This window comes from Homo sapiens, chromosome 13, assembly GCF_000001405.40.
Source record: "Homo sapiens chromosome 13, GRCh38.p14 Primary Assembly".
Lineage (NCBI taxonomy): Eukaryota > Metazoa > Chordata > Mammalia > Primates > Hominidae > Homo > Homo sapiens.
Window position 1 is genome coordinate 40,676,028 of NC_000013.11, and position 427,928 is coordinate 41,103,955.

At 40.6% G+C, this 427,928-nt stretch overlaps 4 protein-coding genes, 4 non-coding genes and 4 pseudogenes across 26 annotated transcripts, besides 31 other annotated features; 3 read left to right on the plus strand and 9 right to left on the minus strand.

Annotated features, from left to right (window-relative positions):
- Positions 3,882-4,646: an enhancer, noted in NCBI's record as "OCT4-NANOG-H3K27ac hESC enhancer chr13:41254046-41254810 (GRCh37/hg19 assembly coordinates)". NCBI's record gives its function as "activates a minimal SCP1, AML or CMV promoter by ChIP-STARR-seq in naive and primed H9 embryonic stem cells {active_cell/tissue: H9 hESC(naive and primed)}" and the evidence as "EXISTENCE:reporter gene assay evidence [ECO:0000049][PMID:30033119]".
- Positions 4,647-5,411: an enhancer, noted in NCBI's record as "OCT4-NANOG-H3K27ac-H3K4me1 hESC enhancer chr13:41254811-41255575 (GRCh37/hg19 assembly coordinates)". NCBI's record gives its function as "activates a minimal SCP1, AML or CMV promoter by ChIP-STARR-seq in naive and primed H9 embryonic stem cells {active_cell/tissue: H9 hESC(naive and primed)}" and the evidence as "EXISTENCE:reporter gene assay evidence [ECO:0000049][PMID:30033119]".
- Positions 5,412-6,176: an enhancer, noted in NCBI's record as "NANOG-H3K27ac-H3K4me1 hESC enhancer chr13:41255576-41256340 (GRCh37/hg19 assembly coordinates)". NCBI's record gives its function as "activates a minimal SCP1, AML or CMV promoter by ChIP-STARR-seq in naive H9 embryonic stem cells {active_cell/tissue: H9 hESC(naive)}" and the evidence as "EXISTENCE:reporter gene assay evidence [ECO:0000049][PMID:30033119]".
- Positions 30,567-30,696: a silencer, noted in NCBI's record as "silent region_5285". NCBI's record gives its function as "represses an Ori minimal core promoter by ATAC-STARR-seq in GM12878 lymphoblastoid cells {active_cell/tissue: GM12878}" and the evidence as "EXISTENCE:reporter gene assay evidence [ECO:0000049][PMID:35858748]".
- Positions 36,249-36,749: an enhancer, noted in NCBI's record as "H3K27ac hESC enhancer chr13:41286412-41286912 (GRCh37/hg19 assembly coordinates)". NCBI's record gives its function as "activates a minimal SCP1, AML or CMV promoter by ChIP-STARR-seq in naive H9 embryonic stem cells {active_cell/tissue: H9 hESC(naive)}" and the evidence as "EXISTENCE:reporter gene assay evidence [ECO:0000049][PMID:30033119]".
- On the minus strand, positions 51,789-51,860 carry MIR320D1 (microRNA 320d-1). The gene has a single exon (NR_031723.2). It is a non-coding gene; the product is annotated as a microRNA 320d-1 (primary transcript).
- A 1,240-nt stretch (positions 51,861-53,100) lies between these two features.
- MRPS31 (mitochondrial ribosomal protein S31) lies at positions 53,101-95,163 on the minus strand. 2 transcript variants are annotated; one of them, NM_005830.4, is made up of 7 exons: positions 94,958-95,163; positions 90,719-91,006; positions 82,921-83,079; positions 80,846-80,986; positions 77,992-78,065; positions 73,111-73,254; positions 53,101-53,574 (listed from the first exon to the last, which is right to left on the minus strand). In NM_005830.4, exons 1-7 carry the CDS (start codon positions 95,107-95,109, stop codon positions 53,345-53,347), a joined length of 1,188 nt encoding a protein of 395 aa, NP_005821.2. In that variant the 5' UTR covers positions 95,110-95,163; the 3' UTR covers positions 53,101-53,344. The 2 variants fall into 2 exon arrangements, 1 of the variants encoding a protein (NP_005821.2); XR_007063654.1 differs by lacking the exon at positions 53,101-53,574 and adding an exon at positions 76,246-76,442 and having other exon boundaries at positions 73,178-73,254.
- Positions 58,456-59,039: an enhancer, noted in NCBI's record as "H3K27ac-H3K4me1 hESC enhancer chr13:41308619-41309202 (GRCh37/hg19 assembly coordinates)". NCBI's record gives its function as "activates a minimal SCP1, AML or CMV promoter by ChIP-STARR-seq in naive H9 embryonic stem cells {active_cell/tissue: H9 hESC(naive)}" and the evidence as "EXISTENCE:reporter gene assay evidence [ECO:0000049][PMID:30033119]".
- Positions 95,052-95,221: an enhancer, noted in NCBI's record as "active region_7614". NCBI's record gives its function as "activates an Ori minimal core promoter by ATAC-STARR-seq in GM12878 lymphoblastoid cells {active_cell/tissue: GM12878}" and the evidence as "EXISTENCE:reporter gene assay evidence [ECO:0000049][PMID:35858748]".
- Positions 101,220-101,269: an enhancer, noted in NCBI's record as "active region_7615". NCBI's record gives its function as "activates an Ori minimal core promoter by ATAC-STARR-seq in GM12878 lymphoblastoid cells {active_cell/tissue: GM12878}" and the evidence as "EXISTENCE:reporter gene assay evidence [ECO:0000049][PMID:35858748]".
- Positions 113,154-113,733: a silencer, noted in NCBI's record as "silent region_5286". NCBI's record gives its function as "represses an Ori minimal core promoter by ATAC-STARR-seq in GM12878 lymphoblastoid cells {active_cell/tissue: GM12878}" and the evidence as "EXISTENCE:reporter gene assay evidence [ECO:0000049][PMID:35858748]".
- SLC25A15 (solute carrier family 25 member 15) lies at positions 113,584-136,433 on the plus strand. The gene is made up of 7 exons (NM_014252.4): positions 113,584-113,636; positions 117,131-117,254; positions 123,030-123,288; positions 129,091-129,228; positions 131,267-131,436; positions 132,411-132,569; positions 133,516-136,433. The coding sequence occupies exons 2-7, from the start codon at positions 117,200-117,202 to the stop codon at positions 133,638-133,640; spliced, it is 906 nt and encodes a 301-aa protein (NP_055067.1). The 5' UTR covers positions 113,584-113,636; positions 117,131-117,199; the 3' UTR covers positions 133,641-136,433.
- Positions 114,866-115,160: a silencer, noted in NCBI's record as "tiled region #12795; HepG2 Repressive non-DNase unmatched - State 2:TssF". NCBI's record gives its function as "represses a minimal TATA promoter and a strong SV40 promoter by Sharpr-MPRA in HepG2 cells {active_cell/tissue: HepG2}" and the evidence as "EXISTENCE:reporter gene assay evidence [ECO:0000049][PMID:27701403]".
- Positions 116,525-116,684: an enhancer, noted in NCBI's record as "active region_7616". NCBI's record gives its function as "activates an Ori minimal core promoter by ATAC-STARR-seq in GM12878 lymphoblastoid cells {active_cell/tissue: GM12878}" and the evidence as "EXISTENCE:reporter gene assay evidence [ECO:0000049][PMID:35858748]".
- Positions 116,815-116,894: a silencer, noted in NCBI's record as "silent region_5287". NCBI's record gives its function as "represses an Ori minimal core promoter by ATAC-STARR-seq in GM12878 lymphoblastoid cells {active_cell/tissue: GM12878}" and the evidence as "EXISTENCE:reporter gene assay evidence [ECO:0000049][PMID:35858748]".
- On the minus strand, positions 120,958-245,723 carry TPTE2P5 (TPTE2 pseudogene 5; annotated as a pseudogene). 2 transcript variants are annotated; one of them, NR_038258.1, is made up of 8 exons: positions 245,592-245,723; positions 179,728-179,788; positions 178,826-178,907; positions 178,634-178,722; positions 160,782-160,858; positions 160,570-160,661; positions 150,479-150,567; positions 120,958-124,697 (listed from the first exon to the last, which is right to left on the minus strand). The product of NR_038258.1 is annotated as a TPTE2 pseudogene 5, transcript variant 1 (transcript). The 2 variants fall into 2 exon arrangements; NR_038259.1 differs by lacking the exons at positions 178,634-178,722; positions 178,826-178,907.
- Positions 134,739-134,834, plus strand: MIR621 (microRNA 621). Its single transcript, NR_030352.1, has one exon. It is a non-coding gene; the product is annotated as a microRNA 621 (primary transcript).
- Positions 152,234-152,380: a silencer, noted in NCBI's record as "fragment chr13:41402397-41402543 (GRCh37/hg19 assembly coordinates)". NCBI's record gives its function as "represses an EF-1alpha promoter that drives an FKBP-Casp9 reporter gene in an ReSE screen in phorbol 12-myristate 13-acetate-treated (for megakaryocytic differentiation) K562 erythroleukemia cells {active_cell/tissue: K562(+PMA)}" and the evidence as "EXISTENCE:reporter gene assay evidence [ECO:0000049][PMID:32094911]".
- Positions 152,664-153,165: an enhancer, noted in NCBI's record as "NANOG-H3K4me1 hESC enhancer chr13:41402827-41403328 (GRCh37/hg19 assembly coordinates)". NCBI's record gives its function as "activates a minimal SCP1, AML or CMV promoter by ChIP-STARR-seq in naive H9 embryonic stem cells {active_cell/tissue: H9 hESC(naive)}" and the evidence as "EXISTENCE:reporter gene assay evidence [ECO:0000049][PMID:30033119]".
- On the minus strand, positions 187,267-187,947 carry CYCSP34 (CYCS pseudogene 34; annotated as a pseudogene).
- Positions 193,767-194,267: an enhancer, noted in NCBI's record as "H3K4me1 hESC enhancer chr13:41443930-41444430 (GRCh37/hg19 assembly coordinates)". NCBI's record gives its function as "activates a minimal SCP1, AML or CMV promoter by ChIP-STARR-seq in primed H9 embryonic stem cells {active_cell/tissue: H9 hESC(primed)}" and the evidence as "EXISTENCE:reporter gene assay evidence [ECO:0000049][PMID:30033119]".
- Positions 235,455-236,162: an enhancer, noted in NCBI's record as "POU3F2 HCT overlapping SUGT1P3, chr13:40383618-40384325 amplified region (NCBI36/hg18 genome assembly coordinates)". NCBI's record gives its function as "activates a mouse minimal Fos promoter in transgenic zebrafish G0 embryos {active_cell/tissue: forebrain | midbrain | hindbrain | heart}" and the evidence as "EXISTENCE:transgenic organism evidence [ECO:0001131][PMID:20363979]".
- Positions 235,630-235,904: a conserved region, noted in NCBI's record as "conserved region; HCT with multiple POU3F2 binding motifs". NCBI's record gives the evidence for it as "EXISTENCE:sequence alignment evidence [ECO:0000200][PMID:20363979]".
- On the minus strand, positions 235,860-245,747 carry SUGT1P3 (SUGT1 pseudogene 3; annotated as a pseudogene). Its single transcript, NR_003365.2, has 3 exons — positions 245,592-245,747; positions 245,447-245,504; positions 235,860-236,696 (listed from the first exon to the last, which is right to left on the minus strand). The product of NR_003365.2 is annotated as an SUGT1 pseudogene 3 (transcript).
- Positions 245,696-246,282: an enhancer, noted in NCBI's record as "H3K27ac hESC enhancer chr13:41495859-41496445 (GRCh37/hg19 assembly coordinates)". NCBI's record gives its function as "activates a minimal SCP1, AML or CMV promoter by ChIP-STARR-seq in primed H9 embryonic stem cells {active_cell/tissue: H9 hESC(primed)}" and the evidence as "EXISTENCE:reporter gene assay evidence [ECO:0000049][PMID:30033119]".
- Positions 245,926-245,975: an enhancer, noted in NCBI's record as "active region_7617". NCBI's record gives its function as "activates an Ori minimal core promoter by ATAC-STARR-seq in GM12878 lymphoblastoid cells {active_cell/tissue: GM12878}" and the evidence as "EXISTENCE:reporter gene assay evidence [ECO:0000049][PMID:35858748]".
- Positions 247,886-248,180: a silencer, noted in NCBI's record as "tiled region #5240; HepG2 Repressive non-DNase unmatched - State 23:Low". NCBI's record gives its function as "represses a minimal TATA promoter and a strong SV40 promoter by Sharpr-MPRA in HepG2 cells {active_cell/tissue: HepG2}" and the evidence as "EXISTENCE:reporter gene assay evidence [ECO:0000049][PMID:27701403]".
- Positions 252,031-252,150: an enhancer, noted in NCBI's record as "active region_7618". NCBI's record gives its function as "activates an Ori minimal core promoter by ATAC-STARR-seq in GM12878 lymphoblastoid cells {active_cell/tissue: GM12878}" and the evidence as "EXISTENCE:reporter gene assay evidence [ECO:0000049][PMID:35858748]".
- Positions 255,892-385,359, minus strand: ELF1 (E74 like ETS transcription factor 1). 13 transcript variants are annotated; one of them, XM_047430122.1, is made up of 12 exons: positions 343,201-343,289; positions 338,323-338,398; positions 338,132-338,194; positions 337,051-337,167; positions 305,956-306,255; positions 282,809-282,989; positions 275,302-275,409; positions 273,779-273,946; positions 267,815-267,898; positions 266,925-267,117; positions 264,894-265,343; positions 255,897-258,001 (listed from the first exon to the last, which is right to left on the minus strand). In XM_047430122.1, exons 5-12 carry the CDS (start codon positions 306,025-306,027, stop codon positions 257,398-257,400), a joined length of 1,860 nt encoding a protein of 619 aa, XP_047286078.1. In that variant the 5' UTR covers positions 306,028-306,255; positions 337,051-337,167; positions 338,132-338,194; positions 338,323-338,398; positions 343,201-343,289; the 3' UTR covers positions 255,897-257,397. The 13 variants fall into 13 exon arrangements, with proteins under 13 accessions (NP_001138825.1, XP_047286078.1, XP_047286075.1 ...); XM_047430119.1 differs by lacking the exon at positions 338,323-338,398; NM_001370332.1 differs by lacking the exon at positions 338,323-338,398 and having other exon boundaries at positions 338,132-338,322.
- Positions 298,949-299,098: an enhancer, noted in NCBI's record as "active region_7619". NCBI's record gives its function as "activates an Ori minimal core promoter by ATAC-STARR-seq in GM12878 lymphoblastoid cells {active_cell/tissue: GM12878}" and the evidence as "EXISTENCE:reporter gene assay evidence [ECO:0000049][PMID:35858748]".
- Positions 302,098-302,289: a silencer, noted in NCBI's record as "fragment chr13:41552261-41552452 (GRCh37/hg19 assembly coordinates)". NCBI's record gives its function as "represses an EF-1alpha promoter that drives an FKBP-Casp9 reporter gene in an ReSE screen in K562 erythroleukemia cells {active_cell/tissue: K562}" and the evidence as "EXISTENCE:reporter gene assay evidence [ECO:0000049][PMID:32094911]".
- Positions 308,366-308,435: an enhancer, noted in NCBI's record as "active region_7620". NCBI's record gives its function as "activates an Ori minimal core promoter by ATAC-STARR-seq in GM12878 lymphoblastoid cells {active_cell/tissue: GM12878}" and the evidence as "EXISTENCE:reporter gene assay evidence [ECO:0000049][PMID:35858748]".
- Positions 308,855-309,134: an enhancer, noted in NCBI's record as "active region_7621". NCBI's record gives its function as "activates an Ori minimal core promoter by ATAC-STARR-seq in GM12878 lymphoblastoid cells {active_cell/tissue: GM12878}" and the evidence as "EXISTENCE:reporter gene assay evidence [ECO:0000049][PMID:35858748]".
- On the minus strand, positions 316,596-317,451 carry RGS17P1 (regulator of G protein signaling 17 pseudogene 1; annotated as a pseudogene).
- Positions 316,864-317,405: an enhancer, noted in NCBI's record as "H3K27ac-H3K4me1 hESC enhancer chr13:41567027-41567568 (GRCh37/hg19 assembly coordinates)". NCBI's record gives its function as "activates a minimal SCP1, AML or CMV promoter by ChIP-STARR-seq in naive H9 embryonic stem cells {active_cell/tissue: H9 hESC(naive)}" and the evidence as "EXISTENCE:reporter gene assay evidence [ECO:0000049][PMID:30033119]".
- Positions 317,180-317,259: an enhancer, noted in NCBI's record as "active region_7622". NCBI's record gives its function as "activates an Ori minimal core promoter by ATAC-STARR-seq in GM12878 lymphoblastoid cells {active_cell/tissue: GM12878}" and the evidence as "EXISTENCE:reporter gene assay evidence [ECO:0000049][PMID:35858748]".
- Positions 317,406-317,946: an enhancer, noted in NCBI's record as "H3K27ac-H3K4me1 hESC enhancer chr13:41567569-41568109 (GRCh37/hg19 assembly coordinates)". NCBI's record gives its function as "activates a minimal SCP1, AML or CMV promoter by ChIP-STARR-seq in naive H9 embryonic stem cells {active_cell/tissue: H9 hESC(naive)}" and the evidence as "EXISTENCE:reporter gene assay evidence [ECO:0000049][PMID:30033119]".
- Positions 343,174-343,283: an enhancer, noted in NCBI's record as "active region_7623". NCBI's record gives its function as "activates an Ori minimal core promoter by ATAC-STARR-seq in GM12878 lymphoblastoid cells {active_cell/tissue: GM12878}" and the evidence as "EXISTENCE:reporter gene assay evidence [ECO:0000049][PMID:35858748]".
- Positions 377,612-377,661: an enhancer, noted in NCBI's record as "active region_7624". NCBI's record gives its function as "activates an Ori minimal core promoter by ATAC-STARR-seq in GM12878 lymphoblastoid cells {active_cell/tissue: GM12878}" and the evidence as "EXISTENCE:reporter gene assay evidence [ECO:0000049][PMID:35858748]".
- Positions 384,097-384,276: a silencer, noted in NCBI's record as "silent region_5288". NCBI's record gives its function as "represses an Ori minimal core promoter by ATAC-STARR-seq in GM12878 lymphoblastoid cells {active_cell/tissue: GM12878}" and the evidence as "EXISTENCE:reporter gene assay evidence [ECO:0000049][PMID:35858748]".
- Positions 384,711-384,782, minus strand: TRE-TTC1-2 (tRNA-Glu (anticodon TTC) 1-2). Its single transcript has one exon. It is a non-coding gene; the product is annotated as a tRNA-Glu (tRNA).
- Positions 385,360-385,481: 122 nt separating the features above from the next.
- On the plus strand, positions 385,482-407,979 carry WBP4 (WW domain binding protein 4). 3 transcript variants are annotated; one of them, NM_007187.5, is made up of 10 exons: positions 385,482-385,648; positions 386,617-386,689; positions 388,989-389,051; positions 389,137-389,260; positions 392,534-392,710; positions 395,500-395,546; positions 396,755-396,830; positions 400,017-400,210; positions 404,619-404,782; positions 406,677-407,979. In NM_007187.5, coding segments are annotated over exons 1-10 (1,131 nt in total). In that variant the 5' UTR covers positions 385,482-385,646; the 3' UTR covers positions 406,888-407,979. The 3 variants fall into 3 exon arrangements, with proteins under 3 accessions (NP_009118.1, XP_005266302.1, XP_047286027.1); XM_005266245.3 differs by lacking the exon at positions 385,482-385,648 and adding an exon at positions 386,099-386,213; XM_047430071.1 differs by lacking the exons at positions 385,482-385,648; positions 386,617-386,689; positions 388,989-389,051; positions 389,137-389,260; positions 395,500-395,546 and having other exon boundaries at positions 392,630-392,710.
- Positions 407,980-424,991: 17,012 nt separating this feature from the next.
- MIR3168 (microRNA 3168) lies at positions 424,992-425,073 on the minus strand. Its single transcript, NR_036127.1, has one exon. It is a non-coding gene; the product is annotated as a microRNA 3168 (primary transcript).
- Positions 425,074-427,928: the final 2,855 nt, after the last annotated feature.

Genomic DNA, 427,928 nt, shown 5'->3' on the forward strand with positions numbered 1-427,928 from the left:
GGTGTGAGCCATTGCACCTAGCTGCTATGAGTTTTACATGGAAGTAAGTTGAGAATTTTGAATCTTTGATCTATCTTTTTATACGATCTGATATACCAAAATGTTGCTAGAAAAGCTTTAAAAATCCTCATATTATTCTTGATAGTCTCAGCAGGCAATTAAAAAGCAGTTAAAAATAAAATTAGCTGACTCATTTCAGGAGTTTAGCTGACAATGGTACTGGTAGCTTCGGCTTGACAGATAATATTATCATAGAAAGCAGCACAACAACTTTAACAATCATGCAAATTTCTCTAAAATAATTGCAAAAGAGAATTTATACAATGTATCCTTTGGTTTTCTGTGTCTCTTCTTTTGGACAAAATTCTCAAAAACTGAACCCACTCAGACACCCCAACGTATTTTGTAAGAGTTAGATGTTGCTTTAAGAAATACAAAACCTGGGGCCGGGCGTGGTGGCTCATGCCTGTAATCCCAGCACTTTGGGAGGCTGGGGTGGGAGGATTGTTGAAGCTTGGGAGTTCGAGTCCAGCCTGGGCAACATAGTGAGACCCTGTCTCTTTAAAAAAAAAAAAAGAAGAAGAAGAAGAAGAAGAAACAAAATTTGGAGACAAGTGACTGTCTCATAAAAATTTTAAAATCTTACAAAATTAACTCAGAAAAGCAAAACATATAGAACGGCAATAACAACAAAAAGTAGATGACTTGAAGGGAATTGGAATATAATGGCTTCTAAGTCTGGGATCTGTTTTTCTGGGTTTGATATCTTTTTTTTTTTGGGACGGAGTTTTGCTCTTGTTGCCCAGGCTGGAGTGCAATGGCGCTATCTCGGGTCACTGCAACCTCCACCTCCCGGGTTCAAGCAGTTCTCCTGCCTTAGCCTCCTGAGTAGCTGGGATTACAGGCACCTGCCACCACGCGCTGTGAATTTTTTGTATGTTTAGTAGAGACAGGGTTTTGCCATGATGGCCAGGCTGGTCTTGAACTCCTAGCCTCAGGTGATCCACCCGCCTCAGCCTCCCAAAGTGCTGGGGATACAGGCATGAGCCACTACGCCTAGCTGTGATTTCTTTTTTTAAGACTAGTTAAATTCTTACTTAGGAAGAAGGCAATAGCCTAATTTTAATGTTCACTTTTAAAATTAAAAAGTACTCATGTCTTTTCATGTAGACGAATTATTTCTAACAAGGCAGATTCTGCAGTTATTCCTAGATTAGTTATTCTTGGCAGTTGTACTGTAAAACCACGTGTCAACTGTGTGTACACACGATGATTCTATTAAAAGATATCATAAATGCCACCTTATTTTCACAGCCCAATTAAAATATACAACAAATTTAGTCACTAATAAACAAAAATTGATGAGAACCATGGAAACATCTTAAATTAGAAACCAGGAAAACCTGAAATTTAAAAAAAAAGAAGCTGCTAAAATTACACAGTCAGGATAAAAATTTATATTGTAAATGTTACCAAAAAACATTTAAAGGTGTGAAAGGGTTTTGTTTTTTTCTTAATTAGCAAGGACATTCTTAGTTCTACCTTTGATGATCAATTCTTAAACAGGTCATAATGAAAGCATTATTTTTTATTTTTATTTATTTATTTTTTTGAGACTGAGTTTCACTCTCGTTGCCAAGGCCAGAGTGCAATGGCGTGATCTCCACTCACTGCAACCTCTGCCTCCTGAGTTCAAGCGATTCTCCTGCCTCAGCCTCCGGAGTAGCTGGGATTACAGGCGCCTGCCTCCACGCCCAGCTAATTATTATTATTTTTTTTTTTGAGACAGAGTCTTGCTCTGTCGCCCAGGCTGGAGTGCAGTGGCACGATCTCGGCTCAATGCAAGCTCCGCCTCCCGGGTTCACGCCATTCTCCTGCCTCAGCCTCCTGAGTAGCTGGGACTACAGGCGCCCGCCACCATGCCTGGCTAATTTTTTGTATTTTTTTAGTAGAGACGGGGTTTCACCGTGTCAGCCAGGATGGTCTTGATCTCCTGACCTCATGATCCACCCGCCTCGGCCTCCCAAAGTGCTGGGATTACAGGCGTGAGCCACCACGCCCGGCTATTTTTTTGTATTTTTAGTAGAGACGAGGTTTCACTATGTTGGCCATGCTGGTCTCAAACTCCTGACCTCAAGTGATCCACACACCTCGGCCTCCCAAAGTGCTGGGATTATAGGCACGAGCCACCAAGCCTGGCCTATTTTTTATTTTTTTATTAAAAAAATTTTTTTTGAGATGCATTTCGCTCTGTTGCCCAGGCTGGAGTGTGTGGTGGCGCGATCTCTGCTCACTGCAACCTCTGCCTCTGGGTTCAAGCGATTCTCCTGCCTCAGCCTCCCAAGTAGCTGGGACTATAGGTGCGTGCCACCACAACCAGCTAATTTTTTGTTTTTAGTAGAGATGGGGTTTCACCATGTTGGTCAGGCTGGTCTAGAACTCCTGACCTCAGGTGATCTGCCCGCCTTGGCCTCCCAAAGTGCTGGGATGACAGGCATGAGCCACCACGCCCGGCCAATTTTGTATTGTTAATAGAGACTGGGTTTCGCCATCTAGGCCAGGCTGGTCTCGAGCTCCTTACCTCAAATGATTCTCATGCTGCTGCCTCCCAAAGTTCTGGAATTACAGGCATGAGCCACTGTGCCCAGCCTATTTTTTATTTTATTTATTTTTATTTGTTTGTTTGTTTATTTATTTATTTATTTTGAGACGGAGTCTTGCTCTGTCTCCCAGGCTAGAGTGCAGTGGTGTGATCTCGGCTCACTGCAACCTCCACCTCCTGGGTTCAAGTGATTCTCTCGCCTCAGCCTCCCGAGTAGCTGGGACTACAGGTGCACGCCACCACACGCAGCTAATTTTTGTGTTTTTAGTAGAGACAGGGTTTCACCATGTTGACCAGGCTGGTCTCGAGCTCCTGATCTCGTGATCTGCCCGCTTTGGACTCCCAAAGTGTTGGGATTACAGGTGTGAGCCACCGCGCCTGGCCACTGGGCTAATTTTTTAATGTTTTTATAGATATGAGGTCTCACTGTACTGCCCAGGCTGGTCTAAAACTCCTAGCCTCAAGTGATCCTCCTACCTCGGCCTTCCAAAATACTGAGATCACAGGCATGAGCCACTGTGCCTGGATGAAAAATTATTTTTAAATGGGTCGCGATGGAGATTTTATTAAAATGGTCATAATGGATAAAGTACTTTCTTTTGTTTCCTGGAGCTATTCAAGGGCCTTTCTTGGGCTGGATCAGAGTAGACACTTAACTTACCTCCCTCCACGAGCCCTGTGCCACATTCCCTCTTCTCTTAGCTGGCTGAGAAAAAGAACAAGAGAAAAAAGCTAGGGAAATTTTTTAAATAATTATTTCTTACTCAACTGAAAACCCGAAGCGTGCTGCGGTTCTCAAACATACACATGATCATGAGCTCTGATACCCACCAGTGACCAGGCTGCTCCCAGGCACTCAAATTCTTCCTTTCAATGATACTCGTCATTCTTTGACTGATGTTAGCACATCTAAATTCTTTTTTTTCCCTCAAGGAACCTGATTATTCTGGTCTGAATTGTGTTCTTCCTCCCCAAGTTCATATGCTAAATGTCTAACTCCCACTACGGCAGAATATGACTATATTTGGAGACAGGCCCTTTAGAAAGGTGACTAAGTTAAAATGAGACCGTTAGGCTAGGCCTTACCAGTCAAACCTCTGTCCTCATAAGAAAGGGTGATTTGGATGCACAGACGCCAAGGATGCCTGCACAGGGGAAAGACCATGTGAGAACAGGGAGAAGGCAGCCGTCAGCAAACCAAGGAGCAAGGCCTCAGGAGAAAGCAAACCTGCTGGCACTTTGATCTTGGACTCCAGACTGTGAGAAAATAAATTTCTGTTGTTTAAGCCACACAGTCTGTAGTATTTTGTTAGGGCAGCCCTCGCAAATTACAATGACTGTATGATCAATTATGTTTTTCCAAACATAGGTTAGGTTTTTAACATTCAAATGAGGAATGAAAGGACCCTAATTCAGGGAGGCAGTTAAGCAAATAAAGCACTAATTTTAGAGGCAGTCTCAACCAAACCCACTCTTCTAATGCGTAGTTGTTTAACAAAGCGGCACAGTCAGCACCATACAGGAAAACTGACTTACTATGTGCCAGGTATTGTTCTAAGCTTATTTATTTATTTATTTATTTATTTATTCATTTATTTATTTATTTATTAATGAGATGGAGTCTTGCTCTGTCGCCCAGTCTGGAGTGCAGTGGCGCGATCTCGACTCTCGACTCACTGCAACCTCCACCTCCCGGGTTCAAGCAATTCTCCTGCCTCAGCCTCCCGAGTAGCTGGGATTACAGGCACATGCCACCACGCCCAGCTAACTTTTGTATTTTTAGTAGAGACAGGGTTTCACCATGTTGGCCGGGCTGGTCTCAAACTCCTGACCTCAAGTGATCTGCCAGCCTTGGCCTCCCAAAGTGCTGAGATTATAGGCGTGAGCTACCGCACCCAGCCTCTAAGCACTTTTCTATATAAACTCATTTAATCTTCACAAGACCCTACTGGGCAGGTGTGATTGGAAATTGAGGCACAGGGAGGTTGGTTACTTGCACAGCTGGGATACAAACCCAGGCAGGCTAGAGCCACGGCTTTGCTTCTAACCAGTAATCCATGCTGCTTCCTTAGTTAATAGCTCTAATGCTTATTACCCCTCCCTCACCAACCACTCAGCAGGACAAAGTGGTAAATTCAAATTCAGGCTCTACTCCTTATTCCTCCAGGCAGTTTCATTATCTGAGTACTTGGCATAATAATATCTTCCTGCTGTGGGGGTCGCCTGAGATAATGATACAGGTGCTTGCCTGTGGAATCAGCCCCAGGCACTGCAGGCCTGTTTGCAGTCCCCTCTGTATCTCGGGTCTCAAGTTCCCTCTGATGATATTCAAAGAAACTCCACCAGGGCCTTAGGTTCCATCAGGGGCTTCTTCCAGATCATCTTGTATCGGTAACGCACAATGATTCAGCCACACCCATCCACAAAGGCTCATTACCTCTTGCTTTCAGTAAACCAGGCTGAACACAGGTAAGAATAGGAGAAAAAAGAGGTCCCAACTCATGCTTCCCTGACCCCTGTATCTCTTCCCTAGGCTTCTGGAGAGCCTGCCCGAGGCAGCTGGCAGCCCTTAGAACATTAGAAGGAGAAAGTTTTTGGATGCAAAGTATTCGTGAGGAGGGCTCATTGAAAAGAAAAGGCAGCCTATTGAAATTCAAGTTAAGCTTAGACCAGATCCTATGGCTAACTCCCATAGGATATCCTCCCGCTATCTCATGTGGGGATAGCCATAGGATCTGGTCTATGCTTGCAGAGCCATACAACCCTCCTCCCCACACCCAGTTGCCCGTAAGTACAATTTGAGCTCCCCACCCACCATGGTCTGCTGTACATCTTGATACCAGACCTGCCTTTCCTGGAGCTGGCCTCAGATGGATTCAGCTGGATCCAGTCCAACCAGATTGTAAGCTCTGGCCCTCCAGATAACCTCTGTGGCTTCCTCCAGGCCTCCCACAGTTGGGGCCTCTTGGAATCACAGTTGATAATGTTAGTTGCCAGCAATCACCCCGATCTCTAAAACTTCATCTCCGTGCTTTCCGTTCCTTTGCCAACCACCTGTTCAGGCTGATGATGACATTTAATGAATCTCCTTCCTTCCTAGTCTTGATAACAGCACAGGTCCCTCACCATACGAAGAGAAACAGCCTTTCAAGAACCTGCTTTGGAAATTGGCACTCTCGACATACAACTGCATTCCTTTCAGCTCACATTACTGCAGCTGCTCCAGTGCCAGCATCTAAACCATCTCATCTTGTGTCCAGTGCAGTGAAATCACCTTGTGGGGAGAGCAGTCAATGTGTTGGTAGGGACCAAGGGCCGAGCCTACCCCACTGGGAACTGGCTGGGCTGGGCCCTGTGTTTGATAGAAATCCTAACATATTCAGAGCCATAGGAATTTTCTTTTTTCTTATGCTGATAGTTTACTTCCATACTACTAAAATTTGCAAAACAAAATGCCACAGGCTAGGCTAAATACAGTGCACATTCTATCTCTCTCTCTTTTTTTTTTTTTTTTACATTTTTTTGAGACAGAGTTTCACTTTTGTCGCCCAGGCTGGAGTGTAATGGCATGATCTGGGCTCACTGCAACCTCCATCTCCCGAGTTCAAGCAATTCTCCTGCCTCAGTCTCCCAAGTAGCTGGGATTACAGGCACCCGCCCCCAACCATGCCTGGCTAATTTTTTTTTTGTATTTTTAGTAGAGATGTGGTTTCACCATGTTGGCCAGGCTGGTCTCAAACCCCTGACCTCAGGTGATCCACCTGCCTCGGCCTCCCAAAGTGCTGGGATTACAGGCGTGAGCCACCGCGCCGGCCATAGTGCACATTCTCACATGCGCTGCATGGCCACAGGGAAAGGCATAAGCTTTCTTGTCCCCCTCCATCTGATATAAATAAATAATCCAAGAAACAGAGCATTTACTTTTTCAGGACCAGATTTATTCATGGTATTGGCTGCTCTTCTGGTAAATGAGCTCGGCTTCCAGGAATCAAGCCTGCCCACGTAAACATGGCACCCCGACCCCTGAGAATGTTAGCTGGCCACTCCTCACCATATACTCCTGCCATACCACAAGTGGATGGCTAAATGGTTCACGCCCAAACTGTCATCTATCTAGAAGCTATTACAATCTAGATTTTTAAAGTTACGTATTCTAGATCCACAAAAGGTACAACAGACTAAGTGCACTTAAGTTTTGCAATTTGTTTCAGCTTGAAGGATTTCCATACGTAATTGCCCACAGTTGTTATGCAGTGTCAGAGAGCTAGCACAAAAGGCGGTCTCCCTGAGACATAAACCAATCTAAACAGAGCTGTCACTATAGTTTTTACACAGATGATGATTCTCCCTTCTGCAAATTTAGGTCATGGTAATCTGTCTGTTACTTTTGATCTTCCCATTGAACTATGTTTCTCCATCTTGCTAGTGTCTTCGATCGTTTTCTTTTGTGAAGGGGCAAAAGAAAAGTTATCCAAAAATTCTTTTTCCACTCTGGTAAAAGTAGTTTTAAGATAATACTAAAAAGTAATGTTTTATCGCCCTCTACTGGTATATGACATTAATAGCCATTTGCAAAAAAGTTAACTTTTAGAGAAAAGGTAATAAAATTCAGAAAAGTCAAAAAAAAAAAGAGCCTTTTATGTGCCTTTAACATTTGTCTTATTTTTATTTTTATTTTTTTGAGATGGAGTCTCGCTCTGTAGCCCAGGCTGGAGTGCAGTGGCATGACCTTGGCTCACCGCAACCTCTACCTCCCAGGTTCAAGCAATTCTGCCTCAGCCTCCCAAGTACCTGGGATCACAGGCACGTGCCACCACACCCAGCTAATTTTTGTATTTTTAGTAGAGATGGGGTTTCACCATGTTGGCCGGGCTGGTCTTGAACTTCTGACCTCGTAATCCACCTGCCTTGGCCTCCCAAAGTGGTGGGATTACAGAGGTGAGCCACTTCGCCCAGCCAAAATTTTTTTCTTTTTCTTTCTTTTTTTTTTTTTTGAGATGCAGTCTCGCTCTGTCGCCCAGGCTGGAGTGCAGTGGCGTGATCTCGTCTCACTGCAACCTCCACCTCCCAGGTTCAAGCAATTGTCTTGCCTCAGCCTCCTGAGTAGCTGGGATTACAGGCGCACACTGCTACGCCTGACTAATTTTTTGTACTTTAGTAGAGATGGGGTTTCACCGTGTTGCCCAGGCTGGTCTCGAACTCCTGAGCTCAGGCAGTCCTCCCGCCTCGGCCTCCCAAAGTGCTGGGATTACAGGCGTGAGCCACCGTGCCCTGCAGTTTCATTTTTATAATATCTTAAGGTAACATAAATACTTTACCTTTTTTTTTTTTTTTTTTTTGAGACGGGGTCTCTCTCTTGCCCAGGCTGGAGAACAGTGGCGTGATCTTGGCTCACTGCAACCTTTACCTCCCGTGATCAAGCAATTCTCCTGTCTCAGCCTCCCAAGTAGCTGGGACTATAGGCGCCTGCCATCACACCCAGCTAATTTTAATTTTTGTATTTTTAGTAGAGACGGGGTTTCACCATATTGGTCAGGCTGGTCTCGAACTCTTGGCCTTAGGTGATCCACCCACTTTGGCCTTCCAAAGTCCTGGGATTACAGGCATGAGCCACTGCACCCAGCCATTTGCTTTGTTTTTTAAAATTTTTATTTATTTTAATATTTTTAGTAGAGATGGGGTTTCACCATGTTGGCCAGGCTGGTCTCGAACTCCCGGTCTCAAGTGATCTGCCTGCCTCTGCCTCCCAAGGTGCCAGGATTACAGGAGTGAGCCACTGTGCCTGGCCACTATTTTCATTATTGTTCATTATACAGGCATCTTTTAACATTAGGTATCTGACTTGTCTGCATCTTTTGTTCTAATATTGAGCTTTGCTGGGGGAAAAAAAGTTTATCAGTTGCATAATTTGGGGAAACTTTCTAAAGATACTTATTAAGAGAGAATTTCTCTTAGATATTCTCACTCTCTCTGAAGCATCTTTCTTTTAATTAATTAATTAATTAATTAATTTTTTTTTTTTTTTTTTTTTTTTTGAGACGGAGTCTCGCTCTGTCGCCCAGGCTGGAGTGCAGTGGCAAAATCAGGCTAACTGCTACCTTGACCTCCCGGTCTCAAGTGACCCTCCCACCTCCGCCTCCCAAGTAGCTGGGACTACAGGTGTGTTGCACCATGCCGGGCTAATTTTTTTAAAACTTCCTGGGCTGGTTGAAGCTTGCTTGCTTGCTTGCTTGCTTGCTTGCTTGCTTGCTTGCTTCTTTCCCTCCCTTCCTTCCTTTCTTTCTGTCTTTTCTTTTCTTTTCTTTGACAGAATCCCGCCCTGTTGCCCAGAATGGAGTGCAATGGTGTGATCTCGGCTCACTGCAACCTCTGCCTCCCAAGTTCAAATGATTCTCCTGCCTCAGCCTCCCGAGTAGCTGGGATTACAGGCTCCTGCCACCATGCCCAGCTAATTTTTGTATTTTTAGTAGAGACCGGGTTTCACCATGTTGGCCAGGCTGGTCTCGAACTCCTGACCTCATGATCCACCTGCCTCGGCCTCCCAAAGTGCTGGGATTATAAGCTTGAGCCACCATGCCTGGCCTAAAGCTATCTTTTTTTTTTTTTTCCTCCTGGGTTCAAGCAATTCTTCTGCCTCAGGCACGCGAGTAGCTGGGACTACAGGCACGCGCCACCACGACTGGCTAATTTTTTTTTTTTTTTTTTTTTTTGAGACGGAGTCTCACTCTGTTGCCCAGGCTGGAGTGCAGTGTCGCGATCTCGGCTCACTGCAAACCCTGCCATTTGCAATGGTTCAAGCCATTCTCCTGCCTCAGCCTCCCGAGTAGCTGGGACTACAAGCGCCTGCCACCACACCCAGCTAATTTTTTGTGTGTGTGTGTTTTTTTTTTTTTAGTGGAGACGGGGTTTCACCATGTAGCCAGGATGGTCTCGATCTCCTGATCTCGTGATCCGCCCGCCTTGGCCTCCCAAAATGCTGGGATTACAGACGTGAGCCACCGCGCCCAGACCTAATTTTTGTATTTTTAGTAGAGACAGGGTTTCACCATGTTGGCCAGGATGGTCTCGATCTCTTGACCTCATGATCCACCTGCCTCAGTCTCCCAAAGTGCTGGGCTTACAGATGTGAGCCACCGCACCTGGCGCATTTTTCTTATTAGTCTAAAACTAGAATCTTTGTTTCACTTGAGATAAAGGAAAGAAGTAGGCACTGGGAATGGATCAATCTTTAAAGAAATATTATGCTTTGAATTTCCATGAACAATTAGAATAACAATAGAAGGTGACTGATGAATAGCTATTATGATAAAACCCAAGTTTTCTATAAGGATAACAGACAAACATATCATGCCACATGAGATCAGTGGATGGAAGGGAACTAAGGCAAGCAGGGCCAGTGGTAAGGAGGAGTGTAAGAACTGGGACTAGAATGATTATGGATTAAATGGAAACAAAAATTGTCCCAAATAAAGCAACCACTGCTTTAAGCAGCAGTATAATTTTCAACATCAATTTGCACATAGTAACACTTTTTAAATTGTATTTAATTTTTAAATATTTATTTATTTATTTGAGACCAGGTTCTGAGACTGGCTAATTTTTGTATTTTTGGTAGAGATGGGGTTTCACCATGTTAGCCAGGCTGGTCTCAAACTCCTGACCTCAGGTGATCCACCTGCCTCGACTTCCCAAAGTGCTGGGATTACAGGCATGAGCCACCATGCCAGCCTCATCCTTTTTTTTAATCCTAATTTTGCTTTTAAAATTAATTGGAGGAGAAGCATTTGAAGTACACTTGTCATATAACTTTGATTTCTACCATTTATTTCCACCTCTTGCTTTTAAAATCTGTTAAGTGAGAAGTGAACATTTTATCAAGGCATATAGTTAAAATGTCCAAAACCATGGAATGTCTCAGTGTGTTCTGCCAAAATCTTAATTCTAGGTGTTTTAGCTTCAATTTTAAAAACTGCCATTATTAGCCATACTGTAGGAAAAAAAAAAAAAAGGATGCCTCAACTGACAGTTCTTCTAGAGCCAAACCTACCCATTATAATTTCACAGGAACTAGACAACTTGAAAACTGAGCTCATCTCCATGGTTTATTTCTCCTAAGGTCAGAAGGACAGTGAAAATTTGACTAACTTCAAATCTCAGCTTGTGTTCTAGGGAAAGGGAAGGCACAGGAAGAAGAATACTTCTTTTCTTTTTCTTTGAGATGGGGTTTCACTCTTGTTGCCCAGGCTGGAGTGCAATGACATGATCTCGGCTCACTGCAACCTCCGCCTCCCAGGTTCAAGCGATTCTACTGCCTCAGACTCCCCAGTAGGCTAGGATTCCTGGCACATACCATCACGCCCAGCTAATTTTTGTATTTTTAGTAGAGATGGGGTTTCACCATGTTGGCCAGGCTAGTCTCGAGTTCCTGACCTCAGGTGATCTGCTCACCTTGGCCTCCCAAAGTTCTGGGATTACAGGCGTGAGCCACCACGCCCAGCCAGAAGAATACTTTTTATGACCAAGCCTATTAAAATGCAAATCATTCCTACTGCATCCCATAGTTTTACTAAAATACCTGTCTCAAAAAAAGAATAACGAGAGCCTGACACCTATAAGCAACCGCATTAGGGCCTTTGCCGTCTTGTTGAACGGAAGGTAGGGTCTCCTTGTGCTAAAAGCACAACTCCTACAGGTGGGAAAAGTTGGAAACCCTGATTTAAAAAGCAGTTGCCCTGGGTTTGTTTCTGTTTTTGTTTTCTGAGTTCCACCACTAACTTACTTAGAGAAAACCTATGATTACACAGTTATTCCAGAAGAAATTCACTGATGCTTTCTTATCCCATGTTAAAAACTATGGTAGATACTCGAATGAGAGCTACCATTTAGTCCATGCTTACCGTGTGCCAGGCACCATTCTAAGTATTTCATTCATATTATCCAACATATCAGAAGTTCTACGTCGCTATCAAATAAGGCAACCAAGGCACAGAGGTGTTAAATAATTTATGCACAGTAACACAGCAAGTCAGCCATGGGACCAGACCTGCCATCTTGCTGATCTAACAGTAGGGCCCTGTGGCTGATGCTGTGCCCGCGGGTACAAAAGGAACACCATGGGCTGGGTGCAATGGCTCATACCTGTAATCTCAGCACTTTGGGAGGCTGAAGTGGGTGGATCGTTTGAGCCCAGGAGTTTGAGACGAGCCTGGGCAACATGGTGAGACCCCATCTCAATTAAAAACAGCAACAACAAAAGGAACACCAGGGCCAGTCCTTCCTGGAGAGCCTAGGAGGGAAGCCCAGAACAGCCAGCTTAGTCTTGGAGGACAGGAGGACAGGATGGTAACAAGTTTCCCAGTTAGAGAAGGAAGGTGGTACTCTAGCACGTGGAAAGGTACAGAGCTGTGAAGTTTGCCATTTAATCAATGCAGGGCCACCAAAGCCTTTTTTTTTCTTTTTTTTTTTTTTTTTTGAGACGGAGTCTCGCTCTGTCGCCCAGGCTGGAGTGCAGTGGCGGGATCTCGGCTCACTGCAAGCTCCGCCTCCCGGGTTCACGCCATTCTCCTGCCTCAGCCTCCCAAGTAGCTGGGACTACAGGCGCCCGCCACTACGCCCGGCTAACTTTTTGTATTTTTAGTAGAGACGGGGTTTCACCATTTTAGCCGGGATGGTCTCGATCTCCTGACCTCGTGATCCGCCCGCCTCGGCCTCCCAAAGTGCTGGGATTACAGGCGTGAGCCACCGCGCCCGGCCTCTTTTTTCTTTTTTTGAAATATGGTTTCCCTCTGTTGCCCAGGCTGGAGTGCAGTGGCATAATCATAGCTCATTGTAACCTTGATGTCCTGCGCTCAAACCATCCTCCTGCATCAGCCTCTCTAAGCGCTGGGATTAGAGGCATGAGCCACTATGCCTGGCCCTGAAAGACTTTGTAAATAAAAGGTTATCATTATCGACACTGTATTTTCACAGATCACTCTGGAGAAACTGATTTCTGTTGGGTTCTTTCATCCCCACTATTCTTGGGGAAGATACGAAGGTGATGCTTCGGAAGGAGATGCAAAGTGCTCCACATTATCTTCCTGTAGAACCACGCTCCAGTAAGTTATGTTTCCATTAGGGAGCCCACTTACCCCAATTCTGGATTTTGCTGGCTGTAGGCTAATAGATGTAGGATGATTTTACAGACTTGAGTGTGTTGAGCAGGTATGTGCAGGTGTGAGGACAGAGAAGGATCTGGGCTTTGATCCCTTCTGTATCTCTACCTGTGCTGAGGGCAAGATGAGGAAAACGGCCTGGGCAGCCCCGGGCTGAGCTATCAGTGGCCCTCAAGTGGAGAATTAAAGAAAACAGAATGGAAATGAGGAAGATTTTTTCAGAACAAGGAAGCAGACGGAGGTTTTCACCTACTTAGTCTATCATGTTATGATAGATTAATAAAGCCTTATTGTTTTGTTCTGTTTTCATCAAACATTTACTGGCTGTCAGCTCTGCCAGCCAGCATGCTAGCCACTGAAAATGAATAAGATGCATTTTAAGACTTTGGGACCTCTGCTTTAAAAATAAAAGGAAGCAAGCTCTTGGTTCTATTCTTCAGGCCACTGATTTGGTGGAGTCAAAAAGCATCACCCCAAGTATCGTTGATTGGAAACTATAACCATAGGTGATGGGTGAAAAACCCAGAAAAAGAAAAAACAAAGGATGATGAGAAAGAGGTACCGTGACATAATTTATTTATTTATTCATTTCTCTCTTTTTTTTTTTTTTTTTTTTTTGAGACAGAGTCTCGCTCTGTCGCCCAGGCTGGAGTGCAATGGCACAATCTCGGCTCACCGCAACCTCTGCCTCCCAGGCTTAAGTGAGTCTCCTGCCTCAGCCTCCTGAGTAGCTGGGACTATAGGCATGAGCCACCATGCCCAGCTAATTTTTGCATTTTTAGTAGAGGCAAGGATTTGCTATATTGGCCAGGCTGGTCTTGAACTCCTGACCTCAAGTGATCCACCTGCCTCGGCCTCCCAAAGTGCTGGGATTACAGGCATGAGCCACCACGCCTGGCCCCATGACATAATTTCTGTCTTAAAAAATATATCTTGAACCTGTCTGTCAGGTGGATACAGGACTTTAGACACCAACTTCCCCTTCTACATGAAGCCAACCTGCCCACAGCCCCTGCTCTGGGAAGCTGCCCTGGACTGAGCTGGACATGGTTGACCATAATCAGAGAAGAGGGACCAGAGGATCTGATCCAGGGCAGGACCTTGAGGTGGCCTGAAAGGATGGTTCTGGTCAATAGGGACTATGGTCATTACAAAGCCAGCCAGCCTGGCTCCTTCCATGTTGAAGTTTACAAGGATGAGACAACATTGGGCCAGGCATGGTGGCACATGCCTTTGGTCCCAGATACTTGGGAGGCTGAGATGGGAGGATCACTTAAACCCAGGAGGTCCAGGCTGCAGTGAGCTGTGATTGCACCACGCTCTCCAGCCTCTCCAGTCTCCAAGCAACAGGAGTGAGACTGTTTCAAAAAAAGAAAGAAAGAAAGACAACACTGTCCATTGGGTAAAGGGAGGAGGCCAGGCTACTATAGTGGGAGCATGAAGACCACGAGATCCAGACAGAAGAACTGGCCCTAGACCAGCCTTAGATCCAGGTCCAGTCCATGTGAACTTGCCACAAACCCTTTTTCTCTTAAAAAGGTTTGAGTGAGTGAGTCTTTGTTTTTGATATAACTAGCACCTAGCAACCATTCCAGAAACAGTGTGGAGGATGGGTTTGCAGAAGGCAGATTTTTGGCAACTCTGCATTTGATAAAAATACTTTATTGAACTCTTTCCAAATTATTACCGATTGCATTAGACACTGTCACATCTCCTGTAAGCTCTAAAATTTCAGGCACTTTCTCTTCACTTTGCACTCTGAGTGGCTAAGGTGATTTTTTTTTTTTTTTTTTTAGTCTCGCTCTGTCACCCAGGCTGGAGTGCAGTGGCACAATCTCAGCTCACTGCAACGTCCGTCTCCAAGGTTCAAGCAATTCTCCTGCCTCAGCCTCCCAAGTAGCTGAGATTACAGGCACGCACCACCACATCTGGCTAGTTTTTGTATTTTTGTAGAGATGGGATTTCGCCATGTTGGCTAGGCTGGTCTCGAACTCCTGACCTCAGGTGATCCACCGCCTCAGCCTTTCAAAGTGCTGGGATTACAGGCGTGAGCCACCATGCCCGGCCTCATGTTCTTTAAGCTTTGCATGTAGTGGGTCTTCTATAAATGTTTATTGAATTAGAAAGACTGCCAAAAGGCTCCTGGGACTGATAAATGACTTCAGCAATGTTTCAGGACACAAAATCAATGTACAAAAATCAGTAACATTTTTCTACACCAATAATGTTCAAGCTGAAAGCCAAATCAAGCATGTAATTTCATTTACAATAGCCACAAAAAATAAATAAGTAAAATACTTAGGAATACATCTAACCAAGGAGGTGAAAGACTTCTACAAGGAAAACTACAAAACACTGCTGAAAGAAATCACAGATGACACAAACAAATGGAAAAACATCCCATGTTCATGGATTGGAAGAATCAATATCGTTAAGATGGCCATATTGCCCAAAGCAATTTACAGATTCAATGCTATTCTTATCAAACTACCAATGCCATTTTTCACAGAATTAGAAAAAAAAAAACTATCCTAAAATTTATATAAAACCGAAAAAGAGCCCAAATAGCCAAAGTAATTCTAAGTAAAAAGAACAAAGTTATAGGCATCACATTACCTGACTTTAAACTATACTATATGGCTACAGTAGCCAAAACAGCATGGTACTGGTACAAAAACAGACATATAGACCAAAGGAACAAAGTGAAGAACCGAGAAATAAAGCTGCACACCTACATCTGATCTTTGATAAAGTTGACAAAATTAAGCAATGGGGAAAGGACTCCCTATTCAATAAATGGTGCTGGATGTAATAGCTGGCTAGCCATATGCAGAAGAATGAAACTGAACCCCTATATTTCACCACATAAAAAAATTAACTGAAGATGGATTAAAGATCTAAATGTAAGACCTCAAACTATAAGAATCCCAGACCAGGCTGGGTGCAGTAAGTCACGCCTGTAATCCCAGTACTTTGGGAGACTAAAGCAGGAGGATAACTTGAGCCCAGGAGGTTGAGACCAGCCTGGGCAACATAAGACCTTGTCTCTACAAAAAAAACAATTTTTTTTAATTAGCCAGATGTGGTGGCATGCACCTATAGTCTCAGCTATTTGTGAGGCTGAGATGGGAGGATCACTTGAGCCCAGGAGGTCAAGGCTGCAGTGAGCCCAAATCACACCACTGCACTCCAGCGTAGGTGACAGAGAAAGACCCTGTCTGAAAAAAAGAAGGGAAGGAAAGGGGAGGGGAGGGGAGAGGAAGGAAGGCTAGGAAACACTATTCTGTACATCACCCTTCGGAAACAATTTATGACTAAGTTCTCAACAGCAATTGCAGCCTGGGTGCAGTGGCTCATGCCTATAATCCCAGCACTTTGGGATGCCAAGGTGGGAGGATTGCTTAAGCTGAGAAGTATAAGCTGGGGCAACATAGGGATACTCCATCTCTATAAAAACATTTTTAAAATTAGCTGGGTATAGTGGCACATGCCTGTGGTCCCGCTACTCAAGAGGCTGAGGTGGGAGGATCACTTGAGCCCAGGAGGTCAAGGCTGCAGTGAGCCATGATCATGCTAGTAGTTTGAGACCAACCTGACCAACATGGAGAAATCCCGTCTCTACTAAAAATACAAAATTAGCCAGACGTGATGGTGCATGCCTGTAATCCCAACTACTCAGGAAGCTGAGACAGGAGAATCGCTTGAACCTGGGAGGCGGAGGTTGCAGTGAGCCGAGATCGCGCCATTGCACTCCAGCCTGGGAAACAAGAGAGAAATTCCGTCTCAAAAAAAAAAAACCTATCAAGAGCATGCGGACAACCTATAGAATGGGAGAAAATATTTGCAAAGTATGCATCAGACAAACAACCCCATTAAAAAGTGGACAAAAGTCCAGACACAGTGGATCATGCCTATAATCCCAGCACGTTGGGAGGCCGAGGCGGGTGAATCACAAGGTCAGGAGTTCGAGACCAGCCTGGCCAACATGGTGAAACCCCATCTCTACTAAAAATACAAACATTAGTGGGACGTGGTGGCGCATGCCTGTAATCCCAGCTACTTAAGTGGCTGAGACAGGAGAATTGTTTGAACCTGAGAGGCAGAGGTTGCAGTGAGCTGAGATTGTGCCACTGCACTTCAGCCTGGGCAACAAAACAAGACTCCGTGTCAAAAAAAAAAAAAGTGGACAAAAGATATGAACAGTCACTTCTCAAAAGAAGACATACAAGTGGCCAAAAAAAAATATGAAAAAATGCCTATCATATTAATCATCAGAAAAATGCAAATCAAAACCACAATGAGATACCATCTCACACCAGTCTGAATGGCTATCAATTACAAGTCAAAAAATAACAGATGCTGGCGAGGCTGCAGAGAACTAATTTACATTCCCACTAACATTTATACACTGTTGGTGGGAATGTAAATTAGTTCAACCACTGTAGAAAACAGTCTGCAGATTTCTCAAAGAACTTAGAACTACTGTTCAACTCAGCAATCCCACTACTGGGTATATATTAAAAAAAAAAATAGGCTGGGCACAGTGGCTCATGCCTGTAATCCCAGCACTTTGGGAGGCCAAGGCAGGCAGATCACCTGAGTTTGGGAGTTCGAGACCAGCCTGACCAACATGGAGAAACCCTGTCTCTACTAAAAATACAAAATTAGCCGGGCATGGTGGCGCATGCCTGTAATCTCAGCTACTCAAGAGACTGAGGCAGGAGAATCGCTTGAATCTGGGAGGCAGAGGTTGCGGTGAGCTGAGATCACACCATTGCACTCCAGTCTGGGCAACAAGAGTGAAAACTTCATCTCAAAATAAATAAATAGATAAAATAAATTGTTCTACCAAAAAAACACATTCATTCATATGTTCATCGCAGTGCGATTCACAATAGCAAAGTCATAGAATCAACCTAGGTTCCCATCAACAATGGAGCAGATAAAGAAAACGTGGTACGTATACACCACAGAATACTACACAGCCATTAAAAGGAATGAAATGGCTGAGTGCAGTGTCTCATACTTGTAATCTCACCACTTTGGGAGGCTGAGGAGGGTGGATCATCTGAGGTCAGGAGTTCAAGACCAGCCTGACCAGTATGGAGAAACCCTGTCGCTACTGAAAATACAAAAATTAGCCGGGCATGGTGGAGCATGCCTGTAATCCCAGCTACTCAGGAGGCTGAGGCAGGAGAATCGCCTGAACCCAGGAGGCGGAGGTTGCAGTGAGACAAGATTGCACCATTGCACTCCAGCCTGGGCAACGAGAGTGAAACTCTGTCAAAAAAAAAAAAAGGAATGAAAGCATGTCATTTGCAGCAACGTGGATGCAGCTAGAGACCAGTATCCTAAGCAAATTAATGCAGAAACAGAAAACCAAATACTGCATGTTCTCACTTATAAATGGGAGCTAAATGTTGGGTGCTTATGGACATAAAGATGGCAACAATAGACACTGGAGACTACTGGGGTGGGGCAAGGGTTGAAAAATGAACTATATTAGGCGCTATATTCAGTACCTGGGTAACGAGATAAATCATACCTTAAACCTCAGCATCATGCAATATAGCCAGGTAACAAACCTGCACATGTACCCTCTTAACCTAAAATAAGTTGAGATTATTTTATAAAAATGAGTAAGTATGGTGTATTTAAAGACAAAACTCTACTTCGTTCCTCATATATAAGCTTTTTGATCAACAGGAAATTCAGATTTCAGAAACATAGTGGAACTCTTGCTTGGAGAATTGAGATGATAAAATGTAAATGAAGCACTCAGCTTTCTGTCTGAATGTTAACTGTAGTTGCTTTTCTTCACTGAGCACCTGCCATGTGCAGGCTCAATGTTCTGCTCACTCCTTTTCTCCTCACAGCAAACTGCCATGAGGATTTGCACACCCTTTTTACAGATAAGGGAACTGAAGATTTTTTTTTTTTTTCTGAGACAGAGTCTCGCTCTGTTGCCCAGGCTGAAGTGCATAGACACAATCTCGGCTCACCATAATCTCCACCTCATGGGTTCAGGCGATTCTCCTGCCTCAGTCTCCCCTGTAGCTGGGACTACAGGCACGTGCTACCATGTCTGGCTAATTTTTGTATTTTTAGTAGAGACGGGGGTCTCGCCATTTTGGCCAGGCTGGTCTCGAACTCCTGACCTCAAGTGATCTGCCCGCCTTGGCCTCCCAAAGTGCTAGGATTACCGGCGTGAGCCACCATGCCCAGCCTGAAGCTGAACAATATTGAGTGACATACAAAGTCTCTTGGGTAGAAGGTGTGGAAGTTAGGGCTGTGAATTGAATATGTCTGGTAATTTTTCTGTCACACTCAACTTTTAATTTAACTGTCCCATCACAGCTTCCAAAGGGGCAGCCTAGCATGCCAATTACCCTTTACTCCACACATGCTCCCACAATAGCTAATTAGGTTGAGAGAGGGCACCTCACCCAAGGGGACCAATCCGCAGGGTGAGCAGTGACCCAGGATGTGGATTAGGAGAGAGGTTCTGCCCCAATGGAGACAAGATTGGCCAATTACATTTTGACTTTTTCAAGAATTTAAACTACGAGACAACAACATAATTATGAGCTGATGGTGGCCCTTCGAGCTGAGAGGTTGTGATGTAGACTTGAGAAGCCACAGTAAATGCAAGACAGAAGCAGCGATAAAAACAATTAGAGGCCGGGTACAGTGGCTCATGCCTGTAATCCCAGCACTTTGGGAGGCTGAGGCAGGAGGATCACCTGAGCCCAGGAGTTCAAGACCAGCCTGGGCTACATAGTGAGACCTCATCTCTACTAAAAATTAAAAAAATTAGTTCGGCGTGGTGGCATACACCTGTATTCCCAGCTACTTGGGAGGCTGAACCTGGAGTTTGAGGTTGCAGCAAGCTATGATCATGCCACTGCGCTCTAGCCTAGTGACAGAATAAGAGCCTGAGACCCTATCTAAAAAAAAAAAAAAAAAAAGCAATTGGAATTTCTCCAATATGATCTCTCATTCTCTCTCTCTCTCACACACACAGACACACACACACACACACACAAATCCATCCTTACTCTCTCTCTCTATCTGAGATGGGTGGATGGATGGATATTGTGAGAGTAATGTGAGAGGTGAGTAGAACAGACCAGAAACACAGCTTGTTGGACAAAAAGTCGACAACTGCATTCATGACACTATGCTGCCTTGAAACAAAGTACATCCACTTATATGGCAGGATCTTTATAATATTGGAGGACTTTCAAACTTGTGTTGTGCACAAATAATTTTCGTGTTTTTTTTTTTTTTTTTTTTTTTGAGACAGAGTCTTGCTCTGTCGCCCAGGCTGGAGTGCAGTGGCACGATCTCGGCTCACTGCAAGCTCCGCCTCCTGGGTTCACGCCATTCTCCTGCCTCAGCCTCCTGAGTAGCCGGGACTACAGGCGCCCACCACCACACCCGGCTAATTTTTTGTATTTTTTTAGTAGAGACCGGGTTTCACCATGTTAGCCAGGATGGTCTCGAGCTCCTGACCTCGTGATCCGCCCGCCTCGGCCTCCCAAAGTGCTGGGATTACAGGCGTGAGCCACCGTGCCTGACCTAATTAATTTTCTTTTCTTTTTTTTTTTTTTGAGACGGACTCTTGCTCTGTGGCCCAGGCTGGAGTGCAGTGGCGCCATCTCGGCTCACTGCAAGCTCCGCCTCCCAGGTTCACGCCATTCTCCTGCCTCAGCCTCCCGAGTAGCTGGGACTACAGGCGCCCCCCACCACGCCCAGCTAATTCTTTTTGTATTTTTAGTAGAGACCGGGTTTCACCGTGGTCTCGATCTCCTGACCTCGTGATCCGCCCGCCTCGGCCTCCCAAAGTGCTGGGATTACAGGCGTGAGCCACCTCGCCTGGCCTAATTAATTTTCAAATCATACCCATTTGAGGCTATAGAGCCAACATTCCCCCCTCTCCCCTTTTACACTGTGAGATGTTGTATTGTAGATGATACATTTTACAAGGCAAAGGCTTTGTTACTAGGAGGAGGAGATTAGGAACCCTGACACAAATCATCCTGAGAGCCAAAGGGGTTGTTAATGAAAGGATCACACTCACCTCTAAGTTCAAAGAGCAGGTAGACGAGGTTAACCTCACACTCTACATTTGCCCTTCAAATTCCTGAGAAACTTCCCAGGAACCTTTTCTCTAATTCTCAGATGTGTATAATAAGGCACTTATTGGCCGGGCGCGGTGGCTCACGCCTGTAATCCCAGCACTTTGGGAGGCCGAGGCGGGCGGATCACGAGGTCAGGAGATCGAGACCATCCTGGCTAACACGGTGAAACCCCGTCTCTACTAAAAATACAAAAAATTAGCTGGGCGTGGTAGCGGGCGCCTGTAGTCCCAGCTACTCGGGAGGCTGAGGCAGGAGAATGGCGTGAACCCGGGAGGCGGAGCTTGCAGTGAGCCGAGATCGCGCCACTGCACTCCAGCCTGGGCGACAGAGCGAGACTCCGTCTCAAAAAAAAAAAAAAAAAATAAGGCACTTATTATATGCTTACTTTACTGAACAGTAAAGCTCAAGACAAGCCTTTTGGATGTCTCTTCTATACTTCACCTGTGACTTCACTCTAAAAATATGGCATTTATGCCTTTTTATTTTTTATTTTTTGAGACAAGGTCTTGCTCTGTTGCCCAGGCTGGAGTGCAGTGGCTCAAACATGGCTCACTGCAGCCTCAACCTCCTGGGCTCAAGTGATCCTCCTGCCTCAGCTTCCCAAATAGCTGGAAGTACAGGCACATACCACCGTGACTGGCTAATTTGTTGTTGTTGTTTGTTGTTGTTGTTGTTGTTGTTGTTGAGATGGGGTCTCCCTGTGTTGCTCAAGCTGGTCTCAAGCTCATAAACTCAAGCAGTCCTCCTGCCTCAGCCTCACGAAGTGCTAGGATTACAGGCATGAGCCACTGCACCCAGCCAAAAGGAATTTTTATAAAAGGGCATAGCCAACACCATGGCTCAAGCCTGTAATTCCAACACTTTGGGAGGCTGAGGCCAGTGGATCACTTGAGGTCAGGAGTACAAGACCAGCTTGGCTAACGTGGTGAAACCCCATCTCTACTAAAAATACAAAACTTAGCCAGGCGTGGTAGCGCACACCTGTGGTCCCAGCTACTCAGGAGGTTGTGAACCCAGAAGGCGGAGATGCAGTGAGCCAAGATCGCACCACTGCACTCAAGCCTGGGTGACAAAGCAAGATTCTGTTAGAAAAAAAAATCATTTTATTGTTATTTTACTGAGGCTTCAGGAAGGAAAGTAGATGGCATGTGTTCAATCTGTTATCTTCTGTCTGGTGTAGATTGCAATAATGACATATGTCAAAACATTTTATTATGGAAAATTTCAAATATAAACAAAATACAGAGAATGTTCATGAAACTCTCCCCCCAACACACACACATTACCCACCACCCAGCTTTAGCAATTACCAACTCATGGGCAATCTTGTTTCATCCATATTCCTTCCCATTTGCCCCTCCTCCTGGATTATTTTGAAACAAATCCCAAACATCATGTCATTTCATTTGTAAAACAATAATAGATTTGGAGTGCTTATGTAGCTCCCTCTAGGAAATGAATTTCTAATTAGGGTACTTCAGATACTAAGTAATCTTCCCTAGAATGTGGGTTTCTAATTAGGGCACTCCAAATGTGAATAGCATCTAGAGTATAGATTAAAGTTAATCTACACACACATACATTACACTGGTAATTCTAAAGTACTTTAAAGGAAATCGCCATACAGACAATCTACCACTGTGAAACTCAAAGGTAGAGGAGAATTAGTGGGTCTTGTCTGAGTAGCAGAAGCTTGAGAGACACGGCGCTCGGGGTTGATGATTTTGTTTTGCTCTTGCGAGAATGGGGGAAGGGAGCTATCAGGAAAAAGAGGTAATTTGTGAAGAAAGATGAAGACCTTGAGATAATGTTGGACACAACAAGAAACAGACCATTATGAATACATGACTGGGGCTCAGAGAGAGGTCAGGCTGAGTGTTCGCATGTAAGAGTCATTCTTATGGAAATAAGAATTGAAGCAGGAGCAGAAGTGGTTTCTCCAACTGAGAGTGGGAAAAGAACAGAATAACCAGAGTTTATTTACGTTGGGGAGAGGAAAAGGTGCCGTTTATCTGACAGAAAGGGAGTTGGGGCCGGGCGCGGTGGCTCACGCCTGTAATCCCAGCACTTTGGGAGGCCGAGGCGGGCGGATCACGAGGTCAGGAGATCGAGACCACGGTGAAACCCGGTCTCTACTAAAAATACAAAAAGAATTAGCTGGGCGCGGTGGCGGGCGCCTGTAGTCCCAGCTACTAGGGAGGCTGAGGCAGGAGAATGGCGTGAACCCGGGAGGCGGAGCTTGCAGTGAGCCGAGATCGCGCCACTGCACTCCAGCCTGGGCGACAGAGCGAGACTCCGTCTCAAAAAAAAAAAAAAAAAAAGGGGGGAGTTGGGCCATGACACCTACAATTTACATTACCTCCTATATCAGGCCGGGCACCGTGGCTCATGCCTGTAATCCCAGCACTTTGGGAGGCCGAGGTGGGTGGATCACCTGAGGTCGGGAGTTCGAGACCAGCCTGATCAACATGGAGAAACCCCATCTCTACTAAAAATACGAAATTAGCCGGGCATGGTGGCGCAAGCCTCTAATCCCAGCTACTCTGGAGGCTGAGGCAGGAGAATCACTTGAACCCAGGAGGCTGAGGTTGCAGTGAACCGAGATCGCCCCACTGCACTCAAGCCTGGGCAACAAGAGCAAAACTCCGCCTCAAAAACAACAACACAACAAAAACATTACCTCCTTCATCACAGAGAGTGTGGTAGAAAGGGTTGTATGTTACACTCTTGGGCAGGGTTCTTAGCCCCTTGCACATGGACTCCCTCGGTAGTTGGGAGAAACCTGTGGACTCCCTCTCAGAACAGTGTTCTTAAATGCATAAAATAAAATACATAGGATTACAAAGGATGCCAATTATGTTGAAATACAGTTATCAAAATAGTTTAACATGTGATACAATAATAAATATTATTCTTTGATTGACACATTAAATAACAAGATCTAGTGGCAGGTGTAATAATTACTATAATTTTGAAGTAGTAATGAGCATAAATTATATTTTGAGATACGTGCAACAACTCTAATGTGAGATGAAAATAACTGTGACTTCTATGGGTGACAAAGTCATAGGTACTGCTAATACTACTGTGTTTTGTTGTGTGACTTCATAATGGAAGGAAGTGCTAATTTTCAGTTAGAGGTGAATGGAAATAAGAAAGCATTTTTTTTTCCTATTCAAGTTCACCAACCACCTCCCAACCCCCCAAACATCATGGGACCTTCAACCCCAGGTTAAGATTTCTGTTCCAGGGTTAGTCGGTCAAATTACTTCATTCATTTAACAACTATGTTTTGAATGTCAACCTGGGCTAGACATGGAGAAACGAGAATAAATAAGCTGCAAGGAGCTCATGGTGAAGTTAGGGAGACCAGCACATAAATAGATGCTCCTTCTTAAGGAGCATCTTAAGCTCCTCTTCCTTCTTAAGCTCCTCTTCCTCTCCCTCTTTCCTAATATCCAAGTCTTGAACACACCATCTTCTTGCCTCAGGGCCATCCTATGTGCCATAGCTTGCCTTGGATGTCCTCTCCTCACCCCAACACACATACACAATTCACAGAGCTTGTTCCTACTCATCTTTTAGTTAGTTCACAACTTAAACATCACTTCTTCTAGGAAGACTTCCACAACTCTCCCCCAACTGCGTGATACAGTGGTTCAAAGCACTTAACTAGTCCTTCTTGATGGACACTTCAATTATCTCCAGTTTTTAATCATTACCAGCAATGCAGTCACACATAGACACACACACACACACACACACCCACACCATTGTATACTTGTACTTCTATTTCTGATGGAAACTTTTTAGAAGTGGAATTGTTAAGACAAAATAAATGCACATTTTGCATGTCCATCAATACTACCAATTGCTCTCAAATAGGTGCTATAGAGGATCTGCTTTCTCACACTCTTAATTTTTTTTTTTTTTTTTTTGTGAGACAGAGTCTCGCTGTGTCACCCAGGCTGCAGTGCAGTGGCTGTGATCTTGGCTCACTGTAATCTCTGCCTCCTGGGTTCAAGTGATTCTCCTGCCTCAGCCTCCCAAGTAGCTGGGATTATAGGCGTTCACCACCACTCCCAGCTAATTTTCATATTTTTAGTAGAGACAAGATTTCACCATGTTGGCCAGGCTGGTTTCGAACTCCTGGTCTCAAATGATCCACCCACCTTGGCCTTCCAAAGTTCTGGGATTATAGGTTTGAGCCACTGTGCCCAGCTTACTCTTAACAATATTATCAATCTTTTAAACATTTGTTAATATTTTCATAAGATGGCAACAATCTCATTGTTAAGTTTACTTTTTTCTCTTTTTTGTTTTTTGTTTGTTTGTTTGTTTGTTTTGAGACAGAGTCTCACTCTGTCACTCAGGCTGGAGTGCAGTGGTGCGATCTTGGCTCACTGCAACCTCCGCCTCCTGGGTTCAAGCGATTCTCCTGCCTCAGCTTCCTGAGTAGCTGGGACTACAGGTACATGCCACCAAGCCCAGCTAATTTTTTGTATTTTTAGTAGAGACAGGGTTTCACCGTGTTAGCCAGGATGGTCTCGATCTCCTGACCTCGTGGTCCACCGGCCTTGGCCTCCCAAAATGCTGGGATTATAGGCATGAACCACTGTGCCCGGCCAAGATTTTTGATTATCAATGAGATTGAACATTTTGTAATTCTATTATTTAAAATATAAGACGTAATTATTTTGACATTATGGATAGAAGAATGTGAGATGGAAAATAAAACAAAATTAATATTCCTGCTTAAAAATAAAGGAGCATTTTAGGAAGGAAAGCACTTTGATATAAATGGCATTTGTACCTAAAGCATTTTTTGGAGTAAACAAAACATTTTAAACCATGCTTAAAGCTAACCATATATATTGGCTGTTTTGCTTCAGATTATTACTGAAGATGCTGCATCATCCTATATTGGTAAATCTTCTGATATATAAGCTTTATAATCATCAAAGAATAAGCTTTCACCCAGTACCCATATCTTGGTTTCTAAATGTTATTCTCCAGCAACAACAAAAAAATCTAGGCTGGACGCGGTGGCTCATGCCTGTAATCCCAGCACTTTAGGAGGCCAACGTGGGTGGATCACCTGGGGTCAGGAGTTTGAGACCAGCCTGGCCAATATGGCAAAACCCCACTCCTACTAAAAATATAAAAATTAGCCAGGTGTGGTGGTGGGTGCCTGCAGTCCCAGCTACCTAGGATGCTGAGACAGGAGAATTGCTTGAACCTGGGAGGTGGAGGTTGCAGTGAGCCGAGATTGCACCACTGCACTCCAGCTGGGTGACAGAGCGAGACTCTATCTCAAAAACAAAAAAACAAAAAACAAAAAACAAAACTAAGGGGCCAGGTGCAGTGGCTCACACCTGTAATCCCGGCACTTTGGGAGGCTGAGGTAGGGGGATCACTTGAGGTCAGGAGTTCGAGACCAGCCTGACTGATATAGTCAAACCTCATCTCTACTAAAAATACAAAAATTGTGAGGGCCGTGGTGGCTCATGTCTCTGATCCCAGCACTTTGGGAGGCCGAGGTGGGCAGAGGTCAGGAGTTCGAGATCAGCCTGACCAACATGGCAAAACCCCTTCTCTACTAAAAATACAAAAATTAGCTGGGCATGGTGGTGGGTGCATGTAATCCCAATTACTCGGGAGGCTGAGGCAGAAGAATCACTTGAACCCAGGAGGTGGAGGCTGCAGGGAGGCAGAGGTTGCAGTGAGCCAAGATGGCGTCATTGCACTCCAGCCTGGGCAACAGAGTGAGACTCTGTCTCAAAAAAAAAAAATTAATTAATTAAAATATAAAAATTAGCCAGGCATGTTGTCGGGCACCTGTAATCCCAGCTACCCAGGCGGCTGAGGCAGGAGAATCACTTGAACCTGGGAGGCAGAGGTTGCAGTGAGCTGAGATCACACCACTGCACTCCAGCCTGGGCAGCAGAGCAAGACTCCATCTCAAAAAAAAAAAAAAAAATCCAAGTTTTCCCAGAGAAGTGATTCATTCCAGGACTGGAGTAGGGACAAAAAGGGCCTGGAGCTGGCAACACACGATGGCTCACACCTGTAATTCCAACACTTTGGGAGGCTGCGGTGGGAGGATCACAAGGTCAGGAGTTTGAGACCAGCCTGGCCAACAAAGTGAAACCCTGTTTCTACTAAAAATACAAAAAGTAGCTGGGTGTGGTGGCACATGCCTGTAGTCCCAGCTACTTGAGAGGCTGAGGCAGGAGAATTGCTTGAACCCAGGAGGCGGAGGTTGCAGTGAGCCAAGACCACGCCATTGCACTCCAGCCTGGGTAACAGAGTGAGACTCTGTCTCCAGAACAAACAAACAAACAAACAAACAAAAAGAAGGGCCTGGACTGTCTTGTGGCACCAGACAATAGGAAAGTGCTCCAAAAAGATGGGGACATGTCAAAAGGTCACAGGAACCACCACGAAAAAGCTCTCAATGGCCAAACCTGGAACAACTTGAGCAAGAAAATAATGATAATACTAGATTATATCACCTAGTAGAGCTGTGAGAAGGGGACTGCCGCCCTCTTGATCCAAGAATGGTAGAACCAGCAGCAGCTTGCATCCTGAGCCCAGAAAAGCCGCAGGCACTGGATTCCAGTCCATCAGAGCAGCCGTGTGGGCTACATCCAGCAAAGCCAAAGGGAGGAGGTGCCCAAGGCGCTTGGAGCCCTGTGTGCCCTGGATGGCAGACATGGAGTCAAAGGAGCTTAGTTTGGAGCTTTTAGATTTAATGACTGCTTTGCTGGATTTCAGACTTGTGTGGGGCCTATTGCCTGCTGCTTTTGGCTAATTTCTCCCCTTTGGAATGAGAATGTCTACCCAGTTGCCTGTACCACCATTTTATCTTGGGAGTAAATAACTTGTTTTTGATCTCACAGGTTCATGGGTGAAAGGGACTCATCTCCAAACGAGACTTTGGACTTTGGACTTGGGACTTTCGAGTTAATGCTGGAGTTAAAGCTTTGAGGAACTAGTGCAAAGGCATGATTTTTTTTTTTTTTTTTTTTTTTTTGGAGACGGAGTTTTGCTCTGTCGCCCAGGCTGGAGTGCAATGGTGCAATCTCGGCTGACTGCAACCTCCGCCTCCCAGGTTCAAGCGATTCTCCTGCCTCAGCCTCCAAAGTAGTTGGGATTATAGGCACCCACCATCATGCCCAGCTAATTTTTGTATTTTTAGTAGAGATGGGGTTTCGCCATGTTGGTCAGGCTGATCTCGAACTCCTGACCTCAGGTGATCTGCCCAACTCGGCCTCCCAAAGTGCTGAGATTACAGGCATGAGCCACTGTGCCCGGCCAAGACGAGTTTTTGCTCTATTGCCCACGCTGGAGTGCAATGACGCAATCTCGGCTCACCGCAACCTCTGTCTCCCAGGTTCAAGCGATTCTCCTGCCTTAGCCTCCCAAGTAGCTGGGATTACAGATGCTCGCCACCACGTCCAGCTAATTTTTTTGTATTTTTAGTAGAGATGAGGTTTCACCATTTGGCCAGGCTGGTCTCGAACTCTTGATCTCAGGTGATCCACCTGCCTCGGCCTCCCAAAGTGCTAGGATCACAGGCATGTACCACTGCACTCAGCCCATAATTGTATTTTGAAATTGAGGACATGAGATTTGGGGGGCCAGAGGCAGAATGATATGGTTTGGATGTTTGTCCCCTCCAAATCTCATGTTGAAATGTAATTCCCATTGTTGAAGGTGGGGCCTGGTGGGAGGCGATTGGATCATGGGAGGCAATTGGATCATTGTTTGGTGATGAGTGAGTTCTTGCTCAGTTCATGGGAGATCTGGTTGTTTAAAGGAGTCTGGGACCTCCCCTGACTCTTGCTCCCTCTCTTGCCATGTGACTCTCTGGCTCCCCTTCACCTTTCACCATGATTGGAAGCTTCTTGAGGCCTCATCAGAAGCATATGCTGGCATCACACTTCCTGTACAGCCTGCAGAACCATGAGCCAAAATAAATCTCTTTTCTTTTTTTTTTTTTTTTTTGAGATGGAGTCTCACTCTGTTGCCCAGGCTGGAGTGCAGTGGTATGATCTTGGCTCACTGCAGCCTCCACCTCCCAGGTTCAAGCAATTCTCCTGCCTCAGCCTCCCCAGTAGCTGGGATTACAGGTGTGTACCACCACACCCTGCTAATTTTTGTATTTTTAGTAGAGACGGGGTTTCACCATGTTGGCCAGGCTGGTCTCGAACTTCTGACCTCAAATGATCCACCCGCCTTGGCCTCCCAAAGTGCTGGGATTACAGGCGTGAGCCACTGCGCCTGGCCAATCTCTTTTCTTCATAAATTACAGTGTCAGGTATTCCTTTATAGCAAGGCAAGAACTGACTAACACAATCCCATAGGACTAAAACCCATAAATCCATATGGATATAAATAAATAATTCAACAAATAAATGTCTAAGAGAAGGGACAACTCTTCCTTATAGAATTCCAATAATCAATGTAGAAGGAATGAGTAACATACAAAATCCCCACTAGAACACCACAGTAGTAACTGTTGACTAGATCCACCAATGAATGTGAAAATCAGCAGGCAAAAGTTTGAGAAGAAACAGGATGCTAGCACGGTCTCAAAGCATCTATCCAAGATGTTTATCATTTAAAAAGGGAGAGAAGTAACTTACAGTAATGAAACCTGGGAGATTCCACCTTAATCAAGTGATCGTGGTAAATATCACTAATAAGCCACGTTGGCATCCTGTACCCCGATAGGAAATAACAAGAGCATTTCACCTTGTGATTTTCTTCCCCCAAACCCATCACCTTAGTCTAATCATAAGGAGAACGTGGACAAAACCAAACTGAGGATCATTCTACAAAACAGCTGGCCAGTACTCATCAAGAGTCCATGAAAGACAAGGAAATACGGAACAACTGTCACAGATTGGAGGAAACTGAGGCGACATAGATGGTAGGGGGTGGGAGGAGATGGTGAAAAATCAAAGGGCTGTAGTTTAATTCACCGTATTGTATCAAAGTTAATTTCCTCATCTTGATTATTGAACTATGGTTATATAAGTTTTGTTGTTGTTGTTTTGAGATGGAGTCTCTGTCGCCAAGGCTGGAGTGCAGTGGTGCGATCTCTGCTCACTGCAACCCCCGCCTCCCAGGTTCAAGCAATTCTCATGCTTCAGCCTCCAGAATAGCTGGGATTACAGGCACGTGTCACCATGTCCTGCTAATTTTTGTATTTTTAGTAGAGATGGTGTTTCACCATGTTGGCCAGGTGGTCTCCTGACCTCAAGTGATCTGCCCACCTCAGCCTCCCAAAGTGTTGGGATTACAGGCGTGAGCCACCATGCCCAGCTTATGGTTATATAAGTTTTTAACATTAGGGGAAGCAAAGTGGTAGGTGTATGTGAACTCTGTACTATTTCTGCAACTTTTCTGTAAGTATAAAATTATTTCAGAAATAAAATAAATACATGTGCATCTACAAAATGGTAACTATGGAGAAGTGATAATGTTAATTAGCTTGACTGTGATGCTCATTTCACAATGTATATGTGTATCAACCATCAAGTTGTACACCATATATATAATTTTTGTCAATTAAAATATATAAAAATAAATTAATCCAATACAAAAATAAATTAAAAATAAGAATAAGCACCATCTGAAGCACTACTTTCATAGCGAGCATTAAAAACCACATCCTGCTGCTGCTGGCTGTGCTGAGGACTTGAACACCGTTCAGAATTTCCCCTAGCACTGTGCAGCTCTTCATCCAGAACCATGTGTTTTTGCAAAATGCTGAAACTTTTTAAAAACAATGTACATTCCACTTTTCTTCTTCTTTATTATTATTCTTTAAGTTCTGGAGTACATGTGTAGAACATGCAGGTTTGTTACACAGGTATACATGTGCCATGGTGGTTTGCTGCACCCATCAACCAGTAATCTACATTAGGTATTTCTCCTAATACTGTTCCCCCCTAGACCCCATCCCCCACAGGCCCTGGTGTGTGATGTTCCCCTCCCTGTGTCCATGTGTTCTCATTGTTCAACTCCCACTTATGAGTGAGAAAATGCGGTGTTTGGTTTTCTGTTCCTGTGTTAGTTTGCTGAGAATGATGGTTTCCAGCTTCATTCATGTCCCTGCAAAGGACATGAACTCATTCTTTTTTATGGCTGCGTAGTATTCCATGGTGTACATGTGCCACATTTTCTTTATCCAGTCTATCATTGATGGGCATTTGGGTTGGTTCCAAGACTTTGCTATTGTCAGTAGTGCTCCAATAAACAGACGTGTGCATGTGTCTTTATAGTAGAATGACTTATAATCCTTTGGGTATATACCTAGTAATGGGATTGCTGGGTCTAATGGTATTTCTGGTTCTAGATCCTTGAGGATCATCATACTGTCTTCCACTATTGTTGAACTAATTTAACACTCCCACTAACAGTGTAAAAGTGTTCCTATTTCTCCACGTCCTCTCCAGCATGTTGTTTCCTGACATTTTAATGATTGCCATTCTAACTGGCATGAGATGGTATCTCATTGTAGTTTTGATGTGCATTTCTCTAAAGACCAGTGATGATGAGCTTATTTTCATATGTTTCTTGCCCACATAAATGTCTTCTTCTGAGAAGTGTCTGTTCACATCCTTTGCCCACTTTTTTGATGGGGTTTTTTTTTCCTGTAAATTTGTTTAAGTTTCTTGTAGATTCTGGATATTAGCTCTTTGTCAGATGGATAGATTGCAAAAATTTTCTCCTATTCTGTCGGTTGACTGTTCACTCTGATGATAGTTTCTTTTGCTGTGCAGAAGCTCTTTAGTTTAATTAGCCATTTGTCAATTTTGGCTTTTGTTGCCATTGCTTTTGGTGTTTTAGTCGTGAAGTCTTTGCCCATGCCAATGTCCTGAATGGTATTGGCTAGGTTTTCTTCTAGGGTTTTTATGGTTTTAGGTCTTACATTTAAGTCTTTAATCCATCTCGAGTTGATTTTTGTATAAGGTGTAAGGAAGGGGTTTAATTTCAGTTTTCTGCATATGGCTAGTCAGTTTTCCCAACATTATTTATTAAATAGGGAATCCTTTTCCCATTGCTTGTTTTTGTCAGGTTTGTCAAAGATCAAATGGTTGTAGATGTGTGGCATTATTTCTGAGGCCTCTATTCTGTTCCATTGGTCTATCCATCTGTTTTGGTACCAGTACCATGCTGTTTTGGTTACTGTAACCTTGTAATATAGTTTGAAGTCAGGTAGCATGATGCCTCCAGCTTTGTTCTTTTTGCTTAGGATTGTCTTGGCTATACGAGCTCTTTTTTGGTTCCATCTGAAATTTAAAGTAGTTTTTTTCTAATTCTGTGAAGAAAGTCAATGGTAGCTTGATAGGGATAGTATTGAATCTATAAATTACTGTAGGCAGTATGGCCATTTTCATGATATTGATTCTTCCTATTCATGATCATGGAATGTTTTTCCATTTATTTGTGTCCTCTCTTACTTCCTTGAGCGGTGGTTTGTAGTTCTCCTTGAAGAGGTCCTTCACATCCCTTGTAAGTTGTATTCCTAGGTATTTTATTCTCTTTGTAGCAATTATGAATGGGAGTTCATTCATGATTTGGCTCTCTGTTTGTCTATTATTGGTGGATAGGAATGCTTGTGATTTTTGCACACTGATTTTGTATCCTGAGACTTTGCTGAAGTTGCTTATCAGCTTAAGGTGATTTGGGCCTGAGACAATGGGGTTTACTAAATATACAATCATGTCATCTGCAAACAGACAATTTGACTTCCTCTCTTTCGATTTGAATATCCTTTATTTCCTTCTCTTCCCTGATTGTCCTGGCCAGAACTTCCCATACTATGTTGAATAGGAGTGGTGAGAGGGCATCCTTGTCGTGTGCCGGTTTTCAAAGGGAATGCTTCCAGCTTTTGCCCATTCAGTATGACATTGTCTGTGGGTTTGTCATAAATAGCTCTTATTATTTTGAGATACATTCCATCAATACTTAGTTTATTGAGAGTTTTTAGCATGAAGCGGTGTTGAATTTTATCAAAGGCCTTTTCTGCATCTACTGAGATAATCATGTGGTTTTTGTCATTGGTTCTGTTTATGTGATGGGTTACATTTATTGATTTGCATATGTTGAACCAGCCTTGCATCCCAGGAATGAAGCTGACTTGATCGTAGTGGATAAGCTTTTTGATGTGCTGCTGGATTTGGTTTGCCAGTATTTTATTGAGGATTTTCACATCGATGTTGATCAAGGATACTTGCCTGAAATATTCTTTTTTTTGTTTTGTCTCTGCCAGGTTTTGGTATCAGGATGATGCTGGCCTCATAAAATGAGTTAGGGAGGAGTTCCTCTTTTTCTGTTGTTTGTAATAGTTTCAGAAGGAATGGTACCAGCTCCTCCTTGTACCTCTGGTAGAATTCGGCTGTGAAACTGTCTGGTCCTGGGCTTTTTTTGGTTGGTAGGCTATTAATTACTGCCTCAATTTCAGAAGTTGTTATTGGTCTATTGAGGGATTTGACGTCTTCCTGGTTTAGTCTTGGGAGGGTGTATGTGTCCAGGAATTTATCCTTCTAGATTTTCTAGTTTATTTGCATAGAGGTGTTTATAGTATTCTATGATGGCAGTTTGTATTTCTGTGGGATCAGTGGTGATATCCCCTTTATCATTTTTTATTGTGTCTATTTGATTCTTCTCTTTCTTCTTTATTAATCTGGCTAGTGATCTATCTATTTTGTTAATCTTTTCAAAAACCCAGCTCCTGGATTCATTGATGTTTTGAAGGGTTTTTCATGTCTCTATCTCCTTCAGTTCTGCTCTGATCTTAGTTATTTCTTGTCTTCTGCTAGCTTTTGAATTTGATTACTCTTGCTTCTCTAGTTCTTTAACTGTGGTGTTAGGTGTTGATTTTAGATCTTTCCCACTTTCTCCTGTTATTTCTGCCTTGATTTCGTTATTTACCCAGTAGTCGTTCAGGAGCAGGTTGTTCAGTTTCCATGTAGTTGTATGGTTTTGAGTAAGTTTCTTAATCCTGAGTTCTAATTTGATTGCACCGTGGTCTGACAGACTGTTTGTTATGATTTCCATTCTTTTGCATTTGCTGAGGAGTGCTTTACTACCAATCACGTGGTCAATCTTAGAATAAGTGCAATGTGGTGCTGAGATGAATGTATATTCTGTTGATTTGGGGTGGAGAGTTCTGTAGATGTCTATTAGGTCCACTTGGTCCAGAGCTGAGTTCAAGTCCTGAATATCTTTGTTACTTTTCTGTCTCGTTGATTTGTCTAATACTGACAGTGGGGTGTTAAAGTCTTCTACTATTATTGTGTGGGAATCTAAGTTTCTTTGTAGGTCCCTAAGAACTTGCTTTATGAATCTGGGTGCTCCTGTATTGGGTGGATATATATTTAGGATAGTTAGCTCTCCTTGTTGTATTGATACCTTTACCGTTATGTAATGCCCTTGTCTTTTTTGATCTTTGTCGGTTTAAAGTCTGTTTTATCAGAGACTAGGATTGCAACCCCTGCTTCTTTTTTTGCTTTCCATTTGCTTGGTATCCCTCTGTCCCTTTATTTTGAGCTTATGAGTCTGTTTACATTTAAGGTTAATATTGTCATGTGTGAATTTGATCCTGTCATTTTGATGCTAGCTGGTTATTTTTCCCATTAGTTGATGCAGTTTCTTCATGGTGTCAATGGTCTTTACAATTTGGTATGTTTTTGCAGTGGCTAGTATCAGTTTTTCCTTTCCATATTTAGTGCTTCCCTCAGGAGCTCTTGTAAGGCAGGGCTGGTGGTGATAGAGTCTCTCAGCATTTGCTTTTCTGTAAAGGATTTTATTTCTTTTTTGCTTATGAAGTTTAGTTTGGCTGAATATGAAATTCTGGGTTGAAAATTCTTTTCTTGAGGTGGGACGTGGTGGTTCACGCCTGAAATCCCAGCACTTTGGGAGGCCAAGGTGGGCAGATCACAAGGCCAGGAGTTCAAGACCAGCCTGGCCAACATGGTGAAACCCTGTCTCTACTAAAAATACAAAAATTAGCTGGGCATGGTGGCGCGTTCCTTTAATCCCAGGTACTCGGGAGGCTGAGGCAGGAGAATTGCTAGAACCAGGACCCAGGAGGCGGAGGTTGCAGTGAGCCGAGATTGCACCACTGCACTCCAGCCTGGGCTACAGAGCAAGACTCCGTCTCAAAAAGAAAAAAAAAAAAAAAGAAAGAAAAAAAGAAAAGAAAAAAGAAAATTCTTTTCTTTAAGAATGTTTATTGAATATTGGCCCCCACTCCCTTCTGGCTTGTAGGGTTACTGCAGAGAGATCCACTGTTAGTCTGATGGGGTTCCCTTTGTGGGTAACCTGACCTTTCTCTCTGGCTGCCTTTAACATTTTTTTCTTCATTTCAACCTTGGTGAATCTGACGATGTGTGTCTTAGGGTTGCTCTTCTTGAGGAGTATCTTTGTGGTGTTCTCTGTATTTCCTGAATTTGAATGTTGGCCTGTCTTGCTAGGTTGGTGAAGTTCTCCTGGATAATATCCTGAAGAGTGTTTTCCAACTTGGTTCTATTCTCCTTGTCACTTTCAGGTACACCAATCAAACGTAGGTTTGGTCTTTTCACATAGTCCCATAATTCGTGGAGGCTTTGTTCATTTCCTTTCATTCTTTTTTCTCTAATCTTGTCTTCACACTTTATTTCATTAAGTTGATCTTCAATCTCTGATATCCTTTCTTCTGCTTGATTGATTCGGCTATTGATACTTGTGTATTTTTCATGAAGTTCTCATGCTGTGTTTTTCAGCTCCATCAGGTCATTTATGTTCTTCTCTAAACTAGTTATTCTAGTTAGCAATTCCTCTAACCTTTTTTCAAGGTTCTTACCTTCCTTGCATTGGGTTAGAACATGCTCCTTTAGCTCGGGGGAGTTTGTTATTACCCTCCTTCTGAAGCCTACTTCTGTCAATTTGTCAAACTCAATCTCCGTCCAGTTTTGTTCCCTTGCTGACGAGGAGTTTTGATCCTTTGGAAGAGAAGAAGCATTCTGGTTTTTGGAATTTTTAGCCTTTTTATGCTGGTTTTTCATCTTCGTGGATTTATCTACCTTTGATCTTTGATGTTGGTGACCTTCAGATGGGGTTTTTGTGTGGACGTCCATTTTGTTGATGTTGATGCTATTCTTTTCTGTTTGTTAGTTTTCCTTCTAATAGTCAGACCCCTCTGCTGCAGGTCTGCTGGAGTTTGCCGACTTCCACTCCAAACCCTGTTTGCTTGGATATCACCAGTGGAGGGTGCAGAATAGCAAAGATTGCTGCCTTCCTTCCTCTGGAAGCTTCATCCCAGAGGGGCACACTCCAGATGCCAGCCAGAGCTCTCCTGTATGAGGTGTTCTGTCGACCCCTGCTAGGAGATGTCTCCCAGTCAGGAGGCACGGGGGTCTGGGACCCACTTGAGGATGCAGTCTGTCTCTTAGCAGAGCTACAGCGCTGTGCTAGGAGATCTGCTGCTCTCTTCAGAGCTGGCAGGCAGGAACATTTAAGTCTGCTGAAGCTGCGCCCACAGCTGCCCCTTCCCCCAGGTGCTCTGTCCCAGGGAGATGGGAGTTTTATCTATAAGCCCCTTACCGGGGCTGCTGCCTTTCTTTCAGAGATGCCCTGCCCAGAGAGGAGGAGTCTAGAGAGGCAGTCTGGCTACAGTGGCTTTGTGGCACCGCAGTGGGCTCCACCCAGTTTGAACTTCCCAGTGGCTTTGTTTACACTGTGAGGGGAAAACTGCCTACTCAAGCCTCAGTAATGGCGGACACCCCTTCCCCCACCAAGCTGGAGCATACCAGGTCAACTTCGGACTGCTGTGCTGGCAGCAAGAATTTCAAGCCAGTGGATCTTAGCTTGCTGGGCTCTGCTGAGCTAGAGCACATGGCTCCCTGGCTTCAGCCCCCTTTCCAGAGAGTGAACAGTTCTGTCTTGCTGGCATTCCAGGAGCCACTGGGGTATGGAAAAAAAACTCCTGCAGCTAGCTCAGTGTCTGCCCAAACGGCCACCTAGTTTTGTGCTTGAAACCCAGAGCCCTGGTGGTATAGACACCCAAGGGAATCTCCTGGTCTGAAGGTTGTGAAGACCGTGGGAAAAGCATACTATCTAGCCTGGAGTGCACCATTGCTCATGGCACAGTCCCTCACAGCTTCCCTTGGCTAGGGGAGGGAGTTCCCTGACCCCTTGCACTTTCTGGGTGAGGTGACTCCCCATCCTGCTTCTGCTCACCCTCCATGGGCTGTACCCACTGTCTAACCAGTCCCAATGAGATGAGCCGGGTACCTCAGTTGGAAATGCAGAAATCACCTGCCTTCTGCATTGATCTTGCTGGGAGCTGCAGATCAGAACTGCTCCTATTCAGCCACCTTGCCAGCCACCCCCTTCTTCTTTTATATTACGTGTTAACTGAATTCACTGTTGTTCATTCAGAGAATAATTCTTACTTGCTTAAGCTACTGGTTTATGCAAAGAGCAATATGATAAAATGGAAGGGCTCTGATCTGAGATCTGGGGTCCCATCTCAGTTCTGCCATGAATTAACTACAGAATTGCTGGCAAGGTACTCTCCCTGGGCCTCAAATTTCCACACCTATAAAATGAAAGTGTTTGGGAAAAAGATATTTTTCTTTCTCAGTTTTGAAATTCTATGCTTCATGCTTCATAATTCCGGACTCTTCTTATCTTGGCCTTCACTGCCAAGTTAGGGTAATAGCTTTGGTGTAGAAGTGACCAGAGATTATACATGCCAGTTTGGGGCTCAGTATGTCAGCACATTAACCAAAGTCAATGTATGCCTTAGAGGTAATTGGTTCTTAGTTTTCTTTTCTTTTTTCTTTTCTTTTTTTTTTTTTTTTTTTTTTTTGAGATGGAGTCTCACTCTGTCACCCAGGCTGGAGTGCAGTGGCATGGTCTCGGCTCACTGCAACCTCCACCTCGCAGGTTCAAGCAATTCTCCTGCCTCAGCCTCCTGAGTAGCTGGGATTACAGGCATCTGCTATCAAGCCCAGCTAATTTTTTTGAATTTTTAGTAGAGACAGGATTTCACCATGTTGGCCAGGCTGGTCTCAAACTCCTGACCTCAAGTGATCCACCAACCTCGGCCTCCCAAAGTGCTGGAATTACAGGTGTGATCCACCACGCCCGGCCCTGGTTTTAGTTTTCAATATTTCAGCAAGCTAATCGAAGATCTTAATCTCATTTAAATCTCTTGATTTTATACAGAGTAATAACAGTGAACACATGGTGAAATTCGGCCCATCTAACTCAGAAACTTCATTTTAGGACAATATTTCAAACTCCTTTCCCATCTAGGCATTTTTCAGTAGCAGACATGTGGCACACCTGACTCCCTTCACCTCCCTCTTAGTGAAGGTTTAGGGATTAGAGATGTACTCAAAGCCAGAACTCAGTGGCCTAAATCACCAGTCCTTGGATTACTACAAGCTCACCTAGAGTCTAAAAGAACAATTCTCCTTATGCCCATTGTGATCCTGGAAACATTACTTCTCTCCTCAGTTGCTGTTTCTCACTTAGCATCTCATTTTGGAAATCTTTGTTTCTCTGTGGCCACTAGGACATTTACTCCACTGAACTTTCTGGCTTTAATTTTTGCCCCCTCAATCAGTCCCAAATAGCCCTACTGAAGTAGCCCCAGAAACTTGCATTGCTATTCCACTCTTTCATGATTTCTCATCTACATATTAACCACTCCAACATTCCTGCATTTGTGGTCATCTTGTCAGCACATCTCGCTGACCTAAATGAAGAAATTCCTATTCCTTTTACTCCAGATTATCCATATAATTCTTCTTGAAAGCTATTCTTGGGATGTACTAAGGAAAGTACTTGACTTTTGGTGTCTGATGATGTAGGGTTTAAGTGCTGGCTGCACTACTTACTTAGGAAATTTCAAAAAGGTATTAAATTCTTATAAATGGGAATAATGCCTACTTTATAAGGTGTTTCAAAAATTCAGTGATAATGTATGTGATATACACAGCACAAGGTCAGTCTGTTGAGAAGGACCCTGCCGGTCGTGGCTATGAAGATGATAAGTACCCATGGGATGCCATGAACACAGCAGTCACCTTTGCTGACCTCAGCCACCAAACGCTAGCCCTTCCAGCTTTCCTGGATCCTGTGCTTTTTTCTGGGACAGTATGTAGTTCTCTATGTGGCTTGAGAACAGAACACTCCTTCAGATGGTTGAAGTATCTTTATTATATACATGGTCTGTGCTTTATCATACTAATTTTCTTTGTTTCAAGACAGGGTCTCGCTCTGTTGTCCAGGCTGGAGTGCAGTGGCATGATCACAGCTCACTGCAGCCTTGAACTCCCAGGCTAAAGCAATCCTCTCACCTCAGCCTCCTGAGTAGCTGGGACCACAGGCACACACTGCTAGGGCTGGCTAATTTTTAAAAATTTGTAGAGGTGGGGTCTGACTATGTTGCCCAGGCTGGTCTCAAACTCCTGGGCTCAAATGATCCTCCCACCTCGGCCTTCCAATGTGTTGGGATTACAGGTGTGAGCCACCTTGCCCAGCCCTAAATGTTTTTTCTTATGGTAAAATACACAAAAATGTACCATCCTAATCATGTTTAAGTGTGTGATTCAGTGGTGTGAAGTACATTTACATTGTTATGTAGCCATCACTACTATCCATCCCCTGAACTTTTAAAAAAATAATCCCAACAGAAAGTCTATACCCATTAAACACTAACTCTCTATTCTCCCCTACCCCCAGCCCCTGGAAACTACTTTCTGTCTCTATGAATTTGCCTATTCTAGGTTCCTCACATAAGTGGAAACATATTTGTCCTTCTGCAACTGGCTTATTTCACTTAGTATAATGTCCTTCCTCAAGGTTCATCTATGTTGTAGCATATATAAGAATTGCACTTCTTTTTCTTTTTTTTTTTTTTTTTGAGATGAAGTCTCACTCTGTCACCAGGCTGGAGTATAGTAGCATGATTTTGGCTCACTGCAACCTCTGCCTCCCAGGTGTTAAGCAATTCTCCTGCCTCAGCCTCCCCAGCAGCTGGGACTACAGGTGTGCGCCACCACGCCCAGCTAATTTTTGTATTTTTAGTCGAGGCGGGGTTTCACCATATTGGCCAGGCTGGTCTTGAACTCCTGACCTCATAATCCACCTACCTCAGCCTCCCAAAATGCTGGGATTACAGGCTTGAGGCACTATGCCCCGCCATGAATTGCACTTCTTTTTAAGGCTGAATCATACTCCATTGTACATATATACCTCATTTTGTTTATCCATTCATCCATGGATGAACATTTGGGTTGTTTCCACATTTTGGCTATTATGACTTTATCCTATTGTACATTCTGCAGCAATTTACATCTTTATTTTCAGAATTATTAAGTTTTCTCATACTAATAATATTAGGAAGAGAGTCATGAAAGACTTTGATTTGATTTCATTTCATTTTTTGGCCATTTATTCTTTTTTTTTTTTTGGCAGCCACAAAGACTGGGATTTCTAATTCTATGCTATGATAAGTGGACAATTTAAGCCATTTTTAATTTTTTTTTCTTAATTTAAGCCATTTATCTTTTTTTCCATTTCCTTTTCCAAAAAAGAAAATTTATTTTTCTAAAATATGATCATGTCAGTTTGGTCTATTTTATATGTGTTAAGGAGAGCAATAACAGACAAAAGAATAACATAACAATTAGGTATTTAGTTAAAAAAAAGAAGTCAGCCAGGCACGGTGGCTCACGCTTGTAATCTGAGTACTTTGGGAGGCCGAGGCGGGTGGATCACCTGAGGTCAGGAGTTCAAGACCAGCCTGGCCAACATGGTGAGACCCCACCTCTATTAAAAATACAAAAAATTGTACCTCTATTAAAAATACAAAAAAATACAAAAAACATGGTGGCAGATGCCTGTAATCCCAGCTACTCAGGAGGCTGAGGCAGGAGAATCACTTGAACCCAGGAGGCGGAGGTTGCAGTGAGCCGAGACAGTGCCACTTCACTCCAGCCTGGGATACAGAGTGAGACTCTGTCTCAAAACAAAACAAAATAAAACAAAAAAAAGTAGAGGATGGGGCAATAGATAGCCTACCTCTTCTTGAACCAAGTTGTGAACTGTTTAAGAAATAGATAATAGGCTGGGCGCGGTGGCTCACGCCTGTAATCCCAGCACTTTGGGATGCCAAGGCAGGCGGATCACCTGAGGTTAGGAGTTGGAGACCAGCCTGGCCAACATGGTGAGACCCAGCCTCTACTAAAAATACAGAAATTAGCTGGGCGTGGTCGTACATGCCTGTAGTCCCAGCTACTCGGGAGGCTGAGGTAGGAGAGTCACTTGAAACCAGGAGGCAGATGTTGCAATGAACTGAGATCACGCCTTTGCCCTCCAGCCTGGAGCCACAGACAAGACTCCATCTCAAAAAAATAAATAAATAAAATTAAAAATAAATAAATAAATAAATAAAGAGTATGGTATAAGGAGGCCAGAATATTACTTTTATTATGAACAAAGCTGATTTGGGAGAATGCAGCTTATCTCTACTTGCAGGCAGACGGCCATCTTAATTCTATACCCCAGAATTAAACAGTTCTTCAGCCACTCATAGACAGGTCTCCTGCAGGGAAGGAAAATTATCAACTGACATATAGTCTGATTAAATGCTTGTCTTTTATACCTGCTATTGTTTGAGTGTGTCTCCTCCAAAACTTAGGTGTTGCTAATGTGATTGATGGTATTAAGAGGTGGGGCCTTTAAAAGGTGGTTAGGCCACAAGGGCTCCTGTCTTGTGAATGGGATTAGGTGCCATAAAACGGCTTGACAGTGAGATTTCATCCCCTTCTGTCCTTCTGCCTTCTGTTCCATGAGGACACAGCATTCCTCCCCCACTCCTCAAGATGCAACAGTCAAGCCGCCAACTTGGAAGCAGAGAGACCAGACCCTCACCAGATAACTGAACCTGCTAGTGCCTTCATCTTGGATTTCCTGACTTCCAGACTTGTGAGGAAACAAATTCCCATTCTTTATAAATTACCCAGTCTGTGGTATTCTGTTATAGCAGCTTAAAACAGACTAACACAATGCCCTCAACCCACCTCTCTGCCTTGGCACCCATCACACTGTGTAGCAACAAATCTTGGCCTGTCTCTTCCCTATGAGTATGTTGCCTTCATCCATTCTTCCACTCACTCAACTGGTTTTACTGAGTGCCTATTTTGGGCCTAGCAATAGCTAGGTCTTACATTCAGGACCTCAAGAAGGGACAGAAACTCACACAACCTCAACCCTTAAGGAGATCAGCACAGAAAATACCGTAAAGGAGACAGAGTGTAGTATTAGACAATAACAAGGGCAGAGTGACTTAACAAAGCAGGAGGAGAAGACTTTCTTGGGAAATCACATTTTTGATGACACCTCAAGGTCAACGAGTACTTCAGTATACTATACTCTGGTGTCTAGTAGAGGCATAGCACGTAACAGAGCTCAGTAAATGCTTAACAAATTAATGAATGAGTGATATATGTGAAAACACTTTATATGCAGTCGAAGTACCACACAGATGTTAGCTATCATCATTTAGTTAATATGGAGAGATCTACTTTTATTCAGTTCTCTGGAACACTCAAAAAGATATTACAGCATACAACAGAGAAAACTCATTAAGAGTGTCTACTTATTTGGACATACCCAGAGTCCTGTCTTCCTAGGAGAGTGCTTGAAGCTATTAGGTGTAGGACTGAATACAGAGAAATCAGAGAACCAATCATCCCATTTCAATGTTTGACCAATCCCATTTTCCTCCATGCAAAAGCAAGAGTTCACAAAATTGAATTTTAAAATAGTGATACAATGACTTTAAAGATATTGGAAAATGAGGGAAATACATAATAAAGATTAAGTATTCTATTTCACTGATGGAAGGTAATGTTAACTAGATCTGAAAATGTAAAAGCAGCAAGCTGCCATTCCCAAATTGATAGTGGACAGTGAAGAAAATGGCTCACTTTGTATCCATTGTGGCATTGGAGTTCTGACAAGCATGTGGAATGAGACGGATAGTATTTCTGAAGCATGTAGTATGTATTAATACATTACCTCATTCAATTCTAACACTTAGAAATCCTGTGAGATGGAAATTATGCCCATCATTTACGAAGGAGGAAACAAGCTGAAAGATTGTTATGTTGACATGGCAGGGATTTGAACTGAAGTTTCTGACTCCAAAGCAGAGAAGAGAACAGAAAAAAAGCAGATAAAAATACAGGAAGGCCACTGTAGAATGTTTTTTTGTTTTGTTTTGTTTTGTTTTTGGTTTGCTTGTTTATTTTTCTGAGCCAGAGTCTTGCTCTGTCACCAGGCTGGAGTGCAGTGGCGCAATCTCAGCTCACTGCAACTTCTGCCTCCCAGGTTCAAGAGATTCTCCTCATCCTCCCGAGTAGCTGAGACTACAGGTGCGCGCCACCATGCCCAGCTAATTTTTTATTTTTCTTCTATGAAATGTATGAAATGCTATGGCATTTGCCCACTATGTTTTTGGGTTGTTTGTCTTCTACTTGATTTTTTTTTTTTTTTTGAGATGGAGTTTTGCTCTTGTCACCTCAGCCTCCCAAAGTGCTGGGATTACAGGCATGAGCCACCGCACCCAGCCCTTCTACTTGATTTTTAGGAGTTTGTTTGTTTGTTTTGGACAGAAGCTTTTTAATGCACTATTTTTTTCTCCAGGCAAAGGACCTTCAGAAAACATCCATCCATAGATTTATAAATGGTACTTTTGGCTACAGGAGTTCTTTATATTTTCTGTATACTAACCATTTAGTGATTATATGTGAACATTTCTCTTCTCCAAGTTTGATGCTTATCTTTTCACTCCTGGTTTTGCCTTTCTGATTAAAAGTTCTAAATTTTAACGTAGTCAAATTTATTCATCTTTTCTTTAGAGATTGTGCTTTTGATATCTTAAATCCTTGCCTACACCAGAGCCATAAAGATATTCTCCTATATTTTGCTTCAAGCTTTTTTTTTTTTTTTTTGAGATAGAGTTTCTCCCTCTGCTGCCCAGGCTGGAGTGCAGTGGTGTGATCTTGGCTCACTGCAACCTCCACCTCCCAGGTTCAAGTGATTCTCCTGCCTCAGCCTCCTGAATAACTGGGATTACAGGTGCACACTACCATGTCTGGCTAATTTTTTGTATTTTTAGTAGAGACAGGGTTTCACCATGTTGGCTAGGCTGGTCTTGAACTCCTGACCTCAAATGATCCGCCCACCTTGGCCTCCCAAAGTGCTGGGATTACAGGCATGAGCCACTGCACTCAGCCTGCTTCAAATATTTTAAATTTTGTTTCTCATTTAAATCATAAATCCAACGGAATTGGATTTTTTTGTATGTATGGTATGAAGCAGAGAATCCATTTTTTCCTCCTCCGTATGGATAACCAATTGTCTTTGCACCATTTATTGAATAGCCACCCTTTTCCCATTGATCTACAATGCCACCTATCTTAGTCCATTTTCTGTTGCTTATAACAGAATACCCGAAACTGGGTAATTTATAAAGAAAAAGAATTTATTTCTTAGTTATAGAAGCTGAGATGTCAAGGTCAAAGGGCCATGTCTGGTGGGAGCCTCCTTGCTGGTGGGGACTCTCTACCAAGTTCTGAAGTAGCTGAGCGTGCTCACATGCTATGCTAAAGATTCTCCCTCTTATAAAGCCACTGGTGCCCTCCCATGACAGTCCATTAATTCATTAATCCATGAGTGGATTAATACATTGAGGGCAGAGCCCTCATGATTCAATCAACTCTTAAAGGCCCCACCTCTCAATGCTGCCACATTGGGGATTAAGGGTCAACACGAGTTTTGGAGGGCACGTTCAAACCTGATATGGTTTGGCTGTGTCCCCATCCAAATCTCATCTTGAATTGTAGCTCCCATAATCTCCACATGTCATGTGAGGGACCCGATGGGAGGTAACTGAATCATGGGGGTGGGTTTTTCCCATGCTATTCTTGTGACAGTGAATAAGACTTACGAGATCTGATGGTTTTATAAAGGGCAGTTCCCTGCACACACTCTCTTGCCTGCTACCATGTAAGATGTGCCTTTGCTTCTCCTTCATCTTCCGCCATGATTGTGAGGCCTCCCCAGCCATGTGGAACTGTGAGTCCATTAAACCTCTTTTTCTTTATAAATTACCCAGTCTTGGATATTTCTTCAGAGCAGTATGAAAATGGACTAATACAAACCCATAGCACTGATTTTGTCACATATCAAATTTCCATATAATAATGTTCTATTTCTGTGTTCTCTATTCTGTTCCATCAGTCCATTTAACTATCTGTGTGTATCATGTCTAATTATTATAGCTTTATAATAAGTCTTGATAGCTTACAAGTTAGGGCAACTCCCTCACCTTGTCCTCTTTTTCGAGAGTATTTTGGTTCTTCTTGGTTCTTTGCTTCTCCCTATGATTTTACAATACATTTATGACATTCCATGACAAATCCTATTGGTGCTGGGTGTGGTGGCTCACGCCTGTAATCCCAGCACTTTGGGAAGCCGAGGCGGATGGATCACCTGAGATCAGGAGTTCAAGACCAGCCTGACCAACATGGTGAAACCCTGCCTCTACTAATAGTACAAAATTAGCCAGGCATGGTGGCACGTACCTGTAATCCAGCTACTTGGGAGGCTGAGGCAGGAGAATCACTTCAACTCAGGAGGCGGAGGTTGCAGTGAGACGAGCTTGTGCTATTGCACTCCAGCCTGGGCAACAAGAGCAAAACGCCATCTCAAAAAAGAAAAAACATCCTGTTGGAATTTTGTATGGAACTGCATTAAATCTAGAGATTAATATGGAAAAAAGTAACATCTTCATGATATTGAGCCTCTATTCTAGAACTTATTTACCCAATTAAATCTCTTTATTATTATTAATTTTTGAGACAGAGTCGTCCTGTCACCCAGGCTGCAGCACAGTGGCGTAATCTCAGCTCACTGCAACCTCAACCTCCCAGGTTCAAGTAATCCTCCCAGCTCAGCCTCTCAAGTAGCTGGGACTACAGGCATGTGCCACCATGCCCAACTAACTTTTGTTATTTTTAGTAGAGATGGGGTTTTGCCATGTTAACCCGTCTGGTCTTGAACTCCTGACCTCAGGTGATCTGCCGGCCTCGGCTTCCCAAAGTGTTGGGATTACAGGCTTGAGCCACCGTGCCCAGCCTAAATCTCTTTATTTATTTTTATTACTAACCTGTTTCATTAAAGTTTTAAAACTTCTTCATAATGTTCTTGTGTGTATATATATACACACACACACACACACACACATATACATATACACACACACATATACATATATATGTGTATATATATATATTTTTTTTTAGATGGAGTCTTGCTCTGTTGCCAGGCTGGAGTGCAGTGGCACCATCTCGGTTCACTGCAACCTCCGCCTCCCGGATTCAAGCGATTCCCCTGCCTTAGCCTTCCGAGTAGCTGGGACTACAGGCACATGCCACCACGCCCGGCTAATTTTTTGTATTTTAGTAGGGACAGGATTTCACCATGTTGGCGAGGATGGTCTCAATCTCTTGCCCTCATGATCCGCCCACCTCGGCCTCCCAAAGTGCTGGGATTACAGGTGTGAGCCACTGCACCCAGCCTGTTCTTGCATATATTTTATTAAGATTTTATTTATTTATATTTTTGATACTACTGTAAATGTTAACTTTTTATAAATTACATTTTTACCTGTTTGTTGCTGGCATACAGAAATGCAACTGCAGAAGTGCCAAATAAATTGTTAATTCTTATGATTTAGCTATAGATATTCTTTTGTTTTCTATGTAATCTAGTCTCTAATTAGGTTTGTCTCTTTCTTCCTTTATTAGCTATCTACTGGTGTATAATGAATTACCTCACACTTAGTGGCTTAAAACATGTACTTATTAACTCACAGTTTCTGTTGGTCTCCTGCTCAGGGTCTCACAAGGCTGTAATCAAGGTGACAGCCAGACTGTGGTCCTTTTTAAAATGTAGTGTCCTCTTCTAAGTTCAGGTGGTTGTTGGCAGGATTCAGCTATCTGAGGCTGTAGGATGGAGTCCCTGCATTGTTCTGGCTGTCAGCTGGGGGTTTCCATCAGCTCCTAGTGGTCCCCAAGGTTTCTTGACAGGTGGCTCATTCACAGGCCTTTTTACAACATGATAGTGCACTCTAGTCCGCTAACAAGGAGTCTTCTGTAACATCACATAATCACAAGAGTAACTATTCCATTACTTTTGCCATATAATATGAACCAGTCAAAGGAGTGACTACCCCATCACCTTAGCCATATTCTATCGTTGAAAGCAAGTCTCAGGTCTCATCCACACTCAAAGAGAGGTTGTGATTTACTTGGGGTTACTATAGGGTGGATTTCCAATCCTAATCACCTTTTTTCTTGCTATTCTGCATAGGCTAGGCCCCCAGTACAATGCTGAAATCATGATAGTGATTATCCTGTTCTTGTTTATAATCTTAAAGGAAATCATTTCGTAATTCAGCATAAAGTAAGATATTTGTTGTAGGCTTTTTGTAAATGCCACTTATTAGGTTAAAAAAGTTCTCTACTCCAAGCTTTCTAAAATTTATTTTAAAAAAATTATCAATGGCTGCCAAGGTTTACCAAACCTTTTTTCCTGCATCTTTTGAGATATGATCTTTTTCCTCCATTGTTAAACTGCCCTGATATTCTGGAACAAACTCAGCTTGATAATGATTTCTAGTCATTGCTGAATTTGCTTTACTATCTTCCTTTGGATTTTTCAAATTTGTCTTCATGATTAATTGTAGAGTGCTTCCTCTTTTTCTATGTTTTGGAATAATTTATATAAAATTGGAATTATTTTTTTCCTGGATGTTCAGTAGAACGTTCCTGAAAACTTCTCTGGGTTTAGTGTTTGTTTTCTGGGAAGATTTTAAAATATCCATCAAATTTCTTTAATGATTGTTCCATTTTTCCTTTAAAATTATTTTTGCTAACATAGTTTTGAGTAATTTGCCCATGAAATTTTGAAATTTATTGCCACGAAATTGTTCATAATAGCTTCTTGAAAAATAAATCTTAATTTTTACATCAATAGTTATTCACATTTTAAAGTTTTTTTTAAAAAATGATTTCCTCAGATACGGGGTCTTGCTCTGTCACTCAGGATGGGGTACAGTGGCACGATCATAGCTCACTGCAGCCTCCAACTCCTAGGCTTAGGCAATCCTTCCATTTCCCTCCCAAGTCACAAGGATTACAATGTGAGCAACTGTACCCAGCTTTTTTAAAAAATAAATCTGGACAGAAATGCATTTGTTTTTTTAAAAATGAATCCGTGTTTGACTTTATGGATCCTATTATACTATTTCTATTAACTTCTGCCTTTACCTTAGACATTTCATTCTATTTCCCTTTAAGATTTACTCTTATTAGATCTCCTAATCACCCCATCTCAGTTTTCTGTTTATATTGTGTTAATATTCCATTTGTAATGTGAAGCTAGTAGGATGTTCCTTTTTGGGGGGTTAATGGGAGTTCATCTTGACATCATAAAAGTGTAAAAATCAAAACCAAATAAGCATATATTTCATGTAGGCCAGGCATGGTGGCTCACACCTGTAATCTCAACACTTTGTGGGGCTGAGCAGGAGGATAGCTTGAGCCCAGGAGCTCAAGGCCAGCCTGGACAACATGGTGAGACTACAAACGAAAACATTATTAGCTATGCATGGTGGTGTGAGCCTGTGGTCCCAACTACATGGGAGGCTGCAGTGGGAGGATCACTTGAGCCCAGGTCAAGGCGGCAGTGAGCCATGTGCCACTGCACTCCAGCCTGGGCAAGACTCTGTCTCAAAAAAAAACCACCACCAACAACAACAGAACAGATTTAAAAAAAAAAAAAAAAACACCACTTGTTCCTTTTCTTATATCTTAAGATTATAACCTTACTTCATTGATTTTCATTCTTTTTTTCTTTTTGAGATGGAGTCTCATTCTGTCGCCCAGGCTGGAGTGCAGTGACGCAATCTCGGCTCACTGCAACTTCCACCTCCCAGGTTCAAGCGATTGTCCTGCCTCAGCCTCCCAAGTAGCTGGGACTACAGGCATGTGCCACCACACCCGGGTAATTTTTGTATTTTTTAGTAGGGACAAAGTTTCACCATGTTGGCCAGGCTGGTCTTGAACTCCTGATTTCAGGTGATCTGCCTGCCTCGGCCTTCCAAAGTGCTGGGATTACAGGCGTGAGCCACCGCGCCTGGCCTGAATATTTTTTTCACTGGCCTATGAATAAGTTAAAAGGGTTTTAAAATTTCTCAACATAGGGAGTTTTCCTGATTAGCGTTCAGTTACTGGTCTCTAACTTACTTGCAATGTAATTGGAAAACATGTTCTACATTCCATTGAAATGTGTCTAGATATGCTTTATGACTAAGTTTATGATTGATTTATCAACATGTGTGCTTGAAATAAATGTATTTGCAGCTATTTAGATCACTGTGTAATGGTCTACAAATTTCCATTAGGTCAAGATAATTAGGTATAGCAAAGCTTCTGTTTGTCTGCTGAGTTCATCAATTATTACGTTAAAATATTTTATCATAATGGTATATTTATTTGTATTTCTATCAGCTTTTGCCTTGTATATTTTGAGTCATGTTATTAGGTATGTACAACTTTGTATTTTTCTGATAAACAGAATTTTTTTAAGTTTCTAATGTCTTTCAGACTATTTTTTTCCTGATATTAATATAGCTATACCAGCTTACCTTTTACTTTCAACCTTTCTGTATTCTTGCTTTACATATAACTCCAGTAAATAGTGTTATCACTTGACATTTAAAAAAACCCAGCCAGGTGCAGTGGCTCACACCTGTAATTCCAGCACTTTGGGAGGCCGAGGCAGGTGGATTACTGGAGGTCAGGAGTTCATGACCAGCCTGGCCAACAAGGTGAAATCCCTTCTCTAATAAAAATAAAAAATTAGCCAGGCGTGGTGGTGTGTGCCTGTAATCCCAACTACTCGGGAGGCTGAGGCAGAAGAATTGCTGGAACCTGGGAGGCGGAGGTTGTGATGAGCCTAGATCGTGTCACTGCACTCTGGCCTGGGCAAAAAGAGCGAAGCTGTCTCAATAAATAAATAAAAATATAAATAAATAAATAAATAATCCACTTGGACATATTCTACTGTCATGTATTTTAATTAATTCCATATGGTATGACTGTTTTATTAGTGCTTAGAATTAAAATATATATTCACTACTTTTTTTTTTAATAGCAGACAGCTTATTGAAGGGCAATAGAGAGCAGAGAGTTTATAAAGACATACTCTGAACACTGAGGCAGAGCACACTGCTGAAAGAGAGTGAGCCAGCAGCATACTCACTGCTTTATTCATCTGCCATTTTCTTCTTGCATCTCAGGCCTTAAATTTAAAATCATTTCTCTTCTGCCTGACGTACAACTTTAGGAGTCTTTTAATGAAAGTTTGCTGGTAGCCAACTGTTTTTGTTTGACAAATGCATTTAGCCCTCATTTCTGAAAGACATTCCAAATATATCAGTAACTGTGGTAAATATAAACAAACTAAACACCCAAATAAAAATAAAAAATTTTCAGTGTCTCATGTGTACTGGAAAAAAAAATGTATTCTGCTGTTATTGGGAGCAGTTTCTATACATGACCAACAGATTGTTGTTTTTGCCTTTTTCTTTCTGAGACAGAGTCTCACTCTGTCACCCAGGCTGGTGTGCAGTGGGGTGATCTTGGCTCACTGCACCCTTCACCTCCTGGGTTCAAGCAATTCTCATGCCTCAGCCTCCCAAGTAGCTGGGACTATAGGCATGTACCGCCATGCCCGGCTACATTTTATATTTTTAGCCGGGCATGGGGCTTCGCCATGTTGGCCAGGCTGGTCTCAAACTCCTGGCCTCAAGTGATCTGCCCACCTTTGCCTCCCAAAATGCTGGGATTACAGGCATGAGCCACCACACCTGGCCAAGGGATTGTTGATTAACTGTGAATTAGTATCTTTCATGAATTGTAAAAAACTCTCACCCATTAACTATTTAGAGGCTAGGCACGGTGGCTCACACCTGTAATCCAGCACTTTGGGAGACTGAGGTGGGTGGATCATCTGAGGTCAGGAGTTCAAGACCAGCCTGGCCAACATGGCGAAACCCCGTCTCGACTAAAAATACAAAAATTAGCCAGGCATGGCCGGGCGCAGTGGCTCATGCCTGTAATCCCGGCACTTTGGGAGGCCGAGGGGGGCGGATCATGAGGTCAGGAGATTGAGACCATCCTGGCTAACACGGTGAAACCCTGTCTCTACTAAAAATACAAAAAAATTAGCCAGGCGTGGTGGTGGGCGCCTGCAGTCCCAGCTACTCGGGAGGCTGAGGCAGGAGAATGGTGTGAACCCAGGAGGCGGAGCTTGCAGTGAGCCCAGATTGCGCCACTGCACTCCAGCCTGGGCAACAGAGTGAGACTCCATCTCAGAAAAAAAAAAAAAAATGAGCGAGGCATGTTGGCACGTGCCTGTAATCCCAGCTACTAGGGGGTGCTGAGGCAAGAGGATCGCTTGAACCTGGGAGGCGGAGGTTGCAGTGAGCTGAGATCATGCCACTGCACTCCAGCCTGGGCAACAGAGCGAGGCTCTGTCTCAATTAAAAAAATGAAAAAAAAAAAACAATTATTTAGAGTTAGCCTCTGACCTATTTTCTCTTTTCTTTCCTATTGGCAATACGATTGTACAAATGTTACTCTTTTACTTTCCTTTCCTATTTCTTTCCTCTTTGCTTCTCTCTGCTGCATATGGATACTTCTTTACTGCTGTTAAACTCCACTAAATTTTTCTTTTTTTTTCTTTTCATCCTCTCAACCCAGCTTTTCTCAACTTTGGGAAGAACTGGGACGAGAAGGCCAACATTTTTAATGTTTTTCAAATCTGCTTGGTCACTTTTAAAGCATCCTGCTCAATATTCATTCTATCTTACACATATTTTATATTCTGACTCTGATAAGCCCAATATTCAGAGGCTTTATGAGTCTGATTCTGTTCTCGTTTCTGCTGGTACACATTCATGGTTTTGCTTCCTTGTGTGTTTTGTCATTTGAAGGCTGTTGTTATGGTGGATTCCTTCACACGGTTCCTGTTGACCTGGAACACTATTAGCTTGGGACCACTGTCAACTAAATCTTGTTTTGAGTTTTTTTAGAATCCTTGAACCTTAAAAAAAATTTAGGCCAGGTGCCATGGCTCACATCTGTAATCCTAGAGCTTTGGGAGGCCAAGGCAGGCAGATCACTTGAGGTCAGGAGTTCAAAACCAGCCTGGCTAACATGGTGAAACCCCGTCTCTACTGAAAATACAAAAAAATTAGCTGGGTGTGGTGGTGGGCACCTGTAATACCAGCTACTTGAGGGGCTGAAGCAGGAGAATTGCTTGAACCCTGGAGGTGGAGGTTGCAGTGAGCCGAGATCACGCCGCTACACTCCAGCCTGGGTGACAGAGCAAGGCTCTGCTAAAAAAGAATAAAAAAAAAAAATTTTTTTTCTTGAGACAGAGTTGCTCTATCACTCAGGCTAGACCATAGTGGTGTAATCAGAGCTCACTGAAGCCTTAACCTCCTAGGATCAGGGGATGCTCCCACCTCAGGCCCCTGAAGAGCTGTGACTACAGGTGCATGCTACCACGCCCGGCTAATTTTTTAATTTTTTGTAGAGACAGGGTCTCCCTATGTTGCCCACGCTGGTCTCAAACTCGTTGGTTTAAGTGATCTTCCTGCCTCGGCCTCTCAAAGTGCTGGGATTATATGCATGAGCCACTGTGCCCAGCCCTCAATCCTTTGAATTGTATGAAAGTTGAGTCACGCTGCTCAGCAGCATAATGGAAAAGAAATAATTCTAACTTTGGCATGAAGACCTAAAGTACTAGAATGGATTAGAATAAACCCTTTATTTCTACAAGATTAATTTCTCTATAGTGACCCAGACTTAGGTGAGGGTAGTTAATTTAGTGTAAAATATATGTATAAATGTAAACAAATAAACGTATGTACATATATATCTGTCTATAAATCATCTCAACTCTTATAACATAGTACTGTGATATCATCCAGTAATTGTATTGTATTTCAAAGAAGTATGGTCACCGAGTGAAAAGAAAAAGGTTAGGAGTTGTTGTCTTAAATGTATTACTAATTCCCAGATATTCTTTTGAACCTATGAATACTGATGATTTTTCTCCATGCAAGAATATTTTTCAGTTACCATCATATTTTTGAAAACAATGTAACATTTATACCAGCCAAATCAAATGTAATAATCAACATAACATATACAAACTCTAGTAAAATTATTTTATTTAGTTGTAATATCCATCTCTAATTGTTTGAAATAAAAATTTCCATGGTCTTAATTGAACTGTATGTTACTTTCTTTTAGAATATCCTTTTTTTCATTAAAATAATTTCTAAACCACTCTATGTGTTCAACCTTCTGTTTAACACTAAGATATGGGTTTTTGGAAAGGCCACAAGTCACCAGCTCCATGAAGTGGCGAATTGGTCCTTGTTTTGGAAAGCTCTCCAGGTGTTTCTCCAGAAATATATGTTCATGAAATTCTGAACCATCATCATCAAAACCTAGGAAATGAGACCAAATACATTACATTATAATTTTAAATACAAAACCTACATCATAAAAATAATATTAATGAGGTAATATAATATTACAGTTTAAGGCATGAACTTTGGAGTTAGACCTAGGTTGCATTTTTTTTTTTTTTTTGAGATGGAGTCTTGCTCTGTTGCTCAGGTTGAAGTGGAGTGGCACGATCTCAGCTCACTGCAACCTCTGCCTTCTGGGTTTCATGCGATTCTCCTGCCTCAGCCTCCCGAGTAGCTGGGACTACAGGCATGTACCACCACGCCCAGCTAATTTTTTTATTTTTAGTAGAGACAGGGTTTCGCCATGTTGGCCAGGCTGGTCTCGAACTCCTGACCTCAAGTTATCTGCCCGCCTCGGCCTCCCAAAGTGTTGGGATTACAGGAGTGAGCCACCACGCCTGGCCCGGAGTTAGATCTAACTTTGCCCACCAATTTAACAACAGTGACTTTGGACTAATTAATTAACTTCTCTGAGCAGCAGATTCCTCAAGCATAATAATGAGAACTAAAATAGCACCTTGCTGGCATTTTTGTAAAGATCAAACAGACACAAACTATATATAAAGTTCATTTACAATGCCTAGCATGCTGTAAATGTTAAAAATGTGGTGGCAAGACCAGGCGTGGTGGCTCACGCCTATAATCCCAGCACTTTGGGAGGCGAGGCAGGCGGCTCACTCAAGGTCAGGAGTTCAAGACAAGCCTGGCCAACATGGTGAAACCCTATCTCCACTAAAAATACCAAAAAAATTAGCCAGGCGTGATGGCATGTGCCTGTAATCCCAGCTACTTGGGAGGCTGAGGTATAAGAATTGTTTGAACCCAAGAGGCAAAGGTTGTAGGGAGCCAAGATCAAGCCACTACACTCCAGCCTGAACAACAGAGTGACACTCTGAATCAATCAATCAATCAATAGGATAGCAATTATTGCCAATGATTATTTTTTTCTTTTGAGATAGAGTTTCACTCTTGTCGCCCAGGCTGGAGTGCAATGGTGCAATCTCGGCTCTCTGCAACCTCCACCTCCCAGGTTCAAGTGATTCTCCTGCCTCGGCCTCCCCAGTAGCTGTGATTACAGGCGCCTGCCACCACGCCCAGCTGATTTTTGTATTTTTAGTAGAGATGGGGTTTCACCATGTTGGTCAGGCTGGCTTGAACTCCTGACCTCAGGTGATCCACCTGCCTCGGCCTCCCAAAGTGCTGGGATTACAGGTGTGAACTACTGCGTCCGGCCGCTAAGGAATATTTTCATAAATAACGGCAACCATCAAGAACACTATAAAAATTATATTTTAAAATACATAAATAAGATGGAATTGTGAAAAATGTTCAGGCAGCTCACAAGAAGCTAAGAGGCCAGGTGCCGTGGCTCACACCTATAATCCCAGCACTTTGGGAGGCTGAGGCAGGGGGATTGCTTGAGCCCAGGAGTTCAAGACCAGACTGGGAAACATGGTAAAACCCTGTCTCTACAAAAAATTAGCCAGGTGTGGTGGCACATGCCTGTAGTCCCAGCTACTTGAAAGGCTGAGGTGGGAGGATCACCTGAGCCTGGGAGGTCGAGGCTGTAGTGAGCTGTGATCATACCATGCACTCTAGCCTGGGCGACAGAGTGAGACCCTGTCTCAAAAAAAAAAAAAAAAAAGCCAAGAAAAGACAGAGGAGGCCGGGTGTGGTGGCTCATGCCTGTAATCCCAACACTGTGGGAGGCTGGGGGTGGCAGGTAGGGGGGCAGGTCACAAGGTCAGGAGTTCAAGACCAGCCTGGCCAACGTGGTGAAACCCCGTCTCTACTAAAAATACAAAAATTAGCTGGGCACGGTGGCATGTGCCTGTAGTCCCAGCTACTCGGGAGGCTGAGGCAGGAGAACTGCTTGAACCTGGCAGGCAGAGGTTGCAGTGAGCTGAGATTGCGTCACTGCACTCCAGCCTGGGCAACAAAGTGAGACTCTGTCCAAAAAAAAAAAAGAAAAAGAAAAAAGAAAAGACAGAGGAAAGAGAGATAGAGAAAATGAACAGAAAATAATACTTTAAATGTAAATAATCTAAGTATACAAATTAAAAGACAGAGACTGGCACAGTGGATATAAAAACATAAACCAACTATATGCTGTTCATAAGAAATTCACCTTAAACACCACATAGGTAGATTGAAAGTAAAAAGGACGGTTAATGTTATCTTGGTACATTAATTTTTTTCAAAGTATAACTGGCTGTATGAATATCAGATAAAGTAGATCAACAGTCTTTTTAACTTAGAATGCTCCAGGAGGGCAGAATGAATAGATCTTTCATGAATGAATCAATGAATGAATGACAGCCAAGTGGTACTGGCACATATAATGCAAAGGAAAAAAAAAGAGAGCAATAAAGAGGGTATACTATATACAAAAATAAGTTCTAGATAAATAGAAAAAGGCTACAGAGCTATGTACAAATTAAACCTCTATTTGCTAAAGACATTCTAAACATTCTAAATTATCTTACAGCCAAGGCCTGTAGCCTCAAGTCAAGCGGTTGGAAGATTTCTCATTGGAGAAACTCAGTAAGAATTATAAATATGGAGTTACAGAGGTCCTTAAATGAAGACGTTCCTTCCCAATTCCTCTCAAATGAAGCCACCAGTTAACTAGTCCCATCCATTCACATGCATTTAACAAACAGCTTTTCATGGCCTTCCTCTCAAGTATAAACAAACATTCAAAGAACAGTAGACATTTTAAGAAAGTGTCTAGCGTAAGTGACAGACACCTTGGCAGGAACTGATACCTATCTCTCAAATCCATTCTGGCTTTTTATCTTGGTAAAAGAACTAAACATGTGCATGGGCAGGGGATGGTGGCTCATGTCTATAATCTCAGCACTTTGGGAGGCCGAGGCAGGAGGATAGCTTGAAGCCAGGAGTTTAAGACCAGCCTGAGCAACAAAGTGAGACCCCATCTCTACAAAACATTTGAAAATTAGCCAGGTGTGGTGGTGTGCACCTGTAGTCCTAGTACCTGGAACGCTGGGGGCAGAAGGATCAATCACTTGAGCCCAGGAGTTTGAGGCTGCAGTAAGCTGTGATCACACCACTGCACTCCAGCCTGAGTGACAGAGTGACACTACACCTCTTAAAAGAAGAAAAAAAAAACCTGTACATGGCTGTTGAGCAACATTACATTTCCCAGCCCCTTCTGGGTTAGGCATGAGCATATGTTTAAATTATTACCAGCAGAACCTAAACAGAAGTGATGTGTGACATTTACAGCCCAGAGCCTTCAAGAGAATGAAACTGGGCCAGGCACAGTGGCTCACGCCTGTAATCTCAACACTTTGGGGAAAAAAAATCTAACACTAAAAAGAAGAAGAACAGCAACAATGCATTTGGTTTTTTTTTTTTTTTTTTTTTTTTTTTGAGAGGGAGTTTCACTCTTGTTGCCCAGCTGGAGTGCAATGGTGCAATCTCAGCTCACTGCAACCTCTGCCTCCTGGGTTCGAGCAATTCTCTTGCCTCAGCCTCCTGAGTAGCTGGGATTACAGGCACTCACCACCATGCCCAGCTAATTTTTGTATTTTCAGTAGAGATGGGGTTTCACCATGTTGGCCAGGCTGGTCTCAAACTCCTGACCTCAGGTGATCCGCCTGCTTCGGCCTCCCAAAGTGCTGGGATCACAGGTGTGAGCCACCGCGCCCAGCCCAATGAAGCATTTGGAAGTTAAAAATATGGCAACAAAAATCCAATGGAGAGATTGTAAGATAATAGTTAAAGAATGTCCCCGGAGCATAGAACAAAAGGAGAAAAAGAAAAAGATTGGGAGGCCGAAATTATCAAATGATACAAGAAAATTTACCCAGAATTGAAAAATGAAGTTACTGGATTAAAATTATCTAATAATGTCTAGAACAATGATTGTAAACAAAATCCCTTTCCAAGGATAACCCTCCTGAAACTTATGAATATTATGAAGAGAAGATGCTAAAAGTTACCAAAAAATAAATAAAAGAGATCACATACAATGAATCTAGGATAAGAATGGAAAAAATGGCAAAAGCATTCTCAACAACATAAGACAGTGGAGTGGCTGGGCACGTGGATCATGGCTGTAAGCCCAGCACTCTGGGAGGATGAGGCGAGTGGATTGCTTATTAAGTGCAGGAGTTCACGACCAGCCTGGGTAACATAGTAAAACCCCGTCCCTAATAAAAATATAAAAAATTAGCCAGGCATGGTGGTGGGCGCCTGTATGGGAGGCCGAGGTGGGAAATAACCTGAGCCTGGGAGGTCAAGGCTTCAGTGAGCCAAGAATGTGCCACTGCACTCTAGCCTGGACAATCAGAGTGAGACTCTGACTCAAAAAAAAAAAAAAAAAAAAAAGGCCAGGTGCAGCGGCTCATGTCTGTAATCCCAGCTATTAGGGAGGCTGAGGCAGGAGAATAGCTTGAACCTGAGAGGTGGAGGTTGCAGTGAGCTAAGATCATGCCAATGCACTACAGCCTGGGTGACAAAGCAAGAAAGACAATGGAGCAAAGGCTTATTGTGAAATAAAACTATTTCCAATCTTGATTTTTATCCTCAAGTAAACCATTAAAAAAGTACCAAGACAGAGGAAAGATATTTTATATATCAAGGGTCTCAAAGCATGTGCTTCAACAAAATGAGATAGAGTAGAAAATATGTGGTCCAAAAAGAAAGGGTATCCAACATAGAAGGGACAGAAGTCCCAGGAGGAGGGCAAAATGATAGGAAGACAGTTGTGCCAGAAGACCTAGGTATAGATGACAGCTACAGACAGACAGCTCCAGGTACCCATGGACAAAAAACAAAATTAACAGGAAATTCAATATTTTTGTGCATGTGAATTTGAGAGGCTGTATGAAATGTAGGAAAACTTAGCTAGAGACTCAAGGAAAAACAAAGCAAATAGGAAGAAAAATAAAGCAATTGTTAACTTTCAGTGGGAACAGGAAAGAATATATAGTAATTTTTTGTCTTACCATTAAACAGTTTTCCAGGCTGGGAACAGTGGCTTACACCTGTAATCCCAGCACTTTGGGAGGCCAAGCCAGGAGGATCACTTCAGCCCAGCAGTTTGAGGCCAGCCTGGGCAACATAGTGAGACCTCGTCTTTAGAAAAAAAAATTAGCCAGGCATGGTGGTGTGCCTGTGGTCCTCTCCTCACTAGAAAGGCTGAGATGGGAGGATCACTTGAGCCCAGGAATTCGAGGTTGCAGTGAGCCATGATCCTGCCACTGCACTCCAGTCTGGGTGACGGAGTGAGACCCTGTCTCAAAAAACCCCAAATAACGCTAGGCGGGGGAGGAGCCAAGATGGCCGAATAGCAACAGCTCCAGTCTACAGCTCCCAGCCTGAGCGACGCAGAAGACGGGTGATTTCTGCATTTCCATCTGAGGTACCGGGTTCATCTCACTAGGGAGTGCCAGACAGTGGGCGCAGGTCAGTGGGTGCGCGCACCTTGCGCGAGCCGAAAGAGGGTGAGGCATTGCCTCACTCGGGAAGCGCAAGGGGTCAGGGAGTTACCTTTCCTAATCAAAGAAAGGGGTGACGGACGGCACCTGGAAAATCGGGTCACTCCCACCCGAATACTGCGCTTTTCCAACGGGCTTAAAAAACGGCGCACCAGATTATATCCCGCACCTGGCTCAGAGGGTCCTACGCCCACGGAGTCTCGCTGATTGCTAGCACAGCAGTCTGAGATCAAACTGCAAGGCGGCAGTGAGGCTGCGGGAGGGGCGCCCACCATTGCCCAGGCTTGCTTAGGTAAACAAAGCAGCCAGGAAGCTCGAACTGGGTGGAGCCCACCACAGCTCAAGGAGGCCTGCCTGCCTCTGTAGGCTCCACCTCTGGGGGCAGGGCGCAGACAAACAAAAAGACAGCAGTAACCTCTGCAGACTTAAATGTCCCTGTCTGACAGCTTTGAAGAGAGCAGTGGTTCTCCCAGCACGCAGCTGGAGATCTGAGAACGGGCAGACTGCCTCCTCAAGTGGGTCCCTGACCCCTGACCCCCGAGCAGCCTAACTGGGAGGCACCCACCAGCAGGGGCAGACTGACACCTCACACTGCAGGGTACTCCAACAGACCTGCAGCTGAGGGTCCTGTCTGTTAGAAGGAAAACTAACAAACAGAAAGGACATCCACACCAAAAACCCATCTGTACATCACCATCATCAAAGACCAAAAGGAGATAAAACCACAAAGATGGGGAAAAAACAGAACAGAAAAACTGGAAACTCTAAAAAGCAGAGCGCCTCTCCTCCTCCAAAGGAACGCAGCTCCTCACCAGCAACGGAACAAAGCTGGATGGAGAATGACTTTGACGAGCTGAGAGAAGAAGGCTTCAGACGATCAAATTACTCTGAGCTACGGGAGGACATTCAAACCAAAGGCAAAGAAGTTGAAAACTTTGAAAAAAATTTAGAAGAATGTATAACTAGAATAACCAATACAGAGAAGTGCTTAAAGGAGCTGATGGAGCTGAAAACCAAGGCTCGAGAACTACGTGAAGAATGCAGAAGCCTCAGGAGCCGATGCGATCAACTGGAAGAAAGGGTATCAGCAATGGAAGATGAAATGAATGAAATGAAGCAGGAAGGAAAGTTTAGAGAAAAGAGAATAAAAAGAAACGAGCAAAGCCTCCAAGAAATATGGGACTATGTGAAAAGACCGAATCTACGTCTGATTGGTGTACCTGAAAGTGATGGGGAGAATGGAACCAAGTTGGAAAACACTCTGCAGGATATTATCCAGGAGAATTTACCCAATCTAGCAAGGCAGGCCAACGTTCAGATTCAGGAAATACAGAGAACGCCACAAAGATACTCCTCGAGAAAAGCAACTCCAAGACACATAATTGTCAGATTCACCAAAGTTGAAATGAAGGAAAAAATGTTAAGGGCAGCCAGAGAGAAAGGTAGGGTTACCCTCAAAGGGAAGCCCATCAGACTAACAGCGGATCTCTCGGCAGAAACCCTACAAGCCAGAAGAGAGTGGGGACCAATATTGAACATTCTTAAAGAAAAGAATTTTCAACCCAGAATTTCATATCCAGTCAAACTAAGCTTCATAAGTGAAGGAGAAATAAAATACTTTACAGACAAGCAAATGCTGAGAGATTTTGTCACCACCAGGCCTGCCCTAAAAGAGCTCCTGAAGGAAGCGCTAAACATGGAAAGGAACAACCGGTACCAGCCGCTGCAAAATCATGCCAAAATGTAAAGACCATCAAGACTAGGAAGAAACTGCATCAACTAACGAGCAAAATAACCAGCTAACATCATAATGACAGGATCAAATTCACACATAACAATATTAACCTTAAATGTAAATGGACTAAATGCTCCAATTAAAAGACACAGACTGGCAAATTGGATAAAGAGTCAAGACCCATCAGTGTGCTGTATTCAGGAAACCCATCTCACGTGCAGACACACACATAGGCTCAAAATAAAGGGATGGAGGAAGATCTACCAAGCAAATGGAAAACAAAAAAAGGCAGGGGTTGCAATCCTAGTCTCTGATAAAACAGACTTTAAACCAACAAAGATCAAAAGAGACAAAGAAGGCCATTACATAATGGTAAAGGGATCAATTCAACAAGAAGAGCTCACTATCCTAAATATATATGCACCCAATACAGGAGCACCCAGATTCATAAAGCAAGTCCTGAGTGACCTACAAAGAGACTTAAGACTCCCACACATTAATAATGGGAGACTTTAACACCCCACTGTCAACATTAGACAGATCAATGAGACAGAAAGTCAACAAGGATACCCAGGAATTGAACTCAGCTCTGCACCAAGCAGACCTAATAGACATCTACAAAACTCTCCACCCCAAATCAACAGAATATACATTTTTTTCAGCACCACACCACACCTATTCCAAAATTGACCACATACTTGGAAGTAAAGCTCTCCTCAGCAAATGTAAAAGAACAGACATTATAACAAACTATCTATCTGTCAGACCACAGTGCAATCAAACTAGAACTCAGGATTAAGAATCTCACTCAAAACTGCTCAACTACATGGAAACTGAACAACCTGCTCTTCAATGACTACTGGGTACATAACGAAATGAAGGCAGAAATAAAGATGTTCTTTGAAACCAACGAGAACAAAGACACAACAAACCAGAATCTCTGGGACACATTCAAAGCAGTGTGTAGAGGGAAATTTATAGCACTAAATGCCCACAAGAGAAAGCAGGAAAGATCCAAAATTGACACCCTAACATCACAATTAAAAGAACTAGAAAAGCAAGAGCAAATACATTCAAAAGCTAGCAGAAGGCAAGAAATAACTAAAATCAGAGCACAACTGAAGGAAATAGAGACACAAAAAACCCTTCAAAAAATTAATGAATCCAGGAGCTGGTTTTTTGAAAGGATCAACAAAATTGATAGACCACTAGCAAGACTAATAAAGAAAAAAAGAGAGAAGAATCAAATAGATGCAATAAAAAACGATAAAGGGGATATCACCACCAATCCCACAGAAATACAAACTACCATCAGAGAATACTACAAACACCTCTACGCAAATAAACTAGAAAATCTAGAAGAAATGGATAAATTCCTTGACACATACACTCTCCCAAGACTAAACCAGGAAGAAGTTGAATCTCTGAATAGACCAATAACAGGATCTGAAATTGTGGCAATGATCAATAGCTTACCAACCAAAAAGAGTCCAGGACCAGATGGATTCACAGCTGAATTCTACCAGAGGTACAAGGAGGAACTGGTACCATTCCTTCTGAAATTATTCCAATCAATAGAAAAAGAGGGAATCCTCCCTAACTCATTTTATGAGGCCAGCATCATTCTGATACCAAAGCCAGGCAGAGACACAACCAAAAAAGAGAATTTTAGACCAATATCCTTGATGAACATTGATGCAAAAATCCTCAATAAAATACTGGCAAACCGAATCCAGCAGCACATCAAAAAGCTTATCCATCATGATCAAGTGGGCTTCATCCCTGGGATGCAAGGCTGGTTCAATATACGCAAATCAATAAATGTAATCCAGCACATAAACAGAGCCAAAGACAAAAACTACATGATTATCTCAATAGATGCAGAAAAGGCCTTTGACAAAATTCAACAACCTTCATGCTAAAAACTCTCAATAAATTAGGTATTGATGGGACATATTTCAAAATAATAAGAGATATCTATGACAAACCCACAGCCAATATCATACTGAATGGGCAAAAACTGGAAGCATTCCCTTTGAAAACTGGCACAAGACAGGGATGCCCTCTCTCACCACTCCTATTCAACATAGTGTTGCAAGTTCTGGCCAGGACAATTAGGCAGTAGAAAGAAATAAAGGGTATTCAATTAGGAAAAGAGGAAGTCAAATTGTCCCTGTTTGCAGATGACATGATTGTATATCTAGAAAACCCCATTGTCTCAGCCCAATATCTCCTTAAGCTGATAAGCAACTTCAGTAAAGTCTCAGGATACAAAATCAATGTGCAAAAATCACAAGCATTCCTATACACCAACAACAGACAAACAGAGAGCCAAATCATGAGTGAACTCCCATTCACAATTGCTTCAAAGAGAATAAAATACCTAGGAATCCAACTTACAAGGGATGTAAAGGACCTCTTCAAGGAGAACTACAAACCACTGCTCAATGAAATAAAGGAGGACATAAACAAATGGAAGAACATTCCATGCTTATAGATAGGAAGAATCAATATCGTGAAAATGGCCATACTGCCCAAGGTAATTTACAGATTCAATGCCATCCCCATCAAGCTACCAATGACTTTCTTCACAGAATTGGAAAAAAATACTTTAAAGTTCATATGGAACCAAAAAAGAGCCCACATCGCCAAGTCAATTCTAAGCCAAAAGAACAAAGCTGGAGGCATCACACTACCTGACTTCAAACTATACTACAAGGCTACAGTAACCAAAACAGCATGGTACTGGTACCAAAACAGAGACATAGATCAATGGAACAGAACAGAGCCCTCAGAAGTAACGCCGTATATCTACAACTATCTGATCTTTGACAAACCTGAGAAAAACAAGCAATGGGGAAAGGATTCCCTATTTAATAAACGGTGCTGGGAAAACGGGCTAGCCATATGTAGAAAGCTGAAACTGGATCCCTTCCTTACACCTTATACAAAAATCAATTCAAGATGGATTAAAGACTTAAACGTTAGACCTAAAACCATAAAAACCCTAGAAGAAAACCTAGGCATTACCATTCAGGACACAGGCATGGGCAAGGACTTCATGACTAAAACACCAAAAGCAATGGCAACAAAAGACAAAATTGACAAATGGGATCTAATTAAACTAAAGAGCTTCTGCACAGCAAAAGAAACTACCATCAGAGTGAACAGGCAACCTACAAAATGGGAGAAAATTTTCGCAACCTACTCATCTGACAAAGGGCTAATATCCAGAATCTACAATGAACTCAAGCAAATTTACAAGAAAAAAACAACCCCATCAAAAAGTGGGCGAAGGACATGAACAGACACTTCTCAAAAGAAGACATTTATGCAGCCAAAAAACACATGAAAAAATGCTCACCATCACTGGCCATCAGAGAAATGCAAATCAAAACCACAATGAGATACCATCTCACACCAGTTAGAATGGCAATCATTAAAAAGTCAGGAAACAACAGGTGCTGGAGAGGATGTGGAGAAATAGGAACACTTTTACACTGTTGGTGGGACTGTAAACTAGTTCAACCATTGTGGAAGTCAGTGTGGCGATTCCTCAGGGATCTAGAACTAGAAATACCATTTGACCCAGCCATCCCATTACTGGGTATATACCCAAAGGACTATACATCATGCTGCTATAAAGACAAATGCACACGTATGTTTATTGCGGCATTATTCACAATAGCAAAGGCTTGGAACCAACCCAAATGTCCAACAATGATAGACTGGATTAAGAAAATGTGGCACATATACACCATGGAATACTATGCAGCCATAAAAAATGATGAGTTCATGTCCTTTGTAGGGACATGGATGAAATTGGAAATCATCATTCTCAGTAAACTATCGCAAGAACAAAAAACCAAACACCGCATATTCTCACTCATAGGTGGGAATTGAACAGTGAGATCACATGGACACAGGAAGGGGAACATCACACTCTGGGGACTGTGGTGGGGTGGGGGGAGGGGGGAGGGATAGCACTGGGAGATATACCTAATGCTAGATGACGAGTTAGTGGGTGCAGCACACCAGCATGGCACATGTATACGTATGTAACTAACCTGCACAATGTGCACATGTACCCTAAAACTTAAAGTATAATAAAAAAAAATTAAAAAAAAAAACAACAAAGAAAACCCCAAATAACAAAACAACACCCCACACAATTGTCCATAGTCATATTAGTGTAAACAATGAATTCATGTCTTACAAAAAATTGTAATATATCTACATTGGAAGGATGAGGAGAAGATATATATACTAGATGACATCTAAAATAGAGGTAAGCATATAATTTAGAAATATAAAAAATAAAACACAGCTAAAAGATTAAAAACTGTTGGCTCTGAGAACAGGCTTAATAGGTGATAAAAAGAACTGCTTTATAAGCCTTGTGCTTTATATTATTACCTTTTATATTAAACTTATATTAAACTAAATGTTTACTATGATTTTTAAAGTCAAATTATTTTAAAAGAAGGCAAAGAGACAAACTGGGAAACATATTTCCAACACATGTAAGAGTTTAAGAATGAAAGTGCATAATATATTGAGTTCCTACAAACACTATTAACAAAGAGCCCAACAGAAACAGTCAAAGGATGTAAAAACCTAAGTCACAGAGGAAGTACAAATAGCCAATAAACATATGAAAAGATTTGTAATCTGGTTATCAATCAGGGAAATGCAAATAAAAACACCACTGATATCATTTTTTACCCAGAACATTTGAAAGGTTAACAATATCCAGTATCAGTTAGGCTGCAGAGAAACAGAATTTTTACATAGTTGGTTGACTGGCTATCATTTCAGAAGAGACTTTGTAAGTATTTATTGCCATTGAAAATATACCTATTCTGAATTGTACTCAAACATGTACACAAGAACATGTGTAAAAGGATCTACTATAGCTCCATCATTCAAAAGGAAAATGGTAAAAGAAATTATAGTCTGCATTCATAACAATGGGACATATAGAACTATAAAATGAATAAGGTCTATCTCTATGTACTGACAAGGAAATGCTTTCAAGATATATTGCTAAGTAACAAAATACACACACACACACACACACACACACACACACACACACACACACACTGCAGGACAATATATGTATGGTATGCTCCCATACAAGTCAAATAAAACAGCAGATAAATCTGTAACTGCCATTTAATGTCGAGTGAGAGGACATATATCAAACTATTGACGATGGTTATTTCAGGAAAAAAAGAAGAGAACTGAGGGGTAAAGTACAGTATTCTTTCACACGATTTGACTCTTTTGCAAATAAACTTTCATTATTATTTATGTAATTTAAAATATTTTTAATAAACCAAAGAAGCACAATACAGTAAAGAAAACATAAGAGACAGTGAAACATTAAACATAAGGAGGAAATCCTATATGATGCACAATCAAATAAGGTGACAGGTTAATTGTGTCTAATTCTGCTTTAAGTATTGAATACACTTTTAAAATATGGTACAACAAATAAAGGGTGAAATCCAGTTAATAGCAATGACCAATTATTTTTGAGAAGGCCATAGTAGAGCACTGAACCAAACTCAGTCATTTTCACTTTGAATTGCTGTTTCCACTTCTATGTATTATCAAAACTATTATTTATTTTCCTGTCAGTACTTTAAGGCTCCTGTTCACAGGCCATAATCTCATCAAAAACAACAAACAGATCCTGCTACCTGTCAGTTAGCACATACCTAATACTCTTTACGCTTCCCCTAATTTTCTCCACACTATACTTGCCCAAATAACAGAGCCCTTCTTTAGGGTTTTATGGTAATTTGAACTTTTCTCACTGTTCTTGTTGGATCATATTACAGCACATATTTCAGATACCCTAGAGGACACATAAGAAGTGAAAAAGTTTAAACCAACTAAAGAATAGAAACAAAAGTGTGATTAACATTCATCCTGACCTTCTTTGCCCACTGAAGCCTCTAAATTGAGAATTACTCTAGGAAAGCATATCAAAAATTAGCCTTAGACTAGCCACATGCAGAAGACTGAAACTGGACCCCTACCTTTGACCATGTACAAAAATCAACTCAAGGTGGATTAAAGGCTTAAATGTGAAATCTCAAACTATAAAAACCCTACAAGAAGATCTAGGAAATACCATCCTAGACAACAGCCCAGGCAAGGACTTCACGACAAAGTCAAAAAGCAACTGTAGGCAAGGCGCAGTGACTCACCCCTGTAATCACAGCACTTTGGGAAGCTGAGGCAGGCAGATCACCTGAGGTCAGGAGTTCAAGACCAGCCTGGCCAACATGGTAAAACCCTGCCTCTTCTAAAAATACAAAAAGAATTAGCTGGGCATGGTGGCAGGCGCCTGTCATTCCAACTAACTGGAAGGCTGAGGCAGGAGAATCACTTGAACCCAAGAAGCAGAGGTTACAGTGAGCTGAGATCACGCCAATGCACTCCAGCCTGGGCAACAAGAGCGAAAACTCTGTCTCAAAAAAAAAAAAAGCAACTGTAACACAAACAAAAATTGAGAAGTGGGACCTCATTAAAGAGCTTCTGCACAGCAAAAAGAAATTTCAATAAACAGAAAACCTACAGAATGACAGAAAATATCTGCAAACTATGTATCCAATAAAGGTCTAATATCCAGAATCTATAAGGAACTCAAACAATTGAAGAAGCAAAAAACAATCAACCCTATTAAAAGGTGGGCAAAGGAGATGAACAGACACTTCTCAAAAGAAGACATACACATGGCCAGCAAACATATGAAAAATGCTCATTATCACGGATCATCCGGGCAATGCAAATCAAAACCACAATGAGATACCATCTCACACCAGTCTGAATAGCTACTATTAAAATGCTGAAAACAACAGATGCTCCTAAGGTTGCAGAGGAAAGGGAATGCTTATAAACTGTTGGTGGGAATGTAAATTAGTTTAGCCACTGTGGAAAGCAGTCTGGAGATTTCTCAAATAACTTAAAACAGAACTACCATTCAACTTAGCAATCCAATTACTGGGTATATGCCCAAAGGAATATACATTATTCTACCATAAAGATACATGCATATGTATGTTCATTGCAGCACTATTCACAATAGCAAAGACATGGAATCAACCTAGGTGCACATGAATGGTGGACTGGATAAAGAAAATGGGGTACATACACACCATGGGATACTATGCAGCTATAAAAATCATGAGGTCATGGCCTTTGCTGCAACATAGATGGAGCTGGGGGCCATTATCCTAAGTGAATTAATGCAGAAACAGAAAACCAAATACTGCATGTCCTCACTTATAAGTGGAAGCTAAACACTGAGTACATATAGACACAAAGAAGGGAATGACAGACACTGGGGCCTATTTGAGGGTGGAGGGTGGGAGGAGAATGAAGATTGGGAAACCACCTATCAGGTATTACGCTGATTACCTGGGTGACAAAATTATCTGTACACCAAACTCCCTGACACTCCACTTACCCATGTAACAAACTTGCACATGTACCCCTGAACCTAAAATTAAAGTTGGAAATAAAAAAATAGGAAGAAAACACAAATTAGAGACACAAATAAATGAGAGTTTTAAAAAGGAGACATAAATTAAAAAGTAAACATTTAGCTATTTGAAAAAAATAATTTCCAATTCCCTAACAACATATGATGTTTTCATATACCATCCTTATATGTTCTTTGGTAAGGTATCTGAACAGATATTTTGCCATTTTCTTTTTATTATTTATTTATTTTTGAGATAGAGTCGCGCTCTGTAGCCCAGGCTGGAGTGCAGTGGCGCGACCTCTGCCTCCCAGGTTCAAGCAATGTATGTTCACTGCAGCACTATTCACAATAGCAAAGACATTATACACTCCACCTCTCAGGTTCAAGCAATTCGTGTGCCTCAGCCTCCTGAGTAGCTGGGATTACAGGCCCCGCCATCACACCTGGCTAATTTTTGCATTTTTAGTAGAGGCGGGGTTTCGCCATGTTGGCCAGGCTGGTCTCAAACTCTTTACCTGAGGTGATCCGCCCACCTCGGCCTCCCAAAGTGCTGGGATTACAGGCATGAGCCACTGCACCCAGCCCATTTTATTTTTATTTATTTATTTTTGAGATGGAGTCTTGCTCTGTCACCTAGACTGGAGTGCAGTGGCGAGATCTCAGCTCACTGCAACCTCCCTGTCCTGAGTTCAAGAGATTCTCATGCCTCAGCCTCCTGAGTAGCTGGAATTACAGGCATGCACCACCAAGCCTGGCTAATTTTTGTATTTTTAGAGGAGTTGGGGTTTCATCATGTTGACCAGTCTGGTCTCAAACTCCTAACCTCAACTGATCCACCCACCTCGGCCTCCTAAAGTGCTGGGATTATAGGCATGAGCCACTGCGCCCGGCCATATTTTGCATTTTATTTTATTTTACTTTATCTTATTTTATTTATTTTGAGACGGAGTTTCACTCTTGTTGCCCAGGCTGGAGTACAATGGCACAATCTCGGCTCACCACAACCTCTGCCTCCCAGCTTCAAGCCATTCTCCTGCCTCAGCCTCCCGAGTAGCTGGGATTACAGGCATGTGCCACCAAGCCCGGCTAATTTTGTATTTTTAGTAGAGATGGGGTTTCACCATGTTGGCCAGGCTGGTCTTGAACTCGTGACCTCAGGTGATATACCTGCCTCAGTCTCCCAAAGTTCTGGGATTACAGGTGTGAGCCACCACGCCCAGCCAAGAATTTTTAATATGTATTTTGTATACCTGTCTTTTATCACAGATAGATGTTTTGCAAATATTTTCTCCTACACTGTGGCTTGTCTTTTTATATTTTAACAGTGTCTTTCACAGTGCAAATGTCTTATTTTTAATATAGTTCAAATTACCACTTTCTTCTTTCACGGATCATGTTTTTATGTTGTATTAAAGAAGCCAACCCCCCAACAAATCCTCCACCCCCATAAAAACCAACCTTAGAAACACTCTGTTACTGGGTAGGCATAAATGTGATTAAATTTAGTTAAAATCAAAGTAGAGGCTAAAATAAAAATGTATCATTAACAATCCAACATATAAAACTAGTGCCAAGTCTAAGTGAGAACAATTCCACCTAATAGCGCTTGTAAATCTCCATGCAGGCAAAGCACAAGGGAAGGGACTAACAAGTCCTTGAAACGGAAACAGAAAAAAAGCTATTCTCAATTGGAAAAATAATTTATATGCATTAAGTGGCAAAACAACAAACCTTAATTTTTTATATAATGGAAAAACACCATACTGCGAACTAAATTGTAAACACGATATGTCACTTTGTCATTTTCAATATTATGTTCCAATACTACTAAAAACAAAACAAAACATCTTTCCCCAAAAGAATCCAAATAAATCTTCATAAAGCTAATTATTAGTAGGGAAAGAAAGGTATTTCATTCATTTCAACATTTAAGTATAAGAAATATAAAAGAAAGTTATTGAATTGTTGAGGCTTCAGGTTACAATGCCAGTTTCTCAAAGTACAAGTTTCTAAATGTGTACCCAGGGCAGCGATCAAAGTAAGAGTTTCCATAGTCCTTTCCTGTTTTTACTTCAGGTAACAACTGCCTTAAGGAGCTGAAAATGAGTTACTGATCACCTCTTTTCCAACTCTGAAATATCAATAATATGCAGTGTCATGTGGATAGCTGTCACATTTATCTCCCCAACCTGACCAAAAAAACATGTTTCTCTCCTTTTTTAGAAATTAAATTTTCTCAGAAACCAGGTCAAATTTAAGATAAATTCCGTTGGAATTTGATCACTCAAGATTTTGATGCACTTAAGTGTTTGACTGCTGATGACAACATACCATGAGTTCGTGCTTTCCTAACACCCTATTTGGTGGTTCCCAGATAATACATACTATCCTTGCTAATATTTTAAGATTTAAAATGTTCCAGTATAAAGTAAAATTTTGAAAAATAAAATGTTACAGTATACAATGGAAAACAGTTACAGAAGCAAACCCCTTCACAATGTTGTTGCTGTAGAAACAGGGATGGTGATGGTGATGATGCTTTACTTGTTTAACCTCACTTAATTCTCACACCAATCTTGTATAATGAGTCCTATTATTATTCCCAACATTTTAGAGATGAAGGAAGTAAGGCTTGGAGAGATCAAGTCTGTAACTTACTCAGGATCTGGAACTTCTAAAACCACTATGCTTCACCGACTCTCCTGAATAAAGTCACATTATTATACCTCAATACTGTTTTTTTTTCTTTCTTTCTTTCTTTTTTTTTGAGGCACAGTTTCGCTCTGTCACCCAGGCTGGAGTGCTGTGGCACGATCTTGGCTCACTGCAACCTCTACCTCCTGGGTTCAAGTGATTCTCCTGCCTCAGCCTCCAAAGTAGCTAGGATTACAGGCATGAGCCACTGTGCCCGGCCTAATACTGGGTTTTTAAATCAGGTTTTTAACCATGAGGATTTGGAACACCCAAGTTTCTTCAAATAATGAAATCCAAACATGTTTTCAGAGTAAACCAAATCTTTCCTTAATATCAGATATTATTTTACAGAGAGGATACTGATACCCAGGAGCTTAAATAATTTCCTCAAAGGCAAATGGCTAAAATGGACAGGGCTGCTACTCAGGTTTGTACGACTAAAAAGGCGTTGGTCTTTTTACGTTACCCTGATACCTTCCAGAACACAGAAACCATACTTTAAGCAATATACAGTTTATGTAATACATGAAACACAGTATGCTATATTATTGCAGGTACTATATGAATATACAGGCCAGGTGCGGTGGCTCAAGCCTGTAATCCCAGCACTTTGGGAGGCCAAGGCGGGTGGATCACCCGAGGTCTGGAGTTTGAGACCAGCCTGGCCAACACTGCAAAACCCCATCTCTACTAAAAATACAAAAATTAGCTCGGGAGGCTGAGGCATGAGAATTGCTTGAACCCGGGAGGAGGAGGTTGCAGTGAGCCAAGATAGCACCACTGCACTCCAGCCTGGATGACACAGCGAGGCTCCATCTCAAAAAACAAAAACAATACGAATATACAAAATATTAAGAATTTGCTAAAAGAATCTCTAAGTCTCTGAAGTTTTCCTATAAAAAGTAACACTTTATGTTAATTATATTATTTACATATAAGACTAAATATTTCTGATACTTAAGCTTCCATTCCAACTATTAATCCAACAAATAAAAGATTATCAAAAATTAAGATATTACAATGATACCATAACATTATGAAGGTTAAAATACAGACTACATTTTCCTAAGACTTATTTAGGCTTTTCCAACTTCTAGCTAATCTTACCCTAAAAGTAAATGAATCTTTTTTTGTTTGTTTGTTTGTTTTTTGAAATGGAGTTTCACTCTTGTTGCCCAGGCTGGAGTGCAATAGCGTGATCTCGGCTCACTGCAACTTCTGCCTCCCGGGTTCAAACGATTCTCCTGCCTCAACCTCCTGAATAGCTGGGATTACAGGCATGCACCATTATGCCTGGCTAATTTTGTATTTTTAGTAGAGACGGTGTTTCACCATGTTGGTCAGGCTGGTCTCGAACTCCTGAACTCAGGCGATCCGCCCGCCTCAGCCTCCCAAAGTGTTGGGATAACAGGCGTGAGCCGCACCCAGCCATAAATCTTTTCTAATTCAAAATACATCTATAAATTCAATTAAAATGTTTAGCTGATGACAACATGGGTATCATAAAAAATAAATAGCATAGTAATACTGTTTTTCTTCTGATTTAGGAAGAGGTAACATCTCCAAAAAATATCCAGTAAAGTAGATGATATTCTGTTGCCAGTTCAAAGCACCTATATTATGCAGGCAAAGATTTCCAAAGCATACTGTTTTTACTTTCACTGGCTCATACAAGTTCCTTGCACCTCATTAATGCAATGGTTTTATGACTAAAGGACACCAGCGTGAGACTTTTAAGAGTTGTAATGTTCTCCAAAATTTAAGTATAATCTTATACACCTTATTTAATTTATTGAAGATTCACCAAGTAATATCCTGTTTAGCGATTAGAAAACTGGTATCATTTGCAGTTCTCAGTCCTTTTACGTCATAGAAATTCATGATGGATTTTTGCCATATAGTTTTACTTCTTCATTTTTCCTTATCGAATATCTAAAAATAAGTGAAATTCCAACATCTTTTTTAAAAAACCTTGTCAGATTTATTTTAGGACACCATGAAGATATCCACAAAAGGTTTTGAAATTCATGTAAGTATCTATACTCTAAAAGTAAATATCTGGCAGAAATAATCTCAATCAATACGTTTTATAATCCCCTGAAATTAACACTTACCTGCTTCATTGTTAATTGGGAACTCCCATAGTTTCCCCTCTTTTGTCCACTGGATCAGCTCTTCAAATCCATTCTGAAGGGGTTGTTCATTTACTGTGGCTAACTGCTTAGCAAATTCCACATCCCAAAGTGAAGGTGATGTGTCTACATAATAAAGACATTTTAGATAACAACAAGTCAATGTAAGTATCTTTTTTTAAAAGTTACAACCAATCCTGAATTGACCATGTATTTTTCAGACCCTGACATTCATAATTAAATAGTATATAATAAAAAGTTACTGAGAGATAACTGCAAAAATTATATTAAAAATTGTAACTACAATAATGGCAAGCTTAACTTTTGTTTTGCAACAATGCCAGGTAATCACTGCCCCCTCTACTGGAAAGAAAAAAATAAATTTGTATTTTGTTTAAGGGTATTTTTATGAATGTGAATGTTTTTTGTAGAATATGTGACTTTCATTTTTAAAGTCTAGCCTGTTTATCTTTATTTTTAGTCTATCGAAATTAGTCACAAATGTACTACTGTTAACAACCAAAGAAGTTAAATTAACAGAATAACAATAAAACTGCTAATGAATACTGAGTACTTCCTCTGCGCTTAAATGCATTTTATGCATTAGTGCATGTAATCCTCACAACAAACCCTATGAGTAACGTATTATCATGTTGGCTAATTACCACTATCAAATTACATGTTTCAATAACTTATTTACTTTTGAAACTTCAGATCATCTTTTGAAAATGAGCCATATTCTCACCAGTTACTGCTGCTGGGAACATAAAATGGTACAACCACCTTGGAAAACAGTTTGATAGCTTCTTAAAAAGTTAAAATATATCTATTATTCAACATAGTCGTTTCATCCCTGGATATATTCACCCAAGAGATAATACATGTCCATACAAAGACTTGTACACAAAAGTTAATGGCAGCTTTCTTTGTAATAGCCAAATGTGGGTTGTAATTTGGGAAACAACCCAAATGTCCACTAACAGGTGAATAGGTACAAAAATGTGATACAGCCATGCAATTGTATACTACTCAGTAATAAAAATGCGTTACTAGTACATGTAACAGCATATGGATGAATCTCAAATCATTATGCTGAGTCAAAGAAGCCAGATGCAAAGGAGTATATACTATGTGATTTCAGTTATGTACAGTTCTAAAAGATGCAAACTAACCTATTGTAACAGAAGGCAGATCAATGGTTGCCTACATACTGTGTGTGGGGTGTGTGTGTTTGCGTGTATTGCAAAAGGACACAAGGAAACTTTGGAGGGTCATGAAAATGTTTAAAATTATAACTGGTAGTTTCATGGGTGTATATATTTGTCAAAATTAGTCAAGTTATATACTTCAAATATATGCAATCTGTTGCACACAAATTACAACTTAATAAAGTTGTAAAAAGAAAATGAATATCAATATCTATCCCTTGGCTACCTTTTCCCCTATATTTTTATTCTTTAGTTATTTTACCAACATCTTTTATCTTTCTTATTTTTTTCTGGGTGATATCACTTTTTAAAATAAATGAGGATCGTATAGTTTGGTAATCTACTTTTTTCACTGAATGCTTGCATTAGTATCCCATTTTATATATATATATATATATATATATATATATTACATATATATGTATCACAATCCCTTACTATTCAATATTTTGATCATTTATATATTTTCTCTTTTAAATACTATAGTGACAAATATCCTTGTAGTTACACTTTAGCGCGTATCTGTAATATTTCCTTAGAACAAATTCCTAGGAACAGTTTCCGGGTTAGAGGCATAGATTGCATATGACCTATCCTCCAGCTTACCTCTTTACCCACTTTTGCCAAGCCCCCACTAAAGCATATCAACAAATAGCTCAATTACTCTTCTACCTGGGTAAGCCTTATTTTATCTATTTTGCTTTTTCTGAATCTATTTCTATGAGCCTTTATGTGCAGAAATGTATCTAGCCACACACTGACTGCTAGATATTTGGCCTAGATCATCTGATACTGGGAAACAATCAGTTGTTAGCCTTAACTAGCCACATTTACAGAGCAATCACATCAAAAATAACTTAATTGTCTCAGTTATCTTTTACTTGGTGGTCACTGACCCACCTATGTCTTTTCCATCATCATTAGGATCATCACTATATTTTTACACTTGCTAATATTTGTAAGCATTTGTTAAATATGTACTATGTTCCAGGCACTGTGCCTGACACTTTTCTCATATTACCTCACTTAATCTTTGAGATGTATGTAGTAGCCCTCATTTTATAGGTGGGGAAAAGTTAGTGTGGCAGAATCTGAATTTGAATCCAGTTCTACACAACACCAACACTCTTTCTGTTAAGCTATACTGCCTGTCGACTCTAGGATAACCAGTAGGGCCTATGAGTATATCCTTTGTAGCAGTGGTAAGAACTTAGTGGGGAACAAGACATGGGAATCATGGAACAGAATAACTCATTCAATCAGTCAATAAAAAAATTACTGAATGCCAACTGTATTTCCAGCATTATTTCAGGTGGTGGGAAAACAACAGTGAACAATTGCTAAATTTACGTTTCCACATTTTGCTATTCTTGTATTTAATTGGGAACAAAAACCATTCTTTAGACTCATGCAAGTATAGCATATTTAAACAGTACCTTCATTAAATTATTAAAGTTGTGTGCTATTTTCCTAACTAGAGTATAATAATTTGATACTGTTTTATAAAATATATAAAACTTCAATGCTTCCTTGCCAACTAACTTCAGTTTTAGAAATAAGATTTTTTTATTTTAAAAAGTAAGATGGTTCCTTCAAGACTCTCAAGAATCTTCAAGTGCCTCTTTTGGCTGGACAACAGCAGCTGCCCTGACAACCAATTTCTTTCTTTCTTTTTTTTTTTGAGACAGTTTTGCTCGTCACTTAGGCTGGAGTGTAATGGTACAATCTTGGCTCACTGCAACCTCCGCCTCCTGGGTGCAAGTGATTCTCCTGCCTCAACCTTCCGAGTAGCTGGGATTACAGGCACCCGCCACCATGCCCAGCTAATTTTTGTATTTTTGGTAGAGACAGGGTTTCACCATGTTGGCCAGGCTGGTCTCAAACTCCTGACCTCAAGTGATCCACCCACCTCAGCCTCCGAAAGTGCTGGGATTACAGGCATGAGCCACCGTGCCCGGCCAAGAAATTCCTTTCTGATGCACGCTTAACCATTTGAGCAGGGAAGAGGCGATTCCTTGTCCCTACGCATTTTGCACTTCCTTCTCATCATACACAAGAGAATGCAGTTTTTGTAATATAAGAAGGGGGTTGTTCTTTTAGCTTCACCTTCAATTCAAATGAACAAACACTGAATTAACTTCTTTCCTCTACAGATATATATTTTACAGTACAGTTTGTTCAAAAAAGAATTTAAGATTTAAGACACCTAGTTCCTATGATCTGTAAGCCACATGAGTAGGTGCTACATGAATGAGATATAGCCCCTAATAGTCTATTAAATAGAGGGAAAATCAAAAGTTCGTATAAGTAACTGTAGAAAGATTAAATGAGCCTTTGGAGGCCCGCCTAGGAACTTATCTATCATATACAACATTCTTTTTTTTTTTCCCCTTCGAGATGGAGTCTCACTTTGATTCTTAGGATGGAGTGTTATAGCACAATCATAGCTCACAGCAGCCTCAAATTCTGGGCTCCAGTGATCCTGCCACTTCAACTTCCCAAGTCACTAGGATTACAGGCATGCACCACCATGCCTGGATAATTTTTTTCTATTTTTTAGAGAAAGGGGCTATGTTGCCCAGGCTGGTCTTGAACTCCTAGTCGCAAGCCATCATGTTGTCTCAGCCTCCCAAGTCCACATACAACATTGTTTCTACCAATATCCAAAAAACTAACTTATTTTCTTTAGAAATGCTCATCACTTATACACTAGAGACCATTTGTATTAAGTTTCTTCATTTATTTTACTAGTAAACTAAATTTAATGTCAAGCAAGAGGACACTCTTATTTCTCTTTTAGACTTAAAATGGCAAATTTCTTACCCAAAGAAAACACTACAAGTCTGTTAAATATATTCCTTGAATGTTCTTCCCATCTCCTAAACAATCACTAAGTCACTTCAGTAAGTTATTTTGTAAATGCTGTCTCCTCTTCTAAGCTGCCTAAGGGCAGGAACCAGTATATCTTTATGTAATAGCATAGAGATACACTGTAAATGGTAGTTGATTATTATTGTTCTAACTCAAATTAGTAGCTAATCTGGACCTCTGGATTCGGTAATCGGTAGTACTTACCTCCCGCTGTCTCACAGAATGCAACATTTCAAGGGGGAAGCCTGACCGAAACTAGCAATGTTGACAACTGTAGTAACCCCCACCAGGTTACTTAAGAGTGTATGTGTGTTGCTTGGATCCTGAAGGCTGAGCAGGGAGCCAAGGCCATGGTGCCTAGCTGAGGAGCAGGTGTCCCTGAGAACCCAAACATCCCAGGGCATACCTGGGAACATATCAGGTAACAGTCATCGCGCACACAGAGTAGGCAAACAAAACATTAGCTGAAAGGCTGCTTAGAGATGGGAGGCAGGGTGACTCTAGAGCTGCTCAGGAATGTCCAGTATGTAATGTAAGTTCTAGTAAACTCATCTATTCATCAAGCTGGACTTGCCCAAATTATTCTTTGGTCTCTTGACGCCTTCCCAGTTTAGGCGGACATTACAGTCCCAAGTTTTCCTTGTAACAACCGCCACATTCATAAGCAGGATCCAGGCCAATGACAGAATGGAATATTAAAATATCCAAACTATTAGAACACTAAGGACATCCTGGAACGATGGAATGTTTCTCCACCTGAGAAAGAGTGTTATTCTTAACAAACCTGTTTCAGGTGCTTCTTTAGTAACTGCCATCATGTCAAAAATATTAAGTCTTTTCCCTGTGAATATATTTTTCCTAAGTCCAAAAAAAGAAAATAACATTTTAATGAATATATTTTAAACTGTCAACAAAAACTATGAGAAAATATCTTAAGTGAAATATTCTATGTAGAAATTAAAAATTCCACTGACCCACATCAAAAATATTAGCTAAATTGCCACATTTTTAGGACTGATAAACAAAAAACAGAAATGTGCACTTGAAGTTTTGCTTCATAATACAACAAATCAATTACAGCAATTTCCAAAATACCTAATTGAAAAGATTAGCTTAATTTGCCATAATTTTTATTTTTTCACGTTTATATTAAGGTTTTAAAAACTCCATGTTGTGAAAAACTATAACCATGCCAAAATAGAAGCTGTTAAACTCAACATTTGTCTTTAAGGGCAGAAAACACTGCAATGTTTAATTACAAATTATAATTATAAAAGATTGCATTGGTAAATCACAACATTCCCTTTCATAAGGCAATCATTCTGTATTTTAAAATAATTATTAACTTTCTTTACGTGACTATTTTTAATTAACTATTGAAATTAATATCAGAGAGTTAATAGGTAACATTTTCTTACACACTTGATAATCAACTGCTTTATGCATCAATTCACATATTTACTTGAATACATTTACTGGCAGATTAAAATCCAGTTTATAAACTGGATGGCTGGCCAGGCGAGGTGGCTCACGCCTGTAATCCCAGCACTTTGGGAGGCCAAGGCAGGTAGATTACCTGAGGTCAGGAGTTTGAGACCAGCCTGGCCAACATGGTGAAACCCCGTCTCTACTAAAAACACACAAAAAAAATTAGCCAGGTGTGATGGCAGGTGCCTGTAATCTCTGCTACTTGAGAGGCTAAGGCAGGAGAATCCCTTGAACCCAGGAAGCAGAAGTTGCAGTGAGCCGACATTGTGCCACTACACTCCAGGCTGGGCGATAAGAGCGAGACTCCGTCTCGAAGAAAAATAAAAAATAATAAACTGGAGGGTTAGTTTTAAAAATAATTTTGAATTCTTGTTTTTTTATAAACTAAATTACTTCTCTCTACTAAATAGAAATAACTGGAAAAATGCAAATACCATATGAACGTTAAATAATGTGATCTCAAATCATATAATCTTCCCTCTAACAGGTTCCAAGTTATTTGTAAACAAAGGCTTTTACGCTCCATAACTCTCTTCAGTGCCTTGCATTCTTCTCCCTCAACCGCACGTCTGATAAACAGGATGGTGGATTAAAGCAAGTCACAGCAGAGGGCAAATGCCTTGATAAAGTATTGAATTTCAAAAGAGGAACGTACTACAAAGAGAGGGAATGGACATTTGCTGAGCACCTACTATGTACCAGATAGTTTACACGTGTTTCTTTTCTATTCCTTAAGAAAGCCATTTAAGCTAGGTTTCACTTTCAGCATTTTATAGCTGGGGAAACAGCCTGATGGAGGCTATAAAAGGTGCCCCAGTCACAGAATTAGTCAGTGGCAGTGCCAACATTCTGAGGCAGGCCAGTGTGAACTGTCAATCTCCAACAGAAAAAATCAATCCAGGCCTGGGTTGTCTGGGGTTGATATCCCAGATCCTGCCCCAGTCATAGCAGGGTGAAAAACTTGGCGTCTCACCATTGCTTCCCCTTACTCACCTCTGGCTGGCTTTTTAACACATTGAAAGCACAGAAAACCCTTTCCTACTTGCTTCTAATTTTTTAAATATTAAATATCAAATCTAATATTAAAAATCAAATTATAATATACCATCCTAATGTAGTTGCACAGAATCATGTCCAAGATGAATGATTCAGTTAAATATTCTCGAGGATTAACTGATTCAGTTAAATATTCTTAAGTAAAACTCCAAGTACACCTTCTCCTTTATTCAATAATATGTAACAGATGCTAAATCACTTTAAATTAGTAATTCAAATAATCTTCCAAAGTCACCATAACCTCTTGAACTTCCGGTGTTAACTGCTGACCACCTTTTCCAACTTTCCTGTATAAATCATTAATTTAACACCCAGAAAGAGTTAACTCAAGTTTCTGATTTTACTTAAAACAAATCCATGGAATATACAATGCATTGAAAACACTCCAGTTGTGAGCATATCCTGCTACAAAGACAAGTTAATTTTTGTCAGACCATGCCAAATATCTGGTTCCTCCTTCCCATCTATCACTTTCAGGGTTTAAAGAAGAAAAAGAACAGAAACGTTATGCAAATACAGAACAACTTTAGATTCTAAAATAACTATGTAAGGCATGGCTCAGCATCTTTAAGAACTTCAAATCAGTAAATTCAAATGGCCACAAATAATCTACCATTTTAAAGTGTTATATAAACTTTTTTCCTCCTGCCTTTCCTTCTTCTCATTGATGGTGGGTTATTTCTCTAAGGTATACCAACAGATAAGCACGTATTGAGATATAAAGGCTATATGAATACACAGTATTAGACACTTATTTTTAAAATGAAAAATAATGTTTCTCACAAAATACTTATTTGCTCAGAATTCAGTCAGCTCCGCTTACTCTAAATGAAAGGACCCCTATTCATCGTGGGTAGATGTGAAGCATGGCCCGTTTTGATTTCAGGTATGGAAAACTACAGGACTGGCTAAATCCAGCACATGGTTCCCTCTCTAGGAAGTGGTATACAGAGAGTAAGAACACAGATGTAAATGTATTCATAATGTTCAGATATCCAACAGCAATAATACACACACACACAATAAGGTAAATCTACAGTTAAGGTAAAAACAAACTACACAAACAAAACCCAGCAGATTACAAAGCCTGATACCTTTTTTTAAGATCATCCGTCTTCTCCTGGCCAGGATAATTGTCATAGCCTTCATCAAACTGAATCCGAAGCTCTGGTCTTGAACGAACTCTAGCTGTAGCAGATCTGGCAACTTTCATATCTGATATTATGTTACTGAAACTGAAATAATAAAAAGGTCAAGTGTATTAGAAATCTTAGCTACAGAACAGTAATAAACTTCCTTTAACAGGAGACTTGAGATCATTTAATTCTTATTTCATTTTTATGCACTAATTACACAGCATAAAATGTTTAAATAAAAAATGTCGCCTATTAACATTCACATAACACAGAACATTACAATTTATGTTTACTTTCATCTTTTAAAGATGTACTTCAGAAATCTTCATTTAAAACGTAAGTGTCTCATGAAAAATTATTCAGAGAAAATGATAGGAAAGTAAAATCAGTATCTGTTATACCTATCACCTACATCCAATAACTAAATTAAAACCAAGAGTTAGCCATATTTATTTGTTGCTTTTTATTTGTTCAAATACAAATAAAATGAGTCACTGAACTGACAGTCCAGATATCTATGTCTTCCTTTTTTTTTTTTTTTTTTTTTTGAGATGGAGTTTCACTCTGTTGCCCAGGTTGGAGTGCAGTGGCGCAATCTCGGCTCACTGCAACCTCTGCCTCCCGGGTTCAAGCAATTCTCCTGCCTCAGCCTTCCGAGTAGCTGAGACTACAGGCGTGTGCCACCATGCCAGGCTAATTTTTTGTGTTTTTAGTAGAGACAGGGTTTCACTGTGTTAGCCAGGATGGTCTTGATCTCCTGACGTGGTGATCCGCTTGCCTCAGCCTCTCACAGTGCTGGGATTACAGGCGTGAGCCAGTGCGCCTGGCTTTTTTTTTTTTTTTTTAATTACAGTTTCTTGTCTCACACTATTGCCCAGGCTGGAGTGCTGTTGTGAGATCACAGCTCAATGCAACTTCAAACCCTGGACTTAAGTGATCCTCCCAAGGCCGGGTGCAGTGGCTCACGCCTGTAATCCCAGCACTTTGGGAGGCTGTGGTGGGCAGATCACAAGGTCAGGAGATCCAGACCATCCTGGCTAACACAGTGAAACACTGTCTCTACTAAAAATACAAAAAAATTAGCCGGGCATGGTGGCGGGCACCTGTAGTCCCAGCTACTCGGGAGGCTGAGGCAGGAGAATGGCGTGAACCGGGGAGGCGGAGCCTGCAGTGAGCCGAGATCGCGCCACTGCACTCCAACCTGGGCGACAGAGCGAGACTCCGTCTCAAAAAAAAAAAAAAAAAAGTGATCCTCCTGCCTCAGCATCCAAAGTAGCTAGACTTCAGGCACACGCCACCATGCTCAGCTACTTTTTTTATGTTTTGTAGAGATGGGGTCTTGCTTTTCTGCCCAGGCTGGTCTCAAATTCCTGGCCTCAAGTGTTCCTCTTGTCTTAGCCTCCCAAAGTGCTGGGATCATGGGCATGAGCCAGCACACATGGCCATTTCTTTTAATTTCTTGAAATAAATCTGGTATACACGTTCATTGAGAACAACTGATTTAGATCACTCTCCAAAATGAGGCAGTGTTACTGCTTACTATACTTACTACTTAATATAACATAGGCAGCAAGTAGTATAACATGGTATAAAATAATGAGAGATGAAGAGAGTAAGTGGAATGATGTCAGATGAAATACAGAAGAGGAAAAAGAGAAGGCAACAGACCTGAAGATTATCATCCTGTGCATAAAACCAGCAAGGTATTTAACTGAAAAAAATTACTTTTCTCAGAGAAGCTACTTTATTCTGTTATTTATTTTTAATAACATTATTGAATTTACCATTTATTTTTTCATGGACAAGAAACTGTAACTTCCTAAAAGGAAACTTTATTCAATTGTTTTTTTAAAAACTATAATCATACTTAAGACATAAGTTTTTTAAAAAGTTGAATTGCTAAAATTATGTGGTATATTTTATATACAAATTCCACTTACGTGGTATATATTATGTGTATTACTCACTAGCCATATGAAAATGGCCCATTTTGAGATATAAACATTACTGACTTAAGGGTTTGATTCACTCACCTAATTTTAGGTCGCTTTGCATCTCTCTGTGCCCTTGACTCTTCCTCATGCTGCTGGAGCTGGCTCAGCAGCTCTGACTTGGTTGTTTGCTTATCAAAAGGGAGAGAATCTGCCACAGCAGATGCAGCTGCCACCAACTCAGGACTCAGGGGCTCAATTCTGAAAAAGAAAATGAAAAACAAATGAGAAAGAAAAAAAAAGAGAGATTGGCCAGGTGCGGTGGCTCATGCCTGTAATTCCAGCACTTTGGGAAGCCGAGGCAGACAGATCACTTGAGTCAGGAGTTCGAGACCAGCCTGGCCAACATGGTGAAACCCCATTTCTACTAAAAATACAAAAATTAGTTGGGCGTGGTGGCGCACGCCTGTAAGTGCCGGCTACTCGGGAGGCTGAGGCAAGAGAATTGCTTAAAGCCAGGAGGTGGAGGCTGCAGTGAACCAAGATCACGCCACTGCACTCTAGCCTGGGAGACAGAGCGAGACTCTGTCTCAAAAAAACCAAACCAAAACAAACAAAAAAAACAAAAAACAAAAAAGAGAGATTGCTTATTACACCATTAGTTTAGTGAAAAGTGAAATGATTTTTGGAGAAAACTTTGGTGTTCAAAAAAGTATTCAATTCAATTTCTGACAAAGGCAAGAATTCTCAACTATTAGGTACCGGTTTTATATAAACTTTGAAATGTTAAATGTTAAAATTAATGGATATTTGCTGAAGCACAACACTAACTCAGAACAATATATTAAGGTGGAGGGGTGAGGGACAGATCAGCCTCAAAAATTATAAATTAGTGGAATTTTTAATTAGATGTTATTGTATTTCAGAAACAATATATATTGTAAGCAAATATAAAGGCAGGTTAACCAGTTCGCAGAAACTTTACTGGAACCAACCTAAAAGTCTATCATCAGAACAGAAAAACAAATTGTGATATATCCATACAATGGAAGAGTACTCAGCTCATGACAACATGAATGACTTTCACAGGCATTAGATCAAGTGAAAGAAGTTGGACACAAAGAATATAAAATATAAAAATTAGCCAGGCATGGCAGCACATGCTTGTAAAATCCTAGCTACTCTGGAGGCTGAGACATGAGAATCGTTTGAACCTGGGAGGTGGAGGTTGCAGTGAGCCAGGATTGCGCCACTGCACTCCAGCCTGGGTGTCAGAACTAGACTCTGTCAAAAAAAAAAAAAAAAAAAAAACTGTATGATTCCATTTATATCAAGTTCCAGAACAGGGAACACTAATCTGAGGTGAAAAAAAAATCAAAACAGCAATTGCCTCAGGACTGATGGCTACTGACTGGGAAGGTAAAAATGAAAAATGTAGTGTTTTGCTAAGTGTGTGGGTCACAGGGACTTACCTGTTTCTCAAAATCCTACAGCTAAGATTTGTATACTTTAATACATGTAAATTTTACCTGAAAAAAAGAGCCATAAATCATCATCAAGTAGGAGATGGAAAGTGGGTGAAGGCATAGGACATACAAGAATGGCAAAATGTTGATCACTGTTGAAGCTGGGCAACAGTAGAAAGGCGTTATACCATTTTGTGTTCTTTGCATATGTTTTAAATTTTTCATAAGAAAAAGCTTTTAAAAGCTTCCTAAATTAGAGCAAGTTAATAGAAAAACATTCTATTATAAAAAGAAAATAAACTATTTACAACATTTTTTCCTTTTTTTTTTTTTTTTTAAGAGACAGGGGTCTCAATATGTCGTCAAGTCTGGCTTCAAAGTCCTGGGTTCAAGCAATCCTCCCATTTCATCCTCCTGAGTAGCTGTGACTATAGCCAACTGCCACCATGCTTGGCTATTTGCAACATTTTTTAACTCACTGAGAACTGACATCTCAATGAGTGGGATCCAAATTAATGTTTTACTATACCTGGCTTTCTATATTATGATACGTTACCTAATACGAAAGTTAAACTTCCCAAATTCCTGAAGTTCTTGGAGAAAGATTTTAAGGACTTAACTAAGTTATGAAAGATCTAAAATCTGATAGGAATAGAAGAAAAAGAGAAGAATTAAACAAGGGGTCGGGCACGGTGGCTCATTCCTGTATAATTCCAGCACTTTGGGAGGCTGAGGCGGGAGGATCGCTTGAGCCCAGGAGTTTGAGACCAGCCTGGGATAGAGAAAAAAAGAAAAGAAAAAAAAAAATTAGCCAGGTGTGGTGGCATGTGCCTATAGTCCCAGCTACTGGTGAGGCTGAGTGGGAGGATCACTTGAGCACAGGAGGTAGAGGCTGCAGTGAGCCATGATTTTTCCACTGCACTACAGCCTGAGGCACAGAGTGAGAGTCTGTCTCCAAAAAAAAAAAGAAAAGAAAAATAGAGAAATATAAGTTAAAATAAAATGTGCTTTTAAAACTTATCTGTGAATAAAGCTTTAACCTTGTTCCAAAGTCATTGTATTTCTTTCATAAACTACTTGTGAACTTCATTTTCAAATTTTAATATATTTGATCAAAGTATACACAGAACATAGATGAATATTCATTTTCTAGAATCATACATTTCATAACAATGGTTTCCTATGTAGTTATACTCTCTGGCTTTATAATTTGAAATGTTCTAATTAATAAAAAATTGTGGGGGAGCCTCTGTCATTGAATAATTTTTACATACAGGGATCTTTCTTCATATATTTTAACAATGTAAGGAGAACTTGTTAAAGTATCTTTTAACAATCTATTCTATCCTGTAATTAAAACCATTTCATTAATACAAACTTTTCCCCTTCATAACATTCTGTACTTTTTAAATTTCTTTAAAATAAACTGTATGACATACAATTTCAGAAAAGAATTCTGATGAGGGAAAGAAACTGAGTGGATACTTAAATTGGCACCGCTTTTGGCAGGCAACTTGGTGCCATATATCAAAGGCAAAAAATATATATATGCACATCTCTTGACCTAGCAATTCCACTTCTAAGAATATGTGTTTAAAGAAAATAAACAGAAAAAAAAAAAAAAGAAAGAAAGAAAGAAAAAATAAACAGCTGGGCATGGTGGCTCACGCCTGTTATCCCAGCACTTTGGGAGGCCAAGGTGGGCAGATTACTTGAGTCCAGGAGTTCATGACCAGCCTGGACAACATAGTGAAACATCGTCTCTACAAAAAGAAAAAAAAAAAACTAGCCAGATGTGATGGTGCATGTCTGTAGTCCTAGCTACTCGGGAGGCTGCGGTGGGAGGATTGCTTGAGCCCAGAGGTAGAGGCGATTGTGCCACTGCACTCAAGCCTGGGGAATAGAGCAAGACTCTGTATCAAAAAATGAAAGAAAAGAAACAAATTTGTGGAATTTGAAGGATACTGCATACTCCAACCTCAAGGCCTAAGCAGTTCTATCCTCTATGCCTGAAAAGGAATTCATCTTTCAGATATCTACATGGCTTTATCCCTAATTTGATTCTAATCTTTGCTCAAATGTTACCTTATCAGAGTTCTTCCCTAATTATTCTTAAAAATAGCACCTCTCCAGCCCCCTCATTCTTTTTTTTTTTTTTCCCACCCAGGCTGGAGTACAGTGACACAACCACAGCTCACTGCAGCCTCAACCTCCTCAGCTCAAGTAATCCTCCTGCCTCAGCTTCCTGAGTAGCTGGGACTACAGGTGCATGCCATCACACCCAGCTATTTTTTTTTCATTTTTTGTAGAGACTGGGTCTCACTATGTTGGCAGGGCTGGTCTTAAACTCCTAGACTCAAGCAATCCTCCTGCCTCAGCCTCCCAAAGTGCTGGGATTACAGGCTGTGCCTGGCCCAACTCCATCACTCTTATTTTTCTTCATGTTTCACCACCTGACATAGTATAGACATTGTGTGTGTGTGTGTGTGTGTGTGTGTGTGTGTGTGTGTGTGTGTGTGTGTGTGTGTGTTGTACATATATCTCCTCTCCTACATCCCTCCCCCCATTTTAATGTAGGAAGCAGAGACTTTGTTTTGTTCAATGTCCAATCTCTAGCACTTTGGATGGTGTGTGAAATATAATGGCAAGGGAAAGTTGCTGAATGAATAAACAAACATAGCATCATTTCATACTAGTGAAACACCAGAGATAATCTAAATTTCCAGCAGGGATCAATTAAGTGAGTAATAGTTAGCTGATGCCTTCCAAATGAATCAGGTTAAGAGGAAGTTAAAGCAGATGCTAGAAATTTTGGTTACTGCTGCATCACCAGGGATATTCTTAGGTTCCACTAAACATTCAGACCCAAAGGACCACTACAGGTGACACCTGGCCCAGTCCATTCGGGAAGATGAAAGACAGAACCACAGCAGGCTGGCAGGGCAGCCTTGGGTCTCCTTCTCAGTGGGAGTTATTGTAGTGTTCATGCAGGTGACACTTCACACAGTCAATCATCTTAGAGTAAGGATATGAGATCTGCAAGCTGCCTGGCTTACTGCCCCACAGCAGCCAGTATCTCTTGTAACAGGGCCACATGCAGTTTCCAGGGTCCCTGCAAAAGACGTGCAGTAAGAAGAATCACTGCATTTAAGTCCTAAATATGGTATCCCCATCAGGTACCCGTAGTTCTCCCAGGCCAGATGCAATCTATGAATTAGGGGTCAATTTTGTCATGACAATGTTGCCTATAGTATAGCTGAAATTCTACAGTTATCAGGTACCAGATGTACCTGATAAGCAGATTATACTTTCAGAAAATAGTGACAGCATTACTTCTGGTTCCACATGCTCTTCCAACACATTGCCATATATCCATCAAAAGGGAGATCTATCTTCCCTCCCTGAAAACCAGGGGAAACTTTGTGACTGCCTTGATGAACAGAACAAGATAGAGGTAACACACTGCAACTTCTGAGGCTAGATCAAATAATGTGATACAGCTTTCACTTCCATCTCTCAAGACATTTGTCTGCGGAACCCAGCTACCAGGCAAGAAACCCAGGCCACATGGAAAGGCCATGGGTAAGTGTACTGGCCAAGAGCCCTAGCTAAAGCCTCAGCCAACAGCCAGTATCAACTACTGGAAAAGGGCCCTCAGACGATTCCAGATCCCAGCCCGGAATCTAGCTTAGCTAAAGATGAGTAGAGAAGACACAAGCTCTCCACCTGGGACCCTGGCTCCCAAACTGTGTCCTAAGGTACTCTGGGGCAGCACAGGAAAATACAACCATGTCAATAATGATGTAAATTAGGCAGTTCACAGTAACATTACAGCAGTCCCTTCATATCTGCAGGGGTTGGGGGGAGGTGGGGCCGTGGGATACAGGCATTGTTTCCAGGAACAGCTCTGGCCCCCACCAGGATGGATGCACAAGCCCCTTACATAAAATGGCAGAGTACCTGCATATAAGTAATGCACATCCTCCGAATACTTTTAAATTATCTCTAGATTACTTATAATACCTAATTATGTAAGTAGTTATATTGTATTTTTTTTTAATATTTTCAATCAGAAATTGGTTGAATCTGTGGATACAGAACCTGCACATACAGAGGACCAACTGTATATTGCTCCATTCCTATCAATGACATTATATCTTTGTCAAGATTGTTTCTCAGGAGTGGTTGTGATAAAAACAAATATCCCAGGAAAATCAATGTGGAACAAGGGTAAACACGGTAATGTCCAATCTTATTACAAGGCTAGGTCATTAAAAAGAAAATACAACTTTCTCTTGGCTCACTTTCTCTTGAGACACCCGCCCTGGAACCCAGCCACCATGCAGGGATAAAGCCCAGCCCACAAAGAAAGCCACATGTAGGTGTTTCTGCTAATAAGGTCTCAGCTGACAGCCAGCAGCAACTGCCAGACCTATGAGTGAGCAAACTTCAGACAATTCCAGCCTCAGACTTCTAAGTCTTCCAACTGAGGCCCCAGACATCACAGAGCACAGATTGGCCTTCCCCCACTGTGTTCTAGTCAAATCGCTAACCCACAGAATCTGTGAGCATAATGAATGAATGTTTTATGCCACTAAGTTTGGGAGGTAGTGTAGCCATGGTAACCATATCAATGAAGGTTCAATATTTAATACAAACAAAGAAAAGCAGTCTATGTATGAAGCAATGATGACAGTGTCTCATGAAGCAAAGATCATGACTAACCTAATCCCGTGCACCTTGGAGTCCTTGAAAAAGAGGGAGGGGAGGAAAAAATCATTAAAAGACACCTTTTTAAAACTCAAAACAAATGTACCTCATTCACCAGTCTTTTGATGTGGGACCAAAGCCTCTTCTTTGAACATAGGACCACTAATAGAGGTTCTAAGACACATCTTTTATATACATCACACCCATCCTCCAGTATTTTCAATTTCAGTTTAAGTGGAAAAGTGGAGCAAGAATGTAAGAAAGCTTACAAAGCAATCTAAGTGTATGATCTTCCCACACATGTATGTTTGCCTCACTCATACCTAATTGGAAAGAAAAATTTTAAATGACCTTTACTGACTCTTTCCAAAGCATTCAACTCACTTTACCATTTCTGTAATCGTTAATTCAATTATAATTATAATAAAGAGCATGATGGATCATAAACAGGTCTAGGAGCTTTAAAAATGCCATTCTTGAAAAGTATTTATATATGTTTGTATTATTTATTTCCATATACTTATATATAACCATTTTGTTTCTAAAAGCAGGAGGAGGAGGAGGAAGTACCTATTATGGGTACTGATAGTCTGAATTAGCTTACTCTACTACCCAATCATACTTTCTAGAGGTATTTTTGATATAACGTAGAAACCAAGAAGTTCCATTAAAATGTTAAATCAGTTTGGGAAACAGAAGACTATTAAAATCTGTTTGTTCTGGTAACAGAAGTCAGTGATGAGTATCCTAAAGCCACATAGCTTACTACTTGAATTAATGACATCATTGAAATACATCATTACATAGCACTAAAAAAAATACTGCCATTTAACCTACCACACAATGCCAAGTATCACTGATTGCATTTAGAATTAAATATAATACTCTTTTGACAAACACAAATAATTTTAATACTCTGAGGAAACTACCAAGAAAGCTGAAAGCACTGATAGGTATTGATCAAGGGAAGTCATATAAAGCAATTGTAATCAACATGCTAAAACTTTATTCCAGAAATCTTTAAAATGGAAAATTTTAAATAAGCAAGTCCTTTACAGACATTAAGCTACCTTCAAATCAAGATGTAAATGATATTGTTAATTAACAGCTTAAAGAGGCAATTACATGGCAGTTAATAACACTGATAAATATGTAAGTGTGTGAAATTCTCAATGAGATCATTTCTCCTTTCCTTTCTCTGGATTGTGTACAGATATCCTCTTGTTATTTAAATATAATACAATAACAGCATTTCTCAAGTAATTATTATTTTGTTGTTGTTGTTGTTTGAGACAGAGTCTCGCTTGATCCCCCAGGCTGGAGTGCAGTGGCACAATTCTTGGCTCACTGCAACCTCTGCCTCCTGGGTTCAAACAGTCCTCCTGCCTCAGCCTCCCAAGTTGCTGGGATTACAAGCACGCACCACCATGCCCAGCTGACTTTTGTAGTTTTAGTAGAGACGGGGTTTCACCATGTTGGCCAGGCTGGTCTCCAAACTCCTGACCTCAAGTGATCCGCCCGCCTCGTCCTCCCAAAGTGCTGGGATTACAGGTGTGAGCCACCATGCCCAGCCTCGAGTAATTATTAGAGTCCCTGTGTTTACAAGCTGATATTTATTCTTCATTAATTCAACATTTCCCAAGTACTTGTATTAAAAATATTTTTTACCAAAACAAAAAGCTTACTGGAGTTTCAAACAACATCTGAATTACAATTAAATTTACCTCTTCTTTGGAGCATATTCTGTAGCTCTTCGAAGCCTGCCAAGTGTAGCTTCCAAACTTTTAAGTGGTCTTCTTTTGGGGGGCTTTGTTGTTCGTACATTTACTGTGCTTAATTCAACTTTCATGCCCTTAATAATGCCTAACAAGTCTTTTTTCGTATTTTCCTTTTCACTGTCTTGGCTCTCTGAAGTCTCCTTGGAAGTCTCCTCAGTTCGAACAGACTGCTTATCTTTCTTGCTACAGATCACACTGTTAGTGCCAAAATATCTTTGGATGTTATTTTTTGTCCTGGAAAGATGCATTAAAGAAAAAAATGAAAAATACAATGCAGTCTACAATAAAGTAAAAAACTTACTTACAATAAAGTAAAAAACTATGTATCTAAGATTTTTTTTCAATTCAAGCCCTTTCCGTTGCTTTTTTTTTTTTGAGACGGAGTTTCGCTCTTGTTGCCCAGGCTGGAGTGCAATGGCGCGATCTTGGCTCACCGCAAACCCCGCCTCCAGGGTTCAAGCAATTCTCCTGCCTCAACCTCCCGAGCAGCTAGGATTGTAGGCATGTGCCACCATGCCCAGCTAATTTTGTATTTTTAGCAAAGATGGGGTTTCCCCATGTTGGCCAGGCTGGTCTCTTTTTATAATTATTGTTAACAACCATAACAGCAGCAACTTACCATTTATTAGCATATACTACATGTCTCATCTTGTGAAATATACTTTATTTACATTTCTCATACCCACATTAACTCCCTAAGGTCTCTATTTTGCAGATAAGGAAACTGAAAATCAGAGAAGTCCCAAAGTCATGTAGCTCACAGCTCACTAAGAACTAAAACACACTGTGTGCCACAAATAAGTAGAGGTGTGCTGAGATATTGATCACTTGGTCCTTGGGGTGGCCAGGGGAGGTCTGGGGGTGCTGGTGCTCCCAAGTCTGTTCCCTCCCTCCATTTACCCCAGGGTTGGGTAGAAAAACACTGACATGGTTAATAAATGACAATTTATTATTCTCAAACCCAAATGTGACTGACTGCAAGTCCTTGCTCTTAACACAATACCTCTTTAAAAGTTATCATTAAACAATACAAAAATAAATTTCTATCAATAAAAAAGATTATTTCAAAAAAACTTTCTGAGTGGGTGTTATCTAATCTGATCAACATTGTCATCGAGCTACATGCTACTTAACCCATAACCATTTGTAAGGAAAGCTAGAATGGAACAGAAAAGAGAATAATCAATGGCTAGAAATGTCATTTGTGCTTTCTTCACTAGATACATTTATGAAAAAGAACAACACAAATGATTACATCTATATTAGACTCATGCAAAAAGATTTCCTAATTCTAAGTAATCCAAATATCCAATTTTATTCTGTGGGGTTAAAAATTTGTTTTGGTATTTGACTACTGAAGAATTTTCAAAACTCTGAATGTGTTAGTTTCAGTAAGAGGGTATATTAAAAAATTATTTGCTAAATATAGTGAATATCTACTCTGTGGTGGGCACTATACTAGGTACTGACAATATATTAGTAAATAAGAATTTCATGGTCCCTGCCTTTATGAAGCTGACGTGCTACAGCACTGCTTCTCAAACTTTAAGCTTAGCCCCCACCCCCCAACTAGGAGGGCACTGACCTCCAACAGGCATCACCCCGCTAAATCCCCTGGAAGTCTTTAATATGCATAAAAATTTTTTTTTTTTGAGACAGGGCCTCACTCTGTCAGACAGGCTGGAGTGCAGTGGTGTGATCTCAGCTCACTGCAGCCTTGACCTCCCTGAGCTCAGGTGATCCTCCCACCTCAGCCTCCTAACTGGGACTAATTTTTTGTAGAGACAGGGTTTCGCCATGTTGCCCAGGCTTGAATTCCTAGGCTCAAGCGATCTGCCCGCCTCCCAAAGTGCTGGGATTACAGGTGTGAGCCACCACACCTGGCCCACAGAAATTATCTATGCTCCTTGCTAAAACATACTTTGGTCCCACCAAAGAATTCTGATTCAACAGCTTTGTCCAGGAGACACTTGAGAATTTGCATTTCTAACAAACTCCCAGGTGACGCTAACGCTGCTGGTCAGAGGACCACGTTACAGTAGCTATGTATGTTACTTAATCCTTACACTTTAACAGAACAGGTTTCATTATTCTCACTTTACAGTACAAACTGTTGCCCACAGAAGTTAAAGTAGTGGTTATGAATCTCTACAGGTTATACAAATCACATAGGGAGCTGACTTAAAACACAATTCTTAGTTTGGAATTTAACATTTTAACTAAACCCCAGGTGATTCCCATGCAGGTGAGCTCAAGAGCCTGTATCAGACCCTGGGTTAAATATTGTATCAAGTTCAGCTGGGCATGGTGGTGCACGCCTGTAATTCCAGCAGTTTGGGAGGCGGAGGTGGGCGGATCATGAGGTCAGGAGTTCAAGACCAGCCTGGCCAATATGGTGAAATCCAGTCTCTACTAAAAATACAAAAATTAGCCAGGTGTGGTGGTGGGTGCCTGTAGTCCCAGCTACTTGGGAGGCTGAGGCAGAAGAATCGCTTGAACCCAGGGAGCAGAGGTTGCAGTGAGCCGAGATCACACACTGCACTCCAGCCTAAGCGACAGAGCAAGACTCTGTCCATATATATATATATATATATATATATATATATATATATATATATATATTATCAAGTTCTCAAAGCCAGAAAATGGCAGCCGCAGGTTAAGGATACTTACATGAAAGAGAAAATGGCAATTTCAAAAAATGCTGAAACTATTTGATCTGCTTATGAAAACGTCAGAGGCTATCAAATCAGGCACTTAAAAATTAGAATAAAAAACCAACTGCATAACTAGTATCCTCATAATCAGTACACAGGACTCTCATTATAATATTCAATATATGGTACAATCTATTTAAGAAAATGGTCATTATTTTACATTTAAAGTTACTATTCAAGGTATTTTAATAGAAAAGTGGTAATCAGGGGAATGAATCTCACATGTAATCTTTACTACAATGTTTTCTTTCAAGACTGCTATCATACCACAGAAAACAATCTACATTATAGGAAAATCACGTCTAAGTAACTCCCTAGCACTAAAAATAATAAACCTCTCGACCTAACCTCCCACCTGAGTTTGTTTCCACTGACAGCAGCTCATCAGTACTTCAAATGCAACACCTTCAACACCACATTCAAGACTCCTCTTTCAGACTGACTTTCCATTTTTCACACTTTCTATATTAAAAGGCCCCCTAACATAAACAGGTATTTGTTGTTTTCTAAAAATTATAATATATGGAAAAATCTTTCTCAAGCCTGGCTCCGCATTCTTCTGTTAACATTAAGGATACCCTAATACTCCAACGCAGCCAGTTGAAATTTTTGCTATCTCTGACTACCCTACCATTATCCCATGACGTCACATCCCTTTAATTCTACCTGTGCAATTTTTCTCCTCCATTCAGCTGGTCCTTCCCATCTTCACTGCTACTAACCTGCTTCAGCACTGTACTTAACCAAACTGCCTTCTGAGTGTTACGCATGGAATTTATGCAGCGGAATTAGGTTTTCATAATAAAGTTCTCGGAGGATAAATACCAAAACCAAGTATGCCACAATTCCCTTTTTTCCTGGCTAACTTCAACCAGTGGTCCTCCTTCAGATTTCGTCAGACTTTTCCAGAAACGATATCCTGAGTCTCCCCTATAATGGTTAGGTGTCCCTATTTGCTATCCCAGCAAGTACTCATTCATGTTGGCTGAATAGTGTACTCTGTTTACCTACACTATCTCAGCTATTACTTCACTACATAGCACTTGAATTGTCTACTTTCTGGAACTACACGCTCCGTGATGGCAGGACTGTCTCACTTGGGGTTTACAACCAGTACTGGCACGCTGTTTTTCGAGTTTTTCAGTAATGAACTAAAGAATAAATGAAGGAAAACAAATGAGACTATCAAATAAATCTTGGGAGGCAAAAGATAAAAACCTGGGTAAACTGACAGGAGATGATGACAAGAGGAATGAGGCGCGGCGTGTAGTAGAGCACAGCGACCAGGTTTGTAATCGTAGCTCTGTTTTCACGCACACTATGACCTTGGGCAAGTCATCTTTTCTTTCTGGGATTTCTCTTTCCTCAGATTTAAAGCAATAGCTTCTAAGACCCAGCAGGTGGTAACATCGACCCCAGGAAGTCGGAGGATGTACAGGACGGGGCACGGGGTTGCCTGAGGACCTACCGGGCCAACAGCGCTGAACTGCGGTACCTGACTGTTCCGTGCCGAACAGTGAGTAGCATAATCGCAGCCGCTGATGTCTCCGGGCTTCCAGAGGACAAAGGGTGGCGGGAAAGGGGGCGAAGAGGTAGGAACGTCGAGACTCTAGGAAACATCGCCGAGACACGAAATGAACCAAGAACACAACTGAAATGGTGCGTCCCGCTGCCAAACACGTCCCCGCCCTCTCTTCCGCTTCCGGCCTGGCGCCTTCCTCCCCCTTTGCGCTCCGGTGGGCTACAGGGGCGGGTAACTGTGTTCCGGACTCGCCCGCGGCCGGGCGGAGCCAGTTGCCTCCAAGCGACCCGACCCACCCCGCGATTGTAGTCCTAGAGGCGGAGTCCTCGCCAGAGTTCAGCAAAGGTTCGCTGGCCGAGGCGGGTCCCAGACCGGCGAACCCGACAGTGGAGGGCGTGACCAGTTGTGCAAAAACTACAGATGGTGCCAGTGAGATCAGTCTCTTCTTTAACAGACAATATTTTGCGATGTTTGGAGGGGAAGGGTCTACAGCGTTCACCACGTTCTCAAAATGCGCCATGGCCACCAAAGAGGTTTAAAAAAAATTACTAAAAGACCTGCTGCCCTATGAATTAGCGTTTCCTTTCAGTCTTTATTTTTGATGTAGAGTCAAAATGAGACATAGGTTTCATTTTTCAAAAATAGCTTTATGGCCGGGCACGGTGGCTCACGCCTGTAATCCCAGCACTTTGGGAGGCCGAGGCGGGTGGGTCACTTGAGGTCACGGGTGCGAGACCAGCCTGGCCAACATGGTGAAACCCCATCTCTACTAAAAAAAAAAAAAAAAAAAAAAAATACAAACACACACACACACACACACACACAATTAGCCGGCCGTGGTGGCGGGCGCCTGTAATCCCAGCTACTGGGGAGGCTGAGGCAGGAGAAGCGCTTGAACTCGGGAGGTGGGGGCTGCAGTGAGCCGAGATCGCGCCATTGCACTCCAGCTTGGGCTACAGGGCGAGATTCTTTGTCTCAAAAAAACAAAAAAGAAAAGAAAAAAAGATTTACGCCGGGGGCACAGTGGCTCATACCTGTAATCCCAGTACTTACGGAAGCCGAGGCGGGCAGATCACTTGAGGCCAGGGGTGAAGACCAGCCTGGTCAACATAGTGAAACCCTGACTCTACTAAAAATGCAAAAATTAACCTGGCGTGGTGGCGAGTGCCTATAATCCCAGCTACTCGGGAGGCTGAGGCAGGAGAATAGCTTGAACCCGGGAGGCGGAAGCTGCAGTGAGCCAAGATTGTGCCACTGCACTCCAGCCTGGGCAACAGAGTGAGACCCCGTCTCAAAAAAAAAAAAGGATGAAAAGATGCAAGAGAGAGACTTGGCTTTTACCTGTCCCTCATGAAACAGGGAACTGTGACCCCAGAAGAGATGTGGGGTTCCCAAACTTGGAAGGGGATGAGAATAAATCTGGTGGGAAATGTTGGCTAATAGGACACATGGGAACCACTAGCCTAAAATTCCATAAAGGCATTCCAAAGTTTACATCAACATTTTCCCTGTCCTCTCAAAAAATAATCAAGGTGGGGAGGTGAGTTTTTGTGATACTAAAACACAGCTTACATTGAGCAGATCTTCCTGAGATCCACTAACACTAACAGAACCTTTGTGACTGAATGCTCTACACAGTACACTTGGGGATGCTTACTTTGTCTGATTTGTAAAAAAACAAACAAAAATTAAAGCATAACTTTGTCAAAAAACAAAATTATGGCAAATTTAGCATAATTGGTTTTTATTTGTGATTCTAGAATAGTGTTCCAGTGAGTTGAGCAGAGGGGTTTGGCTTTACAAGCACAAAAGAGTTGAAGAAAATAGAAACAGGGAACAAAAATCAGATTGGTCATTTCAAAGTTACCTTCCTTATAGGGTTAAAACAGAGGGATTCCTTGTCATGCTGGCTCAGGTAAACTAGGGCCCCTCTGATTGGTGCTGTGAATCTCCTGCTTTTGGAAAACTGGCCCTGATTTCAAAGTTCAGTTTGATTACTTGGCACTTAGCACAAGTGACTATTCTGGTTTGCTCTGGTGTGCTGGGGGCTAGTACAGGAAGCTTGTCCAAAACTACGGCCTCCTATAAACTTTAGCAACTTCAATACAGAAAAGTGTATGAATTATAAATATGTTGATGAAAATGTATCTTTGTTATTGTTGAGATGGAGTCTTGCTCTGTCACCGAGGCTGGAGTGCAGTGGTGCTATCTCAGCTCACTGCAACCTCCACCTCCCAGGTTCAAGCAATCCTCCTGCCCTAGCCTCCCGAGTAGCTGGGAGTACAGGCGTGCACCACCACCCCCAGCTAATTTTGGCATTTTTAGCAGAGACAGATTTCACTATGTTGGCCAGGCTAGTCTCGAACTCTTGATTTCAGGTGATCTTCCCATCTTGGCCTCCCAAAGTGCTGGGATTACAAGCATTAGCCACCGTGCCTGACCAAAAATGTGTTTAAGGAATGATCACAGAGTTAATTCACCCATATAAACCTCCACCTGGATCAAGAAATAGAATATTAGCAGTACAGCATACTTTCCTTGATATCACTTGATACCCAGTGGAAAATCCATTCTTGAGTATAATAAGCAGTCCATGTGGATCACATTTAATAGTTACCTCATCTTTTTTCGATTTCTTATAATATCCTTCAAATGGGTTTTTTAAAACCCTAAAATCTCTTAACAAAGAAGATGAAAACTTCCATCTCAATTTCAGTTTCTCTGGGGGAAGACCTTGTCCCAGCTACCCTGTTCTTAATCTACTCTAAGGTAGTGCAGACACAGTAAATTACCTCCCTGCTCCGTAAGGGTAGATAGGCCGTGACTATGTGAAAGTGCCTGGCTGAGGGTCACAAGCCAGAATTGAAATTTAGTCTTCTCTACCATTTGGTTCCTTCCACTATCACTTTCTTACAATAGAGGCTTTCTTTGACCACCGTGGTTAATGTAGTCTCCTGCCCCATCCAGTCGCACTCTGGCACGGATTGCTGTTGTCCACCTATAGCCATTCTCTTCTTCTGGAATTTTAGCTGAACTCATGACACTGTCTCTACCAAAAAATAAAAAAATTAGCTGGGCATGGTGCCCCTGTGGTCTCAGCTACTTGGGAGGCTGAAGTGGGAGGATTGCTTGAGCCCAGAAGGTGGAGGCTACAGTGAGCAGTGATTGAGCCACTGCACTCCAGCCTAGATGACAGGGCAAAACCCTCTCTCTAAATAAATAAATAAATTTGACTTAAAAAAAAAGAGAATTAATAGGATAGTTCTACTTGGCCATAAATTAAATCATGAAGAGAATTTCAATAAATTCCCCCCAAACTTCAAAAGTCTGTCCTTTGAAAAACTAATATGACTTGTGTAATTTTTTTTCCAGAGCAATCATTTATGAGAGTGACAAAAAGAAAGCCGAAAGTAGAAAATTTTTTCCTCCTCTAACTTTCTATTATGGTATTTGATTCACCAGTCATTTTCTTCCCAGGGACCCCTGGAAATGCACTTTTTAGAAACAAGGCAAGAAATAGAAAATCAACTGAAATTGCTCCTGATATAGAGTGGTGACTTTGTCCTAGCTATCTCATAAAATTCTATACGAATTAACTCAACAAGCCTTACAAGAAAATGAAGAAACAAAATCACCCTATATTCCAGTTATCCATTGCTGCACAACAAACCATCCTAACGCTTAGTATCTTAAAACAACAATTTGTTATCTATCCTGGTTCTGTGGTGGACGGGGCAGCTCAGCTGGGTGGTCCCTACTTTGATCCCTCATGTGGTTGCCATCAGATAAGACTGAATGTCCGGGATGGTTTCTTCACCCACACATCTGATACCTCAGCTGGAATAGCTGGAAGAAACAGGGGCTGGCTGGGCCTCTCTCCACACAGTGCCCGGCCTAAAGCAGGCTAACTCTTACAAAGTTGCAAAATCACAGCGAAGATATTGAAGTAGCAGGTTAGTTAATGGTACAAGCAATTTCACTTCATCGCAATGAACTTCTTTCCCATAATATTTAATGTATCCCAGATTCATTTCTAAGCTTAATTACTATACTAATTCTTAGAAACACTTTAAAGCTAGTAAATAATACGTCTTGGAAAGATCTAAGTGAGTAAATAATACATCTAGAAAGATTCAGAACAATTTAAACTATTCTACCAATCTGCATAAACTAGCCACTAGTTCATGCTAGTGGGTCACAAAAGGGTAAAAACAATGAGCCCCTTCTCCCAAGTGGCAGGATGGCAGAACACGAATGTCATAGCACAAGTGAGGTTTACAGGCTCTGTGGCTACTTTGCTTGTGCAGTAAGATGTATCATATTCTGCTGTTTGTTTTATGCCATTTTCCATCATACTTAGTCTATGCACTTGATAGGCAATCAAATGTAATTGATTCTATTAATTGCTTTTCAGTCACTAGAATTGCCCATATATGTAACTTCATTTCCCAATGAATATGTCTATAAATCTGTATATTTTATGTCCAAAGTAATCCTTTTCCCTAAAATCAACTCTGAATTAACTTTCAATGCCTCTGTGTAAAAATGCATGTAAGACTTTTTCCAATAAAATCAGGAGGCAGCATAAACATGCCCAATATGGTAATGAGAATAATAATACCACTAACTGCCATCGTTGCATACTAAACCATTTACATTCTTATCTCATTTAATTTTCTCATTGACATCAGAATTATCCAACAAGATCAGTCCGATGTCACAGCAGATGTATGAAACCCTGTAGCAAGGAGTCCAGGAATGGTCAATATTTGAAAATCCAACTAGCCAGGTCAGCAATGGCCCCAGTCTTCTGAGGTTTGCTCTTTGTGAAATAAGCCTGCAGAATAAACCCAGTTGTCCAGCAGTTTCAGCTACCTACTTCAATTTACTTGTGGCTCCACTAGCAAAAGTATTAACGGATTATGAACATCTTTCCAAAGGCGGTGTACTAGCTGAAGTCACAAAAAGAAGGAGAAAATGAGGCTGGATGGGCTCACTGGGGACGTAACTCATCATGAGGCTTCCTGATTTGGGTGATGGATGATGTGTGTGGTACTACACTGGATGTGGTATTTCCCATCTTTTTTCCTAGGTGGATTAAGAGCTTTTTTGTCTCTGCATCTTCCAAGTTGAGACTTTTTTTCTTTCTTTCTGGAACACACATATATATACATATCTCCAGCTGGTCTATCTTAAAAACCAGATCGAACTACAGTATCAAACACAGCCTAAAACAACATTTTAAGAGGCTGAGGCAAGTGGATTGCTTGAGCCCAGGAGTTAGAGACCAGCTGGGCAACATGGGGAAACCCCATCTCCACGAAACATACCAAAAAAAGTTAGCTGGGTATGGTGGCGTGCACTTGCAGTCGTAACTACTTGGGAGGCTGAGGTGGGAGGATTGCTTGCACCCAGGAGGCGGAGGCTGCAGTGAGTTGTGATCATATCACTGCACTCGGGCCTGGGTGACAGAGCAAGATCCTGTCTCGAAAAAAAAAAAAAAGCAATAGATGAACATGCATGCATGTTTATATAATATATAGATAGATGATATTAGTGTAAATGTATAACATTGTGTGAAAAATGTAGCTTTAGTCCCCTTGGAATACACAGATGAGTATGACTTGCTCCCTGCTTCAAGGGGCTGCTGATCCAGCAGGGATCACAGATGTGGAGCAGGTAATAGAACAAGATATGTAATGCAACAGGTGCCTGGGCTGTGGGGGCCCAGAGAGGTTGCACCCAGATGGATGAGTCTCCTAGAGCCCATTACCTCCTTCACAAGGTCTTTAGTGCCCAAAACCGAAGGACAAAGTAAGGGGGAGGGGCACGGAGAGGCCCGCAGCAGCAGAACTTACGGGAGATGGGACGGAAGAGGAAGTGGTTGCGTGCCCTTCAAATTAGATTGTCTAGATACTTGTCTTTCCCCTCTACGTAAGATGACTCATTCTTAGTATATTCATGTTTAAAGTTGCTTTGGATTTTAAGTGCATGGAAGACCAGGATCATGTCACACTAATGTGTATGGCACAGCATATGACATAGAACTATGCTGAAACTGTGCTTAGCACATAATTTTTGGAGATGACAGAGATATGACCAGGCAGAACTGTCCTCAGGTCAATTTCTAAAGTACATCAAAGTACTCTGGTTCCCCCCGCCCATCCTCTTGACTTCTTGTACTCATTCTCTCCTGTCCCTTGGCCTGTCTCTATGTTGCCTTTTAGCTTCTCAGAGCCTCCTTGCTTTGGGTCTCACCCAGGCCTGACACCCTTGCCAAGACCTCTCTATATTAGCCTTTCGTCCCCTCTCCTACCTGCCAAACTTCTCTGTCATCTGTCCACCAGGGGGAGGGCTATATTATTCAACTAACACTAATGTACGAAAACCCACATTGCTAGCTTATTGTACTAACTATCTCAAGAAAATTTAATTTTTAAAAGAGGTGCTTGCAAATTTCAATAAGCAAAGGCTTCGTCTGAGATTATTTTCTTTTTGCATTCCTGGCCCTCTCAAGTTATGCCTTCGGGAAACTGCTTCTCTAAGGGCTAACCCAAGCTGGCCCTTAGATGTATTTGTTATGTTCAAGTGCCCTCTGGAGGCAAAAACAGTCTCCTATTAGATAAAAGACAGGTCTGCCAAACACCCACAAATGATTGGTCCCTGTGCTGTGGGGTCCATTCATTCCTTTCCATCTTTCTTTGTGCAGGTCTAGCACAGCCCTGCCTCCGGGCCTTCAGCTTAGGCACGGAATCTTCTTTGGCCTGGAATAGCCATTCTAAAGACTGTCCCACGATTGGTTCCTTCACATCATCCACTTTAGCTCAGCAGGGCTTTCTCAGGAGTGCACCACATCTAGCCAAGCCAACCTTCCCACTCTGTCATGTCATGCTGTTTCCTTGTCTTCCTGCATGCAGCACTATCTGAAATAATCTTCCATTCATTCAACACATTCCTTGAGTGCCTGATCATATGCCCTGTCTTATGCAGTTGAGATAGATCAAGGTACAAATACAACACGTTCTCTATCCTAGTGGAATTTACAGGCCTTGTGAATTACATGGTTTCCTTTTTCATCATCAGCCTCCCGGCTAGAATGTAAGCTCTGGGAGAGCAGGGACCTCTGTCAGCCTTGTTCACTACTTTATCCCAAGAGCCTAGAACTGTGACTGGTACATCCTTCATGGTCAATCAATATTTGTGGAATGAATAAACAAATGTTTATATTAGCCAGGCACAATGGCTGTAGCAAGAGGATACCTTGATGCCAGGAGTTCAACACCAGCCTGAGCAACATAGCAAGACTCCCATCTCTAAAAAAAATTGATTTTTAAGTTTATATTTTCTATCAGGATACACAACTAACATTTTAAACTTCTTTTGCCGTGACAAAGTTAATTCATTCCATTATCACAACTATAAAAAATGAGGCAAATTATATACATCATTATTATTCAAATGATCAGTAACAACAATAGTTAGCATTTGTTGACCACTTACTAAGTACTAGAGGCTATAAGTGCTTTATATGTATTGTCTCATCTTCACAAATTTTTCTGAGGCAAGTAACACCATTCTCCCTTTTTTTTTTTTTTTTTTTTAAGACGGAGTCTGACTCTTTTGCCCAGGTTGGAGGGCAGTGGCACAATCTCGGCTCACTGCAACCTCGACCTCCTGGGTTCAAGCGATTCTTCTGCCTCAGCCTCCAGAGTAGCTGGTACTATAGGTGTGCGCCACCACACCCGGCTAATTTTTTTTTGTATTTTTAGTAGAGACGGGGGTTTCACCATATTGGCCAGGCTGGTCTCGTACTCCTGACCTCAAGAGATCCACCTGCCTCAGCCTCCCAAAGTGCTGGGATTACAGGTGTGAGCCATTGCATCCGGCCCATTCTTCTCTTTTTAAGATGAGAAATTTGAGGCTTACAGGAGCTTCTTACCATCGCAAAGTCATCAGGTGGGAGAGCCAGCTTTTGGGGACTGGTCAGTCGACCCAGAGTCCATGCTGTCAACCTCCACCACACAGCCACGTTCACATCATGATGTCTGCATCACTCAGCAGCTCCCTCTACCATCTTCTAAAGAAACTCTACACTCTCTTAGCAGGGCCTGTGAGACCCCACGAGATCAGCCCCACCTCCTTTGCTAGTCTCCTTCCTGTTACTTCTCCTCCTACCCTGACCAGAGCCCCTGTAGCTCCCGGACACGGGACATGGTCATGGCTTCCCCACCTCCTTGCAATCTTATGGTGTGTTCCCTCCTTCTGCCCTGCCTAACTCCTCCTCCTGCTTCAAGGCTCAGCTCTTGCCCCCTCCAGACCCTTTCCTGGTGCTCTGGGTGCCCATGCACTGCTGCTCCCAGCTCCTTGTGCCTGGCTCTGTGATTCTTAGTGAATGGAATGAGGTGTGGCTTTTCATCTCCAAATTTCCAGTGCTTAATTGGAACAGAGAGGTTGGCAAAATACTTTGAATGATGGTGCATTTGGGAGTTGGCCATGTTTTACAACTTTAGGCACAGTGACGAAAAGAATACTATTGTAAATAAGAGGGTTAGGGCTGGGCACAGTGGCTCATACCTGTAATCTCAGCACTTTGGGAGGCTGAGATGGGAGGATCATTTGAGGCCAGGAGTTCGAGACCGGCCTGGTCAACAAAATGAGGACCCCCCCCCCTTCTCTACAAACAAACACACCAACAAAATAATTTAAAAATTGGCCAGGTGTGGTGGCACATGCCTATAGTTTCAGCTACTTAGGAGGCTGAGGCAGGAGGATCATTTGAACCTGAGAGCTCGAGGCTGCAGTGAGCTATGATCAAGCCACTGCACTCCAGCCTGGGCAAGAGAGCGAGACCTTGTCTCTAGAAATAAATTAATTAATAAAATAAAATAAGAAGGTTAGAATGTGGCCCATGGAAGTCCTCAAAGGTGCAATCACATGAAGCTGAGAAGCAGCGGCATGGAGCAGGGAGTACTTAGAGCGTCACCTGGCAGAACCTGATCTTTCCTCTTATTCCCACCCCAAGAGACTTTTCTGACTCATCCAGCTGGAAGCAGAGAGGCTAGGATTTTCCCTTCAGGTGTCTGACCCAGAGCCTTCATGCTAAGTCCTAAGGTGGTGTCTCAACTGTGCTGGGCCTTTATTTGTGTGTCCTTTCAATGGTTGTATCTGCCTACGTTTGACCAGAATAATTAATTTAATGAAAGCACTTTAAAAATGTTTATAAACAGCTAAGTATCTAGTGATGGGTGCCATATAAATATTTAGATACAAAGGGTCTAAATTCAGATTATTTTTACTGGGGGAACCATTATTAATGTAATTATAAAATAGTACATTGCAGATATGTACACACGAGAGAGAGAGGGGAGAGAGAGAGAGAGAGAGAAGCTGTGTACACTTGCTACTTCACAACAATGATACAATTCAACAGATTTATGACAATGATCCCTTTAGACAGATACTAAAACTCACCAGGGGCAGAGCCCTGGGCCAGTCAAGGAGAAGTCACAGCTCCTAGGCCTCAGCAGGGAACGCTAAGATACAAGCACTTGCCCTTCCTGGGTGGAGTAGTTCACACCTGTAATCCTAGTACTTTGGGAGGCCAAGGCAGGAGGATCACTTGAGACCAGGAGTTCAAGACCAGCCTGGGTGACATGGCAAAACCCCATCTTTACAGAAAAATATAAAAATTATCTGGGGGTGGCGGTGCACACCTGTAGTACTCAGGAGACTGAGGTGGGAGGATTGCCTGAGCCCAGGAGTTCGAGGCTGCGGTGAGCTGTGATCATGCCACTGCACTCCAGCCTGGGTGACAGAGCAAGGCCCTGTTCGCCCCCACCCCCCAACAACAAAAAAAAATAGTTACTTGCACTTGTGGTTGAAGCCACAGGGGGCATGAGTTCAGCAGGGACTCCTGCCGGCTGCTCCAAGCCACTCTCCCAGCACTCCCTGCTCTACTCTCCTGCAGAACCAAACTGCCTACCGTTCCCCAAACGTGCTCTGCTGGTTCATACCTCTATGCCTTTGCATGTTTCCTCGGACTGGAATGCTCGGTCCATGCAGAGTGGACATGCGTCATGTTTTCTGGCTGCTTAGCAGGGTTTGAAAACCCTGCCTATGTTCTGGGAATTTCCTAACACACGAATGAGTCCTGCCAGATGCCAGAGATCTCACTCGGCCAGGCTTCTTTGCAGAGCAGGGTACAGGCACATGACTGAGCCTCCCTCCATCAGCTTCGTCTACACGAGATACCAACTTAGAGATGAGCAACTCAAGGCAGTGGACGCGGTGTGGAAGTGATGTATCAGGCAATGCTGGTAACGCAGGCACCAGGCTTTGGAGGAGCAATAGTTACCAGGCTGTGGCCCTGGCACAAGAAGGGGCAGCGTCACAAACCATCACATCCAGAGCTCTAAAGGGGCAGTGGCAGTGGCTTCCACTGCAGCCCAGGTCTGCAGTGGGTGTAGGGCCTTGTTTCGGGACGCTCTTCACAGCACTTTACCTCCCCATCCATCAAGCAGAAGAGTCACTCTATATCCTTGTAATCCTTTTAATCAATCCTTTTTGTGCTTTTCTTGATTACAACTAAGAGCCTGGCCTAATTGCAAGTCTTCCAGCCCCTGTGGTAGGTGATACACCAACCTACATTAATCCTCTTAATGAAAGGCCACTTGCTTTGCAAAATCCATGTTGGCGTGGAAGTCTCCTGTGGGCCTCCCCTGAAACCTTCTATTCCATCCCTCATCTATGCCCCCCTGGGATGCCCTCGCTACCCACACGCCTCTCGCCGCATGCCCCCCTGGATTATAATTGCTTGTTTCTTCCTCCTCCGCTTGGGCCATGATTTCTTTCAAGCTAGCCGTTGACTCTTTCACTTCTGCATTTCCAGCAGTTAGTTTGGGTTGACACCATCCAACACAGGATAGGTACTAAAGGGAAGTTTGTTACTGATAGGAAGGAATGCTCCAATTTGCTTTCCGAGAACCAGGAATCAGAAACAGGTGCTATGAGGTGACTGCGTCTAACATAGATCTCGGTGAATGGCAGGGATTTCAACAGGCGGAATTGGTGGGGATCATCCTGCATATGACATGTAATCCGCTTTTTGAAAATTACTATATCCCTCAGCATTTTCCTGTATCCTTAATATGCTGTATGGGACATTCTCAGTTGTCCAACAACCCTTTCCTTGCCCTTCTTTTTTTCTGGTTTGGGTGATGATGTCTCCAGGAAGGTGGACCCTCCCACAGCCCCAATGGGATGAGTCCTCATTGCTCCAAACCAGGGGTTGACCAACTACAGCCTGCTAGCCAAATCTGGCCTGCCACCTGTTTTTGTATGGCCTCACACCATACAAAATGCTTTTTATAGTTTTAAATGGTTGGGGGAAAAAAATTATTTGCGACAGGTAAAAATATATATAAAATTCAAGTTTCAATGTCCACAGAGACACTGGAACACAGGCATACGTATTTGTTTCCGGTATCTCTAGCTGCTTTGGCTGTACAACAGCAGAGCTGAATATATGTGACAGGGACCGCACGCCCTGCAAAGCCTGACATATTTACTGGCTGGTTCTCTTCAGAAGAAGCTTGCTCATCCTGTTCTCAAGCAATCATGCTAATACCAATCTCCTCCAAGTGTTGATATTTGGGAGGAGCATGAGACCTATTTCTCGGCCAATGAAATACAAAAGGAAGCCTGACAGAGGGCTGCTGGGAAATATTGTTTTCCCTGATGAGAGGGAGATACGTGAGCGTGCTTCCTTTTTGCCTTTGGATGTTGCCTGTGAGGATGTGACAGGCAGAGCTGTGGCAGCCATCTTGTAGTCATGAGGGAAAAGCTAGGAGAATCATAGAGAAGCTGCCCCAGATATTATTGAGCTGTTAAATTAACCAGCTCTGGAACCTCCTACTTCTAGGATTTTTTTTAACATTCAAAATAAATACACTAGGCTGGGCACATTGGCTCATCCTGTAATCCCAAGACTTTGGGAAGCTGAGGTAGGAAGATCACTTGAGCCCAGCAGTTTGAGACCAGCCTGGGCAATATAGTGAGACCCCTGTCTCTAAAAAAAAAAAAAAATTAGCTGGGCATAGTGGCACACACCTATAGTCCTAGTTACTGGGGAGGCAGAGGTGGGAGGATGGCTTGAACCCAGGAGTTCAAGGCTTCAGTGAGCTATGATCACGCCACTACTGCAGCCTGGGCAACAGAGCAAGACCCTGTCTCTAAACAAACAAATAAACTGATAGTTGGGCATTCTGTTAATTGTGGCCAACTTGTCCTAAAGCATATGATGTGAGAAGAGTATTTCCTCTTATTGATGAACCATAAAATTTTAACCATTTATGAGCATTTTCCCTTATTTGCTATTATAAGTTTCATATTTTAAAAAATATATATCTTACAAATTCAAATTTAAGGCTTATTAACTGTCAGAGGGAACATAGAGAAATAAAATAAAATAAAAACAAATTTAAGGCTCATAAAATATGTGCCTCAGCTCGTGCCTTCTCCCTCTCCCTCTTCTGCTTCCTTCTGCTCCCTCTTCCGCTCGCCATTTCTTTCCCTGTACCATTAAAACGTTGCCAAGGAAAAGACAAATTATAAAAATTGCCCACCCCAAAACACTGTTCTAACAAGTCTTTTACTGGATGCAGATCGCCCTCTTATTCTACGTAGACTGACAGAAATCCAAATCCATGTTTATTTATTTAAAATATAAATTCCATTATGGTTATTAGAGGCTGGGAAAGGCAGAGGGAGGAAAAGATAGGGAGAGATTGGTCAACAGAGATGAAATTTAAGCTAGATAAGAGGAACAAATTCTAGCACTGTAGGATGAATATAGTTAACAATAATTTATTGTGTATGTTCCAAGAGCTGGAAAAGAGATTTTGAATGTTCCCAACACAAAGAATGAGAAATGTTTGAGGTGAGGCCTATGCTAATTGCCCTGATTTGACCATTACACATTGTGTACATGTATTAATATATCACTCTCTACCCAACAAATATGTACAATTATTATATGTCAACTAGAAATAAAAGGAACAAATAAAATAACATAAATTCTACCTGACTCCAAAAAAGACTTGTGGGAGTTTTCAATAAAAGTTACATCAGCAAGCCAAGAATATTTAATGGGTACTAAAATTGCATAATCAAAAGCAAGTTTTCTTCTTCTTCTTTTTTTTTTTTTTTTTTTGAGACAGAGTCTCGCTCTGTCACCCAGGCTGGAGTGCAATGGTGCGATCTCAGCTCACTGCACTGCAACCTCCGCCTCCTGGGTTCAAGCGATTTGCTTGCCTCAGCCTCCTGAGTAGCTGGGATTACAGGCACCCGCCACCATGGCCAGGTAATTTTTGTATTTTTAGTAGAGATGGGGTTTCTCCATGTTGGCCAGGCTGGTCTCAAACTCCTGACCTCAGGTGATCTGCTGGCCTCAGCCTCCCATTTTCTTTCTTATTAACTATAAATATATTTGAGTCAGAGATGTTTTATGCTGTTGATCTGCTTGCAACTCCAATTAACTCACTTTGTGAAAACATGCCCCATGTGGTATAAGAACCAGGGATACATTTTGTGAAATTATTTCTCCTTTTAGTGTCATTAACCAGTGCATTGTGAAATTTTGTTGAAATAGCAAATGCTTGCTTTTCCATGCAGACATTCCAAGTCTGTCCTCTCACCTCTGACCTGCGTCACACTTGCCACCCATCACAAAGCCAGCTGCTTTGAAATCTCTGAATCGTGCAATTCCAAGTACAGCAAACGGTTACCTGGAGCAGAGAGGTCAGTGTGTTGACGTGTTTCCTGTTTGGAACCTAGGTCTGAAATACCATTGAATTGAGCTACCTCTATAGACAGCAGTGATCCATGTCTCTAAAATGTTGTTCTCAAGAGGCCATAGGATTCCTAGGAATTTTTTTTTTTTTGAGATGGAGTCTCACTCTGCCACCCAGGCTGGAGTGCAGTCGCACAATCTTGGCTCACTGCAACCTCCGCCTCCCAGGTTCAAGCGATTCTCCTGCCTCAGCCTCCCGAGTAGCTGGGATTACAGGCACGTGCCACCAAGCCCGGCTAATTTCTGTATTTTTAGTAGAGACAGGGTTTTACCATGTTGGTCACGCTGGTCTCAAACTCCTGACCTCAGGTGATCCACCCCCATTAGCCTCCAAAGATGCTAGGATTACAGGCATGAGCCACCACACCCGGCCAGGATTCCTAGGAAATTACACTCAGAACAAAGTTTGCATGGACACTTTCTTAATTTAGTGCCAATCAGATGATTTTACAATCACTTCTCTGAGCATCTGAGAGATAGGAAGCATTTTTAACATCTATATATTTATTTCTTTCTTCCTAAAATAAAGATAGCAGAAAGAGCCACTGTTGTGGGGGATTTTAAGCTGTGGAGGTGACTTTTATAAAATATTATAGAAGGAGATGTATTTCAGAAGAAAGAACTTCCAGTTCCTGCAGCCCTTTTGCCTTTTTTTTGAGACAGAGTCTCGCTCTGTCACCCAGGCCAGAGTGCAGTGGCCCAATCTCGGCTCACTGCAACCTCCACCTTCTGGGTTCAAGCAATTCTCTGCCTCAACCTCCCAAGTAGCTGGGATTACAGGCACCTGCCACCATGCATGGCTAAATTTTTGAATTTTTAGTGGAGACGGGGTTTCACCATATTGACCAGGCTGGTCTTGAACTCCTGACCTTGTGATCCACCCGCCTCAGCCTCCCAAAGCACTGGGATTACAGGCGTGAGCCACCACATCTGGCACCTCTTGCTTTTAATAAGAAGCCTCGGCTGGGCTCAGTGGCTCATGCCTGTAATCCCAGCACTTTGGGAGGCCGAGGCAGGCGGATCGCTTGAGGTCAGGAGTTCAAGACTAGCCTGGCAAACATGGTGAAACGCCATCTCTACTAAAAATACAAAAAAATTAGCCAGGCATGGTGGCGGGCGCCTGCAATCCCAGCTACTCGGGAGGCTGAGGCAGGATAATTGCTTGAACCCGGGAGGCAGAGGTTGCAGTGAGCCGAGATCGCGCCATTGCTCTCCAGCCTAGGCGACAGAGCAAGACTCCGTCTCAAAGAAAGAAAGAAAAAAAGCCTCTGGGAGGGAGCACTGCACAGTGTACCAGCTGAGCGCCTGACCTTTGGAGTTGGACAGAACTTTGCTGAGTCCCTGCTTTTCTCTTAGCGCCTGTGTAATGTGGCCTCCCAACACCTTGGTTTCTTCTCCAACCTCATTCTCACCAGCCATTGGGCTAGGCAAGGGGACACAGCAACTAAGTTGGACAGAAGACAAATAAATGAGAGTTTGTGCAAAAAACCCAAAAAAGGTAACTTTGTAGACTATGGATTAAAAATCTGAGCAAAATTCCGATAGTTTCTTATAGAACAAATTGGGAGGCATGGAGAGGAGAAATGTGGAAGGCTTGGGAGTGATGAGAGTTTGGAACAGCCCTTGTCAGGATAGGAGAGGAAGGGGCTCAAGGAAGACAAGAGAAAGCACTAGGCTAGGGCCCAATGGCTCGAGGAGAGTACCAAGCGCCCTGCATGGTGGACTGTTCCAGCAGGCTGATGGAACACAGGGGGTTCAAAGGAACCAGTGATGCAGTCATGCTGTGGCTGGGGTTTACAAAAGGCTAAGTGACTCACTAAAGGTCACACAGGGACATTTACACAAACATCCTGGCCCCAAGTCCAGTGCTCTTTCTAATCTATAACAGGGTCTTTCCTTTTTTTTTTTTTTTGACAGGGTCTTGCTCAGTCGCCCAGGCTGGACTGCAGTGGCATGAACACAGCTCAAGAGCTCTTGCCACAGCTTCCCCAGTAGCTGGGACTACAGGCATGCGCCACCACACCAGGTTTAAAAAAATTTTTTTTTGTTTTGATTTTTAGTAAAGACAGGGGCTCACTGATACTGTCATTGCAAAAATTATAACCAAGAAAATTATGATGGTCAAAGAGATCTGACCTAACTGACTCTATCTTGCTTCTAACCTCCAAACTGTCCTTGTTCTGGGTGTAGGCCCAACTAACTCTGGGAGGAGCTTAGATTATAGTTTAGCGTTGAAACAAAGACGACAACAGCCCTTTCCCAAAACAAACCCCCTTCCTGCCTGGGGACTAGGCCGCCTTGTAGGACTAACAAATTAGCCACAAGTTTACAAATTATGGTTTAGGAGTCATGCAGCTGGAGACTGCAAGATTCTAAACCTCCCCAAATAGCTCCTCAGGATGACATCACTATTGTAAAACCTAAGATCACAGATAAGATTGAGATATTTTTGCAGAGCCTGTACTTGATGGATTGATCAGCTGGCACTACCCAGATTGATAAACTGCCTCATCTGGTTTTGTGGCCCCCACCCAGGAACCGACTCAGCGTAAGAGGACAGTTTAGACTCCCTATGATTTCATCTCCAACATGACCAATCAGTACTCCCACTCACTGGCCCCCTACCCACCAAATTATCCCTAAAAACTCCAAACCCCGAATTCTTGGGGAGATTGATTTGAGTAATAATAAAACTCTGGTCTCCTGCACAGCTGGTTCTGCGTGAATTAAACTGTTTCTCTATTGCAATTCCCCCATCTTGATAAATTGGCTCAGTTGAGGCAGCGGGCGAGAAGAACCCATTGGGCAGTTACATCACTGTGTTGCCCAGGTTCAACTCGAACTCCTGGGCTCAAGCAATCCTCCTGCCTCAGCCTCCCAACATGTTGGGATTACAGGCATGAGCCACCACACCCAGCCAAGTCTGTCCTTAATCAGGGTTCCTTTGGGTCTCATTTTCTGAAGCTGCAAAAGCTATTGGACCAGGTGACATTGCCAACCCCTTTAAGCTGCTGTAACTGTAGTTTCAGCTGCTGGATCTGCTTTCAGTTAGTTATGTTCCCCATCACTTTGGACAAGTCATCCCAACTCCCTGGCTTGTTTTTGTAACTCGATTACAGTCCAGAAGCCCAAGTTCTAAAGTGCTGATTCTGATGAGTGTCCATGTACCAGGCACTCTGATCCCATCATAGCATCTACTACAGCCTGGGAGGTCTACTCAAGTGTGCATTCATGTTAAGCACTAACACCAATTAAATCACTTAAATAACGTAGGTAATTATCCAATAGCACATCCAGACGTGGTGGCTCACACGTGTAATCCCAGCACTTTGAGAGGCCGAGGCAGGCAGATCACCTGAGGTCAGGAGTTCGAGACCAGCCCGGCCAAGGTGGTGAAACCCTGTCTCTACTAAAAAATACAAAATTAGCTGGGTGTGGTGGCGCATGCCTGTAATCCCAGCTACTTGGGAAGCTAAGGCAGGAGAATCGCTTGAACCCAGGAGGGGGAGGTTGCAGTGAGCTGAGATTGCACCATTGCACTCCAGCTCGGGTGACAGAGTGAGACTCTGTCTCAAAAAAAAAAAGAAAAAAAAAGAAAAAAATAATAATCCAACAGCACATCTAAACAAGGCTTAAAGTTGTAAAATAAAATTACACTGTGTGGAGGGTGTGTGTGTGTGTGTGTGTGTGTGTGTGTGGGTGAGAGAGAGAGAGAGAGAGAGATGAGGTCTCTGTCATCCAGGCTGGAGTGCAACAGTGCCATCATAGCTCACTGCGGCCTCCAATTCCTGGCCTCAAGCGATCCTCCCGCCTTGGCCTCCCAAATAGCTAAGAATAGAGGCATGTGTCACCACACCTTTTTTTTTTTGTCGTTGTTTGTTTGTTTTTATGAAACGGAGTCTCGCTGTGTAGCCCAGGCTGGAGTGTAGTGATGCAATCTTGGCTCACTGCAACCTTCACCTCCCAGATTCAAGCGATTCTCCTGCCTCAGCCTCCCTAGTAGCTGGGGTTACAGACACGCACCACCACGCTGGATAAATTTTTGTAATTTTAGTACACGGGGTTTCACCATGTTGGCCAGGCTGGTCTTGGACTCCTGACCTCAGGTGATCCGCCTACCTCGGCCTCCCACAGTGCTGGGATTACAGGCGTGAGCCACCATGCCCGGCTAATTCCTGTATTTTCATACTTAGTTGTATTTCCTATTAGGGCCTTGGATCCCGAGTATAATTTTGTACTCAAATATAATTTATAAATAAGGCCTTAGCCTCCCAACAAGGTCAAAGTAGCTAAAAAGTAAGTCCTCCCAACCACTGACATTACCAGCCCCCAGCCCCCAGTCCCAGCCCAGCGGGCTAACAAGGGTCCGGCCTCAGAGAGGGTCTCGGGGATCCCAGAGGTGGGAAAGTCTCCGGAGGCGCAGGCCCCGCTCTCCACCTTCACCAGGGTCGGCGGCAGCACCACGCCGGGTCGCGGGCTGGCTGTGCGCGCCGCGGCCCCACGCCCACTTCCGCTTCCCGTGCTGGGGGCGGTGGCAGGGCCGGTGGGCGGTGGCGGCTCCCGGTCTCGGCTCGGGCACGGCCCTGGGCAGGCCGCCCGCCAGCCGCAGGGGCGCTCCTGAGCTTCGCGGGGCCGCAGTCCGGGATGCCTGCGCGAAGGGAGGGGCGAAGGGCCGGCCGTTGCCGACGTGGGTGTTAAGTGGCCGCCCCAGCCGGCGACCCGGAGCCGAGAGCGGGCGGCGGAGCCTGAGCTGGACGCGGCCACGCCGGCGCGGCGGTGAGCGCAGCCCGGTCTGGCGCCTGCAGCTGCGGGGAGCGCGCCAGGCAGAGGGAGCGGGGAGCGGGGCGCGGGGCGGGCCTCGGTGTGCGGGCGGCGTGACCTTCCCGAGCGGCGGGGGAAGCGGCCAGCGTCGCAGCGCACGTGCCGCGGGACTCGGAGAATCTCGGGGTTGTCGGCCTCCTTCCTGCAGTGCCCACCTGGTGGGAACTTTTGTCCTTGTTTGCCCCCAAGTCCTGTCATTTGGCTGCGGGGCTCCGCGCCTCAGGGGCGCCAGTGCTGGGCAGCATGGAGCCGCTTGTGAATGGAGACTTGCTGGCTGCCCAGGAGTGGGCGGCTGGGCAGGGGCGGTGAACGTTTAGGGTCCGGCCAAGAAAGTTGGAAGTCGTCTCCCTGACCTGTTCCTTGCGAGGCCCGGGAGGAGACGCGCCTGGCCGGTCCTTGGCGGCGAAACTGATTTGCATCTCCACGCTTTACCTAAAGCCCGGGCTCTGGGGACTGGATGGCGAGCTGGCCTGCGGCTCCTTTAGCCAGAAGCTGGGATCTTCCCGCAGCAGTTCGTGTTCCCTGGTGGAAAATGCAGCCTCATCTACTGACTCTCCCTTCCAAAAAAAAGTTATTTTCCCCAAGGGTCGAGAAAAGTGGGTGGTCGGCACTGTTGTTCCTCAGTTGCACCCTGGTGTAATTTGAGAGAGGGGTCAAAGGCGCTGAAAAGATTCTTTTTTCTATTCCAAGTGCTACAGCAAGCTCATAAATCAATTTTAATTCATGCTGAACAGTCTTGCCTCCTCCAAGCCCTGTGTCTTCTCCAAGCCAGAGCTACACATAATGTGAATTAGCTGCCCACTCCTTCTGAGTGAATCTGTTAGTACCCATCATCGTTTTCTATCCTAATAATTCTAATGGCTATTTGTAGAATTTATTTGTTTGTTTATTTTTTTGAGACGGAGTTTCGCTCTTGTTGCCCAGGCTGGAGTGCAATGGGGCGATCTCGGCTCACCGCAACCTCCGCCTCCTGGGTTCAAGCTATTCTCCTCCCTCAGCCTCCCGAGTAGCTGGGATTACAAGCATGGCCCACCACGCCAGGCTAATTTTGTATTTTTAATAGAGACGGGGGTTTCTCATGTTGGTCAGGCTGGTCTCGAACTCCCGACCTCAGGTGATCCGCCCGCCTTGGCCTCCCAAAGTGCTGGGATTACAGGCGTGAGCCACTGTGCCTGGCCTATTTGTAGAATTTAATGTGTTTAAGTTTGGCTCACCTAACAGGGTTTAATTCTTAGGGACAGATAGAATGTAATGTGATGTGACTTTCCTTCAAAATTAAGAAGGAAGTGTCTGTGCCAAAAGAAATAAGCGCATTGAGGTTTATCTAGGAGGCCACATTGTACTTGCCTCTGTCTGTCTGCTCAGTTGCCCCCGTTTTTTTCTTTCCCAAAAATATAGGGTTGGGTGTTTTGTGTTGCCTTTGGCCAGGTTGAAATACTCAGATTAACGGTTGGTTTGTAGGCACAGGCCTGAAAAGACAGGACTTTGAACTGAATCCTCTGTCACTGACAGTTGTGTGGCCTTGGAGAAGACCTTGTCTTGCTCCAGGCTTTAGTTTGCCTTCTGGGAAAGGATTAGGACCCTGATAAACTTTTTATTTATTTATTTATTTATTTATTTATTTATTTTATTTTTTATTTTCTATTATTATTATTATTTTTTTTTTTGAGACAGAGTCTCACTTTGTTGCCCAGGCTGGAGTCCAGTGGCACAATCTCGGCTCACTGCAACCTCCACCTCCCGGGTTCAAGTGAATCTTCTGCCTCAGCCTCCTGAGTAGCTGGGACTACAGGTGTGCATCACCACGCTGGGGTCATTTTTGTATTTTAAGTAGAGACAGGGTTACACCATATTCGTCAAGCTGGTCTCAAACTCCTGACCTCGTGATCCTCCCACCTCAGCCGGCCCAAAGTGCTGGGATTACAGGCGTGAGCCACCGCGCCTGGCCAGGACCCTGATAAACTTTTTTAGGAAGATACCAGATGGCCACCACCTTTTCAGCCTAGTGAATGGTCCTGTCTCTCCAGACCTATCAACAGCATATAAATCAGTGTCTTGCACTTCTAACTTAGTTGCTTTATTAAGTAATGTGCCGTTGTTGCCACTGGTTTTAAATTTTTTGTGAATAAAGGAGGATTATTGAAGTCTCGTCGTTGGCAAGATGCTTCAAGAGGTTTAAACAACTTCTCCACGGCCAATGTTTCCTGTTGACGTTCAGGGTGACATTGGTGTTAGGAGCGTGCTTGGTGTTCATCTCTGATCCAGCACGATGGGTCACACGGCTCCTCAGTGTGATGAGGAATAAGTTGTTCCTTATTATTTGCAAATAAGTTACTAACACCGTTTGAAAACTGTACAGGATTGGTCGTTGAGTTGGATATTTTAGTCAACATTTATTAAGCCCATGCCTCAACAGTAGTTGACTTTTGTCTAAAGAGAGAGAAAGAAATTCTAGTTTTCCCAAATGCCCAAGGCTCCAACCAAAACATACTGAATCCAGATTTCCAGAGGAAAGTCCTGGCAATTTGGATATTTAATAAGTGCTCCAGGTTATCAAGTGGATTTGGACACAACGGCCCAGGTGTTGTATCTCAAAGTGTGAGTCTGTGGACTGGCACTGTCCGCCTCACTTGGGAACTCATCAGAACAGGCAGAACCTCTGGTCCTGTCCAAGGCTACTGAATCAGAGGCCGCATTTTATTTAGCAAGGCCCCCAGGCTACTCCTGCACACGTTTACATTTGAAGGGCTGGTGGTCTGTGGTGACGGGAAGATGTGTGTGACAGGAAGATGCTTGCGCAGGGCCTTGTTCTAAGAACACATGATGCTTGTGCACGGTGTGGCGTCCCATCAGTCTGATGTGGCTATTTGTGACTGTGTTTGTTTTATAATATTTTTATTATTCACCTTGTACAGATGAGGACTCCCAGCTGTAGAGGCTGAAGGAGCCACACTGCAGGTAGAGCAGGCATTCACCAAGGCGTGTGTGATCCCAGGGTGCAGCTCCCACCCTTGGCTGCCTGGGTGCTCTTTTCCAGACCTACTGTCTTGTGAGATCCCCTTAGGCACCCAGCACAGGCTGCTGTCTGAATTTAGAACTGAGCCTGTTCAATTGATGGCTCAACATAGGCCTCTAAAAAAACAAGTCTGATGCGGTTTGGTACACCTGTGGTTGGCTTACTTATTTGGTGTTCGTTTTTTCAGTTTTCAGAAAGGTCAGTTGAAGTGCTGCTGGTGGCTGTAGCATTGATACACAGGGGAGGTTTTTGATCTGTGAGCTTTCTAGGAGGCAGTTGCTAAGCTGCACTGATACCTTGAGCCCCTTTCCTTTGGAACAGTGTGGACCCCAGGTCATGGCTCCCAGAAGTTTAGGTTCTGTAATTTGGCTGCAGGCCTAGAGAACAGGATGCTGCAGACTTGGACTAATGGTGAACTCTTGCCTCCCCCCAGGGATATGTGGTGCCTGTCATAAGCTCCAGAGAGCTGCCTTCCACAAGACCAGCAGAAGAGTGGGCAAACATGAAATCCAATCCTGCTATCCAGGCTGCCATTGACCTCACAGCGGGGGCTGCAGGTACAGTCATGTGCCTCATCACCATGTTTCTGTCGTTGATGGATGGTGTATCTGATGGTGGTCCCATGAGATTATACTACCATATTTTTACTGTACCTTTTCTGTGTTTAGATACATTTAGATACATAAATACCACTGTGTTATAGTTGCCTGCAACATCCAGTACAGTAACATCCTGTACAGGTGTATAGCCTAGGAGCAATAGGCCATACCGAATAGCCTAGGTGTGGAGTAGGCTACGCCATCTAGGGTCAGGTGTGTATGCTCTATGATAGCACAATGACGAAATTGTGTAATGACATGTATTTCAGAACATGTCCCAGTCATTAAGCAATGCCTAACTATAATCCCAGAGAAAACCCAGTTCTCTCTATTCCTCAACTACTCTCTAAATGAGATCAAATGAAAGTGGTATGAAAATACTACCTTTCTCCCTCCAGTACTTTACCTTTGGGATTAATCCATTTGATGGAAGTTTAGTATTGTTCAGAGAGTAGCAGAAGCTAGAGGAGTGTCCGTTATTGTTAACACCTTGTCAGTCAGGGTGATGGGTGGAAGGTGCCCAGTACAGCTGGAAAACAGCTCAGAGGTGAAGCCACGTGTCCATTGTCACCTGGCTGGGATATGCAGGTGATGTGGTTCTTCACTTCAAGCCTGGCAGTCTTCAGAGCCCTTGTTGTGCAAAAATAACACCATAGCATCTCCTGGGAAACACCACTTACTGTCCCTGCTAGTGTTGGGAAAGAAAGGAGGACACTCTTAGAAATGTCTTTAAAAGGCTGGGCGCAGTGGCTCACGCCTGTAATCCCAGCACTTTAGGAGGCCAAGGCGGGCAGATCACCTGAGGTGAGGAGTTCAAGACCAGCTTGACCAACATGGAGAAACCCCGTCTCTTCTAAAAATACAAAATTATCCAGGCGTGGTGGTGCATGCCTGTAATCTTAGCTACTTGGGAGGCTGAGGCAGGAGAATCGCTTGAACCCCGGAGGCGGAGGTTGTGGTGAGCCAAGATCGCGCCATTGCACTCCAGCCTGGGCAACAACAGTGAAACTCTGTCTCAAAAAAAAAAAAAAAAGACATGTCTCTGAAAATGAGACTGATAATGGACTGTGTCTTAGAGCCGTGAAAGTTGTAGGATTTGCTGGGAATGTCAGCTAACCTGAGCCTAGGGGCCTGAGCCCAAGAGCCTGAGGCTCCCCCAGCACAGGGAGGTGCTACCTGTGATAAGGGGTAGTGCTGGCACCATGCAGGCTACTCCTTAGAAAGATCAGCTTGAACATGCAGGAAGAGCAGGACCCTCAGGCTGGGAAACAGGGCGGAATGGGAAGTGCATGGTGGTAATTTGGTTCTCCAGAGTCCAGAAGTAGGAGGAGTGGCTGGAATACTGATTGCCCAAAGGAAAACCCTGGACTACCCTGGGCTCCCGCAGGATTCTCATAGTAGTTGCAGCTCCCTGGAGTGGGGAGGCCAGCGGGGGTGTTGCCCAGTGCTGTCCTTATCCAGCACACCCCCCACCCCCACCACCAGCAGATGAGTATGGTCATGAATATGGTCACCTCATCAGTCATTTGCTCAATTGTGAAAAAGAAATTGTTCAGAGAAGAGCAAAGTGTTTTTCCATGAGCCAAAGGTCAGCCAGGGTATGCTAATGAGGAAGACTGGAGAGAGCGCGTCACCGTCACCGAGCCTAATGAGGAGCACTGGGCAAGGGCACTTCTCCCAGGGCAGAACCCACAAGGAGCGTCCCAGCCCCAGATGCCCAGGGAACGGAAGGCCAGTGGGGGTCTGCCCAGTAGTCTCTTGCCCACTGCGTGCCTTTAGGCTACAGCCTCCCAAGCCCCTTTCCCCCTCCCCTCCCCCATGCCACACTGGGGAGGACGCTGACCCTGAGAATGGTGCAAACATCTGCCTGCCCCAGGCCGCCTCTCACCAGCGAGTGAATGCTCTTGGGCTCAGTTCTGTTTCTGCAGAAGGAGGGTGTTTAGCCACATATAGTCTCAGCTTTTGACATTTTATGTCTTTCAGTCAATCTGTCAAAGATCTAGAACCTATGGTGATAGAATTTAAAAGTTTACCTTTTCCTATTTATGTGCATACAGGTATTTGGGTACCACATTTATAATTTACAAGTTAGTTTGAAAGATAGAAATTGCAACAGTATGGTTGGGAGCCTGGTATGTAAGGCATTTGCTGGTGGGCATGTTTTGAACATGTATTGATCCCTTATGTATACTGACACACTGTCCCCATCACTGTTGGACAGGTATTTCCCCCTGTGCTGGCGACACAGGGACGCCCCTCACCGAGGTAGAGATGCTGTGGGTAGTCTTAACTTCTGAGGACAACGAAGCCCATTCCTGGGGGGACAGGATAGGGAGGGGGAGCGAGACATGGTCTATAGGTTGGGGGCTGGGCAGAGGAGGTGCCTAGCAGTGACACAGAAACCTCTGTTCTGCTGTGAGGCCTATGGAATGCAAATGGAACCCACTTTTGAGGATCTTGGAGTCTTGGAGTGCTGGAGCTAGAGAGACCTTTAGACATTGTTGGCTCCAATGCTCGTTGGATATGTAGAAAAAGGCCCACAGAGGAGCAGTAGATTTGTTCAAGGTTACACAGCAAGATGGTGTGAAGACAGGGCAGGACTGTGATCCCTGGGTCCCTTGTCTGGTGTCGTTGCTGTCTCTGCTTTAGTACTCCGTAATGCATCTGCAGCACACTGGAGGGGAGGGTTAGTTTGGAGCCTTTGGGCCCTGCCTTTCTGGATGTGGAACTTGCTGGGCTTTGGGAATTTTCTGCCAGCCATTGATAGGAGCAGAGGACCTGTTGTGTTTTGTGGCAGAGGTCACCCACGGAAGCGATCCATCTGTAAGCACAGAGCCAGCTGCAGCCCGAGGTGATGTGGATGGAGCTTAAATGTGGTGTTGTGTGTGTCTCTTCTTTTCCTTTAAACAACGTTTTCCCCACCACACAGGTTTTTAGCCAGCTTATCTACTCTAAAGTGCTGGGAAGTTCCCATTTCCCTATCTGCAATGGCTGTAAGACATCTAGATCCCTAAACAGCTAGGATAAAGGAGGATTTCAAGAACTTAGGTGATTAGGTAATTATTGAAATGGGGGTGCGTGGATCCCAAAAGTTAAATAGCCTTAAAGAGAAACTTGGTACCACTTTAATAGTCATTCAGCAACTCTAAAACAATGCAGTCACTACTTTGACTACTGTTGCAGTTTACCTTGTTTAGCATAGTTGGAGAATGTGGCATTTCAGATCATTGAAGTTTATCTTCTCAAATGCCAAAATTAAAAACAACCCCAAACCTTTTTTGATTGGAGTTTCTTGAAAATGATATTCTTCCCTGCCCTGTTAAACCTTTACGATGGCCTCCAGAGGGGTTTGAGGGTCTCACCTCTGCTTGGTGGGCCTGGTCCTGTGGTGTGAGTCTGCTTCTCTCTCCTCACCTCTCTGCCTTCTTCAGAGCTGTCCCTTCCCTGAGACACTGTCCCTGCCCTGATAGATTTCCTCTGTATCTCGTGATTTACTGACTCTATGTCAAGGACTGAAAATCCAAACCACCACCCTTAGTAAAGTGTTAGGTATGACATAATCTGAGTGCCTTTCCTGCGGAATAAGATGCTTGGCTGGCCACCATATCGCCGAAAGAATGTTGTTATTTGTCTTTTAAGGAGAATAAGATCAGAAGTCTGATTTCTAGGCAAGTGGAGAAATATAATATTTATTCATGGCTTTATGGACTTGATCGATCTTTGAGAACCTACTAGGTGTCAGTCTCTGTGGTTGGTACTGGTGTTCAGAACAGTCTTCTCTCACTTGAGGGCACAGTGAGCGCCGTGACCATATCATTTGTGGTAAATTACACGGGAAGTTAGCTTACCCTTGCAGAGGACGGGAGACAGTTGTTGCTAGCATTTGTACATTCATTAGCCTCCCCCTTCTCCCTGTTGGAAATGTAACTGTCCCAGCTACACAGCAAATGTGTATTCTAGTAACCTGTGATGCCTGAACTGTTCAAGATGATCAAGTTAAAATATGAATGTGCTGAATTAAATGCTTTATTCAGCTTATCTGCATCTAGGCTCTCTGAATTACGCACCCACTTAAAACATTCTGTCACCTTTTCTCTTGGAATAATTAAATTATTTTAATGTAATTCAGATTTCTTTTTATCCTAGCCCAGCATTACCTGGGAGAGAATGACTCAGGATTAATCATAATAAAATCATATTAAATTATATTCCACTAATTCAGAATTGGGGATAATTTGGCAATTAAAGGCGGAAGTGTGTCATTCCTCTCCTGTAAGAAATGAACAGTAATGATGGGCTCACAGAGATCATATTGCTTGTTGCTTAAAAAAGAGATCAAGCAGTTTTCAGACTCTGGAATTGTTGGCTTATTTGCCAATAAATAATTGAGAATTATTCTTAATGTCCCTTCCCCCAACTCCACTTTCCAGAGTTTAGATGGAATAACTGTGTATAACATCAAATTCAGGAAGTTGCATTTCTTAAATATTTTCTGTAAGCCTTCTTTTGCATTTTGATGAAGCTTTAAGAGCTCCTCTCAGGTCCAGAAGGAGACGGTAAACACTAACCACTGGCAGTTCCCACGACGCCAACCCTACTACAGGGTGTGGGGATGTTGTAGGGTGGTTACAGTTCATTCTTCTCTTCTGTTTAGAATTTTTACTAAAATGATTTCACGTGGCTGGGCATGGTGGCTTATGCCTCCCAGCATTTTGGGAGGCCAAGGCAGGAGGATCATTTGAGGCCAGGAGTTAGAGACCACCCTGGCCAACATGGTGAAACCCCATCTCTATGAAAAGTACAAAAATTAGCCAGGCGTGGTGGTGGGTGCCTGTAATCCCAGCTACTTGGGAAGCTGAGGCACAGGAATTCCTTGAACCTGGGAGGTGGAGTTTGCAGTGAGCTGAGATTGCACCACTGCACTCCAGCCTGGGTGACAGAGCAAGACACCATCTCAAAAAAAAAAAAAAAATTATTTTGTGCAATGTAGACTCTGCTGTATTTAATCTTATAGAAGTATATAAATAAAGGATTTAAGCATAAATAAATTTCAGTTCATTCTCTATTTACATACACGTTATTAATCGGTAGAGCTCAAATTAAAGAGGTTTTTCTATAGAATGAAATATTTAGCTCTTTGGGGATTAATTAGCCAGACTCCTTGTTTCCTTTCCGTGGTGCCGGGTCTGATCAGTCCCACTGGGCATTAGGCAAAGTGAGCGATGAAGTCTTCCCAGGTCTCCCCTCCCTTTCTGTGGTTTCCGTTTCTTGTGCACACAGTAGCTGCTGTTTACTGATTACGTAGCCGGTGCTGTGCCAAGCCTGTCTCCTCCATTTTTATTTAATCCTCACGCTAACCCTGTGAGGTGGCATGGATGAGGAGCTGAGGCTCAGAAGTTACATGGCTTGTCCAGGATCTCACAGCAAAGCCATAGTCCCTCTGACCCTATTGCCCAGGCTCCTACATATTCACTGCACTGTTTGCCGCTGTTGAACACATGTCTGTCTCTCTCCCCTGCCTGGCATGAGCTCCTTCAGGGTGGGACTTAGATGCCAGGCACATCAAGGACCTGCTCTAAATTGTTTACTGGACATGGCTGGAAGGTTTTGGAGGAAAAGAGGTTGAAATGAACCGAAGCAGGGGTAAGTTCTGGGGTAGGCTGCCTGTGCCTTCCTTCCATGGATAATGGAACTGTAGCCTCGTACTAGAGCAGTCATCTGTCCTGATTGCAGGAGGTACAGCATGTGTACTGACCGGGCAGCCCTTTGACACAATGAAAGTGAAGATGCAGACGTTCCCTGACCTGTACCGGGGCCTCACCGACTGCTGCCTGAAGACTTACTCCCAGGTGGGCTTCCGTGGCTTCTACAAGGGTACCAGTCCAGCACTAATCGCCAACATCGCTGAGAACTCAGTCCTCTTCATGTGCTACGGCTTCTGCCAGCAGGTGGTGCGGAAAGTGGCTGGATTGGACAAGCAGGCAAAGCTGAGGTGAGTCAAGGACACACACTTTTTTTATTTGTTTAAAAAAACCCCACAAAACTGGCAAGACATGGTGGCTCATGCCTGTAATCCCAGCACTTTGGGAGGCAAAGGCAGGAAAATGGCTTGAGGCTGAGAGTTCAAAACCAGCCTGGGCAACACAGCAAGATCCTCATCTCTACAAAAAAATAAAAATTAAAAAAAATCTACTGTTGTATGGTCACAATTTTACTGGTGCCTTATGTGGAAGAACATTTCCTTTTTTAAAAATAACTGCTTTCCTTTTATTTATGAAGTTATACATTGTCATCATATAAAACTTAGAAACCACATATGCACACCACAGAGGAGACCTGCTCATCATCCACCACTGAGAATGAACCGCCCTTCTGTTTCAGTTTTCTCCAGGAGAATGCTGTTCAGATGCAGCTGGCAGTGCTACCTCTCGTCAGCAGACATGCTGCACTGAAACTGTAGATGCTGCTTATGATCCAAGATTTAGCTTTTCTTTCATTAGCAAAAAGCAGAGTATTGGAAGAGGTTGTCTGAGCCAGATGAACTTGAGGAGTTTTAGGAAGGGTCGGAAATGTCTGCGAAGATGCAAGGGAACCCACCTTTCTCTGTCCAAATCTTCCCAAAACATCAGACTTTGCCTCTTTGTTGGTCTTGCCTTGGGTATTTATTATATAGAGACTAAACAGAATTTGGAAACCACTGGGATGTTTAGCTATCCCTGCTTTGAATGTTGATTTATTTTATACCACTTAAAATTATTATATAAGCTTCAAGATTGCAAAGGGCAGTCTTAGTTATTTCAGTAGGAGTTTGAAACCTGATTGCAGCTGCAGGTCCCACACAACTGAATTCGGTTTCTTGTGCACAGCACTGTTCTCTGGAGGTGCCTGGAGGTCTGAAGGTGTGCCCTTTTATAGACAGGAATTCCACCATGATGGGTAGAGCTTGTTTTTTAAAAAGGCTTGGGACTAGATACGATTGCCCAAGAAGACAGTGTAGACAGCGAGGAGGGCTGAGCATGAATGGGATGAGCCTCCAGCACAGAAAGGGCAGGCAGGAAGGCAGTAAAGAAACAAGCAGGGCACAAACCAGGAGAGTATGGCATGCCATGATGGAGACTGAACAGAAGCAAAAACTACAGGCAACTGTAGTTTTGTTCCCTGTTGAAGGAGAGACACTCTATTAGAGAAGACCTGGAATTCAGTTCAGTTTCCTTAGCAAAGGACAAAATGGGGAGAGAAGACAGGGAAACAGTAAGCAGCCACGTGAGATTCTGGGGAAGACCTGTGTCTTCTGAGCAAAGTAGCCCCTCCAGCCACAGGATAGACAGTGACTTCTGTCTTGCATGAGTGAAACCACTGGATCTGGCTCTGCCCGCCCCTCCACTTTCTTGCTTCCTTAGCCTGTGAACAAAGTGAAGGACAGGTAAGAGCATATTGCTTTTCTGCTGAGAACAATCTAATACCTTACAGCTGCATTTTCCCACACTGCTTTCAGAACATTGAATTGCTGGGTGTCCTTAAGAAAGGGTTGGGAAATTACGTCACAGTGTCTCTCTCGTGAAGAATCACTCTGGGTACATTTATTTCATATAGTGTATGTGTTATTTAGTTCATTAAAGATGCGTAAGGCTGGGCACAGTGGCTCACGCCTGTAGTCCCAGCACTTTGAGAGGCTGAGGTGGGCAGATTACTTGAGCCCAGGAGTTTGAGACCAACCTGAGCAACATGGCAAAACCCCGTCACTACAAAAAATACAAAACTTAGCTGAGTGTGGTAGCACATGTCTGTGGTCCCAGCTACCAGGGAGGCTGAGGTGGGAGGATTGCTTGAGCTCAGGAGGCAGAGGTTGCAGTGAGATGATGCCACTGCACTCCAGCCTGGGCAACAGAGCGAGACTGTGTCTCTCAAAAAAAAAAAAAAAAGAAAAGAAAAGAAACCATCCTGATTAACCTTGTCTAATCCAGCACTCATCTTTTTTGAGCTTGGGCCCGTTTTTTTTTTCCATCCTGAGGAACAGTGTTTGCCTCTTACCTGTTGGGGAAATGCTCTCTTAGAGTCTACAAAGCTCTGACATGTATATCATGTCTCTATAGCCCTCACCGTGATCCTGTGAGAAGAGCAAGGCAGATGTTACCTCTCTTAGGGATGGAAAACTGAGGTGCCGATGTTGACCTGCTCAAGGTCACCCCGCTAAGGACTTGAAATTGTGTCCTCTGAGCTCCTGCCCAGTCTCCTTTCCATCAGACCACAGTTGGGGGTCTGGAATATTTTATAAGGGTCAGTTCTAGAGAGAAGATTAATCAGGAGCAGTGAAAGGAAAGAACTGCTTGTGAGAGCCTGTGGTGAATTTCTGCAATCACATTGTAAATATTTGTCTGTTCCCGGTTTCAACATGACCCAGAATGTTCTAGTTTGACGTTTGGCTGGACAGGGTCTTACATAGCAGGAGTGCTCAGGTACATGTTTGTTGAACATATGACAAATGGATGATTCTTACAAAATCCCATCCTATACCTATTACTGTTTCAATTCCAGTTCTACACATTCATACTACATGCAGAACCAGGGGCCCATGCACCTCCTTCTGTGCACTGGTCAATGAAAGTATTTATTGGAAAGCCAAAGTCCACTGCATATCTGATTTGACTGTGTCCTTGCACTATAATAATGTGCTTGGTGTTCATTCAGATGTCTGAGCCATTATTATATCTTAAACTCAATAGACTTCTACATTTATTGACTGCCACCTTTGTCCTGGCAAACTTGGCAGATCCTGGTTAATGCTCCTAATTGACTATTGCCTGTCAACAGGTTAACAGAGAGTCCCTGAGGGAGGCCAACTGTGGATCTGCAGGCTGGCTGCAAGACAACAGAAACCATTTTAAGCTTCAGTTCTAACAAGCTGCTAAGGAGTGAAGTGGGGGAAAGGAGTGGACTGAACAGCATTGGATGGTTTCCACACCCCATAAAAGCGTGTGCAAGTACATTTGTGTACCTGGTTCTCCTTTGCTAATGGTTTTAGGCTTAATTCTCTAACATCAAAAGGAAGTCCTTACTGCAAACAGTGTCTTCCTACTGAAAGAAAGCTCCACTCTAAGCCAAGTCTTCTGAAAGAGTTGCCTCTGGCCATGGTACAGAAGCTAGACCACCAGGGACTAGCAAACCAGGGCCAAGACTGGTGCCACCTTGATTTTATACTAATCTTTAACACTGGAAAAACTTGAGTACCCCTGAATATGGTAAGTCCATCTGTGCTTTTTTTTTTTTTTTGAGACGGAGTCTCACTCTGTCGCCCAGGCTGGAGTGCAGTGGCGCAATCTTAACTCATTGCAACCTCGCCTCCCCAGTTCAAGCAATTCTCCTGCCTCAGCCTCCCGAGTAGCTGGGACTACAGGCGCCCACCACCATGCCCAGCTAATTTTTGTATTTTAGTAGAGATGGGGTTTCACCATGTTGGCCAGGATGGTCTTGATCTCTTGACCTCGTGATCTGCCCACCTCGGCCTCCCAAAGTGCTGGGATTACAGGTGTGAGCCACCGTGCCCTGCCCCATCTGTGCTTTTGCTCACAGTTTGGAGAAAAATTGTTAGGGGATTATATCTCTACCTGAGTAGTTAGCTGAGGAGATTCCCACCCACCCTTAGGGGTTTTTGGAAATCTCTGAGGGTGATCTTGGCTGTCCAGTGAGAGCATGATGCTGGCATTGAATGGGTGTCAGGGAACCAGTTCAGTCCTTCCTGCCCAATGAAGGATTGTCCTACCCCCAAATGCCAGTCATGATCCCATGACACAACACTCTTCTAGGGCTGGAAGGGATCTTCTATCCCAACTCCCATGAACCAGGAACTCGCAGAGAAGCCTTTCTTCTGAAACACTTCTCAGACTTTTCCCCGTATTCGTTTTTTTTTTTTTGAAAGAGTCTCACTGTGTCACCCAGGCTGGAGTGCAGTGGCATGATCTTGGCTCACTGCAACCTCTGCCTCCCTGGTTCAAGCGCTTCTTGTGCCTCAGCCACCAGAGTAGCTGGGATTACAGGCGTGCACCACCAGGCATGGCTAATTTTTAGTAGAGACGGGGTTTTGCCATGTTGGCCAGGCCTCAACTGATCTGCCTGCCTTGGCCTCCCAAAGTGCTGGAATTACAGGTATGAGCCACCACGCCTGGCCTCCCCATATTCTTGAACTCTTACTGGATTCCAGTTTCACAACCCTGCTGGTGACATTTGGCTGCTGGTACTAAATCCATACATGAGGTGAATGCTTCTGTTTTGTATTTGTGCATTCATCCCTCTGCCTAGTTTAGATTTCCAGTTTAGCAATTTCACCTAATACCATTGAGCTTGCAGACTTGTACTGGCTTCACCCACTCCTGTGGCACCATTTTACCCTCGTCTGTGTTGCTGAGGTGGTAGGTCACCAGTTGAACTGGAAAATCTTTTTGTGATGCAGCAACTTTTGGTTAAACGTTTTTTCTGGGTTTTCATCTGTGGCAGTTACATTGCACATCTGGTTGCTCCAGGTTGGATTGTGGGCATGTGGGGATAGGCTTAGAACCTAGATTTATTTAAAACTTAGGGCAGACACACTGAAGTATTAATAGTGCATGTTTTTCAGTGGGGGACTATGGGCAATATTTTCCTCCTTTCCTTTAGGTTTTTTTGTGGCGTTTTATTTTGTCATGTCACGATGTATCTTGGCTTTGGCTGTTGTAACAGAATACTACAGATTGAGTGGCTTAAACAAACATTTCTCACAGTTCTATGGTCTGAAAAGTCTAATATCAAGGTTCCAGCAGATCTGGTGTCTGATGAGGGCTTGTTCTTAATTTGAACATAGCCGTCTTCTCACTGTGTCCTCATATGGCAGAGAGTGAGCGAGCTCTCTGGCCTCTTCTTCTAAGGGACTAATCCCATCACAATGGCCCTATCCTCATGACCTCATCTACACCTGATTACTCCCAAAGGCCCCATCTCCTAACACCATCACCTTGGGGGGATAAAATTCAGTCCATAGCGCTGTGTGTAATCAAAAGAATATGGTTGTTGCAGTCAGGAAGACCTGGGTTCACATCCTAGCACTGCCACTTAGTAGCTGTGTGACTGGCCACATTATGTCATCTCTAAGTGTCACTTCCCATAGGGAACTGGGGTGCTGCTGTCTGCTTCATAGGGTTGTGGGATCCTTAGATGAAACAGCACATGCAAGTTTCCTTCCTTTCATCATTTTTTTTTTTTTTTTGAGACGGAGTCTCACTCTGTTGCCCAGGCTAGAGTACAGTGGCACAATCTCAGGTCACTGCAAGCTCTGCCTCCTGGGTTCACGCCATTCTCCTGCCTCAGCCTCCTGAGTAGCTGGGACTACAGGCACCCACCACTACGCCCGGCTAATTTTTTTTTTTTTTTGTATTTTTAGTAGAGACAGGGTTTCACCATGTTAGCCAGGATGGTCTCGATCTCCTGACTTCGTGATCCGCCCGCCTCGGCCTCCCAGAGTGCTGGGATTACAGTTGTGAGCCACGGCGCCCGGCCCTTTCATCATTTTTTTAGACATGGAGGTCTCTCTTTGTTTCCCAAGCTGGAATGCAGTGGCTGTTCACAGATGCAGTCATAGCACTGTAGCCTAGAACACATGGGCTCAAGTGATCCTCCCACCTCAGTCTCCTAAGTAGCTGTAATCACAGGTTCATGCCCTCACGCCCGGCTCCTTACCCTGCTTTATCACCAAAGTGCTGTCTGTGTGGTGAGTGCCAAAGGAATGAAGAAACTGAGGGGTAACTGTCTGCTTGTGTGCTTTCAGTGATCTGCAGAATGCAGCCGCCGGTTCCTTCGCCTCTGCCTTTGCTGCACTGGTGCTCTGCCCCACGGAGCTCGTGAAGTGCCGGCTGCAGACCATGTATGAGATGGAGACATCAGGGAAGATAGCCAAGAGCCAGAAGTAAGCACCACTTGGGCACAAACGTCAGGTCTCTATTGCCCTAGTGTATTGGATGATTTTTCATTTTACATTGTACTAAAGTGGCAGATGTGGAAGCCAATTTATCTACTCCAAAATATTGTTTCTAGAATGCTTTCCCCTATCAGAGATTTTCTGAAAGGATTGGCTGTGATGGGACCCACCACCCACTGCATAAAAAGTCTTAGACAGATATTTAATACCCCAGAACTGGAGAAGCCAGGAGCTTAACACCCTTTTTGGCCTCTTGGAAACATAAGGCATGATCTTCAGCCATTTTTGGAGGTACATAATGGGTGGCTTTTGAACTTTGCCTTAGACCTGAGCCTTCATAAGTGCCAATTTGGATTCTGAGATGAATATTTGATCCCCACTTCAGGTTTCGTATGGGTATTCAGGCTGATTGACCCAGATCCTAGAGGTAACTATTCTTACCCCACTTATCCCCAGTCCTTCAAGTGTACCTGCAGATGGCCCAAGTTCTGAGAACATTAATCAATACTTTTATAAGCATAGCTACTCTTCAGTGATTAAATCACTCTCTAGCTCACTCTTGAAAACACATTCTCATTATCCTTTGAGAGTACTGTTTCATACACAATTTGATTTACTTGAATTGGAAAGCAATTTATTATCCTTATTAATTGCAAAACTTGCTTACTTATCTTGACATCTGGCTGAGTTCTGACCAAGGATATTGCTGTGGTTAACTCAAAGCCTATAAATCTGCTGGGAAAAAGCAGTAGATAAATTGACCATTTTCAAGGATCAGTCCCCACTCAGTGAGAATGGGGTTTGGAAAAGTGCCCTATTTTCTGCACCCTTGAGATTCATTACAGCCAACTTGAATCTAATATTCATTGCCTAGAAGTCCAAGAGTGTAAGTCTTTAAAACTTTTTATTGAAATAATACACATAGTATCATGAATGCACATTGAAGTCACAGTATGCAGCTCTATAAATAGTGACACAATTTATGTGCCTTTGTAACCTGTGTCCAGATTAACAAATAGAACATTAACAACACCCAGAAAGCTGCCCTCATGTTCCTTGGAAGTAATTCAAGGTAATTAAAAGATAGTAATAGTTATATCCAAAGGACTTAGGCAGATCAACACCTTGAATTATCAGTTGACTTTGTATTTGAGGTCTAGCAGTGTTCACACAAGGCATGGTATGGTAGCTTGGGGCTAAGACTCGGATTGGAAGGGAGGTTAATTGTGTTGAGCTGGATTACTTTGTTACATTCCATGTAGCAGTGCTGCAGGAAGGGCTGGCTGATGGGGAATACCTGACAGTGTCTTCTGAAGCTCTCAGAAGGAAAATAGTTTTTAAATGTCTGTGGCCTTTATTACCTTGGGACTTGATCCTTCATCTGTCCAAGCCAAGTCTCCTTCTTGCTGAGAACAAAGTGAGGAGAGAGGGATTCACTAAGTTGCACTGAGTATGTGATTTCTTGGCCTGTTCTTAGCAGGGATAAACCTGCCCTGGTTGCCCTCAATCATGAAGGGGAGTCAGACAAAGAGTGTCCTGTGTTCTGGCTGCTACAGGAGCAGGGCTGCTTAGAAGAAATTCTCCCGCATCCCTGGTGCTCTGAGAAATAAATTCTTGGTGCTTCTGCATAACAGGAGCTATATAACTTGTTCTCAGAATTTGTCTTGTCTTCAGACAACATTTACTCCTTCACTCATTTCTCTGCACTAAAAACAGATCCTGTAAACACCTGAACAAATTTCCCAAAAACACACCAGAAAGATTGAGGAAATAGGAATCACAGCGATAAGGGACTGGGCAATACAATGCCATTTTATGTTTGCTGAGTTTAGATAATTCCTTACTGTAAATAAATTTCCTTCCCACAGAAGGATGCCGTTGAGTCTTAATTCCTGGCTCTTCATTTACAAAATCAGCTTCTTCCTTACTAGTGCTTGATCAGATCTGTTAATTGGTTGCAAATGCCCTTGTCTTTTCTTCCTTCCCACCTGCTGTAACCGTGCTATCTCTCTGTGTCTCCTCCCAGTACAGTGTGGTCTGTCATCAAAAGTATTCTTAGGAAAGATGGCCCCTTGGGGTTCTACCATGGACTCTCAAGCACTTTACTTCGAGAAGTACCAGGCTATTTCTTCTTCTTCGGTGGCTATGAACTGAGCCGGTCCTTTTTTGCATCAGGGAGATCAAAAGATGAATTAGGTAAATGTGTTTGCATTGACAGCAGTGGGGTGTGATGGTGTTTGCTCCCTGCAGGTATGGTTTCTGTGGATTCTCTGCCCTTTGTGCTCTCCTCCCCACATTGGTGGCTCCATCTGGCACAGGGAAGCTTCTGGATGCCTGAAGGTAACATGGTGGCAGGCAGTTGATAGCACCCACCCTCCAGGCCTGATAATTTCCTTAGGACAGGGCCTGAAGCAGTACATCCCAAACTTTCTTACTGGAATAAAGTTTTTTAATTTTTCTGGATCTATTTTAGGGGAGAAGAAATCCAGAAATTACTTTCCCAATTGGGGAATCACCTATAAATAATCTTGAAATAAGGTTAAAACTTGGAAATCTTAATAGTGTTTTGAGAGCAGTGAAAACCATAGTTCTTTGTAGCTTATCGTGTTTAGCTGGTTGGTACAACTACATGCAATGTTTGGCTCACATAAGTGAGTTTTTCTTACCATCTCCCTCAGTGTGTGTTGAATCTATTCTGTGGTTAGTCAAGCTCCCAGACTTAATTGCTATGTTTAATAAAAACAATTTTGGCTTTTAATGATAAATGAAGAATCAGGGCTATTAAAATACTTAAGAGTGAGAAAGTTGAAAAAAGACATAGATTGTGTTTGGCCTGTCTTCTCCCCACTGTAGGGGGTTGCCACTCAGCTGGAGGCCTGCTGGTTCGTGTGGGCCAGCCCTTGACACCTCAGTGACCAAGCGAAATATAACCCTCACTAAGGCTTCTTGTACTTGGCAAGACCCAGGAGTAGACCTGGGCTACCAAACAAAACCCTGTGTTCTTAGAGCTTGGGAACAAGAGCTTTGACAGTTTTCCTCAAAGAATTGTATTCTGTAGCATTAGCATTTTTATTTTCATCTACCTGCAGCCATTACTACATTGACCTCTGGAAATGTCACATCAGCTGTTCTTGAGACAAAATACCATTTGCTATTTTTTTTTTCTCTAGGCCCTGTACCTTTGATGTTAAGTGGTGGAGTTGGTGGGATTTGCCTCTGGCTTGCGGTATACCCAGTGGATTGTATCAAATCCAGAATTCAAGTTCTTTCCATGTCTGGAAAACAGGCAGGATTTATCAGAACCTTTATAAATGTTGTGAAAAATGAAGGTGAGTAAATACCTGTTTTTCAAGCATCTATATACATCTTAAAATCTGAGATACGGGCCGGGCGTGGTGGCTCATGCCTGTGATCCCAGCACTTTGGGAGGCTGAGGCAGGTGGATCATGAGGTCAGGAGATCGAGACCATCCTGGCTAACACGGTGAAACCCCGTCTCTACTAAAAATACCAAAAAAATCAGCCAGGCGTGGTGGCAGGCACCTGTAGTCCCAGCTACTCGGGAGGCTGAGACAGGAGAATGGCGTCAACCTGGGAGGCGGAGCTTGCAGTGAGCTGAGATTGCACCACTGCACTCCAGCCTGGGCAACAGCGAGACTCTGTCTCAAAAAAAAAAAAAAAAAAAAAATCTGAGATATGAACTCTGTTTTGATTGTAAAAAGAAAGAGGACAGTAACACAGAAACTTTGTGTCCCAAATAGAGGACAGATACCTTGTCTGTTACTCATAGTAATCCTCCCTTACATTTGTATAACATGTAAAGTTTTACAAAGTACTTACACCTCCCTTATCTAATTCAATCTTCATAACCACCCTGGGCAGTACTAATACTATACACAGGTCTCCAACTTCAAGGTTGGTGTTCCTGCCACTGCCCAGGTGAAGCTGCAAAGCTGCTGCCACCTCTATCTCCATGGTTGCCTCTGTCTGGCCATCTCAGGCCTCAGCTCTGCCCCATCCATATACTAAGAGTTAACCAAGCGTGGAATTGGGGTATGTTACCTGAGCATCAGTCAGTTTTGCCAGGAGACCTGATACTTGTCCTTGTTTCCATTAGTCTATTTAGGAAAAGCTGGGAATGCATCCTTCTATGACTTGTTGGTTTTTAGCACTGTTGTCTGGGTTTGCATGTGTAAATATACCTATGCTATGCAGCTGCGTGGGTATCCCCAAAGGAGGGATTGTTGCAGTCTTTGACCGCCCTTTTATTTGCTAGGAATAACGGCCTTATATTCTGGACTGAAACCTACTATGATTCGAGCATTCCCTGCCAATGGAGCACTCTTTTTGGCCTACGAATATAGCAGGAAGTTGATGATGAACCAGTTGGAAGCATACTGAAGTGTCTTGGTGGGCCTGAGCCAAGCACAGGTGTTTGAGGACTACAGTTCATCTCAGGGTTTCTTGGAGTACAAGACCAGTGTGAAGTTATTCTGATTTCTTGGGAATTTTGCTTTTTGTCTTCCCTTCTACCCTACATCTTAAACTTTATGGAAGAACCTCTATTTTGCATCATATCATTTCTGTCCATAATTGTACTGAAATAGAAAAGTGACCGCTCTTGCTCTTGGTAAAATATAGAGTGGTCAGTAGCCTTATGCACCTAATTCAAAAGGTGGAATATAGTTCTGTCAGGGCTTTTACGTAAACCTCCACTTGTACATGCAATTTGGACAGTTATGTGTTGAGGGAAATACAGTTTGGTACCTTGTTTATTTCAAATATCAGAAAAACCCAGAGGTGATCATTTCTCATGAAGATGCTTATAAATGGTTGCTTAACCCATTCTAGATGTAGGGTCTGCTTAATGTGTGTACTTTTCTAAGTGGTTGATTATTTTTTATTTTTTTGATACAGAGTCTCACTCTGTCACCCAGACTGGAGTGCAGTGGCACGATCTCGGCTCACTGCAACCTCCGCCTCCTGGGTTCAAGCGATTCTCTCACCTCAGCCTCCTGAGTAGCTGGGATTACAGGTACGCGCCACCATGTCCAGCTAATTTTTTTTGGTATTTTTTGTAGAGACGAGGTTTCACCATGTTGTCCAGGTTGGTCTCGAACTCCTGACCTCAAGTGATCCGCCCACCTCGGCCTCCCAAAGTGCTGGGATTACTGGTGTGAGCCACCATGCCCAGCCAGTGGTTGAATTTTTTAAAAAGTGTTCATGGGGTGCTTGAAAACTAAAATATCCTTCTAGATTTGTAAGACAGTATACCTGCATACTGGTGTGGCTTCCACACTTGAGTAAAAGCTTCAGAGTAGGTATCCTAGATTTCCCCAAGATGCTCTACTCTTAAAATAGTGCCATTCATTTTCTAGGTGGGATCATATTCCACGCTGACTATATTGCTAGGGGTGGCCCAGAGGGTCAGGCCTTTGGGAAATAGCATGGCCTTTACCAGCTTCCCTTCTCTCCCAAAGAACTTCCCTTCTTGGGCTTTAGATTGAGGAAGGGGCTGAGTGGTAGGCGGTGCTGCTGTGCTCTGATGAAGACCCATGTGGCTAGCAACAGCGCTTACCTTTTGTCTCTGGGTCCTGGCCTGGGGCCATCAATCCACTTTGGGCCACTCACTGTCTGCTCTGCCTCCACCAATCAGAAACCCTTCCAAGGAACAGTGAGAGCCAAAGCCAAGAGAAGCCTTCTTCCCTGTTTGGTGATTGTGTGACAGTGGGTGAACCTCTCTCAGAGAGAACTAGAAAGAACTCAGTGCTTGTACTCCACAGTGAGTAATGTCAGGTCTGACCCATCCTGAAGCCTGTCTTGCCATGCTTTTACAGTGTTGGAGGCTTCTACATTTGGTACTTGCAGTCAGTAAGTCTTAATGATGACTGTATATGTGATATGAGTTTATAAAGCAATGGAACATAAGAAAAGCAATTGTAGGCCAGGCGCAGTGGCTCACGCCTATAATCCCAGCACTTTGGGAGGCTGAGGCGGGCGGGTCACAAGGTCAGGAGTTCGAGAACAGCCTGACCAACATGGTGAAACCCCATCTCTACTAAAAATACAAAAATTAGCTGGGCGTGGTGGCACGTGCCTGTAATCCCAGCTACTCAGGAGGCTGAGGCAGGAGAATCGCTTGAACCCGGGAGGCAGAGGTTGCAGTGAACTGAGATTGTGCCACTGCACTCCAGACTGGGTGACACAGCGAGACTTCATCTCAAAAAAAAAAAGAAAAGAAAAGCAATTGTACTTCACTATGCCATATGTATGTATTCACTGACCAAAAATTCACTGACCAACCAACCAAACTCCACACTTCATCTGATCCCCCATAGACTTGGGGATGGACAGCTGTTCTTTGGCCATATGGTATAAGAGGATCATTCTTGTCACTACTTAAGTTAGCCTCATCATTTTGTGCTGCTCCAACACCAGCAGGGTATCTCCCAATAAAGTGTTCCTAAGCAGCCTGTATACTGAGTGCAAGCAGGCTATCAATTTTAATAATAGTCCATACCATGTATGTGTTTCTGTCAGCAGAATGTACATGTTGTACAAAACCTCCAGGTTCCTTAAGCTTTTTGCTGTCCATGAATCCTCTGTGGCAACTGTAATCACAGAGCCAGAAGCCAGAGGGCCAGGGATATGAGAGGCTGACAAACATCAGGGGACATCTGGGGAGGAGATCCCTGTCATGTCTCTTGTGCCATGGAGCTATTATGGCTGGTCTTCCATTTGCTTTTTCTTTAAGTGAAAACCATTTTTCTACTTTGCTTTTCTCTCCATACTTAAATGGTCAGTAGCTACTGAGTGGTGCTTTATCTGAATAGGCCTGGATCGAAGTAAAATAGAAATGGGACTGGCTTTCCACAGGAAGTAAACTGCTTCAGAGCCCACAGTCCCCTGCTCAGTGTCCGGAAAGAAGTCAGTCATCCCTGTTGGCAGTAAATCTTCCCACAGGCCGTCCATTAGAGATTTAACTAGATATGTTCAATAGAAAGAGTCTGAGGCAAGTGGAAATGAGGAACGGAAACTTAGGTTGGGAGAATATTTTTTTTTTATTCATTCTGTTTGCTTAATTCAGAGTACAGTTTGTGCTATTTCATATCTGTACTCCAGGCAGAAATATAACTTGAAAATACTGTGTCTAAAGAAATTTCAGTGTTCTATCATTAAATTATTTACTTAATATTTGAGTCTGATGAATTTCATTGAAGTTCTTTACATCCATGTTGGGAAACAACTGTCAGGAATGTTAAAGAGTTATGTATAGTAGTGTTTCAAGGCAGTGGTTTTATTGCAACAAGCATTGTTTTCTGTCAGCAAGACACCTCATGTAAAATAATTTCACCATAGGTAAGGTGACAAAAATATTTCTATGCTCTGAAGTTATGGAACTTGGCTCACTAGAATTACTTTCTCCCTCCACCTCTTTCCCTCTATTTTAAAAAATAGTTAAACTGTCTGCTTTTAAGTTTTGGATGATTCCATTCCAAGTTACTAAATTCTACTTAAGAAAACAAGTATCTGAAGTGCCAAGATGGCTGACTAGAAGCAGCTAGTGTGCGCAGCCTTCACAAGAGGAGACAGAGTGGTGAGTGAACACAAGCTCTTCAGGTTGATCATCCAGCAGGCTGTGTTGGGATTCATCAGGGAAGCTGTGGTGAGTCATGGAGAGCATAGGGGAGTAAGGAAGGACAGCTGTCCACCTGGGATTGGTGCAGAGCAAGGGGAGGCTCCCTACAGCAGGGAAAGTGTGAGTGAGTGAAGGCTCCTGGGGACTCACACTTCTGCCATGGACCTTGGCAATCCCCAGGCACAGGAGATCCTCCATGACTCCACCTGCCCTCCCCCCCCCCCCCCCCCACCCACACACACACACACCCTGGGGTTCTAGACTGACACAGAGAGCTGCTTGGAGTCTGGGCAGAGCCACTGCTCAAGCCAATGTGGATCCCTGAGCTGCTATGGCCCCGGCTGCCATAGTCCGGCCAACAAGGTAGGCCAGGCTCTCTCGTGTGCCCCTAGGATAGGGGCCATATCCATGGTGCTGAGGAGCGGACAGATTGCAGGCCTCACTTCCACTGCACCTTGCCAGGCAAGGCCCACTGGCCTGGGCCTCCATCGCAGCCATGCTACCCACTACCTGAGCACTCCAGCTAGTCACAGCCCTCATTTCTCTGGGATGGAGCTCCCAGAAGTAACCAACAGGCCCTCTGCCCTGCCGTAGCCTGTGCCCCTGCTGCCCTCAGGCTGGAGAGGGAGCAAAAAGCCCAATAGCGGTCATGGGCCTCCAGCCTGCTATAGCTGACATATGGAAAGGCAGCCCAGACTGTTTTCCACGAGTCCCTGGCCCTGCTGCTCACTGGGCAGGGTGCCTCCTGGCTTGGGCCCCCAGCACAGCTCCTGCCTGATCAGTTGGTGGTGGCTCTGTGTTTCTCTGGGATGGAGGTCCCAGAAACAACTGACAGGCCTCTGCCATTGCTGCCACCACAGTACCTGCCCTTGCTTCCCCCAGGCTAGGGAGGGAACAAAGGGCCTGATTACTTTGTCAGCATTCTACAGAGAGGAGGCCAGACTGTCTTCCGGGTTGAGTTGCCTGACCTCCCTGCTCTTCAGGCAGGGCCCCCAGCTTGGGCCCAGCAGCACAGCTGCCCCAACCCTAAGCTGAGGAGGGAACAAAAAGCCTGAGCTTGCACTGGGGCTGCAGTGTGGCAGCTTGGAAGTGCCAAGGCGAGATCTGTAGCAGGCACTAGAGCAGGAGAGGAGCCCACACTCTCAGAGTACTGAGAGTGCTGAGTTACATGAACCTGTGGGCTACCACAGCAGTGGGCATGCCTCCCTATGCAGGGCCAGCTGTCTGGAAAAGGGATGGCCTATCTCCCTACCTCAGCCTCTGCCTGAGGGAGTGCACCTGACAAAAGAAACACGGGCACAGTGCCATTGGTTGGAAGGGGCTCCCCCAGGGCCCAGGAGCGGACCTGATGAGGTGGTCACCTCTCTTCCCACCGCACCACAGAGCACAGCCAGAAACACCAGGAAATCCAAAGGAGCAAAGTGGCTAAGATCTGTCTACCGACCATTACTCCTAAGCGCCATCTACTGGAATTCAGTAGATGTAGCAAACTACAAAAATAGTTTGCTAATATACCTTCCTGTAAAACCAAGGTAAGAATTCAACCACAAATGCACAGAGCCTTGGCCCTCAGAAAACATGAAGAAATTCAGCCAACTGACTGTACTCAACTTACACCACAGTTAAAAGAATACCAACCCTCAGATGAGAAAGAATCAGCACAAGAACTCTGGCAATTCAAAGAGCCAGAGTGTCCCCTTACCTCCAAATGAGTCCACTAGCTCCCTAGCAGTGGTTCTTAACCAGTTGGAAATGGCTGAAATGACAGATGTAGAATACAGGATCTGGATGCCAAGGAGGCTCATCAATATTCAGAAGAAAGCTGAAAACTAATCCAAGGATTCCAGTAAAGTGATCCAAGAGCTGAAAGATGAAATAGCCATTTTAAGAAAGAACCAAACTGAACTTCGATAGCTGAAAAATTCACTATAAGAATTTTATAATACAATTGGAAGTATTAACAGCAGAACAGACCAAGCTGAGGAAAGAATCTCAGCGCTCTTCTAAACAACTCAGACAAAAATAAAAAAAGAATTTAAAAAAATGAGCAAAACTTCTGAGAAATAGTGGATTATGTAAAGAGACCAAGTCTATGACTCATTGGCATTCCTGAGAGAAAAGAAGAGAGAATAAACAACTTGGAAAATATATTTGAGGATACAGTTTATGTAACTTTCTCTAATCTTGTTAGAAAGGTTGACATGCAAATCCAGGAAATACAGAGAACCCAAGATAGGTACTATATAAGATGGTCATCTTCAAGGCACATAGTCATCAGATTCACCAAGGTCAATGGAAAAGGAAAAAATCTTAAAAGAAGCAGAAGAGAAGAGCCAGGTTATGTACATGGGGAAGCCCATCAGGCTAGCAGCAGACTTTTCAGCAGAAACCTTACAAGCCAGAAGAGATTGGGGAATCTGCTTTCAGTCTCCTTAAAGAAAATAAATTCCAATTAAGAATTTCATATCCCACCAAAAAGCTTCATAAGTGATGAAGAAATAAAATGCTCAGAGAAACAAACACTGAGGGAATTCATTTCAACTAGACCAGCCTTATAAGAGATCCTTTAGAAAGTGCTAAACGTGGAATTGAAAGAACCTGCTACCACAAAAACACATTTAAGCACATAGCTCATAGGCAACACAGAGCAACCACACAAACAAGTCGATAAAACAACCAGCTAACAACATGATGACAGGATGAAAATCACATGTCAGTACTAACCCTGAATGTAAATGGGCTAAACTCCCCACTTAAAAGGCAAAAAGTGACAGGCTGGATCAAAAGACAAGACTCAATCATCTGCTGTCTTCAAGAAACCCACCTCACTCCTAATGACATCCACAGGCTGAAAGTAAAGGGATGAAGAAAGATCTATCATGCAAATGGAAAACAAAAAAGAGCAGGAGTCACTATTCTTATGTTAGATGAAACATTTTTAACCAATAAAAATTAAGGACAAAGAAGGGCATTATAGAATGTTAAAGGACACAGTCCAATCAGAAGACCTAGCCTAAATATGTACACACCCAATACTGGAGCACCCAAATTCATAAAACAAGTTTTTCTCGGCCTACAAAAAGATTTAGAGAACCACACAATAATAGCAGGAGACTTCAACACCCCACGGACAGCAATAGACAGATCACTGAGGTAGAAAACTAACAAACTCTGTACTTACACTTGACAGTTGACCAATTGGACTTGATAGGCACCTACAGAACACTTTATCCAATAAACACAGAAGATAACATTCTCATGTGCACACAGAACATATTCTAAGATCAACCATGTTTGGCCATAAAGCAAGCCTCATTAAATTCAAAAAGTTTGATATGACACCAACCACACACACTGACCACAGTGCGACAAAAATAGAAATCAGTATCAAGAAGATCTTTCAAAAATACATAAATACATGGAAATTAAATAATTTGCTTCTGAATAACTCCTGGGGTGAACATTTAAATTAAGGCAGAAATAAAAAAATTCAAATTAATGAAAGTAGGGACACAACATATCAGAATCTCTGGGATACAGCTAAAGCAGTGTTAAGAGGAAAGTTTATAGCACTAAATGCCTTCATCAAGAAGTTAGAAATATCTCAAATTAACATCCCTACTTTGCATTTAAGGGAACTAGAAAAAAAAGAATAAATGAACCCCAAAGCTGGCAGAAGAGAAATTAGAGAACCACTAAATGAAGTGCTTTTTGAGGTGCTGTTTTGTTTTTGAGTCTAGATGCAAAAATCTACACAAAAGATCAATGAAACCAATAATTAGTTTTTCAAAAAATAAGATTGATAGGCTGATAGCTAAACAAAGAGCCAAATAAGTACAGTCATAAATAACAAATATGACATTACAATCAATCCCACAGAAATACAAAAGATCCTCAGAGAACAGTATAAACAACTCTATGTACACAGATTAGATCATCTAGAGGAAATGGATAGGCCAGGCATGGTGGCTCACGCCTGCAATCCTAGCACTTTGGGAGCCCTAGGTGGGTGGATCACGAGGCCAGGGGTTCAAGACCCGCCTGGCCAACATAGTGAAACCCCGTCTCTACTAAAAATATGAAAAATTAGCTGGGCGTGGTGGCGGGCGCCTGTAATACCAGCTACTTGGGAGGCTGAGGCAGAATCACTTTTACCCAGGAGGCAAAGGTTGCAGTGAGCTGAGATCACGCCACTGCACTCCAGCCTGGGTGACAGTGTGAGACTCCATCTCGAAAAAAAAAAAAAAAAAGTAAATGGATAAATTCCTGGAAACATAAAATCTCCCAAGATTGAATCAGAAAGAGATTGAAACCTTGAATAGACAAATATTGATTTCTGAAATCAAATCATTAATAAAAAATCTACCAACAAGGAAAAGCCCTGGACCAGATGGAGCCACAGCTGAATTCTACCAGATGTACAAAGAACTGGTACTGGTTCTAGTGAAACTATTCCAAAGAATTGAGGATGAGGGGCGCCTCCCTAACTCATTCTATGAAGCCATCATCAGCCTAATACCAAAATCTGGCAGAGACACACACAAAAAGAAAACTTCAGGCCAATTACTCTGATGAACATAGACACAAAAATTCTATATAAAATACTAGGAAACAGAATCCAGCAGCACATCAATAAGTTAATACACCGCAATCAAGAAGGCTTCAGTCCAAGGATGCAAGGCTGGTTCAACATACGCAAATCAATAAATGTGATTCACCACATAAACAGAACTAAAAGCAAAAACCATATGATCATCTCGATAGATGCAGAAACAGCTTTTGATAAAATCCAATATCCCTTCACATTAAACACCTCAACAGATTAGGTATCAAAGGAACATACCTCAAAATAATAAGAGCCATCTATGACAAACCCACAGCCACCAAACTACTGCATGGGCAAAAGCTGGAACCAATCCCATGAGACATGGAACAAGGCAATCATGCCCTCTCTCCCCAATCCTATTCAGCATAGTACTGGAAGTCCTACCCAGAGCACTCAGGCAGGAGAAAGAAAGAAAGGCATCCAAATAGGAAAAAGAAAGAGTCTAACTATCTCTCTTTGCTGATGATATGATTCTATATCCAGAAAACCCTGAAGACTCTGCCAAAAGGCTACTAGAACTGATAAACAACTTTAGCAGAGTTTCAGGATAAAAAATCAATGTACAAAAACAGCATTTCTGTACACCAATAATGTCCAGGTTGAAAGTCAGATCAAGAACAGAATCCCATTTACAATAGCCGTAAAGAAAATGTAATACCTAGGAGTACAGCTAACAAAGGATGTGAAGGATCTCTACAAGAACCACAAAACACTGCTGAAAGAAATCAGAGATAACACAATTAAATAGAAAAACATTCCATGCTCATGGATTGGAAGAATCAGTATCATTCAAATGGCCATACTACCCAAAGCAGTTTACAGATTCAGTGCTATTTCTATCAAACTACCAATGCCATTCTTCACAGAATTAGCAAAATGTATTCTAAAATTCATATGAAACCAAAAGAGAGCCTGAATAGCCAAAGTAGATCTGAGCAAAAAGGGCAAAGCCAGAGGCTTCAAACTAAAATGCTATAGTAGCCAAAACAGCATGGTACTGGTACAAAAGCAGACACACAGACCAATGGAACAGAATAGAAAACCCAGAATAAAGCCTTACACTTACAACCATATGATCTTTGACAAGGCTGACAAAAACAAGCAATGGGGGAAGGACTCCCTATTCAATAAATGGTGCTGGAGTAACTGGCTAGCTATATGCAGAATAATGATACTGGACCCATACCTTTCATCATATACAAAAATTAACTGGAGATAGATTAAAGATTTAAATTTAAGACCTCAAATGATAAAAATCCTAGAAGAAAACCTCAAAAATACCCTTCTTGACATTGGCCTTGGCAAAGAATTTTTAACTAAGTCCCCAAAAGCAATTGCAATAAAAACAAAGATTGACAAGTGGGACCTAAAAAAACTTAAAGAGTTTCTGCACAGCAAGAGCAATGATTGACAGAGTAAACAGACAACCTACGGAACAGGAGAAAACATTTGCAAACTATGCATCAAAGGTCTAATATCCAGAATCTATAAGGAATTTACAGAAAATCAACACGCAGAAACCAAATAACCCCATTAAAAAATGGGGAAAGTACCTGAACACACACTTCCGAAAAGAAGACATGCAAGTGACCAATGAACATATGAAAAAATGCTTCACATCACTAATGGTCAGAGAAGCGCAAATCAAAACCACAATGAGATACCCTCTCACCTAGTCAGAATGGCTATTAATAAAAAGTCAAAAACGACAGATGCTGGCAAGGCTGCAGAGAAAAGGGAATGTTTATACACTGTTGGTGGGCATGTAAATTAGTTCAGCCACTGTGGAAAGCAGTCTGGAGATTTCTCAAATAACTTAAAACAGAGCTACTATTTGACCCAGTAATCCCATTATTGGGTATATGCCCAATGGAAAAAAGATCATTCTACCAAAAGACACGCACAATGTGCTATTTACAATAGCAAAGATATGGGAGCTGTGCTATTCACAATAGCAAAGATATGGAATCAACCTAGGTGCCCATCAGTGGTGGGCTGGATAGAGAAAATGGTACATACAAACGATGGAATTCTATGCAGCCATAAAAATGTGTGAAATCATGTCTTTTGCAGCAACACAGATGGAGCTGGAGGCCATTATCCTAAGCAAATTAATAAAGGGACAGAAAACCAAATACCACGTGTTCTCACTTATGAGAGCTAAACAACAGGTACTCTTGGACATAAAGATGTGAACAACAGACATTGTGGACTACTAGAGGGGGATGGAGGGAGAGGGGTGCAGGTTGAAAAACTACCTATTGGGTACTATGCTTACTACCAGGGTGCAATATACTGATGTGACAAACTTGCACACATACCCCCATATTTAAAATTGAAGTTAGTTTTAAAACATGAGTATCATTCTGATATAAGTTTCTTGAGTTGTTCAAATAATCATTCATTTTGCATTCTGAGAAAGCAATGCCCAAAGAGGTCTTAAACAAGTTTTCTTTGAATAAGCAAAAGCAGAATAGTGTAACAACTCATAATTTCCAGAAATTTTGGTGGGTCTTGGAGGTTTGGGGAAGAGAAACATTAATGGTAACCTCCTTATTTCAAAAAGTGAAATTCTTAAAATGAAAAAGGGGGTTTCCTTCCTTCCTGTATTGCTAGTATTGAAAAAGACAGATCTTACTCTTCCCTGAGCCAGCTAAGTATTTTCCTCCCTATTCACCTAAACCCAGGACATAATCTGCCCTCTGTAGATTACTGCTGTGTGAATTTTAAACGAAATAGTCCTATGTTGTGCCTATACATGTTTCTGTAATATGGATGGCAGGGTATAATATTAATAATCATAACATGAAGGGAATTTGAAAGCATGTTGTATGATCTTTTTTTCAAAGGGGGAACCAGATTAGCGGTAGTAAAAAACAAAAGCCTTTAGTTGGGCTGCTGCACAGGCAGTTGGAACCTTTTTTGGAATATTTAGAGGAGAAAAAATCACCTGCAGCTAGGCTGCTCACCAGCCTCATGGAGCTCTTCGCTCCTGGCAGGTTGCTGCCTTCCATGCCCACCATGGCTCGGGGCTCTACTCTCATCTGTGCCACTCTGGTACCCGCAGCTCTTACATAAAGTATTCTATTTCCACTCAAAAATAAAAAAGCTCCTATGGCAACCTCCAGACATTGAGCTGCTGATGTGGGTGGTCCGAGTGGTTAGTGTGTTGGTTACAAAGTTGTTATGCTGGAGTGGTTTGTCTTGAACTCTCAAACCCTATATTTTCATGAACCGCTTCTTTTTTTAGTGTTTTCTGTAGAGTGCAAGGTTTTTCAGGAATAGTATATCGTGTTTTAGCAGTTACCCTTGTCTTATTAGTTGCTACCTTTCATTTCCTGATGAATTCATCTTGGTTTAGATTGTTGAGAGCCTTGCCAATAAAAGGAAAATCATTCGAATAAGAATAATTTCTATGAAGCCAAAATATAACATTTTTCAAGGACAATCATGGCCTGAAGATACAGTGGCAATGAAGGTACTTTGAATAAAGTAACACCCACGGGCTGGGCATGGTGGTTCATGCCTGTAACCCCAACACTTTGGGAGGCTGAGGCAGGCAGATTGCTTGAGTTCAGGAATTCGAGACCAACCTGGGCAACATGTCAAAACTTCATCTCTAAAAATACAAAAAAATTATCCAGGTGTGGTGGCGTGCGCCTATAGTCCCAGCTACTCGGGAGGCTGGAGGTGGGAGAATCACCTCAGCCTGGGAGGTCGAGGCTGCAGTGAACCAACATCACACCACTGCACTCCAGTCTCGACAACCAGAGTGAGACCCTGTCTCAAAAAAAAAAAAAATAAAATAAAAAATTTGTTTTAAAAAACTAGCACCCAGCACCAAAGAGGAAATAATAATGATTTCCCATAGACATAAGGCTAACCAGTGTTTATAATGAAAAGATTACCTCCCTTCAGAGTTCCCCCAGGCTTAGGTGAAGTTGGTTGTGAGCAGGAGTAGCGGATTTCAAAATAATACACCTAGATTACTCTAAGAATAAATATTTCTTTTGATTCACTTACAATTTTATGCAAAAGCAGAAGTTACTGAAGATTATTTATCCTCCATATTTACCACGGTCTTCTTACCCCAACACCCATGTCTGTGTGTAATTAAAGGAAGCTTGTTAAGTAAGCTACCCATTTAGTGCTTGGAATGAGAGAAGAGTGTGCGTTGGGAATTGGGGGACTGCTCGTGTGAAACATTTCTCTCTTCTGGGTTTAAAACTTAGTCTTTGCTGCCAATCTGTTAACAGTTTGTAAATGAAGTAGAAGAAAAAAATATAAATTAGCTTTCTAATAAATCTGAAATTACATATGTGAAACAAAGCAGGGAATAAATACTTGACCAAAAGTATGTAAGTAAGTGGGTGTTGGGGAATCACAATTTTTAAATACCTCAATTATTTTGATATGAAAGTTCTATTTCAAAGTTCTTCAAAATGATGCCTAATGTTCCTGCATACTGTGTTCCAAATTTATATAAATACAAGATGGAAACTATGAAGCATATGCCTTCAAAAAAGAAAAAAAAATCCTGACATTTTATCTATATCTACTTAATAGATTTATCAAGAACATATGTAAACATATGTAAACATGTTTTATATATATGTAAACATATATAAATATAGATATATCATCAAGGAAGATTTAGAACATATAACTATGTGGCAGGGGTTGGAAACAACATAATTCTTTCCCGGAAGGGGAAGGGGGAACTATACTTAATCAGATACCAGCCACAACGTAACTGTAAGTCATTTCTAATAAAAAAAAAATCTCTACTGCAAATTCTGGTGCGTAAATTTTCCATGTCTTTTGTTTATGTGGATTATCCAATTCATTTCTTTGTGGTTTAAGCCTAAGAATAGAAAAAAAAATTATTGCATTTTTATATTGGGGCTAACTGAAAAGCCATGCAGTTGGGTACCCTTGTTAGAGCTTGAAGAAACAAAAAAAGAACCTTACCATGAATAGAACCTCAGCCCCTTTTTTTGTGTCTCAGTTGGCTCCAGCAACACATCACTAACTCATACTGATTCTTTTTTTTTTTTTTTTGAGACCGAGTCTTGCTCTCTTGCCAGGCTGGAGTGCAGTGATCTTGGCTCACTGCAATCTCCGACTCCCTGGTTCAAGCGATTCTCCTGCCTCAGCCTCCTGAGTAGCTGGGATTACAGGCACTCGCCACCACGCCCGGCTAATTTTTGTATTTTTAGCAGAGACGGGATTTCACCATGTTGGCCAGGATGGTTTCCATCTCCTGACCTCATGATCTGCTTGCCTCAGTCTCCCAAAGTGCTGGGATTACAGGCATGAGCCACCATGCCCAGCCACTGATTTTTTTTTTTTTTTTTTTTTTTGAGATGGAGCCTTGCTCTGTCGCCCAGGCTGGAGTGCAGTGGCACGATCTCGGCTCACTGAAAGCTCCACCTCCCAGGTTCACGCCATTCTCCTGCCTCAGCCTCCCGAGTAGCTGGGACTACAGGCGCCCGCCACCACGCCCGGCTAATTTTTGTATTTGTATTTTTAGTAGAAACTGGGTTTTACCGTGTTAGCCAGGATGGTCTCGATCTCCTGACCTCGTGATCCGCCCGCCTCGGCCTCCCAAAGTGCTGGGATTACAGGTGTGAGCCACTGCGTTCAGCCGCCCAGCCGCTGATTCTTTTAACACTGCTTTTTATGGAATTAATGACATTCAGGTTTAATAAAATATCTAAATTTCAGAAATCAGTCAGGCTAGGTATGAATGAAACCCCAGTAATAAAATACTATATCCCTTTAAATTTATGCGTGAGGTTGCAATTTTTTGAATTTTTACGATCAGACCTTGGAGAGGACCTTGAGCAGTAGCATATAACTCCCACATGCTTAGCGTTCCAATAATGGAACACTAGGCATAAATTTGTTAACCCATTTATGCCTAATGTTCTAAATGATAGAAGTTGGCATTTTTGGCTAAACAACAATCTCATAACAAAAACAGCTATACCAAGTAGTATATAAATTTAAATGTTACAGAATTCTTTAGAAATTTATATACAACTGAGAATAAAAGTGATCTAACTTATTGCTTCTTCAAAATGAATATGGTATTTTAAAGGAAAAAACTGTATCCTTTAGCAAGAACCACTTTTGAGGAACAGCATCAAATGAAGCTCCACCCAGCTCTCACTATTTGAGGGACTTTGCTCATGTTAGAAGAAAAAGCTTATTGTTTTTATGCATCCAAGAAAAAAAATTGTAAAAATTTCCATCAAATCCAAAGTTCACTCTATCAAAATCCATTAAATGTATATGCATTACAAGTGTGTAGACCACAGGTTTAATTTACCGTTGCCTTGCTTGACTTAAGGAGTTATTAGATTGAGTCCACATCTGAAGAAAAGATTAGGACTGGATGTAACAATAACTATCAATTCATGCTACATGTAATCATAGCCACTTCTCCAACTCTCACCTAAATCATTTAAAAAATATTTTCTCCTTTTGTATTGAAGAGTATGGTTGATTAGAAAAAGTCTCAATTTTTCACCACCACAGAACAAATGCTACTTATAGTGGAGAACTTCTAGATTGAAAAATGAGTTTCCAAATATGGCAGAAGGTTTTTTTGGAACAATAATCTTCAAATCCAATTAATAATTTTTCAGAAAGTTTTCCCCATTCAGTTATTAGAAAGCCACATTTAAATGGGAGGCTATTACTTAATGATATTTTTTAGCTGTACTCCTTCATACTTAACTGTGTCTTATAACTTCTCGTAGATATAAGTGTGTCAGTCAGCTTTTCAGCTAGCTGAAGCCTCCCTAGGTCCTGCCTTATTTTAGCACAAACTTTGGTGGTGGTTTGTCATTGGTAAATCAGTGCCTACTGAGGACCTGACATATTGAAGGTACTGAGCAGACTCATACTGAACTTCTCTGGGAAGAATTTACTACCACACTTAAGATCTGGTTATAATATTTTTGAACTCATAACACAGTCCTATGGCATGGACCTTGAGGATACTGCAACAGTGGGTCTCAAGAACAACTGTATTTTTAAAATAACCAAATTAAGAGGAGTATGGCAATGGTCAATGGTGGCTCGAGGATTTTTTGCTTTCTATAAAGTTCATGACAACCAGGAAAAGACTTGCCATTATATCTTATACACAGACACTGAAGATTAGGCTGTTTCTATAGGTTTATATTATATCTATATCTGTTATTTTGTATAAAAGGTGTGTTAAACCAGAAGAAAAAAGGACAATTGTCATAGTATTTAGGAAGATCCTAAAAAGAAAAAAAAAATTTCAAAATAAAACTGATACCAAGAACTAATCATTCCAAAGAAATTAAAGTTCATTCCTTTATTCCTTTATATATTTATCAAACAATTATAACCATTAAATACATAGCACTCTGCAGTCTGTAACAATAAACTCAAGACACAAAGGAGGAGGCTTAAGAAAATACTATTGCATTCTCTTGCTGTTTCTATCAAAATTTTCAAGGAATAGTATTTTTTCCATGCTAGATATTTAATTTAAATGCTGATATTTGAATCTGGTTTAGATAGTGCTAAACAGAATCTACTAAGGACCTATGCCTATATATACCCAAGTATATTATAGTGAATTCTTACAATTTTTTTGTTGCCTCAGCATCCCTTTTAAATATAAATTGGACTTTCTGATATCAAAAGTGGGGTTCAGTCACCCTCAGCAGTTTCCAGTTCACCTCCTCCCAGTTTCTCAATGTGACTGATCCTGGTATCTACCTTATTCAGCCTTCTCCTGGGGACCACTTCATTATGGGACAGCTAGATATAACCTACTTGACTCACCCCACAGACCCCCATACTCCGCATGAACCATGTGAATATATCAGTGACCACCTCTCAGTCACAGCAGACACTCACGGCTGCTTGCATTAAACCAAAGTGGACCTCCCTGTAGGAAACCTGCTCAGATAGCACCTTACATCCCAATAAAGGCTTCCACTCCCAGGTCCCTCCCTCTCTCTCGCTATTGCTCCCCAACCATCAGTCAAGCACAGGTCTTCTTGATGGCTCTCCCTTCCAGTTAGCCCTGCAAAGTGTGCTGCCCTCTTCTCTCTGGAATTAATAAAAAAACTGCTTCGGTTATTTCATGTGTTGTACTGTGCTGCCTTCTCTGTGTTTCACCCAACTGAGTCACCCAAACCTAACTCTTCCCAGTCAGTGCTTCCAGCTACTTGGGAGGCTGAAGTGGGAGGATTGCTTGAGCCCAGGAGGTTGAAGCTGCAGTTAGCTATGATCACGCCACTGCACTCCAGCCTGGATGATACAGTGAGACCCTGTCTCAATTTTTTTTTTTTTTGACTGGGTCTCGCTCTTGTCGCCCAGGCTGGAGTGCAGTGGTGCAATCTCGGCTCACTGCAACCTCTGCCTCTCGGGTGCAAGTGATTCTCCTGCCTCTGCCTCCCGAGTAGCTGGGATTACAGGTGCTTGCCACCACGCCCAGCTAATTTTGTACCTTTAGTAGAGACGGGGTTTCTCCATGTTGGTCAGCCTGGTCTTGAACCCCCAACCTCATGTGATCCACCCGCCTCAGCCTCCCAAAGTGCTGGGATTATAGGCATGATTAATTTTTTAATTTAAAAAAAAGATGCAAAACAAAATGTAATCATTGCTATGCAGTAAAACATAACTTTGGTTTTTTTAGCATCTTGGCTTTTATTTTTTGTGTTTATTTTGTATTTTTTGTATTTGATAACTAATATATGTAAATTTAGAAAAAATTAGAAAATTTACAATTTAGAAAAAACAAATGAACAAAAATTATTCAAATTACATATGTTATTTTAAAAAAATCTGTTATAAATCTGATTTATTGTTTTTCTCACCCTCCCTCTGTGGGATGACATCTGTCATCTCCCTTGTTGGGAAGTGTAGTAAAGCAAATCTTAAATAAAATCATTCAAAAGACCAGACAAGAACAATGGCAGAGGCTGTTTCTTGATTACTCACCAAAGAGAAAAATTGCACTTTCACATCATCATACAGAGGTGGACTGTTGAATACATCAATTATTGCTCTGTTTCAGTGTCATGAAATACCTGTGAATGAACACATGGAATTTAGAACTATAAACCTAACTAATGATAACAATGAAGTTCCTTTTCACTTATCATGACTTCCAATATTTATCAAGTACTTTTGGTCTCACAGCCCAATCACTACATGTATAAATAATTATTAATAACCTTTTCTATTTGCAATACTGTTGTATGTATGTATGTGTGTGTGTGTGTGTGTGTGTGTGTGTGTGTGTGTGTGTGTTTTTGAGACAGTCTCACTGTCACCCAGGCTGAAGTACAGGGGCATGATCTCAGCTCCCTGCAACCTCTGCCTCCCAGGTTGGAGTGATTCCTGTGCCTCAGCCTCCTGAGTAGCTGGGACTATAGGCACATGCCACCACACCCGGCTACTTTTTGTATTTTTAGTAGACATGGGGTTTCACTATACTGGCCAGGCTGGTCTCAAACTCCTGGCCTCAAGTGATTTGCCCACCTGGGCCTCCCAAAGTGTTGAAATTACAGGTGTGAGCCACAGCACCGGTCCTGTTGTTCACGTTTTTTAAAGGCCAACATGTTTGAGGGTTATCATGAGGCACTGTTCTTTTCTTTCTTTCTTTTTTTTTTTTTTTTGAGATGGAGTCTCACTCTGTCACCATGCTGAAGTGCAGTGGTGGGATCTCGGCTCACTGCAACCTCCGCCTCCTGGGTTCAAGCCATTCTCCTGCCTCCGCCTCCCGAGTAGCTGGGACTACAGGCGTGCACCACCACACCCAACTACTTTTTGTATTTTTAGTAGAGACCAGGTTTCACCATGTTGGCCAGCATGGTCTCGATCTCTTGACCTTGTGATCTGACCGTCTTGTCCTCCCAAAATGCTGGGATTAGAGGCATAAGCCACCATGCTCGGCCATGAGGCACTTTAAAAAAATGCCTCACTTTTAAAAAGTATTGAATTTTCTATTAATCAATTAAATATTATTATTTAATGTGTGTCATTTGATTTTCATGCGTTAGGGCCTCTTTTGAGAATACATTAAGAAGCTCAATTTTAAAGCTAGCATTGACATTCAAAAAGCAATGTGTAACTCACCAAGGTTTTTTATTTTCTAAATTTAAAAAATAACAACAGGGGCCTGTAACACTTGGGCGGTGGGCCCACCTGCTCCTCCCGAGGGAGGGGGAGAGTGGGGTTCCCCTGCTCATCATGTTTTATCAGAACTCTCGTGTTTGTCAATGGGATCTTTGGACTTGACCATTGCAGCCTGCTGGATGAAGTGACCAAAGATAGGTCAAGTTTTGGAATGAATGACTTTGAAGCTATACAATTTCTTTGACTCACTCTCCTATAAATAATGGCACCCACAATAAGAAAGGTCTAGGTCCTGTGAAAAACACAAAAGGAGGTACAGACTCAGTCGGTCCCTTCAGGGAGCTGTACACATCAGAAACAAAAGTAGAATGGTATATAACTCAATCTGTATAATGAAGACTGGGTGTGCTGTTATGCACTGTTGGGGGCTAGTTAACAGGAGGTGCAGAATGCAAAAATTTCATTGAGGAGGTAAAAATTGAATTGGACATGAAACAGTTTAGATAAAGGAAGAAGGGCTCTGAAAATAGAATCTACTTCATACAGAGGGAAAAAGACCAGCAATAATGCAAAGTAGAAATTAGAAAAATAGGCCGGGCATGGTGGCTCATGCCTGTAATCCCAACAGTTTGGGAGGCCAAGACGGGCAGATCACCTGTGGCTGGCAGTTCGAGATCAGCCTGACCAACATGGAGAAACCCCATCTCTACTAAAAATACAAAAATTAGCCGGGGTGGTGGTGCATGCCTGTAATCCCAGCTACTTGGGAGGCTGAGGCAGGAGAATCACTTGAACCCGGGAGGCAAAGGTTGCAGTGAGCCGAGGTCGCACCATTGTACTCCAGCCTGGGCAACAAGAGTGAAACTTCATCTCAAAAAAAAAAAAAAGAAAGAAGAAAAGAAATTAGAAAAACAGCAACAAAGAAGGTCAGGCAGTGTGGCTCATGCCTATAATCTTGGCAGGTTGCGAAGCTGAGGTGTAAAGGTTGCTTGAGCCCAGGAGTTTGAGACCAGCCTGGGCAACATAGCAAGATCCAGTCTCTACAAAAAATTAAAAAAATTGGGGGATTGCTTGAGCTCAGGAGGTCAAGGCTGCAGTAAGCCATGATCACACAACTGTGCTACAGCCTGCGTGACAGAATGAGACCCTGACTCAAGAAAAGAAAAAGGAGGGTGGGAGGAGCCAAGATGGCGGAATAGGAACAGCTCCGGTCTACAGCTCCCAGCCTGAGCGACGCAGAAGACGGGTGATTTCTGCATTTCCATCTGAGGTACCGGGTTCATATCACTAGGGAGTGCCAGACAGTGGGCACAGGTCAGTGGGTGCACGCATCATGCGCGAGCCGAAGCAGGGCGAGGCATTGCCTTGCTCGGGAAGCGCAAGGGGTCAGGGAGTTACCTTTCCTAATCAAAGAAAGGGGTGACAGACGGCACCTGGAGAATCGGGTCACTCCCACCCGAATACTGTGCTTTTCTGACGGGCTTAAAAAACGGCGCACCAGGAGATTATATCCCACACCTGGCTCGGAGGGTCCTACCCCACGGAGTCTCGCTGATTGCTAGCACAGCAGTCTGAGATCAAACTGCAAGGCGGCAGTGAGGCTGGGGGAGGGGCGCCCACCATTGCCCAGGCTTGCTTGGGTAAACAAAGCAGCCGGGAAGCTCGAACTGGGTGGAGCCCACCACAGCTCAAGGAGGCCTGCCTGCCTCTGTAGGCTCCACCTCTGGGGGCAGGGCACAGACAAACAAAAAGACAGCAGTAACCTCTGCAGACTTAAATGTCCCTGTCTGAGAGCTGTGAAGAGAGCAGTGGTTCTCCCAGTATGCAGCTGGAGATCTGAGAACGGGCAGACTCCCTCCTCAAGTGGGTCCCTGACCCCTGACCCCCAGGCAGCCTAACTGGGAGGCACCCTCCAACAGGGGCACACTGACACCTCACACTGCAGGGTACTCCAGCAGACCTGCAGCTGAGGGTCCTGTCTGTTAGAAGGAAAACTAACAAACAGAAAGGACATCCACACCAAAAACCCATCTGTACATCACCATCATCAAAGACCAAAAGGAGATAAAACCACAAAGATGGGGAAAAAACAGAACAGAAAAACTGGAAACTCTAAAAAGCAGAGCGCCTCTCCTCCTCCAAAGGAACGCAGTTCCTCACCAGCAACGGAACAAAGCTGGATGGAGAATGACTTTGACGAGCTGAGAGAAGAAGGCTTCAGACGATCAAATTACTCTGAGCTACGGGAGGACATTCAAACCAAAGGCAAAGAAGTTGAAAACTTTGAAAAAAATTTAGAAGAATGTATAACTAAAATAACCAATACAGAGAAGTGCTTAAAGGAGCTGATGGAGCTGAAAACCAAGGCTCGAGAACTACGTGAAGAATGCAGAAGCCTCAGGAGCCGATGCGATCAACTGGAAGAAAGGGTATCAGCGATGGAAGATGAAATGAATGAAATGAAGTGGGAAGGAAAGTTTAGGGAAAAAAGAATAAAAAGAAACAAGCAAAGCTCCAAGAAATATGGGACTATGTGAAAAGACCAAATCTACGTCTGATTGGTGTACCTGAAAGTGATGGGGAGAATGGAACCAAGTTGGAAAACACTCTGCAGAATATTATCCAGGAGAATTTCCCCAATCTAGCAAGGCAGGCCAACGTTCAGATTCAGGAAATACAGAGAACGCCACAAAGATACTCCTCGAGAAGAGCAACTCCAAGACACATAATTGTCAGATTCACCAAAGTTGAAATGAAGGAAAAAATGTTAAGGGCAGCCAGAGAGAAAGGTCGGGTTACCCTCAAAGGGAAGCCCATCAGACTAACAGCAGATCTCTCGGCAGAAACCCTACAAGCCAGAAGAGAGTGGGGGCCAATATTGAACATTCTTAAAGAAAAGAATTTTCAACCCAGAATTTCATATGTAGCCAAACTAAGCTTCATAAGTGAAGGAGAAATAAAATACTTTACAGACAAGCAAATGCTGAGAGATTTTGTCACCACCAGGCCTGCCCTAAAAGAGCTCCTGAAGGAAGCGCTAAACATGGAAAGGAACAACCGGTACCAGCCGCTGCAAAATCATGCCAAAATGTAACGACCATCGAGACTAGGAAGAAACTGCATCAACTAACTAGCAAAATAACCAGCTAACATCATAATGACAGGATCAAATTCACACATAACACTATTAACTTTAAATGTAAATGGACTAAATGCTCCAATTAAAAGACACAGACGGGCAAATTGGATAAAGAGTCAAGACCCATCAGTGTGCTGTATTCAGGAAACCCATCTCACGTGCAGAGACACACATAGGCTCAAAATAAAAGGATGGAGGAAGATCTACCAAGCAAATGGAAAACAAAAAAAGGCAGGGGTTGCAATCCTAGTCTCTGATAAAACAGACTTTAAACCAACAAAGATCAAAAGAGACAAAGAAGGTCATTACATAATGGTAAAGGGATCAATTCAACAAGAAGAGCTCACTATCCTAAATATATATGCACCCAATACAGGAGCACCCAGATTCATAAAGCAAGTCCTGAGTGACCTACAAAGAGACTTAGACTCCCACACATTAATAATGGGAGACTTTAACACCCCACTGTCAATATTAGACAGATCAACGAGACAGAAAGTCAACAAGGATACCCAGGAATTGAACTCAGCTCTGCACCAAGCGGACCTAATAGACATCTACAGAACTCTCCACCCCAAATCAACAGAATATACATTTTTTTCAGCACCACACCACACCTATTCCAAAATTGACCACATACTTGGAAGTAAAGCTCTCCTCAGCAAATGTAAAAGAACAGACATTATAACAAACTATCTCTCAGACCACAGTGCAATCAAATTAGAACTCAGGATTAAGAATCTCACTCAAAACCGCTCAACTACATGGAAGCTGAACAACCTGCTCCTGAATGACTACTGGGTACATAACGAAATGAAGGCAGAAATAAAGATGTTCTTTGAAACCAACGAGAACAAAGACACAACATACCAGAATCTCTGGGACGCATTCAAAGCAGTGTGTAGAGGGAAATTTATAGCACTAAATGCCCACAAGAGAAAGCAGGAAAGATCCAAAATTGACACCCTAACATCACAATTAAAAGAACTAGAAAAGCAAGAGCAAACACATTCAAAAGCTAGCAGAAGGCAAGAAATAACTAAAATCAGAGCACAACTGAAGGAAATAGAGACACAAAAAACCCTTCAAAAAATTAATGAATCCAGGAGCTGGTTTTTTGAAAGGATCAACAAAATTGATAGACCGCTAGCAACACCAATAAAGAAAAAAAGAAGAATCAAATAGACGCAATAAAAAATGATAAAGGGGATATCACCACCAATCCCACAGAAATACAAACTACCATCAGAAAATACTAAAAACACCTCTACGCAAATAAACTAGAAAATCTAGAAGAAATGGATACATTCCTCGACACATACACTCTCCCAAGACTAAACCAGGAAGAAGTTGAATCTCTGAATAGACCAATAACAGGATCTGAAATTGTGGCAATAATCAATAGCTTACCAACCAAAAAGAGTCCAGGACCAGATGGATTCACAGCCGAATTCTACCAGAGGTACAAGGAGGAACTGGTACCATTCCTTCTGAAACTATTCCAATCAATAGAAAAAGAGGGAATCCTCCCTAACTCATTTTATGAGGCCAGCATCATTCTGATACCAAAGCCAGGCAGAGACACAACCAAAAAAGAGAATTTTAGACCAATATCCTTGATGAACATTGATGCAAAAATCCTCAATAAAATACTGGCAAACCGAATCCAGCAGCACATCAAAAAGCTTATCCACCATGATCAAGTGGGCTTCATCCCTGGGATGCAAGGCTGGTTCAATACACACAAATCAATAAATGTAATCCAGCATATAAACAGAGCCAAAGACAAAAACCACATGATTATCTTAATAGATGCAGAAAAGGCCTTTGACAAAATTCAACAACCCTTCATGCTAAAAACTCTCAATAAATTAGGTATTGATGGGACATATTTCAAAATAATAAGAGCTATCTATGACAAACCCACAGCCAATATCATACTGAATGGGCAAAAACTGGAAGCATTCCCTTTGAAAACTGGCACAAGACAGGGATGCCCTCTCTCACCACTCCTATTCAACGTAGTGTTGGAAGTTCTGGCCAGGGCAATTAGGCAGGAGAAAGAAATAAAGGGTATTCAATTAGGAAAAGAGGAAGTCAAATTGTCCCTGTTTGCAAATGACATGATTGTATGTCTAGAAAACCCCATTGTCTCAGCCCAAAATCTCCTTAAGCTGATAAGCAACTTCAGCAAACTCTCAGGATACAAAATCAATGTGCAAAAATCACAAGCATTCCTATACACCAACAACAGACAAACAGAGAGCCAAATCATGAGTGAACTCCCATTCACAATTGCTTCAAAGAGAATAAAATACCTAGGAATCCAACTTACAAGGGATGTGAAGGACCTCTTCAAGGAGAACTACAAACTGCTGCTCAAGGAAATAAAAGAGGATACAAACAAATGGAAGACCATTCCATGCTCATGGGTAGGAAGAATCAATATCGTGAAAATGGCCATACTGCCCAAGGTAATTTACAGATTCAATGCCATCCCCATCAAGCTACCAATGACTTTCTTCACAGAATTGGAAAAAACTACTTTAAAGTTCATATGGAACCAAAAAAGAGCCCGCATCGCCAAGTCAATCCTAAGCCAAAAGAACAAAGCTGGAGGCATCACACTACCTGACTTCAAACTATACTACAAGGCTACAGTAACCAAAACAGCATGGTACTGGTACCAAAACAGAGATATAGATCAATGGAACAGAACAGAGCCCTCAGAAATAATGCCGCATATCTACAACTATCTGATCTTTGACAAACCTGAGAAAAACAAGCAATGGGGAAAGGATTCCCTATTTAATAAATGGTGCTGGGAAAACTGGCTAGCCATATGTAGAAAGCTGAAACTGGATCCCTTCCTTACACCTTATACAAAAATCAATTCAAGATGGATTAAAGACTTAAACGTTAGACCTAAAACCATAAAAACCCTAGAAGAAAACCTAGGCATTACCATTCAGGACATAGGCATGGGCAAGGACTTCATGTCTAAAACACCAAAAGCAATGGCAACAAAAGCCAAAATTGACAAATGGGATCTAATTAAACTAAAGAGCTTCTGCACAGCAAAAGAAACTACCATCAGAGTGAACAGGCAACCTACAAAATGGGAGAAAATTTTCGCAACCTACTCATCTGACAAAGGGCTAATATCCAGAATCTACAATGAACTCAAGCAAATTTATAAGAAAAAAAAACCCCATCAAAAAGTGGGTGAAGGACATGAACAGACACTTCTCAAAAGAAGACATTTATGCAGCCAAAAAACACATGAAAAAATGCTCATCATCACTGGCCATCAGAGAAATGCAAATCAAAACCACAATGAGATACCATCTCACACCAGTTAGAATGGCAATCATTAAAAAGTCAGGAAACAACAGGTGCTGGAGAGGATGTGGAGAAATAGGAACACTTTTACACTGTTGGTGGGACTGTAAACTAGTTTAACCATTGTGGAAGTCAGTGTGGCGATTCCTCAGGGATCTAGAACTAGAAATACCATTTGACCCAGCCATCCCATTACTGGGCGTATACCCATAGGACTATAAATCATGCTGCTATAAAGACACATGCACACGTATGTTTACTGCGGCATTATTCACAATAGCAAAGACTTGGAACCAACCCAAATGTCCAACAATGATAGACTGGATTAAGAAAATGTGGCACATATACACCATGGAATACTATGCAGCCATAAAAAATGATGAGTTCATGTCCTTTGTAGGGACATGGATGAAATTGGAAATCATCATTCTCAGTAAACTATCGCAAGAACAAAAAACCAAACACCGCATATTCTCAGTCATAGGTGGGAATTGAACAATGAGATCACATGGACACAGGAAGGGGAATATCACACTCTGGGGACTGTGGTGGGGTGGGGGGAGGGGGGAGGGATAGCATTGGGAGATATACCTAATGCTAGATGACGAGTTAGTGGGTGCAGCACACCAGCATGGCACATGTATACGTATGTAACTAACCTGCACAATGTGCACATGTACCCTAAAACTTAAAGTATAATAATAAAAAGTAAATAAATAAATAAATAAAAGAAAAGAAAAAGGAAAGGAAGGAAAGAAAGAAATAACCAAGTAACTAACTAAATAAATTAGAGTTGTATTCCAAGAGCCAAAGGGGATGACCCAGTTTATTTGGAATGAAGTCTGTTGGTCAAGCTACTGATGGAAATAAGCTCAGGTACTACATTAGGGCTATTACATCTTAAGAGCTCAAAAGCCAAAGAAATAAGAGTGAAGTTGTTGAAGAATATGGTGGGGCATTTCCTATGTGACAGAGATGCCTGATAATTATCACATATAACACTTATTTAGTGATTTATAGTTTACAAAGAAACTTTATATATATTATCTAGTTTAATTCCCATAACACTTGAGATGTGATATTTATTTTACAGATAAAGGTGTTGAGCCAAAGGTGTTAACTGGCTCTGACCATGGGCACACAGTGTGTCTTCTGCTGCTCTACCTACAACTTTTCACAATGAGAGCAATATTTCAGGATGCATATTTCAGGATTCTATACATTGCATTATATAAGGAGAAAGAAAAGGTAACGAGACCATTGTAGAAATCTAAGCATGAGCAAATGAGGTTCTGGACAGTTAGTGGCAGTGAGAACAGAAAGGAAGGAGAACACAGAAAAATTTCAAAGGAATAATCAACAGGGATTGATAACTAACTGGATTTAGGGAGCCAAGGCAAAGAGAATCAAAGCACAGGGCCTGAGTCGGAGAATGCTGGTGCCATTTACAGAAGCAGAGAAAGCTCATTGATAATTCAGACTGGCTAATGCATTTGAGTTGGAGTGGAAACTGTTCATGTTGTAGCTTCTGCATCTACAACTCAGTGGGTTCTCATAAACATCTGTCCAGTACATGAACAAATAATAGTTTAAGAGGAATGGGTCATTCTTCAACCAAGAATAAAGCATTTGCTAAGAACAGAAAGCCAAGGGTCAGGCCTGGGTGAATGCCCTCAGTTGAGAGAGGCCAAAAAAAGGGGCGGGGGGCTATGCAGAGAGGGAAGGAATAGGGTTAGTAACAAGAGAATCTGAGACAAAGGCCTGGGTAGGAAAAGTTTATGGTTATTAGACCCATGAAGGAAGCTTTCTTATTGTTTCAGAAAAGGTATATAGTTTTAGGCATTTCTTCATTGCAGCAAAACATTGACTACCAGGTCCCTTTTGCTTTGGATAAAGAGATTCCTCCCCAGTTCATTCACTCTTGCATTATTTCTCATAGGGTCATCTCACAGAACGTCTGACTTAGAATCACTTGGGACATTGCTAAGTCTGTAGATTCCTGGCCCCCATTCCAGATTTCCCAAATCATACTTTGGGGGTACAACCTAAGCATGTAAATCTTTACAAGCTCCTCAGTAGTTTTCATGCTCACTAAAATTTTAGAATCAGTACTATATAATAAAAGATAAAATGAACAACAAGAGAATATGGCTAAAAATGACCAGATATGTAAATTAAAATCCTTAATACATTCCTGGTAACATGCTCAGCATTTGTGGAAAAGTGAAAGGCAAAGCAACACTGAACAGAAATAAATTCTGGAAAGGACCCTGAAAAAACTGTTTTGAACAAAGAGGTTAATTTATCTCTGGTTTGCATCCAAACCCAGTGACACCAAGTTGAATGGTAACCAGAAAGCGTTATGGACTCTCTATGGTGAGTGATCATTTAGGGAGGTGAACGTTGCTGCTTTGACATTCAGCCTTAAAACAAACATCAGATTTTTTTCAATTCACGTGTTTTCTCTTACCTAACAATTTCTTAAGTAAGTACAGGAAAAGACAACCTTTTTCTCCATCACTATTTTGACTTTTAGATCATATCCATCGCCTGCTCCAACACCTAAATGAAATTTAAAAGTTAGGTTGGTTAGCACGAAGATCAAAATATCTCACCAATTAACATCACGGATGAAAAAGAGAAAAAGTTATCCAAGCTAACAATGTATCAGTAGTTACTTACTTGGTCTTGCATGGATTTTGTCTTTGAAAGACAAGGCTTCAAGCCCAGTTCTGTCTCCTAAAGCAGATTTTATAAGACTAGAGGGTAGAAAAAAAAATACATATAGTTCAGCTTTAAAGACTTAGAATACCATCACTTTATCTTTCCAGAAAAAATATTTAGGGAAGGTGGGCTGGGCATGGTGGCTCACGCCACGATAATCCCAGCACTTTGGGAGGTCAAGGTGGATTGATTAATTGAGGTCAGGAGTTTGAGACCAACCTGGTCAACATGGTGAAACCCCATCTCTACTAAAAATGCAAAAATTAGCTGGGCGTGGTGGCACGTGCCTGTAATCCCAGCTACTTAGGAGGCTGAAATAGGAGAATCGCTTGAACCCAGGAGGCGGAGGTTGCAGTGAACCAAGACCACACTACTGCACTCCAGCCTAAATGACAGAGCAAGACCCTGTCTCAAAAAAAAAAAAAAAAAAAAAAAAAAGGAAAAATTTAGAGGTGACTTGCAACCTTTTTTGCTAATATGTTGCTTTCTTCAGACTTATAATCATAATGATTCTTAATAATAAATACGGTAGTCTAAACTACTTTGGCCCTAGTTTAAGTCTAGTTCCTGATGCAATCTGTATAAAAATATAGGATAGTTATATCCAAAAATTCCCGTGGTGTTCAGCATATATTTACGGACAAAGGCTCTTTTGCCCCTTTTTTTCAATTCAAACAACTCACTTCCTTTAGCATTTCCTCAAAGACTTGATTTCTCAGCCAATTAATTTTTTATTGCTTTTCTCTCAATTCTACATTAATTTTAATTAAATATGCACAAAATTAAAGGTAGATAATTAAAACAAATATTTTAATAGCTAGTGTATTAATTATTCTTGATTGCTCATCTTGTATGCTGTTTGTTTTCTTCTCGTTTAATTTTGGAAAGGAACAATCGGTACCAGCCACTGCAAAAACATGCCAAACTGTAAAGACCATCGATGCTAGGAAGAAACTGCCACAACTAACGAGCAAAATAACCAGCTAACATCATAATGACAGGATCAAATTCACACATAACAATATTAACCTTAAATGTAAATGGGATAAATGCCCCAATTAAAAGACACAGATTGGCAAACTGGATAAAGAGTCAGGACCCATCAGCGTGCTGTATTCAGGAGACCCATCTCACATTCAGAGACACATATAGGCTCAAAATAAAGGGGTGGAGGAAGATCTACCAAGGAAATGGAAAACAAAAAAAAAGCAGGATTGCAATCCTAGTCTCTGATAAAACAGACTTTAAACTAACAAAGATCAGAAGAGACAAAGAAGGCCATTACATAATGGTAAAGGGATCAATTCAACCAGAAGAGCTAACTATCCTAAATATATATGCACCCAATACAGGAGCACCCAGATTCATAAAGCAAGTCCTTAGAGACCTACAAAGAGACTCAGACTCCCACACAATAATAATGGGAGACTTTAACACCCCACCGTCAATATTAGACAGATCAACGAGACAGGTTAACAAGGATATCCAGGACTTGAACCCAGCTCTGCAGCAGCAGACCTAATAGACATCTACAGAACTCTCCACCCCAAATCAACAGAATATACATTCTTCTCAGCACCACATTGCACTTATTCCAAAATTGACCACATAGTTGGAAGTAAAGCACTCCTCAGCAAATGTAAAAGAACAGAAATCACAACAAACTGTCTCTCAGACCACAGTGCAATCAAATTAGAACTCAGGATTAAGAAACTCACTCAAAACCGCACAACTACATGGACACTGAACAACCTGCTCCTGAATGACTACCGGGCACATAATGAAATGAAGGCAGAAATACAGATGTTCTTTGAAACCAATGAGAACAAAGACACAATGTACCAGAATCTCTGGGACACATTTAAAGCAGTATGTAGAGGGAAATTTATAGCACTAAATGCCCACAAGAGAAAGCAGGAAAGATCTAAAATCGACACCCTAACATCACAATTAAAAGAACTAGAGAAGCAAGAGCAAACAAATTCAAAAGCTAGCAGAAGGCAAGAAATAACTAAGATCAGAGCAAAACTGAGGGAGATAGAGACACAAAAAACCCTTCAAAAAATCAATGAATCCAGGAGCTGGTTTTTTGAAAAGAGCAACAAAATTGATAGACCACTAGCAAGACTAATAAAGAAGAAAAGAGAGGAGAATCACATAGATGCAATAAAAAAGGATAAAGGGGATATCACCACCGATCCCACAGAAATACAAACTACCATCATAGAATATTATAAACACCTCTATGCAAATAAACTAGAAAATCTAGAAGAAATGGATAAATTCCTGGACACATACACCCTCCCAAGACTAAACCAGGAAGACATAAAATCCCTGAATAGACCAATAACAGGCTCTGAAATTGAGGCAATAATTAATAGGATACCAACCAAAAAAAGTCCAGGACCAGATGGATTCACAGCCGAATTCTCTAGAGGTACAAAGAAGAGCTGGTACCATTCCTTCTGAAACTATTCCAATCAACAGAAAAACAGGGAATCCTTCCTAACTCATTTTATGAGGCCAGCATCATTCTGATACCAAAGCCTGGCAGAGACGCAACAAAAAAAGACAATTTTAGACCAATATCCCTGATGAACATCAATGCAAAAATCCTCAATAAAATGCTGGCAAACCGAATCCAGCAGTACATCAGAAAGCTTACCCACCAAGATCAAGTTGGCTTCATCCCTGGGCTGCAAGGCTGATTCAACATACACAAATCAATAAACGTAATCCATCACATAAACAGAACAAAAGACAAAACCACACGATTATCTCAATAGATGCAGAAAAGGCCTTTGACAAAATTCAACAACACTTCATGCTAAAAACTCTCAATAAACTAGGTATTGATGGGACGTATCTCAAAATAATAAGAGCTATTTATGACAAACCCGCAGCCAGTATCATACTGAATGGGCAAAAACTGGAAGCATTCCCTTTGAAAACTGGCACAAGACAGGGATGCCCTCTCTCACCACTCCTATTCAACATAGTGTTGGAAGTTCTGGCCAGGGCAATCAGTAAAGAGGAAGAAATAAAGCGTATTCAATTAGGAAAAGAGGAAGTCAAACTGTTCCTGTTTGCAAATGACATGATTATATATTTAGGAAACCCCATTGTCTCAGCCCAAAATCTCCTTAAGCTGATAGGCAACTTCAGCAAAGTCTCAGGATACAAAATCAATGTGCAAAAATCACAAGCATTCCTATACACCAACAACAGACAAACAGAGAGCCAAATCATGAGTGAACTCCCATTCACAATTGCTTCAAAGAGAATAAAATACCTAGGAATCCAACTTACAAGGGATGTAAAGGACCTCTTCAAGGAGAACTACAAACCACTGCTCAATGAAATAAAGGAGGACATAAACAAATGGAAAAACATTCCATGCTTATAGATAGGAAGAATCAATATTGTGAAAATGGCCTTACTGCCCAAGGTAATTTATAGATTCAATGCCATCCCCATCAAGCTACCAATGATTTTCTTCACAGAATTGGAAAAAAACTACTTTAAAGTTCATATGGAACCAAAAAAGAGCCTGCATTGCCAAGACAGTCCTAAGCCAAAAGAACAAAGCTGGAGGCATCATGCTACCTGACTTCAAACTAAACTACAAGGCTACAGTAACCAAACAGCATGGTACTGGTACCAAAACAGAGATATAGACCAATGGTACAGAACAGAGGACTCAGAAATAACACCATACATCTACAACCATCTGATCTTTGACAAACCTGAGAAAAACAAGAAATGGGGAAAGGATTCCCTATTTAATAAATGGTGCTGGGAAAACTGGCTAGCCATATGTAGAAAGCTGAAACTGGATCCCTTCCTTACATCTTATACAAAAATTCAAAATGGATTAAAGACTTAAATGTCAGACCTAAAACCATAAAAACCCTAGAAGAAAAGCTAGCCAATACCATTCAGGACATAGGCATGGGCAAGGTATTCATGACTAAAACACCAAAAGAAATGGCAACAAAAGCCAAAATAGACAAATGGGATTTAATTAAACTAAAGAGCTTCTGCACAGCAAAAGAAATTACCATCAGAGTGAACAGGCAACTTACAGAATGGGAGAAAATTTTTGCAATCTACCCATCTGACAAAGGGCTAATATCCAGAATCACAACGAACTTAAACAAATTTACAAGAAAAAATCAAACAACCCCTTCAAAAAGCGGGCAAAGGATATGAACAGACACTTTTCAAAAGAAGACATTTATGCAGCCAACAGGCACATGAAAAAGTGCTGATCATTGCTCATCATCAGAGAAATGCAAATCAAAATCACAATGAGATACCATCTCACTGTTAGAATGGTGATCACTAAAAAGTCAGGAAACAGGTGCTGGAGAGGATGTGGAGAAACAGGAATGCTTTTACACTGTTGGTGGGACTGTAAACTAGTTCAACCATTGTGGAAGACAGTGTGGCAGTTCCTCAAGGATCTAGAACTAAAAATACCATTTGACCCAGCAATCCCATTACTGGGTATATACCCAAAGGATTATAAATCATGCTGCTATAAAGACACATGCACGTGTATGTTTATTGCAACACTATTCACAATAGCAAAGACTTGGAACCAACCCAAATGTCCATCAATGATAGATTGGATTAAGAAAATGTGGCACATATACACCATGGAATACTATGCAGCCATAAAAAAGGATGAGTTAATGTCCTTTGTAGGGACATGGATGAAGCTGGAAACCATAATTCTCAGCAAACTATCGCAAGGACAGAAAACCAAACACCGCATGTTCTCACTCATAGGTGGGAACTGAACAATGAGAACACTTGGACACAGGGCATGGAACATCACACACTGGGGCCTGTTTTGAGGTGGGGGGATGGGGGAGGGATAGCATTAGGAGAAATACCTAATGTAAATGATGATTTAATGGGTGCAGCAAACCAACACGGCACATGTATACCTATGTAACAAACCTACACATTGTGCACATGTACCCTAGAACTTAAAGTATAATAAAAAAAATTCTTTGAAAAAAATGAAAACAGAAACACAACATACCAAAATCTCTGAGATGCAGCAAAAGCAGTGTGTGGACAGGAAAGTTTATAGTGCTAAATGTGTACCACAATAAGCTAGTAAAATCTTGAATTAATGATATAACATCACACCTAGAGAAATTAGAAAAACAAGAACCCCAAACCTAGCAGAAGAAAAAAAATAAAATCAGAGCAAAACTGAGTAAAATTGAGACCCCTAAATCAAAACAAAGAGTCAAAGAAACAAAAAGTTGGTTCTTTGAAAAGATAAACAAAATTGATAGACTGCTAGCTAGATTAACAAAGATAAAGAAAGAAGATCCAAATAAGCATAATCAGAAATGACAAGGTGACATTACAACCAATCTCACAGAAATACAAAATGTCCTCAGAGACTATTATGAACACCTCTGTGCACACACACTGGATAATGTAGAGGAAATTAATAAATTCTTGGAAACATAGAATCTCCCAAGATTGGATCAAAAAGAAACTGAAACCCTGACCTGACCAATACCAAGCTCCAAAATTGAGTCCATAATTTAAAAAACCTATGAACCAGCAGGGCGCAATGGCCCATGCCTGTAATCCCAGCACTTTGGGAGGCCAAGGCGGGCAGATCACAAGGTCAGTAGTTCAAGACCAGCCTGGCCAATATGGTGAAACCCTGTCTCTACTAAAAATACAAAAATTAGCCGGGCATGGTGAACGGTACCTGTAATTCTAGCTACTCAGGAGGCTGTGGCAGGAGAATCGCTTGAACCTGGGAGGCAGAGGTTGCAGTGAGCGGAGATTCTGCCACTGCACTCCAGCCTGGGTGACAGAACAAGACTCCATCTCAAAAAAAAAAAAATAAAATAAACTTATAAACCAAAAAAGCCCTAGATCAGATGTATTCACAGCTGAATTCTATCAAATATAAAAAAGAAGAACTGGTACCAGTTCTATTGAAACTGTTCCAAAAAATTGAGGAGGGACTCATCCCTAATTCATTCTATGAAGCCAGCATTACCCTGAAACCAAAACCTGGCAAAGACACAATTAAAAAAATAAAAAGAAAAAGAAAACTAAAGGCTAATCTCAATGATGAAGATAGCTACAAAAATCTTGAACAAAATACTAGGAAACCAAATCCAACAGCACATTAAAAAGTTAACTCGCCATGATCCAGTAAGCTTCATTCCAAGGATACAAGATTCAGCATACGCAAATCAATAAATGTGATTCACCACACAAACAGAATTAAACAGAAATCATATGATCATCTCAATAGATGCAAAAAAAAAAAAAGCTTTTGATAAAATTCAACATCCTTCTTGATAAAAAAAACACTCAAGAAACTAGGAATCAAAGGAACATACTTCAAAATAGAGTCATCGGCTGGGGGCGGTGGCTCGTCTGTAATTCCCGCACTTTGGGAGGCCAAGGCGGGCGGATCACTTGAGATCAGAAGTTCAAGACCAGCGTGGCCAACATAGTGAAACCCCATCTCTACTAAAAATACAAAAATTAGCCAGGCATGGTTGCACACGGCTGTAATCCCAGACACTCAGGAGGCTGAGGCAGCAGAATCGTTTGAACCTGGGAGGCGGAGGTTGTAGTAAGCCGAGATCATGCCACTGCACTCCAGCCTGGGTGATAGAGCGAGACTCCATCTCAAGAAGAAGAAAACAAAAATAGAGACATCTATGGCAAACCCACAGCCAACATCATAACAGGCAAAAGCTGGAAGCTTCTCTATGTGAACTGGAAGAAGACAAGAATGCCTAGTCCCACCACTCCTATTTAACATAGTAGTTAAAGTCTTTTGCCAGAGCAATCAGGCAAAAGAAAGAAAAAAAAGGCATCCAAATAGGAAAAGAAAAAGTCAGACTATCTCTCTTCATCAACTGTATGATTCTATATCTACACAATCCAAAGAACTCCACCAAAAGGCACTTGGAACTGATAAATGACTTCAGTAAAGTTTTAGGATACAAAATCAATGTACAAAAATCAGTAGCATTTCTATACACCAATAATGTCCAAGCTGACAGCCAAATCAAGAACATAATCCCCTTTACAACAGCCACAAAAAATACAATACCTAGTTATACAGCTAACCAAGGAGGTGAAAGATCTCTACAAGGAGAACTACAAAACACTGCTGAAAGAAATCATAGATGACACAAACAAATGGAAAAACATTCCATGCTAATGGACTGGAAGAATCAATATCATTAAAATGGCCATGCTACTGAAGCAATCTATAGGATCAACATTTTTCCAGTCAAGCTACTAATATCATTTTTTTTACAGAACTAGAAAAAACTATTCCAAAATTCATGTGGAACCAAAAAAGAGCCTGAATAGCCAAAGCAATCCTAAACAAAAAGAACAAAGCTAAAAGCATCACATTACCCAACTTCAAACTATACCATAAGGCCACAGTAACCAAAATAGTGTCATACTGGGGGAAAAAAAAAAGACAAATAGACCAAAGGAACAGAAGAAGAACTCAGAAATAAAGCCAAACACAGAAATAAAGCCAAACACAGAAAGCCATCTGATCTTTGACAAAGTCAACAAAAATAAGCAATAGGGAAATGACTTCCTATTTAATAAATGGATAGTGGGCTAGCCATATGCAAAAGAATGGCTAGCTAGGATAGTGGGCTAGCCATATGCAAAAGAATGATCTGTACCTATGCCTTTCACCATATACAAAAATTAACTCAAGATAGATTAAAGACTTAATTGTAAGACCTCAAATTATAAGAATACCAGGAGAAAACCTAGAAAACAACATTCTGGATATTGGCCTTGGAGAAGAATTTATGACTAAGTTTTCAAAAGCAATTGCAACAAAAACTGACAAGTGGAAGCTAATTAAACTATAGAGCTTCTGCACAGCAAAGAAACTATCAACAGAGTAAACAGACAACCTATAGAATGGCAGAAAATATTTGCACACTATGCATCTGACAAAGGTTTTATATTCAGAATCTGTAAGAAACTCAAACAATTATTTAGGCAAAAACCAAAAAGCCCCATTAAAAATGGGCAAAAGATATAAACATACACCTCTCAAAAGAAGACATATGAGTGGCCAACAAACATATGAGAACATAGAACTACCATTTGACATTGCAATCCCATTACTGGGCATACATCCAAAGGAAAATAAATGCTACCAAAAAGACATGCACTGATATGCGCTTCTCAGCAACACTGACAATAGGAAAGACATAGAATCAACCTAGGTGCCCATCAATGGTGGACTGGATAAATAAAATGTGATACATATACACCATGGAATACTACACATTCATAAAAAAAATAAAATCATGGCTGGGTGCAGTGGTACATATACACCATGGAATACTACATTTTCATAAAAAATAAAATAAAATCATGCCTGGGCGCAGTGGTACATATACACCATGGAATACTACATATTCATAAAAAATAAAATAAAATCATGCCCGGGCGCAGTGGCTCACACCTGTAATCCCAGCACTTTGGGAGGCCGAGGCGGGTGGATCACCTGAGGTCAGGAGTTTGAAACCAGTCTGGCCAACATGGCAAAACCCCGTCCCTACTAAAAATACAAAAATTAGCCGGATGTGGTGGCAGGTGCCTGTAATCACAGCTACTCGGGAGGCTTAGGCAGGAGAATCTCTTGAACTTGGGAGGCAGAGGTTGCAGTGAGCCAAGATCACACCATTGCACTCCAGCCTGGGCAACAAGAGTGAAACTCTGTCTCAAAAAAAAAACAAAAACAAAATTATGCCCTATGCAGCATCATGTATGCAGCTGGAAGTCATTATCCTAAGCAAATTAATGCAGGAACAAAAAACCAAATACCATTTGTTCTCACTCATAAGTGAAAGCTAAACAATAGGTGCTCATGGACATCAAGGTGGCAATAATGGACACTGGGGAATTCTAGAGGGGGCACAGCAGAAAAGGGCACAGGCTGAAAAACCAACTATTGGGTCCTAAGCTCAGTACCTGGGTGATGCAATCAATCATACCCCAAACCTCAGCATCACACAATATATCCAGGTAATAAACCTGCATATGTACTTCCAAGTCTAAAATAAAAGTTAAATTATACCAAAAAAACTAAGCTCAAAAAGAAAAAGATGTCTTCTGCCCATTAAAAAAACAAGTAAATAAAGAATATGAGAATCATCCTATATCAGAAATCTATACTAATATAATTTATCATATTCATAGATTAAAGAAGACATACCTTACAATTATCTCAATTAATGCAGGAAAAAGCATTCACTAAAATTCAGCCTACACCTGTGACTTTAAAAATTAACAAAAACTAGGAAACTTCCTTAACTCAACAAAGAAAATCTAGCAAAATACCTACCAGGAACATCATATTAATGATGTAATATTGATAGCATTTTCTTTAAAGCCTGGAATTAAACAAAAATGCCTTCGGTTCATTGCTTCCATTTAACAATATACTGCAGAGCCTAACCAGTGTAGTCAGTGTAGTAAGTAAATCTGTAGAATAACTCCTTAGTCTAATGAGAGAGTTTAGGAAGATTTCTAGATGCAGGCTCAACATAAACAAAAATTAATAGCTAAATCAAGGAGGCAAGTTGAAATCTTTACAGTAATCGCTAAAAACATAGAAAAGGAGTACATGACTTTCAAGGTAATGACAGAAGGTGAGAAGGAAAGAATTATATTATTAAAATTCAATCAAACCAAAATGAAAGTCAGTAAGAATATAGAAGAGTTAAATAAAATAATTAACAAATAGATATACATAGAACACTGTTCTCAACAATGCATAATACATGTTCTTTACAAATGTACAGAAAAAATTTGACCAAACATCGACCAAATTCTGGGCCAAAAAGCAAGTCTAAACAAATTTCAAAGAAGTGAAAAAAATACATATGTTCTGTGTCCACAATACAGCATAACCAGAAATCAAAAACTTAAAGATCAATACAAAATTCTCATATGTTTGGAAATAAGGAAGTATACTTGTACATAACTCATGGGTCAAAAAAAAAAACAAGCATAGTCAAAGTTGGAAAATAGTTTGAACTAAGTAAAATGAAAACACTACAAATAAAAATTTATGGGATGAAGCTAAAGCAATTCTTAGAGGAAAATTTATAGCCTTAAATGCTAAATAGAAAAGAGAACGGCCAACACTCTAAGAATTACCCATCTCAAGAAGTCAGGAAAAGAACAAATTAACCCAAGGAGTACAGAAGAAAACACTAAATATAATAATAATTGATGAAATAAAAAATAGAGAACACCAATAAGGCCCAAAATTTGTTACTTTTGAAAAACTAGTAAAATTGATAAATCCCTGGTGAGACTAATCAAAAGAAAAAAGGGGAGAAGGTACCAAGTAAGCAATGTAAGAAATAAAAAAGGGAACACCTCTGTAGACATCAAAATGTTTAAATGATATGGTGAACAATTTGATGTCAGGACATTTGGAAAGTTAGATTAAATGGAAAATCACTGGGAAAACTATAACCTACCAAAATGGGCAAAAGAAATAAAATTATAAAAAATTCTATATATGGAATTGAGTCATAATTTAAAAACTTCTCTCCAGAGAAAACTCTAGGCCAATGTGGCTTCACCGGTGAATTTCACTTTACACTTAAGAAGAAAAAAAATCAACATGCATAAATTCACCCAGAGAATAAAAAAAGAGAAAATGAAATCTAACTCATTTTACAAAGCCAAGATTTGAAAAAACTATGAGAAAGGAAAATTATAACCAATTGCCCTGATGACATGAATTTGAAAATCCTAAATATTAACAAACAGAATCCCGCAATTTAATAATAAAATAATTTAATAATTATTTCATAAAATAATATAGTACAACTGAATTACATTTGTTCCAGAAATAAGTTGGTTTACCACTTAATCAATCAATGTAATTAACCACATTTATTTATAGGATAAAGGAGAAAAATTATCATCTCAAAGATTCAGAAAAATCTGAAAAAATTCAACACATTCATGATTGAAAAAAAAAAAACTCTTAGCAAACTAAATGATTTTCTTTTTTCTTTCTTCCTTTTTTTTTTTTTTTTGTTTTGTTTTTTGAGACAGTCTCACTCTGTCATCCAGGCTGGAGAACAGCAGTGCAATCTTGGCTCACTGCGACCTCTGCCTCCTGGGTTCAAGCGATTCTCGTGCCTCAGCTGGAGTAGTTGGGATTACAGGCATGTGTCACCACACCCGGCAAATTTTTGTATTTTTAGTAGAGACGGGGTTTCACCATGTTGCCCAGGCTGATCTTGACCTCCTAGCCTCAAGTGATCTGCACCCCTGGGCCTCCCAAAGTGCTGGGATTACAGGTCTAAGCCATGGCGCCCAGCCGAGGAATTTCTTAATCTGATAAATGGTAGGTAACACACACACACACACACACACACACACACACACACTCGTAAAGCAATTGGAGAGACATGGAAAGCTTTTCCTTTGAGAATGGAACTGTACGTTGATGGTTGCTATTGCCACTTCTAATTCTACACTGTACTGAATGTTCTAGCCACTGCTAAAGGAGAGAAATGACTGAAATGGAGAAAATACAATTTGTTATTTTTATATGATATAATCATGTAACATAAAATCCAAAATAATCTATTGATAAATTCATAGAACTAATAAGTGAGTTTAGGGTAGGCACGGTGGCTCAGGCCTGTAGTCCTAGCACTTTGGGAGGTGGAGGCTGAGGCTGGCAGATCACTTGAGCCCAGGAGTTTTGAGACCAACCTGGGCAACAGGGCAAAACCCCGTCTCTACAAAAAGGTCAAGAAATTAGCTGGGCATGATGGCACCTGCCTGCAGTCTTAGTTACTTGAGAGGCTGATATGGGAGGATCGCCTGAGCCCAGGGAGGTTGAGGCTGCAGTGAGCCATGATCATGCCACTGCACTCCAGCCTGGGTGACAGAATGAGACCCTGCCTCAAAAAAAAAGAGTGAGTTTAGTAAAGTTGCTAATTGCAAGATTAATAAATAAAGTGAACTGCATTTAAAACAACAAAAAAACATTTAGATAATAAACATTTTAAAAGTATATAATTTAAATAACCACAAAATATCAAATATCTAGGAATAAATATCACCAAAAATATGCAAGCTTTCTATACAGAAAATGAGAAAGCATTGTAAAGAGAAATTGAAGAGGACCTAACTAAATGAGAGAATACTTCTGTTCATGGGTTGGATGAGTCAATATTGTGAAGATTCAATTCTCCCCAATCTATAAATTCAACGCAATCCCAAACAAATTTCTATCAGTTGTGTGTAACTTGACTAGTTGATTCCCAAATTTATATGGAAATGTAGATGGCCTAAAATACCCTAACAACTGTGAAGAAAAAGATGATTGTGCTCACATGACTGGAAATGAGGACTTGTTAGAAAGCCACAGTAAGATAGTTGTGCTATTGGCACACAGATGAAAAATCAATGCACAGAATAGAAAGGTTAGAAACAGATTCATGTTCTGCAGGGTAGTAAAGAAATGAAAATATTCTCAACTAGTGTGCTGGAATAATTGGATAGCCATATATGGAAAAAGATTAAACCTGACGCCTTCCTCACACCACACACATAAACCAATTTTAACAGGAATGAACCTTCTAGAAGAAAATATAGTAGTAAAATATCCTTTAAACTCAAGGAAAATTTTCTGAATCAGGACACAAAAACACAAACTTTATAAAGGGAAAGCATGATACACATGATGGTAATACAACTAAGAACTTCTGTTAACCAAAAGATACTCCTAAGAGAGAAAAAAGGCAAATTATAGAGCAGAAAAGCTTTCTTGAAATACATATATGGCCAATAACAGAAATTGAAATCAGAATACATAAAGAACTCCTACAAATCAAGAGAAAAAAGACGAATAATCCAGGAGAAAAATGGGTAAGAAAATTAAAAAGTTACTTTGCAAAAAAGGATATCCAAATACTTAATAATCTTAAGAAAACATCCTCAATCTTATTAGTAATTATAGAAATGCAAATGATCACCACCATAAAATGCCATCACACAAACACCCAATGGCTAAAAATAAAAATACTCAGAATTGCAAGTATTGGGGAAGATATAGAACGCCTGGAGTGTACAAGTGGAGTAAAAATTGGTACAACTGTTTTAGAAAACAGGTAACATTATCAAGTAAAGTTCAAGACTCATTACCCTAAGACAGAACAATTTTAGTCCAAGGTACATACTCAACAAAAATATGGCCACATGTGCAACAAGAAACGTGTATTTTTAAAAGCAGCATTATTGGGCTGGGTGCAGTGGCTCATACCTGTAATCCCAGCAGTTTGGGAGGCCGAGGCAGACAGATCACTTGAGGTCAGGAGTTCAAGACCAGCCTGGCCAACATGATGAAACCCCATCTCTATTAAAAATACAAAAACTAGCTGGGTGTGTTGGTGGGCGCCTGTAATCCCAGCTACTTGGGAGGCTCAGGCACGAGAATTGCTTGAACCCAGGAGGCAGAGGTTGCAATGAACTGAGATCGTGCCACTGCACTCCAGCCTGTGTGACAGAGTGAGACTTTATCTCAAAAAAAAAAAAAAAATCAGCATTATTTATCACAGTAAAAATTGGAAACAACCCAAATGTAATAGAAAAAAAGAGATTCCATTTGCAGTCACAGTTTGTGTAGGAATGAATTTTTGAAAAGATGTGCAAACACATGATGAAGAAAAGTATAAAATATTATTAAAGAATGAACAAGATGATTCACATGTACAACTCAATATTGCAAAGTTGTCAGTTCTCTCAAGTTAATCTATAAATTCAATGTAGTTCCAATAAAAATCCTAAATGTGTTTTATTATGGCACTTGAAAAAATGATTTTAAAATTGAATGTAATAATAAAGTTCCAAGAAGAGCAAGACAATTCTGCCTTTATCAAACTATATTATAAGGCCACAATAATTACAAAAGTGGTATAGAGAACTTAGAAACAGTTTTGAATACTTACAGAAACTTGGTATGTGACTGAGAGGGATTACAAATTAATGGAGAACCAAATAGCATGCAATTGATGGTGTTAGCACAATTGGCTATCCATATGAAAAAAAAACTTCCCCCAACTTCCAATTAGATTAAAGACTCAAATATTAAAAATGAAACTTGAATATTTTTGAAGAAATGTGGAATATCTTTACTAAATCAGTATAGGGGTGAATTTCTTAAACATGATAGAAAGGCATGAAATACATACACATACATAGATGAACACATTTTACTACATTCAAAATTACAAACTTCTCTCTGAGCACAATGGCTCATGCCTGTAATCCCAGCACTTTGAGAAGCTGAGGTGGGTGGATCATTTGAGTCCAGGAGTTCAAGACCAGTCTGGGCAACACAGCAAGACCCTGTCTCTACAAAAAATACAAAAATTAGCCAGGCATGGTGGTGCTTGCATGTAGTCCTACCTACGCAGAGGGCCCGAGGTGGGAGGATCACTTGAGTCCCAGAAGGTTAAAGCTGCAATGAGCTGAGATTGTGCCACTGCACTCCAGCCTGGGTGACAGAGCGAGACCATGTCTCAAAACAAAACAAAAATTTACAAACTTTTGCACAACAAAATAAATCACAATCAAATTTAAAAGGCAACACATTGGGAGAATATACTTATAATACTAAGAAAAATTGGCGGTGAGATTCTTTGAAGAACTCCTATAAATCAATATAAAATATTTTTACTATCATGATACTACTGGTAACCTGCAGGCAGCAACCAACTAGAAGACAGCAAGACTAATATGAATGAACACTTAAAAAAAGAGGCTGCTCTGGTACATACCAGCTGAATATTAGCCCTCTAAACAACCTTTAAAAAAATCAACAAAATATTATGTGAACACAGAATAATGTAAACCCCCTCTCAGCAAAAAAGTAAAAAGTCAAATTTGAAATGAATGCTTTCCTTCAAGCAAGGAATGTTTTCCTTCAAGAAAGGAATTAGCATTAGCTAATAGAAAACTGCTGCGAACTGCTTGAATAATAACATTTTAGGTTGGACAATGTGAAATGGCCATTTTTAAAGCAAAAGATGGTTAAAAACTGGCAATTTCAAATGATTCAACCTCTATATTTTTAATTTAACTATGGTATTATAAATTGCCAGTTTATACACAATATTCCAACCTGTAGAGCTAAACACAGAACCTGTATATTAACTAATATACAGCTAAACACAGAACGTGTATATTAAGCAATGGGCTTGAAACTAGTCAATAAGACTTGAAATTAGTCAATAAGACTAAAACTTGATTTTACTGAATTATATAAGTCAGTTTACAGTGTTATGTTTTCCTGGAATTTGATATAAAAATTGATTTAGAGCCCACCAAAAATGTAATTCTTTATGTTTGTCAAAAATTGTGAAATATGCTTAGATGATTATTCAAAACCCAAACCTGAATGAGAGAAAATCTAACTGAACTTAAATTGGTTGGATTTACAAATGGCTTTTTCCCCCCATTTTAACCTCACCAATGTCAACTTCTTTGTATCATCACACTATAAAAATTCCAGTATAATTTTTGAAATAGCATCTCCGTTGGCTCCCTTAATCTAAAAGAGTCTCACAAAGTTTAAGAACAACCTTAAATAATACTGGAACAAAAATGGACATATAGACCAATGGAACAGAATAGAAAGCCCAAAATAAATCCATGCATTTATAGTCAGCTGATTTTTGACAAAGGTGCCAAGAATCCACGATGGCGAAAGGACAGTCTCTTCAATAAGTGATACTGGGGAAACTGGATATCCACTTGTAGAAGAATGAAATTGCACCCTATCTCACCCAATATACAAAAATGAACTCAAAGTAAACACTTAACTGTGAAACCTGAAACTGGAAAACTACTAGAAGAAAACATAGGGGAAAATGTTCTTGACATTGGTCTGGGTCAAGATTTTTTTTAATGTGACTGACAAACATAGGCAACAAAATAAAAAATAGACAAATGATACTGTATCAAACTAAAAAGCTTTTGCAGAGCAAAGGAAACAAATATAGAGTAAAGAGACAACCTACAGAATGGGAGAAAATATCTTCAAAGCATACATTCAATAAAAGGTTAATTTTTTTTAAAGGAACTCAAACAACACAATAGCAAGAGAACAAGTTACTTCTCTAGAAAATGGGCAAAGAACCTGAAATTCCCCAAAAGAAGACATACAAATGGCCAAGAGGTATAAGAAAAAATGCTAAACATCATTAATCATCAGGGAAAAGCAAATTAAAACCACAAAGAGATATCCTCACACCTGTTCAGATGGTCATTAACAAAAAGACAAAAGAGTTGGTGAGGATGTAGAGAAAAGAGAACCCTCTTATACACTGTTGATGTGAATGTAAATTAGTAGTTATTATGGAAAACAGCATGGAGGGTCCTCAAAAAACTAGAAATAAAACTACCATATGATTTGGAGATTCCTCTGCTGGGTATATATCCAAAGGAAATGAAATTTGCACTGCCATGTTCACTGCAGCATTATTCATAATAGCCAAGCTATGGAGTCAATCTAAATGCTATCAATGGATGAATGGATAAAGAATATGTGGTATATATACATAAGGACACACTACTCAGCCTTAGATATCCTGTCACTTGAGGTAATATGGATGAACCTGATGTTATGCTAAGTGAAATAAGCCAGGCATAGAAAGACAAATACTGTGTCTCACTTATTTGTGGAATCTAAGAAAGTCAAATTCATAGAAGCAGAGAGTAGAATGGTAGTTACCAGGGGCTGGGGGGACAAAAGTGGGGGGATTGTGGAGATGTTGGTTTTTATTTTATTTTATTTGTTTTGAGATGGAGTTTCATTCTTGTTGCCTAGGCTGGAGTGCAGTGGCGCGATCTCAGCTCACTACAACCTCCACCTTACGCATTCAAGCGATTCTCCTGCCTCAGTCTCCTGAGTAGCTGGGATTACAGGTACCCACCACACCTGGCTAATTTTTTGTATTTTTAGTAGAGACGGGGTTTCACCATGTTGGCCAGGCTGGTCTCAAACTCCTGACCTCAGGTGATCCACCTACCTCGGCCTTTCAAAGTGCTGGGATTATGGGTGTAAGCCACCATGCCCGGCCTGAGATGTTGGTTAAAGGATACAAAATTTCAGTTAGACAGGAAGAGTAAGTTCAGGAAATTTACTGTACAACATAGTGACCATAGTTAATAATAATGTATACTTGAAAATTGCTGAGAGAGTAGATTTTAAATGTTCTCACCACAAAAAAGTATGTGGAGTAGTGCATATGTTAATTAGCTTGATTTAGCCATTTCACAATGTTTACATATATCAAAACATCATGTTGTACACCATAAATATATTGATTTTTTATTTGTTAATTTAAAAATAAAAAAGAGTAGCCTTAAATAAAATAAAAGTACTCTGACATTCTAAAATTAAAGACTATTTTGAGAGATATAAACTGGCAAAACAAGAATAAAGAAATCCAAATAGTAGAAAAACAAGGAAAAATATGCTCAACCTTCCTTAGTTCTTTTTTCCTACTTTCTTCCCTTCCTTATCCTCTCCCTATCTCCTACCCTTCCTCCTCTCCTCTTTCCTTTCTCCTTCCCTTCTTCTAGTCTTGGAGCTAATATTTTAAAATGCTAACAATTATTAATACTTATTAATAGCAATATGTATCTTGTTCTTGTACTTTATCCATATTTACATGTCTTTAGAAAGGGAGAAATAAAAAGGAAAATGTTATTACCTTTGCCTCCTTTACAGTGAATCACTATGATGTTTTCAGGATCTTGAGTCATCCACTCATTTACTTCCTTGGAGAATACCACCATCTTACTGATTTCAAGTTTAATATTTTTAGTTAAATTAAAATATTTTCAGAAAACCAAGCCCAATATATTTAGCCCTCTTCTGATAGTCAACTTAGCATAAAACTTACTGTAGAGTGGGGACATAATGATCATCAATCATGATTCTACTGACCCTAATATGGAAGTGCTTAGGATCATAAGCTCTTTCACCTAAAATAAATAATATGTATGTTATATCTCTACAGGTAATAACACAGTAAATAATGAAGTTATGAATAAGTTAACATATCTTATTAGAAATTCCTTATCCATCTTCAAAGAGAGCTTTCCAAGTTGCTCCTGCTGCTCTAAAATAAAGGTAAGGGTCTCAAAAACGTAAGGATAGTAGTGGTTTATCCATCTCATGTAACCTAAACTCAACTTATTTTTGTTTAATAGGTATAATTTTTAACTTTCTAGCAGACTATTCATTATATTATTGCAGGGTAGTTAGAACCCACACAAGAGGCAAATGTAGCTGACCAAAATGATTGCCCCCCTGAAAATGTCTATTGAGTATACAGGTAGAGGAAAAAAATCAAGACAGACAGTGGTAAGCTGGGTTACAACCTATTTTCTACAGAGTTTTTTGCTTTTTTTCCCATCTAGGGCCCTGCTCTCATCACAACCCACTGCTGATGGATCAGAGGACTCATTTGTTAAATTATCTATGTCCTCATAACCCAATCTGGCAGGAAAAACAGAAAGATTTTCCTAAACCTAATATCACTAGAACAGATCTTCCCTAAAATGGTTTGCCTCCACTCTAGCATCATTGGTCCTGCCAGAGCTGCCTCCTTCATAGGGTACTTTGTGCTGCTGGGTTAACTCCTTCTACCAAATGGGGCCAGTCCAAGATGGGGTTTTAAATTCATTCCTCACCACCACTACACACTTATGATTAAATGCAATATAAAAAACAAAATCACCTTCTTACATGCAGTAATCTGTTTTCTATCTACAGTAGCAAAATACAGAGTAATGTACATACTGCATAGATTGTAGACTTGATAGTGGTTTGGATGCTTCTTGTCTAGAAACTGCACGACTTCCTAAAAAAGACAAACACATACCTTACATATCCACATGGCACCAACATAAGCTATTTCCTAGGGAGAACCTAAAATAGTCATTATTTTCTATCAATTTGTTTCTCACTGGCATCTTCTAGGGGCAATTCAGGGAATACAAGGGTATGCCAATTTCAAGTGCTAATCTACTGCGGTTTTTCAAATAGTCCACAAAGTGTATTTGGCTACTCAGATTAGTCCCTATTGTAAATACACACTGTTTAAAGCTATCAGATAAGTAAATTAGCTGGTTAACTAACTTTAAGTAAATTTGTTCCAAATCATTAATTCACAGTTAATGTGGTTTTTATTTAAATCTAATTCATATTAGTTCTTATTTAAATTTAATTCTGACTAGATATGTCTTTAGATAGTGATCTGCATATTACAGTCTACCTAAGCACCATGTAAACAAATAAATGCAAAAAGTATATAGTATGATTGTGTGTATGCATGATAGAAAAAGATAAACATATTATATGAAATTTTAAATAACTGGTAACAATATGGAGACTTTTGACAATAAGAGGCTCAACTGTTGTCAAACAGGTGTCAAACAATAAGAGGCTCAACTGTTCTCTTATTTTTTAAATGAAGATATATGTGTACCTATGAATGTGTATACACATATATATATATGCATATATATGTATAACCTTTAAAATAAAAAACAAATAGTAGTTATCATTTAAAATACAGTTAATACCACTATATGGATCCAACTTTCAGGAAATATATCTTTCTGAGACATACACACACACACACATATATATATCTCTGTGCAACAACAAAAATGACACAAAATTTTAAAACTGATTAGTATGGTACCTTCAGAGCAATGTTTACTGGCTTAATATTGAGAAAAATAAACTTAAGGTATCAAAGTCATCCATTTATTAAACTGGTTATCTCTGTTAGGAGGAAATAATAAGTCAAAAATGAACACTGAATCTGCATAGTGGGGGCGCAAGGATAAGAAGTTTTATATACTTCAGAATTCATGGAATTTCTTACATAAAATCCATATGGGTTTAGAAATCACATATAAAAACTGCAAATATCTATGAGAAATTTAAGCAAATTTTAGTCAATTATTTGGATAAGGAAGAACTAAAAGTGTGGAATCAATGGAAGATCAATGGGCTTAGGTCTGACTTCATAAAAATCTGAAATTTCTGTTTTAAAATGCTATAATGAATAACAGAGGAAAAGATTTTTGAGGAAACTTGAATGGGGACTATGCCTAGTATAATAAATTAGTAATTCACTAACAATAACTTAAATATTACTCCCTCACCTTATAGATAAATGGGCCAAGGACATAAACAATCCATAAAAGAGAAAATCTAACTGATTAACAACCTACATAGATAAATATTCAGTGTCGCCAATAAAGAAGTTAAAACAGCAAATGGCATGCCATTTGCACCCATGAAATTAGCCCTTTCTCTTTTAACGAGAAAATCCAATGCTGGCCAAATAAGGTGAGAAATTAAAAACTTTGATTTATTATTGATACAATAATACAATTGCTCTTGGATTTGGCAATATATATAAAGAACCTCAAAAATATTCATACTCTTTAGGTAATTTCACTCCTAGCAATCTATACAGAAAAAGCCTTTTGCTCAAAGATGTTTGTTGCTGTATTATTGATAATAGTGACACATAATGTCCAACATTAGAGGTTAATCACAGCACTAATGAAATATCATGCAACCATTAGAATACTGTCCTGGCCTTTATATATATATGTGTGTGTGTATATATATATGTGTGTGTATATATATATATATGTGTGTGTATCTATCTATCTATCTATCTATATATATATATATATATATATTTTTTTTTTTTTTTTTTTTTTTTGAGACGGAGTCTCCCTCTGTCGCCCAGGCTGGAGCGCAGTGGCAGGATCTCGGCTCACTGCAAGCTCCGCCTCCCAGGTTCACGCCATTCTCCCGCATCAGCCTACCGAGTAGCTGGGACTACAGGCGCCCACCACCATGCCCAGCTAATTTTTTTGTATTTTTAGTAGAGACAAGGTTTCACCGTGTTAGCCAGAATGGTCTCGATCTCCTGACCTCGTGATCTGCCCGCCTCGGCCTCCCAAAGTGCTGGGATTATAGGCGTGAGCCACTGCGCCCAGCCTACCCTTCATATTTTTATTTTATTTTTATTTTTTTGAGACAGAGTTTCACTCTTGTTGCCCAGGTTAGAGTGCAATGACGCGATCTCAGCTCACTGCAACCTCCGCCTCCCAGGTTCAAAAAATTCCTCTGCCTCAGCCTCCCAAGTAGCTGGAGTTACAGGCATGAGCCACCACGCCTGGCTAATTTTTTGTATTTTTAGTAGAGATGGGGTTTCACCATGTTGGCCAGGCTGGTTTCGAACTCCTGACCTCAGGTGATCCACCTGCCTTGACCTCCCAAAGTGCTGGGATTACAGGCGTGAGCCATCGCACCCGGCCCTGTCCTTCATTCTCTCAACAAGTAAATATCTCACGGTGGTAATTTACATGCAGCCTTCCTTAGTATACATATATAGAAAAACAGTCAATATTTGCTTTTTCATGGGAAAACAAGTATATCTGGAGCGTTAAGCTTTAGGGATTTTTCTGAATCCCCTTCCTAGTTCTCTCAGTGTCTAAAAATTATATATATATACACATATATATAATTTCTATAATCATATATATATAGAGAGAGACTCAATATTTAAATGATTTACTGCTGTGTTTTCTGATCTAAGTAGTTTACTGAAGACTCCAAATCTCTCTTATCCAAATTAGGTGAAAAGGGACATAAAGAATCTAGGAAAAAGTTCAACTCTGCCAAGAATCTACATTTTTCTGGTCACCATCTGTCACCAGATGGACAGTTTCTGTTTTCAACCAGAATAAGGAGCATTCCATCTACCAAGAACAGAAATTAAAAGATGGCTAAGAAGATTTTAGGACTGTAGGTAATTGTATATCTGATTTTTCTCAATAGCTCAGCCTTTGCATGGGCTTACAAAGTTTATAATTCCTGAAACTCTTCCTTGTGATGCAAAAGTAGAAAATGCTGTCTACTCTTTGAAAGACTTCTTGCAACGACCTCCACCTTCGGGTTTTCCTAAATCTGCCAAACTCTTCTCTCTGCCTATCTTAGTACATTCCTTGATTTGGAGGCAAAGGTAAACCTTCTCTACTTGCATGAGGTGGTAGCAGTGGCCAAACTTGTTGATGCTTCCATAATAGTGCTTGTTTCTCCACTAACTCTATGGGTCCCTGCATCTCTATAAAGTTTTTGCTACTTCAAGGCAGCATCTGACATTTCTCCTCCAGTAAATTTACCACTTATGAAATTGTAATGTCTGCTTTGCATATTCAATGTTGTTCAAAATGTAACCCTGCAACTTTATTCCCTTTTAAGAATAAAGGGGAATCATATGACTGTTTAGCATCCTCTCAGGAATTAAGTATACCTGGATTTGAATCTTCTGCCTTTTAGTCAACCTTGATTTAATATACTTTGTAGATGGTTCTCAAATATGACAAAGACATTCCCAGTGCAGGATATGCTGTTATCATTGAACATGCCATCACTGAAGTGCTCCATGGCCTGATTCCTGGCCTCCCCAGGTAGCTGAACTAGCAGCTTAGCTTTGGGGCTGCACTCTGGCAAAGATGAAAGATTAAATATTAATATGGACAGTAGATTTGCTTTTTGGGTGACTCATAATTTGTGGAATTTATTAAAACACATTATTTATTACCTCCTTTTTGGATACTCTGATTAAAAATGGTAAAGGAATCAATGACTTATTAGTACTTTGTCAATGCCCCAAGGAGATAACAGTTTAATAACTGATAGAAACCAACAGTCTAGTGATCATCCCAGAAGGAAATAGTAATGTCTTTGTGTTGATTTACATGCTAAGTGAAGTTTTTTGGTTTTTTAAAAACACCCCAGCTAATATTAAGTGTTGCCAAATTGGGAGGTGGGAGGATTGCTTGAACCCAGGAGTTCAAGACCAGCCTGGGCCAGTGAGACCAGTGAGACTCCTTCTCTAAAAAAATTAATTAAAAAAATTAGCCAAGTGTAGTGACGCCTGGTTGCAGACCCAGCTATGCGGGAGACTGAGATGGGAGAATTGCCTGAACCCAGGTGCCACTGCCCTCCAGCCTGTGGTGGCAGAGCAATGCCCTGTCTTAAGACAAACAAATAAACAAAAGTCAATATACAAAAATGAGTTATGTTCCTATAAAAACTAGCTCAATTTAGACATGCTATAATTAACTCACAGTTATTAGCTTAACCTGCTTTAAAAAACAATGTTAGCAATCAAGAGATGTTTTACCCATAAGGATGGAATCTGGAAATTTTGGGATGGCTGCCCTCAAGTGGCATGGCCCATCCAGTGGGCCCTGGTCACATTACTCCATGACTACTCCCATTAGGGGAGAGAAAAATTAATTCCACCTCAAATGAATAGTTTGAAACAATTTTCAAAATTGGCTAAGGGAGTGGTAGAATCATGTCTTAGCCATAAACACCATAACCTGGGTGAGATGTGGGTCAGACCCTTCTCTTCAAGGTCTTTGGGTATTTACAAATACATTTTTATACAATTGCTGAAGTCTTGAGTCTCTGACTACGTAACAGTTATTTCTTGTAAACTATCTGCATGTATAAAAATGCTCCCCTGCCTGAGAATAAGGTAGAATGATTCCATCAATGGTCTCAATTCTTCATCTTTTCCTGAATCCATGCCCTCACATTTCACCTTGTAGCGCCCTTTCACTCTAACTTTGTATTCCGTTATGTGAGTTGATTTGGTCACTGGAATGCCACAAAGGAGAGGCTTGCAAAAGCACTTGTAAGATTCCAGTCTAGCCCTTTCCTTTTGCCATTACCTTGAAACATATCCATCATATTCATCCTGAGGGAGGATGAAGATAAGTTGAGCAGATAGGAGTTACCCAAGACACCTAAACTAAGGTAATTGTAGACCAACTGATAAAGACATTTCAAAGAAACAAAATTTTATATCACTCATGAACATAGATGAAAAGTTCTAAACAAAATATTAGCAAATAGAATCTAGTGATAGATAAAAAAGATAATACATTAAGACCAAAGGGAGTTTATTCAAAAATAAAAAAATGTTGGTTTAACTTTGAAAATCTCATTAATGGAATAACAGAAAAACATTTTGATTACCTTGACAGATGCAGAAAAAATATCTGATATATTCAACACCAATTCCTGATTCAAAACTTTTAGCAAACTAGAAATAAAATGGACTGTCTTAATCTGCTAAAGAATGATTACAAAACCCTATAGCAAACATCGTTTCAAATAGTGAAGCATAAAACTCTTCTTGAGTTTGGGAACAAGGCAAGGCTGCCTCCTCTTACCATTTCTATTCAATATTACAGTGAAAGTCCTAGATAATAAATAAAGAAAAAACGCATAAAAAGTGGGAAGAAAGTAGTAACTTTATATGATTGTATACATCAGGAAATCTACACATTAATTATTAAAATGAATGTGTGAACTTATGAAGGATGCTAGATATAAAGACAATATACAAGGCTGGGTGTAGTGGCTCACACCTGTAATCCCAGCACTTTGGGAAGCTGAGGTGGGAGGATTGCTTGAACCCAGGAGTTCAAGACCAGCCTGGGCCAGTGAGACCAGTGAGACTCCTTCTCTACAAAAATTAATTTAAAAAATTAGCCAAGTGTAGTGATGCCTGCTTGTAGTCCCAGCTACATGGGAGACAGAGGTGGGAGAATTGCTTGAGCCCAGGTGCCACTGCACTCCAGCCTGTGGTGACAGAGCAATGCCCTGTCTTAAGACAAATAAACAAAAGTCAATATACAAAAATTAGTTATGTTCCTATATACCAATAGCAAATAATTAGAAAATGAAGATTTTCAAATATCATTTAAAATAGCATAAAAACTTATCAAATACTTAGAAATAAAACTAACAAAAGGTGTAAAACCTGTACACTGCAAACATTGCTAAAAGAAATCAAACACGACATAAGTAGAGAGATATATTATGTTCATGAGTTGGAAATCTCAATATTTTTATATGTCAATTGTCTCCAAATTAAGTTACATAGTCAATCCCTAGGTCAAAATACTGTCTGTGTGTGTGTGTGTGTGTGTGTGTGTGTGTGAGTTTGGGTGTGTATGTAAATTGCCAAGATGATTCTAAAATTTATACGGAAATTCAAAAAATCTAGGAGAGCCAAGATAGTTTTTAAACAAGGAAGTACAAAGTTGGAGGACTTATACCCAAGTTTTCAAGACTCACTATAAAGCCATAATAATTAAAACTGTGGTCTGGACTTAAGTATAGACACGTCATAATGAAAGGACAAAAAGCCCAGAAACAGACCTATACATATATGTTCACTTGATTTGCACTAAACATACCTCTGCCATTCACTGGGAGAAATTATGCTCTTTACAATAAATGGTAGAGGGGGGATTGATAGCTATATGAAAAACATGAACCTTGATGCTTTATATCTTTACAACAATTAATTGGAGATCAGTCATAGACCAATATAGAGGTCTTGGTTACATGCATATATACTTATGTATAATATCATCAAGATATACACTTGATTAGTGCAACTTAACCATATGTGTTATACCTCAATAAAAATGTGATGATATGCATGCATATACATATGTATACTTACATCTAGGCATACATACATACAGATAATTTCATATATCTTTTTACTTCAACTTTTAGATTCAGGGGTTCATGTGCAGGATGTGCAGGTTTGTTACATAGGGAAATGTGTGCCATGGTGGTTTGCTGCACAGATCATCCCATCCCTAGGTATTAACCCCAGCATCCATTAGCTATTCTTCCTGATGCTCTCCTTCCCCCACCCCTGCCCTCCCAACAGGCCCCAGTGTGTGTTGTTCCCCACCATGTGGCCATGTGTTCTCATCGTCAACTCCCACATACAAGTGAGAACATGCAGTGTTTGGTTTTCTGTTCCTGTGTTAGTTTGCTGAGGATGACAGCTTCCAGCTCCATCCATGTCCCTGCAAAGGATGTAATCTCGTTCCTTTTTATGGCTGCATAGTTTTCCATGGTGTTTATGTACCACATTTTATTTTTTTATTTTTTTAAGTGTTAAATAATCTTTATTTGATATTACACATAAACCACACTAAAATACCATTCAATAAGTAAAAGGAACCATTTTAAATACAGGGAATTCTAATTAGATTGGCATAGTTAAGGCCAAAAATATAAAGTAAACATTGCTACCTTATCTTCAACCCTGGCCTTTAAGAAGCAAATAAACACAAAATATATGTGAATCTTGCATGGTTTTGAGACAGTGAAGGAATTTCCCCAGTATTTAAATATATTCACATAACCAGTTATATAAATCTAAATATAAAACCACTCTCCAATAAGTTTTAAGATGGCACTCACCATCTTTGTGAAAAGTTGAACATTATTAACAAAGTCTAATCATATCTTTAGAAGGGGTAAACAGTGATAGCATTTACTGAATTAAAATTACTTATTAAAATTCAAAAACCAAACTACCAAACTTATTCATTTAATCACAAGCCAGTCTTAGTTTTAAATCAGGACTGTCCAACAAAATATGCTCTCAGTCATTCATGATCTGAAGTCTGGTGTATGAGATCTATTAAATTATGGTACACACAAAAAAGTCAGGAGACATTTCTGTTTTTTAATAAATAAGGCAGTGGAAAATTGTTACCCACTAATAGCTTTTTTGAGATAAGCTATCAAGTCTGCCTTTCTGCCTTCTTAATGCCGGCAAAGATCATTTTTGTTCCAGGGATGTACTTCTTGGGATTCTCCACATACTCCATCAGTGTATCCTCCCCCCAGGTGATGCCTTTGTTCTTATTGGCATCTGTGTAAGAGAATCCAATGGCCTGACCTGTCTCCTGCCTGAAGAGACCATGGAGATTAGGCCCAGTCTTGTGCTTGCCTCCCTTTCCACGGTGTGGCACTGGGCACACTTCTGAACAAAAATCTTCTTGCCTTTCTCAACATCACCCGTATTTAATTATCTCTTTCATCGCTGGCACTACAAAGGTTTCTGCTCGGAAGCCAGATGTCCCATTCTCTCTATGTACCACATTTTCATTATCCAATCTATCATTGATGGCATTTAGATTGATTCCATGTCTATGCATGCATGCATGTATCTTTATAAGACAATGATTTAGGCTGGGTGCAGTGGTCTTGAACTCCTGACCTCCTGATCCTCCTGCCTCAGTCTCACAAAGTGCTTCTTATAAAAGTACAAAATAGCTTTATGCATTATGAAAATAATCAAACTTACCCTTCTACAAATACTCGAAGAAGACCATTCATGAGAAAAAATAAGGCAATAGCTAGAAAAAATAGAATGATAATCCAAAGGAATATAAACTTTGCTATCAGTGAAAATTAGGTTAGCAAGGATGAGAGCCACATCCAATAAGATAAAAAAAACTCCAAATATTCTACAATAAATAAATAAATAAGTAAATAATAGCAAAGATAAAGGGGCTTTTTTTCCCTATAGTTATACTATATTTAGGCCAATGATTGCATACCAAAATGCAATTATCTAGTATTAAACTGCTCAGTGGCAGGAAAAACTGTAATGCCTTAGAATCTCAGAAAAATCACTGTTTTCACCCAATAGAAGCAGTTCTTTTTTTTTTTTTAAGTATGACTTTTCTTTTTTTTTATTATACTTTAAGTTTGAGGGTACATGTGCACAATGTGCAGGTTAGTTACATATGTATACATGTGCCATGCTGGTGCGCTGCACCCATTAACTCGTCATCTAGCATTAGGTGTATCTCCCAGTGCTATCCCTCCCCACTACCCCCACCCCACAACAGTCCCCAGAGTGTGATGTTCCCCTTCCTGTGTCCATGTGTTCTCATTGTTCAACTCCCACCTATGAGTGAGAATATGCGGTGTTTGGTTTTTTGTTCTTGCAAGAGTTTACTGAGAATGATGATTTCCAATTTCATCCATGTCCCTATGAAGGACATGAACTCATCATTTTTTATGGCTGCATAATATTCCATGGTGTATATGTGCCACATTTTCTTAATCCAGTCTATCATTGTTGGACATTTCGGTTGGTTCCAAGTCTTTGCTATTGTGAATAATGCCGCAGTAAACATACGTGTGCATGTGTCTTTATAGCAGCATGATTTATAGTCCTTTGGGTATATACCCAGTAATGGGATGGCTGGGTCAAATGGTATTTCTAGTTCTAGATCCCTGAGGAATCGCCACACTGACTTCCACAATGACTGAACTAGTTTACAGTCCCACCAACAGTGTAAAAGTGTTCCTATTTCTCCACATCCTCTCCAGCACCTGTTGTTTCCTGACTTTTTAATGATCGCCATTCTAACTGGTGTGAGATGGTATCTCATTGTGGTTTTGATTTGCATTTCTCTGATGGCCAGTGATGGTGAGCATTTTTTCATGTGTTTTTTGGCTGCATAAATGTCTTCTTTTGAGAAGTGTCTGTTCATGTCCTTCACCCACTTTTTGATGGGGTTGTTTGTTTCTTTCTTGTAAATTTGTTTGAATTCATTGTAGATTCTGGATATTAGCCCTTTGTCAGATGAGTAGGTTGCGAAAATTTTCTCCCATTTTGTAGGTTGCCTGTTCACTCTGATGGTAGTTTCTTTTGCTGTGCAGAAGCTCTTTAGTTTAATTAGATCCCATTTGTCAATTTTGGCTTTTGTTGCCATTGCTTTTGGTGTTTTAGACATGAAGTCCTTGCCCATGCCTATGTCCTGAATGGTAAAGCCTAGGTTTTCTTCTAGGGTGTTTATGGTTTTAGGTCTAATGTTTAAGTCTTTAATCCATCTTGAATTGATTTTTGTATAAGGTGTAAGGAAGGGATCCAGTTTCAGCTTTCTACATATGGCTAGCCAGTTTTCCCAGCACCATTTATTAAATAGGGAATCCTTTCCCCATTGCTTGTTTTTCTCAGGTTTGTCAAAGATCAGATAGTTGTAGATATGCGGCATTATTTCTGAGGGCTCTGTTCTGTTCCATTGATCTATATCTCTGTTTTGGTACCAGTACCATGCTGTTTTGGTTACTGTAGCCTTGTAGTATAGTTTGAAGTCAGGTAGTGTGATGCCTCCAGCTTTGTTCTTTTGGCTTAGGATTGACTTGGCGATGTGGGCTCTTTTTTGGTTCCATATGAACTTTAAAGTCGTTTTTTCCAATTCTGTGAAGAAAGTCATTGGTAGCTTGATGGGGATGGCATTGAATCTGTAAATTACCTTGGGCAGTATGACCATTTTCACGATATTGATTCTTCCTACCCATGAGCATGGAATGGTCTTCCATTTGTTTGTATCCTCTTTCATTTCCTTGAGCAGTGGTTTGTAGTTCTCCTTGAAGAGGTCCTTCACATCCCTTGTAAGTTGGATTCCTAGGTATTTTATTCTCTTTGAAGCAATTGTGAATGGGAGTTCACTCATGATTTGGCTCTCTGTTTGTCTGTTGTTGGTGTTTAAGAATGCTTGTGATTTTTGTACATTGATTTTGTATCCTGAGAGTTTGCTGAAGTTGCTTATCAGCTTAAGGAGATTTTGGGCTGAGACAATGGGGTTTTCTAGATATACAATCATGTCATCTGCAAACAGGGACAATTTGACTTCCTCTTTTCCTAATTGAATACCCTTTATTTCCTTCTCCTGCCTGACTGCCCTGGCCAGAACTTCCAACACTATGTTGAATAGGAGTGGTGAGAGAGGGCATCCCTGTCTTGTGCCAGTTTTCAAAGGGAATGCTTCCAGTTTTTGCCCATTCAGTATGATATTGGCTGTGGGTTTGTCATAGATAGCTCTTACTATTTTGAAATATGTCCCATCAATACCTAATTTATTGAGAGTTTTTAGCATGAAGGGTTGTTGAATTTTGTCAAAGGCCTTTTCTGCATCTATTGAGATAATCATGTGGTTTTTGTCTTTGGTTCTGTTTATATGCTGGTTTACATTTATTGATTTGTGTATATTGAACCAGCCTTGCATCCCAGAGATGAAGCCCACTTGATTATGGTGGATAAGCTTTTTGACGTGCTGCTGGATTCGGTTTGCCAGCATTTTATTGAGGATTTTTGCATCAATGTTTATCAAGGATATTGGTCTAAAATTCTCTTTTTTGGTTGTGTCTCTGCCTGGCTTTGGTATCAGGATGATGCTGGCCTCATAAAATGAGTTAGGGAGGATTCCCTCTTTTTCTATTGATTGGAATAGTTTCAGAAGGAATGGTACCAGTTCCTCCTTGTACCTCTGGTAGAATTCGGCTGTGAATCCATCTGGTCCTGGACTCTTTTTGGTTGGTAAGCTATTGATTATTGCCACAATTTCAGATCCGTTATTGGTCTATTCAGAGATTCAACTTCTTCCTGGTTTAGTCTTGGGAGAGTGTATGTGTCGAGGAATTTATCCATTTCTTCTAGATTTTCTAGTTTATTTGCGTAGAGGTGTTTTTAGTATTCTCTGATGGTAGTTTGTATTTCTGTGGGATCAGTGGTGATATCCCCTTTATCATTTTTTATTGCGTCTATTTGATTCTTCTCTCTTTTTTTCTTTATTTAGTCTTGCTAGCGGTTTATCAATTTTGTTGATCCTTTCAAAAAACTAGCTCCTGGATTCATTAATTTTTTTGAAGGGTTTTTTGTGTCTCTATTTCCTTCAGTTCTGCTCTGATTTTAGTTATTTCTTGCCTCCTGCTAGCTTTTGAATGTGCTTGCTCTTGCTTTTCTAGTTCTTTTAATTGTGATGTTAGGGTGTCAATTTTGGATCTTTCCTGCTTTCTCTTGTGGGCATTTAGCGCTATAAATTTCCCTCTACACACTGCTTTGAATGTGTCCCAGAGATTCTGGTATGTTGTGTCTTTGTTCTCGTTGGTATCAAAGAACCTCTTTATTTCTGCCTTCATTTCGTTATGTACCCAGTAGTCATCCAGGAGCAGGTTGTTCAGTTTCCATGTAGTTGAGCAGTTTTGAGTTAGATTCTTAATGCTGAGTTCTAGTTTGATTGCACTGTGGTCTGAGAGATAGTTTTTTATAATTTCTGTTCTTTTACATTTGCTGAGGAGAGCTTTACTTCCAAGTATGTGGTCAATTTTGTAATAGGTGTGGTGTGGTGCTGAAAAAATGTATATTCTGTTGATTTGGGGTGGAGAGTTCTGTAGATGTCTATTAGGTCTGCTTGGTGCAGAGCTGAGTTCAATTCCTGGGTATCCTTGTTGACTTTCTGTCTCATTGATCTGTCTAATGTTGACAGTGGGGTGTTAAAGTCTCCCATTATTAATGTGTGGGAGTCTAAGTCTCTTTGTAGGTCACTCAGGACTTGCTTATGAATCTGGGTGCTCCTGTATTGGGTGCATATACATTTAGGATAGTTAGCTCTTCTTGTTGAATTGATCCCTTTACCATTATGTAATGGCCTTCTTTGTCTCTTCTGATCTTTGTTGGTTTAAAGTCTGTTTTATCAGAGACTAGGATTGCAACCCCTGCTTTTTTTGTTTTCCATTTGCTTGGTAGACCTTCCTCCATCCATTTATTTTGAGCCTATGTGTGTGTCTGCACATGAGATGGGTTTCCTGAATACAGCACACTGATGGGTCTTGACTCTTTATCCAATTTGCCAGTCTGTGTCTTTTAATTGGAGCATTTAGTCCATTTACATTGAAAGTTAATCGTGTTATGTGTGAATTTGATCCTGTCATTATGATGTTAGCTGGTTATTTTGTTCGTTAGTTGATGCAGTTTCTTCCTAGTCTTGATGGTCTTTACATTTTGACATGATTTTGCAGCGGCTGGTACCAGTTGTTCCTTTCCATGTTTAGCGCTTCCTTCAGGAGCTCTTTTAGGGCAGGCCTGGTGGTGACAAAATCTCTCAGCATTTGCTTGTCTGTAAAGTATTTTATTTCTCCTTCACTTATGAAGCTTAGTTTGACTGGATATGAAATTCTGGGTTGAAAATTCTTTTCTTTAAGAATGTTCAATATTGGCCCCCACTCTCTTCTGGCCTGTAGAGTTTCTGCCGAGAGATCCACTGTTAGTCTGATGGGCTTCCCTTTGAGGGCAACCTGACCTTTCTCTCTGGCTGCCCTTAACATTTTTTCCTTTATTTCAACTTTGGTGAATCTGACAATTATGTGTCTTGGAGTTGCTCTTCTTGAGGAGTATCTTTGTGGCATTCTCTGTATTTCCTGAATCTGAATGTTGGCCTGCCTTGCTAGATTGGGGAAGTTCTCCTGGATAATATCCTACAGAGTGTTTTCCAACTTGGTTCCATTCTCCCCGTCACTTTCAGGTACACCAATCAGACGTAGATTTGGTCTTTTCACATAGTCCCATATTTCTTGGAGGCTTTGCTCATTTCTTTTTATTCCTTTTTCTCTAAACTTCCCTTCTCGCTTCATTTCATTCATTTTATCTTCCATTGCTGATACCCTTTCTTCCAGTTGATCGCATCGGCTCCTGAGGCTTCTGCATTCTTCACGTAGTTCTCGAGCCTTGTTTTTCAGCTCCATCAGCTACTTTAAGCACTTCTCTGTATTGGTTATTCTAGTTATACATTCTTCTAAATTTTTTTCAAAGTTTTCAACTTCTTTGCCTTTGGTTTGAATGTTCTCCCATAGCTCAGAGTAATTTGATCGTCAGAAGCCTTCTTCTCTCAGCTCGTCAAAGTCATTCTCCATCCAGCTTTGTTCCGTTGCTGGTGAGGAACTGCGTTCCTTTGGAGGAGGAGAGGTGCTCTGCTTTTTAGAGTTTCCAGTTTTTCTGTTCTGTTTTTTCCCCATCTTTGTGGTTTTATCTCCTTTTGGTCTTTGATGATGGTGATGTACAGATGGGTTTTTGGTGTGGATGTCCTTTCTGTTTGTTAGTTTTCCTTCTAACAGACAGGACCCTCAGCTGCAGGTCTGTTGGAGTACCCAGCCGTGTGAGATGTCAGTCTGCCCCTGCTGGGGGGTGCCTCCCAGTTAGGCTGCTTGGGGGTCAGGGGTCAGGGACCCACTTGAGGAGGCAGTCTGCCCATTCTCAGATCTCCAGCTGTGTGCTAGGAGAACCACTGCTCTCTTCAAAGCTGTCAGACAGGGACATTTAAGTCTGCAGAGGTTACTGCTGTCTTTTTGTCTGTGCCCTGCCCCCAGAGGTGGAGCCTACAGAGGCAGGCAGGCCTCCTTGAGCTGTGGTGGGCTCCACCCAGTTCGAGCTTCCCGGCTGCTTTGTTTACCTAAGCAAGCCTGGGCAATGGCGGGCGCCCCTCCCCCAGCGTCGCTGCCACCTTGCAGTCTGATCTCAGACCGCTGGGCTAGCAATCAGCGAGACTCCGTGGGCGTAGGACCCTCTGAGCCAGGTGCAGGATATAATCTCCTGGTGCGCCGTTTTTTAAGCCCGTCGGAAAAGCACAGTATTCGGGTGGGAGTGACCCGATTTTCCAGGTGCCGTCTGTCACCCCTTTCTTTGACTAGGAAAGGGAACTCCCTGACCCCTTGTGCTTCCCGAGTGAGGCAATGCCTCGCTCTGCTTTGGCTCATGCATGGTGCGCGCACCCACTGACCTGCGCCCACTGTCTGGCACTCCCTAGTGAGATGAACCCGGTACCTCAGATGGAAATGCAGAAATCACTCGTCTTCTGCGTCGCTCAGGCTGGGAGCTGTAGACCAGAGCTGTTCCTATTCGGCCATCTTGGCTCCTCCTCCTAGAAGCAGTTCTTAATAAATACAGTTCCCACCAAACCACTTCACAAGATGTCATCATGCCCTTTTATAGAAGACACATCAGACCAACACTTCAAGAGAGAAAAGTAAAACTGAATTAAAATTACCTGTGTCTGTAAACTCTTCTTAAAATTTGAGAAGTTTATATCAATTTCTCATAAAAAATAAAACCTCATTAATTTGTATAATCCTAAAGAATTCATTAATAGAAACCAAATGAAAGCATGAGTGACATAAGCTCTTAAAAGACCAAGGCTTTTCGTCAGTGACATTTTCAACAAGTACATGATTACATATTTGTGGGTGCTTCTAGCACAGTGATGGGCACATGAGAAAGAATTCAATTCCATAAATATTTATAGTATTGAACTCTAAATTAGCTCCTGACTCTTGCTGTTACATATTCTAAATACATTCCCCATAAGTTGATTATACTATTTGCCTAATCTATAAAGATGAATTAGTCTTCAAAGTACTTTTTTAAAAACTTGCAGCTCAAATTAAAATATGATTAATTCAAAATGAAACAATTATATTGCATAAATCTATATCATAGTATGAAATCTTACTCTTATTTAGAGGAGAGTCTAAGTAAATTGTTTCCAGAATTAAAGAGTAATTCTAGATGTTAAGGTACTTAGTAAAACACTTTACTTATAATTACAGAATTTTAACATGCAAGTTTCATTAACATTACCTTTGCAGATTGAAGAAAAAGAATATTAGTAGTTACTATTAATCTTAGGCAAAAGCCATTTCTTTGCAAGTCTTAATGTCCAGCTTAAACCAAAATTACATGATAAATTAGATTACATTAGGTGGGGCACATGGCTACTTAGCAACTGATGGATGGTGGAAATGCTTTTTGGTTTTTTTTTATTTCAGTGTTTCTCATTGAAATATTAAGTCACATCTACATATATATATATGATGAACTTGACATTCTCGTCAGTGAGCTCCGTGATCCACGCGGTAGGCTAGTTGGCATACGGCGTTGCGCCCAGGTGCCACCAGCCTCCATGTCAGCTCCGTGGTGACTCTTCTTACACATTCTTAAATACAAGTCCTTTGTTTCTATAGGAGATATTCTCAAAGTGGGATGTGAATCTAAGTTATGAAGCATAACAATTAAATAACATCCATACACCCATCACTTCATGCAGAATGAAATATTTCTAGTCCTGTGGAAGCTACAGGACTGCTGGAATTTCTTCTCTGATCCAGTCCCCTTGCTTCATCACAGAGATGACCACTCTTCTGAAGGTTATGTCCATAATCCCTGTGCTTTTCTTTATAGTCTACATATATATCTATGTATAGAGAGGGCAGGTGTAGGTATAAATATAGATATATCTAAAAATATATTATTTTGCCATATTTATTTTTAAGCTTTAAAAAATGGGTATCATGCTGAAGTAGTATTTACCTTGAAGCACATTGTGATCAATAAAAACAACACCATCACGCCCAGTGGTATAAGCATGGCTCACACAGCTAATCCTGGCATTTTGGGAGGCTGAGGCAGGAGGAGTTCAAGACCAGCTCTAAAAAAAAAGGGACCAGGAGTTCAAGACCAGCTCTACAAAAAATGAGACCCAGACCCTACAAAAAAATTTAAAAATTAGCCAGGCATGGTAGCATGTTCCTGTAGTCCCAGCTACTCAGGAAGCTAGGGCAGGATAATTGTGTGAGTACAGGAATTCAAGGCTGCAGTAAGTTGTGATCAGACTACTGCACTCCAGCCTAAGTGACAGAACAAGACCCTATCTTAAAAAACAGAAGAAGGGAGAGAGGCAAAGATGGCTGATTCAGAGCCGCTGCCGTCAATGGCTCTCATGGAAAAGAATGAAAATGGTGAGTGAATTCAGCATCTTCAACCGAAATATCTGGGTTCTTACATTGGGAGTGACTAGGGGGATGGCTTGACCCACATAAAATGAAGAAAAGCAGGGTAGGGCAATGGCCCATCTGGAAGGGGCATGGAGTCAAAGGAATCCTGTCATGGTTAATACTGACTGTCAACTTGATTGGGTTGAGGGATACAAAGTATTAATCCTGGGTGTGTTTGTGTGAGTGTTGCCAAAAGAGATTAACATTTGAGTCAGTGGGCTGGCAAAGTCAGATCCACCCTTAATCTTGTGGGCACAATCTAATCAGCTTCCAGTGAATAGAAAGAAGGCAGAAAAACATGAAAAAGAGGAGATTAGCCTAGCATCCCAGCCTACATCTTTCTCCCATGCTGGATGCTTCCTCCCCTCGAACATTAGACTCCAAGTTCTTCAGTTTTGGGACTTGGACTGGTTCTCCTTGCTCCTCAGCTTGCAGACAGCCTATTATGGGACCTTGTGATTGTGTAAGTTAATACTTAATAAACTCCCCTTTATATATATATATATATATATATATATATATATATATATATATTCTCCTATTAGTTCTGTCCCTCTAAGAGAACCCTAATACAGATTAGATTTTGGTACTGGGAGTGTGGTTCTAGAGGAATAGAATATAAAGGATGGAGTTCTTTCATTGGTTTGGGAGTCTCTGGAGTTGGCTGATTAATATGATTAGACCCAAAAATGCTAAGGTCTCTACTTCTAATAGTATGGAGAACACTGATAGTTTTTGGTGGAAACTGTGTAGAGAGTTATACAAAGTAAATGCAATTGAGACTCCTGATTCACCACTCTTGAGAGGCAAGGAGTTTAGTGACTCTATACATAATACCTTTGACCATATGTGGAGAATCAAGGAACATAATGAAGCTGGTTGGTTGCTCCTAAGTTCAGTGGACAAAGTGATGAAAGAAAATGATGAACTCAAGTATTCTGTCTCCCAGGTTCAGAAGCAGATATGGAGCCTCAAATCTGCTAAGACTGCCCTGAATGAGAGTCTTATCTCCTGTAGAAAACGAGCTGAAACTGTGGAAAAACAGACCCAAGCTCTTACACGAGTGGCTGACCAGCAATGAAAGATGCATGCACAGCCTCACCAGGTGTCTACTGTTAAAGTGAGGGCATTTGTTGGAAAAGCATGCGACCTGGCAACTTGGAATGGGGACATGTGGGAGGACCCTGATGAAGCTGAGGACACTGAGTTTGTAAACTCCGGTGAACCTTTTTTGCCAGAAGAAACAGCTTCCCCATCCCCAGTAGTGGCAACATCCCCTCCCTGACCTATGCTGTTATCAGTCTTTCCACCTTTGTCCAAGGAGAAAAACCCTATGCTGCCTGCAGCAACAGTGATGTCCTCCCCTGAGCCAGTTGCCAGGCAAGATAATGTTGAGTCTCCTCAGAGGCCACCCCCAACACCTGTTTGCTTCTAAACCTATAACTAAAGTCCTGGTGGCCCCCTAAGGATGAGGTTGAGAGTGTGACCCATGAGGAAGTGCACTATACTTGAACTGTTGGAGTTCTCTGATTTATATAAACAGCAATCTGGAGAACAGGCATGGGAATGGATATTAAGGTTATGGGATAATGGTGGAAGGAACACAGAGTTGGATCTGTAGCAGGATAAGCCATGGCCAAAACCCCTCAGACACTGGGTTGAGGGAAGAGGTAGCTTTATTTGGCCAGGAACGTCAGCAGACCTGCATCTCAAAAACTGAGCTCCCCAAGAGGGAAATTCCTGCCCCTTTTAAGGGCTTACAGTTCTAAGGGGGTCCACGTGAAAGGGTTGTGATCAATTGAGCAAGCATGGGGTACATGGCTGGGGCCCCATGCATTGGTAGTTAAGACAGAACAGAACAGAAAGTTTCACAATGCTTCCTCATACAATGTCTGGAATCTATAGATAGTACAAGCAGTTAGTCAGGGGTTGATATTTAATTAGCAGACCAGGCCTGGGGTGCGGGGCCAGGCTGCCTGACTATTTATCTCATTTTTGCCTTCTTTAACTTATTTCTTCCTTCTTTTTCTGAGGTATGAAACAATAAGAGAGGTGGTCTCCTTCCTCATTCCCCCCCTTTGAGAATCTCACTTATTAGTGGGAGTTCTCACTTTCATCTTCACTACCTAGGTCTTCCTGCAAGACAGATTGATAATGATTCATGTAATACATTTGAGCCTTATCTGTACTTGCTAGTTTCACATTCCTTGAGGCTCAGCGAGTTTCTGCTTCACCTCCCCCGTGCAGCTGCAAAGTTACAAGGTTTATACAGAAACATGGTTTCCCAAGGATTTGGAACATGTAATATAGATAAATGTAAAAGACTGATCAACTGCCTTTGTTCTTGCTTCTCTAAGTGTGCTTCCTGCATCACGTAGCTCCCAGCCACTGACTGCTTAAAAGGTGGCTGCTTTCTTTGTCCAGGGCTCAGACTTTCCTGTACACTAATCCTACTGAGCCAAGTGATCATCTTTTAATAAAGACCTTTCCTGAACTCACTTTGTTTGGTCTCTCCCATCTTTGATTGTCCCGCAACAATAATAACTATAAAACAGAAACTGTTTTAACTTGTTGCCCTACTCAGTGACCTGATGAATACATTGGGAACAGTCCTCCATGTGGGGAAAATCAGTGGAAGTCCTTATTACATAAGTCCAAATTTTAAGGAGAATAAGTCCCACGATGAGTTTCCTCATGCTTTGGCTGTGCATAGATGAGTCAGCTTCTGGGTGTGACTGCAGCAGGGCTTGTCGTCCTTCTCAGAGTCACTTTGCAGGGGTTGTCTGGGCTTGGTCTCACCTTCCAGGTCTCAGAGGCTGCAGGTTTCACATGGCTGTGGTGGATCCAGGCTTGGATTCCTTCAACCTTTACAGCTGTGGGGGTGGTCAAGATGACGGTCTGGGGTCTTTCCACCGTGGTCACAAGGGGACTACATTCCAATCCTTGATCCACACTTGATCACCTGGAGAGAAAGGGTGAACTGGGTAGAATAAGCTAATGGGGCACCTCTCATTTACCCAGGCTGAAATTGTTTGAGCAATTTTTCCTATGGCCTATAGCTGTCATTTTAACTCAATTTCACCTAGCTCTTGTGGAGTGCCTGGGAGTCCCCATAGTATGGGAGGGGGTCTATGGTACAATATTTTATAAGGGGAATATCCTGTTCTTTTAGAAGGGGTACATCTTATTTTAAACAATACCATCAGGAGAGCCTGTATCTATTTTAATCTTGTTTCCTGACACACTTTCCCTAAGCTATTCTTGATAGTCTGATTCATTTGCTCCACCTTTCCTGAACTTTGAGGTCAGGAGGCAGCATGCAGTTTCCATGTGATCCCTAATACCTTTGCTGTCTTCTGTACCAAGTCAGCCACAAATGCCAACCCATTATCTGAGCCAATTCGTAAGAGCAGTCCAAATCTAGGAATACGATCTCGAAGAAGTGCACGGGTTACTTCACGAGCTTTCTCAGTTCGTGTTTGATAAGCCTCCACTCACCCAGAGTAGGTATACATGAGAACTAGTAAATACTTGTTATCTCCACACTTGGGCATTTATGTTAAGTCCACCTGGAGATCTTCAAAGGGAGCTGCTCCATAAACTTGTATGCTGAGCAGAACAGCTGGACCCTGCCTCGCATTGTGCTGTCGGCAGGTTACACACCACTGCACCAGTATTTTGGCAAGGGCTGACAAATGCGAGATGTAGAAATACTGGCCTAACAACTTTTCAAGTGACCCCTGACCTAGATGGGTGGTTTCATGCACAGTCAGTACGACTGCGGCTCCCAGCAGCTGTGGCAAAGCTACTTTCCTATCTGGTAACTGGATCCATCCTTCTTCCATCACCTGTCCTCCCTCTGCCTGTAGAAAGTCCTTTTTTCTTCTTTAAAATAAGTAGGTACAAGGTCAGGTGCTTGAGGGAGCAGGGGGGCTGTGACTGATGCCTGGTAGGGGGCAGATGCTGCTTTTCGAGCCTCTGAGTCAGCTTGGGAGTTGTCCAAGGCAACTGAGGTGGAAGCTCGCTGGTGGACTCCGCAGTGCATGACTGCCACCTTTTGGGGTTTCCATACTTTTTCTAATAATTGCAAGATTTCTTGCTGATATTTTAGTCCTTTACCCCAGAGTTCAACAGGCCCTTTTCTTTATATAATGCTCCATGCACTTGGAGGGTTAAAAAGGCATACCTGGAGTCAGTGTAAATGTTTACAGCCTTACCTTCACTGAGTTCTAAGGCCCAAATTAAAGCAATGAGCTCAGCTTTCTGGGCTGAGGTACCTTGGTGCAATGATTTGGCCTCAATTACAGTGTCCACGGTTACCACTGCATATCCCGCACACCTCTCTCCTTGTGGGTTGACAAAGCTGCTCCTGTCCATGCACAGCTCCCAGTCCACTGATGCCCAAGGTTGGTCCCGGAGGTCAAGTCTGCTAGAGTAAACTGGGTCTAACACCTCTACACAGTTAGGCTCGACAGGGCTCTCTGATACCGGGAGCAAGGTGGCGGGGTTCAGGGTTTTACAAATTTCAATGGTTATGCGGGGATTTTCACAGAGCAAGCTTTGGTACTTGGTTAGTCTAGCATTCGTTAGCCAATGATGTCCTTTGGTATTCATTAAAGTCACCATAGCATGGGGGGCCCCTTTATGTTCAGGTTTTGCCCAAGGGTTAGTTTATCTGCTTCTTGTGCTAGCAGGGCAGTTGCTGCTAAGGCCCTCAAACCCGGGGGCCAACCTTTGGAAACCCTGTCTAGTTGTTTAGAGAGGTAGCCACCGGCCTCAACCAGGGCCCCACAGTCTTGGTCAAAACCCTAACTGCCATTTTTTCTCTCTCTGACACATATAGTGTAAATGGCTTTGTCAGGTCAGGCAGACCCAGGGCTGGGGCTGACATGAAGTTTTCTTTTAACTCATGAAAATCCTGTTGCTGTTGGGACCCCCATTCGAAAGGTTCCATGTCACCCCTCTTTGTAACTTGGTACAGAGGTTTGGCCAGTACTGCAAAATTTGGGATCCATAACCTGCAGAACCCTAAGAACAGCTCCTAAGAATTCTCTCACCTGCCTTCTGGTCTTAGGCTCTGGTAGGTTGCAAATGACCTGCTTTCTTTCTGATCCTAGGCTGCGTTCCCCCTGTCGGATTGTAAATCCTAGGTAGCGTACCTGCTGTCTGCAGATCTGAGCTTTCTTCTTGGACACCTTATACTCACAGTCCTCCAGGTGTCAGAGCAGGGCGTCTGTTCCTTTGGCGCACCCAATTGCTGTGGGGTGTCCCAGCAGGAGGTCGTTGACATACTGGAGCAACACACAGCCTAGGTCTCTGGCGGGAAACTTTCGCAGGTCTTGAGCCAGGGCCTCCCTGAAGATAGTGAGGGAGTTTCTGAACCCTTGGGGACGCCGGGTCCAAGTGTACTGAGTGGTGACACCTAAGCCTGGATCTTCCCACTGGAAAGCAAACAGTTTCTGGCTCTCAGGAGCTAGTCTGGTGCTAAAGAAAGTGTCCTTCAAGTCCAGGAGGTGAAGCAGCTGTCCTCAGCTGGCAGTAACCCTAAGAACATGTACGGGTTAGGTACCATTGGGTGCAAAGTCACTGTAGCTTGGTTAACCAAGCGCAAGTCCTATACTGGTCTGTAAACCTTGGTTCCTGGATTGGGAACAGGCAGCAGGGCTGTGTTCCAGGCAGACTGACAGGGGGCTATAATTCCAAAGGCCTTCAGGCACTGGAGATGGATCTGGATACCTTCAAGAGCTTCTCTGGTTACGGGGGCTTCGTTTACTGCTAGCCCCAGAGGATTATCTTCTGCCCACACCCTTAGCCACTGTTTAGCCAAAGCTGGTCCTATCTCTTGGCCTGGCTCAGTTAAGAAAAGTCCATTCTTCCTCCCAGGGGACTGTAAGGGCCATAATGACTCCCATTCCAGGTAACTTTAGCGGTAAAGAGCTGTGCTTTGTAAAAGAGATGGTGGCCCTCAGCTTGCTAAGCAAGTCCCTTCCCAGCAAGGGCAAGGGGCAGTCAGGCATGTACAAGAACTGGTGAATCACTTCATGTCTCCCTACAGTACAAGTCCGGGGCAAGTAGAAAGCTTGTTTTTTCAAGACTCCTGTGGCTTTGATTATATCAATAGTCTTTTTGGATAAGGGGGTGACTGGGGTGGTTACTACTGAATGTTCAGGATAAGTATTGACAGGAAACTCAATGTCCTTGCTCCTGACTGTCATCTTGACCATGGGCTCATTGGGGGCACCTGAGCCCGGTCCCCCTCAGTCCAGTAACCCTTCTGCTAGATTAAACAAGGCCCCTTCATCCTTGCCTGAAACCTCTGGCTCAGAGCCATTTTGTTTCTCTTTTAACTAGGGGCACTTGTCTTTCCAATGCGCTGTTTCTTTACAGTATGCACACTGGTTATGCTGCAGGCATGGTTGGTCAGACTGAGTGTTTTTCCCAGGGTCCCCCCTTCCTCGGCCCTTCGGGGGAACTCCTCTAATAGCTGCAGCTAGCAGATAGGTGTTTTGCCGGGCTTGGCACTTGCTTTCTTTGCGGCTCTCTCTACGGCCTGCCACATCTCTACTCACAAACATCTGACTGGCTATTTTTAATAACTGTGAAGTATTCATACTCACAAACCCAGCCTGTTTCTGAAGCTTTCTTCTAATATCTTTGGTGCTTTGACTAACTAAAGCCATGTTAATCATGCGCTGATTTTCAGGGCTATTGGGATCAAAGGGAGTATACATACGATAGGCCTCACATAGTCCCTTGTAAAATTGTGCTGGACTCTCTTCTTTTCCTTGAATGACCTCAGAGACTTTGTTAACATCTGTGGCCTTCTGAGCTCCCTTTTTTAACCCTTCCAGGAGGGCCTCTCTATACTGTTTTAGTCTCTCCATGTCTGGCCCTTCATTTGGGTCCCACTGGGGGTCTGTTCCTGGTAATTGGACTCTCACATACTCCTGGGGGTTTTGGTAACTGGCCAGAGCATGTTCCTCTAGCCACTTAGTTGCTGCCTGGAGCACCCTTCGCTTTTCATCTGTGTTAAAGAGGTACATGAGCAGCTGGTGGCCATCAGCCCAAGTAGGGTTATGAATCTGGATAATAGTTTGGAGCAAATCAACTAATGCTTGAGGCTTTTCACTATAAGATGGGGTATTGTTCTTCCAGTTGAGGAGATCAGCAGAGGTGAAGGGTTGATACACAAAGGCACTCCTTTCTACCATATGCCCATCCTCGTCTACCCCAGTATATCGCTGCTCCCTCAGGGGCATTTGTATTCCAGTCTTAGGCCATAAATGAGCCACCAGGGGAGGGGTTTCTCCCACAGCTTCACATCCTCTCTTGTCTACTCTGGGTGGTCTAGTGGTGTGTGTGTCCTGTGGAGGCACAGGTGCTGTGGGCTCAGAAGTGGGGAGTCTCTCTTCTCAGTAAGCGGGGGGCATCGCTGGTGCCATTTCCTGCCATAAGTCTCCTGATATTGGATTGGACAGAACTTTAGGGGCCGACTTCCCTTGGCAGGTGGAGCGGGATCCTTCCTTAACTATCTGTCCTTTCACCACTAACACTGTGGCTCCCTGTCCTCTTAACCACGGTGGGGGGTTCTAAAACCAGCTGTAACCAAGTGTCTATGCATGGGAACTGGTCTGGGTGCCCTGGCTTACAGGTTATCTTATGACATACCTTTGAAACAAGGGCCCTATCCAGGCTTCTTCTGATGGCCAACCCACCTCAAATACTGGCCAGTCTATCTTACACAAAGTTCTAAGTTTTCCTGGTGTCATAGTAACTCCATAGTCTCCCTTAAATCCCTACTTAAAATTTTTTAACATAGTTCCTAGTGGAGTGGGTTTACTTTGTGTCTGACCCATTTTTCTCTCGAGACAATGTTCACACTACAAGAAGGAAAGGGTAAAGATCACTCACTCATCTAATTCACACTAAATCAAGCATTTCAAGCCAAGTCAAAATCAAAACCAAAACCAAAGTGCCAATAAAGGCACACCATGGGTGATCAGGTCACGCTTCCACTCAAATGGAGTGGGCAAGTCCCCAAGACCAGTCTTACCATATTCCAGATGTCCGGACTCCAAGTGCCAGTTCCTTTCTGGTGTTCTGCCACTGCGTTGATCCTCCGCAGGGGCCTGCCATGCACTCCTCTGTTGAGGCGTTCCACCGGGGCAAATGCCTACCCAGGAGTGCTCTCAGGATCCGTGTCACTCAAGCTGGCCGGAGTCCCCTGCAGGGATGCTCCACAGGGCAGGCCTGAGCCACCTAAGGGGCTGCCTTGACTGTCTGCTAATCACCTCGCTTCCCAGTCAGAGAACCAAGAAATGTAGCAGGACAAGCTGTGGACAAAACCCCTCAGACACCAGGTTGAGAAAGGAAGTAGCTTTATTCGGCCAGGAGCATCAGCAGACTTGTGTCTCAAAAACCAAGCTCCCTGAGAGAGAAATTCCTGCCCCTTTTAAGGGCTTACAATTCCAAGGAGGTCCACATGAAAAGGTCGTGATCGATTGAGCAAACATGGGGTACGTGGCTGGGGCTGCATGCATCGGTAATCAAGACAGAACAGAACAGAGCAGAAAGTTTCACAATGCTTCCTCATACAATGTCTGGAATCTATAGCTAATACAAGTGGTTAGGTCAGGGGTTGATTTTTAACTACCAGACCAGGCCTGAAGTGCAGTGCTGGGCTGTCTATTGATCTCATTTTTGCCTTTCTTTAACTTTTACTTCCTCATTCTTTTTCTGAGGTATGAGACAATAAGAGAGGTGGTCTCCTTCCTTAGATCAGGCTGAATTTATTGACTTGGGCCCACTAAGTAGGGACTCTGCATTTAATGTTGCAGCTTGAGGAGTTAAAAAAGCACTTCCTGTACAGCCTGCAGAACCATGAGCCAAAATAAATTTTTCTTTTTTTTTTCTGATGGAGTCTCACTCTGTCACCCAGGCTGGAGTGCAGTGGAACAATCTCAGCTCACAGCACCCTCCACCTCCCAGGTTCAAGCAATTCTCCTGCCTCCGCCTCACGAGTAGCTGGGACTACAGGCATGTGCTACTATGCCCTGCTAATTTTTGTATTTGTGGTAGAGATGGGGTTTGACCATGTTGGCCAGGCTGGTCTTGAACTCCTGACCTCAAGCGATTGGCCCGCTTTGGCCTCCCAAAGTGCTGGGATTACAGGAGTGAGCCACCATGCCTGGCCCTCTTTTCTTTAGGAATTACCCAGTGTCAGGTATTCCTTTACAGCAAGGCAAGAAATAACATAATCCCATAGGACAAAATAAATATCCATAAATCCATAGGGACATAAATAAATAATTCAATAAATAAATGTATGAGAGAAGAGACACTTCTTCCTTACAGAATTCCAATTAATCAATGTAGAAGGAATGAGTAAAATACAAAATCCCCACTAGACCACCACAGTAGTAACTGTTGACAAGATCCACCAATGAATGAGAAAACCAGCAGGCAAAAGTTTGAGAAGAAACAGGATGCTAGCACAGTCTAAAGCATCTCTCCAAGATGTTTATCATTTACAAAGGGAGAAAAGTAACTTACAGTAATGAAACCTGGGAGATTCCACCTTAACCAAGTGATCGTGGTAAATATCACTAATAAGCCACGTTGGCATCCTGTACCCCGATAGGAAATAACAAGGGCATTTCACCTTGTGATCTTCTTCCCCCAAACACATCACCTTAGTCTAATCATGAGGAAAACGTGGACAAAACCAAACTGAGGATCATTCTACAAAAAAGCTGGCCAGTACTCATCAAGAGTCCATGAAAGACAAGGAAATACGGAACAACTGTCACAGATTGGAGGAAACTGAGGGGACACGAATGAATGCAACGTGGCATCTTAGATTATATCCTGGAATATTAAAAAGGCATGGTAGGGGTGGGAGGAGATGGTGAAAATCAAAGGGCTATAGTTTAATTCATAGTATTGTATCAAAGTTAATTTCCTCATTTTGATTACTGAACTACAGTTATATAAGTTTTTAACATCAGGGAAGCAAAGTGGTAGAAATATGTGAACTCTGTACTATTTCTTCAAATTTTCTGTAAGTCTAAAATTATTTCAGAAATAAAATAAAAACACATGCATCCACAAAATAGTAACTACGGAGAGGTGATAATGTGTTAATTATCTTGATTTTGATGATCATTTCACAACGCATGTGCATATCAACCATCAAATTGTACACCATATATAATTTTTATGTCAATAAATCTTAAAATATATAAAAACAAATGAATTAATAAAATAAAAAATAAATTAAAAATAAGAATAAGCTCCATCTGAAGCGCTACTTGCATAGTGCACATTGAAAACCACATCCTGCTGCTGCTGGCTGGAGGACTTGAATACCATTCAGAATTTCCCCTATTACTGTGCAGCTCTTCATCGAAAATCATAACTACAAAATTGCTGGCAAGGTACTCTCCCTGGTCCTCGATTTTCCATACCTATAAAATGAAAGAGTTAGGAAAAAAAGATACTATTCTTTCTCTTTTTTTGTTTTTGTTTTTTTTTGAGATGGAGTCTTACTCTGTCACCCAGTCTGGAGTGCAGTGGTGCAATCTCCAGCTCACCGCAAGCTCTGCCTCCCGGGTTCACGCCATTCTCCTGCCTCAGCCTCCTGAGTAGCTGGGACTACAGGTGTCCGCCATCACGCCCAGCTAAGTTTTTGGTAGTTTTTGTAGACACAGGGTTTCACTGTGTTAGCCAGGATGTTCTCGATCTCCTGACCTTGTGATCCGCCCACCTCAGCCTCCTAAACTGCTGGGATTACAGGTGTGAGCCACCATGCCCGGCCTCTTTCTCAGTTTTGAAATTCTATGCTTCATGCTTCATAATTCTCAACTCTTCTTAGCTTGGCCTTCATTGCCAAGTTAAGTTAACAGCTTTGGTGTAGAAGTGACCAGAGATTATATATACCAGTTTGGGGCTTAGTATGTCATCACATTAACCAAAGACAGCCCATGTATGTGGCAGAGGTAATTGGGTTCTTAGTTTTCTTTTTTGTTTTCCTTTTTTCTTTTTGAGACATAGTCTCACTCTGTCACCCAGGCTGGAGTGCAGTGGCATGATCTTGGGTCACTGCAACCTCCACCTCCCGGGTTCAAGCGATTCTCCTGCCTCAGCCTCCCAAGTAGCCAGGATTACAGGCCTGCGCCACGACGCCTGGCTAATTTTTATATTTTTGGTAGAGACAGAGTTTCACCATGTTAGCCAGGCTGGTCTCGAACTCCTGACCTCAGGTGATCCGCTCACCTCAGCCTCCCAAAGTGCTGAGATTACAGGCGTGAGCCACCGCACCCGGCCAGGTTCTTAGGTTTCAATATCTCAGAAAGCTAATTAATAATCGTAATCTCATTTAAATCTCTTGATTTTACACAGTAATAACAGTGAACACATGGTGAAATTCGGTCCATCTAACTCAGAAACTTCATTTTAGGACAATATTTCAAACTCCTTTCCCATCTAGGCATTTTTCAGTAGCAGACATGTGGCACACCTGACTCCCTTCACCTCCCTCTTAGTGAAGGTTTAGGAATTAGAGATGTACTCAAAGCCAGAACTCAGTGGCCTAAATCACCAGTCCTTGGATTACTACAAGCTCACCTAGAGTCTAAAAGAACAATTCTCCTTATGCCCATTGTGATCCTGGAAACATCACTTCTCTCCTCAGTTGCTGTTTCTCACTTAGCATCTCACTTTGGAAATCTTTGTTTCTCTGTGGCCACTAGGACATTTGCTCCACTGAACTTTCTGGCTTTAATTTTTGCCCCCTCAATCAGTCCCAAATAGCCCTACTGAAGTAGCCCCAGAAACTTGCATTGCTATTCCACTCTTTCATGATTTCTCATCTACATATTAACCACTCCAACATTCCTGCATTTGTGGTCATCTTGTCAGCACATCTCGCTGACCTAAATGAAGAAATTCCTATTCCTTTTACTCCAGATTATCCATATAATTCTTCTTGAAAGCTATTCTTGGGATGTACTAAGGAAAGTACTTGACTTTTGGTGTCTGATGATGTAGGGTTTAAGTGCTGGCTGCACCACTTACTTAGGAAATTTCAAAAAGGTATTAAATTCTCATAAATGGGAATAATGCCTACTTTATAAGGTGTTTCAAAAATTCAGTGATAATGTATGTGATATACACAGCACAAGGTCAGTCTGTTGAGAAGGACCCTGCCGGTCGTGGCTATGAAGATGATAAGTACCCATGGGATGCCATGAACACAGCAGTCACCTCTACTGACCTCAGCCACAAAACACCAGCCCTTCTAGCTTCCCTGGATCCTTTGCTAACTGTGCTTTTTTCTAGGAGAGTATGTGTTTCTCTATTTGGCTTGAGAACTGAACAATCCTTCAAAGGGTTGAAGTATCTTTATTATATATACGGTCTATGCTTTATCATACTAATTTTTTTTTTTTTTTTGAGGCAGGGTCTCACTCTGTGGTTCAGGCTGGAATGTAGTGGCATGATCACAGATCACTGCAGCCTTGAACTCATGGGCTCAAGTGATCCTCCTGCCTCAGCCTTCTGAGTAGCTGGGACTTTAGGTGCACACCACCAGGTCTGGCTAATTTTTTTTTTTTTTTAAGAGATGGAGTCTCACTATGTTGCCCAGGCTGGTCTCAAACTCCTGGGCTCAAGTGATCCTCCCGCCTAGGCCTCTCAATGTATTGAGATTACAGATGTAAGCCACCTTGCCCAGCCCTAAATTTTTTTTCTTATGTTAAAATACACAAAAATGTACCATCCTAACCATGTTTAAGTGTGCAATTCAGTGGTGTGAAGTACATTCACATTGTTATGTAGCCATCACTACTATCCATCCCCTGAACTTTTAAAAAAGTCATCCCAAACAGAAAGTCTATACCCATTAAACACTAACTCTCTATTCTCCCCTACCACCAGCCCCTGGAAACTACTTTCTGTCTCCATGAATTTACCTATTCTAGGTTCTTCACATACATAGAATCATATATTTGTGCTTCTGTGACTGGCTTATTTCACTTAGTATAATGTTCTCAAGGTTCATCTATGTTGTAGCATATATAAGAATTGCACTTCTTTTTAGGCTAAATCATAGTCCATTGTACATATATACCTCATTTTGTTTATCCATTCATCTATGGATGAACATTTGGGTTGTTTCCACATTTTGGCTATTGTTACTTTATCCTGTTTTACATTCTGCAGAAATTTACATCTTTATTTTCAGAACTATTAAGTTTCCTCATACTAACAGTCACAGGGAGAGAGTCATGAAAGACTTGCATTTGACTTCATTTTTTGGTCATTTATTCTTTTTTTTTTTTTTTGGCAGCCACAAAGACTGGGATTTCTAATTCTAGTTATGATAAGTAGACAATTTAAGCCATTTATCCTTTTTTCTGTTTCCTTTTCAAGAAAAGAAAATCGTATTTTTATAAAATATGATCATGTCAGTTTGGTCTATTTTTATATGTGTTAAGGAGAGCAATAATAGTCAAAAGAATAACAATATAACGATTAGGTATTTAGTTTTAAAAAAAAAAAAAAGTAGAGGATGGGGCAATAGATAGCCTGCCTCTTCTCTAACCAATTTGTTAACTGTTTAAGAAATTAACAATAAAGAATATGGCATATGGAGGCCAGAATGTTACTTTTATCATGAACAAAGTTGATTTCGGAGAATGCAGCTTATCTCTACTTGCAGGCAGATGGCCATCTTAATTCTATATCCCAGAATTAAACAGGTCTCCCAGCCACTCATAGACATGTCTCCTGCAGGGAAGGAAAAATTATCGACTGACAAACAGTCTGATTAAATGCTTGTCTTTTACACCTGCTATGGTTTGAATGTGTCTCCTCCAAAACTTAGGTGTTGCTAATGTGACAGTATTAAGAGGTAGGGCCTTTAAAAGGTGATTAGGCCACAAGGGCTCCTGTCTTGTGAATGGGATTAGATGCCCTTATAAAAGGGCTTCAAAGAGGGAGTCATCCCTTTTTGTCCTTCTGCCTTCTGTTATATGAGCACACAGCATTCTTCCCCCGCTCCTCAATACGCAACAGTCAAACTGCCATCTTGGAAGCAAAAAGACCAGACCTTCACCAGATAACTGAACCTGCCAGTGCCTTCATCTTGGATTTCCTGACTTCCAGACCTGTGAGGAAACAAATTCCTGTTCTTTATAAATTACCCAGTCTGTGGTATTCTGTTATAGCAGCTCAAAACAGACTAACACAATGTCCTCACCCCACCTCTCTGCCTTGGTACCCATCACATTGTGTAGCAATGGCCTGCCTTGGCCTGTCTCTTTCCTATGAGCATGTTGCCTTCATCCATTCTTCCACTCACTCAAATGGTTTTATTGAGTGCCTATTTTGGGCCTAGCAATATGCTAGGTCTTGCATTCAAGTCTTCTGTCAACAGAGGTGACAGAAACTGACATAACACCTACCCTTAAGGAAAGCAGCATAGAAAATATTGTAAAGGAGACAGAGTGCAGCATTAGACAATAAGAAGGGCAGAGTGATTTAACAAACTGGGAGAAGGCTTTTCTTGGGAAGTCACATTTTTGATGACACCTCGAGGTCAAGGAGTACTTCACCAGTATATTATACTCTGGTGTCCAGTAGAGACATAGTACATAGCAGAGCTCAGTAAATGCTTAACAAATTAATCAATGAGTGATATATGTGAAAACACTTTATATGCAGTCAAAGTACCACACAGATGTTAACTATTATCATATAGTTAATATGGAGAGATCTACTTTTGTTCAGCTTCTCTGGAATACCCAAAAAGATATATGGCAGTGTCCGGAGACATTGTGAGTTGTCACAACTGGAGTTGAGGGGAGATGTGGTAATGGCATCTAGTGAGTAGAGACCACAGTTGCTACTAAACATCCTACAATATACACAGCAATCCCCCAAAATGTCAATAATGCCACTATTAAGAAATCCGATTCTGAAAAAAGGTTCCAAGATGGCCGAATAGGAACAGCTCCAGTCTACAGCTCCCAGCATGAGTGACGCAGAAGACGGGTGATTTCTGCATTTCCAACTGACCTTTGAAGAGAGTAGTAGTTCTCCCAGCATGGAGTATGAGATCTGAGAATGACAGACTGCCTCCTCAAGTGGGTCCCTGACCCCTGTGTAGCCTAACTGGGAGGCACCCCCAAGTAGGGGCAGACTGACACTTCACAAGGCCAGGTACCCCTCTGAGACGAAGCTTCCAGAGGAACAATCAGGCAGCAACATTTGCTGTTCTGCAATATTTGCAGTTCTGCAGCCTCTGCTGGTGACACCCAGGCAAACAGCGTCTGGAGTGGACCTCCAGCAAACTCCAACAGATGAGCAGCTGAGGGTCCTGACTGTTAGAAGGAAACCTAACAAACAGAAAGGACATCCACATCAAAACTCCATCTGTACGTCACCATCATCAAAGACCAAAGGTAGATAAAACCACAAAGATGGGGAGAAACCAGAGCAGAAAGGCTGAAAATTCTAAAAATCAGAGTGCCTCTTCTCCTCCAAAGGAATGTAGCTCCTCACCAGCAACGGAACAAAGCTGGATGGAGATTAACTTTGATAAGTTGAGAGAAGAAGGCTTCAGAAGATTGATAATAACTAACTTCTCTGAGCTAACGGACGATGTTCAAATCAATTGCAAAGAAGCTAAAAACCTTGAAAAAAGATTTGACGACTGGCTAACTAGAATAAACAGCATAGAGAATACCTTAAATGACCTGATGGAGCTGAAAAACATTGGAACAAGAACTACAAGACACATGCACAAGCTTCAGTAGCCGAATTGATCAACTGGAAGAAAGGGTATCAGTGATTGAGATCAAATGAATGAAATGAAGTAAGAAGAGAAGTTTAGAGAAAAAAGAGTAAAAAGAAATGAACAAAGCCTCCAAGAAATATGGGACTACGTGAAAAGACCAAATCTACGTCTGATTGGTGTACCTGAAAGTGACGGGGAGAATGCAACCAAGTTGGAAAACACTCTTCAGGATATAATCCAGGAGAACTTCCCCAACCTAGCAAGGCAGGCCAACATTTAAATTCAGGAAATACGGAGAATGCCACAAAAATACTCCTCGAGAAGAGCAACCCCAAGACTCATAATTGTGAGATTCACCAACATTGAAATGAAGGAAAAAATGTTAAGGGCAGCCAGAGAGAAAGATCGGGCTACCCACAAAGGGAAGCCCATCAGACTAACAGTGGATCTCTCGGCAGAAACTCTACAAGCCAGAAGAGAGTGGGGGCCAATATTCAACATTCTTAAAGAAAAGAATTTTCAACCCAGAATTTCATATCCAGCCAAATTAAGCTTCATAAGTGAAGGAGAAATAAAATTCTTTACAGACAAGTGAATGCTGAGAGATTTTGTCACCACCAGGTCTGCCTTACAAGAGCTCCTGAAGGAAGCACTAAACATGGAAAGGAACAACTGGTACCAGCCACTGCAAAAACATACCAAATTGTAAAGACCATAGAGGCTAGGAAGAAACTGCATCAACTAACAAGCAAAATAACCAGCTAACATCATAATGACAGGATCAAATTCACACATAACAATATTAACCTTAAATGTAAATGGACTAAATGCTCCAATTAAAAGACACAAACTGGCAAATTGGATAGAGTCAAGACCCATCAGTGTGCTGTATTCAGGAAACCCATCTCACGTGCAGAGACACACATAGGCTCAAAATAAATGGATGGAGGAAGATCTACCAAGCAAATGGAAAACAAAAAAAGCAGGGGTTGCAATCCTAGTCTCTGATAAAACAGACTTTAAACCAACAAAGATCAGAAGAGACAAAGAAGGCCATTACATAATGGTAAAGGGATCAATTCAACAAGAAAAGTTAACTATCCTAAATATATATAAACCCAAAACAGGAGCACCCAGATTCATAAGCAAGTCCTTAGAGACCTACAAAGAGACTTAGACTCCCACACAATAATAATGGGAGACTTTAACATGCCACTGTCAATATTAGACAGATCCACAAGACAGAAAGTTAACAAGGATATCCAGGAATTGAACTCAGCTCCGCACCAAGTGGACCTAATAGACATCTACAGAACTCTCCACCCCAAATCAACAGAATATACATTCTTCTCAGCACCACACCACACTTATTCCAAAATTGACTACATAGTTGGAAGTAAAGCACTCCTCAGCAAATGTAAAAGAACAGAAATTATAACAAACTGTGTCTCAGACCACAGTGCAATCAAACCAGAACTCAGGATTAAGAAACTCACTCAAAACTGCTCAACTACATGGAAACTGAACAACCTGCTCCTGAATGACTACTTGGGTACATAACGAAATAAAGGCAGAAATAAAGACGTTCTTTTAAATCAATGAGAACAAAGACACAACATACCAGAATCTCTGGGACACATTTAAAGCAGTGTGTAGACAGAAATTTATAGTACTAAATGCCCACAAGAGCAAGCAGGAAAGATCTAAAATTGACACCATAACATCACAATTAAAAGAACTAGAGAAGCAAGAGCAAACACTTCAAAAGCTAGCAGAAGCCAAGAAATAACTGAAGTGAAGGAGACAGAGACACAAAAAACCCTTCAAAAAATCAATGAATCCAGAAGCTGGTTTTTTGAAAAGATCAACAAAATTGATAGACTGCTAGCAAGATTAACAAAGAAGACAAGAGAGTAGAATCAAATAGATGCAATAAAAAATGATAAAGGGGATATCACAACCGATCCCACAGAAATACAAACTACCATCAGAGAATACTCTACACAACTCTATGCAAATGAACTAGAAAATCTAGAAGAAATTGATAAATTCCTGGACACATACACCCTCCCAAGACTAAACCAGGAAGAAGTTGAATCCCTGAATACACCAATAACAGGCTTTAAAATTGAGGCAATAATTAATACCCTACCAACCAAAAAAAGTCCAGGACCAGACGGATTCACAGCTGAATTCTACCAGAGGTACAAAGAGGAGCTGGTACCATTCCTTCTGAAACTATTCCAATCAATAGAAAAAGAGGGAGTCCTCCCTAACTCATTTTATGAGGCCAGCATCATCCTGATACCAAAGCCTGGCAGAGACACAACAAAAAAAAAGAATTTTAGACCAATATCCCTGATGAACATCAACACAAAAATCCTCAATAAAATACTGACAAACCGAATCCAGCAGCACATCAAAAAGCTTATCCACCATGATCAAGTGGGCTTCATCCCAGGAATGCAAGGCTGGTTGAACATATGCAAATCAATAAATGTAATCCAGCATATAAACAGATCCAAAGACAAAAACCACATGATTATCTCAATAGATGCAGAAAAGGCCTTTGACAAAATTCAACAACACTTCATGCTAACAACTCTCAATAAATTAGGTATTGATGGGATGTATCTCAAAATAATAAGAGCTATTTATGACAAACCCACAGCCAATATCATACTGAATGGGCAAAAACTGGAAGCATTCCCTTTGAAAACTGGCACAAGACAGGGATGCCCTCTCTCACCACTCCTATTCCACATAGTGTTGGAAGTTCTGGCCAGGGCAATCAGGCAGGAGAAAGAAATAAAGGGTATTCAATTAGGAAAAGAGGAAGTCAAATTGGCCCTGTTTGCAGATGACATGATTGTATATTTAGAAAACCCCATTGTCTCAGCCCAAAATCTCCTTAAGCTGATAAGCAACTTCAGCAAAGTCTCAGGATACAAAATCAATGTGCAAAAATCACAAGCATTCCCATACAACAATAACAGACAAACAGAGAGCCAAATCATGAGTGAACTCCCATTCACAATTGCTTCAAAGAGAATAAAATACCTAGGAATCCAACTTACAAGGGATGTGAAGGACTTGTTCAAGGAGAATTACAAACCACTGCTCAACGAAATAAAAGAGGACACAAACAAATGGAAGAACATTCCATGCTCATGGGTAGGAAGAATCAGTATCATGAAAATGGCCATACTGCCCAAGGTAATTTATAGATTCAATGCCATCCCCATCAAGCTACCAATGACTTTCTTCACAGAATTGGAAAAAACGACTTTCAAGTTCATATGGAACCAAAAAAGAGCCCACATCACCAAGTCAATCCTAAGCCAAAAGAACAAAGCTGGAGGCATCATGCTACTTGACTTCAAACTATACTACAAGGGTACGGTAACCAAAACAGTATGGTACTGGTACCAAAACAGAGATATAGACCAATGGAACAGAACAGAGCCCTCAGAAATAATACCACACATCTACAACCATCTGATCTTTGACAAACCTGAGAAAAACAAGAAATGGGGAAAGGATTCCCTATTTAATAAATGGTGCTGGGAAAACTGGCCATATGTAGAAAGCTGAAACTGGATCCCTTCCTTACACCTTATACAAAATTTAATTCAAGATGGATTAAAGACTTAAATGTCAGATCTGAAACCATAAAAACCCTAGAAGAAAACCTAGGCAATACCATTCAGGACATAGGCATGGGCAAGGACTTCATGTCTAAAACACCAAAAGCAATGGCAACAAAAGCCAAAATTGACAAATGGGATCTAATTAAACTAAAGAGCTTCTGCACAGCAAAAGAAATTACCATCAGAGTGAACAGGCAACCTACAGAATGGGAGAAAATTTTTGCAATCTATCCATCTCACAAAGGGCTGACATCTAGAATTTATTAAGAACTTAAACAAATTTACAAGAAAAAATCAAACAACCCCATCAAAAAGTGGGCAAAGGATATGAACAGACACTTCTCAAAAGAAGACATTTATGCAGCCAACAGACACTTGAAAAAATGCTCATCATCACTGGTCATCAGAGAAATGCAAATCAAAACCACAATGAGATACCATCTCATACCAGTTAGAATGGCGATCATTAAAAAGTCAGGAAACAACAGGTGCTGGAGAGGATGTGGAGAAATAGGAACACTTTTACACTGTTGGTGGGACTGTAAACTAGTTCAGCCATTGTGGAAGACAGTGTGGCGATTCCTCAAGGATCTAGAACTAGAAATACCATTTGACCCAGCCATCCCATTAGTGGGCATATACCCAAAGGAGTATAAATCATGCTGCTATAAAGACACATGCACATGTATGTTTATTGCAGCACTATTCACAATAGCAAAGACTTGGAACCAACCCAAATGTCCATCAATGATAGATTGGATTAAGAAAACGTGGCACATATACACCATGGAATACTATGCAGCCATAAAAAAGGATGAGTTCATGTCCTTTGTAGGGACATGGATGAAGCTGGAAACCATCATTCTCAGCAAACTATCGCAAGGACAAAAAACCAAACACTGCATGCTCTCAATAATAGGTGGGAATTGAACAATAAGAACACTTGGATACAGGGTGGGGAACACCACACACCGGGGCCTGTCGTGGGGTGGGGGGAGTGGGGAGGGATACCATTAGGAGATATACCTAATGTAAATGACGAGTTAATGGGTGCAGCACACCAACATGGCACGTGTATACATATGTAACAAACCTGCATATTGTGCACATGTACCCTAGAACTTAAAGTATAATAATAAAAGAAATCCGATTCTAAAATAATTACTGCGTTTATATGTGCATTCATCTGTTTTACAGTGGAGAAACATTTCACTGTATAAACATAATACAATGAATGCTAACATTTTTGTATTCATTCATTCAACAAATAATTACTAAACACCTATTATAAGATAGTATAGTCCTCAAGACTGTGGGGGATTTTTATTTTATTTGTAGAGAAAAGGGGCTTGCTCTGTCTCCCAGGCTGGAGTGCAGTGGAAGGATCATAGTTCACTGCAGCCTTGAACTTCTAGGCTCAAGTGATCCTCCGGTCTCAGCTTCCCTAGTAGCTGGAACTATAGACATGTGCCACCACTCTCAGCTAATTTTTCTGTTTTTTTGTAGAGACAGGGTCTCACTATGTTGCCCAGGCTGGTCTGAAACTCCTGGCCTCAAGCCATTCTCCTACCTCAGCCACCCAAAGTGCTAGGATTACAGGCATGAGCCACCACACCCAGCTGGATTTTTAAAATATTAAAGACACATCCTCGACCACTTGGAAGTATGTGAGATACTTTAAGAAAGTTACTAAAGTTCTAAATAAATAAATGTGCTAAAAGCTCAGGAGAGACCACACCTGACTGTGAAGAGGAAAGGCTTTATACACCCCTAAGGGCTTTGGACGGTAGAAGCATTCGCAAGAGTGAAGGGGTGGGTCTCCAGAGGCACAGGGAGTGGCCTAACTGGAGCACTGGGGTGTGAAAAGACACTGCATAGAGGGGTATGGAGAAGCCCAATTTGCCTCAAGTCCAGGACTTGACTTGAAAAAAAATCAGAGCAGTGAAAAATACAGATAAAAAAGAAGCAGAGCTGTGCATGGTGGCTTATGCCTGTAATCCCAACACTTTGGGAGGCTGAGGCAGGCTGATCACCTGAGGTAGGGAATTCGAGACCAGCCTGACCAACATGGAGAAACCCTGTCTCTACTAAAAATACAAAATTAGCTGGGTGTGGTGGTGCATGCCTGTAATCCCAGATACTCAGGAGGCTGAGGCAGGAGAATCGCTTGAACCTGGGAGGCAGAAGTTGTGGTGAGCCAAGATCGTGCCATTGCACTCCAGACTGGGGCAACAAGAGCAAAACACCATCTCAAAAAAAAAAAAAAAAAAAAAAAAAAAAAGGCCGGGCACAGTGGCTCATGCCTGTAATCCCAGCACTTTGGGAGGCCGAGGTAGGTGGATCATGAGGTCAAGAGATCAAGACCATCCTGGCCAACATGGTGAATTCCCGTCTGTACTAAAAATACAAAAAATTAGCCAGGCATGGTGGCAAACACCTGTAATCCCAGCTACTTGGGAGGCTGAGGCAGGAGAATCACTTGAACCCGGGAGGCAGAGGTTCCAGTGAGCCGAGATCGTGCCATTGCACTCCAGCCTGGGCAAAAAGAGCAAAACTCTTGTCTCATACACACACACACACACACACACACACACACACACACACACACACACAAAAAGAAGCAGAAGTTAACAACTTCTGAATGCTGGAGTAAGTTCACTTATTAAAATTAAAAATTAATAGTATCCTAATAGCATCTTTTACTCTCTAATCAAGGTTAGTCCCCTGAGTCTATCCTTACCCTTAAACACACAATCACATAGCATTTATATCTACTTTTTGTTTTCTTTATTCAAATAATGCTCTCACCTCTATTTTTAAGTGGCTAAAATCAGCATTTTTAATGCAAATATTAAAGTAAGCACCATAACATTATATAAAACAGTTTAAATGAAGAATTGAATTAGAATGTTATATTCTAATTTTTTCTATGAAAAGGATCGTTAGTTTTGCAAAAAGAATTTAAAAATCAAAAGGCAGACTTAACAAAAAGAGAAGCCCATTCACCCCTAGGTTCTTTGACTTCTTTTTATCAGATGATTATACCATCTGCCTTTAGCAAAAAACCTTCAAAATTTGCACCTTAAAATACTCTAACAAAGTGGTAACATAGGGAAAACTGCCAACATTTTTAATCAGACATCAAGTGATGGTATATGTATGTGGGGTATGTGGTCTCAAGTGTTTATTTTCTTTAGGAGCAAAGAAATGTAATAATTGTTTCCATAATAAGAAAAATATGAAATCATTTCACTGGGATAAGGGTGGAGTATACTATCTTTAATGTAATTTACATGTTTAAACTCTACATACATAAAAACAAATATTTCATAAGAATCTCTAGAATTCCCTAAAGTAAACTATGATTTCTTTTTTTTTTTTTTTTGAGACAGAGTTTCTGTCACCCAGGCTGGAGTGCAGTGGTGTGAACTCGGCTCACTTCAACCTCTGCCCTCCGGGTTCAAGTGATTCTCCTGCCAGCCTCCTGAGTAGCTAGAATTACAGGCATGAGCCACTGTGCCCAGCTATTTTTTTATAAAATAATATACCACCAATATTTTCTCATACACGGTATTAAGTGATAGTACTCTGGTTACTTTAAGGTGTCACTTCTGGTATATTTATCAAAAGGAGACAGAAATCCAATAGCTGGCAATGACACAGCAACAGTTACTGAAAAGAACTGTTAATATTATCTGAAAGATTAAAATTACATCTTGCTCCTTTAATTTTCAACTCATCTGAAAAATGAGGGCCTGAAAAGTACTGTGTTTATCACCACACTAAACCTGGCCACAAGGCACCCTATATTCACACTTCATGTTCCTGTAACTATTTACACATTGTCTATAAAAAGTTCCTTGTTTCACCTGAAAAGCAACACAGACTAGCATTCATATCTACTGAAAGCCATCATGACCTATGTAATTGTGCAGCATGAACAAAGAGGCCTTTATAAAGCCAAAGGCAAAGCTCTTAGTAACAACCTGTTTCAGCTGAGACAAGCTGACCTCCGCTTCTGAAATTATACTTAATCATTCACCAAAATAGCTGCATATAATAAACCACTTAAAGCAGCTTTTTAAAAAAAAGGTAAAGGGGGTTGGGTGCAGTGGCTCACACCTGTAATCCTGGCACTTTGGGAGGCTGAAGAGGAAGGATCACTTGAGCTCAGGTAGTTGAGACGGCAGTGAGCCATGATAGTGCCACTGCATTCCAGCATAGGCAACAGAGTGAGACCCTGTCTCCCCCAGCAAAAAAAAAAAAAAAAAGGGAAAAGAAGGTAGGGGCTAATTTTCTATGAATTCCCTTTTACACTTAATTCACTTTCAATGCTTGTACTTTCAAATGTTTCAATGTTTTTAAAAATGAAGTCTTAAGTCTTGATTCTGGCAGATAGTTCTAGAATTAGCACTAGTCCAATTTCAGAGGTGTTTATTGCAACCATTAAGAAACCATTCTATTTTCATTTAAGTCAAAAATACTTTAAAAGTTAACTTAAAACTTTGACAGTTTGCTTGAATGTTGTTCTCACATGTACCAGGAAGGATCTCAAGGTGTTAATATCCCAAAAGAGTATTCACAGGTTGTCAATAAGAATCCCTACTGTGCTGGATCATTAGTTCTCAACATTATATGTATTACCATCCACCTCTAAAGTCTCCTCTGCATAGCACAGAGTTTACTTTTTTCCAATGAAAGAAACTTCAAAATTAAAGAGATATCATTACTCTTAAGCAATCATGATATCCAGACACCACCATCTTAAGTGGTAAGTAAGATCCCACTTACCACCACAGGTTAACATGAAGGGATCTTTCCCAGAGACTAAAGAGCTGGGGCAATTTATTGGCAAACTTTTGAGAACCATATACTTCAAGACTATACTCATTAAATAATTGCTTCCCTGATCTTCAGAATGCAACCTTCCCAACATACTCTTACTGAGCTCTTTGCACATTTAATTGTTACATCAAATTCCTTTGTCTGATAATAGCTCAGTCTTCCTGAGCTCAAACGAATACATCTACCTTCTTTATTTTTAAACTAAAATCTTTTTATAATCATTTTTTAAATGCAAAAAATGGCAAGGAATGGAGAAGACCTCAAAGGTCTTCTCTCAAGCTTCTAACAGCTCATTTCAAATATTTGCTGAGCACCTACTCTGAGCCAGAAACAGTGCTAGTACATAAGGACACAGCCTCTGTTCTTTTTAAAGTAATTAATCAGAAAAGACATTCCCATAAGTAAAAAGATTCCAGTATGTGTCATGTGTAATGATTGACCTATGTGTCAGGAAATAATGAGTTATCCTGAGGGAAACATGCTAAAATGTCACCAGTGATGAGTCTGAGTGATTACTTCCTAAGCTCCTTTATCTTTTCCAGATTTTCTATGATATGTTATAATATGCATTTACTGCTTTTACAGCCTGAATAAAAATCTAAATAACCAAAATAAAATAATAGGAATAGTACTAGTAACATTTATTGACTTTTATTATATACCCTGTGTGCTACATGCTTCACATACATTATCTCACTTAATAGAATCACCCTATTTAAAAAAAGACCATTATCCATATTTTAGAGAGGAGGGAGCCAAAATATGAAATAATTTGCTGGAAATGTCTTTTCAGCTAGAATTTTTACTTATTTCCTCAGAAATAAGCAGGTGTTGAGACAAAAACAATCAGCTGTGTAAACAGAAAGAGTTGGAAATAGGTGTCATTTGTTGGATGTATAACCATAAGCAAGCAACTTAATCTCAGCGAGCCTCAGTTTCTCCTACTGTATTGTATTGTAAATGATTTAGTAGGCCCTAACTCATTTAGGGTTCTCAAGAGTAAATGATATTATGTATTAAAAAATAAAGAATTCTGTCTGGCAAATAACTGACAACAGAATGCTAGTATCAGTATCTTCATCAGTATAGTCAGCCAAAAAACTTGGGCAAATTATTTAACATCTCTGGGTTCAGTTTCTCTACCTGTAAACTGGGGATAAAAATACCTACACCATGCAGTAACTATGAGAATTACATGAGATAATACACAGTACAGTGCCTGGCATGTGATACAACAGTCAAAACAGCTATTGTAATTCTCCACAAGCCAAACAAAATGGGGCTGGCTAAATAAGGTACAGTACATGCATATGATGAAATACTTTGCTGTTGAATATGTAAGGACATGATAAAAATATCGACAATGTATAGCTGTTTAAAAATTATGTAGAGTAAAATTCTTGTTTTAAAAATATATGAATATACATTACAAAATATAAGAAAAGTAACAATAATACATTCCAAGATCTACAATTTGTGGATCTTTTTTTTTTAACTAACCCAGTTAAAAAAAAATTAAACAATTCTCACTGTTACCACCACCACTGTATGAAGCAAGACATTAAAACAACAATTTTGGCTGGGCGCAGTGGCTCATGCCTGTAATCCCAGCACTTTGGGAGGCCGAGGTGGGTGGATCACGAGGTCAGGAGATCAAGACCATCCTGGCTAACACAGTGAAACCCTGTCTCTACTAAAAATACAAAAAATTAGCAGGGCATGGTGGCGGGCGCCTGTAGTCCCAGCTACTTGGGAGGCTGAGGTGGGAGAATGGCATAAACCCGGGAGGCAGAGCTTGCAGTGAGCCGAGATCGCGCCACTGCACTCGAGCCTGGGCGAGAGTGAGACTCCATCTCAAAAAAAAAAAACAAAAACAATTTTAAAATTTCCATATCAATGTATTCAGACAAGCAGGAGTATCATGCCCACATACCCCATTCCATTCCATTCCATTATCACCAGGATTCTCTAACATATATATATTCTTCTCTGAACATTAAAAAAAGGGATTCACTTTCAAACTTCAAAGTAAGAGAAAAGGAGGCTATTTTGTTTCTAAGACATACATTTTTATTTCCCACAATTCCAGGCTTTCACATTTTGTATTGTTTAATACAGAAAAATTATTCTGACTAAAAATAGGAATACAACAACATTTCCACAAGGGCAAATTCACCCCAAAAGACTGAGAATTCTAATTCTTAAAGGGAATAAAAATTAATGCCACACGCAGTGGCTCACACCTGTAATCCCAAAATTCTGGGAGGCTGACGCAGGTGGATCATGAGGTCAGGAGTTCGAGACCAGCCTGGCCAGCATGGTGAAACCCCATCTCTACTAAAAATATAAAAAATTAGCCGGGCATGGTGGCGTGCACCTGTAGTCCCAGCTACTCAGGAGGCTGAGGCAGGAGAATTGCTTGAACCTGGCAGGCGGAGCTTGCAGTGAGTTGAGATCACACCGATGCACTCCAGCCTGGGAAACAGAGTGAGACTCTGTCTCAAAAAAAAATTAATTTTTAAAATGAATATTTCACAATATAGGTGACACTAAAGTCACAATTCTGAGACTGTGACCAGAGAATAGTGTCATTAAATAAACAAAATGAAATAAAAAAATTATAGTTTCTTAATTTCTAAAAAATTAATAGGCTAACATGAAAGGTGATATTCAGTAAAAGGTAGAAATAATTATCAGAGATACTGAAAAAATATGAATCCTGGCTTGGAAAAAACATATTAAATATTATATTGTAAAATAGTTAAGAAATGCTATTTCATTAATTTCAGGGTTTTACCTCTTTCTCTTCCTACTTTCATTGCAAATTATATATCACTCAAATTAATAACAGTTAACCACTGACTACACATGGATATGCAACATTCATTCAGCCTTGAAGGTGGGAAAGAAAAGAGAATTCTCAAAAGCATAGAAATCGCTCTCCCTCTCCCTCTCCCTCTCCCTCTCCCCTCTTTCCACGGTCTCCCTCTGATGCCGAGCCGAAGCTGGACTGTACTGCTGCCATCTCGGCTCACTGCAACCTCCCTGCCTGATTCTCCTGCCTCAACCTGCCGAGTGCCTGCGATTGCAGGCGCGCGCCGCCACGCCTGACTGGTTTTCGTATTTTTTGGGAGGAGACGGGGTTTCGCTGTGTTGGCGGGGCTGGTCTCCAGCTCCTAACCGCGAGTGATCCGCCAGCCTCGGCCTCCCGAGGTGCCGGGATTGCAGACAGAGTCTCCTTCACTCAGTGCTCAATGGTGCCCAGGCTGGAGTGCAGTGGCGTGATCTTGGCTCGCTACAACATCCACCTCCCAGCAGCCTGCCTTGGCCTCCCAAAGTGCCGAGACTGCAGCCTCTGCCCAGCCGCCACCCCGTCTGGGAAGTGAGGAGCGTCTCTGCCTGGCCGCCCATCGTCTGGGATGTGAGGAGCCCCTCTGCCTGGCTGCCCAGTCTGGAAAGTGAGGAGCGTCTCTGCCCAGCCGCCATCCCATCTAGGAAGTGAGGAGCGCCTCTTCCCGGCCGCCATCCCATCTAGGAAGTGAGGAGCGTCTCTGCCCGGCCACCCATCGTCTGAGATGTGGGGAGCGCCTCTGCCCTGTCGCCCCGTCCGGGATGTGAGGAGCGTCTCTGCCCGGCCGCCCCGTCTGAGAAGTGAGGAGACCCTCTGCCTGGCAACCGCCCTGTCTGAGAAGTGAGGAGCCCCTCCGCCCAGCAGCCGCCCTGTCTGAGAAGTGAGGAGCCCCTCTGCCCGGCAGCCACCCCGTCTGGGAAGTGAGGAGCCCCTCTGCCCGGCCAGCCGCCCCGTCCGGGAGGGAGGTGGGGGGGTCAGCCCCCCGCCCGGCCAGCCGCCCCGTCCGGGAGGTGAGGGGCGCCTCTGCCCGGCCATCCCTACTGGGAAGTGAGGAGCCCCTCTGCCCGGCCAGCTGCCCCATCCGGGAGGGAGGTGGGGGGGTCAGCCCCCCGCCGGGCCAGCCACCCCATCCGGGAGGTGAGGGGCGCCTCTGCCTGGCCGCCCCTACTGGGAAGTGAGGAGCCCCTCTGCCTGGCCAGCCACCCCGTCCAGGAGGGAGGTGGGGGGGGTCAGCCCCCCGCCCGGCCAGCCGCCCCATCCGGGAGGGAGGGGGGGCGTCAGCCCCCCGCCGGGCCAGCCGCCCCATCCGGGAGGTGAGGGGCGCCTCTGCCCGGCCGCCCCTACTGGGAAGTGAGGAGCCCCTCTGCCCGGCCAGCCGCCCCGTCCGGGAGGGAAGTGGGGGGGTCAGCCCCCCGCCCGGCCAGCCGCCCCGTCCGGGAGGGAGGTGGGGGGGTCACCCCCCGCCCGGCCAGCCGCCCCGTCCGGGAGGGAGGTGGGGGGGTCAGCCCCCCGCCCGGCCAGCCACCCCGTCCGGGAGGTGGGGAGCGCCTCTGCCCGGCCGCCCCTACTGGGAAGTGAGGAGCCACTCTGCCCGGCCAACCGCCCCGTCCAGGAGGGAGGTGGGGGGGTCAGCCCCCCGCCCGGCCAGTCGCCCCGTCGGGGAGGTGAGGAACCCTCTGCCTGGCCGCCCCTACTGGGAAGTGAGGAGCCCCTCTGCACGGCCACCACCCCGTCTGGGAGGTGTACCCAACAGCTCATTTAGAACGGGCCATGATGACAATGGCAGTTTTGTGGAATAGAAAGGGGGGAAAGGTGGGGAAAAGATTGAGAAATCGGATGGTTGCCGTGTCTGTGTAGAAAGAGGTAGACATGGGAGACTTTTCATTTTGTTCTGTACTAAGAAAAATTCTTCTGCCTTGGGATCCTGTTGATCTGTGACCTTGCCCCCAACCCTGTGCTCTCTGAAACATGTGCTGTGTCCACTCAGGGTTAAATGGATTAAGGGCGGTGCAAGATGTGCTTTGTTAAACAGAGGCTTGAAGGCAGCATGCTCTTTAAGAGTCATCACCACTCCCTAATCTCAAGTACCCAGGGACACAAACACTGCGGAAGGCCACAGGGTCCTCTGCCTAGGAAAACCAGAGACCTTTGTTCACTTGTTTATCTGCTGACCTTCCCTCCACTATTGTCCTGTGACCCTGCCAAATCCCCCTCTGCGAGAAACACCCAAGAATGATCAATAAAAAAAAAAAATAAATAAAAATAAATAAATAAAAGCATAGAAATCACCCTTAATTACCCTTGCATCTTTTTTTTTTTATACTTTAAGGTTTAGGATACATGTGCACATTGTGCAGGTTAGTTACATATGTATACATGTGCCATGCTGGTGCACTGCACCCACTAACTCATCATCTAGCATTAGGTATATCTCCCGATGCTATCCCTCCCCCCTCCCCCCACCCCACAACAGTCCCCAGAGTGTGATATTCCCCTTCCTGTGTCCATGTGATCTCATTGTTCAATTCCCACCTATGAGTGAGAATATGCGGTGTTTGGTTTTTTGTTCTCGTGATAGTTTACTGAGAATGATGATTTCCAATTTCATCCATGTCCCTACAAAGGACATGAACTCATCATTTTTTATGGCTGCATAGTATTCCATGGTGTATATGTGCCACATTTTCTTAATCCAGTCTATCATTGTTGGACATTTCAGTTGGTTCCAAGTCTTTGCTATTGTGAATAATGCCGCAATAAACATACGTGTGCATTTGTCTTTATAGCAGCATGATTTATAGTCCTTTGGGTATATACCCAGTAATGAGATGGCTGGGTCAAATGGAAGAACATTCCATGCTCATGGGTAGGAAGAATCAATATCGTGAAAATGGTCATACTGCCCAAGGTAATTTACAGATTCAATGCCATCCCCATCAAGCTACCAATGACTTTCTTCACAGAATTGGAAAAAACGACTTTAAAGTTCATATGGAACCAAAAAAGAGCCCGCATCGCCAAGTCAATCCTAAGCCAAAAGAACAAAGCTGGAGGCATCACACTACCTGACTTCAAACTATACTACAAGGCTACAGTAACCAAAACAGCATGGTACTGGTACCAAAACAGAGATATAGATCAATGGAACAGAACAGAGCCCTCAGAAATAATGCCACATATCTACAACTATCTGATCTTTGACAAACCTGAGAAAAACAAGCAATGGGGAAAGGATTCCCTATTTAATAAATGGTGCTGGGAAAACTGGCTAGCCATATGTAGAAAGCTGAAACTGGATCCCTTCCTTACACCTTATACAAAAATCAATTCAAGATGGATTAAAGACCCTTGCATCTTAAAAGCTGCAAATTTCACAGAATCTCTAATACTGAGCAGATTCTCCCCAGAAAATGCATCTTTTCTCAATTTACAAAGGTTCAAGATATCTGAACAGTGAAATACAATCAAGATATCTGAATATATGAAAAGCAAATTATTTTAGTACTGTTCTCTCTTAGTGTCCACAAAGTAAGCCTCAGTAACTCACAGATTTTATTTTCAGTATTCTAATACTGTCTCCCTCTACTGTATAAAAAGGAAATTGAAAGATTTTTATCATTTATTTCCCTTAAGACATAATTAAGAAAATTTCTTTCAATTTGTTTTCCCCCAAATAGTTTTTAGAGTTCATAATCTAACAAGAATATATTTGTGTGTGTGTGTATATATATATATATATATATATATATATATATATATACACATAAAATACCTAAATATGTACATATATATATACATAAAATACATAAAATATGGAGATTCCAGGGTCAGGACAAGAAAAATAATCATCCTTTAGAACAAATCCTTAGAATCCAAGTTCTTCAATTCAAAATTTAGAAAAAGCTAAGCAAAGACGCACTAGCTTGGTTGGGAGTCAGAAATGTTATGTATGTCTCCTGGGCCAGGCTGAGCAATTTAGTTAACTAGGTAAACTTGGGGAAAGATTTAGAGTCCATTAACTTCAGATTTTTTTCCACCTGCAAAACTAAAAATAAAAATACTCTGCCAATGTCACAGAACTAAAACTAGAACCCAATTTTGATTCATTCACTGAATTAAGCACCCACTGCACAATACACACAGCAAGGGCTGCCAAGTTTAGCAAACAAAAATACAATACAGAACATACTTATATAATAAAAAATTAGGCCAGGTGCAATGGCTCACGCCCATAATCCCAACACTTTGGGAGGCCAAAGCGGGCAGATCACTTTAGGTCAGGAGTTCGAGTCCAGCCTGGCCAACATAGTGAAATCCCCGTCTCTACTAAAAATACAAAAATTAGCCAGGCGTGGTGGCATGTGCCTGTAATCCCAGCTACTCAGGAGGCTGAGACAGGAGAATTGCTTGAACCAGACAGGCAGAGGTTGCAGTGAGCCGAGAACGGGCCACTGCACTCCAGCCTGGGCAACAGAGTGAGACTCTATCTCAAAAAAAATAAAAATAAAAAATTCATTGTTTATCAGAAATACAAACTTAATTGAGCATGTTGTACTTTATCTGGGAACCCTAACTGAGGCACATACAAAAATACAAATAAGACATGCTTCTTATCCTCAAAGACTTACATAGGCACGAGGGATATGAAATGTATATATAAACGAGCTACTATACAAGGAAGAAAAGTAGTTACTTACATTAAAGAGGAAAGGGGAAGAAAAGGCAAATTGAGAACATAGTAAGTAGGATTGAAGAATGGTTAAAATCAACAAATGCAAATTCAAAACAGAAAAAAGAATGAGAGATGAGAGTGCTTAATTACATCCTCAACTCTAGCCACACAGATCTATGTATTTACCACACATGCTATTCTTCCACCAGTATATGAGATGGCTCAGTAATACAAGTTCTTAAGTCATTTATCATTTATTCACAATGTAATTTACTTCAAATGGACCTGCATTAGCAATCTCTTGATAGACATAAACCAAAAAAATCAAATTCATAACTTTCAGAACTATATCCCTTTCAAATCTACCTAGAGTTTTGTGCTTAATTACTCAAAATTATTTTATTAAGCAAATTCTACACTATGTGGATAGGACCAGGGACAGACCAAAATCCTGATAAGGGCCGAGCATCGTGGCTCATGCCTATAATTTCAGCACTTTGGGAGGCCAAGGTGGGTGGATCACCTAAGGTCAGGAGTTTGAGACCAGCCTGGCCAACATGGTGAAACCCCATCTCTACTAAAAATACAAAAATTAGCCAGGCGTGGTGGCATGTGCCCATAACCCCAGCTACTCAGGAGGCTGAGGCAGGAGAACTGCTTGAACCCGGGAGGTGGAGGTTGCAGTGAGCTGAGATCGTGCCACTGTACTCCAGCCTGGGCAACAAGAACAAAACTCTGTCTCAAAAAAAAAAAAAAAATCTTGATAAGATTTCATCTCTTTTCTCACTTTCTATTGTCCCAAGAGCTAGTTCATAAATCTGCCTCATAATTAACCAGCTCTGTTATTGACAATCTTTAAATAAATAAATAGGCAGATCCTTTTTAGCTAGATGCAAAAAACTACTTCACTTTGCACTTCCTGCTCCAACCCTCTGAACCTGTCTCCTTTCTGAAGGCCCAGTTACCATTCTCCATGACACAGACCAACCTGATCCTATTCCACAATAGGAAATTTCACATGTCCTTAGAACTTCAAGTTAATAAATAGTAACACAGTATGCTACATGACTTTGTATAAAGAAGGAGTACTGGCCAAGCGCCGTGGTCCACACCTGTAATCCCAGCGCTTTGGGAGGCCAAGGCAAGTGGATCACTTTAGGTCAGGAGTTTGAGACCAGCCTGGCCAACAATGGTGAAATCCCATCTCTGCTAAAAATATATAAATCAGCCGGGCATGGTGGTGGGCTCCTGTAGCCCCAGCTACTCAGAAGGCTGAGGCAGGAGAATTTCTTGATCCCAGGAGGTAGAGGTTGCAGTGAGCTGGGGTTGCACCACTGTACTCCAGCCTGGACAACAGAGCAAGACTCTGTCTCAAAAATAAATAAATAAATAAAACACAAAAAAGGAGTAGTAATGGAAAAAGCCTACCTATACCATTTATTCTCATTAACTGATTTATCATTATACCTTCATATAATTTTACAGCTGAAAGGACTCCAGAGCTCATTTGGTCCACGGACTTCCTTTCAAAGGTACTGAAAATTTAGTCATAGTCATTTTGTGCCTAGACTAAATTCACGGGGCAAGCAAAGATCCAGAGTCAGATTTCTTGGTTTTCAGTTCACTACTTTTCTTACTAAACTATTATCTACATTTTTTTTTTAATTGAGGCAGAGTCTCACTCTGTTACCCAGGCTGGAGTGCACTGGCATGATCTCGGCTCACTGCAACCTCTGTCTCCCGGGCTCAAGTGATTCTTCTGCTTCAGCCTCCCGAGTAGCTGGGATTACAGGTACACACCACCACGCCCAGCTAATTCTTATATTTTTAGTAGAGATGGGGTTTCACCATGTTGGGTAGGCTGGTCTCTAACTCCTGACCTCAGGTGATCCACCCAACTCGGTCTCCCAAAGTGCTGGGATTACAGGCATGAGCCACTGTGCCTGGCTATTATCTACATATTTTGAGTGATAGTTAAATATTATCTGAATATTAATTCTATTGTATATCTTTTATTTCATTTTGAAAATATAAAGGAATCTAAAACTTACTTAAACTGTAATTTAAATTATTCATTGTTCCCTCATAATAAAGTAACATAAAATTCAGCTTAATTAAAAAACAAAACAAAAAAAGCAGATTTGTCTTTATAGTAGTTTGTACTTTTTTTTTTTTTTTGAGATGGAGTCTTGCTCTGTTGCCCAGACTAGAGTGCAGTGGCATGATTTTAGATCACTGCAACCTCCACTTCCCAGGCTTCAGGGATTCTCCCACCTCAACTTCCTGAGTAGCTGGGATTACAGGCACCCACCACCACACCTGGCTAATTTTTGTATTTTTAGTAGAGACAGGGTTTTCACTATATTGGCCAGGCTGGTCTTGAACTCCTGACCTCAACTGATCCACCTGTGTCAGCCTCCCAAAGTGTTGGGATTACAGGTGTAAGTCACTGCACCCAGCCTAAAAAGTGTTTTAAAGAAATAGAATATATATTAGCAGGCTTGGTGGGGTGACATGCACCTGTAGTCCCAGCTACTTGGGAGGCTGAGGTAGGAAGACTGCTTGAGTCCAGGAGTTTGAGGCTGCAGTGAGCTATGATGGCACCACTGCACTCTAGCCTGTGTAACAAAGCAAGACCATGTCTTAAAAAAAAAAATTAAAAGTTACTTTTATTCAATTCTACCATAATTTTTAATAATTGAACAGACTCAAAGGTCTTCATGTCCAAAACAATAAACATTACACTGAATTAGGGATAAACATTTCCAATTTTCCTTAACTTTTGTCTTAGCCTATCATAAAAAGCCCTACAAGTGACTCAAACTGTTGGACCTAAATAAATGTAATTTATTTAGGTTTTAGTAAGGAACAGATAAATAATCATTTTGTTCATACTAAAACATACCAAATCAATTTTAACCACACAATTCATTGAAATAGCCCAATAAGTTTCATGACTAGAAACTTCTATATTTATCAAAAAATGATTTTATTTCACTTCCTAGAGGAACCAGTACTTAAATGGAATTGCTTAATATTTAACTGACAGAGAGCTCTTCCTGAGTCCTGATTTGGTACTTGAAATTTAATATAAGTAAATAAAAACATGAAGAATGAAAACTCTGGACTTAACATCTCAGATTCTGGGCCTACTAAAACATAAAAAGGAAGCATTTTCAGGTAACAATACATTTATAGGCAAAGGTATTTATATGATTTTTATTGCACAAACATACTGATTAAGCAAGCCAATTCTCCATACCTTTCAACTAAAGAAAAGTGGTTTCATTTTGCCTCCTGCATTCATTTTAGACTCCTTAGTGATTTCTTTTTTTGTGCCGGAGTCTCATTCTGTCACCCAGGCTGGAGTGCAGTGGCATGATCTCGGCTCACTGCAACCTCCGCCTCCTGGGTTCAAGCCATTCTCCTGCCTCAGCCTCCCATGTACCTGGGACTACAGGCATGCACCACCACGCCCACCTATTTTTTTAGTAGAGATGGGGTTTCACCATGTTGGCCAGGATGGTCTTGATCTCCTGACCTCGTGATCCGCCCACCTTAGCCTCCCAAAGTGCTGGGATTACAGGTGTGAGCCACCATGCCCAGCCTAGACTCCTTAGTAATTTCTTACTGATATGCCATACAAGCAAATCCACCCAAATCTCCTTTTCAACATAAGAAGCTAGGCAAAACCAGTGTATTTTTGGAAGTCTATATTTAAGGAAACATGTATTATTTAAAATAAATTATAAAGGTAAAAACAAATTTGCTTAAACCAAAAAATTTCAAGTGCTTACTTCTTTTTAAATTGAAATACCATGGGAGACCTACATACCATTCTGAGCTTCTTGACACCTTTTAATTCAGTCACTGAAATTAAAATCTGCACCTAGAAAGAAAAAAACTATCACATCACTCATCTGCACAACCTATTAATCAACAAATAATTATTAAATACCTACTGCATCCCAGGCACTGTTCTTGGCACTGGGGAGTCAGCAGTGAATAAAACCTGTCTTAACAGAACTTAATTGCAAACTCTGTTATAGCTATGAATATACCAACAGTTTAACATTTAGTTGTTCATCCTGAAACATTTTGATTTTTTTAAATTAATTTTAACTATAGTCAACCTTACTAATTTCACAGATATAAATAATGCAAATTTCCCTCAACCCCTTTGCCCTTAGAGAAGCTTCCTCATACACACAACAAAGTCAGAACTAAATCAGACTCCCAATATGCCATTAGTTAGGTTGGGGAGGAGGCTTGGTAACTGAGAGCTGAGTTGAGGTCCCTAAGCCTTTCCCAGCCCCAGCTTGCTCTTCAATGCAGCTACCTATTCAGTCTACTATTCTCTCAGTGGCTTTATCTGTTACCATGCCTTTCCTACCAACACCGAGAAGCATCTTTAAATTCTGTGAAGTTTTGTCATATCTCCAAGTTACAGGGCAGTTGAGAGGCTACAGGTGATAAATTTTATGCTTACAGATAATAGTGTAAATGTATCCATAAACAAATTTTTCATTTCTGGGGACACAGAACAATGACTACATTTAAACACAGTGCATAGTAAAATATGTAACTGCAGGCAAGAGCAATCTGGAAATTTTAAATTAAAAATTTCTTAAAACAAAATTTTCTAATTTACTAATTTATAAAAGAAATATAACTACATGGGCCTTAATAAAAAATGTAAATACACTCTCACACACACCATATTCTAGAGAAGAACTATTACATCAAAATCCTAGCTTTGAATAACTTATTATTTTAAATAATCAGTAACTAAAACCAAGCAATCTATCACACAGAGAGGGGAAAAGGTAATATTCTGAGTTATAAATGTTTTACCCTGTCTGATAAAAATAGAAGCATAAAAGTTTAACTTAAATTTTTCCTGGATTTAAATTTATAGATAAATTTGTTTTTCAGTGAAATATCCTTAATAGCAATTTTACCAAGGAGGCCTTCTTCTGAAGGCCACCTCTGAAATAATTAGAGAATAAATGTCAATGGCATGATATTAAGATATTATTCGGGTGGGCACAGTGGCTCATGTCTGTAATCTCAGCACTTTGGAAGGCTGAGGCGGGCGGATCACAAGGTCAGGAGTTCAAGACCAGCCTGACCAATGTGGTGAAACCCTGTCTCTACTAAAGATATAAAAAATTAGCCGGGTGTGGTGGCATGCACCTGTAATCCCAGCTACTTGGGAGGCTGAGGCAGGAGAATCACTTGAACCCAGGAGGCAGAGGTTGCAGTGAGCTGAGATCGCACCATTGCACTCCAGGCTGGGCGAGACTCCGTGGAAAGAAATAAAGAAAAAAGAAAGAGAAAGGGAAGGAAGGAAGGAGAGAGAAAGAGAGAGAGAGAGAAAGAGAGAAAGACAAGAAAGAAAGAAAGGAAGGAAGGAAGGAAGGAAGGAAGGAAGGAAGGAAGGAAGAAAAGAAAGAAAGAAAGAAAGAAAAAGAAATTATTCATTCAAGAAAAGCATTTAGGGGCCAGATGCAGTGGCTCCTGTCTGTAATGCCAGCATTTTGGGAGGCCAAGGCAGTAGGATCACTTGAGGCCAGGAGTTCAGAGACCAGTCTGGGTAATGTAGCAAGACCTCATCTCTACAAAAAAATATTTAACGAATTAGCTCAGTGTGGTGACACATGCCTGTAGTCCCAGCTACTCAGGAGGCAGAGGCAGAAGGATGGCTTGAGCCCTGGAATTCAAGGCTGCAGTGAACTATGATGGTGCCATTGCACTCAAGCCTGGGTGACAGAGCAAGACTCTGTGCCCCCAGCCCCCAAAAAAAGAAAAAAAAGAAAGGAATTTAGGCAGGAAACTTTTCTATTGCTCTTAAAAGTAGTAGGGCCTAGACATGCAGAGGATGAGGCCAGGCACAATGGCTCACGCCTGTAACTCCAACACTTTGGGAGGCCGAGGCAGGCAGATCGCTTGAGCCCAGGAGTTCAAGACCAGGCTTTACAACATGGCAAAACCCTGTCTCTGCAAAAAAAAAAAAAAAAAAAAAAAAGCAAAAATTAGTCAGATGTGGTGGCACGTGCCTGTAGCCCCAGTTACTTGGGAGGCTGGGGTGGGTGGATCACCTGAACCCAGGAGGAGGAGGTTGCAATGACCCAAGTTCGCACTATTGTACTCCAGCCTGGGCAAGAGTGACACCTTGTCTCAAAAAAAAGAAAAAGAAAAAAGAAAATGTAGAGAATGGTATGACTCATGTTTTTTCAGGGTTTTCAAATATGTATCAAGGCACTAGATAACCTGACTCTAGAATTTGCTAAGAGTGTAGATATGCTGTCTTGCTGACTGAATAGCCCTATTATTCACATGCCAAAACTGAAACTGGGATAAGCAAATTTGAGAATAAGTCCTATCACCCAGACCTTTCCTTTCCTAATTTGTAGCTTCCATTTGTGTAATGAGGCCTAAAATCCTTTTTTGAACAGGTATACAGCAGAAAAGCAAACCTTTAAAGCAGTACAGAGTAAGAATTTAACAGATAATATGTAAGAGCAGAGTTTCTTAACTCAGCACTACTGACACTTTGAACTAGATACTTCTCTGTTGGGCAGCACTGTCCTGGGCATTATAGGATATTTAGTAGCACCCCTGGTTTATATTCATTACATGTCAGTAGCTCATCCCCTATCCAACATTCATGATAACCAAAAATCTTTCAAACATTGCCTAAAGTTTCCTGGGAAACAAAATTGTTTCCAGTTAAGAACCACTGCTTTAGAGAATTGTGATAAAATTCTATCATAACATAAAGATAAAATAATAGTACAAGTAGGATTATGTAGTCTACAATTTTCTGGGATTACTCACAACCTCTATCTTAGTATTTTTCCAATTTTAAAATTCTTGCTCTCACAATTTCTATATATGTCTAGATATCTACACTGCTGTGATAATCTTCATATATTCCCCTAAAAAATATAACATTAAAAACTCACAATACTCTCAAAACTCTGTGTTTCTTCTGTACCCTCTCATAATTTATCAAACTATACACTTCACTTCTCTATAAGTGTTAAGATTTCCCATCTCAGCATTCTGAATAACTTAAAATGAACAGACTTCTGACCAAGAAAGCAAATTAAATTTTCATTTCTCCATTAGAAAAAAACAAAGCCAGACTAAATAGAGAGAGCATGTTAAGTGTTTCCATATGGCTTTTTACTTCTAATGGTAAGTTTATCTGTGGTTTAAATGCTAAAAGGCTGATTTAACCAATTTTAAGTGATCCCATATCTGCAATCAATATGAAGTGTAATTAAGATGAGAAAAATAGGTATTGGGTTTCTGTAATTAACTTGAGATTAACATTAACAAAATTCAGCTTTGGTATTTCAGACAGAAATGGATAAGTTTATAAAACTACAATTTAATTCTTACTATCTAATTTTTGTCCTTCTATAAAAGTTTCTAGAGAAGCAGCATAGTTTTTTTTAATGGTATTCACATATCCTGCATGAACATATTTAAAACAAATTAACACACACACAAGATCTGGAAAATAGCCTTCTTTCTAAATAAAAACATTTAGTATTTTCTATTGTTGAAAGAAAAAATTTATTTTAAGCATATGTTAGTAAGCCAAGAGACTTTCTAAAATACTGTTAACATCTAGTATAATTTCCAGTAAAATTCAATTTTAGAACTTACTTCAGAAGGAATTTCACTTTAATTATACATACTTGCTTATTCCAAAATATAATTATACAAAGGAATTAAAGCAGTTTCTTACTTAAAGAATAAAGTTACACTTATCAACAGAAACAAGATGGGATATAAAGCACATAGATACAGAGCTTTCATAGCATTAAATGTAGCCTATTCAGCTTGGTTGAATAATAGGATGTTCACCAGTCAGTTAAATAGAGTAAATTCCAAATGATAAACAAAAAAGGAATGTGAAATGCATCAGTTTCATCTATACCCTGCAGTTATTTCAATCATCACTATTTTAAAATATATTAAGTATAGATCTCCTATCACATATTATGGTTAACAAAATAATAGAACTATAACTTTATATTTAAAATTGAATCATATCTCTGCTATAATATGTATAAATAATTTTACTACTTATAAAGCTTACAATGAACTCATTCAACAAATTAAACATCTATTATTTACAGTCCAAGCTCAACAAAAAGAGTAGCTATTGCATACCCTTTTCTCAGCACAGCAGTGGAATTATTTGGATTGAGTTCACGAGACTTCTTTACATCAGCAACAGCAACTATGTAGAAAAAGATGGGTTTTTGGCCAGGCATGGTGGCTCATGCCTGTAATCCCAGCACTTTGGGAGGCCAAGGCAGGTGGATCACGAGGTCAGCAGATCGAGACTAGTCTGGCTAACATGGTGAAACCCCGTCTCTACTAAAAAAAAAATACAAAAAATTAGCCGGGCATGGTGGCACGCGCCTGTAGTCCCAGCTACTCAGGAGGCTGAGGCAGGAGAATTACTTGAACCTGGGAGGCAGAGGTTGCAGTGAGCCAAGATTGTGCCACTGCACTCCAGTCTGGGTGACAGAGCAAGACTCCGTCTCAAAAAAAAAAAAAAGAAAGAAAGAAAAAGATGGGTTTTTCATCAGTTATTTACAGATTCTAGCAAATACAAACAGAATATGGATCAGTTTTAGATTTCTAAGTTTTCAAGTTGGTAGAAATGCCAGATGGTTTTAAATTTGGAAAAGCTAATCCAAGACAGAATTCAAATAAATGTTACTCTTGTACCTTCCTTTTGGCTGAACATTTAGCTTCCTTCCTAAAGCTCTTCAGTCAATGAATACAACTGTGTCACAAAATTCATCTCCTTTTCTCATTAGCATCATCTATGTAATTTGGCCAGGTGCAGTGGCTCACACCTGTAATCCCAGCACTCTGGGAGGCCAAGGTGGGCAGATCACCTGTGGTCAGGAGTTTGAGACCAGCCTGGCCAACATGGTGAAACCCCGTCTCTGCTAAAAATACAGAATTAGCCGGGCATGGTGGCATGTGCTTGTAGTCCCAGCTACCTGGGAGGCTGAGGCAGGAGAATCGCTTGAACCTGGAAGGCAGAGAGTGCAGTGAGCTGAGATCATGCCACTGCACTCCAGCCTAGGCAACAAGAGCAAAAATTCGTCTAAAAAAAAAAGTCTTCAGTTTTTCCCTATCCAGATTCTTCATCAGAATAATTTTTAAAGTTACACAATACAGAAATACATTTTTTTTTTAGTATAGATAGGGTCTTGCTCTGTTGTCCAGGCTGGACTCGAACTCCTGGGTTCATATGATCCTCCTGCTTTGGCCTCCCAAAGTGCTGGGATTATAGGAGTGAGCCACCATGCCTGGCCACATTCTTTTTTATAAAAAAAAAAATACAAAGAAGAGCATTTCATTTTAATACTCTGTCAAATAGTAAATATGATACTAATTCTTTATCAGCCTACCCAATAACTACGAATGAAATCTATATACATTATCCACCCACTGAGGAAAAAGAGACATCCATAAAATTTAAATAGGTGTTGTTCAACATGTCTGTCACACTTGAGCTACTTTACCTTGTATGAAAGACCAATTTAAAAATCCTCAAAGACAACCTTTATTTTATTTGATTAATTGGCCATGGGTAAAATGTATAAGTAACTTATTAAAAAGGGACAATATACTTTATAAGAAAAACTACCACAGTAATTCCCAAGAAGAATGTGACAATAAGCTCTTTGACAATAATATTGTGTATCATCTGGTTTCTGTTCCAAAGCCTTAGTCAGCTCCTACAAAAACAAACATGTTGGGTGTCAGTAAAAGTTTTTAAAAAGCCATCAAATTCTAATTAAAACATAATTTTTAAACAAATAACTTATCAGAAACTATTTGGAGGAAAGATAACAGGGATGTAATCTTGGAGTGTTTCCTCATAAGAGGATCTCCCCTTCTCCTGCCCTTCCTCCCAAAAGTAGACAATCTAATATAGCATCTCTGTACTGTAAAGCATTTAGGGGCTGAGCACAGTGGCTCACACCTGTAACCCCAGCACTTTGGGAGGCTGAGGCAGGTGGATCACCTGAGGTCAGGAGTTCAAGACCAGCCTGGCCAACATGGTGAAACCCTGTCTCTACTAAAAATACAAAAATTAGCCAGGCATGGTGGCGCACGCCTGCAATCCCAGCTACTTGGGAGGCTAAGGCAGGAGAATCGCTTGAACCTGGGAGGCGGAGGTTGCAGTGAGCCGAGAACATGCCACTGCACTCCAGCCTGGGTGATAAGAGTGATACTCCATCTCAAAAAAACAACAACAAAAATAGCATTTAGTTCCTGGCCTATGGAACTCAATAAATGGTAATTATTATCACCTCACATATTCTGAAGAGTTTAATTGATACATATTGACCATTACAGATTTTGTCCTTCTAATTTGGAGAAGATTCAGACATCATATAGAATTTGAGTTTCCTAGAAAATGTGAAGCTGTCCAATAGCTGTCCAATAAAAAAAGACTAAAAGTTAAATCTAGAGCTCAGGGAGGTTAAGACAATCAATACATACACCATCAAGCTTACCTGGCCCTCTCTTAACCTCTATCAATAACACACAACTCTAATAAAATGCAATTAAACATTCTGTTCAAAGCCCAGATACAATCTAATAGATGGCTATAGTAACTGATCAAGAGTTAACATTAGACAGATTAAAACTTTTTCACCCTGTGCAGTCACAACATATAGGTGTGGCAGCTATAAAAATAATGATGTAAGAGATTACACAATTAGGGAGATCAAGGACAAGTGCAGGAACACTTTTATTTTCTGCCAACTGCCTACAAACTCTAGGGATTTGGTAGTTTTCTTAAATGGTAAAATTATTTCAATAGCCACATGTGTCACTGACTTTGCTTTAACCTAGTAGCATAATTATCACAAAGCAATGAATACAGATGCCCTTCAACTCACCTGGGGTCACATTCAATCAACAGAAAGAAAGTGTGGCTCAAACTAAGACAGCAAAGAAACTAAGATGCTACTTCAAGGGCCTCACATTGTACCTTGCAGGCTGTCATAAGAAATTTGGATCTTAGGTGTGATGGAAAGCCATGGAAAGTTCATTGTTAGTAGGAGAGTGACATGGTCCAGTTTACCCTTTTTAAATGTCTTTCTGGTTGCTGTATGGTGAATACATTATAACAAATCAGGACTGGAAACAGAGACTTCTTAGGAAACTTCTACATTAAGTCTAGGCTAGAAAAGGATGTTAGCCACAGAGGTGATGAGAAATACAATGAGCTGGAATATATTAGAACCAGCAAGACTTGCCAATGTGGGATAAGATAAATTGAAGATTACTCCAGGGTTTTGGGCTTACTTAGATCTATACCTGGCACCCAGTAAGCACTCAGTGAAAAGTATTGATTTCTCTCCTTGCAGACATTTTTCCGCCTTTCCCCCGGTCTCTAATTTGACTGCATCTCCTTTGCCACAAAATATAAAAACGTTTGCCTCTCCAGTCTTAATCTTCTCAAAGCCACTAGTAACCCCTTATCAAATCCAACAAGCTGAAAGATAAGGCCTTTCAGCTTACCATTCTGTTGCTTCTTAAAAACTAATGTTTTCCGGGCTAGGCGAGGTAGCTCACACCTGTAATCCCAGCACTTTGGGAGGCCGTGGCAGGTGGATCACCTGAGGTCAGAAGTTCGAGACCAGCCTGGCCAACATAGTGAAACCACATCTCTACAAAAAATACAAAAATAAGCCAGGCATGGTGGGTGCATGCCTGTAATCACAGCTACTTGGGAGGCTGAGGCAGGAGAATCGCTTGAACCCAGGAGGTGGAGGTTGCAGTGAGCTGAGATCGTGCCGTTGCACTCCAGCCTAGGTGACAAGAGCAAAACTCTGTCTCAAAAAATAAAAATAAATAAATAAATAAAAATTAAAAATCTAATGTTTTCCTTGGGCTTAGTACTTAGACTTCCTCCCTTTTAGAAACATTCTTCGACTCTTTAAGTGGTGTTGGGGCTTCACATATGTCTTGAATCATCCTGATGACTCAAGTCTATCTTAAGAGCCTAGACAGTGCTCCTGTGCAATATCAGCATAGTTTTCTCTAGAGTTCACCCGAAATGTCCCAGAGGCAATTCACATACAAATATTCAAAATCTAAAACTACTTCCTCTCTGCAAACCTATTCCCCCATGCTGAACGCAATCTTCTAAGTGCTATTATCCTAGGTGCTATTTAAGTGAAAGGCACCAAATCCTACTACATTCTCCCAGCCAGAAACTCAGGAGTCATCCCTTATATTCCAATCATCAAGTCCAGTGAATTTTACATAAAACAGCTCCCCTCCATGCCCTCAATCACTGCCCTACATGCAGATATTCATCTTTGACCTGGTCTGCATCACCATCTTCCTGCGATCCACTATCCCTTGTACCTCCTCCAACTCATTATCTACTCTGCTTTTAAAGTAGGTTTTGTAATTCAGAAAATTTCGTTTCCTTCCTCTAAATTCTTCACAGATCTCCATGATCATATGATAAAACCGAAAACCATCTGCTGAGATTTAATGCCTTTGATGGCCTGGCCTCTCTCCACTTGTTTAGCCTTTATCTCCTAGCACTTGCCTCCTCATATTTTATGTTCTAATACTACTGAACAACTTGTATTATTCCCAAAACAGAACAGTTATGTAGTCTTTACCATGTGCCTGGCATTGTACTAAGCATATAATACAGGGTACCTCACTTATCCTCATAATAACACTTTCAAGTAGGTCCTATTTGTTCCCATTTGACAGATGAGAAGTCTGCTCTGGAGTGATGACAGGAACCTTACTGAAGTTACACAGTTATCATGAAACCAGAATTTTGACCCAAGAGTCTCTGACTCCAGAGCCTGGACTCTTAACCACCACACATACTGCGCCTTGAACGATTCTCAAAATTCACACGTTTTCTCTCCCTACTGAATTTTGCAACCTCCTCTGTAAAGTTTTTAAGTCCCTCAGTCAGATTCTATTCTGCTATGCTCTTTTATACACAACCCCATTACAGTACCTTGTTTGTCTTTCCACTAGACTGAAAACTCACTTACTGAAGTTTTTTCATCCTTAGATTCCTGATTTCCAGTACAACATTCACCACTTAATGTTCATTCTTTGTTCAACGAATGAAAAATGTGAAATAGCATATGTGATAAGAACATTTCCCCTTTATTCCTAATTGGATGACCTTATATAAAATATACACATTTTAACTCACAAGATTCCAAGTAACCTGAATCCCAAATGGCGTTAAAGTAGCCCTTGGGAAAATCCAGGAGAAATACCCTCACATTCATCATCAAGGATTCAGCCCTACTTATCATTACCAATTATTTAATAATTTACATTGATCTGTTCATCTTTGTAAGGTCATCTCACAGTTTAAAAAGAACATTTCTTCTTAACACAGCTGGTTCTTATCATGATCATCCTCCCCACACCCAAGGTTTCTGATTAGGGGTCTGTGGTGGGTCCTGAGAATTTGCATTTCTAGGGCCAGGCACGGTGGCTCACGCCTATAATCCCAGCACTTTGGGAGGCTGAGGGGAGTGGATCATTTGAGGCCAAGAGTTTCAGACCAGCCTGGCCAACATGGTGAAACCCCATCTCTACTAAAAATACAAAAATCAGCTGGATGTGGTTACACGTGTCTGTAATCCCAGCTAATTGGGAGGCAGACGCAGGAGAATTGCTTGAACCTGGGAGGCGGAGGTTGCAGTGAGCTGAGATTGCGCCACTGCATTCCAGCCTGGGTGACAGAGCGACACTCCGTCTCAAATAAATAAATAATTTGCATTTCTAATATGTTGATGCTGCAGCTCATCTGAAGCCCACATCTTTAAGGACCACTGTTCTATAGCACTAGACTAAAATTTGGGAAACCTGTGTCCTGAGGTCCCCCTTCTGCGTGTAACTGGTGTGTCTCTATGACAGATCACTTGGATTTACTTGGGTCTCAGTTTTCTTTTTAAGAAATGGGGTCTCTTTATGTTGCCTAGGCTGGTCTTGAACTCCTGATCTCAAACTCCCAGTCTCGTGATCCTCCCACCTCCGCCTCCCAAAGTGGTAGGATTACAGGCATGAGCCACCACACTCAGCCAGGTCTGCTTTCTTATGTACACTGTGAAAAGGAAGAGTAAGAAGTACTGGACTACATGAGTCATAAGGACTTTTTTTTTTTTTGAGGCGGAATCTCACTCTCTCACCCAGGCTGGAGTGCAATGGTGTGATCTCGGCACACTGCAACCTCTGCCTCCCGGGTTCAAGCGATTCTCCTGCCTCAGCCTCCCAAGTAGCTGGGATTTCATGCACCTGCCACCATGGCCCAGCTAATTTTTTGTATTTTTAATAGAGACGGGGTTTCACTACGTTGGCCAGGCTGGTCTCAAACTCCTGACCTCAGGTGATCCACCTGCCTCGGACTCCCAAAGTGCTGGGATTACAGGCGTAAGCCACCAAGCCTGGCCCATAAGGACTTTCAGTAAGAATTTGCACTTCTGATGAATTGCAGGTAATCCTGATACTGCTGGTCCAAGAGCCACACATTAAAAACCAAGGTACTAGTGCTATCCATTAGTGCTATCCACATGACTATTCTATGCAATTCTACTCCTAGGTATATACAATCAAAAGAAAGAAATGCATGTGTTCACCAAAATACACACAAGAGTACTCACAGAAGCTTTATTTATACTAGCTAACAACTAGAAATAAACAAGATGTCCAATAAGAATAAATTGTGCTATACTTACATTTATACAACATATATTTATACAATTATACAATGGAATATTACACAGCAATGCAAAAGAACTACTGCTTCACACAATATGGATGTATACTCATGTAATGATTAAAGCAAAAACAGACTGCCTACATTGAACGAACCACCTACTATATGATTCTGTTTATGAGTCAAGAACAAGCAAAATGAGCTGATGGTGATGAAGGTGAAAACAGGAGTCAGCAGGACAGTAAGAAGAATTGCTGGCTGGGAAGGAGCATGAAGGAACTTTATAAATGGAGATGCTCTATATCTTGATCTGGGTGGTGTACATATACGTAAAAACTCATCAAACTGTAGAGTTAAAATTTGTGTTATTTACATATTATCATATATGTCTCAATAAAAAATTTAAGGCTGGGCACGGTCATACCTGTAATCCTAGCACTTTGGGAGGCTGAGGTGGGCGGATCACCTGAGATCAGGAGTTTGAGACCAGCCTGGCCAACATGGCGAAACCCCATCTCTACTAAAAAGTACAAAAATTAGCCGGATGTGGTGGTGTGCACCTGTAATTCCAGCTACTTGGGAGGCTGAGGCAGGAGAATCACTTGAACCTGGGAGGCAGAGGTGAGCCGAGATTGTGCCATTGCACTCCAGCCTGGGTGACAGAGTGAGACCCCGTCTCAAAAATAATAATAATAATAAGTAAAATAAGATGGAAAATGATAATGAAGTTCATTATATTAATATTCTTTAAAAGCAACTTTTTTTTTTTTTTTTGAGACAGAGTCTCTCTCTGTCACCCAGGCTGGAGTGCAGTGTCATGATCTCAGCTCACCGCAACCTCCGCTTCCCAGGTTCAAGAGATTCTCCTGCCTCAGCCTCCCGAGTAGCTGGGACAACAGGTGCATACCACTACACCTGGCTAATTCTTTTTTTGTATTTTTAGTACAAACAGCGTTTCAACATGTTGGCCAGGCTGCTCTCCAACTCCTAACCTCAAGCGATCCGCCCCACTTGGCCTCCCAAAGTGCTGGGATTACAGACATGAGCCACTGCGCCCAGCCTAAAAGCAACTTTTATATAAACTAGATTTCCAAAGGAAGCACTAGGCCTAACATGACAATTAAGAAATGTAAATTCAAAGTAATAGCTATCTAATATAAGGAATTATGGAGAAAAATTCTCACTGCTTCCTGTAACATTATCCCAAAACTGATCCCAGAAGACTTATTGCTGGTATCTAAAGGTCTATATATTTAGATTCAAAAAACATACCTGGACCCCAAAAGGCCTTACAGGACCTGGCTCCTAGTTTCCTGTCCAACCTTACCTCCTAATCAAATGGGCCCTCTAATAAAAAAGGGCCTTTTTGCTGCTCCATACACAGGCCCACTTCATTCCTACTTCAGGATCTCTGCACTGGCTCTTGGTCCTGACTGGAATGCTCTTTCCCCAGAGGTTCCAAGCTAATTCTCTTGTTCCTTCAGGTCTCTGCTCAAATATCACCTTAACAGAGCCTCTAGTACCCTGTGGCACATTTCTTATAAAAGCCATAGCTAGAAAAGACGCTGTCTTGCCTCAAATTGTTAACCTTACTTATGTTAGATCATAACAACAAAACAGGGTTTCCTTTTTTTCTGTGCTTTAAAGCAAAAAGAAACAAACAAAACAAAAAACAAAAAAGATCTCCTGTTAAAATTCTGTGACCCACAGCATCATTTATCTTTAGCTTAGTCTCTTCTTCAACTCTTATCAACTCTTGCTCTTTTACATTCCTTTACAGCTTTATAGTTTGTCTTCACTGCACACCTACAAGCAGTGATCTCTAGGTTAGCTAAGTATATAACTAAGACTAACCCATAGCAATGAGCGCCTTTGCACACAGCAACTCCTAAAAAATTTTTTGATAAATAAACAAATGAGTGAATAATGAACTATGACAAGACATCTGGAAAGTTTCCGGGACGTGAGGGAAGAGGTTTTTGTTCCAGTAGACTGACTTCATACCGACACTTTTACATAAGAATGGCAACAATGATTGTCAAAAGAAAAAATTAATTTTCATCGAGCCCAGAGTCCACTTTTCTCTTCTAGTCATTAAAAAAAAAAATCCTTTCAGCCCAACTGCAGATGCCAACCATGCTCCCAATAAATAGAGGAAGTTTTTCTCAGAAGCTTCAGGAATGCAAGAGTCTGGAAGTGGAAAGGGCAAGACAGGAGTCTGAGGTAACGCGGCTACCGTGAGAGAGAGAAAGGAGACCGAGAATCTCAATACTGGGGCTGAGACGCAGCATCACTAGAGCCTGAGTCCTAATCAGGCGGTGCTGGAAGGAGGCGGGTCAGCCGGGAGTGGAGGAAGCAGAAAAGGCTCTCCCACCTCTAACGCCGCCTGGGGGTCCTGGTCGATTAGAGCATCTGAGAAGCTCTGGAAAAACCTGTCAGGAAAACAACGACTTCAGCAGGGCCCACTAACCAAGGAAAGGGGTATAAAATAAATAGCAAAGGGAAGGAAAAACACGCACCTCTGGGATGCTGCAGGTCCTGCGGCAGCCGCCGCCATTCCTCGTAGTCAATGTTGCTGCCGCCGGAGCTGCTACTATCGCGCTCAGCAGCTCCGCCACCGACCAAGGGGGAAAACTTCTGCAGAAACATCAACCGAGCTTCCGTCTTAAGCAGCCAACGAGCAGCCACGCAGCGTGCTGCTAGCGGGACGGGAGGCGACACGCGGGCGCGTGGCCGGCTGGGACAGTGGAGGACCGAGTCCTCCCAGCCCGCAACCCGGCCCGGGACCTGCGCTCCCAGTCCCCGCCCATCGTAGCCATGTTTACGGAGGCCTGGGCCTACAGGTTCTCCCTCTTTTCCACCGCGCCCACGTCCGCGGGCACTCCGACCGAGCCTCCAGGAGTAGTAGCTCAGAAGCACTTTTGTAACATACTGTTATCCCTCAAGAACGTGTACGCGCAGGGGCGTTTCCTTGTCCGTTAATAACACAAGCTACAGGCCGAGCGTGGTGGCTCACACCTGTAATCCCAGCACTTTGGGAGGCCGAGACGGGTGGATCACGAGGTCAGGAATTCAAGACCAGCCTGGCCAAGATGCTGAAACCCCGTCTACTAAAAATATAAAAACTAGCCGGGCGTGGTGGCACGCGCCTGTAATCCCAGCTACTCGGGAGGATGAGGCAGGAGAATCCCTTGAACCCGGGCGGCAGAGGTTGCAGTAAGCCGAGATCGGACCACTGTACTCCAGCCTGGGCGACAGAGCAAGACTCCGTCTCAAAAAAAAAAAAAAAAAAAAAAAAAAAAAAAAATATATATATATATATATATATATATATATAAAACACAAGCTACTTCGAGCTCCGTTTTCCCTGGGTTTTATCATGGCTTTCGTCTCCGTGATGTCACTGGCGGCTGCGTGGTCTTTTCAGTGAACAGAGGGGCCTGGATGGCGCCTGGATTCCCGCGATCATTGCGCTGGGAATGGAAAAGGGCTGGGACTCGCTAGAAGTCGTTCTGACCTAGCAGCGGCTAAAAGCCTTCTGGTGCCCGGGGAGACGCGCCCGGCGCCCGCGTACTATTCATTCCCTTCCTCATAACTCCACAGCCCAGGCTTTCTTCTTAGTGGGCTTCCCAGATCAAGAAGGAAAACCTTTTCTATACGAAAGCACTGAGGGGCGGAAGGTGGCCTGAAGTGATCTCAGGGCCGCTTTGTTTCCCAACCCAGTCGTTCAGGTCCTCCCTCAGCGCCCTTTGACCCATGCACATCCCATGGGGAAAGCTGCCAGCGCGTTCCAGGGGTGGGGTCAGATTGAGGAGCTGGAGGGAGTGGTCTTTATCTGACTTTATACCACTACCAAACTGTGTTAATTAACGTAGCTTTATAATAAGTCTTGAAGTCCTTTATTCTCCCAAGATTGCTTTGGCTTATTCTAAGGCCATTGTATTTCTAGGTGATTTTGGAATTAGCTTGTCAGTTTTAAAAAAAACAAAACTGCTGGGACTTGTACTGGGCTTGCATTGGATCTATAGATCTGTTTGGGGATAACTAGTATATTAACAATATTAAGTCCTTCAATCCATTTAAGTGGCCGTTTATTTAAGTGGCCTCTAATTTCTCCTGGCAATGTTTTGTAGATTATACACATATTTATACTTTAATGCAGCTGTGTTTGGATAGACTGCAGTATAGAGATCAAACATATCTTTCATTAGATTTCTTTTTGAATAGTGTTTTGAATGCGATGTTAAATAGCATTTTTTAAATATTCTCGTTTGTTGTAAGACTATAGAAACGCTATTGATTTTTACATATTGATGTTACATTCAAGCATCTTGCTAAGTTCCCTTATTATTTGTAATACTGTGTAGAGTCTTTTGGAATTTATGTGATGACAATCTTGCAATCGTGAATAAAGATGGTTTAACTTCTCTGTAATCTTTATACGTTTTAGTTTTGTTGCTGGCTAGTATGTCCACTATTGAATAGAAATAGTGATAATGGACTTCCTTGTCTTGGTTGTAACATCAAGAGGAAAGCATTCAATATCAAGTGCTTTTTCTGCCTTTATTGAAATGTTCATATGTATTTTTTAATAATAATATGTTATATAGTAATTTTAAAAATATTTTTAATAATAATGTTACAATGTAACCAATTACATTGGTTAATTTTCACTTGTTATCTAAATGGCCAGTTGTCCTTCCAGATCCCCATTGATTCCGATTGGGATGGTACTATAGGAGAGGCAGAGCCAGCTAAGGAGATATAAGGTTTATTCAGGACTTACATACAGGGGTGGTCCAGTGGTGGTGGGGTGGCCTGGAGAACCACTACTGTTCATAAAAAAAAGCATGTAGTCTATATAGCATTTTCACTTAGCACCCTCCTTCTAGCAACCTCCATTTAACCCAAAACAAAGGGCCTTGCTCCACTGTACAGCCTGTGTTCTAAGAGATGGAGCAGGGGTGTGGATGTCTTTCATAGATAAGGAGTGAATCTTAGTGTTGGCTACTCCTGGCTTCCTTAGCCTAGGACTCCAAACACACTTAGAATAGGGTTATTCTCAGTATGCTCCAGTTATGGCTCAGCCATACACCAAGGTGTGTACACCAGCCCCTGCCATGCACCAATATGCATATAAATATGAATAGCCTCTGAAAGGGCAAATTCCAAGATTGACCTATAGGTCCAACATGAAAAGTTCTATATTAATAGCTATGTCATGGCCAGGCGCAGTGGCTCACGCCTGTAATTCCAACATTTTGGGAGCTTGAGGTGGGTGGCTCCCTTGAGGCCAGGAGTTGGAGACCAGCCTGGGCAGCATGACAAAACCCCATCTCTACTAAAAATACAAAAATTAACTGGGCGTGGTGGTGAGCACCTGTAATCCCAGCTACTAGGGAGGCTGAGGCACAAAATTGCTCGAACCTGGGAGGCGGAGGTTGCAGTGAGCAAGGTGGCACCACTGCACTACAGCCTGGGCAATAGAGTCAGACTGTCTCAAAAAAAAAAAAATAGCTGTATCATGGACATTGAAATTATGAGATTCCAAAACTACCACCAGAATGGCTTAAATTAAAGGACTTCCAATACCAAGCATTGACAAGAATATGGAGCAACTATATGTTTCATATATTGTTGATGAGAGTTTAAATTAGTTGATCATTTTGGAAAACTGTGTGACACGGTATTAGTCTGTTCTTGCATTGCTATAAAGAAATACCTGAGACTGGGTAATTTATAAAGAAAAAATGTTTAATTGGCTCATGGTTCTGCAGACTGCACAAGAAGCATAGCAGCTTCTGCTTTTGGGGAGCCCTCAGGAAGCTTCCAATCATAGCAGAAGGCAAAGGTAGAGCCGGCATCTTACGTGGCAGGAGCAAGAGCAAGTAGGGTGGGGGGAGGTGCCACACACTTTTAAACAACCAGCTTTCCCAAGAACTCATTCACTGTTGCGAGGACAGTACCAAGGGGGATGGTACTTAATCATTCATAAGAAACCCACTCCCATGATCCAATTACCTCCCGTCAGGCCCAACCTCCAACATTGGGTATTATAATTTGACATGAGGTTTGGGTGAGGGCACATACCCAAACTATATCAGACACTATCTACTAAAGCTAGTTATACACATAACATACTGCCCAATAATTGTACCACTGGGCATATACCTGAGTATTTATGATCATATACAAGAATATTCATCGCAGCATTATCCACAGTAGCAAAAACTGGAAATAATCTAAATGTCCTCAAATTGGATAAAAAAATTACATAGCAATGAATAAGAATGTACTACTACTATACCAAACAATATGGATGAATCCTATATACATAAGTTGAGGTAAAGAAGCCAGACAGAGTATATCATGATTGATTTCATTTATATGAAGATAAAAAACTGTAGTGAGAGGTATCATAAGGGAATCTCCTGGTTGTCAGGGAGGGTGGGGAGCAGGGGCATGAAGAAACCTTCTTGGATGCAGGAAATGTTACATATCTTGATCTGGCTGGTAATCACAGAAGTGTATTGAGACATAAAATTGTATCAAGTTATACACAAGATTTGTGCAGCCTGGGTGCAGTAGCTCATGCCTGTAATCTCAGCACTTTGGGAGGCCAAGGCAGAAAAATTGCTTGAGCCCAAGAGTTCAAGACCAGCCTGGGCAAGATGGGGAGAACTTGTCTGTACAAAAAATAAATAAATAGAAAGCATTAGCCAAGCATGGTGGCATGTGCCTCAGCTATTTGGGAGGCTGAGTCAGGAGGATCGCTTGAGCCCAAGAAGTTGAGGCTATGATCATGCCACTGCACTCCAGCCTGGGCAACAGTGCGAGCCTCTTTGTCTTTAAAAAAACAACAGCAACAACAACAACAACAAAAATGTTTCACTTTATTTATTTTGCAGACTAGCTTGGGGAGAAATGATATCTTTCCCTTGTATTGCCTTTTCCTGTCCATGAACACAATTGCTTGCTTCATTCATTCCGTTTCTCATATCTTTTAGTAAACTTTTATAATTTTCTCCATAAATTCTTGGCATCAGTTTATTGAAACCTTGGGAGGAAGGACAGACAAATACTTAAGAAGTCATTGATAAAATATGTTTTCATATTCAAATGACACAACTAAATATGCCAATGTACTTCGCTTGGTTAATTTAAAGAAGGTGAAGAATAACCATGCTGGATTAGGGGACATTTCTTGAAGGATAGTTGGTCTTCAACTCGAAGAGTGAAAATATTTAGTCACTTATCCTGTGTTACCTAACATCTTCCTATGAAAGGGATCATTTTCATTCATTTGAAAGAGAAAATCTTCCCAATCTAATGTCGAGGCCATCCTTAAGTAAGCGTGTTACACTTGATAATTTCCTTTCGAACTGAATCTAACAAGACTATCTTATTTGTATCTTTTTCACAATAAAGCTTTCCCAAAGAGAGGTTTATGAATTTGTGCACTTTACAAAGTTTTATATACGGATTTGTGCACTTTACAAAGTTATACTTTAATAAAATAGAAAAAAGATTTAAAGCAAAATCACTAATAATCAAAATTTAAAATGTAAAAAGCCATGACATTTACAGTAACATAAAAAATATTAAATACTAAAAAGTAAATCTGACAAGAGATATGCAAGACATGTGCACTGGAAACTATAAAACATTGCTGAAAGAAATTAAAGAAGACTCGGGAGGCCGAGATGGGTGGATCGCCTGAGGTCGGGAGCTCAAGACCAGCCTGAACAACATGGAGAAACCCCGCCTCTATTAAAAATACAAAATTAGTCGGTCATGGTGGCACATGCCTGTAATCCCAGCTCCGCGGGAGGCTGAGGCAGGAGAATCACTTGAACCCAGCAGGCGGAGGTTGCGGTGAACCAAGATTGCGCCACTGCACTCCAGCCTGGGCAACAAGAGTGAAACTCCGTCTCAAAAAGAAAAAAAAAAAGAAAAGAAAAGAAAGGAAAAGAAAAGAAAAAGAAAAAAAGAAAAGAAAAGAAATTGGCCAGGCGCGGGGGCTCACGCCTGTAATCCCAGCACTTTGGGAGGGCGAGGCGGGCGGATCACGAGGTCAGGATATGGAGACCATCCTGGCTAACACGGTGAAACCCCGTCTCTACTAAAGAAATACAAAAAAACTAGCCGGGCGTGGTGGCGGGCGCCCGTAGTCCCAGCCACTCGGGAGGCTGAGGGAGGAGAATGGGTGAACCCGGGAGGCGGAGCTTGCAGTGAGCCGAGATTGCGCCACTGCACTCCAGCCTGGGCGAGAGAGCGAGACTCCATTTCAAAAAAAAAAAAAAAAAATTAAAGAAGACTGAAAAATGGAGAGCTCCTCCAAATTGATGAGTCAAAGACTCAATATTGTTGAGATCTTCCGAGACTGACCTATAGACTCAACATGATCCCAATCAAAATCCCAAGTGGGGCTGTAATCTCAGCTACTGGGGCCTGAGACAGGAGGCCAGAAGTTCGCTTGAGGCCAGGAGTCCGAGACCAGCCTAGGCAATATAACAAGACCCCATCTCTGAAATAAAATAAAACTAAAAATCCCAGAGGCTTTTCCCTTTTAGAAGTTGACAAACTGATTGTAAAATTCAAGTAGAGGCCGGGCACGATGGCTCATGCCTGTAATCTCAGCATTTTGAGAGGCCGACGTGGGCGTATCACCTGAGGTCAGGAGTTCGAGACCAGCCTGGGCAACATGGCAAAACCCCGTCTCTACTAAAAATACCAAAATTAGCCGGGCGTGGTGGCAGGCGCCTGTAATCCCAGCTACTTGGGAGGCTGAGACAGGAAAATTGCTTGAACCCGGGAGGCGGAGGTTGCAGTGAGCCGAGATCGTGACACTACACTCCAGCCTGGGCGACAGAACGAGACTCTGTCTCGGGAGGAAAAAAAAAAAAAAGCAAATTGTACAGCTTTCCCATGAGATGCAAATTCAGTAAGTATGGGGTGGAACCAAAAAATTTGCATTTTAAGAAAAACATCGGCAGGGTACAAGGGCTCACTCCTGTAATCTCAGCACTTTGGGAGGCTAAGCGGGGGCGGATCTCTTGAGCCCAGGAGCTGGAGACCAGCCTAGGCAACATGGCAAAAACCCCTTTCTACAAAAATACAAAAAAAAAAAATTAGCCAGGCACAGTACACACCTGTGGTCCCAGCTACTCAGGAGGCTGAGGAACTCTTGAGCCCCAGGAGGCGGTGGTTGCAGTAAGCCAAGATTGTGCCACTGCACTCCAGACTTAGTAACAGAGCGAGAAACTGTCTCAAAGAAAAAAAAAAAAGGATAACACTGAAATAGTTGGCCTAGGAACCCAGTTTGATGGAGGAATTTGAATGGTAAGCTAAGGATTTTGGACTTTATCCTACAAGTAGAAAGGTATTGAGGGTTTCCATATATGAACATTATGTATTCCCAAGGGATATTTTTATTTGATTTTTTTGAGACAGGGTCTCATTCTGTCACCCAGGCTGGAGTGCAGTGCTGTAATCACAGCTCACTGCAGCCTCAACCTCCCAGGCTCAACAGATCTCCCACTTCAGCCTCCTGAATAGCTGGGACTACAGGCTCTTGCCACCATGCACTGTGATATTTTTACTTTTTCTGGAGATGGGGTCTCACTATGTTGCCCAAACTGCCAAGGGATATTTTAGAAAGACTATTCTGTAAATAGGTGCATGATTGTGATACAATAAAAACATTTTATTTGGCTTTTATCCCTAGGTTCCTGACACCCTAGCTTCTGAAACCTTTGGCATTTAGAAGGGAAGAGCATCTTTTGTTATTCGTAACAAGCTCCTTTCAACCATACCTGAGTTTATGCTAATAAGGTGGACACTTCATGGGTCCCCAGATAGTTTCAGGATGGGAAATGATTTCCAGAGAAACCAACCATGTAATTAGAATTGGAACTTTCAGTCCCATCCCCAAGGAGAGGAGAGGGTGTAGAGATTGAGTTCAATCACCAATGGCCAATGATTTAATCAGGCATGCCTATGTAATAAAAGCTTCATTTAAAAACTCGTAAAATGATGGTGTCTGGAGAACATCTAGGCTGGTAAACACTTTGAGGTGCTAGGTGGGTGGCACATCGTGAGACGGCAGAGCAGCTCTGTTCACTTCCTCCCATTCATTGCTTTATGCATTTTTCATTTGGCTGTTCATGAGCTCTATTCTTTATAATAAATTGACATAAATGTAAACCAGTAAATTGGTTCCCTGAGTTTTGTGTGCTCTTTTAGCAAATTATCCAACCTAAGTGGGTGGGGGTCATGGGAACCCCTGATTTATAGCTAGCTGGTCAGAAGTACAAGTGGAAACCTGGGACTTGCAATGGGCATCTGAAGGAGGGGCAGTTTTGAGAGACTAAGCCCCTTAACCTGTGGGGTCTGTGCTAACTCCAAGTGGTTAGGGTCAGAATTGAACTGAATTGTAGGACAAAGACACCCAGTTGGTGTCAGAACTGGGTGTGGGTGTGAAAAAATCCCAAGCTTTTAGTGTCAGAAGTGTGAGTAAAAACAGTTCATATTGATAAACTAAGAGTTCACAAGCAGGAAGTCACTTGGGAGGCTATTGTCTGTTTTGTTCACTGACCTACCTCCAGCACAGAGAATACTGCCTGCCACAAAATACACACTCATATATGGTTTAAGTGAATAAACGGTGGCAAGAATAACATAGAAAAGACTACAACTAGGATGATAGCTATAGATATAAAAAAGGAATATATGGATACATAAGATATTCTAATGGGGGAAAAACAGGTTCCTCAGTAGCTGGTACTTAGTTAAAACCAAAAGACTAAGCTTTTGAAGTCCTAAGGTTCTTACTATATGACTTTCTTCTCCCTTTTTTTTTTTTTTTGAATACAGGGTCTCCCTCTGTCACCTAGGCTGGAGTGTGGTGGCATGATCATGGCTCACTGCAGCCTCCATCTCCCTGCCTCAAGTGATCCTCCTGCCTTGGCCTCCCAAGTAGCTGGGACCACAGGAATGCATCACTACACCTGGCTAATTTTTTGAATTTTTGTAAAGATGACATCTCACTATGTTGCCCAGGCTGGTCTTAAACTCCTGGGCTCAAGTGATCCTCCCACCTCGGCCTCCCAAAGTGCTGAGATGACAGGCGACAGACACTGCACCCGGACTTCTTTTCCCATCTTTAAAATTTCAGTATTCATGGTAATTGTACACTATTCCAATAACCTTAAATAACAGTGTCTCTAAAAATTCTTATACTATACTTCTTAAAGTAAAAAAAACCCATACACAATTTAAATGGTGTTACTATTATAAATAGAGTTTATCTGGTATCTCCTATAAGGATAACTGACTCAAAAATAATGCAAGATCCTTAATTTTTAAAAAACCATTATGTACTGTATGCTATGGCTGGAATGTTTGTTCCCTCCAAAACTCATGTTGAAATTTAATTGCCAAAGTAAAGGTATTGGGAGGTGAGGCCTTTAAGCAGTGATTAGACCAGGAGGGCTCCACCTTCATGGATGGGTTTAATGCCTTCATAAAAAGGCTTGGCTGGGTGCAGTGGCTCATGCCTGTAATCCCAGCACTTTGGGAGGCTGAGGCGGACGGATCACCTGAGGTTGGGAGTTCGAGACCAGCTTGACCAACATGGAGAAACCCCACCTTTACTAAAAATAGAAAATTAGCCGGGCGTGGTGGCACATGCCTGTAATCCCAGCTACTTGGGAGGCTGAGGTAGAAGAATCACTTGAACCTGGGAGACGGAAGTTGAGGTGAGCTGAGATCACGCCATTGCACTCCAGCCTGGGCATCAAGAGCAAAAATCTGTCTCAAAAAAATAAATAAATAAATAAATAAAAAGTCTTTTGGAAGTGGAAGTGGGCTGTCTTTGCTTTTCTGTCTTCGCCATTTGAAGATGAAGCCTTCTTCCCCTCCAGAGGACACGGTGTTCAGGCACTGTTTGGAATGAGAACCGTCAAACCTGCTGGTGCATTGATATCGGACTTCCCAGACTCCAGAACTGTGGGCAAATCAATTTCTGTTCATTATAAATTACCCAGTCTCAGGTATTCTGTTATAGCAGCAACAAAGAAAATGAACTAAGACACTGATATTCACTATCTATGTGGTGAAAAAACCATAAAACTAACTTATCTAGTTAAAAAGGTTTTATTTAACTAGATTTTGGTATACTAATATAGTATTACACAGCCTTTAAAATCACATTTTGGAAGAATATTCACAAACATGAAAAAATGAGTAAGTGAAAGTTACTTCTGGATATGGGGTATTGGATTACAGAGATTTTAATTTTCATAAGAAAATTTTTCTATGTTTTCCAAGTTTAACTACTAACTGACCTAGTTTCTAACTAGAAAACTTGTTTTCAAAAGAGTGCTTAGGTGGGGCATGGTGGCTTACGCCTGTAATCCCAGCACTCTGGGAGGCCGAAGCGAGTGGATCACCAGAGATCAGGAGTTCAAGACCAGCCTGGCCAACATGGTGAAACCCTGTCTCTACTAAAAATACAAAAAATTAGCTGGATGTGGTGGTGGGCACCTGTAATCCCAGCTACTTGAGAGGCTGAGGCAGGAGAATAGCTTGAACCTGGGAGGTGGAGGTTGCAGTGAGCCAAGGTCACGCCACTTTACTGCAGCCTGGGTGACAGAGCTAAGACTCTGTCTCAAAAACAAAACAAAACAAAAGTGTGTTTAATATTATTGCTGGGAATATTTTATTGTTGTCTAATTTTTACAACTTGGTAATCCATTGTGTGATGTTTAGAAATTGCCATTTGGCCTGCTAGAAAGGAAAAGTGAAAGGATGATATTCTGCAATTCTGACTAATGAAATTTATTTATAAACATTAAGTAATGCTGATGTTCTAGTAATATTCTCTGCACACTTATTCTTTAAGAAACTTTTGCCTGAAAACAGACACTGAGAATTTTTATATGATTTATTTAATAATAAACCAATTAAAGATACAAAAATGTTTAGAGGATTCCAAAATTTAAATTTTTGTTTAAATACAAATTCACTCTGTAATATGAAAACATAGCATTAGACCTCTAAACATAATGATTTTTTTCATCTACAAAAATTTCTGTTATACTAGAAAATTTGCAGAAGACATTTTTTTCTTGTGACATTAAATGTACATTATTTACAGTTGAAAAAGTAATCTAAAAACATTTCATTTCAGAAAGTTGGATATATATGTTATCTTTGTATGCAACCCCCCCCAAGTCCGCCCCCAGTAAAAAATGATCCAAAATATAAAGCAATTATGCTTTTATAACTGACTACTCAGCCAGATTAGCCCAAGGCTCAAGTTGCTTTCTTGGCCCTTAAGAAAGAGTCTTGACTCTCTCAAAATAGCAGTATTCTGTTTAGCACTTAGCAACACAAGTTTACTAATGGACCGCAAAGCACAGTGGCCTAAAGAGTTAGTAAACAAATTATTTAGGAAGAATTTATGGCAGATCTTACCCATAACAGATGAATAAATTTTGTTGGGTCACTTATTTCTCTGCAACATTTTAGCTATTCTTACATTAGGAAATAACCTGATAATGATTTAATTGACATAACTTGAAAATATAGGTATTAGAATTAAAAAAATTAGAACTAGAAGAGAAAGTGGTGATCATCTAGTCTAATCCAATACATCTCTTCCTTTTATGAGAGGAACTAAAGCCCAAAGAGGTCAAGATTACATAGCTAGTTAGTGGGAGTGCCATTCTTAGGCTGATGCTTTTATACTATCCTGCTTCTGAAACAGGGTCAGCCATACCACCAGCACCTCCAATTTTTCATGTTATTCTACATATTCATAGTTCTATATTATATAGTGCAGTCAACTAAAGTCAATCTAAGTGACACCATAATTTTAACAAAGCATAAAATAGGTTTTTTGCATTTGAAAGAGTCAAGACTTAACTTACACAAGTGGAATGAAAATAGTTCCTATATAAATTTCCTGTTGCCTTCTATTTAAGTTCTGTATTTACAAAAGAATCAGAAAATCTAATACAATGTAAAATTAGAAAAGAAACTTTAAAAATGCTTATGATATAGCAACTGAAATAAAAATCTCAAAAGAATGTCTTCATAGTGTAAAATGCCTGTTCCTTCACGATTGAATTCTGAAACATTTAGATAACAAAGAGAAACAGTTGAGTTTTCCTCCCTCATCTAACAAAGTCAAAATTAACTCTATTTTTAACAATTACAAAATTAGAAACCTCCTTAGAATTTATCTTAGAATCAGTCAGTCTGCATATAATTGAAAATGTTCAATTAACAAACAATTATTCATAAGCTTTGGTATATTAACTAAAAAGAGTTGGGTTCCAGCAGTTCGTTTTGTTTCATAGCTACCTGAGAAGTAAATCCATTGGAACTGGACACTACCATCACATAAGGCTGTGGCTGCTGCTCCGTTTTCTCAGTGTTCTCTTTCAAATGATCTTCAGATTCCTTTTTCTCTACTTCCTGTGTAAGAGTTTTTGTTTCTTGAGTTTTGATAACTGAAGTGATTACAGTGCCAGGTGGGTGAGCAACCAGCTGTGAACTGCGAGGAGAAAAGGTCACCACAGGTGCAGTAGCACTGAAGGATGGAGAGGAAGCCACACTGACGGTTCCATTGCAAATGGTCTGAACATTGCTAGTAAGGACCTGCTGAACCTGGGCAGGGCCCAAGACAATTGAAGGAGGAGAGCCCGCCTTTTGTGACTGCAGCATGACATTTTCTTTCAGTACTGTCATGGGCTGTGATGATGGAATGGCTTGTAAAATAAACTTCTGAGATCCAGTACCTGCTGATGGATCTGTGCTGGCTATAACTGTTGTGAGTGGCACTGTTTGGAGTGTTACTGTATGCAACTGCTGATTCCTAGGAGACACAACCACTGGAACTTGGGTTGGAGCCTGTATAGTCCTATTGAGATGATGAAATTAAAGTGAGACAATTAGCATATTCTACATCATTTAAAACTTTAACACTTGACAAGTCATTTTACAAAATACCAGTTATGTGTTTCAAAATGCTGCTTCCCATATTTTCAACAGAGCATGACCAATATCATGCCAGACTTTGTATTAAACACTACATACAGAGATGCCTAACACAAAACTCTCAGGCCATTAACTATGATACCATCTGCTGAGTGCTATGGAAGAAAGGTCTGTACATAGGGCCACATTAACACAAATGAGGAGCTAATTTTGTTGGGGAAGGAGGAGGATGTTAAAATGCTTAGCAAGAAGTTTGCATGAGCTTCTTAAAATTAGGAATTTAAAAGCAAATCTGTTTGATTCATTCCTGCTTTTTTTTTTTTTTTTTTTTTTTTAGATGGAGTTTCACTCTTGTTGCTCAGGCTGGAGTACAGTGGCGTGATCTTGGCTCACTGTAGCTTCTGCCTCCTGGGTTCAAGCCATTCTCCTGTCAGCCTCCCGAGTAGCTGGGATTATAGTCACGTGCCACCACGCCCGGCTAATTTTTGTAGTTTTAATTGAGATGGGGTTTTCTATGTTGGTCAGGCTGGTCTCAAAGTCCTGACCTCAGGTGATCCACCCGCCTCGGCCTCCCAAAGTGCTGGGATTATAGGCATGAGCCACTGTGCCCGGCCTGCTATTTTAATATTTGAGAGATAATGTTACCAACATGCTCATCCACAATAATTACCAAAATTCATATAATTGTATTCAACCTGTTTTTACATATAAAGGGAGAAGTGCTTAATTAACCTAAACAAAAAACCTACCTCAGTCTTAACCATATGACAGAATTCTTAGAATTTTAATAGCTCACATTTCATGTCATATTTAGATGAAACAAGCCATGATTATAATTAACCTGTCAGGGCTCTTGGACTGGTAGAGAAAATATGGCTAAGCTTTGGAAAAATACATAGAAGCATGTTTTAGCAGTTTTCCAGGTTCAAATAATTTTCACAAATTTTGGTCATAAAGCTACAGTTTAACATAAAATCCTTTAATGCAAAATCTAGTTTATGTAGGTTGTTAATCCCACTCATTGAAGAGAAAGTTACATAAATGATATTATGAGTCAATCTAATTTAAAAAGTTCACAGCTCTGAAATTTATAGTTAAGGTTATTGTTAATATAGTATAAAACAAATGGTGTTGAAAAATCTCAGTATCTGGATGTCAACTGTTTCCTTTGAATTCTGTAAAGTTATTTAATGAAAGATACTTGCTATTTCAAACAGCTGACAGCTAGACTAGTCTCCATAAACCAAGCGTTAAATATTACCACTAGATTATTAAAGCTACATTTTGAAAGTTAGTTATGCAGTCTGTTTCTCACATATGAGAAATAAAATAGTGGAGGAGAAAAACAAATTGGCTTGGTGGAAAGATGAAACAAAGACCCAGAGCAATTCAGGACACGTTCAAAAGAAGTGGGAATAAAGACACAGGATGACTAGAGCCCGCCCATTCACGCAGGATACAGATTACCAAACTTAGATGGCCACCCAAGTTCTCTTGCCCATTTGATTCAGGGAAATCTGGGGTGAGATGGGAGCCTGGGTACAGTACCTGACGCTATAGCCAGATACCATTTTTTTTTTTTTTTTGAGATGGAGTCTCGCTCTGTTGCCCAGGCTGGAGTGCAGTGGTGTGATCTCAGCTCACTGCAACCTCCACCTTCCAGGTTCAAGCAATTCTCTGCCTCAGCCTCCCGAGTAGCTGGGATTATAGGCACCCGCCACCATGCCCAGCTAATTTTTTTGTATTTTTAGTAGGAACAGGGTTTCACCACGTTGGCCAGGCTGTTCTTGAACTCCTGACATCATTGGCATCACGTGAGCCACCGTGCCCAGCCCAGATACCATTTTTAAATAAAAAAGGCCTAAGGGCTTCCCATGACAAGAGTTTACATAACATACACATAGATAAAATAGTACTTGGCATATAGTTAGCACACAGATTACATCAATATGCATAACCTTATAATATGTATAACCTTGCCACCCTACAAATATTATCCCCATCTTACATACGAAAACACTGATGCACAAACAGGTTGCAACAGCTTGCATAAGGTGACCAGTTAGAGAAGAAGAGAGGCCATCTGACTGCAGAGCCGATGTGCCGCCTTACCATTACAACAGACTGCCGCCACTTAAGTCCTGAGCAACTTCATCTTTAGTAAATACTAAAGATGAGTATTTATTATTCTATCCTTAAACAATAGGCAGTTACAACTCTCTAATATATGCCTCTCTCATTCTTCTTTCCTTCTGTAAGGTATGACACAAGCAATAATGTACTTGGAAATTTTCCATATTGCTAATCAGGGCTACCACTAGGACTTCGCTGCTTCTGTTTAAATTAGAAAAAGATGTCCTTTTCTTGGCCGGGCACGGTGGCTCATGCCTGTAATCCTAGCACTTTGGGAGTCCAAGGTGGGTGGATCACAAGGTACAGAGTTCAAGACGGCCTGGTCAACATGGTGAAACCCCATCTCTATTAAAAATACAAAAATTAGCTGGGCATAGTCGGGTGTGGTGGCGGGCGCCTGTAGTCCCAGCTGCTGGGGAGGCTGAGGCAGGAGAATGGCGTGAACCTGGGAGGCGGAGCTTGCAGTGAGCCGAGATCGCGCCACTGCACTCCAGCCTGGTTGACAGAGCAAGACTCCGTCTCAAAAAAAAAAAAAAAAAGAAAAAAAAGAAAAAAAAAATTAGCTGGGCATGGTGGCGCGTGCCTATAATCCCAGCAACTCGGGAGGCTGAGGCAGGAGAACTGCTTGAACCAGGAGCTGGGAGGTGAAGGGAGCAGTGTGAGTGAGATCGTGCCACTGCACTCCAGCCTGGGCTACAGAGGGAGACTCAGTCTCAAAAAAAAAGTCCTTTTCTTGAGACACCTGACTGCCATCTGTCAGAAAATGCATACACTTATCTATACCATCTACGATGCAAATATATTGGCTTATTGGAACAAATTCTAAAACAATTTTCAATAATACAAATTCAGAGATTAAATAAAATATTATTAAGTCTTTGCCAACCACAGAATTACTTTCTTCTTAGTTAATGATTAAACTGTCAGTTGCGTCTGGTTGTATTATGTAATACAGATTCTATTACAGCTGACTACTTTTTAAAAATCTCCTAAGCTGCTTGTAAACAACTGGAAAAATATTGCTAATTTACAATTTATCAAAATTTCTGAAACTAACACAGACCATATAACATTTAGCATTTGTTGAGGATCTACTCAGGTGTCAGGTGTCATTTAATTGTCACAGCCAAGTGGAAGGTTAAATATTATCATCTGTGCTTTACAGATAAGGAAACAGACTCAAAATAATTAACGTGATTCAATTTCACATCTAATAATTAGCAAGGCTGAAGAGCTGAAAATTTTTTTTGAGACAGAGTCTCACCCTGTCACTTGGGCTGGAGTGCAGTGGCGCCATCTCAGCTCACTGCAACCTCTGCCTCCCAGGTTCAAGCGATTCTTCTGCCTCAGCCTCCCAAGTAGCTGGGATTACAGGCGCCCGCCACTACGCCTAGCTAATTTTTTGTATTTTTAGTAGAGTCGGGTTTTCACCATGTTGGGAAGGCTGGTCTCGAACTCCTGACCTCGTGATTCACCCGCCTCGGCCTCCCACAGTGCTGGGATTACAGGCATGAGCCACCGCGCCCAGCTTCTATATGCTTTTAGGATAACCTACACATTATACATTTTCACAGGTTTGTTTATTTATTTACTTGAGACGGGGTCTCACTCTGTAGCCCCAGCTGGAGTGCAGTGATGCAATCTTGGCTCACTGCAACCTCTGCCCCTCCTGAGTTCAAGTTATTCTCCTGCCTCAGCCTCCTGAGTAGCTAGGATTACAGGTGCCTGCCACCATACCCAGCTAATTTTTGTATTTTTAGTAGAGACGGGGTTTTGCCATATTGGCCAGGCTGGTTTCAAACTCCCGACCTCAGGTGATCCACCCGCCTCGGCCTCCCAAAGTGTTGGAATTACAGGTGTGAGGCACTGCACCTGGCCAGGATAATTTATTTAAAAGATCCTAAGAAAAATTATTAATGCTTGGATAAATAAAAGTTATGCTAGGTAAAATGGTCTCCAATGTTTACCAAGGGGCAATTTTCAGAAAATAGTTTACCAGCAGTTTATTTCTGTTGTTGTTTCTTTGACTACCATGAAGCCAGAATCAAACTGGCTTCTTTTTGTAAATTTGTAAAAACTGAGCATATATACTGTACACCAATTAAGAAAAGCTTAACTGAATCAACATAGATACATGCAATCACATGAAATAAAAAGAAATGAGTGAAGGACAAAATTAAGATGTTGCTGTTTTACTGTAAATAACTGACAATTCCTGTGATTTATGTAAATCGGTAGGCAGTGTAGCAAGTCATTAACTTCAATGCTTGCAGCTAAACAGCTAGCATTAAAATACTATCTCCACCATCTGCTACATGTGACCAAGTTCCCTGGTCTCTCCTTGCTTCAGTTTCCACATCTATAAAACGGGGATATTATCTATTCTCATTGAGCTATGAGGATTCTATGCCTCACTATATGTAAAGTGTATGAAGTACAAAGAGTGCTCTGTGTCAGCTCTTGTTGTTATATTAATAATTTATCTAATTATATATATAATCATATACATTCCATCTTCTCTCAACCACAGGGAAAAAAGTTAAAAGCCTCTGATTTTATTAATAAGTCATCAAAAATCAAGAAAGATATAGTCAAAGAGAAAAAAAGGTATAAATAAATAGAGAAAACAAATAATGCAAAATGCTATCAATTTGTGAATTTAGGTGGATAGTAAATAAGTGTTCATAGTACTAGCTGAATTTTTCCATACTTTGAAATTTTCCATAGTAAAAGGTTGGGTAATTACAAAAATGCAAACAAAAAATATAAGAAATAACAAAACCAGAACTTGTCCTAATAAAAAACCATTCTAGGCCAGATGCAGTGGCTCACACTTATAATCCCAGCACTTCAGGAGGCCAAGGTGGTAGGATTGCTTGGTTGGTCTTGGTTCAAGACCAACAAAGTAAAACCCCATTTCTACAAAAAATTAAAAAATTAGCTGGACATGCCTGTAGTCCCAGCTATGAGGAAGGCTGAGGTGAGAGGACTGCTTGAGTCCTGGAAGTAGGATGCAGTGAGCTATGATGGTGTCATTACACTCCAGCCTAGGCAACAAAGCTAGCTAGACTTTGTCTCAAAAAAACAAAACAAAACAAAAACCTACTCTATAATATCTACAATTTAGTATCTTTCAAAGCTAGAGTTTTTTGTTTTGGTTTTATTCTCACAGTCTAAAAAGAATATTTTGAATACAGATGCTAAAAAAATTCCATGGAATCAGCTGTGGCCACTGTAGGTCTCCTATCAACACAAATACAAACAACAAACAGCCTAGAAACCAATGGGAGGAACCACACACTCCCAACCAGACACCCAGTCATCACCTGTAACCCACAGGGCCTAGGGAAATATAAAACATTAAGGGGAGAATACGGACAGTAAGAGTTAAATAAGCACCCACTGAGCATCCCAAATCCGAAAATCTGAAATCTAAAATATGAAACTTTTTGAGCACCAATAAGATGCTCAAAGGAAATGCTCACGGGAGCATTGTGGATCTCAGATTTTTGGATTTGGGATGCTGTGCCGGGTAAGTATAATGCAACGATTCAAAATCCGAAACAATTCTAAATCCAAAATATTTCTGGTCCCAGGCATTTTGGATAAGGGCTACTCAAGATATACTCCTTTAATAACAGTTAAAAGATGTAGCATCCAATTAAAAATGTAAAGGTCATCTTTGTACTCCTTGCAAATCAAGTGAAGATTTAAGAGAATATTTTCACAAGGTCAAACATTTTAAATTGTCTATACAAAGAAGACTGAATCTTCTAAGTCTGCCTTGATTCTAGGTAATGTTACCTTACTCCAAGATCAACTGAGCAAAACCTCCACATTTATATTCTGGAATATAAAAATGTAAGACTGAAGTTTGCTAATAAAAGTAATCAAATAATAATTTTTATTGGCTTTGAAAGGGCTGCTAGATTTTATTATGGTTCATGTTCTAGAAATTCATGACAGTATAAACAGAAAAATGCTACAAATATCCATATAATTTTCTGCCTTCCTCCCATACTCCCATTCTAAGTCAGCTGAGACTAGTCCCAAATTTCTGCAGATCAGTCTAAGGCAGACAGATCCTCTCAGTCAATTTGTTGTTTAGCATCTCATCCTGGGGCTCTGAGGCAAATCTGATTTAACTGAAAAAAAAAAAAAAAAAAAAAAAAAAAAAAAACAAACCTACTTTTTCAACTTCTGCCACTCTAAAAGAGGACCTTAGATTCTTGGCCTCCCTTCCTATTTGAACTTTAGAATTGTTCGAAGATAGGATCTTCCAAGGAATAACATTTATTGCTTGGAACTCTATGCACTCTCAATGTCCTAATATGTCAATTTATGTTGAATTTTTGAAGCTTCTGACTTGGCCTGAATAAAGATTTGAAACCCTGGATTTTCTCCCATCTAGATAATTTCTTATATGTATCAATCCAGTTATACAAAGGTGTAGTATTTGACAGAATAATGCCAGTAATGTCAAAATGTAAATAAAGGGACCAGTGGCATAATCAGAGGACTGACATAATAGTAACTGCTCCTGAAAAATCTGGTAACCAAGAATTCTAGCTTGAAACCTTTATACTTTTATTTTCATTTCTGAATCTTGACCCACTTAACAAATAATGTCTCTGGTCAGAAACATATTGAAGTGATAAGCATCAGTAGTTTGGTTTTCTCACCTAATACTCTGAACGGAAGAATTTAATGTTTCATCCTGCATGGTACTGGTTCTAGCTGCTTCTCCCTCTGGGACAGCCTGTACTGGCTGTACTACATGAACAGTCCGGAAGAGCTGGGTAGGATATGGAGACTGCGTGGGCTGCACTGTCCTCAAAACTTCTGATGGTTGTGCAACTTCCACAGGATCTTTGGGTTTTGCAGCTTTAGAATTCCCTGGTTTTAGAACTGTAGTGGCTCCTCCTTTTACCCCTGGACTTGAAGATACTCTCGACCGGCTGGTTTGATTCCTATTTGAAGTGGCTGATGAAGATAGCGATGGATCTGAAGACTCTATGCTGGAACTTGGATCCTCATCATTTATATATATAAGATCTTTTGGCATTTCTTTAAACTGATACACCAAGCGCTGACCTTCCACTTTTGCCAGAATACCCCTTTGGTAATAGTACCTATTCAAAGCAGACAATTTCATCAATCAATCAAACATCAATTAAAATATTCAACAAAATCAAATTTCCCTAATCATAAACAAAACTTTAAAGTTGGAATCAAACTAATGAGAAAAGAATTTCTAAATAAAGGGCTGTTATTTTATATGAGATAAACATACATTTATGCACAGATAGAGATAAGTTCTTATTACCAACTAAATCTAAAACTAATGCTGATTGGGGGACTGTTGATAAACTATGTGGAATCCTCTGGTCTTTCACTTTTCTTCCTCTTTCTGCTAACTTATTTACTTATTTATTTGGAGACAGAGTCTTGCTCTGTTGCCCAGGCTGGAGTGCAGTGGCATGATCACAGCTCACTGCAGCCTTGAACTCCTGGCCTTAAGCAATCTTTCCACGTCAGCCTCCTCAGTAGCTGGGACCACAGGCGCATGCTACCACACGTGGCTAATTTTTGCATTTTTTGGCAGAGACTGGGTTTTGCCATGTTGCCCAGGCTGATCTGGAACTCCCAGGCTGAAACGATCCTTCCTTCTCAGGCTCCCAAAATGCTGGGATTATAGAAGCGAGCCACCACACTCAGCCCCCCTCTGCCAACTTGCCAGGATAATCAAAACTACCAAAAGCCTCAAGAAATTGTTTCTCCTCCACGGCTTTCTAGAAATGTTCCTACTAGGCAAATTTTATCAGTTTAAATTTGATTCAATAAATTTAAATTGGCAAATGTATCAGTTTAAATTTGATTCAGTAAATTTGATTGACTTTTGTGTATAAAATTTAACCATATGCAATAGCAGTGATCCAACTTTTGTCATCTATTTTAACAAAATCAAGAACTTAAAAAGTGTATGTTAAAAAAACCCAAAAACTGTAATTAAAGAGTTTTAGTTTAAGACTGCTAAATTTTATATCTATATCTGTCTATCCCCTAAAAGTCATTCAGATCGTTCTTATTTCCAATACATCTTTCTCAAATACATGCGTATCTTGAAGGATAAATGACAGAATCACCGAAAAACGAACTAAAAGTGAGCTTAAGAATGTTACTCTTGTTCAAAATTCTCATGATTTCTAGTAGTACTCCTGAAGCACTGATTTATTCTACTATAATAACTAACATATCATACTTGCAATTCATGTTTGAGAATGCACCCTCTTTTTTTTTGAGACAGGGTCTCACTCCAGTTGCCCAAGCTGGAGTTCAGTAGTACAATCTGGATCACTGCAGCCTCAACCTCCCGGGCTCAGGTGATTCTCCCACCTCAGCCTGCCGAGTAGCTGGGACCACAGGTGCATACCACCACGCCTGGCTAATTTTTTGTATTTTTAGTAGAGACAGGGTTTTGCCATGTTGCCCAGGCTGGTCTTAAACTCCTGGACTCAAGCAATCCACCGGCCTCAGCCTCCCAAAGTGTTGGGATTACAGGCATGAGCCACCGCACCTGACTGAAAATGTACCCTCTTATTATGTATTTGCATTACCACTATTGGTGCTTTGCTGAACTTAAGCTTAGTATTTTTTTTTACAATTTAGAAAATGATATTCTTAACACAATAAAATACCAAAACTTCGCATACCTGAGTGCTCTTCCCATGGTCTCATAATTCATATCAGGTTTGTTTTTGTGCTTCCCCCACAACCTGGACACTGCTTTAGAATCCACCAATTTAAAAATGCCTTTCTCTCGCTGGGTCCACTTGATGTATTTAGGACAAGTAGCCTTGTCCTGGAGCAGTGCCAGTAAAAACTCCCAAAGATAAATTGTGTTTCCTGAAACAAAAACAATTTCTTTCTAAATGACCAAAATTTCATTTAAAAGAACCTCAAAAAAGACAACTAAAAGTCTTAGAAGTGCCATTTATATTTATACAAAAATATTACATAATTCAGTTAGTATTGGTGACATAATTTAGTTAGTATGGGTGATATAATGGTCATAATTTTTAGCATCTAATAAAGATCTTTTTATGAGTCCCATATAAAATATGTGAACAAAGCAATCTTGTCATAAGATTTGTGATGATTTAGGAGAAAGTACTTTGAGATAATTTTTTTCTGTCTCTTTGTGAACTCTCTCAACAGTAGTTCTCTTTAGATTAGAGCCAGCAGGTCGGCCATAACAGTTTTCTTCAAATTTGGGCAACAGTTATACAAATGCTTGAATTTCAAGACAACATATTAAAGGGTCTATGAACTGAAAATCTAACCTGGTTAAATTCTTCCAAGAGTCTCTTTATTAAATGAAAAGAATAGATTATTTTGACAGGTAAGTGAAAATCACTCAAACGAGTTTCTTGGTCTACTTTACTATCAGTTTTAAGAATTTGGCAAATGTATCTAATAAGCATGTGGCAGCAATAAGATCCACTGCAGTATATCAAGAAAGCTGGTGGTTTCTAGTTATAATAGGTAGGCACTATAAAGCAATCTGAGTGTTATTTGACCTATAAGTATTACACAGTAGTACCCTTTCCATCTTTGTTTTTCTTCTTCACAGATATATTTGGCGTAGTGGCTGGGGAATCTGGTCGTGGTGGTTTAGTTTTTCTTCCTGAAATAAAAACAGCTCTGCATAAATATTTGCCTTCAAAAGTGAGAGAAAATGGACAATTCAGCTATTTTGTCGTTTACCCTAAATTTCAAGTGCCAAATGTTTTTATACATGGGTCACATATACAGGTCTCTTAAAATGCTGTTTACTAAAAGGAAAACAACTTTAATAAAACTTGGACATTAATGCAGGTTAAACCATAAACACACTTATGTAAGAAATGATACCTTTGACACCTCAGTTTATATCTGTAAAAATGAAGTTAATTTAAATTACTATAGCTTGCCTTTGAAGTACCCATACTGGTAGTGCTTTCTTAAACTTTTGGAGAATGCTCTTGACATTGGTAGAACGTGGGCTCCAAAAATAAGCCATACAGTTTTGTCTGCCTATTAATTATACAAGCTTTTTAAGGTAGGAGAAGTGGATTTTTAGCTTTTTTCTCTATTAAATAATTTCTGTATACAGTTAGTTCTCAAGTATAAGAAACTTCCCAAACTCTAGAAATACAGAAAATATGTGAGGCAAAATTTTGGTGAACCACATAGTTAAATGCTATCCTCCTGTGTATTTCTAAAAACATCTCGTTTTTCTGTACCTTTCAATTCACAACAAACTTCATAGTTACCTTACCCACCATCAATGTCTAAATAAGTCCATCCCAATAGCCTCAGAGTGGGGTCGATAAACTATTCTAAAGCCGTATTTGTGATCTTCTTTTGCCAAGTATCTAGAACCATGGCCTAGCAGCGCCACTGCCTTGTATTTAGGTTGAGATCATGATCATGCTGTCTGAACATACTACCATTCTATATGTGAGAAACAATGAAGAGTTACTACCTCCTACCCAAACATCCTTGAGGCTGCCGCTCTGGTTTAGATTACTGTGGTGAATTACAGGTAAATATAACACAGGGCAGGGCAATAACTTAGAAAAGCAGAATTTTACAGCTAAAAAAAAAAATCACAAGGTCAGTGACAATTTATCCCCAGAAATGGAATAGGAAAACATTTCTGAAGTCATTTGGGTGAATGAAAGGAAGGGAGAAAAGTGTCAAAAAGCCCGCTCTTCAGTCTCTAAGACTGCCAAATGTATGCTAGTCAGCCAAGTATCTCGACTTTCATCACTGGAGACATCTGCAGAGAACCCTTCATGAGACAGATTCTTCTGGCTGTGTTCATGACAACCAGTATTAGAAGCCAACACTTCAGTAACCTCCACCTTATTTTATGCTATTAATATATACCAGCTTAAAAAAAATAGATATCGTCTTTATTTCCACTACTTTCCTCCACTAGCTTTAGTCACAACAGATGCTGCCAGTAAAAACTCCCAACCCAGTATCCATCCTCTCCAACATCTTCCTAATCATTCAAGGTGGTAATGTACAAAGCTTCAGGTGAATTACAGCTTGGTTAGATATAGAATTTTTGTTTGGCAGTGGTTTCTTCTCAGCCCTTTGAAGATGTCTAATTCTTCCAGCCTCTCCTGAGAGCTTCTAAACTGCCAATCTAAAAAAAAAATCAATCCTCTTGAAGTAATGTAGTTTCTCCCCGGTCGGCTTCTTTTTTTTGAGTGGGGAGAACTTGAAGAGAGGTCTTTGGTGTTCTGCATTTTTACCAACAATGCATTTAGGCCTAGATTTATTGTAGCTGAACTACTCAGGATTCACAATGCTGAGGATTAATGTGATTCTGGAAAATTCTTAGTCACTATCTCTTGAATATTGTCTCTTCCTCACTTTTTATATTCTGTTTCTGGAACTTTGATTAAACATGTAGACCTTTTCATTTAATTCTCCATGTCTGTAACTGTTTCATATTTTTTAATCCACACTAAATTTACTGGAGTTTACTAATTCTTTCTTAAGCAGTGACTAGTCTATGTTTTAATCCACACATGATGTTTTCAATTTCATTTCATTTTTTTGTTTTTGAGACACAGTCTCACTCTGTCGCTCAGGCTGGAATGCAATGGTGCGATCTTGGCTCACTGCAACCTCTGCCTCCTGGGTTCAAGCGATTCTCGTGCCTCAGCCTCCCAAGTAGCTGGGATTACAGGCACGTACCACCATGCCTGGCTAATTTTTTTCCATATTTTTAGCAGAGATTGCGTTTCACCATGTTGCTCTCGAATTTCCGACCTCAGGATGTCTGCCCGCCTCAGACTCCCAAAGTGCTGGGATTACAAGCATGAGCCACTGAGCATGGCCCAATTTCATTTCTTATTTCTATAAATTCCATTTGGTTCTTTATCATACCAATAGTTTTTCAACATTAAGTAGGATATTAGCCTTTTATTTTTTAAGCAGCTTTATTGAGGTATAACTGACATATAATAAACTACGTATGTTTGATGTTTACAATTTGACAAGTTTTGACTATGTATACTAACACCACCACTACATTCAAAACAATGAATATATTCATCACCCCAAAAGTACTTTGTGCCCCTTTGTAATCCTTACATCTCGCCCTTCCTCACCCTGCCCAATCCACAGGCAACCACTCATCTGTTTCCTGTCATTATAGATTAGTTGGTAGTTTCTAGAGCTTTATATAAAAATAAAACTGACCCTCAAACAAAACACAGCTTTGAACTGCACAGGCCCACTTATATAGGGATCTTTTTTCAATAAAGTTACATCAAGTGTGCCTGTGTCTCCTGCCTCCCCTTCCACTTCCTCCATCTCTTCCACCTCTGCTACTCCTGAGACAGCAAGACCAAACCCTTTTCTTCCTCCTCCCTCCTCAGCCTAGCCAACATAAACACAACAAGCATGAAGACCTTTGGCCAGGCATGGTGGCTCACACCTGTAATCTCAGCATTTGGGAAGGCCAAACCAGGAGGAATGCTTGAGCCTAGAAGTTTAAGACCAAGCTAGGCAACATAGTGAGACCCACCTCTACAAAAATAAAAATTAAAAATTAGCTGGGTATGGTGGGGCTCGCCTGTAGTTTTACATGGATTTTTGGCTGCAGAGGCTGACGGCCCTAACCCCCACATTGTTTGGGGGTAAACTGTAGAAACATATTTTTTCTTCTGGCTTCCCTCTTTTAGCACAATTATTTTGAGAGATTCATCCATTTTTGTTGAATGTACCAATCGTATATTGTTTTATTGTTGAGTGGTATTTTTACTGTGTTGATAAAAGTGCCACTGCACTCCAGCCTGGGTGAGAGAACGAGACTCCATCTCAAAAAAAAAAAAAAAGATACACAAATGTTCTTAGCAGCATTATTTGCAGTTGCCCCAAACTACAAACAACCCAAATCCCATTAACTGCTGACTGGGTAAACAAATACTACATATTTAAGAAAAATTTGTACATAAATGGCCAGGCAGGGTGGCTCATCCATGTAATCCCAGCACTTGGGAGGTCGAGGCGGTGGACCACTTGAGGTCAGGAGTTCAAGACCAGCCTGGCCAACATGGTGAAACCTCATCTCTACTAAAAATACAAAAATCAGCCAGGTGTGGTGGCACATGCCTTTAATCCCAGCTACCTGGGAGGCAGAGGCAGGAGAATCACCTGAACCCAAGAGGTGGAGGATGCAATGAGTTGAGATCAGCCATTTATGTACAAATTTTTCTATAAACATAGTTAATCCTGGGCCTGTCTTAACCTGGGTTTACAACTAGATTTTAAACTACCACTAACATTAGGAATTGCCAGCCAAGTAATTAACACAGATGTAGCCCCAGGACTGTAATAACTATGGGGCACCAGGCAGAAGCTCTTATAGAATTGCTCAGGTGGGTTATACATTCAACCTAGGCCATACAAGATTTCCTCAGATAAAGCCCCGTTGAAGCTGAACTCACATTTTGGTATCACAGAATACATGAGGAAGACACTTTCTGAGTGAGAAGCAGTAGACTAGGAAACCCTAGGATTAGTTCTCTAAGAATCACACATAACAGAATTATTAAATAGAAACTTTACATAGTATGATTAGAGGTTTTAAAGCAAAAGAACAAAAACATGGTCGAAGAATAAGGCTATTAAAAAAGACTAGGTGGGAACTTCCTCTTCTAGTCAAGATGGAATAACAGAACATGGATTTATCTTCCCACCTGAAACAATTAAAAACACAGAAAAAAAGGTATGAAACAATGGTACTGAAGAAATTGGACATCGGTCAACAAAAGCCAGTGATCCCTGAGAGACAGGAAATAAATGAGGCAAGTCCTATGACTGCCCCACCTTAATACATGGAGAAAAAATTTTTTGGAAAGCAGTTTGTGTTTCTGAAAAATATTTAATGTACACTTAACATGTGATCCAGCCATTCCACTACTAAGTATTTACCCAAAAGAAATTAAACCAGAATTTCTCCACTCAGAGGCCTGGCTGAATGGGACCCAAGCTTCCTTGACATCTGTCTGTGCCAATGGGTGGATTTCTTTCCCCCAAGAGGGTATATCCCTTCAAGGGTCCCAGTTACATGCTGAGGTCTCTGTCCGATACCCCATCTTGCGTAGCCCAAGACCTAAGCTTCTGCCTCAACACGGACAATAAAACCAGAGCCCCTCGGCATATCCTTCTCAGCCCTTCTGAGCTGCTGCAGTGTCGGCTCATGTTTACTATTTTTATTTTCCTCTTCATTTTCAGCTCTTGGAATTTCCCTGACTTTCACATGAACTTAGGTTACTGGGTGGGTGGTGATGCTATTAATCAAGACATTATACTCAAAATACTAAGCAAGCATGAGTAGAATCAGAAGGCAATAAAATGGAAAAGGTGTCAGACTTTAGAATGCAAGTGTGGTCCTAATTGGCAAAAAGTTAAAAATTCCCACTCAACACATCCTAAAATACTCCTCTTCAGTTACTTACCTGCTGATTTCCAACCCATTGTATTTTTCCAACTGGAGTCTTATACTGGAATCACCGGTACAGACTGGAGGCTTTCAAACAATAACCCCTGGGAAGGAAGCTGACTAGACCTTACCCAAGGACAAAAGGGTTTAGATAAAAATTTGAGGCTTTAAAAAGTTGGAAAATCCCTTTTCTGTAAGATAGACCAAACTTTTTAAAAGTATAAAATAATTTAATTATTATCATTATTTTTTTGAGATGGAGTTTCACTCTTGTTGCCCAGGCTAGAGTTCAATGTTGTGGTCTCAGCTCACTGTAACCTCCACTTCCTGGGTTCAAGTGATTCTCCTGCCTCAGCTTCCCAAGTAGCTGGGATTACAGGCACCTGTCAACATGCCCGGCTAATTTTCATATTTTTAGTAGAGACGGGGTTTCACCTTATTGGCCAGGCTGGTCTCAAACCCCTGACCTCAGGTTATCCACCCACCCCCACCTCCCAAAGTGCTGGGATTAAAGGCATGAGCCACCGCACCTGGCCCAATACTTTAATTTTTTAAAAGAAATGATTCTACTATGAAGAAATACCTCTTTTTCTTATTTATTTATTTTTATTTTATTTTATTTCTTAGAGATAGGGTCTCAGTCTGTTGCCCAGGCTGGAGTGCAGTGGCATGACCTTAGCTCGCTGAAACCTGTAACTCCTGAGCTCAAGGGATCCTCCACCTTGGCCTCCCAAGTATCTAGGACTACAGGTGCCTACCGTGCCCAGCTAATTCTTAAAATTTTTTGTAGAGATGAGGTCTTGCTTTGTTGCCCAGGCTGGTCTCAAACTCCTGGCCTCAAACAATCTTCCTGCCTCGGCCTCCTAAAGTGCTGGGATTACAGGCATGAATCTCCGTGCCTGGCCAAGAAATAACTCATAATTTCCATTTTGTGCCTTCAATGTTTTTCTTACATAAGTTTTAACTGCAGCAGGAAAGAACTATGTAGAATAAAAGTGATATCTAGATTTCACACCAAGACTTGACTATGCGCCCTAAACAAAGTAACCCACCTACCTTTTTTCCTCTTAGGCTGTTCTGGTGATGAGGCTCCCGGTGAGTCTGCATATTTTTCTTGCACCTGCTGTGTTTCCATCACTTCAGGAATCCCATCTAATGTGACGGACACATGGGTGACTGGGGCAACAACCATGTCATCTTCAGGTGAACTAAATATATTATTATCTAATGAAAATAAAATCAACTAATTATAGTCCACTGTGTATTATAAGTTAAAAAACGATTGAGAAAATTTCTTGTTTCTATTATGACTAGAAGATTAAAGTAGAAATAAAATCTTGAAATCTATTCCTGCGTTTAAGTTCCCCTTCCCAAAATCAAATACCCTAAACCAGTCCAGGCACGGCGAGCTATTTCAATGTCTTTCTTACTTGACTTCCTATCACCAGTCTGTCTCATCTCTCCTCTTGATTATTCACATTGCTGTGAGAGTTATTTTCTGAAACCTAAGTCTGACCTGACCATAAAATTAGGGGAATAAAAAACAAAACTGACATACCTTTCCATAGTTCATAGGAAAAACAAAAAACAAACAAAAAAATAATCACAACCCATCTCTATAGCATGCCTTACAAAGCTTCTGTAATCTAGTTCCAAACCTACCTTTCCAATCTCATTTCCCACCCACCATGAAGCTTACACTTCAACCACACCAAAACATCTTGATCTCAAAGATTTCATTCATTTTTTTTTTAACAGATCTGTGTCTTGTATCTTTAACTCCATTCCCTCCAGCTTGAATGACCTTTCATGTCTCTTCTACCTATTAAAAGCTTGTCATTTACAGCCCAGGTCAGAATACTCCTTCAATGAAGCCAGTCTCTGATATTCTCAGCTAGAATACCCACTGCTACTAGAGCAATTCGCTATCACTCTTGTGGCCTTTATTCTTGGCTTTGTAGTTATTTACATAAGTAACTGTCTTCAAAATTAAACTGTAAGCTTGAGGAAAGGAACAGTATCTGCTCATTTGTATCTCATGTTATTGCCTAATTATTGCTGCTGTGAATATAGCAAATATTGAATAAACATTTTAGACTGATTTAGCAATAATTTACTTTATGAATTTGATTGCTTGTCAGAAAAGCCCAAAGGAGAACAGGAATTTTAAAGCAGATCAATAATGTGGCAGTGAATTTTATGCCATGATGTGTCAGTAAAATTTTCAATAGATTGTTGCCTATTTGCTGATAACTACAGAGATGACTAAATTATAATCATTTGGGCCCTTGATACCCTAATACTCTCATCAATATGTTAAGAGAAGAAATTCTGCATGATCTTCTATTTGGTAAGTAATAAATTACATTTTTTTGTTCCCAAAGGCTTCATTCTCAAATTAAAATGTCATCTTTAACTCTACGTTTTTGCAAAGGCACCTCAATTCCTACTATACCTTAAAATGTGATTGTAACAAAAAATATATAACATCATTTCTAATCTCTTGATTTTACTAATAAAGAAAGATGGCAAGAGTAACTTAACAAAGTACATAAACATAAACAATCATAATCACTCACTTATTCGTTTTTCATCCAGCATAGGGCCAGGGGAATCCATATTGAGGAGTGCCTCAGCAGCCTCAATAGTTTCAATTGTTTCATCCCCGTCATGACAAGAAGCTTCAACTGCAACACATTTAAAGAGAAAATTAAATTAACTACGAGACATCTGTTACTCTGAAAGTCATACACCGCTTATCTCTAGAACCAGAATACATCATTTAATATTTTAGTTTATATATATATATAAACTATAAACACACAAAATCATACCAAACCTGGCTGGCGCAGTGGCTCATTCCTGTAATCCCGCACTTTGGGAAGCCGAGGCAAGCAGATTGCTTGAGGTCAGGAGTCTGAGACTGGCCAACATGGAGAAACCCTGTTTCTACTAAAAATACAAAAAATTAGCTGGGCGTGGTGGCACGCACCTGTAGTCCCAGCTACTCAGGAGAGTGAGATAGGAGAATCGTTTGAACCCAGAAGGTGGAGGTTTCAATGAGCTGAGACTAAACCACTGCACTCCAGTCTGGGTGACAGAGTGAGACTCTGTCTTAAAAAAAAAAAACAGAAACTATTACATTAAAAAATCAATATTTCCTTAATATTAAATAGCCAACCAGCATTCAAATGTTCAATTGTGTTAAAAAATCATAAATGGTGGCAGTGCAAGGAAAGACAAGACAGTTTTTTGCTTAAATCAAATTAAGTCTGCATATTGCAATTGACTGATACATTTCTTAACTTTCTTTACATTTCTGAGTTGCCATTCATCTGTCTAGCTTTTTTTACTTTGCAATTTATTTGTTGAAGAACTCAGGCTGTTTATTCATGTAGAATTTCCCATAGTTTGGATTTTGCCAACTATATTCCTATTGTGTAGCTTAACATGTTTTTCTATACCCCCTCTAACTGAGTAGTCATATCTGGAGGCTTGATGAAATTCAACTTTAATTTTTTTTGGCAAGACTAAAAAAAAATTTATGTATTTTGATGACAGCTCAAAATATAATCTAAGCCTCAAATTTCATAAAATCATTAAATCTTTTTGGTTTTGCTTTTTTTTTTTGAGACAAGGTCTTACCCTGTCTCCCAGGCTAGAGTGCAGTGGCTCAATTATAGCTCACTGCAACCATAAACTCCTAGGCTCAAGCAATCCTACCACCTCAGCCTCCCGAGTAGACAGGACTACAGTCTCAGGCCACCATGCCCAGCTAATTTTTAAAATTTTTTTAGAGACAGGGTCCCGCTATGTTGCTCACTTGAATTCCTCAAGCCAGGCCTGAATTCCTCAAGCCAGGCCTTGAATTCCTGGGCTCAGGTGATCCTCCCTCCTTGGCCTCCCAAAGTTCTGGGATTACAGGTGTGAGCCGCTGCATCTGTTCAAATATTTTTATTATGAAAATTTTAAACAAAATAAAAATTGTGGAGTATAGTATATATAATGAATCCCCATGTGCCCATTCCTAGCTTCAACTATTATCACCAAATGGCCAATCTTCTTTCATCCATACCCCACTCACTGCCCTCAAGTCCTTACCCTCTGTACAGGATTATTTTGAAGGAATCTAAAATACCATATTTTATCTCTAAATACTTTAGCATGTGTATCTAAAAGATGTCTAACACAATACTACTATCATATCTTAAATATACTAACAATAAATCTTTTTTTTTTTTTTTGAGACAAAGTTTCAATCTTGTTGCCCAGGCTGGAGTGCAATGGTGTGATCTTGGCTCACCGCAACCTCTGCCTCCCAGATTCAAGCGATTCTCCTGCCTCAGCCTCTTGAGTAGCTGGGAATACAGGCATGTGCCACCATGCCCAGCTAATTCTGTATTTTCAGTAGAGACGGGATTTCTCCATGTTGGTCAGGCTGGTCTTGAACTCCCGACCTCAGGTGATCTGCCCGCCTCGGCCTCCCAAAGTGCTGGGATTACAAGTGTCAGCCACCGTGCCCGGCCTACAGTAATTCTTTAATATCATCTATTATAGGCTGAATGGTATCCCCCAAAATTCTATGTTGACATGCTAACCCCCAGTACCTCAGAATGTCTTTAAAGAGATAACTGAGTTAAAATGAGGTTATTAGTGTAGGCCCTAATCCAATATGGTTAGTGTCCCTCTAAGATGAAATATGAACACTGGCAGGTACAAAACATAAGACCATGTGAAGACACTGGAAGACAAGTCACCTATAAGTCCAGAAAGAAGCCTCAGAAGGAATTAACTCTACCAATATCTTGATCTCAGACTTCTAGCTTCCAGAACTGTGAGAAAATAAATTTCTCATTTGAGCCACTCAGTCTGTGGTACTTTCTTATGGCAGTCCTAGCAAACTAACACATCATCTGAAGCGCCACCTAACACGTGTAAGAACAAAAATGTCCTATCCTTATCTCTTTCTTCCCCTAGAGCTTCTCAAAGGCTCCCCGTCACCCCCACTGTGGAATAACGAAGATTACAAGGTTCTTCCCTTTTTCATGACATTGCTCAGAAAAGGATGGAAGAGTTAAACAAAGCTTTGGTAAGTTGGGAGGTAAGGCAAAGGGAAGAAAAAACACAAACAGAGAATCTGGTTTCCTCTCTGAGAACTAATGCCTTCCCTGATGACTAGAACTAGGAAGAAACACTCCTTCCGGAAAGACATTGGTCCTCAACTTACAAAGACTGTAGCCTTACCCTAAGGCTTTAAAAGTTATATCAGGATACACTGCTAAACCCCCACTAACTACAAGCCCAGATACATGCATAGTGGTGTTTATTCTGTTACACATACAGATCAGACAGCAATGAATAGAAACTTCTAACCTGATTAGTCCAATTCCCTCACTGGTAAGGGAAAAGTAACTCTAGATTCAACAAAAAACTTTTATTGGTTTGCTCTGAACAAAAAATGTGAATACATGCAAAAAATGCTTTGTTAAAAAAAAGGGAGTGATATGGCTTGGATTTGTCCCCGCTCCAAATCTCATGTTGAATTGTAAACCCCAATGTTGGAGGAGGGGCCTGGTGGGAGGTGACCGGATCGTGGAGATGGATTTTCCCCTTACTGTTCTTGTGACAGTGAATGAGTTCTCATGAGATCTAGTGGTTTGAAAGTGTGTAGCTCTCCCTCTCCCCACGGTCTCCCTCTCCCCACGGTCTCCCTCTCCCTCTCTTTCCACGGTCTCCCCCTGATGCCGAGCCAAAGCTGGACTGTACTGCTGCCATCTCGGCTCACTGCAACCTCCCTGCCTGATTCTCCTGCCTCAGCCTGCCGAGTGCCTGCGATTGCAGGCGCGCGCCGCCACGCCTGACTGGTTTTCGTATTTTTTTGGTGGAGGCGGGGTTTTGCTGTGTTGGCCGGGCTGGTCTCCAGCTCCTAACCGCGAGTGATCCGCCAGCCTCGGCCTCCCGAGGTGCCGGGATGGCAGACGGAGTCGCGTTCACTCAGTGCTCAATGGTGCCCAGGCTGGAGTGCAGTGGCGTGATCTCGGCTCGCTACAACCTCCACTTCCCAGCTGCCTGCCTTGGCCCCGCAAAGTGCCGAGATTGCAGCCTCTGCCCGGCCGCCACCCCGTCTGGGAAGTGAGGAGCGTCTCTGCCTGGCGGCCCATCGTCTGGGATGTGAGGAGCCTCTCTGCCTGGCTGCCCAGTCTGGAAAGTGAGGAGCGTCTCTGCCCGGCCGCCATCCCATCTAGGAAGTGAGGAGCGTCTCTGCCAGGCTGCCCATCGTCTGAGATGTGGGGAGCGCCTCTGCCCTGCCGCCCTGTCTGGGATGTGAGGAGCGTCTCTGCCCGGCTGCCCCGTCTGAGAAGTGAGGAGACCCTCTGCCTGGCAACCGCCGCGTCTGAGAAGTGAGGAGCCCCTCCGCCCGGCAGCCACACCCTCTGAGAAGTGAGGAGCCCCTCCGCCCGGCAGCCACTCCGTCTGGGAAGTGAGGAGCATCTCCGCCTGGCAGCCACCCCGTCTGGGAGGGAGGTGGGGGTCAGCCCCCCGCCCGGCCAGCCGCCCCGTCCGGAAGGGAGGTGGGGGGGTTAGCCCCCCACCCGGCCAGCCGCCCCATCCGGGAGGGAGATGGGGGGGTCATCCCCCTGCCCGGCCAGCTGCCCATCCGGGAAGGAGGTGGGGGGGTCAGCCCCCCGCCCGGCCAGCCGCCCCGTCCGGGAGGTGAGGGGCGCCTCTGCCCGGCCGCCCCTACTGGGAAGTGAGGAGTCCCTCTGCCCGGCCAGCCGCCCCGTCCGGGAAGTAGGTGGGGGGGTCAGCCCCCCACCCGGCCAGCCGCCCCGTCCGGGAGGTGAGGGGCACCTCTGCCTGGCCGCCCCTACTGGGAAGAGAGGAGCCCCTCTGCCCGGCCAGCCGCCCCGTCCGGGAGGGAGGTGGGGGAGTCAGCCCCCGGCCTGGCCAGCCGCCCCATCCGGGAGGGAGGCGGGGAGGTCAGCCCCCCGCCCGGCCAGCCGCCCCGTCCGGGAGGGAGGCGGGGGGGTCAGCCCCCCGCCCGGCCAGCCGCCCCGTCCGGGAGGTGAGGGGCGCCTCTGCCCGGCCACCCCTACTGGGAAGAGAGGAGCCCCTCCGCCCGGCCAGCCACCCCATCCAGGAGGGAGGCGGGGAGGTCAGCCCCCCGCCCGGCCAGCCGCCCCGTCCGGGAGGGAGGCGGGGGGGTCAGCCCCCCGCCCGGCCAGCCGCCCCGTCCAGGAGGTGAGGGGCGCCTCTGCCTGGCCGCCCCTACTGGGAAGTGAGGAGCCCCTCTGCCCGGCCACCACCCCGTCTGGGAGGTGTACTCAACAGCTCATTGAGAACGGGCCATGATGACAATGGCGGTTTTGTGGAATAGAAAGGGGGGAAAGGTGGGGAAAAGACTGAGAAATCGGATGGTTGCCGTGTCTGTGTAGAAAGAGGTAGACGTGGGAGACTTTTCATTTTGTTCTGTACTAAGAAAAATTCTTCTGCCTTGGGATCCTGTTGATCTGTGACCTTACCCCCAACCCTGTGCTCTCTGAAACATGTGCTGTGTCCACTCAGGGTTGAATGGATTAAGGGTGGTGCAAGATGGCTTTGTTAAACAGATATTTGAAGGCAGCATGCTCGTTAAGAGTCATCACCACTCCCTAATCTCAAGTACCCAGGGACACAAACACTGTGGAAGGCCGCAGGGTCCTCTGCCTAGGAAAACCAAAGACCTTTGTTCACTTATCTGCACTTATCTGCTGACCTTCCCTCCACTATTGTCCTGTGACCCTGCCAAATCCCCCTCTGCGAGAAACACCCAAGAATGATCAAAAAAAAAAAAAAAAAAAAAAAGAAAGTTGGAAAGGCTTCAGGATTGTCAGTTAAATATAATTGTTTTTGCCTGGGTCTACTGACAGGTTTACATCGTCTCTATTACTTTTTTTTTTTTAATTTGTTTTTTGTTTTTGAGCTGGAGTTTTGCTCTCATTGCCCAGGCTGGAGTGCAGTGGTGAGATCTCAGCTCACCACAACTTCCGTCTCCCAGGTTCAAGTGATTCTCCTGCCTCAGCCTTCCGAATAGCTAAACTACACGTGTATGCCACCATACTTGGCTAATTTTTGTATTTGTAGTAGAAACAGGATTTCACCATGTTGGCCAGGCTGGTCTCGAACTCCTGACCTCAAGTGATCTGCCCACCTTGGCCTCCCAAAGTGCTGGGATTACAGGCATGGGCCACTGTGCCCAGCCTATTACATGTTTTAAGGTCATAAAACTGCTACTTCTGGAATATTTCTTAAACTTGCTTGATTTGTGTAAGGTCTGGCTGCTGGGCTCCCTGAAACCTTGCACATATCTTACTGTATGACTGTATTTCGTTTTGAGTCTCTGGATTCTGGGGTTTGGACAGATGACCATAGTGAGGCCTGCAGAAATATGCATGTCCTCAGTGTTTGGACTGCCAGCTGCAAGGCAGAGCCAAACCCAATATGGCCCCATCATCCCTGGCTCAGCTGTGCTACCTGGCCATGCTGGAAGGGGTTTGATCTTCCAGGAATTTGCTTCACAGCTCTTTCCTGTCCCAAGATCTATGCCTGATGTGTAAATTCAGGACCCAAAAGGGCACAAAAAAGCAATAACTACTAAATATAAGGAAAACAACTCTGTATACAGCATGTATAAAGAAAAGCAAGATATATTTGGGGAGATAAAAGTTGTAAAGGCATTAAGATGTGTGTTTGTTGAGAAAAAATAAATTTGTGCATTTAAAAAAAAAAAAAAGAAAAAAAAGAAAGTGTGTAGCACCCCCTACCACCCTGCCTTCTGTTCCTCCTGCTCCAGCCATGTAGGATGTGCCTGCTTCCCCTTCGCCTTCCACCATGATTGTAAGTTTCCTGAGGTCTCCCCAGCCATGCTTCCTGTACAGCCTGCAGAACCATGAGCCAATTAAACTTCTTTTCTTTATAAGTATTACCCAGTCTCAGGTAGTTCTTTATAGCAATGTGAGAAGTGACTAAAACAGAGGACAACACAAAGATGAGGTATTGACAACCAATGTTAACAGTGGGGCCTCTCCCCCACCAGATGGATACAGTCATTCTACCTTTCCCCGATTTAAAACATTACTGTATCATATGTTAACTTCCTAAATAGATCAGAACCCGCCTTTAGACTTACTATTCAGTTCTAAGGCATTGTGCTACATGCTAAGGTAAAGCTGAGAACAAGGCAGCCCCAGTACTTGCCACTATGAAATCTACAGATATACCTCATCTTGCCTATTTCTGATAAACTTTCTTTTACGAATAAAGATGCAAATATTTGCTTCCAAACAGTTTTCTCAAATATCCACAACATCCCTGGCCAAGATATATGACTGTAAATGAACAAAAAGAGAAAGCATGTACCAATTTCTAAGTGATGAAAGTATTATTACTACAATCTCACATTTATGTAGCCTAATCTTCAAGTTTAAAATATCTTACTAGTTCTGACTGAACCAGAAAAGAAATCTATAAATCCCAGGACCTTATCGTACATTTGGGTCATGGCCCACCATTTTGCTTCCTGTGGCAGTGGTAAGAAAAGAACATTCCTCTCTCTTTCCCTACAAAACAACTCATTTTGTTCACAGGAATACGGAGGAAGGCATATAAGAAAGTACTCAGTGAGCTGGGTGGGGTGGTGCATGACTGTTGTCCCAGTTACTCAGGAGGCTAAGGCAGGAGGATCACTTGAGCCCAGGAGTCCAAGTCTAGGCTGGGCAATACAGTAAGACTCCATCTCTTAAAAAAAAAAAAAACTGCTCAGTGAAGACTTGATGAATTGAGGTTTGGTTCCTTTTAAATGCCTCTTATTTTGTCACATTCATCTCAATATATTTAGGAAAGGAGAAATGGGAGATGACAAAACAGTACTAAATCCAGCAGATGAAACAGAAAATGTAATTTTCTTCTCCATGTAGGGCTGTAGTTTCTGAAGGTAATACAGTTTAAAACCAAGTTAGGGGCGTTTTATGCCCCCACATCCTCAGGATTAGGACACTGCCTAAAGCTGTGCTGCAGCAAGGTCCTACTGGATGGAGACACACGCACCTGTAAGGGTGATGTCATCATCATCATCGTCTATGATTTCTTCTTCAGCAACATCCAGTGAACTCTCAGTAATCATGTCATTGGGCTCTTCCACACAGGCTAGACCGGCATAACTATTGAGAATATCAGCACCAGGAACATGTTCCACAATTACGGCAGGAAAAATAGCTGGATCACCAAGCTGGGAAGGGTTAGGGAGAGGAAAATGAAAACAAAGGATTAACACAGTTTTGCTTTTGTTAAATAATGCTCAAAACTATTTTATACTAGCCATCAATTTAATTTTTAGATCATCAGGCTGTATCTCTATAATCTTTCTAGGCATTAGGTAATTTGTATCTATTACAACCAAATAATGGCATTAAAATTTAAAAATGAAGGCTGGGCGCGGTGACTCACACCTGTAATCCCAGCACTCTGGGAGGCCGAGGCAGGCAGATCACGAGGGTCAGGAAATCAAGACCATCCTGGCTAACATGGTGAAACCCCATCTCTACTAAAAATACAAAAATTAGCTGGGCACGGTGGCATGCACCTGTAGTCTCAGCTACTAGGGAGGCTGAGGCAGGAGAATCACTTGAACCTGGGAGGCGGAGGTTGCAGTGAGCCGAGATCGCACCACTGCACTCCAGCCTGGGTGACAGAGTGAGGCTCCTTCTCAAAAAATAAATAAAATAAATAATAATAATAAGATGCCATTAATGCATAAGCATGAACCAAGAAGTGACATACAAATAAAATGTTAATTAAATCAAATCTCAATAAAAGTTTTTTGGCAAAACAAAAAAATCTGTGAGCTTAATATTACACTGTCGCTTGGCACAAAGGCTGTGTTTTAACAACAGCTTTTGACTTAAGTGGGAAAATTAACCCTCATTTTCTATTATTGTTCTTTTCAAGTATGGCTATATTAAGAGTATAAACTATTACTCCTAATGTCTAGTTATAATATCACAGAATTTTAGAATGGAAAGGACCCATACAATTTAATGTAAGTCAGCTACCTCATTTTATAGATGAGGAAACTGACCCAGAGAGGGTTTTTAACAACCTACTAAAAACTCAGTTAATTAGCGGCAAACCTCATTAAGATACTACTTCCTTTATCATTTTGAGATAATCGCAGACTTATAAAAGTTGCAAAAACAGCACAAATAATTCCCATACAACCTTCACCCATATTCCCTCAGTTCTAACATTTAACCACATCTATTTATCATTCTCTACCTATATTGTTTTCTGATGTGTTTGAAAGTGTTAGACATATTGCTTCTTAATCCTACTTTGTGTTAATTTCCTAAATATAAAAATACTATCTAATATAAAGACAGCATAATTATCAAAACTAGGAAAATAACATTAATACAATACTATTATCTAATCTTTAGACATTATCCAAATTTCTAATTGTCCCACTAATGTCCTTTTAAAAAGTTAAAAAAAAATCTTTTTTGGTTATAGGTTTCCTTTAGTAAATATCATGTTTCTTAATAACTCCTTTAACCTGGAACAATTTCTTTTCCTTTAATCTGAGAAGTTCTTTGCTCTTTGTCTTTCACAATCTTGACACTTTTGAAGAGTACAGGTCATCTGTTTTGTAGAATGTCTACCAATTTGGGTTTGTATATTTCCTTATGATTAGATTCAGTTTGCATTTTTGGTAGGAATACCAAAGAAATAATGTTATGTTCTTTCAAATATATCATGTCAGGGGGTCCAAAATACCTATTTGTCCCCCCATTGCTGGGGATATTAATTTTTAATATATATTTATGTTCATACTATTGAGACAGGGTCTTGCTCTGTTGCCCAGGCTGGACTCGAACTCCTGGGTTCAAGTGATCCTCCCGCATCTGCCTCCCAAATAGCTGGGACTACAAGTGCATGCCTCCATGCCTAGATTAATTTTGATCACTTAGTTAAGGTAGTATCTACCAGGTTTCTCTATTATCAAGTTACTAATATGTATCTTGTGGGAAGTTAACTCAAAACTATGTAAATTTTATGTTTCTTAACTAAACACTTCTCTATAAAGAATCTTCTCTTTTTCTTTGAGATGGAGTCTTGCTTTGCCGCCCAAGCTAGAGTGCAGTGTGGCGATCTTGACTCACTGCAACCTCCGCCTCCCAGGTTCAAGCCATCTTCTTAAATGTAAGAAAAAGTTCCTGCTCATAGATAATAATGCCAGGCACCTTGCTATTTTCCTTAAGTAAGTCTGCTATATTCAAAATATTATTTATGGTTTCATTGCAACTAAGCAGCCTCAATCTTTTAAAATTAATGTTTACAAAACTACACACTGAGGTTAGACATTACTTCTGTCATAATAATTTAATTACCTAAATTAAATACACATTGTAGGTGCTAAACAGATAATATCCTTGCCTTCGAGAATGCTATGTTCTGAAATTTATGGTTAATAATCCTAAAACACATTTGGATCGTTTTATTTCAAAATCTTTCTTCCTGTTTTAGAAAAGAGGAAGCTAGCTAGAAAAGTAACTGGCTCTTCAAATAGTAAAACAAATTTTAAAACAGAAACTAGGAGGCTCAAAAATTATACTATAGAAGCCAGGCCTGGTGGTATGTGCCTGTAGTCCCAGCTACCTGGAAGGCTGAAACAGGAGGATGGCTTGAGCCCAGGAGTTCAAGGCTGTCCTGTGCTACAATCCCATCTGTGAATACCTACTGTACTTCAGCCTGGGCAACACAGCAAAACCCTGTCACTGAAAAAAAAAGAAAGAAAAAAATTATACCGTAACTCACATAAATACACTTCACACACCTTAAAGAAAAGTGTAGCTAGCCTTCCCTTTCCCTTTTTTGACAGGTAAATTGTAGACATGCAATCCCACCTAGCATAAACATGGACTTGTTAAAACACTTTTCCTTTTCTTCTCTTCTAAAAGCTCAATTAAGCTCCTGGTCTTCTAACAAGGCTTAGTCCAGAATTAAGCACTTTTATGCTGCAAAAACCCATGTACAAGGTAGGAACAGAGCTCATCACTTCATCCACTGATAAGTCAGAGACAGGCGTGTAAAATGCAATTCACAGGAGCAGTTCTCACCCAAATGAAACCAAAGTATTCCTCCCTAACCAAATCTATTTGGCTCCTGTAGCTTGGGTAGAGAGTGCTAATGTGTACATAACAAGGGATACTTCCAAATTTTTGAGTCTATACAGTTCTTGAGTTTTGGTTAACCACAGATACTTGTTACTACTTTATTCCTTGTCCTGTTCTACTAACCAGTAGTTACTCTATTCTCCAGAATTCTCCTTTATAATCAATGTCACTTCTACCACAGTGCCCTTCCCAGAGGCAATCACTGCTACCAATTTCTTTGTTCTGTTACTGTACAGACAGTAAATGTACAGTCAGGCATACTCCAAATTGCTTTAAACAATCATAATTAAATTCAGTTTAAATTTAATAATTTTTAAACTATTTAATAAGGAAAATTTCAAACACACAAACGTCAAGAGAAAAAAACGTTTCCTTTGAAGCAAAAGGTTTATTAAGAATGAAAAGTAGTTTTGAAGTCTTTGGGATTAAAAAAAGAGAGTGGCCAGGAGTGGTGGCTCATGTCTGCAATCCCAGCACTTTGGGAGGGCAAGGTGGGTGGATCACTTGAGGTCAGGAGTTCGAGATCAGCCTGGCCAACACGGTGAAACCTTGTCTTTACTAAAAAAATACAAAAAATGAGCCAGTCATGGTGACGGGCACCTGCAATCCCAGCTACTTAGGAGGGTGAGGCAGGGGAATGGCTTGAACCTGGGAGGCGGAGGTTGCAGTGAACCAAGGTCGCACCACTGCACTCTGGCCTGAGTGAAGAAGACTGTCTCAAAAAAAAAAAAAAAAAGAAGAAGAAGAATGAAAAGAGACACATGGTTCTGTGATTTAGAAGGCAGCCACATGTAGCAGAAAAGAAAAACTGGGAACCAGGAGACCTAGGGCCTTCTCCAACCCTGATTTCATGACCTTATTTTCTGAACCTTTAAATGAATGAAGAGCACCAGTTGATCCTACAGGCCCTTCCAGGTTTTGCTTTGTTAATATTTTGAATTCATGGATTCTACTGTCTGAGCTTATAACATTTCACGAGAAGAGATTATTCACTCTTACACACTAAAATGGGAGAGTAGCATGCACTGTGGCCACATAGCTGCTGCCATTGCTATTAACCAACATTTAATATGCACGAGACATTTTGCACATTGCTTTACGTGAATTATCACTCTATTTAATCATCACAAAATGCTATGATGGAGACACACTGGACTATCCATTTTACACATGAGAAAACAGAGGCAAGGGAAATAATCTACTCCAAGTCATAAACCTAACTTGAACTGACTCCAGGGTCCATGTCCTTTACTTATACACTATTGTAGTCAGCTTTAAACATAGTAGATTTGTTCTGCTGGCATACTTACTTGGCTCTGTTTAGAAAACCAGAATAATTAAGGAGCTGTGTTTGAGGTGGAGGTATGAGTTTCACTATTATTTCCAAGGCTTCACCAATCAGAGTCTATAACAAAATTTCTCATGGGAATAGCCAGTTCTTCTTGGTCAGCAGGGCACTTCCCAGGATCACTCCTAATTTAGTCCTACAGCCTTCTCCTTCTGAGGTACTTGCTTTTATCATGAAAGGCATGGTCCATTCTTTTCTAGTCCACTGACATGGGATGTATATTCAAAGTTGTTCATCTCTCGTTTCCCCAGGATGCTATTAATCCATATATAAGAAAGAGACCAACTTCAGATTTTCATAAGAATATGAATAGTTAGGTGCTGGGCGCAGTGGCTCACGCCTGTAATCCCAGCACTTTGGGAGGCCGAGGCGGGCGGATCACGAGGTCAAGAGATTGAGAACATCCTGGCCAACATGGTAAAACCCTGCCTCTACTAAAAATACAAAAATTAGCTGGGCATGGTGGCATGAGCCTATAGTCCCAGCTACTCAGGAGGATGAGGCAGGAGAATCACTTAACCCAGGAGGCAGAGGTTGCAGTGAGCCAAGATCGCACCACTGCACTCCAACTTGGGTGACGGAGCAAGACTCCGTCTCAAAAAGAAAAAAAAAAAGAAAGACTATGAATAAGTCAGGTAAGAGGCTTGAATCTGTATATACAAAATACATTTAGGAAACACCTCTCAGGTGACTAGAAAGATTCTTCCCACTCTACTACCATAAATAGAAAAAAAATGCACACTCCTGAAACTCCAGCTGCTGATCTGGGCTCATGATGAACTGCTTTGTAAACTGGATTGACCAGTAACTGGCTAAAGTATGAGTCATCAAGAACCTAAGAACTCTAGAACCACACATTCTACAATTCCTTCTAGAGAACTGCTTCCCTACCTTTTAAAGAAATAGTAAAATTTCAAATGCTGAATTTTCCTAGGTTTAGATTTTCAAAACAAATAAAATATTGGGACTTATATTAGTTTGCTACGGCTGCTGCAACAAAGTACTACAAACTGGGTCCCTCAGCAGAAATTTATTTTCTCACAGTTCTGGAGGCTAAAAGTCTGAAATCAAGGTGTTGGCAGGGCTGGCTCCTTTTGCAGACTGTGGGGGAAGGAACTGTTCCAGGTCTCTCTCTTTGACTTATAGATGGCTGGTCTTCATGTTTACATGGGCTCTGTGTCCAAATCCAACTCCACTCACCCCCCGACTTTTTTTAATTGAGACAGGATGGAGTGCAGTGGCGTGATCTCAGCTCTCCCTCTGTCACCTAGGCTGGAGTGCAGTGGTGCAATCTCAGCTCACCATAACCTCTGCCTCCCGGGCTCAAGCGATCCTCTCACCTCAGCCTCTCAAGTAGCTGCGACTACAGGCATGCACCATTACGCCTGGCTAATTTTTGGATCTTTTGCACAGATGGGGTTTCTCCATGTTCCCCAGGCTGGTCTCGAACTCCTGAGCTCAAGCGATCCACCCAACTCGGCCTCCCATAGTGTTGGGATTACAGGTGTGAGCCACCGCACCCAGCCCAAATTTCCCCTTTTTATAAGGACACCAGGTAGTGGAGTAAGGGCTCCCCTCTCCTGTAGTGTAACTTCTTTACTAATTACATCTGCCATGACCCTATTTCCAACAACCAAATAAGGTTACACTCTGAGGTACTAGAGGTTAGAACTTCAATATATGAATTGGTGTGTGGGTGTGCACGCAGGCACAATTCAACCAATAATAGGACTTAATTTAATTTGGTTTTAAGTCTGTCATTTAACAATTTGTTCCCTCTGCCCGAAATAACTTGTATAAACTAGTCTTTTCATTGTTTCTAAATTGAGATTGGATATTACTCTTCAGGTTTCTTTGCTGAAGATCATCAAATCTTACCCACCTCAATTTTTTCCACACCATTTCAAACAGACCCTTTCCCAAGATTTATTTAAAAGATGGGCTTCAGGAAGATAGCAGATATTCATAAAATAGCCACACTCCTAATAGTAAGCAATAAGATGTTACCTACTTTTAAGAAATGAAGGTGTTGGCCGGGTGCAGTGGCTCACACCTGTAACCCCAGCACTTTGGGAGGCCGAAGCGGGTGGATCACCTGAGGTCAGGAGTTCGAGACCAGCCTGGCCAACATGAAGAAACCTCATCTCTACTAAAAAATAAAAAAATTAGCTGGGTGTGGTGGTGTGCACCTGTAATCCTAGCTACTCAGGAGCCTGAGGCATGAGAAGCTTGAATCTGGTAGGCAGAGGCTGCAATGAGCCCAGATTATGCCACTGCACTCCAACCTGGGTGATAGAGCAAGATTTCATCTCAAAGAAAAAAAAAAAGAAATGAAGGTTTCAATGCTTCTTTGATGCCTTAACAAAAACATTACATTCCATTTGACTGGCTGCTACTTTAAAAAATGACCTTCCAAACCTTCCAAACACTTCTAAAAACTCTCATCATTTAAATAATTAGATTAAGCATCTTTTCTTTTATTTGCATCATGAAATCTAATTAAATTCTACTGGTGCTTATCAATTTTCGCTGTACAGTGGGAAACATTTAAGAATATCAATATTTGACCCCACATGGGATAAAATAAATCAGACTATCTGGGGGTGTGACCAGAGCCTAATATTAAAGCTCCCCAGGTGGGTCCAATTTGCATCCAGGCTTCAGGACCACCGCTCTGAAGAATGACAACATTCAAAACTGCATTCCCTAAGTTGAGTCAGCTCTAATTATTCTTGCTAAGATCTGGGATATTAGTAATTCAAACAATTACATTTTTATATTATTAGATCTTTTGCTATTTGTCACTTGCAGATTATTTTCCCCTTTGGTTTTTGAACAGAACCAAAATAAACCACAAACCATGGGAACAAGAGAGGGAAGATCTCCTGGAACTAAAATCTATCAAAGATCAGGGTTTCCAAAGCTTCAATATCTAGAAGCAAATTACTGCAGTGATAAAGTAATTTTCAATTGTTTCATAACTTTCTTGAAGGTCTTAACAGCTCCAAAGAGATTTCCCCTTTCTATTAATTATAGATAAATTTAGGATATATGTTGAAAGCAAAATTTCAGCAAACATTTTTGGAGCAATAATAAAATTCAAACCAAGTTTTAGCAGAAGAGAGTCACAGTTCCCCAAATTTCAACATTGTCCACGATATAGTTTCCACTTGTGGTTGATCACGTATGTGGCAATACCATCAAGTTAAAAAGAGAAGGAAAGCGACCAATGTAAGCAGGACATTATGTGACTCCCCTAACTAGGCTTGCTTGTTCCACATACCACAATCCAAGGTCCTATGTGGATATTTCAGAAACCATGAATCATTATTCCAACTTCATTAATAATTTTGTTCATCAAGTTTTTGGGTATCAAAAAGCACAAGAACTTTCATATAACTTGTTTACCAAGTTTCTCTAATAGCAGAACTCAATCTGGTATATGGTGATTGTGAAACATCCCATCAAAATCCTCTCTAAAATAGCTTAAAATGAAATACCTACAAAATATTTTCCCAAAACAAAAAGCAAGTTAAATTTAGTCTCTAGCATTTTTCCAAAGCAGACACTACTTTTTAAAGACAGGTGCAAAATGAGCACACCTTCGAGTAGTTCACGCAACATCTTTGCATCAAGGCAAGAAAACACCAAGAGGGGTCTGGTGCCTTACTCCTCCCACAGTCTTCAACAGCTCCCCTGACTCCAAAGCCTGTCCAATAAGCACACAAATTAAACACTGCACTTGCTATGAAAACACATCTTTGAGACAAATCCCTGTGCCCAGCCTTCAAATCAGACTGAGGCCCCAAAGCCTTATCCTATGAAGACACTGCTTTGAGGACTTCTGAATTATTCTTGAAATCACTTCCTTTTACATTTGATTTAAAAAACAAAAACCCAGCACCTTACTCTATTACAACACGATCTGACAGTACCTTACCATGCAGCAAATGCACTACATACACACATGGTGAACAGGGTGTAACAGTAAAAACTCAGGTTCTTATTTAAGGTAGGACTCCACCATGGCCTGGGTATTTGAACTCATGCAAGTTATCCAGCCTCTCTAAGCTTTAGTTCCTACATCTATTCAAAATAAGAATAATAGTATCTTCTGGAATTGTTGTAAGAATAATGTGTAAATAAATCATTTGTGATAATGCATGGCATATAGTAAGCAATAAATAAAATGTTTTGATGATTAAAGCCCTTCAATATTTGATACGGATAGAAATAAACACTCTCAAAAACTGACTTACTACAATCTCACATGGACAGGCATGGTTTTGTTTTTATTTTTTTGAGACAGGGTCTTGCTCTGTCGCCTCGCTGGAGTGCAGTGGCGTGATCACAGCTCACTGCATCTGTGAACTCCTGGGCTCATGCAATCCTCCTGCCTCAGTCTCCCAAGTAGCTGGGACTATAGGCGTATGCCACCATGTCTGGCTAATTTTTTTTTTTTTGTAGAGATGAGGTCTCTCTATGTTGCCCAGGCTGGTCGCAAACTCCTAGGCTCAAGCAATCCTCTCCTGCCTCGGCCTCCCAAAGTGCTGGGATTATAGGTGTGAGCCACCATGCCTTGTCCTTTTTGTTTATTAATTATTTTTTGCTTTATTTATTATTTCTTTTGCTTTCTTTAACCTTTAAGCTTTGTTGGGATTTGATTTTGTTTTATTTTTAATGAGAATAGTCTTTTCAAAACATAGGTGAACAAACCTTAACCATCCACACTTAGCAACAACATTTAGCTTCAACTAAAAGCAAATGTTGATACATATGTGTGTTCACTTTGTGAAAATTCATAAACTGCATGCTTATTACCGACATACATTTTTATATTAATGCTACACTTCAATAAGAAGTTTAAAAAGCAGAGGTCCATCTGATGGGAGAAACAAAACTTCAAAACATCTTCAAAATACTATGATGGTATTCCTTCATTACCTCATATAAACCATGATAAAATTAAAGGAAATCGCTACACACAGTACATCTACATGGATAAACACACACAAAAAATTAGGGTGACTGGTGAACAAAGTGAAAAGTTGAAATCCTTTCAACAAATCCCCATGGCACATTTTTAATAATTATCTTTGGGAATAAATAATACAGAACATATTTATATTCCAAGAGTATGAAACATCATTGCTTCCTTTCCATATAGTGCCCCTCCTCAATGGTTTCTACTATTTCTAAATTCCAAAGTGTATTTTAAATGATTTCAGGAATTGATGTATTACACAAAGCAAGCTAGGATTGTACAATAGATTTCCAAAGCCCAGTACAAAGTTTTCTGTGAAGAATTCTTCATAGCCAAATTCTCCACATACTTTAAAAAAATATGCCACTAAAACAGCTCCAAATATTTCTGTTGATTAACTCAAGCTCCCTGTAAACACTTTCTATATTCTTTTTTTTTTTTTTTTTAGACAGGGTCTTGCTCCGTTGCCCAGGCTGTAGTACAGTGGCACAATCACAGCTCATTGCAGCCTTGACCTCTGGGGCTCAAGCAATCTTTCCACCTCAGCGACATGAATAGCTGGGAGAACAGGCATGTGCCACCACACCCAGCTAATTTTTGTGTTTTTTGTAGAGATGGGGTTTTGTCATGTTGCCCAGGCTGGTCTCAAACTCCTGGGCTTAAGCAGTCCATCTGCCTCAGCCTCCCAAAGTGCTGGGATTACAGACATGAGCCATTGCGCCCAGGGACCTATTCCTTATTATAAAATAAAAAGCAGTTTTAGCAACCAGGCAGAAAAGTTTATGTAGTTGTAGTACCCACTGCTCAACACATTGGTCTAAATTATAAGAACATCATAGTTTTACTGACTACAGGTGTAGTACATGAGTCTAGTTCTTAAAAATGTTATACATAAATGTATTTGGGAAAAAGTAAAAAATCGCACTAATCCTAGATATAATCAGTATAAAAGACAATTTACTTAATAGTCTTCCATATTCTCTTTTTCCTTTATGGTTCTTTTTCTCTCTTATACCCTAGCATAATGGTTAAGAGTTTGGGCTCTCTCAGGTCAGTCAATTTCAATACAAGTGGCACTTTACAGTTGTGTGTTTCTGGGTAACATGCATTCCTTCAACCTCTTTGAGATTCCTCATTATACATGTTTTCCTTACTTGTAAAATGGGGATAACAAGAGTTGTCACACCATACAGGCTTTTAAAGATGAAAATATAAAATGCATATCACGTGCAGGGCCTGGCAAGGGTAAGAGACAATAAGTGTTCATTAATTATTAAACAGCACATAAATTTTTAGATTAGCCTAGTGTTTATATGTGTGTATGCAAATTCTGCCAGGTTTTGGTATCAGTGTTATGTCAGTTTTGTAAAACTGAATTAGGAAACTCTCTCTGAACCGAAACTGTTTAAATTAGTTCATTAAATTTTTAAGACAGGGTCTCTGTCAGTGAGACTCCAGGCTAGAGTGCAGTGGCACAATCATGGCTCACTGTAGCCTCTACCTCCTAGGCTTGAGATCCTCCCACTTCCGCTTCCCAAGCAGCTGAGATCAGAGGTACAGGCTGCCACATCATGCTAATTTTTAAATTTTTTGTAGAGATAGAGTCTTACTATGTTGCCCGGGCTGGTAAAGTTGAAAATCACTCACTCACGAAACTATCTGGGCCTACAGGTTTTGTGCATGTGGGGATTGTTCCCTGGCAATTTCCTCAGTTTCTTTCATTGTTACTGGCACATTTTCAAAGAAAAAAAAATCTACATTATTACCATTCCAAAAACTTAAAATATTTCAATGCATTAGCTCAAATGATATAGCAAATCCTTATACTGTTCTGCATTATCCCATCATCCCTTAAAATATAAACAAACAAATCAAGTGTCGTCAAGATTAATGAGGAAATTAACGAACAGCTAAAAGACAAATTATCCTCTAGTTGATACTCTAAAAGAGTGTTACTAAATCAGAACTGGAATCTAGACTTATTTAGTAATTCAGCTAGGTTACTTTGAACAGTAATTACTCTGGATGCCTTTGTAAGCTTGCCCTACAAATCTATCACAGGTGAAAGATTCTAATACAGGTCTCCTAGTCACTTAGTAATAAATTCAAGATAACATTATACTATAGAAAACGGGAAAAATACGATCTCTATCATACAGTGACTTGTAAGAATCCAAGTGTATACAGAAAAGACTGTAAACTACAAAGAGCTGTACAAGATGTTAGGCAGTGTTATCTTTACATTGTATTCAAGACTAAGGCAAGTAATGTTTTCTTGGCATGGAGGTTAACATGCAAAGATGCTGCTTTGGATGTTAATCTTCGTGCCAAGTATGTTTGGATGTTAACCTCCGTGCCAAGAAAACATACTTGTCTCTATTAGCCTCCTTACACTTCCCAATGGCGTTTGTTCTCTAATATCCTCATTTTTATGGATTATGTACCTGCTATAAATGTCACATAGATAAACATGTGGTTTAATTAAGGGGAAAAAAGGATTCAAGTGTCTGGTCAATGTACTTTCAACTAAAAAAACTCACTACAGCGCTGTGTAAAAAGTGTTCTCTAGTCTCTGTCTTTGGGAGTCTTTCAATATAATAAACTATAAAATAGAATACAGTGGTACCCCTAATGTAGTGATGACGGAAGCAGCTACTATGTTAAGGACGTCATATGGCTTTATCCACTCAATCCCCACAACACTAGGCTATATATTATTGACACATACTAGTCACCCAGCCAGAAAAAGCTGAAATCTGAACCCAAGCAATCTGACTCTAGAGTCCACAAGTTTAACCACTACCAGTACAGGATCCTATAGATAAACTACTTAGAATTTATTACTAAGTCATAATGAAAGTCTCATTTCAATTAACGCTTGGATAAAAAATGTATATTATATATAGATTGATAGTTATCTTCTAAATGATCACTGTATTAGACCTACAGCTGAAACAAGTTTGTTTTCTTTTTCTTTTTTTTTGAGACAGGGTCTTACTCTGTCACCCAGGCTACAGTGCAGTGGCAAGATCACAACTCACTGCAGCCCCCACCTCCCAGGCTCAAGTGATCTTCCCAACTCAGCCTCCTGAGTAGATGGGACCACAGGCAGGCACCACAACACCCAGCTATTTTTTTAATAGAAACGGGGTCTCCCTATGTTGCCCAGGCTAGTCTCAAACTCCTGGGCTCAAGCGATCTTTCTGCCTTGGCTTCCCAGAGTGTTGTGATTGCAGGCATGCGCCACTGCGTCTGGCCAGTATTTGAGTGTTTCTGAAAAAATCCTGGCTTCTCTCTTGCACAGCACCATCAAAAACATAAAGGTCTAAGTAAAATGGTCTTTTCTCCAGAATTCCCCAAGATAATGTTTGAAATTCCATTGCAAATCCTTGTGGAGTTATTTTTTAACAAAGTCTAATCCTAGTGTAACTGTGTCATGACAATTGGCTTTCTTTAGTCTTTGCCTAGATTCTTCTTTTTGTAGCCAGGATAAATTACAATTTGGCCATACATCTCAAAAAGTAAGAGTCAATGAGAATGATCTGTTTTCTTATTGGAATGTCCACATTAAAAGCTTAATAGTATTGGTGGGTTGTGTATGTGTGGGTATATGTAAACAGAATCAGTTATGAGGTAAACAAACAGGTAGTTTTTTTTTGGGGGGGGGTATAGTAAATTTTAACCAGATGTAAATGTTTACTTTACTTACAAACTAAGTAGATTAATAAATATCAGAGTAGTCACTACCAGACAGGTAAGTGTTTTAAACATGCAGATTCCATATAACTCAAAGAATTTTAAAAAATCATAAAGGGCAATTTCTGCTATGAAAAGATGGACTTTGACAAGAATCTTATACAATATGTACACAGCAAAGAATAAAATGAGGTAAGGCATCCTTGAATACAGGCAGTTTAGCTACAATAGAGTCTCTCCCAGAATGGAAAATTCATACTACCTGCTCATAGGTATGGGAGAAATTAGTGGTACTCCAAAAAAACTGAACAACGCCAGGGCAAACTATGTCGAAACAAATGTTAAAGGAAAATGCTCCCTTACGGCATAAGTCCACCAGATTTTTAAAATCCTGAGTCACAAGTTTATTGGCTTATTCTAGAATCAAGACAGCCATTCTGGATTATCAAAGGAAAAATGTGACAACAGAACAAAACAAAACGATCTGAATGAATTTGTATAACTGGTATGCAAGTCACAAAAATCACTTTCATCACCTCACTTACCCAGTTGGATAATAGAGATTATCCAGTGTAAGACAAGAGCTATTAAAGCTTTTTCTTGATTTATCTCAGGTCATTAATATGAGGACTGTTCCATGTACCATGCTATAGGTAAATGCATTGCATAAGCATTTAATGCTCATAACCTTGGGAGGTAATTCTGTTATTTTTGTGAAAGAAATAAAGCTCAATGATATGTAAAAACTTGTCTAAAGTTACACAGCTAGAGCCAGGCTCCCAAATTGATGTTTTTTTAATGCCATATCACACAGACTCTTGATTGACAAACATCAGTTTTCATGATTAAATGTTATGTCAAAGTTGTGGGCAGTGGACTGAACACACACTAATCAATCACTGTTTAAAAAATCATCTCCCACCTAAGTCTTTAAATAATACATTATTTCCGAATGTGTGTGTTGAGGTAGGAAAGGGGAGGGAGGAGATTACAGATAGCTGGGCTTCCCAGTAGCTCCTTTCCAACAGAACAATGGAATTTTGTTCTAAAAGTTCTTGTTTTTATTTTGCATATGCCACAAAATAAAGTAGAATAGGGCAAATGCAGAAATCATGTAAAACCATAAAATATAATAAATCATTAAACTGTCACCTAAAAGATCACCTTTTAGGAGGGAAGCTTCTTTCCTAACTTTAATCTTCGCATCATCCTGCTGATAAGTTTCCTGGTCTCGTATCTTCAGTACTTTCAACATCACATTTAGTGGGAACAGGTTAAATGGGTCAGCTTACAAATGTTTTACCAGTCAAAATATTATAATGTAGCATTTCTAACAACAATTCCTTGGCAATTTTCCAAAAGAAGAATTGCTCTAATATTGAGAATTTTGGTTACTATTTCTAAAACACACACAAACAATTATTTTCATCAGTACTCTCTAAATATGTTGAAAATGACCCTCTTTTTTAAAAAAGGCCAGTTACACTAACTGTTTATATAACTGCCTATCTTTTATGTGCTATGTGTTCACTGAAATGGAAAGGAGACAAAAATTTTCAAGATCACATAGCAAAACTAAGACACATCAAAGGTGTCAAATGTTAGGGGAAATTTTTTTAAGTTATTTTTAGAAGCAACAGAGGTGCTAATTTCCTTTTTTTTTTTTTACCCAGGAAGGCTATTCTAGGTGATTGAGTATTTTCTGGGAGAAGACGTTGCCAACTCTATTTCTGACAAGAAACTGACCAACACAAACCTCATTTTAAAAAGTGTTCTTTGAAAATGTGTACAGAATGGATAAATAAAATGTGGTATATCCATATGATACAATATTATTCAGTAATAAAAAGAATGGAGTAATGATACATGGCACAACACAGATGAACCTTGATAACAGGATGCCAAAGTAAAAGAAGCCAGTCGCAAGACAGCACATATTCTATGATTCCATTTACTATAACTGAATTGTCCAGAATAGGCAAACATACAGAGACAGAAAGTAGATTAGTAGTTCCCAGGAGCTAGGAAGAGTGGGGAAGAATAGGTCATGACTGCTAACAGGTACAGATTTCCCTTTGGGGTGATAAACATGTCCTAAAATTGATTATGGAGACAGACATACAATTCTGTATAAACTTAAAACCATTGATTTGTACACTTTAAGTAGATGGATTATATGGTATGTGAATTACATTGCAATAAAGCTGTTTTTTTTAAAAGGTACATATACAGGTATGCCAGGCATAAGAACCATCTACCTGTAATTATACTAATTAGCTAAAATTAGTAACACTTTTTTGCCAAAATCATAAATGCAGGATATAATAATTCTTCCATATTTTAAACTACTTTTCACCACTTACATGTTGCAGTGGCTAGTATTATTCAATTAGTGGTTAAAGGCACAGGCTGGGTTACAATTCCTAGCTTTATCACTTAGTAGCTATGAAATTACAGGCAAGTTGCTTCCCTTCGCTGAGCCTCACTTGACTCTTTTGTAGTGAGAATTAGGAGCACCTACTTCTTAGGATTGTTGTAAGAATTAAATAGGATAATCCCTATAAAGCACAGTGCATGGGGCAAGATGCTCACTAAACACTAGCTACTAAAATTCACCACTGAAAGTTTCTGAAGCCCATCTAGTCCATGTTCTACCCTATACAATGATCTCATCTTATTCATTTTCAGGACGTTATCCCTGGGCCTCTGTGGGATGGCTAGGGGGCAGTTAAAGGAAGATTTTGCAAAAAAGAGTAATAAGTTCCTACTCTCCACACTGACTCCTCTTTCATAACAACTATCAGCCTCCTTGCTGCCAAGAATGGGCAAAGAGATAAGCCAAATGTTAGACCACAGGCAGGGTTGTTCCTTCACTTAACCTGAAGAGGGCCTCAGCCTTTATGCAAAGTCAGATCTCCCCCAGAAGGCAATCAGGCTTGTAGCTGGGGACTCTAAGACATAACTCCTTTGATAAAGACTTTTCCAAGTGTACCAAAAATAAACAAGCAACCTCTGTATATTAGTTTCACAAATGGCCAAGCTTTTAATGGATTTCTTAAGTTTGATATGACAAGATTTAAAAAGAAGGCAACCAAAGCAGATAGAACCTGGAATTTTAAGGTAAATAACAGAGGATCCACTAAGTCCACGTACAGATCAGTAGCAACACTCCAGCTTCCTGCCCTTCTCATCACTGGCGCTGAATAAGTTACACATTAAACACTATCAACTCATTCCTTCTACCTTACTTTATGAGGTACACCTAATCTCTGACCTAACAGAATCTTGCCATTCCAGTTGAAAAATGGCAGGTTGGTGTGACTTATCCTCTTACATACAGGAAATAGCATATAAGGAAAAAGGAAAGTTCTATATGAATGTTAGTTTCTCTGATTTTTTTTTTGAAAAACAATTTTAATATACAACAGAGTAGAGGGAAAAACAAAAGCATCCACATGCCTACAACCAGATTTAATAAATGTGAACAACTGTCATTTAACACATTTTATTTATTTACAATTTCAATGACAATCTTTAAAAGTTATTTGAAGTGTTTTCCACTAAATGTACAACAGATCAGTTCCAAATACTTCAGAAAAAAGATTCCATGAGCATCTGTTTCTGGTCTTAGAACTGTAGTGACATGGCTACATTGTCCCTGCACCAAATGAGAATGTGGACAATAGGTCCTGGGAAAATGTATTCTGTGGTCAAGACAGCTGTGGGCAAGGTATCACCCTCTCATTATTCAGAGATGCTCTGATATGATAAGAACCATAACTGAACACTTATATATCCCAGATCATCTAGCAACAGGTAAGTTTTACCTATTTTATAGAAGAGATCACTTATTCAACAGATTTTAAAAAGAAAAAAAATCTTTAAGAGGACTCAGTGATATTAAAGGCTTTGGTAATATTAAGGGGAAAAAAGACAATGTCTTACTTCAAATAATTTAACACATTTGAAAAAATTAGTAATGTGTATATGAAAATTTAAGATGGCAAACGTGAGACTGATAATAAGCAACATAGAAATAACAGAATAAAGTTGTTAATTCTTGAAGGAATTATTTTAGGATGAGTTCCTGGAAAAAGTATGCTTTGTTCTAAAATCTTGAAAGATTATTAGACTTAAATATGCAACAGGTATGAATGTTGGAGATCATTTCTGAGCAAACAGTGGGGAAGCAGGAAAGCATTCTGGAAAATTACATAGTGTGAAACAGGCACACTGTGAAAAGTTTCTAACCATAAATTAAGATGTTTGGACTGATAATGAAGTCAAGAGAATCTGTTAAAAGTTTTGGTACACTCTACTGCTCTAGAACACCTCCTCTTCTTCATCTGTCAGATAAACTAGATCCTCCTTTGAGATCCAGTTCAACTTCCATGGTGAAGCATTCCCAAAGTTGCAGTGCAGTCAATGGCTCCATTCTCAGTATCCACAGCACTTTGCATTTATCTGTGTTACATTGAATAGTGTTTCCCAAACACTGCATGAAAAAATCACTGGGCAGCTTGTATAAAAGACAGCAAGGCACTGTTATTCTTTTTGTTTTGTTTTGTTTTAGACGGAGTTTCACTCTTGTTGCCCAGGCTGGAGTGCAATGGTGCGATCTCAGCTCACTGCAACCTCCACCTACCGGGTTCAAGCAATTCTCTTGCCTCAGCCTCCTGAATAGCTGGGATTACAGGCATGCACCATCACGCCTGCTAATTTTGTATTTTTAGTAGAGATGGGGTTTCTCCATGTTGGTCAGGCTGGTCTCGAACTCCTGCTCTCATGTGATATACACCACCCGCTTTGGCCTCCCAAAGTGCTGGGATTACAGGCATGAGCCACTGCACCCGGCACTGTTACTCTTTAACCTCCAGGAATTAGCAGTCGGAGGAAGCCAATTTACACCCTAGAGAGGAAAGTGCTAAGACTACCTTCTTATATTGTGATGAGATTCTATAAAAATTTGTTGTTCCACATGTTCATTTTTTCCATGTCACCAAACTTCTCTCTAGTGACTTAAGTCTATTAAACACAAATATGATTTGCCAGAAATTCTACTTTTAAAACCAATGACTGAAAAAAAAATACAGTGTTTTTTTCATATAATATATCAAAATTATAAAAAGCATTAAACTATGCCGGCTGTTCTTCATTAAATTAACTCCTGGAACATTTAAGTAAATAGGTTTCCTTCTCTTTAGAAACTTGTATCCATAGACTTCTGCTTGCTTCTTCTTCTCATACATTCACCATGCTAACACGCTTGTTAAGATCAAACCAAAGCACCATTGCATAAAGGGATATTGCATTCAATACTGATGGGGTTGCTCTCCCATAGAAGTGCTTCATTCTCAGCTACAAATATTCCCAGTTTAGAACAGACAGCAACAACAGAGTTTTAAATTGTCAGCATCAACAGCATTGATATTTCCTTTCCAACACCCCCGCCATGACCCCTGCCATCTCCACTCAAGAGTGCCAAGCAATTCTGGAAAATATGAACTGAATAAGGGAAGATGATCAAAATGCTGGCAACCCTATTAATAGTGTCAGTTTCTTTAGACTAATATATATTTATAACCTAGACCATAACTGAAAACAAAAAATATATTCTAATCTGGTGCCTTCAGTGATTTTATAAACAGCCAAAACAGAATACATTATTTTAAAAGTCATAAATACTTTTTAACTTTAAAAAGTTAAAAATCCCAACAGGGTTTTCATGTAGCTTAACAAGCTAACTCTAAAATTCATTCAAAATCCTATTCCAATTTGGGGGGAGGAGGATATCCTATCGGATATCAAATCTATAAAATGATTCTAATGAAAACAATGTGATACTGGCACAATATAAAAACAGTTCAACGAAGGAGAATACACTAGGAAGTTCAAAACTGAAGCCTGTACACATGGTAATTTAGTATTAACAAAGGTGGCAGTTTAAGTGTGAAAAACATAAAACATTCAATAAATGGTGAAGGGCTAACACCACTATTTGTGGGAGTGGGGGAAGAATCTTCAAATCATGAATACCTCACATCATACAAAAATAAACTGCAGATGGACTGAGGAGCCAAACATATGAAAGATACTAGAAGAAAATGTAGGCCGGGGGCGGTGGCTCATGCCTGAAATCCCAGCACTTTGGGAGGCCGAGGCAGGCAGATCCCGAGGTCAAGAGATGGAGACCATCCTGGGCAACATGGTGAAAGCCTGTCTTTACTAAAAATACAAAAATTAGCTGGGCGTGGTGGTGCGTGTCTGTAGTCCCAGCTACTTGGGAAGCTGAGGCAGAAGAATTGCTTGAACCTGGGAGGTGGAGGTTGCAGTGAGTCAAGATCACACCACGGCACTCCAGCCTGGGTGACGAGGCAAGACTCAGTCTCAAAAAAAAAACAAAAAAGAAAAGAAAATGTAAAGAGAGTATATACTAATTTTAGGAGTGACAGGAGTGAAGAGAATAAAGCTTTCCTAAGCAGAAGGCAAGAAAAGCCCCCAAAACTAATATTATTAATTTGTAATATTGACATATTTTATTAAAAACATTTAAAATTTCTATAGCGCACAAGATATCACATTGTTAAAAGACAACACTAGACTGGGAGAAAATGTCAATGATTCTAATGTAGTGACCATAATACTTAAAAAATTCCCACTGGGCAAAAGGATATATTAATAAGTAAATCAAAGAAAACTCTAATTGAAAATAAATAAAATTTACAAATAAACCACTTCACCACTAGTAGTCAAGGAAATACAAATTAAAATAGTAAAATGTCATTTCCACCCTAAAGACTGGCCAAAAAAAAAAAAAGGACTTCTGTTGATAATGGTTTGGGAAATACACTATTAGTAGTAGTAGAAATTAATACAGCTCCTCTTACCCCCCGCAACTTTTATTTTAGATTCAGGGGGTACATGTGCAGGTTTGTTACATGAGTATATTGCTTGTTACATAGGTGAGGCTGAGATTTGAGGTATGATTGATCCTATCACCCAGGCAGTGGGCACAGCACCCAATAGTTAGTTTTTCAACCCTTGCCTGCTTCCTTCCTTCCCCCATCTAGTAGTCCCTCTTTATGTCCACGTAACACAGACTTGTCCATCTTTATGTCCACGTAACACAGCCTTTTAAAAGAATATTTGTATTTATATTTTTAGTAAGCTCAGTAATTCTGTTTTTAATAACCCTACAGATATAATCACATAAGTGTACAAAGATACACTACACACACACACACATAATGACAAAATTATAGTGCTCCGTAAATATTAGCTATGAGCCAGACATAGTTCTAAAAGCTTTAGAAACATCAACTCATTTAATTCTCACAGCAATCCTATAACTTAGGTTCTATTATTTTCATCCCCATTTTGCAGATGAGGAAACCAAGGAACAGAAAGGTTGAGTAACTTGCCCAAAGTCACAGAGATAATAAGCAGCGGAGCCAAGATTCAACCCAGGCATTTCAACTTCAGTACCTGAGCTCTTAACCACCGCTACTACTAGGTAGATCTACTGCCTTCCAAACAAGGATGTTCACTGCAATATTGTACATCATAGCAAAATGCTGGTAACAGCCATGTCAGGAACTGTAAAATAAATAATGGGCTGCTCATGATGTAAAATATAAATGATGTAGAATCAACATACACACAAATATTTATAATAAAGTGGAAACAAATGAGACACAAAAAAGATTTAGCATAACTTCATTTGTGTCTTAAAAGCAACCTCTGTATGCAGTTTTGTATATATGTATGTTCATTTGTTCAGACATTTTTCTAAAAAAATTACACACAAAATATTAATACTTAATACTAGTTTCTTCTGGGAAGGAAAACAAGATTAGGACTAAGGGTGAAGAGAGATTTTTCACTAGTTATTTTATGTATCTTTTTATTAGGTGACTTCTTTTATTAATACAAATGGCACGTTATTGCTTTTCCATTAAAAACAAATTAACCTAATAAGCAAACAGGGAGGTAGAGCCCCAGGTTAGGTAAGATGCTAATATCACCAACAGCACTGGATCTACCCTCCTGCAAAGCAGTTACATTTGCTATGCTGATGGCCACAGACTGAAGACGCCAAAACTCACCAAGAGTTGTAAACATTTTGATGCTGATTATAACACAGTAAGATTGTCACACATTATTGCAAGAATATATAAAACATCATTAGTGAGAATCAAACTGGCTGAGTTCAAATTGTGGCTCTACTATTTACTGGCTGTATGATTCCAGGAAAGTGACTTAACCTCTTGATATCTCAATTTCCTCATTATAAAATGGGGATCAGTATTTACCTTACATGGTTAATACTTATAAAATCCTTATAACACCTGCACAAAATATAGATTCATTTTGTTAGACAAAAACAAATAACTTAAGAAAATACATATATGTACATGCTGATGTTAAGCTAACAGTACCATCTCCCTTTCCAAAAACATAAATAACCTCTGCAAAACAAACTAAGTATATCATACATAGTAAGTGTATAAGTGTTGTTTTGCAAAACTCTTTTTAGGCTATGTAGACACATGTATGAATATGGTACCATAATGTAAAATTCACTTCTCTCATGTTCCAAAGAGTGTCAAATCCACTATAACTAGAGCATATTAGTGAGTGGCTTAGGGCTTTGTCCTCTGCTGCTACATCCTGAGATCAAACCTCACCACATCAAGCCTAGCATCTATATACAGCATCTTTCATTTAAGAGGGCTGCATAGTAAACACACTGTTTCAAACCTTAATATACACACAAACATCCTGTCTTAAACCAAATTCAAAACACCTTTCTTCCTAAAATATATTTTGTATTGTCTCTAGATTAAATCCATATCACTATTAATATATTTTTAATCAAGACTAAGCAATTCTCTCCCTGAACCTGTTATCCTCCCTAGTCAAAGCTCATCCTGCTGTTAAGGCAACTTAATCCAAATCCTCACCTTTTGTAGGTTTATTTATAAACTTTTTGTTCTGTCACTTCAATGGACAACACAGCTAAAAAAATTTTAATTTTATAAAAATCATTAAATTCACTCTGCCAAAAGTAAGAATTTTATTATTTGTAGTAACTATGTTTCCAGAATAAAGGCATTACATATTATAATTGGCCTATTAAAATTAGGTGTTGAGCATTAGGCTTATTTCAGTGATAAATCAACTTTAGGTTGGTTCTCAAAATATTTTTCCTAGTACCCTGTCTGAGTCTCTCCAACACGTACACTATTTCTCCCATATCATGTCTTACATTCCCTATATAACTTGTTTAAAATGAAGTTAATTGTAAAGTCCCAAGAAACTCTAGCCTCGTTCCAGTTCTTTTGTGTGTGTGTGTGTTGTGGGGAGGGGGGAAGGAGACTAAAATTAATCTTAGATCCTTTACTCAGTATCTCCTAGATCTTTTTTATGTACTGAAAACAGTAATTTGCACATCTTATATAAATTCACTGAAAGCCGATTTAGAAATTCTTCAGTTCAATCCCCTCATTCTGCAGATGATGAAATCTAGATCTAGAGAAGTTAAGTAACTTCCTCAGAGTCACATGCTTTGGACTGAAATGATGTATGATTATGGGACCGCTAACGTTGTCTCATCTACTTGAAGAAGTAGCCCATGATTACAAACATTAATTAACCACATACATTAAAAGGCAGTATATTCTCTAGAACTTTTCAAAGTACTTAAAAATAATTACTTAAGGCATTTAGTGTTAAGTCTCATTTTACAAAAAAACAAGCTGAATCCCAAAGGTATTACTTCCTTGTTACCATATCAAAGCTAAGGATAAGACTTATTCTTCATGAATTAACTGGTGCTTAAAACATAGTATAATATTTCCTCCAAATATTTCATCTATAAATTTTTACTTTCAATAAAGTTTCTCTCATTGTCTTTTAAAGGAAATAATTTTCTGATATGAATAGAAAAATCATAATAAAGTCATTAAAATGAAATTTTCTCTGAATCTCATACCTGTCGTTCATCCTCCATGACGTTACTAGCAAATTCAAATACTAGGTCGTTCTGTTGGACAACAGCAGCCATAATAAAGCATTCCCCTTAGATCCACATGAGAAAAATTCCAAGAAGATTCACGTATCAGGCAGCAAAATCCAGTGACTGATTTGGGTAAAAAACCCTCAGCTCTGTCTGTGGAGTAATTGTATACCCAAGTTTTCTTTAGGGAAGGTGCTTCAGTTTTCCTGGTTCATTGATATTCTAGTCAAATTGAGACAATTTTTCTGAAATTTTTCTTCTCTCAAGCTTCTTGGCCTAAAAAACAAAAGCTCAGATTAGTTATGAAAAAGCAATCACCCACTTAGGATATAATAACTGATACAGAGGGCAGTATCGCTAAAGCATTTTTTTATTATTAACGTTTTTAAATAAAATCGACACGACTAATGCACATACGCTCTTTTTTAAAAGTTACATATTTTATTTGAACAGTTTGCTCCTGCTAAGATCATCTGTCACTACTGAAAATTATGCCTCTCTCCCCCACTCTCCAGTTAAACTACTGTTAAAAGTACTCAATATTAAAAAAAAAAAAAAGGTCAAAAAACCCCAGCAATAATGAGGGTTGTAATCGCAATAAAGGATATATAAACAATTTCCTTCTTTTCACCAACTCAGCAAAGCACATACATAGAAACTGCTACCCAATGAGTAATTTCACAACGTATATATTTTCACCTTTAAGAGGATTTATATAAGGATTTAAAATCAAATACATTTAAAGTTTAGTAAGAAGTATTTTTAAATCTTTTAAAAATAAGCAGAAATTAAAGCCCACTCTTTCTGTTCTTTAAAAAGGCTTCTGATAAGTAAAATGTTTTAAAAATTACCATGCTTAAGCCTGTCTTCAGTGGCTTCTTTTTTAATGCACTGAAATGTATCCTTATCTCTAGTATAGGCTTGCAAGCAACAGGAAGGAAACAGCACTTGACCACGTCATGGCAAATTAGAACATGCAAAGAACTGCACTTTACAATAGTAGAAAAACAGAAACGCAACTTAGTAGTGAAAACAATTTCACAGCGAAGGGACAAAGGCTTTTAAAATGTCTGCCAAAGATGTTTGCCTATTTAAAAAAAAAGTTATCAATACTAACAAAAGGAAAAAATTCTTTAGGTGTTTATCACAATCTTACTACATTTTCATCAAATGATTATGGCCTGAAAAGAAAGATACAAAAATAATCACATTAAATAACATTAGTTCTTTGAATTAGCATTTACAGTTTTATTACAAACACTTTAAAAAAGAAGTTGACTCCAAGGAAAGGATGGCCAGTAATTTCCTAATAATTTTAAAGAGACAAGTCTGGGGATGAAGCTGATCTAGTGAATCAGTTTCCCTGAAAACGTAAATCCAGCTAGTATGTGTCAGCCAAATCACTTAATCGGTTTCCTAATTTCTGTAAAGCCAAGTCCCTATGTGTCCTGGGCTTTAGGGGTCATCATGGATGACTGTGATTTTCCTAGCAAGAACTCAAAATAAAATAAGAATTAAGAATCCAATTCAGATGATATTTCTACTCACTACACTAAATTCCAACCCAGCAAATTTCCCACTCTCATCCACTCCCTTTTAACAGGAAGTTTAACTCCAACACTGGGAAAGTATTTTTAGCACATTCAGGTGGTTTTTGAGCAATGTACCATATCTAGAAGAGGGAAAAAAAAAGTGTTTTGATTTAAATTGATCACAGATAGATACATTTGGCCTTGTACTTATTATTATTTATAATACCTTTTTCCTTAAATTATTATCCAACCCAATTCCTCTGTAGTAGACCTGCCTTATGTTCCTCCACACAAACTATTCAGTCTTGCCTCTTTTCTCAACTTCTGTTATTTCCTATGCCTGCAACACACCCATCTTCTACTTGCCAGCATTCAATCCCATCTTTTCCATTCAATGCTCAAGCCCCATTTATTTCACAAAGCCTCCCAACATCTATGCCTCAAACTACAAGGACTGCTCCCTTCAAAAACACAGCAATTACTGCCCGTACAACCAATTTAGCATGAATTGTAGTACATTGTCTTACATTTGAAAACTGTGTCCCCTTAATTCAACTGAATACATGTTTGAGTACCAATTATTTGCAAGGCAATGTGCCAGGCACCAAGACAACTGAAGCAAAACCTCTTCTGGGGAAATAACCATTGTCTAAAATTTCTTCTGTACCTCCCAAACCTGTGTGCCCACAGTGATGACAAAAAGGATTATATTGATGACAAATACTGTTTTAAATATCTTATCAGGCCAGGCATGGTGGCTTACACCTGTAACACCAGCATTTTAGCAGGCTGGTGGGGAAGGAGTCACTTGAGACTACACATTCAAGACCAACCGGGGCAACATAGCAAGACCTCGTCTTTACAAAAAATAAAAAATTAGTTGGCTGTGTTGGTGTGTGTGCATTTGTGATCCTAGCTACTCAGGAGGCTGAGGCAGGAGGATCACTTGAGCCCAGGAGTTCAAGGCCGTAGTGAGCCATGATTGCCACTGTACTCCAGCTTGCATTACAGAATGAGACTCTGTGTTCAATAAATAAATATCATTAGATATTTAAGCTATTTCTACAAATATCCTTTATTTAAAAAAGAATAACTGATATACTTCTGATAAAGAGGAAACTATTATCACAAGCTTGAAAAACGAGAGTAAGAAAACATAACCAGAATCAAGGGATGTTTGCTGATACAGAAGTTTCTCTGTAAAAGATTAGGTTCCAGAAGGCTATTTCAAAACCCATTTGTTCATAAATGCAAAATGACATTGTGCCAATGGCCAGTGTGAATACGTCTAGGTAAATTTAAGTTTCACTTTCTTTTCCACTGCTGTCATGTACCTTTTCGTACCAGCACTTCCACACTGCTACTGTGCTTTAACAGTTGTCTTTCAGAAATCTAAAAAATCAGGATAAGCAACCAACATACCCACACCTTATACATACTAACAACTAACAGTAATAAATCAAAACTGAAATGGCTCCCCACAATCACTAAGCCACTTATTGCAGCAGAAAAAGACACTTTTGCTCTGGCATGTAGCTTTTGCTTATTTCTATAGAGAAGTCCACAAACTGAAAATGTGTAAGCAAAGAAAAGCATTTTACTGGCTCAATCATGTCTTTGATTCTCTGTCATCTTTCCTGCTCCTCTTCCTCTCCCCTGTGTACTTATATACTCTTCTGCATCAAGGTGATTCTTGAGAATACATTTTCTGATACCTGATCCAGAGGGAGCACCTGTAGATATCAAAGATTCTTATAATCTTTGATTACAAAGCCCAGGTATCTTACAATTTTTTCAGTAACAGACAAGACTGAAGATCTAAATCAATGATTCCATTTTTAATTAGTAAATTGGGGTGGTCAAGTTCTCACGGTCTACAAGCAAAACAGAACTAAAACTAGAATTCTTGTTTCCTAAATCAGGACTCTCTCTAAAACTGTAATATACAGCTGGGCCTCTAAAATCCACCAAAGTCCTTTCTGCTATAACAGTTTATAACACAGATTAAGTAAACGCATATGTAAAAAATTTTTAAAATCTCCATCTCTAGGTTCAGCTTCTGAGCTCCAAATCCAGTCACTAAACTATAAGACAAGTCTACATCAGTGCCCCTTGAAGTCAGTGTGTAAAAAACATGTCCAAAACTAAATGCATCATCTAATTCCTCAAATACGGTCTTAGATGGAAAAAAAATATGGGCACTCGGATTAGAAAAAAGGCTTCTGTTCTAACCTAACAAATTGAAAGGTCCTCAGTAAATTTAAAACTTGTTTAAATTTACCCATCCTTAATTATCTATTATAGTCAGGAAGCACTCTGCTGTATTAATAGTTCTCAAACATGTTTTTTTCAAAGTGTCAGTCTTTATAAAGTAACAAGGAAAAACATAAGTGAAACTACTTCTTCATCACACAGACATAAGCGGTCAACTTATTTGCACAGTTTTCAGAGGGCATCCAGGCAGACATCTACCAGATAATAAAAAAATCTTAGGCTGGCTCAGATGTCTCTTAATTGGGTGAGGACCATATTCTTATTCTCCAAGGAGACATGCCACAGGAATACTTAGCAACAAGGTTCCTAACCTGTCATCCCCAAAATAAGCTTTGGAGTTAAAGTAAAATAGTAACACAAAGCAGTTCAGAGAACAGGCTCTGGAGTCAGACCGATTGGGTGCCAATCTTCTGCAGTGTGACAGAAGACTGGACAAGTTACTTGCTTGGTGTCTCAGTCCCCTCTTTCCATAAAATAGGTGTCAGTCTCAAGTCTCTTCCTTCTGTAAAACGGGTAAAGTAATACCAAAACCTAGAGCTGTTGTGTAGATGCAAAAATGCATGTGCAGAATACTTGGCACATAACATGCACTGAATTAACATTAGCTTCTTTAGCGCTGTAAGTATATGCAAGAAATATGTAACAGGTGCATGCTAGGTAACTAATAATTCCTTAAGGGTCATTTCTGTACTCCCTGGAAGTCTCTATTACCATAGCTATTTGCTAGACTCCAGAAAAAGAACATTATAGCCCATTGTCAACAAAACTGTAATTCTATTCCAGTGCTTCAAGGTTTGGCGTCTTTTTAACAAATCCTGCTGCTTCAAGGCGAGGACTTCACTCTGGCAAGCTTCCCTAACACAGAGTCCCATTATGCCTCATTCCAAACAAAATGACTTCACTGATGGTAAACACAAAACCCTCAGCCACACTACTAGCTACTACAACCACTTCAAATGGCTACTTGTTTAATTTATTATAGAAGATTTCAGGTACTAAAAAAAATATGATAGTCAAAATTGATCACTGATTGAATGTAAATTTAAGATTCCTTCAGAAAGGTTTTTAGACACAAGGATATTAAACCCACGAATTCATAAATATATTTTTAGAAAATCATTGCTCTTTTTTTTTTTTTTTTTTGAGTGGGAGTCTCACTGTCGCCCAGGCTGGAGTGCAGTGGCGCCATCTCGGCTCATTGCAAGCTCCGCCTCCCGGGTTCACGCCATTCTCCTGCCTCAGCCTCCTGAGTAGCTGGGACTACAGGCGCCCGCCACCACGCCCGGCTAATTTTTTGTATTTTTTAGTAGAGACGGGCTTTCACCGTGTTAGCCAGGATGGTCTCGATCTCCTGACCTTGTGATCCACCCGCCTCGGCCTCCCAAAATGCTGGGATTACAGGCGTGAGCCACAGCACCCGGCCGAAAATCACTGCTCTCCTTTTAAGTTACTATGGTACCAACTGTTTATGGTGAAAATTAATAAATAGTCCGGTGCCGTGGCTCACGCCTGTATCCCAGCACTTTGGGAGGCCGAGGCGGGTAGATTACCTGAGGTCAGGAGTTCGAGACCAGCCTGACCAACATGGTGAAACCCCGTCCCTACCAAAAACACAAAAAAAAAATTAGCTGGGCATGGTGGTGAGTGCCTGTAATCCCAGCTACTTGGGAGACTGAGGCAGGAGAATTGCTTGAACCCAGGAGGCAGAAGCTGTGGTAAGCCGAGGCACGCCACTATACTCTAGCCTGGGCAACAGAGCAAGACTCTGTCTCAAAAAAAAAAAAAAAAAAAAGAAAGAAAATTAATAAAGAGAATCAATCAAACAAAAAGGTTTTAGATCAGACAATTCTGGGATAAAGAAGGTGAAATATACCAGCTTAAAGCAATGACGTGGTTGAATGACTTCTCTAATGAAGTATGTAATTCAGACTGTGTCTGTTTATGTACATATGGCATGTTTGTAGGTTGGCAGTATCTAAAAAACTGGAATGCTACAGTAACTCTAGACACCAAGTAACTGAACAGAAAGAACTTTCACAAGATGTGGTAACCTAATAAAAGGGCTCTTTTCAGTATATACAGATAGTCATGGTAAGAAATGCAATATTCGGAAAAACCATTGAAAAAATATAACAGAAATGAAAGAAAACAGAGTAAGAAAGTGAGAGAAAAGAAGTGAAGTTATACCAAGTAGAAATGAGAAGCAAGCAATAAACCCATAATCTGTAATGACTGAATTCCTGTGTGATTGACCATAGTTTGGTCTTTTAAAAAATCTGTTTTCTATTATAACATGGTAGAAGGCTCTATATTAGCTCCCAGCAGAAATGAAGTCAGTGGTATGAAGATAAACTGCACACAGTCTTCCAAAGTTTGCCCATTCTCAATCTAAAAGTGTGAAATCACAGGATATTAGAGCTGAAAAAGATCTAAGGATTACCTAGGACAACATATTCACTGAAAAGAAAAAAGAATTTAGGCCTAGAGCATTCTGATGTGTCCAAGGACACACAGCCAGTTAGTGGCAAAGAAAGCAAGAAAAGCCCAGATTTCCTACTGGTACCTTTATATCTATATTAACAGAACTTCATTAATATTTTTTCCTTAGCAGAATATCTGGAAAAATAAGAAATCCCCTAGACAAATACCTAGCAAAAGTACCTTACCATACCCCAGTACAACTGTCAATTAAAATGCTTTTATATATTATGCAATCTCTTGATATTTGGGATAAATCATTTTCAACCATATTTTTAACTGAAACAACTGGTGCAGAGGGTTTGTAGATTTCCCTATTTACTACTTTAAGTCTTAGAGTTTTACTATTATTATCTCCCAAGTTTACTATATCATATCATCTTGCCTTACATTTTCACTCAGCCTAAAAAGTAAAAAGGAAACATGTATAAGCCTTTTTAGAAGGCTACCACAATTTAGTAACTCATTAAAATACTTCAAAATAGATTTGTACTGATATTTTTCTCTCTAGTTCTTTTTTTTCTTTTTGAGACAGAGTCTTGCTCTATCGCTTAGGCTGGAGTGCAGTGGCACGATCTCAGCTCACTGCAACCTCCGCCTGGGTTCAAGTGATTCTCATGCCTCAGCCTCCCAAGTAGCTGGGACTACAGGTGTGCACCACCACGTCTGACTGATTTTTGTAATTTCAGTAGAGACAGTGTCTCACTATGTTGCCCAAGGTGGCCTCGAACTCCTGAGCTCAAGTGATCTGCCCACCTGAGCCTCCCAAAGTGCTGGGATTACAGGCATGAGCCACTACGCCTAGCCTTTCTAGCTATTTTAAATACAGTATTATTGCTAGAATTTACATTAAAATATGCGAATATGGAAAAAACAATAAAGAAACATCCCAAAATGTAGGTATAGTTAAGAAACCAGATTTGAACTTTCCCAAAAAAGAATAGTCATACTTTCTCAGCTCCTGCTTTCTCTAAACCAGGTACTCTACACACAAAGTTGAAGGGAAAAAACACAAGTTAATGTCACAAGGCAAACAAATCATTTCATTGCACTCAGTGTTCTCATAATTGAAAAAGAAAATGTTTCTATACCCCAACTGTTCATTTAAATTTTTTCAAATATTCAACGAATTTAAGAAAGTTGAGAGAAAGTTTAAAACTATGTTTTTGCAATCTAAACAGGTACCATGTATTTACTATGAATATATTTTAGGTAGGTATGCAAGATAGCTACTTAAAATTAAGCATTCTTTTATTTTTTAATTAATTTTTTTATTGTTGAATTCTTTATTAATTCAAAACATTTTAAGTCAGTGTAATGCACATGCATTTTACACTAACATCCATAGATTTCCACAATATAGTAAAATGAAAACAGCTCTATCTTGATTTACTTTGAAAACTCAAAGAAAGCTACCTAGTTTGAGACTTCTGAATTTTTTTACATTATTGTCGTGCTCAAATTCTACTACATGGTGAAAATTCTAGCATTTTCCAGAAATATATTATTGTACATAGGTAAAATGATAAAACTGATTCTAGGAAGGGGGAATTTAAAAAACCAGAAAAGCTTAAATTGGAGGAAACATAATCTGGATTAACTATTCAATTTATTGAGTATCCACTGTTATTCTGGCATTGCAAAATAACCAAGTGTGGTGTCTCTTAAGTTGTATTCATGCATTTAAAACTTCTTTATTGTCCACTAATAAACATTGGTGGAGTACAATATATGGTTATAGATTAAGTATGATGAACATGGTAGTAAAAATTTATACACATTCGATACATAATTTTACAAAACCAAACACATTATTTAGCAAACATTCAAAAATCATACACAAGAAACATATTTATGACAAATTGGTTAAAGCTGGTAGGAAATACATCAGGTCTTTTACATTATTTCAATATTCAGTGTTCATTGACTAGTGGAGGGCAATATAGAAATGCACTAAGCAAAACTACCAGTTTAAGTTACCTCTTATGACAATGAGTAAGACTAAGATATTTAATATTGAAAGTATATGGAGGATTATTGTAATTATTTACCCAGATAGTTCAAGGGAAAAATTCACTTTCGCCTCTATTAGGTGAATATTCAGGATAAGACTTTTGGACTTTTATTTTTCTACTTTACTGTATTTTCTTTATAGCATGTATTAGTAATCACTTAATGGAACCTAATATCAGGGTTGAAGAATCTGCTCAGAATTTGTTTAGCTCAGTGTAAATGTCCAGAAATTTTACCTTCAATATAATCTCTTTAAAAATATATTACTTTGGCCAGGTGCAGTGGCTCACACCTGTAATCCCAGCACTTTGGAGGCTGAGGTAGGTGGAATGCCTGAGCTCAGGAGTTCAAGACCAGCCTGGGCAACATAGTGAAATCCCGTCTCTACTAAAAATACAAAAATTAGCCGGGCTTGGTGGTGTGTGCCTGTAGTCCCAGCTACTCGGGAGGCTGGGGCAGAATTGCTTGAACCCGGGAGACGGAGGGTGCAGTGAGCTGAGATCGCACCACTGCACTCCAGCCTGGTGACAGAGCGAGACTCTGTCTCAAAAAAAAAAAAAAAAAAATGTGTTACTTTACAGTGGAGAAACATAATAGATGCTAACTCAGCTAAGTGATCAAGGTTAACATCAACAGCTAAGAGAAGCCTAAAGTTTGAGAGACTGTCACAACTAAGAAGAGTCCTGATGATGGCATATACCTTTGATATCATGTGATAAGCATGGCACTTTACCTTTGTGTTCTTCCAAAAACCAAAAACCCATGTCTAGTCATGAGGAAAACATCAGACAAATCTCCACAGAGGGACATTCCACGAAATACCAGTTTATTTCTCAAAACTGTCATCAAAAACAAGGAAGCTTTCAGAACTGTCACAACTAAGAGAAGCCTAAGGAAACATGACAACTAAATGTAATGTGGTGGGATCCTGGGACAGGAAAGGGACATCAGGTTAAAAACTAAGGAAATCTGAATAAAGTATGAACTTAATGACCAATACTGGTTTATTAATTTTGACAGATGTCCCATAGGTCTGTAAGGGACCTTTCTATTTACAGTTTTTCTGTAAATATAAAACTACTCTAAAATTAAAGTTTTCATGGACACATTACTATTTTAAATTTTACTTTTATTGTAAACATTTTTATTTTTTCTTAGAGTCAGGGTCTCACTTTGTTGCAAAGACAGATCTGGAACTCCTGGGCTCAAGTGATTCTCTCGCCTTAGTCTCCCAAAGTGCTGGGGTTACAGGTGTGAGCCACCATGCCTGGCCCGTTACCACCTTTTATTAAGTTTTTATTTTCATTGTAAAATTGTTAAAGAAAATCATACTACCTTAATATTGAAAAGTGTTTTCTAATTGTCAATCTCTTATATCTTAGTCTTAGGCCTATAACTCATTTATATATTTAGCAAATAACTTGATATTATTTCTGTCCTTGGGAATGTTGTTTTATTTCCTTTGGAAATAAAATTTTCAAATGACTTCTCTTATTTAAACTTTAATTTTAACCTACAATTGTATATCTATCTATCTATGTATGTCATTGAAAGAAACATTTCTATAGATTTGAGGTGATGGTGAACTGCAAGTAGTGATTTGGGATCACATTATTGAGCAAAGCAATAACATTGATATAGTGTTCCATCTTAAAATATGATTGTATGTTCTGATGAATAGCTAAATCAGATGTTTATTGTATGTTTTGGAAAAAAATAGGGGAAAGTGCATTAAAATGACATTTAATACAAGCATAAAATAACAATTATTGTGTTGAAGAACTCTGATAAAATAATGTCACATTTTATTCTTTCCACGTTTATTTAATGCTCATAGCCATCCTGATAATTATTTTATTTGTCATTTGCAGATGAGAAAATGAACTCAGAGAAGATAAACGATTTGCCCAAAGTCGCATGAGACAGAAATGTAACTTGAAATCAAATTTGTAATTTTAAGTTCCTGATGTTTTTACACTACGCTCCCTAAGTGCATCTGTGAACACACATTTCCATTAGTAAGCATTGTATGTGGCATTCTTTTAATACAGCAATAAGAGCTAGATCTTTAGAAAGGAAATGTATCCAAGCTTAGGATAGAAACACAATCTGTTTATTATTCTAAAATGTTTATTTCTAACTGTTTAAAAGCTGTTATGCAGTGATAGCAGTTAGGTATAAGTCAACAGTTTTAAAATTCTAAAATTTCTGAAATGAGATTTAATATGAGAAATAATGAAGGAAGAATGAATTTCACATTGCACATATGACATATTTAAAAATATTACATTTGGTTATTGTCATCAATGCTTGATAGTGTTCCTTTTCCCTACTCATCTTAGAGCTTTTATCATAGGAATAAAATCAATTCCCAAACTGGGACCTTCTATCAGTTAGGGCAACATTTTCCTTTTGTAGTGTTTTCATTAGAGTCAAAGTCTTGAACATCCCCTGGAATTCATCTGAAAAGATGTTACTTGGGGCTGGAGAGAACTATACATGTGAGGATTAGGAGCCAACAAATTTCTGTTGATCACCTCTCTAACTCAAGAATTCTCTAGCTCGAGAATCAAGACTGACCTCTTTTGGTGATAGTACAGAAATGTAATCTTCATATATCATTCTAGCCTTTTCTCTTTTCTTTGATTACTTTTTTGTTCTGTTCTTTCTTTAAGTCTTCACAGGCAATCCAGAAAAGTAGGTTCTCTTTGTTGTATTCTGTTCAGAGGAACTCTCTGAAAAGGTTTCTTCCTGCTGGGGCCTTCATCATCTTGTCAAAATTTTGAGACCAGGGCAAGACTTCCTCTGCAGTGGGGTTTTGGCATTCCTCTAGGACCTGGATACTCTCCATTTTTGTAGTGTGTGTGGTTCTTCCTGCATTTTCCCCTTTCTTCATTCCTAACAGTGAGGCAGGAGCAGCTGCAACAACAGCACCAACAAAAGCAACAGATGTTGTTGGGCCTCTGGTTTCCAGGCGCTTGAGACACAGCAGGTGTTCCTTCATTTTGGGACTGCTGCCTTTTTCACATTTCAGCTACAAGACCCAATTAGCCAGTTGCCTGCAGGTGTGGGCAGTGCACCGATGGGTCTGGGGGGAGCGGGGCTGGGCGGCTCTGTCCTCTAGCGGAGCCCGTTTGCTACTATCCGCCCAACTTAAGCACCCAGCGGGCGAGGAACTAGTTTTTATTTATTTTTTAGAGACAGGGTCTCGTTGTTGCCCAGGCTGGAGGGCAGTGGCATGATCCTTGCTCACTATGGCCTCAAACTCCTGGCCTCAAGTGATCCTCCCGCTTCAGCCTCCTGAGTAGCTGGGGCTATAGGTGTGTACTACCACACCTGACTAATTTTTTATAATTTCTTTTGTAGAGAAGGGGTCTCATCATCTTGTTGAGGCTGATCTCAAACTTCTGAGCTCAAGCAATCCTCCCGTCTAGGCCTCCCAAAGTGCTGGGATTATAGGCATGAAACACTGCACCTGGCCGGGTTCTTTAATTTAAATTAGGCATTTTTTAATTGAGGGGGAGTAAGCAGAGGGAAGTGCCCAGGACGTTATCAAAAGTATAGTTTTATTTTTATGTAAATAAAGCACAAATCGATTTTTTTTTTGTATAGGATGTCTCAATCAAACTTCTGGTGACTTAAGCAAACCTGAAACAGGTTTTGGCAACTTGATCAAGGTCACCTTAGCTTCAACCATGCTAATAATAAAAAAAAAAAATCAATATGATCAAACTAAACAGACTGACTTTTCTATGTGTTTGCCTTTTTGCTGACAACCAGGTGAAAAGTTCCAGGACTCTGAAGGCAGGGCCACAATTACTCACTACCCAAACCTGAAATTCCAGTTCTTTCACATAGTTCTTCACTTCCCATCATTGGCCACTTGGACTAACCTGGTATCAGAATACACTGATACCAGGGTAGCATTTATAGCACCCTGCAGAACAGCCAAACAGACTGAATACCTAGACCTGTCCATACCTGTGGTCTCAAGTTTAACTCTTTTTTTGAGCATGTTCTGAAAACAAAGAGAATTCAAAATCAAAAGAGAAATATCAGCCAGGTGCAGTGGCTCATGCCTGTAATCCCAGGACTCTGGGAAGCCCAAGAGGGCAGATCACTTGAGGTCAGGAGTTCAAGACCAGCCTGGCCTACATGGTGAAACCTCGTCTCTACTAAAAATACAAAAATTACCTAGGCATGGTGGGGGGGTGCCTGTAATCCCAGGTACTTGGAGGCCGAGGCACGAGAATCACTTGAACCCAGGAGGTGGAAATTGCAGTAAGCTGAGATCGCACCACTGCCCTCCAGCCTGGGCAACAGAGCAAGACTCAGTCTCAAAAAGAAAGAAATAAACAAGCGAAATATCTAACAGTTATGAGATACTGTTTTAATTCTGTTCATTAAAAAGAAAACATAAACATGCTAAAACGTCTTTATCAGCAAAACCTGTTCAGGCAGTTAAAAAAATTTCTCTCTCCAACAAACAAGATTTAACTTGCAAGTAAACTGTTTCATTTCTGTGACCCTTTATTCTCCCAGTTAATACTTCCATTTTCTTAGAAAAGACATGCCCTAGTGCAATGGTTCCCCCATCTGAGAATACAGCAGATTCCCATTAGTAACTGTTTCATGCTGGCACTGATTGGGGGTGAAAAGCCAGGGATATGTTGTTTCAAAGTTCCCCAGGAGATTTTGCTACATGACACGCCTCCCCCACCTCCAATTCCCACACAGCATAACTCTCTTCTGGTAGAAACTGTATTCTGTTATAAGAAGTTTCACTCTTACACGGAGGCACACCAACAACTGAAAGCAAGATTTAAAGGTCATCTAAATCACTTCATGCTCATTATTAGGTGAAATGCTCTTTCATATATTTATTTGATCGGCCCTTACTACCTCTATTCTAGCCCCACTCCAGTGGCTCTTAAGCCTGGAGTAGGAGTCATTTACCAAAAGTGAAAATATGATCAACTTACTTCTCTGACAATTAATGGCTTCCATCACCTACAGGCAAAACTCCAAATGTATTAACAAGGCTAAAATAGCTCCTCATGATGTGGAAGGTGTGAGGAAATGGTAGTCAGATTTGTAAGACAGGATGTCTGAATACCTAGACTGGAGAAGTGAACGGAAATATTCTATGGATTGAGCTTAAAAATACACCTATAACCTATAGTAATCAAGACAGTGAGGTACTGGTGAAAGAACAAAATAGATCAATGGAACAGAATAGAGAGCACGGTTAATGGCACCACATAAATATAGTCAACCATCTTTGTCAAGGACAAAGGCAATACAATAAAGAAAAGAGTTTTTTCAACCAACAGTGGTAGAAAAACTGGATATCCACATTAAAAAAAAAAAAAAGAATCTAGACACAGACCTTATACCCTTCCCAGATATTAACTCAAAATGGATCGCAAACCTAAATGGAAAATAGGAAACAATAAAACTCCTAGAACATAGCATAGGAGAAAAATCTAGATGCATGTGGGTTTGGTGATGACTTTTTATAGATACCAAATGCAGGATTTATCAAAGGAAGAATTGATAAGCTGGACTTCATTAAAATTAAAAATTTTGCTCTGTGAAAGACAATGTCAAGAGAATGAAAAGACAAACCACAGATTAAAGGACTGTTATCTAAAATATGCAAGGACCTCTCAAAACTCAGAGAAAATAGCCTGATTTTAAAATGGGCCAAAGACCTTAACAGACACCTCAGCAAAGAAGATATACAGATTAGCATATGAAAAGAAGCCCCACACCATATGTCACTGGGGAAATGCAAACTAAAATGACAATGAGGTGTCACTACAAACCTATTAGAATGGCCAAAATCCAGAACACTGACAACACCAAAAGCAGGCAAGGATGTGGAACAATAGGAATTCTCATTCACTGCTGGTAGGAATGCAAAATGGTACACTTTGGAAGACAGTTTGGCAGTTTCTTACAAAACTAAACATACTCTTACACCATAGAGCTGTGCTCCTTGGTATTTACCCAAAGGAAGTAAAAACTTATGTCCACACAAAACCTGCACATGGATGTTTACAGCAGCTTTATTCATAATTGCCAAAACTTGTAAGCAACGAAGATGTCCTTCAGTAGGTGAATAAACTGTAGTGCATCCACATAATGAAATATTATTCAGCACTAAAGAGAAATAAGCTATCAAGCCACAAAAAGACATGTGGAAACTTAAATGCTTATTACTAAGTGACATTTGCCCAAACCCATAAAATGTACACCACCATAAGTGAACCCTAATGTAAACTATGAACTTCAAGTGACAAAGTGTCAGTGTAGGTTCATCAACTGTAACAAGTGCACCGCTCTGGTGCAGGTGATTAGCGAGAGGCTGATAACGGGGAGGCTATGCATGTGCAGGGGCAGGAGGTATATGGGAAATCTGTACTTTCCTCTCAATTTTACTGTGAATCTAAAATGGCTCTAAAAAATAAAGTCTTTTTTTTTTTTAAACTATAGCTCCAACACAATCTTAATACTCTTCACTATCATCTCAAAAACAACAATCCAGCAGTTCTGCATTTTATAGTTCCCCAACTTCCCCATCCCACTATTGAAGAAGCCGAAGTCAGCCCTGCCTTAATCTCACCAAGAACCCAATATATACTACCTCTTTCCAGGCCTTCTGTCTGTACTCACTGCCACCGAATCCAGACCTTTCCAACTACTCTCTGACAATCACAACCTTTTGTTCCTGTGACATTTTAGGATCCTCTTTCAAGTCACAGTGCAACCAGGTTTAAGGACATAATCTCCAGGGAAATAAACATTTCCATCTTTTCCCAAGTTACCAACACATTTGAAAGACTTTATGATTCCTTGTGCACAAAACTTCCTGCTCCCTGTGTGAGTGAAAAAAAACCCTGAATGATCTGTTTTCACAGTCTACCTCTTTTCTTCTTCATTTATTATTTTAATCTTTTTTTTTCTTTTGAGACGGAGTCTCACTCTGTTGCCCAGGCTGGAGTGCAGTGGTGCAATCTCGGCTCACTGCAACCTCCACCTCCTAGGTTCAAGCGATTCTTCTGCCTCTGCCTCCCGAGTAGCTGGGACTACAGGCACCCGCCACCACGCCAGGCTAATTTTTGTATTTTTAGTACAGACAGGGTTTCACAATATTGGCCAGGCTGGTCTCAAACTCCTTACCTTGTGATCCACCCACCTTGGCCTCCCAAAGTGCTGGAATTACAGGTGTGAGCCACTGCACCCGGCCATCTTTTTTCTTTTTTTTTAAGAGATGGAGTCTTGATATGTTGCCCAGGCTGGTCTCAAATTCCCAGGCTCAAGCATTCCTCCCACCTTGGCCTCCCAAGTGCTGGGATTACAGGTGTGAGCCACCACACTCAATATCCTCTTTTCTTCTTTAAATTACATAAAACGATTCTAAGTCAGCTTGGATATCATCAAAGAGTTCTGATGTTTCATGTCAGGATCTTTAAAATGAGATTCTTCCTACAATCATCTTTGTAACTGTCTGGCAATCATCTAAGCTTCTAAACTCAAATGAACCCAAAAAACAAGAAGCAGGCCAGGCGCAGTGGCTCATGCACATAATCCCAGCACTTTGGGAGGCCGAGGTGGTCAGATCACTTGAGGCCAGGAGTTTGAGACCAGCCTGGGCAAAAAGGTGAAACCTCATCTCTACAAAAATAAAAAAATTCGCTGGGTGTGGTGGAGCCTGCAGTCTCAGCTTACCCGTGAGGTTGAGGCGGGAGGATCACTTCAGCCCAAAAGGTGGAGGTTGCAGTTAGCTGAGATAGCATCACTGTACTCCAGCCTGGAAGACAGAGAGACCCTGTCTCAAAAAAACAAAACAAAAGAAGCAGCAAAACCACAAGATGAGAAATGAAAATATGGAAGGCCATGGGCTTAGTACTGTAAGATATATACAGTCATTTGCCACATAACAACATTCTGGTGAACAATGAAGCAGATATACAACAGTAGTCCCCATGTTTTTACTGCACCTTTTCTATGTTTGTTTAAACACACAAATACTTGCCATTGTGTTAAAATTACCTATACTATTCAGTACAGTAACATACTGTACAGGTTTGTGGCCTAGGAGAACAGGCTATACCATATAGCCTAGGTGTGTAGTAGGCTATACCATCTAGGTTTGTGTAGGTACATTCTGTGATTTTTTGCAAAAGGATGAAATCACCTAATGATCCATTTCTCAGAATGTATCCCAGTCATTAACTGATGTATGCCTGTATGTGGTATTTATAAATTATACATTAACTTTATATTTTACTATTGTACAAATCTTAGATAGAAGCAAACTTTAAATACCATTAATAAGTAAAACATATACAGAACAATTAAAGATTTAGACTTTCATCTTTCATAATATAATTTCTCAATCAATTTTTAAATCAGTTGAATCCATTTCAGTTACTATTAACTAAAGTGCATCAAATATCCTGGCATTAGGTTTTCTCTAATAGGAAACTGTTTTATGGAGGCCAAGGCAGGCAGATCACTTGAGACCAGGAGTTCAAGACCAGCCTGGCCAACGTGATGAAATCCTATCTCTACTAAAAAATACAAAAATTAGCTGGGCATGGTGGTGCACACATGTAGTCACAGGTACTCAGAAAGCTGAGGCACTTCAGCCCGGGCGACTGAGCAAGACTCCGTCTCAAAAACAAACAAAAAAAGAATAGTTTAGTTATGCTTATTTGATGCATCCAGAACTAATCAAAAGATCCCAAATATCTAATTTTAGAGGCACCTGTGCTATTATTGATGGAGTTCGTGGTAAAATGTTGTTAAGTATTTATTGAATTTCCCTTAGGCTCAGCACTGTGGAAAATATAAAGATAATGCATGGCCCTTGTTCCCATGAAACTTGTTTTTTGCAACAAGACCGAGAGAAGCAACTAAATGCATAAATGCAGTATTTTAGAAGACGAGATGGTCAAACAGGTAAAGAAAACACTTCACAGATAATGTGGGAACTAAACTGAACCTCAGAAGGAAGGTAGGAGTTGGAGAGACTAAAGGGGAAAGGAAAAGATAGTAAAAATATATTGTGTCTGTGCGTGTATGCGTACGTGAATGCCGACACAAAAGAATGCAGAGACTCAAAAATGACCAAAGTTTAGAGATAGTTAACAGCCTGATAAGAGCTAAGAGTTCACAATGGGAAATAGAAAGTCAGGCAGTAGAATTTAGGCATGATTTGAGAAGAAGTAAAAAAAGTTGCTGGAGGTTATCAAACTGGGTTGCAACAATAGATGGTGGTCGATGACTATAAAGCCCAATGCAAGTCATGTAAGTGGGATGTGGCAACCACCATCCAAAAACGATGAGGACAGTTTAAAAAGACATTCCACAGCTTGACTGCTACATTGAAAACTTCGCATCACCAATGTGTATACTGCCCTCCTTAAATTCTTCATTAATTACTTAAAATAGAGATTCTCAACAGTGCTTTTTATTCTGCTCAGGGTGTGGCAAAACTCTTTAAATCACCTAATTTACTCCATGTTTTTGTTCTTCACCTAAGAATTGGAAGAGGGGAGAAATAGGAAAATAAGATTTTCGAAAACGTATGACTAATTACCACATAATCCTTCTTATTATTCAACTGAACATCAAAACTGCCCATCATTCACTTGAACACCAGTGTAACTTTGAAATATATGAACTGTTGCATCTTTGGATGACTATATCTTCTCAGTATTAAATATTTTGAATAGATGATGCTGACTTAGTTATCCAATGAAGAAATATGTGATATAAATAACAGAACCACCTTTCTTCGTCACTGAAATACAGACTGCTATCACCAGCATTCACAAAATCTTCATTTTCTTACAAGGTGACATTCAGAAGATGCTTTTGTAAAAATAATTAGTTGACCAAATGAGGCTGCATTGAACCTGGCTTTTTTTTTTTTTTTTTTTTTTTTTTTTTTTGAGACAGAGTCTCACTCTGTTTGGCAGGCTAAAGCACAGTGTCATTATCTCCAGCAATTCTCCCGCTGCCTCAGCCTCTGGAGTAGCTGGAACTACAGGCACGCCACCACACCGGGCTAATTTTTGTATTTTTAGCAGAGACGGGGTTTCGCCACATTGGCCAGGCTGGTCTTGAACTCCTGACCTTAATTGATCCGCTTGCTCGGCCTCCCAAATTGCTGGGATTACAGGCGTGAGCCACCACACTGGGCCGAACCTGGGTCTTTATCAGAGGTGTTTTCTGCTTTATCGCTTTGTTGTACTCTTGGAAAGTTCAAGAATTCAAAGTTGTCTCAGTAGATGTAATGGGCACTTACTAGATTTAAAAAAATACTTTACTATAAAGACACATCCAGGAATTGTACAATATCACAATAAGGTTTATTTATATTATTATTTACTAGCAATACCTAATGTCTAATAAGTTCTTTATGGTTTACAAAGTAAAACATGTACAGTATACTGCTTTTTATTTAATCCTTAAACATCTCTAATAACTACTGATATCTCTGCATAGATACAAAAATCTGACACGTCCTCAAGGAGATTAGGAAAGATGATAAAAATAAATCATAAAATAAATAATTAGATACAACGCAAAGAAATCTACAGATTCAATGCAATCTGTATCAACATACCAATGACATTCTTCACAGAAATAGGAAAAACACTTTTTTTTTTTTTTCTGAGACAGAGTCTCACTCTGTCGCCCAGGCCAGAGTGCAATGGTGTAGTCTCGGCTCACTGCAACCTCCACCTCCCGGGTTCAAGCGATTCTCCTGCCTCAGCCTCCCAACTAGCTGGGATTACAGGTGCCCACCACCACGCCTGTCTAATTTTTGTATTTTTAGTAGAGATGGGGTTTCACCATGTTGGCCAGGCTGGTCTTGAACTCATGATCTCATGATCCACCTGCCTCGGCCTCCCAAAGTGCTGGGATTACAGGCGTGAGCCACTGTGCCTGGCCAACATTTTTTTTTAATTATTATTTATATGAAGGCTGGGCATGGTGGCTCATGCTTGTAATCCCAACACCTTGAGATGCCAAGATGGGAGGATCACTTGAGCCCAGGAGTTTGAGACCAACCCAGGCAACATAGCAAGACTCCATCTATCTTTTTTTTAAAAAGAGAACCACATCCATATTTTGTGGAACCACAAAAGATCTCAAATAGCAAATAACAAAGCTGGAAGCACCACACTACAAGTCTTCAAAATAGAATATAAAGCTATAATAACCAAAATAGCGTGGTTGGCATAAGAACAGACATACAACGTGAGAGACCCTGTTCTAAGTGCTGGGAATACAGCAGTGAACAAACCGACCAAAATTTGTGCCCTCATAGGGCTTAGAATCTAGTGATCTTAATCACAACATTCTGTTTCCCCTCAAAATATTCTGCTTTAAAAATGTAAAGCCAGATGCAGTGGCACGCTCCCATAGCAGGGGGCTGAAGCAGGAAGATCACTCCAGCCCAACAGTTCAAGGTTGCCGTGCACTGTGATCACAACTATAGACAGCCACTTACTCCAAGCAGGGCAAAACAGCAAGACCTTGCTTCAAAGAAAAAAAAAAATGGGGATTGTCAGGCAACATAGGCTGTTATCTTAAAACCCATGAAAGAAACTTCTGTCTCTCTCGTTCAATATCTAACTCCTAGTTACAATCCAACCCCTGACAACTGGACACAGAGAATGTGACGTCTCCTACAGTAAATGGGGGACTAAGAGTTGTGGGGAGAAGTTTTTTTACCTTTCAGAGACGATCTGTGAGTATATAAGGTGAGGGGAAGGGAAAATCTGGGGGGGAAATAGGTACAGATAAATCCAAAAGGAGGCTGTTCCAGGTAAAGCTGATTTACTTAGGGGTAACCTCAACGCCTTCATTTTGATTTAATTTTGACTTTGAGCCAACTGAAATGTGACACTGTGTACTGGGATTTTTAAAAACATCCCCTTTATAAATAGAAATACCTGGAGAAGAAGAAATAATTCTTCCTATATTGTCTTTTCCTATATTTTAATAGTAGATGGCCTGCAGAAATCATATCAGGGCGAGGTGCAGTGGCTCATGCCTGTAATCCCAGCACTTTGGGAGGCCAGAGTGGGTGGATCATTTGAGGCCAAGAATTCGAGACCAGCCTGAGCAACATGGCGAGAACCCATCTCAACACAAATTAAAAATTAGATGGGCATGGTGGCATGAGCTGGTGGTCCCAGCTACTTCGGAGGCTGAGGTTAGAGCCACTTGCACTCCACAGAGCAAGACCTTACCTTAAAAAAAAAAAAAAAAAGGCAAGTCCCATCTCAAAAAAATAAATAAATAAATAAATCAGTGTCGTCTATATTCTTTTGGACAAGCACTCTTTAGGGACCTATCTGCCAGACACTTGTGGGTAAGGGAGAAGGGTAGGAAAGCAACAAGTAGCTAAGAAGACTTTCCCTACAGGCGCTTACAATCTATCAACTAAGGCAAATGCAAATCATAGTAATATGTATGCTATAGCAGAAGTGGGCAAAGTTCATTCTCCCATGTAATTCAGTAATTATTTACTATGTCCCATCTCTTAAGATTATAAGCTACTTGAAAACAAAAGACATATAATAAATTTTTCTATATATTAATAAACACAGTTTAAAAGAATATTAAGTAAAGTGTATATTAAAAAGTCAAACTAGGTCAAGATCAAAGGACCTTTTATTTTCTTAATATTTACTTACTAAAATTCTTCATTAAACAGTAAAAGATTAGTGTTTTCATATGTTTGTTTTAGCATTCTATAGAATTTCACATGATGCATGTACTTGCTTCCCAGAACCAACTGGTGGTAAGCTAAGCTTCACTGACTATTGTCAAAGTGACGTACATATATGTATTTTTCTGATCCAAACTCAGAAATACATCAACACCCCCCAACAAAGAGCACAAAAAAGGGAGGTCTGACATGTAAAAGGACACTCAAAAACCCTATAAACTATTTTCCACATGTCTACCTAAGTTTTAATAAACAAAATAACTATTTGGTTCTTCTAAAACTCCTTAAAAATTAAATTCATATAGCTTCATAATTTTTCCTTCAATCTTAAAAATTAAATCCTTAAATTTGACTTTGATCATTTAGATTTATTGTTTAAAAAGACATAGTAACTTCTATCAATTTTTGGCTGGAAAAACTGTTAATATATAAACTTTATAAGACATTCCTAGAATGGCCAGATCTAAGCTAAAGTCCTATTTGTGAAAATTATTGCTCTGTTGACAAGACGACTGCAATTTATAACCCTCCAATCACTGAGGCACAAAAAACTTGGTGACAACAGAAAATAATACAGGGAGAAGCAAAAAGTAATAAAGAGAATTATTATTTCCATTTATTCAGTGGAGATATCAGGACCACAATGAATGGCTAGACATTTTTTCCAGATTGAAGCCAAAAGTAAGAGATTTTTGATGCTTAGCGAGCTAAAATAATTAAGCTCTTCAGCTACATTTTTTAATGGACCAATATGTTATCTCCACTTTTAACTAGGATGAAAACACTAATAATTTCACTAAGATATCTCATTTCCATAAACAGCAAAAACAAACTGGGGGTGGGTGGAGCTGAAGTACAAAATAACTTTTACAATAAAATTATTTCTTAGAAATAAACCATAAAGGCAACCTGTAGAAAAGATTCACATTATAGTTCTTTAACCAGTTTATGATTCTAGAAAAAAGAAAATAAATATCAGGCATGTATTTATTCCCCCAACAAGTATTTATGAAATCTACTATATGCCATTTACTGGGTATACAAAAATAAAGATAAATAAGATATGATCCTTGTCCCAAAGTGGTTCAACATCTAAAAAGAAACAATGTAAACAGATAATTACAAAACAATGTAAATAAACAAGTCAACCAAAAGATGACAGAATGAATAGAGAGGGGTAAATACCTGTGAGAACCTGAAAAAACTTCATAAGGAAGTAACATGTTACTTATTTCTAAAGAAATAGCCCACATCTGTTTTTTTCCAAGGAGAGAGAACATGAAAGGAAAGGGGGTGGGGGATATTCTGGGAAGAATAAGCAAAGGTGACCCTAAAAGTTAAAATCACTGAGAAACAGGTAGAATAGGAATTTAATGAAAACAAACCTTTTCCCTAACATTAGGGATACAGGATCTACCATCAGAACACCTGCATTCAAGTTGTAGTTGAACATCATTTACTAACTGTATTTTCTTAGATAAGTCAACCTCTATAACTTTCCATTTCATCTTTCATCTTGAAGTTGTACCAAGTAAGAATTTACTTGGTAAACTACAAAATGCTTTGAAAGTTTTACAGAATCCTGATATACTAATACATAAAAGTTAATAATTAGATACTAAAATTTCAAGATCAAAATATTAGCCTAATATTTCATAGTGAATTTATATCAAATATATGAATTCAAATGCCAATTTTTTTATGGCCTAAAAAATGTCACAAAAGTAAATACCTTTTAAATATGTAAAAGATATATGTTCCTATTAGGTGCTGTAGCAAACATCTAATTGCCACCACATGATGCATACAATCCATATAATACCAAACAAGCCTACAACGTCCCTCGAATCAACAAGTGACAAAAGTTTAATAAAACTAGCTTTATGCTTAACTGGTCTCCCCAGTGGCAAATTAAAGCAGCAATTGTACATCTGTGTCTCTGTTCCTCTCATCGTGGTTTAACTGACAGGAAGCACAGAGTAAGATATGGCACACAAATGTCAAGTATTTCCTGCCTTCTCTGTTACATCTTTATGTCTTGTTTTATAAATAGTCCAATAGTTTGTGTGAAAATATATGAAAGTACAGTAGCACAAACATATAAATGGTGAAGAGTGTTTATGCAAACAGAGCCAATAAAAAAGTATTTTGGTCTTGGGATCTAAGATTCAATATGCACGCAAAGACTCATTTATAGTCTTTTGAAGAAGTATTCTTAGGAGCAAACACCACACAAATTAAGATTTGAAAACCACAATGACTGAGTAAAAAACCAAGTGTCTAAACAACAGAACAGGCCCTCAAACTATTTTACCCAACTGTTTACATAAGTAACACTTGACCACCTTGATATGTGACCCTCCCCCCAACCTCTGCTATACCTATCCAAAAAAAAAAAAAAAAAAAACCTACCACAAAAAAAAAACAACCTTTAAGCAACTGACTATCAACAAAGCAGGACTGATAACTTGCATCTTTGATCTTTGGTCATTTTTACCATGGCTTCTTATCAGCACTCTCCTGTACTACAATTTATATCCCCCAACCAAACTATCTCTACTCCCTTCTCACTTCCTGTATATCCCAAACTTGGCTCATGTTATTTACTCATATATATTCAACTATATACAACCAAATAGAACTCTGTTCTCCATAGGTGAATCCTGCCTGCTTCAAGTCATGTTAACCAACCTTCCAGTTAATTATAACTAAGGTGTGCTCACCTTTCACCATGCCAAGCTGCCTCCCAAACTAATAATCAATCCTTAAGAATGAATTCAATTCATTACTCATATGATTCATATTCTGTATCATAAACTTGGGCAAAATGCAGCTATCTTATCCATTCATATTGGTCAATATTTACCTAGGCTATAATAAGCATAAGTTGCCACAATTACAATTCCACCAGAGTTTAGTGCTATTCCATTCTAGGTCAATGTCCAAAACCACTCTTCATATTTTACTTCACAGAAGTCCATCTTCAGCTTCCTGTGACCTCTCTTTCCTAAAGAGAACTTAACATATACCTAATAATCAGCTGTAAGCATGGTAGTAGGCTCCTGAAGTAACATTTCTTAAATGAATGGCTTTGAAAAACGATTTCATTTTTACCCAGTATTTTTCAACCAGAAGGATCTTGCTCATTCTTTATAGGAGTCTAAGAATTATTAGTGCCTTCCTAGCATATCTTTAGTATATCTCTGCTCTCACTTGTAAATGTATTGGCTAAATTGTCCCCAATATCTAGGGAATAAGGAGTAAGTGTTCCCCAAACCATGAAGGAAGAATGAAGGAAGAAGAACATCACCCATTTCCTTACACATTAGCTCCCCTCCCCTATCCTCTGGCTCTGATGCTTAGTGAAATAACCCTAACTGGGGGGCAGGATGGGGAGTGAGTTGGGGAGTCTCAGAGCAGCTGCAGAGAACCTAGTGTCCATCACCTACCCAACAATCAAACACAGTTAACGATGTGTAACTGTTCTGTTCTACCAAGGGCAGATAAGTATTACATCTTCCTTTCAGTTTATTCTTAAGACTAACAGGTTGTAAATTATCCTATAACAATATGCAAGTTTTTCTCTGATCTACAGATCAAAGGATCAGGCACGATGTCTAGTTTGCAACGTTCATACCATGAAAACATTTTGAATAAAATAATTTACACAATATACCTTATGTCTAAATACAAACTTTTTAAGTTGCCCTTCAAACTAAAACACATGTAACATTAATTCGAATTAATTATTCAAACTTAAATCTAAAATCTTAATGGTATTTTTCCTTATAATTTAGTACATACGTACATTTTGTATAGTATATTTTAAAACTTTATGTACATAGCATGCTGTATATATTCTTCCAGCATACTTTACCCAAGTTTATCTAAAACATAAAATTTTGAATAAACACAATGGCTATTTGGAAAGGAACTTTAAACATCAAACCCTCCTTAGAACTTGGTGCTTAGGAAAATATTAAACCTTACTCAAGACAAGTCATGATTATTATTAGGCTTCCACTATAACAGAGAAATATCTCGGATGCACAAAGCATCCTATCTTCAATGATGCCGCTCACAAAAAGTGTTCCTCCCTGCTGCAGAGTACAGATAATACACCTCAGAAACGCCCTGTGTGGAGGTCTTAGCAGGAAGCCCAAGGGGCTCAACTCAACAGTATCCTTCTAACCTGCTTATAACTCATTTCTTTAATTCAGTCTGAAGTTAAATAATATGCAGCAACTGAAAGCTCTTTCAATTAAGAAGAACACAACGGGAAAATGTAAATCAGAAAATGCCTAAATATAAATTGAGTCTACTGGAGGAACTTCATTTGAAGGCACATTCCACATATTATTATTAAGTATCAAAAAATGATTGATACCACTGCCAATTCCTTTTGCTGTAAAAATAAGGTTGCTATACAAACATCCCTTAGCCTACTGGAGAAGCCAGTAACTGCCCCCTCCTGCTATTCAACTTCCCTTTTCTTAATCACAAAGGCATCAACTAAATGGAAGCACTGAGACTCAGAACCAACGCCTTCACTTTCTTTGACGAATGTTGATTTCCTCATTAGAGAGGTGCCAAAAACAGAAAAATACTGTGTTATAAGCTTGTATTTAACATAAACTTTAATAAAAGTATATTTCTTCCATATAACATTTATTTAATCAACCCCTAATTTTTAGACATTTGTATTATTTCTAATGCTGCATTATTCACAGCGATTCACAAAATGTAATCCTCAGACCCACAAAGGATCCAGAGACCCTTTCAGGGGGCTCCTGAGATCACAACTCTTTTCATAATAATGGCAAGGTATTATTTGGCTTTTCCACTGTGTTGACACTTGCCCTGATGATGCAAAAGCAAAGCAGGATGAAACTGCGAGTGCCTCTGCCCTGACCAAGGCTGCACCCTCAAGCCATGAGTCTACTCCTTACCACTGGGCACTCACATTTTAAAAAGGCGACTTCACTTAAGAATGTCTTTGAAGAAGAGTAAAAACTATTTTCTTGAATCTCAACCATTAAATACATATGTTTTTAATATTCTGAGTGATAAAATTGGAGGTACAAATAAAGTACTACTTCTGGCATAAACAGAAATAGCATTGTTGTCTTGAGAAAAAGCATTTATGCTATTATTCTTCGACCTGTGAGCCAAACTAGCTGCTGCTTTCATGAAATGTAATTTTTACTTAAAAGAACTAATTATTATTCAGAATTGGATATCTGGCAGAAATTTTTCCAAAAATTAATAAAGCATGCCCATCACTTCAAGGAAAACAACTAACAGCAATTGTCACCAATTATAAAATGCAAGCTTTCAACTGAAAATCAGAATTTTGGAAAACTTGTATGTATCTACCGCTTTGACTCTGTTGGCTTCTCAATACACTTAAAAGGCTTTTCTGATGAGACTGGTGTGATTTTGATACTATGTCAACATTTGCAATACCCAAATGACTCACGCATGATGTTACAAAATCTTGCTTAGGTTAAAAAAAAAAAAATCAATCCATTCAAAGTACAAGACAGACCTATGGATTTTAATGTTACAGGGGACAAAAAGTTCATTCATAGGTTTTCAGAATCTCATTGTTCTAACTTTTAAAAAACTAGCATTTGTTGATGAGCTTTGGTGTAGTATCAAAGAATATCCACAATTATCTGAAGTGGCCATTAAAATACATCTACTTTTTGTGACTAGACATCTGTGTGAGGCTGAATTTTCTTCATATTCTTCAACAAAAGCAACATATTCCAACAGATTTCATGCAAAAGCAAATATGAGAATATAGCTGTCTTCTGTGAAGTCAAAGCTAAAAGATTTACACTCTTCTCAGTACAGCTTTTGTTTTGGGAAACATATTTGTCTTTTTTGCACTTTTTTTTTTAAAAAAAACAGGGTCCTGCTATGTTGCCTGGGTTGGACTTGAACTCCTGGGCTCAAGCAATCCTCCTGCCTCAGGTTCTCAAGTAGCTGGACTATAGGCTTGGGTCACCATACCTGGCTCAAACTTGTCCTTTATAAAAATAATTATGTTAAAATGTAATGGGCGTATTATTTTTAAATAAATATATTAATATTTTTCAAGTTTGTTTTAATTTCTAACATTGGTTAATATTGGTAAATGTAACCCACATGAACCAAAGCTCTTTGGGAGCCTCAATTTTAATAGTATAAAGACGATGCAAAGATCATAAAGCTTGAAAAAAAAAAGTATAAGGTTTGAGAACTGCTACACAATCACAACGAACGATTCAAATATCCTTACAACTGAATCTTTGGTCCCATCCTTAAATTTTCTTTAGGATACCTACACCAAGAACTGAAAGGCACATAGACTTTCAAAGCATTTGATATCATAATGCCAACTGCCCTGCAGAAGATTTTTTCAGTTTATACTGTTAGCAACAGAATACCTGCATGGACATTTAACATCATTTGCAACAACCCACAATGCTTGAACTACTGCCAATATGATGGATAAAAACACAGGGGGGCTATTTGACTTTAATTTGCATTCCTTTGCTAGAAAGTTTAATATATTTTAATTTTAAATGTAATACTTTAATATACTTCCCAATTTTAAAGAATTGGTTATTCTTCGTGGAAAGGGCTAGGAGACACAAGTAAATAAATGGTAAAGGTGACAGTCTATGATTTTTCTCATTGGGAAAAAAAACTTCGAATTAATGTTTTTACTCTAGTTCTGGTTTAGAAAGCTTGCATTTTTTTAAACTTCAATTTAATAATGTAAAACTCTAAGAATGATATTTAAATTACTAGTTGCAATAGTGCAGCAGTTCTCAAACTTTTTGGTGTCAAGATCCCTTTATATTCTTAAAATGTATTGAGGACCACAAAGAGCCTTTGTTTTCCTAGGTCATATTTATCAATATATGTTTTTTACTTACAGGATATTATTACTTATTATATGCCCTTTAAAGGAGTCTTTTCTCAGAATAGCATATTGAAAAAAAAAAAAACTCCCTGGGATTTTTTTTTTCCTTGATTAAAAATAATGCTGTTAAATATACATGCTTTGGGCCAAGCATGGTGGCTCATGCCTGTAATCCCAATATTTTGGGAGGCCAAGATAAGAGGATCGATTGAGCCCAGGAGTTTAAGACCAGCCTGGACAACATAGCCAGACCGCATACCCACCAATAAAAAAATAAAATAAAAAAGAAAGAAAGAAAGGAAAAAAAAAAAAAACACAGAAAAGAAATTTGCACGTCATAGTGGTATGCACTTGTAATTCTACATGGGAGGCTGAGGTGGAGGATTGCTTGAGCCCAGGAGTTTGAGGCTGCAGCAAGCTATGATTGTACCACTGTACTCTAGCCTAGGCGAGAGGGCTACACCCCTATCTCCCCCCCACCCCCCCAAAAAAATACATATAGGTATGAGGTGTATGTGTGTGTGTGTGTGTGCACACTTTCCTTGCCTTAGATCACATGTAGCACATCGAAAACTAATCTAGTTTATCTATGTTTCTCTAATCTTTATATAATTATAATACATTTTAAATGGAGGTTAATTAGTAAAATATATGCATATAATTTATGAATAGTTTTTATTTTTTGTTCATTGCTATATCCCAACATCAAGAATAATATGTAACAGGCAATAATTGCTGAATGAATCAATAATAATATAGATCAAAAGGTATATAATAAAAATTTAAGAGACCTCTAATTACATGACTTTATAGGAACCCTCAGACAATGAAATCTTATGACTTCTATTTCCATTTGTTCTTTGTCCATGCCACTGCTTATACATACACTATGGGAAGTATTTCAGGAAAGAGAGCCAAGGGATGATGAAAGTAAAAACCTGGGTTAAGATCTATGTTTTCACTTTCTATAGCAGTTTCCACATTTACATTGTTAAATTTTGAAAGCTTTACCTGAAGAATGTATATCTAGTTTATAATGACAACAACAAAAATCACTAAAGATTCAGAAATTGCTACCATTACAGTAAGAATTCTAAGGAAGCTACATGAAACACTGATCAGGAAGCAAGATGAAACACTGAATATACCAGTAAATCTGGTTAGATTCAACAATCTATTAGCTACTTAAAAGTTCATGGATGTTAATACTATACTAATTATTTTATGAATGTTTTTGTTTTGAAATGTGTTTTTGAGAAGTATTTGAATGTGGGATAATTCTGAAGATGAAACCTAACTAAATTACTTCTAGGTAACTAAAGCTCCAATTTGTTAATGGATCTCAACTGGAAATTACTATTTATTCATCTAGAAGTATGCCTAGATCTTCTTAGTTATTTGGGACAGACACACAGTCTTATAACACTTACATCTGAATCTACCCAATCCCTCTTGCTGAAATAGGCAGTTAACTTTTTTTTTGAGACAAGGTCTTACTTTGTTGCCCAGGTTGGAGTATAGTGGCACGAACATGCCTCAGTGAAGCCTTGACCTCCTGGGCTCAAGTGATCCTCCCACCTCAGCTCCCCAAGTGGCTGGGACTACAGTCACTCACCATCATGCCTGGCTTATTTTTGTATTTTTAGTAGAGAAGGGGTTTCATCGTATTTTGCAGGCTGGTCTCAAACTCCTGGGCCCAAGTGATCCACCTGCCTTGGCCTCCCAAAGTGCTGGGATTACAGGCTTGAGCCACCGTGCCTGATCCCATTTTTAACTGATGCAGAGTTTTCATTTTTTTGAAATAGGAGGGTCTCACTATGTTGCCCAGGTCTCAAACTCCTGGGGTCATGCATTCCTTCAACCTCAAGTTCCCAAGTGGCTGGGACTACAGGTGCATCTCAGTGCCCCTGGCTCTGATGCAAAGTTTATTGCCACATTCTTTCAAGTCAGCTTTTACTACCGGTCAAATTAAACATTATTCCTCAAGATACTTATAAATGTGGGGCAAAAATAAACTATAGCTTACAGATAAAAATGTATTATGAGGCCAGGTGCAGTAGCTCCCACCTGTAATCCCAGGACTTTGGGAGGCTAAGGTAGGCGGATCACTTCAGGTCAGGAATTCAAGACCAGCCTGGCCAACATGGCAAAACCTCATCTCTACTAAAAAAATACAAAGATAAATTAGCTAGGCGCCATGGTGGGCACCTGTAATCTCAGCTACTTCGGAGGCCGAGGCAGCAGAATCACTTGAACCCAGGAGCCAGAGGTTGCAGAGAGCCGAGATTGTGCCACTCCACTCCAGCCTGAGCGACAGAGCAAGACTCTGTCTCAAAAAAAAAAAAAAAAAAAAAAAAGAGTATTATGAAACAGTTAAACCAAAGAGGATTCATCTATCTACCACCTAGCTTTATATTTTACCATAGTTTGTTTGTTTTTGTTTTTCTGTTTTGTTTTTAAGAAAAAAAGGTCATCTACAGTTAAAGCTTCCTCTAATATCCCTCTCCAGTCTCATTTTATTCCTTCTTTGACTATTCTAAGTTTGATTTTTTTTTCTTTTCTTTTCTTTTTTTTTTTTTTTAAGAGACAGATTCTTGTTTTGTCACTCAGGCTGAAGTGCAGTGGTGCAATCATATTTCACTGTAGCATTAACTCCTGGGCTCAAGCAATCCTCCTGCCTCAGCTTCTCGAGTAGCTGGAGCTACAGGAGTGTGACACCACACCTGGCTAACTTAAAAAAAAATTTTTTTTTTCTACTTGTAGAGACAGGGTCTTGCTATGTTGCCCAGGCTGGTCTCGAATTTCTGGCCTCAAGTGATCCTCCCACTTAGGCTTTCCAAAGTGCTCAAATTATAGGCATAAGCTACAGTGCCCACTTGTCAACTATTCTAAAATTGGTATCTTCTCTGTTATATATTTTTATAACTTTACTACATATATATCAAGATAGTAGGATTGCTTTTATATGCATAATTGGGAACATGTATTTATTAAAATTTATTTTTTATTCAAAATTATGTTTGAAATAACTCTAGTTAACAAATGACAAGCATACTGAATTGTTTCAGGGGTCAAATATATTGTTGTCTACAGCTTACCCTGAAATGCATCAACTGTCCATCTGTTTAGGGTCCTGGAGGATTTTACACCCCAGGGCAATATACCATAGAAAGATTCTGAATGGGTTAGAAGTCATCATCGGCAGATATCTGATCCTAGGAAAGATAATGAAGAACTCTAAATTACATTAAACTATCTATACTCTGCAAAGCCTTCACATCCCTCAATGTGAAGATACTGCTCTACAGAACTTCTACATTTATGTCCCGGGGAACCATGTACAAGTGTTCCCAAGCTCAAAATAATCTAATGCCATCAACAAGAGAGAATAAATACATTCTGGTACAGACAAACAATGGAATACTATATTGCAACGAAAAGTAACATAAGTCACAAAGCTGAATGAAAGAAGCAAAGTCACTACAGAATATATGGTGTGATTCATGTGTATAAAGTTCAAAGAGGTAAAACTATAAAGAAAAGATTATCGCAAAAGTCAGCATAGTAGTTATTTTTTAAAGGAAACAAACATGAATAGGAGTGGGGGCCTTCTAGGGTAATAGACATACTCTATATTTCTTAACATGGGTTGTTTCTCAAGATACTTATAAATATGAGGCAAAACTGTTTAAATAAAATACAAAATATTTACCCATGTTGTAACACTTTATAATTTTATTTAAACTCTATGTTTTATATATATTTTCCTACATGCACATTTCATTTTTAAAGAAAAAATAATGAATTGCCCCATTACAATACTAAACTTCCATTTAGTATTTTGATATAAAAAATAAGATGTACATAAATTGTTACACTTCATTTTAATAGTTTTATTATAAAATTTTATAGTTTTACTATTTATGGGATTGTTTTCTAAACCCAGAAACTAATTTTCTTTAATTATATTTATATTTTTAAAATTGTACCATGTAACAGCCCAGACATAATGATCACTATATGACTGGGCATCTATCACGTAGATACTGCAGCATGTAAAGTCATACTGGTGCCTGCTACTTTGAAGAGCTTCTAATATATAGAGTAGAACACAGGACGAGGACAAATCACATGAAAACACAAACTTAAAAAATAAAAACAACTTCTCTAAGTGGTTACCTTTGGACAGCAGGACTGAGAGTCAGAAGGGGCAGAGGAGGCAGGCTCCTTTTCATTATAGACCTATGAATTAAATTTTGAATGGTGTGCATATATCACTTTGATAGCTTTTAATATAAAAATTGTTAAACCAATCTTCATACAAACTATAGAAGGCAAGAGGGCTCTGACAATGAGGATGATGTTAATACCTGGAAGAGAAGGAATCAAAACATTTCTGCATAGAAATTTGTATATCCAAAGCTCAGCTGCATAATTTCTCCCTCTCTGTCAACAAAGCAAATAGCACACAATGAGTTATTTTCCTCATATAATAACTTAAGGTGCTTAGAACCATGACCAGAAAAGACATTTGTAGTACTGCTCAACAGCCACTTTTATTATAGTATACAGCTCATTTGACAAGACACAAAAAACTCTTTTGTAGGTTCTCCATACTAATGGAAGGAAGATTGTTCAGATAGTTGGAAACTGTCCTAATCATTGGAGTTGACTCAATAATGGTACTAACTTAATTTCAACCATTTATATGAAGCAGCTCCTAAGTAAAGGAGCAAAATAGTCTGGCTAATTTATGGAAGCAATGATTATCTTCAAACAATTCAAATGAGGGGAATTTTCTTCTCATTTATCCAAGTCAGTGAATACCTAACAATGTCCCATTAGATGAGATGTAATGTTAGGCAAAACCTACAAATATGCAATCAAAGATGCAGTTAAATATCTGAAGAAGCTTCAAAAATCATATCCAAGCATTACAGGGTTAAAAAAAAAGTTACTTCCTCCCAGACTCAAACAAGTACATACTATTGTGCTAGTCTTTAAGTCACCCCTGCCCTCCCCCCAAAAAAAGAAAGAAAACAAAAATATTACAAATAATAATAGTGTATTTCTCAAGAGAGAAGAGCTTTCAAAAGGCTGTAAATGCCACCCTAAATCAGTAAGGGGGTGTTTTTCCTAAAGCCCCAGGAGTAAGAGTATGGAGAGGGAAACCAAGAAGCAACAATTGGAACCAAAACAACTAACACTGGAAGAGTTCACTGAGAAATAAAAAATAGGTTAATTACATTAAAAAACAAAGATTATTTATTATGGCCAATATGGCAGTAGGTTTCGGGGGTGGATCAGAGAAAAGGAAAGACGGATAGCCACATAGTTGAACAACATATAGCACAGCAAAAAAAAACAGACTAGAGAAAGGGATAACTGGGATGGGAAAGGAGCCCAAATGGGTTCTAATACTGATAATAAAGTACTCTAGTTGCTTTCCTTCCTTACTAGAGGCTATGGGCTTCAAAATAGCATTGCTGCCTAAAACTTCAAATATTTAAAGGCAAAATAGCTAATTCCTCTTCATAGCCTTAAACCTGTAAACTCTCTTTCTGAAAATGTGGCATATAAGCACCTATGTCATAATCATTTAGGGTACACAGTAAAAAATGCTGATTGTTTAAGCAAATCCTACGCCTAATGAATCAGAATTTCTGAGTTAAAACTGGGTGATTCTTTGTTACACCAAAGGTTGACAATTACAGCTTTAAAGGTAATACTATCATAGTATTACCTACAACATGCAGACACCAGTCAGAGATTAAGCTGAGGGCCACATGCTTTTTAAAGATGTGCCATCTTTAACTTCAGCAAGATGGCCAACTGAATTTGTCACGTAAGATGGCAAAAAAGAGTAGCCAAAGGTTTAATACAACAAATAATACCTGTCTACTCATATGTGCTTGGTACTTTGTCAAAGGTTGAAAAAGACAGAAAAACAGAATAAAACCTTTCTCCTCTCAAACAGCGTATATTCTTATTCTTATTGACGAAGACACTCTTCTTAACATAGGTAAATGCTATTCAACGTTCAGCATTCATCATTCCTTCAAGATAAACTCTCCTGAGTATTCTTTCAGTCATCTTTTATCTCTAGGCAATCTGAATCTGAATTTACCTAGTCAGTGGTTGGTTCTGTTCTTTACTTCACTTGTTAACAAGCCCTGTTTTCCCAACAGGAATTTAAGTTTATGAAGATAAAGCCCATGTTCCTAGCCTTTTGTGCTTTTTGTTTTTTAGGACAATGATGGCCACACTGTGGACGATTTCGCACCGAATTGAGTTAGGGCACTCAGAAATTTAGGAGATTCAGCAGTTATGCATAAACCATTAAAAATCTGAATTTCAGACCTAGAGAATTTCCAACCACCCCAATAAAACACACCAAAAAGTTAACAGACAAAAGATTTTGTATATACCAAACAATTCTCTTATTTCAAAGGAGGAGGAGAAGATGTGACAAAGATAAATAAAATGAGATTACTATCTTATAATAAGGTCAAATTTAAGATAAGTGTAATGTTAAAGCTTAGACACCTCTGGATTTTGTAAAGTCACATGCAAAGTTTTACACATACACATATTTTAGTATAACAAGGTATCACATTAAACAATATTTGCCCTCCTAAAAGAATATGAGGCAAGGATGGGCACGGTGGCTTGTGCCTGTAATCACAGGACTTTGGGAGGCCGAGGTGAGCGGATCACCCAAGGTCGGGAGTTCAGGACCAGCCTAACCAACATGGAGAAACCCTGTCTCTACTAAAAATACAAAATTAGCTGGGCGTGGTGGCGCATGCCTGTAATCCCAGCTACTTGGGAGGCTGAGGCAGGAGAATTGCTTGAACCCGGGAGACGGAAGTTGCAGTGAGCCGAGATTGCACCATTGCACTCCAGCATGGGCAACAAGAGTGAAACTCCGTCTCAAAAAAAAAAAAAAAAAAAAAAAAAAAAAAAAAATATATATATATATATATATATATATATATATATGAGCTAAAACTAAAGCAGAAATAAAACTGTCTTTGTATCTAGAAGCTCAAATTTAATTCCCACCTCTTCATATTTCCATCTAAAGCCATCTTAAAATAAGCAGTCATGAACAAAAAAATTCTAACAGTGAAAAACAAAAAGTTGTTGTAGAAATAAAATGAATGCATCATCTTTCTGATGAAAAAGAAAACTACATTTTCAAAATCATTGGTTGATCCATTTGGTTGCAACTTATCACCAAGATTATCACCAAACATCTTAATTAAGGTTTTATTTACTCTTAAGGAAATATAGAGCATTTCAAACAAAGCATCACTTGTGACTGGCACAAGCAGTTCCAGACTGCGAAGCCCTGCCATTAGGTACTGCATGACCTCAAGCAAATCACAGGACCTCTGTGGGCCACTGTTTCTTCATCTATAAAAGTGAGGCAGTTGGACAATCTTCAGTCACTTTCAGCACTAAAGTTCTATAAATCACTAATTCTAAATTTAATTCTGATGGGTCAGTTCAAACTTACATTCAATCTTATGGAAGGAAAAACGTGGAGAGGGAAATACTTAATAAATTGTTCTGGTCTTTTCTTGGTTCTCTTCTTTTTACCCCCCCTTCTCCCTTCTCCTTGAAACTCCACTTCAGTCTCTATCACGTAAGAAAATACATAAACAATATCTATACTACTTTAACTGTACCAGCTTCTTAAATTTAAGAAACCAAATTCCTCTACTTCTCTTTAATAAATAAGATCTTAATTATGCCGCTTATTTGTGTGCCTCTTGATTTTTCTCTTATGGATCACCACCTTAAAAAAGTTAAAAAAAAAAATAGAAAAGTCTTCATTAGATTTTTCACACAGACCAGACTAGAAGTAAATACAGCTTTTGCTTACTCAAAGGCTGACTAAACCAGCAATATGCAAACAAAGATGATAGCAAATGGCTCAGCTGAATTGGTAAAATGTCCGCTGTGTCTTTCTTGTAAGACCGCAAAATTGAGATCTGTTAATATCAACAATCCTTACAAAAGAGTAAGAAATAATAACTGATTGCCTTTGTCTCTTCCCTTTAATCTGACAGGCCTTCAAGCACTTAGTAAGTGCATAGCAAATTCTCAAAGAACTAGCTAAATATCATTTTGGTCAACAAGAAATGATTTGGCAAGTTTTATATCCAAAAACTTTATTTTTTGGAATCACTGCATATTCCAATTTTATCTTCATAAATATGTTTCAGAAATAAAATACTACTGCACTCATCTTTACAGAGCACCTAGAACTTTAAGGCACAGTAGGATGTATACTTGCCAGCCAAAATCTCATAACTACAATGACAAGTACTTCAGGAAAAGACTGAGCAATCTTTTCATTTACAGAAGGTTTTTAATTCAAGGCAGGCAAATTTTAAGAACAGTAATACAAAAGGAAGGCCAATACTCATCACTTTTTCTTTTTACACAAAATTGAAATAACTACGTTTCCTTAGAAGACAGCTTTACTTCTAAGGTTGTTACTCAGAACAAGTTTTCAGTGTGAATTATAAAACTTCATTTTTTTCTAATAGTAAATGAATCATTCTAGTCTTTCTTCCTCTATTTAATATTCACTTTTACTTGTTATCTAAATAATCTAATATTCATTTTTACTTATTATCTAAATAACAATTCATTTAAATTTCCATTGGGTTTCCAAAATGAAACATTTAATATAATTTCATTAACTTTAAAAAACAGAGAGGGAGAAAAAAATAAATAAATAACAGTCAATGAGCAACACCTATGGCTGAGTTGTCCCAAAACTTCACCCTTAGCTAAAATGCCAAAACAAAGCCACTGCCCCTGGATATTTAACATCTATATCACACAGGAATAATACGGTTTACTTAACTGTAACTTCAACTACCCCAAAAAATACAATTAGGTTTTTTAAATTAAAATTTGACCTTAGTTTGCTTTGTGGTACTTAAAAACAAATAAACAAACAAAAAACCTCTTTTATTCTTAAATTACATAGAAAAAAAATCACAAAGACATACAAAATGCTTTAGCAAGAAGATCTAAAACTTTCCAGAATTTCAGTGCTTTGTTTCCCCCTAGCAATTAAGTTCAATCAGGCATGTGACTGACCACACACATTTTATCAGAGGGTTAAAGAACACATTCAGCCATGTTCTTCAACAGGTAAGAACCACCCTCTGTTTATCAGCTCAAGAAAAAGCCAGAAGCAAACATACAAAATTGTAACAAGTTACCTTCAAGTATTCTTTCTCTATCGTCTTTTGAGCTTGAAAATAAAAAGCAATCCGACAAGTTTTAGCTGTTAAAATGGCTCCTGTAGATTGGGGAAGTGGTGTCTGTGCTTCAGCTTATGAGTCATACATGAAACCAAGTGTTTCTAAGGGAGGCACGCCCATGTTGCTGTGGACCCAATTATTCTGCTAGGTCAAACATGCAAATCTGCAGGTAAAAACGGTATAGGAAAGTGGGGATGAAGAGGCAAGGAGCAAGATCTACCTTGATTAGACCATTACTAAGCTCATATTAATTGCCATAATTTAAAACTAACAATAAAATAGAGTAAGAACCTACAAGGGAGCAAAATTAAAAACTATATATTGTTTTAAAATATAAAAATCTCAATTTTTAAAAGTTGCTTTACTATATCAAATAAAACTGTGAAAGGAAAAAAGTATGAAAGGGGATGGAAGGGAGATAGCAAACTCTGTGGCTCTTAATGTAACAATGGACTGGTGAGTGTAATCTGGCTACTCATTAACCCTCATATGAAAGAGATATATTGCTATGTAGTCTGGAAAGGCTAGCAAACTACAAAGCCAGATGCAGATCTGTAAGTTCACTAAACAGATAAAATCCACTAGAAAATTCAAAGTTCAGTGGAAAAATAAGTGTGAATTAAACTGGTTTACAGAATTTTTAAAAACCCACACTCCAATGTTAGGAATTTAAAGTCCAACAAAGCAAAATGATTTTAAATAAACTGCAAGCTTGATAAAACCCTTTTAAAAAAGTATTGGTACGATCATAGTTCATAACTCTACTACTTCCAAATGATAGCTACAGTTTGACTTACCTTTCAAGCAAAATTTTCTACATGTATTTCAAGCCTCTTGTGCCAGGCACCCTGCTACAGCTCCACTGCAATTGTGGCAAGGCCAACCTAAGGGGACAACTGTGGCCAGTGAAGCTCTGCCTTCCAAGTCAGAATACATCTGACAAAGTGCCCAAGCCACTGAAATATTACTACACCTACTTATTCTGGCCTCTGGGTGAATACTTATTAATTTATTCTAAGAGCTTAAATTAATCAAAATGGCTTGAAAGCACTAAGTACTTCCAAAGCGCTTGAAATGATAAATGCAACTCAATAGATAGCCTTCGTCCTGGTATCTTACAAAAAGTAAATAGGATTTAGCAAGGTTTTCTCCCTTTAGTTAATTAGTTGGGAGTTTATTCTGGCTTACCAGAGGCATAGTTGAGAGCACAAGCTGTCACTGACTTAGGAACTTTACAAAATGCTGCAAAACAGCAATGATTGTGAACCAACTTTCTGCCTGCTGTCTATTTATTCCTTACACTGAAGATTGCTTGGTTTATCCTTTTACTGAAAAATAATCTCCATGGTTTTACAAACTGTTAATTAAAAATTTATTAAAAAGAAATATAGACCATGTTTTCTCCTGTCAAATGTCATATTTAGCTTACTTTAGTTCACTTACACAAAATGACTATTCAGAGCCCATGCACCAAGAAACAAGGTCCGCTGAGCAGTCACGGGAGATTCACTTGTTCCCTGGAAAGTTCCCCCCAGGTAATTTTCCATATCTGAAATTTATTTTAGATAACATGAATGTAAACCTAACAATTTGATTATCTTCTTTTGGCTAATTAGAAATAAAAACTGTAACAGGTAAAAGAGGGCAACAGTATTATAAAAGGATGTCAGAAAAAGTGAAATAGCTGATAATGACATTAAAAAAACCCACCTTACAAAACTAAAAATAAACATAACTTTAAAAGTATTCAGATATGAAGCCATTATATAAGGTCAGTAAGTTGTAATATTCCCTAAGTATATTACCATACACTAAGTGTCTCCAAGTCAGCATTAGTTTAAGACAGGCCTTCGAAAGCCAAAGTGTGTAACATCAAGTGTGTGAGATGTTTTATGTAGAACAGGTATCTAAAAGGATAAGCTTCTGCTATTGAGAAAATCCATTTATATAATGCACCTCATTACTTAATAATGGCAAATATTCCAAACATAATTTAAAGGAAGTACTCTGGCCACCAGTAATGTGAAGAGAATTAAAGGGAAAATAATTACACCTCTTCAACAGAAACAAATATCTTAGCTGTTCCTAAGGAGATGACTCCAGAGCTGCCATTACAATATATTATCCCTCTGCCCAGGGGTATCCCTATTAGCATTATTCTATCACCTACAGGAACTGGATCCTTGTTCTATTTACAGCCCCAATAAGTCAATCTCTGCATATGAGAGGATCAAAGAGAAAAAAAAAGGCAAACAGTTTGACACAGGTTCTAGTCAATCTACTTGGGTTTCAATCCCAGCTCTGCTACCTATTAGCTATGTAATCTTGGGCAATTACTTAACAATCCTGCATCATAACTTATTTATCTATCATTTAGCCTAATAGTATCTACCACACAGATTATGAGGATTAAAATAAGTCCACACACTGCTATCCAGACTACATAAAGCACTTTCACAACTCAAAAATAGGAAAACAATCCAGTTTTTTAAATGGTCAAATCTGAATAGACACTTCACTAAAGAAGTCATACAGATGGCAAAAAAAGTACATGAAAATATCTCAACATCAATACTCAATAGGGAAATGCAAATTAATGTGACACCACCACAACAAAACAAAACAAAAACCACCAATAATACCAAGTGTTGATGAGAACATGGAGCGACTACAACTCTCATATATTGCTGGTGGGAATGCAAAAGTTTAGCCACTTCGGAAGATAGTTTAGCAGTTTCTATAAACATACACTTATCACATGATCCAGTAATCCCATTCCTAGGCATTTACCCAAGAGAAATGAAGATATGTGTCTATTTTAAAACTTCTATGCAAATATATATAGCAGTTTTATCATTCACCAAATATTGAAAACCCAAATAATGTCCATCAATGTGTGAATGGATAAATCCATGTAATGGAATGGTATAGTATATCCATATAATGGAATGCTACTCAGCAACAAAAAAGGTCTGAATTTCTGATATATGTGACAACATGGATGAACCTAAAAGCATTAGGCTGAACAAAATAAGACTGACTCCATGACTCTGTATGATTCCATTTATATGTGACATAATGGAAAAGGCAAAACAGAAGGCACAGAAATCCTATCAGTTCTAGGGGCTGGAAATGAGGGGAGGGGGTTGACTACAAAGGAAGACAAGGAACTGTTGAGGGTGACAGAAATATTCTGTATCTTGACTGTGGTACCGGTATATGACTTATGTACATTGTCAAAATTCATAGAGCTATAAAACTAAATAGGGCAAATTGTACTGCATATAAACCATACCTCAATAAAACTGATTTTAACAAAAAGAAATCTAGGCCAGGCACGTTGGCTCACGCTTGTAATCCCAGCACTTTGGGAGGCCAAGGCAGGTGGATCACTGAAGTTCAGGAGTTCGAGACCAGGCTGGCCAACATGGTGAAACCGTCTCTACTAAAAATACGGATATTAGCCAGGTGTGGTGGCAGACACCTGTAATCTCAGCTACTCAGGAGGCTGAGGCAGGAGAATCGCTTGAACCTGGGAGGTGGAGGTTGCAGTGAGCCGAGGTTGCACCACTGCACTCCAGCCTGGGTGACCAAGCAAGACTCTGTGTCAGACCTCCACATTTTGTAACAAATATCCAAGTTCTGCACATGTACCCCAGAACAGAAAGAAAGAAAGGAAGGGAGGAAGGGAGGAAGGAAGAAATAAATCTAGTTTAGGTATATGAAATGTACATACTGTGGGTATGTTTATTTATAAAATTAGATATGGATCAAGTCAGTATATACCTTATATAAAGCTTTCATGGCTGCTCATGGAATTGTCAACATGTATATTTGAACTATTAGCTGAGAGAGATTGAGTCAACTGAATGAATTTAAATGCCAACTAAATTTCAGATACTATTTATTTCCTCCACCAAAACAGAATTTATAAAAAGAATTTATTGTGCTAGGGCTCATTTTTCCTTTTTACTGTTACCTCTTCCCTTTGAACTCAAATCTCAAAACTTCTAGTACAAAAATACAGAATACTCTAATTTCCATATCTAGGAAACTTAGGCTAAAAAAAGCTTTGTTTGAATCCGCCCCATAGGTCGGGAGCTAACATGCTATGACTATCAGAGATGGAAAAAGAAAAGATCACACCATTAAAATGGCAAATGACCAAAATCAATGTTCCCCACTATTTAAATAGAAAAATAAAATTCAGAAGACTGAGATTGAGTGTTATGAATCTTTCAATCATGCAGAATTTATTTTGTTGATGTTAATGCCTCTCAAAAATATAATCCCAGGTTCCAAGAATTGTGTAGAATTTCTACATGTGAGCTTAAACGTAAAACACAGTTAATTTTCTATGCTCTATCACTAGCTTTGTTAAACCAAATCCTCTTTCCCACTTCTGCACGGACAGGTAACTAGGTGGTACTTTTTACCACCCACAAAAAGCAGGCCTCTTAGGCAACAGTCTATGTATTTTCAGGGGCTTATCAAAGGCAAAAGGGGCCATGGCTTTTGTCTGCACTATATTCCCATCACCTAGGACAAGGCCCAAAACTCAGCAGAAATTCAGAGACATGAATGAGTGACTTTCCTAAAACTGCTCACTGAGGGGAAAAATGTAGCATATCAGGATTTTCGTAAACATTGAAATATCTTTAAAGACATGACTTGGCCCCTATGACTTGATATAGACAAATTCAAGGTTCTATTGCAGGTATTATTCTGGGTATTACTGTTTCCTCTGATATTAAAAATAACCAAGAATTGATGGTATGATTATATTCTTTATAAAGCTCCCAGGTAATATGCTGACTGCAATCTCAAGTTGTTTGTATAGACATATTTTATCTCTCATAATTAAATTTTAAATTCAATATTAAAAATAATGTATCTTTTACTTCAGTAGCCTGTAACCAGGAATGTACCCCTGAAGGAGCTTTATGAAGACACATGCCAACTCCTGGAAATGGATTCAGTAGTGCAGGTGGAGGTCAGGCTTATGAGAACCACTGCTGTTTTTGTTTGTTTGTTTGTTTGTTTTGGGGGGGGTGGCTGTTTTTGTTTTTTGAGACAGAGTTTTGCTCTGTCACCCAGGCTGGAGTGCAGTGGCAGGACCTTGGCACCTCAGCGTAAAGCAATTTCTGCCTCCCAGGCGATCCTCCCACCTCAGCCTCCTGAGTAGCTGGGACTACAGGCATGCACCACAATGTGGTTATTTTTTGTATTTTTTTGTATTTCTGGCTAATTTTGTATTTTGTATGTCTGGCTAATTTTTGTATTTTTTTGTAGAGGCAGGGTTTTGCCATGTTGCCAAGGCTGGTCTCAAACTCCTGAGCTCAAGCGATCCGCCTGCCTCGGCCTCCCAATGTGCTTGGATTACAGGCATGAACAACCACACATGGCCACCATTGCTGTGTTTCTATGTAGCCCTAGCATCTACTGTAGTTACTGCTCTTCACACAGCAGCCACTCAAAGACATTTGTTAACCTACTATTCAATAATCTCTAAATGTTGCAGAGAGGAAATCTAATTTTTATACTGAGTTTAAAGTGAAACTTAAGCTCCTCCTTTGCTACTCTTCAGGTAAAAAAGTACTCATCATATCACAGGAAAAGTAACATCACAGTCTCCTCCTAACTGACAGAATCTTTCTCTACCACCAACTGCCTACTTTAAATTCACCCATCACTCTGCTATTAGAGAAGTCTTCCTAAAGAACAACTCTGAGAGTGAAATGATTATCACTTATGGCCCAAAAAACAAAAAGAAATAAAATAACTGATTTCTTAGAGGCAAAATTAAAAGCCAGACTATTATGGCGTTCAAGGCTTTCACAATCTGACTTTAATTTCCCTAACTTTTCCAGCCCTATCTTCCTGACTCTCCCTCACTCCCTAGCCCCTGACAGCTGTACGGAAATTTCCTGAATTGCTCCATTCCTATTTGTCTCACTTCCTTATCACTGTTCCCTGGGCCTGAAAAGCACTTACCTTATTTCCTATCCTATGCCCGACCTCTGCCTATGAACATCCATCCATCAAGTCTCAATTTCAATGCCTCCTCTACAGAAGGATCTCCTCAACAGCCCCACTTACAATTACTGTGAGAACTGGTTATCGCAGAACTGAAAGAGACCTTAGAGACACTTTATCCAGTCCAGTGGTTTCTAAACTTTTTACTTAAGCAGCTGAATTTTTATAAAGGCTTCAAGGAACCTTGACACTCCATACATTTAAGTCTTCACTGTAGGACAGCTTAAAACACGAATCCAATCCAGTCTCATTTTAAAAATAGAGATAAGAGGTCTGTACAAAGTGACTTCCCAATGTCAAGTTAGTGACTGATTTGAGGGACTCTTTGTCATTCATTTAACAAATATTTACTCAGCACTTACTATGTGCCAGGTACTGTTCTAGCCCCTTGCTAGACAGCAAACAAAAGAGACATACTGCTGATAAATAAACCCTATTCGGCCTGTGCAGAAGACAGATGAATCTAGGAGAATCACGGTGGATTATCATAAGCTTAACCAAGTGGTGACTCCGATTGCAGCTGCTGTACCAGATGTGAGCTCATTCTTTACCCTCAACAGATCTCCTGGTATCTGTTACATACAGCTATCAATCTGGCAAATGCCTTTTTCCCCCATACCTGTCCATGAGGCCCACCAGAAGCAGTTTCCTTTCAAATGGCAAGGCCAAAAATACCTTCACTGTCCTAACTCAGGGATATATCAACCCCCTAGACCTATGTTCACAGGGATCTTGATCACCTTTCCCCTCAAGGTAACATATTAGTCCATTATATCAATGACATTATGCTTATTGGACCTAATGAGCAACGAGTAGCAACTACTCTAGGCTTAATGATAACACATAGCATGTCAGAGGTTGGGAAATAAATCTGACTAAAATTCAAGGGCCTTCTACTTCAGTGTAATGTCTAGGGGTCTACTGGTGTGAGGCATGTCATGGTATCTCTTCTAGGGTAAAGGATAAATTGTTGCATCTGGCTCCTCCTACTACCAAGAAAAAGGCACAACACTTAACTCCTTTATTTAGATTTTGGAGGCAACACATTCCTCATTTGAGTGTTACTCCGGCCCAATTACCAAGTGACCAGAAAAGCTGCTAGTTTTGAGGGGGGCCCAGAATAGAAGGCTCTGTAACAAATCTGTAACAAATCTGCTCTGCAAGCTGCTCTGCCACTTGGGCCATATGACCCAGCAGATCCAATGGTACTTGAGGTATCAGCAGTTGGCAGGCCTCTCTCTATAGGTAAATCACAGCACAGGCCTGTAGGATTTTGGAGCAAGACCTTGCCATCAACTGCAGATAATACTTCCCTTTTGAGAGACAGCTCTTGACCTGCTACTGGACCTTAGTAGAAACTGAACATTCACCACGGGCCACCAAGTTATCATGCAATCTACTTGGAAGTGGGTGTTACCTGACCCACTCCAAGCCACAAAGCTGGGCGTGCATAGCACCATTAAAATCATCAAGTGGAGGTAACATATATGTGATTGGGCCTGCGTAGGTCCTAAAGGCACAAGTTACATGAAATGGCCCAAATGCCCATGGTTCCTGGTGCTACACTGTCTTTTCTCACCCAGATTGTACCTCTGGCCTCATGAGGAATATTCTACAATCAGCTGACAGAGCCTTGTTTACAGATGGTTCTGCACGACATGCGAGCACCACCCAAAAGCGGACAGCTGCAGTGCTACAGCCCTTTTTCTGGAACATCCAGTCATGAAATCTTCCCAGTCACGAAATCTTCCCAGTAGGCAGAACTTAGGGCAGCACACCCAGTTACGCACTTTGCTGTGAAGGAGAAATGGCCAGATGTGTGATTATACGTCAATGCATAGGCAATAGATAATGGTTTCACAGGATGCTCAGGGACTTCGAAGGAACATAACCAGAAAATTGGTGACAAAGAAATTTGGGGCAGAACAGATCTCTCCTAACTGGGCAAAGGATGTGAAGATATTTGTCTTATGTGAATGCTCACCAAAGGGTGACCTCAGCAGAGGAGGGCTTTAATAATCAAGTGGATAGCATGACCTGTTTTATGGATACCAGTCAGCCATTTTCCCCAGCCACCTGTCATTGCCCAGGGGGCTCATCCTGGACATGGTGGCAGGGATGGAGGTTATTCACGGGCTTAGCAACATGGATTTCCACTCACTACAGCTCACCTGGGTATGGCCACTGCTGAGTGCCCAATCTGCTAGCAGCAGAGACCAGCAATGAGCCCCCAGTATGGCACCATTCCCTGGGGTGATCCGCCAGCTACCTGGTGGCTGCTTCCATCACAGAAGGGGCAGCAGTTTGTTCTTACTGCAATAGACACTCTAGATACAAATTTGCCTTTCCTGCACACAATGCTTCTCCCAAAACTACCATCCATGAACTCACAGAATGCCTTATCTACCATCATGGCATTCTACACAGCATTGCTTCTGACCATGGAACTTATCTCAGTCACAAAAGTGGGGTAATGGGCTCAAGCTCATGGAATTCATTGGTCTTACCATGTTCCCTGCCATCCTGAAGCAGCTAGCTTGACAGGATGGTGAAATGGCCCTTAGAAGATTCAGTTACAGTGCCAGCTAGGTGATAATACCTTGCAGGTCTAGCACTAGGTTCTCCAGAAGGCTGTACACATTCTGAGTTAGCATCCACTACATGGTACTGTTTTTCCCACAGCCAGGAGTCAATATTCCTTGTTTCCTGAACTAAGGAATACAAATAGGAATGGCACTACTCACCATTACCCACAAGCAAAATTTTTACTTCCTGTTCCCGTAACTTTATGCTCTTTTGGCCTAGAAGTCTTAGTTCCAGAGAGAGAGGAATACTTCCACCAGGAAACACAATAATGATTCCATGGAACTGGAGTCAAAACTACCATCCAGCCACTTTGGGCTCCTCATGCCTCTGAGTCAACATAGCTGGGGGTGATTAATCTAAACTAGGAATGGGAAGCTGGACTACTAACTCACAGTGCAGATAAAGAAGAGTATGTCTGGAATACAGGAGATCCCTTGGGGCATCTCTTTGTATTATCATGCCCTTTAAATAAGTCAACGGGAAACTACAACAACCCAATCCAGGAAGGTCTACTAATAGCCCAGACCCTTTAAGAATGAAGCTTTGGGTCACCCCACCAAATAAAGAACCACGACCAGCTAAGGCGTTTGCTGAAGGCAAACAGAATACAGAATATGTAGTACAAGAAGGCAGTAATCAATGCCAGCTATAACCACCTGACCAGTTAGGGAAATGAGGATTTTAACTGTCATGACTATATTCTCCCTATTTTGTTCAGAATACATTTGTGTGTATATATACATAGATATAACAAAGCAAATATCTTTGTGTTCTTTCCTCTTATTCCTTTACTATGTAATATAAGATGTATTTACTTTATATCAGTATTTAAGTATTGCTAATTTATTTTTTATCTTTTTGAGACAGAGTCTCACTCTGTTGCCCAGGCTGGAGTGAAGTGGCGCAATCTTGGTTCACTGCAACCTCTGCCTCCCAGGTTCAAGCGATTCTTAAGCCTCAGCCTCCCGAGTAGCTGGGACTACAAGTGCACACCACCATGCCCGGCTAATTTTTCCATTTTTATTATTGTATTTTTAGAGACGGGGTTTCACCATATTGGCCAGGCTGGTCTCAAACTCCTGACCTCGTAATCTGCCTGCCTCGGCCTCCCAAAGTGCTGGGATTACAGGTGTGAGCCACCATGCCCGGCCAAGTATTGTTAATTTTACATCATATAATTAAATTGTGGGACATAAGAGAACAACATTCAAGAGCTTTACCTCCTCTTCTGAGGATAAATCAGTGCATTTTCAATTGTATGCAGGGTAGTTGTATCATTTTAGGCAGAGCTACAATTTCGTAATTGTCTCTATTCGGAGATTAAATATGGTTTAAGTAGGTGCACATGGGTGCCACATGGGTGCCAAGTTGACAAGGGGTGGAACTGTGATGGTTAATTTCAGGTGTCAACTTAACTGAATTAAGAGGTACCCAGATAACTGGTATAGTATTATTTTTGGGTATGTCTGTGAGGATGAGGGTGTTTCCAGAGAGACTGGCATTTCTTTTTTATTTTTTTTGAAACAGTCCTGATCTCTTGCCCAGGCCTGACTGCAGTGGCCTGATCACAGCCTCAACCTCCCAGGCTCAGGTGATCCTCTCACCTCAGCCTCCCGAGTAGCTGGGACTACAGGCATGCACCACCATGCCTGGCTAATTTTTATGTTTTCTGGAGAGACGAGGTTTTGCCATGTTGCCCAGGCTGGTCCTGAACTCCTGGGCTCAAGTGATCCACCCGCCTCAGCCTCCCAAAGTGCAAGGATTACAGGCGTGAGCCAAAGTGCCCAGGGAGATAAGCATTTCAATCAGTGGACTCCATAAGGAAGATCTGCCCTCATCCAATGTGGGTGGGCACCATCAATTGGCTAAGGACCTGGATAGAAAGGTGAATTCTCTCTTTCTTGGAGCTGGGGCGCCCTCCTTCTCCAGCAACTGGAAAGACTGCAGTTACCAAAACTGAGACAGGAAAGATGACAAATGGCAATGGTTTGAGGTAGAGGAATATCAGAGTTCAGTTCTGAACACATTAAGCTTCAGATGCTCATTAGTTATCAGACTAGAGACACCAAATTAGATATGCAGTCCTGGAGTTGAATATACAGTCCTAAAGCCCAGGTTAAAGGTATGGGCTAGAGATCATAAACTTGGGAATAATTACCATATATATATATTTATATTTATATTACATTAACATGTATATAATATTAAAGCTATAGGTTAGAAAAGCAACAATGACAGACTCTTGGGACACTCCATCATTTAGAAGTAGAAAAGATGAGGCATAACAACAAAGAAGGCTAAAAGGAATACTCAGAAATGTAGGAAGAAAAAAAGGCATGTGTGTTTCCAAGAATAAGGAATGAGCAACTGTGCCAAATGCTGATGGCAGATCAAGTTAGATAAGGTCTGAGAAAAAAATGACAGTTGAATTTGGCAACATGGAGGTCACTGTTGGTTTTGAAAGGAAAGTTTTCATGGTACAGCAAAGGTAAAAACAAACAAAAAACCCTGATTAGGTAAAGTTTAAGAGAGAATAAGAGATGAAAAACCGAAAACAGAAGTAATTTTGGGTCAGGTGTGGTGGCTCACATCTGTAAACTCAACATTTTGGGAGACTAAGGTAGGAGGATCACTTGAGCCCAGAAGTTTAAGACCAGCCTGGGCAACACAGTGAGAACCTGTCTCTACAAAAAATAAAAATAAATAAAAATTAGCCAGACTTGGTGGTGTGTGCCTGTGGTCCCAGCTACTGGGGAGGCTGAGGTGGGAAGACTGCTTGAGCCCAGGAGATTGAGGCTGCAGTGAACCGTGATCATGCCACTTTACTCCAGCCTGGGTAGGAGTGAGATTCTGTCTCACACACATAAAAAGAAAGTAATTTTGTTGTGAAAGGGTCAAGAGAAAGCTTTTTTGATTTGGGTTGTTTTTTTTGGGGGGTGGGGGGTGCAGTGGGGAGGTGACGAGACTGTTTAAGAAAAGTTGTATCTGGCCAGGCATGGTGGCTCACGCCTATAATCCTAGCACTTCAGGGAACTGAAGCAGGTGAATCACTTGAGCCTAGGAGTTCAACAGTAGCCTGGGCAACATGATGAAACCCCATTTCTACAAAAAAATAAAAGAAATGAGCCAGGCATGGTGGTGCGTGCCTGGGGTCCCAGCTACTCAAGTGGCTAAGGTGGGAGGATTGAAGCCAAGAGGTTGAGGCTGCAGTAAGCCATAATGGCATCATTGCTCTACAGCCTGGGTGAAAGAGTGAGACCCTATTAAAAAAAAAAAAAAGAAAGAAAGAAAGAAAAAAAGAAAAGAAAAGCAGTACCTTTACTATCTAGAACATTCTATTTTGTATTACTGTCAATTTTGTACAAGTCTGTTTCTACACTGATTAACCAGTAATGTACCTGAGAGCAGGAACTGTATCGTACAGCTTCTACAACTAACTGTAAGTGTGGACAAGTTATTTCACACTACTATGGAATTTCAGTTTCCTTTTTTGTAAAATATTGGGACAATCTAGAGAGCTGATAATTTTGAAGATCCATTCCAATTCTGACATTTGATTTTATAGCCTCTCCAGGTTCTCAGAATAGTATCTACAGAACTGAGAACAAAAAATCAAACTGAGGCTACACTTAAAACAAGTCTCCTTGGCCAGGCGCAGTGGCTCATGACTGTAATCCCAGCACTTTGGGAGGCTGAGGTGGGTGGATCACGAGGTTGGGAGTTCAAAACCAGCCTGGCCAAGATGGTGAAACCCCGTCTTTACTAAAAATACAAAAAAATTAGCCAGGGGTGTTGGTGGGCGCCTGTAATCCCATCTACTAGGGAGGCTGAGACAGAGAATTGCTTGAACCCGGGAGGCAGAGGTTGCTGTGAGCCAAGATCGTGCCACTGCACTCCAGCCTGGGCAACAGAGCAAGACTCCGTGTCAAAAAAAAAAAAAAAAAAAAAAGTCTCCTCATCAAATTGTTATATAATTTGCTAAGGTAACACATAAAGTTACCAGATACCCAGAATAACATAGAAGTTTTATAAAATCCATGAAAATGTAATTATACATATCATACTTCACTAATAAAATGTAGAAATACTACACTAACATTCTAGAAACATTCTTTTTATCTTATAGCAGTAGAATATTTCAGCAAATGGGCTGTTAGCACACAAGTTCAAAAAGGGTCATCTTAAATACACCAAAATTTCAGTTCTTAAAAGACAACTACCTTTGTCATTAGTAAAATTTAAAGCAATATCATAGAAGGCAACCCTCTTATTTTAAACCAGGCTGATTTAGAATGCCTCTCCATTTTTATTTAATATTTATTTATTTACTTTTTTTTTTTTTTGAGATGGAGTTTTGCTCTCGTTGCCCAGGCTGGAGTGCAATGGTGCGATCTCGGCTCACTGCAACCTCTGCCTCCCGGGTTCAAGTGATTCTCCTGCCTCAGCCTCCTGAGTAGCTGGGATTACAGGCATGCACCACCATGCCCAGCTAATTTTTGTATTTTTAGTAGCGACAGGGTTTTACCATGTTGGCCAGGCTGGTCTTGAACTCCTGACCTCAGGTGATCCTCCTGCCTCAGCCTCCCAAAGTGCTGGGATTACAGGCGTGAGCCCCTGCGCCCAGCGATATTTATTAATTATCTGTAAAACAAATATTCTATTTATAAGGAGATTAAGAAAAAACAGGGCCGGGCACAGTGTCTCATGCCTATAATCCCAGCACTGAGGTGAAAGTATCACTTGAGGCAAGGAGTTCAAGACCAGCCTGGGCAACACAGTGAGACCCTGTCTCTACAAAAAATAAAACAATTAGCCTGGTATGGTGGTGCAAGCCTGTAGTCCCAGCTACTTAGGAGACCAAAGCAGAAGATTCTCCTGAGCCCAGGAGTTTGAGGTCACAGTGAGCTACAGTTGTACCACTGCACTCACCCTGGGTGACAGAGCAAGACCTTGTTTCTAAAAAAAAAAAAAAAACAAACCAAAGAAAAAACTTAGTACTATGGTTACAATGCTCATAAACAGAACCACTCAATGTTAAATGTTAAGTCATAATGTCCTACGGACTGATGACTGACTTGGCTTAACCTTTTGCTTTAGGCCTGAATCACAGAACTCTTAGCCCCCAAAATGATTTTTTAAAAAATTACCCCTGCTATTATTATTTTTGCTCTTTGATAAAAGAGAAAAGAAAGGGAATTTTAGGACACGTTAAAGAAATGTGAACTTTAACTTCTCTTAGTTACACTTCTGGTCAAAACAGAGAAATGAGGAAACCAACATTAGCAACTAGCTGTGTAGCCTCATGATTAAGAACATGGGGTTTGGAGTGGGTGACCCAGGCTGAGTCCTAACTCTACTATTGACTAGTTTTTAACTTAAAGCTACTTAAACTCTCTAAGCCTCTGTTTTCACATCTGTGAAAGGGACAGTTATAATCCTTATTTCACATAATAATTCACTTAAATTACTTGTTATAGTGCCAGGACACATAGTATGTTCTCAAATACATAACGAAAAGAGGCAGATGAACAAGCTGCAGTACATCCATACTTAGCAATAAAATGGAGCTAACTATTGATAAATACAACTTAGATGACAATCAAAAGCATTATGCTGAGTGAAAGAAGCCAGTGTCAAAGGGTTACATACTGCAGGGGTCCTCAACCCCAAGGCAGGCGAGCATCACCACCTGAGTTCTGCCTCCTGTCAGAGCAGCCAGAGAATTAGATTCTCATAGGAGAGGAAACCCTATTGTGAACTGTGCATGCAAACTATCTAGGTTACGTGCTCCTTATGAGAATCTAACGCCCAATGATTTGAGGTGGAACAGTTTCATCCTGAAACCATCCCACCAACTTCTGTGGAAAAATTGTGTTCCATGAAACTGGTCACTGGTGCCAAAAAGGTTAGGGACCACTGAATACTATATGATTCCATTTATATAACATTTCTTGAAGAGACAAAACTACATTGATGGAGAACAGATCAGTGGTTGCCAGGGATACAGATTTTGGGGAGGGTGTGACTATTGAGAGAGCATGAGGATTTGGGGAAGTGATGAATTGTTCTATATCCTGATTATGGTGATGGTTACACAAACTTAGACATGTCAAAATTCACAGAGCTGTCCACAAAAAAGTCAACTTTATGATAATTTGAAAAATAAAATGAAATTTTAAAAAACCTCCAAGAGCCCCAAAACTCATTACTTCAGGCCGTAATCACAAGAAAACAAGAGATATAATCAAATTGAGGGACATTCTACAAAATACCTGACTGGTACTCTTCCAAAGGGTCAAGGTCAAAAAAGAGATTTGGGGGGATGAGAGAGATAACCATTAAGTGCAGTGTGGTATATCTTGGACTAGATCCTGGAACAGAAAAAGGACATTAGTGGAAAAGCTGGGAAAATCCTAATAAAGTCTACAGTTAATAGCACTGTACCAATGTTAGTTTCTTAGTTTTCATCACTATACTATGACTGCATAAGACGTTAACATCAGTGGACACTGGATAAAAAATATACACGACTTCTTTGCGCTATTTAAGAAACTCTTTTCTAAACTTAAGATCATTTCAAAATAAGTTTTAAAAAAATGCCAGAATCTTTAAGAAAGAATACAGTCTGTAATAATTCCATAAAGTAAAAATAAATCTCTTTCAAAAACAAACTGATGACATCATGCATATTTTGATTAAAATGGTTTTATCTGTACTAAGATTATATGTTATCTGAAAGGGATAAAACAGATTCCACCATATATTATACGACTTATTAGCCATAATCATTGCCAACATATATGCTTATAATTTTTACAATTCTATCATTTGATTTCCCAATTCAAGAATAATTTATTTTTAAAGGAATGTCTCAAATTCTACCCCTTAATATTCCTATTAAAAAAAAAAAAAAAAAAACCTTCACTGGCCTATCAGCACCCACAGAATAAATTCCAATACAAAACATTTATCCATCTTGACTTCTGTCTACCTTATCATGCCTTACCTCGGCATTCTACGCCCCCAGCATATACTCTACATCTGAACTTGTTAGTTCAGAGCATTGTCATGCTTTTTCACTCTACCTTTTCAGGCCTTCTCCACCTACTGAATCTCCCAAGAGCCTTTCTCTCCTCACTGTGTCATTAAAAGGAAGAATTGGTCACTTCCTCCTTTGTGCTCTCACAGTATTTTGTAAATGATCTAATCACATTGTTTGAATCATGTTTATTCATTCGTACACACACTTATGGTTACTGCTATGCGCAAAGCACTCTTTGCATTTTGAGCACTCAAGGATGAATAGATTTCCTTCAGAACTCTTCCTACTGGAATACTCTTCCTACTCTGCTAGAATACCTGGTAAAGAACATTACATTCCGTATCATTTGTTTACACGCCTCATTGGTCATTTATTTCAGCATGATAGCATGCCTGTCCCACAGTAGTTATTTAATAAATATCTGCTAAATGAAACATTCAGAAATTGAACTAATTATTGGCTCAATGATAAACCTTTTTTTTTTCCCTTTTCCACCCAATTGAACCATTCTCAGGTCATTTAGACCACTGTATAGGTCTAAAGTACACAAAAAGCCAAGGCCACTTTCTCACTTTCCTGACTTAATCTAAATTCTCTGAACAGCTGGGTTAGGATGGGTATGGTAGCCCTGTTTAGGAATCAAGTCTACAGCAGTAAAGCTCTGCATCTGTAAAGAGAGAATAGCTTCTGGATTTGACCCAGGGTCTATACCTCAACACCCCCATATACATTAATAGGTGAAAAATAATACTTTAGAGAGAAAGAGATACAGAGATGAGGAAAAGAACAAAAAGAAAAAAAAAAAAAAAGGAAAACTCCCAAAAGATTAGGGTAAAGTGGCCCTTCCATTCGACTTTTTGTCTTCTGTCCCTTTCAGGCCTTTACTTAACACAACTTCTTGTTAAAAAAAAAACAACAACAACAACAACAACAACAAAAATTGACGACAACAAAAAACCTTTTCTTTTTTTCTTTTTTTTTTTTGAGATGGAGTCTTGCTCTGTCACCCAGGCTGAAGTACAGTGCAGTGGCGCAATCTCGGCTCACTGCAAGCTCCACTTTCCGGGTTCACGCCATTCTCCTGCCTCAGCCTCCCAAGTAGCTGGGACCACAGGTGCCCGCCACCACGCCCGGCTAATTTTTTTTTGTTGTTGTTGTATTTTTAGTAGAGACAGGATTTCACCGTGTTAGCCAGGATGGTTTTGAACTCCTGATCCCGTGATCCACCCGTCTCGGCCTCCCAAAGGGCTGGGATTACAGGCATGAGCCACCACAGCCGGCCAAAAAAAAATTTTTTTCTAATTAGAAGCAGGCAGCTAAGTTTCAGCAAAAAGGAATGTTCAAATAAGATTTTAGACTCTGGCTTTATTTATTCATATTTCTTAATGCCATATAGATGAACAATTAATACTTTCTTTGAACTCATGTTTTACTATCATGACAAATGAAACGTTTTGGCTATAGCTAAACTACTCTGCTTCTCTCCCTCCACACTTGAAGTCAAATCATTGACACAAATGACACTTTAAAACTTAAAAGTGGAGAAATAGGAACACTGTTACACTGTTGGTGGGACTGTAAACTAGTTCAACCATTGTGGAAGACAGTGTGGCAATTCCTCAGGGATCCAGAACTAGAAATACCATTTGACCCAGCCATCCCATTACTGGGTATATACCCAAAGGATTATAAATCATGCTGCTATGAAGACGCATGCATACGTATGCTTATTGCGGCACTATTCACGATAGCAAAGACTTGGAACCAACCCAAATGTCCAACAATGATAGACTGGATTAAGAAAATGTGGCACATATACACCATGGAATACTATGCAGCCATAAAAAATGATGAGTTCATGTCCTTTGTACAGATATGGATGAAACTGGAAACCATCATTCTCAGCAAACTATTGCAAGGACAAGAAACCAAACACCGCATGTTCTCACTCATAGGTGGGAATTGAACAATGAGAACACTTGGACACAGGAAGGGGAACATCACACACTGGGGCCTGTTGTGGGGTGGGGGGAGTGGGGAGGGATAGCATTAGGAGATATACCTAATGTAAATGACGAGTTAATGGGTGCAGCACACCAACATGGCACATGTATACATATGTAACAAACCTGCACGTTGTACACATGTACCCTAGAACTTAAAGTATAATAAAATATATATATATATTAAAAAAAACCTTAAAAGTATTTTAGACTTAGATTCATTTTAGGAAATGTTTCTTGGGCACATACAATGTGCTAAGTGTCATATACAATGTGCTAAGCGTTTTTAATGTTCTCAAGTTTCTATCTCCAAGTCTCTCTCCTGAAGGCGATTAAGCCTTTAGGCCAAGATGGGTCAGCCTAGATCTCAAGAATCACCCAGTCAAGTAACAGAATAATGAGAAATAATATCTGTGATACATACATTTGGTCAAAAATTACAACTTGCCTGTGGCCACATGGTTAGTAAACTTAAAGCCAACATTTAAATCCATTTTCACTCCAGAATCCTATGCCCTTTCTATAACATCCCAAACCTCAAACCTCAAAAATATTTTGAACTTTAGAAATTAGTTTGAGGCTGGGCACGGTGGCTCATGCCTGTAATCCCAGCACTTTGGGAGACCGAGGCGGATGGATCATGAGGTCAGGAGTTTGAGACCAGCCTGGCCAATATGGTGAAACCTCATCTCTACTAAAAAATACAAAAATTAGCCGGGCATGGTGGCGCATGCCTGTAGTCCCAGCTACTAGGGAGGCTGAGGCAGGAGAATTGCTGGAACCTGGGAGGTGGAGGTTGCAGTGAGCCGAGATCACACCACTGCACTCCAGCCTGGGCGACTAAGCGAGACTCCGTCTCAAAAAAAAAAAGAAAAAAAAGAAAAAAGAAATTAGTTTGAACATCCTCAACAGACATTTCCCAAATTTAAGGATACAAAAATATGCATGTATAATGTGCTACACAGACTAAGAATTCAATTACAAGTTATTGAGGTAAATCTCCAGAGTTTACCAACCTCTCTACTTTCACTCTTGCTACTGTCTCCCCACTATATTTTTTCTCCCCATCCCTCAAGGATCTGCTAAAGTTCACCCAAAGAAAGACTATGTTAGCAAAGTGAAGAAACCTTAAAAAAAAAAAAAAAAAGGAATAGTGAGGAGGAATATGCCACAAATTACCTCAAGCAGCTAAGTACAGGAATAAATAGGACAGGATGTAAAATAAAAAGATCTGATATTACATATAAACTTAGATAATAAAAATGGAATCAGGCCAGGTGAGGTGGCTCATGTCTGTAATCCCAGCACTTTGGGCAGTGATGATAATAAAAATGGTATCAGGCCACCAAGGTGGACAGACAACATGAGCCCAGGAGTTAGAGACCAACCTGGAAATATGTTGAAACCCCATCTCTACAAAAAATACAAAAATTAACCATGCATGGTGGCTCAAGCCTATGGTCCCAGCTACTGGGGAGGCTGAGGCAGGAGGACTGCTTGAGCCCAGGAGATCGAGGTTGCAATGAGCTGAGATGGCACCACTGCTCTCCAGTCTGGGTGACAGCGAGACCCCGTCTCAAAGAAAAGGTATCTATAAAAACATTAGATTCTATCTTGTCTGAAAAAATTCAAAGCAAAAAAGTTTGTTCATCAAATGGCATTAGCTAACAATTTAAAAGCACTGCCAAAAATTTTTAAGTCCCTATATCACATTATTCCAATTAGACATTTAAATGTAAAAGTATGGAATAAAATATGGATAAACATTTATACACTAATTGATAAAGAATGACTTTCTGGCCAGGCGCAGTGGCTCACACCTGTAATCTCAGCATTTTGGGAGGCGGAGGCAGTGGATCACTTGTGGTCAGGAGTTCAAAACCAGCCTGGCCAACATGGTGAAACCCTGTCTCTACTAAAAATGCAAAAATAAGCCAGACGTGGTGGTAGACACCTGTAATCCCAGCTACTTGGGAGGCTGAGGCAGAATCGCCTGAACCTAGGAGGTGGAGGTTGCAGTGAACCCAGATTGCACCACTGCACTCCAGTCTGGGTGACAGAGACTTTGTCAAAAAAAAAAAAAAAAAAAAGACTTTCTATGTATGACAAAAGGGCAGGAAAAAAAAGTAAAGGAAAAGGATGACATTTTAGTACATAAAAATGTAAATGCACTATAACCTAGGCCAGGTACAGTGGCTCACATCTGTAATCCCAGCACTTTGGAAGGCCGAGGTAGGTGGATCGCTTGAGCCCAAGAGATTGAGACCAGCCTGGGTAACACGGCAATACCCCATCTTAAAAAATAAATAAGTAAGTAAATAAATAATTTTTAAAATTACCATAACCAAAGCTAAGGCTAGGAACAAACTAGGGAAAAATATGACAAAAAGTCCTTTTTTTAAAAAAAAAAAAAAAAAAAAACCTATTCTTAAGTTTAGCTTACACAAGCAAATACATTTGTCAAAACTCAGCAAATGCTTTCCAAAATAAATCTCTTGCTTCACTTAAAAAACGAAAACTAGAAATCTTAGGCAATATATTGTGGATGTGCAGTTAAGACGATACAATACAGAACTGTGACAGTGGGCTCACTCTCAAAGAAAATGGTCTTGGACCCTTCATCAAAAGATTGACCAATTAACATCCAATTCTAGGTTTTAAGTTAAAATAAAGTGTTTAAGGTAAAGAGATATATGTATTTAGTTCTAAGACAGTTTTTTATCTCAAAAGAAAAAAACTAAAATACTGAAACACTGCTCAATGACATGCATGCTAAAATATTTAAGTGAAAATGTACTAATATCTGCAATTTAATAAAAACTTAGGTAGTGGGTGTATGAGTACTCATTATAAAATTTCAACTTTGCTGTGTGTTTTAAAACTTTCATAATAAAATATGGAGGGAAAAAGCTATTGTTAATTGAAACAAATACCCTAATAGAAAAACAGGCATAAGGCATGAATAGGCACTTCACAAAAGAAATGTAGTCATACAGGAAAAGATGTTCATTCTCATAACCTCAGAGCAGAAAAACAATGCCATTTTTCACCTACTAAATTAAATTAGCAAAGATTCAAATGATTAGAGAGGGTACATGGAAAAAAATGTTTTCATATTTTATTTATGAGAGTCCAAAGAGTATCATTCCAGAAGGCAACTTCACAACCAAAAGACTTTAATGCCTCTATCTTTTTATCTAGCAGTTTCAGTCCTTGGGATTTATTCTAACAAAATAAATACACGTGCAAAGATGTAGATATATATTCAGCACGATATTGTTCAAAGTAGTAAGAAACTAGAAACAAACTATTATGTAAATCGGGAAACGTCACAGAAACTATATCCCATTATATGGAATGTACCATACTGCTATTGTCTAAATAAAATGGTACAGGTATGGAAAAATCTCCAGGACATATTTAAGTGAAATATAAAAGTTACAAAACAGTATGTGATCACATAATACTTATATATGCATGATCTACATTTCAGTATATGCAATGATGGTCAACTAAAACAGCAGTGCCCAACCATTTCGGTACCAGGGACAGTTTTGTGGAAGACAATTTTTTCACGGATGGGGGGCAGGGGTTGGGGAGGATGGTTTTGGGATGAAACTGTTCCTCCTCAGATCATCAGGCATTAGATTCTCTTAGGAAGCAGGCAACCTAGATCCCTCACATGTACAGTTCACAATACGGTTCATATTCCTATGAGAATCTAATGCTGCTGCTGATCTGACAGGAGGTGGAGCTCAGACAGTAATGCTCGCTCATCTGCTGCTCATCTCTTGCTGTGCCGCCTGGTTCCTAACAGGCCACGGATGGGTACAAGTCTGCAGGCCTGAGGGGGCTGGGGATCCCTGCACAAAGAGTTAACAGTACTTACTCTGGCTAGTAAGATTTCTATGACTCATATTTGTTACTCGGTATTTAAGTAGTTACTATGAGCCAAGCACTGTTCCGCAGACTAAGGTAAACAATTCAAACATGGTCCCTGTCCCCATTTGAAGGAAATCAACAAGTGACAAAGAATGACCAGGAAAACCTATTTTAGATAGAGTGATTGGGGATGGCCTTTCTGAAAAGGTGACCGTGGATATGAAACCTGAATGTTAAGCAGCCAGTCATGTAAAGAGGCTGAGGAAGCATACCATCAGGAGAGAAAATTATAGGCACAAACAAAGGCAGTGGGGTAGGAGGAAGCATCATGGCTAGAATGCAGAGAGGAGAGGGAAGAAGTACAAAAAGCAGCTAGAGAAGAACCTATACAGAGCATGAAGCACTTTTACAGTAAGAAAAAAAGGATCAAGCTGGTTTCATCAAAAAAAAAAAAAAAAAAACCTATTACACCATCCGAACTGTATAAGCAGACGACATTTTCAAAGTCTTTCTTTGCTAAGTCCTTGACATACACATCTCATTTAATCCTCAAGACAGAACTATTAAAAATCATCCAGAGCCAGGTGCAGTGGTTCATGACTGTAACCCCAGCACTTTGGGAGGCTGAGGCAGGAAAATCACTGGAGCTGAGGAGACCAGCCTGGGCAACATGGAGAAACCTTGTCTCTACAAACAACACAGAAAGATTAGCCGGGTGTGGTGACGCGCACCTGTAGTCCCACCTACTTCAGAGGTTAAGAAGAAAGGATCACTTGAGCTAAGGAGGCAGAGGGTGCAGTGAGCCATTATTGCGCCACTGCACTCCAGCCTGAGCAACAGAGTGAGACCCTTTTTCCAGGGGGAAAAAAAAAGGGCATCCAGAAGACTTCAAAAAGCCAGTCCATAGATCAGATGCACCAGAATCATCTAAAGATGCACACACTCCTGAGTCCTACACCTAAAGATTCAACTGTAAGTCTTAGGTGGACTCAAGATTCTCTATTTTTTACTTTCCAGATGATCAGAAGTTAGTATAGTAACATACAGACCTTCACATCTCAATACCTGTGTGTACACAATCCCGGAATACCATATTTAGACTAAGTCAGTGGGAAGGTCATATTTGTATTCAGTAGATCCTGTTTAAGCAAAGTGTATATTTTTCAAATATTTCCTAAACTCTATAGGAGATATTATTTATTTACTTATGTATTTATATTTTTTCAGACAGTCTTGTTCTGTCACACAGGCTGGAGTGCAGTGGCACGATCTAAGCTCACTGCAACCTCTGCCTCCCAGGTTCAAGGGATCCTCCTACCTGAGCCTCCTGAGTACCTAGGATTACAGCTGCATGCCACCACACCCGGCTAATTTTTGTATTTTTAGTAAAGGCAAAGTTTCACTTTGCACAGTTTTAACTCCTGACCTCAAGTAATTCGCCTGCCTGGGCCTCCCAAAGTGCTGGGGTTACAGCTTTTTCTTTTTCTTTTTTTTTTTATTATTATTATACTTTAAGTTCAAGCATACATGTGCACAACGTGCAGGTTTGTCACATATGTATACATGTGCCATGTTGGTATGCTGCATCCATTAACTCGTCATTTATATTTGGCATATGTCCTAATGCTATCCCTCCCCACTCCCCCGACCCCACAATAGGCCCCAGTGTGTGATGTTTCCCTTCCTGTGTCCGAGTGTTCTCATTGTTCAATTCCTACCTATGAGTGAGAACATGCGGTGTTTGGTTTTTTGTCCTTGCGATAGTTTGCTGAGAATGATGGTTTCCAGCTTCATCCATGTCCCTACAAAGGACATGAACTCATCCTTTTTTATGGCTGCATAGTATTCCATGGTGTATATGTGCCACATTTTCTTAATCCAGTCTATCATTGATGGACATTTGGCTTGGTTCCAAGTCTTTGCTATTGTGAATAATGCCACAATAAACATACATGTGCATGTGTCTTTAGAGCAGCATGATTTATAATCCTTTGAAAATATACCCTGTAATGGGATGGCTGGGTCAAATGGCATTTCTAGTTCTAGATCATTGAGGGATCGCCACATCTTCCACAATGGTTGAACTAGTTTACAGTACCACCAACAGTGTAAAAGTGTTCCTATTTCTCCACATCCTCTCCAGCCTGTTCTTTCCTGACTTTTTAATGATTGCCATTCTAACTGGTGTAAGATGGTATCTCATTGTGGTTTTGATTTGCATTTCTCTGATGGCCAGTGATGATGAGCATTTTTTCATGTATCTGTTGGCTGCAAAAATGTCTTCTTTTGAGAAGTGTCTGCTCATATCCTTCGCCCACTTTTTGATGGGGTTGTTTGTTTTTTTCTTGTAAATTTGTTTGAGTTCTTTGTAGATTCTGGATATTAGCCCTTTGTCAGATGAGTAGATTGCAAAAATATTCTCCCATTCTATAGGTTGCCTGTTCACTCTGATGGTAGTTTCTTTTGCTGTGAAGAAGCTCTTTAGTTTAATTAGATCCCATTTGTCAATTTTGGCTTTTGTTGCCATTGCTTTTGGTGTTTTAGACATGAAGTCCTTGCCCATGCCTATGTCCTGAATGGTAAAGCCTAGGTTTTCTTCTAGGGTTTTTATGGTTTTAGGTCTAACATTTAAGTCTTTAATCCATCTTTAATTAATTTTTTGTAAGGTATAAGGAAGGGATCCAGTTTCAGCTTTCTACATATGTCTAGCCAGTTTTCCCAGCACCATTTATTAAATAGGGAATCCTTTCCCCATTGCTTGTTTTTGTCAGGTTTTTCAAAGATCAGATGGTTGTAGATGTGTGGTGTTATTTCTGAGGGCTCTGTTCTGTTCCATTGGTCTATATCTGTTTTGGTAGCAATACCATGCTGTTTTGCTTACTGTAGCCTTGTAGTATAGTTTGAAGTCAGGTAGCGTGATGCCTCCAGCTTTGTTCTTTTGGCTTAGGATTGACTTGGCAATGTGGGCTCTTTTTTGGTACCATATGAACTTTAAAGTAGTTTTTTCCAATTCTGTGAAGTCATTGGTAGCTTGATGGTGATGGCACTGAATCTATAAATTATCTTGGGCAGTATGGCCATTTTTGCAATATTGATTCTGCCTATCCATGAGCATGGAATGTTCTTCCATTTGTTTGTGTCCTCTTTTATTTCATTGAGCAGTGGTTTGTAGTTCTCCTTGAAGAGGTCCTTCACATCCCTTAAGTTGGATTCCTAGGTATTTTATTCTCTTTGAAGCAATTGTGAATGGGAGTTCACTCATTATTTGGTTCTCTGTTTGTCTGTTATTGGTGTATAAGAATGCTTGTGATTTTTGCACATTGATTTTGTATCCTGAGACTTTGCTAAAGTTGCTTATCAGCTTAAGGAGATTTTGGGCTGAGACAATGGGGTTTTCTAGACATACAATCATGTCATCTGCAAAGAGGGCCAATTTGATTTCCTCTTTTCCTAATTGAATACCCTTTATTTCTTTCTCCTGCCTAATTGCCCTGGCCAGAACTTCCAACACTATGTGGAATAGGAGTGGTGAGAGAGGGCATCCCTGTCTTGTGCCAGTTTTCAAAGGGAATGCTTCCAGTTTTTGCCCATTATGATATTGGCTGTGGGTTTGTCATAAATAGCTCTTACTATTTTGAGATACGTCCCATCAATACAGAATTTATTAAGAGTTTTTAGCATGAAGCGCTGTTGAATTTTGTCAAAGGCCTTCTCTGCATCTATTGAGATAATCATGTGGTTTTTGTCTTTGGCTCTGTTTATATGATGGATTACGTTTATTGATTTGCTTATGTTGAACCAGCCTTGCATTCCCCCGGATGAAGCCCACTTGATCATGGTGGATAAGCTTTTTGATGTGCTGCTGGATTCAGTTTGCCAGTATTTTACTGAGGATTTTTGCATCGATGTTCATCAGGGATATTGATCTAAAATTCTCTTTTTTTGTTGTGTCTCTGCCCGGCTTTGGTATCAGGATGATGCTGGCCTCATAAAATGAGTTAGGGAAGATTCCCTCTTTTCCTATTGACTGGAATAGTTTCAGAAGGAATGGTACCAGCTCCTCCTTGTACCTCTGGTAGAATTCGGCTGTGACTCCATCTGGTCCTGGACTTTTTTTGGTTGGTAGGCTATTAATTATTTCCTCAATTTCAGAGCCTGTTATTGGTCTATTCAGGGATTCAACTTCTTCCTGGTTTAGTCTTGGGAGGGGGTATGTGTCAAGGAATTTATCCATTTCTTCTAGATTTTCTAGTTTATTTGCATAGAGGTATTTATAGTATTCTCTGATGGTAGTTTTCATTTCTGTGGTATCAGTTGTGATATCCCCTTTATCATTTTTTATTGCATCTATTTGATTCTTCTCTCTTTTCTTCATTAGTCTTGCTAGTGGTCTATCAATTTTGTTGATCTTTAAAAAAAAAAAACAGCTCATGGATTCACTGATTTTTTGAAGGGTTTTTTATGTCTCCATCTCCTTCAGTTCTGCTCTTACTTATTTCTTGCCTTCTGCTAGCTTTTGAATTTGTTTGCTCTTGCTTCTCTAGTTCTTTTAATTGTGATGTTAGGGTGTCAATTTTAGATCTTTCCCGCTTTCTCTTGTGGGCATTTAGTACCACAAATTTCCCTCTACACGCTGCTTTAAATGTGTCCCAGAGATTCTGGTATGTTGTGTCTTTGTTCTCATTGGTTTCAAAGAACATGTTTATTTCTGCCTTCATTTCGTTATGTACCCAGCAGTCATTCAGGAGCAGGTTGTTCAGTTTCCATGTAGTTTTGAGTGAGTTTCTTAATCCTGAGTTCTATTGATTGCACTGTGGTCTGAGAGACAGTTTGTTATAATTTCTGTTCTTTTACATTTGCTGAGGAGAGCTTTACTTCCAACTATGTGGTCAATTTTGGAATAAGTGCGATATGGTGCTGAGAAGAATGTATATTCTGTTGATTTGGGGTGGAGAGTTCTGTAGATGTCTATTAGGTCCACTTGGTGCAGAGCTGAGTTCAATTCCTGGATATCCTTCCTTATTAACTTTCTGACTCATTGATCTGTCTAATGTTGACAGTGGGGTGCTAAAGTCTCCCATTATTATTGTGTGGGAGTCTAAGTCTCTCTATAGGTCTCTAAGGACTTGCTTCATGAATCTGGGGGCTCCTGTATTGGGTGCATATATATTTAGGATAGTTAGCTCTTCTTGTTGAATTGATCCCTTTACCATTATGTAATGGCCTTCTTTGTCTCTTTTGATCTTTGCTGGTTTAAAGTCTGTTCTATCAGAGACTAGGATTACAACCCCTACCTTTTTTTGTTTTCCATTTGCTTAGTAGATCTTCCTCCATCCCTTTATTTTGAGCCTATGTGTGTCTCTGCACATGAGATGGGTCTCCTGAATACAGCACACTGATGGGTCTTGACTCTTTACCCAATTTGCCAATCTGTGTCTTTTAATTGGAGCATTTAGCCCATTTACATTTAAGGTTAATATTGTTATGTGTGAATTTGATCCTGTCATTACTATGTTAGTTGGTTATTTTGCTTGTTAGTTGATGCAGTTTCTTCCTAGCATCAATGGTCTCTACAATTTGGCATGTTTTTGCAGTGGCTGGTACCAGTTGTTCCTTTCCATGTTTAGTGCTTCCTTCAGGAGCTCTTGCAGCGCAGGCCTGGTGGTGACAAAATCTCTCAGCATTTGCTTGTCTGTAAAGGATTTTATTTCTCCTTCACTTATGAAGCTTAGTTTGGCTGGATATGAAATTCTGGGTTGAAAACTCTTTTCTTTAATAATGTTGAATATCGGCCCCCACTCTCTTCTGGCTTGTAGAGTTTCTGCTGAGAGATCTGCTGTTAGTCTGATGGGCTTCCCTCTGTGGGTAACCCGACCTTTTTCTCTGGCTGCCCTTAACAGTTTTTCCTTCATTTCAACTTTGGTGAATCTGACGATTATGTGTCTTAGAGTTGCTCTTCTCAAGGAGTATCTTTGTGGTGTTCTCTGTATTTCCCAAATTTGAATGTTGGCCTGCCTTGCCAGATTGGGGGAGTTCTCCTGGATTATATCCTGAAGAGTGTTTTCCAACTTGGTTCCATTCTCCCCGTCACTTTCAGGTACACCAATGAGACGCAGATTTGGTCTTTTCACATAGTCCCACATTTCTTGGAGGCTTTGTTCGTTTCTTTTTACTTTTTTCTCTAAACTTCTCTTCTCGCTTCATTTATTTGATCTTCAATCACTGATACCCTTTCTTCCAGTTGATCAAATCGGCTACTGAAGCTTGTGCATTCGTCACGTAGTTCTCCTGCCATGGTTTTCAGCTCCATCAGGTCGTTTAAGGACTTCTCTACACTGGTTATTCTAGGTAGCCATTTGTCTAATCTTTTTTCAAGGTTTTTAGCTTCTTTGCCATGGGTTCAAACTTCCTGCTTTAGCTCAGAGAAGTTTGATCGTCTGAAGCCTTCTTCTCTCAACTCGTCAAAGTCATTCTCCGTCCAGCTTTGTTCCGTTGCTGGCGAGGAGCTGCATTCCTTTGGAGGGGGAGAAGTGCTCTGATTTTTAGAATTCTTGGTTTTTCTGCTCTGTTTTTTCCCCATCTTTGTGGTTTTATCTACCTTTGGTCTTTGATGATGGTGACGTACAGATGGGCTTTTGGTGTGGATGTCCTTTCTGTTTGTTAGTTTTCCTTCTAAGGGTCAGGACCCTCAGGCTGCAGGTCTGTTGGAGTTTGCTGGAGGTCCATTCCAGACCCTGTGTGCCCGGGTATCAGCAGCAGAGGCTGCAGAACAGAGAATATTGCTGAACAGCAAATGTTGCTGCCTGATCATTCCTCTGGAAGCTTCATCTCAGAGGGGTACCTGGCCGTGTGAGGTGTCAGTCTGCCCCTACTAGGGGTGCCTCCCAGTTAGGCTACTTGGGGGTCAGGGACCCACTTGAGGAGGCAGTCTGACTGTTCTCAGATCTCAAACTCTGTGCTGGGAAAACCACTACTCTCTTCAAAGCTGTCAGACAGGGACATTTAAGTCTGCAGAGGTTTCTGCTGCCTTTTGTTTGGCTATGCCCTGCCCCCAGAGGTGGAGTCTACAGAGGCAGGCAGGCCTCCTTGAGCTGCAATGGGCTCCACCCAGTTCGAGCTTCAGGCCACTTTGTTTACCTACTCAAGCCTCAGCAATGGCGGGTGCCCCTTCCCCAGCCTCACTGCCACCTTGCAGTTCGATCTCAGACTGCTGTGTTAGCAATGAGCGAGGGTCTGTGGGCATGAGGCCCTCCAAGCCAGGTACAGGATATAATCTCCTGGTGTGCCATTTGCTAAGACCGTTGGAAAAGCACAGTATTAGGGTGGGAGTGACCCGATTTTCTAGGTGCCTTCTGTCACAGCTTCTCTTGGCTAGGAAAGGGAATTCCCTGACCCCTTGCGCTTCCAGGTGAGGCGATGCCTCGCCCTGCTTCGGCTCACGCTCGGTGGCCTGCACCCACTGTCTTGCACACACTGTCCGACAAGCCCCAGTGAGATGAACCCGGTACCTCAGTTGGAAATGCAGAAATCACCCGTCTTCTGCGTCACTCACGCTGAGAGCTGTAGACTGGAGCTGTTCTTATTTGGCCATCTTGGAACTGCCTACAGTCTTTTCTTTGAGACAAGGTCTCCATCTGTCACTCAGGCTGGAGTGCAGTGGTACAAACACAGCTTACTGCAGCCTTGACCTCCAGGGCTCGAGTGATCTCACCTCAGCCTCCCGAGTAGCTGGGATTATGGGCACACCACCAAGCCCAGCTAATTTTTTAATATTTTATAGTGACAGGATACCAGTATGTTACCCCAGCTAGTCTAAAATTCTAGGCTCAAGCAATCCGCCCACCTCAGCCTGCTAAAGTGCTGGGATTACAGTTGTGAGCTACTACGCCTAGCCGAAGGTATTTTTTTAATTCAAGTTTTTCCTTTAAAAAAAAAAAAAGAACCTGAATTGGCACCCTGTCACACACCGCAACCCCAACTACAACTACTATTCATTCTCACTCCCTGCTTTTCACAGCCAAACTTCCTCAAAAGATGTGTATATACTGTCCTCACCTACTCATTTCTTCATCTCCCGCTCATTCTTCAACCAGCCTAATCTAACTTAATTCTGCCCCTATTATGCCACTAAATCTAACTAAAGTTAATGACCTCCCAGGGCTAAATCCAATGAACACTTTCAGAACTTGTTGTGTTAGACCTATCACTTTAAACACTTCTTTGGCTTCTGTGATAACACTCTCCTGATTTTGCCCCAATTCTGGACTACTCTTTCTCAGTTTTCTCTGCCCCACCTCCTCACCACTTACCACTAGAGGTCCTAAAAGCTCAAAGTCTTCTTCTTACTCCAGACTCTCCCAAGTCAAGTATCAATTTCTAGGGCTTCAAACTACCAAATCACAGTATCAAGGTGAAAATCACTTATCCTCAATTACCCTTGACAATTCTCTTAAGTTCACCCTTTAAGTACACTTTACCATATGAACAGCTCACAATGGTGGCCAATATACAATCCCCTCCAACATTCAAGCACCATACTAAACAGGTAGTTTACAGTTAAAGACCAAGTGTACAAAAAAGTACATCATTTTTCTTGCTCCTATGCCATTCCACCTCCATAATCCCTCATTTAAAACCCATCAATATCTGCCCACTCTGCTGAAGATAAAATTCAAAATATCTAACATGGCCTAGAATGTCTTATATGATTTGATACCTTGCAGCCTCATCTCCCATTGCATCTCACTTTCTACATGACAGCCCACCAGGCCTTTCATTTCCCAAAATACACTCTTTCCTCCTTGCAGACCATTTGCAAAATGCTACTCCCTCAATCTACTCTCTCTTCCCTTTTCTCCCTTTCTCTTACATAAGGCTTAGTCATCCTTTGGATCTCTACAGAAACGTCATGTCCTTAGGGAAGCCTTCTCAATCCAGCCCTTCCCTACACTATGTTAGGGGTCTCCCTGCCATGCGTGTACACTTAAGCACACTTTTTACTTGTTCAATCCATGTCCGTCTCTCCCACTAAACTGCAAGCTTCATGAGGATCTTGTCAGCTTTTATCATTGTTTTATCCCAGCATCTAACACTCACATATTGGTGAAATAAGAAACTGCATCATTACAGATGCTGTTTACATTCATAAATAATGTGCATAGAGTATCCACATACAAACTGAAATTTGCTTTTTAAAATTATTTAATTGGGGTAAAGTAGAACAAAACGTATTATCTTAATCCTTTTTAAGTATACAGTTCAATAGTCTTTAGTACATTCACATTGTGGTGCAACAAAACTCTTTTCATCTTTCAAAGCTGAAACTCTATATCCATTAAGCAATAACCCCCCTTTCTCCCTTACCCCCAGTTCCTGGCAACCACCATTCTACTTAAGTCTCTATGAGACTATTCTAGGTACCTCATATAAGGTGAATCATGCAGTATATCTTCTTTGTGACTGGCTTATTTCACTTAGCATAATGTCCTCAAGGTTATGTAGCATGTTGTCAGAATTTCCTTCCTTTTTAAGGCTGAATCACATTTCACTGTATGTACACACCACACTTTAACCATTCATCCACTGACTGATCTTTGGGTTGCTTCCACCTTTTGGTAACATAATAAATATTTATTATTGTAACGCTGCTAAGAACATACAAATATCTCTGAGACCTTGCTTTCAATTATTTTGAGTATATATCAAGAAGCAGAATTGCTGGATTATGATAATTCTCTTTCAAAAAAAATTTTTTTTGAGATGGAGTCTCGCTCTGTCACCCAGTCTGGAGTGCAGTGGCACAATCTCGGATCGCTGCAACCTCCCAGGTTCAAGGGATTCTTCTGCTTCAGCCTCCCAAGTAGCTGGGACTACAGGCACCTGCCACCACGCCCAGCTAATTTTTGTATTTTTAGTAGAGACAGGATTTCACCATATTTGCCAGGCTGGTCTCGAACTCCTTACCTCGTGATCCACTTGCCTAAGCCTCCCAAAGTGCTGGGACTACAGGCATGAGCCACCACACCCGGCCTCTTTCAGATTTTTTAGAAAGTGCCATCCTGTTTTCCATTGTGGCCAGAACATTTTACATCCCCACCAACACAGGAATTCTTGTACAAGAGTTTCAGTTTCTTCACATCCTTGCCAATACCTGTTATATTCTGCTTTGTTTTGTTTTAATAGGACCCATCCTAATGAGTATCAGGTTGTGACTGCTTTCATATAAACTTTATGTGCCTTCATTTCCCACACATTTGTGGCAAAAAGCCATCTAAAAATATGTTTCATAAACAAACAACCTTCTAGAAGGTAATGGCAATGCAAAAGAAAAAAGTTTTTAAAAGTAGCACTTTAAGGGACAGTAATATTGTAGTTCATGTGAAATGGCATAAAAACAAAGGGAAAAAAAAACAAATGAAAGGCATTCCCACTCATATCTGAAATTCTCTGATGCCACCTGCCTGCTTGGAGCTCCAAATTCCTTAAGCTTATGTTTTGCCTCCCTTCAGGATACTCCTCCTTCACTACTGCCCCCAATTCATGCGCTGGGACACCTTATCCCATTCTCTTTGCCTGTGGCTGTACCCTTCCTTTCTATTTCAGCTCTGTGCACCTTGGCATTAGAGGGTATCGATGATAAACACAGACGTTTGAACAGCTGAGGTAAAATGAATCCCATTACAACCTTGAAAAGTTGAATTAAATGTTTGATTAAAACTGAAAATGAAAAACACACACACACACACCTGAAAACGGATAAAAAAGTTTCATATAGAGCAATATATCAACACATTCTAAATCAGAAATGTATCTTGGTCTCTGGACTCTAAATTCAAAAAACTTTAAGTAATAAGATTAAACTGCAAATAAAGATTTACGACAATCTAGAATGACTCTCTGGATCAAAAAGTCACTAGGCTAGGCACCTTCCCACAAATTTAAAATAAAGCACAAAAATGTTTTAAGTCAAAGGTGTGTATTCAATAGTGATTAGTGTGCATTCAAAAATAAAAGATGTTTTAAAGTTTGCATACACACAAAATTTATAGAATAGTTATTGCTTTTTCAAAGTTCAAGTCGTCTATATTAGAATCACTTTTCTTTCTTTCTTTTTCTCTTTTTTTTTTTTTTTTTTTTGAGACAGAGTCTCACTCAGTCTGTCGCCCAGGCTAGAGTGCAATGGCATGATATCGACTCACTGCAACCTCCACTTCCCAGGTTCAAGTGATTCTCCTGACACACCCTTCAAGTAGCTGAGATTACAGGTGTGCACCACCATGCCCAGCTAATTTTTGTATTTTTAGTAGAGACGAGGTTTCATCACATTGGCCAGGCTGGTCTTGAACTCCTGACCTCAAGTGATCTGCCCACCTCAGCCTCCCCAAGTGCTGGGATTATAGGCGTGAGACACTGCGCCTGGCCAGAATTACTTTTCAAAGAACAAAATGTTTTAGTATTTAAATTTGTGAAATGAACTCAGGAGTGAACACTTCCATTAATCCTGAAATAGTAACCATTATAGCATAAAAATGTAGAAAGATATTGTGTGATAAAGTCTCTTAAGTGCTGGTGAAATGTTAAACTAAAAATTTATGTAAGTTCATTGTCATTTACAATTTTAAAAAGGATATCATAGCAAAACCATTAAAGAAGACTAGAAAACAAATATATCTTTAAGTTTATTGACTCTTCATTCAATACCTAGGTGAAGAGTAAATAGATCACCAAGTATTTTGAAAGTTACCTTCCTTGGCCAGGCACAGTCGCTCACGCCTGTAATCCCAGCACTTTAGAAAGCCAAGGCGGGAAGATCACCTGAACCCAGCATTTAGAGGTTGCAGTGAGCCATGATCATGACACAGCACTCCAGCCTGGGAGACAGAGAGACTCCCTGTCTCAATAAATAAATAAATGAGTAAATACTTAAAAATAAATTTAAGAAAGTAAGCTACTTTTCTTAAACTGTATCTAAATAATACTAACCTAATCTAAATGATCTACATTATATGGCAATTTACCTTGTAAACCTACATAAACGTGCACTTTCATCATAGTCTACTTCACTTACAATTACACAGCACTGTTTGTAGAATGTGAGACATATGTGTTAGCAAAAAATAATTTTGAAAAGTTACCCACAACTCCATATATTTACTTTGAAAAAGTTAAATAAAACCGAACACTTAAAGTTTATTGCATTTGTCACACTACATTTTTCAGAACTGACTCAGAGAAATATTTAAATAATTAAAATCACCAGGCACTGTGGCTCACGCCTGTAATCTCAGCACTTTGGGAGGCTGAGGCAGGAGGATCACTTGAGGTCAAGAGTTCCAGACCAGCCTGGCCAATACAGTGAAATTCCATCTCTACTAAAAATACAAAAATTAGCCGGGTATGGTGGTGCACGCCTGGAATCCCAGCTACTCATGAGGCTGAGGCATGAGAATTGCTTGAACCCGGGAGGCAGAGCTTGTAGTGAGCCGAGATCATGCTACTGCACTCCAGCCTGGGTGACAGACTGAGACTCCGTCTCAAAAAAAAAAAAAATTAAGATCATTAACATTATATTTGACCATTAGTACATTACCAAAACGTAAGGTCCTTATGGTAAAGTACCAGGTCTCTATGGTGAAGTATCAGTGGCAAGGGGGTCAATCAATGATTCATCCATTCTCCTCAGTGTGGATATCACCTTCTTAAATAAGGCACAATTGCTGACCCCAGATGGCTGCTTCAACCCACTTCTGCTTTACTGGTGACACAAATTTCAAGCCCTAAATGGCTACCCCACCCCTTCTGACACCTCTGGGAATTCAAGTGTGTAAGATATTTATAACATTATTGGCTGTAAACAGCTCATCTCTTAGGAAAGTTTTATTTGGTCGTGAGTCCAAAACTGAAACATTTCCTGAGTTGCAGTGAGCAAATAAGTATTTCACAATCACCATTTTATTTTGATTCAAGCTAGTTTATGAAACTACCAAACTAGTATAATTTGTGAGCAGAGTGTCCTTCTAAATAAGTAGCGTAATATAAACCAAACTCATTTGTATAAATACAATTAAGGCAATCCATCCAAAACGTAGAGAACTTTTAACAACTACAACCAAATCCACAAAAAAACGAGGCAAGAAGGCCACTTTCACTTAGCCAAAAAAGGGTGTGGGGGGATGTTTGATATATTTCTCAAAAAATATAACTCTCAAGGATAATACCATATGTCTTATAAAATGGGATGAAAAAAATCAGTACAACAAAAGGGATAAATGACCATTTCACAACAGGCCTACATGCCACAATATTTTAAAAAACCAACCCTTCCATATGAAATTTCTAGAGCAAAGAAGTACCATCTAAAAACCACTCTTGAATCATTGCAGCTTTTTAAAACTACTGGTTCCATTTTAGATTCCCTTTATTTAAAAGCCTCAGAAAAAATTCAGAGAAAAAATTAATTTCAAGCTTTCTATTTAATGAGCATCACTGCATGCACCAACGTGGAAGAACCAAAGCCAGTTCTAAAACAGTAAATCGCAAATGAATGAAACTTTAATTCTTGATGGTTTTAGTCCTGATATTTTGTCCACAGGGTGGCAGTCTCACAGTATTAACTTGTTCATGGAGTCAATGCACAATTTCAGAGTTCGAAAGCCACAGACACACGCAGGTATGCAATAAATTTACTAGCTGGCCAACCCTAAGAGTAAAAACTGCCAGTCCGCTGCAATAAAATCTGTGCTTCATAACTTCTCTATTTCTTTTAGAAATATTTACTTTCTGAAGTCGTAGATTTTTTCCTTCAGTGTTATCTGTTGTATCTGATCCTTTCTATTCTGCTGCCACCACCCTATTTAGGGAGAGAGTAGAAGCAAGGAGAGATGTTAGGAGATTATTATTGGACTGCGGGAAGTCCTTGACCTTTGTCAAGGCCTAATGGAGTGGGAACAGGAAAGGGACAGTGGAGATGGGGAGCACAGACATAATCCTTCCATCCACCAGTTCAACCTGCACGTTACTACCAAATTCATTTCATTAAAACATTCCTCGTATTACCAGAAATCTCTTTTCCTAACTAAACTCCTTAGCTCCAAATCCAAGAGGCTTCCAAAATCTCCTTGTCAAGGGGCTTCGTAAAATAAACTTTGCTTTGCTTTAAATAGACCTTGCTTGCCACTTCTTGATTTTCATTCATTCATTCAAATGTTTTCTGAATGTTTACCAGGTGCCAAGCCCTGCTTCAAGTCTGATGATACAGAGGGAAACAAGTCAAAGCCCCTGCTCCAAAGTTACACTCCTGACAGTGGTCTGTGAGCGGGAGGAGGATATGTCCCCAGACACTTCCAGCTCTCTGCAGGTAAGAGGTATCGTTCTTCCTAAGTATGAGCCATTGGAGGCACACTAGGCATCAGGAGGATAGTAAAAACACATTGTCCACTACAGACCCTAATCTATTTTCGCAGCCTTATTTCCCATTCCTATCCTACCTGCACCCTCAGCTCCATTAAAATGTGCTAGTAACTGTTGACATGCCTCTGCTCCTGCTTGCTTCCTCTCAATGCCTTGTCCCCATCCCTGTCTCTACCAGCAAAAGCCTAACCAGCCTTCAAAGCTTATCTCGAATGCTGCCTCCTACAGGAGGCCTTTCCTCATTCCCCTCACACAAACTCAGATATGGATTTTGAACACTATCAAACACTTATGACCCCTGGCTTAGTCCCCTCTGAGCATTTATCAAACTATGTATTGTATCATAATTATCTGTATACTTACCTAACCTCCTCCATCAGTTATTTAATAAGCACTTACCACATTTGTGGAACTAACTAGGAGCTGAAGTTTCCCCATTAAATTATTCCATTATTATTTTAATTTTTATTTTCTAGAGAGAGGGTCTCACCCTGTTGCCCAGGCTGGAGTTCAGTGGTGCGATCATAGCTCACTGCAGCCTCAACCCCCCAGGTTCAAGCAATCCTACCACCTCAGCCTCCTGAGGAGCTGGGACTACAGGAACGCACCACCACACCAGCTAATTTTTGTTTTTTTTTTTCTTTGGTAGAGATGAAGTTTCACCATGTTGCCCAGGCTGCTATTATTTTAAAACAGGTAATATCCAAATGATAAATGTAAAATCAAGAGAGAAAATATTCTATATGCTTTTTATTGCTTCAATCCCTTTTAAGAGTTTAGTCGAGATAAAACTTACATATCATGAAGTTTATCTATTTAAAGTGTACACTTCAACATTATTTAGTGCATTTATAGAGTTATAGAACTATCACTGTAATCTATTTCAGGACTTTCAATCACCCTAAATTTACTATCCACATTGGCAGTCACCTCACCCCAAACCTCCCTATCCCCTCTAATCCAAGGCAACCACTAATTTTCCCTCTTTCTCTATAGATTTGCCTATTTTGGATATTTCATATAAATGGAATAAAAATGTGGTCTTTCATGCCTGACTCCTTAGTGTAATGTTCTTGTGATTGAGTACCTCATCCCTTTTTATTCCCAAATATTCCACTGTGTGGATACACTACATTTTACCTATTCACTCATCAGTTGAGGGACATTCAGGTTGTTTCTACTTTTTGCTTATGAATAATGCTGCTATAAACATTTGTATACAAGGTTTGGTGTGGGCATGTTTTCATTTCTACTGGGTACACACCTAGGAGTGGAAATACTGGATCATATGGTAACTGTTTAACATTTTGAGGAACTGCCAAACTGTTTTCCAAAGCAACTGCACCATTATACATTTCCAGCAGCACTGTATAAGGGTTCCAACTTCTTTACTATTGTTTGAATCTTTACTACATACAGAACAAGAACGATCTCATATGATATCCTTGCCTTCAGGGAACTTATATTGACAGACTAAGACAAGAAATAAACAGAAACAAATAAACAGGTTAATTTCAGATACTAAGAAAATGAAAAAAATGTCATAAAGTAACCAGAAAGTAACCAAGGAAGAGGAAGTCTCAAGCTAAAGTGGTCAGAAAAGATCTGAGAAGGTAATGTTGACCTGAGATGTGCAGAGCTACAGGGGGAATATTCCAGGCAAAGGAAAAAGGCAAGAAACAAAACTCCGAGACAAGGATAAGTTTGGCATGGCAAAAAGGAAGCCTACGTAGCCAAGATACAGTGAAGTGGTAGATAAGGTAGGACCTGAGGTTAGATGGGTAAAGTCCAGATAATGTTGGACCTATGAGACCATGATAAGGTCTTCGGATTTTAGCTGAAATGCAGTAATTGCTTTAAAATCCCTTCTACTTCTTTAAATACCAGCGTTCATCTCTGCAAACATTTACTGAACTTTCACGTCTTTTTTTTTTTTTTTTTTAAGAGATAAGGTCTTAGGGTCTTGCTCTGTCACCTGGAGTGTAGCGGCAACATCACAGCTCACTGCAGCCTTGAACTCCTGGGCTCAATGGATCCTCCCACCTTAGGCTTGCAAGTAGCTAGGACTACAGGCATGTGGCATCACACCTGGCTAATTTTTTTTTAATTTTATTTTTGTAGAGACAGGCTCTTGTTATGTTGTCCAGGCTCTCTCACTTTTTCTCTTTTTTTTCCCCCCACCCCGAGATGGAGTCTCTCTCTGTCTCCAAGGCTGGAGTGCAGTGGCACGATCCTGAGATCCTGGCTTACTGCAATCTCTGCCTCCAGGGCTCAAGTGATCCTCCCACCTTGGCCTCCTGAATAGCTGATACAGGTGCAGCGGGTGCCACCACGCCTGGCTAATTTTTTGTATTTTTGGTAGAGATGGGATTTCGCCATGTTGATCCACCTGCCTCAGCCTCCCAAAGTGCTAGGATTACAAGCATAAGCCACCACACCCTGCCTCTTTCATGTATCTTCTAATTACACCTAACAGTAGCAAATATTAAAGAGGTTATTTGGGTAAATCCACAGCACTCAGTGTCACTAATTTATGGCCCAAGAGACAGCACCTAAAATATGCCTGCCAATGGCACAAGCGTTAAGAATGAATCCTCACAAACTGATTACCTAGCCTTAATCAATTTAAGATATACGTCTTACTGACAGTAGTGAGCAGCTCTGTCTTCGAATACCAAGGTCACTTTCAACAAAGCAAGACAGATTATTCTCACACTTTAAGCCTAGATTTCATTCCTATAAAGTGAATTCTAATTAACTGATTGCTTTTCTCCATTCTATTAATTACAAATTAATATTCAACTCCTAAACATAAAATGTACGGACACAAAATATTCTACATGTTTCTTTATTGTTTGAATCTTTTAAAACAAGAATTTTTCACATGCCACTGCTACCTTTGGGTTTTCCAAGAGACAGAAATGGTTTAAAAATTTTTGTGACATAAAATGTCACTCCTTGATAAAAGAACCTGTTACCTAGTCAAAATTTATCAAGTTAAAATTCCTTTCTACATTCCCAGCTTGATCTCCCATGGCCCTCCCTGCAGGCACTCTGTGCTCCTGCCAAACCGACTACTTGCCAGCCTCATACTTGTTCCCCCTACCTCAGCTTTATGATTCACATTCCCCAACAGGAGAAATCCAATCAGTTCTTCAAGGTCCACTCTCCCCTCTAGGTCTCTTCTCCAGTCCTCTCCCTTGAGCAGAACCGATTCCTCACCTCTGTTACTCCAGTAGCACTTCTACAACTCAGATGTTGCCTTACCATATTCTACGTAATGCACAACTACACGAAAGATAAATCTGTGTTTTATACAGAGATGATGCAACTACTTCCTTTGTGTTCACCCCCAGGTATATAGTACAACTATTTGCAATTACTGAGTGCACAGTTGAAAATAACATCCATTTTAGCACCATTTGGTACAATGTTGTAAACTCATTACAAAATACAAGGTCAAGGCCTGGCGTGGTGGCTCATGCCTGTAATCCTAGCACTTTGGGAGGCCGAGGTGGGTGGATCACCTGAGGTCAGGGGTTCGAGACCAGCCTGGCCAACATGGTGAAACATTGTCTTTACTCAAAATACAAAAATTGGCCACGCGTGGTGGCGGGTGTCTGTAGTCCCAGCTACTTGGGAGGCTGAGGCACGAGAATAGCTTGAATCCGGGAGGCGGAGGTTGCAGTGAGCTGAGATCGCGCCAATGCCCTCCAGCCTGGGTTAACAGAGCGAGACTCCGTCTCAACAAAAAAAAGAAGAAAAAGTCAAAAGTTAAGCCCTCTCTGGGGACAATTAAGGCAGAGTTATCCGAGTTATCTTTCCTTCTTTCCAAATTTTCAACTACTGTAATTCTTTAGTAACTGCTTCTTAATAATGACACACTATTACTTATTTAAATGAAAATTCCACTTTCATTATCTATTCAGGAATCGCTCAACAATTCTTGTAACTCTATTTAAAATTTGTGAGTGATACGTGTTATCAAAAATGTATGGCTCTAAAGCCAGAGAACAGAGAAGGTGAAAAGTCTCATCACACAGCTAATCACAAAGACCAAAATATTATTCCATTCAGTATTCTATCCACTAGCTAACATAAAGAATACAAACATCAGTAACTTCAAAAGCATGTGGTGGTGCTTGGTGTGTAGCAAACACACAAATATTTGAATTAATGAAGACGATTTAAAATACTTAGGCTTTTTCTTTCTTTTTAACAAGGTAAGCCTAATTAATCCTTAATCACGCAGATCACATTAACAAATTTACTGTGCAGTTAAAGCTACAAAATAGTCTGGGAACACACATACTAACAACCAAAACATCTGCTTTCAGTAATGGCACTGACCAGAAACCCATCTACAAGAGTCACTTTTTCCTTCTTCGTTTGTTCCCAGAGGCCCAATAAACATTATAGCCGACCCTATTTTCTAATTTCAGCTTGCATTTAAGATAACGCTTTTGTTTCATTTACAGCTCACATGCTGCTGACACAGCTGTCCCTTCTTTGTAATAAACACAGGGCTTCTATATTTAAAAATACAGTGAAACTTTGTTTTAACGTCCCCTCCCCAGTCTCCAGCCAATTTTCTCTTTCCCAAGCCCCACCTCCACCCCAGGATGTTTTGCCGTTGTTTTAATCAATTTTTTTCTTTAAATCAACCGCGCTCAAAATGTTAGACCCTTTGGAAAGTCGATATACTTATTTAAAGCCATCTCATCAGAGTGGTATTTTTCTCCTCCATAGCTCGTGGTGTGTATTTTTAAAGGGAAAGAAAAAAGATTCTCGTTCCCAAAGGCCTTTTTTCGAGGGTACTTTCCGTGACTGCGACCAGCGCCCCTTAAGTCAAGTTGGGAAGACCTCGCAGGCCGGCCTCGCGCTTGCTCAGGCGCCGCGGGTGGAGACGCGAGCGCACACGCGGCGGAAAGGGGCGCCGGGCGGCTGCGCGGCCGGGAAAGCGCGTCCCCCCGGGAGGGCGCGGAAGGCACACTGTGTTCCGTGGGGCCTCGTAAATACCCTGCGGCCAGAGAACCACTAGAGCTACTGGTCCGGGCGCGGGCTCTGGGGCGCCCAGGGCAGGGGGGTCAGCCCGTCCTGCATAGGAAGAGTCGCAAGAGCGGCTGAAGAGGGTGTGGGCCGGACGGGGGCGCTGGGAGGAGATAACGCAAGGCCGGAGTTAATCATCACCTCCCGGGCGTCTGGAAAACTACGGGCCGGAGGGGCGGGGGAGCAGCCCAGGGGAAAGTGAAACTCCCTCAGGGCCCACCAGCCCCGTGAGCCGGAGGCGGGAGGGAGAAGGATCGGAAGCGCATTCGCTTCTCCAGCAGGCACGGCGTGGCACTCGAGGCTCCAAAAGCCGCAGCCCAGCTCCTGGCGCCACTAACTACAGTAATGCTTATTTTCTACAAACTCACCCAGACGGGGACAAGAAAGGAGCCAGAACACAAGATTTAAAAAGTCAGCCCTCCAAACCGATAGTTGCAAAAAAAAAGAAAAATAAGGAAGCGTTCCCATACCGGGAGTCGAACCCGGGCCACCTGGGTGAAAACCAGGAATCCTAACCGCTAGACCATATGGGAAGTGCTATGAGAAACTGCCGTGACCCACCTGACAAGCATAAGTGCCTCTGCCTCCTTCGCCGCACCTCTCGCCACCGCCGCCTCTGCGCTACTGAAGCTGCTGCTGCCGCCGCCGCCGCCGCCGCCGCCGCCGCCGCTGCTGCTGCCCACACGCTCCCGAGCTAGGGAACAAGCCCCATCCGAGCGCGTGGGCGTCGTAGGGGAGAGGAGGGGCGGGGCCGCTCCGCTGCAACAGCAAAGTTTGAGGCGAAGCCTAGCGACTCGCAGCGCCGGTCCCGCAGTTTCACCTCTTTTTTTTTTAACTCCGCCAGAGGACCCCGACCCACAGGTCCCGGTTGCTCCGCTGGTCAAAGTGCGTGCGGAGTAGTTGGCAAAGTTGAGAGCGGAGACGTCTCTGGGAACAGCTGTTTGCGTTCCGGGCGGAGGCGGCGCGCTGAGCTCCTTGGCCTTGAGCCAGCGAGCCTAGAAGGAGGATGGAGGTTTTGGGCCCCAGGGGAGGACACAGAGACGGCGGGATGGCGCAGGGACTTGAGGCTTGAGATCCCGTCCTTCAGCTCAGGTCCCGTCGCGCTTTTACCCCTTCCCGGTGACCTCAACCCCTTTATACCGACCCCACCTCTTTGGAGCCGGGAGTACCGCCCCTGTAGGGGGAGGGGAGAGGAGGCGATTTCGAACGCGGATTGGATCGTCTGGGCACCCGTAGTTGGGAACAGCGGAACGCTGGTCCCGGGGACTGAGTAAGGTGTCTGGATCGGAGGGAGGTTCGGGTGGGCATCGGGCGGCTGGAAGAGCTCGACTCGTCCCGCTGGGAAAGCGCGAGTCTGAGTGGAACCCTGGACGACTTGCAGAGCGGCTGGCGCAGTCATGTGAGTTGGGTCTCAGGCCCTGAACAACGAGGTGTTGTTTCTCTGGGCCGCCCTTTCTCGCCCGGGTCTTCCCCTCCTCTCCTCCCGCCCTTCGGCCGGGGGCGTGACAGACGCGTTCTTAACTCGCTCGGGACCGGCCCCAGACCTGCAGGGCCGGTTCTCAGGGCGGGGTAGAAATGTTACCCCGCTGAACGCCCTGGGGTATGGGGCACGGGCTCTAGGGGGAGGCCGGCGGCCGGTTCAGGGGGCTGGTTGGACGGCCGCGGGTGAAGCGACGCAGTGCTCTCTCTACGACGCTGTCGGGGGTCGCATGCACCCCTTGGGTTTCCGAAGCCCCTGAACCCTAGGGTATTGTGAAACTAGGGCTGGGCTGCGGCCTCCCCCGCCCACTGGAAGCGGCCAGCCCTGGATAGCGTAATGGTTTTTTTTTTTTTTTTTTTTTTTTTTTTGTCGGCCGTCTACGAAGTCCCATGGCTTTTCCAGTTCTCTCTTGCCTTGAGGCTCAAGAACAGTTTGTTTTAACTGAGAGTCTGGGAGGAACTACAGTTTTCCCCAGAGTAGTCTTGTACGTTGTTCTCTTGGTGGGAATAACTTGATTTAAGGCAAACTTTATGAGTTTCTTCAGGTTTCCATTACAGCAACCTCCCCCAAAGCCAGAAAGGATAAATGTTCTTCTAAGATGTTCCTTAGTTTTTCATAACGATGACGATAACAAGTGAGGAATTTTTGAAAGCCATTTTATTGAAGGGAGTTTTGTAATGAATCAGATACAGACTTTTTCTACTCCGCTGGCAACAGAATTTCAATTGACTGTGCTCCAACCAGATAAATAATAAAACGACTATACATAACAAGACAAGATTCAGTAGCAGGGGCATATATTTCAAACTTTAAAAACTGTAAAGCATGCAGAATTTAACCTTTTTTAAGTTTTACATGAGCTTAGCCTTGTTGTCTCTCTTTTTCAGGGCGGACTACTGGAAGTCACAGCCAAAGAAATTCTGTGATTACTGCAAGTGCTGGATAGCAGACAATAGGCCTGTATGATAATTCCGCTGTTAGAGATTCTAATAATAATTGTGTTGAATGAAGTGCTCCTTTTTGATGTAAACTCAGTTTACAAAGCACTTTTATGTACATTGCTCTTGCATTTTCAAAACATCAGAAGATTTCTGTCTTCTCAGTCCCCTATGAAAGCTGTGAGCCTTCTTCCTTTTCATCAACCTGACTTTGATTATATATTAAATTATTTCTCTGTGGCCTTTTGGGAAATGGGCAATGAGTTGGTCATATCATTCATGTTATGAAGCACCTATATTATAATGGTGGTGTTCATAATACTGTCATACCCAAAGAATTGTGGAAAGCCCTTAAAAAATAAAAGCAACATGTTTAGTTTTTCTTGTATATTTTGTGGTCTAGAAATAATCAAGTGTATTTAATGCAGAGCTGTGTATCTTTAGATGCTTAAATTTGAAAGAACACCATTATTTCCTTTCTCATGAAACAAAGTAACAACTCTGTTAGGTATGTTGTTAGTCTGTCTCATAGTTGAGATCCAGTTTTGAAGATGTAAAGCAAAAAGCACACCGCTGATTTTTCTCCCCTCTTGCATGTCAAAATACTATGTACATACCACATAAACACTAGGGTATCTGTTAAATATATTTTATGTTGATACCGTTTTTACTTGGCAAAGTTGGATGCACAAAGAATAGTAGTCTCATATTTTAACAATGCTGTGGATTTCTTCTGTAGACATTTATTTCCTGTTACCTGCAAGGTGTTTAGGATTTGGATTTTTTTTTGATGTTTTGGTCTTTTTGGATAGTTGCTAAAGTTCTTCACTATTTTACCTAGGCTATCCTTATAAATAAATACCATGAATTTTTAAAACCACACAGGTCACTTAAAGTCTCTCTTTCTTGGAGGTACCTAGGCTGTAAAATGAATTTTGTGAGTTATCTAGAGTAAGTAATCCCTTCCAGTGTAGTCTGTCTTTATCTTCTTGAGTTGGTAATACACATTGATTTAACCTTTAATTAGAAACAAAATTAATTTAATTTTGAATGGTCCTTTAATATTGTATTCTTTGTGTAGTGTAATCAACTTTAGGAAACGCAATGTATGAAAAACAGGAGGATTATCTGCTTTACAAAGTCACACTTTAAAGATGAATTCATGGTAGTATTTTAAAATAGCTCAGTTAATGCATCATGTAAGATTTGATTGACAGAACTTATTTTGCAGAGCTTGTGAGGAATTTCTTACTGCATTTAACTAGAAACTTGTAATTTAGGGAGCATTTCTGATTGTTTAAATAGATAATTGCGCTCACTCACCAGCCCCTGTCCCCAGTCATCTAGTGGCCATCACTCCCCATAGGTTATCATTTTTTTTTTTCATTTTCTTGCCTATCCTTCCATTGTTTCTACATGCATGTAGACACAAGTTCTTATTCCAGCATACATAAAAGGTAATGTACTGTATATATTATTCTGCACTAGTTTTAAAAAATTTAACAGTATGTAACTGGAGCTCCCTTTGTATCCATACATAAAGAGCTTCTTTCTCTCTGTTACAGTAGACTATGAGAATGTACCATAGTTTAACCAGTCAGTCCCTTAGAGATGGATACCGTATTGTTATTGCAAACAGTGCTGCAGTCAGTAAGCTTGTGTATATCATGATTTTGTACATGTGCAGGTATATCTATAGAATAAATTACCAGAAATGAAATTGCTGTGTCAAAGGGTAAATGTATTTGTAGTCTTGATAGATATTGCCAAATTATCCTCCATAGAAGTTGTACATTTTGAACCATTACCACATTGTATAAAAGTGTTTGCTTATAATTTACGAGGAATCTTAAAATACATACTTTTCTCCTAAATTTAAGGAATAAAGCAATAAAATCATTGTTCTCTATGTCCCTCCTTGTGACAAATAGAGCAATAAAATTCTAAAGGCTTTTGATGTTGAAAGTTGTTTAAGATTTTTTTCCCCAGTCTTTTGGCTTCATGTCACGTTTGAGTCCTCATTACAATCATAGTCACTAGATTAGTCATCAAGGGTACCTTGTATTTTTCTCCATTAATAAGGTCATCATGGTTTATTTTAAGAACCAAAGGAAACCTAGTCAGAGGACATAATAATAAACAATGTAGTTCCCTAGCATCATTTGATTAAAAGGGCCAATTTGCATTAAATTAATGTTTTCATCTTTTCTGCCATTCATTTTAATTTTAATTTTCTCATGTTTATGAGAAAATTATGTTTACTATGAATTTTATGATGTTTATGTAGTTTTCTTTTGTTATTTTCTCTTTTCATTTTCAAGAGTGTTGAATTTCATGAAAGAGGAAAGAATCATAAGGAAAATGTGGCAAAAAGGATCAGTGAGGTAATTTAGATTGTTTATTTGCTAATTTTTCTATGCAAATGTCAGTCCTTTATCTCACTTTCACTGTTATGTATGTCTTACATAGATTAAACAGAAAAGCCTGGATAAGGCAAAGGAAGAAGAAAAGGCATCAAAGGAGTTTGCTGCAATGGAGGCAGCTGCCCTGAAAGCATACCAAGAGGATTTGAAAAGACTTGGCTTAGAGTCAGGTAAAAAAAAAAAAAAAAAAAAAGCAGCCAGCATGTTTTAAAAGTAACATCAGAGGTCAAGCTAAGTAAGCTTTGATTGCTTCCATAAAGAGGTTATAAACTCAGTGTACTCTCAGTGCTTTTATTATGCATCATAGCCCTGTTTAGACTATGGAAGTTTGCTTATGCCCTTTTGTTGTACTTTTAATGTTTTATCTTTTAACACCTTCATTCATAGCAGCCATACTACTTTTGTGGTCACCTAATCCTAGTTCTATCCTAGGTAAATGGTTCATTTCAGAGACACTTTGAGTTTTTTAGGTATTCTAGTTATTTGGCTAAGAGACACTATTCATTTAAAAATAGGCCTTGCATTATAATTGCAATTCACTGTGTCCATATGGTGAAAATTATGAGTCTTGTATATTTATATGGGTGAATATGTAGTGAATTAGCCTTTTGTGGACAATTAGCAGATTTTACTAGTAGAAGGCAGATATTTACTACTAGAAGGAAGTTCCAGATGAAAGACCTTATTTAACTAGACTGCATCTATCTTGTCATTGAATTTAGGCTTTAAACTGGGAAGGTTTTGTGAATAATTCTTCCATATCAAATCCGTTTTCCTTAAACCAGGCATATAGCAGATCTCAGTTGTTGATCTTACCTAGTGGTTGCAGTCATCAACATGTGATGGTATTCCTCTAATAAAAACAGCTTTCAATTAAGGTTTTAAGCAGAGTACCAGTTAAGTTAATTGGCATTGTGTTCATTAAATAAGAACAGTTGTAGCCAGACTTTGTTATCCTGGACATTGGTAATTAAAAGGTGGGAAAGTTGTTTGGTTCCTTGAGGATAAAGCCATATGTTCATCTTGAAAGGAAAAAGGATTTAGGCATTCCTGGAGAATTAGGAATAGATGAGAGTCCAACTATTATCAATTATATGCATTGAGACATTCCATTATGCTGCCCTTTGAGCAAATAAATTTTACCATTTTATATTTAAATGGATTTTTCCTATTAAATATTACCATAGCCTTGTTTTTCCAAATAGGATACATATTCAAACATACAACAATGCAGTACAAAGAAAAGAGTTTTTAAAAACTCACTAACTGTTAAGATTTTTTGCAGACCTCTTCTTTAGATCTTTTTTTAAATTACATATTTTGTGCTGCGGTCTATTTGCCGGTTGTTTTATTTTTTCCCTCAGTGATATATCAAATGTATCTTTTCTTTTAATTAGGGAGATGTATCATTTTTATATGGTAGGAGCAGACTTTGGAGTCAAGCAGAATTTCCTCTTGCTAGTTATGACTTTTGATTTTTATTAAAACTAAGTAACATTATGGTATAAATTGCTTATTACGTGACCACACATAACAAATGGTGAATAAATGGTAGCCACTGTTATTTTGTCTCTGTACTATAATTTATTTAATCTTTTCCTGGTTAACATTTAGGTTGCTTAGCATTTTTCACTGTCGTAAAGAGTGCGGCATTAAGCATCTTTATGCATGTATCTTTTTACACTTATTTTTCTCTGTAGGTTCAGTTTCTGGAAGTTACAGTATAAAAGTGTGAATATATTTTATATTGATAGCTAATACCACATTGTCTCCAGAAATGGACTGATGTACATTTTCATTAGAACAAAAATAAGTTTATTAACCCGTTTTAGGAGTAACTAGCCAATCCTTTGGAAAGTAAAGCCATAAAAACTATTTTTCTCTTTTTTTGAAGACAGGTCTCGCTCTGTCACCTGGTTGGAGTGCAGTGGCAAAATCATGGCTCACTGTAGCCTCGACCTCCCGGGCTCCAGTGATCCTCCCACCTCAGCTCGTCACCAGTCCCAGCGATTTTTTGGTAGAGACGGGGTCTTGCCATGTTGCCCAGGCTGATCTGGAACTCCTGGCCTCAAGCAATCCACCTGCCTGGGCTTCCCAAAGTGCTGGGATTACAAGCGTGAGCCACTGTCCCCCACCAAAACTACCCATTTTTTCAAAGCAATGTAAATACCTGATCTATCAAACTAATACTGGATTTGGTCATTCTTTTCACTACTTATTGATCTTCTGCAAAACAACAACAAAACATTTCTTTGAATATTAGCAAAAGTAAATGTTAATTGGCCAGGTGCCGTGGCTCATGCCTGTAATCCCAGCAGTTTAGGAGGCCGGAGTGGGAGGATTGTTTGAGCCCAGGAGTTCAAGACCAACCTAGCAAGATGGTGAGACCCCACCTCTACTACAATATAAAAATAAAAAATTAACTGGGCTTGGTGGTGCGCACCTGTAGTCCCAGCTACTTGGGATGCTAAAGTGGGAGGATTGCTTGAGCTGAGAAGTTCAAGGCTACTAATGTGGGCTATGATTGCACCACTGCACTCCAGCCTGGACAACATAAGAGAAAAAAAAGTAAATGTTAATTATCTGAATTGTCTTTGTAATTGTTGTCCATTTTTCTATTAGAATGTTTGATTTGTAAAGGATCTTTGTTAGGAATATTAACCCTTTGCCATATTTATTGTAAATATTTTTTCATTTGTCTTATATATGTTTTTTCTTTTTATTTTTGTCATACAGAATATCTTAATTTTTATGTAGTCAAATTTAACATTATTTTACTTTGTGTTCTTTTTGTAACTATCTTTGACCTAGTATTTAATAAAAAGGGGGGAAGGGAGCAGGTAGTGGGGAACAGCTTTACTTTTTTCCCAAATAATTAATCAGTTAATCTAAAAACTTTCTTTTTAAGCATGCTTTCTTTATTTCCTTTTTTTAATATATATATAGATGTAGGGGGTACAAGTGCAGATTTCTCATATGCATATATTGCATAGTGATGGAATCTGGACTTTTAGTATACCCATTGCCCAAATAGTGAACGTTGTACCCAGTAGGTAATTTGAAAACCTCTTTTTTTAATGATCTGTCTTTTATCCTCTGATATGAAATACCAGCCAACCTGAAGTTGGCTCTGTATCTGGACTATTTTGTTTCAATTATATGCTTGCCTATTTCTATGTCAGTTCCACACTGCTGGCTGTTTTTTTAACCCATAGTTTTAGAATAAGTTTTAACACCTGGTAGAACTAAATTCTCCTTTTTCTTTTTATTACAGTTTTCCTTCCCTTACATGTTTATTTTTCCGAATGAACTTTATAATAATGTGTTAAGTTCTCAAAAGAACCTTATCAGGTTTTTGATTGGAATAACATTAATGTTTTATGCCAGCAACCATAAAAAATAGTAGTTACTATAGCTGCTTTACCCTTCTCTCATCTCTTTAGAAATTTTGGAGCCAAGCATAACACCAGTAACCAGCACTATCCCACCTACCTCGACATCAAATCAACAGAAAGAAAAGAAAGAAAAGAAGAAAAGAAAAAAAGATCCTTCAAAGGGCAGATGGGTAGAAGGCATAACCTCTGAGGGTTACCATTACTATTATGATCTTATCTCAGGAGGTAAGTCATTTAGGCATAAAACTGGTAAAGAACAGTGTCACTAGTAGAATAGAACAATTTATTTTATGTTAGGATTTTTATCTAATGTTGGAGCACTTTAAATAGTGAAAGACCGGTTTTTCATTTTTGCCCCAAAGGTAAGAAAACTGTGTGCCCTTTAAAAAGGTACCCTTCTCATAGTGACTAAGTGTCATACTTAGTCAAAGCCTTTGATAATGACTTTCTTACAAATAAACTATAGCTTTATATTTTCTCAATAGAAACTTCTGTAAGTATAAACTACATGGAAATAAAGAATTTTGCATAGAAATAAGGAATTTCAAATCCACTTCACAAATTGTAGGGGTACTTGAAATAAAATATTCTACAGTAGAGATTTTCTTCTGGGAGCCAGTAACTGATTTCTTTTTTCTGTAGCTGCCTTGATTGATTTGATATTGTTACTGAAAAATGACATTGTGTATTTTACTGGAAACTGATACCCAACAGAAAAATACACAGTGCCATGGCCAGATGCAGTGGCTCATGCCTGTAATCCTAGCACTTTTGAGGGGCCGAGGAGGGTAGATCACTTGAGGTCAGGAGTTCAAGACCAGCCTGACCAACATGGTGAAACCCCATCTGTACTAAAAATACAAAATTAGGCTAGGCGCGGTGGCTCACACCTGTAATCCCAGCACTTTGGGAGGCTGAGATGGGCAGATCACAAGGTCAGGAGATCAAAACCATCCTAGCTAACATGGTGAAACCCCGTCTCTACTGAAAAAACAAAAAATTAGCCAGGCATGATGGTGGGCACCTGTAGTCCCAGCTACTTGGGAGGCTGAGGCAGGAGAATGGCGTGAACCCAGGAGGCGGAGCTTGCAGTGAGCCGAGATTGGGCCACTGAACCCAGGAAGCGGAGCTTGCGGTGAGCGTAGATTGGGCCACTGTACTCCAGCCTGGGCGACAGAGCGAGACTCTGCCTCAAAAAAAAAAAAAAAAAAAAAAAGTAGCCAAGCGAGGTGGCTCATGCCTGTAATCCCAGCTACCTGGGAGGCTGAGGCAGGAGAATCAATTGAACCCAGGAGATGGAGTTTGCAGTGAGCCCAGATCGCGCCATTTCACTCCTGCCTGGGCAACAAGAGCGAAAGTCCATCTCAAAAAAAAAAAAAAGAAAAAAAAAATACACAGTGTCGTTTTACAGTAACAATATCAAAAACATCTTTTTTTGTTTTTCCTAAAAACTAAATGTATTTGGGGTTTTTACTCCGTATACATTTTGGAATAAATTAATACATTTATTCTACATTTATGTAGCATCTTACTCTCCAGAGTCATAAAATTTAGCGACAAATAAATAAGCTTGATAAAAGGAGGAATTTTAAAGTGCTATAATAGAAGTGTAATTAAGATTATATGGGAACTCATAATAATGTTGAATTCATTGTGATTATGTAGCTTTGAGAGATTACCATAGGAATTACTTTTGAGCTGATCTCTAAATTAAGATAGGGACATCAGGAATGATGCCTTACTCACCATTGTATTCCTGGCGCCTAACATAGTGCCTAGCACAGTGTAGACACTCTGTGTTTTGATTAAAGAAGACTTCAGTAGATAATTAAGAGGTACAGAATCCACACAGAACAATATGAACCCCAAAAAAGGTTTGAAAGTATTGGGAAATAGTGGTCGAGGTAAAACATGCAGTTCTTTGAAGACGTCTTAGTAGAGTTAGACTGGAAGGTAGATTGGAGCCATCTTATGGAGGGCTGAGAGAATGATGGTGCCATTTACTTAGATACGAGATAAGGAACTGAAAATAAGTTTAATGGGGACAATAATGAATTAGATACGTTGAATATGAGGTACCTACAGAATATTCATATGACAGCTTTTGGTAGCTAATTGATGGTTACAGTGTGGAGCTGAGCAAAATTGAGTCTGGGGATGTAGATAATATGTTAGCCTTTAGGAGTATATGAGATCGCAAGCAGAGAGAATAGAGCAAGAAGTAAAGAAGGTGAGTGTTACATATATTAAAGGAATGGATAGAAGAAAAGCCAGCAAAAGAAGGTTAAGAATGCTAGGAAGGTAGGAAATAAGATCAGAGAGTTAATCATGAAGAAATCCTTGGGCTAACAATCTTACTGTAATGACTATTATCATTAGGATCATAATTACCTTTGGACTATGTAGAAATATTAATCCGTTAGAGTTTGCACTGAGCTTTAAGTGACATGCATATTGTAGTTTAGCAATGAAGATATCATAAATGATTATGTACTAGCAATTAGAAGTCTTTCTCAAATTTACTTATAAACTGTTATTTCATTTCTCCCTTCCAATGCTTATTGCTTGCCTCTCTTTTTCAGCATCCTACTTTATATACTCTTCCTCTCCATGATACATGTTTTTAATTTCTGCATACTAGTTGTTCCTCTTCTGAGTTCTTATTCAGTTTATCTCTCACTCTCCCTTGCCCCAAGATATCAAAAGGCCTTTGAAACTTATCAGACCTGAATTCTGTGAAACCTTTATGAGAAGCCCTGCCTGGCTCTAAAATTCCTGTGGAAGTTCCAGTAACTTCTAATCCCTCGTTCTGTCCTTTCTTCTTGGTTACGTAGCATTCACATATATTGTCTGCACAGTACTGGGATGTATGTTCTGTTTTATTTTTCAAATATGTTTTAAATTGTAGACCTGTAGTGTTTTGTACATAATGACTGTAAATTTTGTCCAAATTTTTTGGAAAGTATTTTTTTAAAGCAAAAAGATTTTATAAATGCAATATATTTTGCTTTAAGCATCTCAGTGGGAGAAACCTGAAGGATTTCAAGGAGACTTAAAAAAGGTAATTGAAGCATATTAATAGTGTTTTTGTTTTATTCTTTACAGTGATTCGTTTCTTAGGTTTTTGTAGAGTTTTGCTAAGCAACTTTATTTACAAATACTCCACTCCCTCCACCCCCAAACTGTGTCCTTTTTTTTCCCATAATGCTTTTGTTAGAAGGCTGGATGGAGATGAAATAGTGATATCTGGCTGGGTGCAGTGGCTCATGCCTGTAATCCCAGCACTTTGGGAGGCTGAGGCATGTGGATCACAAGGTCAGGAGTTAAAGACCAGCCTGGCCAAGATGGTGAAACCCTATCTCTCCTAAAAACTACAAAAAAATTAGCCAGGCGCAGTCGCAGTTGCCTGTAATCCCAGCTACTCAGGAGGCTGAGTCAGGGGAATCACTGGGACCTGGGGCGGCAGAGGTTAACAGTGAGCCGAGATTGCACCACCGCACTCCAGCCTGGATAACAAAGTAAGACTCCGTCTCAAAAAAAAAAAAAAAAAAAAAAGTACTGATATCTATCCAAAAACTGCATTCAGGGCAAATATTAGTTGGTTTGCCGTCAGTTGCCATTCACATGTTCCTGTCCATTTGGAAGGAATTGTTCCTGGCTTTCAAAGGTGAGACATCCACTGCTTGAAAGTTGGTTCTTTATTAGCAAAAACCAAGCTTCCTGGCCATGATTAGTACTACCACCCCTAATACCCAGGTGTATTAGTCAGTTCTTGCATTGCTATAAAGAAATACTTCTGAAACTAGGTAATTTATCAAGAAAAGAGGTTTAATTGACTCACAGTTATGCAGGCTGTACAGGAAGCATGGTGGCATGAGCTTCTGGAGAGGCTTCAGGAAACTTACAATCATAGCAGAAGGCCAAGGGAAAACAGTCACATCTTACATGGCCAGACCAGGAGCAAAGGGAGGTGCCACACACTTTTCAATGACCAGATCTCAGGGTAGCTTGCTCACTATTTCAACAACAGCACCAAAGGTGGATGGTGTTGAAACCATGAGAAACCACCCCTGTGATGCAGTCACCTCCCACAAGGCCCCATCTCCAACTTGGAGGATTACAAGTCTACATGAGATTTGGGTGGGGATGCAGATCGAGATGATATCACCAGGTGTCAGGAGGAGAGGCAAGGGTGGCTGACTGTCTGAGTTATTCAATAGAAAATCATGGTTATCCTTAGTTTATGCTGGGTTTTTTTCCTCCTATTAGACAGCAGTGAAGACCGTTTGGGTAGAAGGTTTAAGTGAAGATGGTTTTACCTATTACTATAATACAGAAACAGGAGGTAAGTATTACCTTTGATTATCTTAACTGTTTAAAATTGTACCTGGAACTGCTTATTGGCCTGCTGATTAATCATCTGAACTTGGAAATTTTAGTATACAATAAACATATTTGTGTAGTAAACATGAATTATTTTTTGTAATTTAAAAACAATACAGTGGAAAAGCAAAAAGATTTATATTCGTATTATGTTGTGCTGTTCACCAATGTTATTCTCAGTTGATATTGCATTCACAAACTTAAAAATAGAATCATTTTAGCTTTCTCTGACATTACTATTTTTATAATTATTTTAGAAATATAGTCATTACCTTGGAAGGTAGCTTAGAGATCATCTGGCTCAACTTGCCTTTTCCTTTTTAAAAATAAAACTGTGGCCGGGCACAGTGGCACATGCCTGTAATCCCAGCAGTTTGGGAGGCCAAGACAGGTGGATCACCTGAGGTCAGGAGTTAAGCGACCAACCTGACCAACATGGTGAAACCCTGTCTCTGTTAAATACAAACAAATTAGCCGGGTGTGGTGGCACATGCCTGTAATCCAAGCTACTTGGGAGGCTGAGACAGGAGAATCTTGTACCTGGGAGGCGGAGGTTGCAGTGACCCGAGATCGTGCCATTGCACTCCAGCCTGGGCAACAAGAGCAAAACTCTGTCTCAAAAAAAAAAAAAAAAGTAGGCTAGGCGCGGTGGCTCACGCCTGTAATCTCAGCAGTTTGGAAGGCCAAGGCGGGCAGATCATCTGAGGTCAGGAGTTCGAGACCAGCCTGACCAACATGGTGAAACCCCTTCTCTACTAAAAAATTACCCGGGCGTGGTGGTGGGCACCTGTAGTCCCAGCTACTCAGGAGGCTGAGGCAGAGAATCACTTGAACCCAGGAGGTAGAGGTTGCAGTGAGCCAAGATCGCACCACTGCACTCCAGTCTGGGCGACAGAGCAAGACTGTCTCAAAATAAAATAAAAAATAAAACTGAAGCTATTTAGTAGTGTCTAACAAATTAGTAAAAGTGAAAATTTAACAATGTTTCAGTTGCATAAATACTTACGAAGCATGCATAAATACTAATTGTTATCTAAAACTTTTTTTTTTTTTTTGAGACGGAGTCTTGCTATCGTCCAGGCTGGAGTGCAGTGGCACAATCTCGGCTCACTGCAGGCTCTGCCCCCTGGGGTTCATGCCATTCTCCTGCCTCAGCCTCCCAAGTAGCTGGGACTACAGGCACCAGCCACTTCGCCAGGCTAATTTTTTGTATTTTTAGTAGAGACGGGGTTTCACCATGTTAGTCAGGATGGTCTCGATCTCCTGACCTCGTGATCCGCCCGCCTCGGCCTCCCAAAGTGCTGGGATTACAGGCGTGAGCCACCGCGCCCGGCCCTAAAACTTTCAAATTAATGTTTCATCTAATTTAACATCATAAACAGTTGAATTTATCAGAACAGCTATAACATTAATGTAACTTTAGGAGAGGCTTGTTTTTGTTTTTTTAATTCCTGTTATCATTAGCTCATTGCATAGCATTAAATCTTTTAGGAAGAAAAGGCCCTTTTAACCTCCAAGTAGATATTTAGCCTGCCCAGTTATAGCAATGTTTATATTCCAGTACAATTGAAGGTTGGGATTTTTATACATATAAAATAGTATAGTGATATAATATAGCTTTAGAGTTAGACAGATCTGAGTTCAATGCACAGCTTCTTTCCTTACCAGCAATGTGACTGTGGGTGTTACTGAGCCTATAGTCACTCTTCAGTGAAATAGAATAAACATGCATGCTCTGTAAGGTCATGAATGTCATATGTCATAAAGTTCCAATAACAGTGCTTGGCACATAGTAGGTGCTAAATAAATTACTCCCTGAACTGGCGTGGTGGTTCACACCTGTAGTCCTAGAACTTTGGGAAGTTGAGGCAGGCGGATCACTTGAGGTCAGGAGCTCGTGACCAGCCTGGGCAACGTGGTGAAATCCTGTCTCTACTAAAAATACAAAACCTAGCTGGGCGTGGTGGCGCTTGCCTGTGGTCCCAGTTACTCGGGAGGCTGAAGCAGGAGAATCGCTTGAACCGGGGAGGTGGAGGTTACAGTGAGCTGAGATCACGCCAAATAAATAAATAAAAATAAAATAAATAAATTCTTGAAAGTTCTATTGTTAACTTGTGTGAAATGTGGATTAGGAAAAGTAATGTTTTTTCATTAATCCTGCCAAGAACTCTGTATTAATTAAGGTGCTGTATATATTGGTTTGCCTTGAATGATTTTGGTTTATTCCTGGACCAGAATAATTACTAACGGCAGCCCCTTTCACTCTTAAAACTCTCCCAGTTGAAAGTAGGGAATTAATTACAAGGTAATTAGAAATATTATTGTTTTACTAAAAGCCCAATGAACCACTGGATGGCAGTAGAGTTCAGTCAATTGAGATTCCCATTGCTGCCCCCCCACCCACCAAACCACCATAATAAAAATGAGAATTTAATATTCACTTAGTGCTTCACAATGTAATTTCACTCCATGAAAATCTTAGGAATTTTTTCTTTTTTTAAATTGAGACAAGGTCTTGCTCTGTCCCCCAGACTGGAGTGCAGTGGCACAATCATGATTCACTGCAGCCTCTATTTCCTGGGCTCAAGCAGTCTTCCCGCCTCAGCCTCCTGAGTAGTGGGTACTGCAGGAATATGGCATGATGCCTGCTAACTTTTTAATTGTTTGTAGAGACAGGTTCTCGCTATGTTGCCCGGGCTGGTCTCACACTCCTGAGTTCAAGCAATCCTCCTACCTCGCCTTTTCAAAGTGTTGGAATTACAAGCATAAGCCAGCACACTGGGGCCAGGAAAGGAAATCTCTGTGATAAGCAAGTTTCAGGAAATCTCTTGTTTGCTCATTATCAATACGTTTCCTGAAATTGGTGTCAGATAAATTGTGAACCGTTAGAAATATCACCCAGTTCTTAGGTCTCTCATTCCATTGGAGTTATAGTTTACACATCTAGTAAATCCGGGCTGTTTGAAATCAATTTCTGAAAGATACAAGAGCAAGAGGTTTGAGAACTCTGTTATCTTCTTGATCAAGAGATAGTATGAAATACATACAGTATTGTCATTTAATAATTGTAAGTGATAAATGTTATGTTGAAATTACATCTGAATAGAATTAATAACTAAATAACATGACTTTAAAATGTGTTGAGCAGAATCCAGATGGGAGAAACCTGATGATTTCATTCCACACACTAGTGATCTGCCTTCTAGTAAGGTCAATGAAAATTCACTTGGCACCCTAGATGAATCCAAATCATCAGATTCGCATAGTGATTCTGATGGGGAACAGGAAGCAGAAGAAGGAGGGGTCTCTACAGAGACAGAAAAGCCAAAAATAAAGTTTAAGGTAGGTTTTTAAATTTTACTCTTCACATCAAATTTTTTTTTTTTTTTTTTTTTTTTTTTTGAGATGGAGTCTTGTTCTGTCCCCAGGCTGGAGTACAGTGGCACTGTCTTGGCTCACTGTAACCTCCACCTTCCGGGTTCAAGCAATTCTCCTGCCTCAGCCTCCCGAGTAGCTGGGACTACAGGTGTGTGCCACCAAACCCGGCTAATTTTTTTTATTGTTAGTAGAGACAGGGTTTTACCATGTTAATAACCAGGATGGTCTTGATCTCCTGACCTCGTGATCTACTTGCCTCGGCGTCCCAAAGTGCTGGGATTACAGGCGTGCGTCACCACGCCCAGCTGACATCAATTTTTGAAAAGCTCTACAGACCTTAAGTCTTCTGATAGAACATAGAAATTAAGACATATTTTGGCAACTGGATAAATAAAACCGGGAACACTCAGGAGCCCATGAGTCAAAGCAGAGGAGACACATTATTAGCATTGAGCAATGGTTGCGATTGTTGGCCTGAGAAATGTAGGAAAATCAGAGTTCCTAAATACCTAGTTACACCTAGGATCTTGTCATTGCCTGCAGTTTCTCTACCAACTTCACAAATCTTGATGGAACTTAGAGTAAGGGTTATGTGCAGTTTACAGAGGAGCAGCAGCAAAGCCTTCGTTGTAATTGCCATCTCACAATGATTATAGCCAGCCAGATTTAGGTAATCCAGTATCCAACTTAGGATAGAAATGATTAATTTATTTTCGTCAAAATGAATGTGTTCCAACAACAACAACAAAAAAATACAGGCCAATAACCCTGCTGAACATAGATGCAAAAACCTTCAACAAAATACTGGCAAACTGAATCCAGCAGTACATCAGAAAGATTAATACACCATGATAAAGGGATGCTTTATTCCAGGGATGAAAGGATGGTTCAAAGTATGCAAATCAATAAATGTGATTCACCACATAAACAATTAAAAACAACCATATAATCAGCTCAATAGATAAAAAGCATTTGTTAAAATTCAGCATCCTTTCATGATAAAAACCTTCAGCAAACTAGGCACAGAAGAAACATACCTCATAATAATAAAATAATAAAAGCCATATATGAGGCCGAGTGCGGTGCCTCATGCCTGTAATCTCAGCACTTTGGGAGGCTGAGGCAGGAGAATCGATTGAACCTGGGAGGCAGAGTTTGCAGTGAGCTGAGATAGTGCCACTGCACTCCATGCTGGATGACAGACCAAGACTCTGTCTCAAAAAAAAAAGAAGAGCCATGTATGAGAAACACACAGCCAACGTTATACTGAATGGGGAAGCACTGAAAGTATTCTCCCTAAGAAAGCAAGGATGCTCACTTCAACCACTCCTTTTCAACATAATATTGGAAGTGCTAGCCTGAGCAGTCAGGCAAGAGAAAGAAGTAAAAGGCATCCAAATTGAAAAAGAGGAAGTCAAACTATCTCTGTTTGCTGATTAAATGATCTTACTACCTAGAAAACCCTAAAGACCCCTCCAAAACACACGTGGATTTGATAAGTGACTTCAGTCATGTTTCAGGATACAAAATCACTGTACAAAAATCAGTAGCATTTCTGTATACCTATATCTATATAATAATGGTAAAACCGAGAACCAAATAAAAAACTCAATCCCATTTGTGGTAACTACAAAAAAAAAATCTCGGAATACATTTAACCAAGGAAGTGAAAGATCCCTACAAAATGAACTACAAAACACTGATTAAAGAAATCATAGATGATACACACAAATGAAAAAACATCTCATGCTTCTGGATTGGAAGAATCAATATCACTAAAATGACATACTGGCCACACCAATCTACAGATTCAACACAATCCCTATCAAATTACCAACTTCATTTTTTACAGAATTAGAAAAGCCAATTCTGAAATTTATGTGAAACCAAAAAAGAGCCTCAATAACCATAGCAGTCCTAAGCAAAAAGAACAAAGGTGGAGGCATCCCATTACTTGGCCTCAGACTATATTCCAAGGCTGTCATAACCAAAACAGCACAGTACTGGCATAAAGATAGGCACATAGATTGATGGAACAGAATAGAGAACCCAGAAATAAAGCCACATACCTACAACCAACTGATCTTCAACAAAATCAACAAAAATATACACTGGGGAAGGGATACCCCATTCAATAAATGATCCTGGGAAAACTGGCTAGCTGTATGCAGAAGAATGAAACTGGACCCCTACCTCTAACCATGTACAAAAGTTAAGATGGATTAAAGACTTAAATGTTTAAAGATCTGAAACTATAAAAACCCTAGAAGGAGGCCAGGCATGGTGGCTCACACCTGTAATCCCTGCACTTTGGGAGGCCGAGGTGGGCGGATCACCTGAGGTCGAGAGTTAAAGACCAGCCTGACCAACATAGAGAAACCCCATCTCTACTAAAAATAGAAAATTAGCTGGGTGTCCTGGCGCATGCCTGTAATCCCAGCTACTTGGGAGGCTGAGGCAGGAGAATCGCTTGAACCTGGGAGGCGGAGGTTGCAGTGAGCTAAGATCGTGCCGTTGCATTCCAGCCTGGGCGACAAGAGTGAAACTCTGTCTCAAAAAAAGAAAAAGGAAAAGAAAAAAAAAATCCTAGAAGGAAATCTAGGAAAAACTCATCTGGTCATTGACGTAAGCAAAGAATTTACGACAAAGTCTTCAAAAGTAAACACAAAAATAAAAATAGACAAATGGGAGGGACTTAATTAAAAAGCTTATGCACAGCAAAAGAAACAATTAACAGGGTAAATAAACAGCCCACATATTGGGAAAAACTGTTTGCAAACTATGCATCCAACACAGGACTAATATCCAGAATCCGCAAGGGACTCAACAAGAAAAAAACAACTCCATTGAAAAGGGGGAAAAGGACATGAACAGGCATTTTTCAAAAGACACACAGGTGGCCAAAACACATGAATAATGCTCAACATCACTGATCATCAGAGAAATGCAAATGAAAATCACAAGGAGATACCATCTTACACCAGTCAGAAGGCTGTAATTAAAAAGTCAGAAAATGGCTGGATGCAGTGGCTCACACCTGTAATCCCAACACTTTGGGAGGCTGAGGCTGGCAGATACTTGAGGTCAGGAGTTCAAGACCAGCCTAACCAACATGGTGAAACCCCATCTCTACTAAAAATGCAAAAGAAATTAGCCGAGCATGGTGGCGCATGCAGGAGAATTGCTTGAACCTGGGAGGCAGAGGTTGCAGTAAGCCAAGATCATGCCACTGCCCTCCAGCCTGGGTGACAGAGCAAGACTCCGTCTCAAAAAAAAAAAAAAAAAAAAATCAGAAAACAACAGATACTGGCAAGGATGCAGAGAAAGGGAAACACTTATACACTTACTGAGAATGTATGTTGGTATAACCTTTATAGAAAACATTTCTCAGAGAACTAAAAGCAGAACTGTTATTCAATCCAGCAGTCCCACTTCTGAGTATCTACCCAAAGGAAAAGAAATCATTAAACAGAAAAGATACTTGCACTCATATATTTGTAGCAGCATTGTTCACAATAGCAAAAAGTAAATCAACCTAAGTGTCCGTCAACGGAGGATTGGATAAAAAAAATGCGGTATATATACACACGCACACACACCATGGAATACTACTCAGCCATAAAAAATGAAATGATAGCTTTTGCAGCTATGTGAATGGAACTGGAGGCCATTAACCTAAGTGAAATAACTCAAAGTCAAATACTACATGTTCTCACTTATAAGTGGGAGCTAAACAGTGGGCACACATGGACATACAGAATGGACTAATAGACAGTGGAGACCATAAAAGGTGGGAGGGTGGGAGGGAGGTGAGTTGAACATGTGTCTATTGGGTTTGTTCACTGTTCAGGTTATAGGTACACTAAAAGCCCGTACTTCACCATGACATAATATATACATGTAAGAAATACGCATTTGTGCCCCCTAAGTTATTTTTTAAAAGATAAATTATAGGAAAAGGAAAAAAATTACAAAATACAGGTAAACAAGGACAAACTCCCTATAATCTTGCCGCCTCCCAGAAGAATTCAACAGAGCCACAATTATAAAGGGAGTCACTGTTGGGTATGCAAGTAAAGCAAGAAAGCAGAAGAGAGAAGTTAAGAGAGCCCTGTTTATATGTCCTTAATTGTAGAACTTAAGACATTAAGGTGGTGATTTAGGGAGCCTTTGTCATGGTATATCAACATTTCAGACATGGAAAACCTAATCAAGCAGTAAAGTTCTATGTATATTTATTGTGTTATGTGCAGATTTGAGTTAGTGAATTATTGTTTATAAATCTATAACAATACCTTTAAAAGCCTTAAATTTTATTTTTGTCTTGGTAGTTTTGCTTGAACTGTATTATTTCTTGGCTTTTACATTTCAGGAAAAAAATAAAAATAGTGATGGAGGAAGTGACCCAGAAACACAGAAAGAAAAAAGTATTCAGAAACAGAATTCATTAGGTTCAAATGAAGAAAAATCGAAAACTCTTAAGAAATCAAACCCATATGGAGAATGGCAAGAAATTAAACAAGAGGTTGAGTCTCAGTAAGTACCTGGAGCTTTAATCCCACTGTTATTACAAGTGATTTTACATCCCAGTACTTCCCTAAATTGCAGTAAGTAATTTCAAGGATGCTGTGCTTATTAAAAGTATAGCTTGAGGCCAGATGCACCCCTGTAATCCCAGCACTTTGGGAGGCTGAGGTGGGCGGATCACGAGGTCAAGAGATGAGACCATCCTGGCCAACATGGTGAAACCCTGTCTCTACTAAAAATACAAAAATTAGCTGGGTGTGGTGGCATGTAGCTGTGATCCCAGCTACTCAGGAGGTGGAGGCAGGAGAATCGCTTGAACCCAGGAGGTGGAGGTTGCAGTGAGCTGAAATCGCGCCACTGGACTCCAGCCTAGCAGCAGAGCAAGACTCCATCTCGAAAAAGAAAAAGTATAGCTTGGCTGGGTGAGGTGGCTCACGCCTGTAATCCCAGCACTTCAGGAGGCCAAGGCAGGCAGATCAACTGAGGTCAGGAGTTCGAGACCAGCCTGGCCAACATGGCAAAACTTTCTCTCTACCAAAAAAAAAAAACTTAGCAGGGAATAGTGGCACACATCATGTTCCCAGCTACTTGAGAGGCTGAGGTGGGAGGATTACTTGAGCCCAGGAGGTTGAGACTGCAGTGAGCCATGTTCACACCACTTCACTCCAGCCTGGGCAACAGAGTAGGACCTTGTCTCCAAAAAAAAAAAAAAAAAAAAAATGTAAAAACTAAATAGATAAGCAAATATTGCAGCAACTCAAGTATTACTCAGCAAAGTACATTTCTATAGGATTCAGTGTTGCTATTTAGTTTTATAACTTAAAACAGCCTATGATAACTGATAGCAAAGAAGGTCCTTGCTGGCCAGGCAGGTGCAGTGGCCCACGCCTATAAGCCCAGTACCTTGGGAGGCTAAGGCAGGAGGTTCACTTGAGCCCAGGAGTTGGAGGCTGCTTTGAGCTATGATGGCACCACTTCACTCCAGCCTGGGAGACAGAGCAAGACTCTGTCCTAAAAAGAAAAAATCCTTGGAATAGATTGCCTTCTGCAGAGCTCCATTCTCCAAATAGGATGATGTGTGTTTTTCAACAGGTTTTACGCTCTCAGCTACTTAAACATAACGATCTTTCCGGTCCATTTTCCAGAGTCTCATAGATGGGACTGATGGGTGTGATGTGACTAATTTACTCTTTCACAGACCAGTTGACTATCTAGGGAGTACGGTACTGTGATAGGCTCTTTTTAATCAGGTGCTGATATCAGGACCACTCAACTGATTATTTATAATTAATCATGTGGATGGTTGAAGGGCTAGTTCTTAGCAAAGGAGTGCTAGGCATACAGCTCCATTCAGTCTTCTACAATAGGAAAATGAGATCTCGACTCGCTGCAACCTCTGCCTCCCAGGCTGAAGTGATCCTCTCACCTCAGCCTCTCGAGTAGCTGGGACTGTAGGCACATGACACCATGCCCAGATAATTTTTGTATTTTTTGTAGCAATGGGGTTTTGCCATGTTACCCAGGCGCATCTCGAAACTCCTGAGCTCAAGTGATCCTCCTGCCTCGGCCTCTCAAAGTGCTGGGATTACAAGATTGAGCCACCGCACCCAACCCCCTTATCCCTTTACTTGTACTGCTTATATATAAGCCCAAGCATTTTCTTAGATAATGCATCCTTTGTGCAACAGGAATAAATTAATACATAGAACTTCTCCCAGCATTTATCCACCTGAATAAGTGTTCAGTATCTTAAATAATATTGTAAAGTCAGTATTTTAAAGTAGTTCCTACTCCAAAATGAGCAACTTCTAATGTCATTAGAAAGCTGATCTTGGGGCATTGGTTATATGAAAACGTTTGTCTTACCCTGTCAAATAGAGTTTTACTTTAACTCTATTTCCAGTGAGGAGGTAGATTTGGAACTTCCAAGCACTGAAAATGAGTATGTATCAACTTCAGAAGCTGATGGTGGCGGAGAACCCAAAGTGGTATTTAAAGAAAAAACAGTCACTTCTCTTGGAGTTATGGCAGATGGAGTGGCCCCAGTCTTCAAAAAGAGAAGAACTGAAAATGGAAAATCTAGAAATTTAAGGCAACGAGGTGATGATCAATAGTTGCAGGAGAGCTTTTTGTACATGCTTTTAGGACAGAATGGAGACTTATACACCCAAAGTTTATCTGTGTTTGTTTGTAAGTATTATGATGCTAAAAATTTAGATTTATTCTAAATGTATTTGATGTGAATTAAAATAAATATTTTTTCATGTGAAATTTATTTTGGTTCCTAAAATGGAAGCCTACCACATTGCATTGTAATACAGTGTATTATGTTCAGTGTCTAAAAACTGCTAATTAAGTCATAATTTAAGATGCTATGTATCTGTTATTTAAAACATGGAGAAACAGGGCCTTTATTCCATTCATATTCATAAGAGCATATTTATCCTGCATTGAAAATGCATTACTTTTGCACATTGATATTAACTGTTGTCCAACAAATAAGTATCGGAGTACGTGAGAATATTCCCAGCCCAGTGATGATTTGGTTCTGAGGCTGATGTGAGAAAGCTGATGTAAAAAATGTATGCATATTGGCTTACCTTACTCAATTTAAAGTCAAAAGCCAACAGCCAGGAGCAGCTCAGGTACTTCAGATGTGCTTAATATGGAGTGAAAACTGGACCAGAGGTGGAAAGATGTATTTGCCCCAGTTCACTTCAAAGCAGCAAACGTTGTTTAAGCATTTTAGTTTGAACCAGGCATTGTGTTAGGAATCCAGGGATAAAGATGAATGAAATGTATTTCTGTTCTTCAGGAGTTCACATTCTAGCATATGCCTTTTTTCCCCCAGTCATGCACTCTTTTTAGCAGTCTTATATGTACTAGAAAAGATTTTTTAAAGTTTATTTAAAGCTGTGTAGATGAAGGCTTGATCTAAAATAGTATAAGGTCTCCAGCTTCAGTAAAAGTTTTTAGTGTTTACTTAAATTAGTAATTTCTCACTTTCTGTCTGGTTAAAATGTCTTAAAAAGTAGAATTTTCTTCTTTAATCCGTTTAGTAGTTACCTCCCTTTTACTTTTCAAATTCACAAAATTACATTTCTCATAAATTGTATAGTATTTAACTTATAATAGTTAATATTTGTCTTTTTAAGATGACTGTACATGTAAGAAAAAAGCTTATTAAAAACTTGATCAAAGAATAAGTTAAATATTGTTATTCTAATTCCAGTCAGAATCACCTTAGCATTGGTGAGATAGTATTTGGAGATTTGTCTTTGCATTTTTTCAGTCTACTTTTTGGGTATTTTATGAATGTGAAAGCCTAAACTTTCCCCTTCATTAGGAAGAGATACTTAATAATTCTTGATAGCCCATTCATCATCTAGGTGAGCAGTGCATTCTGGTGCTTTACTCTTCTCAGGTGGAAAAAATAATGGACTGTAAATGCAGTGGTCCTATACTTTACCCACATTTAGCTCTTAAAAAATACAAAATTGAAGGCATTTTTAAGATTAGACCTCATGTAAAGTTTCTCTTTGATGATTTTTAAAACAATCTCCTTTACTTTTGAAAGTAGTATTCTCAAAAACTGAAAGCAAGGTAAATCTCCGTAAACAGTATGGTTATAAAGATTGCTCAGAAAAGACTTGATAATAACAAACACCAATATTTTAGTAAATCAAGTCATGAAAAATAGTAATATTCCATCTGCTTTGGAGGGATAGAGAACATAACAGCTTTTAACTTACTTGGATGTTTTCATAAGTGTTTGATATCATTTCCACTATTACTTTTCGATCGATCGATAGATAGATAATGAAAGTAATTTTTTAATAAATATAAAAATCCAAATAATAGAGAAATAAGTTTTTAGAAAATCTCAGTAATCTGTCATCCCCTCTCCATGACCACTATGGGGTTTTCCGTTTTTCTCAACATGTTAACACTGGGTATATATGGGTAACCCTTATGACATCTGGACCTATGAGGTCCACTATCTGAATGAAACCATATTCAAAGAAACATGATCCAAACAACCAAAAGTAGTTTTTGTTTTTTTAATGCAGTTTTTAATACATTCCAAGAACTGTACTAGGGGAATCAACCCTACCAGATATTTATGAATTAAAAATCTATAAGATACAGTAAAGGACAGGAATGGTGGCTCGTGCCTGTAATCCCAGAACTTTGGAAGACCAAGGCAGGCAGATTGCTTGAGTCCAGGAGTTCGAGACCAGCCTGGGCAATAGGGCAAAACCCCATCTCTACTACGAAAAATAGAAAAAGTTAGCTGGACATGGTGGCATGCGCCTGTGGTCCCAGCTACTCAGGAGACTAAGGGAGAATCACCTGGTCCCAAGAAGTCAAGGCTACAGTAAGTCATGAACATGCCACTGCACTCCAGCCTGGGCAGCAAGAGGGAGACTCTTGTCTTAAAAATAAAATACTTGCCACATTTATGTATATTATATATAAACTAGAGTTTGTTTCTGGATTTCTTTTATTGTGCCAGTACCATACTCATTTAATTACTGTGTTTTTATAGTCTGTTTTAACTTCTGGTACAGCACATATCCTTATGTTACTTCATACTTTGAACTACTTTTTCAAGATATTCATAGAAATATCCACTCATTATATCAAATAACTTTTTGTCAAGTTGTCTTCCCTACTCCCCTCAAAAGAACTCCTTGTGATTTTGTGCTACACTTAATTGAGTTGATAATAATTGCCATCTTTCTGACATTCATTCTTCTTATCTATCAGCATGTGTGTCTTTTCATTTAGTCAGTTCTTTCATGTCTTTCTGAAGTTATGTAGTTTTCTCCATATGGGCCCTGCACATTACTTGAAATGTAAGCTCCCAGGGCCAGGCGCAGTGGCTCACACCTGTAATCCCAACACTTTGGGAGGCTGAGGTGGTGGATCACGAGGTCAGGAGTTCGAGACCAGCCTATCCAATATGGTGAAACCCCATCTCTACTAAAAATACAAAAATTAGCCAGGCATGGTGGTGCGTGCCTGTAGTCCCAGCTACTCAGGAGGCTGAAGCAGGAAAATCACTTGAACCCAGGAGGCGGAGGTTGCAGTGAGCCGAGATCATGCCACTGACTGACCTGGGTGACAGAGCCAGACTCCATCTCAAACAAACAAAAAAGAGCTCCCTGAGGGCAAGAGTTTTGTTTTGTTCACTTAATTTCCTGTACTTTGATGTTTTGACATCTTAAAAAGCTTGTTGGCCAGGAAGTGGATGCCTCTCCCGGGGCTAGCCCCTTCTTAGATAACTGAGGGCTCCCTAGAGCACTCTTTCTTATGCAAACCAGCTAATCCCTAATCTGTAGCCACACCCACCTGGTCTAATTCACACATCAGGCCAGTGTTTCTTCTGCCCTAAATCATCCCAGGGCCAGATACCAGGCAACTAGTGACCATTCCTATAGCCAGCCCAAAGCCTGCCAGAATTATATTAGCCAATCCTAAACAGTTTACTTTGCCCTGCTTTGACTTTCCCATGGAAACCACAATGAAGGCTCTGGGCTAGACTTTCCCCTCTATCCTATCTTAAACTACCTAACCAAAACCTGGTGCTTCCTCTGAGGCCCTGCATGGCACATGATGACCCCTTCTTTAGGACCTGTAAGTATAATAAACTTCCTCTTTCCAAGCCTCAATATCATCTCCTTCGGTGGCCAAACTGACTTTACCATACCATATCCAACATTTACATTTTTAGAACAGTATAAATTGATATAACCTCTTTAGAGAGCAATTTTTCAATAGATCAAAATTTAAAAGCACCTATCTGTTGACCTTGCAATACCACTTGGAGAAATATTTCCTATAGATACTCTCACACATGTAAGAGATGATATGTAAGACTAATAAATGTGACATTATTTCTAAATCAAATTGGAAACAACCTTAAGGGCTATCAGTGCAAAACTGGTTACATTAATTATGCTACATCTAGTCAGTGCAATGGTGTACAGCTGTTAAAAGAAAGGAACTTTATATGTGCTTACATGGATTGATCTCCAGGATACTTTGTTAGGTCAGAGAAGCAAAATCCAGAAAAGTAAAAATTGTGCATTGGTTAAAACAGAAGTTCTAGTACCAATCATTGCCATTCTCTCTTTTGCTACCTAATAGCTTGTAAGATTGGGCAAGTTATTCCATCTCTGTATGTCTTCCTTTTCTTATTTGTAAAACAGTAAGTGTACCTACCTCCCAGCTTTGTTTTAAGGAGTGAATGACTTAATGTGTATTTAAAGCACTGGTTTATAATGATACTAGCTAAGATTTTGAGTTGTTGCTATGTGACAGGCATTGTAACATAGCAACAACTCAAAATCTTAGTATCATTTATGTAAAAATAGACAATGTAAAATAAAAACACTAAACAGCATCTAATTTCTAGCCATTAGCACCGTGACTCATTCCTTTTTCTCTTCCCAATACTCTGATCTTACACAACTCCAAAGGCCAATTATTGCAATTTAGATATTCTCTAAATGGCTTGATATATTCTGTGTGGTTTCTTTTGTAAATCAAACAAAGCTCTTGATTTTTGATTTTCAGGCTAAAATAGCGTAAAATTAATTCATTAGAGATGGATGATGTGATGGTTATACAACAGTGTGAATGTACTTAATGTCACTCGACAGTACACTTAAAAATTGTTAAGGCCAGGCACAGTGGCTCATGCCTGTAATCCCAGCATTTGGGAAGGCTGAGGTGGGAGGATCACTTTAGCTTAGGAGTTCACGACCAGCCTGGGCAACAGAGCAAGACCCTGTCTCTACCAAAAAAAAATACATATATATATAGTTTTAATACATAAATATATATAATATATATTTATATATTATATATAATTTATATTATATATATATATTGATAATATTAAAATTAAAAATTTAAAATTAATGTTAATATTAAATTGATAGATATATTGATATTAAATCTATATTAAATATATTTTTATATTTTTACACATACATATATATTTATATGCATGTATGTGTATGCATATATATAGTTAATTTGATGTATATTTTACCACCAAAAAAAAAAGCATTCAATTTCACGTTGTATCATAAACATCACTTCTGCCTTACAAAATCGTAAAAGAGTTTGTAGAAACTTATTTCTGCCAACCTCCTGTATTTATTCAATATTTTTTGTTTTTGAGACAGGATCTTACTCTCACCCAGGCCAGAGTATAGAGGCGTGATCAGAGCTCCCTGCAACCTCGACCTGCTGAGCTCAAGTGATTTTCCTCCCTCCACCTCCTAAGTAACTGGGACTACAGGCAAACAGGCATGCCACCACACCTGGCTGGTTCTTCTTCTTTTTTTTTTTTGTCTGTAGAGACGAGTGTCTCATTATGTTGCCCAGGCTGGTCTCGAACTTCTGAGCTAAAGCGATCCTCCTGCCTCAGCCTCCAAAAATGCTGGGATTATATGCATGAGCCACTGCGCCCAGCCTGGTACTCTTTTTTTTTTAATGGTAAACTCACTAGCCTAGTTTAAGCCATCTTCACTTCAAGCCTAGAATACTACTGCACTCCCAATTTTTGCTATTCTAGCTCATCCTTCACAGAACCAACAGAATAATCTTCCATGGTAAACCTCCGCAAATTTCCCTTCTCCACTAATCTCAATATATCAAATCTATTAGCATTTAAGACTTGCATCTCATTTTTCAAAACAGGCTACTTATCTGTCTTTTAATTGGTTATTTCTACATTGAAAACATTACATTCTTTTTTGTTTGTTTGTTTGTTTGTTTGTTTTTTGAGAGAAAGTCTCACTCTTCCCCAGGCTGGAGTGCAGTGGCATGATCTCAGCTCACTGCAACCTCAGCCTCCCGGGTTCAAGCAATTCTCCTGCCCCAGCCTCCCAAGCAGCTGGGACTACAGGCACGCACCATCATGCTTGGCTAATTTTTGTATTTTTAGTGGAGACAGGGTTTCACCATGTTGGCTAGGCTGTTCTCAAACTCCTGACCTCTGAAAACATTACATTCTAATTATAGCAAACTTTAGAAAATATCTTTTTAAAAGAAGGATGATGAAAATTTTTTTTAAAAGAAGGGTGACATAAATGGGAATCATATATCCCCATTAACTGGTAAAATTCATCAGGGGAGCATATGGTCTGGTGCTTTTTTTTTTTTTTTGGAAGATTACTAATTATTGATTCAATTTCATTAATAGATATAGACCTATTCAGAGGATCTATTTCGCATATAAGTTTTGGTAATTGGTGCCTCAAAGAATTGGTCCATTTCATCTAAGTTATCAAGTTTGTGTGCATAGAGTTGTTTATAATACTCCTTTATTGTCCTTTTAATGTCCATGGGTAGTACTGACGACCTCTCTTTTATTGCTAACAAAATATTAGTAATTTGTTTCTTTTTTATGGTTAGCTTGCATGAGGTTTATCAGTTTGATTGAATTTTACAAAGAACAAGCTTTGGTTTTGTAGACATGCTCTTGATTTCCTATTTTTAATTTCATTGATTTCTGCTCTAATTTTTTCTATTCTTCTGCTTGTTTTAGGTTTCTATTGTTTCTCTAGTTCCTAAGTTAGAAGTTTAAATGATTGATTTTACGTCTTTCCTTTTTTTCTAGCACATTCATTCAATGCTTTAAATTTCCCTTTAAGGACTGCTTTCACTGCATCCCACGAGTCTTAAGTTGTATTTTCATTTTTGTTTGATCCAGAACATTTTAAAATTTCTTGAGACTTCTTTTTTTACCTACGCGTTATTTAGAAGTTCCCAAATATTTGGGAATTTTCAGCTTTCTGTTAGGATTTCTAATGTAATTCCATTGTGATCTGAAAGCATGCTTTATATGATTTCTATTCTTTGAAATTTGTTAAGGTGTGTTTCATAGCCCAGAATGTGGCATATTTTGATAAATGTCCAACGTGAATCTGAGAAGAATGTGTATTCTGCTGTTGTTAGATGAAGTACTTTAAAGTATCAATTAGATCCAGTTAACTGATGGTGCTATTCAGTTTAACTATGTTCTTATGACTTTCTGCCTGTTGGATCTGTCAATTACTGATTAGAGAGTATTGAAGTGTATTTTATATGAGTCCATTTGCTCTCCTCTCTTAGCATATCAATTGTGCCTCATTTTAAAATTTCTTTTTTTTTTTTTTTTGAGACGGAGTCTTGCTCGTTGCCCAGGCTGGAGTGCAGTGGCGCAGTCTTGGCTCACTGCAAGCTCCACCTCCCAGGTTCACGCCATTCTCCTGCCTCAGCCTCCCGAGTAGCTGGGACTACAGGCGCCTGCCACCACGCCCGGCTAACTTTTTGTATTTTTAGTAGAGATGGGTTTTCACCGTGTTAGCCAGGATGGTCTCGATCTCCTGACCTCGTGATCCGCCCGCCTCGGCCTCCCAAAGTGCTGGGATTACAGGCGTGAGCCACGGTGCCCGGCCTTTTTTTTTTCTTTGAGAGAAGTGTCACTCTTGTCCCCCAGGTTTGAGTGCCATGGCTTTATCTTGGCTCACTGCAACCTCCGCCTCCTGGGTTCAAATGATTCTCCTGCCTCTGCCTCTCAAGTAGCTGGGATTAAGGCACCTGCCACCACACCCAGCTAATTTTTGTATTTTTTAGTAGAGACGGTTTCACCATGTTGGCCAGGCTGGTCTCGAACTCCTGACCTCAGATGATCCACCCGCCTTGGCCTCCCAAAGTGCTGGGATTACAGGTGTGAGCTACCACGCCCGGTCTTAAAATTTCTTTAGTGGTTACCCTAGAGTTTTCAATCTAAATCAGCAAATCTAAGTCCTTTTTCAAATACCTATACCACTTCACAATTCCTCCCATCTCTTAGAACATTGTTGCCATTGATTTTACTTATCCATACACTAAAATCACCCATTACATTGTTGCAATTATTACTGTGAACATTTGTCTGCTATATCAATTAAGAATAATCAAAATAGTTTGCCAGGTGCACTGGTCCCCACTGGTAGTCCCAGTTACTTGGGAAGCTGAGGCAGAAGGATTTCTTCAGCCCAGGAGATCAACAACAACCTGGGCATCAGAGTGAAAGTCCTACTCAGCTACTCAGGAGGCTGAGGCAGCAGAATCGTTTGACCCTGGGAGGCGGAGGTTGCAGCGAGCCAAGATCGCGCCACTGTATTCCAGCCTGGGTGACAGAGTGAGACTCTGTCTCAAAAAAATTAATTAATTAATTAATTAATTAATTTTAAAGGAACAAAATAATGGCATTTGCAGTAACCTGGATGGAGCTGGAGTCCACTATTCTAAGTGAAGTAACTCAGGAATGGAAAACCAAATACCATACCGTGTGTTCTCACTTATAAGTGGGAGCTAAGCTATGAGGACACAAAGGCATAAGAATGATATAATGGACTTTGGGGATTCAGTGGGGAAGGGTAGGAGGGGGGTGAGGGATAACAGACTACACATTGGGTACAGTGCACTGCTTGGTTGATGGGTGCACCAAAATCTCTGAAATCACCACTGAAGAGCTCTCCATGTAACCAAACCACCTGTTCCCCAAAAAAACCATTGAAAAAAAAAATTTAAAAATGTATTTTACATTTATTCCTTCTCTCATATTCTTCCTATCTTTATGTACATCCAAGTTCCTGACCTATATCATTTTTCCTCTTTTTTTTTTTTTTGAGACGGAGTCTCGTTCTGTCGCCCAGGCTGGAGTACAGTGGCATGATCTCTGCTCACTGCAACCCTGCCTCCTGGGTTCAAGCAATTCTTCTGCCTCAGCCTCCCGAGTAGCTGGGAGTACAGGCACATGCCACCACGCCCAGCTAATTTTTGTATTTTTAGTAGAGACAGGGTTTCAACATATTGGCCAGGCTGGTCTCAAACTCCTGACCTCGTGATCCACCCACCTTGGCCTCCCAAAGTGCTGGGATTACAGGCATGAGCCACTGCGCCCGGCCATTTTTCCTCTCTCTGAAGAACTTCTTTTAAACATTTCTTGTAAGGCAGGTCTACTGTGAGAAATTCCCTCAGTGTTTGTCTAAGAAAATACTTCACTTTATTTATTTTAGAGACAAGGTCATTCTGTCACCAAGGCTGGAGTGCAGTGGTGCCATCATGGCTCACTGCAGCCTGGACCTCCAGGGCTCAAGAGATCCTCCCACCTCAGCTTCCCAAGTAGTTGGCACTACAGGTCCGTGCCACCATGCCCAGCTAATTTTTTTGATTTTCAATAGAGACAAGGTCTCGAACTCCAGGGTTCAAGTGATCCCCCCACCTTGGCCTCCCAAAATGCTGGAATTACAGGAATAAGCCACCATGCCTGGCCTCTCCTTCACTTTTGAAGGATAATTCTGCAAGACACTGTAAACCAAAAAGTATCTGAGACAGGTCTCAATTAGCTTAGAAGTTTATTTTGCCAAGGTTAAGAATGTGCCTGGAAGAAACAAACACGGAACCACAGAAACAGTCTGTGGTCTGTGCCTTTCTCCAAAGATGATTTTGAGGGCTTCAGTATTTAAAGGGGAAAAGCAGGCTGGAGGAGAAAGAAGGAGGGTGTGATCACATTACTGAATCCACATGTTGCAAGAGAAAAGGAGCAGGTAGGGGAATAGTCAATTATGTATTATTCATCACACGCTCAGTAAATCGGCACTTTACATGAGATAAGGTGAACATAGAATAACTATCTGTGGAGATATTTAACTTTTTTTTTTTTTTTTTTTTTTTTGAGACAGAGTCTTGCTCTGTCCCTGCTGGAGTACAGTGGCGCAATCTGCTCACTGCAGCCTCCACCTCCCAGGTCATACGTGGAGCTTCCAGGTCATATGTGGATTTAAGAATGTTCTGATTAGCAATTGGTTGAAAGAGTTAAGTTATTGCCTAAAGACCTAGAACCAATAGAAGGGACTGTCTGGGTTAAGAATTGTGAAGATGGCCGGACGCTGTGGCTCACTCCTGTAATCCCAGCACTTTGGGAGGCCGAGGCGGGCAGATCACGAGGTCAGGAGATCGAGGACATCCTGGCTAACACAGTGAAACCCCGTCTCTACTAAAAATACAAAAAAAAAAATTTGCCAGGCATGGTGGCGGGCATCTGTAGTCCCAGCTACTCGGGAGGCTGAGGCAGGAGAATGGCGTGAACCCGGGAGGCGGAGCTGGCAGTGAGCCGAGATCGCGCCACTGCACTCCAGCCTGGGCGACAGAGCGAGACTCCGTCTCAAAAAAAAAAAAAAAAGATAATATAGCAACAAGCATCATAAAAATGGTGAAGATTAGTCATCCAAGAGAGTTATAGTTACAATCATAGGGCTGTAAACAACCTAACCAGCCAAAAATCTCCTGCATGCATCATCATGCTTTTTGATCAGACTGACAATGTCTTTACCCTTCTTATCAAGGGCCACTTAAACCTTATGATAAATCTTATTTGAGGACCATAGGACCAACATCAAATCATAACCCAATAGATTTAATTTCTCTTCTGGCCAACTGGTCTCTGATATAGTTTAGGTATGTGTCTCCACCCAAATCTCATGTCAAATTATGATCCCCAGTGTTGGAGTTGGGGCATGCTGGGAGTTGATTAGGTAACGGGGGTGGATTTCCCCTTTATTGCTGTTCTTGTGCTAGTGAGTGAGTTGCCATAGGATCTGCTTGTTTAGAAGTATGTAGCACCTCCTCTTCTATCTCTTCCTCCTGCTCTAACCATGTAAGATGTGCCTGCTTCCCTTTTGCCTTCCACAATGATTGTAAATTTCCCGAGGCTTCCCCAGCCATGCTTCCTGTACAGCCTGTGGAACAGTGAGTCAATTAAACCTCCTTTCTTTATTTTTTTAATTGTATTTATTTATTTATTTAGAGACAGAGTTTCGCTCTTGTTGCCCAGGCTGAAGTGCAGTGGCATGATCTCGGCTCACTGCAACCTCTGTCTCCCGGGTTCAAGCGATTCTCCTGCCTCAGCCTCTTGAGTAGTTGAGATTTCAGGCGCACGCCACCATGCTTGGTTAATTTTTGTATTTTTAGTAGAGATGGGGTTTCACTATGTTGGCCAGGCTGGTATCGAATTCCTGACCTCTGGTGATCCACCCACCTCGGCCTCCCAAAGTGCTGAGATTACACGTGTAAGCCACTGCGCCTGGCCTAAACCTCCTTTTTTTTTTTTTTTTAAATAAATTACCCAGTCTCAGGTATGTATTTATTTATTTTTTGAGACAGAGTCTTGCTTTGTTGCCCAGGCTGGAATGCAATGGCACGATCTTGGCTCACTGAAATCTCTGCCTCCTGGGTTCGAGCAATTCTCCTGCCTCAGCCTCCTGAGTAGCTGGGATTACAGGCACCCACCACCATGCCCAGCTAATTTTTGTATTTTTAGTAGAGACGGGGTTTCACCATATCGGCCAGGCTGGCCTTGAACTCCTGAGCTCAAATGATCCACCTGCCTTGGCCTCCCAAAGTTCTGGGACTACAAGTGTGAGCCACCATGCCCAGCCAGGTATTTCTTTATAGCAGTGTGAGAATGGACTAATACAGTCTCCATAGGTATAACATCCTGAGGAGAGTATAAATCAAATTTGAGAAACATCTGGTCCTTAATGTCTAAATTGTCATAAGACTTGTTAATAGACAAATTGGTTTCTCCCACCACTTTTGTATTGCCCCATTGGTATTTGGGAGACAAAAGGAGGTTTTGTTACAGGAGAAGTCATATAATTCTATGGTGTCATTTTGTTGTTCCTCTCGACAAAAATGGCTCTTTCCATATACCAAATGTTATGTCCCACGGAGATGGATATTAGTGGTGAAGTTTGGGAAAAATCAAGGTTTCAAGTGGTTTGAAGGCACTCTTTTTTTCTGTTCTCACAATCTGAGAGGGAGCTGTGATGCCATGTGTTACTGTTACAGGTAGTTAGAGACAGGCATGAGTGGGGCAGGAAAGGGATCTCCTCCACTCAGGAGGAATGTCAGGTGATCATCAGTGATGGCTTGAAAATTATCACATTCCCTCTCTAAACTGATAATTTGGCAGCTGGCACCAGGGAGAGACAACCTCCTGATGTTCCACAGCTGCCACGGTAAAGTGTTAATTGAATGCAGGTGCCAGGGAGAGGCAACTTCCCAGTCATGCACATTAAGAGACAAAATTGTGGAGTATGACCTTTAGGGACCCTCCACCAGAAAAGGGAAGAAAGCCTCAGATGGGCATACATACAACTTCCTAAATACACTGCACGTGCTCACTTCCCAAGGGTAAAGAGGGCACTGCGCATGTGTGCAGCCCACCCTAAGGGAAGAATCATGGTAAGTGGGCCATGCTAAAGAGTCCTAGGATCATGGTTAAACGCCACACTTGTCCTTCAAGTTGCCTGCTTGGGTCTCTTCTATGTGTACTTTATTTCCTGTTCTAAAGCCTTTCTCTTTTCTCTCTCTTTTTTTTTTTCTTTCAACTTTTATTTTAACTTCAGGAGTACATGTGCAGGATGTGAAGTTTTGTTGCATAGTTAAACATGTGCCATGGTGATTTACTGCACATATCGTCCCATAACCTAGGGTTTTTTGTTTTTGTCTTTGTTTTTGAGATGGAGTCTCACTCTTTTGCCAGGCCGGAGTGCAGTGGCACAATCTCGGCTCACTGCAACCTCCTAGTCCCTGGTTCAAGCGATTCTCCTGCCTCAGCCTCCCGAGTAGCTGGGATTACAGGCACGCGCTATCATGCCCAGCTAATTTTTGTATTTTTAGTAGAGACAGGGTTTCACCATATTGGCCAGAATGGTCTTGATCTCGTGACCTCGTGATCCGCCCGCCTTGGCCTCCCAAAGTGCAGGGATTACAGGCGTGAGCCACCGTGCCCAGCCACCATAACCCAGGTATTAAGCCCAACATCCTGATGATCTCCCTCCCCACAATCCTCCCCAACGGGTGCCCAGTGTGTGTTGTTTCCCCCATGTGTCCGTGTGTTCTCATCAATCAGCTCCCACTTACAAGTGAGAATATGTGGTGTTTGGTTTTCTGTTCCTGTTTAGTTTGCTGAGAATAATGGCTTCCAACTCCATCCATGTCCCTGCAAAGAACATGATCTCATTCCTTTTTATGGCTGCATAGTATTCCATGGTGTATATGTACCACATTTTCTTTAGCCATTCTATCATTGATGGGCATTTGGGTTGATTCCATGACTTTGTTATTGTAAATAGTGCTGCAATGAACATACATGTGCATGTATCTTTGTAATAGAATGATTTGTATTCCTTTGGGTATATACCCAGTAATGGGGTTGCTGGGTCAAATGGTATTTCTGCCTCTAGGTCTTTGAGGAATTGCCACACTGTCTTCCACAATAGTTGAATTAATTTATATTCCCATCAACAGTGTAAAAGTGTTCCTATTTCTCTACAGCCTTGCCAGCATCTGTTGTTTCTTGACTTTTTAATAATCACCATTCTGACTGGTGTGAGATGGTATCTCATTGTGGTTTTGATTTGCATTTCTCTAATGATCAGTGACGTTCAGCTTTTCCTCATGTTTGTTGGCTGCATGGATGTCTTCTTTTCAGAAGTGTCATTTCATGTCCTTTGCCCCCCTCCTTTTTTTTTTTGAGACTGAGTCTCACTCTGTCACCCAGGCTGGAGTGCAGTGGCGCGATCTTGGCTCACTGCAAGCTTCGCCTCCTGGGTTCACAACATTCTCCTGCCTCAGCCTCCCAATTAGCTGGGACTACAGGCACCCGCCACCATGCCCAGCTGATTTTTTGTATTTTTAGTAGAGATGGGGTTTCACCGTGTTAGTCAGGATGGTCTCAATCTCCTGACCCGTGATCCACCTGCCTCAGCCTCCCAAAGTGCTGGGATTACAGGCGTGAGCCACCACACCCAGCCATCCTTTTTTTTTCTTTCTTTTTTTTTTTTTTTTTTTTTTGGGATGGAGTCTCAATCTGTTACCAGGCTGGAGTGCAGTGGTGTGATCTTGGCTCACTGCAACCTCCGCCTCCTGGGTTCAAGCAATTCTCCTGCCTCAGCCTCCCAAGTAGCTGGGATTACAGGCATGCGCCACCATGCCCAGCTAATTTTTGTATTTTTAGTAGGGATGGGGTTTTGTCATGTTGGCCAGGGTGGTCTCAAACTCCTGACCTCAGGTGATCTGCCCACCTCAGCCTCCCAAAGTGTTGGGATTACAGGCATGAGCCACCGCACCTGGCCGTTTGTCCACTTTTTAATGGGATTTTTTTTTCTTGTAAATTTGTTTAAGTCCCTTGTAGACTCTGGATATTAGACCTTTATCAGATGGATAGATTGCAAAAAATTTTCTCTCATTCTGTAGGTTGTCTGTTCACTCTGGTGATCCTTTCTTTTGCTATGCAGAAGCTCTTTAGTTTAACTAGATCTCATTTGTCATTTTTTCCTTTTGTTACAATGATTTTTGTTTTTGTAATGAAATCTTTTCCCATGCCTATATCCTGAATGATGTTGCCTAGATTTTTTTCTAGGGTTTTTATAGTTTTGGGTTTTACATTTAAGTCTTTAATCTGTCGTGAGTTAATTTTTGTATATGGTGTAAGGAAGGGTTCCAGTTTCAATTTTCTGCATATGGCTAGCCAGTTCTCCCAGTACCATTTATTAAATAGGGAATCCTTTCCCATTGCTTGTTTTGGTCAGGATTGTTGAAGATCAGATTGCTGTAGGTGTGTGGTCTTATTTCTGGGTTCTCTATTCTGTTCCATTGACCTGTCTGTTCTTGTACCAGTACCATGCTGCTTTGGTTACTGTAGCCTTGTAGCATAGTTTGAAATCAGGTAGCATAATGCTCCAGCTTTGTTCTTTTTGCTTAGGATTGGCTTGGTTATTCAGGCTTTTTTTTTTTTGGTTCCATATGAATTTTAAAATAGTTTTTTCTAATTCTGTGAAGAATGTCAATGGTAGTTTAATGGGAATAGCATTGAATCTATAAATTACTTGGAGCTTATGGCCATTTTCATATTGATTCTTCCTATCCATGAGCATGGAATTTTTCTCCATTTGTTTTTATTCCCTCTGATTTATCTGAGCAGTGGTTTGTAGTTCTCCTCAAAGAGGTTCTTCACTTCCTTGTTAGCTGTATTCCTAGGTATTTTATTCTTTTTGTAGCAATTGCGAATGGGAGTTCATTCATGATTTGGCTCTCTGCTTGCCTGTTGTTGGCGTGTAGGAATGCTAGTGATTTTTGTACATTAATTTTATATCCTGAGACTTTGTTGAAGTTGTTTAGCAGCTTAAGAAGCTTTTGGGCTGAGACTATGGGGCTTTCTAGATATAAGATCATGTCATCTGCAAACAAAGATAATTTGACTTCCTCTCTTCCTATTTGAATACCCTTTATTTATTCCTCTTGCATGATTGCCCTGGCCATGACTTCTAATACTATGTTGAATAGGAGTGGTAAGAGAGGGCATCCTTGTCTTGTGCTGGTTTTCAAAGGGAATGCTTTCACCTTCTAAAGCCTTTTAAAATAAACTTCCACTCCTGCTCTGAAACTTGCCTGTCTCTTTTTCTGCCTTATGCCTCTCAGTTGAATGCTTTCTTCTGAGGAGGTAAGATTGAGGTTGCTGTAGCCGCATAGGGATTTACTGCTGATAACTCAGATACCAACCAGTAACATTATCGTTAGCTAAAATAGTCCACCTGTTTCCCATGAGGAGTAGTCTTGTATTGTTTACAACAGTCCCAATGCCTGCCACTTAGACAACAGAATACTTTTGAGCCTCATTCAACTTTGGTGCCTGTGCTTTGAGAATGTAGTATTTGAGGTCACATTTACCATCCAAAAATTTCCATACATTTGAGGGACCACATACTCTCTATAGGTGTTTGGATTGTGCCTTAGCACTGAGGATTGCAGGTCACTGATTCATAGCTACCTAAGATTCCACTTGTAAAAACATAGACATGAGCCCTTTTGGGTTAGAGTACATGATTGTTCCCACCTTTGCATTTAGGAGTAAGTTTTCATGTTTGGTCTGGTTTCTTCTATCCATTTGATGAGTACTAGATTATCTTTTAAGGCAACTTCCCATCCTTTTCCCTTGTCTTGGAATAGCATTCCTTTTATGTGGCCTATTTTTTACATGGAATTTTTCTCTAAGGAATGCCTCTCTACATTCCTACATTACATTAGCTATAAACTCACCTTGCCCCAGTATACCTAGCGCAGCTTCAATTTTTCCAATGAGGTTGCATTCTAGTCTTTTGGGTGGCCAATTCTGATGTCTCCAGGAATGCTGTTGCCATAATATGCTAATGGAATTAGTGCAATTTGGATAAATGAAGTTAATCCAGAACTGTTGGGTGTCCCAAACAATTGTTAGGTGGGTGGAGGCCTACCAAAGTGCTGGAATCACAAGTTTTTGTTTTTTTTTTGTTTTTTGCTTTTTTTTTTACACAGAGTCACAAGTTTTGTTTTGTTTTGTTTTCACACAGAGTCCTGCCCTGACGCCCAGGCTGGAGTGCAGTGGCATGATCTTGGCTCACTGCAAACTCCGCCTCCCAAGCTCAAGCAATTCTCTTGCCTCTGCCTCACGAGGAGCTGGGACTATAAGAGTGCACCACAACGCCCAGCTAATTTTTTTGTGTATATATATATATATATACACAAATATATATATACAAACACATGCATATATATACATATATATATATGTATATATATATATTTTTTGTTGTTTTTGAGACGGAGTCTTGCTCTGTCGCCCAGGCTGGAGTGCAGTGGCGCGATCTCGGCACACTACCAGCTCCGTCTCTCAGGTTCACGCCATTCTCCTGTCTCAGCCTCCCGAGTAGCTGGGACTACAGGCGCCTGCCACTACACCCGGCTAATTTTTTTTTTTATATTTTTAGTAGAGACGGGGTTTCACCGTGTTAGCCAGGATGGTCTCGATCTCCTGACCTCGTGATCTGCCCACCTTGGCCTCCCAAAGTGCTGGGATTATAGGCGTGAACCACCGTGCCCAGCCTTTTTTGTATTTTTTTAGTAGAGAAGGGGTTTCACCATGTTGGCCAGGGTGGCCTGGAACCCCTGACATCTAGTGATCCACCCTCCTTGGCCTCCCAAAGTGCTGGGATTACAATCATGAGCCACCACGCCTGGCCATCCAGCCACGTTTTTCTTATATAGGGTTCTTGTCAATGTAAAGACTAAGCTCAGTTGTATCTATGTGCAGACGGGCAGACAGCATGACAAAATTTATTATTTTACTGATTTAATGAAAACTATGCTTGACCTTTTGGTGTGTAAGTACATTAAAGCATAACTATAATTATGTGAAAGGATACATTGTTATGGGGATCAGGACATCTGGACTTTCTGTTGTTGTAGGAGTTTGTCCTTACAGGCATTATCAAGCTGCTTTCTTAATTGTAAACATATCAGGACCATGGGTTGTCACTGGCAAGGAATGTGCCTTGCTAGTTTTAAGATGGGGTTGATTTTTCAATGGTGTCACTGGCTCTCCTAGGCTCCTGCTTCCCTAATAAGAGGACTGCTTGAGGCCAGGAGTTTGATGCCACCCTGGGCAAAATATTGATACCTTGTCACTACAAAAAAAAAATTAGCTAGATGTGGCAGTGTGTGCTTGTGGTCCTGGCTACTGGAAGGCTGAGGCAGGAGGATTGCTTGACCCCAGGTGTTGGAGACTGCAGTGAGCTATGATCGTGCCACTGCACTTCAGCCTCAGAGACAGAATGAGACCCTGTTTCTTTCCCTCTTTTTTTGGCTTCATATTTTGTAATATTTTATTTGAGCACTGAAAAATTCTAGAAGTTACATAAATATAAGTAACTCATTTTACAGATTAAAAATTTGAGATTGAAATATTAGGCAACTTGCATGAGGTCAAAACGTGGCAAGATACAGAACAGAGACTGAACATACGACTCAAGATTTTCTGCATGTTTTACATTGGTGGGCTCAAATTTATTCAAATGACAGAGCCTCTAAGTGTTATGGTGTCCCTTGAGAAACATCTGCTTAATTCACAAGACTACATTATATGTACACAATATGAGAATCATGAGAACATATGTCCATGTCAAAAACATATGTCCATGTCAAAACTGTCTGCTAAAAGAAATATGAACTATTTATAAGTTTTCCATGAATATTCATATAGCAATTAATAATCAATTTACTACAACCCTATGAGACAGATACTAGTATTACCCTCCTTTTGCAGATAAGAAAATGGCATAGAGAAGTTAAGTCACTGGCCCAGGGTCACACAGCAAGAAGTGAAGATGAGCCTCCAACTCAGGCTGTCTGACTGTAGAACTCATGATCTTTAAGCATTATTCCATCATTTTGTCATCAATGAGGAGGAACAAAAACATTTACACATTAGTTCGTATGTGTGTTTCTCTGTGAGAGACCCTATTTCTAAAAAAAAAAAAAAAAGAATTTGTTGAAAGGACGCCACATGCAAAATTGATTGGAAGGGCAAACAACCAGTTCAGAAAATGTGAAAGAACAAATATTTCTCTGGCAGCCAGAACTAAAGCAAAACTCAAGTCAGTGCAAATATCAATAAGTCTGATAACACATTTCTAGGAGGGATGGGTGAAATGGCACCATTATATATTGCTGGTGTAGCATAAATGGGCATAACTTCTCCAGAAGGCACTTCTGTAATACCTTGTCAAAATTCCAAATGCCAAATGTACACACCTTTTGAGAAATTGCTTCTAAAAATATTTTGGCATAGAAGTGAAATAATGTAAGTAGAAGAGTATTCACAACAGCACTGTTTGTAATGGCAAAAGATTATAAGTCACTTAAATGTCCACCAATGGAAACTTAGTGGATTATGATACATTTTTACAATGTCTACTCTGAAGATAAAAAAAAAAGAGTGAGCAGGTCCTTGATGTACTCATATGGGACATGCTACATAGCATTAGAAGCAGTTTATATACGTAAAATATATATGTATTTTACATACGTACAAAAATACACACATGTAAATGAAAAACAAAACTATAAGCCCTCAAATGACTAAATGGACCCCCTCTTAGCCAAGAAGACACCAGAGAAATCTTAAAAATTAGTTCCTGGCCATGACAGGAAAGGAGGTCAGAAAGGCCTCAAGACATCCCCTCCCTTTTGGAATTTAGGCACAACTGACTAGCAATAATGTTACAATAGAAATCAAAAGACTGACAGAACAAACTCTGTGGCAATAAAATACCAAATTATAAACAGGACCTAAAGCCATGCAAGGCAAGGGTTAGGTCACACCTGCAGGCCATCTGTCTTGATAAGTAGGTCATTTTGACCCAGTATATTGAAGCTTGCTCTCACAACCGGACTCTGACACAGCATCCTTATCCCAATTTCAACATTCCTTTCTGCTAACTCCAAGTTTTTAGACAAAGCTTTGTTCCTTTAACCCACTGCAAATTTAAAAAATCTCTGAACCCACTGTGACCTGTAAGCCCCTGCTTCAAGATATCTCATGTTTTCGGGCTAAACTAGTGTATAACCTCCATGTATTGATTTACGGTTTTGGCTGTAACTTTTGCTTCCCTAAAATGTATAAAACAAAGTTACATTCTTGAACTCCTGATCTCAAGTGATCCGCCTCCCTAGGCCTCCCATAGCGCTGGGAGTATAGGCTTGAGCCACCACTCACCGCCATAGACAAAGTTACATTCTGACTGCCTCAGGACCACTTACTCAAGGCTTCTTGGGTTTGTGTTTTCCCTGGGCCTCCATCACTCATACTGGCTCAGAATAAACCTTAAAATACTTCACAGGGCCAGGCATGGTGGATCAAGCCTATGATCCCAGCACTTTGGGAGGCCAAGGTGGGGGAATTGCTTGAGCCCAGGAATTTGAGACCAGCCTAGGCAACATAGTGAGACTCCATCTCTTAAAAAAAATATATATATATATATATTTTAGTGTGTGTGTGTATATATATATAATGTGTATATATATATTATATATATATTTATATATATATATAAAATATATATATACACATTATATATATATTTTATATATATATATATAAATATATATATAATATATATATACACATTATATATATATACACACACACACACACATAAGCCAGGCACGGTGGCTCATGCCTGTAATCCCAGCACTTTGGGAGGCTGAAGTGGGCAGATCACAAGGTCAGAGTTCAAGACCAGCCTGGCCAATATGGTGAAACCCCGTCTCTACTAAAAATATAAAAATAAGCTGGGTGTGGTGGCACATGCCTGTAGTCCCAGCTACTCGGGAGGCCGAGGCAGAAGAATCGCTTGAACCCAGGAGGCAGAGGTTGCAGTGAGCCAAGATCACACCACTGTACTCCAGCCTGGGTGACAGAGTGACACTCTGTCTAAAAAAAAAAAAAAAAAAAAAAAATTAAAAATTAGGCTGGTGTGGTGGTGTGTGTCAGTAGTCCCAGCTACAGGAGGCTGAGGTGGGAGGGTCATGTGAGCCCAGGAGTCTGACAGTCTGAGGCTGCAGTGAGCCATGATCATGCCACTGTACTCCAGCCTGGGTGACAGTGAGATTCTGACTCCCAAAAATAAAATACAATATTTTACAGTTTGTTTGTTTGATTTTAGGTCTGGCTTTATACCCCAGGCTGGAGTGCAGTGGTGCCATCTTGGCTCACTGCAACCTCTGCCTCCTAGGTGCAGGCCATCCTCCCACCTCAGCCTCCCAAGTAGCTGGGACTACAGGCACGTGCCACCATGCCAGGCTAATTTTAGTATTTTTTTGTAGAGATGGGGTTTCTCCATGTTGCCCAGGCTGGTCTTGAACTCATGAGCTCAAGCAATTCGACCATCTCGGCCTCCCAAAGTGCTGGGATTACAGGTGTGAGCCACTGCACCCAGTGGTTTTTTCTGTTGACATATAGTATGCTGCAATTTTAGTAAAACAAAACATGGGCAGAAAAGATATGTGTACTGTCATATATATGCATAAAATAAGCCTGAAAGGATACACACAAAATTGATAACACTGGAAAAGAAAACTAGGAGTATATTCATCAAGGACTTCCAGAGAGACAGAACCAATAAGATGGCTGGATAGATGGATAGGTAGATAGACACACAGATGATTGATGGATGGATAGATAGATAGATAGATAGATAGATAGATAGATAGATAGATGAGTGGA

What these genes read in the sequence shown, in the direction of transcription:
- ELF1 (NM_001370330.1), bottom strand. Translation starts at nt 306,027, where the DNA reads ATGGCTGCTGTTGTCCAACAGAACGACCTAGTATTTGAATTTGCTAGT. An exon ending in TGATGACATCACCCTTACAG is followed by an intron (nt 275,410 to 282,808) that starts GTGCGTGTGTCT and finishes AATGTGTTGCAG; the next exon opens with TTGAAGCTTCTTGTCATGAC. An exon ending in GCTGGATGAAAAACGAATAA is followed by an intron (nt 273,947 to 275,301) that starts GTGAGTGATTAT and finishes TATTTTCATTAG; the next exon opens with ATAATAATATATTTAGTTCA.
- WBP4 (XM_005266245.3), top strand. Translation starts at nt 386,119, where the DNA reads ATGGCTTTTCCAGTTCTCTCTTGCCTTGAGGCTCAAGAACAGTTTGTT. An exon ending in AAGACTTGGCTTAGAGTCAG is followed by an intron (nt 389,261 to 392,533) that starts GTAAAAAAAAAA and finishes TCATCTCTTTAG; the next exon opens with AAATTTTGGAGCCAAGCATA. An exon ending in AGCCAAAAATAAAGTTTAAG is followed by an intron (nt 400,211 to 404,618) that starts GTAGGTTTTTAA and finishes TTTACATTTCAG; the next exon opens with GAAAAAAATAAAAATAGTGA.
- MRPS31 (NM_005830.4), bottom strand. Translation starts at nt 95,109, where the DNA reads ATGTTTCCTAGAGTCTCGACGTTCCTACCTCTTCGCCCCCTTTCCCGC. An exon ending in AGTTCAGCGCTGTTGGCCCG is followed by an intron (nt 91,007 to 94,957) that starts GTAGGTCCTCAG and finishes GCATCTTTCCAG; the next exon opens with GACAAAAAATAACATCCAAA. An exon ending in ACGGATGATCTTAAAAAAAG is followed by an intron (nt 78,066 to 80,845) that starts GTATCAGGCTTT and finishes TTTTGGACTTAG; the next exon opens with GAAAAATATATTCACAGGGA.
- SLC25A15 (NM_014252.4), top strand. Translation starts at nt 117,200, where the DNA reads ATGAAATCCAATCCTGCTATCCAGGCTGCCATTGACCTCACAGCGGGG. An exon ending in GACAAGCAGGCAAAGCTGAG is followed by an intron (nt 123,289 to 129,090) that starts GTGAGTCAAGGA and finishes GTGTGCTTTCAG; the next exon opens with TGATCTGCAGAATGCAGCCG. An exon ending in GAGATCAAAAGATGAATTAG is followed by an intron (nt 131,437 to 132,410) that starts GTAAATGTGTTT and finishes TTTTTTCTCTAG; the next exon opens with GCCCTGTACCTTTGATGTTA.